At 43.0% G+C, this 576,716-nt stretch overlaps 2 protein-coding genes and 4 long non-coding RNA genes across 9 annotated transcripts; 3 read left to right on the top strand and 3 right to left on the bottom strand.

Annotated features, from left to right (window-relative positions):
- Window positions 1–76,709: 76,709 nt before the first annotated feature.
- LOC140690315 (trafficking protein particle complex subunit 9-like) lies at window positions 76,710–116,280 on the bottom strand. Its single transcript, XM_072952016.1, has 3 exons — window positions 115,988–116,280; window positions 98,586–99,158; window positions 76,710–76,806 (listed from the first exon to the last, which is right to left on the bottom strand). The coding sequence occupies exons 1-3, from the start codon at window positions 116,020–116,022 to the stop codon at window positions 76,761–76,763; spliced, it is 654 nt and encodes a 217-aa protein (XP_072808117.1). The 5' UTR covers window positions 116,023–116,280; the 3' UTR covers window positions 76,710–76,760.
- Window positions 116,281–172,490: 56,210 nt separating this feature from the next.
- On the top strand, window positions 172,491–502,486 carry LOC140690314 (trafficking protein particle complex subunit 9-like). Of its 4 annotated transcripts, XM_072952012.1 has the most exons (25): window positions 196,817–197,086; window positions 197,284–197,436; window positions 197,973–198,096; window positions 202,667–202,726; window positions 202,825–202,982; window positions 203,261–203,381; window positions 208,478–208,587; window positions 209,928–210,051; window positions 234,275–234,448; window positions 234,557–234,687; window positions 234,902–235,041; window positions 300,925–301,045; window positions 301,311–301,509; window positions 303,085–303,201; window positions 303,621–303,795; window positions 303,914–304,005; window positions 307,230–307,314; window positions 307,649–307,808; window positions 308,903–308,990; window positions 310,721–310,849; window positions 311,193–311,325; window positions 311,713–311,766; window positions 312,041–312,237; window positions 314,006–314,115; window positions 315,512–315,775. In XM_072952012.1, the coding sequence occupies exons 7-13, from the start codon at window positions 208,532–208,534 to the stop codon at window positions 301,366–301,368; spliced, it is 804 nt and encodes a 267-aa protein (XP_072808113.1). In that variant the 5' UTR covers window positions 196,817–197,086; window positions 197,284–197,436; window positions 197,973–198,096; window positions 202,667–202,726; window positions 202,825–202,982; window positions 203,261–203,381; window positions 208,478–208,531; the 3' UTR covers window positions 301,369–301,509; window positions 303,085–303,201; window positions 303,621–303,795; window positions 303,914–304,005; window positions 307,230–307,314; window positions 307,649–307,808; window positions 308,903–308,990; window positions 310,721–310,849; window positions 311,193–311,325; window positions 311,713–311,766; window positions 312,041–312,237; window positions 314,006–314,115; window positions 315,512–315,775. The 4 variants fall into 4 exon arrangements, with proteins under 4 accessions (XP_072808112.1, XP_072808113.1, XP_072808114.1 ...); XM_072952013.1 differs by lacking the exons at window positions 196,817–197,086; window positions 197,284–197,436; window positions 197,973–198,096; ... (20 more) ...; window positions 314,006–314,115; window positions 315,512–315,775 and adding exons at window positions 453,303–453,665; window positions 478,116–478,249; window positions 501,962–502,486; XM_072952011.1 differs by lacking the exons at window positions 196,817–197,086; window positions 197,284–197,436; window positions 197,973–198,096; ... (20 more) ...; window positions 314,006–314,115; window positions 315,512–315,775 and adding exons at window positions 172,491–172,869; window positions 173,344–174,421.
- Window positions 219,702–231,593, top strand: LOC140690324 (uncharacterized). Its single transcript, XR_012065565.1, has 3 exons — window positions 219,702–219,972; window positions 220,438–220,492; window positions 231,367–231,593. It is a non-coding gene; the product is annotated as an uncharacterized lncRNA (long non-coding RNA).
- On the bottom strand, window positions 231,864–234,518 carry LOC140690330 (uncharacterized). The gene is made up of 2 exons (XR_012065571.1): window positions 234,263–234,518; window positions 231,864–232,140 (listed from the first exon to the last, which is right to left on the bottom strand). It is a non-coding gene; the product is annotated as an uncharacterized lncRNA (long non-coding RNA).
- LOC140690321 (uncharacterized) lies at window positions 372,925–384,829 on the top strand. Its single transcript, XR_012065562.1, has 3 exons — window positions 372,925–373,195; window positions 373,661–373,715; window positions 384,602–384,829. It is a non-coding gene; the product is annotated as an uncharacterized lncRNA (long non-coding RNA).
- A 27,528-nt stretch (window positions 502,487–530,014) lies between the features above and the next one.
- LOC140690326 (uncharacterized) lies at window positions 530,015–544,183 on the bottom strand. The gene is made up of 4 exons (XR_012065567.1): window positions 543,943–544,183; window positions 543,670–543,766; window positions 536,921–537,044; window positions 530,015–530,263 (listed from the first exon to the last, which is right to left on the bottom strand). It is a non-coding gene; the product is annotated as an uncharacterized lncRNA (long non-coding RNA).
- Between the last annotated feature and the right edge of the window lie 32,533 nt (window positions 544,184–576,716).

Genomic DNA, 576,716 nt, shown 5'->3' with positions numbered 1-576,716 from the left:
CCAGCACAAAGGGAACGGGTTGCAGGAGAAACCCTTACTCTGGTTTCTCAGTCGGTTTCCTAGTGCCGTTTTGAAGTGCCTGCCGTTTTCACTGTAAAACCGAGTTGGAGCTTGTACCTCCCCATATATATGTATGGAGTGCAGTTGGCAACTGAAAAGAAACTTTGTGTTCCCTTCAAGCTAGGTGAAGGACGGCTTTCACACACACTTATCTCTCAGAACTGAGCATGTGGAGAGACGTTCGTTCATCCAGCACAAAGGGAACGGTTTGCAGGAGAAACCCTTACTCTGGTTTCTCAGTCTGTTTCCTAGTGCCGATTTGAAGTGCCTGCCGTTTTCACTGTAAAACCGAGTTGGAGCTTGTACCTCCCCATATATATGTATGGAGTGGAGTTGGCAACTGAAAAGAAACTTTGTGTTCCCTTCAAGCTAGGTGAAGGACGGCTTTCACACACACTTATCTCTCAGAACTGAGCATGTGGAGAGACGTTCGTTCATCCAGCACAAAGGGTACGGGTTGCAGGAGGAACCCTTACTCTGGTTTCTCAGTCTGTTTCCTAGTGCCGGTTTGAAGTGCCTGCCGTTTTCACTGTAAAACCGAGTTGGAGCTTGTACCTCCCCATATATATGTATGGAGTGGAGTTTGCAACTGAAAAGAAACTTTGTGTTCCCTTCAAGCTAGGTGAAGGACGGCTTTCACACACACTTATCTCTCAGAACTGAGCATGTGGAGAGACGATCGTTCATCCAGCACAAAGGGAACGGGTTGCAGGAGGAACCCTTACTCTGGTTTCTCAGTCTGTTTCCTAGTGCCGGTTTGAAGTGCCTGCCGTTTTCACTGTAAAACCGAGTTGGAACTTGTACCTCCCCATATATATGTATGGAGTGGAGTTGGCAACTGAAAAGAAACTTTGTGTTCCCTTCAAGATAGGTGAAGGACGGCTTTCACACACACTTATCTCTCAGACCTGAGCATGTGGAGAGACTTTCTTTCATCCAGCACAAAGGGAACGGGTTGCAGGAGAAACCCTTACTCTGGTTTCTCAGTCTGTTTCCTAGTGCCGGTTTGAAGTGCCTGCCGTTTTCACTGTAAAACCGAGTTGGAGCTTGTACCTCCCCATATATATGTATGGAGTGGAGTTTGCAACTGAAAAGAAACTTTGTGTTCCCTTCAAGCTAGGTGAAGGACGGCTTTCACACACACTTATCTCTCAGAACTGAGCATGTGGAAAGACGTTCGTTCATCCAGCACAAAAGGAACGGGTTGCAGGAGAAACCCTTACTCTGGTTTCTCAGTCCGTTTCCTAGTGCCGGTTTGAAGTGCCTGCCGTTTTCACTGTAAAACCGAGTTGGAGCTTGTACCTCCCCATATATATGTATGGAGTGCAGTTGGCAACTGAAAAGAAACTTTGTGTTCCCTTCAAGCTAGGTGAAGGACGGCTTTCACACACACTTATCTCTCAGAACTGAGCATGTGGAGAGACGTTCGTTCATCCAGCACAAAGGGAACGGGTTGCAGGAGGAACCCTTACTCTGGTTTCTCAGTCTGTTTCCTAGTGCCGGTTTGAAGTGCCTGCCGTTTTCACTGTAAAACCGAGTTGGAACTTGTACCTCCCCATATATATGTATGGAGTGGAGTTTGCAACTGAAAAGAAACTTTGTGTTCCCTTCAAGCTAGGTGAAGGACGGCATTCACACACACTTATCTCTCAGACCTGAGCATGTGGAGAGACTTTCTTTCATTCAGCACAAAGGGAACGGGTTGCAGGAGAAACCCTTACTCTGGTTTCTCAGTCTGTTTCCTAGTGCCGGTTTGAAGTGCCTGCCGTTTTCACTGTAAAACCGAGTTGGAGCTTGTACCTCCCCATATATATGTATGGAGTGGAGTTTGCAACTGAAAAGAAACTTTGTGTTCCCTTCAAGCTAGGTGAAGGACGGCTTTCACACACACTTATCTCTCAGAACTGAGCATGTGGAAAGACGATCGTTCATCCAGCACAAAGGGAACGGGTTGCAGGAGAAACCCTTACTTTGGTTTCTCAGTCTGTTTCCTAGTGCGGGTTTGAAGTGCCTGCCGTTTTCACTGTAAAACCGAGTTGGAGCTTGTACCTCCCCATATATATGTATGGAGTGGAGTTGGCAACTGAAAAGAAACTTTGTGTTCCCTTCAAGCTAGGTGAAGGACGGCTTTCACACACACTTATCTCTCAGAACTGAGCATGTGGAGAGACGTTCGTTCATCCAGCACAAAGGGAACGGGTTGCAGGAGAAACCCTTATTCTGGTTTCTCAGTCTGTTTCCTAGTGCCGGATTGAAGTGCCTGCCGTTTTCACTGTAAAACCGAGTTGGAGCTTGTACCTCCCCATATATATGTATGGAGTGGAGTTGGCAACTGAAAAGAAACTTTGTGTTCCCTTCAAGCTAGGTGAAGGACGGCTTTCACACACACTTATCTCTCAGAACTGAGCATGTGGAGAGACGTTCGTTCATCCAGCACAAAGGGAACGGGTTGCAGGAGAAACCCTTACTCTGGTTTCTCAGTCGGTTTCCTAGTGCCGGTTTGAAGTGCCTGCCGTTTTCACTGTAAAACCGAGTTGGAGCTTGTACCTCCCCATATATATGTATGGAGTGCAGTTGGCAACTGAAAAGAAACTTTGTGTTCCCTTCAAGCTAGGTGAAGGACGGCTTTCACACACACTTATCTCTCAGAACTGAGCATGTGGAGAGACGTTCGTTCATCCAGCACAAAGGGAACGGTTTGCAGGAGAAACCCTTACTCTGGTTTCTCAGTCTGTTTCCTAGTGCCGATTTGAAGTGCCTGCCGTTTTCACTGTAAAACCGAGTTGGAGCTTGTACCTCCCCATATATATGTATGGAGTGGAGTTGGCAACTGAAAAGAAACTTTGTGTTCCCTTCAAGCTAGGTGAAGGACGGCTTTCACACACACTTATCTCTCAGAACTGAGCATGTGGAGAGACGTTCGTTCATCCAGCACAAAGGGTACGGGTTGCAGGAGGAACCCTTACTCTGGTTTCTCAGTCTGTTTCCTAGTGCCGGTTTGAAGAGCCTGCCGTTTTCACTGTAAAACCGAGTTGGAGCTTGTACCTCCCCATATATATGTATGGAGTGGAGTTTGCAACTGAAAAGAAACTTTGTGTTCCCTTCAAGCTAGGTGAAGGACGGCTTTCACACACACTTATCTCTCAGAACTGAGCATGTGGAGAGACGATCGTTCATCCAGCACAAAGGGAACGGGTTGCAGGAGAAACCCTTACTTTGGTTTCTCAGTCTGTTTCCTAGTGCGGGTTTGAAGTGCCTGCCGTTTTCACTGTAAAACCGACTTGGAGCTTGTACCTCCCCATATATATGTATGGAGTGGAGTTGGCAACTGAAAAGAAACTTTGTGTTCCCTTCAAGCTAGGTGAAGGACGGCTTTCACACACACTTATCTCTCAGAACTGAGCATGTGGAGAGACGTTCGTTCATCCAGCACAAAGGGAACGGGTTGCAGGAGAAACCCTTACTCTGGTTTCTCAGTCGGTTTCCTAGTGCCGGATTGAAGTGCCTGCCGTTTTCACTGTAAAACCGAGTTGGAGCTTGTACCTCCCCATATATATGTATGGAGTGCAGTTGGCAACTGAAAAGAAACTTTGTGTTCCCTTCAAGCTAGGTGAAGGACGGCTTTCACACACAATTATCTCTCAGAACTGAGCATGTGGAGAGACGTTCGTTCATCCAGCACAAAGGGAACGGGTTGCAGGAGGAACCCTTACTCTGGTTTCTCAGTCGGTTTCCTAGTGCCGGTTTGAAGTGCCTGTCGTTTTCACTGTAAAACCGAGTTGGAGCTTGTACCTCCCCATATATATGTATGGAGTGGAGTTTGCAACTGAAAAGAAACTTTGTGTTCCCTTCAAGCTAGGTGAAGGACGGCTTTCACACACACTTATCTCTCAGAACTGAGCATGTGGAAAGACGTTCGTTCATCCAGCACAAAGGGAACGGGTTGCAGGAGAAACCCTTACTCTGGTTTCTCAGTCTGTTTCCTAGTGCGGGTATGAAGTGCCTGCCGTTTTCACTGTAAAACCGAGTTGGAGCTTGTACCTCCCCATATATATGTATGGAGTGGAGTTGGCAACTGAAAAGAAACTTTGTGTTCCCTTCAAGCTAGGTGAAGGACGGCTTTCACACACACTTATCTCTCAGAACTGAGCATGTGGAGAGACGTTCGTTCATCCAGCACAAAGGGAACGGGTTGCAGGAGAAACCCTTACTCTGGTTTCTCAGTCTGTTTCCTAGTGCGGGTTTGAAGTGCCTGCCGTTTTCACTGTAAAACCGAGTTGGAGCTTGTACCTCCCCATATATATGTATGGAGTGCAGTTGGCAACTGAAAAGAAACTTTGTGTTCCCTTCAAGCTAGGTGAAGGACGGCTTTCACACACACTTATCTCTCAGAACTGAGCATGTGGAGAGACGTTCGTTCATCCAGCACAAAGGGAACGGTTTGCAGGAGAAACCCTTTCTCTGGTTTCTCAGTCTGTTTCCTAGTGCCGATTTGAAGTGCCTGCCGTTTTCACTGTAAAACCGAGTTGGAGATTGTACCTCCCCATATATATGTATGGAGTGGAGTTGGCAACTGGAAAGAAACTTTGTGTTCCCTTCAAGCTAGGTGAAGGACGGCTTTCACACACACTTATCTCTCAGAACTGAGCATGTGGAGAGACGTTCGTTCATCCAGCACAAAGGGAACGGGTTGCAGGAGGAACCCTTACTCTGGTTTCTCAGTCTGTTTCCTAGTGCCGGTTTGAAGTGCCTGCCGTTTTCACTGTAAAACCGAGTTGGAGCTTGTACCTCCCCATATATATGTATGGAGTGGAGTTGGCAACTGAAAAGAAACTTTCTGTTCCCTTCAAGCTAGGTGAAGGACGGCTTTCACACACACTTATCTCTCAGACCTGAGCATGTGGAGAGACGTTCGTTCATCCAGCACAAAGGGATCGGGTTGCAGGAGAAACCCTTACTCTGGTTTCTCAGTCTGTTTCCTAGTGCCGGTTTGAAGTGCCTGCCGTTTTCACTGTAAAACCGAGTTGGAGCTTGTACCTCCCCATATATATGTATGGAGTGGAGTTGGCAACTGAAAAGAAACTTTGTGTTCCCTTCAAGCTAGGTGAAGGACGGCTTTCACACACACTTATCTCTCAGAACTGAGCATGTGGAGAGACGTTCGTTCATCCAGCACAAAGGGAACGGGTTGCAGGAGAAACCCTTACTCTGGTTTCTCAGTCTGTTTCCTAGTGCCGGTTTGAAGTGCCTGCCGTTTTCACTGTAAAACCGAGTTGGAGCTTGTACCTCCCCATATATATGTATGGAGTGGAGTTGGCAACTGAAAAGAAACTTTGTGTTCCCTTCAAGCTAGGTGAAGGACGGCTTTCACACACACTTATCTCTCAGAACTGAGCATGTGGAGAGACGTTCGTTCATCCAGCACAAAGGGAACGGGTTGCAGGAGAAACCCTTACTCTGGTTTCTCAGTCTGTTTCCTAGTGCGGGTTTGAAGTGCCTGCCGTTTTCACTGTAAAACCGAGTTGGAGCTTGTACCTCCCCATATATATGTATGGAGTGCAGTTGGCAACTGAAAAGAAACTTTGTGTTCCCTTCAAGCTAGGTGAAGGACGGCTTTCACACACACTTATCTCTCAGAACTGAGCATGTGGAGAGACGTTCGTTCATCCAGCACAAAGGGAACGGGTTGCAGGAGAAACCCTTACTGTGTTTTCTCAGTCTGTTTCCTAGTGCCGATTTGAAGTGCCTGCCGTTTTCACTGTAAAACCGAGTTGGAGCTTGTACCTCCCCATATATATGTATGGAGTGCAGTTGGCAACTGAAAAGAAACTTTGTGTTCCCTTCAAGCTAGGTGAAGGACGGCTTTCACACACACATATCTCTCAGAACTGAGCATGTGGAGAGACGTTCGTTCATCCAGCACAAAGGGAACGGGTTGCAGGAGGAACCCTTACTCTGGTTTCTCAGTCTGTTTCCTAGTGCCGGTTTGAAGTGCCTGCCGTTTTCACTGTAAAACCGAGTTGGAACTTGTACCTCCCCATATATATGTATGGAGTGGAGTTTGCAACTGAAAAGAAACTTTGTGTTCCCTTCAAGATAGGTGAAGGACGGCTTTCACACACACTTATCTCTCAGACCTGAGCATGTGGAGAGACTTTCTTTCATCCAGCACAAAGGGAACGGGTTGCAGGAGAAACCCTTACTCTGGTTTCTCAGTCTGTTTCCTAGTGCCGGTTTGAAGTGCCTGCCGTTTTCACTGTAAAACCGAGTTGGAGCTTGTACCTCCCCATATATATGTATGGAGTGGAGTTTGCAACTGAAAAGAAACTTTGTGTTCCCTTCAAGCTAGGTGAAGGACGGCTTTCACACACACTTATCTCTCAGAACTGAGCATGTGGAAAGACGTTCGTTCATCCAGCACAAAGGGAACGGGTTGCAGGAGAAACCCTTACTCTGGTTTCTCAGTCGGTTTCCTAGTGCCGGTTTGAAGTGCCTGCCGTTTTCACTGTAAAACCGAGTTGGAGCTTGTACCTCCCCATATATATGTATGGAGTGCAGTTGGCAACTGAAAAGAAACTTTGTGTTCCCTTCAAGCTAGGTGAAGGACGGCTTTCACACACACTTATCTCTCAGAACTGAGCATGTGGAAAGACGTTCGTTCATCCAGCACAAAGGGAACGGGTTGCAGGAGGAACCCTTACTCTGGTTTCTCAGTCTGTTTCCTAGTGCCGGTTTGAAGTGCCTGCCGTTTTCACTGTAAAACCGAGGTGGAACTTGTACCTCCCCATATATATGTATGGAGTGGAGTTTGCAACTGAAAAGAAACTTTGTGTTCCCTTCAAGCTAGGTGAAGGACGGCTTTCACACACACTTATCTCTCAGAACTGAGCATGTGGAAAGACGATCGTTCATCCAGCACAAAGGGAACGGGTTGCAGGAGAAACCCTTACTTTGGTTTCTCAGTCTGTTTCCTAGTGCGGGTTTGAAGTGCCTGCCGTTTTCACCGTAAAACCGAGTTGGAGCTTGTACCTCCCCATATATATGTATGGAGTGGAGTTGGCAACTGAAAAGAAACTTTGTGTTCCCTTCAAGCTAGGTGAAGGACGGCTTTCACACACACTTATCTCTCAGAACTGAGCATGTGGAGAGACGTTCGTTCATCCAGCACAAAGGGAACGGGTTGCAGGAGAAACCCTTACTCTGGTTTCTCAGTCTGTTTCCTAGTGCCGGATTGAAGTGCCTGCCGTTTTCACTGTAAAACCGAGTTGGAGCTTGTACCTCCCCATATATATGTATGGAGTGGAGTTGGCAACTGAAAAGAAACTTTGTGTTCCCTTCAAGCTAGGTGAAGGACGGCTTTCACACACACTTATCTCTCAGAACTGAGCATGTGGAGAGACGTTCGTTCATCCAGCACAAAGGGAACGGGTTGCAGGAGAAACCCTTACTCTGGTTTCTCAGTCGGTTTCCTAGTGCCGGTTTGAAGTGCCTGCCGTTTTCACTGTAAAACCGAGTTGGAGCTTGTACCTCCCCATATATATGTATGGAGTGCAGTTGGCAACTGAAAAGAAACTTTGTGTTCCCTTCAAGCTAGGTGAAGGACGGCTTTCACACACACTTATCTCTCAGAACTGAGCATGTGGAGAGACGTTCGTTCATCCAGCACAAAGGGAACGGGTTGCAGGAGAAACCCTTACTCTGGTTTCTCAGTCGGTTTCCTAGTGCCGGTTTGAAGTGCCTGCCGTTTTCACTGTAAAACCGAGTTGGAGCTTGTACCTCCCCATATATATGTATGGAGTGCAGTTGGCAACTGAAAAGAAACTTTGTGTTCCCTTCAAGCTAGGTGAAGGACGGCTTTCACACACACATATCTCTCAGAACTGAGCATGTGGAGAGACGTTCGTTCATCCAGCACAAAGGGAACAGTTTGCAGGAGAAACCCTTTCTCTGGTTTCTCAGTCTGTTTCCTAGTGCCGATTTGAAGTGCCTGCCGTTTTCACTGTAAAACCGAGTTGGAGCTTGTACCTCCCCATATATATGTATGGAGTGGAGTTGGCAACTGAAAAGAAACTTTGTGTTCCCTTCAAGATAGGTGAAGGACGGCTTTCACACACACTAATCTCTCAGAACTGAGCATGTGGAGAGACGTTCGTTCATCCAGCACAAAGGGAACGGGTTGCAGGAGAAACCCTTACTCTGGTTTCTCAGTCTGTTTCCTAGTGCCGGTTTGAAGTGCCTGCCGTTTTCACTGTAAAACCGAGTTGGAACTTGTACCTCCCCATATATATGTATGGAGTGGAGTTTGCAACTGAAAAGAAACTTTGTGTTCCCTTCAAGCTAGGTGAAGGACGGCCTTCACACACACTTATCTCTCAGACCTGAGCATGTGGAGAGACTTTCTTTCATCCAGCACAAAGGGAACGGGTTGCAGGAGAAACCCTTACTCTGGTTTCTCAGTCGGTTTCCTAGTGCCGGTTTGAAGTGCCTGCCGTTTTCACTGTAAAACCGAGTTGGAGCTTGTACCTCCCCATATATATGTATGGAGTGGAGTTTGCAACTGAAAAGAAACTTTGTGTTCCCTTCAAGCTAGGTGAAGGACGGCTTTCACACACACTTATCTCTCAGATCTGAGCATGTGGAAAGACGTTCGTTCATCCAGCACAAAGGGAACGGGTTGCAGGAGAAACCCTTACTCTGGTTTCTCAGTCTGTTTCCTAGTGCGGGTTTGAAGTGCCTGCCGTTTTCACTGTAAAACCGAGTTGGAGCTTGTACCTCCCCATAAATATGTATGGAGTGCAGTTGGCAACTGAAAAGAAACTTTGTGTTCCCTTCAAGCTAGGTGAAGGACGGCTTTCACACACACTTATCTCTCAGAACTGAGCATGTGGAGAGACGTTCGTTCATCCAGCACAAAGGGAACGGTTTGCAGGAGAAACCCTTTCTCTGGTTTCTCAGTCTGTTTCCTAGTGCCGATTTGAAGTGCCTGCCGTTTTCACTGTAAAACCGAGTTGGAGATTGTACCTCCCCATATATATGTATGGAGTGGAGTTGGCAACTGAAAAGAAACTTTGTGTTCCCTTCAAGCTAGGTGAAGGACGGCTTTCACACACACTTATCTCTCAGAACTGAGCATGTGGAGAGACGTTCGTTCATCCAGCACAAAGGGAACGGGTTGCAGGAGGAACCCTTACTCTGGTTTCTCAGTCTGTTTCCTAGTGCCGGTTTGAAGTGCCTGCCGTTTTCACTGTAAAACCGAGTTGGAGCTTGTACCTCCCCATATATATGTATGGAGTGGAGTTGGCAACTGAAAAGAAACTTTGTGTTCCCTTCAAGCTAGGTGAAGGACGGCTTTCACACACACTTATCTCTCAGACCTGAGCATGTGGAGAGACGTTCGTTCATCCAGCACAAAGGGAACGGGTTGCAGGAGAAACCCTTACTCTGGTTTCTCAGTCGGTTTCCTAGTGCCGGTTTGAAGTGCCTGCCGTTTTCACTGTAAAACCGAGTTGGAGCTTGTACCTCCCCATATATATGTATGGAGTGGAGTTGGCAACTGAAAAGAAACTTTGTGTTCCCTTCAAGCTAGGTGAAGGACGGCTTTCACACACACTTATCTCTCAGACCTGAGCATGTGGAGAGACGTTCGTTCATCCAGCACAAAGGGAACGGGTTGCAGGAGAAACCCTTACTCTGGTTTCTCAGTCGGTTTCCTAGTGCCGGTTTGAAGTGCCTGCCGTTTTCACTGTAAAACCGAGTTGGAGCTTGTACCTCCCCATATATATGTATGGAGTGGAGTTGGCAACTGAAAAGAAACTTTGTGTTCCCTTCAAGCTAGGTGAAGGACGGCTTTCACACACACTTATCTCTCTGAACTGAGCATGTGGAGAGACGTTCGTTCATCCAGCACAAAGGGAACGGGTTGCAGGAGAAACCCTTACTCTGGTTTCTCAGTCGGTTTCCTAGTGCCGGTTTGAAGTGCCTGCCGTTTTCACTGTAAAACCGAGTTGGAGCTTGTACCTCCCCATATATATGTATGGAGTGCAGTTGGCAACTGAAAAGAAACTTTGTGTTCCCTTCAAGCTAGGTGAAGGACGGCTTTCACACACACTTATCTCTCAGAACTGAGCATGTGGAGAGACGTTCGTTCATCCAGCACAAAGGGAACGGTTTGCAGGAGAAACCCTTTCTCTGGTTTCTCAGTCTGTTTCCTAGTGCCGATTTGAAGTGCCTGCCGTTTTCACTGTAAAACCGAGTTGGAGATTGTACCTCCCCATATATATGTATGGAGTGGAGTTGGTAACTGAAAAGAAACTTTGTGTTCCCTTCAAGCTAGGTGAAGGACGGCTTTCACACACACTTATCTCTCAGAACTGAGCATGTGGAGAGACGTTCGTTCATCCAGCACAAAGGGAACGGGTTGCAGGAGGAACCCTTACTCTGGTTTCTCAGTCTGTTTCCTAGTGCCGGTTTGAAGTGCCTGCCGTTTTCACTGTAAAACCGAGTTGGAGCTTGTACCTCCCCATATATATGTATGGAGTGGAGTTTGCAACTGGAAAGAAACTTTGTGTTCCCTTCAAGCTAGGTGAAGGACGGCTTTCACACACACTTATCTCTCTGAACTGAGCATGTGGAAAGACGTTCGTTCATCCAGCACAAAGGGAACGGGTTGCAGGAGAAACCCTTACTTTGGTTTCTCAGTCTGTTTCCTAGTGCCGGTTTGAAGTGCCTGCCGTTTTCACTGTAAAACCGAGTTGGAGCTTGTACCTCCCCATATATATGTATGGAGTGCAGTTGGCAACTGAAAAGAAACTTTGTGTTCCCTTCAAGCTAGGTGAAGGACGGCTTTCACACACACTTATCTCTCAGAACTGAGCATGTGGAGAGACGTTCGTTCATCCAGCACAAAGGGAACGGGTTGCAGGAGAAACCCTTACTCTGGTTTCTCAGTCGGTTTCCTAGTGCCGGTTTGAAGTGCCTGCCGTTTTCACTGTAAAACCGAGTTGGAGCTTGTACCTCCCCATATATATGTATGGAGTGCAGTTGGCAACTGAAAAGAAACTTTGTGTTCCCTTCAAGCTAGGTGAAGGACGGCTTTCACACACACTTATCTCTCAGAACTGAGCATGTGGAGAGACGTTCGTTCATCCAGCACAAAGGGAACGGGTTGCAGGAGAAACCCTTACTCTGGTTTCTCAGTCGGTTTCCTAGTGCCGGTTTGAAGTGCCTGCCGTTTTCACTGTAAAACCGAGTTGGAGCTTGTACCTCCTCATATATATGTATGGAGTGCAGTTGGCAACTGAAAAGAAACTTTGTGTTCCCTTCAAGCTAGGTGAAGGACGGCTTTCACACACAGTTATCTCTCAGAACTGAGCATGTGGAGAGACGTTCGTTCATCCAGCACAAAGGGAACGGGTTGCAGGAGAAACCCTTACTCTGGTTTCTCAGTCTGTTTCCTAGTGCCGATTTGAAGTGCCTGCCGTTTTCACTGTAAAACCGAGTTGGAGCTTGTACCTCCCCATATATATGTATGGAGTGCAGTTGGCAACTGAAAAGAAACTTTGTGTTCCCTTCAAGCTAGGTGAAGGACGGCTTTCACACACACTTATCTCTCAGAACTGAGCATGTGGAGAGACGTTCGTTCATCCAGCACAAAGGGAACGGGTTGCAGGAGAAACCCTTACTCTGGTTTCTCAGTCTGTTTCCTAGTGCCGGTTTGAAGTGCCTGCCGTTTTCACTGTAAAACCGAGTTGGAGCTTGTACCTCCCCATATATATGTATGGAGTGGAGTTGGCAACTGAAAAGAAACTTTGTGTTCCCTTCAAGCTAGGTGAAGGACGGCTTTCACACACACTTATCTCTCAGAACTGAGCATGTGGAGAGACGTTCGTTCATCCAGCACAAAGGGAACGGGTTGCAGGAGAAACCCTTACTCTGGTTTCTCAGTCTGTTTCCTAGTGCCGGTTTGAAGTGCCTGCCGTTTTCACTGTAAAACCGAGTTGGAGCTTGTACCTCCCCATATATATGTATGGAGTGGAGTTGGCAACTGAAAAGAAACTTTGTGTTCCCTTCAAGCTAGGTGAAGGACGGCTTTCACACACACTTATCTCTCAGAACTGAGCATGTGGAAAGACGTTCGTTCATCCAGCACAAAGGGAACGGGTTGCAGGAGAAACCCTTACTCTGGTTTCTCAGTCTGTTTCCTAGTGCCGGTTTGAAGTGCCTGCCGTTTTCACTGTAAAACCGAGTTGGAGCTTGTACCTCCCCATATATATGTATGGAGTGCAGTTGGCAACTGAAAAGAAACTTTGTGTTCCCTTCAAGCTAGGTGAAGGACGGCTTTCACACACACTTATCTCTCAGAACTGAGCATGTGGAGAGACGTTCGTTCATCCAGCACAAAGGGAACGGGTTGCAGGAGAAACCCTTACTCTGGTTTCTCAGTCTGTTTCCTAGTGCCGGTTTGAAGTGCCTGCCGTTTTCACTGTAAAACCGAGTTGGAGCTTGTACCTCCCCATATATATGTATGGAGTGGAGTTGGCAACTGAAAAGAAACTTTGTGTTCCCTTCAAGCTAGGTGAAGGACGGCTTTCACACACACTTATCTCTCAGAACTGAGCATGTGGAGAGACGTTCGTTCATCCAGCACAAAGGGAACGGGTTGCAGGAGAAACCCTTACTCTGGTTTCTCAGTAGGTTTCCTAGTGCCGGTTTGAAGTGCCTGCCGTTTTCACTGTAAAACCGAGTTGGAGCTTGTACCTCCCCATATATATGTATGGAGTGCAGTTGGCAACTGAAAAGAAACTTTGTGTTCCCTTCAAGCTAGGTGAAGGACGGCTTTCACACACACTTATCTCTCAGAACTGAGCATGTGGAGAGACGTTCGTTCATCCAGCACAAAGGGAACGGGTTGCAGGAGAAACCCTTACTCTGGTTTCTCAGTCTGTTTCCTAGTGCCGATTTGAAGTGCCTGCCGTTTTCACTGTAAAACCGAGTTGGAGCTTGTACCTCCCCATATATATGTATGGAGTGGAGTTTGCAACTGAAAAGAAACTTTGTGTTCCCTTCAAGCTAGGTGAAGGACGGCTTTCACACACACTTATCTCTCAGAACTTAGCATGTGGAAAGACGTTCGTTCATCCAGCACAAAGGGAACGGGTTGCAGGAGAAACCCTTACTCTGGTTTCTCAGTCTGTTTCCTAGTGCGGGTTTGAAGTGCCTGCCGTTTTCACTGTAAAACCGAGTTGGAGCTTGTACCTCCCCATATATATGTATGGAGTGGAGTTGGCAACTGAAAAGAAACTTTGTGTTCCCTTCAAGCTAGGTGAAGGACGGCTTTCACACACACTTACCTCTCAGAACTGAGCATGTGGAGAGACGTTCGTTCATCCAGCACAAAGGGAACGGGTTGCAGGAGAAACCCTTACTCTGGTTTCTCAGTCGGTTTCCTAGTGCCGGTTTGAAGTGCCTGCCGTTTTCACTGTAAAACCGAGTTGGAGCTTGTACCTCCCCATATATATGTATGGAGTGCAGTTGGCAACTGAAAAGAAACTTTGTGTTCCCTTCAAGCTAGGTGAAGGACGGCTTTCACACACACTTATCTCTCAGAACTGAGCATGTGGAGAGACGTTCGTTCATCCAGCACAAAGGGAACGGTTTGCAGGAGAAACCATTTCTCTGGTTTCTCAGTCTGTTTCCTAGTGCCGATTTGAAGTGCCTGCCGTTTTCACTGTAAAACCGAGTTGGAGATTGTACCTCCCCATATATATGTATGGAGTGGAGTTGGCAACTGAAAAGAAACTTTGTGTTCCCTTCAAGCTAGGTGAAGGACGGCTTTCACACACACTTACCTCTCAGAACTGAGCATGTGGAGAGACGTTCGTTCATCCAGCACAAAGGGAACGGGTTGCAGGAGAAACCCTTACTCTGGTTTCTCAGTCGGTTTCCTAGTGCCGGTTTGAAGTGCCTGCCGTTTTCACTGTAAAACCGAGTTGGAGCTTGTACCTCCCCATATATATGTATGGAGTGCAGTTGGCAACTGAAAAGAAACTTTGTGTTCCCTTCAAGCTAGGTGAAGGACGGCTTTCACACACACATATCTCTCAGAACTGAGCATGTGGAGAGACGTTCGTTCATCCAGCACAAAGGGAACGGTTTGCAGGAGAAACCCTTTCTCTGGTTTCTCAGTCTGTTTCCTAGTGCCGATTTGAAGTGCCTGCAGTTTTCACTGTAAAACCGAGTTGGAGATTGTACCTCCCCATATATATGTATGGATTGGAGTTGGCAACTGAAAAGAAACTTTGTGTTCCCTTCAAGCTAGGTGAAGGACGGCTTTCACACACACTTATCTCTCAGAACTGAGCATGTGGAGAGACGTTCGTTCATCCAGCACAAAGGGAACGGGTTGCAGGAGGAACCCTTACTCTGGTTTCTCAGTCTGTTTCCTAGTGCCGGTTTGAAGTGCCTGCCGTTTTCACTGTAAAACCGAGTTGGAGCTTGTACCTCCCCATATATATGTATGGAGTGCAGTTGGCAACTGAAAAGAAACTTTGTGTTCCCTTCAAGCTAGGTGAAGTACGGCTTTCACACACACTTATCTCTCAGAACTGAGCATGTGGAGAGACGTTCGTTCATCCAGCACAAAGGGAACGGGTTGCTGGAGGAACCCTTACTCTGGTTTCTCAGTCTGTTTCCTAGTGCCGCTTTGAAGTGCCTGCCGTTTTCACTGTAAAACCGAGTTGGAGCTTGTACCTCCCCATATATATGTATGGAGTGGAGTTTGCAACTGAAAAGAAACTTTGTGTTCCCTTCAAGCTAGGTGAAGGACGGCTTTCACACACACTTATCTCTCAGAACTGAGCATGTGGAAAGACGTTCGTTCATCCAGCACAAAGGGAACGGGTTGCAGGAGAAACCCTTACTCGGGTTTCTCAGTCTGTTTCCTAGTGCCGGTTTGAAGTGCCTGCCGTTTTCACTGTAAAACCGAGTTGGAACTTGTACCTCCCCATATATATGTATGGAGTGGAGTTTGCAACTGAAAAGAAACTTTGTGTTCCCTTCAAGATAGGTGAAGGACGGCTTTCACACACACTTATCTCTCAGACCTGAGCATGTGGAGAGACTTTCTTTCATCCAGCACAAAGGGAACGGGTTGCAGGAGAAACCCTTACTCTGGTTTCTCAGTCTGTTTCCTAGTGCCGGTTTGAAGTGCCTGCCGTTTTCACTGTAAAACCGAGTTGGAGCTTGTACCTCCCCATATATATGTATGGAGTGGAGTTTGCAACTGAAAAGAAACTTTGTGTTCAATTCAAGCTAGGTGAAGGACGGCTTTCACACACACTTATCTCTCAGAACTGAGCATGTGGAAAGACGTTCGTTCATCCAGCACAAAGGGAACGGGTTGCAGGAGAAACCCTTACTCTGGTTTCTCAGTCGGTTTCCTAGTGCCGGTTTGAAGTGCCTGCCGTTTTCACTGTAAAACCGAGTTGGAGCTTGTACCTCCCCATATATATGTATGGAGTGCAGTTGGCAACTGAAAAGAAACTTTGTGTTCCCTTCAAGCTAGGTGAAGGACGGCTTTCACACACACTTATTTCTCAGAACTGAGCATGTGGAAAGACGTTCGTTCATCCAGCACAAAGGGAACGGGTTGCAGGAGGAACCCTTACTCTGGTTTCTCAGTCTGTTTCCTAGTGCCGGTTTGAAGTGCCTGCCGTTTTCACTGTAAAACCGAGTTGGAACTTGTACCTCCCCATATATATGTATGGAGTGGAGTTTGCAACTGAAAAGAAACTTTGTGTTCCCTTCAAGCTAGGTGAAGGACGGCTTTCACACACACTTATCTCTCAGAACTGAGCATGTGGAAAGACGATCGTTCATCCAGCACAAAGGGAACGGGTTGCAGGAGAAACCCTTACTTTGGTTTCTCAGTCTGTTTCCTAGTGCGGGTTTGAAGTGCCTGCCGTTTTCACCGTAAAACCGAGTTGGAGCTTGTACCTCCCCATATATATGTATGGAGTGGAGTTGGCAACTGAAAAGAAACTTTGTGTTCCCTTCAAGCTAGGTGAAGGACGGCTTTCACACACACTTATCTCTCAGAACTGAGCATGTGGAGAGACGTTCGTTCATCCAGCACAAAGGGAACGGGTTGCAGGAGAAACCCTTACTCTGGTTTCTCAGTCTGTTTCCTAGTGCCGGATTGAAGTGCCTGCCGTTTTCACTGTAAAACCGAGTTGGAGCTTGTACCTCCCCATATATATGTATGGAGTGGAGTTGGCAACTGAAAAGAAACTTTGTGTTCCCTTCAAGCTAGGTGAAGGACGGCTTTCACACACACTTATCTCTCAGAACTGAGCATGTGGAGAGACGTTCGTTCATCCAGCACAAAGGGAACGGGTTGCAGGAGAAACCCTTACTCTGGTTTCTCAGTCGGTTTCCTAGTGCCGGTTTGAAGTGCCTGCCGTTTTCACTGTAAAACCGAGTTGGAGCTTGTACCTCCCCATATATATGTATGGAGTGCAGTTGGCAACTGAAAAGAAACTTTGTGTTCCCTTCAAGCTAGGTGAAGGACGGCTTTCACACACACTTATCTCTCAGAACTGAGCATGTGGAGAGACGTTCGTTCATCCAGCACAAAGGGAACGGGTTGCAGGAGAAACCCTTACTCTGGTTTCTCAGTCGGTTTCCTAGTGCCGGTTTGAAGTGCCTGCCGTTTTCACTGTAAAACCGAGTTGGAGCTTGTAACTCCCCATATATATGTATGGAGTGCAGTTGGCAACTGAAAAGAAACTTTGTGTTCCCTTCAAGCTAGGTGAAGGACGGCTTTCACACACACATATCTCTCAGAACTGAGCATGTGGAGAGACGTTCGTTCATCCAGCACAAAGGGAACAGTTTGCAGGAGAAACCCTTTCTCTGGTTTCTCAGTCTGTTTCCTAGTGCCGATTTGAAGTGCCTGCCGTTTTCACTGTAAAACCGAGTTGGAGCTTGTACCTCCCCATATATATGTATGGAGTGGAGTTGGCAACTGAAAAGAAACTTTGTGTTCCCTTCAGGATAGGTGAAGGACGGCTTTCACACACACTAATCTCTCAGAACTGAGCATGTGGAGAGACGTTCGTTCATCCAGCACAAAGGGAACGGGTTGCAGGAGAAACCCTTACTCTGGTTTCTCAGTCTGTTTCCTAGTGCCGGTTTGAAGTGCCTGCCGTTTTCACTGTAAAACCGAGGTGGAACTTGTACCTCCCCATATATATGTATGGAGTGGAGTTTGCAACTGAAAAGAAACTTTGTGTTCCCTTCAAGCTAGGTGAAGGACGGCTTTCACACACACTTATCTCTCAGACCTGAGCATGTGGAGAGACTTTCTTTCATCTAGCACAAAGGGAACGGGTTGCAGGAGAAACCCTTACTCTGGTTTCTCAGTCGGTTTCCTAGTGCCGGTTTGAAGTGCCTGCCGTTTTCACTGTAAAACCGAGTTGGAGCTTGTACCTCCCCATATATATGTATGGAGTGGAGTTTGCAACTGAAAAGAAACTTTGTGTTCCCTTCAAGCTAGGTGAAGGACGGCTTTCACACACACTTATCTCTCAGATCTGAGCATGTGGAAAGACGTTCGTTCATCCAGCACAAAGGGAACGGGTTGCAGGAGAAACCCTTACTCTGGTTTCTCAGTCTGTTTCCTAGTGCGGGTTTGAAGTGCCTGCCGTTTTCACTGTAAAACCGAGTTGGAGCTTGTACCTCCCCATAAATATGTATGGAGTGGAGTTGGCAACTGAAAAGAAACTTTGTGTTCCCTTCAAGCTAGGTGAAGGACGGCTTTCACACACACTTATCTCTCAGAACTGAGCATGTGGAGAGACGTTCGTTCATCCAGCACAAAGGGAACGGTTTGCAGGAGAAACCCTTTCTCTGGTTTCTCAGTCTGTTTCCTAGTGCCGATTTGAAGTGCCTGCCGTTTTCACTGTAAAACCGAGTTGGAGATTGTACCTCCCCATATATATGTATGGAGTGGAGTTGGCAACTGAAAAGAAACTTTGTGTTCCCTTCAAGCTAGGTGAAGGACGGCTTTCACACACACTTATCTCTCAGAACTGAGCATGTGGAGAGACGTTCGTTCATCCAGCACAAAGGGAACGGGTTGCAGGAGGAACCCTTACTCTGGTTTCTCAGTCTGTTTCCTAGTGCCGGTTTGAAGTGCCTGCCGTTTTCACTGTAAAACCGAGTTGGAGCTTGTACCTCCCCATATATATGTATGGAGTGGAGTTGGCAACTGAAAAGAAACTTTGTGTTCCCTTCAAGCTAGGTGAAGGACGGCTTTCACACACACTTATCTCTCAGACCTGAGCATGTGGAGAGACGTTCGTTCATCCAGCACAAAGGGAACGGGTTGCAGGAGAAACCCTTACTCTGGTTTCTCAGTCGGTTTCCTAGTGCCGGTTTGAAGTGCCTGCCGTTTTCACTGTAAAACCGAGTTGGAGCTTGTACCTCCCCATATATATGTATGGAGTGGAGTTGGCAACTGAAAAGAAACTTTGTGTTCCCTTCAAGCTAGGTGAAGGACGGCTTTCACACACACTTATCTCTCTGAACTGAGCATGTGGAGAGACGTTCGTTCATCCAGCACAAAGGGAACGGGTTGCAGGAGAAACCCTTACTCTGGTTTCTCAGTCGGTTTCCTAGTGCCGGTTTGAAGTGCCTGCCGTTTTCACTGTAAAACCGAGTTGGAGCTTGTACCTCCCCATATATATGTATGGAGTGGAGTTGGCAACTGAAAAGAAACTTTGTGTTCCCTTCAAGCTAGGTGAAGGACGGCTTTCACACACACTTATCTCTCAGAACTGAGCATGTGGAGAGACGTTCGTTCATCCAGCACAAAGGGAACGGGTTGCAGGAGAAACCCTTACTCTGGTTCCTCAGTCGGTTTCCTAGTGCCGGTTTGAAGTGCCTGCCGTTTTCACTGTAAAACCGAGTTGGAGCTTGTACCTCCCCATATATATGTATGGAGTGCAGTTGGCAACTGAAAAGAAACTTTGTGTTCCCTTCAAGCTAGGTGAATGACGGCTTTCACACACACTTATCTCTCAGAACTGAGCATGTGGAGAGACGTTCGTTCATCCAGCACAAAGGGAACGGGTTGCAGGAGAAACCCTTACTCTGGTTTCTCAGTCTGTTTCCTAGTGCCGGTTTGAAGTGCCTGCCGTTTTCACTGTAAAACCGAGTTGGAGCTTGTACCTCCCCATATATATGTATGGAGTGGAGTTGGCAACTGAAAAGAAACTTTGTGTTCCCTTCAAGCTAGGTGAAGGACGGCTTTCACACACACTTATCTCTCAGACCTGAGCATGTGGAGAGACGTTCGTTCATCCAGCACAAAGGGAACGGGTTGCAGGAGAAACCCTTACTCTGGTTTCTCAGTCGGTTTCCTAGTGCCGGTTTGAAGTGCCTGCCGTTTTCACTGTAAAACCGAGTTGGAGCTTGTACCTCCCCATATATATGTATGGAGTGGAGTTGGCAACTGAAAAGAAACTTTGTGTTCCCTTCAAGCTAGGTGAAGGACGGCTTTCACACACACTTATCTCTCAGAACTGAGCATGTGGAGAGACGTTCGTTCATCCAGCACAAAGGGAACGGGTTGCAGGAGAAACCCTTACTCTGGTTTCTCAGTCTGTTTCCTAGTGCCGGTTTGAAGTGCCTGCCGTTTTCACTGTAAAACCGAGTTGGAGCTTGTAACTCCCCATATATATGTATGGAGTGCAGTTGGCAACTGAAAAGAAACTTTGTGTTCCCTTCAAGCTAGGTGAAGGACGGCTTTCACACACAATTATCTCTCAGAACTGAGCATGTGGAGAGACGTTCGTTCATCCAGCACAAAGGGAACGGTTTGCAGGAGAAACCCTTTCTCTGGTTTCTCAGTCTGTTTCCTAGTGCCGATTTGAAGTGCCTGCCGTTTTCACTGTAAAACCGAGTTGGAGATTGTACCTCCCCATATATATGTATGGAGTGGAGTTGGCAACTGAAAAGAAACTTTGTGTTCCCTTCAAGCTAGGTGAAGGACGGCTTTCACACACACTTATCTCTCAGAACTGAGCATGTGGAGAGACGTTCGTTCATCCAGCACAAAGGGAACGGGTTGCAGGAGGAACCCTTACTCTGGTTTCTCAGTCTGTTTCCTAGTGCCGGTTTGAAGTGCCTGCCGTTTTCACTGTAAAACCGAGTTGGAGCTTGTACCTCCCCATATATATGTATGGAGTGGAGTTTGCAACTGGAAAGAAACTTTGTGTTCCCTTCAAGCTAGGTGAAGGACGGCTTTCACACACACTTATCTCTCTGAACTGAGCATGTGGAAAGACGTTCGTTCATCCAGCACAAAGGGAACGGGTTGCAGGAGAAACCCTTACTTTGGTTTCTCAGTCTGTTTCCTAGTGCCGGTTTGAAGTGCCTGCCGTTTTCACTGTAAAACCGAGTTGGAGCTTGTACCTCCCCATATATATGTATGGAGTGCAGTTGGCAACTGAAAAGAAACTTTGTGTTCCCTTCAAGCTAGGTGAAGGACGGCTTTCACACACACTTATCTCTCAGAACTGAGCATGTGGAGAGACGTTCGTTCATCCAGCACAAAGGGAACGGGTTGCAGGAGAAACCCTTACTCTGGTTTCTCAGTCGGTTTCCTAGTGCCGGTTTGAAGTGCCTGCCGTTTTCACTGTAAAACCGAGTTGGAGCTTGTACCTCCCCATATATATGTATGGAGTGCAGTTGGCAACTGAAAAGAAACTTTGTGTTCCCTTCAAGCTAGGTGAAGGACGGCTTTCACACACACTTATCTCTCAGAACTGAGCATGTGGAGAGACGTTCGTTCATCCAGCACAAAGGGAACGGGTTGCAGGAGAAACCCTTACTCTGGTTTCTCAGTCGGTTTCCTAGTGCCGGTTTGAAGTGCCTGCCGTTTTCACTGTAAAACCGAGTTGGAGCTTGTACCTCCTCATATATATGTATGGAGTGCAGTTGGCAACTGAAAAGAAACTTTGTGTTCCCTTCAAGCTAGGTGAAGGACGGCTTTCACACACAGTTATCTCTCAGAACTGAGCATGTGGAGAGACGTTCGTTCATCCAGCACAAAGGGAACGGGTTGCAGGAGAAACCCTTACTCTGGTTTCTCAGTCTGTTTCCTAGTGCCGATTTGAAGTGCCTGCCGTTTTCACTGTAAAACCGAGTTGGAGCTTGTACCTCCCCATATATATGTATGGAGTGCAGTTGGCAACTGAAAAGAAACTTTGTGTTCCCTTCAAGCTAGGTGAAGGACGGCTTTCACACACACTTATCTCTCAGAACTGAGCATGTGGAGAGACGTTCGTTCATCCAGCACAAAGGGAACGGGTTGCAGGAGAAACCCTTACTCTGGTTTCTCAGTCTGTTTCCTAGTGCCGGTTTGAAGTGCCTGCCGTTTTCACTGTAAAACCGAGTTGGAGCTTGTACCTCCCCATATATATGTATGGAGTGGAGTTGGCAACTGAAAAGAAACTTTGTGTTCCCTTCAAGCTAGGTGAAGGACGGCTTTCACACACACTTATCTCTCAGAACTGAGCATGTGGAGAGACGTTCGTTCATCCAGCACAAAGGGAACGGGTTGCAGGAGAAACCCTTACTCTGGTTTCTCAGTCTGTTTCCTAGTGCCGGTTTGAAGTGCCTGCCGTTTTCACTGTAAAACCGAGTTGGAGCTTGTAACTCCCCATATATATGTATGGAGTGCAGTTGGCAACTGAAAAGAAACTTTGTGTTCCCTTCAAGCTAGGTGAAGGACGGCTTTCACACACAATTATCTCTCAGAACTGAGCATGTGGAGAGACGTTCGTTCATCCAGCACAAAGGGAACGGTTTGCAGGAGAAACCCTTTCTCTGGTTTCTCAGTCTGTTTCCTAGTGCCGATTTGAAGTGCCTGCCGTTTTCACTGTAAAACCGAGTTGGAGATTGTACCTCCCCATATATATGTATGGAGTGGAGTTGGCAACTGAAAAGAAACTTTGTGTTCCCTTCAAGCTAGGTGAAGGACGGCTTTCACACACACTTATCTCTCAGAACTGAGCATGTGGAGAGACGTTCGTTCATCCAGCACAAAGGGAACGGGTTGCAGGAGGAACCCTTACTCTGGTTTCTCAGTCTGTTTCCTAGTGCCGGTTTGAAGTGCCTGCCGTTTTCACTGTAAAACCGAGTTGGAGCTTGTACCTCCCCATATATATGTATGGAGTGGAGTTTGCAACTGGAAAGAAACTTTGTGTTCCCTTCAAGCTAGGTGAAGGACGGCTTTCACACACACTTATCTCTCTGAACTGAGCATGTGGAAAGACGTTCGTTCATCCAGCACAAAGGGAACGGGTTGCAGGAGAAACCCTTACTTTGGTTTCTCAGTCTGTTTCCTAGTGCCGGTTTGAAGTGCCTGCCGTTTTCACTGTAAAACCGAGTTGGAGCTTGTACCTCCCCATATATATGTATGGAGTGCAGTTGGCAACTGAAAAGAAACTTTGTGTTCCCTTCAAGCTAGGTGAAGGACGGCTTTCACACACACTTATCTCTCAGAACTGAGCATGTGGAGAGACGTTCGTTCATCCAGCACAAAGGGAACGGGTTGCAGGAGAAACCCTTACTCTGGTTTCTCAGTCGGTTTCCTAGTGCCGGTTTGAAGTGCCTGCCGTTTTCACTGTAAAACCGAGTTGGAGCTTGTACCTCCCCATATATATGTATGGAGTGCAGTTGGCAACTGAAAAGAAACTTTGTGTTCCCTTCAAGCTAGGTGAAGGACGGCTTTCACACACACTTATCTCTCAGAACTGAGCATGTGGAGAGACGTTCGTTCATCCAGCACAAAGGGAACGGGTTGCAGGAGAAACCCTTACTCTGGTTTCTCAGTCGGTTTCCTAGTGCCGGTTTGAAGTGCCTGCCGTTTTCACTGTAAAACCGAGTTGGAGCTTGTACCTCCTCATATATATGTATGGAGTGCAGTTGGCAACTGAAAAGAAACTTTGTGTTCCCTTCAAGCTAGGTGAAGGACGGCTTTCACACACAGTTATCTCTCAGAACTGAGCATGTGGAGAGACGTTCGTTCATCCAGCACAAAGGGAACGGGTTGCAGGAGAAACCCTTACTCTGGTTTCTCAGTCTGTTTCCTAGTGCCGATTTGAAGTGCCTGCCGTTTTCACTGTAAAACCGAGTTGGAGCTTGTACCTCCCCATATATATGTATGGAGTGCAGTTGGCAACTGAAAAGAAACTTTGTGTTCCCTTCAAGCTAGGTGAAGGACGGCTTTCACACACACTTATCTCTCAGAACTGAGCATGTGGAGAGACGTTCGTTCATCCAGCACAAAGGGAACGGGTTGCAGGAGAAACCCTTACTCTGGTTTCTCAGTCTGTTTCCTAGTGCCGGTTTGAAGTGCCTGCCGTTTTCACTGTAAAACCGAGTTGGAGCTTGTACCTCCCCATATATATGTATGGAGTGGAGTTGGCAACTGAAAAGAAACTTTGTGTTCCCTTCAAGCTAGGTGAAGGACGGCTTTCACACACACTTATCTCTCAGAACTGAGCATGTGGAGAGACGTTCGTTCATCCAGCACAAAGGGAACGGGTTGCAGGAGAAACCCTTACTCTGGTTTCTCAGTCTGTTTCCTAGTGCCGGTTTGAAGTGCCTGCCGTTTTCACTGTAAAACCGAGTTGGAGCTTGTACCTCCCCATATATATGTATGGAGTGGAGTTGGCAACTGAAAAGAAACTTTGTGTTCCCTTCAAGCTAGGTGAAGGACGGCTTTCACACACACTTATCTCTCAGAACTGAGCATGTGGAAAGACGTTCGTTCATCCAGCACAAAGGGAACGGGTTGCAGGAGAAACCCTTACTCTGGTTTCTCAGTCTGTTTCCTAGTGCCGGTTTGAAGTGCCTGCCGTTTTCACTGTAAAACCGAGTTGGAGCTTGTACCTCCCCATATATATGTATGGAGTGCAGTTGGCAACTGAAAAGAAACTTTGTGTTCCCTTCAAGCTAGGTGAAGGACGGCTTTCACACACACTTATCTCTCAGAACTGAGCATGTGGAGAGACGTTCGTTCATCCAGCACAAAGGGAACGGGTTGCAGGAGAAACCCTTACTCTGGTTTCTCAGTCTGTTTCCTAGTGCCGGTTTGAAGTGCCTGCCGTTTTCACTGTAAAACCGAGTTGGAGCTTGTACCTCCCCATATATATGTATGGAGTGGAGTTGGCAACTGAAAAGAAACTTTGTGTTCCCTTCAAGCTAGGTGAAGGACGGCTTTCACACACACTTATCTCTCAGAACTGAGCATGTGGAGAGACGTTCGTTCATCCAGCACAAAGGGAACGGGTTGCAGGAGAAACCCTTACTCTGGTTTCTCAGTAGGTTTCCTAGTGCCGGTTTGAAGTGCCTGCCGTTTTCACTGTAAAACCGAGTTGGAGCTTGTACCTCCCCATATATATGTATGGAGTGCAGTTGGCAACTGAAAAGAAACTTTGTGTTCCCTTCAAGCTAGGTGAAGGACGGCTTTCACACACACTTATCTCTCAGAACTGAGCATGTGGAGAGACGTTCGTTCATCCAGCACAAAGGGAACGGGTTGCAGGAGAAACCCTTACTCTGGTTTCTCAGTCTGTTTCCTAGTGCCGATTTGAAGTGCCTGCCGTTTTCACTGTAAAACCGAGTTGGAGCTTGTACCTCCCCATATATATGTATGGAGTGGAGTTTGCAACTGAAAAGAAACTTTGTGTTCCCTTCAAGCTAGGTGAAGGACGGCTTTCACACACACTTATCTCTCAGAACTTAGCATGTGGAAAGACGTTCGTTCATCCAGCACAAAGGGAACGGGTTGCAGGAGAAACCCTTACTCTGGTTTCTCAGTCTGTTTCCTAGTGCGGGTTTGAAGTGCCTGCCGTTTTCACTGTAAAACCGAGTTGGAGCTTGTACCTCCCCATATATATGTATGGAGTGGAGTTGGCAACTGAAAAGAAACTTTGTGTTCCCTTCAAGCTAGGTGAAGGACGGCTTTCACACACACTTACCTCTCAGAACTGAGCATGTGGAGAGACGTTCGTTCATCCAGCACAAAGGGAACGGGTTGCAGGAGAAACCCTTACTCTGGTTTCTCAGTCGGTTTCCTAGTGCCGGTTTGAAGTGCCTGCCGTTTTCACTGTAAAACCGAGTTGGAGCTTGTACCCACCCATATATATGTATGGAGTGCAGTTGGCAACTGAAAAGAAACTTTGTGTTCCCTTCAAGCTAGGTGAAGGACGGCTTTCACACACACTTATCTCTCAGAACTGAGCATGTGGAGAGACGTTCGTTCATCCAGCACAAAGGGAACGGTTTGCAGGAGAAACCCTTTCTCTGGTTTCTCAGTCTGTTTCCTAGTGCCGATTTGAAGTGCCTGCCGTTTTCACTGTAAAACCGAGTTGGAGATTGTACCTCCCCATATATATGTATGGAGTGGAGTTGGCAACTGAAAAGAAACTTTGTGTTCCCTTCAAGCTAGGTGAAGGACGGCTTTCACACACACTTACCTCTCAGAACTGAGCATGTGGAGAGACGTTCGTTCATCCAGCACAAAGGGAACGGGTTGCAGGAGAAACCCTTACTCTGGTTTCTCAGTCGGTTTCCTAGTGCCGGTTTGAAGTGCCTGCCGTTTTCACTGTAAAACCGAGTTGGAGCTTGTACCTCCCCATATATATGTATGGAGTGCAGTTGGCAACTGAAAAGAAACTTTGTGTTCCCTTCAAGCTAGGTGAAGGACGGCTTTCACACACACATATCTCTCAGAACTGAGCATGTGGAGAGACGTTCGTTCATCCAGCACAAAGGGAACGGTTTGCAGGAGAAACCCTTTCTCTGGTTTCTCAGTCTGTTTCCTAGTGCCGATTTGAAGTGCCTGCAGTTTTCACTGTAAAACCGAGTTGGAGATTGTACCTCCCCATATATATGTATGGATTGGAGTTGGCAACTGAAAAGAAACTTTGTGTTCCCTTCAAGCTAGGTGAAGGACGGCTTTCACACACACTTATCTCTCAGAACTGAGCATGTGGAGAGACGTTCGTTCATCCAGCACAAAGGGAACGGGTTGCAGGAGGAACCCTTACTCTGGTTTCTCAGTCTGTTTCCTAGTGCCGGTTTGAAGTGCCTGCCGTTTTCACTGTAAAACCGAGTTGGAGCTTGTACCTCCCCATATATATGTATGGAGTGCAGTTGGCAACTGAAAAGAAACTTTGTGTTCCCTTCAAGCTAGGTGAAGGACGGCTTTCACACACACTTATCTCTCAGAACTGAGCATGTGGAGAGACGTTCGTTCATCCAGCACAAAGGGAACGGGTTGCTGGAGGAACCCTTACTCTGGTTTCTCAGTCTGTTTCCTAGTGCCGGTTTGAAGTGCCTGCCGTTTTCACTGTAAAACCGAGTTGGAGCTTGTACCTCCCCATATATATGTATGGAGTGGAGTTTGCAACTGAAAAGAAACTTTGTGTTCCCTTCAAGCTAGGTGAAGGACGGCTTTCACACACACTTATCTCTCAGAACTGAGCATGTGGAGAGACGTTCGTTCATCCAGCACAAAGGGAACGGGTTGCAGGAGAAACCCTTACTCTGGTTTCTCAGTCGGTTTCCTAGTGCCGGTTTGAAGTGCCTGCCGTTTTCACTGTAAAACCGAGTTGGAGCTTGTACCTCCCCATATATATGTATGGAGTGGAGTTGGCAACTGAAAAGAAACTTTGTGTTCCCTTCAAGCTAGGTGAAGGACGGCTTTCACACACACTTACCTCTCAGAACTGAGCATGTGGAGAGACGTTCGTTCATCCAGCACAAAGGGAACGGGTTGCAGGAGAAACCCTTACTCTGGTTTCTCAGTCGGTTTCCTAGTGCCGGTTTGAAGTGCCTGCCGTTTTCACTGTAAAACCGAGTTGGAGCTTGTACCTCCCCATATATATGTATGGAGTGCAGTTGGCAACTGAAAAGAAACTTTGTGTTCCCTTCAAGCTAGGTGAAGGACGGCTTTCACACACACTTATCTCTCAGAACTGAGCATGTGGAGAGACGTTCGTTCATCCAGCACAAAGGGAACGGTTTGCAGGAGAAACCCTTTCTCTGGTTTCTCAGTCTGTTTCCTAGTGCCGATTTGAAGTGCCTGCCGTTTTCACTGTAAAACCGAGTTGGAGATTGTACCTCCCCATATATATGTATGGAGTGGAGTTGGCAACTGAAAAGAAACTTTGTGTTCCCTTCAAGCTAGGTGAAGGACGGCTTTCACACACACTTACCTCTCAGAACTGAGCATGTGGAGAGACGTTCGTTCATCCAGCACAAAGGGAACGGGTTGCAGGAGAAACCCTTACTCTGGTTTCTCAGTCGGTTTCCTAGTGCCGGTTTGAAGTGCCTGCCGTTTTCACTGTAAAACCGAGTTGGAGCTTGTACCTCCCCATATATATTTATGGAGTGCAGTTGGCAACTGAAAAGAAACTTTGTGTTCCCTTCAAGCTAGGTGAAGGACGGCTTTCACACACACATATCTCTCAGAACTGAGCATGTGGAGAGACGTTCGTTCATCCAGCACAAAGGGAACGGTTTGCAGGAGAAACCCTTTCTCTGGTTTCTCAGTCTGTTTCCTAGTGCCGATTTGAAGTGCCTGCAGTTTTCACTGTAAAACCGAGTTGGAGATTGTACCTCCCCATATATATGTATGGATTGGAGTTGGCAACTGAAAAGAAACTTTGTGTTCCCTTCAAGCTAGGTGAAGGACGGCTTTCACACACACTTATCTCTCAGAACTGAGCATGTGGAGAGACGTTCGTTCATCCAGCACAAAGGGAACGGGTTGCAGGAGGAACCCTTACTCTGGTTTCTCAGTCTGTTTCCTAGTGCCGGTTTGAAGTGCCTGCCGTTTTCACTGTAAAACCGAGTTGGAGCTTGTACCTCCCCATATATATGTATGGAGTGCAGTTGGCAACTGAAAAGAAACTTTGTGTTCCCTTCAAGCTAGGTGAAGTACGGCTTTCACACACACTTATCTCTCAGAACTGAGCATGTGGAGAGACGTTCGTTCATCCAGCACAAAGGGAACTGGTTGCTGGAGGAACCCTTACTCTGGTTTCTCAGTCTGTTTCCTAGTGCCGGTTTGAAGTGCCTGCCGTTTTCACTGTAAAACCGAGTTGGAGCTTGTACCTCCCCATATATATGTATGGAGTGGAGTTTGCAACTGAAAAGAAACTTTGTGTTCCCTTCAAGCTAGGTGAAGGACGGCTTTCACACACACTTATCTCTCAGAACTGAGCATGTGGAAAGACGTTCGTTCATCCAGCACAAAGGGAACGGGTTGCAGGAGAAACCCTTACTCGGGTTTCTCAGTCTGTTTCCTAGTGCCGGTTTGAAGTGCCTGCCGTTTTCACTGTAAAACCGAGTTGGAGCTTGTACCTCCCCATATATATGTATGGAGTGGAGTTGGCAACTGAAAAGAAACTTTGTGTTCCCTTCAAGCTAGGTGAAGGACGGCTTTCACACACACTTATCTCTCAGAACTGAGCATGTGGAGAGACGTTCGTTCATCCAGCACAAAGGGAACGGGTTGCAGGAGAAACCCTTACTCTGGTTTCTCAGTCGGTTTCCTAGTGCCGGTTTGAAGTGCCTGCCGTTTTCACTGTAAAACCGAGTTGGAGCTTGTACCTCCCCATATATATGTATGGAGTGGAGTTTGCAACTGAAAAGAAACTTTGTGTTCCCTTCAAGCTAGGTGAAGGACGGCTTTCACACACACTTATCTCTCAGAACTGAGCATGTGGAGAGACGTTCGTTCATCCAGCACAAAGGGAACGGGTTGCAGGAGAAACCCTTACTCTGGTTTCTCAGTCGGTTTCCTAGTGCCGGTTTGAAGTGCCTGCCGTTTTCACTGTAAAACCGAGTTGGAGCTTGTACCTCCCCATATATATGTATGGAGTGCAGTTGGCAACTGAAAAGAAACTTTGTGTTCCCTTCAAGCCAGGTGAAGGACGGCTTTCACACACACTTATCTCTCAGAACTGAGCATGTGGAGAGACGTTCGTTCATCCAGCACAAAGGGAACGGTTTGCAGGAGAAACCCTTTCTCTGGTTTCTCAGTCTGTTTCCTAGTGCCGATTTGAAGTGCCTGCCGTTTTCACTGTAAAACCGAGTTGGAGCTTGTACCTCCCCATATATATGTATGGAGTGGAGTTTGCAACTGGAAAGAAACTTTGTGTTCCCTTCAAGCTAGGTGAAGGACGGCTTTCACACACACTTATCTCTCAGAACTGAGCATGTGGAAAGACGTTCGTTCATCCAGCACAAAGGGAACGGGTTGCAGGAGAAACCCTTACTTTGGTTTCTCAGTCTGTTTCCTAGTGCCGGTTTGAAGTGCCTGCCGTTTTCACTGTAAAACCGAGTTGGAGCTTGTACCTCCCCATATATATGTATGGAGTGCAGTTGGCAACTGAAAAGAAACTTTGTGTTCCCTTCAAGCTAGGTGAAGGACGGCTTTCACACACACTTATCTCTCAGAACTGAGCATGTGGAGAGACGTTCGTTCATCCAGCACAAAGGGAACGGGTTGCAGGAGAAACCCTTACTCTGGTTTCTCAGTCGGTTTCCTAGTGCCGGTTTGAAGTGCCTGCCGTTTTCACTGTAAAACCGAGTTGGAGCTTGTACCTCCCCATATATATGTATGGAGTGCAGTTGGCAACTGAAAAGAAACTTTGTGTTACCTTCAAGCTAGGTGAAGGACGGCTTTCACACACACTTATCTCTCAGAACTGAGCATGTGGAGAGACGTTCGTTCATCCAGCACAAAGGGAACGGGTTGCAGGAGAAACCCTTACTCTGGTTTCTCAGTCGGTTTCCTAGTGCCGGTTTGAAGTGCCTGCCGTTTTCACTGTAAAACCGAGTTGGAGCTTGTACCTCCCCATATATATGTATGGAGTGCAGTTGGCAACTGAAAAGAAACTTTGTGTTCCCTTCAAGCTAGGTGAAGGACGGCTTTCACACACAGTTATCTCTCAGAACTGAGCATGTGGAGAGACGTTCGTTCATCCAGCACAAAGGGAACGGGTTGCAGGAGAAACCCTTACTTTGGTTTCTCAGTCTGTTTCCTAGTGCCGATTTGAAGTGCCTGCCGTTTTCACTGTAAAACCGAGTTGGAGCTTGTACCTCCCCATATATATGTATGGAGTGCAGTTGGCAACTGAAAAGAAACTTTGTGTTCCCTTCAAGCTAGGTGAAGGACGGCTTTCACACACACTTATCTCTCAGAACTGAGCATGTGGAGAGACGTTCGTTCATCCAGCACAAAGGGAACGGGTTGCAGGAGAAACCCTTACTCTGGTTTCTCAGTCGGTTTCCTAGTGCCGGTTTGAAGTGCCTGCCGTTTTCACTGTAAAACCGAGTTGGAGCTTGTACCTCCCCATATATATGTATGGAGTGCAGTTGGCAACTGAAAAGAAACTTTGTGTTCCCTTCAAGCTAGGTGAAGGACGGCTTTCACACACACTTATCTCTCAGAACTGAGCATGTGGAGAGACGTTCGTTCATCCAGCACAAAGGGAACGGTTTGCAGGAGAAACCCTTTCTCTGGTTTCTCAGTCTGTTTCCTAGTGCCGATTTGAAGTGCCTGCCGTTTTCACTGTAAAACCGAGTTGGAGATTGTACCTCCCCATATATATGTATGGAGTGCAGTTGGCAACTGAAAAGAAACTTTGTGTTCCCTTCAAGCTAGGTGAAGGACGGATTTCACACACACTTATCTCTCAGAACTGAGCATGTGGAGAGACGTTCGTTCATCCAGCACAAAGGGAACGGGTTGCAGGAGGAACCCTTACTCTGGTTTCTCAGTCTGTTTCTTAGTGCCGGTTTGAAGTGCCTGCCGTTTTCACTGTAAAACCGAGTTGGAGCTTGTACCTCCCCATATATATGTATGGAGTGGAGTTGGCAACTGAAAAGAAACTTTGTGTTCCCTTCAAGCTAGGTGAAGGACGGCTTTCACACACATTTATCTCTCCGAACTGAGCATGTGGAGAGACGTTCGTTCATCCAGCACAAAGGGAACGGGTTGCAGGAAAAACCCTTACTCTGGTTTCTCAGTCTGTTTCCTAGTGCGGGTTTGAAGTGCCTGCCGTTTTCACTGTAAAACCGAGTTGGAACTTCTACCTCCCCATATATATGTATGGAGTGGAGTTTGCAACTGAAAAGAAACTTTGTGTTCCCTTCAAGCTAGGTGAAGGACGGCATTCACACACACTTATCTCTCAGACCTGAGCATGTGGAGAGACTTTCTTTCATCCAGCACAAAGGGAACGGGTTGCAGGAGAAACCCTTACTCTGGTTTCTCAGTCTGTTTCCTAGTGCCGGTTTGAAGTGCCTGCCGTTTTCACTGTAAAACCGAGTTGGAGCTTGTACCTCCCCATATATATGTATGGAGTGGAGTTTGCAACTGAAAAGAAACTTTGTGTTTCCTTCAAGCTAGGTGAAGGACGGCTTTCACACACACTTATCTCTCAGAACTGAGCATGTGGAAAGACGTTCGTTCATCCAGCACAAAGGGAACGGGTTGCAGGAGAAACCCTTACTCTGGTTTCTCAGTCTGTTTCCTAGTGCGGGTTTGAAGTGCCTGCCGTTTTCACTGTAAAACCGAGTTGGAGCTTCTACCTCCCCATATATATGTATGGAGTGGAGTTGGCAACTGAAAAGAAACTTTGTGTTCCCTTCAAGCTAGGTGAAGGACGGCTTTCACACACACTTATCTCTCAGAACTGAGCATGTGGAGAGACGTTCGTTCATCCAGCACAAAGGGAACGGGTTGCAGGAGAAACCCTTACTCTGGTTTCTCAGTCTGTTTCCTAGTGCCGGTTTGAAGTGCCTGCCGTTTTCACTGTAAAACCGAGTTGGAGCTTGTACCTCCCCATATATATGTATGGAGTGCAGTTGGCAACTGAAAAGAAACTTTGTGTTCCCTTCAAGCTAGGTGAAGGACGGCTTTCACACACACATATCTCTCAGAACTGTGCATGTAGAGAGACGTTCGTTCATCCAGCACAAAGGGAACAGTTTGCAGGAGAAACCCTTTCTCTGGTTTCTCAGTCTGTTTCCTAGTGCCGATTTGAAGTGCCTGCCGTTTTCACTGTAAAACCGAGTTGGAGATTGTACCTCCCCATATATATGTATGGAGTGGAGTTGGCAACTGAAAAGAAACTTTGTGTTCCCTTCAAGCTAGGTGAAGGACAGCTTTCACACACACTTATCTCTCAGAACTGAGCATGTGGAAAGACGTTCGTTCATCCAGCACAAAGGGAACGGGTTGCAGGAGAAACCCTTACTCTGGTTTCTCAGTCTGTTTCCTAGTGCCGGTTTGAAGTGCCTGCCGTTTTCACTGTAAAACCGAGTTGGAGCTTGTACCTCCCCATATATATGTATGGAGTGCAGTTGGCAACTGAAAAGAAACTTTGTGTTCCCTTCAAGCTAGGTGAAGGACGGCTTTCACACACACTTATCTCTCAGAACTGAGCATGTGGAGAGACGTTCGTTCATCCAGCACAAAGGGAACGGGTTGCAGGAGAAACCCTTACTCTGGTTTCTCAGTCGGTTTCCTAGTGCCGGTTTGAAGTGCCTGCCGTTTTCACTGTAAAACCGAGTTGGAGCTTGTACCTCCCCATATATATGTATGGAGTGCAGTTGGCAACTGAAAAGAAACTTTGTGTTCCCTTCAAGCTAGGTGAAGGACGGCTTTCACACACACTTATCTCTCAGAACTGAGCATGTGGAGAGACGTTCGTTCATCCAGCACAAAGGGAACGGGTTGCAGGAGAAACCCTTACTCTGGTTTCTCAGTCGGTTTCCTAGTGCCGGTTTGAAGTGCCTGCCGTTTTCACTGTAAAACCGAGTTGGAGCTTGTACCTCCCCATATATATGTATGGAGTGCAGTCGGCAACCGAAAAGAAACTTTGTGTTCCCTTCAAGCTAGGTGAAGGACGGCTTTCACACACACTTATCTCTCAGAACTGAGCATGTGGAGAGACGTTCGTTCATCCAGCACAAAGGGAACGGGTTGCAGGAGAAACCCTTACTCTGGTTTCTCAGTCTGTTTCCTAGTGCCGATTTGAAGTGCCTGCCGTTTTCACTGTAAAACCGAGTTGGAGCTTGTACCTCCCCATATATATGTATGGAGTGGAGTTGGCAACTGAAAAGAAACTTTGTGTTCCCTTCAAGCTAGGTGAAGGACGGCTTTCACACACACTTATCTCTCAGAACTGAGCATGTGGAGAGACGTTCGTTCATCCAGCACAAAGGGAACGGGTTGCAGGAGGAACCCTTACTCTGGTTTCTCAGTCTGTTTCCTAGTGCCGGTTTGAAGTGCCTGCCGTTTTCACTGTAAAACCGAGTTGGAACTTGTACCTCCCCATATATATGTATGGAGTGGAGTTTGCAACTGAAAAGAAACTTTGTGTTCCCTTCAAGCTAGGTGAAGGACGGCATTCACACACACTTATCTCTCAGACCTGAGCATGTGGAGAGACTTTCTTTCATCCAGCACAAAGGGAACGGGTTGCAGGAGAAACCCTTACTCTGGTTTCTCAGTCTGTTTCCTAGTGCCGGTTTGAAGTGCCTGCCGTTTTCACTGTAAAACCGAGTTGGAGCTTGTACCTCCCCATATATATGTATGGAGTGGAGTTTGCAACTGAAAAGAAACTTTGTGTTCCCTTCAAGCTAGGTGAAGGACGGCTTTCACACACACTTATCTCTCAGAACTGAGCATGTGGAAAGACGTTCGTTCATCCAGCACAAAGGGAACGGGTTGCAGGAGAAACCCTTACTCTGGTTTCTCAGTCTGTTTCCTAGTGCGGGTTTGAAGTGCCTGCCGTTTTCACTGTAAAACCGAGTTGGAGCTTGTACCTCCCCATATATATGTATGGAGTGGAGTTGGCAACTGAAAAGAAACTTTGTGTTCCCTTCAAGCTAGGTGAAGGACGGCTTTCACACACACTTATCTCTCAGAACTGAGCATGTATAGAGACGTTCGTTCATCCAGCACAAAGGGAACGGGTTGCAGGAGAAACCCTTACTCTGGTTTCTCAGTCGGTTTCCTAGTGCCGGTTTGAAGTGCCTGCCGTTTTCACTGTAAAACCGAGTTGGAGCTTGTACCTCCCCATATATATGTATGGAGTGCAGTTGGCAACTGAAAAGAAACTTTGTGTTCCCTTCAAGCTAGGTGAAGGACGGCTTTCACACACACATATCTCTCAGAACTGAGCATGTGGAGAGACGTTCGTTCATCCAGCACAAAGGGAACAGTTTGCAGGAGAAACCCTTTCTCTGGTTTCTCAGTCTGTTTCCTAGTGCCGGTTTGAAGTGCCTGCCGTTTTCACTGTAAAACCGAGTTGGAGATTGTACCTCCCCATATATATGTATGGAGTGGAGTTGGCAACTGAAAAGAAACTTTGTGTTCCATTCAAGCTAGGTGAAGGACGGCTTTCACACACACTTATCTCTCAAAACTGAGCATGTGGAGAGACGTTCGTTCATCCAGCACAAAGGGAACGGGTCGCAGGAGGAACCCTTACTCTGGTTTCTCAGTCTGTTTCCTTGTGCCGGTTTGAAGTGCCCGCCGTTTTCACTGTAAAACCGAGTTGGAACTTGTACCTCCCCATATATATTTATGGAGTGGAGTTTGCAACTGAAAAGAAACTTTGTGTTCCCTTCAAGCTAGGTGAAGGACGGCTTTCACACACACTTATCTCTCAGAACTGAGCATGTGGAGAGACGTTCGTTCATCCAGCACAAAGGGAACGGGTTGCAGGAGAAACCCTTACTCTGGTTTCTCAGTCTGTTTCCTAGTGCCGGTTTGAAGTGCCTGCCGTTTTCACTGTAAAACCGAGTTGGAGCTTGTACCTCCCCATATATATGTATGGAGTGCAGTTGGCAACTGAAAAGAAACTTTGTGTTCCCTTCAAGCTAGGTGAAGGACGGCTTTCACACACACTTATCTCTCAGAACTGAGCATGTGGAGAGACGTTCGTTCATCCAGCACAAAGGGAACGGGTTGCAGGAGAAACCCTTACTCTGGTTTCTCAGTCTGTTTCCTAGTGCCGATTTGAAGTGCCTGCCGTTTTCACTGTAAAACCGAGTTGGAGCTTGTACCTCCCCATATATATGTATGGAGTGGAGTTGGAAACTGAAAAGAAACTTTGTGTTCCCTTCAAGCTAGGTGAAGGACGGCTTTCACACACACATATCTCTCAGAACTGAGCATGTGGAGAGACGTTCGTTCATCCAGCACAAAGGGAACGGGTTGCAGGAGGAACCCTTACTCTGGTTTCTCAGTCTGTTTCCTAGTGCCGGTTTGAAGTGCCTGCCGTTTTCACTGTAAAACCGAGGTGGAACTTGTACCTCCCCATATATATGTATGGAGTGGAGTTTGCAACTGAAAAGAAACTTTGTGTTCCCTTCAAGATAGGTGAAGGACGGCTTTCACACACACTTATCTCTCAGACCTGAGCATGTGGAGAGACTTTCTTTCATCCAGCACAAAGGGAACGGGTTGCAGGAGAAACCCTTACTCTGGTTTCCCAGTCTGTTTCCTAGTGCCGGTTTGAAGTGCCTGCCGTTTTCACTGTAAAACCGAGTTGGAGCTTGTACCTCCCCATATATATGTATGGAGTGGAGTTTGCAACTGAAAAGAAACTTTGTGTTCCCTTCAAGCTAGGTGAAGGACGGCTTTCACACACACTTATCTCTCAGAACTGAGCATGTGGAAAGACGTTCGTTCATCCAGCACAAAGGGAACGGGTTGCAGGAGGAACCCTTACTCTGGTTTCTCAGTCTGTTTCCTAGTGCCGGTTTGAAGTGCCTGCCGTTTTCACTGTAAAACCGAGTTGGAACTTGTACCTCCCCATATATATGTATGGAGTGGAGTTTGCAACTGAAAAGAAACTTTGTGTTCCCTTCAAGCTAGGTGAAGGACGGCATTCACACACACTTATCTCTCAGACCTGAGCATGTGGAGAGACTTTCTTTCATCCAGCACAAAGGGAACGGGTTGCAGGAGAAACCCTTACTCTGGTTTCTCAGTCTGTTTCCTAGTGCCGGTTTGAAGTGCCTGCCGTTTTCACTGTAAAACCGAGTTGGAGCTTGTACCTCCCCATATATATGTATGGAGTGGAGTTTGCAACTGAAAAGAAACTTTGTGTTCCCTTCAAGCTAGGTGAAGGACGGCTTTCACACACACTTATCTCTCAGAACTGAGCATGTGGAAAGACGTTCGTTCATCCAGCACAAAGGGAACGGGTTGCAGGAGAAACCCTTACTCTGGTTTCTCAGTCTGTTTCCTAGTGCGGGTTTGAAGTGCCTGCCGTTTTCACTGTAAAACCGAGTTGGAGCTTGTACCTCCCCATATATATGTATGGAGTGAAGTTGGCAACTGAAAAGAAACTTTGTGTTCCCTTCAAGCTAGGTGAAGGACGGCTTTCACACACACTTATCTCTCAGAACTGAGCATGTGGAGAGACGTTCGTTCATCCAGCACAAAGGGAACGGGTTGCAGGAGAAACCCTTACTCTGGTTTCTCAGTCGGTTTCCTAGTGCCGGTTTGAAGTGCCTGCCGTTTTCACTGTAAAACCGAGTTGGAGCTTGTACCTCCCCATATATATGTATGGAGTGCATTTGGCAACTGAAAAGAAACTTTGTGTTCCCTTCAAGCTAGGTGAAGGACGGCATTCACACACACATATCTCTGAGAACTGAGCATGTGGAGAGACGTTCGTTCATCCAGCACAAAGGGAACAGTTTGCAGGAGAAACCCTTTCTCTGGTTTCTCAGTCTGTTTCTTAGTGCCGATTTTAAGTGCCTGCCGTTTTCACTGTAAAACCGAGTTGGAGATTGTACCTCCCCATATATATGTATGGAGTGGAGTTGGCAACTGAAAAGAAACTTTGTGTTCCCTTCAAGCTAGGTGAAGGACGGCTTTCACACACACTTATCTCTCAGAACTGAGCATGTGGAGAGACGTTCGTTCATCCAGCACAAAGGGAACGGGTTGCAGGAGGAACCCTTACTCTGGTTTCTCAGTCTGTTTCCTAGTGCCGGTTTGAAGTGCCTGCCGTTTTCACTGTAAAACCGAGTTGGAGCTTGTACCTCCCCATATATATGTATGGAGTGGAGTTTGCAACTGAAAAGAAACTTTGTGTTCCCTTCAAGCTAGGTGAAGGACGGCTTTCACACACACTTATCTCTCAGAACTGAGCATGTGGAGAGACGTTCGTTCATCCAGCACAAAGGGAACGGGTTGCAGGAGAAACCCTTACTCTGGTTTCTCAGTCGGTTTCCTAGTGCCGGTTTGAAGTGCCTGCCGTTTTCACTGTAAAACCGAGTTGGAGCTTGTACCTCCCCATATATATGTATGGAGTGCAGTTGGCAACTGAAAAGAAACTTTGTGTTCCCTTCAAGCTAGGTGAAGGACGGCTTTCACACACACTTATCTCTCAGAACTGAGCATGTGGAGAGACGTTCGTTCATCCAGCACAAAGGGAACGGGTTGCAGGAGAAACCCTTACTCTGGTTTCTCAGTCTGTTTCCTAGTGCCGATTTGAAGTGCCTGCCGTTTTCACTGTAAAACCGAGTTGGAGCTTGTACCTCCCCATATATATGTATGGAGTGGAGTTTGCAACTGAAAAGAAACTTTGTGTTCCCTTCAAGCTAGGTGAAGGACGGCTTTCACACACACTTATCTCTCAGAACTGAGCATGTGGAAAGACGTTCGTTCATCCAGCACAAAGGGAACGGGTTGCAGGAGAAACCCTTACTCTGGTTTCTCAGTCTGTTTCCTAGTGCGGGTTTGAAGTGCCTGCCGTTTTCACTGTAAAACCGAGTTGGAGCTTGTACCTCCCCATATATATGTATGGAGTGGAGTTGGCAACTGAAAAGAAACTTTGTGTTCCCTTCAAGCTAGGTGAAGGACGGCTTTCACACACACTTATCTCTCAGAACTGAGCATGTATAGAGACGTTCGTTCATCCAGCACAAAGGGAACGGGTTGCAGGAGAAACCCTTACTCTGGTTTCTCAGTCGGTTTCCTAGTGCCGGTTTGAAGTGCCTGCCGTTTTCACTGTAAAACCGAGTTGGAGCTTGTACCTCCCCATATATATGTATGGAGTGCAGTTGGCAACTGAAAAGAAACTTTGTGTTCCCTTCAAGCTAGGTGAAGGACGGCTTTCACACACACATATCTCTCAGAACTGAGCATGTGGAGAGACGTTCGTTCATCCAGCACAAAGGGAACAGTTTGCAGGAGAAACCCTTTCTCTGGTTTCTCAGTCTGTTTCCTAGTGCCGGTTTGAAGTGCCTGCCGTTTTCACTGTAAAACCGAGTTGGAGATTGTACCTCCCCATATATATGTATGGAGTGGAGTTGGCAACTGAAAAGAAACTTTGTGTTCCATTCAAGCTAGGTGAAGGACGGCTTTCACACACACTTATCTCTCAAAACTGAGCATGTGGAGAGACGTTCGTTCATCCAGCACAAAGGGAACGGGTCGCAGGAGGAACCCTTACTCTGGTTTCTCAGTCTGTTTCCTTGTGCCGGTTTGAAGTGCCCGCCGTTTTCACTGTAAAACCGAGTTGGAACTTGTACCTCCCCATATATATTTATGGAGTGGAGTTTGCAACTGAAAAGAAACTTTGTGTTCCCTTCAAGCTAGGTGAAGGACGGCTTTCACACACACTTATCTCTCAGAACTGAGCATGTGGAGAGACGTTCGTTCATCCAGCACAAAGGGAACGGGTTGCAGGAGAAACCCTTACTCTGGTTTCTCAGTCTGTTTCCTAGTGCCGGTTTGAAGTGCCTGCCGTTTTCACTGTAAAACCGAGTTGGAGCTTGTACCTCCCCATATATATGTATGGAGTGCAGTTGGCAACTGAAAAGAAACTTTGTGTTCCCTTCAAGCTAGGTGAAGGACGGCTTTCACACACACTTATCTCTCAGAACTGAGCATGTGGAGAGACGTTCGTTCATCCAGCACAAAGGGAACGGGTTGCAGGAGAAACCCTTACTCTGGTTTCTCAGTCTGTTTCCTAGTGCCGATTTGAAGTGCCTGCCGTTTTCACTGTAAAACCGAGTTGGAGCTTGTACCTCCCCATATATATGTATGGAGTGGAGTTGGAAACTGAAAAGAAACTTTGTGTTCCCTTCAAGCTAGGTGAAGGACGGCTTTCACACACACATATCTCTCAGAACTGAGCATGTGGAGAGACGTTCGTTCATCCAGCACAAAGGGAACGGGTTGCAGGAGGAACCCTTACTCTGGTTTCTCAGTCTGTTTCCTAGTGCCGGTTTGAAGTGCCTGCCGTTTTCACTGTAAAACCGAGGTGGAACTTGTACCTCCCCATATATATGTATGGAGTGGAGTTTGCAACTGAAAAGAAACTTTGTGTTCCCTTCAAGATAGGTGAAGGACGGCTTTCACACACACTTATCTCTCAGACCTGAGCATGTGGAGAGACTTTCTTTCATCCAGCACAAAGGGAACGGGTTGCAGGAGAAACCCTTACTCTGGTTTCCCAGTCTGTTTCCTAGTGCCGGTTTGAAGTGCCTGCCGTTTTCACTGTAAAACCGAGTTGGAGCTTGTACCTCCCCATATATATGTATGGAGTGGAGTTTGCAACTGAAAAGAAACTTTGTGTTCCCTTCAAGCTAGGTGAAGGACGGCTTTCACACACACTTATCTCTCAGAACTGAGCATGTGGAAAGACGTTCGTTCATCCAGCACAAAGGGAACGGGTTGCAGGAGGAACCCTTACTCTGGTTTCTCAGTCTGTTTCCTAGTGCCGGTTTGAAGTGCCTGCCGTTTTCACTGTAAAACCGAGTTGGAACTTGTACCTCCCCATATATATGTATGGAGTGGAGTTTGCAACTGAAAAGAAACTTTGTGTTCCCTTCAAGCTAGGTGAAGGACGGCATTCACACACACTTATCTCTCAGACCTGAGCATGTGGAGAGACTTTCTTTCATCCAGCACAAAGGGAACGGGTTGCAGGAGAAACCCTTACTCTGGTTTCTCAGTCTGTTTCCTAGTGCCGGTTTGAAGTGCCTGCCGTTTTCACTGTAAAACCGAGTTGGAGCTTGTACCTCCCCATATATATGTATGGAGTGGAGTTTGCAACTGAAAAGAAACTTTGTGTTCCCTTCAAGCTAGGTGAAGGACGGCTTTCACACACACTTATCTCTCAGAACTGAGCATGTGGAAAGACGTTCGTTCATCCAGCACAAAGGGAACGGGTTGCAGGAGAAACCCTTACTCTGGTTTCTCAGTCTGTTTCCTAGTGCGGGTTTGAAGTGCCTGCCGTTTTCACTGTAAAACCGAGTTGGAGCTTGTACCTCCCCATATATATGTATGGAGTGAAGTTGGCAACTGAAAAGAAACTTTGTGTTCCCTTCAAGCTAGGTGAAGGACGGCTTTCACACACACTTATCTCTCAGAACTGAGCATGTGGAGAGACGTTCGTTCATCCAGCACAAAGGGAACGGGTTGCAGGAGAAACCCTTACTCTGGTTTCTCAGTCGGTTTCCTAGTGCCGGTTTGAAGTGCCTGCCGTTTTCACTGTAAAACCGAGTTGGAGCTTGTACCTCCCCATATATATGTATGGAGTGCATTTGGCAACTGAAAAGAAACTTTGTGTTCCCTTCAAGCTAGGTGAAGGACGGCATTCACACACACATATCTCTGAGAACTGAGCATGTGGAGAGACGTTCGTTCATCCAGCACAAAGGGAACAGTTTGCAGGAGAAACCCTTTCTCTGGTTTCTCAGTCTGTTTCTTAGTGCCGATTTTAAGTGCCTGCCGTTTTCACTGTAAAACCGAGTTGGAGATTGTACCTCCCCATATATATGTATGGAGTGGAGTTGGCAACTGAAAAGAAACTTTGTGTTCCCTTCAAGCTAGGTGAAGGACGGCTTTCACACACACTTATCTCTCAGAACTGAGCATGTGGAGAGACGTTCGTTCATCCAGCACAAAGGGAACGGGTTGCAGGAGGAACCCTTACTCTGGTTTCTCAGTCTGTTTCCTAGTGCCGGTTTGAAGTGCCTGCCGTTTTCACTGTAAAACCGAGTTGGAGCTTGTACCTCCCCATATATATGTATGGAGTGGAGTTTGCAACTGAAAAGAAACTTTGTGTTCCCTTCAAGCTAGGTGAAGGACGGCTTTCACACACACTTATCTCTCAGAACTGAGCATGTGGAGAGGCGTTCGTTCATCCAGCACAAAGGGAACGGGTTGCAGGAGAAACCCTTACTCTGGTTTCTCAGTCGGTTTCCTAGTGCCGGTTTGAAGTGCCTGCCGTTTTCACTGTAAAACCGAGTTGGAGCTTGTACCTCCCCATATATATGTATGGAGTGGAGTTTGCAACTGAAAAGAAACTTTGTGTTCCCTTCAAGCTAGGTGAAGGACGGCTTTCACACACACTTATCTCTCAGACCTGAGCATGTGGAGAGACGTTCGTTCATCCAGCACAAAGGGAACGGGTTGCAGGAGAAACCCTTACTCTGGTTTCTCAGTCTGTTTCCTAGTGCCGATTTGAAGTGCCTGCCGTTTTCACTGTAAAACCGAGTTGGAGCTTGTACCTCCCCATATATATGTATGGAGTGGAGTTTGCAACTGAAAAGAAACTTTGTGTTCCCTTCAAGCTAGGTGAAGGACGGCTTTCACACACACTTATCTCTCAGAACTGAGCATGTGGAAAGACGTTCGTTCATCCAGCACAAAGGGAACGGGTTGCAGGAGAAACCCTTACTCTGGTTTCTCAGTCTGTTTCCTAGTGCGGGTTTGAAGTGCCTGCCGTTTTCACTGTAAAACCGAGTTGGAGCTTGTACCTCCCCATATATATGTATGGAGTGGAGTTGGCAACTGAAAAGAAACTTTGTGTTCCCTTCAAGCTAGGTGAAGGACGGCTTTCACACACACTTATCTCTCAGAACTGAGCATGTATAGAGACGTTCGTTCATCCAGCAAAAAGGGAACGGGTTGCAGGAGAAACCCTTACTCTGGTTTCTCAGTCGGTTTCCTAGTGCCGGTTTGAAGTGCCTGCCGTTTTCACTGTAAAATCGAGTTGGAGCTTGTACCTCCCCATATATATGTATGGAGTGCAGTTGGCAACTGAAAAGAAACTTTGTGTTCCCTTCAAGCTAGGTGAAGGACGGCTTTCACACACACATATCTCTCAGAACTGAGCATGTCGAGAGACGTTCGTTCATCCAGCACAAAGGGAACTGTTTGCAGGAGAAACCCTTTCTCTGGTTTCTCAGTCTGTTTCCTAGTGCCGATTTGAAGTGCCTGCCGTTTTCACTGTAAAACCGAGTTGGAGATTGTACCTCCCCATATATATGTATGGAGTGGAGTTGGCAAATGAAAAGAAACTTTGTGTTCCATTCAAGCTAGGTGAAGGACGGCTTTCACACACACTTATCTCTCAAAACTGAGCATGTGGAGAGACGTTCGTTCATCCAGCACAAAGGGAACGGGTCGCAGGAGGAACCCTTACTCTGGTTTCTCAGTCTGTTTCCTTGTGCCGGTTTGAAGTGCCCGCCGTTTTCACTGTAAAACCGAGTTGGAACTTGTACCTCCCCATATATATTTATGGAGTGGAGTTTGCAACTGAAAAGAAACTTTGTGTTCCCTTCAAGCTAGGTGAAGGACGGCTTTCACACACACTTATCTCTCAGAACTGAGCATGTGGAGAGACGTTCGTTCATCCAGCACAAAGGGAACGGGTTGCAGGAGAAACCCTTACTCTGGTTTCTCAGTCTGTTTCCTAGTGCCGGTTTGAAGTGCCTGCCGTTTTCACTGTAAAACCGAGTTGGAGCTTGTACCTCCCCATATATATGTATGGAGTGCAGTTGGCAACTGAAAAGAAACTTTGTGTTCCCTTCAAGCTAGGTGAAGGACGGCTTTCACACACACTTATCTCTCAGAACTGAGCATGTGGAGAGACGTTCGTTCATCCAGCACAAAGGGAACGGGTTGCAGGAGAAACCCTTACTCTGGTTTCTCAGTCTGTTTCCTAGTGCCGATTTGAAGTGCCTGCCGTTTTCACTGTAAAACCGAGTTGGAGCTTGTACCTCCCCATATATATGTATGGAGTGGAGTTGGAAACTGAAAAGAAACTTTGTGTTCCCTTCAAGCTAGGTGAAGGACGGCTTTCACACACACATATCTCTCAGAACTGAGCATGTGGAGAGACGTTCGTTCATCCAGCACAAAGGGAACGGGTTGCAGGAGGAACCCTTACTCTGGTTTCTCAGTCTGTTTCCTAGTGCCGGTTTGAAGTGCCTGCCGTTTTCACTGTAAAACCGAGGTGGAACTTGTACCTCCCCATATATATGTATGGAGTGGAGTTTGCAACTGAAAAGAAACTTTGTGTTCCCTTCAAGCTAGGTGAAGGACGGCTTTCACACACACTTATCTCTCAGACCTGAGCATGTGGAGAGACTTTCTTTCATCCAGCACAAAGGGAACGGGTTGCAGGAGAAACCCTTACTCTGGTTTCTCAGTCTGTTTCCTAGTGCCGGTTTGAAGTGCCTGCCGTTTTCACTGTAAAACCGAGTTGGAGCTTGTACCTCCCCATATATATGTATGGAGTGGAGTTTGCAACTGAAAAGAAACTTTGTGTTCCCTTCAAGCTAGGTGAAGGACGGCTTTCACACACACTTATCTCTCAGAACTGAGCATGTGGAAAGACGTTCGTTCATCCAGCACAAAGGGAACGGGTTGCAGGAGGAACCCTTACTCTGGTTTCTCAGTCTGTTTCCTAGTGCCGGTTTGAAGTGCCTACCGTTTTCACTGTAAAACCGAGTTGGAACTTGTACCTCCCCATATATATGTATGGAGTGGAGTTTGCAACTGAAAAGAAACTTTGTGTTCCCTTCAAGCTAGTTGAAGGACGGCATTTACACACACTTATCTCTCAGACCTGAGCATGTGGAGAGACTTTCTTTCATCCAGCACAAAGGGAACGGGTTGCAGGAGAAACCCTTACTCTGGTTTCTCAGTCTGTTTCCTAGTGCCGGTTTGAAGTGCCTGCCGTTTTCACTGTAAAACCGAGTTGGAGCTTGTACCTCCCCATATATATGTATGGAGTGGAGTTTGCAACTGAAAAGAAACTTTGTGTTCCCTTCAAGCTAGGTGAAGGACGGCTTTCACACACACTTATCTCTCAGAACTGAGCATGTGGAAAGACGTTCGTTCATCCAGCACAAAGGGAACGGGTTGCAGGTGAAACCCTTACTCTGGTTTCTCAGTCTGTTTCCTAGTGCCGGGTTGAAGTGCCTGTCGTTTTCACTGTAAAACCGAGTTGGAGCTTTTACCTCCCCATATATATGTATGGAGTGAAGTTGGCAACTGAAAAGAAACTTTGTGTTCCCTTCAAGCTAGGTGAAGGACGGCTTTCACACACACTTATCTCTCAGAACTGAGCATGTGGAGAGACGTTCGTTCATCCAGCACAAAGGGAACGGGTTGCAGGAGAAACCCTTACTCTGGTTTCTCAGTCGGTTTCCTAGTGCCGGTTTGAAGTGCCTGCCGTTTTCACTGTAATACCGAGTTGGAGCTTGTACCTCCCCATATATATGTATGGAGTGCAGTTGGCAACTGAAAAGAAACTTTGTGTTCCCTTCAAGCTAGGTGAAGGACGGCTTTCACACACACTTATCTCTCAGAACTGAGCATGTGGAGAGACGTTCGTTCATCCAGCACAAAGGGAACGGGTTGCAGGAGAAACCCTTACTCTGGTTTCTCAGTCTGTTTCTTAGTGCCGGTTTGAAGTGCCTGCCGTTTTCACTGTAAAACCGAGTTTGAGCTTGTACCTCCCCATATATATGTATGGAGTGGAGTTGGCAACTGAAAAGAAACTTTGTGTTCCCTTCAAGCTAGGTGAAGGACGGCTTTCACACACACTTATCTCTCAGAACTGAGCATGTGGAGAGACGTTCGTTCATCCAGCACAAAGGGAACGGGTTGCAGGAGAAACCCTTACTCTGGTTTCTCAGTCTGTTTCCTAGTGCCGGTTTGAAGTGCCTGCCGTTTTCACTGTAAAACCGAGTTGGAGCTTGTACCTCCCCATATATATGTATGGAGTGGAGTTGGCAACTGAAAAGAAACTTTGTGTTCCCTTCAAGCTAGGTGAAGGACGGCTTTCACACACACTTATCTCTCAGAACTGAGCATGTGGAGAGACGTTCGTTCATCCAGCACAAAGGGAACGGGTTGCAGGGGAAACCCTTACTGTTGTTTCTCAGTCTGTTTCCTAGTGCCGGTTTGAAGTGCCTGCCGTTTTCACTGTAAAACCGAGTTGGAGCTTGTACCTCCCCATATATATGTATGGAGTGGAGTTTGCAACTGAAAAGAAACTTTGTGTTCCCTTCAAGCTTGGTGAAGGATGGCTTTCACACACACTTATCTCGCAGAACTGAGCATGTGGAGAGACGTTCGTTCATCCAGCACAAAGGGAACGGGTTGCAGGAGAAACCCTTACTCTGGTTTCTCAGTCTGTTTCCTAGTGCCGGTTTGAAGTGCCTGCCGTTTTCACTGCAAAACCGAGTTGGAACTTGTACTTCCCCATATATATGTATGGAGTGGAGTTTGCAACTGAAAAGAAACTTTGTGTTCCCTTCAAGCTAGGTGAAGGACGGCTTTCACACACACTTATCTCTCAGAACTGAGCATGTGGAGAGACGTTCGTTCATCCAGCACAAAGGGAACGGGTTGCAGGAGAAACCCTTACTCTGGTTTCTCAGTCTGTTTCCTAGTGCCGGTTTGAAGTGCCTGCCGTTTTCACTGTAAAACCGAGTTGGAGCTTGGACCTCCCCATATATATGTATGGAGTGGAGTTTGCAACTGAAAAGAAACTTTGTGTTCCCTTCAAGCTAGGTGAAGGACGGCTTTCACACACACTTATCTCTCAGAACTGAGCATGTGGAGAGACGTTCGTTCATCCAGCACAAAGGGAACGGGTTGCAGGAGAAACCCTTAATCTGGATTCTCAGTCGGTTTCCTAGTGCCGGTTTGAAGTGCCTGCCGTTTTCACTGTAAAACCGAGTTGGAGCTTGTACCTCCCCATATATATGTATGGAGTGGAGTTGGCAACTGAAAAGAAACTTTGTGTTCCCTTCAAGCTAGTTGAAGGACGGCTTTCACACACACTTATCCCTCAGAACTGAGCATGTGGAGAGACGTTCGTTCATCCAGCACAAAGGGAACGGGTTGCAGGAGAAACCCTTACTCTGGTTTCTCAGTCTGTTTCCTAGTGCCGGTTTGAAGTGCCTGCCGTTTTCACTGTAAAACCGAGTTGGAGCTTGTACCTCCCCATATATATGTATGGAGTGGAGTTGGCAACTGAAAAGAAACTTTGTGTTCCCTTCAAGCTAGGTGAAGGACGGCTTTCACACACACTTATCTCTCAGAACTGAGCATGTGGAGAGACGTTCGTTCATCCAGCACAAAGGGAACGGGTTGCAGGAGAAACCCTTACTCTGGTTTCTCAGTCGGTTTCCTAGTGCCGGTTTGAAGTGCCTGCCGTTTTCACTGTAAAACCGAGTTGGAGCTTGTACCTCCCCATATATATGTATGGAGTGGAGTTGGCAACTGAAAAGAAACTTTGTGTTCCCTTCAAGCTAGGTGAAGGACGGCTTTCACACACACTTATCTCTCAGAACTGAGCATGTGGAGAGACGTTCGTTCATCCAGCACAAAGGGAACGGGTTGCAGGAGAAACCCTTACTCTGGTTTCTCAGTCGGTTTCCTAGTGCCGGTTTGAAGTGCCTGCCGTTTTCACTGTAAAACCGAGTTGGAGCTTGTACCTCCCCATATATATGTATGGAGTGGAGTTGGCAACTGAAAAGAAACTTTGTGTTCCCTTCAAGCTAGGTGAAGGACGGCTTTTACACACACTTATCTCTCAGAACTGAGCATGTGGAGAGACGTTCGTTCATCCAGCACAAAGGGAACGGGTTGCAGGGGAAACCCTTACTCTGGTTTCTCAGTCTGTTTCCTAGTGCCGGTTTGAAGTGCCTGCCGTTTTCACTGTAAAACCGAGTTGGAGCTTGTACCTCCCCATATATATGTATGGAGTGGAGTTGGCAACTGAAAAGAAACTTTGTGTTCCCTTCAAGCTAGGTGAAGGACGGCTTTCACACACACTTATCTCTCAGAACTGAGCATGTGGAGAGACGTTCGTTCATCCAGCACAAAGGGAACGGGTTGCAGGAGAAACCCTTACTGTGGTTTCTCAGTTTGTTTCCTAGTGCCGGTTTGAATTTCCTGCGGTTTGCACTGTAAAACCGAGTTGGAGGTTGTTCCTCCCCATATTTTTGTATGGACCATATGCCAACACAAAAGAAGAGATTGTAGTAAATATAAAGTTGCTGAAATCAATGTCCGGAAAACCTAGCTAAGTTTCCTAAATGTCCCAACTTATCTAACCACAGGACTGCTGCATCAAGAATGGGGCAAATAGCACCTTGTGAATTTTTTTTAATAAATAAATAATGATCCACTTCCTACCACCGGCAATTATGATAAGACTGAGTATAAGTTCTTACAACAAATATTGTAGAAATCATAATTTCTACTTGATTCAAACCACTTCTTCTATAAAATTTGAATCTTTTTTCTTCAGACGGATTTGTGCCATTTGACCTAGTGATAAAATTTTCAACTTGCTTTTATTAAAAATATTCACCATAATGAGAGTTTATTATATCAACTATTCCTTTATGGGAAACCCTTGTGCCTTGTCACTCTGTTTCATAATATTTCCTGTGGAACATTCAATCCTTCATTCAGGAAAAGTCTGAGCAATATTTCTCATGGAAATCCGTCCTAAACTGCATCCCAAAAAAATGAAATTGACACTGAGCAGCCCGTGAAGCCGGCAGACACATGCAGTGCACTGTTGTGTTCCCGCCTCGTATTTCTGTAACCAGCAGGGAAATTTGTATCTCAAGAAATAGACATGAACAATTTTCAGGACCTGAGCACACAGTTTCCCTTTCAGGGTTTAGTGGGCTTCCATTTAATTCTATGAGAAATGTTTAAAACCACAGGACAACAGCTGAGATAGGGTTTAAAATAACTTTTATTTCAGTGAAAATAAAGCCAACTGACTGTTATCATTTTTACTTTATTTGATCTCACTCTCTTACTTTACCTTCCCAACCTCCTCCACAAAATGATGGTGAACATCCCCTCCTGGGTCAGAAATCTAAGTAGAAATTACCAATCACATTGAGGTGTGCTTTGTTGTTTTATTTTTCAAAACAACCAAGTTTCATTCATATGATTTATTAATTAAGATCAGAAACAAAGTCTACTCAATAAATGGTAGACAACACATGTCGTCATAGCTGCTCATCAGGTTTGGCCCCACGTTACACACTTTTACATGGACATGTGCCATGTGCTGTCATGGGAAACGGTGAGTGGGGACAGGGCCTCTGCTCTCACAGGGCACACAGCCTGGTGGGGCAGGCGGTGTTCAATCATTGCCCTTTTGTCTTTAATATACTTACAAATTATGGGAAATGCTATTTAAAAAGAACAAAATGAGTCACTGAAAGTGAAAAATACAAGGACAGTATTTAGGCTGAGGGAAGACAGGGAATCTCTTTGAAGATCTGACACTCCACTGAGACCCAAAGGACAACTCTGGCACTGAAGGTGAAGGGCAGGGACACACTGATAAAGGGCTGAAATCCAGAATATACCAAAATTTCTTTACACTCAACAAGAAGGATGAATAACCTGATTAAAAAATGAGCAAAATGCCTGAACACACACCTCATCAATGAAGAAATCTGGATGCCAAAGAAGCCTTTGGAAAGATGCTCCACAGCACCTGTCATCAAGGGGATGCAGACTGAAACAGCGAGATACCACTGCACACCTGTCAGAACTGCCAAAATGCAGAACACTGACAGCACCGAATGCTGGTGAGGATGTGGAGCACCAGAAATTATAATGCATTGTTGGTGGGAATGAAAAATGGCCCAGGTACTTTGGAAGACGGTCTGGCAATTTTTTACAGAGCTAGACGTAATTCTAACATATGATCCGGCAACTGTGCTCCTTGGTGTTTACTCGATGAAATGGAAACTTATGTTCACACACAAATCTGCATACAGATGTTAATAGCAGCTTTATTCATACTCAACAGGATTCAGAAGCAACTAAGCTCTTCTTCAGTAGGTGAATGGATAAATAAACTGTGGTCCCGCCAGAAAATGGACTATTATTTGGTGCTAAAATGAAATGAGTTATCAAGGAATGAAAAGACATGGAGGAACCTTAAATGCATATTACCAAGTGAAAGAAGCCAATCTGGGAAGTTTCAGCAACTGTCTGATTCCAACTGTATGGTGTTCTGGGAAAGGGAAAAACACAGAGACTGAAAGATCAGTGGCTGCCAGAGGCTAGAGGGGAAAGAGCAATGAATGAGGTGCAGCACGGAGCATTTTAAGGTCACTAAGACACACGACTCTGTATGATGCTGTGATGGTGGATACATGTCATTGTACATCTGTCCAAACCCACAGAGTGCACAACACAATGTGTAAATCCTAGTGTCAACTATGGGCTATGGGTGATGATGACATGTCAGTGTAGGTTCACCCATTGTCACAAATGTACACTCTGGTGCAGGTGTCAATATTGAGGAGGCTGTGGGGGCAAACTGCAGTTCATACACCCAATCCAGCCCCAGCCACCGCTGTTAATAAAGCTCTATGGGTGTGTGGACTATCTGGCTGTTCTGGCATCTAAAGAGTAGAGCTGAGCAGCTGCACCAGAGATCAGGAGGTTTTCAGACCCTGAAATATTTACCCCCAAGCCCTTGAAAGGAAAAGTCTGCTGAGCCCTGTTCTAAATGAATCAAGATTCACCCTGATGAGGCAGGACAGCAGGGCCCAAACCAGGCATGGTTAATGGGGCTGAAGCAATGTTTTAGTTCCAACACATTTGCTGAAGTCCTGCAAGTCCAGTGACAGACTGTAGCCAGGAAGCGTCTGCAGGAGGAGTCGGGAGCAGGCCTTCCCGCCAGGCTCCGGGATGCCGGGGGCCGCGTGCCGCACGGGGGCCACCCGCTTGAAGAAGGTGGACTTGCAGTGGAAGCCGATCAACTCGTAGAGCTCGGAGAGGATGCTGCACGGCTGAATTTTCTCCTCGGAACGCTGAAGCACAGGGAGAAAAGCAACAAGCATCTGAATGAAACACGTAAGTGAACAAAGACCCATAAAAATGGTTTTCCCTTAAAACAGAGACCCGATGACACAGGAAGGAAGAGGAAGGCTGACTTAGTGCACTGATGGGACCGGATGCAGAAACGCAGGGAAGCAGCACTGTGCAGACACTCCAGACCCCCTCTGGGCCCCACCTCTCCGCATTCCACCTGTCCCTTTACTAGAAAAGCCCGTATTCCCTGAAATAGAGGAATCTGCTACCTAAACATGGGACACAGAGAAGGGAAAGAGGAAAAGGAAGGGAAAGTAAAGGAACAACAGTTCATCTAGACCCTAGGGTCTGGGCGGGACTTTCACCAAACACACAACTTCTCAAAGCACAGAGCGCACAGGGAGAGGCTGACAGAGTGATTGCGACTTCTGCTCCTAAAGCACCCAGCTACCTGTCAGCACACGCTGCGCCCATTACTGAATCATTACAATCATCTCAGAAACAACTACTACCCCGGCTCACAGGCAAGGAAATCTGAAACTCGGGGAGGAATTATTATCATCCTGGACAAAGTCCCACAGCCCAGTAGTCTCAGAGCCTCCGGCAGACCCTGGGCTAAAATGCTCCTCATCACCACGGGCCCTGAGACTCAGGCTGAGGCCACGTCAGGTCTGCACGGGCCCAGAGCACAGTCTGTGGGACAGGGAATGCTCCCACTCGAAGTGCCAGGTCAAGGCCCTCAGGAACTTGTGTAATGAAACCAAATCCCCAAACTCATTTCCAACCCACTGCCCTGTCCGGGAGGACTGCTCGGCACAACTGCGCTGTCACCTGTGCACAGGCTGAGCAAGGGGCCCAGACAGTGATGTGACATCCCAGTGGAAGTGGCTCGGAGACCACTTCATCACAGGACAGATTCTCCCGGCTTCCAACGTTAACTCTCCATTCCATTTCCAACTGGAAAGTAAGTTTAGACTTGTTTTCCTCTCTTAGAAACAAAGAGAGCGGTAACATCAGAGGGAAACTCAAGACAGAGGAAGAGTCTCCTGGTCATTTGCAAGGATAGGCCGGGGAGGGAACAGAGACAGGGATCAGAAAGACCCGTGTTCCAGTCCAAAGTCTGCACGTCACTCGCTTTGACAGTTTCCTTTTTAATACAGGTGATAAAATCTAATTATGATTTTTGGGAAAACTAAATGAAATAACGTATTCCACTAGCATAGGTGTAAAATCCTCCATGAGTGTTCCAGAAATGGACGTGATCGTGGTTAGTTACTGTCTGCCAATTCTTGTGTTCTCAGCTCACATCACCCAACCAGAGATGTGCGAGAGATTGCCTCACCAGCCAGCAGCCTTCTCCAACTTGGAAACTTACAGTGTCCGAAGAGCAGGCAGTGTTGGATGCTTTGCGGCACTCTGGAGGTAGCACTCCAGTGATGACTTTAAAAAGCTGGGGAGAATTTAGGGGACCATACAGGTCAAATACAGAGTACTCATTCCATGTCTACAAATATTCATCTCTAGCCATGATGAGTAAGAGAGGAAATACATATTCAAACATACATCATTTTCCCACATAAGTGCATCAAAACAATTTGGAAAGAGTGTAACTTTCTTCTCTAGATCACACAGCGGGGATTACAAGGTTTGTACTGACAGCCCTACTTGTAAATCATCTGCAAACGTAACTGGGTCCACTATCAGTCATCATAATTTGAAGGGAATGTTAGAAAAGAAAAAAGCCAAGCTAATACTCTCCAATCTTTTGTTTGGTTACAATGTCACAGAGGAGATGGACAGCTCAATAAGGAACCACTCTGCCGTGATCACGGAGCCGGGGAGCGGGATGTGCGGCAAGATGTATGACGCAGCCGCAACTATGCCCATGATTCTAGGCAGGTACCCAAAGTCACCTTGACAAGGTGTGAAACGTTTATGCCCACGTCCTCATAACCTGACATGTATTAAGGAGAAATGGAAACTTATAAACGGCCAATACCCTTGGTGGATACACCGTCCAAAGAGCAAAGTCACAGTTTGACAACTGGCCATCCCGGTACCTTGGGATTCATTCTTGAAGAACCTTAAAAACCACTCCTCTGTCCTCAAGAAGTGCTGCCTACTAGTCCTATCTTTGGCTCATGGATACCACATGTTGAAGTGAACTTCAATGTCTGCACAGATTTGACTGTCTTTCTCCAGGTTCACTTGTCCATTCTGAAGAGGCCTGAGCTAAGTCCAAATTCCTTAAGATTAATTCCCTCCAGTGACAACTCAACGAGCCTGTAATTACAAGCCAACTGAACAGGACTGTCCTCAGCGAAAAATGTCACCAACCCTTCACTGCTTTCTTAAACTCCTCTCCTGGTTAATTGCAACATACTAACACCACCCTCCACCAAGTTCCCCAACTATGTCAAATAGAAAGTAAGGTCCATAAAAGAGGAGACAACTCCATAGTCACCTTTGAATTCCTAGCATAAAGTAATGTCAATAAATAGAACTATGATTATGGCTTCTTTCCTTTAAAACCTTTCTGGTTATTTAAATGAGACCATGGAAGGGAGGTGTTTGAGTCCAGTATCTTGATCCAGAAGACTCTGGAGGCCTTTTTCAGAATGGCTGTCCACTGATTCATTCAAAACACACCTTCTCTTTCCGGGAGGAGCTGTGATTTTCTGCCATGGGTTTTTGGTCACTCTCATGCCAGAACAGCTTTAAACTAAATCCTTACTTTGGATATGTTATTTTTCCCGCTTCCAAAAAATTTTACTTTCCGTACTTCCTTGCCTTGAGGAATGCTTTTATTCTTTTCTTTCTAATTCAACCTTTTATAAAGCAGGATTCTCAGGATGTGTTTGGCCTTATATAAGAACAGCCATCCAACTCCCAGTGTGAGAGGCCACAGGCTCACCTCCTGCCCTCCTGCCAGGGCAACTGAAACTCAGTTCAGGAGCCAACCGGCACCCCAGGGCTTCTAAGGCTCACGTATCTCCCAGAATCCCTGCTTTCTGGTTTGTCTTGGCTTCTGAGAATTTCCCCTCACTTTCTTGACAATTAGCTGTGCAGCTTGAAAGATGAGGAAGGAAGGTTTTATTTCTTAATCAGAATTTAAAGGAACTTATGTAATGAAGCTTTTCACGAGTTTCTAGAACCCTCCATTGCTGAGACAGAAAACACACAAGATATTTTCTAAATTTAGCTATCATGTGCATTTTTTCTTTGCTTTTGTTTTGTTAACTGCTAATAGACATTTTTTAATTAAAAAATAAAATAAGGTCCCAAATAAGATAGAAAATTGAAGGGGCAAACAAAATTAAAGAGCAAAGACAGAAAAATGATAAGTACTCTACAAAGTTAATAGAATAAATACACTATGGATCAGACCAGCAATTCTCAGTAACAGCTAATTGAAACCTGACCATGAGGTAAAACGTCTCTCCTGTCAGGAGATGACCAACAGAAAATAGAATTAAATCAACAACCTAAAATTCTAAGTCTGGCGAGGTATAGAAGTCTACCAGCTAAGTGTGTCTTCTTCTGGAAAAGAGGGAGACTCACCAGCTCTTTTCTGTGGAGCCTGAGCCCAGGGGAGGACAGTGAAGTGTGTTCTGTAAGTACCCAATTAGCAAAGTGAGTGATGAATAAAGAGATGTGAGCTTTGATGAGAGATGATACTACTATTCACTTGTCCTGTAAAGTATGTCTTCGCGTTCAGAGATCAATATCTCAGCAGGAAAATGCACAGCCCGGGACCAGACCACTTCTGTGATTGTGACACTGCACTTAGATGTCTCAAGGGCACCTCCAACTCCACCTGCAAAGAGCTAACTTCACGGTGTTCCTCCCATAGCCATCCTGCCCAGGGCCCTTGGTCGGGGGCAAGGTCTCCCTGCCTCTCCCAGCTCAGGCCAATCACTCACAGATGTGACAAGACCCCTCCTTCAGGGGCAAATTTCCTCAGTCAACGAGATCCACCACCCACACCTGTCCTACCAGGTACTCACTGGCACTCCCTCAGCACTGACTCTGTGCTGGGGACCATGCTGCACACTGTGCACACGTTATCTCACTGGATCTACACAGCAGTCCTGGGAGTTCGGTACATCACTGCTTCTATTGATTAGATAAATTGTTTCACTTCCTTGGGTGTGTCATCCAAAGTGACACGGCTACTGAGCCACAAACCTGGGACTGAAAATCACTTGAAAATTGAACACTGCTACACCTCGCAGCCACCCTACTCTGACTCATCACATCACCTCCTGCTGAGCCTTCTAAATGTTTCTAAGCATTCTACAAGACAAAAGTGATCTACGAGAGCATCGCACAAGCCTACTTAAAATCTGTCAATGACGGTCCACTGCTCTTAGGAGAAAGCCCCACCGGGCCTGAGCACAGCCCAACGGCCCGGCATCCGCTTTCCCTGCGCTGCCGCGCGGCCTCACCCACCACGCAGCTCTACACGTGCAGCGTCCAGGACAGGGATGCTGACTCCGTACAACCCGGGGCTCGTCTCACTCAAACAATGATCACCCTCTTCAGTGGTTACCTTCTTCAATACTGAATCTCAGAAAAATATTTTCTCTGGATGAATCAATATCTTTTTCCTTACAACTTCCCATCATTGATAATGAGCTCCCCCCAAAAGAGAGAAGACCTAATCCTCAGTCTCCTTATCTGTAAAGTGCAAATAACAGGGAAATATGAGAGGTTTTATTAGAAGTAATATTCATGTGAGGCTGAGGGACAATTCCCAACATACAGTAAGTACTCAATATGTGCTTACTTAATATTAATAAGAATAGATTACATTCCAGCAACCTTAAATCAATGCTTTATGGCTTTGTCTAAAAGACTACCGACAAACTGTTGGACGAACTGTTTTGAGCAGATCAGCACAAGTGTACTGGGCGAGGTAAGCGCTGACTCCAGTTACAGCTGCAACCAACCAGCACTACGGGGCGGGAGCAGTTTGCTCAAACTCTTACATGTTGCTTGAGCATTTAGTTGTAGTTATTGAATAAAGACAGGTATTATTTACTCAAAGCTCCTGAAACATAAATCTTCAAAGATTGATGCAAATTATGTTTCAAGTACAACACTCTCACTAGAAATTACTTGAAAATTATAGTCTTAGCTCCTCCGCACATCAAAACAGCATTTTCCTAATGTATCTGACTATGTACTCTGAAAGGATTGTTTAAAAGAAATTAAGATGAAGCCATCCTGAATAAGATCTCAGTATCATCTACACAAACCCCACCCAAAGGTCTCATTTCTCACTTCCACATAGGTGTTCAGATGGCTTAAGCTGGGTCTTGGTTTCTTATGACACGGGGGTGGGAAGAATTGTGGATAGATCAATGTAGCAAATATAAACCTAGTGTATTTGCTATGTAGGAATCCTAGAAATAAATAAATTGATATATATAGTCCCACCCTTATGAAGCTAAGCCGTTCCATTTACAACTGCATAAAAAATAAAATGAGAGATACATTTAACAAAAGTTTACAAGATTTGTACATTGAATATTTTGAAGTATCACCAAAAAAATTTTAAAATATCTTCATATATGGAAGGCATCCCATGATCATGCAATGGTAGAAAATATTGTTAAAAATGTTAAGACTTCCCAAAGTAATCTACATATTTAATGGAATCCCTATCAAAATTCCAGCTGACTTCTTTGCAAAAATTGAAAAACTGATCCCAAAATTCATATTGAAAGCAAGGGACCCAGGTCAGCCAAAACAATCTTGAAAAAGAAGAGCAAATTTGGAGGACTCACTCAAAGGTTACAGCAAATCTATAGCACTCAAGTCATTATGCTTCTGTCATAAGTTTGGATGCAGAAATCTATGAGACACAATAAAAAATCCTGGGGGGAAACTTACATTTACAGTCAGTTTTCCAGAAATGTGCCAACAACACTCCATTGAAAGTATAGTCTATCCAACAAATGGAGCAGAGACACCTGGGTATCTGAAGGCAAAAGAATGAATCTGGAATCTGGACCCCGTATTTTATATAACAAATATTAATTCAAAATGGATCACAGACAGAAACGTAAAAACTAAATATATGAACTTTCTAAAAGAAGACATAGTATGAATCTTTGTGGTCATAGAATAGGCTATGGCTTCCTAGATACAATACCAAGAGCACAAGTGATAAAACAAAATAGATAAAATGGACTTCATCAAATTAAAATCATTTGTTACAAAGGACAACATCAAGAGTGTGAAATGAAAGGGGAAAGGGGTAGCTCAAATGATAGAGTGCGTGCTAAGGAAGAAAAACAAAATGAATAAATCTAATTACCTCCCCTATAAAGAAATTGTTTTAATGTTTAAAAAAATTAAAGTGAAATGACAATCTGCAGAATAGGAGAAAAATCTTGCAAAGCATATATCTAATAAGAGACTAGTATCCAGGATATAAAACAAATGCTTACAACTGAACAATACAAAGAAAATCGACCCAATTTTTTAATTTGCCAAGGATTTAAATAGATACACAATTGGCCAATAAGCATCTGAAAAGATGGTCAGCATCACTAGTGAAATCAAAATCAAAATGAGATCTCATTTTAAACTCACTAGGATGGTTATAATCAAAACATGGACAATAACAAGTGTCAATCAGGAGGCAGAGAAATGGATACCCTCAATATGCAGCCGTTGGAAAGGGGCAATGGTGCAGCTTCTTTGGAAGAGCCCGATGTTTCCTCAAAAGGTTAGAGTTATGTGGCTGAGCAATTCCACTCCTACATGTAGAGTCATCCTTCAGTGTCCTCGGGGGGTTGGTTTCAGGAACCCCCACCCTGGATACCATAATCCAAGGATGATCAAGTCCCTTTGCAATCAGCCATCTGGATCCATGAAGTGGAAACTACAGATATGGTGGGCCAACTGTACAGCCAACAGAATGGAAATGTATTCTCACAAAAACTTGCACATCAATATTCATAGCAGTATCATTCAGAGTAGCTAAAAGTCACTAAAAATATCCATCCATCAATGAATGGATAAACAAAATTACCAAGAATAGTCCCACAAACTTTTGGTAATTGAATCTTTGACAAAGGAGGTGAGAACATACAATTGAGCAAAGACAGCCTCTTCAGCAAATGGTGCAGGGAAAACTGCACAGCTGCATGTAAATCAATGAAGTTAGACTACCCCCTCACAACATACAAAAAAATGAATTCAAAATGGCTTAAAGACTAAAAATTGTAGACAAGACACTATAAACCTCTTAGATGAAGACATAGGCAAAACATCTGACATATATCTCAACAATATTTTCCAAGAGCAGTCTACTCAAGCAATAGAAATACAAGCAAAAATATACAAGTGGGTTCTAATTAAACTTACAAGCTTTTGCACAGAAAAGAAAACAAAAATTAAAGCAAAAAGACAACCTATGGAGTGGGAGAAAATAGTTGCATTAAATGAAAGTGACAAGGGCTTAATTCCCAGAATATGTAAACAGCTTTTACACTTGATAAAAAAGAAAAACAAACAATTCAATCCAAAAATGGGCAGAAGACCTAAAGAAACATTTCTCCAATGAAGACATACAAATGGCCAATAGGCACATGAAAAAATGCTCAATATCATTATCAGAGAAATGCAAATCAAAACTGCAAACAAGTATCACCTTTCACCAGTCAGAATAGCCATCATTCAGAAGTTCATAGACACTAAATGCTGGAGAGGCTGTGGAGAATTGGGAACACTCCTACACTGTGGTGGGAATGCAGTTTGGTGGAGCCATTGTGGAAAACTGTATAGAGGTTCCTCAAAAGACAAAACCTTGGGGGCCCAGATGACACAGCAATCCCACTCCAGGGCATATATCTGAAAGGAAACGTAATTCAAAAAGACAGTTTCACCCCAATGTTCACAGCAGCATTATTTACAATATCAAGACTTGGAAACAACCTAAATGTCCACTGACAGACGACTGGATAAAGAGGTTGTAGTATATATGTCCAATAGACTACTATTCAGCAATAAAATAATAATAAAATAATGCCATTTGCAGCAATATGAATGGACCAGGAGAATGACATTCTAAGTGAAATAAGCCAGAAAGAGAAAGAAAAATACCATATGAGATCGCTCACATGTGGAATCTAAAACAAAAAAAAAAAAACAAAAACAAAGGAACAAAAAGATAAACTTATCTACAGAACAGAAACAGACACAGAGACATAGAAACCAAACTATGGTTACCAGAGGGGAGAGGGTGTGGAATGAATAAATTGGGAGTTCAAGATTTGCAGATGCTGAGTATGTATACAATAAACAGCAAGTATATACTGTATAGCACAGGAGAATATATTTAATAACTTATAGTAACTTATGTTTAAAAAGAATATGAAAATGAATGCAGGTATGTTCCTATTTAACTGAAGTTTTGTGCTGTACACAAGAAACTGATGCAACACTATAAACTGACTAGACTTCAATGAAAATATTTTTAAATAGACCAAAAACGAAAAAAAAGGAAAAGGATATTATCAAACAAAAAGAATAATGTACTGATTCAGGCTACAATATGAATGAACTTTGAAAATTTATGCTAAAATAAGCCCGTCACAAAAGGGCAAATAGTGCCCTTTAAGGTGAACTGTATCTAAGCATTTATTGTACTACTCCTGTAAATTTTCCGGAGTTTTGAAATCTATCAATATCAAAATAAAATGTATTATTCATTAAAAACTTAAAACCCTTCCTCACAGGAGGGCTTTAATTATTAAATGCAGAAAAGCATGTAAAACTCTTGGAACAACAATTTTCACGTCCACACACAGTCACTGCTGTCACTGCCACTCAGAGTGTGGTGCCAGCGCTGATGAGAGCTGCCTCCACTCGCTCCCCTGCAGAAAGGAGTGAAGGCCTGAGCTCTGACAGGCAGGGTGAGCGTGAACCTGAGTCATACACAGCCACGTTCCAGACTCTGCGTTACCCAACTTTCTTATACAAACTGCAACATGTAATGTAAACACTCTAGAGGGATGTATCTTACAACACAGGGAATACAGACAATGTTTTACAGTAACTATAAATGGAGCATCTATTGTACACCTGAAACATATATTTTAAATCAGCTATGTCTTTATAAAAAATTAAAAAATAATTTAAAAATGTTATCCCTTTAATATTCAATTTGGTTTTTAATTAACTACTAAACAGCTTAGAATATATAAAAGCATTTAAGTGTGATGTTTGTTTACATATTTATTTACTTTAGCCTCCTGCTAAAAGAGAAATTAAACAATTTTTTAAACACAGCTTAACAACCATAACAACAAAAAGGCAAAACTGAGAGTGAAGAGAAAATGGAGATTCAATACTTAAATGAAAGCAGGGGGAGGTAAACTCATAAAAATGGATTCCATGAAGTCAGGGCAAGTGTTAAAGGCCGACTAGAAATTCAGCTGTAAGATTCTTGGCAGCTAAAGCAAAAAGAAAAAGATGATGGGGCAGGTGGTAGAGTGTGTGCTTAGTGTGAACAGGGTCCTGGGTTCAAGCCCCAGGGCCTCCACTAACAGATAAATATACCTAATTACCTACCCCCCAAAAGAGCCCCAAAGAAAAGAAAAAGAGAAATTTCTTTCCAAAAAAATCCTGATATTAAATTTGGATTAAATACTTTAAAAATAAAAGGAAAATAGAAAAGATGAGTGACACTGTGAACAAAAACCCCAGCTGGGCTAACAAGCTAAGTCACAAATCTAAGTGTGATAAGTGTCGGTTTACTGATCTAAGTTTTGCTGGGCTAACTCGTAAATCTGAAGTTCAGTGTCAGTTTACTGGGCTAACAAGCTAACTCGTAAATCCAAGGTCAACAATTGTCAGTAACGTGATCTGTTCCAAATTGATAAGCTTCAGTGTACTGATTCCTTGCTTTTTGTTGTTCGAGCCTTATTGGCTAAAAGCCCCATACTTGTAATTAACCCTATAAAACCTCATGTGCACGTCTTGGATGTGCTCAGGGCTTGGGAACAGAAGCCCCTCTGAGCCCGCTGGCATAATAAATCTCAGTACTCCCACCCTCTGAGTGCTGCTTATTTCTTGGCTGGCCTGTTGTTTCCGTAACAACACAAGAGATAATGCCCGTGAGATAAATCTGCAATGGCTGCTGGCAGGTCCCCATGTCTCATGTGGGAAAATCTGAAACATATTTCTCACCACTCAGAGTCATCCTCAGCCCACCCCACATCTCCCGCTGTTAAATGCAGGAACACACGCAGGGCCCGGCCTTTGCTCTCTCTGTGTCATCACAGTGAGACAGGATGGAAGGGGGCAGAGCAAGCCATTCAAGAAAGACCACAGCAATTAACATCAAAATGGTGAAGAATTCAACCCCCAATAGGTCTTGAGGCTCAGGATGAAGAGATTTAACTTCTAGTAGATCCTGAGCTTCATTATACACCCATTGTAATAGTAACATGGTGAATAACACGGCCCCAGGCACCATGGCCGTCACAAGGCTAGCCACAAAATGTCAAAGGGTGGAAAATGGCCAACTCCCTGGAATCCCAGCCCCTTGCCCTAAGGCTGGTCCTTCTACTTATTAGCATATGAAACCACGAAGCCCAAGAAAAGGAGCAACACAGAGCCACATCCCAGGAACCCCTCTCTCTACCTCTTCGGAGAAGGCCCACACTATTTCTGTGGAGTGTGTGCCTACTTTTAATCTGAGCATCAAACCCCCATACTTCGTGACGTTTCTCATGCCTGTCAATGTATCTCTCTGAATAAATCTACCTTTACTCAACACTGGCTTGTTCTTGAATTCTTTACTGCATGAAGCAAAGGAACAAAATCTGGTGGGGCACATCCCAGGGGCTCAACGGAAGCCTGGGACACAGCCCTTCTCATGCCCCACATATTTTTTCTTGTATCAACAGGACTGGGATGTGAAGTGAGGTCTGAGGCCCCAGCTAAGGGACAGAAGCAGCCTCCAGGTCTCCAATTGGTGGGCAGCCTCTCCCCCATCAGGGGCCATGGGGTCTGCCTGGTTCTGTGTGTTTTTTTGTTGTGCTGACTCCCCAGTCAGAGAGATTTCTCCTTAGGCCTGGCTCCACAAAACCCTTCTCTCCAAAATACAAGCACATCATGTCACAATCCTCTTGTTCAACCATGAATTGTTCAGCCAACTTTTTCCTTCCCCAGTTAAGTACCTAAATGTCCTCCCTGCCATCCCACCACTTCTTTCTTTTTGAGAACTCTGCACTCCCCACACACCATCCTGAACGCAGGTGCCTTGCTGGCTGGGACCGAGATGTTTCAGTCTCAAACATCCTGAGTCCTTTCTCTTTCCACTTGCTAACTTAAAAAGGCCTTCCTGTGTCTCCCACCGCTCTGATTCTGAACGTCAAAAAATGCTCAGGTTACATTCACTCTGTGAATACCTCCCAGGTTTTGGCTAGGTTTCCTTCCCAAGATCTTCATTAAGGAGCTGCATCAAGAAGTTTAAAGGGGCTATTCTTACATTTGAGTGGAGGAGCCTGCAAGAAATTTAAATGGCTTTGAAGAGAGAGTTAACCAGGGACAGAGAGGTCGCAGGTCCTAGTCAACAGTGTCATGAGGCAAAATGTTCTTCAAAGGCTCAGAGTGGCTTCTGAACACGGAGTCGGCAGGGAGGAGGTGACAGGCAGTGAGTGGGGTGAGAGACACAGGGTACGGTCCCCCAGCAGGGGAAGAATTGGTTATTTTCTAGTTTTCCAATTTCTTACTACCTTTTTCTCTTATTGCCACATACCATTTCCTACGAATTAAGCATATCAATGTCAGTCATTTGGGCCACTTGGGAGAAGCTGCACGATGCCATTCACAGGGCTGGGACATGACAGCCACACCAGTCTAGGTTGAAAGACCAGTGGGGGTATTTCCATGGTAATCACGGGCATGCAGCAAACTCCCCAGCTTCAATGACCTCCTCTCAAAGTTGGCGCCAATAAAACTACCAAGCAAAATGCGTGATGATTCTGGCCAACATCTGTTTATTAGTTAAGTGCCTGTGACACCTGCCACTTAATAGGGAATGAGTACGATCAACGAGGCCCTGTCTACCTGGCCACACGCGCCCTGCCTTCCTGCCTTGGTGCAGCAGCACAGCTTGTTTAGCTGAGATGAGCGCCCCCAGAGCAGCCCCGATGGGAAAGCTCCCAGCTCTGCACGGCCAGACGTGTTCCTTTCCTTCTCAGAGCTGATCACAATTTGCTGTCGTCTGTTTTTATGTTTATCCCTTTTGTAACTGCCTCTCCTCCGGAGATTTTGCTCAAGCAGCACAGGACCAGGTGTGTCTTGTGGCCTGCCGGATATTCTGGGCTGGGAAACAGCCGAGCCCACATCTGGCTCTGGTGCTGAACGGAGAGAGCAGAAGGCCCAGGAGCCCATGCTGAACCGAGGCCCCTGCACACAAAATTATGGTCTGACTTTGGGCAAATTACACAGTCTTTTTTACCCTGAGATTCCTCATCTGTCCATAAAAATAACTGCCCATGGCACACAGAGTTACAAGTATTAAAGGAAATCACCAAATTCACAAAGTAGCCAAGGGGCTACCAGTGCATCCTAAACAGACACATGCTGCCTTTAAGGCTCTGACACACACCAAGCGTGGTGGTCGAACAAAGTGTACACTGCTAAGTGTCAGTGTGTTAAGTGCTTCATGTGTGCTATAATAATCTTCAGAACTTACAACAAGCCCAGGAAGTAACGAATATTATCATGCCCATTTCACAGACTCACCATCAGTTTAAGAGAGGTTACATTCAAGTCCAAGGCGCTATGGTGAGTAAATGGCGATTTCAACCTGAATATGGGCCCAGGCCTGGGCTCCATCTCTGTCCCATCCACCTGACCACTGCCTATGAATTCCACCTGTCCAATACCCAAGTTGAAGCCAGCCAGCTCTTAAATGCAATGTGTGTCACCGTTTGTCAATGTTGGTTCATTACCATAAACAGTTCTCAGAAAGCACTTCAGAAAGGAAAGTTGGACTCACATACCTGCCCACAAAGAAGAAGAATTCTGCCTTGCCTTCTCCTGTAACGTGCAGAAACCCTTCCCATTCACCACCGAATCCTTTTGTATGCTTCCTCCGTGTTCATGTTTACACATGGCTTATTAAAGTAGAAGTTACCTGCAGTAATTCCATCTCGGTTCCATTCCAAGCTTCCAGATTATCCATAATCAGGGTAATACCATAATTTTCTGTGAATGAAAACACTACAAATTGAATGAAAATATTGCAACCATGTCACTAAACAAAGAATGCTGAAAACAAGTCATCAGCGGCTGCCGCCACCCCCCAGTGAAGACAGGCCTGCAGCCATTCACAACGGTGCCCTCTGAGCAGACTCAGAATAAGAAAGGACAGATTACTGGCCCTAGATAGCTAGGTGCTTGTCTAAAGTATATATTCAGTCAGCCCAAATGTTGGCTTCCTCCCATATATTGAAAAGCATTAAATTCATGAACTTGAGATACCTGGCTTTCTTTAGATAACAAGCAATGTTTTATTGTTCTGACTACCTGGTCTTTGTTGTAAAGCTCCTATATAATCCTAGCTTCTCCCCTACTCTTGCGAGCAGTCCCTCAGAGTGTTCTGAGAGGCGGTCATCCTGGCTCGAGTCCTTCTGACAAATAAAACATAACTCTTAATATTCAGGCTGCACGTTTATTTCAATCAAGTCCCAGAATAGACACAACTCATCAATTGTGTAATGGGACACACTGGATCAGGAACCAAAAGAGTGTAGTAGTCCCTAAGAACTACGGCTCCCTCTTTCTTCCTGTCATTATACAATCCCACCAGAACTCATTACTTTGCTGTCTGCTCCTCTGGCAACCAAACTCAGAGAAGAGTCAACTCAGCAGAGCGTCCTGCTGGGGAGAACCCCTGCAGCAGCACTGCAGGCTGCCTGCCCTCCCGCACGCTCTGACGACTGCTAGTGTCCTCCGTGGAAACCAGGCCAACAGAGCTGTTCCCTACAGCTACAAAGTCCCAAATATTAAATAAAACCTTTCATTTTATACTATATGTTACATATATACCCATCTCTGAAAACAGCTTTGCCAGAAGCCCAAATCTTCAACATTAATCTGCAAAGGCAAATCAGGTCCCCAAGGGAAAACAAGTCTTAAGACAATGCTAAGACCTCCAAAGTCCTCTCCACGACCATAAACCAAACTGCCTGTAGGTCTGCAGCTGCAGGAGGCTACATGTCTGCTTTTAAAGCAACCCCTTCCTTCCCTCGGGTGCTACAATGCCCTTCTACGCCCTCCCATCTCAGGGTAAGAGCACCCACTGCAGAACCTTGCAGGGCAGCACTGACAGGACTGGACAATGAGGATCAGAGCAAAACTAAGCCTTCTGATGACACGAGTTGTCACTCTGTCACTTTACAGATGAAGATATATATAGAGAGAGGTGGGGTGTTATTGTTCAAAGTCACACAGATAAAAAGTGACAAAGTCTATAACTCTGCTCCTCCCTCTGGTGTGACGCCCCAACTGGGACAACCACAGGGTTCTTTCGTGCCTGCCTGACCAGTTCTTTCCTATCACTCATGACCCACCACAGGGTCTGAAATTAGCCTGCATTTGCAGCATCTTTTCCCTCCAGTTTCTCAGGAACAAGGCTGTTCGGGCCACTTTATGACTTCCAGGTCCCCGAAATCTCCGTGCTCAGGCTGCTCTTGCCTGTGCATCCGGCCCGCTGCTCAGAGGCTCTTCCTCCCCTGCAGGAGGAAGTTTCTACTCTTCACAGGGACACCCCCTTAGGGGATCCCTCCTCTCGCCCTCAGCATGGCAGGTGTCCCAGGCCACATCGCGAGATGCCCCAATAGGACTGCATCTGCCCAGGTCTGCTAGTCAGACCAGCAGCCTCAGAGCCAGGGATTATGCCCAGGTCACACTGCAAACCTACCGCCCGCCTCACAGACCCCAGCCAGCAGGTCACCTGGAAGTCACAGCAAGTGCCCCACCCAATCCAGAAGCCTCTTCATTTCCCAGCACCACTGATGACTGGTTTCCAAACTTTGGTCAGTTTCGCACAAAACAACACCTTCTACTGTGTAGCGGGTGGTTTTTGCTTCTGCACCCCATTCTTACTGAAAACGTTAAGGGAAACCAAGAAGCCTCTTCTCAACCCTTTTCTGATGATACCCTCCCACCCACAATATACATATGCTCAAGAGATTTGGATCCACGTGATTTTGTTTCCCTTACGATAAGTGGCTCAAAACACTGCGGGATTATTTTTCCTTTGAGGGTATTAGGACTCAGTTTCTCGGCTTTAATCTGTTTTTGTCTTTGTCTTCTTTGTTCCTAGCAGTTGCCACCTCTTACTCCCTTCAGCAGCCTCCCTCCCAACTTCTAGTCTAGGAAATCAGCTGTGATGAGGGGCACGGGGGCATTCACAGAAGATGCAACAAAGGCAAAAAGAGGCTATATAATTTGCCAAAGATATCACCTTCAACCCCCAACAGAGTGTGTCATGTCCCTGTGTTTAACTCTTATTCTAAGCAAGTTAACTTTTTGTAGATTATGTTTATAAAGATGAGAAATCAAAATACATACAAGGACACACATCAACTCTAAGATATTCATTAACTCCACTATTTTGTTTCTATTTATTTTATTTGTATTAAAAAATTAAGAACCCCTGCAACCAATATAACAAAATGTTACTGGGTTTTAAATACAGAATATAGAGGGGTTAAGTGTGTCATTACTCATCCTTATATGTATGTTCACAAGATAAAATTATTTGAAAGTCTCTCTCCCCTCTCCCTACTCACTACTGGCTCTCACCTGAGCTCCCAGACCACACATCTAACAACCTTTCACTTTACCCACAGCTGAACTCATCAGTTTTCCCCCAGAAATCCCTCTGCAGCTTTCCCTCCTCAGAACACAGTAGGACCATCATTTAACTCATTAATCCACCCAGAAACCTGGGCCTTACTCCATCCTACCTTCACAGACAGCTTTAAATCTTTCTTTTTACCATCTAAACATGCCTTCAATCTGTTCGCTTTTACCCACTATCCTACCGCTCAAGTGGAAGCCACCAACACTGCCCACCTGGACTCACGAGTCTCCCAAGTGGCCCCACAGCCACTCTCCCCTACTTGAGACAAATGGGATTGTGTCACTCCCATGCTTTTTGGGCTCTTTTCAGACCCACTGTTCATAGAAGAAACCCCAATTTCTTCACCTTGTGAAGGTGTTTGCCATGAAACTGTCAGCTCATGGAGGGCAGGGCACGCCCTCTCCCCTCAACCCCACTCTCTGGCAGAGCATCAGCTTGGGAGGACCCGCTGAGCTACATCAGCCTGTATCCTAAACCTGGTCTTGGGTTCTTAGCAAACTGCTTCACTTATCCATACATATCCAAGGTAGATAAGAAAGATTTTAGATGTTGAGCTAGACTATTCATTTGGGGATTTTGCACTGGCAACCTGCAAGTATATGTTCTAATGTTTGTGTCTTGTTAAAACCACACCCAGATTAAAGGAGTATTTGTGGAATGTCTTCGGAGTAAAAGGGTTCTGTACTTTTACAGATTTTATGTTTTATAACATGAATAACCCGGACAGGGTCACAAATGGAACCGCCTCACAAGTGACAGAAGACAGGTGAGATGCATATAGCAACAGGTCACAAAGATGGTAAGAGCAAAGTTGTTTCTCCAAACCCCAAAAAAATTCCTCCAAGAACAGAAAACTCAGAATTTTGAAAGTAAAATACTATCATATAAAGAAAGAAAATAAATAATCCTCTTCATCAGGGTTTCAAGATCTGACTGCAGAGTTATTAGCAGGCTATACTGAATCCTAGCACAGAAAAATCAGATGGACTAGTGGTGAGTAAGTTCCAGGAAAACGGCAGTAATTCCTCCACTTGAAAGAGGACACACACTCACTTGTTCAAGGTGATTGCAAACAACATTCTGCAGAAATTCAGAATATTCAGGTACCGCTTCTAGATGGTGATGACACGGAAGGATGGCTTGGATGCATGCTTCTAACTGAGTCACCGGCATTCTTACACTGCAGGGGGAAACGGAGGCCCTCAGCCAAGAGCAGAGATGTTCCTGTCATGTATCCCAGGTCGTGCCTCGGGGACTCAGTGTCCTGTAGCAGTCCGGCCCCAGGCGAGGACCAGCAGCGTGGCCCACCCAAGCAGGAAGGGCACTGTGCTTGAGAAAGCCCACACCAGATGGGAGCAAGAGTGGCTGGTGGGGTTTTGTGAACCTATGAATGCTCATAGAAAAACACCTGCATACATTCAAGTGATACAATTAACAGTAGCATTCTTTTTAACAAAATTTCAAATGTCAGTGGTAATTTTACCATTCCTTTTCTCTTGTCCCCTGCACTCTGAGACAGGCTTAGGTTCTCTCACACTTGCAGCTCTGATGCAATAGTTGTGAAGTTATTTTACTTTACTGCAAGTGTCTTCACTCCACGTGTCACTGTGACTGTCGTCTCTTAACACAGTCAGATATCTTCCTGGATCTCTCCATGAGTTCCTTGCTCCTGCTTCTCAGATCCTGAGATAAAGAACAGGTGAAGGCACATGACTGGAAAAGTCAATGTGGACTTGAGCAAAGTCCTCAGTGACCCCCTAGGTGAGTGTTGACCACCCCTTAGCTTTGATTCTCAAAGTTCTGCCCAGGGTGACATCCAGACAGGAGGGAGTCCTGGGCCCAATTAAAAGCTGTGTGGCTTGGGTGCGGGGAAAGGTGCAGGAGCTAGTTCCGTAGCCGGGACCCTCCACACCTCTGCTCCTCTCTCTCCCGAGGCCCCGCTGCCAAGCCCCCACGTTCCCTGATATTCTGTCCTTCTCTTCTACTCTACTTCAAGCCCTTTTCCTCTTCCTTTATTCCCTGATTATCTGCAGCTGGAGAGATTTTTCCATCACAAAATCTGAAAAAATTTCCTGCAGCTGAAAAAGAGGTCTCCAGAGGTCAATGCCCATATGGTGGTTCCCGAAGAGAGCCCCTGGTTTGGGGGACCCTCACCAACACTCACGGGACATCCGGTATGTTACAGGGTCGACCACCCCCAACAAGAGTTTGCTGTGACCCCAAGGCACGCACAGCATCCCTGCTCACTAAAGTGTAGTTGTAATCCGTTATTAAGAAGCAAAAATAAAAAAAAATTTCTAATGTTTCTTACTAAAATTATTTATGAGTTAGAAAAAGAAATTGTAAAAGAAAAGAACAAATTTGACTCCATGTTAGATGTGTTCGTTTGGCTTTAAACCTGTACCTTGTTTTCTAGGCTCCGACTTGCTATCTCTGCACCTTTTGTAAAAAAAAGTTGCCTTTAGCCTGAAATATCCAGGACAGCCTATTCTCCGGGCTCTGATCTTTAAGGATATTAGCTCTTCTACACTTATGTACAGATGGCAAGTTGCAAAATAGATAATAACCTTTCTTTCATTTGGAGGTTTTACGGGGGCACCTTAATTTGACCCACCATGGACAGCTGCAGGAACAAAGGATTCCAAGGACAAACAATTCGTACAGCGAGAAGTTTGCAACAACCAACCACATCCCCGCCACTTTTTAGTATAAAAGGAGACTGAATTCTGCTTTGGGGAAGAGAGTTCTACTGGATATCAATATGCCATTTTCTGGGTCTGCCAGATTTTCAAATGAAGTCACTATTCCTTACTCCAACATCTCATCTCCCCATTTATTGGCCTGTCATGCAGCAAGCAGAACGAGTTTGGACTTGGTAACAAAATGACTGCATTAGAGGTAGTATGTCTCCACTGTTTCCTCATTTCCAATATGTCACAACCTATCAATTTTATATGCTGTTTAACAACATGACAAAGACCTATTATACGGAATTGATTCCACAGAAATAAAATTATTTCTACTCCCTCAAGACTTTTTTCTTTTCTGTTTTATTTTGTTTTGCTTATTGAAAAGAAAATAAAAGTCAAATCATTTTATTTCATGTATTTTTATAGCTACATAATGTAAATACTACAAAAATATTTAAATTGCAATAAAACTTGTTAATATATTTGTATAAAGATATATAAACAATCAATGCAGATTAGGAAAGGAGTAGATATTTACTAAAAATCTACTGCACATCCAGTCTTTTACAAGCATATCCTGGAATATAAGCTCTATTATCCAGGGGTCCCCCACCCCCATTCTCACTGCCGATTCCCTTAGTAATCAACTACCAAGGCACCAGCATAGAACCATGCGATCGCTATTTTAGGTATAAATGAATGAATTAGCTCATTCAATTCTAAAACAGAAACCTTAAAATAAATACTGAACTTATTTACAGATAAACAAATTTGGACACAAAACAGTACAGTTTCTCCCCCAAGACACAAAGATAATAATTGGTAAAGGCAAGATTTGAACTAATCTGCCTGATTATAAAGCTAAGGTGGAAATCCCCTTCGACTGTGTAGGTCCAGCAGCACAGCCCATCACCCTATCTTTGTTCAGATCTGGCTTTAGACAGCCTGAGACAGCACCCCATTCCTATGGAACTCGAGGGGAAACGATAACAATAAGGATTTTATATTCAGTAGTTTCTTAGGTCTCAATTATATAAAGTGTCAGCAGGTCAGCAGAAAACTCTGGGAAATATGAGTGGGTCCAGAGCTTTTCGCTGATAAGAAACTCAATCTATCAGGACAGAGTGACCTTCCCATGAGTGGCCTCATGAACATAAACTAAAGGCAGCTGAAATGAAAACTAGCAAGAACATGGAAGTGAAGCAGGAAGGATCCCTACTATCCCCTGCCCAGTTGCCTCTTCACCCGCGTGGACAAGATGGCAGAAGACCCAGGTTCTTGTCTAAGTTACAACATCATGGATTCTCACCCATAAAATGTTGCGACTCTATGCTGTCTTAAGTCCTTTACAACTAAAATATGATGACACCAATATCTCAGCGGAATGTCTATGTCTCCACTTTCTCTCTTCTATTAGGAGACTATATCTATGGCCACAAACAGAAATTCAATTAAAAACACCATGCACGAAGCCTGGTGAAAGTCTGTGTAAGAGACATTGTTCTCACTCTCTGTGAATGAAAACTCAGAAAAAGTGGACCTTCTCCCTCTGTAAGTGGGAGGTAGACTGATTTTGTGTGTGTGTGTGTTTGCACGCACATGTGTGTGTGTAAATCATGTAAAATATATTCTGGGATTTGCACAGTTTTTTTTATGATACTATCATTTCATGAGGATGAGCCAACCTTTAAAGTAATTTGAATCTATTTTTCTGAGAGGCTCTTTTGGTGGAGGATGGGAAAGGGGAAAGGAAAGGAGGAAAGAAGTAAATGAAGCAAAGCTGTAAGAATACTGCTAGGGAAAGGCAAGACATTAATTTTGTTCCTACTTGCATCACACACAAATTAGGGACTGGCTTTCCCCCATGTCTTGTCAAGCACTGAGCTGCAGAAGAACAGGCGACAGCCCATTTCTCACTGAGCTTGTGACTGTATGTGACATCTTATAGACACAAATTATTTAACCTGATCAAACACTCTAGCAGCAGGATGTAATTCTCCTAAATTGAGAGACAAGAAAACAGGAAGTGAAAGACGGTATATAGCTTGACAAAAGTCAGAGGACAAGTAAACTAAAGAGGATGAATTCAAACTCAGATCTGAATGCAGAGTCTGATATTCCCACTCCCAGGGCTGGAAAATCCTTAACACAAGGTTCCCCAGCTCCTCTGCATTGTTCCTGGCACCAAGCATTTCCCATGGCGATGGTCTCCAATTCTCAGACACAGTGCTCTGTGCAGCCAATAACCTCCATTCGACCTTGATCATCTACCTGCCACGCCTACCAGGCTTCACCATACAGGCAGGAAAGCTGGATTTCAAGTGCATACAAAGCCACCCTCGTTTAAGCTGGACTGTTTATCAGCTTTTCCAGCATAAAGGCAGCCATGAAAGTGCTCACAGTTTGTACATGAGCCACACTACCTCTCTCCATCTGTCTCCCCACCTATACTACTTAGCTATGACCATTTTGAGAATCTTGGAAACAAATTTTTAAAAACAGAAAAGAAAGGATTCTGTAACAAGTACTTAATACTTACAATTTTAAATGAGAAGTTACAAAGTGAGTATTTACAAACCGAATCTGCCTTCCTAGGTGTCAGTTTTAACAGTTAAAAAATATAATAGCAAAAATTTCTCACTTAAAAAATTAACAAAAACATCAACAATAATCTGGAATAAACTCAAAAACAATGCCCATGTTGTACATGGAGAAAGTACAGGACTGTACTGAGGGGTAAAGTAAAAGTGTGAAAGTAGAGACATCAACCTTTTGTATGGAGGAAAGCAGTTTTAAAGATGTACGTTCTCCTAAAGATAATTCAAAATTACTAAAAAATCCCATGACCAACACTTATCTTTTTTTTTTAACTTGAAAAAATTATATTAGAATTCTTCAGGAATAATAAAGTCATAATACAAGCCAAGAAATTTAGGGATCGAAAAAAGAATCAAAAAATTCAGACTGTAATATATTAAATAAATTTTTACAATATGTAAGATATAGTGCTAGAGTAAGAAAGTAAGATTGACAGAAATAAATCATGAGCTCAAAAAGAGACTCTAGTATACATAAGTATTTTTTACAGGTGGGATTTCAAATTAAAAAGCAAAGTATGAATTTAATAATTGTCTTGTTACAATCAGAGAATACCTGGAAAAAACAAATTCTATTCCCGTCAAAATGACCACAAGAAAAATGACAGAAAATGATGTAAATATTAGAAAGTACTAATAAGAGCAAATACAACTCTTTGCTCATATCAATTCAGCTTCTCCTCACTGTAACAAGTACCATTATCATCTCCATCTTAGAGATTAAAAAAACCTACAGAAGAAATTTATACCATTATAAGAAAGCATTTCTAAGAATAAAACCCAAAAAGAAGACATTTACTATCTTAAGATTATTTTGGGCCACAACAATAATGAACCTACTGAACAAAATGAAAGGCAAGAAATGACAAGTAAAAGCTCTCTGATACATGTTGATGAAGACAAGGGGTTAATGTTCATAATACACATTGAGCTGTCACAAAGCAGCAAGAAGCTCCCCCACTTAAATGTTTGCAAAGGACAAAAGGGATCATTCACTTTTTAAAAGTCAGATGGCTAATGAGTGAAAAATGCTCAAAACCTCACTGGTCATCAAGTGCAAACTAAAATAATGAAAATCATTTTGCTCGTCATATTGGCAAATATGTTTAAAAGATATTATAGCTAGTGTCCATCTTTGAGACAACAAACTGTGAGCGATCTTTTGGAGGATGACATGTCAATGGATATGTAAACTCTGAAAAACGTGTGTGCACACAGGCTGAACTCCACTTTTAGGAATCGTTACATTTAGAAAAAATCAGTTCAAAAAGATGTACTCATCAGAACATTTGCACAGCACTGTTTACAATGGTGGGAAGAAATGCTGAAGTGAAATCATATCCAGCGATAGAGAATTGGTTACATAACTTATTCTACATCTTTTCATGCCCCACAGGAGAAGGAATTTCAAGATTCACTTGAAAGCATCCTGTGATGTATGAAGTTGTCACATCCAAGGACTAAATTTCCAGAAACCTTAGCTAAAGGAATACTCATACAAGATCACAGGAATGTTTGTACAAGAAGGATGCCAGTCAAACACCCTTTCTGACAGTGGAAAATGGAGAAAACTTAAGTGTTCACCATCAAGACAATGATGCGGTAAATCACGGAGAGCTGTGGGCACTAAAGTTGCAGCGTTTCAGCGTGGTCCAAGGCCTTGTCCACAGTACTCTCCCACGAAAGGTGTCGTTACACAAGAGACCAAACCTGCACATCAGGAGACCCCTTTACTCTATCTGAAAGGACCGGGTGAGTCTGGAGTGGGAGGAGGTCTATGATATATACGTTAGTGAATAAACCGAGCTGCAGAAAACATATAGTATGGCCTTATTTTTCAATAAAGCATATATACACACACATATACATAGATTTCTCATATACGTGTATGTATGTGTGTATATATATATGACAAAGGCATAAAGGTCATGAAATATATACTCCACATTGTCAGCAGCTTTTACTCTCAGGAAAAAAGGGGAAGGGAAGTAGGGGACTTTCGGTACCACCACAGTTCTCTTTTCAGAATTTCAATTAAGTATACTTGGAATTTAAAAGTTTACTTAAGTACAAAGTAAAATGGATGATGCCTCCATAAAACAGAATGCTATACTGGTCATTAAAAATCATGTCAGGGGAGATAGAATATTGTAGAAAAATGTGTAATAAGCCGAATGGAAAATGGAGGTCTCCACACAGTAAACAGGCACACAGTGCTCACTGGTTTTTATGACAGAGCTGATACACACTGATGAAAAGAACAGAAAATAGATGTTAAAGTGTTAATTATTATCTTTGAGTACTGGGACCAGGATAGACCCTTTTGACTCTTTTTTCAGACTTTTATATTAAATACACATTATTTTTCATCTGAAAAATGCATTTTTAGATGTCTAGTACCACACATTGGAAAAAATACATGAGTAGTTACAGAAACAAATAACTAGGAGACACCGCAGCACCGTCACACAGTGTAGAAAGGGCGATCCTGAATAACACCATGCAGTTACATAAGGACCCACAAAGTGAGAGCACCCGCTGTAACAGGACGCAGCTCCCTTCCATTTGTCAGTTGTGTCTTCAGGGCTGAGGCATTTCTGAGCACGGCCAGTGTCAGTGCTGGTGTCTGGATGGATGCCACTGGAGGTGAGGGCACCTGCAAGCCGAGAGGAAGAACAGAAGTAATCCTCTGCTTTTTCTGTCTTGTTTCTTTGTTACTTTTAAAGAGAGGCGTAAATAAGATAAACTGAATCTTCCTTACTGAAATTTCACTAATGAAGCCATTTTTAAAGTGTTCACAACTTATATTCTGCCTATAACTGTCTTTTCAAAAAAGCCTCATATTTATTAAATGTTAATTAACTCAGTTAATTAACTACATGTTGAAACCTTTTAAAAAACATGAAATGCACTACGTGAAAGCACCACACATGCAGTGACTAGCTCAGCTGTCTTTACGGCAGTGCAGTCAGCCCCCACCATCCCGAGACCCTGAACTCCTGATGCTGGGAAGAGAGCACGCTGCTTCCTCAGATGGAGAGAAACGGTAAAAGCATTTTCTGAAATCTACAGCACTGACAAAACATAACTGCTTAATCCCAGGCTCCTTGGAGGCTGTCATTTTCCGTTTCTGGCCAACACCCGTCAATGAGCAGAACCACCCCATTCCCGAGTCATGGGACTCACGTGGGCAGCAGTTTTGGAGAAATTTCCAGTTATAGAATGTTAACCAACTATACATAAAACTCTGAAAAAGAAAAGATGCAATACTCAGATTTTGGAAGACACTCAAAATATTCTCCTAAGTCTTAGTATTTGGAAAGGCTGGGCTTCTCCTAAGCCACTTATTTATTTCACAGCCAGTGAGCATCTCCCACAAACCCTGCTTCCCTGTGTGTGCTGGGAGCCTCAGGAACATTGATGCTGTCTATCTTATAAGTCACAAGGCAGAGGCGTGTGTCTCACGCCTGCAACTCTCACACAGGCTCAACTCCGAGCCTCAATTTGTGAACTTGGCCCCATTTTCTCACCTGTTTATTTGGTATCTGTTCTTCTGTAAGCTGCCTGAAGTGCTTCTTGGAACAAGTCAGAAGAATGAGTGGGTAGAGAAATGGACAGATGGACAGGTGAGAGATGGGCAGACAAACAGGGAGACTCCAAGAGAAGGGGCGCAAACAAAATTTCCTATGCAAAACCCTCTTCTAGTCAAGGAAGAAAACCATCACGAAGAAGTGTGAAGAGGCAGGTGGCTTAGGACTGTTTCCTGGATTCCATCAAAAGTCACACCACGTGATAAGAGGGTAGAAGTATAAATAATAAAAGAAAAAAGCATGCATGTTTGAAAAATATATCTACATTATGTACTTTCTAAAGAATAGATTTATATCAGCAAGGCTCAATAACACAATCTTTGGGTATTTACAGAAGTGAGAATCCCATCTCCAATCCGCAAGACATCCCTTCGGAGCACTGAGGGTCTACACGGTGCGATCATAAAGCCGTAACCGCAAAAGCTGTGCTATCCTGCACTTACGAGGAACGAGCAGGTGTGCTTGGCCTGCCCACGCGCGTCGTTTACAACCCACAGCACCTCTACGGGGGAGGGTGACTAGCGAGCCCTGTCTCTGCAGGAAAGAAAAAAGTCCGGGAGAGGCTAAGCCGACCTACAAGTTCTCCATTTCACAGGACTTGTCACTCCAGAGCAGGACTCGAACTCGGCCCACGTTTGTAACCACAGTACTACCGTAATTTATGTGCTTTTTGTGTGTATAATACATTTGTTTCTGGCATGAAAGTGTATTTAATAAATGATCGGTTGTCTTGTATATTTCATTAGCTCACAATCTTTATATTTTTGAATTGTACTCTTCCCCTGGAGAAATGAACGGAAAGAGCAGTGGTCAGAATGAGGTGGGGCTTCATTCTTTATCTGTTACCTCATCTCATCCAAGTCCCCAAACAGGGAGAAGGAGCAAATGTTCTCTTCATCTTTTAAAGAGAGGGCTCCAGTGATGGTGATTTACTCAACTCCAAAACTAAGTCTGGGGGAAGGGCACATGCAGCAACGAGAGCAGTATCACCTGTAGGAAGGCAAAAAGAGCTCAGGGGATGGCTCAATGGGTCAGCCTGATTTAATTTCAATTGATAATTCAATAACACACTCTAAAAATACTAGCATGCAATGGATTTGCTCTTTCTTGACATCTAGCAAGTTTCCACAGCCGACATGTAACATTATCATGAACTAGTGAAAAGAAGAGTCCACAGACAAGGAAAATCAATGCCACAGGCAGGCTGAAACCCAGGCTGGAGGAAAGGAAGAGAAAGGGCATATTTAAGAAGAGGGGAAAGTCTGGGGAAAAGACATCATCACAAGGACTCTCAAGCATCATCCAGCAATCATATAATCATTCTTTCAAGAGAGAGTTACTTAGGTCCTATTTTGTGCGAGATTTTACAAAGGGCAAAGAGAGACCACAGCGTCCATGGTGGCAGCAAGTTGCGGGGCTATAATACAATTCTAATCTTGGTACCTTGCACAATTGTCCTCAGTATAAAGGCAAAAATTAAAGTAAAATAATACTATGTAAACCATACACATTGCTGAAATAAATTAAAGAAGACCTAAATACCTGGAAAGACAAACCACGCAAATTCCTGGATCACATTACAATATTCTTGGGATGGCAGTGCTCCCCAGAGTGAAGCACACATACAACGTGGTCTTGATCACAATCCCAGCGGGCTCCTCAGCAATAACTGACTAGCTTCTGCTACAATTCATATGGGAATTCGAGGGTCTCAGTAACCAAAACGTACCTGAAAGAGTAGAACAAAGTGAGAGGACTTGTAATTCTCAATTTCAAACATTACAACTGTATCTACAAGTGAGATTAGAGGCCATTTTTAAGGTATTATTGTGTTTATCCTTATTTTCTAAATTCTGTACAACGAATATACCTGTTAGAATAAGAAAAATAAAAACTAAAGTATCTTTTAAAACATGCACACCGATTCATTCATTGGGGAAAATTATTTTAACTATAAAGAGGTAAACAAATATCTAGTGATAAAGGACTACTTAAAAACAAGTCTGCATTTACAATTTTCATAAATTGAAAACTGAAAAGCACAAACACATCAAATTTCTAGGAAGACTGGTGAAACATATTAATAATTATTTTCAAAAATTCTAATTGCACAATGAAAACACAAGAAAGAGAAAATCGTGATTGACAGGAAACTGCGAACACGTGGAGAGCAAAGGCCTTGAAATCACTGTTCCTTTAACTCTGCTACTAGCTCAATAGGAGAGGAAATTCCTCACTGAGGGGACAGTGGAATCCCATGCATAAGATAGGATACACAGTACAAACTGCAGTAGTATCGGGAGTGAATATGTTAGAAGAATTCTGAAGTTACAACATTGCTGAAAAACTATAAAAACACTGACAGACAGATTAAAACACACAGTCATACATATTATATAGAAACATGAACTCTGCTCCCATGTTGCATAGAAATACAAACATATTTGTTCATTTATGGGCACTGATTACTTTATCCCAGGTAGAATATTTCAACTAAAACAAATAATCAATATTACACTCCTATTGTCAAATGTACTTGATAACTTACTCTGCTATGTAACCATATGTGTCTAAGATAGATCTAAAATTAGTGAAAAAGAGCTTTGTATGGTTTCTTGAATTCTTCTCAAAATTCCAAGCTTAATTTTAAAATAGATCTGAGCAGTATTTCTATATTATCTTTTCCCTTGTGAAATGAACAACACAGTCTGTTGTCAAAATTCTGTCCTTACAATGATTCACGAGCACCATATCCTCACAAAACTGCTGGACAGCAAGTCACTATCCAGACACTGTGACCAAATAAATGAAACAGAAGGAAGACAGTGATCCTATTCTGGAGGGCTTATAGTCTGTGTCAACACTGGGGTTTTTACTTGATTGGTTTGATTGGGTAGCAAAATAAAATCAATCAAGTACTTTCTTTGAGCATTCTATAAGTCATGACTGTTTTTAGTGTCATTAGCAGGAAAGACTTAAGCATGACTTGGTTAGGTCAACTAGCAACAATCATCACTGGAGAGTGAGTAATAAAGAAGTTAACTGATAGCAATGCTTCTGCCTACATGAGACCTAAAATAAATCTACACTGATATCCGAAAGGAAAATAAGGAGATGAGGTCCCCAATGAGAAAACAAACTAACAAGAAATCAAAAAATGAAAGTCATTTTCATTAACGATTCCAGGCAGTAGTGGAGCATGGTGGTGAAGATCACAAATGCTGGGGACAAACATGAGGGTCTGAAATCCCACAGCACTAGGTAGATGTGACACTGATATTTCAGTGAAATTTTCTGCATCTCAGTCTCCTATCCATAGACTGGGGACAACAACTGCACCCATCTCCTAGAACGGTCCTAAGAATTAAGTTATTTTATATATAAAAGCTTAAATAAAATACCTCAGAGTTTAAATAATACCCCAAAAGCACAAGAAACAAAGAAAACAGAGACAAATTGCAGTTCATCAAAATTTAAAACTTTGCTTCAAAGGGCACCATCCAGAAAGTGAAACAACAACACAGAGGAGAAAATTTTTTCAAATCACTTATCTGGTAAGGAATTTGTATCTCAAAATGAAGAAAAAAAAACCCTACAACTCAACAATAAAAAGGCAACTCAATTAAAAGGTTAATAAAGTATCTGAAAAGGTATTTTTCAAGGAAAATATACAAATGTCCATAAAACACAATGTAATGATGTTCAATAGCATTAGCTGTAAGGGAAATCAAGTCAAAACCACTAGGAGAAACCGCTTCACACTCACTACAATAGGGTATAATAAAAAAAAAGCGTAACAAGCACTAAAGAGGACACAGAGGAAGCGGAGCACACAGCCCTTGCTGGTGAGGATGTAACACAGCGTGGCCACTTTGGAAAACAGCCTGGCAGGGCCTCAGAGAGTTGAACATTTCGTTTCTGACTTACCCAGCAATTCTGCTCTCTGGGCACACACGTAAGAGAACTGAAAACAAATATCCACATAAATAATACCACATGAGTGTTCACGGCGACATTACTCATCACAGCCAAAAACAGAAACAACCCAAATGCGTATCACCTGATGAATGGGTAAACAGTGGGGCCCAGCCATAGAGTGGAATGTTATTCAGCAATAGCATAGCATAGAATAGTGACTAAGGCCACAACATGAGCAAATATTGAAAACGTTACTCAGTGTGAAAGAAGTCAGTCACAATAGACGTTTCCACTTATATGAAGTGACTCGATTTACATGAAATGTCCAGCACAGGCAAATCCACAGAGAGAAAAGTGGCTCCTTGGGGCTGGGGGAGGATGGGGAAGATGGGAATGTCTGTTTATGCGTACAGGGCTTCCTGTTGGGGGGATGAAAATATTCTAAGATTGAATGGGACGCACAATTCTGGGCATAGAGTAAAAACCGATGTACATTTTAATGGGTGAATTGTATTAAAACTCTTAAGAACAAAAGGACCTTGGGCCAGTATCTTCCATAGTAAATGCAAATTGCTAACTTTTATTAGAGGAAAAAGAAACTGCTCTCAGCATGAAAGCAGGAGATCAGCAAATGTGAGTTAACCGAAATTGGACAAGAGCATTTCACTTGAAACAGTTGCTGAGTGTACACGAAATATTCAGAAATAGGAAAATCACCTTGACATCACGAGGAAGCATTCTGTTTCAAATACAGATCAAGGATTCGGCAAGCCCAGCTGCCAGAAATGACCAGAGAAGAAACCTGGTTTATAAAACTAGCACCAGAGACAACAAGGAATGGTGATGAGGAAAGCAGGCGGCAAATATCTGGAACAGTTCACTACAAATAATTTCTCCACCAAAAATTGAAAAATAAAATGAAAGTGATGAAATGCTCTGTTGACATCTCGAGAATGGGCTTCCTTCTGTGCTCGACTGTTCTGTAACCCCGATTGAGAGACTAAGGAGAATCAGCATGGCTCCTGGGGGTCCCCAAAGGACTGCCCACCAGCACGCTGACCACCATCACATCTGCCAGGTTTGAATTGCAGAGAAGAGACCAAGTTCTGAAAGGCACAGGAAATATTGACAAGGGAAGAAAACGCTGAGGTCAGTCCTGGGACAGAGGCCCTCTGAGCAGAGGCCAGAAGGCTGCAGGTGAACTGCAGTAGACCTGGGGCAGGAAGGGATCACGGGGGAGCATATCTCAATTCTCTTCTGTCTCTGCCTCCGGTAGGAGAGATAAAGCCTGCATCCTTCTCACCTGGAACTGTGGGTTCTGGCTGGAAGAAGTCTTACTGACAAGGAATGATTATTCAAGACTCTGTGGAAAAAGTCAAGAAATCGAGAGGGATTAGGGAGCCATCTCCATAAGCCTCTCAAATGCTCCCATATTTATAGGGTATAATCAAAGGAAAACTTCGTTAACAGTTGTGAGATAGTAAGGAGGAAATTCGGGAAAGACAGGATGAGGCAGAGATTGTAGAATACACAATGAGTACAAAGGATTAGTGTATCTTTAGGGAAGTCATGGGGTGAGGGGAACAAGATACATTTTTAGATATGTTCATTAAAAAGCAGACCACCAGACCAGCCAGGTCCTTGTTTTGGGGATAATACATTATCTAACAACACACAAGCCCAGCGTTTATAGCTGAGGGTCTCGGTCCTTGCTTTACAACCAGCAGAGTGCTATCTAAAACCTCAACTACACAAGCAAAGCATTGTCTCTGCTTTTTAAGGCAAGGCGTCTGGAGTGAGGATGCACAGGAACTTGCTTGTAAAGCAGTATCAAAGCATATTTTTTCTTCTTAAAATTCAGAGGCGACTGGGGTGTGTTACAATTTGTTAACCCAATCATCTGCTTCCACATGGAACCATTATGGAGGACACCCTAGGATGAAAATCCTGGATGTGGGTCTCTTCCTGCCATCTTCAGCCACTCTCTCAGGGTCTAGGAACATCCGTGAATAACGATCCTACAGTACCACTCACTCTCTTAACTCCTGGTGATTGAAACTTAATTTTAGCTCTACACAACTTAACGTAGAAAAGTTTCAGCAATAAAAGATATAATATTCCATTTATATCTCATCATATTACTGATTTTCTGATTGCTCTACGCTGCTTCTACTTGGTAAAGCACCTCATTCTGAAGCTGAATTCAGTAATTTCCATTGTGCATTTCTAGCCAGTTTGGGCTCGCTAACTTCTTTTGGTCAAATATCGATATACTTAATTGATTTCTTTGTTTATCAATTTCAACCAGGAGGAGAGGGAGTGTCACTCTTTTCCTCAGCCCACCCTCAACTCTTTTCCCATCAACTCAGGCCTCCTGAAAACAAAACAAAGTATTTTTTCCCTTCTACTCTTTCCACAAACCCAACAGGAAACATCAGCCTGGAGAAAGAATTCAACACAAATGTTAAAACAAAAATCTATAAACCTGAAACAATACCATCTCCGAATCATGATACACAATGACATGAGATTAAGTGTGTCAGGCACAAAGCATGAGGGAGCCTGACTACCTGATTTCTATTCTTCAAAGGAAGGAAGGTTTTCGTATTTTTTATTATCATTCTTGGTCATTGTTTCTGATTATGACAAAAAATAATTTATGAACTATTTATGCACTGCAATAACTGATTTTTATTGTATCAATTTTAGAAGGCATTCAGAGGGGATAGGAAAACCCACCTCTGTAAAAAATGCAAAATTTCTTCCCCTGTAAAGAACACGTATACAAAATGCAACAGAGAATTCAAATTCTTGTGGAGAGGAGCAAAAGACACAGAATCAAATCAAAGTCATTACAATGAGTCAATTTAAAATTCACTGGACAAACATGCTCAATGCATACAAATAATTTTAAAGGCACACTGCAAACCATTCACTTAATGATCTGCAGGCTAGAGGAAGAATTTCACTCTTTAACAGACAACAGAAATCAATAGGGTGCCCCACCAAACAAAGAGCAGTGAACAATCAGGTTTTTAACAGTTCTGAGAAATCAGCATGTTCTAAAGATCAAAATCCAGAAATTTTAAACATTCATTCAAACCACAATGAAAAAAGCACTTAAAGAAAAAAAAAAAAGAAAGTAAGCACATAGATCATTGCAACAGAACAATGAGAATTTCTTGTACCGCTAGAAGAAAGAACAGGCTATAGCCTTTTACTTGAAAAGAGACTACTTTTAAAAATAACTGCTAAAACACATTTCATCATTCATGTTGCATTTAAAAATCTGAGGTACATGTATCTGATCAGAAAAGCAATTCTGAGTAATAGTATGTTACAATTCAGTGCCAGTTTGCTTTAGAAGAAAAGAGAAAAGTTACTGTTTCTAATTCTGCACAAAGTTTAAAGAACCTCCCTGCCTCTATCTCCTCCCATTTCCTAAGCTCATGCTCCCTAATCCTTCTGAAACAAGTATGAGAAAGTCTTATTCCCAATATGCCAAATGACAACTGAATATCAATTTATTAGTGTAAATATATGCCAACACCTTGAAATGGAGGAGAAAGTTATCAGAAGTCTATATGGAATTTCTTTCTACCTTCCTGAAATCACACACACCAACGTTCACACAGACACAGACACAGACACATACCCCCTGGATTACTGGGCACTTCACAAGCTTAGTACTTACAACTTGTAGAAGGTAACTTTGTAGTTACTTTAAAATACAAAACTGTCAGCTTTTGAAAGCCTTCATCATCTGCTAAACCATCTAAATATCAAAGAGACCCAATTAGCCTTCTCTGTAGAATGTAATTTCCCTTGATGGCAAAACAGTCTCTAAGAAGTACTGGATCAAAGATTCGTGTTTATCACTACCTATGATCGTTTTTAAGCACATTAACAGATTCAGAAATGTATGTCTCAAAAACATTTATTCCTATTGAAATAGTATACGTGTTCAATTGTCTATACAGTGACTAGGTCCCATGATGGTGTTTAAGAGCTATTTTGTGTATAGCAATATTTACCTTCAAGTGCAGAAAAGGAGGGTGTGTATTACTCAGTTGTAGAGCACCTGCTTAGCATGCACAATGTCCTGGCTTCAGTCCCCAGTACCTCCAAAAAAAATAAATAAAAATAAGTGCATATTTAAAAATAAGAATAAAGTTATAAAAAATGCAGACTAAAAACCACTGCAATCTAGGTGCTACAATTATACTAAAAAAACAAGTGTTTCTATCAAATATTAACTATATGCCAATCACAGAGACAACCAAAAGTCACACCTGAAGCATCACGTGTGATTCTCAGCAACCCTACTAAGTAGACACGGATGAGAAACCCGGCTCTGCGGATGAGGAGACGGAGCTCGGAGGAGCCGGGGACGCTGACTGTCCTGCTCCCCGTGACACCGCGTCAGCCCAGGGCAAGCGCTGACAGAGCTGCACTGAGGGGACACCCAGCTGCATGGAACCTTGGGGCACTGGGGAGTCCCAGAAAACACTAAAAACTTTTCAGTGAAAAACCAGCTAAAATATATTACACTGTGCTGCATCCTTTAAACAGGGAAAGTGACTGAGACCTTTTTGATGCCTCCGTGTCCTTTCTGCCATTATCAGTTACTTGCCCTCACAGTGCGACCAGTGATGATCTGGACCCCATATGAAGTGCACTCAGATGGAAGAGCTTTTAAAGCTGGTTTATGAAGTTTGTAAGACTGTCTATGACTCACAAAGGCGGTCATTCATCACTTCTCACCGGTGTGGACGTACCACCTGAAATCACTCCTTTCTGCTTTTTAAAATCCCTTCATCTACTCCAGACTTTTCAACAGCAAAGAAGTAGCTCAACCACAGACAGTGGACAGCTTTTCACCAAATGGACTCGAACAGCCCATCTGACAACCTGGAAGCCCTTGTCTTCTATTAAACCCACTTCCAGGTACTTCATCATTTTCTGATTGGTGGACTCGGCCTCTGACTGGCCTACTCAGAGAGCTCCCAACCTCACATCCAGGGGTGGGAGAGGACCATGCTGTTGGGGGAAATCAGTGAGGAAGCTGGACATCCTCCAGCCACGTCTGCACGGGTAGAAGTGCCTCAACGTGCTCAGAAATTATACCGTCATCATCCCTGGGCTCCCATGGACTGGTTTCACATTAACCAAGCTCATGAGACACTGATGCAAGGAAACCAGAAACTTAAATTTTTAATGTAACAGAAGACGTGAATCTATGAACCAGACTGAAATATCAGAGTTCAACCATGAGTACATTTTCTCCTCCACGGCCCAATCACGGGCAGGCAGTCACATGGCAAGCATGGACAGAAACGGAGCAGGAAGGGTTTCTAGATTAATTCAATGGACTATATTTCTATTATACGAACAGATCTACTGCCCAGAAGTCAATTAACGCCAATCACGGTGCACTCTCCGTGGACAGCGGCCAAGAAATGACTATGAGCTCCTGTGTAACACTCCTTTCCCTGTCCTTTCTAGGCTAACTGATGCACAGAGGTATAAAGATTCAGGGATGTCGATAATGCTAAACACCCAAAGCCCATCTCTGGGAACCTCAAAACCAGACAGCCAGGGTTTAAATACCAGCTCTGCCAATTACTAGTTCTGTGATTTTGCCAACTTAATTACCCTCTGTGTGCCTCAATTTCCACACTGTAAAACTGGGATAACAATCAAACCTTCCTTACTCGCTTGTTGAGAAGATTGAAGGATTCATTTCTGTAAAATGCTCAGAAAAGAATGTAGCACATTTTAGGTGTTCAACAAATGTCAACTTAATATCAAATTGTTTTACAAGTGTCCCCTCTAATCATCTTATCTGTTTCCTGGCTAGCCTAAGTCCCAAATAAAATCCTTATTTCTCCTTTTACACACTCTTGGGGAGCACCCTTATGTTCCATCCAACCACCTGTTTAAACTGAGGGAGTGGATGTCTCCTAACCACTCCTCTGGGCCATGGAGGGTGCTTCTCCCTTCACACCCCTGGCCCCTGGCCCACAGCTAGCACTCATTACACTAACAGAGTGAGGTGTGAGTCCGGGGAGACAAGCAGGGCATGTGAAACCCTTCCTTTCACTCCAGTGTTGGTCACCATTGGGAAGCACGCGGGATGCTCAGCTCCATGTCAGGAAAGCCCTGTGCATGAAAGGGCAGGTCTTCTCAAGGGAAGGCTCGCTGTGGCCCAGAGCTACATGGGACAGGGTGAGTCTGTATTTCTGGGACACAGTATCATGACACGCATTTTCCCACAGCCTTGAAGTTCATGGAGAACGTGGCTTCATCAGTAACAAAGAAGACATTTATTGCCTGTCTACTCTTTTGTGTCATCTCTCAGTAGGCTGCTGGAGACAACATATGTATAAGTATTGGATCTCCTTAAACCCCAAAATATATGAAGTAACAAATAATTCTGTGGCTTAACGTTGGTTTAGGGCGACTGTGTAACAGTTCTGACTCTGCTGATGCTAAATTATGGGTATAGGAACTATGGAACCTCCTCAAATATCTTTCATCATAAAACCATCTCTTCTTATTTTCCTGTTTCTTAGTAATTGCCAAAGACTCTCAAATGATGGCTTCACACAAAACAGCAGCTAAAGTTTAAGAGCCCTCTTGACATACACACTGTGGTAAACACTGCACATAATTTCTAATTCTCACAATTCTACAAATCAGATACGAATGTCCCCATCTCACAGACGAGGGAAAAACTCAAAACGAACTGACTCAGGCTCAAGTGGCTCAGTGGCAGCGCGTGCAGGCAAACCATATCAAAAACTACACCCCTTCGTATATGTACCAAATCTCCTACCACCAATTAACACACAGCGGCGGGGTCAAAACTCAGGGAACTCAATACACTTTTCACCTTTAAGGTCCTCCAGATGCCGCTTCTAGCTGTTTTATAAAATCCCGGCTCACTGGTTTCTAACACTAGAAGAAAAGCCCGATTTTGCTATTGTTTGCACAGCAAGTCTGAAATGTTCACAGTGAGATGACAGAATAAATCTAAGATATAAGCAGAATAACTTTTCCAGTTAGACAGACATAATGGACATTGGGCTATTCTGAAGCATTAAGTAAAGTAATCAAAATAAAATAACGTTGTTTAAGCCTCCTTTTACAAACAGGAAAGTTAAGACTGTAAGTAGGTGCAACAGTGCCACCTATGGGTAAAATGACCTTCCAGGTTACCAGGAAAGATGCAACACAAAAATTGCCTGTAGGATCAGTAACGAGAATCAGATAAATAAAACTTATATAGCACATGCTGCACTTTGATTCGGGGGAAAGGAGGGATATTCAGTATTTAATCTGATATTGCTAATACTCCTGAATATAAACAGAAGATATAGGCTCATGGAAACTCATCTTAGAAGAGGAAAGAATCCAGTTCAGCCACTTCATTTTACAGGAGGGGAAACTGAGACATGGGATCTGTCCTCCTGGCAATCAGCAGCAAAGTTCTCCTATGCCTCATGTCTTGCACTGTAGCAAAAACCAACAGATCTCTACTAGGCCTATATTCATAAAATTCACGTTTGTATTTTTCCAACAGTAGGTTATCTAAGTATCTTGCAAAATACTAAAAGAGCCAGGATATCATACAATTTTGTTGCCATACAAAAACATTTATTTACATAATAAAACAGCATGAGCTTTATTCTCTCTATTAAAAAAGTGACATGTCAAATCAATGTTTTGATATTTTAAACCTGTTAAGAATGTAGAAAAAAATCAAAATTTTCTTTAATCACAAAATAGAGGAGTTTATTCCCTGAAAATGATCAATATGGATTTTACTAAACTTAACGGATCTGGTCAGAATCCCACGAATTTAAATGTCTGAGTGGATGGTTACACGGCAACATAAATTCTGATTTGTAACAATACATATTCTGTGTAAATAATCTTCAAGGTCATCTGATTAAGGCAATTTAACTAGTCCCTGTCTCACTAGAATGATACAGATTTCATTAAAACTTCATACTACACCAAAAAAAAAAATGAATCCTTGTTACTTTAAACCATATTCAAATATATCATACAAATACATATTGAATATGTATCAGAAATAAGCGACACTCTTTAGTATTCAGAGTTGATCCTTCTAAAATATCTGTCATTGTGACAGCACACTTTTATTAAGCACCTCTTGGGTTCTTTGTATACAAGGCATCTACCTCTCACAGTCAGACAAATTAAACGATATTACTCAAATTTCACAAATGAGGAAATGTACTTAAGCCATGAAAATAAAGTACATATTCATCAACAGGAAAGAAAAGAGTAAAGACTTTTCTTACAATATTCACTGACAATCTTTTCTTCCATATTAAAACTACATAAAACCAATTCAGTCTTTGTAAGTATTTCTGTCAAAAAGGGCCACAAGAGAAAAACAAGCAACATCATTAGCAGTGGTTGGACTTTAAGAGCTCACTTCTCTTTTGCACTATAATTATTTTTAATGTTTTGTTTTTAGTGCTTACAGAGCACTAAAATAAAAAAAATAACTTTTTATGTAATTACCTGAGAATTAAAAATTTGTGAAAATGAACAATTTTAATTTCTGCCACTCTGTCTCAACTTCTCAATGGTGTCTCTCCTTTCAAGGCCTCATCAGTCTGAGCTCACTAAACTCGGCCGTTTATGGAGTCACAGGTGTTCGGGTAACCACTTAACGGGAGGCTGATAAGAGGAGCAATTAAGAATGCATTCTGTGCAGCCTGGGTTCCAGCACCGAGCTAGCCACAGCCTGCTGCGTGTAATTGGGACAAGCTGCTCCATCTCTCAATCCCTCAGCTGCAAAAAAGGAGACACTGATACCTACAATCAAACACCTGATATGAATTAAAACATGAGGAAAACATTTTAGCCTTAGGTAGGTGTCCACTCACAGTGAGTTTGGTCATTATGATGATGAGGATGGCTGTTAACAAATTAAGCTAGACCAAACAGGAGAAATCCCCTTAAAGGAGAAACATTTTAAGTCAATGAGCATTTCTTTTTGGATGAATTGCAGAATATTCTAATGATTTTTTAATAAACCAAATTTTGTCCATTAATTATAGATTTACAGGTTCATGGACAATTCTCCAGAAAAAGAATTAGAGGCCTCTTACCTCTGTAAACTAAGAAAGTAAATTTTAACAAAAATCACGGAGGAGATTATACCTCATTTGGGAGAGTAAGTGCTTAACATGCATGAGGCACTCAGTTCAGTCCCCATTAACTCCATTTAAAAACATGGTTTTTTAGGAAATGGAAAATTAAAGCAAAAAGATGGAGGAATACAGAATTTTTTAGAGACTCATCTCAGATTTAAGATGGGGAAGAAACCATCCATTTCTCAGAAGAAATCTTGAGGACTATGTAAACTGGATCTGAGATGTCTAGTCCTTTAACATTATTCAAGAATTCATATTACCAAGTCTTAAAATTACCTGATAACGCACAGTGGTGATACTGATCATAACAGCTTCCATCACGGATCGAGCTCCGGCTAGGACTGCTCTGTTCTGACATCTCTGCCCCTCAGGCCTCACCAGGCTGAGAGCACTAAATTCGGTCATTCAAGAGCATCTTTTGTAAGTCCTCCATTTGTGCTTCTGACTCTCCCCTCACCAGCTCCTCTGAGGGAAGCACTGTTATCATCTTTCCCACTCACAGATAAGGCCACTGAGGCACAGAGACTAAACTCGTTCCAGGTCACATTGGCATTAAAGGAATTCTGTATTTCTGCTGTTTGCTTTTGACAAAGGAATCTGAGATATCAATTCAAGGCAGACTGTTAAATAATCAAGTCTGTCAGGTCTTCACCTCAAAGAGCAGATAGTATAAATTCCTGATGTAGGATGAGGCTGCCGCCACAAACTGACTCAGCTTGAAATTAATATCCAAGATGAAGCAGCGGATACACGTAAATATTCACGATTGTCAAGTCTGCTCACGGGTCTGGGCCCTTCACTGCCTGAACGGGGGTGAAATCCCCACCCGTGTCTGGGAGAGATGCACGGTGCTTCCCAGGCTCAAACAGGCTTCATGGGCTATTTCCTCCCACAGACTGGCCTCAACGATTAAAAGCTCTCAAGGTTTTTACACCATGCAAAACAAAAAGACATTTCTGCAGATGGAGCACTTTCTTAGGCTTAAATCTTTTTTTGCCTACACTCACCCAGGGGGAAAAAAGAAACATGACTCTGCAAAGTCTCTGACCCTCACCACTCACAGGAGTAGAACAGCCACAGCAGAAGATGGCTCTTCACATTGCAGGATGAGAACAAAATAAAGATGCCCCAACAACAGGCACTCCCAGACACAGCGCTCAGCAGTCTTCTGCAAACTCACGGTTGTGTAGCACCCATCACCTTCTATTTCCAGAACACTTCATCACCCCTAAAGAATCCGCCTATCACTAGCAGTCACTCCCTAATCCCCCTCCAACCAGCCCCTTCCAGCCATCACCTGCTCTCTGCCTCTGCATGTGCCTTTTCTGGGCATTTCAGATCACTGAAATCAACAATATTTGACCGTTTGTGTCTGCTTCCTTTCAATTAACAAGCTGTTATCAAGGCTTGTATATTTTGAAGTGGTATCAGCATCTCTTTCTTTTTTTTTTTTTGAAAACGTTAAAGATTATTAGAAGGTGGTAAGCACTATCAAAAAGAGTAGAGTGGAGCATAAGTGATTGGGTTTCAAAGGGAAAAGTGTGGGTTGAACAGTCAGGGTGGACTTCCAAAAACAGGTGGCCTTTTTCATTTTCCTCTTTTTTTTTTCTTTTTTATTCACTCTTACGTGTGAATAATCTTCCACTACATGGAGATACTACATTCTGTTCATCCATTCAGCAGCTATTTATGGACGAGTTCCAGAAAACTGAGTGTAAGAGTTGACTAGCATGGATGGCATTTAAGCAAAGGGCAAAATGTGCTTTCAAAAAAAAGCCAACAAACAGAGGCACAAGGAAATTCAGTGCGTTTCTGAGCAAAGTGCTTGCTTGCTTCGGCAGGACTACCGTGCAGGACTGTGGCGGATATTGGCAGGAGTCACGGTGTGGGAGAAACATGAGAAGACTCCCCACTGCAAGTAGCTCAGACAATTCTCCTCCCTCATCCTGTATTGTTAGAGCAATGTTTCTAGGTTACTCTTATTTCAAGTAATAGCACTTTAACTGCACATCTGATCATCTCCATCAGACCACCTTTCCTCCAAGCAACAGAAAAGCATTCAATGACCTGAGCAGCTCCAGGACATAATGGTGATGGATTAGGGAGTCCTGCAGCATTCCAGCGTGCAGGCACAAACCCCACATGTGCCCTGGTGATGTCCAGAAAATAAAATGCATGGAAATATCTCACTGTTTTTACACGACATCTGCCCTCAATTTGCCCCAAAATCATGCTCGCAAAGCACTAATCAACCCTCTCAATACAAAAATAAAAAAGCTAAGAAGGCAAATTTAGGCTCTTTCATTGAAAACCAGCAACCATCACTGCCAGTATCTGAGCTGGAATGCTCCTGACTTTGAAAACCACTGCGCAGTTACTTTTCAAGCGTAAAACTCATATATGTATTCCATGTAGATGATATTGCAGTAGGATTTTTCTTTTCAAAATTTCCACTTGCAACATTAGCACAAGAAAGTTTATGTATAGGCTTTAAAAAAATCAATTATCCTCCACTTTCTTAATTTTGAACTAATTATTATTTTATAAATGTGGCTATGCTGCGTATTATAAACCGTTTGATTTCTGAAAACAAGACCTTTATGACCTCACTATTTCAGAGAAAACTTTAACGATTCTTTGAGAGGTGGGGCCTGGGGCGCCCACTATCAGCTCTTTAAATACTGACAAGGATGTGCTATGAAGTAATGCAAAGGCTCTAACTCCACATTAGCTCAGAAAGCAAAGAAACTACACCAAAGACTTCCTTAAATATTTTATATATTTCTATTCTTTTGAATATTAAAGTTCTTAAATGATATGATTTTTTTGAAAAAGACAACAGCTGTATTAAATTTCCTCTCACCAAGAAAGCAATCTTTATGAAGTAAAAAACCCCTATGGAAATCGAAATGACAGGACGTTTCTAGCTAAGTGAACATCCAGATCTGAACACAAACCTAAATCCGATCAGATCTCACTCGAAGGAGCTCTACAAAGTCCTGGGCAACCCTGGAAATTAGCTCTTTTGTTCCAAATGTTGGCTGAGCTAAGATCATCACACTAGGCAGGGAAGGAGAGAAGAGGAAAATCCACCTGGCGGCCTCCATCAGTTTTCTTCCAGCCACAAAATGCCTCTAGGTCGGCCCGCTAACAAGTCCCCCAATAAGGAAAGCCGGCATCCACACTGCCCCTGCCATCCCCAAGTAGCCCCGATGCCCATATCCCAGCCTGTGAATGGTCTTCTAATGATCCCCCAGTTGGTGGCACCCACCCCCTCTTCCCCGCTATACAAACACAGAGAGCCACGGCAGCCTTCCCAAATCACAAATTTGATTACATCAACCCCCACTTCAAACCCTTTAGAGGCTCCCTGTTAGAGTTCTAGCCCCACCCCAGACCCTGCTCGCCCATCCTCACCTAAGTACACAGGTCCCCAGTGACCACAGGGGCCCCTGACCTGCTCCTACTTCCCACTTGCTCCAGTCTCATTTTGACTGTTTCCCAAGGAAGCCTTCCCTCCCTCCAACCTCCACAATTTGTTCCTCTCTTCCTAGAACATTCTAGGCTAAGTCAACTTCTGACAATGCTAAGCTCTCAAGAAGCAAATACATTTTGCTTACTAAAGTGGCTACACGCTCTCTCCCCTAGACTCACAGAAGTGCATGTGTAATGTATAAATGAATGACCGGTTGGGTCTCAAAGGGACAGACATACCTGCTCTCGCCCGTCCCGATCCTTCGGTCTGTAGAATATCAGAAGCAAAACCAGAAGTACCTTTCCTGAGGGTCACTTCTGTTGACACCCTTCACTGCCTACTGTGTCAGTTCTAGTAAAACTCAACTTCTTCCAAAGCCCTACATCCCGGACTCTCTCCAGTGTCCTCCCCAGCAGGGGCTCCCTCCACCCTGGACTGCACAGGGCACTCTCCCCGGGTGCCCACGCCAAAAGCCTCCAGGCCTCTGCCCGGGCTGCACCTGCGATCTGAGACACATTCTTGACTCCTTCTCCTGGCTGACTCTTACTCTGTCCTCACAACTGAATGTAGAGCCCATTTCTTCCAGGAATTCCTCTCCGATAATGTCCTTTAGGTCTTGTCTGGTCTCTATCTATAGCAGCAGTACATGGTGACCAACTGGGTGTTTGCCCGCTCCTTTGAGACCACGAACACTTGGGAACCACGTGGGAAGGAGTGAGAGATTACAAGACGGTTGAGGGAAGCAAAAAGCAGAAATCACAGTCCAAGTCCCAAATTCAAGGATACTTTCTCAGAAAAAAGTATAAACTATTTCACACGTGTGCAATTTGGCTACTATTTTTGTGGCTTGGGGACAGCAAGAACTTGGTGTTCTAGTCCAAAACCTAGGTTACATGCAAAGAAATGTATATATTCATATCCAAAGGAAACAAGAGCTGCTCAACAACAGTTTGCAGTTAGAACTGAAAGGAACTTTGATAAAGGCAATCTCTCTCTCTCTCTCTTCTTTCTTTTCTGGCATCATATAATTTTAGAAGTATTTGCGTGACTAACAGACGTCTACAGCCCGTGATTCTGCACTGAAGTGTTTGGGGCTGAGGAAGCCCAGATTACATTCACTCTGTAAATGCAATCACACCAACACACTGATAGGTGCCGTGTGGTGAAACTGATGTTCCAAAGCAGGCAACCTTATTCGGTAAGAGAACTCTGAATAGAAAGGAAGAAATGCAATGTCCTATACTGAATTTCATTTGCTATATGGGCCATTAACTGATAGTATATCTTGACTAATGAAACCCAAAAATAAATTGTCAATGTCGGTTTTCTTCATCTGACCATTTTATGCTAACATCGGATATTAAATCCTCACTCCATACGGAAGCTCAGGCCTATGCTGCAGCACAGTTACACCCCATGGAAGAAAGCCGACCAAGGGAGAATTGGAGAGTTTCCCTTTAGAAGCTGCGAAGTGTGGTTTTACACCTGTATATCATTTGCAACCACATCATCGACAATGGAGTTAGACATTACCTCTGTGGGGCGAAAAGCACTGCATGCTTCAGAACCATCAAAGAACGCTGAGCTTTGTGAAACAGTCCTGAGGCACTTAAATCATACTTTTTCTGAAAGGCTCCAAATCTGACCCACTTCACCATTCCAGGTATAACAGGGAAGTACTGGAAACAGTAGAGAGAACATGCCCTTGAAGTCTGACAAGGCTCTGCTTGAATCCTGCTACAGCATTTATCAACCGCTAAACAAACCAATTCCTTAACCCCTCTGAGAAGGCTTCCCAATCCCCAAAAGGGGGCTGTCACCGCCCACCTGGGAGTCATGGATGTGAATGAAACACACAAGTAGGGCGGCCGACTGCTACCTGACACGGGGCCTGGCTAGTTTCGCTCCGCTGCCCTTCTGCCCCTTTAAACTTGCACTGATCCCCCTGGTAAGGATCAAGTCCCCGGAACAGACTGCCCGTATCTTCTGTGTATCCCTGGATACATGACTTACACTTAGGAGGCCAGAAAAACAACTGCCTCCTCCCAAGTCACTAACAATATTCTTAAGAGTCTGGGTATTTTTAACTCTATTTTTCAGGGAGACTATTCCAGAACTTTCCAAGCACCATTCTCCAGGTTGGCTCCCCTCCCAGTGCCCATCCTTCTTACCTCAGATCCTCTGTCTGACTGCCTCCTGTTCATGGGAAAGCGAGTCCGGTAGGGTGGGGACTCCCTAGGCCTCCCTCCCTCCCTCACAGGTGACTGTGAATACCTTCTCCCCACTCCAACTCCAGCTTCTGAGGATTCTAACCTTCCGTATCCTGCAGCCTCTGCACCTTCCTAAGACGCACACGTGGCCAAGACTCTCCCTTTGGATTTCTTTCTGGCTGGCCCTGCTGACCCCCAGGCCCCTTAAGGATAAATGGGATTGCTCTGAAAATGATAAACGCCGCTGGCTGACACACCAAAGCTGCATGGTCTGGGCTTACCTCCAACCGAGGCACAGCCCTCCCCTCCCTCAGCCTCAGTCTGCAGCTCTCGAGATGATCTAATTCACATGCAAGGCTGTGAACACCAGCTAAGAATGACGACTCCCAACTTGTATCTCTAGTCCAGCTCCTTCACCTGAGCCCCAGTCTCATAGAGCCGAGTGCCTCTTTGAAGTCCTAACTTGGATGAAAAATGGCATCTTAAAAATGCCTCATGTCCACCATTTACTCTGGAATTCCATTCCTGGCAGGTACCTCCCAGACTCCCCATTTTAGTAACAGCCTCAGCACCCACCTAGTTGTCTCAGCTCACATTCAATTTCCACTGTTCCCTCCCCCCGGCCCTGCCCTGGAATCAGTCCTGTTATTTTCGCCAATAAGCTGATCTCAAGTGTGGTTTTGCAGGGACCATGGCCGGAAACACACAAGCTCACAGCATGGTTCACTAACAGTCCGCCGTAGGGTGCTCCCTGGAGGGGGAGGCATCTCCTGCCGCTGGTCACCTCAGAAGGCACTGGATTCTCACACAGGAGGCCCAGGAGAAGGGACTCAAGGTTTTCCCGTGGTCTGAGCTTTGAAGGGCCCGAGGTCTGGGGGAGCTCCTAATTAGCAGACACACTTGCCAGTGAGCAGATGAGGATGGAGGAACCCACGCAAGGCTGTTATCACTCCAACTCCTGGGCTCTCGGGAGCCACGGGAAAGACCTGTGTCCAGTGTACAGCCCAGCCATCACAGATCCCAGCCTGCATTTGCCAACCCGGACAGCCTAGACTCCATCTACTTGCGACACTTACTTCTGTTCTGTTCCCCACCCAGAATGTGATGGACTCATTCAGATATTCTGGCCTGTCTCAAGCGAGACAGATTCAGTGAAAAATGAAGTGTCCACATTTGGACCAGAGCATGAAAGGAGAAACAAGGCCTCATGGTCAGCATGATGGTGGTGGCCACACCCTTCCACCGGGTGAGATGAACCATGGTGAGGGTGAGAATCCAGGGTCCTAGGTCGGCCAAATCATCTTCCTTCACGGTTGTCTGGGGTGTTGGAGACTGACTACCACAAACTAACGACACGGCTGTCAGTGGTGGATGTCAGCTGCAACAGAAACGGATTCAACTCTTTACTGCCAACATGGGTTAAAAGTAAAGGCCGGGGCAGGGAGGTCTGCACGGCTGCTGAGGCAAACCACAGACCCAGCTCTGAATGCCCACTGGCTGGAGCAGAGAGGAAGCTACGGCCCTTTTAGCTGTCCCTGTGTCCAACAGATCCAGGTGAGCCAGCTACTTAGGAGAAGGTCATGTTGTCCTGATACCCAGAAAAACCAGCCTCGTAAAGGGAACAAATAGTGTCATGGATTTTAGACCCAATTCTGCCCCTTTATGAAGGCAAAGTAAAGTAAATGGCACGGGGAAGTTGAATGCAAAAAAAAAAATTAAAGAACCAAACGGTGACCGCTTCCTCCAACAGCGTCCCCTGCAGCTGTCACCCCCGAGCCGGCCACTTCCTCACCAGTGACCGCCGGCCAGGAAGCGCCGTCACGCACGTCACACAGCGACAGCCAGGAACCGCGTGCCGAGCACGTTTGTGTAAAAGCAGGAATCGAGCAAAATGCTGCAGAGTTTGACCTTACAAGTTTAAATACTCCATGAAAAGAATCCCTGAGCAGCCGACTAAATCAATTCGCATCTTACTTCTTCAAAACAATCAAACAAATTTAATAAGGGCGCATTTGTCACCAAATAAAAGGAGGACCAAACAGGTCCCTCAAAGCAAGGATTTTAACAGGTATCTAACACCAGTGGGTAATGTGCTAACAAAGCAAATATTCCAAAACATTAGAAAATACAAAATGACTAGGATAATACATGGATCAAGACAGATATTAAGATTTTGCTTTTTAAAGCGATGGAGACAGTATGGAGGGCAATCTGGCTATTTCCAATGCAGGGTGTGCACAGCCCACATTTTCAGATGCAACAACATGCTCACTGGGCAGTACAAATGAAAAAGGAATAAAGAAAAAGGAAAAGAGGAACAAGAGAAAATTAGAAACACACAAGAACAAAAATGATTTTGACAGCATGTACAAGAATTTACGTGAGTGTGTGAGGCCAGGGACGAGGGGATGGTGAGACCCACCCTCACCCCCTGCTCCAGGGAAAGCAGGGACCTAAGGGGAGCGGCGCTGCCGGGGGACCCCAACGTGGTCAGCGCCCCTAACCAAAATTCCACCTACAAGCTTCAAGGCAGCTTTTGAGCTACAAATTGTGGTCGCATTTCAGTCTGGACCGTTTTACTCACTTCCACCAAGAGTAGCAGGAGAGAATTAGGCTCTGCTCCTGTACCAAAGAATTGTTTAAATAATTAATGACTGTGGAATACTAAAAGCAACAATGGGGTAAAAGTGACTGGAGGAGAATGTGCTTGACCCGAGCTCACTGGCCGCGTTATCTCACTGACGTTCAGAAGCTGGCTGAGCCCTTATGGTACCAGAACAGACAGACCCAAAAGGAGGGAGGTTTAATGCGCTGCTGTATTTCGATACTGGGAGCCATGCCTGGTACACGAGGTTCTGGGTAAACAATGGGGACAGTGTCAACCACTGTGGGCTAATTACACATCCGGATACTCCGCCAAGTCCCAAGGGCAGACTTCAAAAGACAAAAACAATCTGGCATTCTCTGGTGGGGCTGCAGACTCAGAGACAAGCATTTGTTGAGCAAAAATATCACCAGTGCCTCCTATGACAAAAGAGGAGGCACTGGCGTGGGGGCTGGGGCAGGGCTCCAGGCTTCCACTGCTCACTCACCAGTCTGTCCAGGGGGAGAAGTGGTCCCTGCTTATGTTGCACTGATGCACCTACCTTGACTAATGCCTGGGGCCTCAGCAGGTGTTGACAGGAGAGGTGAACGGAGCCAGACTTGGTGTAGCACGGTGCTGGCAGCTATGCCCTCAGCAGTGCCCAGGCTCCTATACATGCCAGCTCATCTTAAGAAGCAGATGGGGAGTGCGGGCATGTAGATCACAGGGCCCTGAGAGGACAAGTACAGATCATGGCTACAGCATGCCTCTCCCCTTCCTTAAGTCATAGAGGTATGTCTGGGAGGAACAGAAAATTCATCCAGAGCCCGCTACATTATCTCTCGCAGGTGGGACTCGTGTCCCCTGTGCTTCTCACTCACAGGGCTGGTCTAGACATTCTTTTTATCAATTCTCTAGCATCTTCTCCTCCAACTTACCAACAACCAGAGAGTAGGATCTGATCTTAGCTAAGTTCAAGAGTCACAGAGCACTTCCTTCACAGCGGGCCCAGAAACATGTGCCAGGTTCTCCGACCGTCACCTGTGGGACCACCATGAGCCCTCTCCAGACTCAAGGACAGAGGCCGTAGGCCGGGGGAACACAGCTTCCCTCACTCTCCCCAGCAAAGGTTTCCACGTCTCGGAAAAGGCATCTCACCCTCTTCTGCCTGAGGGACAGCACAACAGATACACCGGGAAACAGAGCTGAAGTTGGGGGGGTAGGCAGCCCTGAAGAGCTCGTCTGTACTTCCGAGGCAATGTGGGGCCGTTGACTTAATCACAGGGAAAAAGTGAGAATGAACATTTCCCTGCTCTGTCCCATACACCGTGATACGCCTTTCCCTGCATAAGGAGTTCATTCGGAAGTCCCCGGCGGTGTTTCTGATGTCCTAACTTGGCATGGAGGCTGTCGGGCAAGAAGAGAGGGCCTGAGCAGAATAGGTGCTGGGCCTGGGAGGCAGGAGACACCGGCTCCAGCCCCAGCTCAACCAGCTCCTCGTTCCGCCTCTCGGGGTTCAGCATCTCATCTATAAGCAAAGGGATGAGACTGTCCCAGGACAGGCTGCCCAACAGAAATGAAATGAGAGCCATGTAAATAACGTTTCCCATTTGCCACGTTTAAAATGGTAAACAAAGAAACAAACCAACAAACAAAAAACAAATAATAGAAACTGATTTTAAGAACAGATCTTACTTAATCTACTGTATGTAAAATACTATCATTTTGACATGTAATCAATATAGGAAGTAAAAAGATAGTTTATATACTTTTACTAGACAAGCCTCAGTGTCTGATGTGCATGTGACCTAGAGCACATCTCAGCTCAGTCCAGCCTCCTCCCCAGTGCTCCTAGCATCAGTGGCTTTGGCTACTTTATTGGACAGCAACCCCAGGGGTCCCACCATGGTCATGGCTGTAAAGCGGGAGTAAGTGTCCACACTAACCCTAAAAGGATCTCTCTGAAACAAAGGCGGATTCACTTTGAAATGTCTGTAAACCGGCGGGCTGCATCTCCATCCCCCCTTGGCTACAAGACAGACTTCTTCCTTGCTGATCCCTTTCTGGATGTAGGGAAGCAATCCGGCACAAAGCCAGGGTGGACTGGCCTCCAGGTAAACTTACCTGCTGTCTGTGTCCAGTCCCATGAAGTCCTCCTTCTCAAACGGGATGCAGGGGAGGGGGATCTTGTCCCCAGAATTCTTGGGGCCACCATCCAGCCACTTGGAATTGAGCAAGATGAAGAGTGACTCAGTGAATTCCTCGATCCTCTTCTCCACCACCCTGCAGTCCTCTAAATTTGAAGGCAACGTCGGTGCGCGGCTGCTCGACTTCCTCCACATGCAGTACAAAGACAAAGAGCTGAGAGTCATTATCGAGGTGCCATACAGCTCCTCTGCACGTGGAGCTTCTCCAAGGCCTTGGCAGAGAGACAGTCGGTAATGGTGACAAGGCCCACGACCTTGCAGTGTTTCTGGAAGACGCTCCACCGATTCTCGGGCACATAGCGGTGCCTGTAGTGGGATACAGAGTGTCCACTGGGAGCCACATGGGCTGATATGGCTCACCGAGGTGAGTAGCTGATAGATGCAAAAGAAATTCTCCTCTGAGATGATCTCCATGGTTTGGACTACAACGGGAAGAGTCTGGTGGTCCTCAGCACACTGCACGTAGTCAGGGATGCTCATGTTGCAGGCCCTGCCGAGACAGGAGAGGAGATCGAGGTACATACTCTGCTGTGTGCTATGGGCCCATCTGGGTTGCGGTGACCTGGTGTGTACCAGACAGAAGGCAAGGGAAGCCAAAGCAAATCCGGGGGTACAGTTTGTCCTCATAGTCTGCACATGGCTACTGTAGCTCGGATCACATTACCCAGCTTTTGGTCTAGGCTTCCTGCCTCTGCAGAGAAAGATCATTTCTTATTTTCTATTTCCAAGCACCTAGCAAGGCCCTGATGCAAAGTCACTGCTCAAAAATGCTGAATAAAGAAATGAACAAAGGAAATGCTTCCCCAACCCCCTTCAGCAGAATATAAAGAGAAGGACCACAGTAGGATCAAAAGATCTGGATTCCTATTCAATTTATATGAACCCCTTAGCTTCATAGTAATGGATAAGAAAACTTGCCTTGGGGTAGAGGGTACTGTTCATTGGTGGAGCACATGCTTAGCATGTACGAGGTCCTGGGTTCAAACCCCAGTACCTCATTTTAAAAAATCAAACAAATAAATACACTTAATTTCCCTCCTGAAAAAGTATTTTTTAATTCAAAAGTCAAAAAACACCTTGCAATTGACACAACATTGTAAACTTGACTATACATCAATTAAAAAAAATCCTTGCCTTGCAAGAATATATCTGGATTACGGATGTTTGCAAATGTAAAATGCCTAGGGTACCACCTGCATAAAAAGTGGTGACTGTACAATTGTACTATCCCCCCTTTATGAGCTATTCTTCCTTTGGGGGAGTTATAACCTCTCAGAGCTAATTTTCTCAGTTTAAAAAATATAAATATTTCCTGGTTCTCAGAACTGCTGAAGAATCAGATAACCCTAAGAAAGCATCTGACCCACAGAATTTACTCAATAAATGTTTCTTGAATGAATGAATAAACAAGCAAAGTGAATGCTGCTCCCTGCCAAAGACCATCATAATGATACTTCCTGGGAATCCCAAGCCCACGTTCACCAGACTCTGCACTAACAATGTGGGTGACCTGGGCAGGCCTGTGTGCTTCTCTAAGCCCCAATTGAATCGTGGATAGAAATGAGGGCAATAACACAAACCTCAAATTGTTAGTGAGTGAGTAATGAATTGTACCCCAATATTGCAAGATGGAACCATTAAGGAAAACTGGGCAAAGAGTCCATAGGCTCTCTCCATATTATCTCTTACTACCACATGGGAATCTACATTACATCTCAAAATAAAAAGTCTAATTTTTTAAAGAGGTTTTCGAGGTTAGGTGAGCTCACTGTCTCAAATAAGGAACACACAGTACAAATAGGACAATGCCCAGCCCATGAGATACACTCAGTTAACATTCCCACTGAGCCCACTAGTCCCTCCAACTTCTAATGGTGTCCACTTCCAAGAGCCCATGTGACCATCCTTGTTCTAATTTTCTATTTGTAATTTTTTTCTTTTCATTAAATAGAAACACCCAATTCCATAGAATTCGTACCAGATATCATGATGGCAGCCCTTCAAAACCTGACCACAGAGATCATGATGGCAGCCCTTCTTGGGAAACAATAAAATGAATAGCCATTTTCACAAGACCTCTGAGTAAATCTACTAGGGAACTTCATCCTGGACTGAGGAAGAGGACTGGGGAGGAGGGGGCATTCAGGGGCACAGAGAATCATGGGCCACCTGTCCCACGATGGACTTTAGACTCACCCTAACCCTTCAGGAACTACTAAATACACACAGACAGAGTGCTATGGACAAGATTTTTTTTTTTTAAACAAATCCCTGAATCCCTAGCAGGGCTTGTTTCTACCCATACACAAATGGCTTATTTGCATAATGTTTCACAAAAGCCTTAAAATATTATCACCCCAACTTGACACATCAAGAAACTGAGGTAGAGAAGTTTATCACATTCTACAAGATTAGAGAGAGGCCACGTCAGACACCGTATTTAAATCCAAGCCCCTGCTCCAGTGCTCACACTAGAAAGTGTGACATACTGCCCCTTTCCTGCCCTCTCCCTGCAATCAATCTCTGAAGAGTCTTTTCTGTGTCACCTGGAATCACAATCACATTCATTTTCCACAAAGAGCTATGTCACTCCTTGGAGGACTTTTCAAAATCTAAAGGGTTGGTTTGAGAGGAGAGATTTGCATTTTCTGTTTCTCAAAGGAAACATGGCTTTAAAAGAAACTGAAAAGTAGTTATCTAGTCAAAGCCCTCATTCTGCAGAGAAAGAACCGGAGGCTCAGAAGAGATGAGGAAAGGGCCTTATTAACAAATATTGCCTCAGCGCAGCACCAAGCCAGACCTGGCACTTCTAGGGGAGGATCTGGAAGGCCCAGGAGAATGAGTGTTAGAAAACAGAAAGAGAAGAAGCATACAAGGCCCCGTCTCTTCACCACCATAACATGAATTTCCACCAAATTACCCAGAATGGGTGCAGCCAATATTAAGTTTGTCAAAAGAGGTTATAGAATTCTCAACCATAGTGGAAATTCCAACATTTAATGTGCTTTTTTCCCAGTTCAAGCATCAATTCAGTGGGCACTCTGTACCAGGGACTACACGAGGCCTGGGGTTCTCCCAAATATAGATCTCTATTACCACGTGTGCAAACCACATTAAGGCCACCAGAAGAAAAGCGCCCACAGATAAGATGGAAATACTGAAACTGAAAGCAGCAAAAGAGCATATATTACTAGGAAAAACGGTGCTCCTAGTAATGGACTCATGGACATAGAAAGCAAACTGTGTTTAGCAGGCAGGAAAGGGGGGATTAACAGATACAAATTAGTAAATATAAAATAAATGACAAGGACCTGCTACATAACACAGGGAACTATATTCAATTTCTTGTAGTGATTTATACTAAAAACAATCTAAAACATATATATATACATATGCATATGTTTATAACTGAATCTCTGCTGCACACTTGAAAATAACATTGTAAATTGACTACACTTAAATAAAAAATAATTTTAAAAAATAAGTAAAAATAAATGCAACGCCATTAAGAAAAAATAAAAGAACTCTCTAATCCCCTTAACTGTAGGTGGTCGAGAAATCTAGCTGCAAACACCAAGTCCACTGGATCACTCCAGCACTGGCTGTCACTCTTTCTGACCATCAGAGAGTCACTTGCTTCACTGAGGTTACTTTTCTCTTCTGTGAAAGGCTACAGTTGCAACTAACGATGTATAGAATCTCATCATTCACAAGCCCAAAAAGTAGTGAGAACTTCACATGGGCCAGGCTCTGGTCAGATGAAAAGATAGGGTCCCAGATATATTCATGGGTAGAAGAAGTTTATGCCATAAAGTTATAAATTCTTCCTGTTTTGATAGACAGATTCATTTCAATTCTGGTTAGAATTCCTACCAGATTTTTCTTGGAATATAACAAGTTAATTTATGGTCAGGAATAGCCAAGAAATTTCTTTAGAACCACCACTTGGGAGGGGTGGATAGGTCATTCATTTCCACTGGTCTTTCTGAAGTGATGAAAACGTTCTGGAATAATAATGGATGCACCACTGTGAATATGCAAAAAGCTGCTGAATTGTACCATTTAAATGGATGGAATTCATGGTTTGTGAACTATATCACAATAAAACTGTCCTATGAAAATTATTTCTTGACAATTATTTTTCAGTTTATACACTAGTCTGTCCCACAATTTAAGAAAAACAAAAAACCTAAACAAGCCAAACTATGCCAGGAGCACTTTAGGACTGCAATATCCCTGGGTCTCCAAGGCCTCTGGTGGTGCTGTTCCTGTTAACGCACAATAGCTGGGCTGGGCTAGTTAGGGACTGTAACTATCTTTTGAAAATCGAGGATCACTCCTTTCACCCTGGGAGAGGGAAGGAAGGAAGATGTCACAGCCTCATGCCTTCAGCACATTTTTAACAGAACCAAGCCCTGCTTTCACCACTGCAATCCCTCTCACTATAAAAACACGTGACATCAACAAGCACCGCCATCATAACACCTGAAAGTGTTCAAGGTACTTACCTGAGGCAGAAACATGGAGGGGGGAGACAGAACCTCGCTTAGCAGTGACGCTCCCTTTTCCCGACTCCACCAGGAGAAGCTGGGCGTTAGAGCCGGAGGCTTTCAGCCCAGGTAGCAGCGCCCACGCCACAGAGCTGGTCCTCAGGGAGCGGGAAAGGGAGAGCAGGGCAGCCCCGGGGTCGCGGGGCAGGGAAAGCGGGGAGGAGGACGCGGGCTGCAGCCTCGCTCGGAGGACAGCCCCAGCCACAGTCCCAGGCGCCCGCCCCCGTCCGGGTCCGCAGACCCCGCCCGCCCGGGACACAGCCCGCCCAGGGGCGGGGACGGGCCGCCGGACGAGAAGAGGAAGCCCGGGAGGAGAGGACTAGCGGGAGGGAGAGGGGAAGGGGACGCCAGCCGCGGACTGAGGGGATCCCGGCTGGGTGAGAGATGGCAGGTGCACACGAGGCCCTGGACACTGTGGCCGGGACGCCGGGGCAGGTGGCGCTGGCAGAGGGGTCTGGCCTGAGCAATTCATCTGAACACGGGCTGACTAGCGCCCTTGGGGTCTGTGACAGGCGGACCGCCCTCCCGCAGCCGCCTGACCCCTTTCCCAGGAGCCCCCCACCTTGCACTTCCACAGTCAGAGGCCCCGACCCCAGGCAGGAACCAAAGGCCTACCGGGCGACGTAGTTGAGAAGCCTTTGGGCCCGATCCCCGGCTCGGATATGGAGCTCCCAACCAGCGGACCACTTGGCACTGACTGCGCATGCGCAGGAGGGCCAGCGATCCTCTCTGGGTTCTGTGAGAGAAGGTGGGACAGCGAGGGAGGGAGAAGATGGGAGCGGGTGGAGAGGACGGGAAAATTGGAGGGATACAGATGGACAGGATGAGCAGAGAGAAGGAAGGGATCTGGAGAAGGGAGGGTCTTAGAGGAGTTGGAGAAAAAAAGCTTTACCTCTGGGGCACCCCTAGGCGGCAGACCTGCCTCTGTACCCTTCTGTTACCCTTCAAGCCCCGCAGCTCAATTTTACCACCGTGATCCAACCCTCCGTCCGATGCTTCTGCAGAAACCCTAGGGAGATCACACCCGTTGCCCCCACGCGGAGCTGGGTTTTCTGTTGCTCTGAGAACCAAGCACCCGCAGGTGTTGTCGCTCAGAACTACCTTGGGAAGAGCACATATTCCCCTTTTACACGCTGGGAAACAGGCAGGCAGGATCTCTGCCTTAGCTCCACTGTCCCAGGTGTTGGGCTGGCGGGGAGCGGGATGGTACAAGATCAGAGCCCCAGACAGAGCAGACTGCCTGAGTGTTGGTGCATAGTCCCCATCCCTCCTGGGTAAACCATACCCCACCCTAGTGGAAACATCAAGGGCTCACAGTAGTTCCCTGGGTGTGGGAGAGCTGTCCTCATGTGAAGGAAAAGTCCAGCTGGGCTAACAAGCTAAGTCACAAATCTAAGTGTGATAAGTGTCAGTTTACTGATCTAAATTATGCTGGGCTATCTCGTAAATATGAAGTTTAGTGTCAGTTTGTTGGCCTAACAACCTAACTCGTAATTCCAAGCTCAACAAGTGTCAGTAATGTGATCTGTTACAAATTGATAAGCTCCAGTGTACTTATTCCTTGCTTTTTGTTCTTTGAGCCTTATTGGCTAATCCCCCCTTACTTGTAACTAAGCCTTTAAAACCTCATGTGCACGTCTTGGAGGTACTCAAAACTTCGGAGCCGAAGCCCCTCTGAGCCCACCGGCATAATAATTCTGAGTACTCCAACACTCCGATTGGTGCTTTTGTCTTGGCTGGCCTGTTTCCATAACACTCAGATCCAGTGCCCAGCTTTCTAGGTAGATAGGAGTGTTACCAAGTCGAAATTAATTCTCCTCAGTGCAGGACAGGCCAATAAGTTGGGAGACCAGATGTTGGGGCATGGAATAGCAAGTTTCTGTAGACCTAGATGGCAAACTAATGTCCTGGAAAACCATCTCCCCAAGTTACAATTCAGGCTCCTTTCCTATGTGCTTGGTTAGTGCAAACTTCTTGGTGTAGGAATTCCTTCTTGTTAGAATCCTTTCTTCTTGCAGCTATCTGCGTGGGTCAGATCCCTGTAAACCTCCAACAAAAGAAACGTTATTTTCTATTCTGCAATTTGCTATCTTTTAATGAATGAAAAAGTGTTAAATATCCTTAAAGGTCAGAGCCTTCAGAATAGGGTCTCCTGTTTATTTCAGGCTCTAGGCAACATTGTTTTACAAGCAAGATGAAGCCTAGGTGACAGAGCATAGGGTTAAATTCAAAGGAACAAATCTAATATGGAGTCAGATTTGTTCTGTTATATTACCCGGCCAGATGCCACTTGAGGATTTAAACCCCTTTAAGTTAAAAATAACTAAAATTTTAAAGGAATTTACATACATAGGTGGGAATGTGCAAAGCATATCTGGAAAAGCACCCAAAGGATAGTAAACAGAGGCATCTCCAGAGAGGGCTGAAAGAACAGAGGATGAGGGAAAACTTCTTTCACTTGTGTATTTTTGTTCTCTGAGTTTTTTTTAAACCATTTCCTTGTATTTCTTTTTCAGATAAAAGAAATGTGTAATGGAGCAAAGGAGTAATTAGCTTAGCAAATACAGCAGCCATGGAATCACTAGTCATCACTTTTGATTTAAGCCAGAAAGCATTTTTTGACTCTCTCCAATGTGCTCTGTCCTGTTTTAAGACTTCTATTAATATTATTATTATTATTATTATTATTATTATTATTATTATTATTATTACTATTACTACAAGTACTACTACTATGACTATTACTATTATTACTATTATTTTATGAAATAATAACACGGTTTACCTCACCCCTGCCCATGGCTGGTGGAAAACCAACTGAGTTTTTCTTGAGTTGTTTTCCAAGGAGTAGAGATGAGTTTATAAACAGAACACATCTTCAGGGCAAAACAGGCAGTGTGCATTACCAGCAGGCCAGACAGCAATGAAGGGTTTTCAATAGAGGCACCCAGAAGCTGAGAGAGAAAGCCTCCAGGACACTACAAAAAGCTGCCCAAACTGCCATCTGCATGGTACTACTGAAATAGGAAAGAACAAATCTGACTCCATATTTGATCTGTTTCTTTGACTTTAACAAAGCCAAGTTAATATGCTCCGGTCTTTTCATGGGTTATGATGTCACAGAGGAAACGGACAGGTCAACAAGGAACCACTCTGCCGTGATCACGGAGCCAGGGAAAGGGATGGGCTGCAAGATGTATGAAGCAGCCACAACTGTGCCCGTGCTTCTAGGCAGGTATCCACAATCGCCTCGACAAGGTGTCAAACATTTGTGCCCATGTCCTCATCAACAGACATGTATTAAAGACAAATGGAACCATATAAAAGGCCAATACCCTTGCTGGGTACACCGTCCAAAGAACAAAGTCTCAGTTTGACAACTGGCCATCTCGGTTCCATGGGATTCATTCTTGGAGAACCTTAAAAACCACTCTTCTGTCCTCAAGAATTGCTGCATATTTGTCCTATCTTTGGCTAAGGGATGCAGCACGTTCAAGTGAACTTTAATGTCTGCACAGATTTGACTGTCTTTTTCCAGGTTCACTTGTCCATTCAAAAGAGGCCTGAGCTAAGTCCATCCTCCGTAAGATCTAGTCCCTCCAGTGACAGCTCATTGAGCCTGCAATTAAAAGCCAAGTGAACAAGACTGTCCTCAGCTAAAAAGTTCACCCATCTTTCACTGTTTTCTTAATCTCCTCTCCTGGCTAATTGCAACAGACTAACACCTCCCTCCACCAAGATACCCAACTATGTCATTTTTCTCCCCAAAGAGAAAATAAGGTCCATAAAAGAGGAGACAACTCCATAGTCACCTCTGAATTCTTAGCATATAGTAATGTCAATAAATAGAACTCAGATTATTGTTAGTTTCCTTTAAAATCTTTCTGGTTATTTGAATGAGACCTTGGAAGAGAGGTGTTTGCTGTCCAGTATCTTGATCCACAAGACTCTGGAGGCCTTTTTCGGAATAGCTGTTCACTGATTTATTCAAAACACAACTTATCAATCAAGGAGTAGCTGTGGTTTTCTGCCAGGAGTTTGTGGTCACTCTCATGCCAGAACAGCTTTAAACTATATCCTTACTTTGGATTTGTTATTTTTCCCCTCTTCCAACAAAATTGACTTTTCTTACTTTCTTGTCTTGAGGAATTTTTTTTTTTCCTATTCCACCCTTTAGTAAAGCAAGATTCTCAGGATGGGCTTGGCCCATTATATGATCACCCATCCAACTCCTAGTGTGAGAGGCCTGGGGCTCACATCCTTCCCTCCTGTCAAGGCAACTGAAAATCAGTTCAGGAGCCAACCAGCACACCACGGCTTCTAATGCTCACGTATCTCTCAGAAACCCTGCTTTCTCGTTTGTCTTGGCTTCTGAGAATTTTCCCTCACTTTCTTGACAATTAGTTGTGCAGCTTGAAAGATGAGGAAGGAAGGTTTTATTTCTCAATCAGCATTTTAAGGAACTTGTGTAATGAAGGTTTTCAGGAGTTTTAGTACCCTCCATTGCCGAGACAGAAAACACACTAGACATTTTCTAAATTTAGTTCTCATGTGCATTTTTTCTTTCCTATTTTTTTCTTAACTGCTAACAGACATTTTTTAATTTAAAAAAAATAAGGCCCCAAAAAGAATAGAACACTGAAGGGGCAAACAAAATTAAAGGACAAAGACAGAAAAATGATAACTACTCTACAAAGTTAATGTAATACATACACTATGTATCAGATCAGCAATTCTCAGTAACAGCTAATTGAAACATGACCATGAGGTAAAATTTCTCTCCTGTCAGGACATGGCCAACAGAAAATACAATTAAAATAACAAACTAATTTCCTAAGTCTGGCGAGGTACAGAAGTCTACAAGCTAAATGTGTCTTATTCTAGAAAAGAGGAAGACACACCAGCTCTTTTCTGTGGAGCCTGAGCCCACGGGAGGACGGTGAAGTGAGCTCTGTAAGTACCCAATTAGCAAAGTGAGTGATGAATAAATAGACGTGAGCTTTGATGGCAGAGATAATACTACTATTCGTTTGTCCTTTAAAGTATGACTTCACTTTCAGTGATCAATACTTCGGCGTCCTTAGGAGTTGAGATTTTAGGAAAATGCACAACCTGGGCCCAGATCTCCTCTTTAAGCTCGTGACACTGCAGTTAGTTGTCTCAAAGGCAGCTCCAACTCCACATGCAAAGAGCTGACTTCACGGTGTTCCTCCCATAGCCGTCCTTACCAGGGCCCCTGGTCGGATGGTAAGGTCTCCCTGCGTCTCCCAACTCAGGCCCATCACTCACAGATGTGAATGGACCCCTCCTTCAGGGACCAGATATCCTCAGACACCGAGTCCCACCACCATCAACTGACCTACCAGATACTCACTGGCACTCACTCAGCACTGACTCTCTGCTGGAGACCACGCTGCACACTGCACAGTGTATCTCACTGGATCTCCACAACAGTCCTGGGAATTGGGTACATCACTGCTTCAATTGATTAGATAAATTGTTTCACTTCCTTGCGTGCGTCCTTCAAACTGACACGGCTACTAAGCCACAAGCCTGGGCCTGAAAACCACTTGAAAATTGGACACTGCTACACCTCGCAGCCACCCTACTCTGACTCATCACATCATCTCCTGCCAAGCCTTCTAAATGTTTCCAAACATTCTAGAAGACAAATATGAACTATGAGAGCACCCCACTCTCCTACTTAAAATCTGTCAATGATGGTTCACTCCCCTTAGGAGAAAGCCCAACCAGGCCTGAGCACAGCCTAAGGCCCCAGCATCCGCTTTCCCTGCACGGCCGCGCCGCCTCACCCACCACGCAGCTCTACACGTGCCGTGTCTAGGACAGGGATGCTGACTCCGCACAACCCAGGGCTTGTCTCACTCGAACAATGATCACCTTCTTCAGTGTTCATCTTCTTCATTGCTGACTCTCACAAAAATGTTTTCTCATGATGAATCAATATCTTTTTCCTTACAACTGCCCATCATTAATAATGAGCTCCCCCCAAAGAGAGAAGACCTAATTCTCAGTCTCCTTATCTGTAAAGTGAGAATAACAAGGAAATATGTGAGGTTTCAAGAGAAATAATATTCATGTGAGGCTGAAGGACAATTCCATCATACAGTAAGCATTCAATATGTGCTTACTTAATATTAATAAGAATATATTGCATTCTAGCAACCTTCAATCAATGTTTTATGACTTTGTCCAACAGACTACTGACAAACTGTTGGACGAACCACTTTGAGCAGATCAGCACAAGCATACTGGGAGAGGTAAGTGCTGACTCCAGTTACAGCTGCAGCCACCCAGCACTACGGGGCGGGGGCAGTTTGCTCAAACTCTTACATGTTGCTTGAGCATTTAGTTCTCATTATAGAATAAAGACAGTTGTTCTTTAGTCAAAGCTCCTGAAACATAAATCTTCAAAGATTGATGCAAATTAGGTTTCAAGTACAACACTCTCACTAGAATTTATTTGAAAATTATAGTCTTAGCTACTCCGCACATCAAAAGGGCATAATCTTAATGTATCTGACTAAATACACTGAAAGGGTTGTTTAAAAGTAATTAAGAAGAAGCCATTCAGAATAAGCTCTCAGTATCATCTGCACAAAGACCCACCCAAGGGTCTCATTTCTCACTTCCACATAGGTGTTTTCAAGTAGCTTACCTTGGGTCTTGGTTTCTTATAACACGGGGCGGGGAATAGTTGTGGATAGATTTATGTAGCAAATATATACCAAGGGTATTTGTTGTGAAGGAATTCTACAAATAAGAAGATTGATACATAGTCCCACCCATAAGAAATTCAGCCTTTCCATTTACAACAGCATTGAAAATAAAGTGAGAGATACATTTAACAAAAGTTTACAAGATTTGTACATTGAACTTTTTGAAGTATCACCAGAATAAATTTTAAAAAATCTACATATATGGAAGACATCCCATTTTCATGGAATGATTGACAATATTATTAAAAATGTTAAGAATCCTCAAAGTGAACTATATATTCAGTGGAATCCCTATCAAAATTCCAGCTGACTTCTATGCAAAATTGAAAAACTGATCCCAAAATTCACATGGACGTGCAAGGGGCCCAGGACAGCAAAAACAACCTTGAAAAAGAAGAGTAAAGTTGGAGGACTCACTTTAAAGTGTACTAAAATGCTATAGTACTAAGTCAGTATGATACTGGCATAAGTTTGGATAAATAAGTCTAAGAGACACAATAAAAACCCACGGGGAAAAACTTACATTTACAGACACTTTTCCACTAGGGGGCCAAAAACACTCCATTGAAAGAATAGTCTATTCAACTAATGGTTCAGGGACAGCTGGGTATCTGCAGGCAAAAGAATCAATCTGGAATCTGAACACCCATATTTTATATAACAAATAAAATTAATTGAAAATAGATCACAGACAGAAATGTAAAAATTAAACCTATAAACTTTCTAAAAGAAGACACAGTATAAATCTTTGTGGGCCTAGGATAGGCTTTGGTTTCCTAGATACAAAACCAAGAGCACAAGTGATAGAAGGAAAAAGCAGATAAACTGGACTTCATCAAAACTAAAACCTTTTTCTTACAAAGGACATCATCAAGAAAGTGAAATGACAGGGGAAAAGGGTATCTCAAGTCAGAGAGTGCGTGCTTTGCAAAAAAATAAAATAAATCTTTACATCAAACTACCTCCCTTGTAAAGAAATTGTTTTAATGTTTAAAAAAATATAGTTAAAGGACAATGTGCAGAATAGAAGAAAAATTTTGCAAAGCATGTATCTAATAAGAGAGTAGTATCCAGGATATATAACGAATGCTTACAACTGAACAATACAAAAAAATACACCCAATTTTTAAATTTACCACGAATTTAAATAGATATACAAATGGCCAATAATCATATGAAAAGATGCTCAGCATCACTAGGGAAGTCAAAAACAAAATGAGATCTCATTTTACACCCACTAGGATGGTTATAACCAAAACATGGACAATAACAAATGTCGTTCAGGAGGCAGAGAAACCTCATATGCGGCCAGGGGAAAGGAACAATGTTGCAGCTTCTTTGGAGAAGTCTGGTATTTCCTCAAAAGCTTAGAGTTATATGGCTCAGCAATTCCACTCCTACATATAGAGTCATCTCTCAATATCCTTGGGGGGTTGGTTTCAGGAACCCCACACCCTGGATACCATAATCCAAGGATGTTCGAGTCCCTTTACAATCAACCATCTGGATTCATGTAGTGGAAACTACAGATATGGCGGGGCAAATGTACAGCCAACAGAATGAAAACATATTCTCATAAAAAATTTCACATCAATATTCATAGCAGTATCATTCAGAGTAGCCAAAAGTTACTAACAATATCCATCCATCAATGAACGGATAAACACATTTACCAAGAATAGGCCCACAAACTTTTGGTCATTGAAACTTTGACAAAGGAGGTGAGAACATACAATGGAGTAAAGACAGCCTCTTCAGCAAATGGTGTAGGGAAAACTTAACAGCTGCATGTAAATCATTGAAGTTAGACTACTCCCTCACAGAATATACAAAAATGAATACAAAATGTGTTAAAGACTTAAACATGTAGACAAGACACTATAAACCTCTTAGAAGCAACCATAGGCAAAACATCTGACATACATCTCAGCAATGTTTTCCTAGAGCAGTCTACTCAAGCAATAGAAAAACAACCAAAAATATACAAGAGGGATCTAATTAAACTTACAAGCTTTTGCACAGCTATGGAAACAGTAAGCAAAACAAAAAGACAACCAACCTATGGAATGGGAGAAAATATTTACAATAAATGAAACTGCTAGGGGCTTAATTCCCAGAATATGTAAACAGCTTTTACACTTAATAAGAAAGAAAAACAAACAATTCAATTCAAAAATTGGCAGAAGTCCTAAAGAAACATTTCTCCAATGAAGACGTACAAATGGCCAGTAGCCACATAAAAAAATATTCAATATCATTATCAGAGAAATGCAAATCAAAACTGCAATCAAGTATCACCTCTCACCAGTCAGAATAGCCATCATTCAGAAGTTCACTGACAATAAATACTGGAAAGTCTGCGGAGAATTGGGAACACACCTGCACTGTGGTGGGGATACAGTTTGGTGGAGCCATTGTGGAAAAGTGTATAGATGTTCCTCTAAAGACATAAAATTGACCTCCCAGATGACCCAGCAATCCCACTCCTGGGCATATATCCAGAAGGAACCCTAATTGAAAAAGACACCTACACCCCAATGTACACAGCAGCACTATTTACAATATCAAGACATGGAAGCAACCGAAATGTCCACTGAGAGATGACTGCATAAAGAGGTTGTAGCATATTTGTCCAATAGACTACTATTCAGCCATAAAATAATAATAAAATAATGACATTGGCAGCAACATCAATGGACCTGGAGAATGTCATTCTAAGTGAAGTAAGCCAGAAAGAGAAAGGAAAATACCATATGAGATTGCTCACATGTGGACCCTAAAAAAAAAAAATAGAAAGAAACAAAAAAATAAACTTATCTACAGAACAGAAACAGACAGAGACATAGAAACCAAACTATGGTTACCAGTGGGGAGAGGGTGTGGGAAGGAATAAACTGGGAGTTCAAGATTTGCAGATACTGAGTATGTAAAGAATAAACAGCAAGTTTATACTGTATAGCACAGGAGAATATATTTAATATCTTATAGTAACTTATGTTTAAAAAGAGGATGAAAATGAATACAGGTAGGTTCCTATTTAGCTGAAGTGTTGTGCTGTACACAAGAAACTAACACAAAATTATAAACTAACAAGACTTCAATGAAAATATTTTTAAATAGACCAAAAACGAAAACAAAGGAAAAGGATATTATCAAGCAAAAAGAATAAAGTACTGATTCAGGCTACAATTATGGATGAACCTTGAAACTTTATGCTAAAATAAGCCAGACACAGAAAGCCAAATAGTGCCCTTTAAAGTGAACTGTATCTAAGCGTTTATTGTACTACTCCTGTAAATTTTCCAGAGGTTTGAAATCTATCAATATCAAAATAAAATGTATTATGCATTAAAAACTTAAAACGCTTCCTCACAGGAGGGCTTTAATTATTAAATGCAGAAACGCATATAAAGCTCTTGGAAAAACAATTTGCACGTCCACACACAGTCACTGCTGTCACTGCCACTCAGAGGGTGGTGACAGCGCTGATGAGAGCTGCCTCCACTCGCTCCCCTGCAGAAAGGAGTGAAGGCCTGAGCTCTGACAGGCAGGGTGAGCGTGAACCTGAGTCATACACAGCCACGTTCCAGACTCTGCGTTACCCAACTTTCTTATACAAACTGCAACATGTAATGTAAACACGCTAGAGGGATGTATCTTACAACACAGGGAATACAGACAATGTTTTACAGTAACTATAAATGGAGCATCTATTGTACACCTGAAACTAATATCATATTTTAAATCAGCTATATTTTTATGAAAATTTAAAAAATATTTTTAAAATACTATCACTTTAATATTCAATTCGGTTTTTAAGTTACTACTAAACAGCTCAGAATGTATAAAAGCATTTAATTGTGCTGTTTGCTTACATATTTATTTACATTCAGCCTCTTGCTAAAAGAGAATTTAAACAATTCTGTTAAACACAGCTTAACAACCATAACAACAAAAGGCAAAACGGAGAGTGAAGAGAAAATGGAGATTCAATACTTAAATGAAACCAGGGGGAAGTAAACTCATAAAAATGGATTCCATGAAGTCAGGGCAAGTGTTAAGGCTGACTAGAAATTCAGCTGTAGGATTCTTGGCAGCGAAACCAAAAAGAAAAGATGATGGGGCGGGTGGTAGAGCGTGTGCTTAGCGTGCACGGGGTCCTGGGTTGAAGCCCCAGGGCTTCCACTAACAGGTAAATACATCTAATTAACTGCCCCCCTAAAAGATCACCAAAGAAAAGAAAAAGAGAAATTTCTTTCCCAAAGAACCCTGATATTAAATTTGGATTAAATATTAAAAAAAAGAAAAAAAGAAAAATTCAAAAGATAAGTGACACTGAAGGAAAACCACAGCTGGCCTAACAAGCTAAGTCACAAATCAAAGTGTGATAAGTGTCGGTTTCCTGATCTAAGTTTTGCTGGGCTACCTGGTATATATGAAGTTTAGTGTCAGTTTACTGGGCTAATAAGCTAACCCGAAAATCCAAGGTCAACAGTTGTCAGTAACGTGATCTGTTCCAAATTGATAAGCTTCAGTGTACTGATTCCTTGCTTTTTGTTGTTTGAGCCTTATTGGGTATTAGCCCCATACTTGTAATTAACCCTATAAAACCTCATGTGCACGTCTTGGAGGTGCTCAGAGCTTTGGAAAAGAAACCCCTCTGAGCCCGCCAGCGTAATAAATCTCAGTACTCCAACCCTCTGTGTGATTCTTATTTCTTGGCTGGCCTTTTGTTTCCATAACAACACAAGCGATAATGCCCGTGAGATAAATCTGGGGAGGCTGCTGGTAAGTCGCCATGTCTCACGTGGGAAAATCTGAAACATCCTTCTCACCACTCAGAGTCATCATAAGCCCACACCACACCTCCTGCCGTTAAATGCAGGAGCACGGTTAGGGCCCGGCCTTTGCTGTCTTTGTGTCATCACAGTGATACAGGATGGAAGGGGGAAGAGCACAGCCATTCAAGGAAGGCCGCAGCAATTGACATCAAAATGGTGAAGGATTCAACCCCCAATAGGCCTTGAGGCTCAGGATGAAGAGATTTAACTTCTAGCAGATCTTGAGATTCAGTAAACATCCATTGTAATAGTAACCTGGTGAATAACATGCCCCAGGCACCATGGCAGTCCCAATGATAGCCACAAAAGGTCAAAGGGTGGGAAATGGCCAACTCCCTGGGAATCCTAGCCCCTTGCCCTAAGGCTGGTCCTTCTACTTATTAGCATATGAAACCACCAAGCCCAAGAAAACAAGCAACACAGCGCCACCTCGCGGTCACCACTCTCTGTCCCTCTTTGGAGAAGACAGACCTTCTGTCTGTGGGGTGTGTACCTACTTCTAATCTGTGCATGAAACCCCCACACCTCGTGACGTTTCTCTTGCATTTCAATGTATCTGTCTGAATATATATACCTTTACTCAACACTGGCTTGCTCTTGAATTCTTTACTGCATGAAGTCAAAGAACAAAATCTGGTGGGGCACATCCCAGGGGCTCAACGAAAGCCTGGGACACAGCCCTTCTCATGCCCAACGTTTTTTATTCTTGTATCAACAGGACTGGGCTGTGAAGTGACGTCTGAGGCCCCAGCTAAGGGACAGAACCAGCTTCCAGGGTTCCAATTTGCGGGCAGCCTCTCCCCCAGCTTGGGCCGTGGGGTCTGCCCGGTTCTCTGTGTTTCTCTGTTGTGCTGACTCCCCAGCCATACAGCGTACTCCTAGGCCTGTCCCCACAAAACCCTTCTCTCCAAAATACAAGCACGTCATGTCACAATCCTCTTGTTCAACCAGGAAATGTTCAGCCCACCTTTTTCCTCCCCAATAAATTACCCAACTGTCCTCCCTCCCATCACATCACTTCTTTCTTTGTGAGAACTCTGCACTCGCCACACCCCATCATGAACACAGGTGTCTTGCTGGCTGTGACCGAGATGTTTCTTTCTCACACAGCAAGCGTCCTTTCACTTTCCCCTTGTTACCTTAAAAAAGCCTTTCCTGAGTCACCCACCCCTCTGATTATGAACTCACAATGTGCTGAAGTTGCAGTCACTATGTGCATACATCCCAGTTTTGGCTAGGTTTCCATCACAAGATCTTCATTAAGGAGCTGCATCAAGAAGTTATACAGGGTATTCTTACATCAGAGTGGAGGAACCTGCAAAAAATTTAAACGGCTTTGAAGAGAGTGTTAACCAGGGACAGAGATGTCGCGGGTCCTAGTCAAAAGTGTCATGAGGAAAAATGTTCTCCCAAGGCTCAGAGTGGCTTCTGAACACAGAATCCTCAGGGAGGAGGTGACAGGCAGTGATTAGGGTGGGTGATACAGGTTACGCTCCCCCAGCTGGGGAAGAATAGGTTTTTTTCTTGTTTTCCAAACAATTTCTTACTATCTTTTTCTCTTATTGCCACATACCATTTCCTACGAATTAAGCATATCAATGTCAGTCATTTGGGCCACTTGGGAGAAGCTACACGATGCCATTCACAGGGATGGGGCATGACAGCCACACCAGTCTAGGTTGAAAGACCAGTGGGGGTATTTGCAAGGTAATCACGGGCATGCAACAAACTCCCCTGCTTCAATGACCTCATCTCAAAGCTGGGGTCAATAAAACTACCAAGCAAATTGCGTGAAGATTATGGCCAATGTTTACTAGGTAAGTGCCCGTGAAAGCTGCCGCTTAATGGGGAATGAGTACGATCAATGAGGCCCTGTCTACCTGCCCACATGCGCCCTGCCTTCCTGCCTTGCTGCAACAGCAGAACTTGTTTAGCTGAGATGAACACCCCCAGAGCAGCCCAGACGGGAAAGCTCCCAGCTCTGCACGGCGAGACGTGTTCCTTTCCTTCTCAGAGCTGATCACAGTTTGCTGTCGTCTGTTTTTATGTTTATCCCTTTTGTAACTCCCTCTCCTCCGGAGTTTTTGCTCAAGCAGCACAGGGCCAGGTGTGTCTTGGGTCCTGCCGGATATTCTGGGCAGGGAAACAGCCAACTCCATATCTGGCTCTGGTGCTGAACGGAGAGAGCAGAAGGCCCAGGGGCCCATGCTGAACTGAGGCCCCTGCACCCAAAATTATGGTCTGACCTTGGGCAAATTACACAGTCTTCTTTACCCTGAGATTCCTCATCTGTCCATGAAAATAACTGCCCATGTCACACAGAGTTACAAGTATTAAAGGAAATCAACAAATTCACAACCTAGCCAAGGGGCTACAAGTGCATCCTCAACAGACAAATGCTGCCTTTACGGCTCTGACGCACGCTAAGCGGGGCGGCCCCACACAGTGAACACTGCTAAGTGCCAGGGTGTTAAATGCTTCATGTGTGCTATAATACTCTTTAGATCTTACAACAATCCCAGGAAGAAATGAATATTATCATGCCCATTTCACAGATTCACCAACAGGTTGAGAGTATGCATTCTATTCCAAGGCCCTATGGTGAAGAAATGGCAATTTAAACCGGAATCTGGGCCCAGGCCTTGGCTCCATCTCTCTCCCATCCACCTGACCACTTGCCTATGAATTCCACCTGTCCAATATAAAAGTTTGCAGCCGGCCATCTCTTAAAAGCAATGTGTGCCACCGTTTGTCAATGTTGTTTAATTACCATAAACTGTTCTCAGAAACCACTACAGTAAAGAAAGTTGGACTTAAGGAATTCTGCATTGCGTTCTCCTGCAATGTGCAGGATCCCTTTCCTACACCTCCAAATCCAAGTGTATGCTTTCTCCGTGTTTATGTTTGCACACGGCTTATTAAAGCAGAAGGTATCTGCAGTAATTCCATCTCGGTTGCTTTCCAAGTTTGCAGATTATCCATATTCGGTCTGTGAACGAAAATACTACAATGTGAATGAGAATACTGCAACCATGTCAGTAAACAAAGAATACTGATACCAAGTCATTAAAGGCTTCCGCCACTCCCCGGCGAGGACAGGCCTGCAGCCCAGCCACTGCAGCAACTCACAATGGTGCCCTCTGAGCAGACTCAGAATAAGAAAGGACGGGCTACTGGCCCGAGATAGCTAGGTGCTTGTCTAAAAAATGAATTCAGTGAGTCCTAATATTTGCTTCCTCCCATTCATACAAAATCACTAAATTCTTGAACTTGAGATACCTGGCTTTCTTTAGATAACAAGTAATCTTTTATTGTTCCAACAACCTGGTCTTTGTTGTAAAGCTCCTATATATCCTAGCTCTTCCTCAACCTCTTGGGAGCAGTCCCTCAGAGAGTTCTGAGAGACGGTCATCCTGGCTCGAGTCCTCCCGCCAAATGAAACATAACTCTTAACTTTTAGGCTGCACGTTTATTTCAGTCAACAGTTTTGGACACCATGAAGCACCACAGCAGATTTCTCTCCACCTGAACTCTCCAAGTAACCAGAGCCTTGGTACCAGCAGTGGCCCTTTGTGCTCATCCGCCTCCTCGGGGGGTCCAGATGAATTTGGCTGAGTCTCTCCTGGTTCTCAGATCTCACATATTGGTTGATGATCCTAAGTTTTATCTGGCGGTGTATCCAGGTACGTGGCCCTCCAGTTGAAAGAACCTGAGGTGAATTACCCACCCAGTGGAGACATCCCGAGTGGGTCCAAGTTGAAAGACACTGGGTTCAGGACTGAGTGGTTAGGTAAGAGGCTGGTCTAATGTTTTCCTCAATTTGGTTACCTCCATTGAATTTTTCAGGATAAAAGTAAAACTCTTATGAGGAAACTTTCAACTCCAAATTTTGGACCATCCTCCTGGCTGGTAACAGCATTCTCGGGTGACAGGGAATCTTCCAGGAGTGGTAGACACAAAGACTTCATGCCACAGAGTTGTCCCTCTGGGAAATCTTACTAGCAAATTTATTCTGAGAACCCGACCTTACAATGGGGAATAGAACTTTCAAAAAAAAAATAAAGAACAGAAAAGAAAAGAAAAAGAAATGACAGATTGCCAGTCTCCAAGTAAAACCCCAGCCAGATTTATGTACATACAAAACTTACAACATTAATCGGGAATAAGAAAAAAAAAACTCACTCTGGAAATAACCAGGCCTGATAAAAACATTTTTTGGCATTCTGAACTTATAAAAACAAAATCCCCTTTAGTGGGAACTTGGATTTCTCTTCCTGTGTCCTTGAAATGTAAACGTTTTATCTTTCTCTGGATGTTTTAAGTGTGTGCATGTAAGTATATATATGTTTAGTTTAGTTTTTAAAGGAAACCTTGGACTCTGCCATACAAAAGTTCAAGTATTGTGTACATACGGTGGCCACGCAAATAAATTGGGATTCTAAGCAATTCTTTGATTGTACCAATTTTCAGATATTTTGCCATCTTAAACTTTGTTGCATCAGCCTGGACCACGAAGGCTTTAAGCTTTTGGAGAGTAAACCTTTGAATTTTATTTAGGCAACACCCCGACTCTCATGTGGAAGGGCCTCTTCATCTTATTGGTTTAAAATCACTATATATATATATATATATATATATTTATTTATATATATATAAATTGATGGCCATATGATGGATTTTTTAATTTGGAAAACTTTTTAATTGGTGAAAGTTTAAAGAGATCTCATTATAAACGGCTGTTTTATTGGTACCTATTAAAATAAAGTTTAAATGCAGAAAAATATATCTAATGGTTAACCTAAGAACTCAGATATAAAAATATAACTGGTTTGAAAAGCTACATTTTTGTTTTTCCTTTCTGATAAATGTTTCTAGAGATGCTAATAAAAACTTAGTATAATTAATGTTAATTAGGTTGAATAACTGGAAAAAGGATTGTAAAAATGTCAAAAAAACAGATAAGTGGCTTATCCCAAAAGGATAAATATTTTTATATGGTTATTTTGAATGAGATAATAAAATGGACATTTTTGGATTTACATACAGGGTTTTGATACTACACTACGTAAAGTTAAAAAAAAAAGGGCCAAAGAGTTCACCTACTCCCCCCCAACATTAAAGTTCAAACAAGTCCGTTTTATTTACCACAGTTTAAAATATATTTATATGTAGACTGAAATACTTGATCAAGGATTGGGACAACAGACCAATTAATGAAATTAAAAATCGAGAAGTGCCTAAGCTCTTTGGCTGAAACTTGGGCAACCTAGAGACTTCTATAAAATTATATACAATGTACACCCACAAAAAAAAGGTTTCTGTCACTCCTTCTAGAAATAAGAATTATTGATTAAACTTAATTAATATAAAAATTAAAGGTATAAGATTTAATAAAATTGAGATAAAAGTTTGTGAAATTGGTATATTTAGATGGTCTTTATATAAACCTTTTGCTTATGTTGTGGGAAAGATATGTTTCAGTGGAAAAACGCTTCCCCTTCTTGGTATTATAAGGCTGGGCACATGTCTATCCCTCTGAAAATATTAATTGAACAAATTAAAGGAAACCAATATAGTTACTTGAGACGTCCAATATAACGTAAATCTAAAAAGTAATTTGAGTAGCTAAAAAAAAAAAATAGGTTTACCCTGGGTTTAACTTATAACTCAAGGAAAAGAGACCTTAATAAATGTCTTATGCAAGCTTTGGAAGACAAAATAAAGAAAACCTTAGTTTTAAAACATGGAATTCTTTGTTTACAGCTCTTCTCACTGATACAAAAATGCCAATTAAGGAGATAAAATTGGGTCTGGGTGACAGAGCATTTATCTGGGGACCTGGAAGAGAGTGTCTTTGTCTTGCAGATCAGAAATATAAATACATCAAACAGTGACCTAGGACTGAGCCTAATTAGCTCAACGAAATAAAACTTGAGGCCATGAAATTTTTGGCATTTTAGAACTCAGAACTCTGACGGGTCCTTCAGACTTTGTGAGGAAATCTTAATTATCTGTTTCATAAATAGTAAGCCTTAGTGATTTGAGCAAGCAAATTCAGCTTACTCCAACTATTATTATAAATATAAGTAAATTTTAAAGTGAAGCTATGAGATCTCTAGCTTTTGTCTGTTTATAAGCCTGCATACAGATTATAGAAGTGAGATATTTCTACTGCTAAAAAAAAAAAATTCGAAGTCAAAGAGCTCTGCTTAATTGATGTAAAAATATAAGAGCTTAAAAATTAAGTATTTTTAAAATAAAAACTTAACAAATTGACTTTCAGTGTCATGTGAATTGGAAAATATTCAATATTAAGGTAATATTTGATATTGTTAATTTAAGTATGTTCTAATAAATATAGACATCTTTAAAATCATCCATCTTAACTATAATACCTTTACTGTACCTAGGTTTAATGAAAGTCAAATAAGATCCTGTTATATCTGTTGCAGATTTGTCAAAAAAAAAAATAACAGTAATGTGCTGTGGTAAAACTTTAAGTAAATTAAATGCAAATGAGATGAGAGCTTTGGGTAAATATTTAAAATATATTTTTAAAATGTATGCTTAAAATAATCTCTAAATGTTTGATATCTTTAAATTCTAGAGTTGTGCTAAATTAAGTTAAATGACAAGATTTTATTAAATATCTATGCCATTTTCAGATAAAATAAGATTGAAATATGAATTACTTAACATTTAACTTCCTCTTACAGTGAAACTAAAGGTGTTTAGAAATATTAATAAATGGTTGGTGTCACACAGAAATAGTCTCTATTAGTAAGGGAATGATCTCAGTATCCTAGGAAAGTAATATAAATGCGTAAAGGAAGATGTAAGAATGGAATAATACTTTGTTAATGAAAAATAGTGACTTTCTCCTGAAGCTGGTTACCTCTGAATGGAAGACAAAATAAGGGACACACTAATATAAGTATAGAAAGCTGTGGAAGGCTTGTGGAAAAGGAACCCTGAGGAAAGTTTTGTACGTGGTCAGAATTGGCTAAGTTTAGAATCAAATTGGGCAACGTAAATGAATCTTAGAAGTTAGCTGGAACAAGATTAGATTTGGTTTTCTCTCTGTTAAGAGGAAAAAATTTTCTTAAAATATTAATCCACCTTCAGTAACAGATTGTAAAACTTCTTATACCACTTAGCTGATCTGTTCTGCCTTTACATTTGACATATTTTCTTGTTAATGAATTAGTACTACATTACAGTGATCTATATGTTTATCTGATCAAGTGTTCTGAAATCTTTCAAAAAGCTCCCCAAATATAAAATTCTAATTAATTAAATAAAAATTAATTTAATTAATTAAAATTCTTTTAATCTCCAGTTAAGTTTGGGATGCTACAGAAGGCCCCTGAAACATCCCAAAGAGAGATTTTTAACTATAAAGTTTCATTTGGCATTTTAAATAACATGGAATTGTCAAATGAATCATAAAACTTCTAAGGTTATATTGAATGAGAAATATTATTAATATAGGTATTGTAGAAATTATATGGACTCCCTAAAATTCTGGTTTATCTGAAATGTTACCAGTGATAATTATGGGTATAGTGAACAGGTTTCTTTATTGATTATAGTGTAACGGTGTTTAACCATGCTTTTAAATCTTTTGTCATTTATGGACAGTTAATTGTTTTCTTCTGATGGTTTTGCAAAATGCTTTCTCTTCAAGGAGATTTACTGATTTCTAATAAATTTCAAACTACAGCACTGAACTAAACTGGGTAAGACATTTTAAAGTTCTAATGAAAACTCTCATTAAAAGAATTAGTTACATGGGACTGATTAACCAGCTGAATATCGTTATAATTTTTGATATTGTTTGAAATACTACTGCCTTTTAACCTGTTTCCCAGACATAAAGAATCTCTTCTCCTTAAGCTAGTTATGGTTCACAACAATTTGATAAATTATAACTATGTATACAGACTTGGAACAGTTATCTTTTCTCTCTATCTGATCCCTCAAAAGACTAAAAATACTTAGGTCCCCAGTGGCTCTATCAGACAAATTAGGGAGATCATCTCCTAAGAGATATAGGAGTATAAAGGTATTTTAAGGATTTTAAAGAGAAAAGAATTTACCTAAATCTGTAAGGCAAAAATCCATGAAAAGCCTTGACGTGGCTTTCTTGGCCTTAGAAAACCTTATTAACATTCTACCCTGAGACTCCGTATTAAAACTTCCAACACAGTCAATTTAAAAAGCCTATATGATCAAATAATCAGATTTAATTTGTAAAGAAATTAATCTTGATTTGGCTATATTTGAGAAAACTGAGGGTAACTTTAGAGAGAAAAAAATTATATTTTAGTCGATATTAAATTCTAGTTTTGTTAATTGAGGTCCATATTTACTAAGACACTTCCCAGATCATTCCTTGCTGTTATGTCACACTGCTGTACAGTTTAATTGAATTATGAAAAGAATACTCTAGGTTTGATTCTGAAGCTCAGTAATCTATCCTTGGGTAAAATTCCAATGCCCCATGACCTGCAGCCAGGGGATTATACATACTGCAACAGGCATGACTTAAAGAACTGTCTCCAACCTGAATGGAAAGACCCTTTTTCAGATACTCTTAACTAGACCATACACACCAAAGCTGAAGGAAACGGAGTCTCGGATTCATTTCCTATCTGAAACAGCCCCTGCAGTGCACTGGCCTATAGAGCGCTGCTCACCTTAAAACAATGCCCAAATGGAGAAAAAGCTTCCATACCAGGATGAGAAGAAGACGACATCTGAGCTAGACTGCTGACCCAAGACACCGGACCAGGACTGTATACCAATTACTTTGATAATTTCTCCAACCTTTGATTATGAACTACTCCAATTGTTAAGTTTATGATAAATTACCTATGTCTAGTACTTCTGTGTTACCTTGGTGGGTTTCCCTACTCCAAGGCTCTTACTAGATAGCCCTCAGAAACGTTATTCTAAAAAGAATTTATAGTTCTGTTTAGGCCACTGTTGATCTTACAAGGTGGGAGATTTCAACTGGCCAATTAATACCTGCTCTGACCCTGACCATAAATATGAACTTTCTCATAGGATCAAACTCAGAAACACAAGCAAAATTTTAACCCAAAAATACAACTTCTCGACTATTAAATTCTTACTCGTGACTTTATTAACGTTACTAGCTGTATTACTTATATCCTGTCTATTTTATAAAATTGTTGTCTGTTACATTTCCCAATGTGTAACTAGGCCCACAAGATGGATGATGGCTAAACATCTTGAAGAAACAGATAAAATTTATAACCCTGAATAAAATAAATATAATAGTGTGATTCTAGGTATGGGAATGAGCAAAGATGGGTAAACACTTCCTGGATCATAATAGAGTAGTAAGACAGGTGATCCAGAGAACTTTTAGTATCAACAGGGCCTGATAAAAAAAACTAACACCTTGAATGGCAACTCAGAAGATTCTTCACCTGAACTAGGAATGAGCCATCCTAGCACCGTGGGACAAAATTGGTCATGAAATGTCTCTCAAAATATTGGTCGAATTTAGGACCAAGGGGGAACACTGTGAATGAAAATACTACAATGTGCATGAAAATACTGCAACCATGTCAGTAAACAAAGAATGCTGAATCCAAATCATCAGCGGCTGCTGCCAACCCCCAGCGAGTTCATGCCTACAGCCCGGCCTCTCAGCCACTCACAGTGGTGCCCTCTGAGCAGACTCAGTGCAAGAAAGGACAGGATACTGGCCCTAGATAGCCAGGTGCTTGCCAAAGGAATGAATTCAATGACCCAAATGGATGATTTTAAAGATGTCTATATTTATTAGAACATACTTAAACTAAACAATATCAAATATTACCTTAATATTGAATATTTTCCAATTCACATGACACTGAAAGTCAATTTGTTAAGTTTTTATTTTAAAAATACTTAATTTTTAAGCTCTTATATTTTTACATCAATTAAGCAGAGCTCTTTGACTTCGAATTTTTTTTTTTTTAGCAGTAGAAATATCTCACTTCTATAATCTGTATGCAGGCTTATAAACAGACAAAAGCTAGAGATCTCATAGCTTCACTTTAAAACTTACTTATATTTATAATAATAGTTGGAGTAAGCTGAATTTGCTTGCTCAAATCACTAAGGCTTACTATTTATGAAACAGATAATTAAGATTTCCTCACAAAGTCTGAAGGACCCGTCAGAGTTCTGAGTTCTAAAATGCCAAAAATTTCATGGCCTCAAGTTTTATTTCGTTGAGCTAATTAGGCTCAGTCCTAGGTCACTGTTTGTTGTATTTATATTTCTGATCTGCAAGACAAAGACACTCTCTTCCAGGTCCCCAGATAAATGCTCTGTCACCCAGACCCAATTTTATCTCCTTAATTGGCATTTTTGTATCAGTGAGAAGAGCTGTAAACAAAGAATTCCATGTTTTAAAACTAAGGTTTTCTTTATTTTGTCTTCCAAAGCTTGCATAAGACATTTATTAAGGTCTCTTTTCCTTGAGTTATAAGTTAAACCCAGGGTAAACCTATTTTTTTTTTTAGCTACTCAAATTACTTTTTAGATTTACGTTATATTGGACGTCTCAAGTAACTATATTGGTTTCCTTTAATTTGTTCAATTAATATTTTCAGAGGGATAGACATGTGCCCAGCCTTATAATACCAAGAAGGGGAAGCGTTTTTCCACTGAAACATATCTATCCCACAACATAAGCAAAAGGTTTATATAAAGACCATCTAAATATACCAATTTCACAAACTTTTATCTCAATTTTATTAAATCTTATACCTTTAATTTTTATATTTATTAAGTTTAATCAATAATTCTTATTTCTAGAAGGAGTGACAGAAACCTTTTTTTTGTGGGTGTACATTGTATATAATTTTATAGAAGTCTCTAGGATGCCCAAGTTTCAGCCAAAGAGCTTAGGCCCTTCTCGATTTTTAATTTCATTAATTGGTCTGTTGTCCCAATCCTTGATCAAGTATTTCAGTCTACATATAAATATATTTTAAACTGTGGTAAATAAAACGGACTTGTTTGAACTTTAATGTTGGGGGGGAGTAGGTGAACTCTTTGGCCCTTTTTTTTTAACTTTACGTAGTGTAGTATCAAAACCCTGTATGTAAATCCAAAAATGTCCATTTTATTGATCTCATTCAAAATAACCATATAAAAATATTTATCCTTTTGGGATAAGCCACTTATCTGTTTTTTTGACATTTTTACAATCCTTTTTCCAGTTATTCAACCTAATTAACATTAATTATACTAAGTTTTTATTAGCATCTCTAGAAACATTTATCAGAAAGGAAAAACAAAAATGTAGCTTTTCAAACCAGTTATATTTTTATATCTGAGTTCTTAGGTTAACCATTAGATATATTTTTCTGCATTTAAACTTTATTTTAATAGGTACCAATAAAACAGCCATTTATAATGAGATCTCTTTAAACTTTCACCAATTAAAAAGTTTTTCCAAATTAAAAAATCCATCATATGGCCATCAATTTATATATATATAAATAAATATATATATATATATATATATATATATATATATAGTGATTTTAAACCAATAAGATGAAGAGGCCCTTCCACATGAGAGTCGGGGTGTTGCCTAAATAAAATTCAAAGGTTTACTCTCCAAAAGCTTAAAGCCTTCGTGGTCCAGGCTGATGCAACAAAGTTTAAGATGGCAAAATATCTGAAAATTGGTACAATCAAAGAATTGCTTAGAATCCCAATTTATTTGCGTGGCCACCGTATGTACACAATACTTGAACTTTTGTATGGCAGAGTCCAAGGTTTCCTTTAAAAACTAAACTAAACATATATATACTTACATGCACACACTTAAAACATCCAGAGAAAGATAAAACGTTTACATTTCAAGGACACAGGAAGAGAAATCCAAGTTCCCACTAAAGGGGATTTTGTTTTTATAAGTTCAGAATGCCAAAAAATGTTTTTATCAGGCCTGGTTATTTCCAGAGTGAGTTTTTTTTTTTCTTATTCCCGATTAATGTTGTAAGTTTTGTATGTACATAAATCTGGCTGGGGTTTTACTTGGAGACTGGCAATCTGTCATTTCTTTTTCTTTTCTTTTCTGTTCTTTATTTTTTTTTGAAAGTTCTATTCCCCATTGTAAGGTCGGGTTCTCAGAATAAATTTGCTAGTAAGATTTCCCAGAGGGACAACTCTGTGGCATGAAGTCTTTGTGTCTACCACTCCTGGAAGATTCCCTGTCACCCGAGAATGCTGTTACCAGCCAGGAGGATGGTCCAAAATTTGGAGTTGAAAGTTTCCTCATAAGAGTTTTACTTTTATCCTGAAAAATTCAATGGAGGTAACCAAATTGAGGAAAACATTAGACCAGCCTCTTACCTAACCACTCAGTCCTGAACCCAGTGTCTTTCAACTTGGACCCACTCGGGATGTCTCCACTGGGTGGGTAATTCACCTCAGTTTCTTTCAACTGGAGGGCCACGTACCTGGATACACCGCCAGATAAAACTTAGGATCATCAACCAATATGTGAGATCTGAGAACCAGGAGAGACTCAGCCAAATTCATCTGGACCCCCCGAGGAGGCGGATGAGCACAAAGGGCCACTGCTGGTACCAAGGCTCTGGTTACTTGGAGAGTTCAGGTGGAGAGAAATCTGCTGTGGTGCTTCATGGTGTCCAAAACTGTTGACTGAAATAAACGTGCAGCCTAAAAGTTAAGAGTTATGTTTCATTTGGCGGGAGGACTCGAGCCAGGATGACCGTCTCTCAGAACTCTCTGAGGGACTGCTCCCAAGAGGTTGAGGAAGAGCTAGGATATATAGGAGCTTTACAACAAAGGCCAGGTTGTTGGAACAATAAAAGATTACTTGTTATCTAAAGAAAGCCAGGTATCTCAAGTTCAAGAATTTAGTGATTTTGTATGAATGGGAGGAAGCAAATATTAGGACTCACTGAATTCATTTTTTAGACAAGCACCTAGCTATCTCGGGCCAGTAGCCCGTCCTTTCTTATTCTGAGTCTGCTCAGAGGGCACCATTGTGAGTTGCTGCAGTGGCTGGGCTGCAGGCCTGTCCTCGCCGGGGAGTGGCGGAAGCCTTTAATGACTTGGTATCAGTATTCTTTGTTTACTGACATGGTTGCAGTATTCTCATTCACATTGTAGTATTTTCGTTCACAGACCGAATATGGATAATCTGCAAACTTGGAAAGCAACCGAGATGGAATTACTGCAGATACCTTCTGCTTTAATAAGCCGTGTGCAAACATAAACACGGAGGAAGCATACACTTGGATTTGGAGGTGTAGGAAAGGGATCCTGCACATTGCAGGAGAACGCAATGCAGAATTCCTTAAGTCCAACTTTCTTTACTGTAGTGGTTTCTGAGAACAGTTTATGGTAATTAAACAACATTGACAAACGGTGGCACACATTGCTTTTAAGAGATGGCCGGCTGCAAACTTTTATATTGGACAGGTGGAATTCACAGGCAAGTGGTCAGGTGGATGGGAGAGAGATGGAGCCAAGGCCTGGGCCCAGATTCCGGTTTAAATTGCCATTTCTTCACCATAGGGCCTTGGAATAGAATGCATACTCTCAACCTGTTGGTGAATCTGTGAAATGGGCATGATAATATTCATTTCTTCCTGGGATTGTTGTAAGATCTAAAGAGTATTATAGCACACATGAAGCATTTAACACCCTGGCACTTAGCAGTGTTCACTGTGTGGGGCCGCCCCGCTTAGCGTGCGTCAGAGCCGTAAAGGCAGCATTTGTCTGTTGAGGATGCACTTGTAGCCCCTTGGCTAGGTTGTGAATTTGTTGATTTCCTTTAATACTTGTAACTCTGTGTGACATGGGCAGTTATTTTCATGGACAGATGAGGAATCTCAGGGTAAAGAAGACTGTGTAATTTGCCCAAGGTCAGACCATAATTTTGGGTGCAGGGGCCTCAGTTCAGCATGGGCCCCTGGGCCTTCTGCTCTCTCCGTTCAGCACCAGAGCCAGATATGGAGTTGGCTGTTTCCCTGCCCAGAATATCCGGCAGGACCCAAGACACACCTGGCCCTGTGCTGCTTGAGCAAAAACTCCGGAGGAGAGGGAGTTACAAAAGGGATAAACATAAAAACAGACGACAGCAAACTGTGATCAGCTCTGAGAAGGAAAGGAACACGTCTCGCCGTGCAGAGCTGGGAGCTTTCCCGTCTGGGCTGCTCTGGGGGTGTTCATCTCAGCTAAACAAGTTCTGCTGTTGCAGCAAGGCAGGAAGGCAGGGCGCATGTGGGCAGGTAGACAGGGCCTCATTGATCGTACTCATTCCCCATTAAGCGGCAGCTTTCACGGGCACTTACCTAGTAAACATTGGCCATAATCTTCACGCAATTTGCTTGGTAGTTTTATTGACCCCAGCTTTGAGATGAGGTCATTGAAGCTGGGGAGTTTGTTGCATGCCCGTGATTACCTTGCAAATACCCCCACTGGTCTTTCAACCTAGACTGGTGTGGCTGTCATGCCCCATCCCTGTGAATGGCATCGTGTAGCTTCTCCCAAGTGGCCCAAATGACTGACATTGATATGCTTAATTCGTAGGAAATGGTATGTGGCAATAAGAGAAAAAGATAGTAAGAAATTGTTTGGAAAACAAGAAAAAAACCTATTCTTCCCCAGCTGGGGGAGCGTAACCTGTATCACCCACCCTAATCACTGCCTGTCACCTCCTCCCTGAGGATTCTGTGTTCAGAAGCCACTCTGAGCCTTGGGAGAACATTTTTCCTCATGACACTTTTGACTAGGACCCGCGACATCTCTGTCCCTGGTTAACACTCTCTTCAAAGCCGTTTAAATTTTTTGCAGGTTCCTCCACTCTGATGTAAGAATACCCTGTATAACTTCTTGATGCAGCTCCTTAATGAAGATCTTGTGATGGAAACCTAGCCAAAACTGGGATGTATGCACATAGTGACTGCAACTTCAGCACATTGTGAGTTCATAATCAGAGGGGTGGGTGACTCAGGAAAGGCTTTTTTAAGGTAACAAGGGGAAAGTGAAAGGACGCTTGCTGTGTGAGAAAGAAACATCTCGGTCACAGCCAGCAAGACACCTGTGTTCATGATGGGGTGTGGCGAGTGCAGAGTTCTCACAAAGAAAGAAGTGATGTGATGGGAGGGAGGACAGTTGGGTAATTTATTGGGGAGGAAAAAGGTGGGCTGAACATTTCCTGGTTGAACAAGAGGATTGTGACATGACGTGCTTGTATTTTGGAGAGAAGGGTTTTGTGGGGACAGGCCTAGGAGTACGCTGTATGGCTGGGGAGTCAGCACAACAGAGAAACACAGAGAACCGGGCAGACCCCAAGGCCCAAGCTGGGGGAGAGGCTGCCCGCAAATTGGAACCCTGGAAGCTGGTTCTGTCCCTTAGCTGGGGCCTCAGACGTCACTTCACAGCCCAGTCCTGTTGATACAAGAATAAAAAACGTTGGGCATGAGAAGGGCTGTGTCCCAGGCTTTCGTTGAGCCCCTGGGATGTGCCCCACCAGATTTTGTTCTTTGACTTCATGCAGTAAAGAATTCAAGAGCAAGCCAGTGTTGAGTAAAGGTATATATATTCAGACAGATACATTGAAATGCAAGAGAAACGTCACGAGGTGTGGGGGTTTCATGCACAGATTAGAAGTAGGTACACACCCCACAGACAGAAGGTCTGTCTTCTCCAAAGAGGGACAGAGAGTGGTGACCGCGAGGTGGCGCTGTGTTGCTTGTTTTCTTGGGCTTGGTGGTTTCATATGCTAATAAGTAGAAGGACCAGCCTTAGGGCAAGGGGCTAGGATTCCCAGGGAGTTGGCCATTTCCCACCCTTTGACCTTTTGTGGCTATCATTGGGACTGCCATGGTGCCTGGGGCATGTTATTCACCAGGTTACTATTACAATGGATGTTTACTGAATCTCAAGATCTGCTAGAAGTTAAATCTCTTCATCCTGAGCCTCAAGGCCTATTGGGGGTTGAATCCTTCACCATTTTGATGTCAATTGCTGCGGCCTTCCTTGAATGGCTGTGCTCTTCCCCCTTCCATCCTGTATCACTGTGATGACACAAAGACAGCAAAGGCCGGGCCCTAACCGTGCTCCTGCATTTAACGGCAGGAGGTGTGGTGTGGGCTTATGATGACTCTGAGTGGTGAGAAGGATGTTTCAGATTTTCCCACGTGAGACATGGCGACTTACCAGCAGCCTCCCCAGATTTATCTCACGGGCATTATCGCTTGTGTTGTTATGGAAACAAAAGGCCAGCCAAGAAATAAGAATCACACAGAGGGTTGGAGTACTGAGATTTATTACGCTGGCGGGCTCAGAGGGGTTTCTTTTCCAAAGCTCTGAGCACCTCCAAGACGTGCACATGAGGTTTTATAGGGTTAATTACAAGTATGGGGCTAATACCCAATAAGGCTCAAACAACAAAAAGCAAGGAATCAGTACACTGAAGCTTATCAATTTGGAACAGATCACGTTACTGACAACTGTTGACCTTGGATTTTCGGGTTAGCTTATTAGCCCAGTAAACTGACACTAAACTTCATATATACCAGGTAGCCCAGCAAAACTTAGATCAGGAAACCGACACTTATCACACTTTGATTTGTGACTTAGCTTGTTAGGCCAGCTGTGGTTTTCCTTCAGTGTCACTTATCTTTTGAATTTTTCTTTTTTTCTTTTTTTAATATTTAATCCAAATTTAATATCAGGGTTCTTTGGGAAAGAAATTTCTCTTTTTCTTTTCTTTGGTGATCTTTTAGGGGGGCAGTTAATTAGATGTATTTACCTGTTAGTGGAAGCCCTGGGGCTTCAACCCAGGACCCCGTGCACGCTAAGCACACGCTCTACCACCCGCCCCATCATCTTTTCTTTTTGGTTTCGCTGCCAAGAATCCTACAGCTGAATTTCTAGTCAGCCTTAACACTTGCCCTGACTTCATGGAATCCATTTTTATGAGTTTACTTCCCCCTGGTTTCATTTAAGTATTGAATCTCCATTTTCTCTTCACTCTCCGTTTTGCCTTTTGTTGTTATGGTTGTTAAGCTGTGTTTAACAGAATTGTTTAAATTCTCTTTTAGCAAGAGGCTGAATGTAAATAAATATGTAAGCAAACAGCACAATTAAATGCTTTTATACATTCTGAGCTGTTTAGTAGTAACTTAAAAACCGAATTGAATATTAAAGTGATAGTATTTTAAAAATATTTTTTAATTTTTCATAAAAATATAGCTGATATAAAATATGATATTAGCTTCAGGTGTACAATAGATGCTCCATTTATAGTTACTGTAAAACATTGTCTGTATTCCCTGTGTTGTAAGATACATCCCTCTAGCGTGTTTACATTACATGTTGCAGTTTGTATAAGAAAGTTGGGTAACGCAGAGTCTGGAACGTGGCTGTGTATGACTCAGGTTCACGCTCACCCTGCCTGTCAGAGCTCAGGCCTTCACTCCTTTCTGCAGGGGAGCGAGTGGAGGCAGCTCTCATCAGCGCTGTCACCACCCTCTGAGTGGCAGTGACAGCAGTGACTGTGTGTGGACGTGCAAATTGTTTTTCCAAGAGCTTTATATGCGTTTCTGCATTTAATAATTAAAGCCCTCCTGTGAGGAAGCGTTTTAAGTTTTTAATGCATAATACATTTTATTTTGATATTGATAGATTTCAAACCTCTGGAAAATTTACAGGAGTAGTACAATAAACGCTTAGATACAGTTCACTTTAAAGGGCACTATTTGGCTTTCTGTGTCTGGCTTATTTTAGCATAAAGTTTCAAGGTTCATCCATAATTGTAGCCTGAATCAGTACTTTATTCTTTTTGCTTGATAATATCCTTTTCCTTTGTTTTCGTTTTTGGTCTATTTAAAAATATTTTCATTGAAGTCTTGTTAGTTTATAATTTTGTGTTAGTTTCTTGTGTACAGCAAAACACTTCAGCTAAATAGGAACCTACCTGTATTCATTTTCATCCTCTTTTTAAACATAAGTTACTATAAGATATTAAATATATTCTCCTGTGCTATACAGTATAAACTTGCTGTTTATTCTTTACATACTCAGTATCTGCAAATCTTGAACTCCCAGTTTATTCCTTCCCACACCCTCTCCCCACTGGTAACCATAGTTTGGTTTCTATGTCTCTGTGTCTGTTTCTGTTCTGTAGATAAGTTTATTTTTTTGTTTCTTTCTATTTTTTTTTTTTTAGGGACCACATGTGAGCAATCTCATATGGTATTTTCCTTTCTCTTTCTGGCTTACTTCACTTAGAATGACATTCTCCAGGTCCATTGATGTTGCTGCCAATGTCATTATTTTATTATTATTTTATGGCTGAATAGTAGTCTATTGGACAAATATGCTACAACCTCTTTATCCAGTCATCTCTCAGTGGACATTTCGGTTGCTTCCATGTCTTGATATTGTAAATAGTGCTGCTGTGTACATTGGGGTGTAGGTGTCTTTTTCAATTAGGGTTCCTTCTGGATATATGCCCAGGAGTGGGATTGCTGGGTCATCTGGGAGGTCAATTTTATGTCTTTAGAGGAACATCTATACACTTTTCCACAATGGCTCCACCAAACTGTATCCCCACCACAGTGCAGGTGTGTTCCCAATTCTCCGCAGACTTTCCAGTATTTATTGTCAGTGAACTTCTGAATGATGGCTATTCTGACTGGTGAGAGGTGATACTTGATTGCAGTTTTGATTTGCATTTCTCTGATAATGATATTGAATATTTTTTTATGTGGCTACTGGCCATTTGTACGTCTTCATTGGAGAAATGTTTCTTTAGGACTTCTGCCAATTTTTGAATTGAATTGTTTGTTTTTCTTTCTTATTAAGTGTAAAAGCTGTTTACATATTCTGGGAATTAAGCCCCTAGCAGTTTCATTTATTGTAAATATTTTCTCCCATTCCATAGGTTGGTTGTCTTTTTGTTTTGCTTACTGTTTCCATAGCTGTGCAAAAGCTTGTAAGTTTAATTAGATCCCTCTTGTATATTTTTGGTTGTTTTTCTATTGCTTGAGTAGACTGCTCTAGGAAAACATTGCTGAGATGTATGTCAGATGTTTTGCCTATGGTTGCTTCTAAGAGGTTTATAGTGTCTTGTCTACATGTTTAAGTCTTTAACACATTTTGTATTCATTTTTGTATATTCTGTGAGGGAGTAGTCTAACTTCAATGATTTACATGCAGCTGTTAAGTTTTCCCTACACCATTTGCTGAAGAGGCTGTCTTTACTCCATTGTATGTTCTCACCTCCTTTGTCAAAGTTTCAATGACCAAAAGTTTGTGGGCCTATTCTTGGTAAATGTGTTTATCCGTTCATTGATGGATGGATATTGTTAGTAACTTTTGGCTCCTCTGAATGATACTGCTATGAATATTGATGTGAAATTTTTTATGAGAATATGTTTTCATTCTGTTGGCTGTACATTTGCCCCGCCATATCTGTAGTTTCCACTACATGAATCCAGATGGTTGATTGTAAAGGGACTCGAACATCCTTGGATTATGGTATCCAGGGTGTGGGGTTCCTGAAACCAACCCCCCAAGGATATTGAGAGATGACTCTATATGTAGGAGTGGAATTGCTGAGACATATAACTCTAAGCTTTTGAGGAAATACCAGACTTCTCCAAAGAAGCTGCAACATTGTTCCTTTCCCCTGGCCGCATATGAGGTTTCTCTGCCTCCTGAACGACATTTGTTATTGTCCATGTTTTGGTTATAACCATCCTAGTGGGTGTAAAATGAGATCTCATTTTGTTTTTGACTTCCCTAGTGATGCTGAGCATCTTTTCATATGATTATTGGCCATTTGTATATCTATTTAAATTCGTGGTAAATTTAAAAATTGGGTGTATTTTTTTGTATTGTTCAGTTGTAAGCATTCGTTATATATCCTGGATACTACTCTCTTATTAGATACATGCTTTGCAAAATTTTTCTTCTATTCTGCACATTGTCCTTTAACTATATTTTTTTAAACATTAAAACAATTTCTTTACAAGGGAGGTAGTTTGATGTAAAGATTTATTTTATTTTTTTGCAAAGCACGCACTCTCTGACTTGAGATACCCTTTTCCCCTGTCATTTCACTTTCTTGATGATGTCCTTTGTAAGAAAAAGGTTTTAGTTTTGATGAAGTCCAGTTTATCTGCTTTTTCCTTCTATCACTTGTGCTCTTGGTTTTGTATCTAGGAAACCAAAGCCTATCCTAGGCCCACAAAGATTTATACTGTGTCTTCTTTTAGAAAGTTTATAGGTTTAATTTTTACATTTCTGTCTGTGATCTATTTTCAATTAATTTTATTTGTTATATAAAATATGGGTGTTCAGATTCCAGATTGATTCTTTTGCCTGCAGATACCCAGCTGTCCCTGAACCATTAGTTGAATAGACTATTCTTTCAATGGAGTGTTTTTGGCCCCCTAGTGGAAAAGTGTCTGTAAATGTAAGTTTTTCCCCGTGGGTTTTTATTGTGTCTCTTAGACTTATTTATCCAAACTTATGCCAGTATCATACTGACTTAGTACTATAGCATTTTAGTACACTTTAAAGTGAGTCCTCCAACTTTACTCTTCTTTTTCAAGGTTGTTTTTGCTGTCCTGGGCCCCTTGCACGTCCATGTGAATTTTGGGATCAGTTTTTCAATTTTGCATAGAAGTCAGCTGGAATTTTGATAGGGATTCCACTGAATATATAGTTCACTTTGAGGATTCTTAACATTTTTAATAATATTGTCAATCATTCCATGAAAATGGGATGTCTTCCATATATGTAGATCTTTTAAAATTTATTCTGGTGATACTTCAAAAAGTTCAATGTACAAATCTTGTAAATTTTTGTTAAATGTATCTCTCACTTTATTTTCAATGCTGTTGTAAATGGAAAGGCTGAATTTCTTATGGGTGGGACTATGTATCAATCTTCTTATTTGTAGAATTCCTTCACAACAAATACCCTTGGTATATATTTGCTACATAAATCTATCCACAACTATTCCCCGCCCCGTGTTATAAGAAACCAAGACCCAAGGTAAGCTACTTGAAAACACCTATGTGGAAGTGAGAAATGAGACCCTTGGGTGGGTCTTTGTGCAGATGATACTGAGAGCTTATTCTGAATGGCTTCTTCTTAATTACTTTTAAACAACCCTTTCAGTGTATTTAGTCAGATACATTAAGATTATGCCCTTTTGATGTGCGGAGTAGCTAAGACTATAATTTTCAAATAAATTCTAGTGAGAGTGTTGTACTTGAAACCTAATTTGCATCAATCTTTGAAGATTTATGTTTCAGGAGCTTTGACTAAAGAACAACTGTCTTTATTCTATAATGAGAACTAAATGCTCAAGCAACATGTAAGAGTTTGAGCAAACTGCCCCCGCCCCGTAGTGCTGGGTGGCTGCAGCTGTAACTGGAGTCAGCACTTACCTCTCCCAGTATGCTTGTGCTGATCTGCTCAAAGTGGTTCGTCCAACAGTTTGTCAGTAGTCTGTTGGACAAAGTCATAAAACATTGATTGAAGGTTGCTAGAATGCAATATATTCTTATTAATATTAAGTAAGCACATATTGAATGCTTACTGTATGATGGAATTGTCCCTCAGCCTCACATGAATATTATTTCTCTTGAAACCTCACATATTTCCTTGTTATTCTCACTTTACAGATAAGGAGACTGAGAATTAGGTCTTCTCTCTTTTGGGAGGAGCTCATTATTAATGATGGGCAGTTGTAAGGAAAAAGATATTGATTCATTATGAGAAAACATTTTTGTGAGAGTCAGCAATGAAGAAGATGAACACTGAAGAAGGTGATCATTGTTCGAGTGAGACAAGCCCTGGGTTGTGCGGAGTCAGCATCCCTGTCCTAGACACGGCACGTGTAGAGCTGCGTGGTGGGTGAGGCGGCGTGGCCGTGCAGGGAAAGCGGATGCTGGGGCCTTAGGCTGTGCTCAGGCCTGGTTGGGCTTTCTCCTAAGGGGAGTGAACCATCATTGACAGATTTTAAGTAGGAGAGTGGTGTGCTCTCATAGTTCATATTTGTCTTCTAGAATGTTTGGAAACATTTAGAAGGCTTGGCAGGAGATGATGTGATGAGTCAGAGTAGGGTGGCTGCGAGGTGTAGCAGTGTCCAATTTTCAAGTGGTTTTCAGGCCCAGGCTTGTGGCTTAGTAGCCGTGTCAGTTTGAAGGACGCACGCAAGGAAGTGAAACAATTTATCTAATCAATTGAAGCAGTGATGTACCCAATTCCCAGGACTATTGTGGAGATCCAGTGAGATACACTGTGCAGTGTGCAGTGTGGTCTGCAGCAGAGAGTCAGTGCTGAGTGAGTGCCAGTGAGTATCTGGTAGGTCAGTTGAGGGTAGTGGGACTCGGAGTCTGAGGATATCTGGTCCCTGAAGGAGGGGTCCATTCACATCTGTGAGTGATGGGCCTGAGTTGGGAGACGCAGGGAGACCTTACCCCCCGACCAGGGGCCCTGGTAAGGACGGCTATGGGAGGAACACCGTGAAGTCAACTCTTTGCATGTGGAGTTGGAGCTGCCTTTGAGACAACTAACTGCAGTGTCACGAGCTTAAAGAGGAGATCTGGGCCCAGGTTGTGCATTTTCCTAAAATCTCAACTCCTAAGGACGCTGAATTATTGATCACTGAACGTGAAGTCATACTTTAAAGGACAAACGAATAGTAGTATTATCCCTGTCATCAAAGCTCACGTCTATTTATTCATCACTCACTTTGCTAATTGTGTACTTACAGAGCTCACTTCACCGTCCTCCCGTGGGCTCAGGCTCCACAGAAAAGAGCTGGTGAGACTCCCTCTTTTCTAGAATAAGACACATTTAGCTTGTAGCCTTCTGTACCTCGCCAGACTTAGGATATTAGTTTGTTGGTTTAATTGTATTTTCTGTTGGCCATGTCCTGACAGGAGAGAAATTTTACCTCATGGTCATGTTTCAATTAGCTGTTACTGAGAATTGCTGATCTGATACATAGTGTATGTATTATATTAACTTTGTAGAGTAGTTATCATTTTTCTGTCTTTGCCCGTTAATTTGTTTGCCCCTTCAGTGTTCTATTCTTTTTGGGGCCTTATTTTTTTTTTAATTAAAAAATGTCTGTTAGCAGTTAAAAAAAAAAGCAAAGAAAAAATGCACATGAGAACTAAATTTAGAAAATGTCTAGTGTGTTTTCTGTCTCGGCAATGGAGGGTTCTAGAAACTCCTGAAAACCTTCATTACACAAGATCCTTAAAACGCTGATTGAGAAATAAAACCTTCCTTCCTCATCTTTCAAGCTGCACAACTCATTGTCAAGAAAGTGAGGGAAAATTCTCAGAAGCCAAGACAAACGAGAAAGCAGGGTTTCTGAGAGATACGTGAGCGTTAGAAGCCGTGGTGTGCTGGTTGGCTCCTGAACTGATTTTCAGTTGCCTTGACAGGAGGGAAGCAGGTGAGCCCCAGACCTCTCACACTAGGAGTTGGATGGGTGATCATAAAATGGGCCAAGCCCATCCTGAGAATCTTGCTTTACTAAAGGGTGAAATAGGAAAAAACATTTCCTCAAGACAAGAAAGTAAGAAAAGTCAATTTTGGTGGAAGAGGGGAAAAATAACAAATCCAAATTAAGGATATAGTTTAAAGCTGTTCTGGCATGAGAGTGACCACAAACTCCTGGCAGAAAAGCACAGCTACTCCTTGATTGATAAGTTGTGTTTTGAATGAATCAGTGAACAGCTATTCCGAAAAAGGCCTCCAGAGTCTTGTGGATCAAGATACTGGACAGCAAACACCTCTCTTCCAAGGTCTCATTCAAATAACCAGAAAGGTTTTAAAGGAAACTAACAATAATCTGAGTTGTATTTATTGACATTACTATATGCTAAGAATTCAGAGGTGACTATGGAGTTGTCTCCTCTTTTATGGACCTTATTTTCTCTTTGGGGAGAAAAATGACATAGTTGGGTATCTTGGTGGAGGGAGGTGTTAGTCTGTTGCAATTAGCCAGGAGAGGAGATTAAGAAAACAGTGAAGGGTGGGTGAACTTTTTAGCTGAGGACAGTCTTGTTCACTTGGCTTTTAATTGCAGGCTCAATGAGCTGTCACTGGAGGGAATAGATCTTACGGAAGATGGACATAGCTCAAGCCTCTTTGGAATGGACAAGTGAACCTGGAAAAAGACAGTCAAATCTGTGCAGACATTAAAGTTCACTTGAACGTGCTCCATCCCTGAGCCAAAGATAGGACAAATATGCAGCAATTCTTGAGGACAGAAGAGTGGTTTTTAAGGTTCTCCAAGAATGAATCCCATGGAACCGAGATGGCCAGTTGTCAAACTGAGACTTTGTTCTTTGGACGGTGTACCCAGCAAGGGTATTGGCCTTTTATATGTTTCCATTTGTCTTTAATACATGTCTGTTGATGAGGGCATGGGCACAAATGTTTGACACCTTGTCGAGGCGATTTTGGATACCTGCCTAGAAGCACGGGCACAGTTGCGGCTGCTTCATACATCTTGCAGCCCATCCCTTTCCCCGGCTCCGGGATCACGGCAGAGTGATTCCTTGTTGACCTGTCCGTTTCCTCTGTGACATCATAACCCATGAAAAGACCGGAGGATATTAACTTGGCTTTGTTAAATTCAAAGAAACAGATCAAATATGAAGTCAGATTTGTTCTTTCCTATTTCAGTAGTACCATGGAGACGGCAGTTTGGGCAGCTTTTTGTAGTGTCCTGGAGGCTTTCTCTCTCAGCTTCTGGGTGCCTCTGTTGAAAACACTTCATAGCTCTCTGGCCTGCTGGAAAAGCACTCTGCCTGTTTTACCCTGAAGATGTGTTCTGTTTATAAACTCATCTCTACTCCTTGGAAAACAACTCAAGAAAAACTCGGTTGGTTTTCCACCAGCCATGGGCAGGGGTGAGGTAAACCGTGTTATTATTTCATAAAATAATAGTAATAATAGTAATAGTAATATTAGTAGTAGTTGTAGTAATAGTAATAATAATAATAATAATAATAATAATAATAATATTAATAGAAGTCTTAAAACAGGACAGAGCACATTGGAGAGAGTCAAAAAATGCTTTCTGGCTTAAATCAAAAGTGATGACTAGTGATTCCATGGCTGCTGTATTTGCTAAGCTAATTACTCCTTTGCTCCATTACACATTTCTTTTATCTGAAAAAGAAATACAAGGAAATGGTTTAAAAAAAACTCAGAGAACAAAAATACACAAGTGAAAGATGTTTTCCCTCATCCTCTGTTCTTTCAGCCCTCTCTGGAGATGCCTCTGTTTACTATCCTTTGGGTGCTTTTCCAGATATGCTTTGCACATTCCCACCTATGTATGTAAATTCCTTTAAAATTTTAGTTATTTTTAACTTAAAGGGGTTTAAATCCTCAAGTGGCATCTGGCCGGGTAATATAACAGAACAAATCTGACTCCATATTAGATTTGTTCCTTTGAATTTAACCCTATGCTCTGTCACCTAGGCTTCATCTTGCTTGTAAAACAATGTTGCCTAGAGCCTGAAATAAACAGGAGACCCTATTCTGAAGGCTCTGACCTTTAAGGATATTTAACACTTTTTCATTCATTAAAAGATAGCATATTGCAGAATAGAAAATAACGTTTCTTTTGTTGGAGGTTTACAGGGATCTGACCCACGCAGATAGCTGCAAGAAGAAAGGATTCTAACAAGAAGGAATTCCTACACTAAGAAGTTTGCACTAACCAAGCACATAGGAAAGGAGCCTGAATTGTGACTTGGGGAGATGGTTTTCCAGGACATTAGTTTGCCATCTAGGTCTACAGAAACTTGCTATTCCATGCCCCAACATCTGGTCTCCCAACTTATTGGCCTGTCCTGCACTGAGGAGAATTAATTTCGACTTGGTAACACTCCTATCTACCTAGAAAGCTGGGCACTGGAGCTGAGTGTTATGGAAACAGGCCAGCCAAGACAAAAGCACCAATCGGAGTGTTGGAGTACTCAGAATTATTATGCCGGTGGGCTCAGAGGGGCTTCGGCTCCGAAGTTTTGAGTACCTCCAAGACGTGCACATGAGGTTTTAAAGGCTTAGTTACAAGTAAGGGGGGATTAGCCAATAAGGCTCAAAGAACAAAAAGCAAGGAATAAGTACACTGGAGCTTATCAATTTGTAACAGATCACATTACTGACACTTGTTGAGCTTGGAATTACGAGTTAGGTTGTTAGGCCAATAAACTGACACTAAACTTCATATTTACGAGATAGCCCAGCATAATTTAGATCAGTAAACTGACACTTATCACACTTAGATTTGTGACTTAGCTTGTTATCCCAGCTGGACTTTTCCTTCACATGAGGACAGCTCTCCCACACCCAGGGAACTACTGTGAGCCCTTGATGTTTCCACTAGGGTGGGGTATGGTTTACCCAGGAGGGATGGGGACTATGCACCAACACTCAGGCAGTCTGCTCTGTCTGGGGCTCTGATCTTGTACCATCCCGCTCCCCGCCAGCCCAACACCTGGGACAGTGGAGCTAAGGCAGAGATCCTGCCTGCCTGTTTCCCAGCGTGTAAAAGGGGAATATGTGCTCTTCCCAAGGTAGTTCTGAGCGACAACACCTGCGGGTGCTTGGTTCTCAGAGCAACAGAAAACCCAGCTCCGCGTGGGGGCAACGGGTGTGATCTCCCTAGGGTTTCTGCAGAAGCATCGGACGGAGGGTTGGATCACGGTGGTAAAATTGAGCTGCGGGGCTTGAAGGGTAACAGAAGGGTACAGAGGCAGGTCTGCCGCCTAGGGGTGCCCCAGAGGTAAAGCTTTTTTTCTCCAACTCCTCTAAGACCCTCCCTTCTCCAGATCCCTTCCTTCTCTCTGCTCATCCTGTCCATCTGTATCCCTCCAATTTTCCCGTCCTCTCCACCCGCTCCCATCTTCTCCCTCCCTCGCTGTCCCACCTTCTCTCACAGAACCCAGAGAGGATCGCTGGCCCTCCTGCGCATGCGCAGTCAGTGCCAAGTGGTCCGCTGGTTGGGAGCTCCATATCCGAGCCGGGGATCGGGCCCAAAGGCTTCTCAACTACGTCGCCCGGTAGGCCTTTGGTTCCTGCCTGGGGTCGGGGCCTCTGACTGTGGAAGTGCAAGGTGGGGGGCTCCTGGGAAAGGGGTCAGGCGGCTGCGGGAGGGCGGTCCGCCTGTCACAGACCCCAAGGGCGCTAGTCAGCCCGTGTTCAGATGAATTGCTCAGGCCAGACCCCTCTGCCAGCGCCACCTGCCCCGGCGTCCCGGCCACAGTGTCCAGGGCCTGGTGTGCACCTGCCATCTCTCACCCAGCCGGGATCCCCTCAGTCCGCGGCTGGCGTCCCCTTCCCCTCTCCCTCCCGCTAGTCCTCTCCTCCCGGGCTTCCTCTTCTCGTCCGGCGGCCCGTCCCCGCCCCTGGGCGGGCTGTGTCCCGGGCGGGCGGGGTCTGCGGACCCGGACGGGGGCGGGCGCCTGGGACTGTGGCTGGGGCTGTCCTCCGAGCGAGGCTGCAGCCCGCGTCCCCCTCCCCGCTTTCCCTGCCCCGCGACCCCGGGGCTGCCCTGCTCTCCCTTTCCCGCTCCCTGAGGACCAGCTCTGTGGCGTGGGCGCTGCTACTTGGGCTGAAAGCCTCCGGCTCTAACGCCCAGCTTCTCCTGGTGGAGTCGGGGAAAAGGGAGCGTCACTGCTAAGCGAGGTTCTGTCTCCCCCCTCCATGTTTCTGCCTCAGGTAAGTACCTTGAACACTTTCAGGTGTTATGATGGCGGTGCTTGTTGATGTCACGTGTTTTTATAGTGAGAGGGATTGCAGTGGTGAAAGCAGGGCTTGGTTCTGTTAAAAATGTGCTGAAGGCATGAGGCTGTGACATCCTCCTTCCTTCCCTCTCCCAGGGTGAAAGGAGTGATCCTCGATTTTCAAAAGATAGTTACAGTCCCTAACTAGCCCAGCCCAGCTATTGTGCGTTAACAGGAACAGCACCACCAGAGGCCTTGGAGACCCAGGGATATTGCAGTCCTAAAGTGCTCCTGGCATAGTTTGGCTTGTTTAGGTTTTTTGTTTTTCTTAAATTGTGGGACAGACTAGTGTATAAACTGAAAAATAATTGTCAAGAAATAATTTTCATAGGACAGTTTTATTGTGATATAGTTCACAAACCATGAATTCCATCCATTTAAATGGTACAATTCAGCAGCTTTTTGCATATTCACAGTGGTGCATCCATTATTATTCCAGAACGTTTTCATCACTTCAGAAAGAGCAGTGGAAATGAATGACCTATCCACCCCTCCCAAGTGGTGGTTCTAAAGAAATTTCTTGGCTATTCCTGACCATAAATTAACTTGTTATATTCCAAGAAAAATCTGGTAGGAATTCTAACCAGAATTGAAATGAATCTGTCTATCAAAACAGGAAGAATTTATAACTTTATGGCATAAACTTCTTCTACCCATGAATATATCTGGGACCCTATCTTTTCATCTGACCAGAGCCTGGCCCATGTGAAGTTCTCACTACTTTTTGGGCTTGTGAATGATGAGATTCTATACATCGTTAGTTGCAACTGTAGCCTTTCACAGAAGAGAAAAGTAACCTCAGTGAAGCAAGTGACTCTCTGATGGTCAGAAAGAGTGACAGCCAGTGCTGGAGTGATCCAGTGGACTTGGTGTTTGCAGCTAGATTTCTCGACCACCTACAGTTAAGGGGATTAGAGAGTTCTTTTATTTTTTCTTAATGGCGTTGCATTTATTTTTACTTATTTTTTAAAATTATTTTTTATTTAAGTGTAGTCAATTTACAATGTTATTTTCAAGTGTGCAGCAGAGATTCAGTTATAAACATATGCATATGTATATATATATGATTTAGATTGTTTTTAGTATAAATCACTACAAGAAATTGAATATAGTTCCCTGTGTTATATAGCAGGCCCTTGTCATTTATTTTATATTTACTAATTTGTATCTGTTAATCCCCCCTTTCCTGCCTGCTAAACACAGTTTGCATTCTATGTCCATGTGTCCATTACTAGGAGCACCGTTTTTCCTAGTAATATATGCTCTTTTGCTGCTTTCAGTTTCAGTAATTCCATCTTATCTGTGGGCGCTTTTCTTCTGGTGGCCTTAATGTGGTTTGCACACGTGGTAATAGAGATCTGTATTTGGGAGAACCCCAGGCCTCGTGTAGTCCCTGGTACAGAGTGCCCACTGAATTGATGCTTGAACTGGGAAAAAAGCACAGTAAATGTTGGAATTTCCACTATGGTTGAGAATTCTATAACCTCTTTTGACAAACTTAATATTGGCTGCACCCATTCTGGGTAATTTGGTGGAAATTCATGTTATGGTGGTGAAGAGACGGGGCCTTGTATGCTTCTTCTCTTTCTGTTTTCTAACACTCATTCTCCTGGGCCTTCCAGATCCTCCCCTAGAAGTGCCAGGTCTGGCTTGGTGCTGCACTGAGGCAATATTTGTTAATAAGGCCCTTTCCTCATCTCTTCTGAGCCTCCGGTTTTTTCTCTGCACAATGAGGGCTTAGACTAGATAACTACTTTTCAGTTTCTTTTAAAGCCATGTTTCCTTTGAGAAACAGAAAATGCAAATCTCTCCTCTCAAACCAACCCTTTAGATTTTGAAAAGTCCTCCAAGGAGTGACATAGCTCTTTGTGGAAAATGAATGTGATTGTGATTCCAGGTGACACAGAAAAGACTCTTCAGAGATTGATTGCAGGGAGAGGGCAGGAAAGGGGCAGTATGTCACACTTTCTAGTGTGAGCACTGGAGCAGGGGCTTGGATTTAAATACGGTGTCTGACGTGGCCTCTCTCTAATCTTGTAGAATGTGATAAACTTCTCTACCTCAGTTTCTTGATGTGTCAAGTTGGGGTGATAATATTTTAAGGCTTTTGTGAAACATTATGCACATAAGCCATTTGTGTATGGGTAGAAACAAGACCTGCTAGGGATTCAGGGATTTGTTTAAAAAAAAAAATCTTGTCCATAGCACTCTGTCTGTGTGTATTTAGTAGTTCCTGAAGGGTGAGGGTGAGTCTAAAGTCCATCGTGGGACAGGTGGCCCATGGTTCTCTGTGCCCCTGAATGCCCCCTCCTCCCCAGTCCTCTTCCTCAGTCCAGGATGAAGTTCCCTAGTAGATTTACTCAGAGGTCTTGTGAAAATGGCTATTCATTTTATTGTTTCACCAAGAAGGGCTGCCATCATGACCTCAGCCCTCCCCGGCCGCCACACCAACCCGGATCCCACCCCGGTCCATGTCCACTGGCCCCGCCAACGGCGCTGCCGTACGTTTACCGTCTGTGAGACGCCGCCCCAGAAAGGATGTCGGCCGCCGACTGACGCGGCCAGAACTAGTGGCCCGGCCAAGCAAGCCGCCATCCCCAGCAGCAAACACCGCCATGGCCCCGGGCAGCTGCACACTTCCGGAGCCCGCTGCCTGCCCCAGAAGCGCACGCCAGCCCGCGAGGAGCGCGGCGTCTTTATCCATGGCAACGCCGCGGGGCCCTCCCCTAGCGCTTGCGTCTGCGTCCTCCCGAGGCTAGACGTGCAAGGGCAGAACTTTCGGAGCCAATGGGAGCAAGGGCGCGGCCAGGACGGGGGTGGGGGGAGGCTTATGGGGCAGCTGGGCGGGGCCGGGGCGGGCGGGGCTGCGCGGAGGTCCTCAGCTGCAGGTGGCACCGGCCGGAGGCTGGGGCAATGCTGCCAACAGTGGGCGCGGCGGCGGGGCAGCGGGGCGGGGGCACCCTCACCTGTCTGTGTGCGGGGCTCAGCCTGGGCTCCGCGGCCTCCGCTTGCACCGGAAGTGGACCCAGGCTACCTGTGGGCAAGATAGAGGACTGAGCCCAGGCAGGCACGTCTGGCCAGGTAGGGCACCTGAAGTGCAGATCCGCCAGGCCGGCTGCCGGCCTTGAATACGCGCTGCTAGGCAGTTTCCAAGAAGACGGGATCTGTCCCAAGAGGGGAGGTAGGGCAGGGTGCCAGATGCCTGGTTGGGTGCGGTCTTACAGGAGAGCCACGTTGAGAGGGTGCAGAGCAGCCCCTGTGTTGGCGGGGCTAGGAATTTGGGGTATAGGGTGGGGATGATGTGTGCCATTCCCTGTGGTCTCCCAAAGAACTCGCACCCCCAAGCAAAGGACCCTGCTCCCTCCACCCTTCACTGCATCCCCTGCCTTCCCCAGCACCACCGCCCCTGCCCCCGGAGTGTCCCATGACCTCTCCCCACACCAGGCACCGTCCCTGTTACAGGTACTTATCTCCTGGTGGTTCCAGCCCAAGGGTGGGGGCTGTATCTAACCAGTTAGGATGCCTGGAGCCTTTGTATGAAACCTCAGACTATAATGCAGGCGTGCACAGAGGCCCCTCAAACAGGATTCCCTGCATTCCCTCCCCACCACGCACCCACAGCGCAGCTGCCACACCAGGCCAAGCCTGCAGGAGGACCGCTGTTCCCTCTCCTCCTGTCCCTGATCAAGAGTGCACCGCCCACACTGCTGGGTATTTAGTGGGCCTTAGAAGAGCAGCTGGTATTTTCATGGACAAATATTTGCTCTTTTGGGAAGAGTTGAGTGCAAAGGGATGTAGGGTATGCCTTTTCTGTTGTCCTGGAACTGGTGACTAGGATGCAAACTTAAGTCAAAGCAGTTTTTAGAGAGAGCCGCAATATATCTTACCCAAAGATCACTGTTCCCCTACAAAGGCAACACCACCTGGCGGGTGGGGTCCTGGTCCCTCTTTCTGGAGGTTGGGCTTTGCACCCTCCAGCTGGGACAGAGCCCGAAACAGCTCTGAACACGCTCCAACAGGCTTTCCCAGCACAAACTGCCTTTATTTTGAATCTGGCTGAAGGAAGCAGCTGAGAAATCTGGGTAAATCTTCCTGGGTGTAACCATGCCTTTTGTGCTGAATGAAAGAGCGGCTCTCCACATGCTAACAGCTTAGAACTGAATGTGTGTCGAAGCCTTCATGCATGTAGCATGTTGGGAACAGCGTTTCATGGTGAGGGGAACTCTATAACTTACATGTGTATGGGGAAGCCCTCACTCCAACAGGGTTTTCCTGCACAAACTGCCTTTATTTCGAAATTGGCTCTTGCTGAGAAATCTTGGTAAGTGTTCTTAAGTGTAGCCATGCCCATTATGCAGGATGAAAGAGCGGCTCTACACTTTTTCACATCTCAGAAATGAATGTGTGTTGAAGCCGTCATTCATGTAGCGTGTTGGGAACACAGAATTTAGTGGTGAGAACTATGTAAATTACATGTCTATGATGAAGCACTCTCTCGAGCCGGGTATTCCAGTGCATACTGCCTTTATTTCGAAACTGGCTTCTCAGAAGCCTGTGGTCTCCACTGCAGGTCTGTCTCCAAACCCAGGGCCAGCATGGTAACTCTGCTCCCCCTGTCTATTCTGGAAGTTCTAGGTGTCCTCCATGGCCCTTCCACCATTATGTTTTTGGAAAACCCCGCAGATGGAATGGGCCTGAGAACAGGAGAGCTGGATGCCAGAAGCCACTGCCCAGTGTGAGGCTCCTGGGAGGGGCATCTCCTCTCCGTGGGCTCTGATCTAACCTCCCCTCTCCCCCACCCCCACCCCTCTCCTCCTGCATTTCCTGATTGATCCCTGGATAATGGTCCATACCAGGAATGACCTGGGAGAGGTTTTATGAGTCTTTAAGTGGAAAAAAAAAAGAAATCTTTAGACAAGTTACTGAAAGTAACTTCCAGCTTTACCGGGAAAGACCTCATTCCAATGTTTAAGGCTAGTTGACAGGGTGTCAAATTGCTTAACCACTCACATCTGAGCAAGTGCTACCTCTCTCTCCAGCTCCCCGCAGCATCCACCTGTGGCAACTTGGCCAAAAGAAGGCAAGAAAGCTCTTTCCCCTCGCCAGCACCAGCGTGGCTTTGGAGTCAGTGGAGGCTGAGAGAAAGAGCCCCGCCCTGAGGTTTGAGGGGCCTCCAGCCACAGCCAGAGGAGCGGGGGTTTTCAGAGTGGCCCAGCAGGGAAACCAGGCAAGGCCACCTGGCCCAAGTCTTCCCTGCCCAGAGAGCCCCATGAACTGCTTTGGGCCACACTCCCCGTTTGGGCCCCCTGCAAAAAGATACCACGGGAGCCACACCTGAGAAGGCAGAAGGACAGCCCTTTAGCCTGGGGTCCCAGCAGGTGTGTCCTGTGAGACCTGTGGCCACATAAGTTCCTTGTCTCTCCAGGTCACTGAAGGGACTGTGCTGGGCATCTTGGTGGTCAGGGACATGGGAACACCTCTAAACTCTGAAGAAGGACAGAGAGACTCTTCCTGGAAGCAAGGATTCCAGGGAGACACCTTGCCCAGAACTGGGGGACTGTGTCCTGAGTAGACCCCTGGGAGGCAATGTGGGGCTGTGGGGTCCTCTTCTGAGAAGGGAGCAGGTGAGTTTTCCGGGGGTGGGGTCCTGCTTTGTCCAGACATGTCCTTGTGTAAGACTCATTTACAAACACCTCCAAGTCCACCTAGGGGTGGCCCCAGAGGTGGGGGTAGAGGAGGAGAGTGAAGGGTGCAGACTTAGGGCCCCCTGAGCCACCCAGGGAGCCAAGGGTCAGTGGGAACATCTTGGGAGTCTAGTGCAGGGGTGGAGGACGAGCACTAAGAACATGCCAAGTCATGCAATAAAGTGACCCGTGACCACGAGACACAGGTGGCCGTACACCAAAAGAGGCAGATAGAAATTTAGACCCAGGATCTGAGAACCTTGAGAGGGGCTGGAGGGTCCCAGGAACCCTCAGGAACAGCTCTTCTAGGGGCACAGACATCCCAATACACACATTTCTCATGGAAGCTTTTTGGGGTGCAGAGTGAGTTACCAGGATCCTGAACTTAGTATGGAATCACGGTTCCTGGCAATAAATTGCTGTCATTTGTCCCTGGACATGCACAGGGGAGCTGACTGCTGTGGGGGTCACTGCAGGACTAGAATCTTCTGGTGTCTGCTCTGTGACCACAGAAACCCAGGGGGATTTCTCAACAGGAGAACCTGGAGACCATGCCTGCAAGGACCACCCTCATGGGATGGCCAAGGAGCTCGTGGTACCCAGGTCACCAAGTGACGAAGTTGTGAGGTTGCCTGGGGAATCGTGGGGGCATGTAGATTTCTGAGGTCAGCACGTGGGCCCAGCACTGCTGGATGGTCTGCACAAAGAGGGGCCTGCCCTCCTGATGATGGCTCTTAACACCTGCAGGGAAACTGCTCCCAGGGCTCCTGGAGGTCCATATTGAGAGTGTCCTGCCAGCCTTGTGGGGTCACCTTCCCCTGATGCAGAAGCAGACCTCTCTCCCTTGAGGCCCAGGGGACACCTGGCTCAGGTGCCACCTGTGTGCCCTGGACACGCAGAGCCCCAGAGCTCTGGCACAGCCTGGGGTGTGGTGGTGTCCGGGCAAGAAAGGCCCTGGGAAGGGGGTCATTCAAGGGCAGAGGCCACTCTGCAGGGATGCTGGACCTGGCAGCAATGCACTGCTTCAGTACTCCCTTGGGTTGGGTCTCCAACCTGTGGGATGGAAGGGCCACTCCTTCCTGCAGTGCAGTCAGGGGAACTAGATCCATCGTCAAGGTCAGCCCTGAAAATGGAGGCTGCGCTACCTCCATTCCTGGAAAGAAAATCAGTCCCCTCCAGTCCAGGTGATTCAGAAAGTCATTCAGCAATGTTCGGGGCCCCCACTTTAGGCTTTGAATTAGAGCTGAGCGGCTTAGGAGGCCAGATCCCTGACCGTGGCTCCAGGAGCAGGTTTTCTGCTGGGGGACAGGATCCTCACAAACACCTGTGTCTTTGTGGGACACTCCCCTCTGACAAGCTGGGAGGCAGGGTGCAGTTGTGGGAAATCGTGTTTACATGAGCAGAGGGCCACCATGTGGTGGGGGCACAGGAGACTGTGAGAATGAGTCCCACAGCCTTTCTGGAATCAAAAAACTGGCAAATGTGAAAAAGTGCATAATTTGTTTTATTGAACAGGCTGCTTATGTACGTTTGGAGGACCAGGTTCAAGGACTCAGCATCCCTCCAGGACAATAGCCTCAAGAGAAGAACAGACAGAGCAGGAGGAGATCTGGGGTTTCTCCCAGGAATGAGGTGGAACAGGGATTTCTGCAGATTTGCAAGGAGTCCCCGACCACTGAGCATGGGGTTACAGCCCCACGAGACCCCTGTCATGTTTGGCTTGGGCTCTGGTTCTGGCCTGCTCATGTATTCTTCCAGCAGAGTTCCAGAAACTCAGAGGGTGGACTTAGAGGGGCTGCGTTTGGAACCTAGTGAGGAGTTGGAGGGTCCTTTATATTGAGTCCCTTCATCCTAATCACCGTAGCTGAAGCCCAACACCCCCCAGGCCCCCATGGTTGCCGTGGAGGGAGAACAAGCCTGGCAGGCGACCTAGGGGTCCCACTACTGTGTCCTTCCCTTGTCTTCGTTCCCTTTCACCCCGGAAGGTGTGATTGTCTCGTGTCATGGTGGCCTCCACAATGTCCCTCCCAGTAATCTCTCTTCTCCATCAGGTGGGGTTCCCAACCCCGCTCAGCCTTCTCTGCATGGATGCTGAAGGACCAGGCCCACCTGAAGTTCTGAGCTCGAGCAGTAAGGTGGAAACAAAGAAACCAATGGAAAAAAGAAGCAAGTGATTGTGGCAAAGCTCCCCACCACAGAGAAGCTGCCCTGAGTGGAAGGGAGAGTGTGGGCATGCCCGTTTGTTTCCTATCTCCCAGTGCTCTTAGCTTTCTTATTGCCTACCTGCATGGTTACAACAAAATGATCTGCAAAACTGAAAATATTTACTCTCTTGCTTTTACAGAAAAGGCTGGCCAGCCTCTGGTCCGGTACCAGGCAAGAGATTGGAGTTCCTTTCCAGTTTGGAAACATCTTGGCAGGCCCAGGTTTGCAAAGGTCTTTAAGAGTAGTTACGGAGTTTTGCTTTTAAACTTTTTTACGGCTGTATATACTTGTGAGATGTGGTTGTGATGTATAATTCTGAGCCGGGATTTTCTCAAACTGTTTCTCACTTCTTATACCAGACATTCCTAAATTCCAAGTGGAACTGCATATTAAGGAAGCCATGGGATTTAGCAAAAGGATACAGATCTCATTTCCTTTTAAGCATCGGTGTACCTCCATCATGGCAGTATTTGTTATGTGTTATTGATAGGGGAACTAAGTAGTAAACAGATTAATAGAAAATAGGGGATTTTAGGTACACAGGTTCATCTTTTCAACATTGTCTGTAATATTTGCAGTTTAAGATGACCATTCCTGAGAAACAGGCAGCCTCTTAGAATGAAATAGCATTTCCTCTGAACCATAATTCATTTTTATTTTGTAGACAGCAGGAAGGGTAATAACACGTCACACATTTGGGGACGTCAAAGAGAAAATGTAACTTTCTGGGAGCGCACTCCCCCGCCTCCCCCTGCCCTTTTTACTGTCCCATTCTCCCTGGAAGGCTCTTTCTTATCTTCTGCTCATGGCTCCAGTAACTCTTTCTTCCTCCTTGTTCCTCAGCTGGTAAGGTTAGTTTTCTACTTTGAACAAGCAAACAAGCCGACAGAAGAGAAATTTCACAAGCAACTCCCAGCACATCCGCTCGCCTTCTGATGTCTGTGACCTCACTCTCGGTGCCCCACCGCTTATTAAAAGTGGCATCGAAAGCCAGTTCCTCCAAAAGTCCCCGAGGCCCCATCCCTCCCATCTTCTCTGGGTTGTCACTCCCAAAACCATCCTCTCTTTCACTGCCTCATCTATTTTGTTCTCCTGCTAGTTGGCACCATCAGTATATAAACGTCCATCCTCTTAAACCAACAGCACTCCTTGACCCTAATTCACCCCCACCAATTGCCACCCTGTGTCTTTGCAGCAAATCTTTAAGGAGTTGTTTAAACTCACTGTCTGCATCTTCTCTTGAGCCATCCCCTTTTACACCCATTCTGGCTTTTCGCCTGATCCCTCGCTCTATGGAAACTGCCCTGTCAAGGCCATCAGTGACCCCATGTTGCTAAATATAGTGGTCAATTTTGACTCCTCATCATGCTTGGCCCCTCGGCAGCATTTGACCCAGCTCTTCCATCCCTCCTACCCCGTGTTCCTGCTTCACTCAACCCCCAGCCCATCTCTCTGTCTGTTTCTGCTTTTGGCCTGCTGGCTGGTCCTTTGCCAATGTCTCCTGTTTTTTTCCAAACATATACTGTGGGTGTTCCCCAGGGTGGGTTCCTGGGCCTCTCCTCTCTCTCTCTGCTATTCCTTTGGTGGAAGCAACCCAGCCTTGGAAATTGGCATGCCATCAATTTCTCGATTTCTCCAAAATTCCCTGATTTCCCCTTTCCATCTGAGCCTTTATCCCTGAGACTCACATCACATTCTTTTCCTTTCATTCATCTTGCTTTCACATTCATACATATGTTCTACTATGAAATTACTTTTCCAAATTTTGAATCAGTACATATATATCATGTAAAATGCTCAAATATGTATTATTTCCACTAAGATGCTAATTCTACCTTAGAACATTTCTGCACTTCTGTATTTATGTGAATAAAGCGAATAGTATTTCTACAAGCCTCATAGTTAAACACTGTTAGTTTGGGGCTATTATGTAACATGAAATAATGGTACATCAACATAGTCGTTTTTCATTTATTTTTATGTAACACCGAGATGAGGTTTTTGCCCTGAAGACTGGTTTTATTGAAATTTTACCTACGTTACGGACAGTCAGTTTATGTGAAAGCCCTCATTTCTCCCCTTTTTGATATATGCTCCATTTGGCTATATATAACATATAACTTGGCATGAAACAAAATTCCCAAATCATTCACATAATACAATTAATATGTTTAATTATATTTTTTAAATGTTAAAAAGAAAAAGAAAACAGATTCCTCTACCTATTAGGCACTTCTGTGGCAATATGTAACACACCCCTTAACCATGACATTGAAGAACTGAGCTGATACCAGCCCCTTTCCACCTGCTCAGCCCCACCTTTTCCCATCCCCTTTCCCATCCGGAGAGGACATCCCTCCCATTGTCCAGGCCCAGATGTTGGAACCATGTCCTTTCTCTCTCTTTCTTTTACACTCACAGACAGCAAATCCAGCTTGTTAGAAAATTCTGGATATTCTGTCTTAATTAAATACCTGCTCTCTGCTCCCCGCCCTCCTAAGAGCCACCTTCAGCCTTTCCTGGATACCAATAGCCTTCTGTTTCCATCTTTGCTTTCCTACAATCTCTCATCCACACAGAGTCAGAGGGAGCCTGTAAAAACATACATTGGGGGTGGTGGGTGTTGCTCAGTGGTAGGGCGCATGCTTAGCATGCTTGAGATCCTGGGTTCAATCACCAGCACATTCATTAAAATAAATAAATTACTTCCCCCCAAAAAACACAAACACAAAAGCATAAGTTGGACTACATCACCCCTCCCCTCAAAACTCACTAAACGGGTCACCATGTCATTAGGAGCCAAAGTCGTCACAAAGGCCTCAGGACCCGGCGTGCTCTGCCTCTCTGCCCACACTCTCCCCCTCACTCTGGGGGCCTCTGGCTCCGGCTCTTCCTTCTTCCTCCGGATCTATTCTGCTTCAAGTTCATTACTCCGTGAGATCTGCCAGGATTGCCTTATTCTCTCCTGCCTGCCTCCCACCCCACCGCCATCACCCGAGTTTGCTCATATCACTCTTTTTTAAAAATTTTTCCAAACTCTTGCTACCCCAACATGCTGCCTGTTTCCTCTGCTAAAATTCTGAGCCCCCAGTGATGGGGAGTCATGTCTATTTTGTTGACTGATAAAGCCCGAGAGCCTTGGGAACGGTCTAGTTAGGAGATTCCCGTATGTAGTAGGAGCTTATACACATTTGCTGAATGAATGTAGATGCCCTGGTCCAATCCGATGGAGCACTTCTGTGACGTGCTCAAAGAATAACTCTCCTTTCCACCTGAGAGGGGGTGACAACTTCCCTGCTGATTAAAGGCAAGAACTTTTTGCTTTATGCTGTTAACCTTAGGCGGGGAGACTGGGGGATCTTCATATATATTTTTAAATTTGGTTCACTCTGCAGTTGGTCTTTGGTCTCTGTATAATTTTGAGAAACTCTTTATGAGTGATCATTCTTTGATCAGATTGAACAGGTTCCAGGGGGAAGGACCAAGCCTGTCCCATCAGCCATCCTGTGTCTTGTCCTGGGACCCAGTGGATGCTCAGCATGTAAGTGAACCGACAGGAGTGAGTGAAGAGATGGGAGCATCTCATTATTGTGGCGGATCTCTGTCCAATGCCTTGAGATTTGGGGAAGGGTTTACGAGTGCAGAAGGGAGAGGTCAGGTCCTCTGTGCTTTTCCTGAGTGCCCTGGCCTTACCCATTCCCCCAGCCCCCTCTGGGCAGCCAAGCCAAGGAGCTGGGCCACCAGGGGTTGTGCTGATCAATAATCCACCTTCACCCCAATTCCGGGGGTAGGTACACATGGTTGTAGACACTGGAGTCAGGTCCTTGGAGGAATTCCTCACCGAACTATGTTTTGGACCTTTTATTTTTCTCTAGAACCTCCAGCTGAAGAAGATTGTCTTAGACACATGAAAGTTGAGGACACCTTCTGTCCCCTCGCAACCCAGGTGGGCCTGGGAGTCTGCTTTTTCTATAGCCGATGGGCTCGTGTTGATTTGGGCATCCCTGTGCCTGAATTCCTGCAGTACACTCGGTGGTAAGGATGGGGGTGCCTGGCAGGGAGGGAAGCGGGTTGGGAGACTGTACAGCTGGGCTGATGTTAACCTGGGGTGAGCGGGAGCTTGCTGATGCATGGCATCTCGGGGCAGGGAACTCTCCACACTCAAGAGGGGTTCCCACTCCCACAGGGTCCCTTTGATCAGGGTGCTGGGCTGTCAGGGGACCACAGGGGTCCCAGTGAGGATTAGGGTGCCTTCAGGCAATGGGAAGTGTGGGGTCCAGTGGCAATTGAATTAACTGTGCACCCAAACCCAGCCCCCACCTCTTTCAGCCTGTTTCCTAATCTGCAAAACTGGAATGTTATTAAACATCTCGCGGGGTCATTGATGGGCTGGGACAGACTACACAGTCAGGAGCTGGAATTCTTCTGTCCCCTGATTGTTTGCCTTCTTTCTGACTATTTGCTCTCACAAGCTCAGTCTCTCTGTCTCTCGCTCTTTCACTTCTAAGTTTCTCTCATGCTCTGGTTTCATTTGATTTCCAACCACCGCCCCTCCCCTCCGCCAAACTCCAGATGAGTGAACTTGATTTCTATGTGTCAGTTCCAAATTCCCAGGAAAGATGCTCTGTCACCCTCTGGATCTTCTGTCCAACCCATGAGTTGTGGCCAGGTGAGCGAGTCCCTCTGGGACCAGCAGAGGGTCTCTGCCCAGCCCCCAGCCACCACTGTGGGAGCACATAGCTCTCCGTGGAGGAAGTACTGGCTGTGACCTTGTGTCACTAAGTGTGAATTTATGTCTTCTCTTGAACCACCTTCATCCTCCTAAACAAAGATGAAAATTAAACACTCCCGGGATTTGTGTCATGGAACACTCAGGGTGGGGGCTAATGGGGTTGGAATTTCTGCAGTATTTAAGGGGCTACAGTGAATCCCCAACGAGAGCCTGCAAAGGGAACAGCACCAGCCCCACCCGGCACTTAGGGCGCTGAGTCTGCGTGACGTTGAGCCAGGCTTCTGACCACAGCTCAGGGGTCTGGTCTGACCAGTTAGCCTTTGAAACCAACCAGCTTTGGATTCCTCAATCCCACCCTGAGGTTTTACCTGAACCATCAGCTTCTGTATCTCTGAAGACAGATGCTGAGGACCCTTCACGTAAGCCGTTCGCACAGCCCTGTTCAGGCCTTTGTGCTGCACGGTCTGCCCGGCGAGCTGACCGAGGTTGGTATTTTACTGATGTTAGAAGTAGTCTGGTTTCCCGATGTCCTGTTTCACTGAACAAGCAACAGAAGCCACTTCTCGCTGATAAAAGCAGAAAAGGGACATAATGAAAAGATACTGGGAGGGTGTGTGGAGTGGCCAGGACCGGAGCCAACCCAGGAGCTGTAGGAGGTGTTAGGGAGCCCCAGGCACCAGGCTGGGAGGGGTGCTACCGGGCCCCCTGCCACCCCAGAAGGGACCCCCCTCCACCCGACCCTCCACCTCACTCACTGCAGGTTCATGTCCCGGCAGGGCCAGGTCACACTGAAGCCACCAGCACACACCTCAGTGGGGGAGCTGGCCCCGTCTGAGCTGCGGGCGTGCCTGGTGTGGGGAGAGGCCCAGTTAGAGGAAGGCAGTTCTCCTACTGTTCCGAGTTAAGGTGCAAGTCAGTGCCCATCACTCAGGAGAGCCAGGCTGGACGGACCTCATTGTGGTGACTAGGCTGTCTGAGTTCACTTATTACTTTCTACGTTTGAAGGCCCTGGAGGGAGAAAAAGTGAAGGTTCTAGTACTTATTTTGTGTTTCCCACGTACCAGGTGTGGTAAGCAAGCCACTTCAGACAAGGCCCAGAGCAACCACGTAAATAGGCCATGGAGCAAGTCGTGCAGTCAGGCCTCTGTGGTCCCGAAACCCGGGTCCCCATCCGCTCCATAGTTACCAGTGGAAACTAGGGGGATTTATGGGACTGTGTGCTCCTGTGGGGGCTGGGATATGTGTGTTTAAGTCCACATCTTCAGAAACTCGGCTAGAACCACAGCCACTGATTGCACGGTGGCAGAGGAAGGGAGGATTCCAGCCTCTGGTCCAGCTCGTGTGGAGCTCAGAAGTTCTTCCTCCTGTCCTGAAAATAACACCAGATCTGAGGGAACTGCAAACCCACTGCTCTTCTTAGATCCCAGAAGACTGAGAGGGAAAGCTGCTCCCAACTCAGAGAGGTTGCAAAGGGAACAGCGGGCAGGCTTGGCGAGTCACAGCTCCCAAGGCAGAACCTGCTTTTGTAAGAACCCTGGGGGCAGGCAGATTTAACAGGTCCCTGAGGCCAGCAGGAGGCTCAGTGTGGGGAAATCAGAGTGTGACAAGTCCAGGGGGCCAGTCAGAGGGGCCCCATGCTCTTTTTCATGTATTTTACATCCAGGACCGTGTCCTGTTCTCAGAATGAAGGTCAGAGGATAACTCCTCATGCTTCCTGCCTGGAGAGGAGAAAATAACTGTATTGAAATACACCCAGAACATTCTGTTTCATTGGGGGAAGTTGTTTTTTGTTTGTTTTTTTAATGAGAAATTATTTTACCAGAGCCTAACCAACCTGGGAGAAGGGAAATCCCTTCTGTGTCACCCAAATTGGGGTGGGGGGAAAGAGACACACTTGTGGAGGTCACAGCTCAGGGCACAGGCTCAGTGAAAACTAATCACAGGACTGCAGATGCCCTGCTCTGTCCCGCTCCCCCAACACCTTACCTCCATGTCAGTAGGGCCCGTGTGTAATAACAGGAATAATACTAACAGAAGTAAATGTCTCAGGAGTTTCTAGGGAAAACCCAAAGACAGCGGGGAGATGAAAACAAGGACACACAGGCTGTTTTAGCCTCTCACACCAATAGCTGTAGCAAACTACACACAGCCCAGCCCCAGTAGATAAACAGACAACCTCACAGAAGAAATTATTTATTTTGGTTCTCTTACCCAGTGCATTCCATGGTGCATCCTCGCCTAGAATTGAGTGGAAGCAAGTCCATCTCAGAAGGGACATAACTGAAGAGGGATGGCTTCCCAGACTCTGAGGGGCAGAGAGAGCACCAGCCTGGGTTAGAGAAAGGTGAGGGGTGGGGTAGGGTGTGGGCTGCCTTCTTCCCCATATAAGGAACCTTCCTGAGGCCAGCACAGTAGGAGGGAGGGCCATGGGGTGGAAGAAGCCAGACTTCATCCTGAGAACTGTTGGGATGCCTCAAAGGGACCATTCAGGTGCCCAAACTGGGCCCTGATTGAGGGAGCCAGTCGGTCTGACTCAGAGCCCAGGACTGAGGTGGGCTCACAGCAGGCCGGTATTACTTGGCCGGATCCATTTCACTTCTCCGAAGCCCTGTGTAAAACATGAAGCGTGGACGGCCTGGTGAGCACAGCTCTGCCCTCAAGACCGGTTTCAACTCCTCTCTTCCCAGAGAACAGCATCTCTGAACCCGTCCTGGGTGACCTCACAGAGATCACCCTAGTGGCCCAGGCTAGTGACCAGGAACATGTACCTTCCTGCAGGCAACCCCTGACGTCCACTGATGCATCATATACTGGCAAAGAGTGAGTCACTGTGCATTGGTCTAACAGCAGAGACTCTGCCAAAGGCCCAAGAGGTGGTGTGTGGGACATGCAGGGGTGCAGGAGTGTAAGCAGTGCAAAAGTGTAACTGGTGACAGGGGTGCAGGGGCTGTGGAGGGCGCAGGCATTTCAGGGGATGTGGGGGTGGAAGGATGCAGAATTGCAGAGAGTAGCAGGGGTGCAGAGGTGCAGGGAGTGTAGGGATGCAGGGAGGTGCTCAGGGACCTGGCCAGGATAAGAAGGCAAGTGCACATCCTTGCAGTCAGCCTGACCCCGGTGGGCTATTGCAATGCTTTTGGGCGGCGGCGGCGGCGGTGCCGGTGGCGGTTGGGAGGCTGCCCGGGCAAGCCGATCGATTTCTTCTCTTCCCTGCAGCCTGGCCTCGGGTGGGGCTTGGCCGCCGGAGATTCGCCAGATGTTGCACTCCAGGTAAGCTTGCTCCTGGGAGGTGGGGCGGTTAGGTCAGAGGGCGGTGGCAGCGGCAGAGGGGCGGAGCGGGCCTACCCCTGGCGAACGGGTGGAATAGCTGCCTTGTCCCGGCTGCTGGGCCTGGGAGCGGCCTCTTCTTCCCCAGGTCGCCGGACACTCCTGTCCCACTCAGCTTGCTGAGTGCGGAGTAGGGGCGGGGCCGTTAAGGTGCGGGACCCACGGGGGGAGGGAGGCTGCCGCGGGGGAGCCGATCAATTCGCTCCGCTCTCCCCAGAGGCGGAGCCAGGGGCGGCTTCTGCTGCCCTAGAGGCGGGACGCGGGTCTCCAGATGAGCTTGCTCCTGGGAGGCGGCGGCGGAGGCGGCAGGGGCAGGGGATGTGTTCCAGGGAGTTGCTCCATTTCTTCTCTCCCCCACGGCCTGGCTTGGGGGCGACGTCTGCCGCCGGAGATTTGCCTGAGGTCCGACTCCAGGTGAGCTTGCTCCTGGGAGATGGGTGCGGTGCGGTCAGGGGGCTGGTAAGGTGGTGGCTGCAGGCATAGGGAGGCTGCCCCGGAGGAGATTGTGGATTAGCTCCATGTCTGCACCGCGTGGCCTGAATGCGGCCTCTGCTGCTCCAGGTCCCGGGACACCCCTGTCCCACTTTGCCTGCTGGGGGCGGGAGGCAGGGTAGTCAGGGTGCAGGGGTGGCGGTGGTCGGGGGCCTGCAGCGGGGGAGCGGCCCATTTGCTCCCATCTTCCCCGCGTCTTGTCCTGGGGGCGGTCGCTGTTGCCCTGTGTTACGAGACGCGTGTATCCTAGTCGGCCTGACCCCGGGAGTTGGACTTGGTACTTTGGGGGTGGTGGCAGCAGCGGCAGGTTTTCCCATGGAACTTGTCCATTTGCTCCCACTTCCCCCCATGGTTTGCCCTGGGGGCGGTCCCTGTTGTCCCAAGTTCGTCGGACGTCCATCTCCAGGTCAGCCTGCTCCCTAGAGAAGGCCACTGTGAGGTCATGGGCAAGAGTGGTGGCTGCTGCGGGGGTAGGGGCTGCCTTGGGGAGCTGGTGGATTGGCTCCCGTCTCCCCGATGGCCTGGTGTGGGAGTGGCCTCTCCTGCCCCAGGTCACCAGACTCACGTGTCCTACTCAGCCTGCTGGGGGAGGGGCGCCCTGGGCGGTGCCTTTAAGGTGCGGGGGTGGCGATGGCGGGGGTAGAAGACCTGCAGCACGGAGCCTGTCAATTTGCTCTCCTTTTCCCCGCGAACAATCCTGGGGGCGTCCTCTGCTGCCCAAGAAGCCGGATGCCCGTCTCCAGGTCAGCTTGCTCCTGGGAGACGGGCCCGATGTGGTCGAGGGGCAGAGGCAGTTGCGTCGGCCGGCTGCCCCGCCTAATGGGGCCACTTCTTCTCCTCTCCCCTGACCTGGCCTGGGGACGTCCTCTCTGGTGCAAGATTCGCTTGACACCCCACACCTGGTCTGATTGCTCCTGGAAGGTGGGCGCGGTGAGATCAGGAGGTGGAGAGGACAGGGGCTGCCCCTGGAGAGCTGGAGGATAAGCTCCAATCTCTCTGCAGGCCTGACGTGGGGGCGGCCTCTGCTGCCCCTCGTTCCCAGGTCACACTTCTTCGGGTCATATTTCCCCGGGGTTGCGGTAGGGTGCGGGGGCGTCGGGGTGTTGGCGGGGGTATGGAGCCTGCCGCTCGGGAGCTGGGGGTTTAGCTCCCATCTTTTCCGCAGATTGGCCTGAGGGCAGCCTCTGTTGCTCCAGGTCGCAAAGCAATTTCTCTGACAGCTTAGCCACCGGAGGTGGGCAGGATGGGCTGAGAGGGCTGAGGCAGCCGCCAAGGCAGCGACGGAGGGGGCTGTCCCTGGCCAGCTGGTCAATTTGTTCCCATCTCAACCTTTGCTGCCCCAGTTTCGCAGAACGCCCTTCTCCAGTTTATTCTTCTCCAGGGAGGTGGGCGCAGTGCATGCAGCCCGAGGTCTGGGCTCTCCCTTGGGAGGGGCAGAACTCTCTTGTTCTCCTTTGTCTTTATTCTTCAGCGAAGTGGTTACTGGACGCAATTCTTAATTCTGAGAAAGTGTAGCCTGTGTTATGGAAGAGCTGCTGGACAGTGAGGTTTCTGGGTGGATTTTCACATCAGCTGATGCCCCAGGCAGGCAGGAAAGCTATTACTCAGAGCTTCTTAGTCTGGGGTTGGGGATGGCCCCGCCATCCTCACCATGCTTTTTAAAAATGTGTTACTCCCCTCTTTTTCCTAGGTGACATTTTAGGTTATTGGGTCTCAGATTGCTGACACACTCATCCCTGTTCTCAGACATCTTTTAAACTTGGGTGAAGTGATAAGTAGGGGAAGATGATTTACTGAAAGGTAAGAATACTTAAATTCGCATTAAAGCTACATTCTGTCAATCTTTCTAAAATGATTTTCCTCTGATTGTAAATCCACGACCTAGTGAATGTTGTACTCCTGTGTAAATTATTGATCTTCACATCACATTTGTTGAGTGGTCAACGAGATTTGTTAATTAGATTATTCCTGAAAGGAAAAGTTCAGGCTTTTCAGAATTCCTTGTCTGATGTCACCCAGGCAGTCACAGTAGAAGACAGAGCTGATATAAAAATCCCTCAGCTGCCTGAACTGCAAAGCTTCTGGGATTACTGATCCCTGAAATGCAGGTGACTCTTGATGATAATCTGGGGGATGGTTTAAATGATCAGATTCTTCCAGTCCTATAAATGGGTTCCGTGGCCCCAGCCCCGGGAGAACTGGACATAAGGGCCATATCGTGTGTGGTGGGATGGGAAGGCAAGGTGTAAGAGCTGGAATCACTGAGATTCCACACTCGCTAAACGCAGACTCCAGAGCCTAATTGTTGTCAGGTTCTGTTCTGGATTTGAGAGTGTGTTCATACATGATTCTTGCCCTTCTGGAGTCACTGCCTGGGTGGAAGTAACCTTTACATAGATCTGTGGAGGATGACATTTAAGTAGATGGGCTGTTATGGTTCTCAATGTGCCCAGGCTTGCTCTTCCAGGCACTCGTGGGACTAACGCGAGTCATGTTATTCACTCATTCACTGATTTATTACCCTTGAATTGATCACTCGTCCCACAGTAAGTGAAACAAGGTACCAGGAAGCTGAGTTTTGTCCCCTCTCCTATCACTGATTGTTTTTCAGTCGGGCGCCCTGCGTATGCATTGTGAAACGGTGGTATTTCGTGCCCAATGGGGCAGCACTGTCAGTTCTGAGAATCAGGGGAGACACATGGGTAGGACAGCACCCTGACACACATGGCACCCCCCATCCCGTGAGACAGAATTGTCGATGCTCAGGTGACCCGATGTAGACTGCGGTGCTAAACCTGAGCATGTTTAGTTATCCTGGTGGCTATGAAAATACAGACTACCAGTCGCTACCTCTGGAGACTCTGAGGGTGTGCACCCCAGGATTCTGCATTTTAAGAAGCACTTTAACGAATCCTGATGAAGAGATCTGAGTGTCCCACGGAGAAACACTGGTGTGCGAGGCACCAATATTGAGGATTCTCAGGGAACGATGTCTTTTTAGGATGGTCCATGGGCCCTCACTTTAGACTTTTGCCTTGGGTTTAATTGTATGTGTTCAGAAGTGATGTCTTTCAATTCCAGTGCATGTCAGCATGCTCTGTGCAGGGATTTACTCTCAGTAGATGGCAAAAACTATGATTCTTCAGGTCACCGAGCTACACTGTGAACGATATTTTATTTTGGTTTTCTTTGTAGCAATGCAGAGTCTCCCGAGAAGAGATTTAGACTCAACAGCTTTGTGTCAGACTTTGGAAGACCGCTGCTGCCCAAGGTGTTCTCTGGCAGTGCAATGACGAATCTAGGTCCCTCTTTCACTGCTACATCAATGAAGTGGACCACTTGGACAAGGCCAAAGCTGGTATCCCTACCATAGCCCTTTACAGTGTTATTCGGCTCCAGGAAGCCATCAGATGCAGCAGGTGTCCAGAGGAGGAGCCGAACAGACTCATGAAATGTGACATCCCCAACTTTATCAACACGGACCAGAACTCTGCCTTTGTGGAAGATGATTTCCTGATTTTGTAACTACCGATTGTTCTAGAAAATAAGCCAGTTGCCCAGAACTCACACAAAGACTTGAATTGAGAAACGTGCTTTCTCAGGTATCTTTCTGAAGATGTGAAGTCTGTCTTTGTATGGAAGGAAGTCCCCTTTCACAAAACTGAATGTGTTTGTGTCTGAGAGAGGGAAATGGAGACAGAAAGACGAAGAAGCAGAAGAGAGCCCCCTCAGAAGAGATCTAGTTAAGGTGAGTTTTTGTGCCTTTAAAAAACATTTGGGGTTTTAGGGGGAACAAAGTATTTACACTGTCTTATTCTCCTCATTGGAAACCTTGGCCCCGTCGTCAGAGTCAGCGGCCTTGAACGGGGGTTGCACGCTGCGTTTCATCTGGCACTGCGACTTCCACGCTCTGCCTTTAGCACGTTGCTTTGCCTGTCAGGGTTGCCACCCTTTTAACTGTAAGGTGAGGAGTCTGGAGTAGATGATCCACCCCAGCTCTGCTGTTTTGCAAATTTCTGATTTCGTATTCGGATGAGTCTGGGATACACCCAGAGCAGTATAAACCAGGCCCTACCTCCTGCCTATTGCTGGGGCATCCCTCAGGTCTGTGCCTTCTACTCAACCCTTTACTGAGCCCAGCTTTTGTCAGGAGCCCAAGTGCCTACCGGGATGGCAGGGGACTTGTCTTTCGTGGTCACGGTGGCCAAGAATTCTATTGGTGTGCTGAAACAACTCTTCTGAGATCCTCCACCCACCCCTGCTCAAACCTAATGACAGCACTACGGTTCCTTTCCTAGGAGGAGGATCAATCCATGGTGCATTTTATGACAATCCTGTCCCCAGGGATGCACGGAAGTTTATCAGCTGAGTGAGGGGAGGTGCCTCTGTGTCCCTGTATCTCTGTCTGCTGACAGTTCGCTGCCACCGGCTACTGAACAAGAAAAGTGCTATTCACCATGTTGTGTGTTTTCCAAATGTGTAGGTGATGGTCTTGTGGCTCGTGCGTGGGCTTTGATTTGGGATGGTGAAGGGCTTATAAATACCTCATCAACATGTATTCGAGGTGGCCTGGTGCCACACAGATTTGATTCATGAAGGCATCAAGCCTGCACACTGGTTTGGAAACAACTTGGTTTTGATCATTCACACTGCGTGCATGACTCGCTGCTAATCTCTGGGTGGTTTTTTCATTTCAGATTTATTCACCCCATGTCTTGCTTAAGCTGAAAAATACATTTATTTCACCAGAATATTCTCTGATTCTTTGTTTACACACATCCAGTTTTTTTAATTCCTTTAAAAATGATTCTGTGTTTATAATGCCTCCTAATTTCTATCATCTCTATGTTGCCAGTGGCCTGAGACATGCACCAGATTTGATGCCGGAACAGTTCCACCAAAAGAAATCCCTTTGCCGTAATATCTTTTGAGGAAAATATTATTCTTTAAGGCTCTAACAGTAAATCGTAGAAGAAAGCATGGAACATTTCTTGTAGTTAATACATGTTCATGCGAAAAGAAATGATATTTTCATTAAACAATGTTGATTTTAATAACTTTTACAAATGTGAACATTATTATTCATAATTTAAGTAACCAGATAAAACCACAGTTATTTATTATGAAGATTGAAAACTATTTACACGGTCTCTTAATTAGAAGTAGCTTTATTAGAAGACTGAAGGGTATTTAAAAGATGGAAAAATACCCATGATGACACCATCATTTTTATTAACTAAATATCAAGAACTGTGCAGGGATAAGATTTAACCCTCTGCAAACTGCCAAGTTAGCATGAGGTAGTTTGTGGATGCTGCCAGAGGACAGGACACTCCCCCAGGATCAGAGACAAAGGACTCCCTGCCAGCACAGAAGGCAGCCTGTGGTTCAAGTTCATATTGGTTCCTGAGTTCCTTTCCTATTGCTGTTGTAACAAAGGACCACAGACTCAGTGGCTTAAAGCAATACACATTCATCTTCTCACTGTTCTAGGGTGCAGTATTGCAAAGTCAATGTCAGTGGGCTAAAACCAACGAGTGGCCAAGGCTAAGTTCCACACCGAGGCTCTTGGGAGGGATTCGTCATCCTACCTTTCCCAGCTTGCAGAGGTGCTCACACTCCTTGGCCCAGGGCCCTGTGTCACTGTGACCTCTGCTGCCACTTTACATCTCTGTCTCTGACTATATAGATATAGAGGAAGAGTCTTCTACATCTGGTATGGACCCTTTTTCCTACATGGACATTGTATCCTTATTTATGTGCAGATGAAAACCCCTTCCCTCCAGGGTGCGGTGGCATCAGCTCACAAGGTGACCACTCTGGGCTTTAAGTGTCCTCTTTGTATTGTCATCAGGGAACTTCTCTTTCCATAGTTAGCTCTGTGTTACTTTGTTGTTATATTTTACCCAGAATTACTGAAAGTTTTACTTAAAAGGGATCCTAATTAGCTCTGTTTACCTGTTTCCAGAGCTGAAAGCTTCAGTTCTAGAGTATCAGTTTGACTTTTCCTAAAAATACATTCCAGTATATTTCTCTGGTGAAAGTCTCTACCCTGTTATCTATTGTCCCATCATTTCCTTATTTTCTTGAATATATTAAAAGTATTTTATAGCCTTTATTGGTAACTCTGATGCCTACATCACCTGGGGTTTGCATCCTTTGTCTAATGCTCCTTATTCTCATGTTATCTGTCATATAGTCTGGACATGTTGCATGTCTAGAAATTCTTTATTACATGGCAGACATTGCAAATGAAAAATCCATGTTATCTTCCGTGAGAGCTTTTCTACCTTCCCGTTAGGCAGACAGTGTGAGGGACTGATCATGTCACTCCAATCAGGCGCTGAGGTGGATCAGGACTAAAGTGCCTTTTTTCTTAAAACAGCTTTGAGGTATACTTGGCAAAATAATTTTCACACGTTTAAAGTGTACAGCTTAATACGTTTTGACGTAAGTATATCCCCAAGGAACCATGAGCACACTCAAGACAGTGAACATACCCATCACCCACAAAGCTTCTCTCCTGACTTTTGTTGTCCCTCCCTCCCTCCCCGTCTCTTCCCCTGGGAACCATTGATCTGCTTTCTATCACAACATAGTGGTTTGCATTTTCAAGATCCTTATATGAATGGATTCATGCAGTATCTACTCTATGTTGTCTGACTTCTTTCATTCAGTGTAATTATTTTGAGAATCATCTGTGTTGCTGTATTAATAGCTTGTTTGTCTTATAGTAGAGTATTGTTTAGTGCTGAGTTTTTACTGAAGAGTTTATTGTGAGCAGTGTTTGTATAGACCATCATTTCTTTCTGCATTTACTTCTTGATGGATGCATGGGTTATTTACAACTTGTGCTATTATAAATAAAATAGCAGTGAATGTTTGGTTACAAGTCTTTGTATGGACATATGCTTTTCCTTTCTAAAGCACCAGATGAGGAATGTCTGGATTATATGGTACACAGGTGTTTACCTTTTTAAAAGAATCTGTTATAGACTTTTCCAAAATGGTTGTACTATTGTAAATTCCTCGTGGTGTGTATCAGTTCTGGTTGCTCTACTTCCTTGCCAGCACCTTGTAAGGTCAGTCTTTCTAACTGTATTCATTCTAGTATGTATGTGAACTAGTATCTCACTGTGGTTTTTAAAAGCATTTCTCTAATGACTAATGACACCTTTAATCAGCATCTTTTCATATGCTTATTATCCATCTGGATATCTTTACTGAAGTGTGTTTTCTGGCCTCATTCATTCAGGTGTTTGAATTATTATTGAATTTTGAGACCTCTTTATTCTGGATCAGATACAAAGAGAGACCTTTATCAGATATATGATCTGCAAATAGCTTCTGTCTATGGCTTGTCTTTTCATTTGCTTAGCAGTGTTTAGAAGAGCATTGAAGAGTCTTCATGTTCATAAAGTTCACTCTATCAGTTTCTTTTTAAAATAGATGATACTTTTGGTGTCATAGCAAAGAAAAATTTGCCAAACCCAAGGCCATAAAGCTTAAGCCTATGCTTGTTCTCCTAGCTGTTTTATAGTTTTAGATTTCCTATTAAGATCTATGATCCATTTTGAGGTAAATTTTGTATATTTTGTGAGGTGTGAATCAAAGTTCATTTTTTTTTTTGCGTATCACTATCTAATTGTTCCAGCACTACATGCTGAAAAGATCCTTTCTCCACAGCATCCTTTTTGAGAATCAATTGTCTGTATAAGTCTTGGTTTAGTTCTGAACATTCTATTGTGTTCCATTATTCTATTTTCCTGTTTTACACCAACACCATAATTTCTGATTACTGTAGCTTTATAAAAAAAAAGTTTGAAAATCAGATAGTGCAAGTCTTCCAACATTGTTTTTCTTGTTCAAAGTTGTTTTGGATTTTTGGGATCCTTTGAATTTTTATATGAATTATAGAATAAGTTTTTAAATTCCTTACATCCTGTTCTGCCAAAATTCCACCCATGTCTTTGGCCGTCTCCAGAGCCACATTTTCTGAAGAAGTCTCTCTAGATCCCAGGTGAAAGGAATTTCTCTTTCGTCTGTGCTCAAATCACATTTGATATTATTTGATTCCATTTAATCATATTTGCCTGTATGTACTTGTCTGATCTTTCCAGCCATTTAGTAAATCTCAAAAGATTAGGAATCTTGACTTGGTTCCCTCTGTGTGCTGAGAAACTAGTTCTATGCTTTGCAGGAGTGAGCCCTGCAGTAAGAGGTATCTGCAGCACACATCTAGCTCATTGCTTGAATATTGTCAAGGAATTCTGCAGATTTAGAATTGTTTATTGATTGTTGTCTCCAAGACGGCTCAGTCTTTTTTATTTCTATTGCTACTGCTGCAGTTTCAAAGAACAATGGGCTAGTTATTTTGCAAATATCAAATCATACTCTAATTGTGTTGTCACGCAAATTATGTGCTGCTGTGTCTTAACAACCTGCTTAGTGTTCACAGGCTCCTTCACTCATGGAAAATTTGGGAGAATGTCATATCCTTAGAGATAGCAATGCTGTCTTTGGCGACCTGAGCAGCAGTATCTGAATTCACTCCTGCTATTTTTCCAGTGTCCCCTCTAGACCTCCTCCAGCCCTCCATGGGGGGCCCTGCAGTTCTGCCCTAGAAAAGCCTGTTGCTTCTCAGGAAGACTTCCCTATGAAACATAATCATGTCCTTCTTGTGGGGACATTCAGTCCAGAGACCTGAAAGCAGGGGAAAATGTTCAGCCTGCTTTTGGTAGAACCTAAATTCTTCCATACTTGTTAGAAGCAATTTCAATGAGGAAACTGTTTTGGCATCTAACAAATCAGCATAAATGACTGATGAGGAAGATCAGCTTCCCCATCCCACTCAGTCGTCATGTTGATGTGACACACACATTGGCAAACATTTTCCCCTGTGAGCAACGTAAAGTTCAAGACGTTATGAATGGCTTTTTATTTTTATTTCTTAGTCTTTCCACATTCACTGTGTCTCGTGAGATTATATGAATCCTGCTTATTTTCAGCCCAGCACTAAACTTTTTAAAAGGATCACGTGTTTAAAAGGCTAGTGGACAATTTTTTAGAAGACAGAAATCCTTAGATTTTGGTCCCAGAGTTGAATCTTGGTTAGTGGTGAATGAAAATTCCCGTTAAAATTTTAAATTCAGTGATATAAAGTCTTAAAAATAGTTAAATATTAGTCAATTTCATTAAACACTATAAGAGTTATTTACCTTTAAGCCTGTTTCTGGGGCAATTTTGCAATGATTCCCTCCCTTTATCGATTCCCTCTTTATCAGAATCCTTGAGAGGCCCCTGTCATCATTGTCAGTATCATCATTATCATCATGGAACTGATTCTTCTGGAAGATTCTAGGAAAATAAAGAGATGGACGGGATTATGTGTAGGTCAGTGTGTGCATGTACAATAAGAACAGCTGTCAGGCATTAGATGCAAGATACCCATTTCATTTAGGGGAGAATGTGGTCATGAAATCCTGATGTGGTGAATGAAGGAAGCGGTGGGAACAGGATAGTCAATGCAAAGGAGGAGGAAGTGAGTGAGTTGGAGAGCATAGATCCTTGGTTAGTTGATCAGCACATTGGTAAGAATGAGGGGAGTGTGATGGCAGAATCATGTCCCTCCCCGGCCACAGGGTAGCCACCTGTGACATGTTACTGTACATGGCAAAAGGGATGACAGATATTTTAGGATTAAAAATCTTAGAGGATTTCTGTCTCCTAAATTGTCTATTAGTTAGCCTTTAAACCCATGATACATTATTATAGATTAGTGCAGGGGCACAAATAAAAAGGATTCATATAATTTCACCAGACAAACTGAATGTAGAAAGGATAAGGAAGAAAAACAAAAAGTCACTTATAAGTGCCTTGAACCATAAATTGCTCATGAGGAAATGTTACACAAGGTGAATGTCACAGCCACATACATACTGCCTGAGTGGGATGGGACAAGGGGATCCTGAGATGAGACAATAGGGTGAGTAGTCTGGATTGTCCAGGTGGGCTGAATGTAATCACAGGGGTCCTTAAAATGGAGGATATTTCCCAGCTGAGTTTAAAATCAGAGGGAGGTGTAGCGATGGAGCAATGTTCAGAAAGGCTGCTGACCATGAAAATGGAGGAAGTTGAGGGGCACAAGCTAAGGAAGGTGGGTGACCTCTGTAAACTGGGAAAAAAAAAGGAAACATTCTCTTCTAGACCCTCTAGAAGGAAGGAACCCTGCTGGTATCTTGAATTTATCCCAATGAGAACTGTGTTGGATCTCTGACATCCACAGCCATAAGCTGATAAGTCTGTGCTGGTTTAAGCTATTAAGCTTAATGGAATTTGTTACAGTGGTAATAGGAAAATAACATAGTGAGCGGTAGTGTAAGGGATTAAAGGTCTAGGATGGGGTGTGGAGAGAATTCTGACATTTACACCTAAAAAACAACCAGGTGAAGTGGGAAGGTGTTTTAAGGAAGTCCTACCTGGCAGGGCTGTCAAGCAGACTGGAGTGAGCGAATCCTTGGAGTTAGAGGAATCAGTTAAACCTCTACAAGGAAAATAAGAAATAAAATGTAGCAGGGCTTCAGTGTTAGTAGATGTAGGAATGGAAATGGGCAGAGAGATATAAACATTATTTTGAAATTAGCTACAGGTTTGATGACTGCATGTTTGGGAGAGTTAGCCGATGTGTGGACTGAATGCATCCCCTCAAAATCCATATGTCGAAACCTCATCTCCCAGGTTGATGATATAAGGATGTGGGGCCTTTGGGAGGTGATTAGTAGGATAAAATGAGGTCATGAGAGTATTGCCCTCATGAATGGTATTAGTGTTCTTATACAGGGCCCCAAAGTGCTTGCTTCTCTCTCCTCTCTGGGCCATGAAGATAGTGGGAAGACAGCCATCTTCGAGCTGGCAATCCTCTCCCAGATACATTGACCTTGAAAGCCTCAGCCTCCAAACCATAAGGAATATGCTGGTTGTTTAAGCCACCCGACACACGGTAATTTGTTACAGAATCCCAGACTGACGAAGACAGTGGAGAATGCCACTGCATTTGGCACTGATTGCCTGGAGAATGCTGAAACCCAGGGAAGTGGGCAGCACAGACGTTTACTCATTTAATCCTGCCAACACTGTAGGGGATAGAGTCTACATTTTCCTCGCTATTTAAAAGGTAAGGAAAAAGAGGCACAAATAATAACAATGACAATGACAACAACAACAACAACAGCAACAATAATTTGTCCAAGATTCACACAGAACTCCCTGGAGGGAGAGTGAGAATTAATACTTATGCAGGCTGGCCCCAGAGCCCCTGCTCATAACTACTAAGTCAGATCACCTTGCTTATTTAGATCAGTTTTTTTTCAACTGTGATATGAGTGTACTGTGTCCAGTAACTTATAATTTCAAAATACCTCACTGTAAGGGAAACATTAGTTGCAGGCATTACAACCCACAGAAAGCTAGACATACAAAAATAACTTGTTAGAGCAAGATAACCAATAATGTTTTTAAATATTATACCTGCTGACCCTTTGCAATAAAGTGTTTATTTATAATTCTGTCTGGCTACAGAATAACATCATAATCCTGCATGTGGCTGGTGGCTCCCGTGTTGGACAGCACGGGTCTAGAGAATTTAAATGACTTGCCCAGCCTTGCCCAGGAAGCTCGTGGTGGGATCAGAGCTATAGTCTGGGACTGTTCCTTCCTATCCAACAATTCCCTCATGGAAGTTTAGAAGCTTCTCCTTTGGTGCCCAGCTGTCTATCCGTACTTATGACATCTTGTCAGGTGCCCCGGCCTGCTCCTGAACATCAGCCAGAACCCACTTCTGCTCTTTTTTGGCCAGGTAATACCTTCTAGCAACTTCCATTGCCTTCTTGGCATCAGTTTTTACATGGAAGGGTAGTGGCTAGAGAAGGAAATGTGTCCACATGACAGGTTTTTCATAAATATAGTAGGAGTGGTCAAGAGAAGAAAACCTCAGGAATACGAGTGGAAGCAGGTCATTTAATATACCAAATGCGTACTTTCAATGTATGTTTGTGTTTCCGAGTCCACGCTTGTTCTACTCGTGCATTATAGGCCAACACATCAGGAGACAAGGACTTGGGGCAAGAAATAGCGGCTTTAATTTGTAAAGCCAGCGGAGAAGATGGTAGACCAATGTCCTGGAGAACCATCATCCCAAGTCAGAATTCAGGCTCTTCTTATATTAAAAAGGGGAAGCGGGAATGCTTGGTTGTTGCAAACTTGGTGTATGAATTCTTTGTTGTTAGAATCCTTTGTTCTTGCAGCTCTTCACCTGGGTCAGATCCGTGTAAACCTCCAACAAGCAAATGTTATTTTCTATTCTGTATCTTGTTATCTTTATACGAATGGAAAAGTGATAATATCCTTCAAAGTCAGAGCCTTGAGAATAGGGTCTCCTGTATATTTCAGGATCTAGGCAACATTGTTTCACAAAAGGTGCAGAAACAGCAAGACTAAGCCTAGGAAACAGGGCACAGGTTTAAAGTCAAAGGAACAGATCTAATATGGAGTCAGATTTGTTCTTTCCTATTTCAGTAGTGCCATGGAGAAGGCACTGTGGGCAGCTTTCTGTAGGGTCCTGGAGGCTTTCTCTCTCAGCCTCTGTGCGCCTCTATTGAAAACCCGTCATCGCTATCTGGCCTGCTGGAAAACCAGTCCGCCTGTTTTGCCCTGAAGTTGTGTTCTGTTTATAACTCATCTCTACTCCTTGGAAAACAACTCAATAAAAACTCAGTTGGTTTCCCACCAGCCCTGAGCAGGGGTGAGGGATAGCATGTTATTATTTTATTAAAAAAATATATAAAAGAGTTTTAAAACAGCACTGGGCACATAGGAGAGAGACAATCAATGCTTCCTGGCTTAAATCGAAAATGATGACTCAGTGAGTCTATGGCTGCTGTATTTGCTGAGCTAGTTACTCCTTTGCTCCATTACACATTTATTTTAACTGAAAAAGAAATATATGCATATGGTTAAAAAAATTCAAACAGAGCAAAAAATACTCAAGTGAAAGAAGTTTTCCCTCATCCTCTGTTCTTACATGCCTCCCTGGAGATGCCAATGTTTACAATCCTTTGTGTGCTTTTCCAGATATGCTATGCAAGTTCCCACCAATGTATGTAAATTCCTTTAAAGTTTTACTTATTTTTAACTTTAAGGGATTTAAATCCTCAAGTGGCTTCTGCCACAGTAATAGAAAAGAAGAAATCTGACTCCATATTAGATCTGTTCCTTTGACTTTAACCCTGTGCTCTGTCTCCTAGGCTTCTTCTTGCTTGTAAAACAATGTTGCCTAGAGCCTAAAATATACAGGAGAGCCTATTCTGAAGGCTCTGACCTTTAAGGGTATTTAACACTTTTCCAATCATATAAAGATAACACGTTGCAGAATAGAAAATAACGTTTGTTTTGTTGGAGGTTTACAGGGATCTGACCCAGGGAGATAGCTGCAAGAACAAAGGATTCTAACAAGAAGGAATTCCTACACCAAGAAGTTTGCAAAAACCAAGCACATAGGAAAGCAGCCTGAATTCTGACTTGGGGAGATGGTTTTCCAGGACATTAGTTTGCCATCTAGGTCTACAGAAACTTGCTATTCCATGCCCCAACACTTGGTCTCCCAACTTACTGGCCTGTCCTGCACTGAGGAGAATGAATTTGGACTCAATAACACTTCTACCTACCTAGCAAGTTGGACACTGGGACTGAGGGCAGCTCTCCCACACACAGGGGCCTACGGTGAGCCCTTGATTATTCCCCGAGGTTGGGGTGTGGTTTACCCAGGAGGGATGGGGACTCTACACCAACACTCAGGCAGTCTGCTCCTTCTGGGGCTCTGACATTTTACCTCCCGCTCCCTGCCAGCCCAACATTTGGGACAGTGGAGCTAAGGCAGAGATCGTGCCTGCCTGTTTCCCAGCGTGTAAAAGGGGAATATGTACTCTTCCCAAGGTAGTTCTGAGAAACAACACCTGCGGGTGCTTGGTTCCCTGAGCAACAGTAAACCTAGCTCCTTGTGGGGGCAACGGGTATGATACCCGTAGGGTTTCTGCAGAGACCTTAGCTGGAGGGCTGGGCCAGGGACGTAAAATATGAGCTGTGGGCAATGACGGGTAAGAGAAGGGTGTATAGGCAGGACTGCTGCCTCCTTCGGGGTGCCACAAGAGGTGAAACGCTTTCTCCCCATCTCTGTTACTCCCCTCCCAATTCCAGATAACTGCCTTCCCTCTGCTCCTCCTGTCCATGTGTCTCCCTCCACTTTTCCCCGCCTCCCCTCCTCCTCCCCTATTCTCCCTCCCTCGGTTCCCCTTCTCTCTCAGGACCCAGAGCGGATCGCTGGCCCTCCTGCGCATGCGCAGTTGCTGCCAGCTGGACCGCGGGTTGGAAGCTCCAGCTCCGAGCCGGGGATCGGCCCCAATGGCTTCTCAGCTCTGTCGCCCTGTAGGCCTTTGGCTACTGCTTGGGGCCGGGGCCTCTGGCTGTGGAAGTGCAAGGTGAGGGGATATCGGGAAAGGGGTGAGGCGGCTGCGGGAGGGCGGTCGGCGTGTCACAGCCCCCCAGGGCGCCAGTCAGCGTGTGTTCAGCTGGATTGCTCGGGCCAGACCCCTCTGCCCGCGCCACCTGCCCCGGCGCCCCGGCCACAGCTGTCCAGGGCCAGGTGTGCCCCTGCGCCTCTTGGCCCAGCCGGGCTCCCCTCAGTCCGCGGCTGGCATCCGCTTCCCCTCTCCCGCCGGCGAGTCCTCCCCTCCCGGTCTTCCTCTCCTTGGCCGCCGACCCGTCCCCACCACTGGGCGGGCTGTGTCCCGGGCGGGCGGGGTCTGCACACCCGGACGGGGCGGGCGGCTTGGGCTGGGGCTGGGGCTGGCCTCCGAGCGGGGCTGCAGCCCGCGTCCCCCACCCCGCTCTCCCTGCCCCGCGACCCCGGGGCTGCCTTCCTCTCCCTTTCCCGATCCCTGAGGTCCAGATTAGCGGCGTGGGCGCTGCTCCCCAGGCTGAGAGCCCGCGGCTGTAACTCCCAGCTTCTCCTGGTGGAGTCGGGAAAAGGGAGCGGCAGTGCTGAGGGAGCTTCTGTCTCCTTGATCAGGATTTCTGCCCCAGATAAGTACCTTGAACACTTTCAGGTGTTATGATGGCGGTGCTTGTTGATGTCACATGTTTTTATACTGAGAGGGATTACAGTGGTGAAAGCAGGGCTTGGTTCAGTTAAAAATGAGCTGAAGGCATGAGGCTGTCTCATCCTCCATCATTCACTCTCCCAGGGTGAAACGTGAGACCGTCGATCTTAAAAAGATACTTATAGTCCCTAACTAGTCCAGCCCAGCTACTGTGTGTTAACAGGAACAGCACAACCTGAGGCGTTGGAGACCCAGGGACATTGCACTCCTAAAGAGCTCCTGGCAAAATCTGGTTTGTTTTGTTTTTTTTTGTTTGTTTGTTTTACTTAAATTGTGGGACAGACTAGTAGTATAGAGGGAAAAATAATTGGCAAGAAGGATTTTTTCATATAACAGCTTTATTGTGATATTGTTCACACACCATGAAGTCCACCCACTTGAATGTTACAATTCAGCAGCTTTTAGCATATTCACATTTGTGCAACCATTATTATTCCAGAACGTTTTCATCACATCAGAAAGACCAGTTGAAATGCATGACCTATCCACCCCTTCCCAGTGGTGGTTCTAAAGAAGTTTCTTGGCTGTTCCTGACCATAAATTAACTTGTTACATTCCATGAAATATCTGGGAGGAATTCTAATCAGAATTGCAATGAATCTGTCTTTCAAAGCAGGAAGAATTAATGTCTTTATGGCATAAACTTCTTCTACACATGAATATATCTGGGACCCTATCTTTTCATCTGTCCAGAGCCAGGCCTATGGGAAATCCTCATTAATTCTTGGGTTTGTGAATGATGAGATTCAATACATCATTAGATGGAACTGTAGCCTTTCACTGAAGAGAAAAGTAACCTCGTAGAAGCCAAGTGATTCTCTGATGGTTAGAATGAGAGACCGCCAGTGCTGGAGTATTCGAGTGGACTTGGTGCTTGCAGAGTTCTCCACCACCTACAGCTAAGGGGATTACCGTGTTCTTTTACTTTTTTTTTTATGGCGTTGCTTTTATTTTTACTTATTATATAAAATTATTTTTTATTGAAGTGTTGTAAATTTACCATGTTAGCTTCAGATGTACAGCAGAGATTCAGTTATAAGCTTATGCATATGTATATAAATGTTTTTCAGATTGTTTCTAGTACAACTCATTACAAGAAATTGAAAATAGTACCCTGTGCTATATAGTAGGTCCTTGTCATTTATTTTATATTTATTAATGTGTATCTGTTAATCCTCCCTTTCCTGCCTGCTAACAACAGTTTGCTTTCTATGTCCATGAGTCTATTTCTAGCAGCACCGTTTTTGCTAGCAATATATGCTGGTTGGCTCTTTTCTGTTTCAGTAGTTCCATCTTATGTGTGGGCGTTTTTCTTCTGGTGGGCCTGTGTGTGGTTTGCACACGTGATAATAGAGATCTGTATTTGGGAGAACTCCAGGCCTCGTGTAGTCCCTCGTATGGAGCGCCCACTGAACTGAGGCTTGAACTTGGAAAAAAACAGTAAATGTTGGAATTTCCACTATGGTTGAGACTTCCAGGTTTCTATAACCTCTTTAGCCCACCTAAATTTTGGCTGCACCCAATACTGGATAATTTGGTGGAACTTCATGGTATGGTGGTGTAGAGACAGGGCCTTGTATGCTTCTTCTCTTTCCTTTTTCTAACAATCATTTTCCTGGGCCTTCCAGGTACTCCCCCAGAAGGGCCCAGGGCTGGCTTGGTGCTGCACTGAGGCAATATTTGTTAATAAGTCCCTTTCCTCATCTCTTCTGAGCCTCCATTTCCTTCTCTACACAATGAGGGCTTAGACTAGATAAGTGCTTTTCAGTTTCTTTTAAAGCCATGTTTCCTTTGAGAAACAGAAAATTCAAATCTCTCCTCCCATCACAACCCTTTAGATTTTGACACGTCCTCCAAGGAGTCACATAGCTCTTTGTGGTAAATTGATGTGATTGTGATTCCACGTGGCACAGAAAAGACTCTTCAGAGATTTATTGCAGGGAGAGGGCAGGAAAGGGGCAGTATGTCACACTTTCTTGTGTGAGCACTGGAGCAAAGGCTTGGGTTTAAATACAGTGTCTGATGTGGCATCTCTCTAATCTTGCACAATGTGATAAACCTCTATCCCTAGTTTCTTAATGTGTCAAGTTGGGGTGGTAATGTTTTAAGGCTTTTGTGAAACATTATACACATAAGCCATTTGTGTCTCGGTAGATACAAGACCTGCTAGAGAGTCGGAATTTCTTTAAAAATACATATATATTGTCCACATCACTCTGTCTGTGTGTATTTTGAAGTTCCTGGAGGGTGAGGGTTGAGTGTAATGTCCATCGTGGGACAGGTGGCCCATGGTTCTGTGTGCCTCAGATTGCCCCCTCCTCCCCAGTCCTCTTCCTCTCAGTCCAGGATGAAGTTCCCTAGTAGATTTACACACAGGTCTTGTGGAAATGGCTTTTCATTTTATTGTTTCACCAAGGAGGGTTGCCATCATGATCTCTGTGGTCAGGTTTTGGTGACCTGAAGGCTATGCAATTGGGGATTTCTATTTTATAAAAAGAAAAAAAATTACAAATACAAAATTAGACCTAGGTTGGTGGCAGGGGCTTTTGAAAGTGGGGACCATTAGCTTTTTTAGCTTCAGGTGCAGTGGCCTCTGGCCACGAGGACACATCCTCATGCTCTGAATTTGGAGGGACCAGTGGGTTCAGTGGGAATATTTACTGAGTGCATCTCATGGGCTGCGCATTCTCTTATTTGTACTGTGTGTTCCTTATTTGAGATGGTGAGCTGATTTAAACTCAATAGCCTCTTTAAAATAATAGACTTTTTATTTTTAGATGTAATGTAGATTCCCATGTAGTTGTAAGAGATAATATGGAGAGGGCCTATGGACTCTTTGCCCAATTTTCTTTAATAGTTCCATCTTGCAAAGTTGGGGTACTATTCATTCGTGACTCACTAACCCTTTTAGGTTTGTGTTATTGCCCTCATTTCTATTTATGAATAAACTGGTGTTGAGAGAAGCACACAGGTCTGCCCAGGTCACCCACGTGGTTAGTGAAGATTTGGGTGGAACGTGGGCATGGCATTTCCAAGCAGTACCATTATGATGGTCTGTGGCAGGGAGCAGCATTCACTTTGCTTGTTTATTCATTCATTCAACAAACATTTATTGAATAAACTCTGTGGGTCAGATGCTTTCATAGGGTTATCTGATTCTTCAGCAGTATGGAGAATCAGGTAATGTTTTCTTTTTTTTTTTTTTTTAATATGAGAAAAATATCTCTGAGAGGTTATAATCTCCCCAAAGGAAAAATAGCTCATAAATGAGGGATAGTACATTTGTACAGTTCCTTCTTCTTATGCAAATGGTACCCTAGGCATTTTACATTTGCAAACTTCCATAATCCAGATATATTCTTGTAAGGCAAGTAGTTTTTTTTTTAATTGAAGTATAGTCAAGTTTACAATGTTGTGTCAATTGCAAGGTGGTTTTTTTTTGAATTTTGAATGGAGAAAATATTTTTTGAGGGGGTTAATTAAGTTTATTTATTTGTTTCATTTTTCTAAAATGAGGTACTGAGGATTGAGCCTAGGTCCTTGAACATGCTAAGCACGTGCTCTACCACTGAACTGTACCCTCCTCCCCAAAGCAAGTTTTCTTACCCATTATTCTGCACCTTAGGAGTTCAAATAAATTGGCGTTGAAATCCAGATATTTTGATCCTACTATGGTTCTTTGCATTATATCCTGCTGAGGGGTGGGGAAGCAGTTCCTTTATTCATTCATTTATTCAGCAGTTTTGAGCACCGACTTTGCATCAGGGCCTGCCTAGGTGCTTGGAAACAGAAAACAAGAAATGATCCTTTTCTGCAGGGGATGGAAGCCTAGACCAAAAGCTGGGTAATGTGATCTGAGCTTCAGTAGCCATGTGCAGACGCTGAGGACAAACTTATCCCCGATTTGCTTGGACTTCCCTTGCCTTCTGGCTGGTGCACACCAGGTCGCCGCATCCCAGTGAGGCCCGCAGCCCACAGCACAGTATGTACATCGATTTACCCTCCCTTCTCGGCAGCGCCTGCAACATGAACGCCCCTGACTACATGCAGTGCGCTGAGGACCACCAGACTCTCCCGATTGTGGTCCAACCCGTGGGGATCATCTTAGAGAATTTCTTTTGCATCTATAATGGAATCTCCTTGGTGAGCCAGATCAGACCGTGCGGCTCCCAGTGGGCACTCTGTATCTACTATAGGTATCTCTATGCGCCCGAGAATGGATGGAGTGACTTCCAGACCCACCGCAATGTCATGGGCCTTGTCACCATTACTGACTGCCTCTTGGCCAAGACCTTCTAGAAGCTCCACGCACAGAGGAGCTGTATGGCACCACGCTCTACGACTCTCAGCTCTTTGTCTTTGTGCTGTATGGGGAGGTGGCCGAGCAGCCGCACACCGACGTGGCCTTCAATCTACGAGGACTGCAGGGTGGTGGAGAAGAGGATCGACGACTTCACTGAGTCACTCTTCATCTTGCCCAAGTCCAAGTGGCTGGATGGGGACCCCGAAAATTCTGGGGAGAAGACCCCCCTCCTCTACATCCTATTTGAGAAGGAGGACTTCGTGGGACTGGACACAGACAGCAGGCAAGTCAACCTGAAGGCCGGGCCACCCTGGCTGTGTGACAGATTGCTTCCCTACATCCAGAATGGGATCATCAAGGAGGAGGGCTTTCTTGTAGCCAAGGCGGGAAGGAGGTGTAGCCCGCCGGTTTTCAGACGTTTAAAACTAAATCCGCCTTTGTTTCAGAGAGATCCTTTTAGGGTTAGTGTGGACACTTACTCCCCTCTTTCAGCCAGGACACTTGGGGGGACCCCTGGAGTTGCTGTCCAATAGAGTAGCCACAGCTACTGTTGTTAGTAGTGCTGGGGAGGAGGCCGGTCTGAGCTGAGATGTGCTGTAGGTCAAATGCACATCAGACGCTGAAACTTGTCTAGTAAAAAGAATATAAACTATCTTGTTACTTTCTATATTGATTACACGTCAAAATGATAGTATTTTACATACAGTAGAATAAGTAAGGTCTGTTCTTAAAATCAGTTACTTGGTTTTTTTTTTTGTTGTTACATTTTAAACGTGGCAACTGAGAAACATTATTTACATGACTCTCATTTCATTCCTGTTGGACAGCCTGTCCTGGGACAGTTTCATCCCTTTGCTTATAAATGAGACTCTGAATCCCGAGACGCAGAACGAGGTGCTGGTTGAGCTCAGGGTGGAGCCGATGTCTCCTGCCTCCCAGGCCCAGCACCAGCACGGCTCAGGCCCTCTCCCCTGCCTGACAGCCACCATGCCAAGTTAGGGCATCAGAAACACTGCCAGGGGCTTCCGAATTAGCTCCTTACGCAGGGAAAGGCATGTCACGGTGTATGGGACACAGCAGGGAAAAATTCGTCCTCACTTTGTCCCTGTGATTAGGTCAAAGGCCCCACTCTGCCTTGGAAGTGCAGATGATCTCTTCTGGGCTGCCTAACCCCTCACCCTCTACTATGTTTCCCTGTGTATCTTTCAAGCTGTCCCTCGGGCAGAAGAGGGTGAGACGTCTTTGCCGAGAGGTGGTCCCCCTTTACTGGGGAGAGTGAGGTGAGCTGTGTCCCCCCGGCCTACGGCCTCGGGCCTTGAGTCTGGAGAGCGCTCATGGCGGTCCCACAGGTGACGGTCGGAGGACATGGCACGTGCTGCCGGGCCCGCTGTGCAGGAGGGGCTCTGTGATTCTCTGTGATTCTAAGGTCAGATTCTACTTTCTTGTTGTTGGTAAGATGGAGGAGAAGATGCCAGAGAATTGATAAAAAGAAAATCCACACCAGTCCTGTGAATGACAGACACAGGGGATCCGTGTCCCACCTGCGTGTGGTGCCTGGCAGGCTCTGGAATAATTTTCACTTCCTCCCCGGACATTCCTCTATGGCTTAAGGAAGGGGAGAGGCATGTCGTGGCCATGATCTGTACTTGTCCTCACAGGGCCCTGTGATCTACATGCCCACACTACACTTCTGCTCCTTGGAGATGAGGTGTCAGGTTTAGGAAACTGGGCACTGCTGAGGGCATAGCTGCCAGAACCGTGCTACACCAAGGCTGGCTCCGTTCACCTCACCTGTCACCTGTTGAGTCCTAAGGCGTCATTCAAGGTAGGTGCATCGGTGCAATGAAAGCAGGGACCTCCTTCACCCCCTGGACAGACTGGTGGGTGATCAGTGGAAGCCTGGAGCCCTGCCCCAGCCCCACGCCAGTGCCTCCTATTTTGTCATAGGAGGCACTGGTGACATTTTTGCTCAGCAACTGCTTGGCTCTGATTCTGCAGAGCCAACAGAGAATGCCAGCTTGTTTTTGCCTTTTGAAGTCTGCCCTTGGGATTTGGCGGAGTAGCTGGATGTGTGCTTAGCCCATAGTGGTTGACACTGTCACCATTGTTTACCCAGAACCTCGTGTACCAGGCATGGCTGCCGGCATCAAAATACAGCAGCACATTAAACCTCCCTCCTGGTGGGTCTGTCTGTTCTGGTACCATAAGGGCTCAGCCAGCATCTGAACGTCAGTGAGATAACGTGGCCAGTGAGCTCGGGTCAAGCACGTTCTCCTCCAGTGACTTTTACTCCATTGTTGCTTTTACTATTACACAGTCATTAATTTTTTAAACAATGCTTTGGTTCAGGAGCAGAACCTAATTCTCCCCTGTTCCTCTTGGTGGGAGTGAGTAAAGTTGTCCAGCTTGAAATGCGACCACATTTTCTAGCTCAAAAGCTGTCTACACGCATCTAGGTGAAGTTTTGGTTTGGGGCGCTGACCACGTTGGGGTCCCCCGGCAGCATCGCTCCCCTCAGGCCCCTGCCTTCCCTGGATCAGGAGGTGAGGGTGGGTCTCACCGTCCCCGCGTCCCTGTCCTCATCACACTCACGTAATTTCTTGTAAATGCTGTCAAAGTCATTTTTGTTCTCGTGTGTTTCTAATTTTGGCTGTTCCTCTATTCCTTTTTCTATTTTCCTTTATCCCTTATACCACCCCGTGAGCATGTTGTTCGGTCTGAAAATGTGGGCTGTGCACACCCTGCATTGGAATAGCCAGATCGCCCTCTGTGCCGTCTCCATCGCTATAAAAAGCAAAAACTTAACAGTTGCCATGATTCGTATATTATCCTAGTCATCTTATTTTCTACTTTTTTGGAATTTTTGCTATGTTAGCACATCACCCACTGGAGTTTGATATCTGTTAAAGTCCTTGCTTTGAGGAACCTATTAGTTCGTCCTTATATTTGGTAACAAATGCTCTCTTACTAATTTTGTTTATTTGTTTTGAAGAAGTGAGATGCGAATTGATTTAGGCGGCTGCTGAGGGATTTTTTTCATGGAGTATTTAAACTTGGAAAGTCAAAATCTGCAGCACCTTGCTTGATTCTGGCTTTTACACAAACGTGCTCGGCACACGGTTCCTGGCTGTCGCTGTGTGACGTGCGTGACGGCGCTTCCTGGCCGGCGGTCACTGGTGAGGAAGTGGCCGGCTCGGGGGTGAGCAGCTGCAGGGGACGCTGTTGGAGGAAGCAGTCACCGGTTTTTTGTTTTTTGGTTTTTTTTTTTGCATTCACCTTCCCAGTGCCATTTACTTTACTTTGCATTCATAGAGGGGCAGGAGCGGGCCTAAAACCATGCCACTCTTTTGTTCCCTTTATGAGGCTGGTTTTTCTAAGTATCAGGAAAACATTGCCTTGTCCTAAGGAGCTGGTTCACTTGGATCTGGTGGACACAGGGACCCCTAAATGGGACCATAGCTTCCTCTCTGCTTCAGCCAGTGGGCATTCAGAGCCGGGTCTGTGGTTTGCCTCAGCAGCCGTGCAGGCCTCCCTGCACCGGCCTTTACTTTTACCCCTTTTTGGCAGTAAATAGCTGACTCTGTGTCTGTTGCAGCTGATGTCCACCACTGACGGCCGTGTGGTTATTTTGCGGTAGTGAGTCTCCAACACCCCTGTCAGCCGTGAAGGGACCTTGCATTCTCACCCCGACCCTGGTTCATCTCACCCAGGGAAAGGGCTTGGCCACCACCGTCATGCTGGACATGAGGCCTTGTTTCTCCTTTCATGCTCTGGTCCAAATGTGGACACTTCATCCTTCACTGACTTGGTCTCGCTTGAGACAGTCCAGACTTTCTGAAAGAGTCCATCACATTCTGGGGGGGAACAGAACAGAAGTAAGGGTCGCAAGTAGGAATCTAGGCTGTCTGGGTTGGCAAATGCAGGCTGGGATCTGTGATGGCCGGTCTGTGCCCTGGAAACTGGCCTTTCCCGTGGCTCCCGAGAGAAAAGGGGTCGGAGCGAGAACAGACTTGCCTGGGTTCCTACCATCCTCATCTGCTCACTGACAGGAGTGTCAGCTAACTAGGAGCTCCCCCAGACCTCGGGCCCTTCAAACCTCAGATCACGGGAGATCCTTGAGTCCCTTCTTCTGGTCCTTCTTTGTGAGAATCCAGTGCCTTCTGAGGTGACTGGCAGCAGGAGATGCCTCCCCCTCCAGGGAACTCCCTTCGGAGGACTGTGACTCAGTGCACCTTGCTGTGAGCTTGTGGGTTTCCATCGTGCTCCCTGCAGAACCAGACTTGAGACTGGCTTAGCGACAGAAATAACAAGACTGATTCCAGGGCAGGGCCAGGTGGAGGGAACAGTGGAAATTGAATGTGACCTCAAACACCTAGGTGGGTGCTGGGGCTGTTACTAAAATGGGGAGCCTGGGAGGTACCTGCCAGGAATCGAAGTCTAGAGTAAATGGTGGACATAAGGCCTTTTTTTTTTTGACATATGGCATTTTTAAGATGCCATTTGTCATCCAAGTTAGGACTTCCAAGAGGCACTCGTGTCTATGAGCCTGGGGCTCAGGTGAAGGAGCTGGACTAGAGATACACATTGGGATTCGTCATTCTTAGCTGGTGTTCACAGCCGTGCAAGTGGATCAGCTCATCTCAAGAGGTGCAGACTGTGTCTGAGGGGGGGCAGGGCTGTGTCTGGTTTGGAGGAAAGCCCGGACCATGCAGCTTTGGTGTGTCAGACAGCGGCGTTTGTGATTTTCAGAGCAATGGCATTTATCCTTAAGGTTCTGGGGGGTGGGCAGGCCCACCCAGGAAGAAATCTGAAGAGAGGGTTTTGGCCACGTGTGCGCATCTTGGGACGATCCAGAGGCTGCAGGGTCCAGAAGGGGAAACTCCTCAGAAGCTGAAGTCGGAGTGGGGAGTTGGGAGAATGTAGTCACACTCTCCTGTGATGAAGGGAGGGAGTCCTAGGGAGTCCGCACCCTAGCGGACTCTCTTTCCCACGAACAAAAGGCGATCAGACAGAAGATTTGAGGTAAGAAGGGATGGGCGTTGGGAGAGGAGCCAACCTGGAGAACGGTGGTTGAACAATTCTTGAATAGTCTCCCTGAAACATAGAGTTAAAAAAACCCAGACTCTTAAGAATATTGATAGTGACTGGGGAGGAGGCAGTTGTTTTTCTGACCTCCTAAGGGTAAGGTATGTATCCGGGGATATACAGAAGAATCGGGCAGTCTGTTCCTGGGGCTTCACCCTTACCAGGGGGAACAGTGCAAGTTTAAAGGGGGAGAAGGGCAGCGGAGGGAAACTAGCCAGGCCCCGTGTCACGTACCAGTCGGCCGCCCTACTTGCGTGTTGCATTCACATCCATGCCTCCCAAGTGGGCGGTGGCAGCCCCGTTTTGAAGATTGGGAAGCCTCCTCAGAGGTTTAAGGAATTGGTTCATTTAGCAGCTAGTAAATGCTGTAGCAGGATTCCAGCAGGGCCTTGTCAGACTTCAAGGGCATGTTCTCTCTACTAATTCCGGTTGTACCTGAAATGGTGAAGTGAGTCAGTTTCGGAGCCTTTCAGAGAAAGTACGCTTTAAGTGCCTCAGGACTGTTGCACAAAGCTCAGTGTTCTTTCATGGTTCGGAACCACCGCAGTGCTTTTTGCCCCACAGATGTAAGGTCTTACTCCTTTGACGATGGCGTGGTTGTAAATGACATACAGGTGCAAAACCACACTTAGCAGCTTCTGAAGGGAAACTCTCCTGTTCTCCCTTGATCGGCTTTCTTCCACGGGATGTAACTGTGCTGCAGCTAAGGCCTGAGCTTTCCGTATGGAGTGAGGGTTTGATATCCAAATTTAGCATAAAACAGTCAGATGGAGAAAATCGAAGATGACAATATATTTTGGGGTTTCATTAGACAAGACATACTATCTGTTAATGGCTCATAAAGCTAATGAGATTGAGTACAGAACATTGCATTTCTTACTTTCTACTGAGAGCTGTCTCCCAACATAAGGTTCTCTGCTTTGGAACTTCAGCTCAGCCACTAGGGCGCCTGTCATTTTGTTGGTGTGATTGCATTTACACAGTGCATGTAATCTGGGCTTCCTTAGCCCCAAACACTCCAGTGCAGAATCATAGGCTGTAGCCATCACTTAGTTATACAAATACTTCTAAAACTATATGATACCAAAAAAAATAAATAAATAAAAATAAAGAGAGAGAGGGAGATTGCCTTTATCAAAGTTCCTTTGGATTTTAACTGCAAAGTGTTGTTGAGCAGCTCTGGTTTCCTTTGGATATGAATATATACATTTCTTTGCATGTAACTTGGATTTCAGGCTTGAACACCAAGCTCTTGTTTTCCATGAGCCACAAAAATCATAGCCAAATGACACACGTATGAAACAGTTTATTCTTTTTATCTGAGACAGAATCCTTGAATTTGGGACTTGAGCTGCGACTTTCCTGTTTGCTCTTCCCACCCCTCTTGTCACCTCACTCCTTTTTCCCACGTGGCCTCCAAGAGGTCATGGTCTCATAGGAGCAGGTGGACAAATACCAGTTGGTCGCCAAGCAGTGCTGCTGTAGATGGAGCCAGCCAAGAGCTAAAGGACATCATCAGGGAGGACTTCCTGGAAGAAATTGGCTCTACATTCAGTTCTGAGGACAGAGTAAGAGTCAGCCAGGGGAAGGAATCAAGAGGGTGACTCAGGTGGCAGGAGCAGCCTGGGTAGAGGCCTGGAGGCTTGTGGGGTGAGGACTCGGGGAGACTGCCCTGTGTGGTCCAGGGTGGTGGGTGACCCTGCTTTGAAGGACACTGGAGAGGGCCTAGGGGTGGAGGGCTTTGGAGGAGCTTGGTTTTTACTAGAACTGACACAGAAGAGGCAGTGAAGGGTGTCAGCAGGAAGTGACCCTTAGGAGAGCAGATCTGCCTGTCCTTTTGAGTCCCACCCCTTCATTCTTTTATTCACAACACACGCAATTCTGAGTGTCTAGGGGAGAGGGGGTGGACCTACAGTAGTAAGCAAAATGTACTTGCTTCTTGAGAGCTTAGCAGTGTCAGAAGTTGACTTAGATTAAAATGTTTTATTAACACAGCAGGGCACCTAATCCAAAGTGCGGAGGTTGGAGGGAAGGAAGACTTCCTTGACAAACAGTTAAAATGAGCCTGGAGGCTAGTGGGAAGTAGCAGCAGGTCACGGGGCCCCTGAGGTCACTGGGGACCTGGTACTGAGGTGAGGATGGACAAGCAGGGTCGGGGGTGGGGCTAGAACTCTACCAGGGAGCCTCTGATGGGTTTGAAGTGGGGGAGATGTAATCAAATTTGTGCTTTGGGAAGGCTGCCTTGGCTGTGTGTGTGTGTGTGTGTGTGTGTGTGTGTGTGTAGCGGGGAAGAGGGGGAGGGTGTCACCAACTGGGAGGGTCATTAGAAGACCATTCACAGGCTCGGAGGCCACCAGTGGGAGAGGGGCGTCGGGACTGCTTGGGGACCGCAGGGGCAGAGTGGATGCCGGGTTTCCTTGTGTGGAGGGCTTGTTAGCGGGGTCGCTCTAGCGACACCTTGTGGCTGGAAGTAAACAGATGGAGGCCGCCAGGTGGACTTACCTCTTCTCTCCTTCCCTGCCTTGTGTGATGATCTTAGCTCTGCCAACATATGGAACAGAAGAGCTAAGTTCCAGAGTAGCCCAGGACTTTGCTGGGCTCGTTCAAGTGAGAGCAGATAGGATTTAGGCTTGTGTTGAGATCTGTAAGTTAACTTAGCTAGAAACGTCCTGTCTTTTGGATTTTCATAGGGGTAGTAATTCTTGATAAAGATTGCTTTCTTGGTGAGAGGAAATTTAATACAACTGATGTCTTTCTCAAAAAATATCTTATCTTTTAAGAAATTTAATATTCAAAATAATAGGAATATTTTAAAATGATAAACTAAGGCTTTCGTGTAGTTTCTTTGGTTTCTGAGTTGATGTGTAGGTAGACCCTTTGCATTACATAATAGCACATCTTTGACAGTATTTAAAGAGCTGTTAGTGAGCGCCCCCAATTTGAAAGCATCATTAAAGCTTGCTCTGAAATAGTGAAGTCATATAGGTCTTGTTTGCAGAAGCCAGATATTTGGTTTATAATCTGCAGCATAGCTCCCTTTATAAAATAATAATAGATTCAAAATTAACAAAGTGGAAAATAATTGATTTTTTTTAAAAAATGAAACATAAACTTTCTTGTGCTATTGTTGCAACTGGAAATTTTGAAAAGAAAAATCCTATTGTAATATCATCTAAGTGAAATACATATATGTCTGTCACATTTGAATAGTAACTGCACAGTGGTTTTTGAAGTCAGGATCATTCCAGCTCAGATACTGGCAGTGATGGTTGCTGGTTTTCAATGGAAGAGCCTAAATTTGCTTTCTTAGCTTTATTCTTTTCTTTTCTTATATTTTCTTTTCTTTTCTTTTCTTCTCTTTTCTTTTCTTTTCTCTCTCTCTCTTTTTTTTTTTTTTTTGGGGGGTAGTGCGAGGGTTGAGTAGTGCTGTGCCAGCATGATTTGGGGGCAATTTGTGGGCAGATGTCGTGCAGCAGCAGTGAGATATTTCCATGCATTTTACTTTCCGGACATCACCAGGGAACATGTGTGGTTTGTGCCTGCAGGATGGGATGCTGCAGGACTCCCTGGTCCATCAATGTTATGTCTTGGAGCTGCTCCGGTCAGTGAATGATTTTCTGTGGCTTGGAGCTAATGTGGTCTGATGCAGATGATCAGAGGTGTAACTAAAGTACTGTTACTTGAAATAAGAGAAAAGCTAGCAAAAATGTCTCTAAAATACAGGATGAGGGAGGAGAATTGGCTGAGCTGCTTGCAGTGGGGATATTCTTAGGTGACTCCCTCACTGTGTCTCCTGTCACTATCCCCCACAGCCCTGCATGGCAGTCCTACTGAAGCAACCATGCACTTTCTCAGAAACGCGCTGAATTTCCTTGTGCCTCTGATTGTTCACTTTTTTTTTTGAAAGCACATCTTGCCCTTTGCTTAAATGCCATCCCTGCTAGCCACCACTTACACTCATTCTTCTGGACCTCATCCATATATAGCTGCTGAATGAAAGAACAAAATGTAGTATCTCCATTTAGTGGAATATTATTCAGACATAAGAGTGAATAAAAAAGAAAAAATAAATAAAGGGGAATATGAAAAAAGCCATCTGCTCTGGGTAGTCCACCCTGACTGCTCAACCCGGCCTTTTCCCTTTGAAACCCCATCCCTTATACCCCACTCTACTATTTTTGATAGTATTTACCACCTTCTAATAAAGTTTAACATTTTCAAAAAAAAAGAGACATGCTGATACCACTTCAACATGGGAAAGCCTTGATAACAGCACGTTAACTGAAAGGAACCAGACACAAACAGCCACATATTGTTGATTTCAGTGATCTTAGAAATGCCCAGAATTGGCTCATGCAGTGGCAGAGAGCAGATGATGGTTGCAAGGGGCTGGGTGGAGGGGGGTTGTGGAGTGACTGCTAGTGACAGGGGTGTTCTATTGGGGTGATGAAGTGTTCTGGAAATAGATGGTGGTGAGGGCTGCACAACCGTGAGTGTGCAGAAGACTGCTGAGCGCTGTCTCTGGGAGTGCTTGTTGTTGGGGCGGCTTTATTTTGTTCTCATCCTGTAATGTGAAGGGTCATCTTGTGCTGAGACCATTCAACTCCTGTGAGTGGTAAGGCTAAGAGACTTTGCAGAGTCATGTTTCTTTTTTCCCCCTTGCTGAGTGTAGGCAAAAATGGTTTAAGCCTGAGAAAGTGCTCCATATGCAGAAATGTCTTTCAGTTTTGGCTGGTGTAAAAATCTTGTGAGCTTTTTAATCATTTAGGACAGTCTGTAGGGGGAAACAGCCTGTGAAGCCTGGGTGAGACTTGGAAGAGCCGCGCTACCCTCCCAGACACGGGTGGGGATTTCACCCCCATTCAGGCAGTGAAGGGCCAAGACCCGTGAGAGGAGTTGACAGTCATGAATATTTATGTGTATCCGCTGCTTCATCTTGGATATTAATTTCTAGCTGAGTCATTTTGTGGCGGCAGCCTCATCCTACATCAGGAATTTATAGTATCTGCTCTTTGAGGTGAAGAGCTGACAGACTTGATTATTTAACAGTCTATCTTGTATTGATATCTCAGATTCCTTTGTCAATCGCAAAACAGCAGAAATACAGACGTCCTTTAATGCCGATGTGACCTGGAGCAGGTTTAGTTTCTGTACCTCAGTGACCTTATCTGCGTGTGGGGAAGATGATAACAGTGCTTCCCTCAGAGGGGCTGGTGAGAGGAGACTGAGAAGCATAAATGGAAGACTTACACGAGATGCTCATGAATGACAAAATTTAGTGCTCTCAGCCTGGTGAGGCCTCAGGGGCAGAGATGTCAGAACAGAGCAGTCCTAGCCAGAGTTCGATCCGCATTGTCAGGTTTTATGATCACTATCACCACTGTGGGTTATCAGGTAGTTTTAAGACTTGGTAATATGAATTCATGAATAATGTTAAAGACTAGACAACTCAGATCCGGTTTACATAGTTCTCAAGATTTCCTGTGAGAAATGGATATTTTTTCCCCATCTTAAATCTGAGTGGATTCTCTAAAAAAATTCTGTAGTCCTCCATCTTTTTCCTTTAATTCTCCTTTTTTTTAAATAAAAGTTTTTAAATGGAGTTACTGGGGACTGAACTGAGGGCCTCATGCGTGCTGAGCACATACTCTCTCAACTGAGGTATACTCTCCCCCATAATTTTTTTAAACTTTACTTTCTTAGTATTCAGAGGTTAGAGGCCTCTAATTCTTTTTTTGGAGACTTGTCCATAAACCGGTAAATCTAAAATTAATGGACAAAATTTGGTTTATTAAAAAAATCATTAGAACTTTTATCAATCCATTCAAAAGGAAATGCTTATTGAGTTAAAATGTTTCTCCTTTATGGTGATTTCTAATTTTTGGTCTAGCTTAACTTATTAAAAGTAATCCTCATCATCATAATGACCAAGCTTGCTGTGAGTGGACACCTACCAAAGGCTAAACTGTTTTTCTCATGTTTTACTTCAAAGCAGGTGTTTGACGGTAGGTATCAATGTCTCCTTTTTGCAGCTGAGGGATTGAGAGGTGGGCAGCTTGTCCCAAATCAAACGCAGCTGGCGGTGCCTAGCTCGGTGCTGGAACCCAGGCTGCACAGGATGCATTCTCAATTTCTCCTCTGATCAGCCTCCCGTTGAGTGGTTTCCCGAACTCCTGTGAGTCCATAAATGACCGATTTTGGCGATCTCAGCCTGATGAGGCCTTCAAAGGAGAGACACCAGTGAGAATGTGAGACAGAGCGGCATAAATTAAAATTGTACATTTTCACAAATGTTGCATTCTCAGGTAATGACTTAAATAGTTTATGTTTTCTTTATATTAGTGCTATGTAAGCACTAAAAACAAAACATTAAAAATGATTATAGTGCAAAATAGGAGTGGGCTTTGAAAGTCCAATCATTGCTAATGATGTTGCTTGTTTTTCTCTAGTGGTGTTTATTGACAGAATAATTTACAATGACTGAATTTGTTTTATGTATGTAGTCTTAGTATGGAGGAAAAGTTTGTCAGTGCATATTGAAAGTAAAATCTTTACTCTTTTCTTTCCTGATGATAAATATGTACGTTGTTTCCATGGCTTAAGTATATTTCCTCATTTGTGAAATTTGAGTGATGCCGTTTACCATGTCTGACTGTGAGAGGTAGACGCCTTGTATACAAAGCATCCAAGAGCTGCTTAGTAAAAATGTGCTGTCACAATGACAGATAGTTTAGAAGGATCAACTGTGAATACTAAAGAGGGTGGCTTGTTTCTGATGCATATTCAATATGGATATATATGAATATGGCTTAAAGTAACAAGGATTCAGGGTTTTGTGTGTGTGTGTGTGCGTGCAGTATGAAGTTTTAATGAAATCTGTATCATTCTATTGAGACAGGGACTAGTTAAATTGACTTAAGCAGACGACCTTGAAGATTATTTACACAGAATGTGTATTGTTACAACTCAGTGTTCATGCTGCCGTGTAACTATACACTCAGACATTTAAATTCGTAGGACTCTGACCAGAAGCATTAAGTTTAGAAAAATCCACATTGATCATTTTCAGGGAATAAGCTTCTCTCTTTTGTGATTAAAGAAAATTTTGATTTATTTTTCTGCACTCTTAATAGGTTTTAAAATATCAAAACATTGATTTGACATGTCAGCTTTTTTAATAGAAAAAAGCTCATGCTGTTTTAATATGTAAATAAATGTTTTTGTATTTCAATACACTTCTATGATTTCCTGGCTCTTTGAGAAGTATTTTGCAAGATACTTAGATTACCTCCTGTTGGAAAAATACAGACATGACTTTTATGAATATAGGCCTAGTACAGGTCTGTTGGTTTTTGCTACAGTGCAAGACATGAAGACTAGGAGAGCAGTATGTACTACATAAGCTTTTAGTTATCTGATTCTTGTTTCTGATCCACAGGCAATTTTTGTGTTGCACCTTTCCAGGCAACCAGGAAGGCCTTTTAAGCCATAGGTGGCGCTGTTGCACCTTCTTACAGTCTTAACTTTCCTGTTTGTAAAGGAAGTCTTAAACGTTTTTTTTTTTTTTTTGATTCCTTTGCTTAATGCTTCAGGGTAGCACAATGTCCATTATGTCTGACTACCTGGAACTATTATTCTGCTTATGTCTTAGTTTTATTCTATCATCTCGCTGTGAGCATTTCAGACTTCCTGTGCAAACAGTTGCAACATCGGACTTTTCTTGCAGTGTTAGAAACCAGTGAGCCGGGATTTTATAAAAGAGCTAGAAGCGGCCTCTGGAGCACCTTAAAGCTGAAAAGTGTACTGAGTTCCCTAAGTATTATCCCCACCGCTGTGTGTCAATGGGTGGTAGGAGATTTGGTACATATACAAAGGGGTGTGGTGTTTTGACTTGGGTTTGTGTGCACGCGCTGCCACTGAGCTACGTGATCCTGAGTCAGTTCGTTCTGAGTTTTTCCCTCGTCTGTGAGATGGGGACACTCATTTCTGCTTTGTAGAATTGTGAGAATTAGAAATTATGTAAAGTGTTTAGCACAGTGTGTATGACAAGAGGGCTCATAATCTTAACTGCTGTTTGGTGTGAAGCCATCATTTGATAGTCTTTGGCAATTAGTGAGAAACAGGAAAATAAGAAAAGCTGGTTTTATGATGAAAGATATTTGAGGAGGTTCCATAGTTCCTATACACATAATTTAGCATCAGCAGAGTCAGGACAGTTACACAGTCGCCCTGAACCAATGTTAAGCCACAGAATTTTTGTTACTTCATATATGTTGGGGCTTAAGGGGACCCAATACTTATACACATGTTGTGTCCAGCAGCCAACTGAGAGATGACAAAGAAGAACAGGCAGGCGATAAATGTCTCCTTTATTACTGATGAAGCCACGTTCTCCATGAAATTCAGGGCTGTGGGAGAGTGAGTGTCATGACACTATGTCCCAGAATTAGAGACTTACGCAGTCCCAGGTAACTCTGGTCCACAGCGAGCATTCCCTTGAGAGATTCTGACCCATAATGCACAGGACTGTCTTGCCATGGAACTGAGCATCCCGGCTGCTTCCTAAGGGTGGCCAACACTGGAGGGGAAGGAAAGCTTTCATATGCCCTGCTTGTCTCCCCGGACTCACACCTCAATCTGTTAGTGTGAGGAGGGCTAGCCGTGGGCCAGTGGTCAGGAGTGTGAAGGGAGAAGCAGTCTCCCATGGACCAGAGGAGTGGGGAGGAGGGAATCCCCCCTCAGTTTAAACAGGTGGTGGCTTGAAACAGAAGGGTGCTCCTCAAGAGTTTATAAGAGGGGAAATAAGGATTTCCTTTGGGACTCAGAATAGTCATGAAACACAGAAGATGATTAGATGGGAGACTTGTAAATCACTTTCTTATTAAATTGAAATTTGTTGGGCACCAAAAATGTGCTACATTCTTTTCTGAGAGTTTTACAGAAATGAATCCTCCAATTTTCACAACAAGTGAGTAGGAAAGATTTGATTGTTATCCCAGGTTTACAGTGTGGAAATTGAGGCACACAGAGGGTAAGTAATTTGGCCAAGGTAACAGAGCTAGTAAGTGGCAGAGCTGGGATTTAAATCCTGGCTATCTGGTTTCCAGGCTCCCAGGGATGGGCTTTGGGTGTTTACAGGTATCTGCATCCCTGGATCTCTGTACCTCTGCATCAGTTAGACCAGAAAGGACAGGGAAAGTGGAGTTATACAGGTGCTCACAGTCGTGTCTCAGCCACTGTCCATGGAGTGTGCCCCGTGATTGGCATTAATTGTTTTCCAGGCAGTAGATCTGTTCTTATAACAGAAATTTAGTCCATTGAGTTAATCTAGAAACCCTTCCTGCTCTGCTTCTGTCCACGCTTGCCATGTGACTGCCTGCCCGAGATTGGGCCGTGGAGGAGAATCTGTACTCATGGTTGAACTCTGATATTTCAATCTGGTTTGTAGTTTCACATCTCCTGTTACATTAATAAATTAAATTTCTGGTTTTCTTGCATCAGTGTGTCATAAGTTTGCTTAATGTGAAACCAGTCCATGGGAGCCGAGGGTTGCTGACGGTATAATTTCTGAGCATGTGGCATTTCTACCCGTGCAGAAATGGCTGGAGGATGTCCACCTTCCTCACTGATTTCTCCCAGCAGCAGGGTCCTCTCCCACCCCCGGATGTGAGGATGGGATCTCTCTGAGTAGGCCATTCAGAGGCCGAGTCCACCAATCCGAAAATGATGAAGTACCTGGAAGTGGGTTTAATAGAAGACAAGGGCTTCCAGGTTGTCAGATGTGCTGTTCGAGTCCATTTGGTGAAAAGCTGTCCACTGTCTGTGGTTGAGCTGCTTCTTTGCTGTTTAAAAGTCTGTATTACATGAAGGGATTTTAAAAAGCAGAAAGGTGTGATTTCAGGTGGTACATCCGCACCGGTGAGTAGTGCTGGATGACCGCCTGTGTGAGGAATAGACAGAGTCTTACAAACTTCATAAAACAGCTTTTAAAGCTCTTCCATCTGAGTGCACTTCGTATGGGGTCCAGTTCATGACTGGTCGCGCTGAGAGGGCACGTAACTGATGATGGCAGAAAGGACACGGAGGCATCAAAAAGGTCCCAGACATGTTCTGTGTTTAGAGGATGGGGCACAGAGTAATATATTTGAGATGGTTTTTCATTGAACACTTTTGAGTATTTTCTAGGACTCCCCAATCCCCCATGGTTCCATGCAGCTGGGTGTCCCCTCAGTGCAGCTCTGTCAGCGCTTGCCCTGGGCTGATGCGGTGTCACGGGGAGCAGGACGGTCAGTGTCCCCGGCTCCTCCGAGCTCCGTCTCCTCATCCGCAGAGCCGGGTTTCTCATCCGTGTCTACTTAGTAGGATTGCTGAGAATCACACGTGATGGTTGTCAGGTGTGATTTGTGGTTGTCTCTGTGATTGGCGTATAGTCAATATTTGATAGAAACACTTGTTTTTTATTATAATTGTGGCTCCTAGATTGCAGTGGTTTTTAGTCTGCATTTCTTTTTTTATATAAATTTATTCTTATTTTTAAGTAAGCACTTGTATTTATTTATTTTCATGAAGGTACTGGGGATTGAAGCCAGGAACATGTGCGTGCACAACAGGTGCTCTACAATGGAGTAATACCCACCCTCCTTGTCTGCACTTAAAAATAAATATTTCAATACACAAAATATTTCTTAAACACCATCATGGGTCCTATTTTCTGCATAGACAATTGAATACATATGCCATCTCAATAAGAATAAATGTCATAGGGACATACCTTTCTAAATCTGTTTACATGTTTTAAAACGATCATAGCTAGTGAAAAACACGAGTCTTGGATCCACTACTTCTTAGGGTCTGCTTTGCCATCATGGGGAATTACATTCTACAGAGAAGGCTAATTGGATCTCATTGATATTTGGATGATTTTGCAATGTTCAAGGCTTTCAAAAGCTGACCGTTTTGTATTTTAAACTAACTACAAAGTTATCTTCTAGAATTTGTAAGTCCTTAGCTTGTGAAGTGCCCAGTAATTCAGTTTGTATATGTCTGTGTCTCTGTGAACGTGTATGTGTGTGATTTCAGGAATGTAGCAATAAGTTCCATATAGCCTTCTGAAATCTTTCTCCTCCAGTTCAAGGTGTAGGTATATATTAACACAAATAAATTGATACTCTTTTGTGATTTGGCATATTGGTGGGAATAAGAGGTTCTCATAATTGTTTCAGAAGGGTTGGGGAGCATGAGCTTAGAAAATGGGAGGAGATAGAGGCAGGGAGGTTCTTTAAACTTTGTGCAAGATGAGAAACAGCAGCTTTTCTTTTTTCTTCTAAAGCAAACTGGCACTGAATTGTAACATACTAATACTCAGAATTGCTTTTCTGATCAGAGACAAGTGCCTCAGATTTTTCAAGGCAACATGAATGATGAAATGTGTTTTAGCAGTTATCTTTAAAAGTAGTTTTATTTTTCAAGTATAAGTCTATAGACTGTTCTTTTTTTCCAGCTGTACAAGAATTTCTCATTGATCCAGGTACGTGATCAATGTGTTTAGTTTCTTTGGGTTATTTATTTTTTTTAAGTGCTTGATTCATTCTGGTGTGAATGAATGTTTAAAATTTCTGGATTTTGATCTTTAAAACTTGCTGATTTATCAGAACTGCAAAAAACCTGATGTTTGTTCCTTGTTTGGTGGGGCAACCTATTGATTTATGTTGTCTGTTATAGAGGGAAATTCTTCCTCTAGCCTGTAGATAATTAAGTGAATGGTTTGCAGTGTGCCTTAAAAATTATTTGAATGCATTGAGCATGTTTGTCCAGTGAATTTTGGATTGAGTCATAATAATGACTTTGCTTTGATTCTGTGGCTTTTGTCCTCTCCACAAGAATTTGAATTCTGTTGCATTTTGTATTCGTGTTCTTAACAGGGGAAGGAATTTTGCATTTTTTACAGAGGTGGGTTTTCCTATCCCCTCTGAATTCCTTCTGTAATTGATACAGCGAAAATCTGTTATTGCAGTGCTTAATTATTTCATAAAAAATTTTTTGGCTTAATCAGAAACAATGACAAAGAATGATAATAAAAAATACGAAAACCTTCCTTCCTTTGAAGAATAGAAATGAGGTGGTCAGGCTCACGCATGCTTTGTACCTGACACACTTACTCTCATGTCATTGTGTATCATGAGTCAGAGATGGAGTTGCTTCAGGTTTATAGATTTTTGTTTTAACATTTGTGTTGAATTCATTCTCTAGGCATGATGATTCCTGTTGCCTTTGTGGAAAGTGTAGATGAAGGGAAACAAATGCTTTGTTTTGTTTTCAGGAGGCCTGAGATGCTGATGAGAAAAGAGTAGAGGGTGGGCTGAGGAAAATAGTGATAGACCCTCACCTCCAGGCTGAAATTGATGAACAAAGAAATCAATTGAGTGTATTGGTATTTGACTAATAGAAGTCAGACAGCCCAGACTGTCTAGTTATGCCCAAAGGAAAGTACTGAATTCACCTGCAGAATTAGGTGCTTTACCATGTAGAAGCAGCTTAGAGCAATCAGAAAAATCAGTCTTATGATGAGATATAAAAAGAATATAATATCTTTTATTTCTGAAACTTTTCTACATTAAGTTGTGTAGAGCTAAAATTAAGTTTCAAGCACCAGGAGTTAAGAGTTTAGGTGGTTCTGTGGGATCGTTATTCAGGGATGTGTCTAGACCCTGCTGGAGTGGCCGAAGCTGGCAGGAAAAGATCCAGAGCCAGGATTTTTCATCCTAGGATGTCCTCCATAATGGTTCCATGTGGGAGCCCATGATTGAGTTAACAAGTTGTAACACATCGCAGCCGCCTGTCAACTTTAAGAAAAAAAATGTGCTTATTAACTGCTTTAAAGCAAACACCTGTGCATCCTCACTCCTGTCTCCTTGCCATAAAAAGCAGAGACAATGCCTTGCTTGCATATTTGAGGTTATAGATAGCACACTGCTTATTGCAGAGCAATGACCCAGGCCCTCAGCTATAAACGCCAGGCCTGCGTGGTGTTAGATAGTCTATTATCCCCAAAACAGGGACCAGGCTGGTCTGGTGGTCTGCTTTGTAATGAACATGTCTAAAAAATGTATCTTGTTCCCCTCAGCCCATGACTTCCCTAAAGGTAAACTAAGCCTTAGTACTCATGGTGGAGTCTACAATCTCTGTCTCATCCCTTCTTTCCCCAAGTTCCTGCCTACTATCTCACAACTGTTATTGACTTTTTACTTTGATTATACACAATAAATATGGGAGCATTTGAGAGACTCGTGGATTTGGCTCCCTAATCCCTCTCGCTTTCTTTCCTTTTTCCGCAGTCTTGAGAAATTCATTCCGTGTCGGTAAGACTTCCGCCAGCCAGAACCCACAGTTCCAGGTGAGAAGGATGCAGGCTTTATCCCTCCTACCCGAGGGAGAGAGAGGAGATAATTGAGATATGCTCCCCTGTGGTCCCTTCCTGCCCCAGGGCCACTCCAGTTCACCTGCAGCCTTCTGGCCTCTGCTCACAGGGCCTCTGTCCCAGGATTGACCGCAGCCTTTTATTCCCTTGTCAACATTCCCTGTGCCTTTCAGAGGTTGCTCTCTTCTCTGCAATTCAACCCTGGCAGATGTGATGGTGGTCAGCGTGCTGATGGGCAGTTACTTGGGGACTCCCAGGAGCCATGCTGATTCTCCTGAGTCATTCGGGGTTACAGAACTGTCAAGCACTGCAGGAAGCCCATTCACGTGAGTTCAACACAGCATTACATCACTTTCATTTTATTTTTGAATTTTCAGTGGAGAAATTATTTGTAGCACACTGTTCCAGATTTTAGGCCGCCTGCTTTCCTCACCACCATTTCCTTGTTGGCTCTGGTGCTTGTTTTAAGAACCAGGTTTCTTCTCTGGTCATTTGTAGCAGCTGGGCTTGCCGAATCCTTGATTTGCATTTGAAGCAGAATGCTTCTTCGTGATGTCAAACTGATTTTCCTTGTCATGTCTGAATATTTCTTGTACACTCAGCAACAGTTTCAAGTGAAATGCTCTTGTCCAATTTCGGTTAACTAATATTTGCTGATCTCCTGCTTTCATGCTGAGGGCAGTTTCTTCTTCCTGTAATAAATGTTAGCAATTTGCATTTACTATGGAAGGTACTAATCCGAGGTGCTTTTGTTCTTAACAGTTTTAATACAAATCACCCATTAAAATGTACAGCGGATTTTACTCTATGCCCAGAAATGTGCATCCCAGTCAATCTTAGAATATTTTCTTCCCCCCAACAGGAAACCCAGTACGCATAAGCAGACATTATCAACTTCCCCATCCTCCCCAAGCCCCAGGGAGCCACTCTTCTGTCTCTGTGGATTTGCCTGTGCTGAACATTTCATGCAAATCGAGTCACTTCATGTAAGTGGAACCGTCTATTTTGACTGACTTCTTTCACACTGAGTAACGTTTTCAATGTTTGTCCATGTTGTGGCCTGAGTCAGTACTCTATGCTTTGCTATTGCTGAATAATATTTCACTGTATGGCTGGGCCCCTTTATTTACCCATTCATCACGTGATAGTCATTTGGGTTGTTTCTGTTTTTTGGCTCTGAAAATTAATGGCGAAAAGTAATGGTGAATATTCCTGTAGGAGTTTTTATGTTAACATTTGTTTTCAGTTCTCTTACTTGTGTGCCCAGGAAGCAGAATTGCTGGATCATTCAGAAGCCAAATGTTCAACTCTCTGAGGACGTGCCAGGATGTTTTCCAAAGTGGTCACGCTGTGTTACATCCTCACCAGCAATGGCTGCGGGCTCTGCTTCCTCTGTGTCCTCATTAGTGCTTGTTAATCTTTTTTTGATTTTAACCTATTGTAGTGAATGTGAAGCGGTTTCTCCTAGTTGTTTTGACTTGATTTCCTTTAGAGCTAATGTTATTGAACACCGTTTCATTGTGCTTATTGGCCATTTGTATATTTTCCTTGAAAAATATCTTTTCAGATTCTTTTTTCATTTTTTAATTGAGTTGCCTTTTTATTGTTGAGCTGTGGAATTTTTTTTTGATACACAAATTCCTTATCAGATAAATGATTTGAAAAAATTTTCTCCTGAGTGTTGTTTTTTCACTTTCTGGATGGTGTCTTTTGAAGCAAAGTTTTAAAGTTTAATGAACTCCAATTTATCTCTGTTTTCATTTTTCCTTGTGCTTTTGGGGTAATATTTAATATCTGATGTATTTTATTAAAACTTGTATATATAAAATAACTTAATTCTTAGGACCGTTCTAGGAGATGGGTGCGGTTGTTGTCCCCAGTCTATGCATCGGAGACTGAGATGCAGAGAATTTGACTGACATATTAGTGTCAAAGCTACCCAGTGCTGTGGGAATTCAGACCCTCATGTTTTTCCCTAGCATCTGAGCTCAACACCACCATGCTCCAATCTTTCCAGGAAACGTTAATGAAAAAATCTTTACTTTTTTGATTTCTTGTTAGATTTTTTTCTTATTGGGGACCTCAAATTCTCATTTTCTTTTCGGATATCAGTGTCGATTTATTTTAGGTCTCATGTAGGGAGAAGCATTGCTATCAGTTAACTTCTTTATTACTCACTCTCCAGTGATGATTGTTGCTAGTTGATCTAATCAAGTCATGCTTAAGTCTTTCCTGCTCATGACACTAACAGCAGAGTCATGACTTATAGAATGCTCAAAGAAGAAAGTACTTGATTGATTTTATTTTGCCAACAAATCAAACCAATCAGATAAAACCCTGGTGTTGACACAGACTATAAACCCTCCAGAATAGGGTCACTGTCTTCATTGTGTTTCATTTGTTGGGTCACAGTGTCTGGATAGTGCCTTGCTGTCCAGCAGTTTTGTGAGGATACGGTGCTCGTGAATCATTGTAAGGACAGAATTTTGACAACAGACTGTGTTGTTCATTTCACGACGGGAAAGGTAATATAGAATTACTGTTCAGATCTGTTTTAAAATTAAGCTTTGAATTTTGAGAATAGTTCAAGAAGCCATACAAAGCTCTTTTTCACTAATTTTAGATCTATCTTAGACACATTATGTTTACATAGCAGAGTAACTTATCAAGTAGATTTGACAAAAGGAGTGTTATATTGATTATTTGTTTTAGTTGAAATATTCTACCAGGGATAAAGTCATAAGTGCCCATAAATGAACAAATATATTTGTATTTAAATGCAACATGGGAGCAGACTACATATGTTTCTATATAATATATATGACTGTGTGTTTTAATCTTTCTGTCAGTGTTTTAAAAGTTTTTCAGCAATTTTGTAACTTTAGAATTCTTCTATGGAAATCACCCCCAATTCTAGTGCAGTTTGTACTGTGTATCCTGTCTTATGCATGGGATTCCACTGTCCCCTCAGTGAGGAATTTCCTCTCCTATTGTGTTAGGAGCAGAGTTAAAGGAACTGTGATTTCTAGGCCTTTGCTCTCCATGTGTTTGCAGTTGGCTCTCAGTCACGATTTTCCCTTTCCAGAGTTTTTATTGTTAAATTAGAATTTCTGAAAATAACTATTAATATGTTGCATTGGTCTCCCTAGAAACTTGACGTCTTTGTGCTTTTCAGTTTTCAATTTATGAAAAATGCAAATGCACTCTTGTTTTTAAGTTGTCCTTTTTCAATAGATATTTATCTCTTAATTGATAGAATAATTTTTTCCCAATGAATGAATCGGTGTGCATGTTTTAAAGGATAACTTACTTTTTATTTTTCTTATTGTAACAGTAATATTCATTGTAGAGAATTTAGTAAATAAGGATTAACACAGTAATAACTTCACAATGGCCTCTAATCTCACCTGGAGATACAGTTGTAAGGTTTGAAATTGAGAATTATAAGTCCTCTCAAATTTTTCTTTTTCAAGTACGTATTGGTTACTGAGATCCTCGAATTCCCATATGAATTGTAGCAGCAGATAGTCAGTTTCTGCAGAGGAGCCCGCTGGGATTGTGATCGAGACCACGTTGAATATACGGATCGCTCTGGGGAGCACTGCCATTCCAAGAGCACTTTCTTTTGATAGGGGAATGTGTGTGGAGTGTCTGTCCTGGTATTTAGGTCTTCTTTAACTTTTTTTTTCAACAATGCTTTGAGTTTACAGAGTATTATTTTACTTTAATTATCTTTGCCTTTATATTGAGGACAAGTGTGCAAGGTACCGGGATCAGAAGTGTATTTGAGCCCCGCAACTTGCTGCCACCATGGACGCTGCGCTCTTGCTTCACCCGCTGTACAATCTTGCACAGAATACGACCTCAGTAACTCTCTCTTGAATGAATGATTATATGATTGTTGGATGATGCTTGAGAGTCCTTGTGATGATTTTTTTCCCCAGCCTTTCCCCAGTTCTTAACTATGCCCTTTCTCTTCCTAAACTCCAGCCTGGGTTTCAGCCTGCCTGTGGCATTGATTTTCCTTGTCTGTGGACTCTTCCTTTCACTGGTTCCCGATAATGTTACATGTGGGCTGTGGAAACTTGCTAGATGTCAAGAAAGAGCTAATCCATTGTAGGCCAGTATTTTTAGAGTTTGTTATTGTTTTATTGATTGAAATTAAATGAGGCTGCCCCCTGAGCCCTCCCGTGAGCACTTTTGACCTTCCTACAGCTGATACTGCTCTAGTTGCTGCATGTGCCCTTTCCCCAGCCTTGATTTTGTAATTGAATAAGTCACCATCACTGGAGCCCTCTCTTTAAAAGATAAAGAGAACATTTGCTCCTTTTCCCTGTTTGGAGACTTCGATGAGATGAGATCCCAGATAAAGAATGGAGCCCCACCTCTTTCTGACCCCCGCTGTTTCCGTTCCTTTCTTCAGGGGAAAAGAGTACAATTCAACAGTATAAAGATTGATTGTGAGCTAATGAGATAGACAAGACAACCGATCATTTATTAAATAACCTTTCATGATAGAAACAAATGTATTATACACACAAACAGCACACAAAGCACTGTAGTACCATGGTTACAATCGTGGGTCCGAGTTCGTGTCCTGCTCTGGAGAGACCAGTCCTGTGAGATGGAGAACTGGTAAGTCGGCTTAGCCTCTCCAGAACTGGTTTTCTGTCCTGCAGAGACGGGGCTCGCTAGGCGTCCCCCCCGTAGAGGTGCTGTGGGGTGTAAATGATGCGCATGGGCAGCCTGAGCACAGCTGCTCATTCCTCGTAAGTGCAGGGTAGCATAGCTTTTGCGGTGATGGCTTTATGACCGCCCCATGTAGACTGTCAGTGCTCTGAAGGGATGCCTTGTGGTTTGGAGATGGGATTCTCACTTCTGTAAATACCCAAGTGTAGTGTTATTGGGCCCTGCTGATTTCAGTCTATTCTTTAGAAAGTACATATTGTAGATATATTTTTCAAGCATGCGTGCTTTTTTTCTTTTACTATTTAAAGTTCTACCCTCTCATCTCTTGGTATTACTTTTCATGGAATCCAGGAAACAGTCCTAAGCTACCTGCCTCTTCACACTTTTCCGTGGTGGTTTCCTTCCCTGATTAGAAGAGGGTTTTGTATAGGAAATTTTATTTGTTCCCCTTTTCTTGGAGTCTCTCTCTCTGTCTGCCCATCTCTCACCTCTCAATCTGTCCATTTCTCAACCCACTGCTTCTTCTGACATGTTCCAAAACGCATTTCAGGTAGCTTACAGAAGAACAGATACCAAATAAACAGGTGAGAAAATGGGGCCCAGTTCAGACAGTGAGGCTAGGAGGCGAGCCTGTGTGAGGATTGCAGGCGTGAGACACATGTCTCTGCCATGTGACTTATAAGATCGACAGCAGCAGTGTGCTTCAAGCTCCCAGCAGACACAGGGAAGCAGGATTTGAGGGAGATGCTTACTGGCTGTGAAATAAATAAGTGACTTAGGAGAAGCCCAGCCTTTCCAGCTACTAAGGCTTAGGAGAATATTTTGAGTGTCTTCCAAAATCAGAGTATGGCATCTTTTCTTTTTCAGAGTTCTATGTATAGTTGGTTACATTCTATACCTGGAAATTTCTCCAAAACTGCTTCCCACGTGAGTCCCATGGCTCGGGGATTGGGTGGTTCTGCTCATTGATGGGGGTTGGCCAGAAACAGAAAATGAGAGCCTCAAAGCGGCCTGGGATTTGTCAGTTATGTTTTGTCAGTGCTGTAGGGTTCAAGAAATGCTTTCACCGTTTCTCTCCATCTGAGGCGGCAGCGTAATCTCTTACCAGCATCAGGAGCTCAGGGCCACGTGATGGTGGGGGCTGACTGCACTGCCGTCAAGACAGCTGAGCTAGTCACTGCAGGTGTGGTTCTTTTACATACTGCATTTCATGTTCTTTACTAGAATGTTTCAACAGGGAGTTAATTAACTGAGTTAATTAACATTTAATAAATATGATCTTTGTTGAAAAGACAGTTATAGGCAGAATATAAGCTGTGAAGTCTTTAAAAACGGTTTCATTACTGAAATTTCATTTGGGGAGATACACGGTTTATCTTATATATGGCTCTCTTTTAAAGTAACAAAGAAACAAGACAGAAAAGGCAGAGGATGATTTCTGTTCTTCCTCTCGGCTTGCAGGTGCCCTCACCCCCAGTAGCATCAATCAAGACACCAGCACTGACACTGGCCGTGCTCAGAACTGCCTCAGCCCTGAAGACACTGCTGACAAATAGAAGGGGGCCACGCCCTGTTACAGCAGGTGCTCTCACTTTGTGGGTCCTTATGTAACTGCGTGGTGTTAATCAGGATCGCCCGTCCTACATTGTGTGATGCTGCTGCTTTGTCTCCTAGTTACTTGTTTCTCTAAGTATTCTTGTATTATTCTCCAATGCATAGTACTACACACCCAAAAATGCTTTTTTCAGATGAAAAAGAATGTGCATTTAAAATAATAACTCTGAAAAAGGGGGCAAAAAAGGCTATCCTTGTCCCGCTATTCAAAGATAATAATTAACACGTTAACGTATATTTTCATCAGTGTGGATCACCTCTGTCATAAAAAACCAGAGAGCACTCTGTAACTGTTTACTGTGTGGACACCTCCATTTTACATTCGGCTTTTTATATGTTTTTCTACAATATTCTATCTCCTCTGGCATGATTTTTGATGACCAGTATAGCATTCTGTCTTGTGGAGGCATTGTCAATTTTACTTCGGACTTAAATAAACTTTTAAATTCCAAGTATACTTAACTGAAATACTGAAAAGAGAACTGTGGTGGTACAGGAAGGCCCTACCTCCCTTCCCCTTATTTCCGAAGAGTAAAAACTGTTGAAAATTTGATATATATATTTCATGACCTTTATGCCTATGACATACATATATACACACATATGAGAATTCCATGTATACGTGTGTGTATATATGCTTTATTTAAAAATGAGACCATACTATATGTTTTTCTGCAGCTCGCTTTAATCACTCAGGTGTATATCATAGACGTCCTCCCACTCCAGACTCACCCGGTCCTTTCAGATAGAGTGGAGGGGTCTCCTGATTTGCGGGTGTGGTCTCTTTCCCACGCACACCTTTGGTGAGAGAATGCTGTGGACAAGGCCCTGGACCACGGCGAAATGCTGGCTCCCTCATTGCTCGCAGCTCGTCGTGATTTACCGCATCATTGTCTTGATGGTGGACAGTTAAATTTTCTCCATTTTCCACTGTCAGAAAGGATATTTGACTGGCATCCTTCTTGTACAGACATTCCTGTGATCTTTTATGAGTATTCCCTTAGTTAAGGCTTCTGGAAATTTAGTCCCTGGATGTGACATTTACATTCATCACAGACTCCATTCAAGTAACTCTAGAAATTCCTTCCATAGGGGAATGAAAAGATGCACAATTACTTATGTAACCAATTCTCTATTGCTGGATATGATTTCACTTCAGTTTTTCTTCCCACCATTGTAAACAGTGCTGTGTAAATGCCCTGATGGGTACATCTTTTTGGACCTAATTTGTTTTTTCCTAAAGGAAACGATTCCTAGAAGTGGTGTTGAGTCATTGTGTACGTACGTTTTTCAGAGTTTACATATCCATTGACATGTCGTCCTCTGAAAATGTCGCTCATGGTTTCTTCTCCCACAGATGGACACTAGATAGAATATCTTTTAAAAATATTTGCCAATATGATGAGCAAAAGTGCTTTTTCATTGTTTTAGTTTGCATTTGATGACCAGTGAGGTATTGAGCATTTTTCACTCATTAGCCATTTGATTTTTTTAAAATGAATGATTCCTTTTATCCTTTGCACACATTTAAGTGGGGGAGCTTCTTGTTGGTTTGTGACAGCTCTTTGTATGTTATGAACATTAACTTCTTGTCTTCAACAACATGTATCACAGAGCTTTTTCTTGTCATTTCTTTCCTTTCATTTTGTTTAGGAGGATTTTAATTTTGGTAGTGTCTCAAAATATTCTTATGATAATAAATGTATTCCTTATGTGTTTTATCTTTGAAATTATTCTTAAAAATAATTTCTTATACTGGAATAAATCTCCTCTGTAGGTTTTTTTTAATCTCTAAGATGGAGATGATAATAGTACTTGTTAATGTAAGGGTAAGTTGAGTTAATAAGAGCAAAGTGTTGTATTTGCTGTTATTAGTACTTTTTTATATTTACATCACTGTCTGTAAATTATCTTGTGGTCCTTATGAGAGGAATAGTATTTATTCTTTCTAGGTGATTGTCTGATTGTCTCAGGACAATTACTGAAGTCATACTTTTCTCTTTGATTTGAAATCCCACCTTTACAAAATACTTGTGTACACTAGAGTCTCTTTTTGAGCTCATGGTTCCCTTCTGTCAATCTGCCTTTCTTACTCCAGCACCATAACTTACATATTGTAAAAATTTATTTAATAATTGGCAGTCTGAATTTTTTTCATTCTTTTCTTCCATCCCAAATTTTCTTGTCTAGTATTATGATTTTATTATTCCTGAAGAATTCCAAAATATTTTGTTCAAGTTAAAAAAAATCAGATTGGAGTTGTCATGGGAGTTTTCAGTAAGTTTTGAATTATTCTGATGAGAACTTACATCTTTACAAAACTGCTTTCCTCCATGCAATTTGTTGATGTCTCTACATTCTCACCTCTTACTTTACCCCTCAGTACAGCCCTGAAGTTTCTCCATTTAGAACATGGGCATTATTTTTTAACTTATTCCAGATTATTGTTTATGTTTTTGTCAATTTTGTAAGTGAAAATTTTTTGCTATTATATTTTTAAACGCTTAAAACTGAAATTTAGAAAGGAAGATTCGGTTTGTAAATACTCACTTTGTATTTTGTCATTTAAAATTGTAAGTATTAAGTAGTTGTTCCAGAATCCTTTCTTTTTTGTTTTTAAAAATTTGTGTCGAAGATTCTCAAAATGTTCATAGCTAAGTAGTATAGGTGGGGAGACAGATGGAGAGAGGTAGTGTGGCTCATGTACAAACTGTGAGCAGTTTCATGGCTGCCTTTAGGCTGGAGAAACCACAGAAGAGCCCAGGTTAGACAAGGAATGGCTTTGTATGCACTTGAAAGCCAGCTTTCCTGCCTGTATGGTGAAGCCTGGTGGGTGTGGCAGGTAGATGATCAAGGTCTGATCAAGGTCATTTGCTGCACAGAGCGCTGTGTCTGTGAGAAATGGTGACCATTGCCATGGCAAATGCTTGGTGCCAGGAACAATGCAGGGGAGCTGGGGAGCCTGTGTTAAGGATTTTCCAGTCCTGGGAGTGGGAAGATCAGACTCTGCATTCAGATCTGAGTTTGAATTAATCCTCTTTAGTTTACTGGACCTCTGACTTTTGTCAAGTTATGCATCCTGTTTGAACTCCTGCTTTGTTGTCTCTCAAAACAGAAGAATTACAGCCTGCTGCTAGAGTGTTTGATCAGGGTAAATGATTTGTGTCTATAAGATGCCACGTACAGTCACAAGCTCAGTGAGCAATGAGCTGTCCCCTCTTCTCCTGCAAATCAGTGCTCGATAAGTCATCAGCAGAAAGCGAGTCCCTAATTTGTATGTGGTGCAAGGAAGAACAAAACTAACGTCTTGCCTTTCCCTGGCAGTATTCTTACTTCTTTGCTTCATGTACCTCTTTCCTCCTTCACTCTCCCCTTTCACCTCCTCCACCAAGAGCCTGAGACTCTCTCAGAACACTAGATTCAAATTATTTAAATGGTGGCTCATTCCCATGAAATGACAGTGACTTAAAAAAACTGTACACATCCCAGAATTCATTGTATTTGATTTACACACACACACACGTGCACACACACACACACACACATCAGGCTACCTCCCATTTGCTGAGGGAGAAGGGCCACTTTTTCTGAGTTTTCATTTACTCAGCGTGAGAGCAGTCTCTTAAGCAGAATTTCACCTGGCTTCGTGCATGGTTTTTTAAATTGGATTTCTGCTTTTTGTCCATAAAAACATTCTCCTATTAGAAGACAGGAAGTGGAGACATAGATATTCTGCTGAGATATTGGTGTTATCATATTTGAGTTTTAATGGACATAAGGCGGCATAGAGTCATACATTATTATGGATGAGAATCCATGATGATGTAACTTAGACAAGAATCTGGGTCTCCTGCCATCGTGTCCACGCGGGTGAAGAGGCAACTGGGTGGGGGATGGCAGGGAACCTTCTTGCTTGAGTTCCAGGTTCTTGTTAGTTTTCATTGCTCAGCTGCCTTTAGTTTATGTCCATGAGGCCTCTCATGGGAAGGTCACTATGTCCTGAGAGACTGAGTTACTAATCAGCAGAAAGCTCTGGACCCACTCATATTTTCCAGAGTTTTTCTGCTGACCTGCTGACACTTTATATAAATGAGACCTAACAAACTACTGGATATAAAATCCTTATTGTTATCATTTGCCCTCGAGTTCCATAGGAATGGGGTGCTGTCTCAGGCTGTCTAAGGCTAGATCTGAACAAAGATAGGGTGATAGGCTCCGCTGCTGGACCCTCCCCAGTCGAATGGGATTTCCACCTTAGTTTTTAGAATCAGGCAGATGAGTTCAAATCTTGTCTTTACCAGTTATTAGCTTTGTGACCTTGGGGAAATAACTACTTTTTTGGTTCCAATTTTCTTTATCTGTAAATAAGTTCAGTATTTATTTTAGGGTTTTTGTTTTAGAATTGAATGTGCTAATTCCCTAATTTATTCCTAAAATACTGATCACATGGTTCTATGCTGGTGCCTTAGTAGTTGATTGCTAAGGGACTCAACAGTGAGAATGGGGGTGGAGCCCCCTGGATCATACAGCTTATATTCCAGGATATGCTTGTAAAAGACAAGATTGCAGTGGATTTTTAGTAAATGTCCATTCCTTTCCTAATCCCCATTGATTGTGTATATATCTTTATACTAATATATGAACAATTTTTTGCAGTTTAAATCTCTTTGTAGTATTTAAAGAATGTAGCTATAACAAAAATACGTGAAATAAAATGACTTGACTTTTATTTTCCTTTCAATAAGCAAAACAAAATAAAATAGAAAAGAAAAGAAAAAGTATTGAAGGAGTAGAAATAATTTTATTTCCGTGGAATCAACTCCCTATGTTAGGTTTTTCCATTGTGTTGTTCAACATCATATAAAATTGACAGGTTGTGACTTCAGTGTTGATAGCTAGCTGAGTATACTTTCTTTTTGTGGTTGTCTTTGATGAATTATTTGCACTAGATCATAAATGATGTGCATGTTACATATTGGAAATGAGGAAACATTGGAGACATACTACCTCCAATGCAGTCATTTTGTTACTGAGTCCAAACTCGTTCTGCTCGCCACATGACAGGCCAATAAACCGGGAGATGAGGTGTTGGAGCAAGGAATAGTGACTTCACTTGCAATGCTGGCAGACCCAGAAGACGGCAGACTGATGTCCTGGAGAACTATCTTCCCCAAGTAAGAATTCAGTCTCCTTTTATACTAAAAAGGGGCGGGGTTGTGGTTGGTTGTTGCATACTTCTTGCTTTATGAATTGTTTGTCCTTTGAATCCGCTGTTCTTGCAGCTGTCCATGTGGATCAAATCATGGTACCCCTGTAAAACCTCCAAAAAAACAAAGGCTATTCTCTATTATGCAACTTGCCATCTCTACAGAAGTGCAGATGAGCTAACATTTTTAAAGATCAGGGCCAGGAGAATAGGCTTTCCTGCAGATTTCAGGCTAAAGGCAACTTTCTTTTTCAAATGGTGCAGAGCTACCAAGTCTGAGCCTAGGAAACAGGGCACAGGTTTAAACTCAAAGGAACAGATTTAACATAGGGTAAAAACTGTACATTTTATTACAATTCCATTTCCAGCTTCATAGATAATATTAGTAAGAAATACGAGCAATTTTGTATTTTTGCTTCTTAATAACCGATAAGTGTACCAACTATATTTTGTGAGCAGGGATGCTGTGCAGGCATTGGGGTGACAGCAAACTCTTGTAGGGGGTGGCCGACCCTGCAACATCTCTGATGCCCCGTGAGTGTTGGTGAGGGTCTCCGTAGCCAGGGGCTCTCTTCAGGAACCAGCATATGGGCATTGACCTCTGGAGACCTCTTTTTCGGCTGCAGGAATTTTTTTCAGATATTGAGATTGAAAAATCACTCCAGCTGGGAATAATTAGGGAAAAAAACAAAAGGAAAAGGGTTTGGAGTAGAGTAGAAGAGTAGGACATAAGATCACGGAGCCTGAGTGCTTGGCAGCGGGGCCTCGGGAGAGAGGGGAGCAGAGGTGGGGAGGGGCCTGGCTCCAGAACCAGCTCCTGTAATTGCCCCCGCACGCAAGCCACATAGCTTTAAATTGGCCTGGGCCACCTCTCTGGGCTGGATATCACCCTGGGCAGAACCGTGGTATCTGTAAAGTAAAATGACTTCACAACTATTGCACAGAGCTGCAGGTGTAAGAGAGCCTAAGCCTGTCTCAGAGTGCAGGGGACAAGCGGAAAGGAATGGCAAAATTTCCACTGACAATTGAAATTTTGTTAAATAGCCTGCTACAGTTGTTTGCATCACTTGAATGAATGCAGGCATATTTCTGTGGGCATTTATAGGTTCACTGAACCCCACCAGCCCCTCTTGCCCCCATCGGAGATGGGCTTTCTCAAGCACAGTGCCCCTCCTGCTTGGGTGGAAAACGCTGCTGGTCCTTGCCTGGGGCCGGGCTGCTGCAGGGCACTGAATCCCCGAGGCACGGCCTGTGAGACACGACAGGAACATCTCTGCTCTTGACTGGGTGCCTCCGTTTCCCCTGCAGTGTAAAAATGCCGATGACTGAGTTAGAAGCATGCTTCCAAGCTGTCCATGTCCTTGGCATCCAGAAGCGGAGCCTGGAAGCTTTCGAATTTATCCAGAATGCGGTTTACATTCACCTTCAGCAGGTGAGTGTATGTCCTTACACAAGTGGAGGAATTACTGCAGTTTTCCTGGAACTTTCTCACTACAAGTCCATTTGATTTTTCTGTGCTAGGATTCAGTATGGCCTGCTAAAAACTCTGGAGTGAGATCTTGAAACCCTGATGAAGAGCATTATTTATTTCATTTCTCTATATGATACTCTTTTACTTTTAAAATTCAGAATTTTTGGTTGTTTCAAAAATTTTTGGGGGGGTTGGAGAATCATGTTTGCTCTTACCATCTTTGCAACCTGTTGCTTTGTGCCTCTCACCTGTCTTCTGTCACTTGTGAGGCGGTTCCATTTGTGACCCTGTCCGGGTTGTTCATGTTATAAAACATAAAGCCTGTAAAAGTACATTCCCTTTTCCTCCGAAGACATTCCACAAATACTCCTTTAACCTGGGTGTGGTTTTAAGAAGACAGAATCTTTAGAACATGTCCTTGCAGGTTGCTAGTGTAAAATCCCAAAATCAATAGTCTAGCTCAACATCTAAAATCTTTCTAATTTACCTTGGAATTGTATGGATAATTGAAGCAGTTTGCTAAGAACACAGACCAGGTTTAGAATACAGGCTGGTGTAGCTCAGCAGGTCCTCCCAAGCTGATGCTCTGCCAGAGGGCGGGGCCGAGGGGAGAGGGCGGGTCCTGCCCTCCCTGAGGTGACAATTTCATGGCAAAGACTTTCACCTGGTGAAGAACTTGGAGTTTCTTCTAAGAAGAGTGGGTCTGAAAAGAGTCCAAAAAGCGCGGGAGTGACAAAGTCCCATTTGTCTCAAGTAGGGGAGAGTGGCTGTGGGGCCACGTAGGAGACTCATGTGTCCAGGTGGGCAGTGTTGGTGGCTTCCACTTGAGCGGTGGGACGGTCAGTGTTTAAAAGCGAACATATTGAAGGCATGTTTAGATGGTAAAAAGGAAAGGATGAAGGCTGGCTGTGAATGTAGGATGGAGTAAGGCCCAGGTTTCTGGGTGGATTAATGAGGTAAATGATGGTCCTTCTGTGCTCTGAGGAGGGAAAGCTGCAGAGGGAGTTCTGCGGAAATCTGATGAGTTCAGCTGTGGGTAAAGTGAAAGGTTGTTAGATGTGTGGTCTGGGAGCTCAGGTGAGAGCCAGTAGTGAGTAGGGGGAGGTGAGAGGGACTTTCAAATAATTTTGTATTGTGAACATACAAATAAGTATGAGTAATGACACATTTAACACCTCTATATTCTGGATTTAAAGCCCAGTAACATTTTGCTATACTGACTGCAGAGGTTCTTAATATTTTTTAATAGAAATAAGTAGAAACAAAATAGTGGAGTTAGTGAGCATCTTAGAGTAGATGTGTGTCCTTGTATGTATTTTTATACCTCATCTGTTTATAACCAAAATCTACAAAAAGTTATCTTGCTTAGCATAAGAGTTAAACACAGGGACGTGACACACATTGTTGGGGGTTGAAGCTGATCTTCTCGGGCAAATTATGGACCCTCTCTTTGCCTTAGTTGCATCGTCTGTGACTGCCCCAGGGCCCCTCATCACAGCTGATTTCCTAGAGTAGATGTTGGGAGGGAGGCTGCTGAAGGGAGTAAGAGGTGGCAACTGCTAGGGATATTGAAGAGAGACAAAAACAGATTAAAGCCGATAAACTGAGTACAAATACCCTCTAAATAGAAGGAATCCCGCAGTGTTTTGAGCCGCTTATCATAAGGGAAAGAAAATCACGTGGATCCAAAGCTCTTGAGCATATGAATATTGTGGGTGGGAGGGTGTCATTATAAAAGTGTTGAGAAAAGGCCTCTTTGTTTTCCTTGACATTACCAGTAAGGATGGGGAGCAGAAGCGAAACCCTCTGCTTCACAGTTGAAGGTGCTGTTTTGTGTGAAACTGACCAAAGTTTGGAAACCAGTCATCAGCGATGCTGGCAAATGAAGAGGCTTCTGGATTGGGTGGGGCACTTGCTGTGACTTCCAGGTGACCTGCTGGCTGGGGACTGTGTGGCGGGCAGTAGTTTTGCAGGGTAGCCCGGGCATAATCCCTGGCTCTGATGCTGCTGGTCTGATTAACAGACCTGGGCGCACACTGTCCTAATGGGGCAGCTCGGGATGTGGCCCTGCCGTGCTGAGAGCGAGAAGAGGGCTCCCCTGAGGAGGTGTCCCTGCGGAGAGTGGAAATGTACTCCTGCAGGGGAGGAAGAGCCTCTGAGCAGCGGGCCGGATGCACAGGCAAGACCAGCATGAGCACTGATGTTTCCGGGAGCCGGAAGTCATACAGTGGCCCAAACGGCCTTGTTCCTGAGAGACTGGAGGGAATAGATGCTGAAAAGGCAGGCTAGGGTCAGACCCTGTGGTGGGTTATGAGTGACAGGAGAGGATTGTTCAGGCAGGCATGAGACAACCCTGTGGGCGTCCCAGCTGGGGCGTCACGCCGAAGGGAAGAGCAGAGTTATAGACTTTGCCACTTATTAGCTGTGTGACTTTAAGCAATATCACCCCACCTCTCTCTATATATATCTTCATCTGTAAAGTGACACAGTGACAAGGTCGTGTCATCAGAAGTATTAGCTTAGCTCTGATCCTCTTTGTCGACTCCTGTCAGTGCTTCCCTGCAAGGTTCTGCAATGGCTGCTTTTACTCTGAGACAGGAGGGTGTAGAGGGACACTGTAATACCCGAGGGCAGGAAGGGGTTGCTTTAAAAGCAGACATGTAACAGCCTGCACCTGCAGACCTGCAGGCAGTTTGGTTGACGGTCCTTGAGAGGACTTTGGAGGCCTTAGCGTCGTCTTAAGTCTTGTTTCCCCTTGGGGACCGGATTTGCCTTTGGGGATTGATGTTGAAGATTTGAGCTTCTGCAAAGCTGTTTTCAGAGATGGGTATATACGTAAAATATCATAGAAAATAAAATGATTTATTTAACGAGTGCGAATTTTTAGCTGTTAGGAACAGCTCTGTTGGCCTGGTCTCCACGGGGGACACCAAGGGTCAGCAGAGCGTGCAGGAGGGCAGGCAGCCTGCAGTGCTTCTGCGGGGTGTTCTCCCCAGCAGGGCGCTCTGCTGAGTTGAGTCTTCTACGAGTTTTGTTGCCAGAGGAGCAGACAGCAAATTAATGAGTTCTAGAGGGATTGTATAATGACAGGAAGAAATAGGAACCCGGAGATTTTCCGGACTAAAACACGCTTTGGTTCCTGATTCAGTGTGTTCCATTACAGAATTGATGAGTTGTGTCTATTCTGGAACGTCATTGAAATAAACGTTCAGCCTATATGTTAAGGGCTTTGTTTTATTTGGCTGGAGGACTCGAGCCGGGATGACAGCCTCTCAGATCACTCTGAGGGACTGCTCCCAAGAGGTAGGGGAGGAGCTAGGATATATAGAAGCTTACAACAAAGACCAGGTAATTGGAACAATAAAACATTGCTTGTTATCTAAAGAAAACCAGATATCTCAAGTTCAAGTATTTACTGCTTTTCTATGTATGGTGAGAAGCAAACATTTGGGTCATTGAATTCATTCCTTTGGCAATCCCCTGGCTATCTAGGGCCAGTATCCTGTCCTTTCTTACTCTGAGTCTGCTCAGAGGGCACCACTGTGAGTGGCAGAGAGGCCGGGCTGTAGGCATGTACTCGCTGGGGGTTGGCAGCAGCCGCTGATGACTCGGATTCAGCATTCTTTGTTTACTGTCATGGTTGCAGTATTTTCATGCACATTGTAGTATTTTCATTCACAGTGCTCCCACTTGGTCCTAAATTCGACCAATATTTTGAGAGAAATTTCATGACCAATTTTGTCCCACGGTGCTAGGATGGCTCATTCCTAGTTCAGGTGAAGAATCTTCTGAGTTGCCATTCAAGGTGTTAGTTTTTTTTGTCAGGCCCTGTTGATACTAAAAGTTCTCTGGATCACCTGTCTTACTAGTCTATTATGATACAGAAAGTGTTTACCCATCTTTGCTCATTCCCATACCTAGAATCACACTATTATATTTATTTTATTCAGGGTTATAAATTTTATCTGTTTCTTCAAGATGTTTAGCCATCATCAATCTTGTGGGCCTAGTTACACATTGGGAATTGTAACAGACAACAATTTTATAAAATAGACAGGATATAAGTAATACAGCTAGTAACGTTAATAAAGTCACGAGTAAGAATTTAATAGTCGAGAAGTTGTATTTTTGGGTTAAAATTTTGCTTGTGTTTCTGAGTTTGATCCTATGAGAAAGTTCATATTTATGGTCAGGGTCAGAGCAGGTATTAATTGGCCAGTTGAAATCTCCCACCTTGTAAGATCAACAGTGGCCTAAACAGAACTATAAATTCTTTTTAGAATAACGTTTCTGAGGGCTATCTAGTTAGAGCCTTGGAGTAGGGAAACCCACCAAGGTAACACAGAAGTACTAGACATAGGTAATTTATCATAAACTTAACAAGTGGAGTAGTTCATAATCAAAGGTTGGAGAAATTATCAAAGTAATTGGTATACAGTCCTGGTCCAGTGTCTTGGGTCAGCTGTCTAGCTCAGATGTCATCTTCTTCTCATCCTGGTCTGGTAGCTTTTTCTCCATTTGGGCATTGTTTTCAGGGGAGCAGCACTCGATAGGCCAGTGCAGTGCAGGGGATGTTTCAGATAGGAAATGAATCGGAGACTCCGTTTCCTTCAGCTTTGGTGTGTATGGTCTGGTAAAGAGTACCTGAAAAAGGGTCCTTCCATTCAGGTTGGAGACAGTTCTTTAAGTCATGCCTGTTGCAGTATGTATAACCCCTGGCTGCAGGTCATGGGGCATTGGAACTTTACCCAAGGATAGAATTCTGAGCTTCAGAAACAAACCTAGAGTATCTTTTTCATAATTCAATTAAACCGTACAGTAATGTGACATAACAGCAAGGAATGTTCTGGGAAGTGTCTTTGTAAATATGGACCTCAATTAACAAAACTAGAATTTAATATCCACTAAAATATAATTTATTTTCTCTCTTAAGTTACCCTCAGTTTTCTCAAATATAGCCAAATCAAGATTAATTTTTTACAACTTAAGTCTGATTATTTGATCATATAGGCTTTTTTAAATTGGCTGTGTTGGAAGTTTTAATACGGAGTCTCAGGGTAGAATGTTAAGGTTTGCTAAGGCCAAGAAAGCCACGTCAAGGCTTTTCATGGGTTTCTGCCTTACAGATTTAGGTAAATTCTTTTCTCTTTAAAATCCTTAAAATATATTTATACTCCTATATCTGTTAGGAGATGATCTCCCTAATTTGTTTGATAGAGCCACTGGGGACCTAAGTGTTTTTAGTCTATTGAGGGATCAGATAGAGAGAAAAGATAAGTGTTCCAAGTGTGATTACATAGGTATAATTTATCAAATTGCTGTGAACCATAACTAGCTTAAGGAGAAGAGATTCTTTACGTCTGGGAAACAGGTTAAAAGCCAGTAGTATTTCAAACAATATCAAAAATTATAACCATATTCAGCAGGTTAACCAGTCCCATGTAACTAATTCTTTTAATGAGAGTTTTCATTAGAAGTTTAAAATTTCTTACCCAGTTTAGTTCAGTGCTGTAGTTTGAAATTTATTAGAAATCAGTAAATCTCCTTGAAGAGAAAGCATTTTGCAAAACCATCAGAAGAAAACAATTAACTGTCTATAAATGACAAAAATTTAAAAGCATGGTTAAACACCGTTACACTATAATCAATAAAGAAACCTGTTCACTATACCCATAATTATCACTGGTAACATTTCAGATATGCCAGAATTTTAGGGAGTCCATGTAATTTCTACAATACCTATATTAATAATATTTCTCATTCAATATAACCTTAGAAGTTTTATGATTCATTTGACAATTCCATGTTATTTAAAGTGCCAAATGAAGCTTTATAGTTAAAAATCTCTCTTTGGGATGTTTCAGGGGCCTTCTGTAGCATCCCAAACTTAACTGGAGATTAAAAGAATTTTAATTAATTAAATTAATTTTTATTTAATTAATTAGAATTTTATATTTGGGGAGCTTTGTGAAAGATTTCAGAACACTTGATCAGATAAACATATAGATCACTGTAAAGTAGTACTAATTCATTAACAAGAAAATATGTCAAATGTAAAGGCAGAACAGATCAGCTAAGTGGTATAAGAAGTTTTACAATCTGTTACTGAAGGTGGATTAATATTTTAAGAAAATTTTTTCCTCTTAACAGAGAGAAAACCAAATCTAATCTTGTTCCAGCTAACTTCTAAGATTCATTTACGTTGCCCAATTTGTTTCTAAACTTAGCCAATTCTGACCATGTACAAAACTCTTCCCTCAGGGTTCCTTTTCCACAAGCCTTCCACAGCTTTCTATACTTATATTAGTGTGTCCCTTATTTTGTCTTCCATTCAGAGGTAACCAGCTTCAGGAGAAAGTCACTATTTTTCATTAACAAAGTATTATTCCATTCTTACATCTTCCTTTACGCATTTATATTACTTTCCTAGGATACTGAGATCATTCCCTTACTAATAGAGACTATTTCAGTGTGGCACCAACCATTTATTAATATTTCTATATACCTTTAGTTTCACTGTAAGAGGAAGTCAAATGTTAAGTAATTCGTATTTCAATGTTATTTTATCTGAAAATGGCATAGCTATTTAATAAAATCTTGTCATTTAACTTAATTTAGCACACCACTAGAATTTAAAGATACCAAACACTTAGAGATTATCTTAAACATACATTTTAAAAATATATTTTAAATATTTACCCAAAGCTCTCATCTCATTTGCATTTAATTTACTTAAAATTTTACCACAGCACATTACTTTTATTTTTTTTTTTGACAAATCTGCAACAGATATAACAGGATCTTATTTGACTTTCATTAAACCTAGGTACAGTAAAGGTATTATAGTTAAGATGGATGATTTTAAAGATGTCTATATTTATTAGAACATACTTAAACTAAACAATATCAAATATTACCTTAATATTGAATATTTTCCAATTCACATGACACTGAAAGTCAATTTGTTCAGTTGTTATTTTAAAAATACTTAATGTTTAAGCTCTTATATTTTTACGTCAATTAAGCAGAGCTCTATGACTTTGAATTTTTTTTCTTTAGCAGTAGAAATATCTCACTTCTATAATGTGTACACAGGCTTATAATCAGAAAAAAGCTAGAGATCTCATAGCTTCACTTTAAAACTTACTTATAAGATAGGTATAATAATAGTTGGAGTAAGCTGAATTTGCTTGCTCAAATCACTAAGGCTTACTATTTATGAAACAGACAGTTAAAATTTCTTCACAAAGGCTGAAGGACCCTTCAGAGTTCTGAGTTCTAATATGCCAAAAATTTCTTGGCCTTTAGGTTTATTTCGTTGAGCTAATTAGACTCAGTCCTAGGTCACTCTTTGTTGTATTTATATTTCTGATGTGCAAGACAAAGACACTGTCTTCCAGGTCCCCAGAGAACTGCTCTCTCACCCATGCCGTATTTTATCTCCTTAAATGGCATTTTTGTATCAGTGAGAAGAGCTGTAAACAAAGAATTCCATGTTTTAAAACATTAAGGCTTACTTAAATATGTCTTCCAAAACTTGCATAAGGCATTTAGTAAGATCTCTTTTCCTTGTGTTATAAGTTAAACCCAGGGTAAACCTGTATTTTTTTATTAGCCACTCAAATTAGTTTTTAGTTTTACATTATATTGGACGGCTTATGTAACTATATTGGTTTATTTTAATTTGTTCAATTAATATTTTCAGAGGGACAGATATGTGCCTAGCCTTATAATACCAAGAAGGGGAAGTGTTTTTCCTCTTAAACATATGTATCCCACAACATAAGCAAAAGTTTTGTATAAAGACCATTTAAATATACCAATTTCACAAACTTTTATCTCAATTTTATTAAATCTTATACCTTTAATTTTTATATTTATTAAGTTTAATCAATAATTCTTATTTCTAGAAGGAGTGCCAGAAACCTTTTTTTGTGTGTGTGTGCATTGTATATAATTTTATAGAAGTCTCTAGGATGCCCAAGTTTCAGCCAAAGAGCTTAGGCACTTCTCAGTGTTTAATTTCATTAATTGGTCTGTTATCCCAATTATTGATCAAGTATTTCAGTCTATATATACATATATTTCAAACTGTGGTAAGTAAAATGGGCTTGTTTGAACTTTAGTCTTGGGGGGGAGTAGGTGAACTCTTTGGCCCTTTTTTTTTTAACTTTACGTTGTGTAGTATCAAAACCCTGTATGTAAATCCAAAAATGTCCATTTTATGTATTTGATTCAAAATAACCATATAAAAATATTTATCCTTTTGGGATAAGCCACTTAATTTTTTTTTCGACATTTTTACAATCATTTTTCCAGTTATTCAACCTAATTAACATTAATAATTCTAAGTTTTTATTAGCATATCTAGAAACATTTATTAGAAAGGAAAAACACAAACGTAGCTTTTCAAACCAGTTTTATTTTTTTAACTAAGTTCTTAGGTTAACCATTAGATATATTTTTCTACATTTAAACTTGATTTTAATAGAAACCATAAAACAACTGTTTATAATGAGATCTCTTTAAACTTTCACCAATTAAAAAGTTTTCCAAATTAAAAAATCCATCATATGGCCGTCAATTTATATACAAATATAATATATATATAGTGATTTTAAACCAATAAGATGAAGAGGCCCTTCCACATGAGAGTCGGGGTGTTGCCTAAATAAAATTCAAAGGTTTACTCTCCAAAAGCTAAAAGCCTTTGTGGTCCAGGCTGATGCAACAAAGTTTAAGATGGCAAAATATCTGAAAATTGGTACTATCAAAGAATTGCTTAGAATCCCAATTTATTTGCGTGGCCACCATATGTACACAATACTTGAAACTTTTGTATGGTGGAGTCCAAGGTTTCCTTTAAAAAATAAACTAAACATACATATACATACATACACACACTTCAAACACCCAGAGAAAGATAAAACATTTACATTTCAAGGACACAGGAAGAGAAATCCAAGTTACCCCTAAAGGGGATTTTGTTTTTATAAGTTCAGAATGCCAAAAAATGTTTTTATCAGGCCTGGTTAGTTATTTTCAGAGTGAGGTTTTTTTTTCTTATTCCCAATTAATGTTGTAAATTTTGTATGTACATAAACCTGGCTGGGGTAATAGTTGGAGACTGGCAATCTGTCATTTCTTTTTCTTTTCTTTTCTGTTCTTTATTTTTTTTTTGAAAGTTCTATTCCCCATTGTAAGGTCGGGTTCTCAGAATAAATTTGCTAGTAAGATTTCCCACAGGGACAACTCTGTGTCATGAAGTCTTTGTGTCTACCACTCCTGGAAGATTCTCTGTCACCCGAGAAAGCTGTTAACAGCCAGGAGGATGGTCCGAATTTTGGAGTTGAAAGTTTCCTCATAAGAGTTTTACTTTTATCCTGAAAAATTCAATGTAGGTAACCAAATTGAGGAAAATATTAGACCAGCCTCTTACCTAACCACTCAGTCCTGAACCCAGTGTCTTTCAACTTGGACTCACTCAGGATGTCTCCACTGGGTGAGTATTTTCCTCATATGTTTCCACCAGCCCCACTTTGGACATATCCTCAAGGTGGATATTTCCTGTTATCTTTCAACCAGGCCCCACCCAATATGTCTCCACTGGGTGGGTAATTCACCTCAGGTTCTTTCAACTGGAGGGCCACGTACCTGGATACACCGCCAGATAAACTTAGGATCATCAACCAATATGTGAGATCCGAGAACCAAGAGAGACTCACCCAAATTCATCTGGACTCCCCGAGGAGGTGGATGGGCACAAAGGGCCACTGCTGGTACCAAGGCTCCGGTTACTTGGAGAGTTCAGGTGGAGAGAAATCTGCTGTGGTGCTTCATGGTGTCCAAAACTGTTGACTGAAATACATGTGCAGCCTAAAAGTTAAGAGTTATGTTTCATTTGGCGGGAGGACTCGAGCCGGGATGACAGCCTGTCAGAACTCTCTGAGGGACTGCTCCCAAGAGGTTGAGGCAGAGCTAGGATATATAGGAGCTTTACAACAAAGACCAGGTTGTTGGAACAATAAAAGATTGCTTGTTATCTAAAGAAAGCCAGGTATCTCAAGTTCAAGAATTTAGTACTTTTGTATGTGTGAGAGGAAGCAAATATTTGGACTCACTGAATTCATTTTTTAGACAAGCACCTAGCTATCTCGGGCCAGTAGCCTGTCCTTTCTTATTCTGAGTCTGCTCAGACGACACCATTGTGAGTTGCTGTAGCAGCTGGGCTGCAGGCCTGTCCTAGCTGGGGCGTGGCGGCAGCCTTTAATGACTTGGTTTCAGTATTCTTTGTTTACTGTCATGGTTGCAGTATTCTCATTCACATTGTAGTATTTTCGTTCACAGACTGATTATGGATAATCTGCAACCTTGGAAAGCAACCGAGATGGAATTACTGCAGGTACCTTCTGCTTTAATAAGCCGTGTGCAAACATAAACAGGGAGGAAGCATACACTTGGATTTGGAGGTGTAGGAAAGGGATCCTGCACATTGCAGGAGAACGCAATGCAGAATTCCTTAAGTCCACCTTTCTTTACTGTAGTGGTTTCTGAGAACAGTTTATGGTAATTAACCAACATTGACAAACTGCACAAATTGCATTTAAGAGCTGGCCGGCTGAAACTTGTGTATTGGAGAGGTGGAATTCAAAGGCAAGTGGTCAGGTGGATTGGAGAGAGATGGAGCCAAGGCCTGGGCCCAGATTCCGGTTTAAATTGCCATTTCTTCACCATAGGGCCTTGAAATAGAATTCAAAATCTCTTAACCTGTTGGTGAATCTGTGAAATGGGCATAACATTCGTTTCACCCTGGGATTGTTGTAAGATCTAAAGAGTATTATAGCACACATGAAGCACTTAACCCACTGGCACTTAGCAGTGTTCACTGTGTGGGGCCGCCCCGCTTAGCATGTGTCAGAGCCGTAAAGGCAGCATTTGTCTGTTGAGGATGCACTTGTAGCCCCTTGGCTAGGTTATGAATTTGGTGATTTCCTATAATCCTTGTAATTCTATGTGCCATGGACAGATGAGGAATCTCATGGTAAAAAGACTGTATAATTTGCCCAAAATCAGACCATAATTTTGGGTGCAGAGGCCTCGGTTCAGCATGGCCCCCTGGGCCTTCTGCCCTCTCTGTTCAGCACCAGAGCCAGATATGGAGTCGGCTGTTTCCCTGCCCAGAATATCCGGCAGGCCGCAAGACACATCTGGCCCTGTGCTGCTTGAGCAAAAACTCCGAAGGAGAGACAGTTACAAAAGGGATAAACATAAAAACAGACGACAGCAAATTGTGATCAGCTCTAAGAAGGAAAGGAACATGTCTCGCCGTGCAGAGCTGGGAGCTTTCCCGTCGAGGCTGCTCTGGGGGTGTTCATCTCAGCTAAACAATTTCTGCTGCTGCACCAAGGCAGGAAGGCAGGGCGCGTGTGGCCAGGTAGACAGGGCCTCGTTGATCGTACTCATTCCCCATTAAGCGGCAGCTTTCACGGGCACTTACCTAGTAAACAGATGTTGGCCATAATCATCACGCACTTTGCTTGGTAGTTTTCTTGGCCCCAGCATTGAGATGAGGTCATTGAAGCTGGGGAGTTTGCTGCATGCCCGTGATTACCTTGCAAATACCCCGACTGTTCTTTCAATCTAGACTGGTGTGGCTGTCATGTCCCAGCCCTGTGAATGGCATCGTGTAGCTTCTCCCAAGTGGCCCAAATGACTGACATTGATATGCTTAATTCGTTGGAAATAGTATGTGACAATAATAGAAAAAGGTAGTAAGAAATTGTTTGGAAAACTGGAAAAAACCTTTTCTTCCCCAGCTGGGGGAGCGTAACCCGTATCACTCACCCTACTCACTGCCTGTCACCTCCTCCCCGCCGACTCCGTGTTCATAAGCCACACTGAGCCTTGGGAGAACATTTTGCCTCATGACACTTTTGACTAGGACCTGCAACTTCTTTGTCCCTAGTTAACTCTCTCTTCAAAGCCATTCAACTTTTTGCAGGCTCCTCCACTCAGATGTAAGAATAGCCTCTTTAAACTTCTTGATGCAGCTCCTTAATGAAGATCTTGTGATGGAAACCTAGCCAAAACTGGGATGTATGCATATAGTGACTGCAACCTCAGCACTTTGTTAGTTCAGAATCAGAGGGGTGAGTGACTCAGGAAATGCTTTTTTAAGGTAACAAGGGGAAAGTGAAAGGACGCAGGCTGTGTGAGAAAGAAACATCTCAATCACAGCCAGTAAGGCACCTGTGTTCAGGATGGGGTGTGGCGAGTGCAGAGTTCTCACAAAAAATAGTGGTGTGATGGGAGCGAGGACAGTTGGGTACTTTATTGGGGAGGAAACAAAGTGGGCTGAACATTTCCTTGTTGAACAAGGGGATTGTGACATGATGTGCTTGTATTTTGGAGAGAAGGGTTTTGTGGGGACAAGCCTAGGAGTACGCTGTATGTCTGGGGAGTCAGCACAACAGAGAAACACAGAGAACCGGGCAGACCCCAAGACCCATGCTGGGGGAGAGACTGCCCACCAATTGGAGCCCTGGAGGCTGCTTCTGTCCCTTAGCTGTGGCCTCAGACCTCCCTTCACAGCCCAGTCCTGTTGATACAAGAATAAAAAACGTTGGGCATGAGAAGGGCTGTGTCCCAGGCTTTCATTGAGCCCCTGGGATGTGCCCCACCAGATTTTGTTCCTTAACTTCATGCAGTAAAGAATTCAAGAGCAAGCCAGTGTTGAGTAAAGGTAGATTTATTCAGAGAGATACATTGAAATGCAAGAGAAACGTCACGAGGTGTGGGGGTTTGATGCTCATATTAGAAGTAGGTACACACTCCACAGATTGAGGGCCTTCCCCAAAGAGGGAGAGAGAGTGGTGACCGCGAGGTGGCGCTGTGTTGCTTGTTTTCTTGGGCTTGGTGGTTTCATATGCTAATAAGTAGAAGGACCAGCCTTAGGGTAAGGCGCTGGGATTCCCAGGGAGTTGGCCATTTCCCACCCTTTGACCTTTTGTGGCTATCATTGGGACTGCCATGTTGCCTGGGGCATGTTATTGACCAAGTTACTAATACAATGGATGTTTACTGAAGCTCAAGATCTGCTAGAAGTTAAATCTCTTCATCCTGAGCCTCAAGGCCTATTGGGGGTTGAATCCTTTAACATTTTGATGTTAATTGCTGTGGCCTTCCTTGAATGGCTGTGCTCTTCCCCCTTCCATCCTGTCTCACTGTGATGACACAGAGACAGCAAAGGTCTGGCCCTACCTGTGCTCTTGCATTTAACTGCGGGAGGTGTGAGGTGGGCTTATGATGACCCTGAATGGTGAGAAAAATGTTTCAGATTTTCCTACGTGAGACATGGGGACCTGACAGCAACCTCCGCAGATTTATCTCACGGGCATTATCGCTTGTGTTGTTATAGAAACAACAGGCAAGCCAAGAAACAAGTATAACTCACAGGGTTGTAGTACTGAGATTTATTATGCTGACACGCTCAGAGGGGCTTCTTTTCCAAAGCTCTGAGCACCTCCAAGACGTGCACATGAGGTTTTATAGGGTTAATTACAAGTATGGGGCTATTAGCCAATAAGGCTCAAACAACAAAAAGCAAGGAATCAGTACACTGAAGCTTATCAATTTGGAACAGATCCCGTTACTGACAATTGTTGTCCTTGGATTTACGTGTTAGCTTATTAGCCCATTAAACTGACACTAAACTTCAGGTTTACCAAGTAGCTCAGCAAAACTTAGATCAGTAAACCGACATTATCACACTTAGATTTGTGACTTAGCTTGTTAGCCCAGCTGGGGTTTTCCTTCACAGTGTCACTTATCTTTTTTATTTTTCTTTTTATCTGTTTTTAAGTATTTAACCCAAATTTAATATCAGGGTTTTTTGGGAAAGAAATTTCTCTTTTTCTTTTCTTTGGGGTTCTTTTGGTGGGAAGGTAATTAGATGTATTTATCTGTTAGTGGAGGCCCTGGGGCTTGAACCCAGGACCCCGTGCACGCTAAGCACATGCTCTACCACTCGCCCCTTCATCATTTTCTTTTTGCTTTAGCTGCCAAGAATCTTACAGCTGAATTTGTAGTCGGCCTTTAACACTTGCCCTGACTTCATGGAATCCATTTTTATGAGTTTATCTCCCCCTGGTTTCATTTAAGTATTGAATCTCCATTTTCTCTTCACTCTCCGTTTTGCCTTTTTGTTGTTATGGTTGTTAAGCTGTGTTTAAAAAAATTGTTTAAATTCTCTTTTAGCAAGAGGCTGAATGTAAATATGCAAACAAACAGCACAATTAAATGCTTTTATATATTCTAAGCTGTTTAGTATTTACTTAAAAACCGATTTGAATATTAAAGTGATAACATTTTAAAAATATTTTTTAATTTTTTATAGAGATATAGCTGATTTAAAATATGATATTAGTTTCAGGTGTACAATAGATGCTCCATTTATAGTTACTGTAAAACATTGTCTGTATTCCCTGTGTTGTAAGATACATCCCTCTAGCGTGTTTACATTACATGTTGCAGTTTGTATAAGAAAGTTGGGTAACGCAGAGTCTGGAACGTGGCTGTGTATGACTCAGGTTCACGCTCACCCTGCCTGTCAGAGCTCAGGCCTTCACTCCTTTCTGCAGGGGAGCGAGTGGAGGCAGCTCTCATCAGCGCTGGCACCACCCTCTGAGTGGCAGTGACAGCAGTGACTGTGTGTGGACGTGCAAATTGTTTTTCCAAGAGCTTTATATGCGTTTCTGCATTTAATAATCAAAGCCCTCCTGTGAGGAAGCGTTTTAAGTTTTTAATGCATAATACATTTTATTTTGATATTGATAGATTTCAAACCTCTGGAAAATTTACAGGAGTAGTACAATAAACGCTTAGATACAGTTCACCTTAAAGGGCACTATTTGGCTTTCTGTGTCTGGCTTATTTTAGCATAAATTTTCAAGGTTCATCCATATTGTAGCCTGAATCAGTACTTTATTCTTTTTGTTTGATAATATCCTTTTCCATTTTTTTTGGTTTTAGTCTATTTAAAAATATTTTCATTGAAGTCTAGTCAGTTTATAATGTTGTGTCAGTTTCTTGTCTACAGCACAAGACTTCAGTTAAAAAGGAACATACCGGCATTCATTTTCATACTGTTTTTAAACATTAGTTACTATAAGATATTAAATATATTCTCCTGTGCTATACAGTATAAACTTGCTGTTTATTCTTTACATACTCAGTAACTGCAAATCTTGAACTCCCAATTTATTCCTTCCCACACCCTCCCCCCTCTGGTAACCACAGTTTGGTTCCTGTGACTCTGTCTGTTTCTGTTCTGTAGAGAAATTTATCTTTTTGTTTCTTTCTTTTTTTTTTTTTTTTAGATTCCACATGTCAGCAATCTCATGTGGTATTTTCCTTTCTCTTTCTGGCTTACTTCACTTAGAATGACATTCTCCAGGTCCATTGATGTTGCTGCAAATGGCATTATTTTATTATTATTTTATGGCTGAATAGTAGTCTATTGGACAAATATGCTACAACCTCTTTATCCAGCCATCTGTCAGTGGACATTTCGGTTGTTTCCATGTCTTGCTATTGTAAATAGTGCTGCTGTGAACATTGGGGTGTAGGTGTCTTTTTTAATTAGGGTTCCTTCTGGATATATGCCCAGGTGTGGGATTGCTGGGTCATCTGGGAGGTCAAGGTTTTGTCTTTGATGAACCTCTATAATTTTTCCACAATGGCTCCACCAAACTGCATTCCCACCACAGTGTAGGAGGGTTCCCAATTCTCCGCAGCCTCTCCAGTATTTATTGTCTGTGAACTTCTGAATGATGGCTATTCTGACTGGTGAGAGGTGATATTTGATTGCAGTTTTGATTTGCATTTCTCTGATAATGATATTGAACATTTTTTCATGTGCCTACTGGTCATTTGTGCGTCTTCATTGGAGAAATGTTTCTTTAGGACTTCTGCCAATTTTTGAATTGAATTGTTTGTTTTTCTTTCTTATTAAGTGTAAAAGCTGTTTACATATTCTGGGAATTAAGCCCCTAGCAGTTTCATTTATTGCAAATATTTTCTCCCATTCCATAGGTTGGTTGTCTTTTTGTTTTGCTTACCGTTTCCATAGCTGTGCAAATGTTTGTAAGTTTAATTAGATCCCTCTTGTATATTTTTGGTTGTTTTTCTATTGCTTGAGTAGACTGCTCTAGGAAAACATTGCTGAGATGTATGTCAGATGTTTTGCCTATGGTTGCTTCTAAGAGGTTTATAGTGTCTTGTCTACATGTTTAATTCTTTAACACATTTTGAATTCATTTTTGTGTATGCTGTGAGGGAGTAGTCTAACTTCATTGATTTACATGCAGCTGTGCAGTTTTCCCTGCACCATTTGCTGAAGAGGCTGTCTTTACTCCATTGTATGTTCTCACCTCCTTTGTCAAAGTTTCAATGACCAAAAGTTTGTGGGCCTATTCTTGGTAAATGTGTTTATCCGTTCATTGATGGATGGATATTGTTAGTAACTTTTGGCTACTCTGAATGATACTGCTATGAATATTGATGTGAAATTTTTATGAGAATATGTTTTCATTCTGTTGGCTGTACAGTTGGCCCTCCATATCTGTAGTTTCCACTACATGGATCCAGATGGCTGATTGTAAAGGGACTCGAACATCCTTGGATTATGGTATCCAGGGTGTGGGGTTCCTGAAACCAACCACCCAAGGGTATTGAGGGATGACTCTACATATAGGAGTGGAATTGCTGAGCCATATAACTCTAAGCTTTTGAGGAAATACCAGACTTCTCCAAAGAAGTTGCACAATTGTCCCTTTCCCCTGGCCGCATATGAGGTTTCTCTGCCTCCTGAATGACATTTGTTATTGTCCATGATTTGGTAATAACCATCCTAGTGGGTGTAAAATGAGATCTCATTTTGATTTTGATTTGTCTAGTGATGTTGAGCATCTTTTCATATGCTTATTGGCCATTTGTATATGTATCTAAATTCGTGGTAAATTTAAAAATTGGGTCTGTTTTATTGTATTGTTCAGTTGTAAGAATTCGTTATATATCCTGGATGCTACTCTCTTATTAGATAAATGTTTTGCAAAATTGTTCTTCTATTCTGCACATTGTCTTTCACTTTATTTTTTTTAAACATTAAAACAATTTCTTTACAGGGGAGGTAGTTAGATGTAATGATTTATTTTATTTTTCTTGCTAAGCACGCACTCTCTGACTTGAGATACCCATTTCCCCTGTCATTTGACTTTCTTGATGATGTCTTTTGTAAGAAAAGGGTTTTAATTTTGATGAAGTCCAGTTTATCTGCTTTTTTCTTCTATCACTTGTGCTCTTGGTATTGTATCCAGGAAACCAAAGCCTATCCTAGGACCACAAAGATTTATACTGTGTCTTCTTTTAGAAAGTTTATAGGTTTAATTTTTACATTTCTGTCTGTGATCTACTTTGTTTTAATTTTTATTTGTTATATAAAATATGGGTGTTCAGATTCCAGATTGATTCTTTTGCCTGCAGATACCCAGCTGTCCCTGCACAATTTGTTGAATAGACTATTCTTTCAATGGGGTGTTTTTGGCCCCGTAGTGGAAAACTGTCTGTAAATGTAAGTTTTTCCCCGTGGGTTTTTATTGTGTCTCATAGATTTATTTATCCAAACTTATGCCAGCATCATACTGACTTATTACTATAGCATTTTAGTACCTTTTAAAGTGAGTCCTCCAACTTTACTCTTCTTTTGCAAGGTTGTTTTGCCTATCCTGGGCCCCTTGCACGTCCATATTAATTTTGGGATCAGTTTTTCAATTTTTGCAAAGAAGTCAGCTGGAATTTTGATAGGGATTCCACTGTATATGTAGATCATTTTGAGGAGTCTTAATATTTTTAATAATACTGTCTATCATTCCATGGAAATGGGATGTCTTCCATATATGTAGATCTTTTAAAATTTATTTTGGTGATACTTCAAAAAGTTCAATGTACAAATCTTGTAAACTTTTGTTAAATGTATCCCTCATTTTATTTTTAATGCTGCTGTAATTGGACATGCTGAGTTTCTTATGGGTGGGACTATATATCAATCTTCTTATTTCTAGAATTCCTTAACAGCAATTACCCTAGTTATATATTTGCTACTTAAATCTATCCACAACTATTCCCCGCCCCGTGTTATAAGAAACCAAGACCCAAGTTAAGCTACCTGAACACCTATGTGGAAATGTGAAATGAGACCCTTGGGTGGGGCTTTGTGCAGATGATACTGGAGCTTATTCAGGATGGCTTCATCGTAATTTCTTTTAAACAACCCTTCCGGTGTATTTAGTCAGATACATTAAGAACATGCCCTTTTGATGTGCGGAGTAGCTAAGACTATGATTTTCAAATAATTTCTAGTGAGAGTGTTGTTCTTGAAACCTAATTTGCATCAATCTTTGAAGATTTATGTTTCAGGTGCTTTGACTAAAGAACCCTCACCTGTCTTTAATCAATAACGACAACTAAATGCTCAAGCAACATGTAAGAGCTTGAGCAAACTGCCCCCACCCCGTAGTGCTGGGTGGCTGCAGCTGCAACTGGAGTCAGCGCTTACCTATCCCAGTACGCTTGTGCTGATCTGCTCAAAGTGGTTCGTCCAACAGTTTGTCAGTAGTCTGTTGGACAAAGTCATTAAAAATTGATTGAAGGTTGCTGGAATGCAATATATTCTTATTAATATTAATTAAGCACATATTGAGTGCTTATTGTATGATGGAATTGTCCCTCAGCCTCACATGAATATTATTTCTCATAAAACCTCACATATTTCCTTGTTAATCTCACTTTACAGATAAGGAGACTGACAATTAGGTCTTCTCTCTTTCGGGGGAGCTCATTATCAATGATGGGAAGTTATAAGGAAAAAGATATTTATTCATCATGAGAAAACATTTTTCTGAGGGTCAGCAAAGAAGAAGATGAACACTGAAGAAGGTGATCATTGTTCAAGTGAGACAAGCCCTGGGTTGTGCGGAGTCTGCATCCCTGTCCTAGAGAAGGCACGTGTAGAGCTGCGTACTGGGTGAGGCGGCGTGGCCGCGCAGGGAACGCGGATGCTGGGCCGTTGGGCTGTGCTCAGGCCTGGTGGGGCTTTCTCCTAAGGGCAGCGGACCATCATTGACAGATTTTATGTTGGAGAGTGGGGTGCTCTCGTAGTTCACTTTTGTCTTGTAGAATGCTTGGAAACATTTAGAAGGCTTGGCAGGAGGTGATGTGATGAGTCAGAGTAGGGTGGCTGCGAGGTGTAGCAGTGTTCAATTTTCAAGTGGTTTTCAGGCCCAGGCTTGTGGCTCAGTAGCCGTGTCAGTTTGAATGACGCACTCAAGGAAGTGAAACAATTTATCTAATCAATTGAAGCAGCGATGTACCCAATTCCCAGGACTGTTGTGGAGATCCAGTGAGATAACGTTTGCAGTGTGCAGCATGGTCCCAGCACAGAGTCAGTGCTGAGTGAGTGCCAGTGAGTATCTGGTAGGTCAGGTGTGGGTGGTGGGACTCGGTGTCTGAGGATATCTGGGCCCTGAAGGAGGGGTCCATTGACATCTGTGAGTGATGGGTCTGAGTTGGGAGAGGCACGGAGAACTTAGCCCCCGACCAGAGGCCCTGGGCAGGACGGCTATTGGAGGAGCACCGTGAAGTCAGCTCTTTGCAGGTGGAGTTGGAGGTGCCCTTGTGACATCTAAGTGCAGTGTCACGAGCTGAAAGTGGAGGTCTGCGCCCAGGCTGTGCATTTTCGAATAATGTCAACTCCTGAGGACACCGAAGTATTGATCACTGAACGGAAGTCATACTTTACAGGACAAATGAATAGTAGTATCACCTCTGTCATCAAAGCTCACGTCTATTTATTCATCACTCAGTTTGCTAATTGGGTACTTACAGAGCTCACTTCACCGTCCTCCCGTGGGCTCAGGCTCCACAGAAAAGAGCTGGTGTGTCTTCCTCTTTTCCAGAAGAAGACACATTTAGCTTGTACACTTCTGTACCTCGCCAGACTTAGGATATAAGTTTGTTGGTTTAATTGTAATTTCTGTTGGCCATGTCCTGACAGGAGAGAAATTTTACCTCATGGTCATTTTTCAATTAGCTGTTACTGAGAATTGCTGATCTGATACATAGTGTATGTATTATATTAACTTTGTAGAGTAGTTATCATTTTTCTGTCTTTGCCCTTTAATTTTGATTGCCCCTTCAGTGTTCTATCCTTTTTGGGGCCTTATTTTTTTTTAATTAAAAAATGTCTGTTAACAGTTAAGAAAACAAAAACAAAGAAAAAATGCACATGGGAGCTAAATTTAGAAAATGTCTAGTGTGTTTTCTTTCTCGGCAATGGAGGGTTCTAGAAACTCGTGAAAACTTTCATTACACAAGTTCCTTAAAATGCTGATTAAGAAATAAAACCTTCCTTCCTCATCTTTCAAGCTGCACAACTAATTGTCAAGAAATTGAGGGAAAATTCTCAGAATCCAAGACAAATGAGAAAGCAGGGTTTCTGGGAGATATGCGAGCCTTAGAATCCCTGGGGTGCTGGTTTGATCCTGAACTGATTTTCAGTTGCCTTGACAGGAGGGCAGGATGTGAGCCCCAGGCCTCTGACACTAGGAGTTGGATGGGGGATCATATTATGGGCCAAGCCCATCCTGAGGATCTTGGTTTAGTAAAAGGTGAAATAGGAAAAAAAAAAAATTCCTCAAGGCAAGAAATTAAGGAAAGTCAATTTTGTTGGAAGAGGGGAAAAATAACAAATCCAAAGTAAGGATATAATTTAAAGTTGTTCTGGCATTAGAGTGACCACAAACACCTGGCAGAAAAGCACAGATACTCCTTGATTGATAAGTTGTGTTTTGAATGAATCAGTGAACAGCCATTCTGAAAAAGGCCTCCAGAGTCTTGTGGATCAAGATACTGGACAGCAAACACCTCCCTTCCAAGGTCTCATTCAAATAACCAGAAAGGTTTTAAAGGAAAGAAGCCATAATCATAGATCTATTTATTAACAGTTCTATATGCTACGAATTCAGAGGTGACTATGTAGTTGTCTCCTCTATTATGGACCTTACTTTCTCTTTGGGGAGACAAAATGACATAGTTGGTAATCTTGGTGGAGGGAGGTGTTAGTCTGTTGCAATTAGCCAGGAGAGGAGATTAAGAAAACAGTGAAGGGTGGGTGAAATTTTTAGCTGAGGACAGTCTTGTTCACTTGGCTTTTAATTGCAGGCTCAATGAACTGTCACTGGAGGGAATAGATATTACGGAGGATGGACATAGCTCAGGCCTCATTGGAATGGACAAATGAACCTGGAGAAAGACAGTCAAATCTGTGCAGACATTAAAGTTCACTTGAACGTGCTGCATCCCTGAGCCAAAGATAGGACAAATATGCAGCAATTCTTGAGGACAGAAGAGTGGTTTTTAAGGTTCTCCAAGAATGAATCCCATGGAACCGAGATGGCCAGTTGTCAAACTGAGACTTTGTTCTTTGGACGGTGTACCCAGCAAGGGTATTGGCCTTTTATATGTTTCCATTTGTCTTTAATACATGTCTGTTGATGAGGACGTGGGCACAAATATTTGACACCTTGTCGAGGCGATTTTGGATACCTGCCTAGAAGCACGGGCACAGTTGCGGCTGCTTCATACATCTTGCAACCCATCCCTTTCCCCGGCTCCGTGAACACGACAGAGTGGTTCCTTGTTGACCTGTTCGTTTCCTCTGTGACATCATAACCCATGAAAAGACCGGAGCATATTAACTTGGCTTTGTTAAAGTCAAAGAAACAGATCAAATGTGGAGTCAGATTTGTTCTTTCCTATTTCAGTAGTACCATGGAGATGGCAGTTTGGGCAGCTTTTTGTAGTGTCCTTGAGGCTTTCTCTCTCAGCTTCTTTGCGCCTCAATTGAAAACCCTTCATTGCTGTCTGGCCTGCTGGTAATGCACACTGCCTGTTTTGCCCTGAAGATGTGTTCTGTTTATAAACTCATCTCTACTCCTTGGAAAACAACACAAGAAAAACTCAGTTGGTTTTCCACCAGTCATGGGCAGGGGTGAGGTATACCATGTTATTATTTCATAAAATAATAGTAATAATAGTAATAGTAATAGTACTAGAAATAATAATAGTATAATAATAATTATTATTATTATTATTATTTTATTATTATAATAAAATAAAATTATTATTTTATTATTATAATAAAAGAAGTCTTAAAACAGGACTGAGCACATTGGAGAGAGTCAATAAATGTTTCTGGCTTAAATCAAAAGTGATGACTTAGTGATTCCATGGCTGCTGTATTTGCTAAGCTAGTTACTCCTTTGCTCCATTACACATTATTTTAACTGAAAAAGAAATGCAAGCAAAAGGTTAAAAAAAAAAACTCAAACAGAGCACAAAAATACACAAGTGAAAAAAGTTTTCCCTCATCCTCTGTTCTTTCAGCCCTGTCTGGAGATGCCACTGTTTACTATGTTTTGGGTGCTTTTCCAGATATGCTTTGCACATTCCCACCTATGTATGTAAATTCCTTTAAAATTTTAGTTATTTTTAACTTAAAGAGATTTAAATCCTCAAGTGGCTTCTGCCCGGGTAATAGAACAGAACAAATCTGACTCCATATTAGATCTGTTCCTTTGAATTTAACCCTATGCTCTGTCTCCTAGGCTTCATCTTGCTTGTAAAAAATTGTTGCCTAGAGCCTGAAATACACAGGAGAGCTTATTCTGAAGCTCTGACCTTTAAGGATATTTAACATTTTTTCATTCATTAAAAGATAGCAAATTGCAGAATAGAAAATAACGTTTGTTTTGTTGGAGATTTACAGGGATCTGACCCACGCAGATAGCTGTAAGAACAAAGGATTCTAACAAGAAGGAATTCCTACACTAAGAAGTTTGCAACAACCAAGCGCGTAGGAAAGGAGCCTGAATTGTGACTTGGGGAGATGGTTTTCCAGAACATTAGTTTGCCAACTAGGTCTACAGAAACTTGCTATTCCAAGCCCCAACATCTGGTTTCCAAACTTATTGGCCTGTCCTGCACTGAGGAGTATGAATTTGGACTTGGTAACACTCCTATCTACCTAGAAAGCAGGGCACTGGAGCTGAGTGTTATGGAAACAGGCCAGCCAAGAAACAAGCACCAATCGGAGTGCTGGAGTACTCAGAATTATTATGCCGGCGGGCTCAGAGGGGCTTCTGCTCCGAATTTCTGAGCACCTCCAAGACGTGCACATGAGGTTTTAAAGACTTCAATACAAGTAAGGGGATATTAGCCAATAAGACTCAAAGAACAAAATGCAAGGAATCAGTACACTGGAGCTTATCAATTTGTAATAGTTCACATTACTGACACTTGTTGAGCTTGGAATTACGAGTTAGGTTGTTAGGCCAATAAACTGACACTAAACTTCAGATTTACGAGATAGCCCAGCAGAACTTAGATCAGTAAACCGACACTTATCACACTTAGATTTGTGACTTAGCTTGTTAGCCCAGCTGGACTTTTCCTTCACATGAGGACAGCTCTCCCACCCCCAGGAAACCACTGTGAGCCCTTGATGTTTCCACTAGGTTGGGGTATGGTTTACCCAGGAGGGATGGGGACTATGCACCAACACTCAGGCAGTCTGCTCTGTCTGGGGCTCTGATCTTGTACCACACCACTCCCCGCCAGCCCAACACCTGGGACAGTGGAGCTAAGGCAGTGATCCTTCCTGCCTGTTTCCCAGCGTGTAAAAGGGGAATATGTACACTTCCCAAGGAAGTTCTGAGCGACAACACCTGCGGGTGCTTGGTTCTCAGAGCAACAGAAAACCCAGCTCCGCATGGGGGCAACGGGTGTGATCCCCGTAGTGTTTCTGCAGAAGCATCTGATGGAGGGCTGGATCAGGGAGGTAAAACATGAGCTGCGGGACTTGAACGGTTACAGAAGGGTACAGAGGTAGGTCTGCCATCTCAGGGTGCCCTAGAGGTAAAGCTTTTTCTCTCCAACTCCGCTACGACACTCCCCTATCCAGACCCATCCCTTCTCTGCTCTTCCTGTCCATCTGTATCCCTCCACTTTTCCCCTCTTCTCCACCCGCTCCCATCTTCTCCCTCCCTCGCTGTCCCACCTTCTCTCGCAGAATCCAGAGAGGATCCATGTCCCTCCTGCGCATGCGCTGTCGGTGCCTGGTGGTCCCCTGGTTCGAAGCTCCATGTCCGAGCCGGGGATTGGCCCCAAATGCTTCTCAACTCTGTCGCCCGTTAGGCCTTTGGTTCCTGCCTGGGGCCGGGGCTTCTGGCTGTGGAAGTGCAAGGTGGGGGGCTCCAGGGAAAGGGTTCAGGCGGCTTCGGGAGGGTGATCCGCCTTTCACAGCCCCCAAGGGCGCCAGTCAACCCGTGTTCAGCTGAATTTCTCTGGGCAGACCCTTCTGACAGCACCACCTGCCCCGGCGCCCCGGCCACAGCTGTCCAGGTCCAGGTGTGCGCCTGCCACCTCTCACGCAGCCGGGATCCCCTCAGTCCACGGCTGGCGTCCCCTTCCCCTCTCCCGCCCGCGAGTCCTCTCCCCCCGGGCTTCCTCTCCTCGGCCGCCTGCCTGTCCCCACCAATGGGCGGGCTGTTTCCCGGGCGGGCGTGGTCTGCGGACCTGGACGGGAGCGGGCGGCTTATGCTGGTGCTGGGGCTGGCCTCCGAGCGGGGCTGCAGCCCGCACCCCCCCTTTCCCTCCCCCCTAGGGCTGCCCTCCTTTCCCTTTCACCCTCCCTCAGGACCAGCTCAGTGGCGTGTGTGCTGCTCCCCGGACTGAGAGCCTCTGGCTGTAGCGCCCAGCTTCACCTGGTGGAGTCGGGAAAAGGGAGCATCAGTGCTGAGCAAGCTTCTGTCTCCTCCCTCAGTGTTTCTGCCGCAGGTAAGTATCTTGAACACTTTCAGGTGTTATGATGGCGGTGCTTGTTGATGTCACGTGTTTTTATAGTGAGAGGGATTAACAGTGGTGAAAGCAGGGCTTGGTTCTGTTAAAAATGAGCTGAAGGCATGAAGCTGTGATATCCTCCTTCCTTCCCTCTCCAAGGGTGAAACGTGTGACAGTCAATTTTAAAAAGATAGTTACAGTCCCTAGCTAGCCCAGCCCAGCTAGTGTGTGTTAACAGGAACAGCATCACCAGAGGCCTTGGAGACCCAGGGATATTGCAGTCCTAAAGAACTCCTGGCACAGTTTGGTTTGTATTGGTTTTTTGTTTTTCTTAAATTGTGGGACAGACTAGTGGTATAAAAAGAAAAATATTTGTCAAGAAATATTTTTTCATATAACAGCGTTATTGTGATATAGTTCACACACCATGAAGTACATCCATTTAAATGGTAAAATTCAGCAGCTTTTAGCATATTCACAGTTGGGGAACCATTATTATTCCAGAACGTTTTTATCACTTCAGAAAGAGCAGTGGAAATGAATGACCTATCCACCCCTCCCCAGTGGTGGTTCTAAAGAAATTTCTTGGCTAATCTTGACCATAAATTCACTTGTTACATTCCAAGAAAAATCTGGTAGGAATTCTAATCAGAATTGCAATGAATCTGTCTATCAAAACAGGAAGAATTAACGTCTTTATGGCACAAACTTCTTCTACCCATGAATATATTTCGGACCCTATATTTTCCTTTGTCCAGAGCCTGGCCCATGGGAAGTCCTCACTACTTGTTGGGCTTGTGAATGATGAGATTCTATACATCGTTAGTTGCAGCTGTAGCCTTTCACAGAAGAGAAAAGAAACCTCAGTGAAGCAAGTGACTCTCTGATGGTCAGAAAGAGTGACAGCCAGTGCTGGAGTGATCCAGTGGACTTGGTGTTTACAACCAGAATTCTCCACCACCTACAGCTAAGGGGATTAGAGTGTTCTTTTATTTTTTCTTAATGGCGTTGCTTTTATTTTTACTTATTTTTTAAATTATTTTTTATTTAAGTGTAGTCAATTTACAATGTTAGTTTCAGGTGTACAGCAGAGATTCAGTTATAAACATATGCATATGTATATACATATGTTTTAGATTGTTTTTAGTATAACTCATTACAAGAAATTGAATATAGTTCCCTGTGTTATATAGCAGGTCCTTGTCATTTATTTTATATTTACTAATTTGTATCTGTTAATCCCTCCTTTCCTGCCTGCTAAATACAGTTTGCTTTCTATGTCCATGAGTCCATTTATAGGAGCACCATTTTTCCTAGTAATATATGCTCTTTGGCTGCTTTCAGTTTCAGTAATTCCATCTTATCTGTGGGCGCTTTTCTTCTGGTTGCCTTTATGTGGTTTGCACACGTGGTAATAGAGATCTTTATTTGGGAGAACTCCAGGTCTCGTGTAGTCCCTGGTACAGAATGCCCACTGAATTGATGATTGAACTGGGAAAAAAGCACAGTAAATGCTGGAATTTCCACTATGGTTGAGAATTCCAGGTTTCAATAACCTGTTTAGACAACCTTACTATTGGCTGCACCCATACTGGGTAATTTGGTGGAAATTCATGGTATGGTGGTGTAGAGACGGGACCTTATATTCTTCTTCTCTTTCTATTTTCTAACACTCATTTTCCTGGGCCTTCCAGATCCTCCCCCAGAAGTGCCCAGGGCTGGCTTAGTGCTGCGCTGAGGCAATATTTGTTAATAACGCCCTTTCCTCTTCTCCTCTGAGCCTCCGTTTCTTTCTGTGCACAATGAGCGCTTAGACTAGATAAATACTTTTCAGTTTCTTTTAAAGCCATGTTTCCTTTGAGAAACAGAAAATGCAAATATCTCCTCTCAACCCAACCCTTTAGATTTTGGTATGTCCTCCAAGGAGTGACATAGCTCTTTGTGAAAAATTGATGTGATTTTGATTGCAGGTGACACAGAAAAGACTCTTCAGAGATTTATTGCAGGGAGAGGGCAGGAAAGAGGCAGTATGTGACACTTTCTAGTGTGAGCAACGGAGCAGGGACTTGGATTTAAATACGGTGTCTGACGTGGCCTCTCTCTAATCTTGTAGAATGTGATAAACTTCTCTACCTCACTTTCTTGATGTGTCAAGTTGGGGTGATAATATTTTAAGGCTTCTGTGAAACATTATACAAATAAGACATTTGTGTCTCGGTAGAAACAAGATCTGCTAGGGATTCAGGGATTTGTTTAAAAAAAATTCTTGTCCATAGCACTCTGTCTGTGTGTATTTAGAAGTTCCTGGAGGGTGAGGGTGAGTCTAAAGTCCATTGTGGGACAGGTGGCCCATATTTCTCCGTGTCCCAGTTTACCCCCTACTCCCCAGTCCTCTTCCTCAGTCCAGGATGAAGTTCCCTAGTAGATTTACACAGAGGTCTTGTGGAAATGGCTTTTCATTTTATTGTTTCACCAAGAAGGGCTGCCATCATGATCTCTGTGGTCAGGTTTTGAAGGGCTGCCATCATGATATCTGGTAAGAATTCTATGCAATTTGGAGTTCCAATTTAATGAAAAGAAAAAAATTACAAATAGAAAATTAGAACAAGGGTGGTGACAGGGGCTCTTTTAAGTGGACACCATTAGCTTTGTTAGCTTCAGGTGCTGTGGCCTGTTGCCACGAGGACCCATCCTCTTGCTCTGAAGTTGGAGGGACTAGTGGGCTCAGTGGGAATGTTAACTGAGTGTATCTCATGGGCTGGGCATTGTCCTATTTGTACTGTGTGTTCCTTATTTGAGACAGTGAGCTCACCTAACCTCGATAACCTCTTTAAAATATTAGACTTTTAATTTTGAGATGTAATGTAGATTCCCATGTGGTAGTAAGAGATTATATGGAGAGGGCCTATGGACCCTTTGCCCAGTTTTCTTAATGGTTCCATCATGCAGTGTTGGGGTACAATTCATTACTGACTCACTAACAATTTGAGGTTTGTGTTATTGCCCTTATTTCTATTCACGATTAAACTGGGGCTTCGTGAAGCACGCAGGCCTGTCCAGGTCACCCACATTGTTAATGCAGAGTCGGGTGAACGTGGACTTGGGATTTCCAGGCAGTACCATTATGATGGTTTGTGGCAGGGAGCAGCATTCACTTTGCTTGTTTATTCATTCATTCAACAAACATTTATTGAGTAAACTCTGTGGGTCAGATGCTTTCATAGAGTTATCTGATTCTTCAGCAGTACTGAGAATCAAGTAATGTTTATATTTTTTAATCTGAGAAAATTAGCTCTGAGAGGTTATAACCCCCCCCAAAGGAAGTATAACTCATAAAGGAGGGATAGAACGTGTGTACAGTCACCTCCTTTTATGCAGGTGGTACCCTATGCATTTTACATTTTCAAACATCCGTAATCCAGATATATTCTTGTAAGGCAAGGCTTTTTTTTTAATTGAAGTATAGTCAAGTTTACAATGTTGTGTCAATTGCAAGGTGTTTTTTGACTTTTGAATTAAAAAATACTTTTTCAGGAGGGAAATTAGGTGTATTTATTTGTTTGATTTTTTAAAATGAGGTACTGGGGTTTGAACCCAGGACCTCGTACATGCTAAGCATGTGCTCCACCAATGAACAGTACCCTCTACCCCAAGGCAAGTTTTCTTATCCATTATTATGAAGCTTAGGAGTTCAAATAAATTGAATAGGAATCCAGATCTTTTGATCCTACTGTGGTCCTTCTCTTTATATTCTGCTGAAGGGGGTTGGGGAAGCATTTCCTTTGTTCATTTCTTTATTCAGCATTTTTGAGCAGTGACTTTGCATCAGGGCCTTGCTAGGTGCTTGGAAATAGAAAATAAGAAATGACCTTTCTCTGCAGAGGCAGGAAGCCTAGACCAAAAGCTGGGTAATGTGATCCGAGCTACAGTAGCCATATGCAGACTCTGAGGACAAACTGTACCCTTGGATTTGCTTTGGCTTCCCTTGTCTTCTGGCTGGTACACACCAGGTCACCGCAACCCAGATGGGCCCGTAGCACACAGCAGAGAATGTACCTCCATCTCCTCTCCCCTCTCGGCAGGGCCTGCAACATGAGCATCCCTGACTACGTGCAGTGTGCTGAGGACCACCAGACTCGTCCCGTTGTGGTCCAATCCATAGAGATCATCTCAGAGGAGAATTTCTTTTGCATCTATCAGCTACTCACCTCGGTTAGCCATATCAGCCCTTGTGGCTCCCAGTGGACACTCTGTATCCACTACAGGCACCGCTATGTGCCCGAGAATCGGTGGAGCGTCTTCCAGAAACACCCCAAGGTCGTGGGCCTTGTCACCATTACCGAATGTCTCTCTGCCAAGGCCTTCGAGAAGCTCCACATGCAGAGGAGCTGTATGGCACATCGCTTAATGACTCTCAGCTTTTTGTCTTTGTGCAGCATGGGGAGGTAGCCGAGCAGACGCGCACCGACGTTGCCTTCAATCTAAGAGTACTGCAGGGTGGTGGAGAAGAGGATCGAGGAATTCACTGAGTCACTCTTCATCTTGCTCAAGTCCAAGTGGCTGGATGGTGGCCCCAAGAATTCTGGGGACAAGATCCCCCTCCCCTGCATCCCGTTTGAGAAGGAGGACTTCATGGGACTGGACACAGACAGCAGGTAAGTTAACCTGGAAGCCAGTCCACCTTGGCTGTGTGCTGGATTGCTTCCCTACATCCAGAAAGGGATCAGCAAGGAAGAAGTCAATCTTGTAGCCAAGGGGGGAGGGAGGTGCAGCCCGCCGGTTTCCAGACATTTCAAAGTGAATCCGCCTTTATTTCAGAGAGATCCTTTTAGGGTTAGTGTGGACACTTACTCCCGCTTTACAGCCAGGAACATGGTGGGACCCCTGGAGTTGCTGTCCAATAAAGTAGCCAAAGCCACTGATGCTAGGAGCACTGGGGAAGAGGCTGGACTCAGCTGAGATGTACTGTAGGTCAAATGCACATCAGACGCTGAGGCTTGTCTAGTAAAAGTACATAAACTATCTCTCTACTTCCTATATTGATTACATGTCAAAATAATAGTATTTTACATACAGTAGATTAAGTAAGATCTGTTCTTAAAATCACATTCTAGTATTTGTTTTTTGTTTGTTGGTTTGTTTCTTTGTTTCAAATTTTAAACGTGGCAACTGGGAAACTTTCTTTACATGGCTCTCATTTCATTTCTGTTGCGCAGCCTGTCCTGGTACATGCTCATCCCTTTGCTTATAGATGAGATGCTGAGCCCCGAGAGGCAGAACGAGGCGCTGGTTGAGCTGCGGCTGGAGCCGCTGTCACCTGCCTCCCAGGCCCAGCACCTTTTCAGCTCAGGCCATCTCTTCCTGCCCGACAGCCACCATGCCAAGTTAGGACATCAGAAACACCGCCAGGGACTTCCTAATGAACTCCTTATGCAGGGAAAGGCGTATCACGGTGTATGGGACAGAGCAGGGAAATGTTCATTCCCACTTTGTCCCTGTGATTAAGTCAATGGCCCCACTTTGCCTCGGAAGTACAGATGAGCTCTTCTGGGCTGCCTACCCCCCACCTTCTGCTCTGTTTCCCCGTATATCTATCATGTTTTCCCTCGGGCTGAAGAGGGTGAGATGCCTTTGCCGAGACGTGGTTCCCCTTTGCTGGGGTGAGTGAGGGAAGCTGTGTCCCCCCGGCCTACGGCCTCGGTCCTTGAGTCTGGAGAGGGCTCATGGTGGTCCCACAGGTGGCGGTCAGAAGACCTGGCATGTGCTACCGGGCCCGCTTTGGAGGTGGTGCTCTGTGATTCTTGAACTTACCTAAGATCAGATCCTACTTTCTGGTTGTTGGTAAGTTGGAGGAGAAGATGCTAGGGAATTAATAAAAAGAATGTCTAGACCAGCCCTGTGAGTGAGAAGCACAGGGGACACTAGTCCCACCTGCGAGAGCCCACCTAGCAGGCTCTGGATGAATTTTCTGTTCCTCCCCAGAAATACCTCTATGGCTTAAGGAAGAGGAGAGGCATGTCGTGGCCATGATCTGTACTTGTCCTCACAGGGCCCTGTGATCTACATGCCCGCACTCCCCATCTGCTTCTTGGAGATGAGCTGGCATGTTTAGGAGCCTGGGCACTGCTGAGGGCATAGCTCCCAGCACCGTGCTACACAGAGTCTCGCTCCGTTCACCTCATCTGTCAACTCCTGCTGAGGCCCCAGACATTAGTCAAGTAGGTGCATCAGCGAAACCTAAGCAGGGACCACCTTCTCCCCCTGGACAGACTGGTGAGTGAGCAGTGGAAGCCTGGAGCCCTGCCCCAGCCCCCACGCCAGTGCCACTTCTTTTGTCATAGGAGGCACTGGTGACATTTTTGCTCAACAAATGCTTGTCTCTGAGTCTGCAGACCCACCAGAGAATGCCAGCTTGTTTTTGCCTTTTGAAGTCTGCCCTTGGGACTTGGCGGAGTAGCCGGATGTGTACTTAGCCCACAGTGGTTCAGCGCATTAAACCTGCCTCCTTGTGGGTCTGTCTATTCTGGTACCATAAGGGCTCAGCCAGCATCTGAACGTCATTGAGATAACGCGGCCAGTGAGCTCGGGTCAAGCACATTCTCCTCCAGTCACTTTTACTCCATTGTTTCTTTTACTATTCCACAGTCATTAATTTTTTAAACAATGCTTTGGTGCAGGAGCAGAGCCTCATTCTCTCCTGCTACTCTTGGTGGAAGTGAGTAAAACGGTCCAGACTGAAATGCGACAATAATTTGTAGCTCAAAAGCTGCCTAGTCGCTTGTAGGTCGAATTTTGGTTAGGGGAGCTGAACACGTTGTGGTCCCCCGGCAGCGCCGCTCCCCTCAGGCCCCTGCTTTCCCTTGAGCAGGAGGTGAGGTTGGGCCTCACCATCCCCGCGTCCCTGGCCTCACACACTCACATAAATTCTTGTACATGCAGTCAAAATTATTTTTGTTCTTGTGTGATTCTAATTTTCTCTTGTTCCTCTTTTCCTTTTTCTTTACTCCTTTTTCACTTGTACTGCCCAGTGAGCATGTTGTTGCTTCTGAAAATGTGGGCTGTGCACACCCTGCATTTGAAATAGCCAGATTGCCCTCCGTACAGTCTCCATCGCTTTAAAAAGCAACAACTTAACAGCTGTTTTGATCCATCTATTATCTTAGTCATTTTTTATTTTCTAATTTTTTGGAATATTTGCTTTGTTAGCTCATCACCCACTGGTGTTTGATACCTGTTGAAATCCTTGCTTTTGAGGAACATGTTTGGTCCTCCTTTTATTTGGTGACAAATGCGCCCTTATTAAATTTGTTTCATTGTTTTGAAGAAGTAAGATGTGAATTGATTTAGTCGGCTGCTCAGGGATTCTTTTCATGGAGTATTTAAACTTGTAAGGTCAAACTCTGCAGCATTTTGCTCGATTCCTGCTTTTACACAAACGTGCTCAGCACGCGGTTCCTGGCTGTCGCTGTGTGACGTGCGTGACGTCGCTTCCTGGCCGGCGGTCACTGGTGAGGATGTGGCCGCCACGGAGGTGACAGCTGCAGGGGACGCTGTTGGAGGAAGCGGTCACCGTTTGGTTCTTTAATTTTTTTTTTTTGCATTCAACTTCCCCGTGCCATTTACTTTACTTTGCCTTCATAAAGGGGCAGAATTGGGTCTAAAATCCATGCCACTATTTTTTCCCTTTACGAGGCTGGTTTTTCTGAGTATCAGGACAACATGGCCTTCTCCTAAGTAGCTGGCTTACCTGGATCTGTTGGGCAAAGGGACTGCTAAAAGGGCAGTAGCTTCCTCTCTGCTCCAGCCAGTGGGCATTCAGAGCTGGGTCTGTGGTTTGCCTCAGCAGCCGTGCAGACCTTCCTGCCTCGGCCTTTACTTTTAACCCATGTTGGCAGTAAAGAGCTGAATCCGTTTCTGTTGCAGCTGACGCCCACCACGTGGGCCCCCTAACGTGTCGTTAGTTTGTGGTAGTCAGTCCCCAACACCCCAGTCAACAATGAAGGAAGATGATTTGTCCAACCCAGGACCTTGGATTCTCAACCCTACCCTGGTTCATCTCACCTGGTGGAATTGTTTGGCCACCACCATCATGCTGACCATGAGGCCTTGTTTCTCCTTTCATGCTCTGGTCCAAATGTGGACACTTCATTTTTCACTGAATTTGTCTCGCTTGAGACAGGCCAGAATATCTGAATGAGTCCATCACATTCTGGGTGGGGAACAGAACAGAAGTAAGTGTCGCAAGTAGATGGAGTCTAGGCTGTCCGGGTTGGCAAATGCAGGCTGGGATCTGTGATGGCTGGGCTGTACACTGGACACAGGCCTTTCCCATGGCTCCTGAGAGCCCATGAGTTGAAGTGATAACAGCCTTGCGTGGGTTCCCCCATCCTCATCTGCTCATTGGCAAGTGTGTCTGCTAATTAGGAGCTCCCCCAGACCTCGGGCCCTTCAAAGCTCAGACCATGGGAGAACCTTGAGTCCCTTCTCCTGGGCCTCCTGTGTGAGAATCCACTGCCTTCTGAGGTGAACAGCGGCAGGAGATGCCTCCCCATCCAGGGAGCACCCTACGGAGGACTGTTAGTGCACCATGCTGTGAGCTTGTGTGTTTCCGGCCATGGTCCCTACAGAACTACACTTGAGATGGGCTTATTGATGGAGATAACAGGACTGATTCCAGGGCAGGGCCTGGGGGAGGGAACAGTGGAAATTGAATGTGACCTCAGACACCTCGGTGGGTGCTGGGGCTGTTACTAAAATGGGGAGTCTGGGAGATACCTGACAGGAATGGAATTCCAGAGTAAATGGTGGACATGAGGCATTTTTAAGATACCATTTGTCATCCAAATTAGGACTTCAAAGAGGCACTCGGGTCGATGAGCCTGGGGCTCAGGTGAAGGAGCCGGACTAGAGATACACGTTGGGAGTCGTCATTCTTAGCTGGTGTTCACAGCCTTGCATGTGAATTAGATCATCTCGAGAGCTGCAGACTGAGACTGAGGGGGGCAGGGCTGTGTCTTGGTTGGAGGAAAGCCCAGACCATACAGCTCTGGTGTGTCAGTCAGTGGCGTTTGCATTTTCAAAGCAATGCCAGTTATCCTTAAGGGGCCAGGGGCTGGGCAGGGCCAGCCAGGAAGAAATCTGAAGGGAGGGTCGTGGCCACGTGTGCGTCTTGGGAAGGTGCAGAGGCTGCAGGGTACGAGAGGGTAGACTCCTCAGAAGCTAGAGTTGCAGTGAGGAGTGGGGAGAAGTTAGTCACAATCACCTGTGAGGGAGGGAGGGAGGCCTAGGGAGCCCCACCTTACCGGACTCGCTTTCCCATGAACAGAAGGCAGTCAGACAGAGGATCTGAGGTGAGAAGGGATGGGCACTGGGAGGGGAGCCAACCTGGAGAATGGTGCTTGCAAAATTCTGGAATAGTCTCCCTGAAAAATAGAGTTAAAAATACCCAGACTCTTAAGAACATTGTTAGTGACTTGGGAGGAGGCAGTTGTTTTTCTGGCCTCCTAAGGGTAAGGCATGTATCCAGGGATACACAGAAGATACGGGCAGTCTGTTCCGGGGGCTTGATCGTTACCGGGGGAACAGTGCAAGTTTAAAGGGGGAGAAGGGCAGCGGAGGGAAACTAGCCAGGCCCCGTGTCAGGTACCAGTCGGCCGCCCTACTTGCGTGTTTCATTCACATCCATGCCTCCCAGGTGGGCGGTGGCAGCCCCCTTTTGGGGATTGGGAAGCCTTCTCAGAGGGGTTAAAGAATTGGTCCATTTAGCGACTAGTAAATGCTGTAGCAGGATTCAAGCAGGGCCTTGTCAGAATTCAAGGGCATGTTCTCTCTACTGTTTCCAGTACTTCCCTGTTATACCTGGAATGGTGAAGTGGGTCAGTTTTGGAGCCTTTCAGAAAAAGTATGATTTAAGCGCCTCTGGACTGTTTCACAAAGCTCAGCATTCTTTGATGGTTCTGAAGCACGCAGTGATTTTCGTCCCAGAGAGGTAACGTCTAACTCCTTTGATGATGACGTGGTTGCAAATGGTGTACAGGTGCAAAACCAGACTTTGCAGCTTCTGAAGGGAAACTCTCCAGTTCTCCCTTGGTCGGCTTTCTTCCACGGGATGTAACTGTGCTGCAGCGTAGGCCTGAGCTTTCCATATGGAGTGAGAGTTTAATATCCGATGTTAGCATAAAACGGTCAGATGAAGAAAATCGAAGTTGACAATTTATTTTTGGGTTTCATTAGTCAAGATATACTATCAGTTAATGGCCCATATAGCAAATGAAATTGAGTACAGGACATTGCATTTCTTACTTTCTATTTAGAGTTCTCTTACAGAATAATGTTGCCTGCTTTGGAACATCAGCTCCACCACTCACGGCACCTATCAGTGTGTTGGTGTGATTGCATTTACAGAGTGAATGTAATCTAGGCTTCCTCAGCCTCAAACACTTCAGTGCAGAATCACGGGCTGTAGCCGTCTGTTAGTCACGCAAATACTTCTAAAATTATATGATTCCAGAAAAGAAAGAAGAGAGAGAGATTGCCTTTATCAAATTTCCTTTCAGTTCTAAATGAAAACTGTTGTTGAGCAGCTCTGGTTTCCTTTGGATAAGAATATATACATTTCTTTGCATGTAACCTGGGATTTGGGCTAGAACACCAAGTTCTTGCTGTCCACAAGCCACAAAAATAGTAGCCAAATGGCACACGTGTGAAATAGTTTATACTTTTTTCTGAGAAAGTATCCTTGAATTTGGGACTTGGGCTGTGATTTCTGCTTTTTGCTTCCCCCACCTGTCTTGTAATCTCTCACTCCTTCCCACGTGGTTCCCAAGTGTTCGTGGTCTCAAAGGAGCGGGCAAACACCCAGTTGGTCACCATGTACTGCTGCTATAGATAGAGCCCAGACAAGACCTAAAGGACATTATCAGAGAGGACTTCCTGGAAGAAATGGGCTGTACATTCAGTTGTGAGGACAGAGTAAGAGTCAGCCAAGAGAAGGAGTCAAGAATGTGGCTCAGGTCGCAGGTGCAGCCCGGGCAGAGGCCTGGAGGCTTTTGGCGTGGGGACCCGGGGAGAGTGCCCTGTGCGGTCCAGGGTGGAGGGAGCCCCTGCTGGGGAGGACACTGGAGAGAGTCCGGGGTGTAGGGCTTTGGAAGAAGTTGAGTTTTACTAGAACTGACACAGTAGGCAGTGAAGGGTGTCAACAGAAGTGACCCTCAGGGAAGGTACTTCTGGTTTTGCTTCTGATATACTACAGACAAAAGGGTCGGGACGGGTGAGAGCAGGTATGTCTGTCCCTTTGAGATCCAACCCGTCATTCATTTATTCATAACACGTGCACTTCAGTGAGTCTAGGGGAGAGAGAGTGTAGCCACATAAATAAGCAAAATGTATTTGCTTCTTGAGAGCTTAGCGTTGTCAGTTAGCCTAGAATGTTCTAGGAAGAGAGGAACAAATTGTGGAGGTTGGAGGGAGGGAAGGCTTCCTTGGGAAACAGTCAAAATGAACCTGGAGGCAAGTGGGAATTAGGAGCAGGTCAGGGGGCTCCTGAGGTCACTGGGGACCTATGTACTGAGATGAGGCTGGGCGAGCAGGGTCTGGGGTGGGGCTAGAACTCTACCAGGGAGCCTCTGAACTGTTTGAAGTGGGGTTGATGTAATCAAATTTGTGCTTTGGGAAGGCTGTCGTGGCTTTGTGTGTGTGTGTAGCGGGGAAGAGGTGGAGGGTGCCACCAACTGGGGGATCATTTGAAGACCATTCACAGGCTGGGATATGGGCTTCGGGGCTACTTGGGGACGGCAGGGGCAGTGTGGATGCCGGCTTTTCTTATGGGGGACTTGTTAGCGGGGCTGCCCTAGAGGCACCTTGTGGCTGGAAGAAAACTGATGGAGGCTGCCAGGTGGACATTCCTCTTCTCTCTTTCCATGCCTAGTGTGATTATCTTAGCTCAGCCAACATTTGGAACAAAAGAGCTAATCTCCAGGGTTGCCCAGGCCTTTGTAGAGCTCCTTCGAGTGAGATCTGATAGGATTTAGGTTTGTGTTCAGATCTGGATGTTCACTTAGCTAGAAACGTCCTGTCATTTCGATTTCCATAGGGGTTTTTATTCCTGATAAAGATTGCTTTCTTGGTGAGAGGAAAATTATTACAGCTGTTGTCTTTTTCAAAAAAAATCATATGTTTTAAGAGCTTTAATATTCAAAAGAATAGGAATATATAAAATATTTAAGGAAGTCTTTGGTGTGGTTTCTTTGCTTTCTGAGCTAATGTGGACTTAGAGCCTTTGTATTACTTAATAGCACATCCTTGTCAGTATTTAAAGAGCTGTTAGTGAGCACCCCAGGCCCCACCTCTCAAAGAATCGTTAAAGTTTGCTCTGAAATAGTGAGGTCATAAACGTCTTGTTTTCAGAAATCAAAAGGTTTTAAATACGCACCATAGCTCCATTTATAAAATAATAATAAGTTCAAAATTAAGAAAATGGAGGATAATTGATTTTTTTTAAAGCCTAAACATAAACTTTCTTGTGCTAATTTTGCAACTGGAAATTTTGAAAAGAAAAATCCTACTGCAATATCATCTACGTGGTATATATATATGAGTTTCACGTTTGAAAAGTAACTGCGCAGTGGTTTTCAAAGTCAGGAGCATTCCAGCTCAAATACTGGCAGTGGTGGCTGCTGGTTTTCAATGGAAGAGCCTTAATTTGCCTTCTTAGCTTTTTTTTTTTTTTTGTACTGAGAAGGTTGAGTAGTGCTTTGCCAGCATGATTTTCGGGCAATTTGAGGGCAGATGTCGTGTTCCAGCAGTGAGATATTTCCATGCATTTTATTTTCTGGACATCACCAGGGCACATGTGGGGTTTGTGCCTGCAGGCTGGAATGCTGCAGGACTCCCTAATCCATCACCATTATGTCCTGGTGCTGCTCCGGTCAGTGAATGATTTTCTGTGACTTGGAGGTAATGTGGTCTGATGGTGATGATCAGACGTGCAGTTAAATGCTATTAATTGAAATAAGAGTAACCTAGAAACATTGCTCTAACAATACAGGATGAGGGAGGAGGATTGGCTGAGCTGCTTGCAGTGGGATGTCTTCTCAGGTGACTCCCTCACCGTGATTCCTGCCAATATCCGCCCCAGCCCTGCACGGTAGTCCTGCCGAAGCAAGCAAGCACTTTGCTCAGAAACGCACTGAATTTCCTTGCGCCTCTGTTTGTTGGCTTTTTTTTGAAAACACATTTTGCCCTTTGCTTAAATGCCATCCATGCTAGTCACCCCTTACACTCATTCTTCTGGACCTCATCCATACATAGCTGCTGAATGGATGAACAGAATGTAGTATCTCCATGTAGTGGAACATTATTCACACGTAAGAGTGAATAAAAAAGGAAAAAAAAAAGAGGAAAATGAAAAATGCCACCTGTTTTGGGAAGTCCACCCTGACTGTTCAACCCACACTTTTCCCTTTGAAACACAATCACTTATGCTCCACTCTACTCTTTTTGATAGTACTTACCACCTTCTAATAATCTTTAACGTTTCCAAAAAAATAAAAAATAAAGAGATGCTGATGCCACTTCAAAATATACAAGCCTTGCTAACAGCATGTTAATTGAAAGGAAGCAGACACAAACGGCCAGATATTGTTGATTTCAGTGATCTGAAAAGCCCAGAAAAGGCACATGCAGAGGCAGAGAGCAGGTGATGGTTGGAAGGGGCTGGGTGGAGGGGGATTACGGAGTGAATGCTAGTGATAGGGGGATTCTTTTGGGCTGATGAAGTGTTCTGGAAATAGAAGGTGTTGAGGGCTGCACAACTGTGATTGTGCAGAAGACTGCTGAGCGCTGTGTCTGGGAGTGCCTGTTGTTGGGGCATCTTTATTTTGTTCACATCCTGCAATGTGAAGGGCCATCTTCTGCTGTGGTCATTCTACTCCTGTGAGTGGTGAGGGTCAGGACTTTGTAGAGTCCTGTTTCTTTTCTCCCTCTGGCTGAGTGTAGGCAAAAAAATTTAAGCCTGAGAAAGTGCTCCATCTACAGAAATGTCTTTCAGTTTTGCCTGGTGTAAAAATCTTGAGAGCTTTTAACCGTTGAGGCTAGTCTGTGGGGGTAAATAGCCTATGAAGCCTGGGTGAGCCCGGGAAGAGCCGCGCTTCCCTCCCAGACACGGGTGGGGATTTCACCCCCTTTCAGGCAGTGAAGGGCCCAGACCCGTGGGCAGACTTGACAATCGTGAATATTTACGTGTATCCGCTGCTTCATCTTGGATATTAATTTCAAGCTGAGTCAGTTTGTGACGGCAGCCTCATCCTACATCAGGAATTTATAGTATCTGCTCTTTGAGGTGAAGACCTGACAGACTTGATTATTTAACAGTCTGCTTTGAATTGATATCTCAGATTCCTTTGTCAAAAGCAAAACAGCAGAAATACAGACGTCCTTTAATTCCAATGTGGCCTGGAACGGGTTTAGTGTCTGTGCCTCAGTGGCCTTATCTGCGGGTGGGGAAGATGATAACAGTGCTTCCCTCAGAGGAGCTGGTGAGGGGAGAGTGAGAAGCACAAATGGAGGACTTACACGAGATGCTCATAAATGACCGAATTTAGTGCTCTCCGCCTGGTGAGGCCTTAGGGGTAGAGATGTCAGAACAGAGCAGTCCTAGCCGGAGCTCGATACGTGATGGTAGCTGTTATGATCAGTATCACCACTGTGGGTTATCAGGTAGTTTTAAGACTTGGTAATATGATTTCATGAATAATGTTAAAAGACTAGACATCTCAGATCCAGTTTACATAGTCCTCAAGATTTCTTCTGAGAATTGGATGGTTTCTTCCCTATCTTAAATCTGAGATGAGTCTCTAAAAATTTCCGTATTCCTCCATCCTTTTGCTTTAATTCTCTATTTCTTAAAAAACAAAGCTTTTAGATGGAGTTACTGGGGACTGAATTGAGGGCCTCATGCATGCTAAGCACATACTCTCCCAAATGAGGTATAATCTCTTCCCTGATTTTTTTTTTAAATTTACATCTTAATTTTCAGAGGTTAGAGGCCTCTAATTATTTTTCTGGAGACTTGTCCATGAACCTGTAAATCTACAATTAATGGACAAAATTTGGTTTATTAAAAAAAATCTATAGAATATTCTACAGTCCACCCAAAAGGAAATACTCATGGACTTAAAATGTTTCTCCTTTAAGGTGATTTCTCCTGTTTGGTCGAGCTTAATTTGTTAACAGCCATCCTCATCATCATAATGACCAAACTCGCTGTGAGTGGACGCCTAACTGAGGCTAAAATGCTTTGCTCATATTTTACTTCATAGCAAGTGTTTGATTGTAGGTATCAGTGTCTCCTTTTTTGTAGCTGAGGGATTGAGAGATGGGTCAGCTTGCCCCAAATGACACGCAGCTGGCGGTGGCTAGCTCGATGCTGGAATCCAGGCTGCACAGGATGAATTCTCAATTGCTCCTCTAATCAGCTTCCCGTTGAGTGTTTTCCCGAACTCCTGTGAGCCCATAAATGACCGATTTTAGCTATCTCAGCCTGATGAGGTCTTCAAAGGAGAGACACCAGTGAGAATGAGAGGCAGAGTGGCATAAATTAAAATTGCACATTTTCACAAATGTTTTATTCTCAGGTAATGACTGTAAAGGAAATAGTTTTTTAATTTAGTGCTTTGTGAGAACTAAAAACAAAACATTTAAAATAACTATTGTGCAAGAGAGAAGTGGTCTTTGAAAGTCCAACTGTTGCTAATGATGTTACTTGTTTTTTCTAGTGGTGCTTATTTACTGAAAAATTTCCAAACACTGAATTTGTTTTATGTAGTCTTAGTATGAAAGAAAACTTTGTCAGTGAGTATTGTAAGTAAAATCCTTACTCTTTTCTTTCCTGATGATGAATATCTTAGTTGTTTACATGGCTTAAGTATATTTCGTCATTTGTGAAATTTGAGTAATATGGTTTACCTTGTCTGACTGTGAGAGCTGGACGCCTTGTATACAAAGCACCGTAGAGGTGCTTAATAAAAATGTGCTTTCACAGTGACTGATAGTTTAGAAGTATCAACTCTGAATACTAAAAAGGGTAGCTTATTTCTGATGCATATTCAATATGTGTATATATGATATACATTAATATGGCTTAAAGTAACTAGGATTGTTTTTTTTAAGTGCAGTATGAAGCTTTAATGAAATCTGTGTCATTCTAGTGAGACAGGGACTACTTAAATTGCCTTAAGCAGACGACCTTGAAGATTATTTACACAGAATGTAAGCTCAGAATTCATGTTGCCGTGTAACCATCCATCAGACATTTAATTTCTCGGGATTCTGACCAGAACCATTAAGTTTAGAAAAATCCACATTGATTATTATCAGGGAATAAGCTTCTCTCTTTTGTGACTAAAGAAAATTTTGATTTTTTTCTGCACTCTTTTCAGGTTTTAAAATTTCAAAATTTTGATTTGACATGTCACTTTTTTAATAGAGATAATAAAGCTCATGCTGTTTTAATATGTAAATAAATGTTTTTGTATTTCAATACCCTTCTATGATTTCCTGGCTCTTTGAGAAGTATTTTGCAAGATACTTAGATTACCTACTGTTGGAAAAATACAGACGTGACTTTTATGAATATAGGCGTAGTACAGTTCTGTTGGTTTTTACTACAGTGCAAGACATGAGACCTAGGAGAGCTTTGCTGCTGATTGCCAGGAGGACAGATCTCAGGTCTCAGTCTCCCCTCGTGTAAAATGAAGTGGCTGGACTGGATTCTTTCCTCTTCTAAGATGAGCTTCCATGAGCCTATGTCTTTTGTTTATATTTAGGAGTATTAGCAATATCAGATTAAATACTGAATACCCCTCCATCCCCCCGAAGCAAAGTGCAGTATATGCTACATAAGCTTCTAGTTATCTGATTCTCGTTTCTCATCTTACAGTCAATTTTTGTGTTGCATGTTTCCCGGCAACCTGGAAGGTCTTTTTAGCCATAGGTGGCGCTGTTGCAACTTTTTACAGTCTTAATTTTTCTGTTTGTAAAATAAGGCTTAAACAATGTGATTTTATTTTGATTCCTTTGCTTAATGCTTCAGAATAGCACAACGTCCATTATGTCTTTCTACCTGGAAAATTTTTTCTGCTTATATCATAGTTTTATTCTTTTATCTCGCTGTGAACATTTCAGACTTGCTGTGCAAACAATGGCAAAATCGGGCTTTTCTTCTAGTGTTAGAAACCAGTGAGCCGGGATATTATAAAACAGCTAGAAGCTGCCTCTGGAGCACCATAAAGCTGAAAGGGGTGTTGAGTTCCCTGAGTATTGACCCCGCCGCTGTGTGTTAATTGGTGGGAGTTGATTTGGTACATATATGATGGGGTGTAGTTTCTTGACTTGGGTTTGCCTGCACGTGCTGACACTGAACCATGTGATCCTGAGTCAGCTCGCTCTGAGTTTTCCCCTCGTCTGTGAGAAGGGGACACTCATATCTGCTTTGTAGAATTGTGAGAATTAGTAATTATGTAACATGTTTACCACAGTGGGTATGTCAAGAGAGCTCATAAACTTTAGCTGCTGTTTTGTGTGCAGCCATCATTTTATAGTCTTTGGTAATTACAAAGAAACAAGAAAATAAGAAAAGCTGATTTTATGATGAAAGATATTTGAGGACGTTCCATAATTCCTACACCCATAATTTAGCATCAGCAGAGTCAGAACTGTTACACAGTCGCCCTGGACCAACGTTAAGCCACAGAAATTTTTGTTACTTCATATATGTTGGGGCCTAAGGGGAACCAATACTTATACACATGTTGTCTCCAGCAGCCAAGTGAGAGATGACACAAAAGAGTAGGCAGGCGATAAATGTCTTCTTTGTTACTGATGAAGCCACGTTCTCCATGAACTTCAGGGCTGTGGATAAATGAGTGTCATGATACTGTGTCCCAGAAGTAGAGACTCACCCTGTCCCAGGTATCTCTGGGCCACAGCAAGCCTTCCCTTGAGAGAATGAGCCCCATCATGCACAGGGCTGTTCTGCAATGGAGCTGAGCATCCAGGGTGCTTCCCTAGGGTAGTCAACACTGGAGGGAAAGGAAGGGTTTCACATGCCCTGCTTGTCTCCCCGGAATCACAACTCAATCTGTTAATGTGAGGAGGGCTAGCTGTGGGCCAGGGGTCAGGGCTGTGAAGGGAGTAGCACTCTGCATGGCCCAGAGGAGTGGGGAGGAGGTATCCCTTCCATCAGTTTAAACAGGTGGTGGGATGGAACAGAAGGGTTCATCCCATGAGTTTATAAAAGGAGAAATAAGAATTTCCTTTGGGTATTAGTCTAGCCAGGAAACACAGAAGATGATTAGGAAGGAGACTTGTAAACCACTGTAATATTAATTTGACATTTGTTGAGCACCCAAAATGTGCTACATTCTTTTCTGAGCGTTTTACAGAAATGAATCCTTCAATCTTCTCAACAAGCGAGTAAGGAAGGTTTGATTGTTATCCCAGTTTCACAGTGTGGAAATTGAGGCACACAGAGGGTAAGTTGACCAAGGTCACAGAACTAGTAAGTGGCAGAGCAAGTATTTTAACCCTGGCTGTATGGTATTGTGGCTCCCAGAATGGGCTTTGGGTGTTTAGATGTATCTGCATCCCTCGATTTCTGTACATCTGTGCATCAATTAGCCCAGAAAGGACAGGGAAAGGAGAGTTACACAGGTGCTCACAGTCGTGTCTCGGCAACTGTCCACGAAGAGTGCACCGTGATTAGAATTAATTGTTTTCCAGGCAGCAGATCTGTTGGTATAACAGAAATTTAGTCCATTGAATTCATCTAGAAATCCTTCCTGCTCTGCTTCTGTCCACACTTGCCATGTGACTGCCTGCCCGTGTTTGGGCCGTGGAGGAGAACATATACTCATGGTTGAACTCTGATATTGCAGTCTGGTTCATAGTTTCACATCTTCTGTTACATTAATAAGTTAAATTTCTGGTTTTCTTGCATCAGTGTCTCATGAGTTTGGTTAATGTGAAACCAGTCCATGGGAGCCCAGGGGTTATGATGGTATAAATTTTTAGCACGTTGTGGCACTTCTAGCCATGCAGACATGACTGGGGGATGTACGCCTTTCTCACTGATTTCTCCCAACAGCAGGGTCCTCTCACGGATGTGAGGCTGGGAGCTCTCTGAGTAGCTCAGTCAGAGGCCAAGTCCACCAATCCGAAAATGATGAAGTACCTGGAAGTGGGTTTAATAAAAGTAAAGGGCTTCCAGGTAGTCCGATGGGCTGTTCAAGAAATTTGGTGAAAAGCTGTCCACTGTCTGTGGTTTAGCTGCTTCTTTGCTATTGAAAAGTCTGGAGTAGATGAAGGGATTTTAAAAAGCAGAAAGGAGTGATTTCAGGTGGTACATCCACACCGGTGAGAAGTGATGGATGACCGCCTGTGTGAGGCACAGACAGAGTCTTACAAACTTCATAAAACAGCTTCAAATGCTCTGCCATCTGAGTGCGCTTCATATGGGGTCCAGTTCATCACTGGTCACGCTGTGAGGGCAAGTAACTGACGATGGCAGAAAGGACACGGAGGCATCAAAAAGGTCTCACTCATGTTCCCTGTTTAAAGAATGTGGCACAGTGTATTATATTTGAGCTGGTTTTTCACTGAACAGTTTTTTGTGTTTTCTGGGACTCCCCAGTGCCCCAAGGTTCCATGCAGCTGGGTGTCCCCTCATTGCAGCTCCGTCAGCGCTTGCCCTGGGCTGATGTGGTGTCACGGGAAGCAGGACGGTCAGCGTCCCCGGCTCCTCTGAGCTCCGTCTCCTCATCTGCAGAGCCTGGTTTCCCATCCGTGTCTACTTAGTAGGGTTGCTGAGAATCACACGTGATTGTTATCAGGTGTGATTTCTGGTTGTCTCTGCGATTGGCAAATAGCCAATAATTGATAGAAACTCTTGTTTTTTTTTATTGTAATTGTGTCTCCTAGATTGCAGTGGTTTTTAGTCTGCCTTTTTTTATAACTTTACTCATTTTTAAATATGCCCTTATTTTATTTATTTTTTTTTGAGGTACTGGGGACTGAAGCCAGGACATTGTGCATGCTATGCAGGTGCTCTACAACTGAGTAATACCCACCCTCCTTTTCTGCACTTAAAAATAAATATTGCAATACACAAAATAGCTCTTAAACTCCATCATGGGACCTGGTCTCTGTATAGGCAAATGAACACGTATACTATTTCAATAAGAATAAATGCTGTTGAGACATAAGTTTCTGAATCTGTTAATGTGCTTAAAAACGATCATAGCTAGTGATAAACACGAGACTTAGATCCAGGACTTTTTAGGGTATGTTTTGCCATCATGGGAAATTACATTCTACCGAGAAGGCTAATTGGGTCTCTTTGATATTTGGATGGTTTAGCAGGTGATCAAGGCTTTCCAAAGCTGACAGTTTTGTATTTTAAACTAACTACAAAGTTATCTTCTAGAAGATGGAAATCCTAAGCTTGTGAATTTCCCAGTAATCCAGGGGGTAGGTGTCTGTGTCTGTGTCTGTGTGAACGTTTGTGTGTGTGATTTCAGGAATGTAGAAATAAGTTCCATATAGACTTCTGATATCTTTCTCTTCCAGTTCAAGGTTTAAGCATATACTTACACAAATAAATTGATTTTCTTTTGTCATTTGGCATATTGGCGGGAATAAGAGGTTCTCATACTTGTTTCAGAAGGGTTGGGAAGCATGAGCTTAGAAAACGGGAGGAGAAAGAGGCAGGGAGACACTTCACACTTTGTGCAGTATATGAGAAACGGTAGCTTTTCTTTTCTCTTTTCTTCTAAAGCAAACTGGCTCTGAATTGTAACACACTATTACTCAGAATTGCTTTTCTAATCAGATACAAGTGCCTCAGATTTTTCAAGGCAACATGAATGATGAAATGTGTTTTAGCATTTATCTTTAAAAGTAGTTTTATTTCTCAAGTAAAAGACTATAGCCTGTTTCTTCCAGCGTCTCAAGAAATTCTCATTGATCTATGTACATGTTCTATGTGCTTATTTTCTTTTCTTTTTTTTTAAGTGCTTGTTTCATTGTGGTGTGAATCAATGTTTAAAATTTCTGGATTTTGATCTTTAGAAAATGCTGATATATCAGAACTGTTAAAAACCTGATTGTTCTTTGGTCCTTGTTTGGGGGGGCACCCTATTGATTACTCTTGTCTGTTAAAGAGAGAAATTCTTCCTCTAGCCTGCAGATCATTAAGTGTATGGTTTGCAGTATGCCTTTAAATTTCATTGAATGCATTGAACATGATTGTCCAGTGAATTTTGAGTTGACTCATAGTAATGACTTTGCTTTGATTCTGTGGCTTTTGCTCCTCTCCACAAGAGCTTGAATTCTCTGTTGCATTTTGTATACGTGTTCTTCACAGTGGAAGAAATTTTGCATTTTTTACAGAGGTGGTTTTTCCTAACACCTCTGAATGCCTTCTGTAATTGATACAACAAAAATCTGTTATTTCAATGCTTAATTATTTCATAAACTAGTTTTTGGCTTAATCAGAAACAATGACAGAGTGATAATAAAAAATAGGAAAACTTTCCTTCCTTTGAAGAATAGAAATCAGGTGGTCAGGCTCACCCATGCTTTGGGCCTGACACACTTAATCTCATGTCATTGTGTATCATGATTCGGAGATGGAGTTGCTTCAGGTTTATTGATTTTTGTTTTAACATTTGTGTTGAATTCTTTCTCCAGGCTTATGTATCCTGTTGGGTTTGTTGAAACTGTAGAAGGGAAACAAAAGCTTTTTTTGGTTTCCGGAGGCCTGAGTTGCTGATGATAAGGGTTGAGGGTGGGCTGAGGAACAGAGTGACACTCCCTCTGCTCCCAGCTGAAATTGATGAACAATGAAATCAATTAAGTGTATCGGTATTTGACCAATAGAAGTTAGCGAGCCCAAACTGGCTAGTTATGCCCAAAGAAAGTATTGAATTCACCTGCAGAATTAGGTGCTTTACCAAGAAGAAGCAGCTTAGAGCAATCAGAAAAATCAGTCCTATGATGAGATATAAAGTAAATATAATATCTTTTATTTCTGAAACTTTTCTACGTTAAGTTGTGTAGAGCTAAAATTAAGTTTCAAGCACCAGGAGTTAACAGTGTGGGTGGTTCTGTATGATCATTATTCAGGAATGTGCCTAGACTCTGCTAGAGTGGCTGAAGCTGGCAGGAAAAGACCCAGAGCCAGGATTTGTCACCTTAGGGTGTCCTCCATAATGGTTCCATGTGGGAGCCCATGATTGGGTTAACAAATTGTAACAGACCCCAGCCGCCTGTCAAATTTAAGAAGAAAACGTATGCTTAGTAACTGCTTTGCAAGCAAGTGCCTGTGCATCCTCACTCCTGTCTCCTTGCCTTAAAAAGCAGAGATAATGCTTTGCTTGCGTAGATGATGTTTTAGATAGCACTCTGCTCATCGCAAAGCAATGACCCAGGCCCACAGCTATAAAGGCTGGGCTTGTGTGCAGTTAGATACTCTATTATCCCCCAAGCAAGGACCTAGCTGGTCTGGTGGTCTGCTTTGTAATTCACATGTCTAAAGAATGTATCTTATTCCCCTCACCCCATGACTTACCTAAAGATACACTAAGCCTTTGTACTCATGGTGGATTCTACAATCTCTGTCTCATCCTTCTTTCCCCAAGTTCCTGCTTACTATCACACAACTGTTAATGACGTTTTCCTTTGATTATACACAATAAATATGGGATCATTTGAGAGGCTCGTGGAGTTGGGTCCCTACGCCCTCTCTCTTTCGTGACTTTTTCCACAGAGTCTTGAGTATTCATTCCCTGTACGTAAGACTTCTGCCAGCCAGAACCCACAGTTCCAGGTGAGAAGGATGCAGGCTTTATCTCTCCTACCCGAGGGAGAGAGAGTAGAAAATTGAGATCTGCTCTTCCGTGGTCCCTTCCTGCCCCAGGTCTGCTCCAGTTCACCTGCAGCCTTCTGGCCTCTGCTCACACTGCCTCTGTCCCAGGACTGACAGCAGCCTTTTCTTCCCTGGTAAACATTTCCTGTGCCTTTTAGAAGTTGGTCTCTTCTCTGCAATACAACCCTGGCAGATGTGATGGTGGTAAACGTGCTGGAGGGCAGTCACTTGGGGACTGCCAGGAGCCATGCTGATTCTCCTGAGTCTCTCATTCGGGGTTACAGAACTGTCGAGCAGCAGAGGAAGCCCTTTAACGTGAGGCCAGCTCAGCATTGCATCACTTTCATTTTATTTTTGAATTTTCAGTGGAGAAATTATTTGTAGCAAACTGTTCCAGATTTTTGGCTGCCTGCTTTCCTCACCACCATTTCCTTGTTGGCTCTGGTGCTTGTTGTAAGAACCAGGTTTCTTCTCTGGTTATTTCTAGCAGCTGGGCTTGCCGAATCCTTGATCTGCATTTGAAGCAGAATGCTTCTTCGTGATGTCAAGCTGGTTTTCCTATTTCTGAATATTTCGTGTACACTCAGCAACTCTTTCAAGTGAAATGCTCTTGTCCAATTCTGTTAACCCATATTTGCCGATCTCCTGCTTTCATGCTGAGGGCAGTTTCTTCTTCCTGTAATAAAAGTTAGCAATTTGCATTTACTATTTGAAGGTTCTGGCCCTAGGTGCTTTTGTCCTTAACAGTTTTAATACAATTCACCCATTAAAATGTGCAGCGGTTTTTACTCAAAGCCCAGAATTGTGCATCGCAGTCAATCTTAGAATATTTTCATCCCCCAACAGGAAGCCCTGTATGCACAAGCAGTCATTCCCATCTTCCTCATCCTCCCCCAGCCCCAGGCAGCCATTGTTCTCTCTCTATGGATTTGCCTGTGCTGGACATTTCATGTAAAACAAGTTATTTCATGTAAATGGAACTGTCTATTGTGACTGACTTCTTTCACACTGAGTAACTTTTTCAATGTATTTCCAGGTTGTGGCCTGGGTCAGTACTCTATGCTTTGCTATTGCTGAATTATATTCTACTGTATATCTGGGCCCTACTGTTTACCCATTCATCAGGTGATAGTCGTTTGTGTTGTGTCTGCTTTTTGTTTGTGAAGAGTAATGGCGCCGTGAATACTCCTGTAGGAATTTTTATGTGGACATTTGTTTTCAGTTCTCTTACTTGTGTGACCAGAGAGCAGAAATGCTGGGTCATTCATAAACCAAATGTTCAACTCTCTGAGGACCTGCCAGGCTGTTTTCTAAAGTGGCCACCCTGTGTTACATCCTCAAAAGCAAGGGCTGCGCGCTCCGCTTCCTCTGTGTCTTCATTAGTGCTTGTTACACATTTTTTTTATTATAACCTATTGTAGTAAGTGTGAAGCGGTTTCTCCTAGTGGTTTTGACTTGATTTCTTTTACAGCTAATGATATTGAACATCGTTTGATTGTGCTTATTGGCCATTTGTATATTTTCTTTGAAAAATACATTTTCAGATACTTTATACACATTTTAATTGAGTTCTCTTTTTCTTGTTGAGTTGTAGGAGTTTTTTCTTTTATTTGAAGATACAAATACTTAATCAGATAAGTAATTTGAAAAAATTTTCTCCTCTCTGATGTTTTTTCACCTTCTGGATGGTGTCCTTTGAAGCAAATTTTTAACATTTGATGAACTCCAATTTATCACTGTTTTCTTTGTTCCTTGAGCTTTTGGGGTAATATTTAAAATCTGAGGTATTTTATTTAAACTTTTATATAAAAAATAACTTAATTCTTAAGACTGTTCTAGGAGATGGGTGCTGTGGCTGTCCCCAGTCTATGGATAGGAGACTGAGGTGCAGAAAATTTCACTGAAATATCAGTGTCACAGCTACCCAGTGCTGTGGGATTTCAGACCCTCATGTTTGTCCCCAGCATTTGTGATCTTCACCACCATGCTCCACTACTGCCTGGAATCATTAATGAAAAAGTTTTCCAGTTTTGATTTCTTGATTGTTTGTTTTCTCATTGGGGAACTCACCTCTTCATTTTCCTTGCAGAGATCTGTGTAGGTTTATTTTAGATCTCATGTACTTATTTATTACACAGGCTCCAGCGATGATTGTGCCTAGTTGATCTAATCAATTCATACTCAAGTCTTTCCTGCTCATGACACTAAAAAGAGAGTCATGATTTACATAATGCTCAAAGAAGAATGTACTTGAGTGATTTTATTTTTCTAACCAATCAAACAAATCAAATAAAAACACGGTGTTGGAACAGATTATAAGCCCTGCAGAATAGGGTCACTGTCTTCCTTGTGTTTCATTTGATTTGTCACAGTGTCTGGATAGTGCCTTGCTGTCCAGCAGTTTTGTGAGTATACGGTGCTCGTGAATCATTGTAAGGAAAGAATTTTGACAACAGACTGTGTTGTTCATTTCACAAGGGAAAAGATCATATAGAAATACTGCTCAGATTTATTTTAAAATTAAGCTTGGTGTTTTGAGAAGGGTTCAAGAAACCATACAAAAATCTTTTTCACTAATTTTAAATCTATCTTAGACACATTATGCATACATAGCAGAGTAACTTATCAACTAGTTTTGACAAGAGGAGTGTATTATTGATTATCTATTTTAGTTGAAATATTCTACCTGGGATAAAGTAATCAGTGCCCATAAATGAACAAATATGTTTGTATTTCTATGCAACATGGGGGCAGACTTCATATGTTTTTATATAATATATATGACTGTGTGTTTTAATCTGTCTGTCAGTGTTTTTATAGTTTTTCATCAATGTTGTAACTTTAGAATTCTTCTATGGAAATCACCCCCAATTCTAGTGCAGTTTGTACTGTGTATCCTGTCTTATGCATGGGATTCCACTGTCCCCTCACTGAGGAATTTCCTCTCCTATTGAGTTAGTAGCAGAGTTAAAGGAACTGTGATTTCTAGGCCTTTGCTCTCCATGTGTTTGCAGTTGGCTGTCAATCAAGATTTTCTCTTTCTTGAGTTTTCATTGTTCAATTAGAATTTTGGAAATAACAATTAATATGTTGCAACACTCTCCCTAGAAACTTGATGTGTTTGTGCTTTTCAGTTTCCAATTTACAAAAAATGTAAATGCACTCTTGTTTTTAAATAGTCCTTTTTCACTAGATATTTGTTTACTTCTTTATAGTCAAAATATTTTTTCCCAATGAATGAATAGGTTTGCATGTTTTAAAAGATACCTTACTTTTTAAATTTCTTATTCTAACAGGTATATTCGTTATACAGAATTTAGAAAATAAGGATAAACACAATTATAACTTAAAAATGGCCTCTAATCTCACCTGGAGATACAGTTGTAAGGTTTGAAATTGAGAATTACAAGTCCTCTCAAACTGTTCTTCTATTTCAAGTACGGTTTGGTTACTGAGATCCTCGAATTCCCATATGAATTGTAGCAGCAGATAGTCAGTTTCTGCAGAGGAACCCACTGGGATTGTGATCGAGTCCACGTTGAATATATGGATCGCTCTGGGGAGCACTGCCATCCCAAGAATGCTGTCATTTGATTCAGGAATGTGCATGGTGTGTCTGTCCAGGTATTTAGGTATTCTTTAATTTTTTTCAGCATTGCATAGAGTTTACATTGGATTATTTTACTATATATTTTGCCTTTATACTGAGGACAAGTGTGCAAGGTACCGGGATCAGAAGTGTATTGGAGCTCCGCAGCTTGCTGCCACCATGGACGCTGTGCTCTTGCTTCGCCCACTGTACAATGTTGCACAAAATAGGACCTAAGTAACTCTCTCTTGAAAGAATGATTATATGATTGCTGGATGATGCTTGAGAGTCCTTGTGATGATGTCTTTTTCCCAGAATTTCCCCTCTTCTTTACTATGCCCTTTCCCTTCCTTTCCTCCAGCCTGTGTTTCAGCCTGCCTGTGGCATTGATTTTCCTTGTCTGTGGACTCTTCCTTTCACTAGTTCGTGATAATGTTACATGTGAGATGTGGAAACTTGCTAGATGTCAAGAAAGAGGAAATCCATTGCATTCTAGTTTTTTTAGAGTGTGCTATTGTATTATCGATTGAAATGAAATCAGGCTGACCCATTGAGCCATCCCCTGAGCTCTTTTTGCCTTCCTACAGGTGATACTGCTCTCGTTGCTGCATGTGCCCTTCCCCCAGACTTGGTTTTGGGGTTGAGTAAGTCACCGTCACTGGAGCCCTCTCTTTAAATGATGAAGAGAACATTTGCTCTTTCTCCCTGTTTGGGGACTTGGATGAGATGTGGCAACAGATAAAGAATGGAGCCCCACCTCATTCTGACCCCCGCTCTTTCCGTTCCTTTCTCCAGGGGAAGAGTACAATTCAAAAATATAAAGATTGTGAACTAATGAGATAGACAAGACAACCGATCATTTATTAAATACCCTTTCATGCCAGAAACAAATGTATTATACACACAAAAAGCACATAAAATACGGTAGTACTGTGGTTACAAACGTGGGTCCGAGTTCGAGTCCTGTTCTGGAGTGACAAGTCCTGTGAGATGGAGAATTGGTAGGTCGGCTTAGCCTCTCTTGGACTTGTTTTCTGTCCTGCAGAGATGGGGCTCGCTAGGCGTCCCTCCCCCGTAGAGGTGCTGAGGGGTGTAAAAGACACGTGTAGGCAGACCGAGCACAGCTGCTCTTTCCTCGTAAGTGCAGGATAGCATCGCTTTTGCGGTGATGGCTTTATGACTGCACCGTGTAGACTCTCAGTGCTCCAAAGGGATGCCTTGCAGATTGGAGATGGGATTCTCACTTCTGTATATACCCAAGGATTGTGTTATTGGGCCTTGCTAATTTGACTCTATTCTTTAGAAAGTACATAATGTAGATATATTTTTCAAACATGCATGATTTTTTCTTTTATTATTTATAGTTCTACCCTCTCATCTCTTGGTGTGACTTTTCATGGAATCCAGGAAACAGTCCTAAGCAACCTGCCTCTTCACACTTCTCCGTGGTGGTTTCCTTCCCTGACTAGAAGAGGGTTTTGCATAGGTAATTTTGATTGCTCCCCTTCTCTTGGAGACTCTCTGTTTTTCTGCCCATCTCTCACCTGTCCATCTGTCCATTTCTCTACCCACTCATTCTTCTGACTTGTTTCAATAAGCATTTCAGGCAGCTTACAGAAGAGCAGGTACCAAATAAACAGGTGAGAAAATGGGGCCAAGTTCATACAGTGAGGCTAGGAGTTGAGCCTGTGTGAGAGTTGCCAGCGTGAGACACACGCCTCTGCCTTGTGACTTATAAGATAGACAACATCAATGTGCCTGAAGCTCCCAGCAGACACAGGGAAACAGGGTTTGTGGGAGATGCTCATTGGCTGTGAAATAAATAAGTGGCTTAGTAGAAGCCCAGCCTTTCCAAGTACTAAGGCTTAGGAGAATATTTTAGTGTCTTCCAAAATCAGATTATTGCATCTTTTCTTTTTCAGAGTTTTATGTATAGTTGGTTTACATTCTATACCTGGAAATTTCTCCAAAACTTCTGCCCACGTGAGTCCCATGACTCGGGAATGGGGTGGTTCTGCTCATTGACGGGTGTTGGCCAGAAACGGAAAATGACAGCCTCAAAGGAGCCTGGGATTTATCAGTTATGTTTTGTCAGTGCTGTAGATTTCAGAAAATGCTTTCACCTTTTCTTTCCATCTGAGGCAGCAGCGCGCTCTCTTACCAGCATCAGGAGCTCAGGGCCACGGGATGGTGGGGGCTGACTGCACTGCCGTCAAGACAGCTGAGCTAGTCACTGCAGGTGTGGTTCTTTTACATACTGCAGTTCATGCTCTTTACTAGAATGTTTCAACAGGGAGTTAATTAACTGAGTTAATTAACATTTTATAAATATGATGCTTTGTTGAAAAGACAGTCATAGGCAGAATATAAGTTGTGATCACTTTAAAAATGGTTTCATTACTGAAATTTCAGTAGGAAAGATCCAGTTTATCTTATTTCCGCCTCTCTTTAAAAGTAACAAAGAAACAAGACAGAAAAAGCAGAGGATGATTTCTGTTCTTCCTCTCGGCTTGCAGGTGCCCTCACCTCCAGTGGCATCCATCCAGACACCAGCACTGACACTGGCCGTGCTCAGAACTGCCTCAGCCCTGAAGACACATCTGACAAATGGAAGGGGGCCGCGCCCTGTTACAGCAGGTGCTCTCACTTTGTGGGTCCTTATGTAACTGCACGGTGTTATTCAGGATCGCCCTTTCTACACTTTGTGACGCTGCTGCGGTGTCTCCTAGTTATTTGTTTCTGTAAGTACTCGTGTAATTTTCCAATGTGTGGTACTAGACATCTAAAAATGCATTTTTCAGATGAAAAATAGTGTGTATTTAATATAAATGTATGAAAAAAGGGTCAAATGGATCTATCCTGGTGCCAGTACTCAGAGATAATAATTAACACATTAACATCTATTTTCTGTTCTTTTCATCAGTGTGTATTACCTCTGTCATAAAAACCAGCGAGCAATGTGTGCCTGTATACTGTGTGGAGACCTCCATTTTCCATTCGGCTTATTACACATTTCTCTACAATATTCTATCTCCCCTGGCATGATTTTTAATGACTAGTATAGCATTCTGTCTTGTGGAGTCCTCGTCCATTTTACTTTGGACTTAAATAAACTTTTAAATTCCAAGTATACTTAACTGAAATTCTGAAAAGAGATCTCTTGTGGTACCGAAAGTCCCCTACATCCCTTCCCCTTTTTTCCTGAGAGTAAAAACTGCTGACAATGTGGAGTATATATTTCATGACCTTTATGCCTATGTCATATAAATAAACACATACATACACGTATATGAGAAATCTATGTCTATGTGTGTGTATATATGCTTTATTGAAAAATAAGGCCATACTATATGTTTTCTGCAGCTCGGTTTATTCACTCAGGTATATATCACAGACGTCCTCTCTCTCCAGACTCACCCGGTCCTTTCAGATAGAGTAGAGGGTTTTCCTGATATGCAGGTTTGGTCTCTTGTGTAAGGACACCTTTCGTGGGAGCGTACTGTGGACAAGGCCTTGGACCACGCCGAAACACCGGAACTTTAGTGCCCACAGCTCACCGTGATTTACCGCATCATTGTCTTGATGGTGGACACTTAAGTTTTCTCCATTTTCCACTGTCAGAAAGGGTGTTTGACTGGCATACTTCTTATACAAACATTCCTGTGATCTTGTATGAGTATTATTTTCGTTAAGTTTTCTGGAAATTTAGTCCTTGGATGTGACAACTACATAAATCACAGGCTCCTTTCAAGTGAATCAAGAAATTCCTTCTCCTGTGGGGCATGAAAAGATGTAGAATAACTTATGTAACCAATTCTCTATCGCTGGATATGATTTCACTTCAGCTTTTCTTCTCACCATTGTAAACAGTGCTGTGTAAATGCTCTGATAAGTACATCTTTTTGAACTGAATTTTTCTAAATGAAACGATTCCAAAATGTGGAGTTCAGCCTGTGTGTACACACGTTTTTCAGAGTTTACATATCCATTGACATGTCATCCTCCAAAAGATCGCTCACAGTTTGTTCTCTCAAAGATGGACACTAGCTAGAATATCTTTTAAAAATATGTGCCAATATGATGAGCAAAAGTACTTTTTCATTGTTTTAATTTGCACTTGATGACCAGTGAGGTATTGAGCATTTTTCACTCATTAGCCATCTGACTTTTAAAAAGTGAATGATCTCTTTTGTCCTTTGCACACATTTAAGTGAGGCAGCTTCTTGTTGCTTTGTGACAGCTCTATGTATATTATGAACATTAACCCCTTGTCTTCATCAACATGTATCAGAGAGCTTTTCCTTGTCATATTTTGCCTTTCATTTTGTTCAGTAGGTTCATTTTTGTTGTGGCCCAAAATAATCTTAAGATTGTAAATGTCTTCTTTTTGGGTTTTATTCCTGATATTATTCTTAGAAATACTTTCTTATAATGGTATAAATTTCTTCTGTAGGTTTTTTTAATCTCTAAGATGGAGATGATGATGGTACTTGTTATAGTGAAGAGAAGTTGAATTAATATGAGCAAAGAATTATATTCGCTGTTATTAGTACTTTCTAATATTCACATCACATTCTGTAATTTTTCTTGTGGTCATTATGACTGGAATAGAATTTGTTTTTTCCAGGGGATTCTCTGATTGTCCCAAGACAATTATTGAATTCCTACTTTGCTTTTTAACTTGAAATCCCACCTGTAAAGAATACTTATGTACACTAGAGTCTCTTTTTGAGCTCATGGTTTATTTTTATCAATCTTACTTTCTTACACTAGCACTATATCTTACATATTGTAAACATTTATTTAATATCTGACAGTGCGATTTTTTGATTCTCTTTTCGATCCCAAATTTTCTTGGTTAGTATTATGACTTTATTATTCCTGAAGAATTCTAATATAATTTTTCAAGTTAAAAAAAAAAAGAAGTGCTGTCGTGGGATTTTTTAGTACTTTTGAATTATCTTTAGGAGAACGTACATTTTTACAAAACTGCTTTCCTCCATACAAAATGTTGATGTCTCTACTTTCACACCTCTTACTTTACCCCACAGTACAGTCCTGTACTTCCACCATGTACAACATGGGCATTATTTTTGAGTTTATTCCAGATTATTGTTGATGTTTTTGTTAATTATTTAAGTCAGAATTTTTTGCTATTGTATATTTTAACTGTTAAAACTGACACCTAGGAAGGCAGATTCGGTTTGTAAATACTCACTTTGTAACTTCTCATTTAAAATTGTAAGTATTAAGTACTTGTTACAGAATCCTTTCTTTTCTGTTTTTAAAAATTTGTTTCCAAGATTCTCAAAATGGTCATAGCAAAGTAGTATAGGTGGGGACAGAGATGGAGAGAGGTAGTGTGGCTCATGTACAAACTGTGAGCACTTTCATGGCTGTGTTTACGCTGGAAAAGCCGCTGAAGAGTCCAGGATAAAACAGGGGTGGCTTTGTATGCAGTTGAAAGCCAGCTTTCTTGCCTGGTGAAGCCTGGTGGGTGTGACAGGTAGATGATCAAGGTCGAATGGAGGTTATTGGCTGCACAGAGCGCTGTGTCTGAGAACTGGAGAATATCGCCATGGGAAATGCTTGGTGCCAGGAACAAAGCAGAGGAGCTGGGGACCCTGTGTGTTAAGGAATTTCCAGCCCTCGGAGTGGGAAGATCAGACTCTGCATTCAGATCTGAGTTTGAATTCATCCTCTTTAGTTTACTTGTCCTCTGACTTTTGTCAAGCTATATACCCTATTTCACTTCCTGTTTTCTTATCTCTCAAAATAGGAGAATTACAGCCTGCTGCCAGATTGTTTGATCAGGTTAAATAATTAGTGTCTATAAGATGCCACGTACAGTCACAAGCTCAGTGAGAAATGGGCTGTCACCTGTTCTTCTGCAACTCAGTGCTTGACAAGACATGTGGGAAAGCCAGTCCCTAATTTGTGTGTGATGCAAGTAGGAACAAAATTAATGTCTTGCCTTTCCCTAGCAGTATACTTACAGCTTTGCTTCATTTACTTCTTTCCTCCTTTCCTTTCCCCTTTCCCATCCTCCACCAAAAGATCCTGAGACTCTCTCAGAATAGTAGATTCAAATTACTTTAAAGGTTGGCTCATCCTCATGAAATGATAGTAACATAAAAAAAATCTGTGCACATCCCACAATACATTGTATTTGATTTACACACACACGTGTGCACACATACACACACACAATCAGGCTACCTTCCACTTGCAGAGGAATAAGGACCACTTTTTCTGAGTTTTCACTCACTGAGCTTGAGAACAATGTCTCTTACACAGACTTTCACCAGGCTTCGTGCATGGTGTTTTTAATTGAATTTCGGCTTTGTGGCCATAGATATAGTCTCCTAATAGAAGAGAGAAAGTGGAGACATAGACATTCCGCTGAGATATTGGTGTCATCATATTTTAGTTGGAAAGGACTTAAGACAGCATAGAGTCGTAATATTATATGGGTGAGAATCCATGATGTTGTAACTTGGACAAGAACATGGACCTTCTGCCGTCTTGTCCACAAAGGTGAAGAGGCAACTGGGCAGGGGATGGTAGGGATCCTTCTTGCTTGAGTTCCATGTTCTTGCTAGTTTTCATTGCTCAGTTGCCTTTAGTTTATGTCCATGAGGCCTCTCATGGGAAGGTCACTCTGTCCTGATAGATTGAGTTTCTTATCAGCAAAAAGCTCTGGACCCACTCATATTTCCCAGAGTTTTCTGCTGACCTGCTGACACTTTATATAATTGAGACCTAAGAAACTACAGAATATAAAATCCTTATTGTTATTGTTTGCCCTCGAGTTCCATAGGAAGGGGTGCTGTCTCAGGCTGTCTAAAGCCAGATCTGAACAAAGATAGGGTGACAGGCTGTGCTGCTGGTCCTCCACAGTTGAAGGGGATTTCCAACTTAGCTTTATATTCAAGGCAGATGAGTTCAAATCTTGCCTTTACCAGTTATTATCTTTGTGAATTTGGGGAGAAACTGTACTTTTTTGTGTCCAAATTTGTTTATCTGTAAGTAAGTTCAGTATTTATTTTAAGGTTTCTGTTTTAGAATTGAATGAGCTAATACTCTCATTTATACCTAAAATAGTGATCTCATGGTTCTATGCTGGTGCCTTGGTAGTTGATTACTAAGGGACTCCGCAGTGAGATTGGGGGTGGGGGACCCTGGATAATAGAGCTTATATTCCAGGATATGCTTGTAAAAGACTGGATGTGCAGTGGATTTTTAGTAAATATCTACTCCTTTCCTAATCTGCATTGATTGTGTATATATCTTTATACTAATATATGAACAATTTTTATTGCAATTTAAATATCTTTGTAGTATTTACAATATCTAGTTATAAAAATACGTGAAATAAAAAGATTTGAATTTATTTTCTTTTCAATAAGCAAAACAAAATAAAATAGAAAAGAAAAAAGTTTTGAAGGAGTAGAAATAATTTTATTTCTGTGGAATCAATTCCTTGTAATAGGTTTTTTGTTCATGTTGTTAAAAAGCATATAAAATTGATAGGTGGTGAAATACTGGAAATGAGGAAACAGTGGAGACATACTACCTCTAAGGCAGTCAATTTGTTACCAAGTCCAAACTCGTTCTGCTTGCTGCATGACAGGCCGATTAATCGGGAGATGAGATGTTGGAGTAAGGAAAAGAGACTTTATTTGTAAAGCTGGCAGACCCAGAAAATGGCATATTGTTATCCAGTAGAACTCTCTTCCCCAGGGCAGAATTCAGTCTCCTTTTATACTAAAAAGCGGCGGGGATGTGGCTGGTTGTTGCAAACTTCTTGCTGTATGAATTGTTTGTCCTTGAAATCCTTTGTTCCTGCAGCTGTCCATGTGGGTCAAATTATGGTGCCCCTGTAAAACCTCCAAAAAAAAAGAAAGGTTATTCACTATTTTACAACTTGCCATCTATACATAAGTGTAGAAGAGCAAATATCCTTAAAGATCAGAGCCCGGAGAATAGGCCCTCCTGGATATTTCAGGCTAAAGGCAACTTTCTTTTACAAAAGGTGCAGAGATAGCAAGTCTGAGCCTAGAAAACAAGGTACAGGATTAAAGCCAAATGAACACATCTAACATGGAGTGAAATTTGTTCTTTCTATTACAATTTCTTTTTCTCCCTCATAAATAATTTTAGTAAGAAACATGAGCAATTTTTTTATTTTTGCTTCTTAATAAAGGACTACAACTACAATTTAGTGAGCAGGGATGCTGTGCGTGCCTTGGTGTCACAGCAAACTCTTGTTGGTGGTGGTCGACCCTGCAACATGCCTGATGCCCCGTGAGTGTTGGTGAGGGTCCCCCTAACCAGGGGCTCTATTCAGGAACCACCATATGCGCGTTGACCTCTGGCACCTCTTTTTCAGCTGCAGGAAATTTTTTCAGATTCTATGATAGAAAAATCACTCCAGCTAGGGATAATCAGGGAGTAAAGGAAGAGGAAAAGGGCTTGAAGTAGAGTAGAAGAGAAAGACAGAAGCTCAGGGAGCCTGGGGGCTTGGCAGCGCTGCCTCAGGAGAGAGAGGAGCAGAGGTGTGGATGGGACCGGCTACAGAACCAGCTCCTGCAGCTTTCCCTGCACCCAAGCCACACAGCTTTTAATAGGGCCCAGGACTCTCTCCTGGCTGGATGTCACCCTGGGCAGAACCTTGAGAATCGAAGGTAAGGGGTGGGCAGCACTCACCTAGGGGGTCACTGAGGACTTTGGTCAAGTCCACATTGACTTTTCCAGTCATGTGCCTTCACCTGTTCTTTATCTCAGGATCTGAGAAGCAGGAGCAAGGAACTCAGGGAGAGATGCAGGAAGATATCTGACTGTGTTAAGAGACGACAGTCACAGTGACACTGGGAGCGAAGACACTTGCAGCAAAGTAAAATAACTTCACAACCATTGCATCAGAGCTGCATGTGTGAGAGAGCCTAAGCCTGTCTCAGAGTGCAGGGGACAAGCGGAATGGAATGGTAAAATTAACACTGACAATTGAAATTTTGTTAAATAGCCTGCTACTTTTAATTTTATCACTTCAATGTATGCAGGTGTATTTCTATGAGCATTTATAGGTTCACACAACCCCACCAGCCCCTCTTGCCCCCATGGGGGATGGGATTTCTCAAGCACAGTGCCCCTCCTGCTTGCTTGGGCCACGCTGCGGGTCCTCACCTGGGGCCAGACTGCTACAGTACACTGAGTCCCCGAGGCACGGCCTGGGATACATGACAGGAACAACTGTGCTCTTGGCTGAGGGCCTCCATTTCCCCCTGCAGTGTAAGAATGCCGGTGACTCAGTTAGAAGCATGCATCCAAGCCGTCCTTCCGTGTCATCACCATCTAGAAGCGGTGCCTGAATCTTCTGAATTTCTGCAGAATGTGGTTTACAATCACCTTGAACAAGTGAGTGTGTGTCCTCTTTCAAGTGGAGGAGTTACTGCCGTTTTCCTGGAACTTACTCACCACTAGTCCATCTGATTTTTCTGTGCTAGGATTCAGTATGGCCTGCTAATAACTCTGCAGTCAGATCTAGAAACCCTGATGAAGAGGATTATTTATTTTCTTTCTTTATATGATAGTATTTTACTTTCAAATTTCTGAGTTTTCAGTTCTTGGAGGAATGTTTTGGGGGTTGGAGAAACAATTTTGCTCTTACCATCTTTGTGACCTGTTGCTATATGCATCTCACCTATCTTCTGTCACTTGTGAGGCGGTTCTTTTTTTGACCCTGTCCGGGTTGTTCATATTTTAAAACATAAAATCTGTAAAAGTACAGTCCCTTTTACTCTGAAGACATTCCACAAATACTCCTTTAATCTGGGTATGGTTTTAAGAAGACACAATAATTGGAATATATACTTGCAGGTTGCCAGTGCAAAATCCCCAAATTAATAGTCGAGCTCAACATCTAAAATCTTTCTAATCTACCATGGATTTGTATGGATAAGTGAAGTAGTTTGCTAAGAACTCAATCCTCCCAAGCTGATGCTCTGCCAGATGGTGGAGCCGAGGGACGAGGGTGTGTCCTGCCCTTACTGAGCTGACAGTTTCACGGCAAGGACCTTCACCAGGTGAAGAAATTGAAGTTTCTTCTAAGAACAGTGGGTCTGAAATGAGTCCAAAAGCGTGGGAGAGACACAATCACATTTGTCTCAAGTAGGGGAGAGTGGCTGTGGGGCCACCTGGGAGACTCATGAGTCCAGGTGGGCAGTGTTGTTGGCTTCCAATTGAGCGGTGGGACGGTCAGTGGGTAAAAGCGAACAGATTGAAGGCATGTTTAGATGGTAAAGAGGAAAGGATCAATGCTGTCTGTGAAGGTAGGATGGAGTAAGGCCCAGGTTTCTGGGTGGATTAATGAGTTAAATAATGGTCCTGCTGTGTTCTGAGGAGGGAAAGCAGCAGAGGGAGTTCTGGGGGAAAACTGATGAGTTCAGCTGTGGGTAAAGTGAAAGGCTGTTAGATGTGTGGTCTGGGAGCTCTGGTGAGAGCCAGTAGTGAGTAGGGGGCGGGGAGAGAGACTTTCAAATCATTTTGTCTTGTGAAAATACATACAAGAATGAGGAATGACACAACCCCTGTATATTCTGGATTTAAAACCCAGTAACATTTTGCTATATTGACTGCAGGGGTTCTTAATTTTTTAATAGAAATAAAATAAATAGAAACAAAATAGTGGAGTTAATGAATATCTTAGAGTTGATGTGTGTCCTTGTATGTATTTTCATACCTCATCTGTTTATAAACATAATCTACAAAAAGTTAACTTGCTTAGCATTAGAGTTAAACAGAGGGACGTGACACACTCTGTTGGTGGTTCAAGGTGATTTCTTGGGCAAATTATGTAGCCTCTCTGTGCCTTAGTTGCATCTTCTGTGACTGCCCCCGTGCCCCTCATCACAGCTGATTTCCTAGACTTGAAGTTGGGAGGGAGGCTGCTGAAGGGAGTAAGAGGTGGCAACTGCTAGGGTCACTGAAGAGAGAGACAAAAACAGATTAAAGCCGAGAAACTGAGTGCTAATACCCTCAAAGGAGAAAGAATCCCTTAGTTTTTTGAGCCACTTAGCCTAAGAGAACGAAAATCATGTGGATCCAAAGCTCTTGAGCATATGAGTATTGTGGGTGGGAGGGTTTCATCAGAAAAGGGTTGAGAAAAGGCCTTTTGGTTTCCTTTTACGTTTCCAGTAAGGATGAGGCGCAGAAGAAAAACCACCCGTTTCACTGTAGAAGGTGCTGTTTTGTGCGAAACTGTCCGAAGGTTGGAAACCATTCATCAGTGGTGCTGGCAAAAGAAGAGACTTCTGGATTGGGTGGGGCACTTGCTGTGACTTCCAGGTGACCTGCTGGCTGGGGGCTGTGAGGCGGGCAGTAGGTTTGCAGTGTGACCTGGGTATAATCCCTGGCATTGAGGCTGCTGATCTGACTAGCAGAGCTGGGCAGACACCGTCCTAACGGGGCTGCTCGGGATGAGGCCTGGGACACCTGCCATGCTGAGGGCGAGAGGAGAGCTCCCCTGAAGTTGTGTCCCTGTGAAGATTAGAAACGTCCTCCTGCAGGGGAGGAAGAGCCTCTGAGCAGCGGGCCGGATGCACAGGCAAGACCAGCCTGAGCACGGAGATTTCAGGAAGCCGGAATTCATACAGGCCCGAACAGCCTTGTTCCTGAGAAACTGGAGGGAAAAGATGCTGCAAATGCAGGCTAAGTTCAGACACTATTGTGTGTCATGAGTGATAGGAAAAGACTGTTCAGGCAGCCACGAGAGAACCCTGTGGTTGTCCCAGTTGGGCGTCACACAGGAGGGAGGAGCAGAGTTATATACTTTGCCACTTATTAGCTGTGTGACTTTGAGCAATATCACCCCACTTCTCTCTATATATATCTACATCTGTAAAGAGACACAGTGACAAGCTCGTGTCATCAGAATGCTTTGTTTAACTCTGATCCCCTTTGTCCAGTCCTGTCAGTGCTGCCCTGCAAGGTTCTGCAGCGGCTGCTCTTGCCCTGTGATGGGAGGGCATAAAAGGGCATTGTAGCACCCGAGGGCAGAAAGGGGTTGCTTTAAAAGCAGACATGTAGCCTCCTGCAGCTGCAGACCTGCAGGCAGTTTGGTTCATGGTCGTGGAGAGGACTTTGGAGGCCTTAGCGTCGTCTTAAGACTTGTTTTCCCTTGGGGACCTGATTTGCCTTTGCAGATTAATGTTGAAGATTTGGGCTTCTGGCAAAGCTGTTTTCAGAGATGGGTATATACGTAAAATATCATATAAAATAAAATGATTTATTTAACGTGTGCGACTTTGCAGCTGTTGGGAAGAGCTGTGTTGGCCTGGTCTCCACGGGGGACACCAAGGGTCAGCAGAGCGTGCGGGAGGGAAGGCAGCCTGCAGTGCTTCTGCGGGGTGTTCTCCCCAGCAGGGCGCTCTGCTGAGTTGTCTCTTCTCTGAGTTTGGTTGCCAGAGGAGCAGACAGCAAAGTAATGAGTTCTGGAGGGATTGTATAATGACAGGAAGAAATAGGAACCTGGAGATTTTCTGGACTAAAACACGCTTTTGGTTCCTGATTCAGTGTGTTCCATTACAGAATTGATGAGTTGTGTCTATTCTGGAACGTCATTGAAATAAACGTTCAGCCTAAATGTTAAGGGCTTTGATTTATTTGGCTGGAGGACTCGAGCCGGGATGACAGCCTCTCAGATCACTCTGAGGGACTGCTCCCAAGAGGTAGTGGAGGAGCTAGGATAAATAGAATCTTTACAACAAAGATCAGGTAATTGGAACAATAAAATATTGCTTGTTATCTAAAGAAAACCAGATATCTCAAGTTCAAGTATTTAGTGGTTTTCTATGTATGGTGGGAAGCAAACATTTGGGTCATTGAATTCATTCCTTTGGCAAGCACCTGGCTATCTAGGGCCAGTATCCTGTCCTTTCTTGCACTGAGTCTGCTCAGAGGGCACCACTGTGAGTGGCTGAGAGGCCGGGCTGTAGGCATGAACTCGCTGGGGGTTGGCAGCAGCCGCTGATGATTTGGATTCAGCATTCTTTGTTTACTGTCATGGTTGCAGTATTTTCATGCACATTGTAGTATTTTCATTCACAGTGTTCCCCCTTGGTCCTAAATTCGACCAATATTTTGAGAGACATTTCATGACCAATTTTGTCCCACGGTGCTAGGATGGCTCATTCCTAGTTCAGGTGAAGAATCTTCTGAGTTGCCATTCAAGGTGTTAGTTTTTTTTATCAGGCCCTGTTGATACTAAAAGTTCTCTGGATCACCTGTCTTACTACTCTATTATGATCCAGGAAGTGTTTACCCATCTTTGCTCATTCCCATACCTAGAATCACACTATTATATTTATTTTATTCAGGGTTATAAATTTTATCTGTTTCTTCAAGATGTTTAGCCATCATCCATCTTGTGGGCCTAGTTACACATTGGGAAATGTAACAGACAACAATTTTATAAAATAGACAGGATATAAGTAATACAGCTAGTAACGTTAATAAAGTCACGAGTAAGAATTTAATAGTCGAGAAGTTGTATTTTTGGGTTAAAATTTTGCTTGTGTTTCTGAGTTTGATCCTATGAGAAAGTTCATATTTATGGTCAGGGTCAGAGCAGGTATTAATTGGCCAGTTGAAATCTCCCACCTTGTAAGATCAACAGTGGCCTAAACAGAACTATAAATTCTTTTTAGAATAACGTTTCTGAGGGCTATCTAGTTAGAGCCTTGGAGTAGGGAAACCCACCAAGGTAACACAGAAGTACTAGACATAGGTAATTTATCATAAACTTAACAATTGGAGTAGTTCATAATCAAAGGTTGGAGAAATTATCAAAGTAATTGGTATACAGTCCTGGTCCGGTGTCTTGGGTCAGCAGTCTAGCTCAGATGTCGTCTTCTTCTCATCCTGGTATGGAAGCTTTTTCTCCATTTGGGCATTGTTTTAAGGTGAGCAGCGCTCTATAGGCCAGTGCACTGCAGGGGCTGTTTCAGATAGGAAATGAATCCGAGACTCCGTTTCCTTCAGCTTTGGTGTGTATGGTCTAGTTAAGAGTATCTGAAAAAGGGTCTTTCCATTCAGGTTGGAGACAGTTCTTTAAGTCATGCCTGTTGCAGTATGTATAATCCCCAGGCTGCAGGTCATGGGGCATTGGAATTTTACCCAAGGATAGATTACTGAGCTTCAGAATCAAACCTAGAGTATTCTTTTCATAATTCAATTAAACTGTACAGCAGTGTGACATAACAGCAAGGAATGATCTGGGAAGTGTCTTAGTAAGTATGGACCTCAATTAACAAAACTAGAATTTAATATCGACTAAAATATAATTTTTTTCTCTCTAAAGTTACCCTCAGTTTTCTCAAATATAGCCAAATCAAGATTAATTTCTTTACAAATTAAATCTGATTATTTGATCATATAGGCTTTTTAAATTGACTGTGTTGGAAGTTTTAATACGGAGTCTCAGGGTAGAATGTTAATAAGGTTTTCTAAGGCCAAGAAAGCCACGTCAAGGCTTTTCATGGATTTTTGCCTTACAGATTTAGGTAAATTCTTTTCTCTTTAAAATCCTTAAAATACCTTTATACTCCTATATCTCTTAGGAGATGATCTCCCTAATTTGTCTGATAGAGCCACTGGGGACCTAAGTATTTTTAGTCTTTTGAGGGATCAGATAGAGAGAAAAGATAACTGTTCCAAGTCTGTATACATAGTTATAATTTATCAAATTGCTGTGAACCATAACTAGCTTAAGGAGAAGAGATTCTTTATGTCTGGGAAACAGGTTAAAAGGCAGTAGTATTTCAAACAATATCAAAAATTATAACCATATTCAGCTGGTTAATCAGTCCCATGTAACTAATTCTTTTAATGAGAGTTTTCATTAGAACTTTAAAATGTCTTACCCAGTTTAGTTCAGTGCTGTAGTTTGAAATTTATTAGAAATCAGTAAATCTCCTTGAAGAGAAAGCATTTTGCAAAACCATCAGAAGAAAACAATTAACTGTCTATAAATGACAAAAGATTTAAAAGCATGGTTAAACACCGTTACACTATAATCAATAAAGAAACCTGTTCACTATACCCATAATTATCACTGGTAACATTTCAGATAAACCAGAATTTTAGGGAGTCCATATAATTTCTACAATACCTATATTAATAATATTTCTCATTCAATATAACCTTAGAAGTTTTATGATTCATTTGACAATTCCATGTTATTTAAAATGCCAAATGAAACTTTATAGTTAAAAATCTCTCTTTGGGATGTTTCAGGGGCCTTCTGTAGCATCCCAAACTTAACTGGAGATTAAAAGAATTTTAATTAATTAAATTAATTTTTATTTAATTAATTAGAATTTTATATTTGGGGAGCTTTTTGAAAGATTTCAGAACACTTGCTCAGATAAACATATAGATCACTGTAATGTAGTACTAATTCATTAACAAGAAAATATGTCAAATGTAAAGGCAGAACAGATCAGCTAAGTGGTATAAGAAGTTTTACAATCTGTTACTGAAGGTGGATTAATATTTTAAGAAAATTTTTTCCTCTTAAGAGAGAGAAAACCAAATCTAATCTTGTTCCAGCTAACTTCTAAGATTCATTTACGTTGCCCAATTTGATTCTAAACTTAGCCAATTCTGACCACGTACAAAACTTTCCTCAGGGTTCCTTTTCCACAAGCCTTCCACAGCTTTCTATACTTATATTAGTGTGTCCCTTATTTTGTCTTCCATTCAGAGGTAACCAGCTTCAGGAGAAAGTCACTATTTTTCATTAACAAAGTATTATTCCATTCTTACATCTTCCTTTACGCATTTATATTACTTTCCTAGGATACTGAGATCATTCCCTTACTAATAGAGACTATTTCTGTGTGATACCAACCATTTATTAATATTTCTAAACACCTTTAGTTTCACTGTAAGAGGAAGTTAAATGTTAAGTAATTCATATTTCAATCTTATTTTATCTGAAAATGGCATAGATATTTAATAAAATCTTGTCATTTAACTTAATTTAGCACAACTCTATAATTTAAAGATATCAAACATTTAGAGATTATTTTAAGCATACATTTTAAAAATATATTTTAAATATTTACCCAAAGCTCTCATCTCATTTGCATTTAATTTACTTAAAATTTTACCACAGCACATTACTGTTATTTTTTTTGACAAATCTGCAACAGATATAACAGGATCTTATTTGACTTTCATTAAACCTAGGTACAGTAAAGGTATTATAGTTAAGATGGATGATTTTAAAGATGTCTATATTTATTAGAACATACTTAAACTAAACAATATCAAATATTACCTTAATATTGAATATTTTCCAATTCACATGACACTGAAAGTCAATTTGTTAAGTTTTTATTTTAAAAATACTTAATTTTTAAGCTCTTATATTTTTACATCAATTAAGCAGAGCTCTTTGACTTCGAAATTTTTTTTTTTTAGCAGTAGAAATATCTCACTTCTATAATCTGTATGCAGGCTTATAAACAGACAAAAGCTAGAGATCTCATAGCTTCACTTTAAAACTTACTTATATTTATAATAATAGTTGGAGTAAGCTGAATTTGCTTGCTCAAATCACTAAGGCTTACTATTTATGAAACAGATAATTAAGATTTCCTCACAAAGTCTGAAGGACCCGTCAGAGTTCTGAGTTCTAAAATGCCAAAAATTTCATGGCCTCAAGTTTTATTTCGTTGAGCTAATTAGGCTCAGTCCTAGGTCACTGTTTGTTGTATTTACATTTCTGATCTGCAAGACAAAGACACTCTCTTCCAGGTCCCCAGATAAATGCTCTGTCACCCAGACCCAATTTTATCTCCTTAATTGGCATTTTTGTATCAGTGAGAAGAGCTGTAAACAAAGAATTCCATGTTTTAAAACTAAGGTTTTCTTTATTTTGTCTTCCAAAGCTTGCATAAGACATTTATTAAGGTCTCTTTTCCTTGAGTTATAAGTTAAACCCAGGGTAAACCTATATTTTTTTTTTTAGCTACTCAAATTACTTTTTAGATTTACGTTATATTGGACGTCTCAAGTAACTATATTGGTTTCCTTTAATTTGTTCAATTAATATATTCAGAGGGATAGACATGTGCCCAGCCTTATAATACCAAGAAGGGGAAGCGTTTTTCCACTGAAACATATCTATCCCACAACATAAGCAAAAGGTTTATATAAAGACCATCTAAATATACCAATTTCACAAACTTTTATCTCAATTTTATTAAATCTTATACCTTTAATTTTTATATTTATTAAGTTTAATCAATAATTCTTATTTCTAGAAGGAGTGACAGAAACCTTTTTTTTGTGGGTGTACATTGTATATAATTTTATAGAAGTCTCTAGGTTGCCCAAGTTTCAGCCAAAGAGCTTAGGCCCTTCTCGATTTTTAATTTCATTAATTGGTCTGTTGTCCCAATCCTTGATCAAGTATTTCAGTCTACATATAAATATATTTTAAACTGTGGTAAATAAAACGGACTTGTTTGAACTTTAATGTTGGGGGGGAGTAGGTGAACTCTTTGGCCCTTTTTTTTTAACTTTACGTAGTGTAGTATCAAAACCCTGTATGTAAATCCAAAAATGTCCATTTTATTGATCTCATTCAAAATAACCATATAAAAATATTTATCCTTTTGGGATAAGCCACTTATCTGTTTTTTTGACATTTTTACAATCCTTTTTCCAGTTATTCAACCTAATTAACATTAATTATACTAAGTTTTTATTAGCATCTCTAGAAACATTTATCAGAAAGGAAAAACAAAAATGTAGCTTTTCAAACCAGTTATATTTTTATATCTGAGTTCTTAGGTTAACCATTAGATATATTTTTCTGCATTTAAACTTTATTTTAATAGGTACCAATAAAACAGCCGTTTATAATGAGATCTCTTTAAACTTTCACCAATTAAAAAGTTTTTCCAAATTAAAAAATCCATCATATGGCCATCAATTTATATATATATAAATAAATAAATATATATATATATATAGTGATTTTAAACCAATAAGATGAAGAGGCCCTTCCACATGAGAGTCGGGGTGTTGCCTAAATAAAATTCAAAGGTTTACTCTCCAAAAGCTTAAAGCCTTCGTGGTCCAGGCTGATGCAACAAAGTTTAAGATGGCAAAATATCTGAAAATTGGTACAATCAAAGAATTGCTTAGAATCCCAATTTATTTGCGTGGCCACCGTATGTACACAATACTTGAACTTTTGTATGGCAGAGTCCAAGGTTTCCTTTAAAAACTAAACTAAACATATATATACTTACATGCACACACTTAAAACATCCAGAGAAAGATAAAACGTTTACATTTCAAGGACACAGGAAGAGAAATCCAAGTTCCCACTAAAGGGGATTTTGTTTTTATAAGTTCAGAATGCCAAAAAATGTTTTTATCAGGCCTGGTTATTTCCAGAGTGAGTTTTTTTTTTTCTTATTCCCGATTAATGTTGTAAGTTTTGTATGTACATAAATCTGGCTGGGGTTTTACTTGGAGACTGGCAATCTGTCATTTCTTTTTCTTTTCTTTTCTGTTCTTTATTTTTTTTTTGAAAGTTCTATTCCCCATTGTAAGGTCGGGTTCTCAGAATAAATTTGCTAGTAAGATTTCCCAGAGGGACAACTCTGTGGCATGAAGTCTTTGTGTCTACCACTCCTGGAAGATTCCCTGTCACCTGAGAATGCTGTTACCAGCCAGGAGGATGGTCCAAAATTTGGAGTTGAAAGTTTCCTCATAAGAGTTTTACTTTTATCCTGAAAAATTCAATGGAGGTAACCAAATTGAGGAAAACATTAGACCAGCCTCTTACCTAACCACTCAGTCCTGAACCCAGTGTCTTTCAACTTGGACCCACTCGGGATGTCTCCACTGGGTGGGTAATTCACCTCAGGTTCTTTCAACTGGAGGGCCACGTACCTGGATACACCGCCAGATAAAACTTAGGATCATCAACCAATATGTGAGATCTGAGAACCAGGAGAGACTCAGCCAAATTCATCTGGACCCCCCGAGGAGGCGGATGAGCACAAAGGGCCACTGCTGGTACGAAGGCTCTGGTTACTTGGAGAGTTCAGGTGGAGAGAAATCTGCTGTGGTGCTTCATGGTGTCCAAAACTGTTGACTGAAATAAACGTGCAGCCTAAAAGTTAAGAGTTATGTTTCATTTGGCGGGAGGACTCGAGCCAGGATGACCGTCTCTCAGAACTCTCTGAGGGACTGCTCCCAAGAGGTTGAGGAAGAGCTAGGATATATAGGAGCTTTACAACAAAGACCAGGTTGTTGGAACAATAAAAGATTACTTGTTATCTAAAGAAAGCCAGGTATCTCAAGTTCAAGAATTTAGTGATTTTGTATGAATGGGAGGAAGCAAATATTAGGACTCACTGAATTCATTTTTTAGACAAGCACCTAGCTATCTCGGGCCAGTAGCCCGTCCTTTCTTATTCTGAGTCTGCTCAGAGGGCACCATTGTGAGTTGCTGCAGTGGCTGGGCTGCAGGCCTGTCCTCGCCGGGGAGTGGCGGAAGCCTTTAATGACTTGGTATCAGTATTCTTTGTTTACTGACATGGTTGCAGTATTCTCATTCACATTGTAGTATTTTCGTTCACAGACCGAATATGGATAATCTGCAAACTTGGAAAGCAACCGAGATGGAATTACTGCAGATACCTTCTGCTTTAATAAGCCGTGTGCAAACATAAACACGGAGGAAGCATACACTTGGATTTGGAGGTGTAGGAAAGGGATCCTGCACATTGCAGGAGAACGCAATGCAGAATTCCTTAAGTCCAACTTTCTTTACTGTAGTGGTTTCTGAGAACAGTTTATGGTAATTAAACAACATTGACAAACGGTGGCACACATTGCTTTTAAGAGATGGCCGGCTGCAAACTTTTATATTGGACAGGTGGAATTCATAGGCAAGTGGTCAGGTGGATGGGAGAGAGATGGAGCCAAGGCCTGGGCCCAGATTCCGGTTTAAATTGCCATTTCTTCACCATAGGGCCTTGGAATAGAATGCATACTCTCAACCTGTTGGTGAATCTGTGAAATGGGCATGATAATATTCATTTCTTCCTGGGATTGTTGTAAGATCTAAAGAGTATTATAGCACACATGAAGCATTTAACACCCTGGCACTTAGCAGTGTTCACTGTGTGGGGCCGCCCCGCTTAGCGTGCGTCAGAGCCGTAAAGGCAGCATTTGTCTGTTGAGGATGCACTTGTAGCCCCTTGGCTAGGTTGTGAATTTGTTGATTTCCTTTAATACTTGTAACTCTGTGTGACATGGGCAGTTATTTTCATGGACAGATGAGGAATCTCAGGGTAAAGAAGACTGTGTAATTTGCCCAAGGTCAGACCATAATTTTGGGTGCAGGGGCCTCAGTTCAGCATGGGCCCCTGGGCCTTCTGCTCTCTCCGTTCAGCACCAGAGCCAGATATGGAGTTGGCTGTTTCCCTGCCCAGAATATCCGGCAGGCCGCAAGACACACCTGGCCCTGTGCTGCTTGAGCAAAAACTCCGGAGGAGAGGGAGTTACAAAAGGGATAAACATAAAAACAGAAGACAGCAAACTGTGATCAGCTCTGAGAAGGAAAGGAACACGTCTCGCCGTGCAGAGCTGGGAGCTTTCCCGTCTGGGCTGCTCTGGGGGTGTTCATCTCAGCTAAACAAGTTCTGCTGTTGCAGCAAGGCAGGAAGGCAGGGCGCATGTGGGCAGGTAGACAGGGCCTCATTGATCGTACTCATTCCCCATTAAGCGGCAGCTTTCACGGGCACTTACCTAGTAAACATTGGCCATAATCTTCACGCAATTTGCTTGGTAGTTTTATTGACCCCAGCTTTGAGATGAGGTCATTGAAGCTGGGGAGTTTGTTGCATGCCCGTGATTACCTTGCAAATACCCCCACTGGTCTTTCAACCTAGACTGGTGTGGCTGTCATGCCCCATCCCTGTGAATGGCATCGTGTAGCTTCTCCCAAGTGGCCCAAATGACTGACATTGATATGCTTAATTCGTAGGAAATGGTATGTGGCAATAAGAGAAAAAGATAGTAAGAAATTGTTTGGAAAACAAGAAAAAAACCTATTCTTCCCCAGCTGGGGGAGCGTAACCTGTATCACCCACCCTAATCACTGCCTGTCACCTCCTCCCTGAGGATTCTGTGTTCAGAAGCCACTCTGAGCCTTGGGAGAACATTTTTCCTCATGACACTTTTGACTAGGACCCGCGACATCTCTGTCCCTGGTTAACACTCTCTTCAAAGCCGTTTAAATTTTTTGCAGGTTCCTCCACTCTGATGTAAGAATACCCTGTATAACTTCTTGATGCAGCTCCTTAATGAAGATCTTGTGATGGAAACCTAGCCAAAACTGGGATGTATGCACATAGTGACTGCAACTTCAGCACATTGTGAGTTCATAATCAGAGGGGTGGGTGACTCAGGAAAGGCTTTTTTAAGGTAACAAGGGGAAAGTGAAAGGACGCTTGCTGTGTGAGAAAGAAACATCTCGGTCACAGCCAGCAAGACACCTGTGTTCATGATGGGGTGTGGCGAGTGCAGAGTTCTCACAAAGAAAGAAGTGATGTGATGGGAGGGAGGACAGTTGGGTAATTTATTGGGGAGGAAAAAGGTGGGCTGAACATTTCCTGGTTGAACAAGAGGATTGTGACATGACGTGCTTGTATTTTGGAGAGAAGGGTTTTGTGGGGACAGGCCTAGGAGTACGCTGTATGGCTGGGGAGTCAGCACAACAGAGAAACACAGAGAACCGGGCAGACCCCAAGGCCCAAGCTGGGGGAGAGGCTGCCCGCAAATTGGAACCCTGGAAGCTGGTTCTGTCCCTTAGCTGGGGCCTCAGACGTCACTTCACAGCCCAGTCCTGTTGATACAAGAATAAAAAACGTTGGGCATGAGAAGGGCTGTGTCCCAGGCTTTCGTTGAGCCCCTGGGATGTGCCCCACCAGATTTTGTTCTTTGACTTCATGCAGTAAAGAATTCAAGAGCAAGCCAGTGTTGAGTAAAGGTATATATATTCAGACAGATACATTGAAATGCAAGAGAAACGTCACGAGGTGTGGGGGTTTCATGCACAGATTAGAAGTAGGTACACACCCCACAGACAGAAGGTCTGTCTTCTCCAAAGAGGGACAGAGAGTGGTGACCGCGAGGTGGCGCTGTGTTGCTTGTTTTCTTGGGCTTGGTGGTTTCATATGCTAATAAGTAGAAGGACCAGCCTTAGGGCAAGGGGCTAGGATTCCCAGGGAGTTGGCCATTTCCCACCCTTTGACCTTTTGTGGCTATCATTGGGACTGCCATGGTGCCTGGGGCATGTTATTCACCAGGTTACTATTACAATGGATGTTTACTGAATCTCAAGATCTGCTAGAAGTTAAATCTCTTCATCCTGAGCCTCAAGGCCTATTGGGGGTTGAATCCTTCACCATTTTGATGTCAATTGCTGCGGCCTTCCTTGAATGGCTGTGCTCTTCCCCCTTCCATCCTGTATCACTGTGATGACACAAAGACAGCAAAGGCCGGGCCCTAACCGTGCTCCTGCATTTAACGGCAGGAGGTGTGGTGTGGGCTTATGATGACTCTGAGTGGTGAGAAGGATGTTTCAGATTTTCCCACGTGAGACATGGCGACTTACCAGCAGCCTCCCCAGATTTATCTCACGGGCATTATCGCTTGTGTTGTTATGGAAACAAAAGGCCAGCCAAGAAATAAGAATCACACAGAGGGTTGGAGTACTGAGATTTATTACGCTGGCGGGCTCAGAGGGGTTTCTTTTCCAAAGCTCTGAGCACCTCCAAGACGTGCACATGAGGTTTTATAGGGTTAATTACAAGTATGGGGCTAATACCCAATAAGGCTCAAACAACAAAAAGCAAGGAATCAGTACACTGAAGCTTATCAATTTGGAACAGATCACGTTACTGACAACTGTTGACCTTGGATTTTCGGGTTAGCTTATTAGCCCAGTAAACTGACACTAAACTTCATATATACCAGGTAGCCCAGCAAAACTTAGATCAGGAAACCGACACTTATCACACTTTGATTTGTGACTTAGCTTGTTAGGCCAGCTGTGGTTTTCCTTCAGTGTCACTTATCTTTTGAATTTTTCTTTTTTTCTTTTTTTTAATATTTAATCCAAATTTAATATCAGGGTTCTTTGGGAAAGAAATTTCTCTTTTTCTTTTCTTTGGTGATCTTTTAGGGGGGCAGTTAATTAGATGTATTTACCTGTTAGTGGAAGCCCTGGGGCTTCAACCCAGGACCCCGTGCACGCTAAGCACACGCTCTACCACCCGCCCCATCATCTTTTCTTTTTGGTTTCGCTGCCAAGAATCCTACAGCTGAATTTCTAGTCAGCCTTAACACTTGCCCTGACTTCATGGAATCCATTTTTATGAGTTTACTTCCCCCTGGTTTCATTTAAGTATTGAATCTCCATTTTCTCTTCACTCTCCGTTTTGCCTTTTGTTGTTATGGTTGTTAAGCTGTGTTTAACAGAATTGTTTAAATTCTCTTTTAGCAAGAGGCTGAATGTAAATAAATATGTAAGCAAACAGCACAATTAAATGCTTTTATACATTCTGAGCTGTTTAGTAGTAACTTAAAAACCGAATTGAATATTAAAGTGATAGCATTTTAAAAATATTTTTTAATTTTTCATAAAAATATAGCTGATTTAAAATATGATATTAGTTTCAGGTGTACAATAGATGCTCCATTTATAGTTACTGTAAAACATTGTCTGTATTCCCTGTGTTGTAAGATACATCCCTCTAGCGTGTTTACATTACATGTTGCAGTTTGTATAAGAAAGTTGGGTAACGCAGAGTCTGGAACGTGGCTGTGTATGACTCAGGTTCACGCTCACCCTGCCTGTCAGAGCTCAGGCCTTCACTCCTTTCTGCAGGGGAGCGAGTGGAGGCAGCTCTCATCAGCGCTGGCACCACCCTCTGAGTGGCAGTGACAGCAGTGACTGTGTGTGGACGTGCAAATTGTTTTTCCAAGAGCTTTATATGCGTTTCTGCATTTAATAATTAAAGCCCTCCTGTGAGGAAGCGTTTTAAGTTTTTAATGCATAATACATTTTATTTTGATATTGATAGATTTCAAACCTCTGGAAAATTTACAGGAGTAGTACAATAAACGCTTAGATACAGTTCACTTTAAAGGGCACTATTTGGCTTTCTGTGTCTGGCTTATTTTAGCATAAAGTTTCAAGGTTCATCCATAATTGTAGCCTGAATCAGTACTTTATTCTTTTTGCTTGATAATATCCTTTTCCTTTGTTTTCGTTTTTGGTCTATTTAAAAATATTTTCATTGAAGTCTTGTTAGTTTATAATTTTGTGTTAGTTTCTTGTGTACAGCACAACACTTCAGCTAAATAGGAACCTACCTGTATTCATTTTCATCCTCTTTTTAAACATAAGTTACTATAAGATATTAAATATATTCTCCTGTGCTATACAGTATAAACTTGCTGTTTATTCTTTACATACTCAGTATCTGCAAATCTTGAACTCCCAGTTTATTCCTTCCCACACCCTCTCCCCACTGGTAACCATAGTTTGGTTTCTATGTCTCTGTGTCTGTTTCTGTTCTGTAGATAAGTTTATTTTTTTGTTTCTTTCTATTTTTTTTTTTTTAGGGTCCACATGTGAGCAATCTCATATGGTATTTTCCTTTCTCTTTCTGGCTTACTTCACTTAGAATGACATTCTCCAGGTCCATTGATGTTGCTGCCAATGTCATTATTTTATTATTATTTTATGGCTGAATAGTAGTCTATTGGACAAATATGCTACAACCTCTTTATCCAGTCATCTCTCAGTGGACATTTCGGTTGCTTCCATGTCTTGATATTGTAAATAGTGCTGCTGTGTACATTGGGGTGTAGGTGTCTTTTTCAATTAGGGTTCCTTCTGGATATATGCCCAGGAGTGGGATTGCTGGGTCATCTGGGAGGTCAATTTTATGTCTTTAGAGGAACATCTATACACTTTTCCACAATGGCTCCACCAAACTGTATCCCCACCACAGTGCAGGTGTGTTCCCAATTCTCCGCAGACTTTCCAGTATTTATTGTCAGTGAACTTCTGAATGATGGCTATTCTGACTGGTGAGAGGTGATACTTGATTGCAGTTTTGATTTGCATTTCTCTGATAATGATATTGAATATTTTTTTATGTGGCTACTGGCCATTTGTACGTCTTCATTGGAGAAATGTTTCTTTAGGACTTCTGCCAATTTTTGAATTGAATTGTTTGTTTTTCTTTCTTATTAAGTGTAAAAGCTGTTTACATATTCTGGGAATTAAGCCCCTAGCAGTTTCATTTATTGTAAATATTTTCTCCCATTCCATAGGTTGGTTGTCTTTTTGTTTTGCTTACTGTTTCCATAGCTGTGCAAAAGCTTGTAAGTTTAATTAGATCCCTCTTGTATATTTTTGGTTGTTTTTCTATTGCTTGAGTAGACTGCTCTAGGAAAACATTGCTGAGATGTATGTCAGATGTTTTGCCTATGGTTGCTTCTAAGAGGTTTATAGTGTCTTGTCTACATGTTTAAGTCTTTAACACATTTTGTATTCATTTTTGTATATTCTGTGAGGGAGTAGTCTAACTTCAATGATTTACATGCAGCTGTTAAGTTTTCCCTACACCATTTGCTGAAGAGGCTGTCTTTACTCCATTGTATGTTCTCACCTCCTTTGTCAAAGTTTCAATGACCAAAAGTTTGTGGGCCTATTCTTGGTAAATGTGTTTATCCGTTCATTGATGGATGGATATTGTTAGTAACTTTTGGCTCCTCTGAATGATACTGCTATGAATATTGATGTGAAATTTTTTATGAGAATATGTTTTCATTCTTTTGGCTGTACATTTGCCCCGCCATATCTGTAGTTTCCACTACATGAATCCAGATGGTTGATTGTAAAGGGACTCGAACATCCTTGGATTATGGTATCCAGGGTGTGGGGTTCCTGAAACCAACCCCCCAAGGATATTGAGAGATGACTCTATATGTAGGAGTGGAATTGCTGAGACATATAACTCTAAGCTTTTGAGGAAATACCAGACTTCTCCAAAGAAGCTGCAACATTGTTCCTTTCCCCTGGCCGCATATGAGGTTTCTCTGCCTCCTGAACGACATTTGTTATTGTCCATGTTTTGGTTATAACCATCCTAGTGGGTGTAAAATGAGATCTCATTTTGTTTTTGACTTCCCTAGTGATGCTGAGCATCTTTTCATATGATTATTGGCCATTTGTATATCTATTTAAATTCGTGGTAAATTTAAAAATTGGGTGTATTTTTTTGTATTGTTCAGTTGTAAGCATTCGTTATATATCCTGGATACTACTCTCTTATTAGATACATGCTTTGCAAAATTTTTCTTCTATTCTGCACATTGTCCTTTAACTATATTTTTTTAAACATTAAAACAATTTCTTTACAAGGGAGGTAGTTTGATGTAAAGATTTATTTTATTTTTTTGCAAAGCACGCACTCTCTGACTTGAGATACCCTTTTCCCCTGTCATTTCACTTTCTTGATGATGTCCTTTGTAAGAAAAAGGTTTTAGTTTTGATGAAGTCCAGTTTATCTGCTTTTTCCTTCTATCACTTGTGCTCTTGGTTTTGTATCTAGGAAACCAAAGCCTATCCTAGGCCCACAAAGATTTATACTGTGTCTTCTTTTAGAAAGTTTATAGGTTTAATTTTTACATTTCTGTCTGTGATCTATTTTCAATTAATTTTATTTGTTATATAAAATATGGGTGTTCAGATTCCAGATTGATTCTTTTGCCTGCAGATACCCAGCTGTCCCTGAACCATTAGTTGAATAGACTATTCTTTCAATGGAGTGTTTTTGGCCCCCTAGTGGAAAAGTGTCTGTAAATGTAAGTTTTTCCCCGTGGGTTTTTATTGTGTCTCTTAGACTTATTTATCCAAACTTATGCCAGTATCATACTGACTTAGTACTATAGCATTTTAGTACACTTTAAAGTGAGTCCTCCAACTTTACTCTTCTTTTTCAAGGTTGTTTTTGCTGTCCTGGGCCCCTTGCACGTCCATGTGAATTTTGGGATCAGTTTTTCAATTTTGCATAGAAGTCAGCTGGAATTTTGATAGGGATTCCACTGAATATATAGTTCACTTTGAGGATTCTTAACATTTTTAATAATATTGTCAATCATTCCATGAAAATGGGATGTCTTCCATATATGTAGATCTTTTAAAATTTATTCTGGTGATACTTCAAAAAGTTCAATGTACAAATCTTGTAAATTTTTGTTAAATGTATCTCTCACTTTATTTTCAATGCTGTTGTAAATGGAAAGGCTGAATTTCTTATGGGTGGGACTATGTATCAATCTTCTTATTTGTAGAATTCCTTCACAACAAATACCCTTGGTATATATTTGCTACATAAATCTATCCACAACTATTCCCCGCCCCGTGTTATAAGAAACCAAGACCCAAGGTAAGCTACTTGAAAACACCTATGTGGAAGTGAGAAATGAAACCCTTGGGTGGGTCTTTGTGCAGATGATACTGAGAGCTTATTCTGAATGGCTTCTTCTTAATTACTTTTAAACAACCCTTTCAGTGTATTTAGTCAGATACATTAAGATTATGCCCTTTTGATGTGCGGAGTAGCTAAGACTATAATTTTCAAATAAATTCTAGTGAGAGTGTTGTACTTGAAACCTAATTTGCATCAATCTTTGAAGATTTATGTTTCAGGAGCTTTGACTAAAGAACAACTGTCTTTATTCTATAATGAGAACTAAATGCTCAAGCAACATGTAAGAGTTTGAGCAAACTGCCCCCGCCCCGTAGTGCTGGGTGGCTGCAGCTGTAACTGGAGTCAGCACTTACCTCTCCCAGTATGCTTGTGCTGATCTGCTCAAAGTGGTTCGTCCAACAGTTTGTCAGTAGTCTGTTGGACAAAGTCATAAAACATTGATTGAAGGTTGCTAGAATGCAATATATACTTATTAATATTAAGTAAGCACATATTGAATGCTTACTGTATGATGGAATTGTCCCTCAGCCTCACATGAATATTATTTCTCTTGAAACCTCACATATTTCCTTGTTATTCTCACTTTACAGATAAGGAGACTGAGAATTAGGTCTTCTCTCTTTTGGGAGGAGCTCATTATTAATGATGGGCAGTTGTAAGGAAAAAGATATTGATTCATTATGAGAAAACATTTTTGTGAGAGTCAGCAATGAAGAAGATGAACACTGAAGAAGGTGATCATTGTTCGAGTGAGACAAGCCCTGGGTTGTGCGGAGTCAGCATCCCTGTCCTAGACACGGCACGTGTAGAGCTGCGTGGTGGGTGAGGCGGCGCGGCCGTGCAGGGAAAGCGGATGCTGGGGCCTTAGGCTGTGCTCAGGCCTGGTTGGGCTTTCTCCTAAGGGGAGTGAACCATCATTGACAGATTTTAAGTAGGAGAGTGGTGTGCTCTCATAGTTCATATTTGTCTTCTAGAATGTTTGGAAACATTTAGAAGGCTTGGCAGGAGATGATGTGATGAGTCAGAGTAGGGTGGCTGCGAGGTGTAGCAGTGTCCAATTTTCAAGTGGTTTTCAGGCCCAGGCTTGTGGCTTAGTAGCCGTGTCAGTTTGAAGGACGCACGCAAGGAAGTGAAACAATTTATCTAATCAATTGAAGCAGTGATGTACCCAATTCCCAGGACTATTGTGGAGATCCAGTGAGATACACTGTGCAGTGTGCAGTGTGGTCTGCAGCAGAGAGTCAGTGCTGAGTGAGTGCCAGTGAGTATCTGGTAGGTCAGTTGAGGGTAGTGGGACTCGGAGTCTGAGGATATCTGGTCCCTGAAGGAGGGGTCCATTCACATCTGTGAGTGATGGGCCTGAGTTGGGAGACGCAGGGAGACCTTACCCCCCGACCAGGGGCCCTGGTAAGGACGGCTATGGGAGGAACACCGTGAAGTCAACTCTTTGCATGTGGAGTTGGAGCTGCCTTTGAGACAACTAACTGCAGTGTCACGAGCTTAAAGAGGAGATCTGGGCCCAGGTTGTGCATTTTCCTAAAATCTCAACTCCTAAGGACGCTGAATTATTGATCACTGAACGTGAAGTCATACTTTAAAGGACAAACGAATAGTAGTATTATCCCTGTCATCAAAGCTCACGTCTATTTATTCATCACTCACTTTGCTAATTGTGTACTTACAGAGCTCACTTCACCGTCCTCCCGTGGGCTCAGGCTCCACAGAAAAGAGCTGGTGAGACTCCCTCTTTTCTAGAATAAGACACATTTAGCTTGTAGCCTTCTGTACCTCGCCAGACTTAGGATATTAGTTTGTTGGTTTAATTGTATTTTCTGTTGGCCATGTCCTGACAGGAGAGAAATTTTACCTCATGGTCATGTTTCAATTAGCTGTTACTGAGAATTGCTGATCTGATACATAGTGTATGTATTATATTAACTTTGTAGAGTAGTTATCATTTTTCTGTCTTTGCCCGTTAATTTGTTTGCCCCTTCAGTGTTCTATTCTTTTTGGGGCCTTATTTTTTTTTTAATTAAAAAATGTCTGTTAGCAGTTAAAAAAAAAAAGCAAAGAAAAAATGCACATGAGAACTAAATTTAGAAAATGTCTAGTGTGTTTTCTGTCTCGGCAATGGAGGGTTCTAGAAACTCCTGAAAACCTTCATTACACAAGTTCCTTAAAACGCTGATTGAGAAATAAAACCTTCCTTCCTCATCTTTCAAGCTGCACAACTCATTGTCAAGAAAGTGAGGGAAAATTCTCAGAAGCCAAGACAAACGAGAAAGCAGGGTTTCTGAGAGATACGTGAGCGTTAGAAGCCGTGGTGTGCTGGTTGGCTCCTGAACTGATTTTCAGTTGCCTTGACAGGAGGGAAGCAGGTGAGCCCCAGACCTCTCACACTAGGAGTTGGATGGGTGATCATAAAATGGGCCAAGCCCATCCTGAGAATCTTGCTTTACTAAAGGGTGAAATAGGAAAAAAAAATTCCTCAAGACAAGAAAGTAAGAAAAGTCAATTTTGGTGGAAGAGGGGAAAAATAACAAATCCAAATTAAGGATATAGTTTAAAGCTGTTCTGGCATGAGAGTGACCACAAACTCCTGGCAGAAAAGCACAGCTACTCCTTGATTGATAAGTTGTGTTTTGAATGAATCAGTGAACAGCTATTCCGAAAAAGGCCTCCAGAGTCTTGTGGATCAAGATACTGGACAGCAAACACCTCTCTTCCAAGGTCTCATTGAAATAACCAGAAAGGTTTTAAAGGAAACTAACAATAATCTGAGTTGTATTTATTGACATTACTATATGCTAAGAATTCAGAGGTGACTATGGAGTTGTCTCCTCTTTTATGGACCTTATTTTCTCTTTGGGGAGAAAAATGACATAGTTGGGTATCTTGGTGGAGGGAGGTGTTAGTCTGTTGCAATTAGCCAGGAGAGGAGATTAAGAAAACAGTGAAGGGTGGGTGAACTTTTAAGCTGAGGACAGTCTTGTTCACTTGGCTTTTAATTGCAGGCTCAATGAGCTGTCACTGGAGGGAATAGATCTTACGGAAGATGGACATAGCTCAAGCCTCTTTGGAATGGACAAGTGAACCTGGAAAAAGACAGTCAAATCTGTGCAGACATTAAAGTTCACTTGAACGTGCTCCATCCCTGAGCCAAAGATAGGACAAATATGCAGCAATTCTTGAGGACAGAAGAGTGGTTTTTAAGGTTCTCCAAGAATGAATCCCATGGAACCGAGATGGCCAGTTGTCAAACTGAGACTTTGTTCTTTGGACGGTGTACCCAGCAAGGGTATTGGCCTTTTATATGTTTCCATTTGTCTTTAATACATGTCTGTTGATGAGGGCATGGGCACAAATGTTTGACACCTTGTCGAGGCGATTTTGGATACCTGCCTAGAAGCACGGGCACAGTTGCGGCTGCTTCATACATCTTGCAGCCCATCCCTTTCCCCGGCTCCGGGATCACGGCAGAGTGATTCCTTGTTGACCTGTCCGTTTCCTCTGTGACATCATAACCCATGAAAAGACCGGAGGATATTAACTTGGCTTTGTTAAATTCAAAGAAACAGATCAAATATGAAGTGAGATTTGTTCTTTCCTATTTCAGTAGTACCATGGAGACGGCAGTTTGGGCAGCTTTTTGTAGTGTCCTGGAGGCTTTCTCTCTCAGCTTCTGGGCGCCTCTGTTGAAAACACTTCATAGCTCTCTGGCCTGCTGGAAAAGCACTCTGCCTGTTTTACCCTGAAGATGTGTTCTGTCTATAAACTCATCTCTACTCCTTGGAAAACAACTCAAGAAAAACTCGGTTGGTTTTCCACCAGCCATGGGCAGGGGTGAGGTAAACCGTGTTATTATTTCATAAAATAATAGTAATAATAGTAATAGTAATATTAGTAGTAGTTGTAGTAATAGTAATAATAATAATAATAATAATAATAATATTAATAGAAGTCTTAAAACAGGACAGAGCACATTGGAGAGAGTCAAAAAATGCTTTCTGGCTTAAATCAAAAGTGATGACTAGTGATTCCATGGCTGCTGTATTCGCTAAGCTAATTACTCCTTTGCTCCATTACACATTTCTTTTATCTGAAAAAGAAATACAAGGAAATGGTTTAAAAAAAACTCAGAGAACAAAAATACACAAGTGAAAGATGTTTTCCCTCATCCTCTGTTCTTTCAGCCCTCTCTGGAGATGCCTCTGTTTACTATCCTTTGGGTGCTTTTCCAGATATGCTTTGCACATTCCCACCTATGTATGTAAATTCCTTTAAAATTTTAGTTATTTTTAACTTAAAGGGGTTTAAATCCTCAAGTGGCATCTGGCCGGGTAATATAACAGAACAAATCTGACTCCATATTAGATTTGTTCCTTTGAATTTAACCCTATGCTCTGTCACCTAGGCTTCATCTTGCTTGTAAAACAATGTTGCCTAGAGCCTGAAATAAACAGGAGACCCTATTCTGAAGGCTCTGACCTTTAAGGATATTTAACACTTTTTCATTCATTAAAAGATAGCAAATTGCAGAATAGAAAATAACGTTTCTTTTGTTGGAGGTTTACAGGGATCTGACCCACGCAGATAGCTGCAAGAAGAAAGGATTCTAACAAGAAGGAATTCCTACACTAAGAAGTTTGCACTAACCAAGCACATAGGAAAGGAGCCTGAATTGTGACTTGGGGAGATGGTTTTCCAGGACATTAGTTTGCCATCTAGGTCTACAGAAACTTGCTATTCCATGCCCCAACATCTGGTCTCCCAACTTATTGGCCTGTCCTGCACTGAGGAGAATTAATTTCGACTTGGTAACACTCCTATCTACCTAGAAAGCTGGGCACTGGAGCTGAGTGTTATGGAAACAGGCCAGCCAAGACAAAAGCACCAATCGGAGTGTTGGAGTACTCAGAATTATTATGCCGGTGGGCTCAGAGGGGCTTCGGCTCCGAAGTTTTGAGTACCTCCAAGACGTGCACATGAGGTTTTAAAGGCTTAGTTACAAGTAAGGGGGGATTAGCCAATAAGGCTCAAAGAACAAAATGCAAGGAATAAGTACACTGGAGCTTATCAATTTGTAACAGATCACATTACTGACACTTTTTGAGCTTGGAATTACGAGTTAGGTTGTTAGGCCAATAAACTGACACTAAACTTCATATTTACGAGATAGCCCAGCATAATTTAGATCAGTAAACTGACACTTATCACACTTAGATTTGTGACTTAGCTTGTTAGCCCAGCTGGACTTTTCCTTCACATGAGGACAGCTCTCCCACACCCAGGGAACTACTGTGAGCCCTTGATGTTTCCACTAGGGTGGGGTATGGTTTACCCAGGAGGGATGGGGACTATGCACCAACACTCAGGCAGTCTGCTCTGTCTGGGGCTCTGATCTTGTACCATCCCACTCCCCGCCAGCCCAACACCTGGGACAGTGGAGCTAAGGCAGAGATCCTGCCTGCCTGTTTCCCAGCGTGTAAAAGGGGAATATGTGCTCTTCCCAAGGTAGTTCTGAGCGACAACACCTGCGGGTGCTTGGTTCTCAGAGCAACAGAAAACCCAGCTCCGCGTGGGGGCAACGGGTGTGATCTCCCTAGGGTTTCTGCAGAAGCATCGGACGGAGGGTTGGATCACGGTGGTAAAATTGAGCTGCGGGGCTTGAAGGGTAACAGAAGGGTACAGAGGCAGGTCTGCCGCCTAGGGGTGCCCCAGAGGTAAAGCTTTTTTTCTCCAACTCCTCTAAGACCCTCCCTTCTCCAGATCCCTTCCTTCTCTCTGCTCATCCTGTCCATCTGTATCCCTCCAATTTTCCCGTCCTCTCCACCCGCTCCCATCTTCTCCCTCCCTCGCTGTCCCACCTTCTCTCACAGAACCCAGAGAGGATCGCTGGCCCTCCTGCACATGCGCAGTCAGTGCCAAGTGGTCCGCTGGTTGGGAGCTCCATATCCGAGCCGGGGATCGGGCCCAAAGGCTTCTCAACTACGTCGCCCGGTAGGCCTTTGGTTCCTGCCTGGGGTCGGGGCCTCTGACTGTGGAAGTGCAAGGTGGGGGGCTCCTGGGAAAGGGGTCAGGCGGCTGCGGGAGGGCGGTCCGCCTGTCACAGACCCCAAGGGCGCTAGTCAGCCCGTGTTCAGATGAATTGCTCAGGCCAGACCCCTCTGCCAGCGCCACCTGCCCCGGCGTCCCGGCCACAGTGTCCAGGGCCTGGTGTGCACCTGCCATCTCTCACCCAGCCGGGATCCCCTCAGTCCGCGGCTGGCGTCCCCTTCCCCTCTCCCTCCCGCTAGTCCTCTCCTCCCGGGCTTCCTCTTCTCGTCCGGCGGCCCGTCCCCGCCCCTGGGCGGGCTGTGTCCCGGGCGGGCGGGGTCTGCGGACCCGGACGGGGGCGGGCGCCTGGGACTGTGGCTGGGGCTGTCCTCCGAGCGAGGCTGCAGCCCGCGTCCCCCTCCCCGCTTTCCCTGCCCCGCGACCCCGGGGCTGCCCTGCTCTCCCTTTCCCGCTCCCTGAGGACCAGCTCTGTGGCGTGGGCGCTGCTACCTGGGCTGAAAGCCTCCGGCTCTAACGCCCAGCTTCTCCTGGTGGAGTCGGGAAAAGGGAGCGTCACTGCTAAGCGAGGTTCTGTCTCCCCCCTCCATGTTTCTGCCTCAGGTAAGTACCTTGAACACTTTCAGGTGTTATGATGGCGGTGCTTGTTGATGTCACGTGTTTTTATAGTGAGAGGGATTGCAGTGGTGAAAGCAGGGCTTGGTTCTGTTAAAAATGTGCTGAAGGCATGAGGCTGTGACATCCTCCTTCCTTCCCTCTCCCAGGGTGAAAGGAGTGATCCTCGATTTTCAAAAGATAGTTACAGTCCCTAACTAGCCCAGCCCAGCTATTGTGCGTTAACAGGAACAGCACCACCAGAGGCCTTGGAGACCCAGGGATATTGCAGTCCTAAAGTGCTCCTGGCATAGTTTGGCTTGTTTAGGTTTTTTGTTTTTCTTAAATTGTGGGACAGACTAGTGTATAAACTGAAAAATAATTGTCAAGAAATAATTTTCATAGGACAGTTTTATTGTGATATAGTTCACAAACCATGAATTCCATCCATTTAAATGGTACAATTCAGCAGCTTTTTGCATATTCACAGTGGTGCATGCATTATTATTCCAGAACGTTTTCATCACTTCAGAAAGAGCAGTGGAAATGAATGACCTATCCACCCCTCCCAAGTGGTGGTTCTAAAGAAATTTCTTGGCTATTCCTGACCATAAATTAACTTGTTATATTCCAAGAAAAATCTGGTAGGAATTCTAACCAGAATTGAAATGAATCTGTCTATCAAAACAGGAAGAATTTATAACTTTATGGCATAAACTTCTTCTACCCATGAATATATCTGGGACCCTATCTTTTCATCTGACCAGAGCCTGGCCCATGTGAAGTTCTCACTACTTTTTGGGCTTGTGAATGATGAGATTCTATACATCGTTAGTTGCAACTGTAGCCTTTCACAGAAGAGAAAAGTAACCTCAGTGAAGCAAGTGACTCTCTGATGGTCAGAAAGAGTGACAGCCAGTGCTGGAGTGATCCAGTGGACTTGGTGTTTGCAGCTAGATTTCTCGACCACCTACAGTTAAGGGGATTAGAGAGTTCTTTTATTTTTTCTTAATGGCGTTGCATTTATTTTTACTTATTTTTTAAAATTATTTTTTATTTAAGTGTAGTCAATTTACAATGTTATTTTCAAGTGTGCAGCAGAGATTCAGTTATAAACATATGCATATGTATATATATATGATTTAGATTGTTTTTAGTATAAATCACTACAAGAAATTGAATATAGTTCCCTGTGTTATATAGCAGGCCCTTGTCATTTATTTTATATTTACTAATTTGTATCTGTTAATCCCCCCTTTCCTGCCTGCTAAACACAGTTTGCATTCTATGTCCATGTGTCCATTACTAGGAGCACCGTTTTTCCTAGTAATATATGCTCTTTTGCTGCTTTCAGTTTCAGTAATTCCATCTTATCTGTGGGCGCTTTTCTTCTGGTGGCCTTAATGTGGTTTGCACACGTGGTAATAGAGATCTGTATTTGGGAGAACCCCAGGCCTCGTGTAGTCCCTGGTACAGAGTGCCCACTGAATTGATGCTTGAACTGGGAAAAAAGCACAGTAAATGTTGGAATTTCCACTATGGTGGAGAATTCTATAACCTCTTTTGACAAACTTAATATTGGCTGCACCCATTCTGGGTAATTTGGTGGAAATTCATGTTATGGTGGTGAAGAGACGGGGCCTTGTATGCTTCTTCTCTTTCTGTTTTCTAACACTCATTCTCCTGGGCCTTCCAGATCCTCCCCTAGAAGTGCCAGGTCTGGCTTGGTGCTGCACTGAGGCAATATTTGTTAATAAGGCCCTTTCCTCATCTCTTCTGAGCCTCCGGTTTTTTCTCTGCACAATGAGGGCTTAGACTAGATAACTACTTTTCAGTTTCTTTTAAAGCCATGTTTCCTTTGAGAAACAGAAAATGCAAATCTCTCCTCTCAAACCAACCCTTTAGATTTTGAAAAGTCCTCCAAGGAGTGACATAGCTCTTTGTGGAAAATGAATGTGATTGTGATTCCAGGTGACACAGAAAAGACTCTTCAGAGATTGATTGCAGGGAGAGGGCAGGAAAGGGGCAGTATGTCACACTTTCTAGTGTGAGCACTGGAGCAGGGGCTTGGATTTAAATACGGTGTCTGACGTGGCCTCTCTCTAATCTTGTAGAATGTGATAAACTTCTCTACCTCAGTTTCTTGATGTGTCAAGTTGGGGTGATAATATTTTAAGGCTTTTGTGAAACATTATGCACATAAGCCATTTGTGTATGGGTAGAAACAAGACCTGCTAGGGATTCAGGGATTTGTTTAAAAAAAAAAAATCTTGTCCATAGCACTCTGTCTGTGTGTATTTAGTAGTTCCTGAAGGGTGAGGGTGAGTCTAAAGTCCATCGTGGGACAGGTGGCCCATGGTTCTCTGTGCCCCTGAATGCCCCCTCCTCCCCAGTCCTCTTCCTCAGTCCAGGATGAAGTTCCCTAGTAGATTTACTCAGAGGTCTTGTGAAAATGGCTATTCATTTTATTGTTTCACCAAGAAGGGCTGCCATCATGACCTCAGCCCTCCCCGGCCGCCACACCAACCCGGATCCCACCCCGGTCCATGTCCACTGGCCCCGCCAACGGCGCTGCCGTACGTTTACCGTCTGTGAGACGCCGCCCCAGAAAGGATGTCGGCCGCCGACTGACGCGGCCAGAACTAGTGGCCCGGCCAAGCAAGCCGCCATCCCCAGCAGCAAACACCGCCATGGCCCCGGGCAGCTGCACACTTCCGGAGCCCGCTGCCTGCCCCAGAAGCGCACGCCAGCCCGCGAGGAGCACGGCGTCTTTATCCATGGCAACGCCGCGGGGCCCTCCCCTAGCGCTTGCGTCTGCGTCCTCCCGAGGCTAGACGTGCAAGGGCAGAACTTTCGGAGCCAATGGGAGCAAGGGCGCGGCCAGGACGGGGGTGGGGGGAGGCTTATGGGGCAGCTGGGCGGGGCCGGGGCGGGCGGGGCTGCGCGGAGGTCCTCAGCTGCAGGTGGCACCGGCCGGAGGCTGGGGCAATGCTGCCAACAGTGGGCGCGGCGGCGGGGCAGCGGGGCGGGGGCACCCTCACCTGTCTGTGTGCGGGGCTCAGCCTGGGCTCCGCGGCCTCCGCTTGCACCGGAAGTGGACCCAGGCTACCGGTGGGCAAGATAGAGGACTGAGCCCAGGCAGGCACGGCTGGCCAGGTAGGGCACCTGAAGTGCAGATCCGCCAGGCCGGCTGCCGGCCTTGAATACGCGCTGCTAGGCAGTTTCCAAGAAGACGGGATCTGTCCCAAGAGGGGAGGTAGGGCAGGGTGCCAGATGCCTGGTTGGGTGCGGTCTTACAGGAGAGCCACGTTGAGAGGGTGCAGAGCAGCCCCTGTGTTGGCGGGGCTAGGAATTTGGGGTATAGGGTGGGGATGATGTGTGCCATTCCCTGTGGTCTCCCAAAGAACTCGCACCCCCAAGCAAAGGACCCTGCTCCCTCCACCCTTCACTGCATCCCCTGCCTTCCCCATCACCACCGCCCCTGCCCCCGGAGTGTCCCATGACCTCTCCCCACACCAGGCACCGTCCCTGTTACAGATACTTATCTCCTGGTGGTTCCAGCCCAAGGGTGGGGGCTGTATCTAACCAGTTAGGATGCCTGGAGCCTTTGTATGAAACCTCAGACTATAATGCAGGCGTGCACAGAGGCCCCTCAAACAGGATTCCCTGCATTCCCTCCCCACCACGCACCCACAGCGCAGCTGCCACACCAGGCCAAGCCTGCAGGAGGACCGCTGTTCCCTCTCCTCCTGTCCCTGATCAAGAGTGCACCGCCCACACTGCTGGGTATTTAGTGGGCCTTAGAAGAGCAGCTGGTATTTTCATGGACAAATATTTGCTCTTTTGGGAAGAGTTGAGTGCAAAGGGATGTAGGGTATGCCTTTTCTGTTGTCCTGGAACTGGTGACTAGGATGCAAACTTAAGTCAAAGCAGTTTTTAGAGAGAGCCGCAATATATCTTACCCAAAGATCACTGTTCCCCTACAAAGGCAACACCACCTGGCGGGTGGGGTCCTGGTCCCTCTTTCTGGAGGTTGGGCTTTGCACCCTCCAGCTGGGACAGAGCCCGAAACAGCTCTGAACACGCTCCAACAGGCTTTCCCAGCACAAACTGCCTTTATTTTGAATCTGGCTGAAGGAAGCAGCTGAGAAATCTGGGTAAATCTTCCTGGGTGTAACCATGCCTTTTGTGCTGAATGAAAGAGCGGCTCTCCACATGCTAACAGCTTAGAACTGAATGTGTGTCGAAGCCTTCATGCATGTAGCATGTTGGGAACAGCGTTTCATGGTGAGGGGAACTCTATAACTTACATGTGTATGGGGAAGCCCTCACTCCAACAGGGTTTTCCTGCACAAACTGCCTTTATTTCGAAATTGGCTCTTGCTGAGAAATCTTGGTAAGTGTTCTTAAGTGTAGCCATGCCCATTATGCAGGATGAAAGAGCGGCTCTACACTTTTTCACATCTCAGAAATGAATGTGTGTTGAAGCCGTCATTCATGTAGCGTGTTGGGAACACAGAATTTAGTGGTGAGAACTATGTAAATTACATGTCTATGATGAAGCACTCTCTCGAGCCGGGTATTCCAGTGCATACTGCCTTTATTTCGAAACTGGCTTCTCAGAAGCCTGTGGTCTCCACTGCAGGTCTGTCTCCAAACCCAGGGCCAGCATGGTAACTCTGCTCCCCCTGTCTATTCTGGAAGTTCTAGGTGTCCTCCATGGCCCTTCCACCATTATGTTTTTGGAAAACCCCGCAGATGGAATGGGCCTGAGAACAGGAGAGCTGGATGCCAGAAGCCACTGCCCAGTGTGAGGCTCCTGGGAGGGGCATCTCCTCTCCGTGGGCTCTGATCTAACCTCCCCTCTCCCCCACCCCCACCCCTCTCCTCCTGCATTTCCTGATTGATCCCTGGATAATGGTCCATACCAGGAATGACCTGGGAGAGGTTTTATGAGTCTTTAAGTGGAAAAAAAAAAGAAATCTTTAGACAAGTTACTGAAAGTAACTTCCAGCTTTACCGGGAAAGACCTCATTCCAATGTTTAAGGCTAGTTGACAGGGTGTCAAATTGCTTAACCACTCACATCTGAGCAAGTGCTACCTCTCTCTCCAGCTCCCCGCAGCATCCACCTGTGGCAACTTGGCCAAAAGAAGGCAAGAAAGCTCTTTCCCCTCGCCAGCACCAGCGTGGCTTTGGAGTCAGTGGAGGCTGAGAGAAAGAGCCCCGCCCTGAGGTTTGAGGGGCCTCCAGCCACAGCCAGAGGAGCGGGGGTTTTCAGAGTGGCCCAGCAGGGAAACCAGGCAAGGCCACCTGGCCCAAGTCTTCCCTGCCCAGAGAGCCCCATGAACTGCTTTGGGCCACACTCCCCGTTTGGGCCCCCTGCAAAAAGATACCACGGGAGCCACACCTGAGAAGGCAGAAGGACAGCCCTTTAGCCTGGGGTCCCAGCAGGTGTGTCCTGTGAGACCTGTGGCCACATAAGTTCCTTGTCTCTCCAGGTCACTGAAGGGACTGTGCTGGGCATCTTGGTGGTCAGGGACATGGGAACACCTCTAAACTCTGAAGAAGGACAGAGAGACTCTTCCTGGAAGCAAGGATTCCAGGGAGACACCTTGCCCAGAACTGGGGGACTGTGTCCTGAGTAGACCCCTGGGAGGCAATGTGGGGCTGTGGGGTCCTCTTCTGAGAAGGGAGCAGGTGAGTTTTCCGGGGGTGGGGTCCTGCTTTGTCCAGACATGTCCTTGTGTAAGACTCATTTACAAACACCTCCAAGTCCACCTAGGGGTGGCCCCAGAGGTGGGGGTAGAGGAGGAGAGTGAAGGGTGCAGACTTAGGGCCCCCTGAGCCACCCAGGGAGCCAAGGGTCAGTGGGAACATCTTGGGAGTCTAGTGCAGGGGTGGAGGACGAGCACTAAGAACATGCCAAGTCATGCAATAAAGTGACCCGTGACCACGAGACACAGGTGGCCGTACACCAAAAGAGGCAGATAGAAATTTAGACCCAGGATCTGAGAACCTTGAGAGGGGCTGGAGGGTCCCAGGAACCCTCAGGAACAGCTCTTCTAGGGGCACGGACATCCCAATACACACATTTCTCATGGAAGCTTTTTGGGGTGCAGAGTGAGTTACCAGGATCCTGAACTTAGTATGGAATCACGGTTCCTGGCAATAAATTGCTGTCATTTGTCCCTGGACATGCACAGGGGAGCTGACTGCTGTGGGGGTCACTGCAGGACTAGAATCTTCTGGTGTCTGCTCTGTGACCACAGAAACCCAGGGGGATTTCTCAACAGGAGAACCTGGAGACCATGCCTGCAAGGACCACCCTCATGGGATGGCCAAGGAGCTCGTGGTACCCAGGTCACCAAGTGACGAAGTTGTGAGGTTGCCTGGGGAATCGTGGGGGCATGTAGATTTCTGAGGTCAGCACGTGGGCCCAGCACTGCTGGATGGTCTGCACAAAGAGGGGCCTGCCCTCCTGATGATGGCTCTTAACACCTGCAGGGAAACTGCTCCCAGGGCTCCTGGAGGTCCATATTGAGAGTGTCCTGCCAGCCTTGTGGGGTCACCTTCCCCTGATGCAGAAGCAGACCTCTCTCCCTTGAGGCCCAGGGGACACCTGGCTCAGGTGCCACCTGTGTGCCCTGGACACGCAGAGCCCCAGAGCTCTGGCACAGCCTGGGGTGTGGTGGTGTCCGGGCAAGAAAGGCCCTGGGAAGGGGGTCATTCAAGGGCAGAGGCCACTCTGCAGGGATGCTGGACCTGGCAGCAATGCACTGCTTCAGTACTCCCTTGGGTTGGGTCTCCAACCTGTGGGATGGAAGGGCCACTCCTTCCTGCGGTGCAGTCGGGGGAACTAGATCCATCGTCAAGGTCAGCCCTGAAAATGGAGGCTGCGCTACCTCCATTCCTGGAAAGAAAATCAGTCCCCTCCAGTCCAGGTGATTCAGAAAGTCATTCAGCAATGTTCGGGGCCCCCACTTTAGGCTTTGAATTAGAGCTGAGCGGCTTAGGAGGCCAGATCCCTGACCGTGGCTCCAGGAGCAGGTTTTCTGCTGGGGGACAGGATCCTCACAAACACCTGTGTCTTTGTGGGACACTCCCCTCTGACAAGCTGGGAGGCAGGGTGCAGTTGTGGGAAATCGTGTTTACATGAGCAGAGGGCCACCATGTGGTGGGGGCACAGGAGACTGTGAGAATGAGTCCCACAGCCTTTCTGGAATCAAAAAACTGGCAAATGTGAAAAAGTGCATAATTTGTTTTATTGAACAGGCTGCTTATGTACGTTTGGAGGACCAGGTTCAAGGACTCAGCATCCCTCCAGGACAATAGCCTCAAGAGAAGAACAGACAGAGCAGGAGGAGATCTGGGGTTTCTCCCAGGAATGAGGTGGAACAGGGATTTCTGCAGATTTGCAAGGAGTCCCCGACCACTGAGCATGGGGTTAGAGCCCCACGAGACCCCTGTCATGTTTGGCTTGGGCTCTGGTTCTGGCCTGCTCATGTATTCTTCCAGCAGAGTTCCAGAAACTCAGAGGGTGGACTTAGAGGGGCTGCGTTTGGAACCTAGTGAGGAGTTGGAGGGTCCTTTATATTGAGTCCCTTCATCCTAATCACCGTAGCTGAAGCCCAACACCCCCCAGGCCCCCATGGTTGCCGTGGAGGGAGAACAAGCCTGGCAGGCGACCTAGGGGTCCCACTACTGTGTCCTTCCCTTGTCTTCGTTCCCTTTCACCCCGGAAGGTGTGATTGTCTCGTGTCATGGTGGCCTCCACAATGTCCCTCCCAGTAATCTCTCTTCTCCATCAGGTGGGGTTCCCAACCCCGCTCAGCCTTCTCTGCATGGATGCTGAAGGACCAGGCCCACCTGAAGTTCTGAGCTCGAGCAGTAAGGTGGAAACAAAGAAACCAATGGAAAAAAGAAGCAAGTGATTGTGGCAAAGCTCCCCACCACAGAGAAGCTGCCCTGAGTGGAAGGGAGAGTGTGGGCATGCCCGTTTGTTTCCTATCTCCCAGTGCTCTTAGCTTTCTTATTGCCTACCTGCATGGTTACAACAAAATGATCTGCAAAACTGAAAATATTTACTCTCTTGCTTTTACAGAAAAGGCTGGCCAGCCTCTGGTCCGGTACCAGGCAAGAGATTGGAGTTCCTTTCCAGTTTGGAAACATCTTGGCAGGCCCAGGTTTGCAAAGGTCTTTAAGAGTAGTTACGGAGTTTTGCTTTTAAACTTTTTTACGGCTGTATATACTTGTGAGATGTGGTTGTGATGTATAATTCTGAGCCGGGATTTTCTCAAACTGTTTCTCACTTCTTATACCAGACATTCCTAAATTCCAAGTGGAACTGCATATTAAGGAAGCCATGGAATTTAGCAAAAGGATACAGATCTCATTTCCTTTTAAGCATCGGTGTACCTCCATCATGGCAGTATTTGTTATGTGTTATTGATAGGGGAACTAAGTAGTAAACAGATTAATAGAAAATAGGGGATTTTAGGTACACAGGTTCATCTTTTCAACATTGTTTGTAATATTTGCAGTTTAAGATGACCATTCCTGAGAAACAGGCAGCCTCTTAGAATGAAATAGCATTTCCTCTGAACCATAATTAATTTTTATTTTGTAGACAGCAGGAAGGGTAATAACACGTCACACATTTGGGGACGTCAAAGAGAAAATGTAACTTTCTGGGAGCGCACTCCCCCGCCTCCCCCTGCCCTTTTTACTGTCCCATTCTCCCTGGAAGGCTCTTTCTTATCTTCTGCTCATGGCTCCAGTAACTCTTTCTTCCTCCTTGTTCCTCAGCTGGTAAGGTTAGTTTTCTACTTTGAACAAGCAAACAAGCCGACAGAAGAGAAATTTCACAAGCAACTCCCAGCACATCCGCTCGCCTTCTGATGTCTGTGACCTCACTCTCGGTGCCCCACCGCTTATTAAAAGTGGCATCGAAAGCCAGTTCCTCCAAAAGTCCCCGAGGCCCCATCCCTCCCATCTTCTCTGGGTTGTCACTCCCAAAACCATCCTCTCTTTCACTGCCTCATCTATTTTGTTCTCCTGCTAGTTGGCACCATCAGTATATAAACGTCCATCCTCTTAAACCAACAGCACTCCTTGACCCTAATTCACCCCCACCAATTGCCACCCTGTGTCTTTGCAGCAAATCTTTAAGGAGTTGTTTAAACTCACTGTCTGCATCTTCTCTTGAGCCATCCCCTTTTACACCCATTCTGGCTTTTCGCCTGATCCCTCGCTCTATGGAAACTGCCCTGTCAAGGCCATCAGTGACCCCATGTTGCTAAATATAGTGGTCAATTTTGACTCCTCATCATGCTTGGCCCCTCGGCAGCATTTGACCCAGCTCTTCCATCCCTCCTACCCCGTGTTCCTGCTTCACTCAACCCCCAGCCCATCTCTCTGTCTGTTTCTGCTTTTGGCCTGCTGGCTGGTCCTTTGCCAATGTCTCCTGTTTTTTCCAAACATATACTGTGGGTGTTCCCCAGGGTGGGTTCCTGGGCCTCTCCTCTCTCTCTCTGCTATTCCTTTGGTGGAAGCAACCCAGCCTTGGAAATTGGCATGCCATCAATTTCTCGATTTCTCCAAAATTCCCTGATTTCCCCTTTCCATCTGAGCCTTTATCCCTGAGACTCACATCACATTCTTTTCCTTTCATTCATCTTGCTTTCACATTCATACATATGTTCTACTATGAAATTACTTTTCCAAATTTTGAATCAGTACATATATATCATGTAAAATGCTCAAATATGTATTATTTCCACTAAGATGCTAATTCTACCTTAGAACATTTCTGCACTTCTGTATTTATGTGAATAAAGCGAATAGTATTTCTACAAGCCTCATAGTTAAACACTGTTAGTTTGGGGCTATTATGTAACATGAAATAATGGTACATCAACATAGTCGTTTTTCATTTATTTTTATGTAACACCGAGATGAGGTTTTTGCCCTGAAGACTGGTTTTATTGAAATTTTACCTACGTTACGGACAGTCAGTTTATGTGAAAGCCCTCATTTCTCCCCTTTTTGATATATGCTCCATTTGGCTATATATAACATATAACTTGGCATGAAACAAAATTCCCAAATCATTCACATAATACAATTAATATGTTTAATTATATTTTTTAAATGTTAAAAAGAAAAAGAAAACAGATTCCTCTACCTATTAGGCACTTCTGTGGCAATATGTAACACACCCCTTAACCATGACATTGAAGAACTGAGCTGATACCAGCCCCTTTCCACCTGCTCAGCCCCACCTTTTCCCATCCCCTTTCCCATCCGGAGAGGACATCCCTCCCATTGTCCAGGCCCAGATGTTGGAACCATGTCCTTTCTCTCTCTTTCTTTTACACTCACAGACAACAAATCCAGCTTGTTAGAAAATTCTGGATATTCTGTCTTAATTAAATACCTGCTCTCTGCTCCCCGCCCTCCTAAGAGCCACCTTCAGCCTTTCCTGGATACCAATAGCCTTCTGTTTCCATCTTTGCTTTCCTACAATCTCTCATCCACACAGAGTCAGAGGGAGCCTGTAAAAACATACATTGGGGGTGGTGGGTGTTGCTCAGTGGTAGGGCGCATGCTTAGCATGCTTGAGATCCTGGGTTCAATCACCAGCACATTCATTAAAATAAATAAATTACTTCCCCCCAAAAAACACAAACACAAAAGCATAAGTTGGACTACATCACCCCTCCCCTCAAAACTCACTAAACGGGTCACCATGTCATTAGGAGCCAAAGTCGTCACAAAGGCCTCAGGACCCGGCGTGCTCTGCCTCTCGGCCCACACTCTCCCCCTCACTCTGGGGGCCTCTGGCTCCGGCTCTTCCTTCTTCCTCCGGATCTATTCTGCTTCAAGTTCATTACTCCGTGAGATCTGCCAGGATTGCCTTATTCTCTCCTGCCTGCCTCCCACCCCACCGCCATCACCCGAGTTTGCTCATATCACTCTTTTTTAAAAATTTTTCCAAACTCTTGCTACCCCAACATGCTGCCTGTTTCCTCTGCTAAAATTCTGAGCCCCCAGTGATGGGGAGTCATGTCTATTTTGTTGACTGATAAAGCCCGAGAGCCTTGGGAACGGTCTAGTTAGGAGATTCCCGTATGTAGTAGGAGCTTATACACATTTGCTGAATGAATGTAGATGCCCTGGTCCAATCCGATGGAGCACTTCTGTGACGTGCTCAAAGAATAACTCTCCTTTCCACCTGAGAGGGGGTGACAACTTCCCTGCTGATTAAAGGCAAGAACTTTTTGCTTTATGCTGTTAACCTTAGGCGGGGAGACTGGGGGATCTTCATATATATTTTTAAATTTGGTTCACTCTGCAGTTGGTCTTTGGTCTCTGTATAATTTTGAGAAACTCTTTATGAGTGATCATTCTTTGATCAGATTGAACAGGTTCCAGGGGGAAGGACCAAGCCTGTCCCATCAGCCATCCTGTGTCTTGTCCTGGGACCCAGTGGATGCTCAGCATGTAAGTGAACCGACAGGAGTGAGTGAAGAGATGGGAGCATCTCATTATTGTGGCGGATCTCTGTCCAATGCCTTGAGATTTGGGGAAGGGTTTACGAGTGCAGAAGGGAGAGGTCAGGTCCTCTGTGCTTTTCCTGAGTGCCCTGGCCTTACCCATTCCCCCAGCCCCCTCTGGGCAGCCAAGCCAAGGAGCTGGGCCACCAGGGGTTGTGCTGATCAATAATCCACCTTCACCCCAATTCCGGGGGTAGGTACACATGGTTGTAGACACTGGAGTCAGGTCCTTGGAGGAATTCCTCACCGAACTATGTTTTGGACCTTTTATTTTTCTCTAGAACCTCCAGCTGAAGAAGATTGTCTTAGACACATGAAAGTTGAGGACACCTTCTGTCCCCTCGCAACCCAGGTGGGCCTGGGAGTCTGCTTTTTCTATAGCCGATGGGCTCGTGTTGATTTGGGCATCCCTGTGCCTGAATTCCTGCAGTACACTCGGTGGTAAGGATGGGGGTGCCTGGCAGGGAGGGAAGCGGGTTGGGAGACTGTACAGCTGGGCTGATGTTAACCTGGGGTGAGCGGGAGCTTGCTGATGCATGGCATCTCGGGGCAGGGAACTCTCCACACTCAAGAGGGGTTCCCACTCCCACAGGGTCCCTTTGATCAGGGTGCTGGGCTGTCAGGGGACCACAGGGGTCCCAGTGAGGATTAGGGTGCCTTCAGGCAATGGGAAGTGTGGGGTCCAGTGGCAATTGAATTAACTGTGCACCCAAACCCAGCCCCCACCTCTTTCAGCCTGTTTCCTAATCTGCAAAACTGGAATGTTATTAAACATCTCGCGGGGTCATTGATGGGCTGAGACAGACTACACAGTCAGGAGCTGGAATTCTTCTGTCCCCTGATTGTTTGCCTTCTTTCTGACTATTTGCTCTCACAAGCTCAGTCTCTCTGTCTCTCGCTCTTTCACTTCTAAGTTTCTCTCATGCTCTGGTTTCATTTGATTTCCAACCACCGCCCCTCCCCTCCGCCAAACTCCAGATGAGTGAACTTGATTTCTATGTGTCAGTTCCAAATTCCCAGGAAAGATGCTCTGTCACCCTCTGGATCTTCTGTCCAACCCATGAGTTGTGGCCAGATGAGCGAGTCCCTCTGGGACCAGCAGAGGGTCTCTGCCCAGCCCCCAGCCACCACTGTGGGAGCACATAGCTCTCCGTGGAGGAAGTACTGGCTGTGACCTTGTGTCACTAAGTGTGAATTTATGTCTTCTCTTGAACCACCTTCATCCTCCTAAACAAAGATGAAAATTAAACACTCCCGGGATTTGTGTCATGGAACACTCAGGGTGGGGGCTAATGGGGTTGGAATTTCTGCAGTATTTAAGGGGCTACAGTGAATCCCCAACGAGAGCCTGCAAAGGGAACAGCACCAGCCCCACCCGGCACTTAGGGCGCTGAGTCTGCGTGACGTTGAGCCAGGCTTCTGACCACAGCTCAGGGGTCTGGTCTGACCAGTTAGCCTTTGAAACCAACCAGCTTTGGATTCCTCAATCCCACCCTGAGGTTTTACCTGAACCATCAGCTTCTGTATCTCTGAAGACAGATGCTGAGGACCCTTCACGTAAGCCGTTCGCACAGCCCTGTTCAGGCCTTTGTGCTGCACGGTCTGCCCGGCGAGCTGACCGAGGTTGGTATTTTACTGATGTTAGAAGTAGTCTGGTTTCCCGATGTCCTGTTTCACTGAACAAGCAACAGAAGCCACTTCTCGCTGATAAAAGCAGAAAAGGGACATAATGAAAAGATACTGGGAGGGTGTGTGGAGTGGCCAGGACCGGAGCCAACCCAGGAGCTGTAGGAGGTGTTAGGGAGCCCCAGGCACCAGGCTGGGAGGGGTGCTACCGGGCCCCCTGCCACCCCAGAAGGGACCCCCCTCCACCCGACCCTCCACCTCACTCACTGCAGGTTCATGTCCCGGCAGGGCCAGGTCACACTGAAGCCACCAGCACACACCTCAGTGGGGGAGCTGGCCCCGTCTGAGCTGCGGGCGTGCCTGGTGTGGGGAGAGGCCCAGTTAGAGGAAGGCAGTTCTCCTACTGTTCCGAGTTAAGGTGCAAGTCAGTGCCCATCACTCAGGAGAGCCAGGCTGGACGGACCTCATTGTGGTGACTAGGCTGTCTGAGTTCACTTATTACTTTCTACGTTTGAAGGCCCTGGAGGGAGAAAAAGTGAAGGTTCTAGTACTTATTTTGTGTTTCCCACGTACCAGGTGTGGTAAGCAAGCCACTTCAGACAAGGCCCAGAGCAACCACGTAAATAGGCCATGGAGCAAGTCGTGCAGTCAGGCCTCTGTGGTCCCGAAACCCGGGTCCCCATCCGCTCCATAGTTACCAGTGGAAACTAGGGGGATTTATGGGACTGTGTGCTCCTGTGGGGGCTGGGATATGTGTGTTTAAGTCCACATCTTCAGAAACTCGGCTAGAACCACAGCCACTGATTGCACGGTGGCAGAGGAAGGGAGGATTCCAGCCTCTGGTCCAGCTCGTGTGGAGCTCAGAAGTTCTTCCTCCTGTCCTGAAAATAACACCAGATCTGAGGGAACTGCAAACCCACTGCTCTTCTTAGATCCCAGAAGACTGAGAGGGAAAGCTGCTCCCAACTCAGAGAGGTTGCAAAGGGAACAGCGGGCAGGCTTGGAGAGTCACAGCTCCCAAGGCAGAACCTGCTTTTGTAAGAACCCTGGGGGCAGGCAGATTTAACAGGTCCCTGAGGCCAGCAGGAGGCTCAGTGTGGGGAAATCAGAGTGTGACAAGTCCAGGGGGCCAGTCAGAGGGGCCCCATGCTCTTTTTCATGTATTTTACATCCAGGACCATGTCCTGTTCTCAGAATGAAGGTCAGAGGATAACTCCTCATGCTTCCTGCCTGGAGAGGAGAAAATAACTGTATTGAAATACACCCAGAACATTCTGTTTCATTGGGGGAAGTTGTTTTTTGTTTGTTTTTTTAATGAGAAATTATTTTACCAGAGCCTAACCAACCTGGGAGAAGGGAAATCCCTTCTGTGTCACCCAAATTGGGGTGGGGGGAAAGAGACACACTTGTGGAGGTCACAGCTCAGGGCACAGGCTCAGTGAGAACTAATCACAGGACTGCAGATGCCCTGCTCTGTCCCGCTCCCCCAACACCTTACCTCCATGTCAGTAGGGCCCGTGTGTAATAACAGGAATAATACTAACAGAAGTAAATGTCTCAGGAGTGTCTAGGGAAAACCCAAAGACAGCGGGGAGATGAAAACAAGGACACACAGGCTGTTTTAGCCTCTCACACCAATAGCTGTAGCAAACTACACACAGCCCAGCCCCAGTAGATAAACAGACAACCTCACAGAAGAAATTATTTATTTTGGTTCTCTTACCCAGTGCATTCCATGGTGCATCCTCGCCTAGAATTGAGTGGAAGCAAGTCCATCTCAGAAGGGACATAACTGAAGAGGGATGGCTTCCCAGACTCTGAGGGGCAGAGAGAGCACCAGCCTGGGTTAGAGAAAGGTGAGGGGTGGGGTAGGGTGTGGGCTGCCTTCTTCCCCATATAAGGAACCTTCCTGAGGCCAGCACAGTAGGAGGGAGGGCCATGGGGTGGAAGCAGCCAGACTTCATCCTGAGAACTGTTGGGATGCCTCAAAGGGACCATTCAGGTGCCCAAACTGGGTCCTGATTGAGGGAGCCAGTCGGTCTGACTCAGAGCCCAGGACTGAGGTGGGCTCACAGCAGGCCGGTATTACTTGGCCGGATCCATTTCACTTCTCCGAAGCCCTGTGTAAAACATGAAGCGTGGACGGCCTGGTGAGCACAGCTCTGCCCTCAAGACCGGTTTCAACTCCTCTCTTCCCAGAGAACAGCATCTCTGAACCCGTCCTGGGTGACCTCACAGAGATCACCCTAGTGGCCCAGGCTAGTGACCAGGAACATGTACCTTCCTGCAGGCAACCCCTGACGTCCACTGATGCATCATATACTGGCAAAGAGTGAGTCACTGTGCATTGGTCTAACAGCAGAGACTCTGCCAAAGGCCCAAGAGGTGGTGTGTGGGACATGCAGGGGTGCAGGAGTGTAAGCAGTGCAAAAGTGTAACTGGTGACAGGGGTGCAGGGGCTGTGGAGGGCGCAGGCATTTCAGGGGATGTGGGGGTGGAAGGATGCAGAATTGCAGAGAGTAGCAGGGGTGCAGAGGTGCAGGGAGTGTAGGGATGCAGGGAGGTGCTCAGGGACCTGGCCAGGATAAGAAGGCAAGTGCACATCCTTGCAGTCAGCCTGACCCCGGTGGGCTATTGCAATGCTTTTGGGCGGCGGCGGCGGCGGTGGCGGTTGGGAGGCTGCCCGGGCAAGCCGATCGATTTCTTCTCTTCCCTGCAGCCTGGCCTGGGGTGGGGCTTGGCCGCCGGAGATTCGCCAGATGTTGCACTCCAGGTAAGCTTGCTCCTGGGAGGTGGGGCGGTTAGGTCAGAGGGCGGTGGCAGCGGCAGAGGGGCGGAGCGGGCCTACCCCTGGCGAACGGGTGGAATAGCTGCCTTGTCCCGGCTGCTGGGCCTGGGAGCGGCCTCTTCTTCCCCAGGTCGCCGGACACTCCTGTCCCACTCAGCTTGCTGAGTGCGGAGTAGGGGCGGGGCCGTTAAGGTGCGGGACCCACGGGGGGAGGGAGGCTGCCGCGGGGGAGCCGATCAATTCGCTCCGCTCTCCCCAGAGGCGGAGCCAGGGGCGGCTTCTGCTGCCCTAGAGGCGGGACGCGGGTCTCCAGATGAGCTTGCTCCTGGGAGGCGGCGGCGGAGGCGGCAGGGGCAGGGGATGTGTTCCAGGGAGTTGCTCCATTTCTTCTCTCCCCCACGGCCTGGCTTGGGGGCGACGTCTGCCGCCGGAGATTTGCCTGAGGTCCGACTCCAGGTGAGCTTGCTCCTGGGAGATGGGTGCGGTGCGGTCAGGGGGCTGGTAAGGTGGTGGCTGCAGGCATAGGGAGGCTGCCCCGGAGGAGATTGTGGATTAGCTCCATGTCTGCACCGCGTGGCCTGAAGGCGGCCTCTGCTGCTCCAGGTCCCGGGACACCCCTGTCCCACTTTGCCTGCTGGGGGCGGGAGGCAGGGTAGTCAGGGTGCAGGGGTGGCGGTGGTCGGGGGCCTGCAGCGGGGGAGCGGCCCATTTGCTCCCATCTTCCCCGCGTCTTGTCCTGGGGGCGGTCGCTGTTGCCCTGTGTTACGAGACGCGTGTATCCTAGTCGGCCTGACCCCGGGAGTTGGACTTGGTACTTTGGGGGTGGTGGCAGCAGCGGCAGGTTTTCCCATGGAACTTGTCCATTTGCTCCCACTTCCCCCCATGGTTTGCCCTGGGGGCGGTCCCTGTTGTCCCAAGTTCGTCGGACGTCCATCTCCAGGTCAGCCTGCTCCCTAGAGAAGGCCACTGTGAGGTCATGGGCAAGAGTGGTGGCTGCTGCGGGGGTAGGGGCTGCCTTGGGGAGCTGGTGGATTGGCTCCCGTCTCCCCGATGGCCTGGTGTGGGAGTGGCCTCTCCTGCCCCAGGTCACCAGACTCACGTGTCCTACTCAGCCTGCTGGGGGAGGGGCGCCCTGGGCGGTGCCTTTAAGGTGCGGGGGTGGCGATGGCGGGGGTAGAAGACCTGCAGCACGGAGCCTGTCAATTTGCTCTCCTTTTCCCCGCGAACAATCCTGGGGGCGTCCTCTGCTGCCCAAGAAGCCGGATGCACGTCTCCAGGTCAGCTTGCTCCTGGGAGACGGGCCCGATGCGGTCAAGGGGCAGAGGCAGTTGCGACGGCCGGCTGCCCCGCCTAATGGGGCCACTTTTTCTCCTCTCCCCTGACCTGGCCTGGGGACGTCCTCTCTGGCGCAAGTTTCGCCTGACACCCCACACCTGGTCTGATTGCTCCTGGAAGGTGGGCGCGGTGAGATCAGGAGGTGGAGAGGAAAGGGGCTGCCCCTGGAGAGCTGGAGGATAAGCTCCAATCTCTCTGCAGGCCTGACGTGGGGGCGGCCTCTGCTGCCCCTCGTTCCCAGGTCACACTTCTTCGGGTCATATTTCCCCGGGGTTGCGGTAGGGTGCGGGGGCGTCGGGGTGTTGGCGGGGGTATGGAACCTGTCACTCGGGAGCTGGGGGTTTAGCGCCCATCTTTTCCGCAGATTGGCCTGTGGGCAGCCTCTGTTGCTCCAGATCGCAAAGCAATTTCCCTGACAGCTTAGCCACCAGAGGTGGGCAGGATGGGCTGAGAGGGCTGAGGCAGCCGCCAAGGCAGCGACGGAGGGGGCTGTCCCTGGCCAGCTGGTCAATTTGTTCCCATCTCAACCTTTGCTGCCCCAGTTTCGCAGAACGCCCTTCTCCAGTTTATTCTTCTCCAGGGAGGTGGGCGCAGTGCATGCAGCCCGAGGTCTGGGCTCTCCCTTGGGAGGGGCAGAACTCTCTTGTTCTCCTTTGTCTTTATTCTTCAGCGAAGTGGTTACTGGACGCAATTCTTAATTCTGAGAAAGTGTAGCCTGTGTTATGGAAGAGCTGCTGGACAGTGAGGTTTCTGGGTGGATTTTCACATCAGCTGATGCCCCAGGCAGGCAGGAAAGCTATTACTCAGAGCTTCTTAGTCTGGGGTTGGGGATGGCCCCGCCATCCTCGCCATGCTTTTTAAAAATGTGTTACTCCCCTCTTTTTCCTAGGTGACATTTTAGGTTATTGGGTCTCAGATTGCTGGCACACTCATCCCTGTTCTCAGACATCTTTTAAACTTGGGTGAAGTGATAAGTAGGGGAAGATGATTTACTGAAAGGTAAGAATACTTAAATTCGCATTAAAGCTACATTCTGTCAATCTTTCTAAAATGATTTTCCTCTGATTCTAAATCCACGACCTAGTGAATGTTGTACTCCTGTGTAAAATCATTGATCTTCACATCACATTTGTTGAGTGGTCAACGAGATTTGTTAATTAGATTATTCCTGAAAGGAAAAGTTCAGGCTTTTCAGAATTCCTTGTCTGATGTCACCCAGGCAGTCACCGTAGAAGACAGAGCTGATATAAAAATCCCTCAGCTGCCTGAACTGCAAAGCTTCTGGGATTACTGATCCCTGAAATGCAGGTGACTCTTGATGATAATCTGGGGGATGGTTTAAATGATCAGATTCTTCCAGTCCTATAAATGGGTTCCGTGGCCCCAGCCCCGGGAGAACTGGACATAAGGGCCATATCGTGTGTGGTGGGATGGGAAGGCAAGGTGTAAGAGCTGGAATCACTGAGATTCCACACTCGCTAAACACAGACTCCAGAGCCTAATTGTTGTCAGGTTCTGTTCTGGATTTGAGAGTGTGTTCATACATGATTCTTGCCCTTCTGGAGTCACTGCCTGGGTGGAAGTAACCTTTACATAGATCTGTGGAGGATGACATTTAAGTAGATGGGCTGTTATGGTTCTCAATGTGCCCAGGCTTGCTCTTCCAGGCACTCGTGGGACTAACGCGAGTCATGTTATTCACTCATTCACTGATTTATTACCCTTGAATTGATCACTCGTCCCACAGTAAGTGAAACAAGGTACCAGGAAGCTGAGTTTTGTCCCCTCTCCTATCACTGATTGTTTTTCAGTCGGGCGCCCTGCGTATGCATTGTGAAACGGTGGTATTTCGTGCCCAATGGGGCAGCACTGTCAGTTCTGAGAATCAGGGGAGACACATGGGTAGGACAGCACCCTGACACACATGGCACCCCCCATCCCGTGAGACAGAATTGTCGATGCTCAGGTGACCCGATGTAGACTGCGGTGCTAAACCTGAGCATGTTTAGTTATCCTGGTGGCTATGAAAATACAGACTACCAGTCGCTACCTCTGGAGACTCTGAGGGTGTGCACCCCAGGATTCTGCATTTTAAGAAGCACTTTAACGAATCCTGATGAAGAGATCTGAGTGTCCCACGGAGAAACACTGGTGTGCGAGGCACCAATATTGACGATTCTCAGGGAACGATGTCTTTTTAGGATGGTCCATGGGCCCTCACTTTAGACTTTTGCCTTGAGTTTAATTGTATGTGTTCAGAAGTGATGTCTTTCAATTCCAGTGCATGTCAGCATGCTCTGTGCAGGGATTTACTCTCAGTAGATGGCAAAAACTATGATTCTTCAGGTCACCGAGCTACACTGTGAACGATATTTTATTTTGGTTTTCTTTGTAGCAATGCAGAGTCTCCCGAGAAGAGATTTAGACTCAACAGCTTTGTGTCAGACTTTGGAAGACCGCTGCTGCCCAAGGTGTTCTCTGGCAGTGCAATGACGAATCTAGGTCCCTCTTTCACTGCTACATCAATGAAGTGGACCACTTGGACAAGGCCAAAGCTGGTATCCCTACCATAGCCCTTTACAGTGTTATTCGGCTCCAGGAAGCCATCAGATGCAGCAGGTGTCCAGAGGAGGAGCCGAACAGACTCATGAAATGTGACACCCCCAACTTTATCAACACGGACCAGAACTCTGCCTTTGTGGAAGATGATTTCCTGATTTTGTAACTACCGATTGTTCTAGAAAATAAGCCAGTTGCCCAGAACTCACACAAAGACTTGAATTGAGAAACGTGCTTTCTCAGGTATCTTTCTGAAGATGTGAAGTCTGTCTTTGTATGGAAGGAAGTCCCCTTTCACAAAACTGAATGTGTTTGTGTCTGAGAGAGGGAAATGGAGACAGAAAGACGAAGAAGCAGAAGAGAGCCCCCTCAGAAGAGATCTAGTTAAGGTGAGTTTTTGTGCCTTTAAAAAACATTTGGGGTTTTAGGGGGAACAAAGTATTTACACTGTCTTATTCTCCTCATTGGAAACCTTGGCCCCGTCGTCAGAGTCAGCGGCCTTGAACGGGGGTTGCACGCTGCGTTTCATCTGGCACTGCCACTTCCACGCTCTGCCTTTAGCACGTTGCTTTGCCTGTCAGGGTTGCCACCCTTTTAACTGTAAGGTGAGGAGTCTGGAGTAGATGATCCACCCCAGCTCTGCTGTTTTGCAAATTTCTGATTTCGTATTCGGATGAGTCTGGGATACACCCAGAGCAGTATAAACCAGGCCCTACCTCCTGCCTATTGCTGGGGCATCCCTCAGGTCTGTGCCTTCTACTCAACCCTTTACTGAGCCCAGCTTTTGTCAGGAGCCCAAGTGCCTACCGGGATGGCAGGGGACTTGTCTTTCGTGGTCACGGTGGCCAAGAATTCTATTGGTGTGCTGAAACAACTCTTCTGAGATCCTCCACCCACCCCTGCTCAAACCTAATGACAGCACTACGGTTCCTTTCCTAGGAGGAGGATCAATCCATGGTGCATTTTATGACAATCCTGTCCCCAGGGATGCACGGAAGTTTATCAGCTGAGTGAGGGGAGGTGCCTCTGTGTCCCTGTATCTCTGTCTGCTGACAGTTCGCTGCCACCGGCTACTGAACAAGAAAGGTGCTATTCACCATGTTGTGTGTTTTCCAAATGTGTAGGTGATGGTCTTGTGGCTCGTGCGTGGGCTTTGATTTGGGATGGTGAAGGGCTTATAAATACCTCATCAACATGTATTCGAGGTGGCCTGGTGCCACACAGATTTGATTCATGAAGGCATCAAGCCTGCACACTGGTTTGGAAACAACTTGGTTTTGATCATTCACACTGCGTGCATGACTCGCTGCTAATCTCTGGGTGGTTTTTTCATTTCAGATTTATTCACCCCATGTCTTGCTTAAGCTGAAAAATACATTTATTTCACCAGAATATTCTCTGATTCTTTGTTTACACACATCCAGTTTTTTTAATTCCTTTAAAAATGATTCTGTGTTTATAATGCCTCCTAATTTCTATCATCTCTATGTTGCCAGTGGCCTGAGACATGCACCAGATTTGATGCCGGAACAGTTCCACCAAAAGAAATCCCTTTGCCGTAATATCTTTTGAGGAAAATATTATTCTTTAAGGCTCTAACAGTAAATCGTAGAAGAAAGCATGGAACATTTCTTGTAGTTAATACATGTTCATGCGAAAAGAAATGATATTTTCATTAAACAATGTTGATTTTAATAACTTTTACAAATGTGAACATTATTATTCATAATTTAAGTAACCAGATAAAACCACAGTTATTTATTATGAAGATTGAAAACTATTTACATGGTCTCTTAATTAGAAGTAGCTTTATTAGAAGACTGAAGGGTATTTAAAAGATGGAAAAATACCCATGATGACACCATCATTTTTATTAACTAAATATCAAGAACTGTGCAGGGATAAGATTTAACCCTCTGCAAACTGCCAAGTTAGCATGAGGTAGTTTGTGGATGCTGCCAGAGGACAGGACACTCCCCCAGGATCAGAGACAAAGGACTCCCTGCCAGCACAGAAGGCAGCCTGTGGTTCAAGTTCATATTGGTTCCTGAGTTCCTTTCCTATTGCTGTTGTAACAAAGGACCACAGACTCAGTGGCTTAAAGCAATACACATTCATCTTCTCACTGTTCTAGGGTGCAGTAGTGCAAAGTCAATGTCAGTGGGCTAAAACCAAGGAGTGGCCAAGGCTAAGTTCCACACCTAGGCTCTTGGGAGGGATTCATCATCCTACCTTTCCCAGCTTGCAGAGGTGCTCACACTCCTTGGCCCAGGGCCCTGTGTCACTGTGACCTCTGCTGCCACTTTACATCTCTGTCTCTGACTATATAGATATAGAGGAAGAGTCTTCTACATCTGGTATGGACCCTTTTTCCTACATGGACATTGTATCCCTATTTATGTGCAGATGAAAACCCCTTCCCTCCAGGGTGCGGTGGCATCAGCTCACAAGATGACCACTCTGGGCTTTAAGTGTCCTCTTTGTATTGTCATCAGGGAACTTCTCTTTCCATAGTTAGCTCTGTGTTACTTTGTTGTTATATTTTACCCAGAATTACTGAAAGTTTTACTTAAAAGGGATCCTAATTAGCTCTGTTTACCTGTTTCCAGAGCTGAAAGCTTCAGTTCTAGAGTATCAGTTTGATTTTTCCTAAAAATACATTCCAGTATATTTCTCTGGTGAAAGTCTCTACCCTGTTATCTATTCTCCCATCATTTCCTTATTTTCTTGAATATATTAAAAGTATTTTATAGCCTTTATTGGTAACTCTGATGCCTACATCACCTGGGGTTTGCATCCTTTGTCTAATGCTCCTTATTCTCATGTTATCTGTCATATAGTCTGGACATGTTGCATGTCTAGAAATTCTTTATTACATGGCAGACATTGCAAATGAAAAATCCATGTTATCTTCTGTGAGAGCTTTTCTACCTTCCCGTTAGGCAGACAGTGTGAGGGACTGATCATGTCACTCCAATCAGGCGCTGAGGTGGATCAGGACTAAAGTGCCTTTTTTCTTAAAACAGCTTTGAGGTATACTTGGCAAAATAATTTTCACACGTTTAAAGTGTACAGCTTAATATGTTTTGACGTAAGAATATCCCCAAGGAACCATGACCACACTCAAGACAGTGAACATACCCATCACCCACAAAGCTTCTCTCCTGACTTTTTTTGTCCCTCCCTCCCTCCCCGTCTCTTCCCCTGGGAACCATTGATCTGCTTTCTATCACAACATATTGGTTTGCATTTTCAAGATCCTTATATGAATGGATTCATGCAGTATCTACTCTATGTTGTCTGACTTCTTTCATTCAGTGTAATTATTTTGAGAATCATCTGTGTTGCTGTATTAATAGCTTATTTGTCTTATAGTAGAGTATTGTTTAGTGCTGAGTTTTTACTGAAGAATTTATTGTGAGCAGTGTTTGTATAGACCATCATTTCTTTCTGCATTTACTTCTTGATGGATGCATGGGTTATTTACAACTTGTGCTATTATAAATAAAATAGCAGTGAATATTTGGTTATAAGTCTTTGTATGGACATATGCTTTTCCTTTCTAAAGCACCAGATGAGGAATGTCTGGATTATATGGTACATAGGTGTTTACCTTTTTAAAAGAATCTGTTAAAGACTTTTCCAAAATGGTTGTACTATTGTAAATTCCTCGTGGTGTGTATCAGTTCTGGTTGCTCTACTTCCTTGCCAGCACCTTGTAAGGTCAGTCTTTCTAACTGTATTCATTCTAGTATGTATGTGAACTAGTATCTCACTGTGGTTTTTAAAAGTATTTCTCTAATCATTAATGACACCTTTAATCAGCATCTTTTCATATGCTTATTATCCATCTGGATATCTTTACTGAAGTGTGTTTTCTGGCCTCATTCATTCAGGTGTTTGAATTATTATTGAATTTTGAGACCTCTTTATTCTGGATCAGATACAAAGAGAGACCATTATCAGATATATGATCTGCAAATAGCTTCTGTCTATGGCTTGTCTTTTCATTTGCTTAGCAGTGTTTAGAAGAGCATTGAAGAGTCTTCATGTTCATAAAGTTCACTCTATCAGTTTCTTTTTAAAATAGATGATACTTTTGGTGTCATAGCAAAGAAAAATTTGCCAAACCCAAGGCCATAAAGCTTAAGCCTATGCTTGTTCTCCTAGCTGTTTTATAGTTTTAGATTTCCTATTAAGATCTATGATCCATTTTGAGGTAAATTTTGTATATTTTGTGAGGTGTGAATCAAAGTTCATTTTTTTTTTTTGCGTATCACTATCTAATTGTTCCAGCACTACATGCTGAAAAGATCCTTTCTCCACAGCATCCTTTTTGAGAATCAATTGTCTGTATAAGTCTTGGTTTAGTTCTGAACATTCTATTGTGTTCCATTATTCTATTTTCCTGTTTTACACCAACACCATAATTTCTGATTACTGTAGCTTTATAAAAAAAAAGTTTGAAAATCAGATAGTGCAAGTCTTCCAACATTGTTTTTCTTGTTCAAAGTTGTTTTGGATTTTTGGGATCCTTTGAATTTTTATATGAATTATAGAATAAGTTTTTAAATTCCTTACATCCTGTTCTGCCAAAATTCCACCCATGTCTTTGGCCGTCTCCAGAGCCACATTTTCTGAAGAAGTCTCTCTAGATCCCAGGTGAAAGGAATTTCTCTTTCGTCTGTGCTCAAATCACATTTGATATTATTTGATTCCATTTAATCATATTTGCCTGTATGTACTTGTCTGATCTTTCCAGCCATTTAGTAAATCTCAAAAGATTAGGAATCTTGACTTGGTTCCCTCTGTGTGCTGAGAAACTAGTTCTATGCTTTGCAGGAGTGAGCCCTGCAGTAAGAGGTATCTGCAGCACACATCTAGCTCATTGCTTGAATATTGTCAAGGAATTCTGCAGATTTAGAATTGTTTATTGATTGTTGTCTCCAAGACGGCTCAGTCTTTTTTATTTCTATTGCTACTGCTGCAGTTTCAAAGAACAATGGGCTAGTTATTTTGCAAATATCAAATCATACTCTAATTGTGTTGTCACGCAAATTATGTGCTGCTGTGTCTTAACAACCTGCTTAGTGTTCACAGGCTCCTTCACTCATGGAAAATTTGGGAGAATGTCATATCCTTAGAGATAGCAATGCTGTCTTTGGCGACCTGAGCAGCAGTATCTGAATTCACTCCTGCTATTTTTCCAGTGTCCCCTCTAGACCTCCTCCAGCCCTCCATGGGGGGCCCTGCAGTTCTGCCCTAGAAAAGCCTGTTGCTTCTCAGGAAGACTTCCCTATGAAACATAATCATGTCCTTCTTGTGGGGACATTCAGTCCAGAGACCTGAAAGCAGGGGAAAATGTTCAGCCTGCTTTTGGTAGAACCTAAATTCTTCCATACTTGTTAGAAGCAATTTCAATGAGGAAACTGTTTTGGCATCTAACAAATCAGCATAAATGACTGATGAGGAAGATCAGCTTCCCCATCCCACTCAGTCGTCATGTTGATGTGACACACACATTGGCAAACATTTTCCCCTGTGAGCAACGTAAAGTTCAAGACGTTATGAATGGCTTTTTATTTTTATTTCTTAGTCTTTCCACATTCACTGTGTCTCGTGAGATTATATGAATCCTGCTTATTTTCAGCCCAGCACTAAACTTTTTAAAAGGATCACGTGTTTAAAAGGCTAGTGGACAATTTTTTAGAAGACAGAAATCCTTAGATTTTGGTCCCAGAGTTGAATCTTGGTTAGTGGTGAATGAAAATTCCCGTTAAAATTTTAAATTCAGTGATATAAAGTCTTAAAAGTAGTTAAATATTAGTCAATTTCATTAAACACTATAAGAGTTATTTACCTTTAAGCCTGTTTCTGGGGCAATTTTGCAATGATTCCCTCCCTTTATCGATTCCCTCTTTATCAGAATCCTTGAGAGGCCCCTGTCATCATTGTCAGTATCATCATTATCATCATGGAACTGATTCTTCTGGAAGATTCTAGGAAAATAAAGAGATGGACGGGATTATGTGTAGGTCAGTGTGTGCATGTACAATAAGAACAGCTGTCAGGCATTAGATGCAAGATACCCATTTCATTTAGGGGAGAATGTGGTCATGAAATCCTGATGTGGTGAATGAAGGAAGCGGTGGGAACAGGATAGTCAATGCAAAGGAGGAGGAAGTGAGTGAGTTGGAGAGCATAGATCCTTGGTTAGTTGATCAGCACATTGGTAAGAATGAGGGGAGTGTGATGGCAGAATCATGTCCCTCCCCGGCCACAGGGTAGCCACCTGTGACATGTTACTGTACATGGCAAAAGGGATGACAGATATTTTAGGATTAAAAATCTTAGAGGATTTCTGTCTCCTAAATTGTCTATTAGTTAGCCTTTAAACCCATGATACATTATTATAGATTAGTGCAGGGGCACAAATAAAAAGGATTCATATAATTTCACCAGACAAACTGAATGTAGAAAGGATAAGGAAGAAAAACAAAAAGTCACTTATAAGTGCCTTGAACCATAAATTGCTCATGAGGAAATGTTACACAAGGTGAATGTCACAGCCACATACATACTGCCTGAGTGGGATGGGACAAGGGGATCCTGAGATGAGACAATAGGGTGAGTAGTCTGGATTGTCCAGGTGGGCTGAATGTAATCACAGGGGTCCTTAAAATGGAGGATATTTCCCAGCTGAGTTTAAAATCAGAGGGAGGTGTAGCGATGGAGCAATGTTCAGAAAGGCTGCTGACCATGAAAATGGAGGAAGTTGAGGGGCACAAGCTAAGGAAGGTGGGTGACCTCTGTAAACTGGGAAAAAAAAAGGAAACATTCTCTTCTAGACCCTCTAGAAGGAAGGAACCCTGCTGGTATCTTGAATTTATCCCAATGAGAACTGTGTTGGATCTCTGACATCCACAGCCATAAGCTGATAAGTCTGTGCTGGTTTAAGCTATTAAGCTTAATGGAATTTGTTACAGTGGTAATAGGAAAATAACATAGTGAGCGGTAGTGTAAGGGATTAAAGGTCTAGGATGGGGTGTGGAGAGAATTCTGACATTTACACCTAAAAAACAACCAGGTGAAGTGGGAAGGTGTTTTAAGGAAGTCCTACCTGGCAGGGCTGTCAAGCAGACTGGAGTGAGCGAATCCTTGGAGTTAGAGGAATCAGTTAAACCTCTACAAGGAAAATAAGAAATAAAATGTAGCAGGGCTTCAGTGTTAGTAGATGTAGGAATGGAAATGGGCAGAGAGATATAAACATTATTTTGAAATTAGCTACAGGTTTGATGACTGCATGTTTGGGAGAGTTAGCCGATGTGTGGACTGAATGCATCCCCTCAAAATCCATATGTCGAAACCTCATCTCCCAGGTTGATGATATAAGGATGCGGGGCCTTTGGGAGGTGATTAGTAGGATAAAATGAGGTCATGAGAGTATTGCCCTCATGAATGGTATTAGTGTTCTTATACAGGGCCCCAAAGTGCTTGCTTCTCTCTCCTCTCTGGGCCATGAAGATAGTGGGAAGACAGCCATCTTCGAGCTGGCAATCCTCTCCCAGATACATTGACCTTGAAAGCCTCAGCCTCCAAACCATAAGGAATATGCTGGTTGTTTAAGCCACCCGACACACGGTAATTTGTTACAGAATCCCAGACTGACGAAGACAGTGGAGAATGCCACTGCGTTTGGCACTGATTGCCTGGAGAATGCTGAAACCCAGGGAAGTGGGCAGCACAGACGTTTACTCATTTAATCCTGCCAACACTGTAGGGGATAGAGTCTACATTTTCCTCGCTATTTAAAAGGTAAGGAAAAAGAGGCACAAATAATAACAATGACAATGACAACAACAACAACAACAGCAACAATAATTTGTCCAAGATTCACACAGAACTCCCTGGAGGGAGAGTGAGAATTAATACTTATGCAGGCTGGCCCCAGAGCCCCTGCTCATAACTACTAAGTCAGATCACCTTGCTTATTTAGATCAGTTTTTTTTCAACTGTGATATGAGTGTACTGTGTCCAGTAACTTATAATTTCAAAATACCTCACTGTAAGGGAAACATTAGTTGCAGGCATTACAACCCACAGAAAGCTAGACATACAAAAATAACTTGTTAGGGCAAGATAACCAATAATGTTTTTAAATATTATACCTGCTGACCCTTTGCAATAAAGTGTTTATTTATAATTCTGTCTGGCTACAGAATAACATCATAATCCTGCATGTGGCTGGTGGCTCCCGTGTTGGACAGCACGGGTCTAGAGAATTTAAATGACTTGCCCAGCCTTGCCCAGGAAGCTCGTGGTGGGATCAGAGCTATAGTCTGGGACTGTTCCTTCCTATCCAACAATTCCCTCATGGAAGTTTAGAAGCTTCTCCTTTGGTGCCCAGCTGTCTATCCGTACTTATGACATCTTGTCAGGTGCCCCGGCCTGCTCCTGAACATCAGCCAGAACCCACTTCTGCTCTTTTTTGGCCAGGTAATACCTTCTAGCAACTTCCATTGCCTTCTTGGCATCAGTTTTTACATGGAAGGGTAGTGGCTAGAGAAGGAAATGTGTCCACATGACAGGTTTTTCATAAATATAGTAGGAGTGGTCAAGAGAAGAAAACCTCAGGAATACGAGTGGAAGCAGGTCATTTAATATACCAAATGCGTACTTTCAATGTATGTTTGTGTTTCCGAGTCCACGCTTGTTCTACTCGTGCATTATAGGCCAACACATCAGGAGACAAGGACTTGGGGCAAGAAATAGCGGCTTTAATTTGTAAAGCCAGCGGAGAAGATGGTAGACCAATGTCCTGGAGAACCATCATCCCAAGTCAGAATTCAGGCTCTTCTTATATTAAAAAGGGGAAGCGGGAATGCTTGGTTGTTGCAAACTTGGTGTATGAATTCTTTGTTGTTAGAATCCTTTGTTCTTGCAGCTCTTCACCTGGGTCAGATCCGTGTAAACCTCCAACAAGCAAATGTTATTTTCTATTCTGTATCTTGTTATCTTTATACGAATGGAAAAGTGATAATATCCTTCAAAGTCAGAGCCTTGAGAATAGGGTCTCCTGTATATTTCAGGATCTAGGCAACATTGTTTCACAAAAGGTGCAGAAACAGCAAGACTAAGCCTAGGAAACAGGGCACATGTTTAAAGTCAAAGGAACAGATCTAATATGGAGTCAGATTTGTTCTTTCCTATTTCAGTAGTGCCATGGAGAAGGCACTGTGGGCAGCTTTCTGTAGGGTCCTGGAGGCTTTCTCTCTCAGCCTCTGTGCGCCTCTATTGAAAACCCGTCATCGCTATCTGGCCTGCTGGAAAACCAGTCCGCCTGTTTTGCCCTGAAGTTGTGTTCTGTTTATAACTCATCTCTACTCCTTGGAAAACAACTCAATAAAAACTCAGTTGGTTTCCCACCAGCCCTGAGCAGGGGTGAGGGATAGCATGTTATTATTTTATTAAAAAAATATATAAAAGAGTTTTAAAACAGCACTGGGCACATAGGAGAGAGACAATCAATGCTTCCTGGCTTAAATCGAAAATGATGACTCAGTGAGTCTATGGCTGCTGTATTTGCTGAGCTAGTTACTCCTTTGCTCCATTACACATTTATTTTAACTGAAAAAGAAATATATGCATATGGTTAAAAAAATTCAAACAGAGCAAAAAATACTCAAGTGAAAGAAGTTTTCCCTCATCCTCTGTTCTTACACGCCTCCCTGGAGATGCCAATGTTTACAATCCTTTGTGTGCTTTTCCAGATATGCTATGCAAGTTCCCACCAATGTATGTAAATTCCTTTAAAGTTTTACTTATTTTTAACTTTAAGGGATTTAAATCCTCAAGTGGCTTCTGCCACAGTAATAGAAAAGAAGAAATCTGACTCCATATTAGATCTGTTCCTTTGACTTTAACCCTGTGCTCTGTCTCCTAGGCTTCTTCTTGCTTGTAAAACAATGTTGCCTAGAGCCTAAAATATACAGGAGAGCCTATTCTGAAGGCTCTGACCTTTAAGGGTATTTAACACTTTTCCAATCATATAAAGATAACACGTTGCAGAATAGAAAATAACGTTTGTTTTGTTGGAGGTTTACAGGGATCTGACCCAGGGAGATAGCTGCAAGAACAAAGGATTCTAACAAGAAGGAATTCCTACACCAAGAAGTTTGCAAAAACCAAGCACATAGGAAAGCAGCCTGAATTCTGACTTGGGGAGATGGTTTTCCAGGACATTAGTTTGCCATCTAGGTCTACAGAAACTTGCTATTCCATGCCCCAACACTTGGTCTCCCAACTTACTGGCCTGTCCTGCACTGAGGAGAATGAATTTGGACTCAATAACACTTCTACCTACCTAGCAAGTTGGACACTGGGACTGAGGGCAGCTCTCCCACACACAGGGGCCTACGGTGAGCCCTTGATTATTCCCCGAGGTTGGGGTGTGGTTTACCCAGGAGGGATGGGGACTCTACACCAACACTCAGGCAGTCTGCTCCTTCTGGGGCTCTGACATTTTACCTCCCGCTCCCTGCCAGCCCAACATTTGGGACAGTGGAGCTAAGGCAGAGATCGTGCCTGCCTGTTTCCCAGCGTGTAAAAGGGGAATATGTACTCTTCCCAAGGTAGTTCTGAGAAACAACACCTGCGGGTGCTTGGTTCCCTGAGCAACAGTAAACCTAGCTCCTTGTGGGGGCAACGGGTATGATACCCGTAGGGTTTCTGCAGAGACCTTAGCTGGAGGGCTGGGCCAGGGACGTAAAATATGAGCTGTGGGCAATGACGGGTAAGAGAAGGGTGTATAGGCAGGACTGCTGCCTCCTTCGGGGTGCCACAAGAGGTGAAACGCTTTCTCCCCATCTCTGTTACTCCCCTCCCAATTCCAGATAACTGCCTTCCCTCTGCTCCTCCTGTCCATGTGTCCCCCTCCACTTTTCCCCGCCTCCCCTCCTCCTCCCCTATTCTCCCTCCCTCGGTTCCCCTTCTCTCTCAGGACCCAGAGCGGATCGCTGGCCCTCCTGCGCATGCGCAGTTGCTGCCAGCTGGACCGCGGGTTGGAAGCTCCAGCTCCGAGCCGGGGATCGGCCCCAATGGCTTCTCAGCTCTGTCGCCCTGTAGGCCTTTGGCTACTGCCTGGGGCCGGGGCCTCTGGCTGTGGAAGTGCAAGGTGAGGGGATATCGGGAAAGGGGTGAGGCGGCTGCGGGAGGGCGGTCGGCGTGTCACAGCCCCCCAGGGCGCCAGTCAGCGTGTGTTCAGCTGGATTGCTCGGGCCAGACCCCTCTGCCCGCGCCACCTGCCCCGGCGCCCCGGCCACAGCTGTCCAGGGCCAGGTGTGCCCCTGCGCCTCTTGGCCCAGCCGGGCTCCCCTCAGTCCGCGGCTGGCATCCGCTTCCCCTCTCCCGCCGGCGAGTCCTCCCCTCCCGGTCTTCCTCTCCTTGGCCGCCGACCCGTCCCCACCACTGGGCGGGCTGTGTCCCGGGCGGGCGGGGTCTGCACACCCGGACGGGGCGGGCGGCTTGGGCTGGGGCTGGGGCTGGCCTCCGAGCGGGGCTGCAGCCCGCGTCCCCCACCCCGCTCTCCCTGCCCCGCGACCCCGGGGCTGCCTTCCTCTCCCTTTCCCGATCCCTGAGGTCCAGATTAGCGGCGTGGGCGCTGCTCCCCAGGCTGAGAGCCCGCGGCTGTAACTCCCAGCTTCTCCTGGTGGAGTCGGGAAAAGGGAGCGGCAGTGCTGAGGGAGCTTCTGTCTCCTTGATCAGGATTTCTGCCCCAGATAAGTACCTTGAACACTTTCAGGTGTTATGATGGCGGTGCTTGTTGATGTCACATGTTTTTATACTGAGAGGGATTACAGTGGTGAAAGCAGGGCTTGGTTCAGTTAAAAATGAGCTGAAGGCATGAGGCTGTCTCATCCTCCATCATTCACTCTCCCAGGGTGAAACGTGAGACCGTCGATCTTAAAAAGATACTTATAGTCCCTAACTAGTCCAGCCCAGCTACTGTGTGTTAACAGGAACAGCACAACCTGAGGCGTTGGAGACCCAGGGACATTGCACTCCTAAAGAGCTCCTGGCAAAATCTGGTTTGTTTTGTTTTTTTTTGTTTGTTTGTTTTACTTAAATTGTGGGACAGACTAGTAGTATAGAGGGAAAAATAATTGGCAAGAAGGATTTTTTCATATAACAGCTTTATTGTGATATTGTTCACACACCATGAAGTCCACCCACTTGAATGTTACAATTCAGCAGCTTTTAGCATATTCACATTTGTGCAACCATTATTATTCCAGAACGTTTTCATCACATCAGAAAGACCAGTTGAAATGCATGACCTATCCACCCCTTCCCAGTGGTGGTTCTAAAGAAGTTTCTTGGCTGTTCCTGACCATAAATTAACTTGTTACATTCCATGAAATATCTGGGAGGAATTCTAATCAGAATTGCAATGAATCTGTCTATCAAAGCAGGAAGAATTAATGTCTTTATGGCATAAACTTCTTCTACACATGAATATATCTGGGACCCTATCTTTTCATCTGTCCAGAGCCAGGCCTATGGGAAATCCTCATTAATTCTTGGGTTTGTGAATGATGAGATTCAATACATCATTAGATGGAACTGTAGCCTTTCACTGAAGAGAAAAGTAACCTCGTAGAAGCCAAGTGATTCTCTGATGGTTAGAATGAGAGACCGCCAGTGCTGGAGTATTCGAGTGGACTTGGTGCTTGCAGAGTTCTCCACCACCTACAGCTAAGGGGATTACCGTGTTCTTTTACTTTTTTTTTTATGGCGTTGCTTTTATTTTTACTTATTATATAAAATTATTTTTTATTGAAGTGTTGTAAATTTACCATGTTAGCTTCAGATGTACAGCAGAGATTCAGTTATAAGCTTATGCATATGTATATAAATGTTTTTCAGATTGTTTCTAGTACAACTCATTACAAGAAATTGAAAATAGTACCCTGTGCTATATAGTAGGTCCTTGTCATTTATTTTATATTTATTAATGTGTATCTGTTAATCCTCCCTTTCCTGCCTGCTAACAACAGTTTGCTTTCTATGTCCATGAGTCTATTTCTAGCAGCACCGTTTTTGCTAGCAATATATGCTGGTTGGCTCTTTTCTGTTTCAGTAGTTCCATCTTATGTGTGGGCGTTTTTCTTCTGGTGGGCCTGTGTGTGGTTTGCACACGTGATAATAGAGATCTGTATTTGGGAGAACTCCAGGCCTCGTGTAGTCCCTCGTATGGAGCACCCACTGAACTGATGCTTGAACTTGGAAAAAAACAGTAAATGTTGGAATTTCCACTATGGTTGAGACTTCCAGGTTTCTATAACCTCTTTAGCCCACCTAAATTTTGGCTGCACCCAATACTGGATAATTTGGTGGAACTTCATGGTATGGTGGTGTAGAGACAGGGCCTTGTATGCTTCTTCTCTTTCCTTTTTCTAACAATCATTTTCCTGGGCCTTCCAGGTACTCCCCCAGAAGGGCCCAGGGCTGGCTTGGTGCTGCACTGAGGCAATATTTGTTAATAAGTCCCTTTCCTCATCTCTTCTGAGCCTCCATTTCCTTCTCTACACAATGAGGGCTTAGACTAGATAAGTGCTTTTCAGTTTCTTTTAAAGCCATGTTTCCTTTGAGAAACAGAAAATTCAAATCTCTCCTCCCATCACAACCCTTTAGATTTTGACACGTCCTCCAAGGAGTCACATAGCTCTTTGTGGTAAATTGATGTGATTGTGATTCCACGTGGCACAGAAAAGACTCTTCAGAGATTTATTGCAGGGAGAGGGCAGGAAAGGGGCAGTATGTCACACTTTCTTGTGTGAGCACTGGAGCAAAGGCTTGGGTTTAAATACAGTGTCTGATGTGGCATCTCTCTAATCTTGCACAATGTGATAAACCTCTATCCCTAGTTTCTTAATGTGTCAAGTTGGGGTGGTAATGTTTTAAGGCTTTTGTGAAACATTATACACATAAGCCATTTGTGTCTCGGTAGATACAAGACCTGCTAGAGAGTCGGAATTTCTTTAAAAATACATATATATTGTCCACATCACTCTGTCTGTGTGTATTTTGAAGTTCCTGGAGGGTGAGGGTTGAGTGTAATGTCCATCGTGGGACAGGTGGCCCATGGTTCTGTGTGCCTCAGATTGCCCCCTCCTCCCCAGTCCTCTTCCTCTCAGTCCAGGATGAAGTTCCCTAGTAGATTTACACACAGGTCTTGGGGAAATGGCTTTTCATTTTATTGTTTCACCAAGGAGGGTTGCCATCATGATCTCTGTGGTCAGGTTTTGGTGACCTGAAGGCTATGCAATTGGGGATTTCTATTTTATAAAAAGAAAAAAAATTACAAATACAAAATTAGACCTAGGTTGGTGGCAGGGGCTTTTGAAAGTGGGGACCATTAGCTTTTTTAGCTTCAGGTGCAGTGGCCTTTGGCCACGAGGACACATCCTCATGCTCTGAATTTGGAGGGACCAGTGGGGTCAGTGGGAATATTTACTGAGTGCATCTCATGGGCTGCGCATTCTCTTATTTGTACTGTGTGTTCCTTATTTGAGACGGTGAGCTGATTTAAACTCAATAGCCTCTTTAAAATAATAGACTTTTTATTTTTAGATGTAATGTAGATTCCCATGTAGTTGTAAGAGATAATATGGAGAGGGCCTATGGACTCTTTGCCCAATTTTCTTTAATAGTTCCATCTTGCAAAGTTGGGGTACTATTCATTCGTGACTCACTAACCCTTTTAGGTTTGTGTTATTGCCCTCACTTCTATTTATGAATAAACTGGTGTTGAGAGAAGCACACAGGTCTGCCCAGGTCACCCACGTGGTTAGTGAAGATTTGGGTGGAACGTGGGCATGGCATTTCCAAGCAGTACCATTATGATGGTCTGTGGCAGGGAGCAGCATTCACTTTGCTTGTTTATTCATTCATTCAACAAACATTTATTGAATAAACTCTGTGGGTCAGATGCTTTCATAGGGTTATCTGATTCTTCAGCAGTATGGAGAATCAGGTAATGTTTTCTTTTTTTTTTTTTTAATATGAGAAAAATATCTCTGAGAGGTTATAATCTCCCCAAAGGAAAAATAGCTCATAAATGAGGGATAGTACATTTGTACAGTTCCTTCTTCTTATGCAAATGGTACCCTAGGCATTTTACATTTGCAAACTTCCATAATCCAGATATATTCTTGTAAGGCAAGTAGTTTTTTTTTTAATTGAAGTATAGTCAAGTTTACAATGTTGTGTCAATTGCAAGGTGGTTTTTTTTTGAATTTTGAATGGAGAAAATATTTTTTGAGAGGGTTAATTAAGTTTATTTATTTGTTTCATTTTTCTAAAATGAGGTACTGAGGATTGAGCCTAGGTCCTTGAACATGCTAAGCACGTGCTCTACCACTGAACTGTACCCTCCTCCCCAAAGCAAGTTTTCTTACCCATTATTCTGCACCTTAGGAGTTCAAATAAATTGGCGTTGAAATCCAGATATTTTGATCCTACTATGGTTCTTTGCATTATATCCTGCTGAGGGGTGGGGAAGCAGTTCCTTTATTCATTCATTTATTCAGCAGTTTTGAGCACCGACTTTGCATCAGGGCCTGCCTAGGTGCTTGGAAACAGAAAACAAGAAATGATCCTTTTCTGCAGGGGATGGAAGCCTAGACCAAAAGCTGGGTAATGTGATCTGAGCTTCAGTAGCCATGTGCAGACGCTGAGGACAAACTTATCCCCGATTTGCTTGGACTTCCCTTGCCTTCTGGCTGGTGCACACCAGGTCGCCGCATCCCAGTGAGGCCCGCAGCCCACAGCACAGTATGTACATCGATTTACCCTCCCTTCTCGGCAGCGCCTGCAACATGAACGCCCCTGACTACATGCAGTGCGCTGAGGACCACCAGACTCTCCCGATTGTGGTCCAACCCGTGGGGATCATCTTAGAGAATTTCTTTTGCATCTATAATGGAATCTCCTTGGTGAGCCAGATCAGACCGTGCGGCTCCCAGTGGGCACTCTGTATCTACTATAGGTATCTCTATGCGCCCGAGAATGGATGGAGTGACTTCCAGACCCACCGCAATGTCATGGGCCTTGTCACCATTACTGACTGCCTCTTGGCCAAGACCTTCTAGAAGCTCCACGCACAGAGGAGCTGTATGGCACCACGCTCTACGACTCTCAGCTCTTTGTCTTTGTGCTGTATGGGGAGGTGGCCGAGCAGCCGCACACCGACGTGGCCTTCAATCTACGAGGACTGCAGGGTGGTGGAGAAGAGGATCGACGACTTCACTGAGTCACTCTTCATCTTGCCCAAGTCCAAGTGGCTGGATGGGGACCCCGAAAATTCTGGGGAGAAGACCCCCCTCCTCTACATCCTATTTGAGAAGGAGGACTTCGTGGGACTGGACACAGACAGCAGGCAAGTCAACCTGAAGGCCGGGCCACCCTGGCTGTGTGACAGATTGCTTCCCTACATCCAGAATGGGATCATCAAGGAGGAGGGCTTTCTTGTAGCCAAGGCGGGAAGGAGGTGTAGCCCGCCGGTTTTCAGACGTTTAAAACTAAATCCGCCTTTGTTTCAGAGAGATCCTTTTAGGGTTAGTGTGGACACTTACTCCCCTCTTTCAGCCAGGACACTTGGGGGGACCCCTGGAGTTGCTGTCCAATAGAGTAGCCACAGCTACTGTTGTTAGTAGTGCTGGGGAGGAGGCCGGTCTGAGCTGAGATGTGCTGTAGGTCAAATGCACATCAGACGCTGAAACTTGTCTAGTAAAAAGAATATAAACTATCTTGTTACTTTCTATATTGATTACACGTCAAAATGATAGTATTTTACATACAGTAGAATAAGTAAGGTTTGTTCTTAAAATCAGTTACTTGGTTTTTTTTTTTGTTGTTACATTTTAAACGTGGCAACTGAGAAACATTATTTACATGACTCTCATTTCATTCCTGTTGGACAGCCTGTCCTGGGACAGTTTCATCCCTTTGCTTATAAATGAGACTCTGAATCCCGAGACGCAGAACGAGGTGCTGGTTGAGCTCAGGGTGGAGCCGATGTCTCCTGCCTCCCAGGCCCAGCACCAGCACGGCTCAGGCCCTCTCCCCTGCCTGACAGCCACCATGCCAAGTTAGGGCATCAGAAACACTGCCAGGGGCTTCCGAATTAGCTCCTTACGCAGGGAAAGGCATGTCACGGTGTATGGGACACAGCAGGGAAAAATTCGTCCTCACTTTGTCCCTGTGATTAGGTCAAAGGCCCCACTCTGCCTTGGAAGTGCAGACGATCACTTCTGGGCTGCCTAACCCCTCACCCTCTACTATGTTTCCCTGTGTATCTTTCAAGCTGTCCCTCGGGCAGAAGAGGGTGAGACGTCTTTGCCGAGAGGTGGTCCCCCTTTACTGGGGAGAGTGAGGTGAGCTGTGTCCCCCCGGCCTACGGCCTCGGGCCTTGAGTCTGGAGAGCGCTCATGGCGGTCCCACAGGTGACGGTCGGAGGACATGGTACGTGCTGCCGGGCCCGCTGTGCAGGAGGGGCTCTGTGATTCTCTGTGATTCTAAGGTCAGATTCTACTTTCTTGTTGTTGGTAAGATGGAGGAGAAGATGCCAGAGAATTGATAAAAAGAAAATCCACACCAGTCCTGTGAATGACAGACACAGGGGATCCGTGTCCCACCTGCGTGTGGTGCCTGGCAGGCTCTGGAATAATTTTCACTTCCTCCCCGGACATTCCTCTATGGCTTAAGGAAGGGGAGAGGCATGTCGTGGCCATGATCTGTACTTGTCCTCACAGGGCCCTGTGATCTACATGCCCACACTACACTTCTGCTCCTTGGAGATGAGGTGTCAGGTTTAGGAAACTGGGCACTGCTGAGGGCATAGCTGCCAGAACCGTGCTACACCAAGGCTGGCTCCGTTCACCTCACCTGTCACCTCCTGTTGAGTCCTAAGGCGTCATTCAAGGTAGGTGCATCGGTGCAATGAAAGCAGGGACCTCCTTCACCCCCTGGACAGACTGGTGGGTGATCAGTGGAAGCCTGGAGCCCTGCCCCAGCCCCACGCCAGTGCCTCCTATTTTGTCATAGGAGGCACTGGTGACATTTTTGCTCAGCAACTGCTTGGCTCTGATTCTGCAGAGCCAACAGAGAATGCCAGCTTGTTTTTGCCTTTTGAAGTCTGCCCTTGGGATTTGGCGGAGTAGCTGGATGTGTGCTTAGCCCATAGTGGTTGACACTGTCACCATTGTTTACCCAGAACCTTGTGTACCAGGCATGGCTGCCGGCATCAAAATACAGCAGCGCATTAAACCTCCCTCCTGGTGGGTCTGTCTGTTCTGGTACCATAAGGGCTCAGCCAGCATCTGAACGTCAGTGAGATAACGTGGCCAATGAGCTCGGGTCAAGCACGTTCTCCGCCAGTGACTTTTACTCCATTGTTGCTTTTACTATTACACAGTCATTAATTTTTTAAACAATGCTTTGGTTCAGGAGCAGAACCTAATTCTCCCCTGTTCCTCTTGGGAGTGAGTAAAGTTGTCCAGCTTGAAATGCGACCACATTTTCTAGCTCAAAAGCTGTCTACACGCATCTAGGTGAAGTTTTGGTTTGGGGCGCTGACCACGTTGGGGTCCCCCGGCAGCATCGCTCCCCTCAGGCCCCTGCCTTCCCTGGATCAGGAGGTGAGGGTGGGTCTCACCGTCCCTGCGTCCCTGTCCTCATCACACTCACGTAATTTCTTGTAAATGCTGTCAAAGTCATTTTTGTTCTCGTGTGTTTCTAATTTTGGCTGTTCCTCTATTCCTTTTTCTATTTTCCTTTTTCCCTTATACCACCCCGTGAGCATGTTGTTGGGTCTGAAAATGTGGGCTGTGCACACCCTGCATTGGAATAGCCAGATCGCCCTCTGTGCCGTCTCCATCGCTATAAAAAGCAAAAACTTAACAGTTGCCATGATTCGTATATTATCCTAGTCATCTTATTTTCTACTTTTTTGGAATTTTTGCTATGTTAGCACATCACCCACTGGAGTTTGATATCTGTTAAATTCCTTGCTTTGAGGAACCTGTTAGTTCGTCCTTATATTTGGTAACAAATGCTCTCTTACTAATTTTGTTTATTTGTTTTGAAGAAGTGAGATGCGAATTGATTTAGGCGGCTGCTGAGGGATGTTTTTCATGGAGTATTTAAACTTGGAAAGTCAAATTCTGCAGCACCTTGCTTGATTCTGGCTTTTAAACAAACGTGCTCGGCACGAGGTTCCTGGCTGTCGCTGTGTGACGTGCGTGACGGCGCTTCCTGGCCGGCGGTCACTGGTGAGGAAGTGGCCGGCTCGGGGGTGAGAAGCTGCAGGGGACGCTGTTGGAGGAAGCAGTCACCGTTTTTTTGTTTTTTGGTTTTTTTTTGCATTCACCTTCCCAGTGCCATTTACTTTACTTTGCATTCATAGAGGGGCAGGAGCGGGCCTAAAACCATGCCACTCTTTTGTTCCCTTTATGAGGCTGGTTTTTCTAAGTATCAGGACAACATGGCCTTGTCCTAAGTAACTGGTTCACTTGGATCTGGTGGACACAGGGACCGCTAAAGGGGACCGTAGCTTCCTCTCTGCTTCAGCCAGTGGGCATTCAGAGCCAGGTCTGTGGTTTGCCTCAGCAGCCGTGCAGGCCTCCCTGCACCGGCCTTTATTTTTACCCCTTTTTGGCAGTAAATAGCTGACTCTGTGTCTGTTGCAGCTGATGTCCACCACTGACGGCCGTGTGGTTATTTTGCGGTAGTGAGTCTCCAACACCCCTGTCAGCCGTGAAGGGACCTTGCATTCTCACCCCGACCCTGGTTCATCTCACCCAGGGAAAGGGCTTGGCCACCACCGTCATGCTGGACATGAGGCCTTGTTTCTCCTTTCATGCTCTGGTCCAAATGTGGACACTTCATCCTTCACTGACTTGGTCTCGCTTGAGACAGTCCAGACTTTCTGAAAGAGTCCATCACATTCTGGGGGGGAACAGAACAGAAGTAAGAGTCGCAAGTAGGAGTCTAGGCTGTCTGGGTTGGCAAATGCAGGCTGGGATCTGTGATGGCCGGTCTGTGCCCTGGAAACTGGCCTTTCCCGTGGCTCCCGAGAGAAAAGGGGTCGGAGCGAGAACAGACTTGCCTGGGTTCCTACCATCCTCATCTGCTCACTGACAGGAGTGTCAGCTAACTAGGAGCTCCCCCAGACCTCGGGCCCTTCAAACCTCAGATCACGGGAGATCCTTGAGTCCTTTTTCTGGTCCTTCTTTGTGAGAATCCAGTGCCTTCTGAGGTGACTGGCAGCAGGAGATGCCTCCCCCTCCAGGGAACTCCCTTCGGAGGACTGTGACTCAGTGCACCTTGCTGTGAGCTTGTGGGTTTCCATCGTGCTCCCTGCAGAACCAGACTTGAGACTGGCTTAGCGACAGAAATAACAAGACTGATTCCAGGGCAGGGCCAGGTGGAGGGAACAGTGGAAATTGAATGTGACCTCAAACACCTAGGTGGGTGCTGGGGCTGTTACTAAAATGGGGAGCCTGGGAGGTACCTGCCAGGAATCGAAGTCTAGAGTAAATGGTGGACATAAGGCCTTTTTTTTTGACATATGGCATTTTTAAGATGCCATTTGTCATCCAAGTTAGGACTTCCAAGAGGCACTCGTGTCTATGAGCCTGGGGCTCAGGTGAAGGAGCCGGACTAGAGATACACATTGGGATTCGTCATTCTTAGCTGGTGTTCACAGCCGTGCAAGTGGATCAGCTCATCTCAAGAGGTGCAGACTGTGTCTGAGGGGGGGCAGGGCTGTGCCTGGTTTGGAGGAAAGCCCGGACCATGCAGCTTTGGTGTGTCAGTCAGCGGCGTTTGTGATTTTCAGAGCAATGGCATTTATCCTTAAGGTTCTGGGGGGTGGGCAGGGCCACACAGGAAGAAATCTGAAGAGAGGGTTTTGGCCACGTGTGCGCGTCTTGGGACGATCCAGAAGCTGCAGGGTCCAGAAGGGGAAACTCCTCAGAAGCTGGAGTCGGAGTGGGGAGTTGGGAGAATGTAGTCACACTCTCCTGTGATGAAGGGAGGGAGGCCTAGGGAGTCCGCACCCTAGCGGACTCTCTTTCCCACGAACAAAAGGCAATCAGACAGAAGATTTGAGGTAAGAAGGGATGGGCGTTGGGAGAGGAGCCAACCTGGAGAACGGTGGTTGAACAATTCTTGAATAGTCTCCCTGAAACATAGAGTTAAAAAAACCCAGACTCTTAAGAATATTGATAGTGACTGGGGAGGAGGCAGTTGTTTTTCTGACCTCCTAAGGGTAAGGTATGTATCCGGGGATATACAGAAGAATCGGGCAGTCTGTTCCTGGGGCTTCACCCTTACCAGGGGGAACAGTGCAAGTTTAAAGGGGGAGAAGGGCAGCGGAGGGAAACTAGCCAGGCCCCGTGTCACGTACCAGTCGGCCGCCCTACTTGCGTGTTGCATTCACATCCATGCCTCCCAAGTGGGCGGTGGCAGCCCCGTTTTGAAGATTGGGAAGCCTCCTCAGAGGTTTAAGGAATTGGTTCATTTAGCAGCTAGTAAATGCTGTAGCAGGATTCCAGCAGGGCCTTGTCAGACTTCAAGGGCATGTTCTCTCTACTAATTCCGGTTGTACCTGAAATGGTGAAGTGAGTCAGTTTCGGAGCCTTTCAGAGAAAGTACGCTTTAAGTGCCTCAGGACTGTTGCACAAAGCTCAGTGTTCTTTCATGGTTCGGAACCACCGCAGTGCTTTTTGCCCCACAGATGTAAGGTCTTACTCCTTTGACGATGGCGTGGTTGTAAATGACATACAGGTGCAAAACCACACTTAGCAGCTTCTGAAGGGAAACTCTCCTGTTCTCCCTTGATCGGCTTTCTTCCACGGGATGTAACTGTGCTGCAGCTAAGGCCTGAGCTTTCCGTATGGAGTGAGGGTTTGATATCCAAATTTAGCATAAAACAGTCAGATGGAGAAAATCGAAGATGACAATATATTTTGGGGTTTCATTAGACAAGACATACTATCTGTTAATGGCTCATAAAGCTAATGAAATTGAGTACAGAACATTGCATTTCTTACTTTCTACTGAGAGCTGTCTTCCAACATAAGGTTCTCTGCTTTGGAACTTCAGCTCAGCCACTAGGGCGCCTGTCATTGTGTTGGTGTGATTGCATTTACACAGTGCATGTAATCTGGGCTTCCTTAGCCCCAAACACTCCAGTGCAGAATCATAGGCTGTAGCCATCACTTAGTTATACAAATACTTCTAAAACTATATGATACCAAAAAAAATAAATAAATAAAAATAAAGAGAGAGAGGGAGATTGCCTTTATCAAAGTTCCTTTGGATTTTAACTGCAAAGTGTTGTTGAGCAGCTCTGGTTTCCTTTGGATATGAATATATACATTTCTTTGCATGTAACTTGGATTTCAGGCTTGAACACCAAGCTCTTGTTTTCCATGAGCCACAAAAATCATAGCCAAATGACACACGTATGAAACAGTTTATTCTTTTTATCTGAGACAGAATCCTTGAATTTGGGACTTGAGCTGCGACTTTCCTGTTTGCTCTTCCCACCCCTCTTGTCACCTCACTCCTTTTTCCCACGTGGCCTCCAAGAGGTCATGGTCTCATAAGAGCAGGTGGACAAATACCAGTTGGTCGCCAAGCAGTGCTGCTGTAGATGGAGCCCAGCCAAGAGCTAAAGGACATCATCAGGGAGGACTTCCTGGAAGAAATTGGCTCTACATTCAGTTCTGGGGACAGAGTAAGAGTCAGCCAGGGGAAGGAATCAAGAGGGTGACTCAGGTGGCAGGAGCAGCCCGGGTAGAGGCCTGGAGGCTTGTGGGGTGGGGACTCGGGGAGACTGCCCTGTGTGGTCCAGGGTGGTGGGTGACCCTGCTTTGAAGGACACTGGAGAGGGCCTAGGGGTGGAGGGCTTTGGAGGAGCTTGGTTTTTACTAGAACTGACACAGAAGAGGCAGTGAAGGGTGTCAGCAGGAAGTGACCCTTAGGAGAGCAGCTCTGCCTGTCCTTTTGAGTCCCACCCCTTCATTCTTTTATTCACAAAACACGCAATTCTGAGTGTCTAGGGGAGAGGGGGTGGACCCACAGTAGTAAGCAAAATGTACTTGCTTCTTGAGAGCTTAGCAGTGTCAGAAGTTGACTTAGATTAAAATGTTTTATTAACACAGCAGGGCACCTAATCCAAAGTGCGGAGGTTGGAGGGAAGGAAGACTTCCTTGACAAACAGTTAAAATGAGCCTGGAGGCTAGTGGGAAGTAGCAGCAGGTCACGGGGCCCCTGAGGTCACTGGGGACCTGGTACTGAGGTGAGGATGGACAAGCAGGGTCGGGGGTGGGGCTAGAACTCTACCAGGGAGCCTCTGATGGGTTTGAAGTGGGGGAGATGTAATCAAATTTGTGCTTTGGGAAGGCTGCCTTGGCTGTGTGTGTGTGTGTGTGTGTGTGTGTGTGTAGCGGGGAAGAGGGGGAGGGTGTCACCAACTGGGAGGGTCATTAGAAGACCATTCACAGGCTCGGAGGCCACCAGTGGGAGAGGGGCGTCGGGACTGCTTGGGGACCGCAGGGGCAGAGTGGATGCCGGGTTTCCTTGTGTGGAGGGCTTGTTAGCGGGGTCGCTCTAGCGACACCTTGTGGCTGGAAGTAAACAGATGGAGGCCGCCAGGTGGACTTACCTCTTCTCTCCTTCCCTGCCTTGTGTGATGATCTTAGCTCTGCCAACATATGGAACAGAAGAGCTAAGTTCCAGAGTAGCCCAGGACTTTGCTGGGCTCGTTCAAGTGAGAGCAGATAGGATTTAGGCTTGTGTTGAGATCTGTAAGTTAACTTAGCTAGAAACGTCCTGTCTTTTGGATTTTCATAGGGGTAGTAATTCTTGATAAAGATTGCTTTCTTGGTGAGAGGAAATTTAATACAACTGATGTCTTTCTCAAAAAATATCTTATCTTTTAAGAAATTTAATATTCAAAATAATAGGAATATTTTAAAATGATAAACTAAGGCTTTCGTGTAGTTTCTTTGGTTTCTGAGTTGATGTGTAGGTAGACCCTTTGCATTACATAATAGCACATCTTTGACAGTATTTAAAGAGCTGTTAGTGAGCGCCCCCAATTTGAAAGCATCATTAAAGCTTGCTCTGAAATAGTGAAGTCATATAGGTCTTGTTTGCAGAAGCCAGATATTTGGTTTATAATCTGCAGCATAGCTCCCTTTATAAAATAATAATAGATTCAAAATTAACAAAGTGGAAAATAATTGATTTTTTTTAAAAAATGAAACATAAACTTTCTTGTGCTATTGTTGCAACTGGAAATTTTGAAAAGAAAAATCCTATTGTAATATCATCTAAGTGAAATACATATATGTCTGTCACATTTGAATAGTAACTGCACAGTGGTTTTTGAAGTCAGGATCATTCCAGCTCAGATACTGGCAGTGATGGTGGCTGGTTTTCAATGGAAGAGCCTAAATTTGCTTTCTTAGCTTTATTCTTTTCTTTTCTTATATTTTCTTTTCTTTTCTTTTCTTCTCTTTTCTTTTCTTTTCTCTCTCTCTCTTTTTTTTTTTTTTTGGGGGGGTAGTGCGAGGGTTGAGTAGTGCTGTGCCAGCATGATTTGGGGGCAATTTGTGGGCAGATGTCATGCAGCAGCAGTGAGATATTTCCATGCATTTTACTTTCTGGACATCACCAGGGAACATGTGTGGTTTGTGCCTGCAGGATGGGATGCTGCAGGACTCCCTGGTCCATCAATGTTATGTCTTGGAGCTGCTCCGGTCAGTGAATGATTTTCTGTGGCTTGGAGCTAATGTGGTCTGATGCAGATGATCAGATGTGTAACTAAAGTACTGTTACTTGAAATAAGAGAAAAGCTAGCAAAAATGTCTCTAAAATACAGGATGAGGGAGGAGAATTGGCTGAGCTGCTTGCAGTGGGGATATTCTTAGGTGACTCCCTCACTGTGTCTCCTGTCACTATCCCCCACAGCCCTGCATGGCAGTCCTACTGAAGCAACCATGCACTTTCTCAGAAACGCGCTGAATTTCCTTGTGCCTCTGATTGTTCACTTTTTTTTTTTGAAAGCACATCTTGCACTTTGCTTAAATGCCATCCCTGCTAGCCACCACTTACACTCATTCTTCTGGACCTCATCCATATATAGCTGCTGAATGAAAGAACAAAATGTAGTATCTCCATTTAGTGGAATATTATTCAGACATAAGAGTGAATTAAAAAGAAAAAATAAATAAAGGGGAATATGAAAAAAGCCATCTGCTCTGGGTAGTCCACCCTGACTGCTCAACCCGGCCTTTTCCCTTTGAAACCCCATCCCTTATACCCCACTCTACTATTTTTGATAGTATTTACCACCTTCTAATAAAGTTTAACATTTTCAAAAAAAAAGAGACATGCTGATACCACTTCAACATGGGAAAGCCTTGATAACAACACGTTAACTGAAAGGAACCAGACACAAACAGCCACATATTGTTGATTTCAGTGATCTTAGAAATGCCCAGAATTGGCTCATGCAGTGGCAGAGAGCAGATGATGGTTGCAAGGGGCTGGGTGGCGGGGGGTTGTGGAGTGACTGCTAGTGACAGGGGTGTTCTATTGGGGTGATGAAGTGTTCTGGAAATAGATGGTGGTGAGGGCTGCACAACCGTGAGTGTGCAGAAGACTGCTGAGCGCTGTCTCTGGGAGTGCTTGTTGTTGGGGCGGCTTTATTTTGTTCTCATCCTGTAATGTGAAGGGTCATCTTGTGCTGAGACCATTCAACTCCTGTGAGTGGTAAGGCTAAGAGACTTTGCAGAGTCATGTTTCTTTTTTCCCCCTTGCTGAGTGTAGGCAAAAATGGTTTAAGCCTGAGAAAGTGCTCCATATGCAGAAATGTCTTTCAGTTTTGGCTGGTGTAAAAATCTTGTGAGCTTTTTAATCATTTAGGACAGTCTGTAGGGGGAAACAGCCTGTGAAGCCTGGGTGAGACTTGGAAGAGCCGCGCTACCCTCCCAGACACGGGTGGGGATTTCACCCCCATTCAGGCAGTGAAGGGCCAAGACCCGTGAGAGGAGTTGACAGTCATGAATATTTATGTGTATCCGCTGCTTCATCTTGGATATTAATTTCTAGCTGAGTCATTTTGTGGCGGCAGCCTCATCCTACATCAGGAATTTATAGTATCTGCTCTTTGAGGTGAAGAGCTGACAGACTTGATTATTTAACAGTCTATCTTGTATTGATATCTCAGATTCCTTTGTCAATCGCAAAACAGCAGAAATACAGACGTCCTTTAATGCCGATGTGATCTGGAGCAGGTTTAGTTTCTGTACCTCAGTGACCTTATCTGCATGTGGGGAAGATGATAACAGTGCTTCCCTCAGAGGGGCTGGTGAGAGGAGACTGAGAAGCATAAATGGAAGACTTACACGAGATGCTCATGAATGACAAAATTTAGTGCTCTCAGCCTGGTGAGGCCTCAGGGGCAGAGATGTCAGAACAGAGCAGTCCTAGCCAGAGTTCGATCCGCATTGTCAGGTTTTATGATCACTATCACCACTGTGGGTTATCAGGTAGTTTTAAGACTTGGTAATATGAATTCATGAATAATGTTAAAGACTAGACAACTCAGATCCGGTTTACATAGTTCTCAAGATTTCCTGTGAGAAATGGATATTTTTTCCCCATCTTAAATCTGAGTGGATTCTCTAAAAAAATTCTGTAGTCCTCCATCTTTTTCCTTTAATTCTCCTTTTTTTTAAATAAAAGTTTTTAAATGGAGTTACTGGGGACTGAACTGAGGGCCTCATGCGTGCTGAGCACATACTCTCTCAACTGAGGTATACTCTCCCCCATAATTTTTTTAAACTTTACTTTCTTAGTATTCAGAGGTTAGAGGCCTCTAATTCTTTTTTTGGAGACTTGTCCATAAACCGGTAAATCTAAAATTAATGGACAAAATTTGGTTTATTAAAAAAATCATTAGAACTTTTATCAATCCATTCAAAAGGAAATGCTTATTGAGTTAAAATGTTTCTCCTTTATGGTGATTTCTAATTTTTGGTCTAGCTTAACTTATTAAAAGTAATCCTCATCATCATAATGACCAAGCTTGCTGTGAGTGGACACCTACCAAAGGCTAAACTGTTTTTCTCATGTTTTACTTCAAAGCAGGTGTTTGACGGTAGGTATCAATGTCTCCTTTTTGCAGCTGAGGGATTGAGAGGTGGGCAGCTTGTCCCAAATCAAACGCAGCTGGCGGTGCCTAGCTCGGTGCTGGAACCCAGGCTGCACAGGATGCATTCTCAATTTCTCCTCTGATCAGCCTCCCGTTGAGTGGTTTCCCGAACTCCTGTGAGTCCATAAATGACCGATTTTGGCGATCTCAGCCTGATGAGGCCTTCAAAGGAGAGACACCAGTGAGAATGTGAGACAGAGCGGCATAAATTAAAATTGTACATTTTCACAAATGTTGCATTCTCAGGTAATGACTTAAATAGTTTATGTTTTCTTTATATTAGTGCTATGTAAGCACTAAAAACAAAACATTAAAAATGATTATAGTGCAAAATAGGAGTGGGCTTTGAAAGTCCAATCATTGCTAATGATGTTGCTTGTTTTTCTCTAGTGGTGTTTATTGACAGAATAATTTACAATGACTGAATTTGTTTTATGTATGTAGTCTTAGTATGGAGGAAAAGTTTGTCAGTGCATATTGAAAGTAAAATCTTTACTCTTTTCTTTCCTGATGATAAATATGTACGTTGTTTCCATGGCTTAAGTATATTTCCTCATTTGTGAAATTTGAGTGATGCCGTTTACCATGTCTGACTGTGAGAGGTAGACGCCTTGTATACAAAGCATCCAAGAGCTGCTTAGTAAAAATGTGCTGTCACAATGACAGATAGTTTAGAAGGATCAACTGTGAATACTAAAGAGGGTGGCTTGTTTCTGATGCATATTCAATATGGATATATATGAATATGGCTTAAAGTAACAAGGATTCAGGGTTTTGTGTGTGTGTGTGCGTGCAGTATGAAGTTTTAATGAAATCTGTATCATTCTATTGAGACAGGGACTAGTTAAATTGACTTAAGCAGACAACCTTGAAGATTATTTACACAGAATGTGTATTGTTACAACTCAGTGTTCATGCTGCCGTGTAACTATACACTCAGACATTTAAATTCGTAGGACTCTGACCAGAAGCATTAAGTTTAGAAAAATCCACATTGATCATTTTCAGGGAATAAGCTTCTCTCTTTTGTGATTAAAGAAAATTTTGATTTATTTTTCTGCACTCTTAATAGGTTTTAAAATATCAAAACATTGATTTGACATGTCAGCTTTTTTAATAGAAAAAAGCTCATGCTGTTTTAATATGTAAATAAATGTTTTTGTATTTCAATACACTTCTATGATTTCCTGGCTCTTTGAGAAGTATTTTGCAAGATACTTAGATTACCTCCTGTTGGAAAAATACAGACATGACTTTTATGAATATAGGCCTAGTACAGGTCTGTTGGTTTTTCCTACAGTGCAAGACATGAGGACTAGGAGAGCAGTATGTGCTACATAAGCTTTTAGTTATCTGATTCTTGTTTCTGATCCACAGGCAATTTTTGTGTTGCACCTTTCCAGGCAACCAGGAAGGCCTTTTAAGCCATAGGTGGCGCTGTTACACCTTCTTACAGTCTTAACTTTCCTGTTTGTAAAGGAAGTCTTAAACAACGTTTTTTTTTTTTTTTTTTTGATTCCTTTGCTTAATGCTTCAGGGTAGCACAATGTCCATTATGTCTGACTACCTGGAACTATTATTCTGCTTATGTCTTAGTTTTATTCTATCATCTCGCTGTGAACATTTCAGACTTCCTTTGCAAACAGTTGCAACATCGGACTTTTCTTGCAGTGTTAGAAACCAGTGAGCCGGGATTTTATAAAAGAGCTAGAAGCGGCCTCTGGAGCACCTTAAAGCTGAAAAGTGTACTGAGTTCCCTAAGTATTATCCCCACCGCTGTGTGTCAATGGGTGGTAGGAGATTTGGTACATATACAAAGGGGTGTGGTGTTTTGACTTGGGTTTGTGTGCACGCGCTGCCACTGAGCTACGTGATCCTGAGTCAGTTCGTTCTGAGTTTTTCCCTCGTCTGTGAGATGGGGACACTCATTTCTGCTTTGTAGAATTGTGAGAATTAGAAATTATGTAAAGTGTTTAGCACAGTGTGTATGACAAGAGGGCTCATAATCTTAACTGCTGTTTGGTGTGAAGCCATCATTTGATAGTCTTTGGCAATTAGTGAGAAACAGGAAAATAAGAAAAGCTGGTTTTATGATGAAAGATATTTGAGGAGGTTCCATAGTTCCTATACACATAATTTAGCATCAGCAGAGTCAGGACAGTTACACAGTCGCCCTGAACCAATGTTAAGCCACAGAATTTTTGTTACTTCATATATGTTGGGGCTTAAGGGGACCCAATACTTATACACATGTTGTGTCCAGCAGCCAACTGAGAGATGACAAAGAAGAACAGGCAGGCGATAAATGTCTCCTTTATTACTGATGAAGCCACGTTCTCCATGAAATTCAGGGCTGTGGGAGAGTGAGTGTCATGACACTATGTCCCAGAATTAGAGACTTACGCAGTCCCAGGTAACTCTGGTCCACAGCGAGCATTCCCTTGAGAGATTCTGACCCATAATGCACAGGACTGTCTTGCCATGGAACTGAGCATCCCGGCTGCTTCCTAAGGGTGGCCAACACTGGAGGGGAAGGAAAGCTTTCATATGCCCTGCTTGTCTCCCCGGACTCACACCTCAATCTGTTAGTGTGAGGAGGGCTAGCCGTGGGCCAGTGGTCAGGAGTGTGAAGGGAGAAGCAGTCTCCCATGGACCAGAGGAGTGGGGAGGAGGGAATCCCCCCTCAGTTTAAACAGGTGGTGGCTTGAAACAGAAGGGTGCTCCTCAAGAGTTTATAAGAGGGGAAATAAGGATTTCCTTTGGGCCTCAGAATAGTCATGAAACACAGAAGATGATTAGATGGGAGACTTGTAAATCACTTTCTTATTAAATTGAAATTTGTTGGGCACCAAAAATGTGCTACATTCTTTTCTGAGAGTTTTACAGAAATGAATCCTCCAATTTTCACAACAAGTGAGTAAGAAAGATTTGATTGTTATCCCAGGTTTACAGTGTGGAAATTGAGGCACACAGAGGGTAAGTAATTTGGCCAAGGTAACAGAGCTAGTAAGTGGCAGAGCTGGGATTTAAATCCTGGCTATCTGGTTTCCAGGCTCCCAGGGATGGGCTTTGGGTGTTTACAGGTATCTGCATCCCTGGATCTCTGTACCTCTGCATCAGTTAGACCAGAAAGGACAGGGAAAGTGGAGTTATACAGGTGCTCACAGTCGTGTCTCAGCCACTGTCCATGGAGTGTGCCCCGTGATTGGCATTAATTGTTTTCCAGGCAGTAGATCTGTTCTTATAACAGAAATTTAGTCCATTGAGTTAATCTAGAAACCCTTCCTGCTCTGCTTCTGTCCACGCTTGCCATGTGACTGCCTGCCCGAGATTGGGCCGTGGAGGAGAATCTGTACTCATGGTTGAACTCTGATATTTCAATCTGGTTTGTAGTTTCACATCTCCTGTTACATTAATAAATTAAATTTCTGGTTTTCTTGCATCAGTGTGTCATAAGTTTGCTTAATGTGAAACCAGTCCATGGGAGCCCAGGGGTGCTGACGGTATAATTTCTGAGCATGTGGCATTTCTACCCGTGCAGAAATGGCTGGAGGATGTCCACCTTCCTCACTGATTTCTCCCAGCAGCAGGGTCCTCTCCCACCCCCGGATGTGAGGATGGGATCTCTCTGAGTAGGCCATTCAGAGGCCGAGTCCACCAATCCGAAAATGATGAAGTACCTGGAAGTGGGTTTAATAGAAGACAAGGGCTTCCAGGTTGTCAGATGTGCTGTTCGAGTCCATTTGGTGAAAAGCTGTCCACTGTCTGTGGTTGAGCTGCTTCTTTGCTGTTTAAAAGTCTGTATTACATGAAGGGATTTTAAAAAGCAGAAAGGTGTGATTTCAGGTGGTACATCCGCACCGGTGAGTAGTGCTGGATGACCGCCTGTGTGAGGAATAGACAGAGTCTTACAAACTTCATAAAACAGCTTTTAAAGCTCTTCCATCTGAGTGCACTTCGTATGGGGTCCAGTTCATGACTGGTCGCGCTGAGAGGGCACGTAACTGATGATGGCAGAAAGGACACGGAGGCATCAAAAAGGTCCCAGACATGTTCTGTGTTTAGAGGATGGGGCACAGAGTAATATATTTGAGATGGTTTTTCATTGAACACTTTTGAGTATTTTCTAGGACTCCCCAATCCCCCATGGTTCCATGCAGCTGGGTGTCCCCTCAGTGCAGCTCTGTCAGCGCTTGCCCTGGGCTGATGCGGTGTCACGGGGAGCAGGACGGTCAGTGTCCCCGGCTCCTCCGAGCTCCGTCTCCTCATCCGCAGAGCCGGGTTTCTCATCCGTGTCTACTTAGTAGGATTGCTGAGAATCACACGTGATGGTTGTCAGGTGTGACTTTTGGTTGTCTCTGTGATTGGCGTATAGTCAATATTTGATAGAAACACTTGTTTTTTATTATAATTGTGGCTCCTAGATTGCAGTGGTTTTTAGTCTGCATTTATTTTTTTATATAAATTTATTCTTATTTTTAAGTAAGCACTTGTATTTATTTATTTTCATGAAGGTACTGGGGATTGAAGCCAGGAACATGTGCGTGCACAACAGGTGCTCTACAATGGAGTAATACCCACCCTCCTTGTCTGCACTTAAAAATAAATATTTCAATACACAAAATATTTCTTAAACACCATCATGGGTCCTATTTTCTGCATAGACAATTGAATACATATGCCATCTCAATAAGAATAAATGTCATAGGAACATACCTTTCTAAATCTGTTTACATGTTTTAAAACGATCATAGCTAGTGAAAAACACGAGTCTTGGATCCACCACTTCTTAGGGTCTGCTTTGCCATCATGGGGAATTACATTCTACAGAGAAGGCTAATTGGATCTCATTGATATTTGGATGATTTTGCAATGTTCAAGGCTTTCAAAAGCTGACCGTTTTGTATTTTAAACTAACTACAAAGTTATCTTCTAGAAGTTGTAAGTCCTTAGCTTGTGAAGTGCCCAGTAATTCAGTTTGTATATGTCTGTGTCTCTGTGAACGTGTATGTGTGTGATTTCAGGAATGTAGCAATAAGTTCCATATAGCCTTCTGAAATCTTTCTCCTCCAGTTCAAGGTGTAGGTATATATTTACACAAATAAATTGATACTCTTTTGTGATTTGGCATATTGGTGGGAATAAGAGGTTCTCATAATTGTTTCAGAAGGGTTGGGGAGCATGAGCTTAGAAAATGGGAGGAGATAGAGGCAGGGAGGTTCTTTAAACTTTGTGCAAGATGAGAAACAGTAGCTTTTCTTTTTTCTTCTAAAGCAAACTGGCACTGAATTGTAACATACTAATACTCAGAATTGCTTTTCTGATCAGAGACAAGTGCCTCAGATTTTTCAAGGCAACATGAATGATGAAATGTGTTTTAGCAGTTATCTTTAAAAGTAGTTTTATTTTTCAAGTATAAGTCTATAGACTGTTCTTTTTTTCCAGCTGTACAAGAATTTCTCATTGATCCAGGTACGTGATCAATGTGTTTAGTTTCTTTGGGTTATTTATTTTTTTTAAGTGCTTGATTCATTCTGGTGTGAATGAATGTTTAAAATTTCTGGATTTTGATCTTTAAAACTTGCTGATTTATCAGAACTGCAAAAAACCTGATGTTTGTTCCTTGTTTGGTGGGGCAACCTATTGATTTATGTTGTCTGTTATAGAGGGAAATTCTTCCTCTAGCCTGTAGATAATTAAGTGAATGGTTTGCAGTGTGCCTTAAAAATTATTTGAATGCATTGAGCATGTTTGTCCAGTGAATTTTGGATTGAGTCATAATAATGACTTTGCTTTGATTCTGTGGCTTTTGTCCTCTCCACAAGAATTTGAATTCTGTTGCATTTTGTATTCGTGTTCTTAACAGGGGAAGGAATTTTGCATTTTTTACAGAGGTGGGTTTTCCTATCCCCTCTGAATTCCTTCTGTAATTGATACAGCGAAAATCTGTTATTGCAGTGCTTAATTATTTCATAAAAAAATTTTTGGCTTAATCAGAAACAATGACAAAGAATGATAATAAAAAATACGAAAACCTTCCTTCCTTTGAAGAATAGAAATGAGGTGGTCAGGCTCACGCATGCTTTGTACCTGACACACTTACTCTCATGTCATTGTGTATCATGAGTCGGAGATGGAGTTGCTTCAGGTTTATAGATTTTTGTTTTAACATTTGTGTTGAATTCATTCTCTAGGCATGATGATTCCTGTTGCCTTTGTGGAAAGTGTAGATGAAGGGAAACAAATGCTTTGTTTTGTTTTCAGGAGGCCTGAGATGCTGATGAGAAAAGAGTAGAGGGTGGGCTGAGGAAAATAGTGATAGACCCTCACCTCCAGGCTGAAATTGATGAACAAAGAAATCAATTAAGTGTATTGGTATTTGACTAATAGAAGTCAGACAGCCCAGACTGTCTAGTTATGCCCAAAGGAAAGTACTGAATTCACCTGCAGAATTAGGTGCTTTACCATGTAGAAGCAGCTTAGAGCAATCAGAAAAATCAGTCTTATGATGAGATATAAAAAGAATATAATATCTTTTATTTCTGAAACTTTTCTACATTAAGTTGTGTAGAGCTAAAATTAAGTTTCAAGCACCAGGAGTTAAGAGTTTAGGTGGTTCTGTGGGATCGTTATTCAGGGATGTGTCTAGACCCTGCTGGAGTGGCCGAAGCTGGCAGGAAAAGATCCAGAGCCAGGATTTTTCATCCTAGGATGTCCTCCATAATGGTTCCATGTGGGAGCCCATGATTGAGTTAACAAGTTGTAACACATCGCAGCCGCCTGTCAACTTTAAGAAAAAAAATGTGCTTATTAACTGCTTTAAAGCAAACACCTGTGCATCCTCACTCCTGTCTCCTTGCCATAAAAAGCAGAGACAATGCCTTGCTTGCATATTTGAGGTTATAGATAGCACACTGCTTATTGCAGAGCAATGACCCAGGCCCTCAGCTATAAACGCCAGGCCTGCGTGGTGTTAGATAGTCTATTATCCCCAAAACAGGGACCAGGCTGGTCTGGTGGTCTGCTTTGTAATGAACATGTCTAAAAAATGTATCTTGTTCCCCTCAGCCCATGACTTCCCTAAAGGTAAACTAAGCCTTAGTACTCATGGTGGAGTCTACAATCTCTGTCTCATCCCTTCTTTCCCCAAGTTCCTGCCTACTATCTCACAACTGTTATTGACTTTTTACTTTGATTATACACAATAAATATGGGAGCATTTGAGAGACTCGTGGATTTGGCTCCCTAATCCCTCTCGCTTTCTTTCCTTTTTCCGCAGTCTTGAGAAATTCATTCCGTGTCGGTAAGACTTCCGCCAGCCAGAACCCACAGTTCCAGGTGAGAAGGATGCAGGCTTTATCCCTCCTACCCGAGGGAGAGAGAGGAGATAATTGAGATATGCTCCCCTGTGGTCCCTTCCTGCCCCAGGGCCACTCCAGTTCACCTGCAGCCTTCTGGCCTCTGCTCACAGGGCCTCTGTCCCAGGATTGACCGCAGCCTTTTATTCCCTTGTCAACATTCCCTGTGCCTTTCAGAGGTTGCTCTCTTCTCTGCAATTCAACCCTGGCAGATGTGATGGTGGTCAGCGTGCTGATGGGCAGTTACTTGGGGACTCCCAGGAGCCATGCTGATTCTCCTGAGTCATTCGGGGTTACAGAACTGTCAAGCACTGCAGGAAGCCCATTCACGTGAGTTCAACACAGCATTACATCACTTTCATTTTATTTTTGAATTTTCAGTGGAGAAATTATTTGTAGCACACTGTTCCAGATTTTAGGCCGCCTGCTTTCCTCACCACCATTTCCTTGTTGGCTCTGGTGCTTGTTTTAAGAACCAGGTTTCTTCTCTGGTCATTTGTAGCAGCTGGGCTTGCCGAATCCTTGATTTGCATTTGAAGCAGAATGCTTCTTCGTGATGTCAAACTGATTTTCCTTGTCATGTCTGAATATTTCTTGGACACTCAGCAACAGTTTCAAGTGAAATGCTCTTGTCCAATTTCGGTTAACTAATATTTGCTGATCTCCTGCTTTCATGCTGAGGGCAGTTTCTTCTTCCTGTAATAAATGTTAGCAATTTGCATTTACTATGGAAGGTACTAATCCGAGGTGCTTTTGTTCTTAACAGTTTTAATACAAATCACCCATTAAAATGTACAGCGGATTTTACTCTATGCCCAGAAATGTGCATCCCAGTCAATCTTAGAATATTTTCTTCCCCCCAACAGGAAACCCAGTACGCATAAGCAGACATTATCAACTTCCCCATCCTCCCCAAGCCCCAGGGAGCCACTCTTCTGTCTCTGTGGATTTGCCTGTGCTGAACATTTCATGCAAATCGAGTCACTTCATGTAAGTGGAACCGTCTATTTTGACTGACTTCTTTCACACTGAGTAACGTTTTCAATGTTTGTCCATGTTGTGGCCTGTGTCAGTACTCTATGCTTTGCTATTGCTGAATAATATTTCACTGTATGGCTGGGCCCCTTTATTTACCCATTCATCACGTGATAGTCATTTGGGTTGTTTCTGTTTTTTGGCTCTGAAAATTAATGGCGAAAAGTAATGGTGAATATTCCTGTAGGAGTTTTTATGTTAACATTTGTTTTCAGTTCCCTTACTTGTGTGCCCAGGAAGCAGAATTGCTGGATCATTCAGAAGCCAAATGTTCAACTCTCTGAGGACGTGCCAGGATGTTTTCCAAAGTGGTCACACTGTGTTACATCCTCACCAGCAATGGCTGCGGGCTCTGTTTCCTCTGTGTCCTCATTAGTGCTTGTTAATCTTTTTTTGATTTTAACCTATTGTAGTGAATGTGAAGCGGTTTCTCCTAGTTGTTTCGACTTGATTTCCTTTAGAGCTAATGTTATTGAACACCGTTTCATTGTGCTTATTGGCCATTTGTATATTTTCCTTGAAAAATATCTTTTCAGATTCTTTTTTCATTTTTTAATTGAGTTGCCTTTTTACTGTTGAGCTGTGGAATTTTTTTTTTTGATACACAAATTCCTTATCAGATAAATGATTTGAAATAATTTTCTCCTGAGTGTTGTTTTTTCACTTTCTGGATGGTGTGTTTTGAAGCAAAGTTTTAAAGTTTAATGAACTCCAATTTATCTCTGTTTTCATTTTTCCTTGTGCTTTTGGGGTAATATTTAATATCTGATGTATTTTATTAAAACTTGTATATATAAAATAACTTAATTCTTAGGACCGTTCTAGGAGATGGGTGCGGTTGTTGTCCCCAGTCTATGCATCGGAGACTGAGATGCAGAGAATTTGACTGACATATTAGTGTCAAAGCTACCCAGTGCTGTGGGAATTCAGACCCTCATGTTTTTCCCTAGCATCTGAGCTCAACACCACCATGCTCCAATCTTTCCAGGAAACGTTAATGAAACAATCTTTACTTTTTTGATTTCTTGTTAGATTTTTTTCTTATTGGGGACCTCAAATTCTCATTTTCTTTTCGGATATCAGTGTCGATTTATTTTAGGTCTCATGTAGGGAGAAGCATTGCTATCAGTTAACTTCTTTATTACTCACTCTCCAGTGATGATTGTTGCTAGTTGATCTAATCAAGTCATGCTTAAGTCTTTCCTGCTCATGACACTAACAGCAGAGTCATGACTTATAGAATGCTCAAAGAAGAAAGTACTTGATTGATTTTATTTTGCCAACAAATCAAACCAATCAGATAAAACCCTGGTGTTGACACAGACTATAAGCCCTCCAGAATAGGGTCAAGGTCTTCATTGTGTTTCATTTGTTGGGTCACAGTGTCTGGATAGTGCCTTGCTGTCCAGCAGTTTTGTGAGGATACGGTGCTCGTGAATCATTGTAAGGACAGAATTTTGACAACAGACTGTGTTGTTCATTTCACGACGGGAAAGGTAATATAGAATTACTGTTCAGATCTGTTTTAAAATTAAGCTTTGAATTTTGAGAATAGTTCAAGAAGCCATACAAAGCTCTTTTTCACTAATTTTAGATCTATCTTAGACACATTATGTTTACATAGCAGAGTAACTTATCAAGTAGATTTGACAAAAGGAGTGTTATATTGATTATTTGTTTTAGTTGAAATATTCTACCAGGGATAAAGTCATAAGTGCCCATAAATGAACAAATATATTTGTATTTAAATGCAACATGGGAGCAGACTACATATGTTTCTATATAATATATATGGCTGTGTGTTTTAATCTTTCTGTCAGTGTTTTAATAGTTTTTCAGCAATTTTGTAACTTTAGAATTCTTCTATGGAAATCACCCCCAATTCTAGTGCAGTTTGTACTGTGTATCCTGTCTTATGCATGGGATTCCACTGTCCCCTCAGTGAGGAATTTCCTCTCCTATTGTGTTAGGAGCAGAGTTAAAGGAACTGTGATTTCTAGGCCTTTGCTCTCCATGTGTTTGCAGTTGGCTCTCAGTCACGATTTTCCCTTTCCAGAGTTTTTATTGTTAAATTAGAATTTCTGAAAATAACTATTAATATGTTGCATTGGTCTCCCTAGAAACTTGACGTCTTTGTGCTTTTCAGTTTTCAATTTATGAAAAATGCAAATGCACTCTTGTTTTTAAGTTGTCCTTTTTCAATAGATATTTATCTCTTAATTGATAGAATAATTTTTTCCCAATGAATGAATCGGTGTGCATGTTTTAAAGGATAACTTACTTTTTATTTTTCTTATTGTAACAGTAATATTCATTGTAGAGAATTTAGTAAATAAGGATTAACACAGTAATAACTTCACAATGGCCTCTAATCTCACCTGGAGATACAGTTGTAAGGTTTGAAATTGAGAATTATAAGTCCTCTCAAATTTTTCTTTTTCAAGTACGTATTGGTTACTGAGATCCTCGAATTCCCATATGAATTGTAGCAGCAGATAGTCAGTTTCTGCAGAGGAGCCCGCTGGGATTGTGATCGAGACCACGTTGAATATACGGATCGCTCTGGGGAGCACTGCCATTCCAAGAGCACTTTCTTTTGATAGGGGAATGTGTGTGGAGTGTCTGTCCTGGTATTTAGGTCTTCTTTAACTTTTTTTTTCAACAATGCTTTGAGTTTACAGAGTATTATTTTACTTTAATTATCTTTGCCTTTATATTGAGGACAAGTGTGCAAGGTACCGGGATCAGAAGTGTATTTGAGCCCCGCAACTTGCTGCCACCATGGACGCTGCGCTCTTGCTTCACCCGCTGTACAATCTTGCACAGAATACGACCTCAGTAACTCTCTGTTGAATGAATGATTATATGATTGTTGGATGATGCTTGAGAGTCCTTGTGATGATTTTTTTCCCCAGCCTTTCCCCAGTTCTTAACTATGCCCTTTCTCTTCCTAAACTCCAGCCTGGGTTTCAGCCTGCCTGTGGCATTGATTTTCCTTGTCTGTGGACTCTTCCTTTCACTGGTTCCTGATAATGTTACATGTGGGCTGTGGAAACTTGCTAGATGTCAAGAAAGAGCTAATCCATTGTAGGCCAGTATTTTTAGAGTTTGTTATTGTTTTATTGATTGAAATTAAATGAGGCTGCCCCCTGAGCCCTCCCGTGAGCACTTTTGACCTTCCTACAGCTGATACTGCTCTAGTTGCTGCATGTGCCCTTTCCCCAGCCTTGATTTTGTAATTGAATAAGTCACCATCACTGGAGCCCTCTCTTTAAAAGATAAAGAGAACATTTGCTCCTTTTCCCTGTTTGGAGACTTCGATGAGATGAGATCCCAGATAAAGAATGGAGCCCCACCTCTTTCTGACCCCCGCTGTTTCCGTTCCTTTCTTCAGGGGAAAAGAGTACAATTCAACAGTATAAAGATTGATTGTGAGCTAATGAGATAGACAAGACAACCGATCATTTATTAAATAACCTTTCATGATAGAAACAAATGTATTATACACACAAACAGCACACAAAGCACTGTAGTACCATGGTTACAATCGTGGGTCCGAGTTCGTGTCCTGCTCTGGAGAGACCAGTCCTGTGAGATGGAGAACTGGTAAGTCGGCTTAGCCTCTCCAGAACTGGTTTTCTGTCCTGCAGAGACGGGGCTCGCTAGGCGTCCCCCCCGTAGAGGTGCTGTGGGGTGTAAATGATGCGCATGGGCAGCCTGAGCACAGCTGCTCATTCCTCGTAAGTGCAGGGTAGCATAGCTTTTGCGGTGATGGCTTTATGACCGCCCCATGTAGACTGTCAGTGCTCTGAAGGGATGCCTTGTGGTTTGGAGATGGGATTCTCACTTCTGTAAATACCCAAGTGTAGTGTTATTGGGCCCTGCTGATTTCAGTCTATTCTTTAGAAAGTACATATTGTAGATATATTTTTCAAGCATGCGTGCTTTTTTTCTTTTACTATTTAAAGTTCTACCCTCTCATCTCTTGGTATTACTTTTCATGGAATCCAGGAAACAGTCCTAAGCTACCTGCCTCTTCACACTTTTCCGTGGTGGTTTCCTTCCCTGATTAGAAGAGGGTTTTGTATAGGAAATTTTATTTGTTCCCCTTTTCTTGGAGTCTCTCTCTCTGTCTGCCCATCTCTCACCTCTCAATCTGTCCATTTCTCAACCCACTGCTTCTTCTGACATGTTCCAAAACGCATTTCAGGTAGCTTACAGAAGAACAGATACCAAATAAACAGGTGAGAAAATGGGGCCCAGTTCAGACAGTGAGGCTAGGAGGCGAGCCTGTGTGAGGATTGCAGGCGTGAGACACATGTCTCTGCCATGTGACTTATAAGATCGACAGCAGCAGTGTGCTTCAAGCTCCCAGCAGACACAGGGAAGCAGGATTTGAGGGAGATGCTTACTGGCTGTGAAATAAATAAGTGACTTAGGAGAAGCCCAGCCTTTCCAGCTACTAAGGCTTAGGAGAATATTTTGAGTGTCTTCCAAAATCAGAGTATGGCATCTTTTCTTTTTCAGAGTTCTATGTATAGTTGGTTACATTCTATACCTGGAAATTTCTCCAAAACTGCTTCCCACGTGAGTCCCATGGCTCGGGGATTGGGTGGTTCTGCTCATTGATGGGGGTTGGCCAGAAACAGAAAATGAGAGCCTCAAAGCGGCCTGGGATTTGTCAGTTATGTTTTGTCAGTGCTGTAGGGTTCAAGAAATGCTTTCACCGTTTCTCTCCATCTGAGGCGGCAGCGTAATCTCTTACCAGCATCAGGAGCTCAGGGCCACGTGATGGTGGGGGCTGACTGCACTGCCGTCAAGACAGCTGAGCTAGTCACTGCAGGTGTGGTTCTTTTACATACTGCATTTCATGTTCTTTACTAGAATGTTTCAACAGGGAGTTAATTAACTGAGTTAATTAACATTTAATAAATATGATCTTTGTTGAAAAGACAGTTATAGGCAGAATATAAGCTGTGAAGTCTTTAAAAACGGTTTCATTACTGAAATTTCATTTGGGGAGATACACGGTTTATCTTATATATGGCTCTCTTTTAAAGTAACAAAGAAACAAGACAGAAAAGGCAGAGGATGATTTCTGTTCTTCCTCTCGGCTTGCAGGTGCCCTCACCCCCAGTAGCATCAATCAAGACACCAGCACTGACACTGGCCGTGCTCAGAACTGCCTCAGCCCTGAAGACACTGCTGACAAATAGAAGGGGGCCACGCCCTGTTACAGCAGGTGCTCTCACTTTGTGGGTCCTTATGTAACTGCGTGGTGTTAATCAGGATCGCCCGTCCTACATTGTGTGATGCTGCTGCTTTGTCTCCTAGTTACTTGTTTCTCTAAGTATTCTTGTATTATTCTCCAATGCATAGTACTACACACCCAAAAATGCTTTTTTCAGATGAAAAAGAATGTGCATTTAAAATAATAACTCTGAAAAGGGGGGCAAAAGAGGCTATCCTTGTCCCGCTATTCAAAGATAATAATTAACACGTTAACGTATATTTTCATCAGTGTGGATCACCTCTGTCATAAAAAACCAGAGAGCACTCTGTGACTGTTTACTGTGTGGACACCTCCATTTTCCATTTGGCTTTTTATATGTTTTTCTACAATATTCTATCTCCTCTGGCATGATTTTTGATGACCAGTATAGCATTCTGTCTTGTGGAGGCATTGTCCATTTTACTTCGGACTTAAATAAACTTTTAAATTCCAAGTATACTTAACTGAAATACTGAAAAGAGAACTGTGGTGGTACAGGAAGGCCCTACCTCCCTTCCCCTTATTTCCGAAGAGTAAAAACTGTTGAAAATTTGATATATATATTTCATGACCTTTATGCCTATGACATACATATATACACACATATGAGAATTCCATGTATACGTGTGTGTATATATGCTTTATTTAAAAATGAGACCATACTATATGTTTTTCTGCAGCTCGCTTTAATCACTCAGGTGTATATCATAGACGTCCTCCCACTCCAGACTCACACGGTCCTTTCAGATAGAGTGGAGGGGTCTCCTGATTTGCGGGTGTGGTCTCTTTCCCACGCACACCTTTGGTGAGAGAATGCTGTGGACAAGGCCCTGGACCACGGCGAAACGCTGGCTCCCTCATTGCTCGCAGCTCGTCGTGATTTACCGCATCATTGTCTTGATGGTGGACAGTTAAATTTTCTCCATTTTCCACTGTCAGAAAGGATATTTGACTGGCATCCTTCTTGTACAGACATTCCTGTGATCTTTTATGAGTATTCCCTTAGTTAAGGCTTCTGGAAATTTAGTCCCTGGATGTGACATTTACATTCATCACAGACTCCATTCAAGTAACTCTAGAAATTCCTTCCATAGGGGAATGAAAAGATGCACAATTACTTATGTAACCAATTCTCTATTGCTGGATATGATTTCACTTCAGTTTTTCTTCCCACCATTGTAAACAGTGCTGTGTAAATGCCCTGATGGGTACATCTTTTTGGACCTAATTTGTTTTTTCCTAAAGGAAACGATTCCTAGAAGTGGTGTTGAGTCATTGTGTACGTACGTTTTTCAGAGTTTACATATCCATTGACATGTCGTCCTCTGAAAATGTCGCTCATGGTTTCTTCTCCCACAGATGGACACTAGATAGAATATCTTTTAAAAATATTTGCCAATATGATGAGCAAAAGTGCTTTTTCATTGTTTTAGTTTGCATTTGATGACCAGTGAGGTATTGAGCATTTTTCACTCATTAGCCATTTGACTTTTTTAAAATGAATGATTCCTTTTATCCTTTGCACACATTTAAGTGGGGGAGCTTCTTGTTGGTTTGTGACAGCTCTTTGTATGTTATGAACATTAACTTCTTGTCTTCAACAACATGTATCACAGAGTTTTTTCTTGTCATTTCTTGCCTTTCATTTTGTTTAGGAGGATTTTAATTTTGGTAGTGTCTCAAAATATTCTTATGATAATAAATGTATTCCTTATGTGTTTTATCTTTGAAATTATTCTTAAAAATAATTTCTTATACTGGAATAAATCTCCTCTGTAGGTTTTTTTTAATCTCTAAGATGGAGATGATAATAGTACTTGTTAATGTAAGGGTAAGTTGAGTTAATAAGAACAAAGTGTTGTATTTGCTGTTATTAGTACTTTTTTATATTTACATCACTGTCTGTAAATTATCTTGTGGTCCTTATGAGAGGAATAGTATTTATTCTTTCTAGGTGATTGTCTGATTGTCTCAGGACAATTACTGAAGTCATACTTTTCTCTTTGATTTGAAATCCCACCTTTACAAAATACTTGTGTACACTAGAGTCTCTTTTTGAGCTCATGGTTCCCTTCTGTCAATCTGCCTTTCTTACTCCAGCACCATAACTTACATATTGTAAAAATTTATTTAATAATTGGCAGTCTGAATTTTTTTCATTCTTTTCTTCCATCCCAAATTTTCTTGTCTAGTATTATGATTTTATCATTCCTGAAGAATTCCAAAATATTTTGTTCAAGTTAAAAAAAATCAGATTGGAGTTGTCATGGGAGTTTTCAGTAAGTTTTGAATTATTCTGATGAGAACTTACATCTTTACAAAACTGCTTTCCTCCATGCAATTTGTTGATGTCTCTACATTCTCACCTCTTACTTTACCCCTCAGTACAGCCCTGAAGTTTCTCCATTTAGAACATGGGCATTATTTTTTAACTTATTCCAGATTATTGTTTATGTTTTTGTCAATTTTGTAAGTGAAAATTTTTTGCTATTATATTTTTAAACGCTTAAAACTGAAATTTAGAAAGGAAGATTCGGTTTGTAAATACTCACTTTGTATTTTGTCATTTAAAATTGTAAGTATTAAGTAGTTGTTCCAGAATCCTTTCTTTTTTGTTTTTAAAAATTTGTGTCGAAGATTCTCAAAATGTTCATAGCTAAGTAGTATAGGTGGGGAGACAGATGGAGAGAGGTAGTGTGGCTCATGTACAAACTGTGAGCAGTTTCATGGCTGCCTTTAGGCTGGAGAAACCACAGAAGAGCCCAGGTTAGACAAGGAATGGCTTTGTATGCACTTGAAAGCCAGCTTTCCTGCCTGTATGGTGAAGCCTGGTGGGCGTGGCAGGTAGATGATCAAGGTCTGATCAAGGTCATTTGCTGCACAGAGCGCTGTGTCTGTGAGAAATGGTGACCATTGCCATGGCAAATGCTTGGTGCCAGGAACAATGCAGGGGAGCTGGGGAGCCTGTGTTAAGGATTTTCCAGTCCTGGGAGTGGGAAGATCAGACTCTGCATTCAGATCTGAGTTTGAATTAATCCTCTTTAGTTTACTGGACCTCTGACTTTTGTCATGTTATGCATCCTGTTTGAACTCCTGCTTTGTTGTCTCTCAAAACAGAAGAATTACAGCCTGCTGCTAGAGTGTTTGATCAGGGTAAATGATTTGTGTCTATAAGATGCCACGTACAGTCACAAGCTCAGTGAGCAATGAGCTGTCCCCTCTTCTCCTGCAAATCAGTGCTCGATAAGTCATCAGCAGAAAGCGAGTCCCTAATTTGTATGTGGTGCAAGGAAGAACAAAACTAACGTCTTGCCTTTCCCTGGCAGTATTCTTACTTCTTTGCTTCATGTACCTCTTTCCTCCTTCACTCTCCCCTTTCACCTCCTCCACCAAGAGCCTGAGACTCTCTCAGAACACTAGATTCAAATTATTTAAATGTTGGCTCATTCCCATGAAATGACAGTGACTTAAAAAAACTGTACACATCCCAGAATTCATTGTATTTGATTTACACACACACACACGTGCACACACACACACACACACATCAGGCTACCTCCCATTTGCTGAGGGAGAAGGGCCACTTTTTCTGAGTTTTCATTTACTCAGCGTGAGAGCAGTCTCTTAAGCAGAATTTCACCTGGCTTCGTGCATGGTTTTTTAAATTGGATTTCTGCTTTTTGTCCATAAAAATATTCTCCTATTAGAAGACAGGAAGTGGAGACATAGATATTCTGCTGAGATATTGGTGTTATCATATTTGAGTTTTAATGGACATAAGGCGGCATAGAGTCATACATTATTATGGATGAGAATCCATGATGATGTAACTTAGACAAGAATCTGGGTCTCCTGCCATCGTGTCCACGCGGGTGAAGAGGCAACTGGGTGGGGGATGGCAGGGAACCTTCTTGCTTGAGTTCCAGGTTCTTGTTAGTTTTCATTGCTCAGCTGCCTTTAGTTTATGTCCATGAGGCCTCTCATGGGAAGGTCACTATGTCCTGAGAGACTGAGTTACTAATCAGCAGAAAGCTCTGGACCCACTCATATTTTCCAGAGTTTTTCTGCTGACCTGCTGACACTTTATATAAATGAGACCTAACAAACTACTGGATATAAAATCCTTATTGTTATCATTTGCCCTCGAGTTCCATAGGAATGGGGTGCTGTCTCAGGCTGTCTAAGGCTAGATCTGAACAAAGATAGGGTGATAGGCTCCGCTGCTGGACCCTCCCCAGTCGAATGGGATTTCCACCTTAGTTTTTAGAATCAGGCAGATGAGTTCAAATCTTGTCTTTACCAGTTATTAGCTTTGTGACCTTGGGGAAATAACTACTTTTTTGGTTCCAATTTTCTTTATCTGTAAATAAGTTCAGTATTTATTTTAGGGTTTTTGTTTTAGAATTGAATGTGCTAATTCCCTAATTTATTCCTAAAATACTGATCACATGGTTCTATGCTGGTGCCTTAGTAGTTGATTGCTAAGGGACTCAACAGTGAGAATGGGGGTGGAGCCCCCTGGATCATACAGCTTATATTCCAGGATATGCTTGTAAAAGACAAGATTGCAGTGGATTTTTAGTAAATGTCCATTCCTTTCCTAATCCCCATTGATTGTGTATATATCTTTATACTAATATATGAACAATTTTTTGCAGTTTAAATCTCTTTGTAGTATTTAAAGAATGTAGCTATAACAAAAATACGTGAAATAAAATGACTTGACTTTTATTTTCCTTTCAATAAGCAAAACAAAATAAAATAGAAAAGAAAAGAAAAAGTATTGAAGGAGTAGAAATAATTTTATTTCCGTGGAATCAACTCCCTATGTTAGGTTTTTCCATTGTGTTGTTCAACATCATATAAAATTGACAGGTTGTGACTTCAGTGTTGATAGCTAGGTGAGTATAGTTTCTTTTTGTGGTTGTCTTTGATGAATTATTTGCACTAGATCATAAATGATGTGCATGTTACATATTGGAAATGAGGAAACATTGGAGACATACTACCTCCAATGCAGTCATTTTGTTACTGAGTCCAAACTCGTTCTGCTCGCCACATGACAGGCCAATAAACCGGGAGATGAGGTGTTGGAGCAAGGAATAGTGACTTCACTTGCAATGCTGGCAGACCCAGAAGACGGCAGACTGATGTCCTGGAGAACTATCTTCCCCAAGTAAGAATTCAGTCTCCTTTTATACTAAAAAGGGGCGGGGTTGTGGTTGGTTGTTGCATACTTCTTGCTTTATGAATTGTTTGTCCTTTGAATCCGCTGTTCTTGCAGCTGTCCATGTGGATCAAATCATGGTACCCCTGTAAAACCTCCAAAAAAACAAAGGCTATTCTCTATTATGCAACTTGCCATCTCTACAGAAGTGCAGATGAGCTAACATTTTTAAAGATCAGGGCCAGGAGAATAGGCTTTCCTGCAGATTTCAGGCTAAAGGCAACTTTCTTTTTCAAATGGTGCAGAGCTACCAAGTCTGAGCCTAGGAAACAGGGCACAGGTTTAAACTCAAAGGAACAGATTTAACATAGGGTAAAAACTGTACATTTTATTACAATTCCATTTCCAGCTTCATAGATAATATTAGTAAGAAATACGAGCAATTTTGTATTTTTGCTTCTTAATAACCGATAAGTGTACCAACTATATTTTGTGAGCAGGGATGCTGTGCAGGCATTGGGGTGACAGCAAACTCTTGTAGGGGGTGGCCGACCCTGCAACATCTCTGATGCCCCGTGAGTGTTGGTGAGGGTCCCCGTAGCCAGGGGCTCTCTTCAGGAACCAGCATATGGGCATTGACCTCTGGAGACCTCTTTTTCGGCTGCAGGAATTTTTTTCAGATATTGAGATTGAAAAATCACTCCAGCTGGGAATAATTAGGGAAAAAAACAAAAGGAAAAGGGTTTGGAGTAGAGTAGAAGAGTAGGACATAAGATCACGGAGCCTGAGTGCTTGGCAGCGGGGCCTCGGGAGAGAGGGGAGCAGAGGTGGGGAGGGGCCTGGCTCCAGAACCAGCTCCTGTAATTGCCCCCGCACGCAAGCCACATAGCTTTAAATTGGCCTGGGCCACCTCTCTGGGCTGGATATCACCCTGGGCAGAACCGTGGTATCTGTAAAGTAAAATGACTTCACAACTATTGCACAGAGCTGCAGGTGTAAGAGAGCCTAAGCCTGTCTCAGAGTGCAGGGGACAAGCGGAAAGGAATGGCAAAATTTCCACTGACAATTGAAATTTTGTTAAATAGCCTGCTACAGTTGTTTGCATCACTTGAATGAATGCAGGCATATTTCTGTGGGCATTTATAGGTTCACTGAACCCCACCAGCCCCTCTTGCCCCCATCGGAGATGGGCTTTCTCAAGCACAGTGCCCCTCCTGCTTGGGTGGAAAACGCTGCTGGTCCTTGCCTGGGGCCGGGCTGCTGCAGGGCACTGAATCCCCGAGGCACGGCCTGTGAGACACGACAGGAACATCTCTGCTCTTGACTGGGTGCCTCCGTTTCCCCTGCAGTGTAAAAATGCCGATGACTGAGTTAGAAGCATGCTTCCAAGCTGTCCATGTCCTTGGCATCCAGAAGCGGAGCCTGGAAGCTTTCGAATTTATCCAGAATGCGGTTTACATTCACCTTCAGCAGGTGAGTGTATGTCCTTACACAAGTGGAGGAATTACTGCAGTTTTCCTGGAACTTTCTCACTACAAGTCCATTTGATTTTTCTGTGCTAGGATTCAGTATGGCCTGCTAAAAACTCTGGAGTGAGATCTTGAAACCCTGATGAAGAGCATTATTTATTTCATTTCTCTATATGATACTCTTTTACTTTTAAAATTCAGAATTTTTGGTTGTTTCAAAAATTTTTGGGGGGGTTGGAGAATCATGTTTGCTCTTACCATCTTTGCAACCTGTTGCTTTGTGCCTCTCACCTGTCTTCTGTCACTTGTGAGGCGGTTCCATTTGTGACCCTGTCCGGGTTGTTCATGTTATAAAACATAAAGCCTGTAAAAGTACAGTCCCTTTTCCTCCGAAGACATTCCACAAATACTCCTTTAACCTGGGTGTGGTTTTAAGAAGACAGAATCTTTAGAACATGTCCTTGCAGGTTGCTAGTGCAAAATCCCAAAATCAATAGTCTAGCTCAACATCTAAAATCTTTCTAATTTACCTTGGAATTGTATGGATAATTGAAGCAGTTTGCTAAGAACTCAGACCAGGTTTAGAATACAGGCTGGTGTAGCTCAGCAGGTCCTCCCAAGCTGATGCTCTGCCAGAGGGCGGGGCCGAAGGGAGAGGGCGGGTCCTGCCCTCCCTGAGGTGACAATTTCATGGCAAAGACTTTCACCTGGTGAAGAACTTGGAGTTTCTTCTAAGAAGAGTGGGTCTGAAAAGAGTCCAAAAAGCGCGGGAGTGACAAAGTCCCATTTGTCTCAAGTAGGGGAGAGTGGCTGTGGGGCCACGTAGGAGACTCATGTGTCCAGGTGGGCAGTGTTGGTGGCTTCCACTTGAGCGGTGGGACGGTCAGTGTTTAAAAGCGAACATATTGAAGGCATGTTTAGATGGTAAAAAGGAAAGGATGAAGGCTGGCTGTGAATGCAGGATGGAGTAAGGCCCAGGTTTCTGGGTGGATTAATGAGGTAAATGATGGTCCTTCTGTGCTCTGAGGAGGGAAAGCTGCAGAGGGAGTTCTGCGGAAATCTGATGAGTTCAGCTGTGGGTAAAGTGAAAGGTTGTTAGATGTGTGGTCTGGGAGCTCAGGTGAGAGCCAGTAGTGAGTAGGGGGAGGTGAGAGGGACTTTCAAATAATTTTGTATTGTGAACATACAAATAAGTATGAGTAATGACACATTTAACACCTCTATATTCTGGATTTAAAGCCCAGTAACATTTTGCTATACTGACTGCAGAGGTTCTTAATATTTTTTAATAGAAATAAGTAGAAACAAAATAGTGGAGTTAGTGAGCATCTTAGAGTAGATGTGTGTCCTTGTATGTATTTTTATACCTCATCTGTTTATAACCAAAATCTACAAAAAGTTATCTTGCTTAGCATAAGAGTTAAACACAGGGACGTGACACACATTGTTGGGGGTTGAAGCTGATCTTCTCGGGCAAATTATGGACCCTCTCTTTGCCTTAGTTGCATCGTCTGTGACTGCCCCAGGGCCCCTCATCACAGCTGATTTCCTAGAGTAGATGTTGGGAGGGAGGCTGCTGAAGGGAGTAAGAGGTGGCAACTGCTAGGGATATTGAAGAGAGACAAAAACAGATTAAAGCCGATAAACTGAGTACAAATACCCTCTAAATAGAAGGAATCCCGCAGTGTTTTGAGCCGCTTATCATAAGGGAAAGAAAATCACGTGGATCCAAAGCTCTTGAGCATATGAATATTGTGGGTGGGAGGGTGTCATTATAAAAGTGTTGAGAAAAGGCCTCTTTGTTTTCCTTGACATTACCAGTAAGGATGGGGAGCAGAAGCGAAACCCTCTGCTTCACAGTTGAAGGTGCTGTTTTGTGTGAAACTGACCAAAGTTTGGAAACCAGTCATCAGCGATGCTGGCAAATGAAGAGGCTTCTGGATTGGGTGGGGCACTTGCTGTGACTTCCAGGTGACCTGCTGGCTGGGGACTGTGTGGCGGGCAGTAGTTTTGCAGGGTAGCCCGGGCATAATCCCTGGCTCTGATGCTGCTGGTCTGATTAACAGACCTGGGCGCACACTGTCCTAATGGGGCAGCTCGGGATGTGGCCCTGCCGTGCTGAGAGCGAGAAGAGGGCTCCCCTGAGGAGGTGTCCCTGCAGAGAGTGGAAATGTACTCCTGCAGGGGAGGAAGAGCCTCTGAGCAGCGGGCCGGATGCACAGGCAAGACCAGCATGAGCACTGATGTTTCCGGGAGCCGGAAGTCATACAGTGGCCCAAACGGCCTTGTTTCTGAGAGACTGGAGGGAATAGATGCTGAAAAGGCAGGCTAGGGTCAGACCCTGTGGTGGGTTATGAGTGACAGGAGAGGATTGTTCAGGCAGGCATGAGACAACCCTGTGGGCGTCCCAGCTGGGGCGTCACGCCGAAGGGAAGAGCAGAGTTATAGACTTTGCCACTTATTAGCTGTGTGACTTTAAGCAATATCACCCCACCTCTCTCTCTATATATCTTCATCTGTAAAGTGACACAGTGACAAGGTCGTGTCATCAGAAGTATTAGCTTAGCTCTGATCCTCTTTGTCGACTCCTGTCAGTGCTTCCCTGCAAGGTTCTGCAATGGCTGCTTTTACTCTGAGACAGGAGGGCGTAGAGGGACACTGTAATACCCGAGGGCAGGAAGGGGTTGCTTTAAAAGCAGACATGTAACAGCCTGCAGCTGCAGACCTGCAGGCAGTTTGGTTGACGGTCCTTGAGAGGACTTTGGAGGCCTTAGCGTCGTCTTAAGTCTTGTTTCCCCTTGGGGACCGGATTTGCCTTTGGGGATTGATGTTGAAGATTTGAGCTTCTGCAAAGCTGTTTTCAGAGATGGGTATATACGTAAAATATCATATAAAATAAAATGATTTATTTAACGAGTGTGAATTTGTAGCTGTTAGGAACAGCTCTGTTGGCCTGGTCTCCACGGGGGACACCAAGGGTCAGCAGAGCGTGCAGGAGGGCAGGCAGCCTGCAGTGCTTCTGCGGGGTGTTCTCCCCAGCAGGGCGCTCTGCTGAGTTGAGTCTTCTACGAGTTTTGTTGCCAGAGGAGCAGACAGCAAATTAATGAGTTCTAGAGGGATTGTATAATGACAGGAAGAAATAGGAACCCGGAGATTTTCCGGACTAAAACACGCTTTGGTTCCTGATTCAGTGTGTTCCATTACAGAATTGATGAGTTGTGTCTATTCTGGAACGTCATTGAAATAAACGTTCCGCCTATATGTTAAGGGCTTTGTTTTATTTGGCTGGAGGACTCGAGCCGGGATGACAGCCTCTCAGATCACTCTGAGGGACTGCTCCCAAGAGGTAGGGGAGGAGCTAGGATATATAGAAGCTTACAACAAAGACCAGGTAATTGGAACAATAAAACATTGCTTGTTATCTAAAGAAAACCAGATATCTCAAGTTCAAGTATTTACTGCTTTTCTATGTATGGTGAGAAGCAAACATTTGGGTCATTGAATTCATTCCTTTGGCAATCCCCTGGCTATCTAGGGCCAGTATCCTGTCCTTTCTTACTCTGAGTCTGCTCAGAGGACACCACTGTGAGTGGCTGAGAGGCCGGAATGTAGGCATGTACTCGCTGGGGGTTGGCAGCAGCCGCTGATGACTCGGATTCAGCATTCTTTGTTTACTGTCATGGTTGCAGTATTTTCATGCACATTGTAGTATTTTCATTCACAGTGCTCCCACTTGGTCCTAAATTCGACCAATATTTTGAGAGACATTTCATGACCAATTTTGTCCCACGGTGCTAGGATGGCTCATTCCTAGTTCAGGTGAAGAATCTTCTGAGTTGCCATTCAAGGTGTTAGTTTTTTTTTGTCAGGCCCTGTTGATACTAAAAGTTCTCTGGATCACCTATCTTACTAGTCTATTATGATACAGAAAGTGTTTACCCATCTTTGCTCATTCCCATACCTAGAATCACACTATTATATTTATTTTATTCAGGGTTATAAATTTTATCTGTTTCTTCAAGATGTTTAGCCATCATCAATCTTGTGGGCCTAGTTACACATTGGGAATTGTAACAGACAACAATTTTATAAAATAGACAGGATATAAGTAATACAGCTAGTAACGTTAATAAAGTCACGAGTAAGAATTTAATAGTCGAGAAGTTGTATTTTTGGTTTAAAATTTTGCTTGTGTTTCTGAGTTTGATCCTATGAGAAAGTTCATATTTATGGTCAGGGTCAGAGCAGGTATTAATTGGCCAGTTGAAATCTCCCACCTTGTAAGATCAACAGTGGCCTAAACAGAACTATAAATTCTTTTTAGAATAACGTTTCTGAGGGCTATCTAATTAGAGCCTTGGAGTAGGGAAACCCACCAAGGTAACACAGAAGTACTAGACATAGGTAATTTATCATAAACTTAACAAGTGGAGTAGTTCATAATCAAAGGTTGGAGAAATTATCAAAGTAATTGGTATACAGTCCTGGTCCGGTGTCTTGGGTCAGCTGTCTAGCTCAGATGTCATCTTCTTCTCATCCTGGTCTGGTAGCTTTTTCTCCATTTGGGCATTGTTTTCAGGGGAGCAGCACTCGATAGGCCAGTGCAGTGCAGGGGATGTTTCAGATAGGAAATGAATCGGAGACTCCGTTTCCTTCAGCTTTGGTGTGTATGGTCTGGTAAAGAGTACCTGAAAAAGGGTCCTTCCATTCAGGTTGGAGACAGTTCTTTAAGTCATGCCTGTTGCAGTATGTATAACCCCTGGCTGCAGGTCATGGGGCATTGGAACTTTACCCAAGGATAGATTTCTGAGCTTCAGAAACAAACCTAGAGTATCTTTTTCATAATTCAATTAAACCGTACAGTAATGTGACATAACAGCAAGGAATGATCTGGGAAGTGTCTTAGTAAATATGGACCTCAATTAACAAAACTAGAATTTAATATCCACTAAAATATAATTTATTTTCTCTCTTAAGTTACCCTCAGTTTTCTCAAATATAGCCAAATCAAGATTAATTTTTTACAACTTAAGTCTGATTATTTGATCATATAGGCTTTTTTAAATTGGCTGTGTTGGAAGTTTTAATACGGAGTCTCAGGGTAGAATGTTAAGGTTTGCTAAGGCCAAGAAAGCCACGTCAAGGCTTTTCATGGGTTTCTGCCTTACAGATTTAGGTAAATTCTTTTCTCTTTAAAATCCTTAAAATATCTTTATACTCCTATATCTGTTAGGAGATGATCTCCCTAATTTGTTTGATAGAGCCACTGGGGACCTAAGTGTTTTTAGTCTCTTGAGGGATCAGATAGAGAGAAAAGATAAGTGTTCCAAGTGTGATTACATAGGTATAATTTATCAAATTGCTGTGAACCATAACTAGCTTAAGGAGAAGAGATTCTTTACGTCTGGGAAACAGGTTAAAAGCCAGTAGTATTTCAAACAATATCAAAAATTATAACCATATTCAGCAGGTTAACCAGTCCCATGTAACTAATTCTTTTAATGAGAGTTTTCATTAGAACTTTAAAATTTCTTACCCAGTTTAGTTCAGTGCTGTAGTTTGAAATTTATTAGAAATCAGTAAATCTCCTTGAAGAGAAAGCATTTTGCAAAACCATCAGAAGAAAACAATTAACTGTCTATAAATGACAAAAATTTAAAAGCATGGTTAAACACCGTTACACTATAATCAATAAAGAAACCTGTTCACTATACCCATAATTATCACTGGTAACATTTCAGATATGCCAGAATTTTAGGGAGTCCATGTAATTTCTACAATACCTATATTAATAATATTTCTCATTCAATATAACCTTAGAAGTTTTATGATTCATTTGACAATTCCATGTTATTTAAAATGCCAAATGAAACTTTATAGTTAAAAATCTCTCTTTGGGATGTTTCAGGGGCCTTCTGTAGCATCCCAAACTTAACTGGAGATTAAAAGAATTTTAATTAATTAAATTAATTTTTATTTAATTAATTAGAATTTTATATTTGGGGAGCTTTGTGAAAGATTTCAGAACACTTGATCAGATAAACATATAGATCACTGTAAAGTAGTACTAATTCATTAACAAGAAAATATGTCAAATGTAAAGGCAGAACAGATCAGCTAAGTGGTATAAGAAGTTTTACAATCTGTTACTGAAGGTGGATTAATATTTTAAGAAAATTTTTTCCTCTTAACAGAGAGAAAACCAAATCTAATCTTGTTCCAGCTAACTTCTAAGATTCATTTACGTTGCCCAATTTGATTCTAAACTTAGCCAATTCTGACCATGTACAAAACTCTTCCCTCAGGGTTCCTTTTCCACAAGACTTCCACAGCTTTCTATACTTATATTAGTGTGTCCCTTATTTTGTCTTCCATTCAGAGGTAACCAGCTTCAGGAGAAAGTCACTATTTTTCATTAACAAAGTATTATTCCATTCTTACATCTTCCTTTACGCATTTATATTACTTTCCTAGGATACTGAGATCATTCCCTTACTAATAGAGACTATTTCAGTGTGGCACCAACCATTTATTAATATTTCTATATACCTTTAGTTTCACTGTAAGAGGAAGTCAAATGTTAAGTAATTCGTATTTCAATGTTATTTTATCTGAAAATGGCATAGCTATTTAATAAAATCTTGTCATTTAACTTAATTTAGCACACCACTAGAATTTAAAGATACCAAACACTTAGAGATTATCTTAAACATACATTTTAAAAATATATTTTAAATATTTACCCAAAGCTCTCATCTCATTTGCATTTAATTTACTTAAAATTTTACCACAGCACATTACTTTTATTTTTTTTTTTGACAAATCTGCAACAGATATAACAGGATCTTATTTGACTTTCATTAAACCTAGGTACAGTAAAGGTATTATAGTTAAGATGGATGATTTTAAAGATGTCTATATTTATTAGAACATACTTAAACTAAACAATATCAAATATTACCTTAATATTGAATATTTTCCAATTCACATGACACTGAAAGTCAATTTGTTCAGTTGTTATTTTAAAAATACTTAATGTTTAAGCTCTTATATTTTTACGTCAATTAAGCAGAGCTCTATGACTTTGAATTTTTTTTCTTTAGCAGTAGAAATATCTCACTTCTATAATGTGTACACAGGCTTATAATCAGAAAAATGCTAGAGATCTCATAGCTTCACTTTAAAACTTACTTATAAGATAGGTATAATAATAGTTGGAGTAAGCTGAATTTGCTTGCTCAAATCATTAAGGCTTACTATTTATGAAACAGACAGTTAAAATTTCTTCACAAAGGCTGAAGGACCCTTCAGAGTTCTGAGTTCTAATATGCCAAAAATTTCTTGGCCTTAAGGTTTATTTCGTTGAGCTAATTAGACTCAGTCCTAGGTCACTGTTTGTTGTATTTATATTTCTGATGTGCAAGACAAAGACACTGTCTTCCAGGTCCCCAGAGAACTGCTCTCTCACCCAGGCCGTATTTTATCTCCTTAAATGGTATTTTTGTATCAGTGAGAAGAGCTGTAAACAAAGAATTCCATGTTTTAAAACATTAAGGCTTACTTAAATATGTCTTCCAAAACTTGCATAAGGCATTTAGTAAGATCTCTTTTCCTTGTGTTATAAGTTAAACCCAGGGTAAACCTGTATTTTTTTATTAGCCACTCAAATTAGTTTTTAGTTTTACATTATATTGGACGGCTTATGTAACTATATTGGTTTATTTTAATTTGTTCAATTAATATTTTCAGAGGGACAGATATGTGCCTAGCCTTATAATACCAAGAAGGGGAAGTGTTTTTCCCCTTAAACATATGTATCCCACAACATAAGCAAAAGTTTTGTATAAAGACCATTTAAATATACCAATTTCACAAACTTTTATCTCAATTTTATTAAATCTTATACCTTTAATTTTTATATTTATTAAGTTTAATCAATAATTCTTATTTCTAGAAGGAGTGCCAGAAACCTTTTTTTGTGTGTGTGTGCATTGTATATAATTTTATAGAAGTCTCTAAGATGCCCAAGTTTCAGCCAAAGAGCTTAGGCACTTCTCAGTTTTTAATTTCATTAATTGGTCTGTTATCCCAATTATTGATCAAGTATTTCAGTCTATATATACATATATTTCAAACTGTGGTAAGTAAAATGGGCTTGTTTGAACTTTAGTCTTGGGGGGGAGTAGGTGAACTCTTTGGCCCTTTTTTTTTTAACTTTACGTTGTGTAGTATCAAAACCCTGTATGTAAATCCAAAAATGTCCATTTTATGTATTTGATTCAAAATAACCATATAAAAATATTTATCCTTTTGGGATAAGCCACTTAATTTTTTTTTCGACATTTTTACAATCATTTTTCCAGTTATTCAACCTAATTAACATTAATAATTCTAAGTTTTTATTAGCATATCTAGAAACATTTATTAGAAAGGAAAAACACAAACGTAGCTTTTCAAACCAGTTTTATTTTTTTAACTAAGTTCTTAGGTTAACCATTAGATATATTTTTCTACATTTAAACTTGATTTTAATAGAAACCATAAAACAACTGTTTATAATGAGATCTCTTTAAACTTTCACCAATTAAAAAGTTTTCCAAATTAAAAAATCCATCATATGGCCGTCAATTTATATACAAATATAATATATATATAGTGATTTTAAACCAATAAGATGAAGAGGCCCTTCCACATGAGAGTCGGGGTGTTGCCTAAATAAAATTCAAAGGTTTACTCTCCAAAAGCTAAAAGCCTTTGTGGTCCAGGCTGATGCAACAAAGTTTAAGATGGCAAAATATCTGAAAATTGGTACTATCAAAGAATTGCTTAGAATCCCAATTTATTTGCGTGGCCACCATATGTACACAATACTTGAAACTTTTGTATGGTGGAGTCCAAGGTTTCCTTTAAAAAATAAACTAAACATACATATACATACATACACACACTTCAAACACCCAGAGAAAGATAAAACATTTACATTTCAAGGACACAGGAAGAGAAATCCAAGTTACCCCTAAAGGGGATTTTGTTTTTATAAGTTCAGAATGCCAAAAAATGTTTTTATCAGGCCTGGTTAGTTATTTTCAGAGTGAGTTTTTTTTTTCTTATTCCCAATTAATGTTGTAAATTTTGTATGTACATAAACCTGGCTGGGGTAATAGTTGGAGACTGGCAATCTGTAATTTCTTTTTCTTTTCTTTTCTGTTCTTTATTTTTTTTTTTGAAAGTTCTATTCCCCATTGTAAGGTCGGGTTCTCAGAATAAATTTGCTAGTAAGATTTCCCACAGGGACAACTCTGTGTCATGAAGTCTTTGTGTCTACCACTCCTGGAAGATTCTCTGTCACCCGAGAAAGCTGTTACCAGCCAGGAGGATGGTCCGAATTTTGGAGTTGAAAGTTTCCTCATAAGAGTTTTACTTTTATCCTGAAAAATTCAATGTAGGTAACCAAATTGAGGAAAATATTAGACCAGACTCTTACCTAACCACTCAGTCCTGAACCCAGTGTCTTTCAACTTGGACTCACTCAGGATGTCTCCACTGGGTGAGTATTTTCCTCATATGTTTCCACCAGCCCCACTTTGGACATATCCTCAAGGTGGATATTTCCTGTTATTTTTCAACCAGGCCCCACCCAATATGTCTCCACTGGGTGGGTAATTCACCTCAGGTTCTTTCAACTGGAGGGCCACGTACCTGGATACACCGCCAGATAAACTTAGGATCATCAACCAATATGTGAGATCCGAGAACCAAGAGAGACTCACCCAAATTCATCTGGACTCCCCGAGGAGGTGGATGGGCACAAAGGGCCACTGCTGGTACCAAGGCTCCGGTTACTTGGAGAGTTCAGGTGGAGAGAAATCTGCTGTGGTGCTTCATGGTGTCCAAAACTGTTGACTGAAATACATGTGCAGCCTAAAAGTTAAGAGTTATGTTTCATTTGGCGGGAGGACTCGAGCCAGGATGACAGCCTGTCAGAACTCTCTGAGGGACTGCTCCCAAGAGGTTGAGGCAGAGCTAGGATATATAGGAGCTTTACAACAAAGACCAGGTTGTTGGAACAATAAAAGATTGCTTGTTATCTAAAGAAAGCCAGGTATCTCAAGTTCAAGAATTTAGTACTTTTGTATGTGTGAGAGGAAGCAAATATTTGGACTCACTGAATTCATTTTTTAGACAAGCACCTAGCTATCTCGGGCCAGTAGCCTGTCCTTTCTTATTCTGAGTCTGCTCAGATGACACCATTGTGAGTTGCTGTAGCAGCTGGGCTGCAGGCCTGTCCTAGCTGGGGGGTGGCGGCAGCCTTTAATGACTTGGTTTCAGTATTCTTTGTTTACTGTCATGGTTGCAGTATTCTCATTCACATTGTAGTATTTTCGTTCACAGACTGATTATGGATAATCTGCAACCTTGGAAAGCAACCGAGATGGAATTACTGCAGGTACCTTCTGCTTTAATAAGCCGTGTGCAAACATAAACAGGGAGGAAGCATACACTTGGATTTGGAGGTGTAGGAAAGGGATCCTGCACATTGCAGGAGAACGCAATGCAGAATTCCTTAAGTCCACCTTTCTTTACTGTAGTGGTTTCTGAGAACAGTTTATGGTAATTAACCAACATTGACAAACTGCACAAATTGCATTTAAGAGCTGGCCGGCTGAAACTTGTGTATTGGAGAGGTGGAATTCAAAGGCAAGTGGTCAGGTGGATTGGAGAGAGATGGAGCCAAGGCCTGGGCCCAGATTCCGGTTTAAATTGCCATTTCTTCACCATAGGGCCTTGAAATAGAATTCAAAATCTCTTAACCTGTTGGTGAATCTGTGAAATGGGCATAACATTCGTTTCACCCTGGGATTGTTGTAAGATCTAAAGAGTATTATAGCGCACATGAAGCACTTAACCCACTGGCACTTAGCAGTGTTCACTGTGTGGGGCCGCCCCGCTTAGCATGTGTCAGAGCCGTAAAGGCAGCATTTGTCTGTTGAGGATGCACTTGTAGCCCCTTGGCTAGGTTATGAATTTGGTGATTTCCTATAATCCTTGTAATTCTATGTGCCATGGACAGTTATTTTCATGGACAGATGAGGAATCTCATGGTAAAAAGACTGTATAATTTGCCCAAAATCAGACCATAATTTTGGGTGCAGACGCCTCGGTTCAGCATGGCCCCCTGGGCCTTCTGCCCTCTCTGTTCAGCACCAGAGCCAGATATGGAGTCGGCTGTTTCCCTGCCCAGAATATCCGGCAGGCCGCAAGACACATCTGGCCCTGTGCTGCTTGAGCAAAAACTCCGAAGGAGAGACAGTTACAAAAGGGATAAACATAAAAACAGACGACAGCAAATTGTGATCAGCTCTGAGAAGGAAAGGAACACGTCTCGCCGTGCAGAGCTGGGAGCTTTCCCGTCGAGGCTGCTCTGGGGGTGTTCATCTCAGCTAAACAATTTCTGCTGCTGCACCAAGGCAGGAAGGCAGGGCGCGTGTGGCCAGGTAGACAGGGCCTCGTTGAACGTACTCATTCCCCATTAAGCGGCAGCTTTCACGGGCACTTACCTAGTAAACAGATGTTGGCCATAATCATCATGCACTTTGCTTGGTAGTTTTCTTGGCCCCAGCATTGAGATGAGGTCATTGAAGCTGGGGAGTTTGCTGCATGCCCGTGATTACCTTGCAAATACCCCGACTGTTCTTTCAATCTAGACTGGTGTGGCTGTCATGTCCCAGCCCTGTGAATGGCATCGTGTAGCTTCTCCCAAGTGGCCCAAATGACTGACATTGATATGCTTAATTCGTTGGAAATAGTATGTGACAATAATAGAAAAAGGTAGTAAGAAATTGTTTGGAAAACTGGAAAAAACCTTTTCTTCCCCAGCTGGGGGAGCGTAACCCGTATCACTCACCCTACTCACTGCCTGTCACCTCCTCCCCGCCGACTCCGTGTTCATAAGCCACACTGAGCCTTGGGAGAACATTTTGCCTCATGACACTTTTGACTAGGACCTGCAACTTCTTTGTCCCTAGTTAACTCTCTCTTCAAAGCCATTCAACTTTTTTCAGGCTCCTCCACTCAGATGTAAGAATAGCCTCTTTAAACTTCTTGATGCAGCTCCTTAATGAAGATCTTGTGATGAAAACCTAGCCAAAACTGGGATGTATGCATATAGTGACTGCAACCTCAGCACTTTGTTAGTTCAGAATCAGAGGGGTGAGTGACTCAGGAAATGCTTTTTTAAGGTAACAAGGGGAAAGTGAAAGGACGCAGGCTGTGTGAGAAAGAAACATCTCAATCACAGCCAGTAAGGCACCTGTGTTCAGGATGGGGTGTGGCGAGTGCAGAGTTCTCACAAAAAATAGTGGTGTGATGGGAGCGAGGACAGTTGGGTACTTTATTGGGGAGGAAAAAAAGTGGGCTGAACATTTCCTTGTTGAACAAGAGGATTGTGACATGATGTGCTTGTATTTTGGAGAGAAGGGTTTTGTGGGGACAAGCCTAGGAGTACGCTGTATGTCTGGGGAGTCAGCACAACAGAGAAACACAGAGAACCGGGCAGACCCCAAGACCCATTCTGGGGGAGAGACTGCCCACCAATTGGAGCCCTGGAGGCTGCTTCTGTCCCTTAGCTGTGGCCTCAGACCTCCCTTCACAGCCCAGTCCTGTTGATACAAGAATAAAAAACGTTGGGCATGAGAAGGGCTGTGTCCCAGGCTTTCATTGAGCCCCTGGGATGTGCCCCACCAGATTTTGTTCCTTAACTTCATGCAGTAAAGAATTCAAGAGCAAGCCAGTGTTGAGTAAAGGTAGATTTATTCAGAGAGATACATTGAAATGCAAGAGAAACGTCACGAGGTGTGGGGGTTTGATGCTCATATTAGAAGTAGGTACACACTCCACAGATTGAGGGCCTTCCCCAAAGAGGGAGAGAGAGTGGTGACCGCGAGGTGGCGCTGTGTTGCTTGTTTTCTTGGGCTTGGTGGTTTCATATGCTAATAAGTAGAAGGACCAGCCTTAGGGTAAGGCGCTGGGATTCCCAGGGAGTTGGCCATTTCCCACCCTTTGACCTTTTGTGGCTATCATTGGGACTGCCATGTTGCCTGGGGCATGTTATTGACCAAGTTACTAATACAATGGATGTTTACTGAAGCTCAAGATCTGCTAGAAGTTAAATCTCTTCATCCTGAGCCTCAAGGCCTATTGGGGGTTGAATCCTTTAACATTTTGATGTTAATTGCTGTGGCCTTCCTTGAATGGCTGTGCTCTTCCCCCTTCCATCCTGTCTCACTGTGATGACACAGAGACAGCAAAGGTCTGGCCCTACCTGTGCTCTTGCATTTAACTGCGGGAGGTGTGAGGTGGGCTTATGATGACCCTGAATGGTGAGAAAAATGTTTCAGATTTTCCTACGTGAGACATGGGGACCTGACAGCAACCTCCGCAGATTTATCTCACGGGCATTATCGCTTGTGTTGTTATAGAAACAACAGGCAAGCCAAGAAACAAGTATAACTCACAGGGTTGTAGTACTGAGATTTATTATGCTGACACGCTCAGAGGGGCTTCTTTTCCAAAGCTCTGAGCACCTCCAAGACGTGCACATGAGGTTTTATAGGGTTAATTACAAGTATGGGGCTATTAGCCAATAAGGCTCAAACAACAAAAAGCAAGGAATCAGTACACTGAAGCTTATCAATTTGGAACAGATCCCGTTACTGACAATTGTTGTCCTTGGATTTACGTGTTAGCTTATTAGCCCATTAAACTGACACTAAACTTCAGGTTTACCAAGTAGCTCAGCAAAACTTAGATCAGTAAACCGACATTATCACACTTAGATTTGTGACTTAGCTTGTTAGCCCAGCTGGGGTTTTCCTTCACAGTGTCACTTATCTTTTTTATTTTTCTTTTTATCTGTTTTTAAGTATTTAACCCAAATTTAATATCAGGGTTTTTTGGGAAAGAAATTTCTCTTTTTCTTTTCTTTGGGGTTCTTTTGGTGGGAAGGTAATTAGATGTATTTATCTGTTAGTGGAGGCCCTGGGGCTTGAACCCAGGACCCCGTGCACGCTAAGCACATGCTCTACCACCCGCCCCTTCATCATTTTCTTTTTGCTTTAGCTGCCAAGAATCTTACAGCTGAATTTGTAGTCGGCCTTTAACACTTGCCCTGATTTCATGGAATCCATTTTTATGAGTTTATCTCCCCCTGGTTTCATTTAAGTATTGAATCTCCATTTTCTCTTCACTCTCCGTTTTGCCTTTTTGTTGTTATGGTTGTTAAGCTGTGTTTAAAAAAATTGTTTAAATTCTCTTTTAGCAAGAGGCTGAATGTAAATATGCAAACAAACAGCACAATTAAATGCTTTTATATATTCTAAGCTGTTTAGTATTTACTTAAAAACCGATTTGAATATTAAAGTGATAACATTTTAAAAATATTTTTTAATTTTTTATAGAGATATAGCTGATTTAAAATATGATATTAGTTTCAGGTGTACAATAGATGCTCCATTTATAGTTACTGTAAAACATTGTCTGTATTCCCTGTGTTGTAAGATACATCCCTCTAGCGTGTTTACATTACATGTTGCAGTTTGTATAAGAAAGTTGGGTAACGCAGAGTCTGGAACGTGGCTGTGTATGACTCAGGTTCACGCTCACCCTGCATGGCAGAGCTCAGGCCTTCACTCCTTTCTGCAGGGGAGCGAGTGGAGGCAGCTCTCATCAGCGCTGGCACCACCCTCTGAGTGGCAGTGAGAGCAGTGACTGTGTGTGGACGTGCAAATTGTTTTTCCAAGAGCTTTATATGCGTTTCTGCATTTAATAATCAAAGCCCTCCTGTGAGGAAGCGTTTTAAGTTTTTAATGCATAATACATTTTATTTTGATATTGATAGATTTCAAACCTCTGGAAAATTTACAGGAGTAGTACAATAAACGCTTAGATACAGTTCACCTTAAAGGGCACTATTTGGCTTTCTGTGTCTGGCTTATTTTAGCATAAATTTTCAAGGTTCATCCATATTGTAGCCTGAATCAGTACTTTATTCTTTTTGTTTGATAATATCCTTTTCTATTTTTTTTGGTTTTAGTCTATTTAAAAATATTTTCATTGAAGTCTAGTCAGTTTATAATGTTGTGTCAGTTTCTTGTCTACAGCACAAGACTTCAGTTAAAAAGGAACATACCGGCATTCATTTTCATACTGTTTTTAAACATAAGTTACTATAAGATATTAAATATATTCTCCTGTGCTATACAGTATAAACTTGCTGTTTATTCTTTACATACTCAGTAACTGCAAATCTTGAACTCCCAATTTATTCCTTCCCACACCCTCCCCCCTCTGGTAACCACAGTTTGGTTCCTGTGACTCTGTCTGTTTCTGTTCTGTAGAGAAATTTATCTTTTTGTTTCTTTCTTTTTTTTTTTTTTTGTGATTCCACATGTCAGCAATCTCATGTGGTATTTTCCTTTCTCTTTCTGGCTTACTTCACTTAGAATGACATTCTCCAGGTCCATTGATGTTGCTGCAAATGGCATTATTTTATTATTATTTTATGGCTGAATAGTAGTCTATTGGACAAATATGCTACAACCTCTTTATCCAGCCATCTGTCAGTGGACATTTCGGTTGTTTCCATGTCTTGCTATTGTAAATAGTGCTGCTGTGAACATTGGGGTGTAGGTGTCTTTTTTAATTAGGGTTCCTTCTGGATATATGCCCAGGAGTGGGATTGCTGGGTCATCTGGGAGGTCAAGGTTTTGTCTTTGATGAACCTGTATAATTTTTCCACAATGGCTCCACCAAACTGCATTCCCACCACAGTGTAGGAGGGTTCCCAATTCTCCGCAGCCTCTCCAGTATTTATTGTCTGTGAACTTCTGAATGATGGCTATTCTGACTGGTGAGAGGTGATATTTGATTGCAGTTTTGATTTGCATTTCTCTGATAATGATATTGAACATTTTTTCATGTGCCTACTGGTCATTTGTGCGTCTTCATTGGAGAAATGTTTCTTTAGGACTTCTGCCAATTTTTGAATTGAATTGTTTGTTTTTCTTTCTTATTAAGTGTAAAAGCTGTTTACATATTCTGGGAATTAAGCCCCTAGCAGTTTCATTTATTGCAAATATTTTCTCCCATTCCATAGGTTGGTTGTCTTTTTGTTTTGCTTACTGTTTCCATAGCTGTGCAAATGTTTGTAAGTTTAATTAGAGCCCTCTTGTATATTTTTGGTTGTTTTTCTATTGCTTGAGTAGACTGCTCTAGGAAAACATTGCTGAGATGTATGTCACATGTTTTGCTTATGGTTGCTTCTAAGAGGTTTATAGTGTCTTGTCTACATGTTTAATTCTTTAACACATTTTGAATTCATTTTTGTGTATGCTGTGAGGGAGTAGTCTAACTTCATTGATTTACATGCAGCTGTGCAGTTTTCCCTGCACCATTTGCTGAAGAGGCTGTCTTTACTCCATTGTATGTTCTCACCTCCTTTGTCAAAGTTTCAATGACCAAAAGTTTGTGGGCCTATTCTTGGTAAATGTGTTTATCCGTTCATTGATGGATGGATATTGTTAGTAACTTTTGGCTACTCTGAATGATACTGCTATGAATATTGATGTGAAATTTTTATGAGAATATGTTTTCATTCTGTTGGCTGTACAGTTGGCCCTCCATATCTGTAGTTTCCACTACATGGATCCAGATGGCTGATTGTAAAGGGACTCGAACATCCTTGGATTATGGTATCCAGGGTGTGGGGTTCCTGAAACCAACCACCCAAGGGTATTGAGGGATGACTCTACATATAGGAGTGGAATTGCTGAGCCATATAACTCTAAGCTTTTGAGGAAATACCAGACTTCTCCAAAGAAGTTGCACAATTGTCCCTTTCCCCTGGCCGCATATGAGGTTTCTCTGCCTCCTGAATGACATTTGTTATTGTCCATGATTTGGTAATAACCATCCTAGTGGGTGTAAAATGAGATCTCATTTTGATTTTGATTTGTCTAGTGATGTTGAGCATCTTTTCATATGCTTATTGGCCATTTGTATATGTATCTAAATTCGTGGTAAATTTAAAAATTGGGTCTGTTTTATTGTATTGTTCAGTTGTAAGAATTCGTTATATATCCTGGATGCTACTCTCTTATTAGATAAATGTTTTGCAAAATTGTTCTTCTGTTCTGCACATTGTCTTTCACTTTATTTTTTTTAAACATTAAAACAATTTCTTTACAGGGGAGGTAGTTAGATGTAATGATTTATTTTATTTTTCTTGCTAAGCACGCACTCTCTGACTTGAGATACCCATTTCCCCTGTCATTTGACTTTCTTGATGATGTCTTTTGTAAGGGTTTTAATTTTGATGAAGTCCAGTTTATCTGCTTTTTTCTTCTATCACTTGTGCTCTTGGTATTGTATCCAGGAAACCAAAGCCTATCCTAGGAACACAAAGATTTATACTGTGTCTTCTTTTAGAAAGTTTATAGGTTTAATTTTTACATTTCTGTCTGTGATCTACTTTGTTTTAATTTTTATTTGTTATATAAAATATGGGTGTTCAGATTCCAGATTGATTCTTTTGCCTGCAGATACCCAGCTGTCCCTGCACAATTTGTTGAATAGACTATTCTTTCAATGGGGTGTTTTTGGCCCCGTAGTGGAAAACTGTCTGTAAATGAAAGTTTTTCCCCATGGGTTTTTATTGTGTCTCATAGATTTATTTATCCAAACTTATGCCAGCATCATACTGACTTATTACTATAGCATTTTAGTACCTTTTAAAGTGAGTCCTCCAACTTTACTCTTCTTTTGCAAGGTTGTTTTGCCTATCCTGGGCCCCTTGCACGTCCATATTAATTTTGGGATCAGTTTTTCAATTTTTGCAAAGAAGTCAGCTGGAATTTTGATAGGGATTCCACTGTATATGTAGATCATTTTGAGGAGTCTTAATATTTTTAATAATACTGTCTATCATTCCATGGAAATGGGATGTCTTCCATATATGTAGATCTTTTAAAATTTATTTTGGTGATACTTCAAAAAGTTCAATGTACAAATCTTGTAAACTTTTGTTAAATGTATCCCTCATTTTATTTTTAATGCTGCTGTAATTGGACATGCTGAGTTTCTTATGGGTGGGACTATATATCAATCTTCTTATTTCTAGAATTCCTTAACAGCAATTACCCTAGTTATATATTTGCTACTTAAATCTATCCACAACTATTCCCCGCCCCGTGTTATAAGAAACCAAGACCCAAGTTAAGCTACCTGAACACCTATGTGGAAATGTGAAATGAGACCCTTGGGTGGGGCTTTGTGCAGATGATACTGGAGCTTATTCAGGATGGCTTCATCGTAATTTCTTTTAAACAACCCTTCCGGTGTATTTAGTCAGATACATTAAGAACATGCCCTTTTGATGTGCGGAGTAGCTAAGACTATGATTTTCAAATAATTTCTAGTGAGAGTGTTGTTCTTGAAACCTAATTTGCATCAATCTTTGAAGATTTATGTTTCAGGTGCTTTGACTAAAGAACCCTCACCTGTCTTTAATCAATAACGACAACTAAATGCTCAAGCAACATGTAAGAGCTTGAGCAAACTGCCCCCACCCCGTAGTGCTGGGTGGCTGCAGCTGCAACTGGAGTCAGCGCTTACCTATCCCAGTACGCTTGTGCTGATCTGCTCAAAGTGGTTCGTCCAACAGTTTGTCAGTAGTCTGTTGGACAAAGTCATTAAAAATTGATTGAAGGTTGCTGGAATGCAATATATTCTTATTAATATTAATTAAGCACATATTGAGTGCTTATTGTATGATGGAATTGTCCCTCAGCCTCACATGAATATTATTTCTCATAAAACCTCACATATTTCCTTGTTAATCTCACTTTACAGATAAGGAGACTGACAATTAGGTCTTCTCTCTTTCGGGGGAGCTCATTATCAATGATGGGAAGTTATAAGGAAAAAGATATTTATTCATCATGAGAAAACATTTTTCTGAGGGTCAGCAAAGAAGAAGATGAACACTGAAGAAGGTGATCATTGTTCAAGTGAGACAAGCCCTGGGTTGTGCGGAGTCTGCATCCCTGTCCTAGAGAAGGCACGTGTAGAGCTGCGTACTGGGTGAGGCGGCGTGGCCGCGCAGGGAACGCGGATGCTGGGCCGTTGGGCTGTGCTCAGGCCTGGTGGGGCTTTCTCCTAAGGGCAGCGGACCATCATTGACAGATTTTATGTTGGAGAGTGGGGTGCTCTCGTAGTTCACTTTTGTCTTGTAGAATGCTTGGAAACATTTAGAAGGCTTGGCAGGAGGTGATGTGATGAGTCAGAGTAGGGTGGCTGCGAGGTGTAGCAGTGTTCAATTTTCAAGTGGTTTTCAGGCCCAGGCTTGTGGCTCAGTAGCCGTGTCAGTTTGAATGACGCACTCAAGGAAGTGAAACAATTTATCTAATCAATTGAAGCAGCGATGTACCCAATTCCCAGGACTGTTGTGGAGATCCAGTAAGATAACGTTTGCAGTGTGCAGCATGGTCCCAGCACAGAGTCAGTGCTGAGTGAGTGCCAGTGAGTATCTGGTAGGTCAGGTGTGGGTGGTGGGACTCGGTGTCTGAGGATATCTGGGCCCTGAAGGAGGGGTCCATTGACATCTGTGAGTGATGGGTCTGAGTTGGGAGAGGCACGGAGAACTTAGCCCCCGACCAGAGGCCCTGGGCAGGACGGCTATTGGAGGAGCACCGTGAAGTCAGCTCTTTGCAGGTGGAGTTGGAGGTGCCCTTGTGACATCTAAGTGCAGTGTCACGAGCTGAAAGTGGAGGTCTGCGCCCAGGCTGTGCATTTTCGAATAATGTCAACTCCTGAGGACACCGAAGTATTGATCACTGAACGGAAGTCATACTTTACAGGACAAATGAATAGTAGTATCACCTCTGTCATCAAAGCTCACGTCTATTTATTCATCACTCAGTTTGCTAATTGGGTACTTACAGAGCTCACTTCACCGTCCTCCCGTGGGCTCAGGCTCCACAGAAAAGAGCTGGTGTGTCTTCCTCTTTTCCAGAAGAAGACACATTTAGCTTGTAGACTTCTGTACCTCGCCAGACTTAGGATATTAGTTTGTTGGTTTAATTGTATTTTCTGTTGGCCATGTCCTGACAGGAGAGAAATTTTACCTCATGGTCATTTTTCAATTAGCTGTTACTGAGAATTGCTGATCTGATACATAGTGTATGTATTATATTAACTTTGTAGAGTAGTTATCATTTTTCTGTCTTTGCCCTTTAATTTTGATTGCCCCTTCAGTGTTCTATCCTTTTTGGGGCCTTATTTTTTTTTAATTAAAAAATGTCTGTTAACAGTTAAGAAAACAAAAACAAAGAAAAAATGCACATGGGAGCTAAATTTAGAAAATGTCTAGTGTGTTTTCTTTCTCGGCAATGGAGGGTTCTAGAAACTCGTGAAAACTTTCATTACACAAGTTCCTTAAAATGCTGATTAAGAAATAAAACCTTCCTTCCTCATCTTTCAAGCTGCACAACTAATTGTCAAGAAAGTGAGGGAAAATTCTCAGAAGCCAAGACAAATGAGAAAGCAGGGTTTCTGGGAGATATGCGAGCCTTAGAATCCCTGGGGTGCTGGTTTGATCCTGAACTGATTTTCAGTTGCCTTGACAGGAGGGCAGGATGTGAGCCCCAGGCCTCTGACACTAGGAGTTGGATGGGGGATCATATTATGGGCCAAGCCCATCCTGAGGATCTTGGTTTACTAAAGGGTGAAATAGGAAAAAAAAAATAATTCCTCAAGGCAAGAAATTAAGGAAAGTCAATTTTGTTGGAAGAGGGGAAAAATAACAAATCCAAAGTAAGGATATAATTTAAAGTTGTTCTGGCATTAGAGTGACCACAAACACCTGGCAGAAAAGCACAGATACTCCTTGATTGATAAGTTGTGTTTTGAATGAATCAGTGAACAGCCATTCTGAAAAAGGCCTCCAGAGTCTTGTGGATCAAGATACTGGACAGCAAACACCTCCCTTCCAAGGTCTCATTCAAATAACCAGAAAGGTTTTAAAGGAAAGAAGCCATGATCATAGATCTATTTATTAACAGTTCTATATGCTACGAATTCAGAGGTGACTATGTAGTTGTCTCCTCTATTATGGACCTTACTTTCTCTTTGGGGAGACAAAATGACATAGTTTTTAGTCTTGGTGGAGGGAGGTGTTAGTCTGTTGCAATTAGCCAGGAGAGGAGATTAAGAAAACAGTGAAGGGTGGGTGAAATTTTTAGCTGAGGACAGTCTTGTTCACTTGGCTTTTAATTGCAGGCTCAATGAACTGTCACTGGAGGGAATAGATCTTACGGAGGATGGACATAGCTCAGGCCTCATTGGAATGGACAAATGAACCTGGAGAAAGACAGTCAAATCTGTGCAGACATTAAAGTTCACTTGAACGTGCTGCATCCCTGAGCCAAAGATAGGACAAATATGCAGTAATTCTTGAGGACAGAAGAGTGGTTTTTAAGGTTCTCCAAGAATGAATCCCATGGAACCGAGATGGCCAGTTGTCAAACTGAGACTTTGTTCTTTGGACGGTGTACCCAGCAAGGGTATTGGCCTTTTATATGTTTCCATTTGTCTTTAATACATGTCTGTTGATGAGGACGTGGGCACAAATGTTTGACACCTTGTCGAGGCGATTTTGGATACCTGCCTAGAAGCACGGGCACAGTTGCGGCTGCTTCATACATCTTGCAACCCATCCCTTTCCCCGGCTCCGTGATCACGGCAGAGTGGTTCCTTGTTGACCTGTCCGTTTCCTCTGTGACATCATAACCCATGAAAAGACCGGAGCATATTAACTTGGCTTTGTTAAAGTCAAAGAAACAGATCAAATGTGGAGTCAGATTTGTTCTTTCTTATTTCAGTAGTACCATGGAGATGGCAGTTTGGGCAGCTTTTTGTAGTGTCCTTGAGGCTTTCTCTCTCAGCTTCTTTGCGCCTCAATTGAAAACCCTTCATTGCTGTCTGGCCTGCTGGTAATGCACACTGCCTGTTTTGCCCTGAAGATGTGTTCTGTTTATAAACTCATCTCTACTCCTTGGAAAACAACACAAGAAAAACTCAGTTGGTTTTCCACCAGTCATGGGCAGGGGTGAGGTATACCATGTTATTATTTCATAAAATAATAGTAATAATAGTAATAGTAATAGTACTAGAAATAATAATAGTATAATAATAATAATTATTATTATTATTTTATTATTATAATAAAATAAAATTATTATTTTATTATTATAATAAAAGAAGTCTTAAAACAGGACTGAGCACATTGGAGAGAGTCAATAAATGTTTCTGGCTTAAATCAAAAGTGATGACTTAGTGATTCCATGGCTGCTGTATTTGCTAAGCTAGTTACTCCTTTGCTCCATTACACATTATTTTAACTGAAAAAGAAATGCAAGCAAAAGTTTAAAAAAAAAACTCAAACAGAGCACAAAAATACACAAGTGAAAGAAGTTTTCCCTCATCCTCTGTTCTTTCAGCCCTGTCTGGAGATGCCACTGTTTACTATGTTTTGGGTGCTTTTCCAGATATGCTTTGCACATTCCCACCTATGTATGTAAATTCCTTTAAAATTTTAGTTATTTTTAACTTAAAGAGATTTAAATCCTCAAGTGGCTTCTGCCCGGGTAATAGAACAGAACAAATCTGACTCCATATTAGATCTGTTCCTTTGAATTTAACCCTATGCTCTGTCTCCTAGGCTTCATCTTGCTTGTAAAAAATTGTTGCCTAGAGCCTGAAATACACAGGAGAGCTTATTCTGAAGCTCTGACCTTTAAGGATATTTAACATTTTTTCATTCATTAAAAGATAGCAAATTGCAGAATAGAAAATAACGTTTGTTTTGTTGGAGATTTACAGGGATCTGACCCACGCAGATAGCTGTAAGAACAAAGGATTCTAACAAGAAGGAATTCCTACACTAAGAAGTTTGCAACAACCAAGCGCGTAGGAAAGGAGCCTGAATTGTGACTTGGGGAGATGGTTTTCCAGAACATTAGTTTGCCAACTAGGTCTACAGAAACTTGCTATTCCAAGCCCCAACATCTGGTTTCCAAACTTATTGGCCTGTCCTGCACTGAGGAGTATGAATTTGGACTTGGTAACACTCCTATCTACCTAGAAAGCAGGGCACTGGAGCTGAGTGTTATGGAAACAGGCCAGCCAAGAAACAAGCACCAATCGGAGTGCTGGAGTACTCAGAATTATTATGCCGGCGGGCTCAGAGGGGCTTCTGCTCCGAATTTCTGAGCACCTCCAAGACGTGCACATGAGGTTTTAAAGACTTCAATACAAGTAAGGGGATATTAGCCAATAAGACTCAAAGAACAAAATGCAAGGAATCAGTACACTGCAGTTTATCAATTTGTAATAGTTCACATTACTGACACTTGTTGAGCTTGGAATTACGAGTTAGGTTGTTAGCCCAATAAACTGACACTAAACTTCAGATTTACGAGATAGCCCAGCAGAACTTAGATCAGTAAACCGACACTTATCACACTTAGATTTGTGACTTAGCTTGTTAGCCCAGCTGGACTTTTCCTTCACATGAGGACAGCTCTCCCACCCCCAGGAAACCACTGTGAGCCCTTGATGTTTCCACTAGGTTGGGGTATGGTTTACCCAGGAGGGATGGGGACTATGCACCAACACTCAGGCAGTCTGCTCTGTCTGGGGCTCTGATCTTGTACCACACCACTCCCCGCCAGCCCAACACCTGGGACAGTGGAGCTAAGGCAGTGATCCTTCCTGCCTGTTTCCCAGCGTGTAAAAGGGGAATATGTACTCTTCCCAAGGAAGTTCTGAGCGACAACACCTGCGGGTGCTTGGTTCTCAGAGCAACAGAAAACCCAGCTCCGCATGGGGGCAACGGGTGTGATCCCCGTAGTGTTTCTGCAGAAGCATCTGATGGAGGGCTGGATCAGGGAGGTAAAACATGAGCTGCGGGACTTGAACGGTTACAGAAGGGTACAGAGGTAGGTCTGCCATCTCAGGGTGCCCTAGAGGTAAAGCTTTTTCTCTCCAACTCCGCTACGACACTCCCCTATCCAGACCCATCCCTTCTCTGCTCTTCCTGTCCATCTGTATCCCTCCACTTTTCCCCTCTTCTCCACCCGCTCCCATCTTCTCCCTCCCTCGCTGTCCCACCTTCTCTCACAGAATCCAGAGAGGATCCATGTCCCTCCTGCGCATGCGCTGTCGGTGCCTGGTGGTCCCCTGGTTCGAAGCTCCATGTCCGAGCCGGGGATTGGCCCCAAATGCTTCTCAACTCTGTCGCCCGTTAGGCCTTTGGTTCCTGCCTGGGGCCGGGGCTTCTGGCTGTGGAAGTGCAAGGTGGGGGGCTCCAGGGAAAGGGTTCAGGCGGCTTCGGGAGGGTGATCCGCCTTTCACAGCCCCCAAGGGCGCCAGTCAGCCCGTGTTCAGCTGAATTTCTCTGGGCAGACCCTTCTGACAGCACCACCTGCCCCGGCGCCCCGGCCACAGCTGTCCAGGTCCAGGTGTGCGCCTGCCACCTCTCACGCAGCCGGGATCCCCTCAGTCCACGGCTGGCGTCCCCTTCCCCTCTCCCGCCCGCGAGTCCTCTCCCCCCGGGCTTCCTCTCCTCGGCCGCCTACCCGTCCCCACCAATGGGCGGGCTGTTTCCCGGGCGGGCGTGGTCTGCGGACCTGGACGGGAGCGGGCGGCTTATGCTGGTGCTGGGGCTGGCCTCCGAGCGGGGCTGCAGCCCGCACCCCCCCTTTCCCTCCCCCCTAGGGCTGCCCTCCTTTCCCTTTCACCCTCCCTCAGGACCAGCTCAGTGGCGTGTGTGCTGCTCCCCGGACTGAGAGCCTCTGGCTGTAGCGCCCAGCTTCACCTGGTGGAGTCGGGAAAAGGGAGCATCAGTGCTGAGCAAGCTTCTGTCTCCTCCCTCAGTGTTTCTGCTGCAGGTAAGTATCTTCAACACTTTCAGGTGTTATGATGGCGGTGCTTGTTGATGTCACGTGTTTTTATAGTGAGAGGGATTAACAGTGGTGAAAGCAGGGCTTGGTTCTGTTAAAAATGAGCTGAAGGCATGAAGCTGTGATATCCTCCTTCCTTCCCTCTCCAAGGGTGAAACGTGTGACAGTCAATTTTAAAAAGATAGTTACAGTCCCTAGCTAGCCCAGCCCAGCTAGTGTGTGTTAACAGGAACAGCATCACCAGAGGCCTTGGAGACCCAGGGATATTGCAGTCCTAAAGAACTCCTGGCACAGTTTGGTTTGTATTGGTTTTTTGTTTTTCTTAAATTGTGGGACAGACTAGTGGTATAAAAAGAAAAATATTTGTCAAGAAATATTTTTTCATATAACAGCGTTATTGTGATATAGTTCACACACCATGAAGTACATCCATTTAAATGGTAAAATTCAGCAGCTTTTAGCATATTCACAGTTGTGCAACCATTATTATTCCAGAACGTTTTTATCACTTCAGAAAGAGCAGTGGAAATTAATGACCTATCCACCCCTCCCCAGTGGTGGTTCTAAAGAAATTTCTTGGCTAATCTTGACCATAAATTCACTTGTTACATTCCAAGAAAAATCTGGTAGGAATTCTAATCAGAATTGCAATGAATCTGTCTATCAAAACAGGAAGAATTAACGTCTTTATGGCACAAACTTCTTCTACCCATGAATATATTTCGGACCCTATATTTTCCTTTGTCCAGAGCCTGGCCCATGGGAAGTCCTCACTACTTGTTGGGCTTGTGAATGATGAGATTCTATACATCGTTAGTTGCAGCTGTAGCCTTTCACAGAAGAGAAAAGAAACCTCAGTGAAGCAAGTGACTCTCTGATGGTCAGAAAGAGTGACAGCCATTGCTGGAGTGATCCAGTGGACTTGGTGTTTACAACCAGAATTCTCCACCACCTACAGCTAAGGGGATTAGAGTGTTCTTTTATTTTTTCTTAATGGCGTTGCTTTTATTTTTACTTATTTTTTAAATTATTTTTTATTTAAGTGTAGTCAATTTACAATGTTAGTTTCAGGTGTACAGCAGAGATTCAGTTATAAACATATGCATATGTATATACATATGTTTTAGATTGTTTTTAGTATAACTCATTACAAGAAATTGAATATAGTTCCCTGTGTTATATAGCAGGTCCTTGTCATTTATTTTATATTTACTAATTTGTATCTGTTAATCCCTCCTTTCCTGCCTGCTAAATACAGTTTGCTTTCTATGTCCATGAGTCCATTTATAGGAGCACCATTTTTCCTAGTAATATATGCTCTTTGGCTGCTTTCAGTTTCAGTAATTCCATCTTATCTGTGGGCGCTTTTCTTCTGGTTGCCTTTATGTGGTTTGCACACGTGGTAATAGAGATCTTTATTTGGGAGAACTCCAGGTCTCGTGTAGTCCCTGGTACAGAATGCCCACTGAATTGATGATTGAACTGGGAAAAAAGCACAGTAAATGCTGGAATTTCCACTATGGTTGAGAATTCCAGGTTTCAATAACCTGTTTAGACAACCTTACTATTGGCTGCACCCATACTGGGTAATTTGGTGGAAATTCATGGTATGGTGGTGTAGAGACGGGACCTTATATTCTTCTTCTCTTTCTATTTTCTAACACTCATTTTCCTGGGCCTTCCAGATCCTCCCCCAGAAGTGCCCAGGGCTGGCTTAGTGCTGCGCTGAGGCAATATTTGTTAATAACGCCCTTTCCTCTTCTCCTCTGAGCCTCCGTTTCTTTCTGTGCACAATGAGCGCTTAGACTAGATAAATACTTTTCAGTTTCTTTTAAAGCCATGTTTCCTTTGAGAAACAGAAAATGCAAATATCTCCTCTCAACCCAACCCTTTAGATTTTGGTATGTCCTCCAAGGAGTGACATAGCTCTTTGTGAAAAATTGATGTGATTTTGATTGCAGGTGACACAGAAAAGACTCTTCAGAGATTTATTGCAGGGAGAGGGCAGGAAAGAGGCAGTATGTGACACTTTCTAGTGTGAGCAACGGAGCAGGGACTTGGATTTAAATACGGTGTCTGACGTGGCCTCTCTCTAATCTTGTAGAATGTGATAAACTTCTCTACCTCACTTTCTTGATGTGTCAAGTTGGGGTGATAATATTTTAAGGCTTCTGTGAAACATTATACAAATAAGACATTTGTGTCTCGGTAGAAACAAGATCTGCTAGGGATTCAGGGATTTGTTTAAAAAAAATTCTTGTCCATAGCACTCTGTCTGTGTGTATTTAGACGTTCCTGGAGGGTGAGGGTGAGTCTAAAGTCCATTGTGGGACAGGTGGCCCATATTTCTCCGTGTCCCAGTTTACCCCCTACTCCCCAGTCCTCTTCCTCAGTCCAGGATGAAGTTCCCTAGTAGATTTACACAGAGGTCTTGTGGAAATGGCTTTTCATTTTATTGTTTCACCAAGAAGGGCTGCCATCATGATCTCTGTGGTCAGGTTTTGAAGGGCTGCCATCATGATATCTGGTAAGAATTCTATGCAATTTGGAGTTCCAATTTAATGAAAAGAAAAAAATTACAAATAGAAAATTAGAACAAGGGTGGTGACAGGGGCTCTTTTAAGTGGACACCATTAGCTTTGTTAGCTTCAGGTGCTGTGGCCTGTTGCCACGAGGACCCATCCTCTTGCTCTGAAGTTGGAGGGACTAGTGGGCTCAGTGGGAATGTTAACTGAGTGTATCTCATGGGCTGGGCATTGTCCTATTTGTACTGTGTGTTCCTTATTTGAGACAGTGAGCTCACCTAACCTCGATAACCTCTTTAAAATATTAGACTTTTAATTTTGAGATGTAATGTAGATTCCCATGTGGTAGTAAGAGATTATATGGAGAGGGCCTATGGACCCTTTGCCCAGTTTTCTTAATGGTTCCATCTTGCAGTGTTGGGGTACAATTCATTACTGACTCACTAACAATTTGAGGTTTGTGTTATTGCCCTTATTTCTATTCACGATTAAACTGGGGCTTCGTGAAGCACGCAGGCCTGTCCAGGTCACCCACATTGTTAATGCAGAGTCGGGTGAACGTGGACTTGGGATTTCCAGGCAGTACCATTATGATGGTTTGTGGCAGGGAGCAGCATTCACTTTGCTTGTTTATTCATTCATTCAACAAACATTTATTGAGTAAACTCTGTGGGTCAGATGCTTTCATAGAGTTATCTGATTCTTCAGCAGTACTGAGAATCAAGTAATGTTTATATTTTTTAATCTGAGAAAATTAGCTCTGAGAGGTTATAACCCCCCCAAAGGAAGTATAACTCATAAAGGAGGGATAGAACATGTGTACAGTCACCTCCTTTTATGCAGGTGGTACCCTATGCATTTTACATTTTCAAACATCCGTAATCCAGATATATTCTTGTAAGGCAAGGCTTTTTTTTTAATTGAAGTATAGTCAAGTTTACAATGTTGTGTCAATTGCAAGGTGTTTTTTGACTTTTGAATTAAAAAATACTTTTTCAAGAGGGAAATTAGGTGTATTTATTTGTTTGATTTTTTAAAATGAGGTACTGGGGTTTGAACCCAGGACCTCGTACATGCTAAGCATGTGCTCCACCAATGAACAGTACCCTCTACCCCAAGGCAAGTTTTCTTATCCATTATTATGAAGCTTAGGAGTTCAAATAAATTGAATAGGAATCCAGATCTTTTGATCCTACTGTGGTCCTTCTCTTTATATTCTGCTGAAGGGGGTTGGGGAAGCATTTCCTTTGTTCATTTCTTTATTCAGCATTTTTGAGCAGTGACTTTGCATCAGGGCCTTGCTAGGTGCTTGGAAATAGAAAATAAGAAATGACCTTTCTCTGCAGAGGCAGGAAGCCTAGACCAAAAGCTGGGTAATGTGATCCGAGCTACAGTAGCCATATGCAGACTCTGAGGACAAACTGTACCCTTGGATTTGCTTTGGCTTCCCTTGTCTTCTGGCTGGTACACACCAGGTCACCGCAACCCAGATGGGCCCGTAGCACACAGCAGAGAATGTACCTCGATCTCCTCTCCCCTCTCGGCAGGGCCTGCAACATGAGCATCCCTGACTACGTGCAGTGTGCTGAGGACCACCAGACTCGTCCCGTTGTGGTCCAATCCATAGAGATCATCTCAGAGGAGAATTTCTTTTGCATCTATCAGCTACTCACCTCGGTTAGCCATATCAGCCCTTGTGGCTCCCAGTGGACACTCTGTATCCACTACAGGCACCGCTATGTGCCCGAGAATCGGTGGAGCGTCTTCCAGAAACACCCCAAGGTCGTGGGCCTTGTCACCATTACCGAATGTCTCTCTGCCAAGGCCTTCGAGAAGCTCCACATGCAGAGGAGCTGTATGGCACATCGCTTAATGACTCTCAGCTTTTTGTCTTTGTGCAGCATGGGGAGGTAGCCGAGCAGACGCGCACCGACGTTGCCTTCAATCTAAGAGTACTGCAGGGTGGTGGAGAAGAGGATCGAGGACTTCACTGAGTCACTCTTCATCTTGCTCAAGTCCAAGTGGCTGGATGGTGGCCCCAAGAATTCTGGGGACAAGATCCCCCTCCCCTGCATCCCGTTTGAGAAGGAGGACTTCATGGGACTGGACACAGACAGCAGGTAAGTTAACCTGGAAGCCAGTCCACCTTGGCTGTGTGCTGGATTGCTTCCCTACATCCAGAAAGGGATCAGCAAGGAAGAAGTCAATCTTGTAGCCAAGGGGGGAGGGAGGTGCAGCCCGCCGGTTTCCAGACATTTCAAAGTGAATCCGCCTTTATTTCAGAGAGATCCTTTTAGGGTTAGTGTGGACACTTACTCCCGCTTTACAGCCAGGAACATGGTGGGACCCCTGGAGTTGCTGTCCAATAAAGTAGCCAAAGCCACTGATGCTAGGAGCACTGGGGAGGAGGCTGGACTCAGCTGAGATGTACTGTAGGTCAAATGCACATCAGACGCTGAGGCTTGTCTAGTAAAAGTACATAAACTATCTCTCTACTTCCTATATTGATTACATGTCAAAATAATAGTATTTTACATACAGTAGATTAAGTAAGATCTGTTCTTAAAATCACATTCTAGTATTTGTTTTTTGTTTGTTGGTTTGTTTCTTTGTTTCAAATTTTAAACGTGGCAACTGGGAAACTTTCTTTACATGGCTCTCATTTCATTTCTGTTGCGCAGCCTGTCCTGGTACATGCTCATCCCTTTGCTTATAGATGAGATGCTGAGCCCCGAGAGGCAGAACGAGGCGCTGGTTGAGCTGCGGCTGGAGCCGCTGTCACCTGCCTCCCAGGCCCAGCACCTTTTCAGCTCAGGCCGTCTCTTCCTGCCCGACAGCCACCATGCCAAGTTAGGACATCAGAAACACCGCCAGGGACTTCCTAATGAACTCCTTATGCAGGGAAAGGCGTATCACGGTGTATGGGACAGAGCAGGGAAATGTTCATTCCCACTTTGTCCCTGTGATTAAGTCAATGGCCCCACTTTGCCTCGGAAGTACAGATGAGCTCTTCTGGGCTGCCTACCCCCCACCTTCTGCTCTGTTTCCCTGTATATCTATCATGTTTTCCCTCGGGCTGAAGAGGGTGAGATGCCTTTGCCGAGACGTGGTTCCCCTTTGCTGGGGTGAGTGAGGGAAGCTGTGTCCCCCCGGCCTACGGCCTCGGTCCTTGAGTCTGGAGAGGGCTCATGGTGGTCCCACAGGTGGCGGTCAGAAGACCTGGCATGTGCTACCGGGCCCGCTTTGGAGGTGGTGCTCTGTGATTCTTGAACTTACCTAAGATCAGATCCTACTTTCTGGTTGTTGGTAAGTTGGAGGAGAAGATGCTAGGGAATTAATAAAAAGAATGTCTAGACCAGCCCTGTGAGTGAGAAGCACAGGGGACACTAGTCCCACCTGCGAGAGCCCACCTAGCAGGCTCTGGATGAATTTTCTGTTCCTCCCCAGAAATACCTCTATGGCTTAAGGAAGAGGAGAGGCATGTCGTGGCCATGATCTGTACTTGTCCTCACAGGGCCCTGTGATCTACATGCCCGCACTCCCCATCTGCTTCTTGGAGATGAGCTGGCATGTTTAGGAGCCTGGGCACTGCTGAGGGCATAGCTCCCAGCACCGTGCTACACAGAGTCTCGCTCCGTTCACCTCATCTGTCAACTCCTGCTGAGGCCCCAGACATTAGTCAAGTAGGTGCATCAGCGAAACCTAAGCAGGGACCACCTTCTCCCCCTGGACAGACTGGTGAGTGAGCAGTGGAAGCCTGGAGCCCTGCCCCAGCCCCCACGCCAGTGCCACTTCTTTTGTCATAGGAGGCACTGGTGACATTTTTGCTCAACAAATGCTTGTCTCTGAGTCTGCAGACCCACCAGAGAATGCCAGCTTGTTTTTGCCTTTTGAAGTCTGCCCTTGGGACTTGGCGGAGTAGCCGGATGTGTACTTAGCCCACAGTGGTTCAGCACATTAAACCTGCCTCCTTGTGGGTCTGTCTATTCTGGTACCATAAGGGCTCAGCCAGCATCTGAACGTCATTGAGATAACGCGGCCAGTGAGCTCGGGTCAAGCACATTCTCCTCCAGTCACTTTTACTCCATTGTTTCTTTAACTATTCCACAGTCATTAATTTTTTAAACAATGCTTTGGTGCAGGAGCAGAGCCTCATTCTCTCCTGCTACTCTTGGTGGAAGTGAGTAAAACGGTCCAGACTGAAATGCGACAATAATTTGTAGCTCAAAAGCTGCCTAGTCGCTTGTAGGTCGAATTTTGGTTAGGGGAGCTGAACACGTTGTGGTCCCCCGGCAGCGCCGCTCCCCTCAGGCCCCTGCTTTCCCTTGAGCAGGAGGTGAGGTTGGGCCTCACCATCCCCGCGTCCCTGGCCTCACACACTCACATAAATTCTTGTACATGCAGTCAAAATTATTTTTGTTCTTGTGTGATTCTAATTTTCTCTTGTTCCTCTTTTCCTTTTTCTTTACTCCTTTTTCACTTGTACTGCCCAGTGAGCATGTTGTTGCTTCTGAAAATGTGGGCTGTGCACACCCTGCATTTGAAATAGCCAGATTGCCCTCCGTACAGTCTCCATCGCTTTAAAAAGCAACAACTTAACAGCTGTTTTGATCCATCTATTATCTTAGTCATTTTTTATTTTCTAATTTTTTGGAATATTTGCTTTGTTAGCTCATCACCCACTGGTGTTTGATACCTGTTGAAATCCTTGCTTTTGAGGAACATGTTTGGTCCTCCTTTTATTTGGTGACAAATGCGCCCTTATTAAATTTGTTTCATTGTTTTGAAGAAGTAAGATGTGAATTGATTTAGTCGGCTGCTCAGGGATTCTTTTCATGGAGTATTTAAACTTGTAAGGTCAAACTCTGCAGCATTTTGCTCGATTCCTGCTTTTACACAAACGTGCTCAGCACGCGGTTCCTGGCTGTCGCTGTGTGACGTGCGTGACGTCGCTTCCTGGCCGGCGGTCACTGGTGAGGATGTGGCCGCCACGGAGGTGACAGCTGCAGGGGACGCTGTTGGAGGAAGCGGTCACCGTTTGGTTCTTTAATTTTTTTTTTTGCATTCAACTTCCCCGTGCCATTTACTTTACTTTGCCTTCATAAAGGGGCAGAATTGGGTCTAAAATCCATGCCACTATTTTTTCCCTTTACGAGGCTGGTTTTTCTGAGTATCAGGACAACATGGCCTTCTCCTAAGTAGCTGGCTTACCTGGATCTGTTGGGCAAAGGGACTGCTAAAAGGGCAGTAGCTTCCTCTCTGCTCCAGCCAGTGGGCATTCAGAGCTGGGTCTGTGGTTTGCCTCAGCAGCCGTGCAGACCTTCCTGCCTCGGCCTTTACTTTTAACCCATGTTGGCAGTAAAGAGCTGAATCCGTTTCTGTTGCAGCTGACGCCCACCACGTGGGCCCCCTAACGTGTCGTTAGTTTGTGGTAGTCAGTCCCCAACACCCCAGTCAACAATGAAGGAAGATGATTTGTCCAACCCAGGACCTTGGATTCTCAACCCTACCCTGGTTCATCTCACCTGGTGGAATTGTTTGGCCACCACCATCATGCTGACCATGAGGCCTTGTTTCTCCTTTCATGCTCTGGTCCAAATGTGGACACTTCATTTTTCACTGAATTTGTCTCGCTTGAGACAGGCCAGAATATCTGAATGAGTCCATCACATTCTGGGTGGGGAACAGAACAGAAGTAAGTGTCGCAAGTAGATGGAGTCTAGGCTGTCCGGGTTGGCAAATGCAGGCTGGGATCTGTGATGGCTGGGCTGTACACTGGACACAGGCCTTTCCCATGGCTCCTGAGAGCCCATGAGTTGAAGTGATAACAGCCTTGCGTGGGTTCCCCCATCCTCATCTGCTCATTGGCAAGTGTGTCTGCTAATTAGGAGCTCCCCCAGACCTCGGGCCCTTCAAAGCTCAGACCATGGGAGAACCTTGAGTCCCTTCTCCTGGGCCTCCTGTGTGAGAATCCACTGCCTTCTGAGGTGAACAGCGGCAGGAGATGCCTCCCCATCCAGGGAGCACCCTACGGAGGACTGTTAGTGCACCATGCTGTGAGCTTGTGTGTTTCCGGCCATGGTCCCTACAGAACTACACTTGAGATGGGCTTATTGATGGAGATAACAGGACTGATTCCAGGGCAGGGCCTGGGGGAGGGAACAGTGGAAATTGAATGTGACCTCAGACACCTCGGTGGGTGCTGGGGCTGTTACTAAAATGGGGAGTCTGGGAGATACCTGACAGGAATGGAATTCCAGAGTAAATGGTGGACATGAGGCATTTTTAAGATGCCATTTGTCATCCAAATTAGGACTTCAAAGAGGCACTCGGGTCGATGAGCCTGGGGCTCAGGTGAAGGAGCCGGACTAGAGATACACGTTGGGAGTCGTCATTCTTAGCTGGTGTTCACAGCCTTGCATGTGAATTAGATCATCTCGAGAGCTGCAGACTGAGACTGAGGGGGGCAGGGCTGTGTCTTGGTTGGAGGAAAGCCCAGACCATACAGCTCTGGTGTGTCAGTCAGTGGCGTTTGCCATTTTCAAAGCAATGCCAGTTATCCTTAAGGGGCCAGGGGCTGGGCAGGGCCAGCCAGGAAGAAATCTGAAGGGAGGGTCGTGGCCACGTGTGCGTCTTGGGAAGGTGCAGAGGCTGCAGGGTACGGGAGGGTAGACTCCTCAGAAGCTAGAGTTGCAGTGAGGAGTGGGGAGAAGTTAGTCACAATCACCTGTGAGTGAGGGAGGGAGGCCCAGGGGGCCCCACCTTACCGGACTCGCTTTCCCATGAACAGAAGGCAGTCAGACAGAGGATCTGAGGTGAGAAGGGATGGGCACTGGGAGGGGAGCCAACCTGGAGAATGGTGCTTGCAAAATTCTGGAATAGTCTCCCTGAAAAATAGAGTTAAAAATACCCAGACTCTTAAGAACATTGTTAGTGACTTGGGAGGAGGCAGTTGTTTTTCTGGCCTCCTAAGGGTAAGGCATGTATCCAGGGATACACAGAAGATACGGGCAGTCTGTTCCGGGGGCTTGATCGTTACCGGGGGAACAGTGCAAGTTTAAAGGGGAGAAGGGCAGCGGAGGGAAACTAGCCAGGCCCCGTGTCAGGTACCAGTCGGCCGCCCTACTTGCGTGTTTCATTCACATCCATGCCTCCCAGGTGGGCGGTGGCAGCCCCCTTTTGGGGATTGGGAAGCCTTCTCAGAGGGGTTAAAGAATTGGTCCATTTAGCGACTAGTAAATGCTGTAGCAGGATTCAAGCAGGGCCTTGTCAGAATTCAAGGGCATGTTCTCTCTACTGTTTCCAGTACTTCCCTGTTATACCTGGAATGGTGAAGTGGGTCAGTTTTGGAGCCTTTCAGAAAAAGTATGATTTAAGCGCCTCTGGACTGTTTCACAAAGCTCAGCATTCTTTGATGGTTCTGAAGCACGCAGTGATTTTCGTCCCAGAGAGGTAACGTCTAACTCCTTTGATGATGACGTGGTTGCAAATGGTGTACAGGTGCAAAACCAGACTTTGCAGCTTCTGAAGGGAAACTCTCCAGTTCTCCCTTGGTCGGCTTTCTTCCACGGGATGTAACTGTGCTGCAGCGTAGGCCTGAGCTTTCCATATGGAGTGAGAGTTTAATATCCGATGTTAGCATAAAACGGTCAGATGAAGAAAATCGAAGTTGACAATTTATTTTTGGGTTTCATTAGTCAAGATATACTATCAGTTAATGGCCCATATAGCAAATGAAATTGAGTACAGGACATTGCATTTCTTACTTTCTATTTAGAGTTCTCTTACAGAATAATGTTGCCTGCTTTGGAACATCAGCTCCACCACTCACGGCACCTATCAGTGTGTTGGTGTGATTGCATTTACAGAGTGAATGTAATCTAGGCTTCCTCAGCCTCAAACACTTCAGTGCAGAATCACGGGCTGTAGCCGTCTGTTAGTCACACAAATACTTCTAAAATTATATGATTCCAGAAAAGAAAGAAGAGAGAGAGATTGCCTTTATCAAATTTCCTTTCAGTTCTAAATGAAAACTGTTGTTGAGCAGCTCTGGTTTCCTTTGGATAAGAATATATACATTTCTTTGCATGTAACCTGGGTTTTGGGCTAGAACACCAAGTTCTTGCTGTCCACAAGCCACAAAAATAGTAGCCAAATGGCACACGTGTGAAATAGTTTATACTTTTTTCTGAGAAAGTATCCTTGAATTTGGGACTTGGGCTGTGATTTCTGCTTTTTGATTCCCCCACCTGCCTTGTAATCTCTCACTCCTTCCCACGTGGTTCCCAAGTGTTCGTGGTCTCAAAGGAGCGGGCAAACACCCAGTTGGTCACCATGTACTGCTGCTATAGATAGAGCCCAGACAAGACCTAAAGGACATTATCAGAGAGGACTTCCTGGAAGAAATGGGCTGTACATTCAGTTGTGAGGACAGAGTAAGAGTCAGCCAAGAGAAGGAGTCAAGAATGTGGCTCAGGTCGCAGGTGCAGCCCGGGCAGAGGCCTGGAGGCTTTTGGCGTGGGGACCCGGGGAGAGTGCCCTGTGCGGTCCAGTGTGGAGGGAGCCCCTGCTGGGGAGGACACTGGAGAGAGTCCGGGGTGTAGGGCTTTGGAAGAAGTTGAGTTTTACTAGAACTGACACAGTAGGCAGTGAAGGGTGTCAACAGAAGTGACCCTCAGGGAAGGTACTTCTGGTTTTGCTTCTGATATACTACAGACAAAAGGGTCGGGACGGGTGAGAGCAGGTATGTCTGTCCCTTTGAGATCCAACCCGTCATTCATTTATTCATAACACGTGCACTTCAGTGAGTCTAGGGGAGAGAGAATGTAGCCACATAAATAAGCAAAATGTATTTGCTTCTTGAGAGCTTAGCGTTGTCAGTTAGCCTAGAATGTTCTAGGAAGAGAGGAACAAATTGTGGAGGTTGGAGGGAGGGAAGGCTTCCTTGGGAAACAGTCAAAATGAACCTGGAGGCAAGTGGGAAGTAGGAGCAGGTCAGGGGGCTCCTGAGGTCACTGGGGACCTATGTACTGAGATGAGGCTGGGCGAGCAGGGTCTGGGGTGGGGCTAGTACTCTACCAGGGAGCCTCTGAACTGTTTGAAGTGGGGTTGATGTAATCAAATTTGTGCTTTGGGAAGGCTGTCGTGGCTTTGTGTGTGTGTGTAGCGGGGAAGAGGTGGAGGGTGCCACCAACTGGGGGATCATTTGAAGACCATTCACAGGCTGGGATATGGGCTTCGGGGCTACTTGGGGACGGCAGGGGCAGTGTGGATGCCGGCTTTTCTTATGGGGGACTTGTTAGCGGGGCTGCCCTAGAGGCACCTTGTGGCTGGAAGAAAACTGATGGAGGCTGCCAGGTGGACATTCCTCTTCTCTCTTTCCATGCCTAGTGTGATTATCTTAGCTCAGCCAACATTTGGAACAAAAGAGCTAATCTCCAGGGTTGCCCAGGCCTTTGTAGAGCTCCTTCGAGTGAGATCTGATAGGATTTAGGTTTGTGTTCAGATCTGGATGTTCACTTAGCTAGAAACGTCCTGTCATTTCGATTTCCATAGGGGTTTTTATTCCTGATAAAGATTGCTTTCTTGGTGAGAGGAAAATTATTACAGCTGTTGTCTTTTTCAAAAAAAATCATATGTTTTAAGAGCTTTAATATTCAAAAGAATAGGAATATATAAAATATTTAAGGAAGTCTTTGGTGTGGTTTCTTTGCTTTCTGAGCTAATGTGGACTTAGAGCCTTTGTATTACTTAATAGCACATCCTTGTCAGTATTTAAAGAGCTGTTAGTGAGCACCCCAGGCCCCACCTCTCAAAGAATCGTTAAAGTTTGCTCTGAAATAGTGAGGTCATAAACGTCTTGTTTTCAGAAATCAAAAGGTTTTAAATACGCACCATAGCTCCATTTATAAAATAATAATAAGTTCAAAATTAAGAAAATGGAGGATAATTGATTTTTTTTAAAGCCTAAACATAAACTTTCTTGTGCTAATTTTGCAACTGGAAATTTTGAAAAGAAAAATCCTACTGCAATATCATCTACGTGGTATATATATATGAGTTTCACGTTTGAAAAGTAACTGCGCAGTGGTTTTCAAAGTCAGGAGCATTCCAGCTCAAATACTGGCAGTGGTGGCTGCTGGTTTTCAATGGAAGAGCCTTAATTTGCCTTCTTAGCTTTTTTTTTTTTTTGTACTGAGAAGGTTGAGTAGTGCTTTGCCAGCATGATTTTCGGGCAATTTGAGGGCAGATGTCGTGTTCCAGCAGTGAGATATTTCCATGCATTTTATTTTCTGGACATCACCAGGGCACATGTGGGGTTTGTGCCTGCAGGCTGGAATGCTGCAGGACTCCCTAATCCATCACCATTATGTCCTGGTGCTGCTCCGGTCAGTGAATGATTTTCTGTGACTTGGAGGTAATGTGGTCTGATGGTGATGATCAGACGTGCAGTTAAATGCTATTAATTGAAATAAGAGTAACCTAGAAACATTGCTCTAACAATACAGGATGAGGGAGGAGGATTGGCTGAGCTGCTTGCAGTGGGATGTCTTCTCAGGTGACTCCCTCACCGTGATTCCTGCCAATATCCGCCCCAGCCCTGCACGGTAGTCCTGCCGAAGCAAGCAAGCACTTTGCTCAGAAACGCACTGAATTTCCTTGCGCCTCTGTTTGTTGGCTTTTTTTTGAAAACACATTTTGCCCTTTGCTTAAATGCCATCCATGCTAGTCACCCCTTACACTCATTCTTCTGGACCTCGTCCATACATAGCTGCTGAATGGATGAACAGAATGTAGTATCTCCATGTAGTGGAACATTATTCACACGTAAGAGTGAATAAAAAAGAAAAAAAAAAGAGGAAAATGAAAAATGCCACCTGTTTTGGGAAGTCCACCCTGACTGTTCAACCCACACTTTTCCCTTTGAAACACAATCACTTATGCTCCACTCTACTCTTTTTGATAGTACTTACCACCTTCTAATAATCTTTAACGTTTCCAAAAAAAATAAAAAATAAAGAGATGCTGATGCCACTTCAAAATATACAAGCCTTGCTAACAGCATGTTAATTGAAAGGAAGCAGACACAAACGGCCAGATATTGTTGATTTCAGTGATCTGAAAAGCCCAGAAAAGGCACATGCAGAGGCAGAGAGCAGGTGATGGTTGGAAGGGGCTGGGTGGAGGGGGATTACGGAGTGAATGCTAGTGATAGGGGGATTCTTTTGGGCTGATGAAGTGTTCTGGAAATAGAAGGTGTTGAGGGCTGCACAACTGTGATTGTGCAGAAGACTGCTGAGCGCTGTGTCTGGGAGTGCCTGTTGTTGGGGCATCTTTATTTTGTTCACATCCTGCAATGTGAAGGGCCATCTTCTGCTGTGGTCATTCTACTCCTGTGAGTGGTGAGGGTCAGGACTTTGTAGAGTCCTGTTTCTTTTCTCTCTCTGGCTGAGTGTAGGCAAAAAAATTTAAGCCTGAGAAAGTGCTCCATCTACAGAAATGTCTTTCAGTTTTGCCTGGTGTAAAAATCTTGAGAGCTTTTAACCGTTGAGGCTAGTCTGTGGGGGTAAATAGCCTATGACGCCTGGGTGAGCCCGGGAAGAGCCGCGCTTCCCTCCCAGACACGGGTGGGGATTTCACCCCCTTTCAGGCAGTGAAGGGCCCAGACCCGTGGGCAGACTTGACAATCGTGAATATTTACGTGTATCCGCTGCTTCATCTTGGATATTAATTTCAAGCTGAGTCAGTTTGTGACGGCAGCCTCATCCTACAGCAGGAATTTATAATATCTGCTCTTTGAAGTGAAGACCTGACAGACTTGATTATTTAACAGTCTGCTTTGAATTGATATCTCAGATTCCTTTGTCAAAAGCAAAACAGCAGAAATACAGACGTCCTTTAATTCCAATGTGGCCTGGAACGGGTTTAGTGTCTGTGCCTCAGTGGCCTTATCTGCGGGTGGGGAAGATGATAACAGTGCTTCCCTCAGAGGAGCTGGTGAGGGGAGAGTGAGAAGCACAAATGGAGGACTTACACGAGATGCTCATAAATGACCGAATTTAGTGCTCTCCGCCTGGTGAGGCCTTAGGGGTAGAGATGTCAGAACAGAGCAGTCCTAGCCGGAGCTCGATACGTGATGGTAGCTGTTATGATCAGTATCACCACTGTGGGTTATCAGGTAGTTTTAAGACTTGGTAATATGATTTCATGAATAATGTTAAAAGACTAGACATCTCAGATCCAGTTTACATAGTCCTCAAGATTTCTTCTGAGAATTGGATGGTTTCTTCCCTATCTTAAATCTGAGATGAGTCTCTAAAAATTTCCGTATTCCTCCATCCTTTTGCTTTAATTCTCTATTTCTTAAAAAACAAAGCTTTTAGATGGAGTTACTGGGGACTGAATTGAGGGCCTCATGCATGCTAAGCACATACTCTCCCAAATGAGGTATAATCTCTTCCCTGATTTTTTTTTTAAATTTACATCTTAATTTTCAGAGGTTAGAGGCCTCTAATTATTTTTCTGGAGACTTGTCCATGAACCTGTAAATCTACAATTAATGGACAAAATTTGGTTTATTAAAAAAAAATCTATAGAATATTCTACAGTCCACCCAAAAGGAAATACTCATGGACTTAAAATGTTTCTCCTTTAAGGTGATTTCTCCTGTTTGGTCGAGCTTAATTTGTTAACAGCCATCCTCATCATCATAATGACCAAACTCGCTGTGAGTGGACGCCTAACTGAGGCTAAAATGCTTTGCTCATATTTTACTTCATAGCAAGTGTTTGATTGTAGGTATCAGTGTCTCCTTTTTTGTAGCTGAGGGATTGAGAGATGGGTCAGCTTGCCCCAAATGACACGCAGCTGGCGGTGGCTAGCTCGATGCTGGAATCCAGGCTGCACAGGATGAATTCTCAATTGCTCCTCTAATCAGCTTCCCGTTGAGTGTTTTCCCGAACTCCTGTGAGCCCATAAATGACCGATTTTAGCTATCTCAGCCTGATGAGGTCTTCAAAGGAGAGACACCAGTGAGAATGAGAGGCAGAGTGGCATAAATTAAAATTGTACATTTTCACAAATGTTTTATTCTCAGGTAATGACTGTAAAGGAAATAGTTTTTTAATTTAGTGCTTTGTGAGAACTAAAAACAAAACATTTAAAATAACTATTGTGCAAGAGAGAAGTGGTCTTTGAAAGTCCAACTGTTGCTAATGATGTTACTTGTTTTTTCTAGTGGTGCTTATTTACTGAAAAATTTCCAAACACTGAATTTGTTTTATGTAGTCTTAGTATGAAAGAAAACTTTGTCAGTGAGTATTGTAAGTAAAATCCTTACTCTTTTCTTTCCTGATGATGAATATCTTAGTTGTTTACATGGCTTAAGTATATTTCGTCATTTGTGAAATTTGAGTAATATGGTTTACCTTGTCTGACTGTGAGAGCTGGACGCCTTGTATACAAAGCACCGTAGAGGTGCTTAATAAAAATGTGCTTTCACAGTGACTGATAGTTTAGAAGTATCAACTCTGAATACTAAAAAGGGTAGCTTATTTCTGATGCATATTCAATATGTGTATATATGATATACATTAATATGGCTTAAAGTAACTAGGATTGTTTTTTTTAAGTGCAGTATGAAGCTTTAATGAAATCTGTGTCATTCTAGTGAGACAGGGACTACTTAAATTGCCTTAAGCAGACGACCTTGAAGATTATTTACACAGAATGTAAGCTCAGAATTCATGTTGCCGTGTAACCATCCATCAGACATTTAATTTCTCGGGATTCTGACCAGAACCATTAAGTTTAGAAAAATCCACATTGATTATTATCAGGGAATAAGCTTCTCTCTTTTGTGACTAAAGAAAATTTTGATTTTTTTCTGCACTCTTTTCAGGTTTTAAAATTTCAAAATTTTGATTTGACATGTCACTTTTTTAATAGAGATAATAAAGCTCATGCTGTTTTAATATGTAAATAAATGTTTTTGTATTTCAATACCCTTCTATGATTTCCTGGCTCTTTGAGAAGTATTTTGCAAGATACTTAGATTACCTACTGTTGGAAAAATACAGACGTGACTTTTATGAATATAGGCGTAGTACAGTTCTGTTGGTTTTTACTACAGTGCAAGACATGAGACCTAGGAGAGCTTTGCTGCTGATTGCCAGGAGGACAGATCTCAGGTCTCAGTCTCCCCTCGTGTAAAATGAAGTGGCTGGACTGGATTCTTTCCTCTTCTAAGATGAGCTTCCATGAGCCTATGTCTTTTGTTTATATTTAGGAGTATTAGCAATATCAGATTAAATACTGAATACCCCTCCATCCCCCCGAAGCAAAGTGCAGTATATGCTACATAAGCTTCTAGTTATCTGATTCTCGTTTCTCATCTTACAGTCAATTTTTGTGTTGCATGTTTCCCGGCAACCTGGAGGGTCTTTTTAGCCATAGGTGGCGCTGTTGCAACTTTTTACAGTCTTAATTTTTCTGTTTGTAAAATAAGGCTTAAACAATGTGATTTTATTTTGATTCCTTTGCTTAATGCTTCAGAATAGCACAACGTCCATTATGTCTTTCTACCTGGAAAATTTTTTCTGCTTATATCATAGTTTTATTCTTTTATCTCGCTGTGAACATTTCAGACTTGCTGTGCAAACAATGGCAAAATCGGGCTTTTCTTCTAGTGTTAGAAACCAGTGAGCCGGGATATTATAAAACAGCTAGAAGCTGCCTCTGGAGCACCATAAAGCTGAAAGGGGTGTTGAGTTCCCTGAGTATTGACCCCGCCGCTGTGTGTTAATTGGTGGGAGTTGATTTGGTACATATATGATGGGGTGTAGTTTCTTGACTTGGGTTTGCCTGCACGTGCTGACACTGAACCATGTGATCCTGAGTCAGCTCGTTCTGAGTTTTCCCCTCGTCTGTGAGAAGGGGACACTCATATCTGCTTTGTAGAATTGTGAGAATTAGTAATTATGTAACATGTTTACCACAGTGGGTATGTCAAGAGAGCTCATAAACTTTAGCTGCTGTTTTGTGTGCAGCCATCATTTTATAGTCTTTGGTAATTACAAAGAAACAAGAAAATAAGAAAAGCTGATTTTATGATGAAAGATATTTGAGGACGTTCCATAATTCCTACACCCATAATTTAGCATCAGCAGAGTCAGAACTGTTACACAGTCGCCCTGGACCAACGTTAAGCCACAGAAATTTTTGTTACTTCATATATGTTGGGGCCTAAGGGGAACCAATACTTATACACATGTTGTCTCCAGCAGCCAACTGAGAGATGACACAAAAGAGTAGGCAGGCGATAAATGTCTTCTTTGTTACTGATGAAGCCACGTTCTCCATGAACTTCAGGGCTGTGGATAAATGAGTGTCATGATACTGTGTCCCAGAAGTAGAGACTCACCCTGTCCCAGGTATCTCTGGGCCACAGCAAGCCTTCCCTTGAGAGAATGAGCCCCATCATGCACAGGGCTGTTCTGCAATGGAGCTGAGCATCCAGGGTGCTTCCCTAGGGTAGTCAACACTGGAGGGAAAGGAAGGGTTTCACATGCCCTGCTTGTCTCCCCGGAATCACAACTCAATCTGTTAATGTGAGGAGGGCTAGCTGTGGGCCAGGGGTCAGGGCTGTGAAGGGAGTAGCACTCTGCATGGCCCAGAGGAGTGGGGAGGAGGTATCCCTTCCATCAGTTTAAACAGGTGGTGGGATGGAACAGAAGGGTTCATCCCATGAGTTTATAAAAGGAGAAATAAGAATTTCCTTTGGGTATTAGTCTAGCCAGGAAACACAGAAGATGATTAGGAAGGAGACTTGTAAACCACTGTAATATTAATTTGACATTTGTTGAGCACCCAAAATGTGCTACATTCTTTTCTGAGCGTTTTACAGAAATGAATCCTTCAATCTTCTCAACAAGCGAGTAAGGAAGGTTTGATTGTTATCCCAGTTTCACAGTGTGGAAATTGAGGCACACAGAGGGTAAGTTGACCAAGGTCACAGAACTAGTAAGTGGCAGAGCAAGTATTTTAACCCTGGCTGTATGGTATTGTGGCTCCCAGAATGGGCTTTGGGTGTTTAGATGTATCTGCATCCCTCGATTTCTGTACGTCTGTGCATCAATTAGCCCAGAAAGGACAGGGAAAGGAGAGTTACACAGGTGCTCACAGTCGTGTCTCGGCAACTGTCCACGAAGAGTGCACCGTGATTAGAATTAATTGTTTTCCAGGCAGCAGATCTGTTGGTATAACAGAAATTTAGTCCATTGAATTCATCTAGAAATCCTTCCTGCTCTGCTTCTGTCCACACTTGCCATGTGACTGCCTGCCCGTGTTTGGGCCGTGGAGGAGAACATATACTCATGGTTGAACTCTGATATTGCAGTCTGGTTCATAGTTTCACATCTTCTGTTACATTAATAAGTTAAATTTCTGGTTTTCTTGCATCAGTGTCTCATGAGTTTGGTTAATGTGAAACCAGTCCATGGGAGCCCAGGGGTTATGATGGTATAAATTTTTAGCACGTTGTGGCACTTCTAGCCATGCAGACATGACTGGGGGATGTACGCCTTTCTCACTGATTTCTCCCAACAGCAGGGTCCTCTCACGGATGTGAGGCTGGGAGCTCTCTGAGTAGCTCAGTCAGAGGCCAAGTCCACCAATCCGAAAATGATGAAGTACCTGGAAGTGGGTTTAATAAAAGTAAAGGGCTTCCAGGTAGTCCGATGGGCTGTTCAAGAAATTTGGTGAAAAGCTGTCCACTGTCTGTGGTTTAGCTGCTTCTTTGCTATTGAAAAGTCTGGAGTAGATGAAGGGATTTTAAAAAGCAGAAAGGAGTGATTTCAGGTGGTACATCCACACCGGTGAGAAGTGATGGATGACCGCCTGTGTGAGGCACAGACAGAGTCTTACAAACTTCATAAAACAGCTTCAAATGCTCTGCCATCTGAGTGCGCTTCATATGGGGTCCAGTTCATCACTGGTCACGCTGTGAGGGCAAGTAACTGACGATGGCAGAAAGGACACGGAGGCATCAAAAAGGTCTCACTCATGTTCCCTGTTTAAAGAATGTGGCACAGTGTATTATATTTGAGCTGGTTTTTCACTGAACAGTTTTTAGTGTTTTCTGGGACTCCCCAGTGCCCCAAGGTTCCATGCAGCTGGGTGTCCCCTCATTGCAGCTCCGTCAGCGCTTGCCCTGGGCTGATGTGGTGTCACGGGAAGCAGGACGGTCAGCGTCCCCGGCTCCTCTGAGCTCCGTCTCCTCATCTGCAGAGCCTGGTTTCCCATCCGTGTCTACTTAGTAGGGATGCTGAGAATCACACGTGATGGTTATCAGGTGTGATTTCTGGTTGTCTCTGCGATTGGCAAATAGCCAATAATTGATAGAAACTCTTGTTTTTTTTTATTGTAATTGTGTCTCCTAGATTGCAGTGGTTTTTAGTCTGCATTTTTTTATAACTTTACTCATTTTTAAATATGCCCTTATTTTATTTATTTTTTTTTTGAGGTACTGGGGACTGAAGCCAGGACATTGTGCATGCTATGCAGGTGCTCTACAACTGAGTAATACCCACCCTCCTTTTCTGCACTTAAAAATAAATATTGCAATACACAAAATAGCTCTTAAACTCCATCATGGGACCTGGTCTCTGTATAGGCAAATGAACACGTATACTATTTCAATAAGAATAAATGCTGTTGAGACATAAGTTTCTGAATCTGTTAATGTGCTTAAAAACGATCATAGCTAGTGATAAACACGAGACTTAGATCAAGGACTTTTTAGGGTATGTTTTGCCATCATGGGAAATTACATTCTACCGAGAAGGCTAATTGGGTCTCTTTGATATTTGGATGGTTTAGCAGGTGATCAAGGCTTTCCAAAGCTGACAGTTTTGTATTTTAAACTAACTACAAAGTTATCTTCTAGAAGATGGAAATCCTAAGTTTGTGAATTTCCCAGTAATCCAGGGGGTATGTGTCTGTGTCTGTGTCTGTGTGAACGTTTGTGTGTGTGATTTCAGGAATGTAGAAATAAGTTCCATATAGACTTCTGATATCTTTCTCTTCCAGTTCAAGGTTTAAGCATATACTTACAGAAATAAATTGATTTTCTTTTGTCATTTGGCATATTGGCGGGAATAAGAGGTTCTCATACTTGTTTCAGAAGGGTTGGGAAGCATGAGCTTAGAAAACGGGAGGAGAAAGAGGCAGGGAGACACTTCACACTTTGTGCAGTATATGAGAAACGGTAGCTTTTCTTTTCTCTTTTCTTCTAAAGCAAACTGGCTCTGAATTGTAACACACTATTACTCAGAATTGCTTTTCTAATCAGATACAAGTGCCTCAGATTTTTCAAGGCAACATGAATGATGAAATGTGTTTTAGCATTTATCTTTAAAAGTAGTTTTATTTCTCAAGTAAAAGACTATAGCCTGTTTCTTCCAGCGTCTCAAGAAATTCTCATTGATCTATGTACATGTTCTATGTGCTTATTTTCTTTTCTTTTTTTTTAAGTGCTTGTTTCATTGTGGTGTGAATCAATGTTTAAAATTTCTGGATTTTGATCTTTAGAAAATGCTGATATATCAGAACTGTTAAAAACCTGATTGTTCTTTGGTCCTTGTTTGGTGGGGCACCCTATTGATTACTCTTGTCTGTTAAAGAGAGAAATTCTTCCTCTAGCCTGCAGATCATTAAGTGTATGGTTTGCAGTATGCCTTTAAATTTCATTGAATGCATTGAACATGATTGTCCAGTGAATTTTGAGTTGACTCATAGTAATGACTTTGCTTTGATTCTGTGGCTTTTGCTCCTCTCCACAAGAGCTTGAATTCTCTGTTGCATTTTGTATACGTGTTCTTCACAGTGGAAGAAATTTTGCATTTTTTACAGAGGTGGTTTTTCCTAACACCTCTGAATGCCTTCTGTAATTGATACAACAAAAATCTGTTATTTCAATGCTTAATTATTTCATAAACTAGTTTTTGGCTTAATCAGAAACAATGACAGAGTGATAATAAAAAATAGGAAAACTTTCCTTCCTTTGAAGAATAGAAATCAGGTGGTCAGGCTCACCCATGCTTTGGGCCTGACACACTTAATCTCATGTCATTGTGTATCATGATTCGGAGATGGAGTTGCTTCAGGTTTATTGATTTTTGTTTTAACATTTGTGTTGAATTCTTTCTCCAGGCTTATGTATCCTGTTGGGTTTGTTGAAACTGTAGAAGGGAAACAAAAGCTTTTTTTGGTTTCCGGAGGCCTGAGTTGCTGATGATAAGGGTTGAGGGTGGGCTGAGGAACAGAGTGACACTCCCTCTGCTCCCAGCTGAAATTGATGAACAATGAAATCAATTAAGTGTATCGGTATTTGACCAATAGAAGTTAGCGAGCCCAAACTGGCTAGTTATGCCCAAAGAAAGTATTGAATTCACCTGCAGAATTAGGTGCTTTACCAAGAAGAAGCAGCTTAGAGCAATCAGAAAAATCAGTCCTATGATGAGATATAAAGTAAATATAATATCTTTTATTTCTGAAACTTTTCTACGTTAAGTTGTGTAGAGCTAAAATTAAGTTTCAAGCACCAGGAGTTAACAGTGTGGGTGGTTCTGTATGATCATTATTCAGGAATGTGCCTAGACTCTGCTAGAGTGGCTGAAGCTGGCAGGAAAAGACCCAGAGCCAGGATTTGTCACCTTAGGGTGTCCTCCATAATGGTTCCATGTGGGAGCCCATGATTGGGTTAACAAATTGTAACAGACCCCAGCCGCCTGTCAAATTTAAGAAGAAAACGTATGCTTAGTAACTGCTTTGCAAGCAAGTGCCTGTGCATCCTCACTCCTGTCTCCTTGCCTTAAAAAGCAGAGATAATGCTTTGCTTGCGTAGATGATGTTTTAGATAGCACTCTGCTCATCGCAAAGCAATGACCCAGGCCCACAGCTATAAAGGCTGGGCTTGTGTGCAGTTAGATACTCTATTATCCCCCAAGCAAGGACCTAGCTGGTCTGGTGGTCTTCTTTGTAATTCACATGTCTAAAGAATGTATCTTATTCCCCTCACCCCATGACTTACCTAAAGATACACTAAGCCTTTGTACTCATGGTGGATTCTACAATCTCTGTCTCATCCTTCTTTCCCCAAGTTCCTGCTTACTATCACACAACTGTTAATGACGTTTTCCTTTGATTATACACAATAAATATGGGATCATTTGAGAGGCTCGTGGAGTTGGGTCCCTACGCCCTCTCTCTTTCGTGACTTTTTCCACAGAGTCTTGAGTATTCATTCCCTGTACGTAAGACTTCTGCCAGCCAGAACCCACAGTTCCAGGTGAGAAGGATGCAGGCTTTATCTCTCCTACCCGAGGGAGAGAGAGTAGAAAATTGAGATCTGCTCTTCCGTGGTCCCTTCCTGCCCCAGGTCTGCTCCAGTTCACCTGCAGCCTTCTGGCCTCTGCTCACACTGCCTCTGTCCCAGGACTGACAGCAGCCTTTTCTTCCCTGGTAAACATTTCCTGTGCCTTTTAGAAGTTGGTCTCTTCTCTGCAATACAACCCTGGCAGATGTGATGGTGGTAAACGTGCTGGAGGGCAGTCACTTGGGGACTGCCAGGAGCCATGCTGATTCTCCTGAGTCTCTCATTCGGGGTTACAGAACTGTCGAGCAGCAGAGGAAGCCCTTTAACGTGAGGCCAGCTCAGCATTGCATCACTTTCATTTTATTTTTGAATTTTCAGTGGAGAAATTATTTGTAGCAAACTGTTCCAGATTTTTGGCTGCCTGCTTTCCTCACCACCATTTCCTTGTTGGCTCTGGTGCTTGTTGTAAGAACCAGGTTTCTTCTCTGGTTATTTCTAGCAGCTGGGCTTGCCGAATCCTTGATCTGCATTTGAAGCAGAATGCTTCTTCGTGATGTCAAGCTGATTTTCCTATTTCTGAATATTTCGTGTACACTCAGCAACTCTTTCAAGTGAAATGCTCTTGTCCAATTCTGTTAACCCATATTTGCCGATCTCCTGCTTTCATGCTGAGGGCAGTTTCTTCTTCCTGTAATAAAAGTTAGCAATTTGCATTTACTATTTGAAGGTTCTGGCCCTAGGTGCTTTTGTCCTTAACAGTTTTAATACAATTCACCCATTAAAATGTGCAGCGGTTTTTACTCAAAGCCCAGAATTGTGCATCGCAGTCAATCTTAGAATATTTTCATCCCCCAACAGGAAGCCCTGTATGCACAAGCAGTCATTCCCATCTTCCTCATCCTCCCCCAGCCCCAGGCAGCCATTGTTCTCTCTCTATGGATTTGCCTGTGCTGGACATTTCATGTAAAACAAGTTATTTCATGTAAATGGAACTGTCTATTGTGACTGACTTCTTTCACACTGAGTAACTTTTTCAATGTATTTCCAGATTGTGGCCTGGGTCAGTACTCTATGCTTTGCTATTGCTGAATTATATTCTACTGTATATCTGGGCCCTACTGTTTACCCATTCATCAGGTGATAGTCGTTTGTGTTGTGTCTGCTTTTTGTTTGTGAAGAGTAATGGCGCCGTGAATACTCCTGTAGGAATTTTTATGTGGACATTTGTTTTCAGTTCTCTTACTTGTGTGACCAGAGAGCAGAAATGCTGGGTCATTCATAAACCAAATGTTCAACTCTCTGAGGACCTGCCAGGCTGTTTTCTAAAGTGGCCACCCTGTGTTACATCCTCAAAAGCAAGGGCTGCGCGCTCCGCTTCCTCTGTGTCTTCATTAGTGCTTGTTACACATTTTTTTTATTATAACCTATTGTAGTAAGTGTGAAGCGGTTTCTCCTAGTGGTTTTGACTTGATTTCTTTTACAGCTAATGATATTGAACATCGTTTGATTGTGCTTATTGGCCATTTGTATATTTTCTTTGAAAAATACATTTTCAGATACTTTATACACATTTTAATTGAGTTCTCTTTTTCTTGTTGAGTTGTAGGAGTTTTTTCTTTTATTTGAAGATACAAATACTTAATCAGATAAGTAATTTGAAAAAATTTTCTCCTCTCTGATGTTTTTTCACCTTCTGGATGGTGTCCTTTGAAGCAAATTTTTAACATTTGATGAACTCCAATTTATCACTGTTTTCTTTGTTCCTTGAGCTTTTGGGGTAATATTTAAAATCTGAGGTATTTTATTTAAACTTTTATATAAAAAACAACTTAATTCTTAAGACAGTTCTAGGAGATGGGTGCTGTGGCTGTCCCCAGTCTATGGATAGGAGACTGAGGTGCAGAAAATTTCACTGAAATATCAGTGTCACAGCTACCCAGTGCTGTGGGATTTCAGACCCTCATGTTTGTCCCCAGCATTTGTGATCTTCACCACCATGCTCCACTACTGCCTGGAATCATTAATGAAAAAGTTTTCCTTTTTTGATTTCTTGATTGTTTGTTTTCTCATTGGGGAACTCACCTCTTCATTTTCCTTGCAGAGATCTGTGTAGGTTTATTTTAGATCTCATGTACTTATTTATTACACAGGCTCCAGCGATGATTGTGCCTAGTTGATCTAATCAATTCATACTCAAGTCTTTCCTGCTTATGACACTAAAAAGAGAGTCATGATTTACATAATGCTCAAAGAAGAATGTACTTGAGTGATTTTATTTTTCTAACCAATCAAACAAATCAAATAAAAACCCGGTGTTGGAACAGATTATAAGCCCTGCAGAATAGGGTCACTGTCTTCCTTGTGTTTCATTTGATTTGTCACAGTGTCTGGATAGTGCCTTGCTGTCCAGCAGTTTTGTGAGTATACGGTGCTCGTGAATCATTGTAAGGAAAGAATTTTGACAATAGACTGTGTTGTTCATTTCACAAGGGAAAAGATCATATAGAAATACTGCTCAGATTTATTTTAAAATTAAGCTTGGTGTTTTGAGAAGGGTTCAAGAAACCATACAAAAATCTTTTTCACTAATTTTAAATCTATCTTAGACACATTATGCATACATAGCAGAGTAACTTATCAACTAGTTTTGACAAGAGGAGTGTATTATTGATTATCTATTTTAGTTGAAATATTCTACCTGGGATAAAGTAATCAGTGCCCATAAATGAACAAATATGTTTGTATTTCTATGCAACATGGGGGCAGACTTCATATGTTTTTATATAATATATATGACTGTGTGTTTTAATCTGTCTGTCAGTGTTTTTATAGTTTTTCATCAATGTTGTAACTTTAGAATTCTTCTATGGAAATCACCCCCAATTCTAGTGCAGTTTGTACTGTGTATCCTGTCTTATGCATGGGATTCCACTGTCCCCTCACTGAGGAATTTCCTCTCCTATTGATTTAGTAGCAGAGTTAAAGGAACTGTGATTTCTAGGCCTTTGCTCTCCATGTGTTTGCAGTTGGCTGTCAATCAAGATTTTCTCTTTCGTGAGTTTTCATTGTTCAATTAGAATTTTGGAAATAACAATTAATATGTTGCAACACTCTCCCTAGAAACTTGATGTGTTTGTGCTTTTCAGTTTCCAATTTACAAAAAATGTAAATGCACTCTTGTTTTTAAATAGTCCTTTTTCACTAGATATTTGTTTACTTCTTTATAGTCAAAATATTTTTTTCCCAATGAATGAATAGGTTTGCATGTTTTAAAAGATACCTTACTTTTTAAATTTCTTATTCTAACAGGTATATTCGTTGTACAGAATTTAGAAAATAAGGATAAACACAATTATAACTTAAAAATGGCCTCTAATCTCACCTGGAGATACAGTTGTAAGGTTTGAAATTGAGAATTACAAGTCCTCTCAAACTGTTCTTCTATTTCAAGTACGGTTTGGTTACTGAGATCCTCGAATTCCCATATGAATTGTAGCAGCAGATAGTCAGTTTCTGCAGAGGAACCCACTGGGATTGTGATCGAGTCCACGTTGAATATATGGATCGCTCTGGGGAGCACTGCCATCCCAAGAATGCTGTCATTTGATTCAGGAATGTGCGTGGTGTGTCTGTCCAGGTATTTAGGTATTCTTTAATTTTTTTCAGCATTGCATAGAGTTTACATTGGATTATTTTACTATATATTTTGCCTTTATACTGAGGACAAGTGTGCAAGGTACCGGGATCAGAAGTGTATTGGAGCTCCGCAGCTTGCTGCCACCATGGACGCTGTGCTCTTGCTTCGCCCACTGTACAATGTTGCACAAAATAGGACCTAAGTAACTCTCTCTTGAAAGAATGATTATATGATTGCTGGATGATGCTTGAGAGTCCTTGTGATGATGTCTTTTTCCCAGAATTTCCCCTCTTCTTTACTATGCCCTTTCCCTTCCTTTCCTCCAGCCTGTGTTTCAGCCTGCCTGTGGCATTGATTTTCCTTGTCTGTGGACTCTTCCTTTCACTAGTTCGTGATAATGTTACATGTGAGATGTGGAAACTTGCTAGATGTCAAGAAAGAGGAAATCCATTGCATTCTAGTTTTTTTAGAGTGTGCTATTGTATTATCGATTGAAATGAAATCAGGCTGACCCATTGAGCCATCCCCTGAGCTCTTTTTGCCTTCCTACAGGTGATACTGCTCTCGTTGCTGCATGTGCCCTTCCCCCAGACTTGGTTTTGGGGTTGAGTAAGTCACCGTCACTGGAGCCCTCTCTTTAAATGATGAAGAGAACATTTGCTCTTTCTCCCTGTTTGGGGACTTGGATGAGATGAGGCAACAGATAAAGAATGGAGCCCCACCTCATTCTGACCCCCGCTCTTTCCGTTCCTTTCTCCAGGGGAAGAGTACAATTCAAAAATATAAAGATTGTGAACTAATGAGATAGACAAGACAACCGATCATTTATTAAATACCCTTTCATGCCAGAAACAAATGTATTATACACACAAAAAGCACATAAAATACGGTAGTACTGTGGTTACAAACGTGGGTCCGAGTTCGAGTCCTGGTCTGGAGTGACAAGTCCTGTGAGATGGAGAATTGGTAGGTCGGCTTAGCCTCTCTTGGACTTGTTTTCTGTCCTGCAGAGATGGGGCTCGCTAGGCGTCCCTCCCCCGTAGAGGTGCTGAGGGGTGTAAAAGACACGTGTAGGCAGACCGAGCACAGCTGCTCTTTCCTCGTAAGTGCAGGATAGCATCGCTTTTGCAGTGATGGCTTTATGACTGCACCGTGTAGACTCTCAGTGCTCCAAAGGGATGCCTTGCAGATTGGAGATGGGATTCTCACTTCTGTATATACCCAAGGATTGTGTTATTGGGCCTTGCTAATTTGACTCTATTCTTTAGAAAGTACATAATGTAGATATATTTTTCAAACATGCATGATTTTTTCTTTTATTATTTATAGTTCTACCCTCTCATCTCTTGGTGTGACTTTTCATGGAATCCAGGAAACAGTCCTAAGCAACCTGCCTCTTCACACTTCTCCGTGGTGGTTTCCTTCCCTGACTAGAAGAGGGTTTTGCATAGGTAATTTTGATTGCTCCCCTTCTCTTGGAGACTCTCTGTTTTTCTGCCCATCTCTCACCTGTCCATCTGTCCATTTCTCTACCCACTCATTCTTCTGACTTGTTTCAATAAGCATTTCAGGCAGCTTACAGAAGAGCAGGTACCAAATAAACAGGTGAGAAAATGGGGCCAAGTTCATACAGTGAGGCTAGGAGTTGAGCCTGTGTGAGAGTTGCCAGCGTGAGACACACGCCTCTGCCTTGTGACTTATAAGATAGACAACATCAATGTGCCTGAAGCTCCCAGCAGACACAGGGAAACAGGGTTTGTGGGAGATGCTCATTGGCTGTGCAATAAATAAGTGGCTTAGTAGAAGCCCAGCCTTTCCAAGTACTAAGGCTTAGGAGAATATTTTAGTGTCTTCCAAAATCAGATTATTGCATCTTTTCTTTTTCAGAGTTTTATGTATAGTTGGTTTACATTCTATACCTGGAAATTTCTCCAAAACTTCTGCCCACGTGAGTCCCATGACTCGGGAATGGGGTGGTTCTGCTCATTGACGGGTGTTGGCCAGAAACGGAAAATGACAGCCTCAAAGGAGCCTGGGATTTATCAGTTATGTTTTGTCAGTGCTGTAGATTTCAGAAAATGCTTTCACCTTTTCTTTCCATCTGAGGCAGCAGCGCGCTCTCTTACCAGCATCAGGAGCTCAGGGCCACGGGATGGTGGGGGCTGACTGCACTGCCGTCAAGACAGCTGAGCTAGTCACTGCAGGTGTGGTTCTTTTACATACTGCAGTTCATGCTCTTTACTAGAATGTTTCAACAGGGAGTTAATTAACTGAGTTAATTAACATTTTATAAATATGATGCTTTGTTGAAAAGACAGTCATAGGCAGAATATAAGTTGTGATCACTTTAAAAATGGTTTCATTACTGAAATTTCAGTAGGAAAGATCCAGTTTATCTTATTTCCGCCTCTCTTTAAAAGTAACAAAGAAACAAGACAGAAAAAGCAGAGGATGATTTCTGTTCTTCCTCTCGGCTTGCAGGTGCCCTCACCTCCAGTGGCATCCATCCAGACACCAGCACTGACACTGGCCGTGCTCAGAACTGCCTCAGCCCTGAAGACACATCTGACAAATGGAAGGGGGCCGCGCCCTGTTACAGCAGGTGCTCTCACTTTGTGGGTCCTTATGTAACTGCACGGTGTTATTCAGGATCGCCCTTTCTACACTTTGTGACGCTGCTGCGGTGTCTCCTAGTTATTTGTTTCTGTAAGTACTCGTGTAATTTTCCAATGTGTGGTACTAGACATCTAAAAATGCATTTTTCAGATGAAAAATAGTGTGTATTTAATATAAATGTATGAAAAAAGGGTCAAATGGATCTATCCTGGTGCCAGTACTCAGAGATAATAATTAACACATTAACATCTATTTTCTGTTCTTTTCATCAGTGTGTATTACCTCTGTCATAAAAACCAGCGAGCAATGTGTGCCTGTATACTGTGTGGAGACCTCCATTTTCCATTCGGCTTATTACACATTTCTCTACAATATTCTATCTCCCCTGGCATGATTTTTAATGACTAGTATAGCATTCTGTCTTGTGGAGTCCTCGTCCATTTTACTTTGGACTTAAATAAACTTTTAAATTCCAAGTATACTTAACTGAAATTCTGAAAAGAGATCTCTTGTGGTACCGAAAGTCCCCTACATCCCTTCCCCTTTTTTCCTGAGAGTAAAAACTGCTGACAATGTGGAGTATATATTTCATGACCTTTATGCCTATGTCATATAAATAAACACATACATACACGTATATGAGAAATCTATGTCTATGTGTGTGTATATATGCTTTATTGAAAAATAAGGCCATACTATATGTTTTCTGCAGCTCGGTTTATTCACTCAGGTATATATCACAGACGTCCTCTCTCTCCAGACTCACCCGGTCCTTTCAGATAGAGTAGAGGGTTTTCCTGATATGCAGGTTTGGTCTCTTGTGTAAGGACACCTTTCGTGGGAGCGTACTGTGGACAAGGCCTTGGACCACGCCGAAACACCGGAACTTTAGTGCCCACAGCTCACCGTGATTTACCGCATCATTGTCTTGATGGTGGACACTTAAGTTTTCTCCATTTTCCACTGTCAGAAAGGGTGTTTGACTGGCATACTTCTTATACAAACATTCCTGTGATCTTGTATGAGTATTATTTTCGTTAAGTTTTCTGGAAATTTAGTCCTTGGATGTGACAACTACATAAATCACAGGCTCCTTTCAAGTGAATCAAGAAATTCCTTCTCCTGTGGGGCATGAAAAGATGTAGAATAACTTATGTAACCAATTCTCTATCGCTGGATATGATTTCACTTCAGCTTTTCTTCTCACCATTGTAAACAGTGCTGTGTAAATGCTCTGATAAGTACATCTTTTTGAACTGAATTTTTCTAAATGAAACGATTCCAAAATGTGGAGTTCAGCCTGTGTGTACACACGTTTTTCAGAGTTTACATATCCATTGACATGTCATCCTCCAAAAGATCGCTCACAGTTTGTTCTCTCAAAGATGGACACTAGCTAGAATATCTTTTAAAAATATGTGCCAATATGATGAGCAAAAGTACTTTTTCATTGTTTTAATTTGCACTTGATGACCAGTGAGGTATTGAGCATTTTTCACTCATTAGCCATCTGACTTTTAAAAAGTGAATGATCTCTTTTGTCCTTTGCACACATTTAAGTGAGGCAGCTTCTTGTTGCTTTGTGACAGCTCTATGTATATTATGAACATTAACCCCTTGTCTTCATCAACGTGTATCAGAGAGCTTTTCCTTGTCATATTTTGCCTTTCATTTTGTTCAGTAGGTTCATTTTTGTTGTGGCCCAAAATAATCTTAAGATTGTAAATGTCTTCTTTTTGGGTTTTATTCCTGATATTATTCTTAGAAATACTTTCTTATAATGGTATAAATTTCTTCTGTAGGTTTTTTTAATCTCTAAGATGGAGATGATGATGGTACTTGTTATAGTGAAGAGAAGTTGAATTAATATGAGCAAAGAATTATATTCGCTGTTATTAGTACTTTCTAATATTCACATCACATTCTGTAATTTTTCTTGCGGTCATTATGACTGGAATAGAATTTGTTTTTTCCAGGGGATTCTCTGATTGTCCCAAGACAATTATTGAATTCCTACTTTGCTTTTTAACTTGAAATCCCACCTGTAAAGAATACTTATGTACACTAGAGTCTCTTTTTGAGCTCATGGTTTATTTTTATCAATCTTACTTTCTTACACTAGCACTATATCTTACATATTGTAAACATTTATTTAATATCTGACAGTGCGATTTTTTGATTCTCTTTTCGATCCCAAATTTTCTTGGTTAGTATTATGACTTTATTATTCCTGAAGAATTCTAATATAATTTTTCAAGTTAAAAAAAAAAAGAAGTGCTGTCGTGGGATTTTTTAGTACTTTTGAATTATCTTTAGGAGAACGTACATTTTTACAAAACTGCTTTCCTCCATACAAAATGTTGATGTCTCTACTTTCACACCTCTTACTTTACCCCACAGTACAGTCCTGTACTTCCACCATGTACAACATGGGCATTATTTTTGAGTTTATTCCAGATTATTGTTGATGTTTTTGTTAATTACTTAAGTCAGAATTTTTTGCTATTGTATATTTTAACTGTTAAAACTGACACCTAGGAAGGCAGATTCGGTTTGTAAATACTCACTTTGTAACTTCTCATTTAAAATTGTAAGTATTAAGTACTTGTTACAGAATCCTTTCTTTTCTGTTTTTAAAAATTTGTTTCCAAGATTCTCAAAATGGTCATAGCAAAGTAGTATAGGTGGGGACAGAGATGGAGAGAGGTAGTGTGGCTCATGTACAAACTGTGAGCACTTTCATGGCTGCGTTTACACTGGAAAAGCCGCTGAAGAGTCCAGGATAAAACGGGTGGCTTTGTATGCAGTTGAAAGCCAGCTTTCTTGCCTGGTGAAGCCTGGTGGGCGTGACAGGTAGATGATCAAGGTCGAATGGAGGTTATTGGCTGCACAGAGCGCTGTGTCTGAGAACTGGAGAATATCGCCATGGGAAATGCTTGGTGCCAGGAACAAAGCAGAGGAGCTGGGGACCCTGTGTGTTAAGGAATTTCCAGCCCTCGGAGTGGGAAGATCAGACTCTGCATTCAGATCTGAGTTTGAATTCATCTTCTTTAGTTTACTTGTCCTCTGACTTTGGTCAAGCTGTATACCCTCTTTCACATCTGTTTTCTTATCTCTCAAAATAGGAGAATTACAGCCTGCTGCTAGATTGTTTGATCAGGTTAAATAATTAGTGTCTATAAGATGCCACGTACAGTCACAAGCTCAGTGAGAAATGGGCTGTCACCTGTTCTTCTGCAACTCAGTGCTTGACAAGACATGTGGGAAAGCCAGTCCCTAATTTGTGTGTGATGCAAGTAGGAACAAAATTAATGTCTTGCCTTTCCCTAGCAGTATACTTACAGCTTTGCTTCATTTACTTCTTTCCTCCTTTCCTTTCCCCTTTCCCATCCTCCACCAAAAGATCCTGAGACTCTCTCAGAATAGTAGATTCAAATTACTTTAAAGGTTGGCTCATCCTCATGAAATGATAGTAACATAAAAAAAATCTGTGCACATCCCACAATACATTGTATTTGATTTACACACACACGTGTGCACACATACACACACACAATCAGGCTACCTTCCACTTGCAGAGGGATAAGGACCACTTTTTCTGAGTTTTCACTCACTGAGCTTGAGAACAATGTCTCTTACACAGACTTTCACCAGGCTTCGTGCATGGTGTTTTTAATTGAATTTCGGCTTTGTGGCCATAGATATAGTCTCCTAATAGAAGAGAGAAAGTGGAGACATAGACATTCTGCTGAGATATTGGTGTCATCATATTTTAGTTGGAAAGGACTTAAGACAGCATAGAGTCGTAATATTATATGGGTGAGAATCCATGATGTTGTAACTTGGACAAGAACATGGACCTTCTGCCGTCTTGTCCACAAAGGTGAAGAGGCAACTGGGCAGGGGATGGTAGGGATCCTTCTTGCTTGAGTTCCATGTTCTTGCTAGTTTTCATTGCTCAGTTGCCTTTAGTTTATGTCCATGAGGCCTCTCATGGGAAGGTCACTCTGTCCTGATAGATTGAGTTTCTTATCAGCAAAAAGCTCTGGACCCACTCATATTTCCCAGAGTTTTCTGCTGACCTGCTGACACTTTATATAATTGAGACCTAAGAAACTACAGAATATAAAATCCTTATTGTTATTGTTTGCCCTCGAGTTCCATAGGAAGGGGTGCTGTCTCAGGCTGTCTAAAGCCAGATCTGAACAAAGATAGGGTGACAGGCTGTGCTGCTGGTCCTCCACAGTTGAAGGGGATTTCCAACTTAGCTTTATATTCAAGGCAGATGAGTTCAAATCTTGCCTTTACCAGTTATTATCTTTGTGAATTTGGGGAGAAACTGTACTTTTTTGTGTCCAAATTTGTTTATCTGTAAGTAAGTTCAGTATTTATTTTAAGGTTTCTGTTTTAGAATTGAATGAGCTAATACTCTCATTTATACCTAAAATAGTGATCTCATGGTTCTATGCTGGTGCCTTGGTAGTTGATTACTAAGGGACTCCGCAGTGAGATTGGAGGTGGGGGACCCTGGATAATAGAGCTTATATTCCAGGATATGCTTGTAAAAGACTGGATGTGCAGTGGATTTTTAGTAAATATCTACTCCTTTCCTAATCTGCATTGATTGTGTATATATCTTTATACTAATATATGAATAATTTTTATTGCAATTTAAATATCTTTGTAGTATTTACAATATCTAGTTATAAAAATACGTGAAATAAAAAGATTTGAATTTATTTTCTTTTCAATAAGCAAAACAAAATAAAATAGAAAAGAAAAAAGTTTTGAAGGAGTAGAAATAATTTTATTTCTGTGGAATCAATTCCTTGTAATAGGTTTTTTGTTCATGTTGTTAAAAAGCATATAAAATTGATAGGTGGTGAAATACTGGAAATGAGGAAACAGTGGAGACATACTACCTCTAAGGCAGTCAATTTGTTACCAAGTCCAAACTCGTTCTGCTTGCTGCATGACAGGCCAATTAATCGGGAGATGAGATGTTGGAGTAAGGAAAAGAGACTTTATTTGTAAAGCTGGCAGACCCAGAAAATGGCATATTGTTATCCAGTAGAACTCTCTTCCCCAGGGCAGAATTCAGTCTCCTTTTATACTAAAAAGCGGCGGGGATGTGGCTGGTTGTTGCAAACTTCTTGCTGTATGAATTGTTTGTCCTTGAAATCCTTTGTTCCTGCAGCTGTCCATGTGGGTCAAATTATGGTGCCCCTGTAAAACCTCCAAAAAAAAGAAAGGTTATTCACTATTTTACAACTTGCCATCTATACATAAGTGTAGAAGAGCAAATATCCTTAAAGATCAGAGCCCGGAGAATAGACCCTCCTGGATATTTCAGGCTAAAGGCAACTTTCTTTTACAAAAGGTGCAGAGATAGCAAGTCTGAGCCTAGAAAACAAGGTACAGGATTAAAGCCAAATGAACACATCTAACATGGAGTGAAATTTGTTCTTTCTATTACAATTTCTTTTTCTCCCTCATAAATAATTTTAGTAAGAAACATGAGCAATTTTTTTATTTTTGCTTCTTAATAAAGGACTACAACTACAATTTAGTGAGCAGGGATGCTGTGCGTGCCTTGGTGTCACAGCAAACTCTTGTTGGTGGTGGTCGACCCTGCAACATGCCTGATGCCCCATGAGTGTTGGTGAGGGTCCCCCTAACCAGGGGCTCTATTCAGGAACCACCATATGCGCGTTGACCTCTGGCACCTCTTTTTCAGCTGCAGGAAATTTTTTCAGATTCTATGATAGAAAAATCACTCCAGCTAGGGATAATCAGGGAATAAAGGAAGAGGAAAAGGGCTTGAAGTAGAGTAGAAGAGAAAGACAGAAGCTCAGGGAGCCTGGGGGCTTGGCAGCGCTGCCTCGGGAGAGAGAGGAGCAGAGGTGTGGATGGGACCGGCTACGGAACCAGCTCCTGCAGCTTTCCCTGCACCCAAGCCACACAGCTTTTAATAGGGCCCAGGACTCTCTCCTGGCTGGATGTCACCCTGGGCAGAACCTTGAGAATCGAAGGTAAGGGGTGGGCAGCACTCACCTAGGGGGTCACTGAGGACTTTGGTCAAGTCCACATTGACTTTTCCAGTCAAGTGCCTTCACCTGTTCTTTATCTCAGGATCTGAGAAGCAGGAGCAAGGAACTCAGGGAGAGATCCAGGAAGATATCTGACTGTGTTAAGAGACGACAGTCACAGTGACACTGGGAGCGAAGACACTTGCAGCAAAGTAAAATAACTTCACAACTATTGCATCAGAGCTGCATGTGTGAGAGAGCCTAAGCCTGTCTCAGAGTGCAGGGGACAAGCGGAATGGAATGGTAAAATTAACACTGACAATTGAAATTTTGTTAAATAGCCTGCTACTTTTAATTTTATCACTTCAATGTATGCAGGTGTATTTCTATGAGCATTTATAGGTTCACACAACCCCACCAGCCCCTCTTGCCCCCATGGGGGATGGGATTTCTCAAGCACAGTGCCCCTCCTGCTTGCTTGGGCCACGCTGCGGGTCCTCACCTGGGGCCGGACTGCTACAGTACACTGAGTCCCCGAGGCACGGCCTGGGATACATGACAGGAACAACTGTGCTCTTGGCTGAGGGCCTCCATTTCCCCCTGCAGTGTAAGAATGCCGGTGACTCAGTTAGAAGCATGCATCCAAGCCGTCCTTCCGTGTCATCACCATCTAGAAGCGGTGCCTGAATCTTCTGAATTTCTGCAGAATGTGGTTTACAATCACCTTGAACAAGTGAGTGTGTGTCCTCTTTCAAGTGGAGGAGTTACTGCCGTTTTCCTGGAACTTACTCATCACTAGTCCATCTGATTTTTCTGTGCTAGGATTCAGTATGGCCTGCTAATAACTCTGCAGTCAGATCTAGAAATCCTGATGAAGAGGATTATTTATTTTCTTTCTTTATATGATAGTATTTTACTTTCAAATTTCTGAGTTTTCAGTTCTTGGAGGAATTTTTTCGGGGGTTGGAGAAACAACTTTGCTCTTACCATCTTTGTGACCTGTTGCTATATGCGTCTCACCTGTCTTCTGTCACTTGTGAGGCGGTTCTATTTTTGACCCTGTCCGGGTTGTTCATATTTTAAAACATAAAATCTGTAAAAGTACAGTCCCTTTTACTCCGAAGACATTCCACAAATACTCCTTTAATCTGGGTATGGTTTTAAGAAGACACAATAATTAGAATATATACTTGCAGGTTGCCAGTGCAAAATCCCCAAATTAATAGTCAAGCTCAACATCTAAAATCTTTCTAATCTACCATGGATTTGTATGGATAAGTGAAGTAGTTTGCTAAGAACTCAATCCTCCCAAGCTGATGCTCTGCCAGATGGTGGAGCCGAGGGACGAGGGTGTGTCCTGCCCTTCCTGAGCTGACAGTTTCATGGCAAAGACCTTCACCAGGTGAAGAAATTGAAGTTTCTTCTAAGAACAGTGGGTCTGAAATGAGTCCAAAAGCGTGGGAGAGACACAATCACATTTGTCTCAAGTAGGGGAGAGTGGCTGTGGGGCCACTTGGGAGACTCATGAGTCCAGGTGGGCAGTGTTGTTGGCTTCCACTTGAGCGGTGGGACGGTCAGTGGGTAAAAGCGAACAGATTGAAGGCATGTTTAGATGGTAAAGAGGAAAGGATCAATGATTTCTGTGAAGGTAGGATGGAGTAAGGCCCAGGTTTCTGGGTGGATTAATGAGTTAAATAATGGTCCTGCTGTGTTCTGAGGAGGGAAAGCAGCAGAGGGAGTTCTGGGGGAAAACTGATGAGTTCAGCTGTGGGTAAAGTGAAAGGCTGTTAGATGTGTGGTCTGGGAGCTCTGGTGAGAGCCAGTAGTGAGTAGGGGGCGGGGAGAGAGACTTTCAAATCATTTTGTCTTGTGAAAATACATACAAGAATGAGTAATGACACAACCCCTGTATATTCTGGATTTAAAACCCAGTAACATTTTGCTATATTGACTGCAGGGGTTCTTAATTTTTTAATAGAAATAAAATAAATAGAAACAAAATAGTGGAGTTAATGAATATCTTAGAGTTGATGTGTGTCCTTGTATGTATTTTCATACCTCATCTTTTTATAAACATAATCTACAAAAAGTTAACTTGCTTAGCATTAGAGTTAAACAGAGGGACGTGACACACTCTGTTGGTGGTTCAAGGTGATTTCTTGGGCAAATTATGTAGCCTCTCTGTGCCTTAGTTGCATCTTCTGTGACTGCCCCCATGCCCCTCATCACAGCTGATTTCCTAGACTAGAAGTTGGGAGGGAGGCTGCTGAAGGGAGTAAGAGGTGGCAACTGCTAGGGTCACTGAAGAGAGAGACAAAAACAGATTAAAGCCGAGAAACTGAGTGCTAATACCCTCAAAGGAGAAAGAATCCCTTAGTTTTTTGAGCCACTTAGCCTAAGAGAAAGAAAATCATGTGGATCCAAAGCTCTTGAGCATATGAGTATTGTGGGTGGGAGGGTTTCATCAGAAAAGGGTTGAGAAAAGGCCTTTTGGTTTCCCTTTACGTTTCCAGTAAGGATGAGGCGCAGAAGAAAAACCACCCGTTTCACAGTTGAAGGTGCTGTTTTGTGCGAAACTGACCGAAGGTTGGAAACCATTCATCAGTGGTGCTGGCAAAAGAAGAGACTTCTGGATTGGGTGGGGCACTTGCTGTGACTTCCAGGTGACCTGCTGGCTGGGGGCTGTGAGGCGGGCAGTAGGTTTGCAGTGTGACCTGGGTATAATCCCTGGCATTGAGGCTGCTGATCTGACTAGCAGAGCTGGGCAGACACCGTCCTAACGGGGCTGCTCGGGATGAGGCCTGGGACACCTGCCATGCTGAGGGCGAGAGGAGAGCTCCCCTGAGGTTGTGTCCCTGTGAAGATTAGAAACGTCCTCCTGCAGGGGAGGAAGAGCCTCTGAGCAGCGGGCCGGATGCACAGGCAAGACCAGCCTGAGCACGGAGATTTCAGGAAGCCGGAATTCATACAGGCCCGAACAGCCTTGTTCCTGAGAAACTGGAGGGAAAAGATGCTGCAAATGCAGGCTAAGTTCAGACACTATTGTGTGTCATGAGTGATAGGAAAAGACTGTTCAGGCAGCCACGAGAGAACCCTGTGGTTGTCCCAGTTGGGCGTCACACAGGAGGGAGGAGCAGAGTTATATACTTTGCCACTTATTAGCTGTGTGACTTTGAGCAATATCACCCCACTTCTCTCTATATATATCTACATCTGTAAAGAGACACAGTGACAAGCTCGTGTCATCAGAATGCTTTGTTTAGCTCTGATCCCCTTTGTCCAGTCCTGTCAGTGCTGCCCTGCAAGGTTCTGCAGCGGCTGCTCTTGCCCTGTGATGGGAGGGCATAAAAGGGCATTGTAGCACCCGAGGGCAGAAAGGGGTTGCTTTAAAAGCAGACATGTAGCCTCCTGCAGCTGCAGACCTGCAGGCAGTTTGGTTCATGGTCGTGGAGAGGACTTTGGAGGCCTTAGCGTCGTCTTAAGACTTGTTTTCCCTTGGGGACCTGATTTGCCTTTGCAGATTAATGTTGAAGATTTGGGCTTCTGGCAAAGCTGTTTTCAGAGATGGGTATATACGTAAAATATCATAAAATAAAATGATTTATTTAACGTGAGCGACTTTCCAGCTGTTGGGAAGAGCTGTGTTGGCCTGGTCTCCACGGGGGACACCAAGGGTCAGCAGAGCGTGCGGGAGGGAAGGCAGCCTGCAGTGCTTCTGCGGGGGGTTCTCCCCAGCATGGTGCTCTGCTGAGTTGACTCTTCTCTGAGTTTGGTTGCCAGAGGAGCAGACAGCAAAGTAATGAGTTCTGGAGGGATTGTATAATGACAGGAAGAAATAGGAACCTGGAGATTTTCTGGACTAAAACACGCTTTTGGTTCCTGATTCAGTGTGTTCCATTACAGAATTGATGAGTTGTGTCTATTCTGGGACTTCATTGAAATAAACGTTCAGCCTAAATGTTAAGGGATTTAGTTTATTTGGCTGGAGGACTCGAGCCGGGATGACAGCCTCTCAGATCACTCTGAGGGACTGCTCCCAAGAGGTAGGGGAGGAGCTAGGATAAATAGAATCTTTACAACAAAGATCAGGTAATTGGAACAATAAAATATTGCTTGTTATCTAAAGAAAACCAGATATCTCAAGTTCAAGTATTTACTGCTTTTCTATGTATGGTGGGAAGCAAACATTTGGGTCATTGAATTCATTCCTTTGGCAAGCCCCTGGCTATCTAGGGCCAGTATCCTGTCCTTTCTTACTCTGAGTCTGCTCAGAGGGCACCACTGTGAGTGGCTGAGAGGCCGGGCTGTAGGCATGTACTCGCTGGGGTTTGGCAGCAGCCGCTGATGACTCGGATTCAGCATTCTTTGTTTACTGTCATGGTTGCAGTATTTTCATGCACATTGTAGTATTTTCATTCACAGTGTTCCCCCTTGGTCCTAAATTCGACCAATATTTTGAGAGAAATTTCATGACCAATTTTGTCCCACATTGCTAGGATGGCTCATTCCTAGTTCAGGTGAAGAATCTTCTGAGTTGCCATTCAAGGTGTTAGTTTTTTTTATCAGGCCCTGTTGATACTAAAAGTTCTCTGGATCACCTGTCTTACTACTCTATTATGATCCAGGAAGTGTTTAACCTTCTTTGCTCATTCCCATACCTAGAATCACACTATTATATTTATTTTATTCAGGGTTATAAATTTTATCTGTTTCTTCAAGATGTTTAGCCATCATCAATCTTGTGGGCCTAGTTACACATTGGGAAATGTAATAGACAACAATTTTATAAAATAGACAGGATATAAGTAATACAGCTAGTAACGTTAATAAAGTCACGAGTAAGAATTTAATAGTCGAGAAGTTGTATTTTTGGGTTAAAATTTTGCTTGTGTTTCTGAGTTTGATCCTATGAGAAAGTTCATATTTATGGTCAGGGTCAGAGCAGGTATTAATTGGCCAGTTGAAATCTCCCACCTTGTAAGATCAACAGTGGCCTAAACAGAACTATAATTTCTTTTTAGAATAATGTTTCTGAGGGCTACCTAGTTAGAGCCTTGTATTAGGGAAACCCACCAAGGTAACACAGAAGTACTAGACATAGGTAATTTATCATAAACTTAACAATTGGAGTAGTTCATAATCAAAGGTTGGAGAAATTATCAAAGTAATTGGTATACAGTCCTGGTCCGGTGTCTTGGGTCAGCAGTCTAGCTCAGATGTCGTCTTCTTCTCATCCTGGTATGGAAGCTTTTTCTCCATTTGGGCATTGTTTTAAGGTGAGCAGCGCTCTATAAGCCAGTGCACTGCAGGGGCTGTTTCAGATAGGAAATGAATCCGAGACTCCGTTTCCTTCAGCTTTGGTGTGTATGGTCTAGTTAAGAGTATCTGAAAAAGGGTCTTTCCATTCAGGTTGGAGACAGTTCTTTAAGTCATGCCTGTTGCAGTATGTATAATCCCCTGGCTGCAGGTCATGGGGCATTGGAATTTTACCCAAGGATAGATTACTGAGCTTCAGAATCAAACCTAGTGTATTCTTTTCATAATTCAATTAAACTGTACAGCAGTGTGACATAACAGCAAGGAATGATCTGGGAAGTGTCTTAGTAAATATGGACCTCAATTAACAAAACTAGAATTTAATATCGACTAAAATATAATTTTTTTCTCTCTAAAGTTACCCTCAGTTTTCTCAAATATAGCCAAATCAAGATTAATTTCTTTACAAATTAAATCTGATTATTTGATCATATAGGCTTTTTAAATTGACTGTGTTGGAAGTTTTAATACGGAGTCTCAGGGTAGAATGTTAATAAGGTTTTCTAAGGCCAAGAAAGCCACGTCAAGGCTTTTCATGGATTTTTGCCTTACAGATTTAGGTAAATTCTTTTCTCTTTAAAATCCTTAAAATACCTTTATACTCCTATATCTCTTAGGAGATGATCTCCCTAATTTGTCTGATAGAGCCACTGGGGACCTAAGTATTTTTAGTCTTTTGAGGGATCAGATAGAGAGAAAAGATAACTGTTCCAAGTCTGTATACATAGTTATAATTTATCAAATTGCTGTGAACCATAACTAGCTTAAGGAGAAGAGATTCTTTATGTCTGGGAAACAGGTTAAAAGGCAGTAGTATTTCAAACAATATCAAAAATTATAACCATATTCAGCTGGTTAATCAGTCCCATGTAACTAATTCTTTTAATGAGAGTTTTCATTAGAACTTTAAAATGTCTTACCCAGTTTAGTTCAGTGCTGTAGTTTGAAATTTATTAGAAATCAGTAAATCTCCTTGAAGAGAAAGCATTTTGCAAAACCATCAGAAGAAAACAATTAACTGTCTATAAATGACAAAAGATTTAAAAGCATGGTTAAACACCGTTACACTATAATCAATAAAGAAACCTGTTCACTATACCCATAATTATCACTGGTAACATTTCAGATAAACCAGAATTTTAGGGAGTCCATATAATTTCTACAATACCTATATTAATAATATTTCTCATTCAATATAAACTTAGAAGTTTTATGATTCATTTGACAATTCCATGTTATTTAAAATGCCAAATGAAACTTTATAGTTAAAAATCTCTCTTTGGGATGTTTCAGGGGCCCTCTGTAGCATCCCAAACTTAACTGGAGATTAAAAGAATTTTAATTAATTAAATTAATTTTTATTTAATTAATTAGAATTTTATATTTGGGGAGCTTTTTGAAAGATTTCAGAACACTTGATCAGATAAACATATAGATCACTGTAATGTAGTACTAATTCATTAACAAGAAAATATGTCAAATGTAAAGGCAGAACAGATCAGCTAAGTGGTATAAGAAGTTTTACAATCTGTTACTGAAGGTGGATTAATATTTTAAGAAAATTTTTTCCTCTTAACAGAGAGAAAACCAAATCTAATCTTGTTCCAGCTAACTTCTAAGATTCATTTACGTTGCCCAATTTGTTTCTAAACTTAGCCAATTCTGACCACGTACAAAACTTTCCTCAGGGTTCCTTTTCCACAAGCCTTCCACAGCTTTCTATACTTATATTAGTGTGTCCCTTATTTTGTCTTCCATTCAGAGGTAACCAGCTTCAGGAGAAAGTCACTATTTTTCATTAACAAAGTATTATTCCATTCTTACATCTTCCTTTACGCATTTATATTACTTTCCTAGGATACTGAGATCATTCCCTTACTAATAGAGACTATTTCTGTGTGATACCAACCATTTATTAATATTTCTAAACACCTTTAGTTTCACTGTAAGAGGAAGTTAAATGTTAAGTAATTCATATTTCAATCTTATTTTATCTGAAAATGGCATAGATATTTAATAAAATCTTGTCATTTAACTTAATTTAGCACAACTCTAGAATTTAAAGATATCAAACATTTAGAGATTATTTTAAGCATACATTTTAAAAATATATTTTAAATATTTACCCAAAGGTCTCATCTCATTTGCATTTAATTTACTTAAAATTTTACCACAGCACATTACTGTTATTTTTTTTTTGACAAATCTGCAACAGATAAAACAGGATCTTATTTGACTTTCATTAAACCTAGGTACAGTAAAGGTATTATAGTTAAGATGGATGATTTTAAAGATGTCTATATTTATTAGAACATACTTAAACTAAACAATATCAAATATTACCTTAATACTGAATATTTTCCAATTCACATGACACTGAAAGTCAATTTGTTAAGTTTTTATTTTAAAAATACTTAATTTTTAAGCTCTTATATTTTTACATCAATTAAGCAGAGCTCTTTGAGTTCGAAATTTTTTTTCTTTAGCAGTAGAAATATCTCACTTCTATAATCTGTATGCAGGCTTATAAACAGACAAAAGCTAGAGATCTCATAGCTTCACTTTAAAACTTACTTATATTTATAATAATAGTTGGAGTAAGCTGAATTTGCTTGCTCAAATCACTAAGGCTTACTATTTATGAAACAGATAATTAAGATTTCCTCACAAAGTCTGAAGGACCCGTCAGAGTTCTGAGTTCTAAAATGCCAAAAATTTCATGGCCTCAAGTTTTATTTCGTTGAGCTAATTAGGCTCAGTCCTAGGTCACTGTTTGTTGTATTTATATTTCTGATCTGCAAGACAAAGACACTCTCTTCCAGGTCCCCAGATAAATGCTCTGTCACCCAGACCCAATTTTATCTCCTTAATTGGCATTTTTGTATCAGTGAGAAGAGCTGTAAACAAAGAATTCCATGTTTTAAAACTAAGGTTTTCTTTATTTTGTCTTCCAAAGCTTGCATAAGACATTTATTAAGGTCTCTTTTCCTTGAGTTATAAGTTAAACCCAGGGTAAACCTATATTTTTTTTTTTAGCTACTCAAATTACTTTTTAGATTTACGTTATATTGGACGTCTCAAGTAACTATATTGGTTTCCTTTAATTTGTTCAATTAATATTTTCAGAGGGATAGACATGTGCCCAGCCTTATAATACCAAGAAGGGGAAGCGTTTTTCCACTGAAACATATCTATCCCACAACATAAGCAAAAGGTTTATATAAAGACCATCTAAATATACCAATTTCACAAACTTTTATCTCAATTTTATTAAATCTTATAACTTTAATTTTTATATTTATTAAGTTTAATCAATAATTCTTATTTCTAGAAGGAGTGACAGAAACCTTTTTTTCGTGGGTGTACATTGTATATAATTTTATAGAAGTCTCTAGGTTGCCCAAGTTTCAGCCAAAGAGCTTAGGCCCTTCTCGATTTTTAATTTCATTAATTGGTCTGTTGTCCCAATCCTTGATCAAGTATTTCAGTCTACATATAAATATATTTTAAACTGTGGTAAATAAAACGGACTTGTTTGAACTTTAATGTTGGGGGGGAGTAGGTGAACTCTTTGGCCCTTTTTTTTTAACTTTACGTAGTGTAGTATCAAAACCCTGTATGTAAATCCAAAAATGTCCATTTTATTGATCTCATTCAAAATAACCATATAAAAATATTTATCCTTTTGGGATAAGCCACTTATCTGTTTTTTTGACATTTTTACAATCCTTTTTCCAGTTATTCAACCTAATTAACATTAATTATACTAAGTTTTTATTAGCATCTCTAGAAACATTTATCAGAAAGGAAAAACAAAAATGTAGCTTTTCAAACCAGTTATATTTTTATATCTGAGTTCTTAGGTTAACCATTAGATATATTTTTCTGCATTTAAACTTTATTTTAATAGGTACCAATAAAACAGCCGTTTATAATGAGATCTCTTTAAACTTTCACCAATTAAAAAGTTTTTCCAAATTAAAAAATCCATCATATGGCCATCAATTTATATATATATAAATAAATATATATATATATATATATAGTGATTTTAAACCAATAAGATGAAGAGGCCCTTCCACATGAGAGTCGGGGTGTTGCCTAAATAAAATTCAAAGGTTTACTCTCCAAAAGCTTAAAGCCTTCGTGGTCCAGGCTGATGCAACAAAGTTTAACATGGCAAAATATCTGAAAATTGGTACAATCAAAGAATTGCTTAGAATCCCAATTTATTTGCGTGGCCACCGTATGTACACAATACTTGAACTTTTGTATGGCAGAGTCCAAGGTTTCCTTTAAAAACTAAACTAAACATATATATACTTACATGCACACACTTAAAACATCCAGAGAAAGATAAAACGTTTACATTTCAAGGACACAGGAAGAGAAATCCAAGTTCCCACTAAAGGGGATTTTGTTTTTATAAGTTCAGAATGCCAAAAAATGTTTTTATCAGGCCTGGTTATTTCCAGAGTGAGTTTTTTTTTTCTTATTCCCGATTAATGTTGTAAGTTTTGTATGTACATAAATCTGGCTGGGGTTTTACTTGGAGACTGGCAATCTGTCATTTCTTTTTCTTTTCTTTTCTGTTCTTTATTTTTTTTTTTGAAAGTTCTATTCCCCATTGTAAGGTCGGGTTCTCAGAATAAATTTGCTAGTAAGATTTCCCACAGGGACAACTCTGTGGCATGAAGTCTTTGTGTCTACCACTCCTGGAAGATTCCCTGTCACCCGAGAATGCTGTTACCAGCCAGGAGGATGGTCCAAAATTTGGAGTTGAAAGTTTCCTCATAAGAGTTTTACTTTTATCCTGAAAAATTCAATGGAGGTAACCAAATTGAGGAAAACATTAGACCAGCCTCTTACCTAACCACTCAGTCCTGAACCCAGTGTCTTTCAACTTGGACCCACTCGGGATGTCTCCACTGGGTGGGTAATTCACCTCAGTTTCTTTCAACTGGAGGGCCACGTTCCTGGATACACCGCCAGATAAAACTTAGGATCATCAACCAATATGTGAGATCTGAGAACCAGGAGAGACTCAGCCAAATTCATCTGGACCCCCCGAGGAGGCGGATGAGCACAAAGGGCCACTGCTGGTACCAAGGCTCTGGTTACTTGGAGAGTTCAGGTGGAGAGAAATCTGCTGTGGTGCTTCATGGTGTCCAAAACTGTTGACTGAAATAAACGTGCAGCCTAAAAGTTAAGAGTTATGTTTCATTTGGCGGGAGGACTCGAGCCAGGATGACCGTCTCTCAGAACTCTCTGAGGGACTGCTCCCAAGAGGTTGAGGAAGAGCTAGGATATATAGGAGCTTTACAACAAAGACCAGGTTGTTGGAACAATAAAAGATTACTTGTTATCTAAAGAAAGCCAGGTATCTCAAGTTCAAGAATTTAGTGATTTTGTATGAATGGGAGGAAGCAAATATTAGGACTCACTGAATTCATTTTTTAGACAAGCACCTAGCTATCTCGGGCCAGTAGCCCGTCCTTTCTTATTCTGAGTCTGCTCAGAGGGCACCATTGTGAGTTGCTGCAGTGGCTGGGCTGCAGGCCTGTCCTCGCCGGGGAGTGGCGGAAGCCTTTAATGACTTGGTATCAGTATTCTTTGTTTACTGACATGGTTGCAGTATTCTCATTCACATTGTAGTATTTTCGTTCACAGACCGAATATGGATAATCTGCAAACTTGGAAAGCAACCGAGATGGAATTACTGCAGATACCTTCTGCTTTAATAAGCCGTGTGCAAACATAAACACGGAGGAAGCATACACTTGGATTTGGAGGTGTAGGAAAGGGATCCTGCACATTGCAGGAGAACGCAATGCAGAATTCCTTAAGTCCAACTTTCTTTACTGTAGTGGTTTCTGAGAACAGTTTATGGTAATTAAACAACATTGACAAACGGTGGCACACATTGCTTTTAAGAGATGGCCGGCTGCAAACTTTTATATTGGACAGGTGGAATTCATAGGCAAGTGGTCAGGTGGATGGGAGAGAGATGGAGCCAAGGCCTGGGCCCAGATTCCGGTTTAAATTGCCATTTCTTCACCATAGGGCCTTGGAATAGAATGCATACTCTCAACCTGTTGGTGAATCTGTGAAATGGGCATGATAATATTCATTTCTTCCTGGGATTGTTGTAAGATCTAAAGAGTATTATAGCACACATGAAGCATTTAACACCCTGGCACTTAGCAGTGTTCACTGTGTGGGGCCGCCCCGCTTAGCGTGCGTCAGAGCCGTAAAGGCAGCATTTGTCTGTTGAGGATGCACTTGTAGCCCCTTGGCTAGGTTGTGAATTTGTTGATTTCCTTTAATACTTGTAACTCTGTGTGACATGGGCAGTTATTTTCATGGACAGATGAGGAATCTCAGGGTAAAGAAGACTGTGTAATTTGCCCAAGGTCAGACCATAATTTTGGGTGCAGGGGCCTCAGTTCAGCATGGGCCCCTGGGCCTTCTGCTCTCTCCGTTCAGCACCAGAGCCAGATATGGAGTTGGCTGTTTCCCTGCCCAGAATATCCGGCAGGCCGCAAGACACACCTGGCCCTGTGCTGCTTGAGCAAAAACTCCGGAGGAGAGGGAGTTACAAAAGGGATAAACATAAAAACAGAAGACAGCAAACTGTGATCAGCTCTGAGAAGGAAAGGAACACGTCTCGCCGTGCAGAGCTGGGAGCTTTCCCGTCTGGGCTGCTCTGGGGGTGTTCATCTCAGCTAAACAAGTTCTGCTGTTGCAGCAAGGCAGGAAGGCAGGGCGCATGTGGGCAGGTAGACAGGGCCTCATTGATCGTACTCATTCCCCATTAAGCGGCAGCTTTCACGGGCACTTACCTAGTAAACATTGGCCATAATCTTCACGCAATTTGCTTGGTAGTTTTATTGACCCCAGCTTTGAGATGAGGTCATTGAAGCTGGGGAGTTTGTTGCATGCCCGTGATTACCTTGCAAATACCCCCACTGGTCTTTCAACCTAGACTGGTGTGGCTGTCATGCCCCATCCCTGTGAATGGCATCGTGTAGCTTCTCCCAAGTGACCCAAATGACTGACATTGATATGCTTAATTCGTAGGAAATGGTATGTGGCAATAAGAGAAAAAGATAGTAAGAAATTGTTTGGAAAACAAGAAAAAAACCTATTCTTCCCCAGCTGGGGGAGCGTAACCTGTATCACCCACCCTAATCACTGCCTGTCACCTCCTCCCTGAGGATTCTGTGTTCAGAAGCCACTCTGAGCCTTGGGAGAACATTTTTCCTCATGACACTTTTGACTAGGACCCGCGACATCTCTGTCCCTGGTTAACACTCTCTTCAAAGCCGTTTAAATTTTTTGCAGGTTCCTCCACTCTGATGTAAGAATACCCTGTATAACTTCTTGATGCAGCTCCTTAATGAAGATCTTGTGATGGAAACCTAGCCAAAACTGGGATGTATGCACATAGTGACTGCAACTTCAGCACATTGTGAGTTCATAATCAGAGGGGTGGGTGACTCAGGAAAGGCTTTTTTAAGGTAACAAGGGGAAAGTGAAAGGACGCTTGCTGTGTGAGAAAGAAACATCTCGGTCACAGCCAGCAAGACACCTGTGTTCATGATGGGGTGTGGCGAGTGCAGAGTTCTCACAAAGAAAGAAGTGATGTGATGGGAGGGAGGACAGTTGGGTAATTTATTGGGGAGGAAAAAGGTGGGCTGAACATTTCCTGGTTGAACAAGAGGATTGTGACATGACGTGCTTGTATTTTGGAGAGAAGGGTTTTGTGGGGACAGGCCTAGGAGTACGCTGTATGGCTGGGGAGTCAGCACAACAGAGAAACACAGAGAACCGGGCAGACCCCAAGGCCCAAGCTGGGGGAGAGGCTGCCCGCAAATTGGAACCCTGGAAGCTGGTTCTGTCCCTTAGCTGGGGCCTCAGACGTCACTTCACAGCCCAGTCCTGTTGATACAAGAATAAAAAACGTTGGGCATGAGAAGGGCTGTGTCCCAGGCTTTCGTTGAGCCCCTGGGATGTGCCCCACCAGATTTTGTTCTTTGACTTCATGCAGTAAAGAATTCAAGAGCAAGCCAGTGTTGAGTAAAGGTATATATATTCAGACAGATACATTGAAATGCAAGAGAAACGTCACGAGGTGTGGGGGTTTCATGCACAGATTAGAAGTAGGTACACACCCCACAGACAGAAGGTCTGTCTTCTCCAAAGAGGGACAGAGAGTGGTGACCGCGAGGTGGCGCTGTGTTGCTTGTTTTCTTGGGCTTGGTGGTTTCATATGCTAATAAGTAGAAGGACCAGCCTTAGGGCAAGGGGCTAGGATTCCCAGGGAGTTGGCCATTTCCCACCCTTTGACCTTTTGTGGCTATCATTGGGACTGCCATGGTGCCTGGGGCATGTTATTCACCAGGTTACTATTACAATGGATGTTTACTGAATCTCAAGATCTGCTAGAAGTTAAATCTCTTCATCCTGAGCCTCAAGGCCTATTGGGGGTTGAATCCTTCACCATTTTGATGTCAATTGCTGCGGCCTTCCTTGAATGGCTGTGCTCTTCCCCCTTCCATCCTGTATCACTGTGATGACACAAAGACAGCAAAGGCCGGGCCCTAACCGTGCTCCTGCATTTAACGGCAGGAGGTGTGGTGTGGGCTTATGATGACTCTGAGTGGTGAGAAGGATGTTTCAGATTTTCCCACGTGAGACATGGCGACTTACCAGCAGCCTCCCCAGATTTATCTCACGGGCATTATCGCTTGTGTTGTTATGGAAACAAAAGGCCAGCCAAGAAATAAGAATCACACAGAGGGTTGGAGTACTGAGATTTATTACGCTGGCGGGCTCAGAGGGGTTTCTTTTCCAAAGCTCTGAGCACCTCCAAGACGTGCACATGAGGTTTTATAGGGTTAATTACAAGTATGGGGCTAATACCCAATAAGGCTCAAACAACAAAAAGCAAGGAATCAGTACACTGAAGCTTATCAATTTGGAACAGATCACGTTACTGACAACTGTTGACCTTGGATTTTCGGGTTAGCTTATTAGCCCAGTAAACTGACACTAAACTTCAGATTTACCAGGTAGCCCAGCAAAACTTAGATCAGGAAACCGACACTTATCACACTTTGATTTGTGACTTAGCTTGTTAGGCCAGCTGTGGTTTTCCTTCAGTGTCACTTATCTTTTGAATTTTTCTTTTTTTCTTTTTTTTTAATATTTAATCCAAATTTAATATCAGGGTTCTTTGGGAAAGAAATTTCTCTTTTTCTTTTCTTTGGTGATCTTTTAGGGGGGCAGTTAATTAGATGTATTTACCTGTTAGTGGAAGCCCTGGGGCTTCAACCCAGGACCCCGTGCACGCTAAGCACACGCTCTACCACCCGCCCCATCATCTTTTCTTTTTGGTTTCGCTGCCAAGAATCCTACAGCTGAATTTCTAGTCAGCCTTAACACTTGCCCTGACTTCATGGAATCCATTTTTATGAGTTTACTTCCCCCTGGTTTCATTTAAGTATTGAATCTCCATTTTCTCTTCACTCTCCGTTTTGCCTTTTGTTGTTATGGTTGTTAAGCTGTGTTTAACAGAATTGTTTAAATTCTCTTTTAGCAAGAGGCTGAATGTAAATAAATATGTAAGCAAACAGCACAATTAAATGCTTTTATACATTCTGAGCTGTTTAGTAGTAACTTAAAAACCGAATTGAATATTAAAGTGATAGCATTTTAAAAATATATTTTAATTTTTCATAAAAATATAGCTGATTTAAAATATGATATTAGTTTCAGGTGTACAATAGATGCTCCATTTATAGTTACTGTAAAACATTGTCTGTATTCCCTGTGTTGTAAGATACATCCCTCTAGCGTGTTTACATTACATGTTGCAGTTTGTATAAGAAAGTTGGGTAACGCAGAGTCTGGAACGTGGCTGTGTATGACTCAGGTTCACGCTCACCCTGCCTGTCAGAGCTCAGGCCTTCACTCCTTTCTGCAGGGGAGCGAGTGGAGGCAGCTCTCATCAGCGCTGTCACCACCCTCTGAGTGGCAGTGACAGCAGTGACTGTGTGTGGACGTGCAAATTGTTTTTCCAAGAGCTTTATATGCGTTTCTGCATTTAATAATTAAAGCCCTCCTGTGAGGAAGCGTTTTAAGTTTTTAATGCATAATACATTTTATTTTGATATTGATAGATTTCAAACCTCTGGAAAATTTACAGGAGTAGTACAATAAACGCTTAGATACAGTTCACTTTAAAGGGCACTATTTGGCTTTCTGTGTCTGGCTTATTTTAGCATAAAGTTTCAAGGTTCATCCATAATTGTAGCCTGAATCAGTACTTTATTCTTTTTGCTTGATAATATCCTTTTCCTTTGTTTTCGTTTTTGGTCTATTTAAAAATATTTTCATTGAAGTCTTGTTAGTTTATAATTTTGTGTTAGTTTCTTGTGTACAGCACAACACTTCAGCTAAATAGGAACCTACCTGTATTCATTTTCATCCTCTTTTTAAACATAAGTTACTATAAGATATTAAATATATTCTCCTGTGCTATACAGTATAAACTTGCTGTTTATTCTTTACATACTCAGTATCTGCAAATCTTGAACTCCCAGTTTATTCCTTCCCACACCCTCTCCCCACTGGTAACCATAGTTTGGTTTCTATGTCTCTGTGTCTGTTTCTGTTCTGTAGATAAGTTTATTTTTTTGTTTCTTTCTATTTTTTTTTTTTTAGGGTCCACATGTGAGCAATCTCATATGGTATTTTCCTTTCTCTTTCTGGCTTACTTCACTTAGAATGACATTCTCCAGGTCCATTGATGTTGCTGCCAATGTCATTATTTTATTATTATTTTATGGCTGAATAGTAGTCTATTGGACAAATATGCTACAACCTCTTTATCCAGTCATCTCTCAGTGGACATTTCGGTTGCTTCCATGTCTTGATATTGTAAATAGTGCTGCTGTGTACATTGGGGTGTAGGTGTCTTTTTCAATTAGGGTTCCTTCTGGATATATGCCCAGGAGTGGGATTGCTGGGTCATCTGGGAGGTCAATTTTATGTCTTTAGAGGAACATCTATACACTTTTCCACAATGGCTCCACCAAACTGTATCCCCACCACAGTGCAGGTGTGTTCCCAATTCTCCGCAGACTTTCCAGTATTTATTGTCAGTGAACTTCTGAATGATGGCTATTCTGACTGGTGAGAGGTGATACTTGATTGCAGTTTTGATTTGCATTTCTCTGATAATGATATTGAATATTTTTTTATGTGGCTACTGGCCATTTGTACGTCTTCATTGGAGAAATGTTTCTTTAGGACTTCTGCCAATTTTTGAATTGAATTGTTTGTTTTTCTTTCTTATTAAGTGTAAAAGCTGTTTACATATTCTGGGAATTAAGCCCCTAGCAGTTTCATTTATTGTAAATATTTTCTCCCATTCCATAGGTTGGTTGTCTTTTTGTTTTGCTTACTGTTTCCATAGCTGTGCAAAAGCTTGTAAGTTTAATTAGATCCCTCTTGTATATTTTTGGTTGTTTTTCTATTGCTTGAGTAGACTGCTCTAGGAAAACATTGCTGAGATGTATGTCAGATGTTTTGCCTATGGTTGCTTCTAAGAGGTTTATAGTGTCTTGTCTACATGTTTAAGTCTTTAACACATTTTGTATTCATTTTTGTATATTCTGTGAGGGAGTAGTCTAACTTCAGTGATTTACATGCAGCTGTTAAGTTTTCCCTACACCATTTGCTGAAGAGGCTGTCTTTACTCCATTGTATGTTCTCACCTCCTTTGTCAAAGTTTCAATGACCAAAAGTTTGTGGGCCTATTCTTGGTAAATGTGTTTATCCGTTCATTGATGGATGGATATTGTTAGTAACTTTTGGCTACTCTGAATGATACTGCTATGAATATTGATGTGAAATTTTTTATGAGAATATGTTTTCATTCTTTTGGCTGTACATTTGCCCCGCCATATCTGTAGTTTCCACTACATGAATCCAGATGGTTGATTGTAAAGGGACTCGAACATCCTTGGATTATGGTATCCAGGGTGTGGGGTTCCTGAAACCAACCCCCCAAGGATATTGAGAGATGACTCTATATGTAGGAGTGGAATTGCTGAGACATATAACTCTAAGCTTTTGAGGAAATACCAGACTTCTCCAAAGAAGCTGCAACATTGTTCCTTTCCCCTGGCCGCATATGAGGTTTCTCTGCCTCCTGAACGACATTTGTTATTGTCCATGTTTTGGTTATAACCATCCTAGTGGGTGTAAAATGAGATCTCATTTTGTTTTTGACTTCCCTAGTGATGCTGAGCATCTTTTCATATGATTATTGGCCATTTGTATATCTATTTAAATTCGTGGTAAATTTAAAAATTGGGTGTATTTTTTTGTATTGTTCAGTTGTAAGCATTCGTTATATATCCTGGATACTACTCTCTTATTAGATACATGCTTTGCAAAATTTTTCTTCTATTCTGCACATTGTCCTTTAACTATATTTTTTTAAACATTAAAACAATTTCTTTACAAGGGAGGTAGTTTGATGTAAAGATTTATTTTATTTTTTTGCAAAGCACGCACTCTCTGACTTGAGATACCCTTTTCCCCTGTCATTTCACTTTCTTGATGATGTCCTTTGTAAGAAAAAGGTTTTAGTTTTGATGAAGTCCAGTTTATCTGCTTTTTCCTTCTATCACTTGTGCTCTTGGTTTTGTATCTAGGAAACCAAAGCCTATCCTAGGCCCACAAAGATTTATACTGTGTCTTCTTTTAGAAAGTTTATAGGTTTAATTTTTACATTTCTGTCTGTGATCTATTTTCAATTAATTTTATTTGTTATATAAAATATGGGTGTTCAGATTCCAGATTGATTCTTTTGCCTGCAGGTACCCAGCTGTCCCTGAACCATTAGTTGAATAGACTATTCTTTCAATGGAGTGTTTTTGGCCCCCTAGTGGAAAAGTGTCTGTAAATGTAAGTTTTTCCCCGTGGGTTTTTATTGTGTCTCTTAGACTTATTTATCCAAACTTATGCCAGTATCATACTGACTTAGTACTATAGCATTTTAGTACACTTTAAAGTGAGTCCTCCAACTTTACTCTTCTTTTTCAAGGTTGTTTTTGCTGTCCTGGGCCCCTTGCACGTCCATGTGAATTTTGGGATCAGTTTTTCAATTTTGCATAGAAGTCAGCTGGAATTTTGATAGGGATTCCACTGAATATATAGTTCACTTTGAGGATTCTTAACATTTTTAATAATATTGTCAATCATTCCATGAAAATGGGATGTCTTCCATATATGTAGATCTTTTAAAATTTATTCTGGTGATACTTCAAAAAGTTCAATGTACAAATCTTGTAAATTTTTGTTAAATGTATCTCTCACTTTATTTTTAATGCTGTTGTAAATGGAAAGGCTGAATTTCTTATGGGTGGGACTATGTATCAATCTTCTTATTTGTAGAATTCCTTCACAACAAATACCCTTGGTATATATTTGCTACATAAATCTATCCACAACTATTCCCCGCCCCGTGTTATAAGAAACCAAGACCCAAGGTAAGCTACTTGAAAACACCTATGTGGAAGTGAGAAATGAGACCCTTGGGTGGGTCTTTGTGCAGATGATACTGAGAGCTTATTCTGAATGGCTTCTTGTTAATTACTTTTAAACAACCCTTTCAGTGTATTTAGTCAGATACATTAAGATTATGCCCTTTTGATGTGCGGAGTAGCTAAGACTATAATTTTCAAATAAATTCTAGTGAGAGTGTTGTACTTGAAACCTAACTTGCATCAATCTTTGAAGATTTATGTTTCAGGAGCTTTGACTAAAGAACAACTGTCTTTATTCTATAATGAGAACTAAATGCTCAAGCAACATGTAAGAGTTTGAGCAAACTGCCCCCGCCCCGTAGTGCTGGGTGGCTGCAGCTGTAACTGGAGTCAGCACTTACTTCTCCCAGTATGCTTGTGCTGATCTGCTCAAAGTGGTTCGTCCAACAGTTTGTCAGTAGTCTGTTGGACAAAGTCATAAAACATTGATTGAAGGTTGCTAGAATGCAATATATTCTTATTAATATTAAGTAAGCACATATTGAATGCTTACTGTATGATGGAATTGTCCCTCAGCCTCACATGAATATTATTTCTCTTGAAACCTCACATATTTCCTTGTTATTCTCACTTTACAGATAAGGAGACTGAGAATTAGGTCTTCTCTCTTTGGGGGGAGCTCATTATTAATGATGGGCAGTTGTAAGGAAAAAGATATTGATTCATCATGAGAAAAAATTTTTGTGAGAGTCAGCAATGAAGAAGATGAACACTGAAGAAGGTGATCATTGTTCGAGTGAGACAAGCCCTGGGTTGTGCGGAGTCAGCATCCCTGTCCTAGACACGGCACGTGTAGAGCTGCGTGGTGGGTGAGGCGGCGCGGCCGTGCAGGGAAAGCGGATGCTGGGGCCTTAGGCTGTGCTCAGGCCTGGTTGGGCTTTCTCCTAAGGGGAGTGAACCATCATTGACAGATTTTAAGTAGGAGAGTGGGGTGCTCTCATAGTTCATATTTGTCTTCTAGAATGTTTGGAAACATTTAGAAGGCTTGGCAGGAGATGATGTGATGAGTCAGAGTAGGGTGGCTGCGAGGTGTAGCAGTGTCCAATTTTCAAGTGGTTTTCAGGCCCAGGCTTGTGGCTTAGTAGCCGTGTCAGTTTGAAGGACGCACGCAAGGAAGTGAAACAATTTATCTAATCAATTGAAGCAGTGATGTACCCAATTCCCAGGACTGTTGTGGAGATCCAGTGAGATACACTGTGCAGTGTGCAGCGTGGTCTCCAGCAGAGAGTCAGTGCTGAGTGAGTGCCAGTGAGTATCTGGTAGGTCAGTTGAGGGTGGTGGGACTCGGTGTCTGAGGATATCTGGTCCCTGAAGGAGGGGTCCATTCACATCTGTGAGTGATGGGCCTGAGTTGGGAGACGCAGGGAGACCTTACCCTCCGACCAGAGGCCCTGGTAAGGACGGCTATGGGAGGAACACCGTGAAGTCAGCTCTTTGCATGTGGAGTTGGAGCTGCCTTTGAGACAACTAACTGCAGTGTCACGAGCTTAAAGAGGAGATCTGGGCCCAGGTTGTGCATTTTCCTAAAATCTCAAATCCTAAGGACGCCGAAGTATTGATCACTGAAAGTGAAGTCATACTTTAAAGGACAAACGAATAGTAGTATTATCCCTGTCATCAAAGCTCACGTCTATTTATTCATCACTCACTTTGCTAATTGGGTACTTACAGAGCTCCCTTCACCGTCCTCCCGTGGGCTCAGGCTCCACAGAAAAGAGCTGGTGTGTCTTCCTCTTTTCTAGAATAAGACACATTTAGCTTGTAGACTTCTGTACCTCGCCAGACTTAGGATATTAGTTTGTTGGTTTAATTGTATTTTCTGTTGGCCATGTCCTGACAGGAGAGAAATTTTACCTCATGGTCATGTTTCAATTAGCTGTTACTGAGAATTGCTGATCTGATACATAGTGTATGTATTACATTAACTTTGTAGAGTAGTTATCATTTTTCTGTCTTTGCCCTTTAATTTTGTTTGCCCCTTCAGTGTTCTATTCTTTTTGGGGCCTTATTTTTTTTAAATTAAAAAATGTCTGTTAGCAGTTAAGAAAAAAATAGGAAAGAAAAAATGCACATGAGAACTAAATTTAGAAAATGTCTAGTGTGTTTTCTGTCTCGGCAATGGAGGGTACTAAAACTCCTGAAAACCTTCATTACACAAGTTCCTTAAAATGCTGATTGAGAAATAAAACCTTCCTTCCTCATCTTTCAAGCTGCACAACTCATTGTCAAGAAAGTGAGGGAAAATTCTCAGAAGCCAAGACAAACGAGAAAGCAGGGTTTCTGAGAGATACGTGAGCGTTAGAAGCCGTGGTGTGCTGGTTGGCTCCTGAACTGATTTTCAGTTGCCTTGACAGGAGGGAAGGATGTGAGCCCCAGTCCTCTCACACTAGGAGTTGGTTGGGTGATCATATAATGGGCCAAGCCCATCCTGAGAATCTTGCTTTACTAAAGGGTGGAATAGGAAAAAAAAAATTCCTCAAGACAAGAAAGTAAGAAAAGTCAATTTTGTTGGAAGAGGGGAAAAATAACAAATCCAAAGTAAGGATATAGTTTAAAGCTGTTCTGGCATGAGAGTGACCACAAACTCCTGGCAGAAAAGCACAGCTACTCCTTGATTGATAAGTTGTGTTTTGAATGAATCAGTGAACAGCTATTCCGAAAAAGGCCTCCAGAGTCTTGTGGATCAAGATACTGGACAGCAAACACCTCTCTTCCAAGGTCTCATTGAAATAACCAGAAAGGTTTTAAAGGAAACTAACAATAATCTGAGTTGTATTTATTGACATTACTATATGCTAAGAATTCAGAGGTGACTATGGAGTTGTCTCCTCTTTTATGGACCTTATTTTCTCTTTGGGGAGAAAAATGACATAGTTGGGTATCTTGGTGGAGGGAGGTGTTAGTCTGTTGCAATTAGCCAGGAGAGGAGATTAAGAAAACAGTGAAAGATGGGTGAACTTTTTAGCTGAGGACAGTCTTGTTCACTTGGCTTTTAATTGCAGGCTCAATGAGCTGTCACTGGAGGGACTAGATCTTTCGGAGGATGGACTTAGCTCAGGCCTCTTTTGAATGGACAAGTGAACCTGGAAAAAGACAGTCAAACCTGTGCAGACATTAAAGTTCACTTGAACGTGCTGCATCCCTGAGCCAAAGATAGGACAAATATGCAGCAATTCTTGAGGACAGAAGAGTGGTTTTTAAGGTTCTCCAAGAATGAATCCCATGGAACCGAGATGGCCAGTTGTCAAACTGAGACTTTGTTCTTTGGACAGTGTACCCAGCAAGGGTATTGGCCTTTTATATGGTTCCATTTGTCTTTAATACATGTCTGTTGATGAGGACATGGGCACAAATGTTTGACAACTTGTCGAGGCGATTTTGGATACCTGCCTAGAAGCACGGGCACAGTTGTGGCTGCTTCATACATCTTGCAGCCCATCCCTTTCCCCGGCTCCGTGATCACGGCAGAGTGGTTCCTTGTTGACCTGTCCGTTTCCTCTGTGACATCATAACCCAAGAAAAGACCGGAGCATATTAACTTGGCTTTGTTAAAGTCAAAGAAACAGATCAAATATGGAGTCAGATTTGTTCTTTCCTATTTCAGTAGTACCATGGAGATGGCAGTTTGGGCAGCTTTTTGTAGTGTCCTGGAGGCTTTCTCTCTCAGCTTCTTTGCGCCTCAATTGAAAACCCTTCATTGCTGTCTGGCCTGCTGGTAATGCACACTGCCTGTTTTGCCCTGAAGATGTGTTCTGTTTATAAACTCATCTCTACTCCTTGGAAAACAACTCAAGAAAAACTCAGTTGGTTTTCCACCAGCCATGGGCAGGGGTGAGGTAAACCGTGTTATTATTTCATAAAATAATAGTCATAATAGTAATAGTCATAGTAGTAGTACTTGTAGTAATAGTAATAATAATAATAATAATAATAATAATAATAATAATAATAATAATAATAATATTAATAGAACTCTTAAAACAGGACAGAGCACATTGGAGAGAGTCAAAAAATGCTTTCTGGCTTAAATCAAAAGTGATGACTAGTGATTCCATGGCTGCTGTATTTGCTAAGCTAATTACTCCTTTGCTCCATTACACATTTCTTTTATCTGAAAAAGAAATACAAGGAAATGGTTTAAAAAAATCTCAGAGAACAAAAATACACAAGTGAAAGAAGTTTTCCCTCATCCTCTGTTCTTTCAGCCCTCTCTGGAGATGCCTCTGTTTACTATCCTTTGGGTGCTTTTCCAGATATGCTTTGCACATTCCCACCTATGTATGTAAATTCCTTTAAAATTTTAGTTATTTTTAACTTAAAGGGGTTTAAATCCTCAAGTGGCATCTGGCCGGGTAATATAACAGAACAAATCTGACTCCATATTAGATTTGTTCCTTTGAATTTAACCCTATGCTCTGTCACCTAGGCTTCATCTTGCTTGTAAAACAATGTTGCCTAGAGCCTGAAATAAACAGGAGACCCTATTCTGAAGGCTCTGACCTTTAAGGATATTTAACACTTTTTCATTCATTAAAAGATAGCAAATTGCGGAATAGAAAATAACGTTTCTTTTGTTGGAGGTTTACAGGGATCTGACCCACGCAGATAGCTGCAAGAAGAAAGGATTCTAACAAGAAGGAATTCCTACACTAAGAAGTTTGCACTAACCAAGCACATAGGAAAGGAGCCTGAATTGTGACTTGGGGAGATGGTTTTCCAGGACATTAGTTTGCCATCTAGGTCTACAGAAACTTGCTATTCCATGCCCCAACATCTGGTCTCCCAACTTATTGGCCTGTCCTGCACTGAGGAGAATTAATTTCGACTTGGTAACACTCCTATCTACCTAGAAAGCTGGGCACTGGAGCTGAGTGTTATGGAAACAGGCCAGCCAAGACAAAAGCACCAATCGGAGTGTTGGAGTACTCAGAATTATTATGCCGGTGGGCTCAGAGGGGCTTCGGCTCCGAAGTTTTGAGTACCTCCAAGACGTGCACATGAGGTTTTAAAGGCTTAGTTACAAGTAAGGGGGGATTAGCCAATAAGGCTCAAAGAACAAAAAGCAAGGAATAAGTACACTGGAGCTTATCAATTTGTAACAGATCACATTACTGACACTTGTTGAGCTTGGAATTACGAGTTAGGTTGTTAGGCCAATAAACTGACACTAAACTTCAGATTTACGAGATAGCCCAGCATAATTTAGATCAGTAAACTGACACTTATCACACTTAGATTTGTGACTTAGCTTGTTAGCCCAGCTGGACTTTTCCTTCACATGAGGACAGCTCTCCCACACCCAGGGAACTACTGTGAGCCCTTGATGTTTCCACTAGGGTGGGGTATGGTTTACCCAGGAGGGATGGGGACTATGCACCAACACTCAGGCAGTCTGCTCTGTCTGGGGCTCTGATCTTGTACCATCCCGCTCCCCGCCAGCCCAACACCTGGGACAGTGGAGCTAAGGCAGAGATCCTGCCTGCCTGTTTCCCAGCGTGTAAAAGGGGAATATGTGCTCTTCCCAAGGTAGTTCTGAGCGACAACACCTGCGGGTGCTTGTTTCTCAGAGCAACAGAAAACCCAGCTCCGCGTGGGGGCAACGGGTGTGATCTCCCTAGGGTTTCTGCAGAAGCATCGGACGGAGGGTTGGATCACGGTGGTAAAATTGAGCTGCGGGGCTTGAAGGGTAACAGAAGGGTACAGAGGCAGGTCTGCCGCCTAGGGGTGCCCCAGAGGTAAAGCTTTTTTTCTCCAACTCCTCTAAGACCCTCCCTTCTCCAGATCCCTTCCTTCTCTCTGCTCATCCTGTCCATCTGTATCCCTCCAATTTTCCCGTCCTCTCCACCCGCTCCCATCTTCTCCCTCCCTCGCTGTCCCACCTTCTCTCACAGAACCCAGAGAGGATCGCTGGCCCTCCTGCGCATGCGCAGTCAGTGCCAAGTGGTCCGCTGGTTGGGAGCTCCATATCCGAGCCGGGGATCGGGCCCAAAGGCTTCTCAACTACGTCGCCCGGTAGGCCTTTGGTTCCTGCCTGGGGTCGGGGCCTCTGACTGTGGAAGTGCAAGGTGGGGGGGCTCCTGGGAAAGGGGTCAGGCGGCTGCGGGAGGGCGGTCCGCCTGTCACAGACCCCAAGGGCGCTAGTCAGCCCGTGTTCAGATGAATTGCTCAGGCCAGACCCCTCTGCCAGCGCCACCTGCCCCGGCGTCCCGGCCACAGTGTCCAGGGCCTGGTGTGCACCTGCCATCTCTCACCCAGCCGGGATCCCCTCAGTCCGCGGCTGGCGTCCCCTTCCCCTCTCCCTCCCGCTAGTCCTCTCCTCCCGGGCTTCCTCTTCTCGTCCGGCGGCCCGTCCCCGCCCCTGGGCGGGCTGTGTCCCGGGCGGGCGGGGTCTGCGGACCCGGACGTGGGCGGGCGCCTGGGACTGGGGCTGGGGCTGTCCTCCGAGCGAGGCTGCAGCCCGCGTCCCCCTCCCCGCTTTCCCTGCCCCGCGACCCCGGGGCTGCCCTGCTCTCCCTTTCCCGCTCCCTGAGGACCAGCTCTGTGGCGTGGGCGCTGCTACCTGGGCTGAAAGCCTCCGGCTCTAACGCCCAGCTTCACCTGGTGGAGTCGGGAAAAGGGAGCGTCACTGCTAAGCGAGGTTCTGTCTCCCCCCTCCATGTTTCTGCCTCAGGTAAGTACCTTGAACACTTTCAGGTGTTATGATGGCGGTGCTTGTTGATGTCACGTGTTTTTATAGTGAGAGGGATTGCAGTGGTGAAAGCAGGGCTTGGTTCTGTTAAAAATGTGCTGAAGGCATGAGGCTGTGACATCCTCCTTCCTTCCCTCTCCCAGGGTGAAAGGAGTGATCCTCGATTTTCAAAAGATAGTTACAGTCCCTAACTAGCCCAGCCCAGCTATTGTGTGTTAACAGGAACAGCACCACCAGAGGCCTTGGAGACCCAGGCATATTGCAGCCCTAAAGTGCTCCTGGCATAGTTTGGCTTGTTTAGGTTTTTTGTTTTTCTTAAATTGTGGGACAGACTAGTGTAAAAACTGAAAAATAATTGTCAAGAAATAATTTTCATAGGACAGTTTTATTGTGATATAGTTCACACACCATGAATTCCATCCATTTAAATGGTACAATTCAGCAGCTTTTTGCATATTCACAGTGGTGCATGCATTATTATTCCAGAACGTTTTCATCACTTCAGAAAGAGCAGTGGAAATGAATGACCTATCCACCCCTCCCAAGTGGTGGTTCTAAAGAAATTTCATGGTTATTCCTGACCATAAATTAACTTGTTATATTCCAAGAAAAATCTGGTAGGAATTCTAACCAGAATTGAAATGAATCTGTCTATCAAAACAGGAAGAATTTATACCTTTATGGCATAAACTTCTTCTACCCATGAATATATCTGGGACCCTAGTTTTCCTCTGACCAGAGCCTGGCCCATGTGAAGTCCTCACTACTTTTTGGGCTTGTGAATGATGAGATTCTATACATCATTAGTTGCAACTGTAGCCTTTCACAGAAGAGAAAAGTAACCTCAGTGAAGCAAGTGACTCTCTGATGGTCAGAAAGAGTGACAGCCAGTGCTGGAGTGATCCAGTGGACTTGGTGTTTGCAGCTAGATTTCTCGACCACCTACAGTTAAGGGGATTAGAGAGTTCTTTTATTTTTTCTTAATGGCATTGCATTTATTTTTACTTATTTTTTCAAATTATTTTTTATTTAAGTGTATTCAATTTACAATGTTAGTTTCAAGTGTACAGCAGAGATTCAGTTATAAACATATGCATATGTATATATATATGTTTTAGATTGTTTTTATTATAAATCACTACAAGAAATTGAATATAGTTCCCTGTGTTATGTAGCAGGTCCTTGTCATTTATTATATATTTACTAATTTGTATCTGTTAATCCCCCCTTTCCTGCCTGCTAAACACAGTTTGCTTTCTATGTCCATGAGTCCATTACTAGGAGCACCGTTTTTCCTAGTAATATATGCTCTTTTGCTGCTTTCAGTTTCAGTAATTCCATCTTATCTGTGGGCGCTTTTCTTCTGGTGGCCTTAATGTGGTTTGCACACGTGGTAATAGAGATCTGTATTTGGGAGAACCCCAGGCCTCGTGTAGTCCCTGGTACAGAGTGCCCACTGAATTGATGCTTGAACTGGGAAAAAAGCACAGTAAATGTTGGAATTTCCACTATGGTTGAGAATTCTATAACCTCTTTTGACAAACTTAATATTGGCTGCACCCATTCTGGGTAATTTGGTGGAAATTCATGTTATGGTGGTGAAGAGACGGGGCCTTGTATGCTTCTTCTCTTTCTGTTTTCTAACACTCATTCTCCTGGGCCTTCCAGATCCTCCCCTAGAAGTGCCAGGTCTGGCTTGGTGCTGCGCTGAGGCAATATTTGTTAATAAGGCCCTTTCCTCATCTCTTCTGAGCCTCCGGTTCTTTCTCTGCACAATGAGGGCTTAGACTAGATAACTACTTTTCAGTTTCTTTTAAAGCCATGTTTCCTTTGAGAAACAGAAAATGCAAATCTCTCCTCTCAAACCAACCCTTTAGATTTTGAAAAGTCCTCCAAGGAGTGACATAGCTCTTTGTGGAAAATGAATGTGATTGTGATTCCAGGTGACACAGAAAAGACTCTTCAGAGATTGATTGCAGGGAGAGGGCAGGAAAGGGGCAGTATGTCACACTTTCTAGTTTGAGCACTGGAGCAGGGGCTTGGATTTAAATACGGTGTCTGACGTGGCCTCTCTCTAATCTTGTAGAATGTTGATAAACTACTCTACCTCAGTTTCTTGATGTGTCAAGTTGGGGTGATAATATTTTAAGGCTTTTGTGAAACATTATGCAAATAAGCCATTTGTGTATGGGTAGAAACAAGACCTGCTAGGGATTCAGGGATTTGTTTAAAAAAAAAAAAATCTTGTCCATAGCACTCTGTCTGTGTGTATTTAGTAGTTCCTGAAGGGTGAGGGTGAGTCTAAAGTCCATGGTGGGACAGGTGGCCCATGATTCTCTGTGCCCCTGAATGCCCCCTCCTCCCCAGTCCTCTTCCTCAGTCCAGGATGAAGTTCCCTAGTAGATTTACTCAGAGGTCTTGTGAAAATGGCTATTCATTTTATTGTTTCACCAAGAAGGGCTGCCATCATGATCTCTGTGGTCAGGTTTTGAAGGGCTGCCATCATGATATCTGGTAAGAATTCTATGGAATTGGGTGTTTCTATTTAATGAAAAGAAAAAAATTACAAATAGAAAATTAGAACAAGGATGGTCACATGGGCTCTTGGAAGTGGACACCATTAGAAGTTGGAGGGACTAGTGGGCTCAGTGGGAATGTTAACTGAGTGTATCTCATGGGCTGGGCATTGTCCTATTTGTACTGTGTGTTCCTTATTTGAGACAGTGAGCTCACCTAACCTCGAAAACCTCTTTAAAAAATTAGACTCTTTATTTTGAGATATAATGTAGATTCCCATGTGGTAGTAAGAGATAATATGGAGAGAGCCTATGGACTCTTTGCCCAGTTTTCCTTAATGGTTCCATCTTGCAATATTGGGGTACAATTAATTACTGACTCACTAACAATTTGAGGTTTGTGTTATTGCCCTCATTTCTATCCACGATTAAATTGGGGCTTAGAGAAGCACACAGGCCTGCCCAGGTCACCCACATTGTTAGTGCAGAGTCTGGTGAACGTGGGCTTGGGATTCCCAGGAAGTATCATTATGATGGTCTTTGGCAGGGAGCAGCATTCACTTTCCTTGTTTATTCATTCATTCAAGAAACATTTATTGAGTAAATTCTGTGGGTCAGATGCATTCTTAGGGTTATCTGATTCTTCAGCAGTACTGAGAACCAGGAAATATTTATATTTATTAAACTGAGAAAATTAGCTCTGAGAGGTTATAACTCCCCCAAAGGAAGAATAGCTCATAAAGGGGGGATAGTACAATTGTACAGTCACCACTTTTTATGCAGGTGGTACCCTAGGCATTTTACATTTGCAAACATCCGTAATCCAGATATATTCTTGCAAGGCAAGGATTTTTTTTAATTGATGTATAGTCAAGTTTACAATGTTGTGTCAATTGCAAGGTGTTTTTTGACTTTTGAATTAAAAAATGCTTTTTCAGGAGGGAAATTAAGTGTATTTATTTGTTTGATTTTTTAAAATGAGGTACTGGGGTTTGAACCCAGGACCTCGTACATGCTAAGCATGTGCTCCACCAATGAACAGTACCCTCTACCCCAAGGCAAGTTTTCTTATCCATTACTATGAAGCTAAGGGGTTCAAATAAATTGAATAGGAATCCAGATCTTTTGATCCTACTGTGGTCCTTCTCTTTATATTCTGCTGAAGGGGGTTGGGGAAGCATTTCCTTTGTTCATTTCTTTATTCAGCATTTTTGAGCAGTGACTTTGCATCAGGGCCTTGCTAGGTGCTTGGAAATAGAAAATAAGAAATGACCTTTCTCTGCAGAGGCAGGAAGCCTAGACCAAAAGCTGGGTAATGTGATCCGAGCTACAGTAGCCATGTGCAGACTATGAGGACAAACTGTACCCCCGGATTTGCTTTGGCTTCCCTTGCCTTCTGTCTGGTACACACCAGGTCACCGCAACCCAGATGGGCCCATAGCACACAGCAGAGTATGTACCTCGATCTCCTCTCCTGTCTCGGCAGGGCCTGCAACATGAGCATCCCTGACTACGTGCAGTGTGCTGAGGACCACCAGACTCTTCCCGTTGTAGTCCAAACCATGGAGATCATCTCAGAGGAGAATTTCTTTTGCATCTATCAGCTACTCACCTCGGTGAGCCATATCAGCCCATGTGGCTCCCAGTGGACACTCTGTATCCACTACAGGCACCGCTATGTGCCCGAGAATGGGTGGAGCGTCTTCCAGAAACACTGCAAGGTCGTGGGCCTTGTCACCATTACCGACTGTCTCTCTGCCAAGGCCTTGGAGAAGCTCCACGTGCAGAGGAGCTGTATGGCACCTCGATAATGACTCTCAGCTCTTTGTCTTTGTACTGCATGTGGAGGAAGTCGAGCAGCCGCGCACCGACGTTGCCTTCAAATTTAGAGGACTGCAGGGTGGTGGAGAAGAGGATCGAGGACTTCACTGAGTCACTCTTCATCTTGCTCAATTCCAAGTGGCTGGATGGTGGCCCCAAGAATTCTGGGGACAAGATCCCCCTCCCCTGCATCCCGTTTGAGAAGGAGGACTTCATGGGACTGGACACAGACAGCAGGTAAGTTTACCTGGAGGCCAGTCCACCCTGGCTTTGTGCCGGATTGCTTCCCTACATCCAGAAAGGGATCAGCAAGGAAGAAGTCTGTCTTGTAGCCAAGGGGGGATGGAGATGCAGCCCGCCGGTTTACAGACATTTCAAAGTGAATCCGCCTTTGTTTCAGAGAGATCCTTTTAGGGTTAGTGTGGACACTTACTCCCGCTTTACAGCCATGACCATGGTGGGACCCCTGGGGTTGCTGTCCAATAAAGTAGCCAAAGCCACTGATGCTAGGAGCACTGGGGAGGAGGCTGGACTGAGCTGAGATGTGCTCTAGGTCAAATGCACATCAGACACTGAGGCTTGTCTAGTAAAAGTATATAAACTATCTCTTTACTTCCTATATTGATTACATGTCAAAATGATAGTATTTTACATACAGTAGATTAAGTAAGATCTGTTCTTAAAATCAGTTTCTAGTATTTGTTTTTTGTTTGTTGGTTTGTTTTTTGTTTACCATTTTAAACGTGGCAAATGGGAAACGTTATTTACATGGCTCTCATTTCATTTCTGTTGGGCAGCCTGTCGTGGGACAGTCTCATCCCTTTGCTTATAGATGAGATGCTGAACCCCGAGAGGCGGAACGAGGAGCTGGTTGAGCTGGGGCTGGAGCCGGTGTCTCCTGCCTCCCAGGCCCAGCACCTATTCTGCTCAGGCCCTCTCTTCTTGCCCGACAGCCTCCATGCCAAGTTAGGACATCAGAAACACCGCCGGGGACTTCCGAATGAACTCCTTATGCAGGGAAAGGCGTATCACGGTGTATGGGACAGAGCAGGGAAATGTTCATTCTCACTTTTTCCCTGTGATTAAGTCAACGGCCCCACATTGCCTCGGAAGTACAGACGAGCTCTTCTGGGCTGCCTACCCCCCCAACTTCAGCTCTGTTTCCCGGTGTATCTGTTGTGCTGTCCCTCAGGCAGAAGAGGGTGAGATGCCTTTTGCGAGACGTGGAAACCTTTGCTGGGGAGAGTGAGGGAAGCTGTGTTCCCCCGGCCTACGGCCTCTGTCCTTGAGTCTGGAGAGGGCCCATGGTGGTCCCACAGGTGACGGTCGGAGAACCTGGCACATGTTTCTGGGCCCGCTGTGAAGGAAGTGCTCTGTGACTCTTGAACTTAGCTAAGATCAGATCCTACTCTCTGGTTGTTGGTAAGTTGGAGGAGAAGATGCTAGAGAATTGATAAAAAGAATGTCTAGACCAGCCCTGTGAGTGAGAAGCACAGGGGACACGAGTCCCACCTGCGAGAGATAATGTAGCGGGCTCTGGATGAATTTTCTGTTCCTCCCAGACATACCTCTATGACTTAAGGAAGGGGAGAGGCATGCTGTAGCCATGATCTGTACTTGTCCTCTCAGGGCCCTGTGATCTACATGCCCGCACTCCCCATCTGCTTCTTAAGATGAGCTGGCATGTATAGGAGCCTGGGCACTGCTGAGGGCATAGCTGCCAGCACCGTGCTACACCAAGTCTGGCTCCGTTCACCTCTCCTGTCAACACCTGCTGAGGCCCCAGGCATTAGTCAAGGTAGGTGCATCAGTGCAACATAAGCAGGGACCACTTCTCCCCCTGGACAGACTGGTGAGTGAGCAGTGGAAGCCTGGAGCCCTGCCCCAGCCCCCACGCCAGTGCCTCCTCTTTTGTCATAGGAGGCACTGGTGATATTTTTGCTCAACAAATGCTTGTCTCTGAGTCTGCAGCCCCACCAGAGAATGCCAGATTGTTTTTGTCTTTTGAAGTCTGCCCTTGGGACTTGGCGGAGTATCCGGATGTGTAATTAGCCCACAGTGGTTGACACTGTCCCCATTGTTTACCCAGAACCTCGTGTACCAGGCATGGCTCCCAGTATCGAAATACAGCAGCGCATTAAACCTCCCTCCTTTTGGGTCTGTCTGTTCTGGTACCATAAGGGCTCAGCCAGCTTCTGAACGTCAGTGAGATAACGCGGCCAGTGAGCTCGGGTCAAGCACATTCTCCTCCAGTCACTTTTACCCCATTGTTGCTTTTAGTATTCCACAGTCATTAATTATTTAAACAATTCTTTGGTACAGGAGCAGAGCCTAATTCTCTCCTGCTACTCTTGGTGGAAGTGAGTAAAACGGTCCAGACTGAAATGCGACCACAATTTGTAGCTCAAAAGCTGCCTTGAAGCTTGTAGGTGGAATTTTGGTTAGGGGCGCTGACCACGTTGGGGTCCCCCGGCAGCGCCGCTCCCCTTATGTCCCTGCTTTCCCTGGAGCAGGGGGTGAGGGTGGGTCTCACCATCCCCTCGTCCCTGGCCTCACACACTCACGTAAATTCTTGTACATGCTGTCAAAATCATTTTTGTTCTTGTGTGTTTCTAATTTTCTCTTGTTCCTCTTTTCCTTTTTCTTTATTCCTTTTTCATTTGTACTGCCCAGTGAGCATGTTGTTGCATCTGAAAATGTGGGCTGTGCACACCCTGCATTGGAAATAGCCAGATTGCCCTCCATACTGTCTCCATCGCTTAAAAAGCAAAATCTTAATATCTGTCTTGATCCATGTATTATCCTAGTCATTTTGTATTTTCTAATGTTTTGGAATATTTGCTTTGTTAGCACATTACCCACTGGTGTTAGATACCTGTTAAAATCCTTGCTTTGAGGGACCTGTTTGGTCCTCCTTTTATTTGGTGACAAATGCGCCCTTATTAAATTTGTTTGATTGTTTTGAAGAAGTAAGATGCGAATTGATTTAGTCGGCTGCTCAGGGATTCTTTTCATGGAGTATTTAAACTTGTAAGCTCAAACTCTGCAGCATTTTGCTCGATTCCTGCTTTTACACAAACGTGCTCGGCACGCGGTTCCTGGCTGTCGCTGTGTGACGTGCGTGACGGCGCTTCCTGGCCAGCGGTCACTGGTGAGGAAGTGGCCGGCTCGGGGGTGACAGCTGCAGGGGACGCTGTTGGAGGAAGCGGTCACCGTTTGGTTCTTTAATTTTTTTTTTTGCATTCAACTTCCCCGTGCCATTTACTTTACTTTGCCTTCATAAAGGGGCAGAATTGGGTCTAAAATCCATGACACTATTTGTTCCCTTTACGAGGCTGGTTTTTCTGGGTATCAGGACAACATGACCTTCTCCTAAGTAGCTGGCTCACCTGGATCTGTTGGACACAGGGACAGCTAAAAGGGCCGTAGCTTCCTCTCTGCTCCAGCCAGTGGGCATTCAGAGCTGGGTCTGTGGTTTGCCTCAGCAGCCGTGCAGACCTCCCTGCCCCGGCCTTTACTTTTAACCCATGTTGGCAGTAAAGAGTTGAATCCGTTTCTGTTGCAGCTGACATCCACCACTGACAGCCGTGTCGTTAGTTTGTGGTAGTCAGTCTCCAACACCCCAGACAACCGTGAAGGAAGATGATTTGGCCGACCTAGGACCCTGGATTCTCACCCTCACCATGGTTCATCTCACCCGGTGGAAGGGTGTGGCCACCACCATCATGCTGACCATGAGGCCTTGTTTCTCCTTTCATGCTCTGGTCCAAATGTGGACACTTCATTTTTCACTGAATCTGTCTCGCTTGAGACAGGCCAGAATATCTGAATGAGTCCATCACATTCTGGGTGGGGAACAGAACAGAAGTAAGTGTCGCAAGTAGATGGAGTCTAGGCTGTCCGGGTTGGCAAATGCAGGCTGGGATCTGTGATGGCTGGGCTGTACACTGGACACAGGTCTTTCCCGTGGCTCCCGAGAGCCCAGGAGTTGGAGTGATAACAGCCTTGCGTGGGTTCCCCCATCCTCATCTGCTCACTGGCAAGTGTGTCTGCTAATTAGGAGCTCCCCCAGACCTCGGGCCCTTCAAAGCTCAGACCACGGGAAAATCTTGAGTCCCTTCTCCTGGGCCTCCTGTGTGAGAATCCAGTGCCTTCTGAGGTGACCAGCGGCAGGAGATGCCTCCCCCTCCAGGGAGCACCCTACGGCGGACTGTTAGTGAACCATGCTGTGAGCTTGTGTGTTTCCGGCCATGGTCCCTGCAAAACCACACTTGAGATCAGCTTATTGGCGAAAATAACAGGACTGATTCCAGGGCAGGGCCGGGGGGAGGGAACAGTGGAAATTGAATGTGAGCTGAGACAACTAGGTGGGTGCTGAGGCTGTTACTAAAATGGGGAGTCTGGGAGGTACCTGCCAGGAATCGAATTCCAGAGTAAATGGTGGACATGAGGCATTTTTAAGATGCCATTTTTCATCCAAGTTAGGACTTCAAAGAGGCACTCGGCTCTATGAGACTGGGGCTCAGGTGAAGGAGCTGGACTAGAGATACAAGTTGGGAGTCGTCATTCTTAGCTGGTGTTCACAGCCTTGCATGTGAATTAGATCATCTCGAGAGCTGCAGACTGAGGCTGAGGGAGGGGAGGGCTGTGCCTCGGTTGGAGGTAAGCCCAGACCACGCAGCTTTGGTGTGTCAGCCAGCGGCGTTTATCATTTTCAGAGCAATCCCATTTATCCTTAAGGGGCCTGGGGGTCAGCAGGGCCAGCCAGAAAGAAATCCAAAGGGAGAGTCTTGGCCACGTGTGCGTCTTAGGAAGGTGCAGAGGCTGCAGGATACGGAAGGATAGAATCCTCAGAAGCTGAAGTTGGAGTGGGGAGAAGGTATTCACAGTCACCTGTGAGGGAGGGAGGGAGGCCTAGGGAGTCCCCACCCTACCGGACTCGCTTTCCATGAACAGGAGGCAGTCAGACAGAGGATCTGAGGTAAGAAGGATGGGCACTGGGAGGGGAGCCAACCTGGAGAATGGTGCTTGGAAAGTTCTGGAATAGTCTCCCTGAAAAATAGAGTTAAAAATACCCAGACTCTTAAGAATATTGTTAGTGACTTGGGAGGAGGCAGTTGTTTTTCTGGCCTCCTAAGTGTAAGTCATGTATCCAGGGATACACAGAAGATACGGGCAGTCTGTTCCGGGGACTTGATCCTTACCAGGGGGATCAGTGCAAGTTTAAAGGGGCAGAAGGGCAGCGGAGCGAAACTAGCCAGGCCCCGTGTCAGGTAGCAGTCGGCCGCCCTACTTGTGTGTTTCATTCACATCCATGACTCCCAGGTGGGCGCTGACAGCCCCCTTTTGGGGATTGGGAAGCCTTCTCAGAGGGGTTAAGGAATTGGTTTGTTTAGCGGTTGATAAATGCTGTAGCAGGATTCAAGCAGAGCCTTGTCAGACTTCAAGGGCATGTTCTCTCTACTGTTTCCAGTACTTCCCTGTTATACCTGGAATGGTGAAGTGGGTCAGATTTGGAGCCTTTCAGAAAAAGTATGATTTAAGTGCCTCAGGTCTGTTTCACAAAGCTCAGCGTTCTTTGATGGTTCTGAAGCATGCAGTGCTTTTCGCCCCACAGAGGTAACGTCTAACTCCATTGTCGATGATGTGGTTGCAAATGATATACAGGTGTAAAACCACACTTCGCAGCTTCTAAAGGGAAACTCTCCAATTCTCCCTTGGTCGGCTTTCTTCCACGGGGTGTAACTGTGCTGCAGCATAGGCCTGAGCTTCCGTATGGAGTGAGGATTTAATATCCGAAGTTAGCATAAAATGGTCAGATGAAGAAAACCGACATTGACAATTTATTTTTGGGTTTCATTAGTCAAGATATACTCTCAGTTAATGGCCCATATAGCAAATGAAATTCAGTATAGGACATTGCATTTCTTCCTTTCTATTCAGAGTTCTCTTACCGAATAATGTTGCCTGCTTTGGAACATCAGTTTCACCACACGGCACCTATCAGTGTGTTGGTGTGATTGCATTTACAGAGTGAATGTAATCTGGGCTTCCTCAGCCCCAAACACTTCAGTGCAGAATCACGGGCTGTAGACGTCTGTTAGTCACGCAAATACTTCTAAAATTATATGATGCCAGAAAAGAAAGAAGAGAGAGAGAGAGAGATTGCCTTTATCAAAGTTCCTTTCAGTTCTAACTGCAAACTGTTGTTGAGCAGCTCTTGTTTCCTTTGGATATGAATATATACATTTCTTTGCATGTAACCTAGGTTTTGGGCTAGAACACCAAGTTCTTGCTGTCCCCAAGCCACAAAAATAGTAGCCAAATTGCACACGTGTGAAATAGTTTATACTTTTTTCTGAGAAAGTATCCTTGAATTTGGGACTTGGACTGTGATTTCTGCTTTTTGCTTCCCTCAACCGTCTTGTAATCTCTCACTCCTTCCCACGTGGTTCCCAAGTGTTCGTGGTCTCAAAGGAGCGGGCAAACACCCAGTTGGTCACCATGTACTGCTGCTATAGATAGAGACCAGACAAGACCTAAAGGACATTATCGGAGAGGAATTCCTGGAAGAAATGGGCTCTACATTCAGTTGTGAGGACAGAGTAAGAGTCAGCCAGGAGAAGGAGTCAAGAATGTGTCTCAGATCGCAGGTGCAGCCCGGGCAGAGGCCTGGAGGCTTTTGGCGTGGGCACCCGGGGAGAGTGCCCTGTGCAGCCCAGGGTGGAGGGAGCCCCTGCTGGGGAGGACACTGGAGAGAGTCCGGGATGTAGGGCTTTGGAAGAAGTTGAGTTTTACTAGAACTGACACAGTAGGCAGTGAAGGGTGTCAACAGAAGTGACCCTCAGGAAAGGTACTTCTGGTTTTGCTTCTGATATTCTACAGACCGAAGGATCGGGACGGGCGAGAGCAGGTATGTCTGTCCCTTTGAGACCCAACCGGTCATTCATTTATACATTACACGTGCACTTCTGTGAGTCTAGGGGAGAGAGCGTGTAGCCACTTTAGTAAGCAAAATGTATTTGCTTCTTGAGAGCTTAGCATTGTCAGAAGTTGACTTAGCCTAGAATGTTCTAGGAAGAGAGGAACAAATTGTGGAGGTTGGAGGGATGGAAGGCTTCCTTGGGAAACAGTCAAAATGAGACTGGAGCAAGTGGGAAGTAGGAGCAGGTCAGGGGCCCCTGTGGTCACTGGGGACCTGTGTACTTAGGTGAGGATGGGCGAGCAGGGTCTGGGGTGGGGCTAGAACTCTAACAGGGAGCCTCTAAAGGGTTTGAAGTGGGGGTTGATGTAATCAAATTTGTGATTTGGGAAGGCTGCCGTGGCTCTCTGTGTTTGTATAGCGGGGAAGAGGGGGTGGGTGCCACCAACTGGGGGATCATTAGAAGACCATTCACAGGCTGGGATATGGGCATCGGGGCTACTTGGGGATGGCAGGGGCAGTGTGGATGCCGGCTTTCCTTATTGGGGGACTTGTTAGCGGGCCGACCTAGAGGCATTTTGTGGCTGGAAGAAAACTGATGGAGGCCGCCAGGTGGATTTTCCTCTTCTCTCCTTCCCTGCCTAGTGTGATGATCTTAGCTCAGCCAACATTTGGAACAAAAGAGCTAATTTCCAGGGTTGCCCAGGACTTTGTAGAGCTCCTTCGAGTGAGATCTGATCGGATTTAGGTTTGTGTTCAGATCTGGATGTTCACTTAGCTAGAAACGTCCTGTCATTTCGATTTCCATAGGGGTTTTTTACTTCATAAAGATTGCTTTCTTGGTGAGAGGAAATTTAATACAGCTGTTGTCTTTTTCAAAAAAATCATATCATTTAAGAACTTTAATATTCAAAAGAATAGAAATATATAAAATATTTAAGGAAGTCTTTGGTGTAGTTTCTTTGCTTTCTGAGCTAATGTGGAGTTAGAGCCTTTGCATTACTTCATAGCACATCCTTGTCAGTATTTAAAGAGCTGATAGTGGGCGCCCCAGGCCCCACCTCTCAAAGAATCGTTAAAGTTTTCTCTGAAATAGTGAGGTCATAAAGGTCTTGTTTTCAGAAATCAAACGGTTTATAATACGCAGCATAGCCACATTTATAAAATAATAATTAGTTCAAAATTAAGAAAGTGGAGGATAATTGATTTTTTTAAAGCCTATACATAAACTTTCTTGTGCTAATGTTGCAAGTGGAAATTTTGAAAAGAAAAATCCTACTGCAATATCATCTACATGGAATACATATATGAGTTTTACGCTTGAAAAGTAACTGCGCAGTGGTTTTCAAAGTCAGGAGCATTCCAGCTCAGATACTGGCAGTGATGGTTGCTGGTTTTCAATGAAAGAGCCTAAATTTGCCTTCTTAGCTTTTTTATTTTTGTATTGAGAGGGTTGATTAGTGCTTTGCGAGCATGATTTTGGGGCAAATTGAGGGCAGATGTCGTGTAAAAACAGTGAGATATTTCCATGCATTTTATTTTCTGGACATCACCAGGGCACATGTGGGGTTTGTGCCTGCAGGCTGGAATGCTGCAGGACTCCCTAATCCATCACCATTATGTCCTGGAGCTGCTCAGGTCATTGAATGCTTTTCTGTTGCTTGGAGGAAAGGTGGTCTGATGGAGATGATCAGATGTGCAGTTAAAGTGCTATTACTTGAAATAAGAGTAACCTAGAAACATTGCTCTAACAATACAGGATGAGGGAGGAGAATTGTCTGAGCTACTTGCAGTGGGGAGTCTTCTCATGTTTCTCCCACACCGTGACTCCTGCCAATATCCGCCACAGTCCTGCACGGTAGTCCTGCCGAAGCAAGCAAGCACTTTGCTCAGAAACGCACTGAATTTCCTTGTGCCTCTGTTTGTTGGCTTTTTTTTGAAAGCACATTTTGCGCTTTGCTTAAATGCCATCCATGCTAGTCAACTCTTACACTCAGTTTTCTGGAACTCGTCCATAAATAGCTGCTGAATGGATGAACAGAATGTAGTATCTCCATGTAGTGGAACATTATTCACACGTAAGAGTGAATAAAAAAGAAAAAAAAAAGAGGAAAATGAAAAAGGCCACCTGTTTTTGGAAGTCCACCCTGACTGTTCAACCCACACTTTTCCCTTTGAAACCCAATCACTTATGCTCCACTCTACTCTTTTTGATAGTGCTTACCACCTTCTAATAATCTTTAACGTTTTCAAAAAAAAAAAAGAAAGAGATGCTGATACCACTTCAAAATATACAAGCCTTGATAACAGCTTGTTAATTGAAAGGAAGCAGACACAAACGGTCAAATATTGTTGATTTCAGTGATCTGAAATGCCCAGAAAAGGCACATGCAGAGGCAGAGAGCAGGTGATGGCTGGAAGGGGCTGGTTGGAGGGGGATTAGGGAGTGACTGCTAGTGATAGGCGGATTCTTTAGGGGTGATGAAGTGTTCTGGAAATAGAAGGTGATGGGTGCTACACAACCGTGAGTTTGCAGAAGACTGCTGAGCGCTGTGTCTGGGAGTGCCTGTTGTTGGGGCATCTTTATTTTGTTCTCATCCTGCAATGTGAAGAGCCATCTTCTGCTGTGGCTGTTCTACTCCTGTGAGTGGTGAGGGTCAGAGACTTTGCAGAGTCATGTTTCTTTTTTCCCCCTGGGTGAGTGTAGGCAAAAAAAGATTTAAGCCTAAGAAAGTGCTCCATCTGCAGAAATGTCTTTTTGTTTTGCATGGTGTAAAAACCTTGAGAGCTTTTAATCGTTGAGGCCAGTCTGTGGGAGGAAATAGCCCGTGAAGCCTGTTTGAGCCTGGGAAGCACCGTGCATCTCTCCCAGACACGGGTGGGGATTTCACCCCCGTTCAGGCAGTGAAGGGCCCAGACCCGTGAGCAGACTTGACAATCGTGAATATTTACGTGTATCCGCTGCTTCATCTTGGATATTAATTTCAAGCTGAGTCAGTTTGTGGCGGCAGCCTCATCCTACATCAGGAATTTATAGTATCTGCTCTTTGAGGTGAAGACCTGACAGACTTGATTATTTAACAGTCTGCCTTGAATTGATATCTCAGATTCCTTTGTCAAAAGCAAACAGCAGAAATACAGAATTCCTTTAATGCCAATGTGACCTGGAACGAGTTTAGTCTCTGTGCCTCAGTGGCCTTATCTGTGAGTGGGAAAGATGATAACAGTGCTTCCCTCAGAGGAGCTGGTGAGGGGAGAGTCAGAAGCACAAATGGAGGACTTACAAAAGATGCTCTTGAATGACCGAATTTAGTGCTCTCAGCCTGGTGAGGCCTGAGGGGCAGAGATGTCAGAACAGAGCAGTCCTAGCCGGAGCTCGATCCGTGATGGAAGCTGTTATGATCAGTATCACCACTGTGCGTTATCAGGTAGTTTTAAGACTTGGTAATATGAATTCTTGAATAATGTTAAAGGACTAGACATCTCAGATCCAGTTTACATAGTCCTCAAGATTTCTTCTGAGAAATGGATGGTTTCTTCCCCATCTTAAATCTGAGATGTGTCTCTAAAAAATTCTGTATTCCTCCATCTTTTTGCTTTAATTTTCCATTTCCTAAAAAACCATGTTTTTAAATGGAGTTAATGGGGACTGAACTGAGTGCCTCATGCATGTTAAGCACTTACTCTCCCAAATGAGGTATAATCTCCTCCGTGATTTTTGTTAAAATTTACTTTCTTAGTTTACAGATGTAAGAGGCCTCTAATTCTTTTTCTGGAGACTTGTCCATGAACCTGTAAATCTATAATTAATGGACAAAATTTGGTTTATTAAAAAATCATTAGAATATTCTGCAATTCATCCAAAAAGAAATGCTCATTGACTTAAAATGTTTCTCCTTTAAGGGGATTTCTCCTGTTTGGTCTAGCTTAATTTGTTAACAGCCATCCTCATCATCATAATGACCAAACTCACTGTGAGTGGACACCTACCTAAGGCTAAAATGTTTTCCTCATGTTTTAATTCATAGCAGGTGTTTGATTGTAGGTATCAGTGTCTCCTTTTTTGCAGCTGAGGGATTGAGAGATGGAGCAGCTTGTCCCAATTACACGCAGCAGGCTGTGGCTAGCTTGGTGCTGGAACCCAGGCTGCACAGAATGCATTCTTAATTGCTCCTCTTATCAGCCTCCCGTTAAGTGGTTACCCGAACACCTGTGACTCCATAAACGGCCGAGTTTAGTGACCTCAGACTGATGAGGCCTTGAAAGGAGAGACACCATTGAGAAGTTGAGACAGAGTGTCAGAAATTAAAATTGTTCATTTTCACAAATTTTTAATTCTCAGGTAATTACATAAAAAGTTATTTTTTTTTATTTTAGTGCTCTGTAAGCACTAAAAACAAAACATTAAAAATAATTATAGTGCAAAAGAGAAGTGAGCTCTTAAAGTCCAACCACTGCTAATGATGTTGCTTGTTTTTCTCTTGTGGCCCTTTTTGACAGAAATACTTACAAAGACTGAATTGGTTTTATGTAGTTTTAATATGGAAGAAAAGATTGTCAGTGAATATTGTAAGAAAAGTCTTTACTCTTTTCTTTCCTGTTGATGAATATGTACTTTATTTTCATGGCTTATGTACATTTCCTCATTTGTGAAATTTGAGTAATATCGTTTAATTTGTCTGACTGTGAGAGGTAGATGCCTTGTATACAAAGAACCCAAGAGGTGCTTAATAAAAGTGTGCTGTCACAATGACAGATATTTTAGAAGGATCAACTCTGAATACTAAAGAGTGTCGCTTATTTCTGATACATATTCAATATGTATTTGTATGATATATTTGAATATGGTTTAAAGTAACAAGGATTCATTTTTTTTTTTGGTGTAGTATGAAGTTTTAATGAAATCTGTATCATTCTAGTGAGACAGGGACTAGTTAAATTGCCTTAATCAGATGACCTTGAAGATTATTTACACAGAATATGTATTGTTACAAATCAGAATTTATGTTGCCGTGTAACCATCCACTCAGACATTTAAATTCGTGGGATTCTGACCAGATCCGTTAAGTTTAGTAAAATCCATATTGATCATTTTCAGGGAATAAACTCCTCTATTTTGTGATTAAAGAAAATTTTGATTTTTTTCTACATTCTTAACAGGTTTAAAATATCAAAACATTGATTTGACATGTCACTTTTTTAATAGAGAGAATAAAGCTCATGCTGTTTTATTATGTAAATAAATGTTTTTGTATGGCAACAAAATTGTATGATATCCTGGCTCTTTTAGTATTTTGCAAGATACTTAGATAACCTACTGTTGGAAAAATACAAACGTGAATTTTATGAATATAGGCCTAGTACAGATCTGTTGGTTTTTGCTACAGTGCAAGACATGAGGCATAGGAGAACTTTGCTGCTGATTGCCAGGAGGACAGATCCCATGTCTCAGTTTCCCCTCCTGTAAAATGAAGTGGCTGAACTGGATTCTTTCCTCTTCTAAGATGAGTTTCCATGAGCCTATATCTTCTGTTTATATTCAGGAGTATTAGCAATATCAGATTAAATACTGAATATCCCTCCTTTCCCCCGAATCAAAGTGCAGCATGTGCTATATAAGTTTTATTTATCTGATTCTCGTTACTGATCCTACAGGCAATTTTTGTGTTGCATCTTTCCTGGTAACCTGGAAGGTCATTTTACCCATAGGTGGCACTGTTGCACCTACTTACAGTCTTAACTTTCCTGTTTGTAAAAGGAGGCTTAAACAACGTTATTTTATTTTGATTACTTTACTTAATGCTTCAGAATAGCCCAATGTCCATTATGTCTGTCTAACTGGAAAAGTTATTCTGCTTATATCTTAGATTTATTCTGTCATCTCACTGTGAACATTTCAGACTTGCTGTGCAAACAATAGCAAAATCGGGCTTTTCTTCTAGTGTTAGAAACCAGTGAGCCGGGATTTTATAAAACAGCTAGAAGCGGCATCTGGAGGACCTTAAAGGTGAAAAGTGTATTGAGTTCCCTGAGTTTTGACCCCGCCGCTGTGTGTTAATTGGTGGTAGGAGATTTGGTACATATACGAAGGGGTGTAGTTTTTGATATGGTTTGCCTGCACGCGCTGCCACTGAGCCACTTGAGCCTGAGTCAGTTCGTTTTGAGTTTTTCCCTCGTCTGTGAGATGGGGACATTCGTATCTGATTTGTAGAATTGTGAGAATTAGAAATTATGTGCAGTGTTTACCACAGTGTGTATGTCAAGAGGGCTCTTAAACTTTAGCTGCTGTTTTGTGTGAAGCCATCATTTGAGAGTCTTTGGCAATTACTAAGAAACAGGAAAATAAGAAGAGATGGTTTTATGATGAAAGATATTTGAGGAGGTTCCATAGTTCCTATACCCATAATTTAGCATCAGCAGAGTCAGAACTGTTACACAGTCGCCCTAAACCAACGTTAAGCCACAGAATTATTTGTTACTTCATATATTTTGGGGTTTAAGGAGATCCAATACTTATACATATGTTGTCTCCAGCAGCCTACTGAGAGATGACACAAAAGAGTAGACAGGCAATAAATGTCTTCTTTGTTACTGATGAAGCCACGTTCTCCATGAACTTCAAGGCTGTGGGAAAATGCGTGTCATGATACTGTGTCCCAGAAATACAGACTCACCCTGTCCCATGTAGCTCTGGGCCACAGCGAGCCTTCCCTTGAGAAGACCTGCCCTTTCATGCACAGGGCTTTCCTGACATGGAGCTGAGCATCCCGCGTGCTTCCCAATGGTGACCAACACTGGAGTGAAAGGAAGGGTTTCACATGCCCTGCTTGTCTCCCCGGACTCACACCTCACTCTGTTAGTGTAATGAGTGCTAGCTGTGGGCCAGGGGCCAGGGGTGTGAAGGGAGAAGCACCCTCCATGGCCCAGAGGAGTGGTTAGGAGACATCCACTCCCTCAGTTTAAACAGGTGGTTGGATGGAACATAAGGGTGCTCCCCAAGAGTGTGTAAAAGGAGAAATAAGGATTTTATTTGGGACTTAGGCTAGCCAGGAAACAGATAAGATGATTAGAGGGGACACTTGTAAAACAATTTGATATTAAGTTGACATTTGTTGAACACCCAAAATGTGCTACATTCTTTTCTGAGCATTTTACAGAAATGAATCCTTCAATCTTCTCAACAAGCGAGTAAGGAAGGTTTGATTGTTATCCCAGTTTTACAGTGTGGAAATTGAGGCACACGGAGGGTAATTAAGTTGGCAAAATCACAGAACTAGTAATTGGCAGAGCTGGTATTTAAACCCTGGCTGTCTGGTTTTGAGGTTCCCAGAGATGGGCTTTGGGTGTTTAGCATTATCGACATCCCTGAATCTTTATACCTCTGTGCATCAGTTAGCCTAGAAAGGACAGGGAAAGGAGTGTTACACAGGAGCTCATAGTCATTTCTTGGCCGCTGTCCACGGAGAGTGCACCGTGATTGGCGTTAATTGACTTCTGGGCAGTAGATCTGTTCGTATAATAGAAATATAGTCCATTGAATTAATCTAGAAACCCTTCCTGCTCCGTTTCTGTCCATGCTTGCCATGTGACTGCCTGCCCGTGATTGGGCCGTGGAGGAGAAAATGTACTCATGGTTGAACTCTGATATTTCAGTCTGGTTCATAGATTCACGTCTTCTGTTACATTAAAAATTTAAGTTTCTGGTTTCCTTGCATCAGTGTCTCATGAGCTTGGTTAATGTGAAACCAGTCCATGGGAGCCCAGGGATGATGACGGTATAATTTCTGAGCACGTTGAGGCACTTCTACCCGTGCAGACGTGGCTGGAGGATGTCCAGCTTCCTCACTGATTTCCCCCAACAGCATGGTCCCCTCCCACCCCTGGATGTGAGGTTGGGAGCTCTCTGAGTAGGCCAGTCAGAGGCCGAGTCCACCAATCAGAAAATGATGAAGTACCTGGAAGTGGGTTTAATAGAAGACAAGGGCTTCCAGGTTGTCAGATGGGCTGTTCGAGTCCATTTGGTGAAAAGCTGTCCACTGTCTGTGGTTGAGCTACTTCTTTGCTGTTGAAAAGTCTGGAGTAGATGAAGGGATTTTAAAAAGCAGAAAGGAGTGATTTCAGGTGGTACGTCCACACCGGTGAGAAGTGATGAATGACCGCCTTTGTGAGTCATAGACAGTCTTACAAACTTCATAAACCAGCTTTAAAAGCTCTTCCATCTGAGTGCACTTCATATGGGGTCCAGATCATCACTGGTCGCACTGTGAGGGCAAGTAACTGATAATGGCAGAAAGGACACGGAGGCATCAAAAAGGTCTCAGTCACTTTCCCTGTTTAAAGGATGCAGCACAGTGTAATATATTTTAGCTGGTTTTTCACTGAAAAGTTTTTAGTGTTTTCTGGGACTCCCCAGTGCCCCAAGGTTCCATGCAGCTGGGTGTCCCCTCAGTGCAGCTCTGTCAGCGCTTGCCCTGGGCTGACGCGGTGTCACGGGGAGCAGGACAGTCAGCGTCCCCGGCTCCTCCGAGCTCCGTCTCCTCATCCGCAGAGCCGGGTTTCTCATCCGTGTCTACTTAGTAGGGTTGCTGAGAATCACACGTGATGCTTCAGGTGTGACTTTTGGTTGTCTCTGTGATTGGCATATAGTTAATATTTGATAGAAACACTTGTTTTTTTAGTATAATTGTAGCACCTAGATTGCAGTGGTTTTTAGTCTGCATTTTTTATAACTTTATTCTTATTTTTAAATATGCACTTATTTTTATTTATTTTTTTTGGAGGTACTGGGGACTGAAGCCAGGACATTGTGCATGCTAAGCAGGTGCTCTACAACTGAGTAATACACACCCTCCTTTTCTGCACTTGAAGGTAAATATTGCTATACACAAAATAGCTCTTAAACACCATCATGGGACCTAGTCACTGTATAGACAATTGAACACGTATACTATTTCAATAGGAATAAATGTTTTTGAGACATACATTTCTGAATCTGTTAATGTGCTTAAAAACGATCATAGGTAGTGATAAACACGAATCTTTGATCCAGTACTTCTTAGAGACTGTTTTGCCATCAAGGGAAATTACATTCTACAGAGAAGGCTAATTGGGTCTCTTTGATATTTAGATGGTTTAGCAGATGATGAAGGCTTTCAAAAGCTGACAGTTTTGTATTTTAAAGTAATTACAAAGTTACCTTCTACAAGTTGTAAGTACTAAGCTTGTGAAGTGCCCAGTAATCCAGGGGGTATGTGTCTGTGTCTGTGTCTGTGTCTGTGTGAACGTTGGTGTGTGTGATTTCAGGAAGGTAGAAAGAAATTCCATATAGACTTCTGATACCTTTCTCCTCCATTTCAAGGTGTTGGCATATATTTACTCTAATAAATTGATATTCAGTTGTCATTTGGCATATTGGGAAGAAGACTTTCTCATACTTGTTTCAGAAGGATTAGGGAGCATGAGCTTAGGAAATGGGAGGAGATAGAGGCAGGGAGGTTCTTTAAACTTTGTGCAGAATTAGAAACAGTAACTTTTCTCTTTTCTTCTAAAGCAAACTGGCACTGAATTGTAACATACTATTACTCAGAATTGCTTTTCTGATCAGATACATGTACCTCAGATTTTTAAATGCAACATGAATGATGAAATGTGTTTTAGCAGTTATTTTTAAAAGTAGTCTCTTTTCAAGTAAAAGGCTATAGCCTGTTCTTTCTTCTAGCGGTACAAGAAATTCTCATTGTTCTGTTGCAATGATCTATGTGCTTACTTTCTTTTTTTTTTTTTCTTTAAGTGCTTTTTTCATTGTGGTTTGAATGAATGTTTAAAATTTCTGGATTTTGATCTTTAGAACATGCTGATTTCTCAGAACTGTTAAAAACCTGATTGTTCACTGCTCTTTGTTTGGTGGGGCACCCTATTGATTTCTGTTGTCTGTTAAAGAGTGAAATTCTTCCTCTAGCCTGCAGATCATTAAGTGAATGGTTTGCAGTGTGCCTTTAAAATTATTTGTATGCATTGAGCATGTTTGTCCAGTGAATTTTAAATTGACTCATTGTAATGACTTTGATTTGATTCTGTGTCTTTTGCTCCTCTCCACAAGAATTTGAATTCTCTGTTGCATTTTGTATACGTGTTCTTTACAGGGGAAGAAATTTTGCATTTTTTACAGAGGTGGGTTTTCCTATCCCCTCTGAATGCCTTCTAAAATTGATACAATAAAAATCAGTTATTGCAGTGCATAAATATTTCATAAATTATTTTTTGGCATAATCAGAAACAATGACCAAGAATGATAATAAAAAATACGAAAACCTTCCTTCCTTTGAAGAATAGAAATCAGGTAGTCAGGCTCCCTCATGCTTTGTGCCTGACACACTTAATCTCATGTCATTGTGTATCATGATTCGGAGATGGTATTGTTTCAGGTTTATAGATTTTTGTTTTAACATTTGTGTTGAATTCTTTCTCCAGGCTGATGTTTCCTGTTGGGTTTGTGGAAAGAGTAGAAGGGAAAAAAATACTTTGTTTTGTTTTCAGGAGGCCTGAGTTGATGGGAAAAGAGTTGAGGGTGGGCTGAGGAAAAGAGTGACACTCCCTCTCCTCCTGGTTGAAATTGATAAACAAAGAAATCAATTAAGTATATCGATATTTGACCAAAAGAAGTTAGCGAGCCCAAACTGGCTAGAAATGCACAATGGAAATTACTGAATTCAGCTTCAGAATGAGGTGTTTTACCAAGTAGAAGCAGCTTAGAGCAATCAGAAAATCAGTAATATGATGAGATATAAATGGAATATTATATCTTTTATTGCTGAAACTTTTCTACGTTAAGTTGTGTAGAGCTAAAATTAAGTTTCAATCACCAGGAGTTAAGAGAGTGAGTGGTACTGTAGGATCGTTATTCACGGATGTGCCTAGACCCTGATAGAGTGGCTGAAGATGGCAGGAAGAGACCCACATCCAGGATTTTCATCCTAGGGTGTCCTCCATAATGGTTCCATGTGGAAGCAGATGATTGGGTTAACAAATTGTAACACACCCCAGTCGCCTCTGAATTTTAAGAAGAAAAAATATGCTTTGATACTGCTTTACAAGCAAGTTCCTGTGCATCCTCACTCCAGACGCCTTGCCTTAAAAAGCAGAGACAATGCTTTGCTTGTGTAGTTGAGGTTTTAGATAGCACTCTGCTGGTTGTAAAGCAAGGACCGAGACCCTCAGCTATAAACGCTGGGCTTGTGTGTTGTTAGATAATGTATTATCCCCAAAACAAGGACCTGGCTGGTCTGGTGGTCTGCTTTTTAATGAACATATCTAAAAATGTATCTTGTTCCCCTCACCCCATGACTTCCCTAAAGATACACTAATCCTTTGTACTCATTGTGTATTCTACAATCTCTGCCTCATCCTGTCTTTCCCGAATTTCCTCCTTACTATCTCACAACTGTTAACGAAGTTTTCCTTTGATTATACCCTATAAATATGGGAGCATTTGAGAGGCTTATGGAGATGGCTCCCTAATCCCTCTCGATTTCTTGACTTTTTCCACAGAGTCTTGAATAATCATTCCTTGTCAGTAAGACTTCTTCCAGCCAGAACCCACAGTTCCAGGTGAGAAGGATGCAGGCTTTATCTCTCCTACCGGAGGCAGAGACAGAAGAGAATTGAGATATGCTCCCCCGTGATCCCTTCCTGCCCCAGGTCTACTGCAGTTCACCTGCAGCCTTCTGGCCTCTGCTCAGAGGGCCTCTGTCCCAGGACTGACCTCAGCGTTTTCTTCCCTTGTCAATATTTCCTGTGCCTTTCAGAACTTGGTCTCTTCTCTGCAATTCAAACCTGGCAGATGTGATGGTGGTCAGCGTGCTGGTGGGCAGTCCTTTGGGGACCCCCAGGAGCCATGCTGATTCTCCTTAGTCTCTCAATCGGGGTTACAGAACAGTCGAGCACAGAAGGAAGCCCATTCTCGAGATGTCAACAGAGCATTTCATCACTTTCATTTTATTTTTCAATTTTTGGTGGAGAAATTATTTGTAGTGAACTGTTCCAGATATTTGCCGCCTGCTTTCCTCATCACCATTCCTTGTTGTCTCTGGTGCTAGTTTTATAAACCAGGTTTCTTCTCTGGTCATTTCTGGCAGCTGGGCTTGCCGAATCCTTGATCTGTATTTGAAACAGAATGCTTCCTCGTGATGTCAAGGTGATTTTCCTATTTCTGAATATTTCGTGTACACTCAGCAACTGTTTCAAGTGAAATGCTCTTGTCCAATTTCGGTTAACTCACATTTGCTGATCTCCTGCTTTCATGCTGAGAGCAGTTTCTTTTTCCTCTAATAAAAGTTAGCAATTTGCATTTACTATGGAAGATACTGGCCCAAGGTCCTTTTGTTCTTAAGAGTTTTAATACAATTCACCCATTAAAATGTACATCGGTTTTTACTCTATGCCCAGAATTGTGCGTCCCATTCAATCTTAGAATATTTTCATCCCCCCAACAGGAAGCCCTGTACGCATAAACAGACATTCCCATCTTCCCCATCCTCCCCCAGCCCCAAGGAGCCACTTTTCTCTCTGTGGATTTGCCTGTGCTGGACATTTCATGTAAATCGAGTCACTTCATATAAGTGGAAACGTCTATTGTGACTGACTTCTTTCACACTGAGTAACGTTTTCAATATTTGCTCATGTTGTGGCCATAGTCACTATTCTATGCTATGCTATTGCTGAATAACATTCCACTCTATGGCTGGGCCCCACTGTTTACCCATTCATCAGGTGATACGCATTTGGGTTGTTTCTGTTTTTGGCTGTGATGAGTAATGTCGCCGTGAACACTCATGTGGTATTATTTATGTGGATATTTGTTTTCAGTTCTCTTACGTGTGTGCCCAGAGAGCAGAATTGCTGGGTAAGTCAGAAACGAAATGTTCAACTCTCTGAGGCCCTGCCAGGCTGTTTTCCAAAGTGGCCACGCTGTGTTACATCCTCACCAGCAAGGGCTGCGTGCTCCGCTTCCTCTGTGTCCTCTTTAGTGCTTGTTACGCTTTTTTTTTTATTATACCCTATTGTAGTGAGTGTGAAGCGGTTTCTCCTAGTGGTTTTGACTTGATTTCCCTTACAGCTAATGCTATTGAACATCATTACATTGTGTTTTATGGACATTTGTATATTTTCCTTGAAAAATACCTTTTCAGATACTTTATTAACCTTTTAATTGAGTTGCCTTTTTATTGTTGAGTTGTAGGGGTTTTTTTTCTTCATTTTGAGATACAAATTCCTTACCAGATAAGTGATTTGAAAAAATTTTCTCCTCTGTGTTGTTGTTTCACTTTCTGGATGGTGCCCTTTGAAGCAAAGTTTTAAATTTTGATGAACTGCAATTTGTCTCTGTTTTCTTTGTTTCTTGTGCTTTTGGGGTATTATTTAAACTCTGAGGTATTTTATTTAAGCTTTTATATATAAAATAACTTAATTCTTAGGACCGTTCTAGGAGATGGGTGCAGTTGTTGTCCCCAGTCTATGGATAGGAGACTGAGATGCAGAAAATTTCACTGAAATATCAGTGTCACATCTACCTAGTGCTGTGGGATTTCAGACCCTCATGTTTGTCCCCAGCATTTGTGATCTTCACCACCATGCTCCACTACTGCCTGGAATCGTTAATGAAAATGACTTTCATTTTTTGATTTCTTGTTAGTTTGTTTTCTCATTGGGGACCTCATCTCCTTATTTTCCTTTCGGATATCAGTGTAGATTTATTTTAGGTCTCATGTAGGCAGAAGCATTGCTATCAGTTAACTTCTTTATTACTCACTCTCCAGTGATGATTGTTGCTAGTTGACCTAACCAAGTCATGCTTAAGTCTTTCCTGCTAATGACACTAAAAACAGTCATGACTTATAGAATGCTCAAAGAAAGTACTTGATTGATTTTATTTTGCTACCCAATCAAACCAATCAAGTAAAAACCCCAGTGTTGACACAGACTATAAGCCCTCCAGAATAGGATCACTGTCTTCCTTCTGTTTCATTTATTTGGTCACAGTGTCTGGATAGTGACTTGCTGTCCAGCAGTTTTGTGAGGATATGGTGCTCGTGAATCATTGTAAGGACAGAATTTTGACAACAGACTGTGTTGTTCATTTCACAAGGGAAAAGATAATATAGAAATACTGCTCAGATCTATTTTAAAATTAAGCTTGGAATTTTGAGAAGAATTCAAGAAACCATACAAAGCTCTTTTTCACTAATTTTAGATCTATCTTAGACACATATGGTTACATAGCAGAGTAAGTTATCAAGTACATTTGACAATAGGAGTGTAATATTGATTATTTGTTTTAGTTGAAATATTCTACCTGGGATAAAGTAATCAGTGCCCATAAATGAACAAATATGTTTGTATTTCTATGCAACATGGGAGCAGAGTTCATGTTTCTATATAATATGTATGACTGTGTGTTTTAATCTGTCTGTCAGTGTTTTTATAGTTTTTCAGCAATGTTGTAACTTCAGAATTCTTCTAACATATTCACTCCCGATACTACTGCAGTTTGTACTGTGTATCCTGTCTTATGCATGGGATTCCACTGTCCCCTCAGTGAGGAATTTCCTCTCCTATTGAGCTAGTAGCAGAGTTAAAGGAACAGTGATTTCAAGGCCTTTGCTCTCCAAGTGTTCGCAGTTTCCTGTCAATCACGATTTTCTCTTTCTTGTGTTTTCATTGTGCAATTAGAATTTTTGAAAATAATTATTAATATGTTTCACCAGTCTTCCTAGAAATTTGATGTGTTTGTGCTTTTCAGTTTTCAATTTATGAAAATTGTAAATGCAGACTTGTTTTTAAGTGGTCCTTTTTCACTAGATATTTGTTTACCTCTTTATAGTTAAAATAATTTTCCCCAATGAATGAATCGGTGTGCATGTTTTAAAAGATACTTTAGTTTTTATTTTTCTTATTCTAACAGGTATATTCGTTGTACAGAATTTAGAAAATAAGGGTAAACACAATAATACCTTAAAAATGGCCTCTAATCTCACTTGTAGATACAGTTGTAATGTTTGAAATTGAGAATTACAAGTCCTCTCACTTTGTTCTACTCTTTCAGGTACGTTTTGGTTACTGAGACCCTCGAATTCCCATATGAATTGTAGCAGAAGCTAGTCAGTTATTGCTGAGGAGCCCGCTGGGATTGTGATCAAGACCACGTTGTATGTGTGCTTCACTCTGGAGAGCACTGCCATCCCAAGAATATTGTCATGTGATCCAGGAATTTGCGTGGTTTGTCTTTCCAGGTATTTAGGTCTTCTTTAATTTATTTCAGCAATGTGTATGGTTTACATAGTATTATTTTACTTTAATTTTTGCCTTTATACTGAGGACAATTGTGCAAGGTACCAAGATTAGAATTGTATTATAGCCCCTCAACTTGCTGCCACCATGGACGCTGTGGTCTCTCTTTGCCCTTTGTAAAATCTCGCACAAAATAGGACCTAAGTAACTCTCTCTTGAAAGAATGATTATATGATTGCTGGATGACGCTTGAGAGTCCTTGTGATGATGTCTTTTTCCCAGACTTTCCCCTCTTCTTAAATATGCCCTTTCTCTTCCTTTCCTCCAGCCTGGGTTTCAGCCTGCCTGTGGCATTGATTTTCCTTGTCTGTGGACTCTTCTTTTCACTAGTTCATGATAATGTTACATGTCGGCTGTGGAAACTTGCTAGATGTCAAGAAAGAGCAAATCCATTGCATGCTAGTATTTTTAGAGTGTGTTATTGAATTATCAATTGAAATTAAATCAGGCTGGCCCATTGAGCCATCCCCTGAGCTCTTTTTGCCTTCCTACAGGTGATACTGCTCTCGTTGCTGCATGTGCCCTTCCCCCAGACTTAGTTTTGGAGTTGAGTAAATCACCATCACTGGAGCCCTCTCTTTAAAAGATGAAGAGAACATTTGCTCCTTCTCCCTGCTTGGGGACTTGGATGAGATGAGGTAACAGATAAAGAATGAAGCCCCACCTCATTCTGACCACTGCTCTTTCCGTTCATTTCTCCAGGGGAAGAGTACAATTCAAAAATATAAAGATTGTGAGCTAATGAAGTATACAAGACAACCGATCATTTATTAAATACACTTTCATGCCAGAAACAAATGTATTATACACACAAAAAGCACATAAATTACGGTAGTACTGTGGTTACAAACGTGGGCCGAGTTCGAGTCCTGCTCTGGAGTGACAAGTCCTGTGAAATGGAGAACTTGTAGGTCGGCTTAGCCTCTCCCGGACTTTTTTCTTTCCTGCAGAGACAGGGCTCGCTAGTCATCCCTCCCCCGTAGAGGTGCTGTGGGTTGTAAACGACGCGCGTGGGCAGGCCAATCACAGCTGCTCGTTCCTCGTAAGTGCAGGATAGCACAGCTTTTGCGGTTACGGCTTTATGATCGCACCGTGTAGACCCTCAGTGCTCCGAAGGGATGTCTTGCGGATTGGAGATGGGATTCTCACTTCTGTAAATACCCAAAGATTGTGTTATTGAGCCTTGCTGATATAAATCTATTCTTTAGAAAGTACATAATGTAGATATATTTTTCAAACATGCATGCTTTTTTTCTTTTATTATTTATACTTCTACCCTCTCATCACGTGGTGTGACTTTTGATGGAATCCAGGAAACAGTCCTAAGCCACCTGCCTCTTCACACTTCTTCGTGATGGTTTTCTTCCTTGACTAGAAGAGGGTTTTGCATAGGAAATTTTGTTTGCTCCCCTTCTCTTGGAGTCTCCCTGTTTGTCTGCCCATCTCTCACCTGTCCATCTGTCCATTTCTCTACCCACTCATTCTTCTGACTTGTTCCAAGAAGCACTTCAGGCAGCTTACAGAAGAACAGATACCAAATAAACAGGTGAGAAAATGGGGCCAAGTTCACAAATTGAGGCTCGGAGTTGAGCCTGTGTGAGAGTTGCAGGCGTGAGACACACGCCTCTGCCTTGTGACTTATAAGATAGACAGCATCAATGTTCCTGAGGCTCCCAGCACACACAGGGAAGCAGGGTTTGTGGGAGATGCTCACTGGCTGTGAAATAAATAAGTGGCTTAGGAGAAGCCCAGCCTTTCCAAATACTAAGACTTAGGAGAATATTTTGAGTGTCTTCCAAAATCTGAGTATTGCATCTTTTCTTTTTCAGAGTTTTATGTATAGTTGGTTAACATTCTATAACTGGAAATTTCTCCAAAACTGCTGCCCACGTGAGTCCCATGACTCGGGAATGGGGTGGTTCTGCTCATTGACGGGTGTTGGCCAGAAACGGAAAATGACAGCCTCCAAGGAGCCTGGGATTAAGCAGTTATGTTTTGTCAGTGCTGTAGATTTCAGAAAATGCTTTTACCGTTTCTCTCCATCTGAGGAAGCAGCGTGCTCTCTTCCCAGCATCAGGAGTTCAGGGTCCCGGGATGGTGGGGGCTGACTGCACTGCCGTAAAGACAGCTGAGCTAGTCACTGCATATGTGGTGCTTTCACGTAGTGCATTTCATGTTTTTTAAAAGGTTTCAACATGTAGTTAATTAACTGAGTTAATTAACATTTAATAAATATGAGGCTTTTTTGAAAAGACAGTTATAGGCAGAATATAAGTTGTGAACACTTTAAAAATGGCTTCATTAGTGAAATTTCAGTAAGGAAGATTCAGTTTATCTTATTTACGCCTCTCTTTAAAAGTAACAAAGAAACAAGACAGAAAAAGCAGAGGATGATTTCTGTTCTTCCTCTCGGCTTGCAGGTGCCCTCACCTCCAGTGGCATCCATCCAGACACCAGCACTGACACTGGCCGTGCTCAGAAATGCCTCAGCCCTGAAGACACAACTGACAAATGGAAGGGAGCCGCGTCCTGTTACAGCGGGTGCTCTCACTTTGTGGGTCCTTATGTAACTGCACGGTGTTATTCAGGATCGCCCTTTCTACACTGTGTGACGGTGCTGCGGTGTCTCCTAGTTATTTGTTTCTGTAACTACTCATGTATTTTTTCCAATGTGTGGTACTAGACATCTAAAAATGCATTTTTCAGATGAAAAATAATGTGTATTTAATATAAAAGTCTGAAAAAAGAGTCAAAAGGGTCTATCCTGGTCCCAGTACTCAAAGATAATAATTAACACTTTAACATCTATTTTCTGTTCTTTTCATCAGTGTGTATCAGCTCTGTCATAAAAACCAGTGAGCACTGTGTGCCTGTTTACTGTGTGGAGACCTCCATTTTCCATTCGGCTTATTACACATTTTTCTACAATATTCTATCTCCCCTGACATGATTTTTAATGACCAGTATAGCATTCTGTTTTGTGGAGGCATCGTCCATTTTACTTTGTACTTAAGTAAACTTTTAAATTCCAAGTATACTTAACTGAAATTCTGAAAAGAGATCTGTTGTGGTACCGAAAGTCCCCTACATCCCTTCCCCTTTTTTCCTGAGAGTAAAAGCTGCTGACAATGTGGAGTATATATTTCATGACCTTTATGCCTTTGTCATATATATATACACACATACATACACGTATATGAGAAATCTATGTATATGTGTGTGTATATATGCTTTATTGAAAAATAAGGCCATACTATATGTTTTCTGTAGCTCGGTTTATTCACTAACGTATATATCATAGACCTCCTCCCACTCCAGACTCACCCGGTCCTTTCAGATAGAGTAAAGGGGTCTCCTGATGTGCAGGTTTGGTCTCTTGTGTAACGACACCTTTCGTGGGAGAGTACTGTGGACAAGGCCTTGGACCACGCTGAAACGCTGCAACTTTAGTGCCCACAGCTCTCCGTGATTTACCGCATCATTGTCTTGATGGTGAACACTTAAGTTTTCTCCATTTTCCACTGTCAGAAAGGGTGTTTGACTGGCATCCTTCTTGTACAAACATTCCTGTGATCTTGTATGAGTATTCCTTTAGCTAAGGTTTCTGGAAATTTAGTCCTTGGATGTGACAACTTCATACATCACAGGATGCTTTCAAGTGAATCTTGAAATTCCTTCTCCTGTGGGGCATGAAAAGATGTAGAATAACTTATGTAACCAATTCTCTATCGCTGGATATGATTTCACTTCAGCATTTCTTCCCACCATTGTAAACAGTGCTGTGCAAATGTTGTGATGAGTACATCTTTTTGAACTGATTTTTTCTAAATGTAACGATTCCTAAAAGTGGAGTTCAGCCTGTGTGCACACACGTTTTTCAGAGTTTACATATCCATTGACATGTCATCCTCCAAAAGATCGCTCACAGTTTGTTGTCTCAAAGATGGACACTAGCTATAATATCTTTTAAACATATTTGCCAATATGACGAGCAAAATGATTTTCATTATTTTAGTTTGCACTTGATGACCAGTGAGGTTTTGAGCATTTTTCACTCATTAGCCATCTGACTTTTAAAAAGTGAATGATCCCTTTTGTCCTTTGCAAACATTTAAGTGGGGGAGCTTCTTGCTGCTTTGTGACAGCTCAATGTGTATTATGAACATTAACCCCTTGTCTTCATCAACATGTATCAGAGAGCTTTTACTTGTCATTTCTTGCCTTTCATTTTGTTCAGTAGGTTCATTATTGTTGTGGCCCAAAATAATCTTAAGATAGTAAATGTCTTCTTTTTGGGTTTTATTCTTAGAAATGCTTTCTTATAATGGTATAAATTTCTTCTGTAGGTTTTTTTAATCTCTAAGATGGAGATGATAATGGTACTTGTTACAGTGAGGAGAAGCTGAATTGATATGAGCAAAGAGTTGTATTTGCTCTTATTAGTACTTTCTAATATTTACATCATTTTCTGTCATTTTTCTTGTGGTCATTTTGACGGGAATAGAATTTGTTTTTTCCAGGTATTCTCTGATTGTAACAAGACAATTATTAAATTCATACTTTGCTTTTTAATTTGAAATCCCACCTGTAAAAAATACTTATGTATACTAGAGTCTCTTTTTGAGCTCATGATTTATTTCTGTCAATCTTACTTTCTTACTCTAGCACTATATCTTACATATTGTAAAAATTTATTTAATATATTACAGTCTGAATTTTTTGATTCTTTTTTCGATCCCTAAATTTCTTGGCTTGTATTATGACTTTATTATTCCTGAAGAATTCTAATATAATTTTTTCAAGTTAAAAAAAAAAGATAAGTGTTGGTCATGGGATTTTTTAGTAATTTTGAATTATCTTTAGGAGAACGTACATCTTTAAAACTGCTTTCCTCCATACAAAAGGTTGATGTCTCTACTTTCACACTTTTACTTTACCCCTCAGTACAGTCCTGTACTTTCTCCATGTACAACATGGGCATTGTTTTTGAGTTTATTCCAGATTATTGTTGATGTTTTTGTTAATTTTTTAAGTGAGAAATTTTTGCTATTATATTTTTTAACTGTTAAAACTGACACCTAGGAAGGCAGATTCGGTTTGTAAATACTCACTTTGTAACTTCTCATTTAAAATTGTAAGTATTAAGTACTTGTTACAGAATCCTTTCTTTTCTGTTTTTAAAAATTTGTTTCCAAGATTCTCAAAATGGTCATAGCTAAGTAGTATAGGTGGGGAGACAGATGGAGAGAGGTAGTGTGGCTCATGTACAAACTGTGAGCACTTTCATGGCTGCCTTTATGCTGGAAAAGCTGATAAACAGTCCAGCTTAAACGAGGGTGGCTTTGTATGCACTTGAAATCCAGCTTTCCTGCCTGTATGGTGAAGCCTGGTAGGCGTGGCAGGTAGATGATCAAGGTCGAATGGAGGTTATTGGCTGCACAGAGCACTGTGTCTGAGAATTGGAGACCATCGCCATGGGAAATGCTTGGTGCCAGGAACAATGCAGAGGAGCTGGGGAACCTTGTGTTAAGGATTTTCCAGCCCTGGGAGTGGGAATATCAGACTCTGCATTCAGATCTGAGTTTGAATTCATCCTCTTTAGTTTACTTGTCCTCTGACTTTTGTCAAGCTATATACCGTCTTTCACTTCCTGTTTTCTTGTCTCTCAATTTAGGAGAATTACATCCTGCTGCTAGAGTGTTTGATCAGGTTAAATAATTTGTGTCTATAAGATGTCACATACAGTCACAAGCTCAGTGAGAAATGGGCTGTCGCCTGTTCTTCTGCAGCTCAGTGCTTGACAAGACATGGGGGAAAGCCAGTCCCTAATTTGTGTGTGATGCAAGTAGGAACAAAATTAATGTCTTGCCTTTCCCTAGCAGTATTCTTACAGCTTTGCTTCATTTACTTCTTTCCTCCTTTCCTTTCCCCTTTCCCATCCTCCACCAAAAGAGCCTCTCAGAAAAATAGATTCAAATTACTTTAAAGGTTGGCTCATCCTCATGAAATGATAGTATCATAAAAAAAACTGTGCAAATCCCAGAATATATTTTACATGATTTACACACACACATGTGCGTGCAAACACACACACACACAAAATCAGTCTACCTCCCACTTACAGAGGGAGAAGGTCCACTTTTTCTGAGTTTTCATTCACAGAGAGTGAGAACAATGTCTCTTACACAGACTTTCACCAGGCTTCGTGCATGGTGTTTTTAATTGAATTTCTGTTTGTGGCCATAGATATAGTCTCCTAATAGAAGAGAGAAAGTGGAGACATAGACATTCCGCTGAGATATTGGTGTCATCATATTTTAGTTGTAAAGGACTTAAGACAGCATAGAGTCGCAACATTTTATGGGTGAGAATCCATGATGTTGTAACTTAGACAAGAACCTGGGTCTTCTGCCATCTTGTCCACGCGGGTGAAGAGGCAACTGGGCAGGGGATAGTAGGGATCCTTCCTGCTTCACTTCCATGTTCTTGCTAGTTTTCATTTCAGCTGCCTTTAGTTTATGTTCATGAGGCCACTCATGGGAAGGTCACTCTGTCCTGATAGATTGAGTTTCTTATCAGCGAAAAGCTCTGGACCCACTCATATTTCCCAGAGTTTTCTGCTGACCTGCTGACACTTTATATAATTGAGACCTAAGAAACTACTGAATATAAAATCCTTATTGTTATCGTTTCCCCTCGAGTTCCATAGGAATGGGGTGCTGTCTCAGGCTGTCTAAAGCCAGATCTGAACAAAGATAGGGTGATGGGCTGTGCTGCTGGACCTACACAGTCGAAGGGGATTTCCACCTTAGCTTTATAATCAGGCAGATTAGTTCAAATCTTGCCTTTACCAATTATTATCTTTGTGTCTTGGGGGAGAAACTGTACTGTTTTGTGTCCAAATTTGTTTATCTGTAAATAAGTTCAGTATTTATTTTAAGGTTTCTGTTTTAGAATTGAATGAGCTAATTCATTCATTTATACCTAAAATAGCGATCGCATGGTTCTATGCTGGTGCCTTGGTAGTTGATTACTAAGGGAATCGGCAGTGAGAATGGGGGTGGGGGACCCCTGGATAATAGAGCTTATATTCCAGGATATGCTTGTAAAAGACTGGATGTGCAGTAGATTTTTAGTAAATATCTACTCCTTTCCTAATCTGCATTGATTGTTTATATATCTTTATACAAATATATTAACAAGTTTTATTGCAATTTAAATATTTTTGTAGTATTTACATTATGTAGCTATAAAAATACATGAAATAAAATGATTTGACTTTTATTTTCTTTTCAATAAGCAAAACAAAATAAAACAGAAAAGAAAAAAGTCTTGAGGGAGTAGAAATAATTTTATTTCTGTGGAATCAATTCCGTATAATAGGTCTTTGTCATGTTGTTAAACAGCATATAAAATTGATAGGTTGTGACATATTGGAAATGAGGAAACAGTGGAGACATACTACCTCTAATGCAGTCATTTTGTTACCAAGTCCAAACTCGTTCTGCTTGCTGCATGACAGGCCAATAAATGGGGAGATGAGATGTTGGAGTAAGGAATAGTGACTTCATTTGAAAATCTGGCAGACCCAGAAAATGGCATATTGATATCCAGTAGAACTCTCTTCCCCAAAGCAGAATTCAGTCTCCTTTTATACTAAAAAGTGGCGGGGATGTGGTTGGTTGTTGCAAACTTCTCGCTGTACGAATTGTTTGTCCTTGGAATCCTTTGTTCCTGCAGCTGTCCATGGTGGGTCAAATTAAGGTGCCCCCGTAAAACCTCCAAATGAAAGAAAGGTTATTATCTATTTTGCAACTTGCCATCTGTACATAAGTGTAGAAGAGCTAATATCCTTAAAGATCAGAGCCCGGAGAATAGGCTGTCCTGGATATTTCAGGCTAAAGGCAACTTTTTTTTACAAAAGGTGCAGAGATAGCAAGTCGGAGCCTAGAAAACAAGGTACAGGTTTAAAGCCAAACGAACACATCTAACATGGAGTCAAATTTGTTCTTTTCTTTTACAATTTCTTTTTCTAACTCATAAATAATTTTAGTAAGAAACATTAGAAATTTTTTTTTATTTTTGCTTCTTAATAACGGATTACAACTACACTTTAGTGAGCAGGGATGCTGTGCGTGCCTTGGGGTCACAGCAAACTCTTGTTGGGGGTGGTCGACCCTGTAACATACCGGATGTCCCGTGAGTGTTGGTGAGGGTCCCCCAAACCAGGGGCTCTCTTCGGGAACCACCATATGGGCATTGACCTCTGGAGACCTCTTTTTCAGCTGCAGGAAATTTTTTCAGATTTTGTGATGGAAAAATCTCTCCAGCTGCAGATAATCAGGGAATAAAGGAAGAGGAAAAGGGCTTGAAGTAGAGTAGAAGAGAAGGACAGAATATCAGGGAACGTGGGGGCTTGGCAGCGGGGCCTCGGGAGAGAGAGGAGCAGAGGTGTGGAGGGTCCCGGCTACGGAACTAGCTCCTGCACCTTTCCCCGCACCCAAGCCACACAGCTTTTAATTGGGCCCAGGACTCCCTCCTGTCTGGATGTCACCCTGGGCAGAACTTTGAGAATCAAAGCTAAGGGGTGGTCAACACTCACCTAGGGGGTCACTGAGGACTTTGCTCAAGTCCACATTGACTTTTCCAGTCATGTGCCTTCACCTGTTCTTTATCTCAGGATCTGAGAAGCAGGAGCAAGGAACTCATGGAGAGATCCAGGAAGATATCTGACTGTGTTAAGAGACGACAGTCACAGTGACACGTGGAGTGAAGACACTTGCAGTAAAGTAAAATAACTTCACAACTATTGCATCAGAGCTGCAAGTGTGAGAGAACCTAAGCCTGTCTCAGAGTGCAGGGGACAAGAGAAAAGGAATGGTAAAATTACCACTGACATTTGAAATTTTGTTAAAAAGAATGCTACTGTTAATTGTATCACTTGAATGTATGCAGGTGTTTTTCTATGAGCATTCATAGGTTCACAAAACCCCACCAGCCACTCTTGCTCCCATCTGGTGTGGGCTTTCTCAAGCACAGTGCCCTTCCTGCTTGGGTGGGCCACGCTGCTGGTCCTCGCCTGGGGCCGGACTGCTACAGGACACTGAGTCCCCGAGGCACGACCTGGGATACATGACAGGAACATCTCTGCTCTTGGCTGAGGGCCTCCGTTTCCCCCTGCAGTGTAAGAATGCCGGTGACTCAGTTAGAAGCATGCATCCAAGCCATCCTTCCGTGTCATCACCATCTAGAAGCGGTACCTGAATATTCTGAATTTCTGCAGAATGTTGTTTGCAATCACCTTGAACAAGTGAGTGTGTGTCCTCTTTCAAGTGGAGGAATTACTGCCGTTTTCCTGGAACTTACTCACCACTAGTCCATCTGAATTTTCTGTGCTAGGATTCAGTATAGCCTGCTAATAACTCTGCAGTCAGATCTTGAACCCCTGATGAAGAGGATTATTTATTTTCTTTCCTTATATGATAGTATTTTACTTTCAAAATTCTGAGTTTTCTGTTCTTGGAGGAATTTTTTGGGGGTTTGGAGAAACAACTTTGCTCTTACCATCTTTGTGACCTGTTGCTATATGCATCTCACCTGTCTTCTGTCACTTGTGAGGCGGTTCCATTTGTGACCCTGTCCGGGTTATTCATGTTATAAAACATAAAATCTGTAAAAGTACAGAACCCTTTTACTCCGAAGACATTCCACAAATACTCCTTTAATCTGGGTGTGGTTTTAACAAGACACAAACATTAGAACATATACTTGCAGGTTGCCAGTGCAAAATCCCCAAATGAATAGTCTAGCTCAACATCTAAAATCTTTCTTATCTACCTTGGATATGTATGGATAAGTGAAGCAGTTTGCTAAGAACCCAAGACCAAGTTTAGGATACAGGCTGATGTAGCTCAGCGGGTCCTCCCAAGCTGATGCTCTGCCAGAGAGTGGGGTTGAGGGGAGAGGGCGTGCCCTGCCCTCCATGAGCTGACAGTTTCATGGCAAACACCTTCACAAGGTGAAGAAATTGGGGTTTCTTCTATGAACAGTGGGTCTGAAAAGAGCCCAAAAAGCATGGGAGTGACACAATCCCATTTGTCTCAAGTAGGGGAGACTGGCTGTGGGGCCACTTGGGAGACTCGTGAGTCCAGGTGGGCTGTGTTGGTGGCTTCCACTTGAGCGGTAGGATAGTGGGTAAAAGCGAACAGATTGAAGGCATGTTTAGATGGTAAAAAGAAAGATTTAAAGCTGTCTGTGAAGGTAGGATGGAGTAAGGCTCAGGTTTCTGGGTGGATTAATGAGTTAAATGATGGTCCTGCTGTGCTCTGAGGAGGGAAAGCTGCAGAGGGATTTCTGGGGGAAAACTGATGAGTTCAGCTGTGGGTAAAGTGAAAGGTTGTTAGATGTGTGGTCTGGGATCTCAGGTGAGAGCCAGCAGTGAGTAGGGAGAGGGGAGAGAGACTTTCAAATAATTTTATCTTGTGAACATACATATAAGGATGAGTAATGACACACTTAACCCCTCTATATTCTGTATTTAAAACCCAGTAACATTTTGTTATATTGGTTGCAGGGGTTCTTAATTTTTTAATACAAATAAAATAAATAGAAACAAAATAGTGGAGTTAATGAATATCTTAGAGTTGATGTGTGTCCTTGTATGTATTTTGATTTCTCATCTTTATAAACATAATCTACAAAAAGTTAACTTGCTTAGAATAAGAGTTAAACACAGGGACATGACACACTCTGTTGGGGGTTGAAGGTGATATCTTTGGCAAATTATATAGCCTCTTTTTGCCTTTGTTGCATCTTCTGTGAATGCCCCCGTGCCCCTCATCACAGCTGATTTCCTAGACTAGAAGTTGGGAGGGAGGCTGCTGAAGGGAGTAAGAGGTGGCAACTGCTAGGAACAAAGAAGACAAAGACAAAAACAGATTAAAGCCGAGAAACTGAGTCCTAATACCCTCAAAGGAAAAATAATCCCGCAGTGTTTTGAGCCACTTATCGTAAGGGAAACAAAATCACGTGGATCCAAATCTCTTGAGCATATGTATATTGTGGGTGGGAGGGTATCATCAGAAAAGGGTTGAGAAGAGGCTTTTTGGTTTCCCTTAACGTTTTCAGTAAGAATGGGGTGCAGAAGCAAAAACCACCCGCTACACAGTAGAAGGTGTTGTTTTGTGCGAAACTGACCAAAGTTTGGAAACCAGTCATCAGTGGTGCTGGGAAATGAAGAGGCTTCTGGATTGGGTGGGGCACTTGCTGTGACTTCCAGGTGACCTGCTGGCTGGGGTCTGTGAGGCGGGCAGTAGGTTTGCAGTGTGACCTGGGCATAATCCCTGGCTCTGAGGCTGCTGGTCTGACTAGCAGACCTGGGCAGATACAGTCCTATTGGGGCATCTCGCGATGTGGCCTGGGACACCTGCCATGCTGAGGGCGAGAGGAGGGATCCCCTAAGGGGGTGTCCCTGTGAAGAGTAGAAACTTCCTCCTGCAGGGGAGGAAGAGCCTCTGAGCAGCGGGCCGGATGCACAGGCAAGAGCAGCCTGAGCACGGAGATTTCGGGGACCTGGAAGTCATAAAGTGGCCCGAACAGCCTTGTTCCTGAGAAACTGGAGGGAAAAGATGCTGCAAATGCAGGCTAATTTCAGACCCTGTGGTGGGTCATGAGTGATAGGAAAGAACTGGTCAGGCAGGCACGAAAGAACCCTGTGGTTGTCCCAGTTGGGGCGTCACACCAGAGGGAGGAGCAGAGTTATAGACTTTGTCACTTTTTATCTGTGTGACTTTGAACAATAACACCCCACCTCTCTCTATATATATCTTCATCTGTAAAGTGACAGAGTGACAACTCGTGTCATCAGAAGGCTTAGTTTAGCTCTGATCCTCATTGTCCAGTCCTGTCAGTGCTGCCCTGCAAGGTTCTGCAGTGGGTGCTCTTACCCTGAGATGGGAGGGCGTAGAAGGGCATTGTAGCACCCGAGGGCAGGAAGGGGTTGCTTTAAAAGCAGACATGTAGCCTCCTGCAGCTGCAGACCTACAGGCAGTTTGGTTTATGGTCGTGGAGAGGACTTTGGAGGTCTTAGCATCGTCTTAAGACTTGTTTTCCCTTGGGGACCTGATTTGCCTTTGCAGATTAATGTTGAAGATTTGGGCTTCTGGCAAAGCTGTTTTCAGAGATGGGTATATATGTAACATATAGTATAAAATGAAAGGTTTTATTTAATATTTGGGACTTTGTAGCTGTAGGGAACAGCTCTGTTGGCCTGGTTTCCACGGAGGACACTAGCAGTCGTCAGAGCGTGCGGGAGGGCAGGCAGCCTGCAGTGCTGCTGCAGGGGTTCTCCCCAGCAGGACGCTCTGCTGAGTTGACTCTTCTCTGAGTTTGGTTGCCAGAGGAGCAGACAGCAAAGTAATGAGTTCTGGTGGGATTGTATAATGACAGGAAGAAAGAGGGAGCCGTAGTTCTTAGGGACTACTACACTCTTTTGGTTCCTGATCCAGTGTGTCCCATTACACAATTGATGAGTTGTGTCTATTCTGGGACTTGATTGAAATAAACGTGCAGCCTGAATATTAAGAGTTATGTTTTATTTGTCAGAAGGACTCGAGCCAGGATGACCGCCTCTCAGAACACTCTGAGGGACTGCTCGCAAGAGTAGGGGAGAAGCTAGGATTATATAGGAGCTTTACAACAAAGACCAGGTAGTCAGAACAATAAAACATTGCTTGTTATCTAAAGAAAGCCAGGTATCTCAAGTTCATGAATTTAATGCTTTTCAATATATGGGAGGAAGCCAACATTTGGGCTGACTGAATATATACTTTAGACAAGCACCTAGCTATCTAGGGCCAGTAATCTGTCCTTTCTTATTCTGAGTCTGCTCAGAGGGCACCGTTGTGAATGGCTGCAGGCCTGTCTTCACTGGGGGGTGGCGGCAGCCGCTGATGACTTGTTTTCAGCATTCTTTGTTTAGTGACATGGTTGCAATATTTTCATTCAATTTGTAGTGTTTTCATTCACAGAAAATTATGGTATTATCCTGATTATGGATAATCTGGAAGCTTGGAATGGAACCGAGTTGGAATTACTGCAGGTAACTTCTACTTTAATAAGCCATGTGTAAACATGAACACGGAGGAAGCATACAAAAGGATTCGGTGGTGAATGGGAAGGGTTTCTGCACGTTACAGGAGAAGGCAAGGCAGAATTCTTCTTCTTTGTGGGCAGGTATGTGAGTCCAACTTTCCTTTCTGAAGTGCTTTCTGAGAACTGTTTATGGTAATGAACCAACATTGACAAACGGTGACACACATTGCATTTAAGAGCTGGCTGGCTTCAACTTGGGTATTGGACAGGTGGAATTCATAGGCAGTGGTCAGGTGGATGGGACAGAGATGGAGCCCAGGCCTGGGCCCATATTCAGGTTGAAATCGCCATTTACTCACCATAGCGCCTTGGACTTGAATGTAACCTCTCTTAAACTGATGGTGAGTCTGTGAAATGGGCATGATAATATTCGTTACTTCCTGGGCTTGTTGTAAGTTCTGAAGATTATTATAGCACACATGAAGCACTTAACACACTGACACTTAGCAGTGTACACTTTGTTCGACCACCACGCTTGGTGTGTGTCAGAGCCTTAAAGGCAGCATGTGTCTGTTTAGGATGCACTGGTAGCCCCTTGGCTACTTTGTGAATTTGGTGATTTCCTTTAATACTTGTAACTCTGTGTGCCATGGGCAGTTATTTTTATGGACAGATGAGGAATCTCAGGGTAAAAAAGACTGTGTAATTTGCCCAAAGTCAGACCATAATTTTGTGTGCAGGGGCCTCGGTTCAGCATGGGCTCCTGGGCCTTCTGCTCTCTCCGTTCAGCACCAGAGCCAGATGTGGGCTCGGCTGTTTCCCAGCCCAGAATATCCGGCAGGCCACAAGACACACCTGGTCCTGTGCTGCTTGAGCAAAATCTCCGGAGGAGAGGCAGTTACAAAAGGGATAAACATAAAAACAGACGACAGCAAATTGTGATCAGCTCTGAGAAGGAAAGGAACACGTCTGGCCGTGCAGAGCTGGGAGCTTTCCCATCGGGGCTGCTCTGGGGGCGCTCATCTCAGCTAAACAAGCTGTGCTGCTGCACCAAGGCAGGAAGGCAGGGCGCGTGTGGCCAGGTAGACAGGGCCTCGTTGATCGTACTCATTCCCTATTAAGTGGCAGGTGTCACAGGCACTTAACAAATAAACAGATGTTGGCCAGAATCATCACGCATTTTGCTTGGTAGTTTTATTGGCGCCAACTTTGAGAGGAGGTCATTGAAGCTGGGGAGTTTGCTGCATGCCCGTGATTACCATGGAAATACCCCCACTGGTCTTTCAACCTAGACTGGTGTGGCTGTCATGTCCCAGCCCTGTGAATGGCATCGTGCAGCTTCTCCCAAGTGGCCCAAATGACTGACATTGATATGCTTAATTCGTAGGAAATGGTATGTGGCAATAAGAGAAAAAGGTAGTAAGAAATTGGAAAACTAGAAAATAACCAATTCTTCCCCTGCTGGGGGACCGTACCCTGTGTCTCTCACCCCACTCACTGCCTGTCACCTCCTCCCTGCCGACTCCGTGTTCAGAAGCCACTCTGAGCCTTTGAAGAACATTTTGCCTCATGACACTGTTGACTAGGACCTGCGACCTCTCTGTCCCTGGTTAACTCTCTCTTCAAAGCCATTTAAATTTCTTGCAGGCTCCTCCACTCAAATGTAAGAATAGCCCCTTTAAACTTCTTGATGCAGCTCCTTAATGAAGATCTTGGGAAGGAAACCTAGCCAAAACCTGGGAGGTATTCACAGAGTGAATGTAACCTGAGCATTTTTTGACGTTCAGAATCAGAGCGGTGGGAGACACAGGAAGGCCTTTTTAAGTTAGCAAGTGGAAAGAGAAAGACTCAGGATGTTTGAGACTGAAACATCTCGGTCCCAGCCAGCAAGGCACCTGCGTTCAGGATGGTGTGTGGGGAGTGCAGAGTTCTCAAAAAGAAAGAAGTGGTGGGATGGCAGGGAGGACATTTAGGTACTTAACTGGGGAAGGAAAAAGTTGGCTGAACAATTCATGGTTGAACAAGAGGATTGTGACATGATGTGCTTGTATTTTGGAGAGAAGGGTTTTGTGGAGCCAGGCCTAAGGAGAAATCTCTCTGACTGGGGAGTCAGCACAACAAAAAAACACACAGAACCAGGCAGACCCCATGGCCCCTGATGGGGGAGAGGCTGCCCACCAATTGGAGACCTGGAGGCTGCTTCTGTCCCTTAGCTGGGGCCTCAGACCTCACTTCACATCCCAGTCCTGTTGATACAAGAAAAAATATGTGGGGCATGAGAAGGGCTGTGTCCCAGGCTTCCGTTGAGCCCCTGGGATGTGCCCCACCAGATTTTGTTCCTTGGCTTCATGCAGTAAAGAATTCAAGAACAAGCCAGTGTTGAGTAAAGGTAGATTTATTCAGAGAGATACATTGACAGGCATGAGAAACGTCACGAAGTATGGGGGTTTGATGCTCAGATTAAAAGTAGGCACACACTCCACAGAAATAGTGTGGGCCTTCTCCGAAGAGGTAGAGACAGGGGTTCCTGGGATGTGGCTCTGTGTTGCTCCTTTTCTTGGGCTTCGTGGTTTCATATGCTAATAAGTAGAAGGACCAGCCTTAGGGCAAGGGGCTGGGATTCCAGGGAGTTGGCCATTTTCCACCCTTTGACCTTTTGTGGCTAGCCTTGTGACGGCCATGGTGCCTGGGGCCGTGTTATTCACCATGTTACTATTACAATGGGTGTATAATGAAGCTCAGGATCTACTAGAAGTTAAATCTCTTCATCCTGAGCCTCAAGACCTATTGGGGGTTGAATTCTTCACCATTTTGATATTAATTGCTGTGGTCTTTCTTGAATGGCTTGCTCTGCCCCCTTCCATCCTGTCTCACTGTGATGACACAGAGAGAGCAAAGGCCGGGCCCTGCGTGTGTTCCTGCATTTAACAGCGGGAGATGTGGGGTGGGCTGAGGATGACTCTGAGTGGTGAGAAATATGTTTCAGATTTTCCCACATGAGACATGGGGACCTGCCAGCAGCCATTGCAGATTTATCTCACGGGCATTATCGCTTGTGTTGTTACGGAAACAACAGGCCAGCCAAGAAATAAGCAGCACTCAGAGGGTGGGAGTACTGAGATTTATTATGCCAGCGGGCTCAGAGGGGCTTCTGTTCCCAAGCCCTGAGCACATCCAAGACGTGCACATGAGGTTTTATAGGGTTAATTACAAGTATGGGGCTTTTAGCCAATAAGGCTCGAACAACAAAAAGCAAGGAATCAGTACACTGAAGCTTATCAATTTGGAACAGATCACGTTACTGACAATTGTTGACCTTGGATTTACGAGTTAGCTTGTTAGCCCAGTAAACTGACACTGAACTTCAGATTTACGAGTTAGCCCAGCAAAACTTAGATCAGTAAACCGACACTTATCACACTTAGATTTGTGACTTAGCTTGTTAGCCCAGCTGGGGTTTTTGTTCACAGTGTCACTCATCTTTTCTATTTTCCTTTTATTTTTAAAGTATTTAATCCAAATTAAATATCAGGATTTTTTTGGAAAGAAATTTCTCTTTTTCTTTTCTTTGGGGCTCTTTTGGGGGGTAGGTAATTAGGTATATTTATCTGTTAGTGGAGGCCCTGGGGCTTGAACCCAGGACCCTGTTCACACTAAGCACACGCTCTACCACCTGCCCCATCATCTTTTTCTTTTTGCTTTAGCTGCCAAGAATCTTACAGCTGAATTTCTAGTCGGCCTTTAACACTTGCCCTGACTTCATGGAATCCATTTTTATGAGTTTACCTCCCCCTGGTTTCATTTAAATATTGAATCCCCATTTTCTCTTCACTCTCAGTTTTGCCTTTTTGTTGTTATGGTTGTTAAGCTGTGTTTAAAAAATTGTTTAATTTCTCTTTTAGCAGGAGGCTGAAGTAAATAAATATGTAAACAAACATCACACTTAAATGCTTTTATATATTCTAAGCTGTTTAGTAGTTAATTAAAAACCAAATTGAATATTAAAGGGATAACATTTTTAAATTATTTTTTAATTTTTTATAAAGACATAGCTGATTTAAAATATATGTTTCAGGTGTACAATAGATGCTCCATTTATAGTTACTGTAAAACATTGTCTGTATTCCCTGTGTTGTAAGATACATCCCTCTAGAGTGTTTACATTACATGTTGCAGTTTGTATAAGAAAGTTGGGTAACGCAGAGTCTGGAACGTGGCTGTGTATGACTCAGGTTCACGCTCACCCTGCCTGTCAGAGCTCAGGCCTTCACTCCTTTCTGCAGGGGAGCGAGTGGAGGCAGCTCTCATCAGCGCTGGCACCACACTCTGAGTGGCAGTGACAGCAGTGACTGTGTGTGGACGTGAAAATTGTTGTTCCAAGAGTTTTACATGCTTTTCTGCATTTAATAATTAAAGCCCTCCTGTGAGGAAGGGTTTTAAGTTTTTAATGAATAATACATTTTATTTTGATATTGATAGACTTCAAAACTCCGGAAAATTTACAGGAGTAGTACAATAAATGCTTAGATACAGTTCACCTTAAAGGGCACTATTTGCCCTTTTGTGACGGGCTTATTTTAGCATAAATTTTCAAAGTTCATTCATATTGTAGCCTGAATCAGTACATTATTCTTTTTGTTTGATAATATCCTTTTCCTTTTTTTTCGTTTTTGGTCTATTTAAAAATATTTTCATTGAAGTCTAGTCAGTTTATAGTGTTGCATCAGTTTCTTGTGTACAGCACAAAACTTCAGTTAAATAGGAACATACCTGCATTCATTTTCATATTCTTTTTAAACATAAGTTACTATAAGTTATTAAATATATTCTCCTGTGCTATACAGTATATACTTGCTGTTTATTGTATACATACTCAGCATCTGCAAATCTTGAACTCCCAATTTATTCATTCCACACCCTCTCCCCTCTGGTAACCATAGTTTGGTTTCTATGTCTCTGTGTCTGTTTCTGTTCTGTAGATAAGTTTATCTTTTTGTTCCTTTGTTTTTGTTTTTTTTTTTTGTTTTAGATTCCACATGTGAGCGATCTCATATGGTATTTTTCTTTCTCTTTCTGGCTTATTTCACTTAGAATGTCATTCTCCTGGTCCATTCATATTGCTGCAAATGGCATTATTTTATTATTATTTTATTGCTGAATAGTAGTCTATTGGACATATATACTACAACCTCTTTATCCAGTCGTCTGTCAGTGGACATTTAGGTTGTTTCCAAGTCTTGATATTGTAAATAATGCTGCTGTGAACATTGGGGTGAAACTGTCTTTTTGAATTACGTTTCCTTTCGGATATATGCCCTGGAGTGGGATTGCTGTGTCATCTGGGCCCGCAAGGTTTTGTCTTTTGAGGAACCTCTATACAGTTTTCCACAATGGCTCCACCAAACTGCATTCCCACCACAGTGTAGGAGTGTTCCCAATTCTCCACAGCCTCTCCAGCATTTAGTGTCTATGAACTTCTGAATGATGGCTATTCTGACTGGTGAAAGGTGATACTTGTTTGCAGTTTTGATTTGCATTTCTCTGATAATGATATTGAGCATTTTTTCATGTGCCTATTGGCCATTTGTATGTCTTCATTGGAGAAATGTTTCTTTAGGTCTTCTGCCCATTTTTGGATTGAATTGTTTGTTTTTCTTTTTTATCAAGTGTAAAAGCTGTTTACATATTCTGGGAATTAAGCCCTTGTCACTTTCATTTAATGCAACTATTTTCTCCCACTCCATAGGTTGTCTTTTTGCTTTAATTTTTGTTTTCTTTTCTGTGCAAAAGCTTGTAAGTTTAATTAGAACCCACTTGTATATTTTTGCTTGTATTTCTATTGCTATAGTAGACTGCTCTTGGAAAATATTGTTGAGATATATGTCAGATGTTTTGCCTATGTCTTCTTCTAAGAGGTTTATAGTGTCTTGTCTACAATTTTTAGTCTTTAAGCCATTTTGAATTCATTTTTTTGTATGTTGTGAGGGGGTAGTCTAACTTCATTGATTTACATGCAGCTGTGCAGTTTTCCCTGCACCATTTGCTGAAGAGGCTGTCTTTGCTCAATTGTATGTTCTCACCTCCTTTGTCAAAGATTCAATTACCAAAAGTTTGTGGGACTATTCTTGGTAATTTTGTTTATCCATTCATTGATGGATGGATATTTTTAGTGACTTTTAGCTACTCTGAATGATACTGCTATGAATATTGATGTGCAAGTTTTTGTGAGAATACATTTCCATTCTGTTGGCTGTACAGTTGGCCCACCATATCTGTAGTTTCCACTTCATGGATCCAGATGGCTGATTGCAAAGGGACTTGATCATCCTTGGATTATGGTATCCAGGGTGGGGGTTCCTGAAACCAACCCCCCGAGGACACTGAAGGATGACTCTACATGTAGGAGTGGAATTGCTCAGCCACATAACTCTAACCTTTTGAGGAAACATCGGGCTCTTCCAAAGAAGCTGCACCATTGCCCCTTTCCAACGGCTGCATATTGAGGGTATCCATTTCTCTGCCTCCTGATTGACACTTGTTATTGTCCATGTTTTGATTATAACCATCCTAGTGAGTTTAAAATGAGATCTCATTTTGATTTTGATTTCGCTAGTGATGCTGACCATCTTTTCAGATGCTTATTGGCCAATTGTGTATCTATTTAAATCCTTGGCAAATTAAAAAATTGGGTCGATTTTCTTTGTATTGTTCAGTTGTAAGCATTTGTTTTATATCCTGGATACTAGTCTCTTATTAGATATATGCTTTGCAAGATTTTTCTCCTATTCTGCAGATTGTCATTTCACTTTAATTTTTTTAAACATTAAAACAATTTCTTTATAGGGGAGGTAATTAGATTTATTCATTTTGTTTTTCTTCCTTAGCACGCACTCTATCATTTGAGCTACCCCTTTCCCCTTTCATTTCACACTCTTGATGTTGTCCTTTGTAACAAATGATTTTAATTTGATGAAGTCCATTTTATCTATTTTGTTTTATCACTTGTGCTCTTGGTATTGTATCTAGGAAGCCATAGCCTATCCTATGACCACAAAGATTCATACTATGTCTTCTTTAAGAAAGTTCATATATTTAGTTTTTACGTTTCTGTCTGTGATCCATTTTGAATTAATATTTGTTATATAAAATACGGGGTCCAGATTCCAGATTCATTCTTTTGCCTTCAGATACCCAGGTGTCTCTGCTCCATTTGTTGGATAGACTATACTTTCAATGGAGTGTTGTTGGCACATTTCTGGAAAACTGACTGTAAATGTAAGTTTCCCCCCAGGATTTTTTATTGTGTCTCATAGATTTCTGCATCCAAACTTATGACAGAAGCATAATGACTTGAGTGCTATAGATTTGCTGTAACCTTTGAGTGAGTCCTCCAAATTTGCTCTTCTTTTTCAAGATTGTTTTGGCTGACCTGGGTCCCTTGCTTTCAATATGAATTTTGGGATCAGTTTTTCAATTTTTGCAAAGAAGTCAGCTGGAATTTTGATAGGGATTCCATTAAATATGTAGATTACTTTGGGAAGTCTTAACATTTTTAACAATATTTTCTACCATTGCATGATCATGGGATGCCTTCCATATATGAAGATATTTTAAAATTTTTTTGGTGATACTTCAAAATATTCAATGTACAAATCTTGTAAACTTTTGTTAAATGTATCTCTCATTTTATTTTTTATGCAGTTGTAAATGGAACGGCTTAGCTTCATAAGGGTGGGACTATATATATCAATTTATTTATTTCTAGGATTCCTACATAGCAAATACACTAGGTTTATATTTGCTACATTGATCTATCCACAATTCTTCCCACCCCCGTGTCATAAGAAACCAAGACCCAGCTTAAGCCATCTGAACACCTATGTGGAAGTGAGAAATGAGACCTTTGGGTGGGGTTTGTGTAGATGATACTGAGATCTTATTCAGGATGGCTTCATCTTAATTTCTTTTAAACAATCCTTTCAGAGTACATAGTCAGATACATTAGGAAAATGCTGTTTTGATGTGCGGAGGAGCTAAGACTATAATTTTCAAGTAATTTCTAGTGAGAGTGTTGTACTTGAAACATAATTTGCATCAATCTTTGAAGATTTATGTTTCAGGAGCTTTGAGTAAATAATACCTGTCTTTATTCAATAACTACAACTAAATGCTCAAGCAACATGTAAGAGTTTGAGCAAACTGCTCCCGCCCCGTAGTGCTGGTTGGTTGCAGCTGTAACTGGAGTCAGCGCTTACCTCGCCCAGTACACTTGTGCTGATCTGCTCAAAACAGTTCGTCCAACAGTTTGTCGGTAGTCTTTTAGACAAAGCCATAAAGCATTGATTTAAGGTTGCTGGAATGTAATCTATTCTTATTAATATTAAGTAAGCACATATTGAGTACTTACTGTATGTTGGGAATTGTCCCTCAGCCTCACATGAATATTACTTCTAATAAAACCTCTCATATTTCCCTGTTATTTGCACTTTACAGATAAGGAGACTGAGGATTAGGTCTTCTCTCTTTTGGGGGGAGCTCATTATCAATGATGGGAAGTTGTAAGGAAAAAGATATTGATTCATCCAGAGAAAATATTTTTCTGAGATTCAGTATTGAAGAAGGTAACCACTGAAGAGGGTGATCATTGTTTGAGTGAGACGAGCCCCGGGTTGTACGGAGTCAGCATCCCTGTCCTGGACGCTGCACGTGTAGAGCTGCGTGGTGGGTGAGGCGGCGCGGCCGCGCAGGGAAAGCGGATGCCGGGCCGTTGGGCTGTGCTCAGGCCCGGTGGGGCTTTCTCCTAAGAGCAGTGGACCGTCATTGACAGATTTTAAGTAGGCTAGTGCGATGCTCTCGTAGATCACTTTTGTCTTGTAGAATGCTTAGAAACATTTAGAAGGCTCGGCAGGAGGTGATGTGATGAGTCAGAGTAGGGTGGCTGCGAGGTGTAGCAGTGTTCAATTTTCAAGTGATTTTCAGTCCCAGGTTTGTGGCTCAGTAGCCGTGTCACTTTGGATGACACACCCAAGGAAGTGAAACAATTTATCTAATCAATAGAAGCAGTGATGTACCGAACTCCCAGGACTGCTGTGTAGATCCAGTGAGATAACGTGTGCACAGTGTGCAGCATGGTCCCCAGCACAGAGTCAGTGCTGAGGGAGTGCCAGTGAGTACCTGGTAGGACAGGTGTGGGTGGTGGATCTCGTTGACTGAGGAAATTTGCCCCTGAAGGAGGGGTCTTGTCACATCTGTGAGTGATTGGCCTGAGCTGGGAGAGGCAGGGAGACCTTGCCCCCGACCAAGGGCCCTGGGCAGGATGGCTATGGGAGGAACACCGTGAAGTTAGCTCTTTGCAGGTGGAGTTGGAGGTGCCCTTGAGACATCTAAGTGCAGTGTCACAATCACAGAAGTGGTCTGGTCCCGGGCTGTGCATTTTCCTGCTGAGATATTGATCTCTGAACGCGAAGACATACTTTACAGGACAAGTGAATAGTAGTATCATCTCTCATCAAAGCTCACATCTCTTTATTCATCACTCACTTTGCTAATTGGGTACTTACAGAACACACTTCACTGTCCTCCCCTGGGCTCAGGCTCCACAGAAAAGAGCTGGTGAGTCTCCCTCTTTTCCAGAAGAAGACACACTTAGCTGGTAGACTTCTATACCTCGCCAGACTTAGAATTTTAGGTTGTTGATTTAATTCTATTTTCTGTTGGTCATCTCCTGACAGGAGAGACGTTTTACCTCATGGTCAGGTTTCAATTAGCTGTTACTGAGAATTGCTGGTCTGATCCATAGTGTATTTATTCTATTAACTTTGTAGAGTACTTATCATTTTTCTGTCTTTGCTCTTTAATTTTGTTTGCCCCTTCAATTTTCTATCTTATTTGGGACCTTATTTTATTTTTTAATTAAAAAATGTCTATTAGCAGTTAACAAAACAAAAGCAAAGAAAAAATGCACATGATAGCTAAATTTAGAAAATATCTTGTGTGTTTTCTGTCTCAGCAATGGAGGGTTCTAGAAACTCGTGAAAAGCTTCATTACATAAGTTCCTTTAAATTCTGATTAAGAAATAAAACCTTCCTTCCTCATCTTTCAAGCTGCACAGCTAATTGTCAAGAAAGTGAGGGGAAATTCTCAGAAGCCAAGACAAACCAGAAAGCAGGGATTCTGGGAGATACGTGAGCCTTAGAAGCCCTGGGGTGCCGGTTGGCTCCTGAACTGAGTTTCAGTTGCCCTGGCAGGAGGGCAGGAGGTGAGCCTGTGGCCTCTCACACTGGGAGTTGGATGGCTGTTCTTATATAAGGCCAAACACATCCTGAGAATCCTGCTTTATAAAAGGTTGAATTAGAAAGAAAAGAATAAAAGCATTCCTCAAGGCAAGGAAGTAAGGAAAGTAAAATTTTTTGGAAGCGGGAAAAATAACATATCCAAAGTAAGGATTTAGTTTAAAGCTGTTCTGGCATGAGAGTGACCACAAACCCATGGCAGAAAATCACAGCTCCTCCCGGAAAGAGAAGGTGTGTTTTGAATGAATCAGTGGACAGCCATTCTGAAAAAGGCCTCCAGAGTCTTCTGGATCAAGATACTGGACTCAAACACCTCCCTTCCATGGTCTCATTTAAATAACCAGAAAGGTTTTAAAGGAAAGAAGCCATAATCATAGTTCTATTTATTGACATTACTTTATGCTAGGAATTCAAAGGTGACTATGGAGTTGTCTCCTCTTTTATGGACCTTACTTTCTATTTGACATAGTTGGGGAACTTGGTGGAGGGTGGTGTTAGTATGTTGCAATTAACCAGGAGAGGAGTTTAAGAAAGCAGTGAAGGGTTGGTGACATTTTTCGCTGAGGACAGTCCTGTTCAGTTGGCTTGTAATTACAGGCTCGTTGAGTTGTCACTGGAGGGAATTAATCTTAAGGAATTTGGACTTAGCTCAGGCCTCTTCAGAATGGACAAGTGAACCTGGAGAAAGACAGTCAAATCTGTGCAGACATTGAAGTTCACTTCAACATGTGGTATCCATGAGCCAAAGATAGGACTAGTAGGCAGCACTTCTTGAGGACAGAGGAGTGGTTTTTAAGGTTCTTCAAGAATGAATCCCAAGGTACCGGGATGGCCAGTTGTCAAACTGTGACTTTGCTCTTTGGACGGTGTATCCACCAAGGGTATTGGCCGTTTATAAGTTTCCATTTCTCCTTAATACATGTCAGGTTATGAGGACGTGGGCATAAACGTTTCACACCTTGTCAAGGTGACTTTGGGTACCTGCCTAGAATCATGGGCATAGTTGCGGCTGCGTCATACATCTTGCCGCACATCCCGCTCCCCGGCTCCGTGATCACGGCAGAGTGGTTCCTTATTGAGCTGTCCATCTCCTCTGTGACATCGTAACCAAACAAAAGATTGGAGAGTATTAACTTGGCTTTTTTCTTTTCTAACATTCCCTTCAAATTATGATGACTGATAGTGGACCCAGTTACGTTTGCAGATGATTTACAAGTAGGGCTGTCAGTACAAACCTTGTAATCCCCGCTGTGTGATCTAGAGAAGAAAGTTACACTCTTTCCAAATTGTTTTGATGCACTTATGTGGGAAAATGATGTATGTTTGAATATGTATTTCCTCTCTTACTCATCATGGCTAGAGATGAATATTTGTAGACATGGAATGAGTACTCTGTATTTGAACTGTATGGTCCCCTAAATTCTCCCCAGCTTTTTAAAGTCATCACTGGAGTGCTACCTCCAGAGTGCCGCAAAGCATCCAACACTGCCTGCTCTTCGGACACTGTAAGTTTCCAAGTTGGAGAAGGCTGCTGGCTGGTGAGGCAATCTCTCGCACATCTCTGGTTGGGTGATGTGAGCTGAGAACACAAGAATTGGCAGACAGTAACTAACCACGATCACGTCCATTTCTGGAACACTCATGGAGGATTTTACACCTATGCTAGTGGAATACGTTATTTCATTTAGTTTTCCCAAAAATCATAATTAGATTTTATCACCTGTATTAAAAAGGAAACTGTCAAAGCGAGTGACGTGCAGACTTTGGACTGGAACACGGGTCTTTCTGATCCCTGTCTCTGTTCCCTCCCCGGCCTATCCTTGCAAATGACCAGGAGACTCTTCCTCTGTCTTGAGTTTCCCTCTGATGTTACCGCTCTCTTTGTTTCTAAGAGAGGAAAACAAGTCTAAACTTACTTTCCAGTTGGAAATGGAATGGAGAGTTAACGTTGGAAGCCGGGAGAATCTGTCCTGTGATGAAGTGGTCTCCGAGCCACTTCCACTGGGATGTCACATCACTGTCTGGGCCCCTTGCTCAGCCTGTGCACAGGTGACAGCGCAGTTGTGCCGAGCAGTCCTCCCGGACAGGGCAGTGGGTTGGAAATGAGTTTGGGGATTTGGTTTCATTACACAAGTTCCTGAGGGCCTTGACCTGGCACTTCGAGTGGGAGCATTCCCTGTCCCACAGACTGTGCTCTGGGCCCGTGCAGACCTGACGTGGCCTCAGCCTGAGTCTCAGGGCCCGTGGTGATGAGGAGCATTTTAGCCCAGGGTCTGCCGGAGGCTCTGAGACTACTGGGCTGTGGGACTTTGTCCAGGATGATAATAATTCCTCCCCGAGTTTCAGATTTCCTTGCCTGTGAGCCGGGGTAGTAGTTGTTTCTGAGATGATTGTAATGATTCAGTAATGGGCGCAGCGTGTGCTGACAGGTAGCTGGGTGCTTTAGGAGCAGAAGTCGCAATCACTCTGTCAGCCTCTCCCTGTGCGCTCTGTGCTTTGAGAAGTTGTGTGTTTGGTGAAAGTCCCGCCCAGACCCTAGGGTCTAGATGAACTGTTGTTCCTTTACTTTCCCTTCCTTTTCCTCTTTCCCTTCTCTGTGTCCCATGTTTAGGTAGCAGATTCCTCTATTTCAGGGAATACGGGCTTTTCTAGTAAAGGGACAGGTGGAATGCGGAGAGGTGGGGCCCAGAGGGGGTCTGGAGTGTCTGCACAGTGCTGCTTCCCTGCGTTTCTGCATCCGGTCCCATCAGTGCACTAAGTCAGCCTTCCTCTTCCTTCCTGTGTCATCGGGTCTCTGTTTTAAGGGAAAACCATTTTTATGGGTCTTTTTTCACTTACGTGTTTCATTCAGATGCTTGTTGCTTTTCTCCCTGTGCTTCAGCGTTCCGAGGAGAAAATTCAGCCGTGCAGCATCCTCTCCGAGCTCTACGAGTTGATCGGCTTCCACTGCAAGTCCACCTTCTTCAAGCGGGTGGCCCCCGTGCGGCACGCGGCCCCCGGCATCCCGGAGCCTGGCGGGAAGGCCTGCTCCCGACTCCTCCTGCAGACGCTTCCTGGCTACAGTCTGTCACTGGACTTGCAGGACTTCAGCAAATGTGTTGGAACTAAAACATTGCTTCAGCCCCATTAACCATGCCTGGTTTGGGCCCTGCTGTCCTGCCTCATCAGGGTGAATCTTGATTCATTTAGAACAGGGCTCAGCAGACTTTTCCTTTCAAGGGCTTGGGGGTAAATATTTCAGGGTCTGAAAACCTCCTGATCTCTGGTGCAGCTGCTCAGCTCTACTGTTTAGATGCCAGAACAGCCAGATAGTCCACACACCCATAGAGCTTTATTAACAGCGGTGGCTGGGGCTGGATTGGGTGTATGAACTGCAGTTTGCCCCCACAGCCTCCTCAATATTGACACCTGCACCAGAGTGTACATTTGTGACAATGGGTGAACCTACACTGACATGTCATCATCACCCATAGCCCATAGTTGACACTAGGATTTACACATTGTGTTGTGCACTCTGTGGGTTTGGACAGATGTACAATGACATGTATCCACCATCACAGCATCATACAGAGTCGTGTGTCTTAGTGACCTTAAAATGCTCCGTGCTGCACCTCATTCATTGCTCTTTCCCCTCTAGCCTCTGGCAGCCACTGATCTTTCAGTCTCTGTGTTTTTCCCTTTCCCAGAACACCATACAGTTGGAATCAGACAGTTGCTGAAACTTCCCAGATTGGCTTCTTTCACTTGGTAATATGCATTTAAGGTTCCTCCATGTCTTTTCATTCCTTGATAACTCATTTCATTTTAGCACCAAATAATAGTCCATTTTCTGGCGGGACCACAGTTTATTTATCCATTCACCTACTGAAGAAGAGCTTAGTTGCTTCTGAATCCTGTTGAGTATGAATAAAGCTGCTATTAACATCTGTATGCAGATTTGTGTGTGAACATAAGTTTCCATTTCATCGAGTAAACACCAAGGAGCACAGTTGCCGGATCATATGTTAGAATTACGTCTAGCTCTGTAAAAAATTGCCAGACCGTCTTCCAAAGTACCTGGGCCATTTTTCATTCCCACCAACAATGCATTATAATTTCTGGTGCTCCACATCCTCACCAGCATTCGGTGCTGTCAGTGTTCTGCATTTTGGCAGTTCTGACAGGTGTGCAGTGGTATCTCGCTGTTTCAGTCTGCATCCCCTTGATGACAGGTGCTGTGGAGCATCTTTCCAAAGGCTTCTTTGGCATCCAGATTTCTTCTTTGATGAGGTGTGTGTTCAGGCATTTTGCTCATTTTTTAATCAGGTTATTCATCCTTCTTGTTGAGTGTAAAGAAATTTTGGTATATTCTGGATTTCAGCCCTTTATCAGTGTGTCCCTGCCCTTCACCTTCAGTGCCAGAGTTGTCCTTTGGGTCTCAGTGGAGTGTCAGATCTTCAAAGAGATTCCCTGTCTTCCCTCAGCCTAAATACTGTCCTTGTATTTTTCACTATCAGTGACTCATTTTGTTCTTTTTAAATAGCATTTCCCATAATTTCTAAGTATATTAAAGACAAAAGGGCAATGATTGAACACCGCCTGCCCCACCAGGCTGTGTGCCCTGTGAGAGCAGAGGCCCTGTCCCCACTCACCGTTTCCCATGACAGCACATGGCACATGTCCATGTAAAAGTGTGTAACGTGGGGCCAAACCTGATGAGCAGCTATGACGACATGTGTTGTCTACCATTTATTGAGTAGACTTTGTTTCTGATCTTAATTATTAAATCATATGAATGAAACTTGGTTGTTTTGAAAAATAAAACAACAAAACACACCTCAATGTGATTGGTAATTTCTACTTAGATTTCTGACCCAGGAGGGGATGTTCACCATCATTTTGTGGAGGAGGTTGGGAAGGTAAAGTAAGAGAGTGAGATCAAATAAAGTAAAAATGATAACAGTCAGTTGGCTTTATTTTCACTGAAATAAAAGTTATTTTAAACCCTATCTCAGCTGTTGTCCTGTTGTTTTAAACATTTCTCATAGAATTAAATGGAAGCCCACTAAACCCTGAAAGGGAAACTGTGTGCTCAGGTCCTGAAAATTGTTTATGTCTATTTCTTGAGATACAAATTTCCCTGCTGGTTACAGAAATACGAGGCGGGAACACAACAGTGCACTGCATGTGTCTGCCGGCTTCACGGGCTGCTCAGTGTCAATTTCATTTTCTTGGGTTGCAGTTTAGGACGGATTTCCATGAGAAATATTGCTCAGATTTTCCTGAATGAAGGATTGAATTTTCCACAGGAAATATTATGAAACAGAGTGACAAGGCACAAGGGTTTCCCATAAAGGAATAGTTGATATAATAAACTCTCACTATGGTGAATATTTTTAATAAAAGCAAGTTGAAAATTTTATCACTAGGTCAAATGGCACAAATCCGTCTGAAGAAAAAAGATTCAAATTTTATAGAAGAAGTGGTTTGAATCAAGTAGAAATTATGATTTCTACACTATTTGTTGTAAGAACTTATACTCAGTCTTATCATAATTGCCGGTGGCAGGAAGTGGATGATTATTTATTTATTAAAAAAAATTCACAAGGTGCTATTTGCCCCATCCTTGATGCGGCAGTCCTGTGGTTAGTTAAGTTGGGACATTTAGGAAAATTAGCTAGGTTTTCCGGACATTGATTTCAGCCACTTTATATTAACTACAATCTCTTCTTTTGTGTCGGCATATGGTCCATACATAAATATGGGGAGGAACAACTTCCAACTCGGTTTTACAGTGCAAACCGCAGGAAATTCAAACCGGCACTAGGAAACAAACTGAGAAACCACAGTAAGAGTTTCTCCTGCAATCCGTTCCATTTGTGCTGGATGAACGAACGTCTCTCCACATGCTCAGTTCTGAGAGATAAGTGTGTGTGAAAGCCGTCCTTCACCTAGCTTGAAGGGAACACAAAGTTTCTTTTCAGTTGCCAACTCCACTCCATACATATATATGGGGAGGTACAAGCTCCAACTCGGTTTTACAGTGAAAACGGCAGGCACTTCAAACCGGCACTAGGAAACAGACTGAGAAACCAGAGTAAGGGTTTCTCCTGCAACCCGTTCCCTTTGTGCTGGATGAACGAACGTCTCTCCACATGCTCAGTTCTGAGAGATAAGTGTGTGTGAAAGCCGTCCTTCACCTAGCTTGAAGGGAACACAAAGTTTCTTTTCAGTTGCCAACTCCACTCCATACATATATATGGGGAGGTACAAGCTCCAACTCGGTTTTACAGTGAAAACGGCAGGCACTTCAAACCGGCACTAGGAAACAGACTGAGAAACCAGAGTAAGGGTTTCTCCTGCAACCCGTTCCCTTTGTGCGGGATGAACGAACGTCTCTCCACATGCTCAGTTCTGAGAGATAAGTGTGTGTGAAAGCCGTCCTTCACCTAGCTTGAAGGGAACACAAAGTTTCTTTTCAGTTGCCAACTCCACTCCATACATATATATGGGGAGGTACAAGCTCCAACTCGGTTTTACAGTGAAAACGGCAGGCACTTCAAACCGGCACTAGGAAACAGACTGAGAAACCAGAGTAAGGGTTTCTCCTGCAAACCGTTCCCTTTGTGCTGGATGAACGAACGTCTCTACACATGCTCAGTTCTGAGAGATAAGTGTGTGTGAAAGCCGTCCTTCACCTAGCTTGAAGGGAACACAAAGTTTCTTTTCAGGTGCCAACTCCACTCCATACATATATATGGGGAGGTACAAGCTCCAACTCGGTTTTACAGTGAAAACGGCAGGCACTTCAAACCGGCACTAGGAAACAGACTGAGAAACCAGAGTAAGGGTTCCTCCTGCAACCCGTTCCCTTTGTGCTGGATGAACGAACGTCTCTCCACATGCTCAGTTCTGAGAGATAAGTGTGTGTGAAAGCCGTCCTTCACCTAGCTTGAAGGGAACACAAAGTTTCTTTTCAGTTGCCAACTCCACTCCATACATATATATGGGGAGGTACAAGCTCCAACTCGGTTTTACAGTGAAAACGGCAGGCACTTCAAACCGGCACTAGGAAACAGACTGAGAAACCAGAGTAAGGGTTTCTCCTGCAAACCGTTTCCTTTGTGCTGGATGAACGAACGTCTCTCCACATGCTCAGTTCTGAGAGATAAGTGTGTGTGAAAGCCGTCCTTCACCAGGCTTGAAGGGAACACAAAGTTTCTTTTCAGTTGCCAACTCCACTCCATACATATATATGGGGAGGTACAAGCTCCAACTCGGTTTTACAGTGAAAACGGCAGGCACTTCAAACCGGCACTAGGAAACAGACTGAGAAACCAGAGTAAGGGTTTCTCCTGCAACCCGTTCCCTTTGTGCTGGATGAACGAACGTCTCTCCACATGCTCAGTTCTGAGAGATAAGTGTGTGTGAAAGCCGTCCTTCACCTAGCTTGAAGGGAACACAAAGTTTCTTTTCAGTTGCCAACTCCACTCCATACATATATATGGGGAGGTACAAGCTCCAACTCGGTTTTACAGTGAAAACGGCAGGCACTTCAAACCGGCACTAGGAAACAGACTGAGAAACCAGAGTAAGGGTTTCTCCTGCAACCCGTTCCCTTTGTGCTGGATGAACGAACGTCTCTCCACATGCTCAGTTCTGAGAGATAAGTGTGTGTGAAAGCCGTCCTTCACCTAGCTTGAAGGGAACACAAAGTTTCTTTTCAGTTGCCAACTCCACTCCATACATATATATGGGGAGGTACAAGCTCCAACTCGGTTTTACAGTGAAAACGGCAGGCACTTCAAACCGGCACTAGGAAACAGACTGAGAAACCAGAGTAAGGGTTTCTCCTGCAACCCGTTCCCTTTGTGCTGGATGAACGAACGTCTCTCCACATGCTCAGTTCTGAGAGATAAGTGTGTGTGAAAGCCGTCCTTCACCTAGCTTGAAGGGAACACAAAGTTTCTTTTCAGTTGCCAACTCCACTCCATACATATATATGGGGAGGTACAAGCTCCAACTCGGTTTTCCAGTGAAAACGGCAGGCACTTCAAACCGGCACTAGGAAACAGACTGAGAAACCAGAGTAAGGGTTTCTCCTGCAACCCGTTCCCTTTGTGCTGGATGAACGAACGTCTCTCCACATGCTCAGTTCTGAGAGATAAGTGTGTGTGAAAGCCGTCCTTCACCTAGCTTGAAGGGAACACAAAGTTTCTTTTCAGTTGCCAACTCCACTCCATACATATATATGGGGAGGTACAAGCTCCAACTCGGTTTTCCAGTGAAAACGGCAGGCACTTCAAACCGGCACTAGGAAACAGACAGAGAAACCAGGGTAAGGGTTTCTCCTGCAACCCGTTCCCTTTGTGCTGGATGAACGAACGTCTCTCCACATGCTCAGTTCTGAGAGATAAGTGTGTGTGAAAGCCGTCCTTCACCTAGCTTGAAGGGAACACAAAGTTTCTTTTCAGTTGCCAACTCCACTCCATACATATATATGGGGAGGTACAAGCTCCAACTCGGTTTTACAGTGAAAACGGCAGGCACTTCAAACCGGCACTAGGAAACAGACAGAGAAACCAGGGTAAGGGTTTCTCCTGCAACCCGTTCCCTTTGTGCTGGATGAACGAACGTCTCTCCACATGCTCAGTTCTGAGAGATAAGTGTGTGTGAAAGCCGTCCTTCACCTAGCTTGAAGGGAACACAAAGTTTCTTTTCAGTTGCCAACTCCACTCCATACATATATATGGGGAGGTACAAGCTCCAACTCGGTTTTACAGTGAAAACGGCAGGCACTTCAAACCGGCACTAGGAAACAGACTGAGAAAAAAGAGTAAGGGTTTCTCCTGCAACCCGTTCCCTTTGTGCTGGATGAACGAACGTCTCTTCACATGCTCAGTTCTGAGAGATAAGTGTGTGTGAAAGCCGTCCTTCACCTAGCTTGAAGGGAACACAAAGTTTCTTTTCAGTTGCCAACTCCACTCCATACATATATATGGGGAGGTACAAGCTCCAACTCGGTTTTACAGTGAAAACGGCAGGCACTTCAAACCGGCACTAGGAAACAGAAAAGAAACTTTTCACACACACTTATCTCTCAGAACTGAGCATGTGGAGAGACGTTCGTTCATCCAGCACAAAGGGAACGGGTTTCAGGAGAAACCCTTACCCTGGTTTCTCAGTCTGTTTCCTAGTGCCGGTTTGAAGTGCCTGCCGTTTTCACTGGAAAACCGAGTTGGAGCTTGTACCTCCCCATATATATGTATGGAGTGGAGTTGGCAACTGAAAAGAAACTTTGTGTTCCCTTCAAGCTAGGTGAAGGACGGCTTTCACACACACTTATCTCTCAGAACTGAGCATGTGGAGAGACGTTCGTTCATCCAGCACAAAGGGAACGGGTTGCAGGAGAAACCCTTACTCTGGTTTCTCAGTCTGTTTCTTAGTGCCAGTTTGAAGTGCCTGCCGTTTTCACTGTAAAACCGAGTTGGAGCTTGTACCTCCCCATATATATGTATGGAGTGGAGTTGGCAACTGAAAAGAAACTTTGTGTTCCCTTCAAGCTAGGTGAAGGACGGCTTTCACACACACTTATCTCTCAGAACTGAGCATGTGGAGAGACGTTCGTTCATCCAGCACAAAGGGAACGGGTTGCAGGAGGAACCCTTACTCTGGTTTCTCAGTCTGTTTCCTAGTGCCGGTTTGAAGTGCCTGCCGTTTTCACTGTAAAACCGAGTTGGAGCTTGTACCTCCCCATATATATGTATGGAGTGGAGTTGGCAACTGAAAAGAAACTTTGTGTTCCCTTCAAGCTAGGTGAAGGACGGCTTTCACACACACTTATCTCTCAGAACTGAGCATGTGGAGAGACGTTCGTTCATCCAGCACAAAGGGAACGGGTTGCAGGAGAAACCCTTACTCTGGTTTCTCAGTCTGTTTCCTACTGCCGGTTTGAAGTGCCTGCCGTTTTCACTGTAAAACCGAGGTGGAGCTTGTACCTCCCCATATATATGTATGGAGTGGAGTTGGCAACTGAAAAGAAACTTTGTGTTCCCTTCAAGCTAGGTGAAGGACGGCTTTCACACACACTTATCTCTCAGAACTGAGCATGTGGAGAGACGTTCGTTCATCCAGCACAAAGGGAACGGGTTGCAGGAGAAACCCTTACTCTGGTTTCTCAGTCTGTTTCCTAGTGCCGGTTTGAAGTGCCTGCCGTTTTCACTGTAAAACCGAGTTGGAGCTTGTACCTCCCCATATATATGTATGGAGTGGAGTTGGCAACTGAAAAGAAACTTTGTGTTCCCTTCAAGCTAGGTGAAGGACGGCTTTCACACACACTTATCTCTCAGAACTGAGCATGTGGAGAGACGTTCGTTCATCCAGCACAAAGGGAACGGGTTGCAGGAGAAACCCTTACTCTGGTTTCTCAGTCTGTTTCCTAGTGCCGGTTTGAAGTCCCTGCCGTTTTCACTGTAAAACCGAGTTGGAGCTTGTACCTCCCCATATATATGTATGGAGTGGAGTTGGCAACTGAAAAGAAACTTTGTGTTCCCTTCAAGCTAGGTGAAGGACGGCTTTAACACACACTTATCTCTCAGAACTGAGCATGTGGAGAGACGTTCGTTCATCCAGCACAAAGGGAACGGGTTGCAGGAGAAACCCTTACTCTGGATTCTCAATCGGTTTCCTAGTGCCGGTTTGAAGTGCCTGCCGTTTTCACTGTAAAACCGAGTTGGAGCTTGTACCTCCCCATATATATGTATGGAGTGGATTTTGTACTGAAAAGAAACTTTGTGTTCCCTTCAAGCTAGGTGAAGGACGGCTTTCACACACACTTATCTCTCAGAACTGAGCATGTGGAGAGACGTTCGTTCATCCAGCACAAAGGGAACGGGTTGCAGGAGAAACCCTTACTCTGGTTACTCAGTCTGTTTCCTAGTGCCGGTTTGAAGTGCCTGCCGTTTTCACTGTAAAACCGAGTTGGAGCTTGTACCTCCCCATATATATGTATGGAGTGGAGTTGGCAACTGAAAAGAAACTTTGTGTTCCCTTCAAGCTAGGTGAAGGACGGCTTTCACACACACTTATCTCTCAGAACTGAGCATGTGGAGAGACGTTCTTTCATCCAGCACAAAGGGAACGGGTTGCAGGAGAAACCCTTACTCTGGTTTCTCAGTCTGTTTCCTAGTGCCAGTTTGAAGTGCCTGCCGTTTTCACTGGAAAACCGAGTTGCAGCTTGTACCTCCCCATATATATGTATGGAGTGGAGTTGGCAACTGAAAAGAAACTTTGTGTTCCCTTCAAGCTAGGTGAAGGACGGCTTTCACACACACTTATCTCTCAGAACTGAGCATGTGGAGAGACTTTCGTTCATCCAGCACAAAGGGAACGGGTTGCAGGAGAAACCCTTACTCTGGTTTCTCAGTCTGTTTCCTAGTGCCGGTTTGAAGTGCCTGCCGTTTTCACTGTAAAACCGAGTTGGAGCTTGTACCTCCCCATATATATGTATGGAGTGGATTTTGTACTGAAAAGAAACTTTGTGTTCCCTTCAAGCTAGGTGAAGGACGGCTTTCACACACACTTATCTCTCAGATCTGAGCATGTGGAGAGACTTTCGTTCATCCAGCACAAAGGGAACGGGTTGCAGGAGAAACCCTTACTCTGGTTTCTCAGTCTGTTTCCTAGTGCCGGTTTGAAGTGCCTGCCGTTTTCACTGTAAAACCGAGTTGGAGCTTGTACCTCCCCATATATATGTATGGAGTGGAGTTGGCAACTGAAAAGAAACTTGGTGTTCCCTTCAAGCTAGGTGAAGGACGGCTTTCACACACACTTATCTCTCAGAACTGAGCATGTGGAGAGACGTTCTTTCATCCAGCACAAAGGGAACGGGTTGCAGGAGAAACCCTTATTCTGGTTTCTCAGTCTGTTTCCTAGTGCCAGTTTGAAGTGCCTGCCGTTTTCACTGGAAAACCGAGTTGCAGTTTGTACCTCCCCATATATATGTATGGAGTGGATTTGGCAACTGAAAAGAAACTTTGTGTTCCCTTCAAGCTAGGTGAAGGACGGCTTTCACACACACTTATCTCTCAGAACTGAGCATGTGGAGAGACGTTCGTTCATCCAGCACAAAGGGAACGGGTTGCAGGAGAAACCCTTACTCTGGTTTCTCAGTCTGTTTCCTAGTGCCGGTTTGAAGTGCCTGCCGTTTTCACTGTAAAACCGAGTTGGAGCTTGTACCTCCCCATATATATGTATGGAGTGGAGTTGGCAACTGAAAAGAAACTTTGTGTTCCCTTCAAGCTAGGTGAAGGACGGCTTTCACACACACTTATCTCTCAGAACTGAGCATGTGTAGAGACGTTCGTTCATCCAGCACAAAGGGAACGGGTTGCAGGAGGAACCCTTACTCTGGTTTCTCAGTCTGTTTCCTAGTGCCAGGTTGAAGTGCCTGCCGTTTTCACTGTAAAACCGAGTTGGAGCTTGTACCTCCCCATATATATGTATGGAGTGGAGTTGGCGACTGAAAAGAAACTTTGTGTTCCCTTCAAGCTAGGTGAAGGACGGCTTTCACACACACTTATCTCTCAGAACTGAGCATGTGGAGAGACGTTCGTTCATCCAGCACAAAGGGAACGGGTTGCAGGAGAAACCCTTACTCTGGTTTCTCAGTCTGTTTCCTAGTGCCGGTTTGAAGTGCCTGCCGTTTTCACTGTAAAACCGAGTTGCAGCTTGTACCTCCCCATATATATGTATGGAGTGGAGTTGGCAACTGAAAAGAAACTTTGTGTTCCCTTCAACCTAGGTGAAGGACGGCTTTCACACACACTTATCTCTCAGAACTGAGCATGTGGAGAGACGTTCGTTCATCCAGCACAAAGGGAACGGGTTGCAGGAGGAACCCTTACTCTGGTTTCTCAGTCTGTTTCCTAGTGCCGGTTTGAAGTGCCTGCCGTTTTCACTGTAAAACCGAGTTGGAGCTTGTACCTCCCCATATATATGTATGGAGTGGAGTTGGCAACTGAAAAGAAACTTTGTGTTCCCTTCAAGCTAAGTGAAGGACGGCTTTCACACACACTTATCTCTCAGAACTGAGCATGTGGAGAGACTTTCGTTCATCCAGCACAAAGGGAACGGGTTGCAGGAGAAACCCTTACTCTGGTTTCTCAGTCTGTTTCCTAGTGCCGGTTTGAAGTGCCTGCCGTTTTCACTGTAAAACCGAGTTGGAGCTTGTACCTCCCCATATATATGTATGGAGTGGAGTTGGCAACTGAAAAGAAACTTGGTGTTCCCTTCAAGCTAGGTGAAGGACGGCTTTCACACACACTTATCTCTCAGAACTGAGCATGTGGAGAGACTTTCTTTCATCCAGCACAAAGGGAACGGGTTGCAGGAGAAACCCTTATTCTGGTTTCTCAGTCTGTTTCCTAGTGCCAGTTTGAAGTGCCTGCCGTTTTCACTGGAAAACCGAGTTGCAGTTTGTACCTCCCCATATATATGTATGGAGTGGATTTGGCAACTGAAAAGAAACTTTGTGTTCCCTTCAAGCTAGGTGAAGGACGGCTTTCACACACACTTATCTCTCAGAACTGAGCATGTGGAGAGACGTTCGTTCATCCAGCACAAAGGGAACGGGTTGCAGGAGAAACCCTTACTCTGGTTTCTCAGTCTGTTTCCTAGTGCCGGTTTGAAGTGCCTGCCGTTTTCACTGTAAAACCGAGTTGGAGCTTGTACCTCCCCATATATATGTATGGAGTGGAGTTGGCAACTTAAAAGAAACTTTGTGTTCCCTTCAAGCTAGGTGAAGGACGGCTTTCACACACACTTATCTCTCAGAACTGAGCATGTGGAGAGACGTTCGTTCATCCAGCACAAAGGGAACGGGTTGCAGGAGGAACCCTTACTCTGGTTTCTCAGTCTGTTTCCTAGTGCCAGGTTGAAGTGCCTGCCGTTTTCACTGTAAAACCGAGTTGGAGCTTGTACCTCCCCATATATATGTATGGAGTGGAGTTGGCGACTGAAAAGAAACTTTGTGTTCCCTTCAAGCTAGGTGAAGGACGGCTTTCACACACACTTATCTCTCAGAACTGAGCATGTGGAGAGACGTTCGTTCATCCAGCACAAAGGGAACGGGTTGCAGGAGAAACCCTTACTCTGGTTTCTCAGTCTGTTTCCTAGTGCCGGTTTGAAGTGCCTGCCGTTTTCACTGTAAAACCGAGTTGCAGCTTGTACCTCCCCATATATATGTATGGAGTGGAGTTGGCAACTGAAAAGAAACTTTGTGTTCCCTTCAACCTAGGTGAAGGACGGCTTTCACACACACTTATCTCTCAGAACTGAGCATGTGGAGAGACGTTCGTTCATCCAGCACAAAGGGAACGGGTTGCAGGAGGAACCCTTACTCTGGTTTCTCAGTCTGTTTCCTAGTGCCGGTTTGAAGTGCCTGCCGTTTTCACTGTAAAACCGAGTTGGAGCTTGTACCTCCCCATATATATGTATGGAGTGGAGTTGGCAACTGAAAAGAAACTTTGTGTTCCCTTCAAGCTAAGTGAAGGACGGCTTTCACACACACTTATCTCTCAGAACTGAGCATGTGGAGAGACTTTCGTTCATCCAGCACAAAGGGAACGGGTTGCAGGAGAAACCCTTACTCTGGTTTCTCAGTCTGTTTCCTAGTGCCGGTTTGAAGTGCCTGCCGTTTTCACTGTAAAACCGAGTTGGAGCTTGTACCTCCCCATATATATGTATGGAGTGGTGTTGGCAACTGAAAAGAAACTTTGTGTTCCCTTCAAGATAGGTGAAGGACGGTTTCACACACACTTATCTCTCAGAACTTAGCATGTGGAGAGACGTTCTTTCATCCAGCACAAAGGGAACGGGTTGCAGGAGAAACCCTTATTCTGGTTTCTCAGTCTGTTTCCTAGTGCCAGTTTGAAGTGCCTGCCGTTTTCACTGGAAAAACGAGTTGCAGCTTGTACCTCCCCATATATATGTATGGAGTGGATTTGGCAACTGAAAAGAAACTTTGTGTTCCCTTCAAGCTAGGTGAAGGACGGCTTTCACACACACTTATCTCTCAGAACAGAGCATGTGGAGAGACGTTCGTTCATCCAGCACAAAGGGAACGGGTTGCAGGAGGAACCCTTACTCTGGTTTCTCAGTCTGTTTCCTAGTGCCGGTTTGAAGTGCCTGCCGTTTTCACTGTAAAACCGAGTTGGAGCTTGTACCTCCCCATATATATGTATGGAGTGGATTTGGCAACTGAAAAGAAACTTTGTGTTCCCTTCAAGCTAGGTGAAGGACGGCTTTCACACACACTTATCTCTCAGAACTGAGCATGTGGAGAGACGTTCGTTCATCCAGCACAAAGGGAACGGGTTGCAGGAGAAATCCTTACTCTGGTTTCTCAGTCTGTTTCCTAGTGCCGGTTTGAAGTGCCTGCCGTTTTCGCTGTAAAACCGAGTTGGAGCTTGTACCTCCCCATATATATGTATGGAGTGGAGTTGGCAACTGAAAAGAAACTTTGTGTTCCCTTCAAGCTAGGTGAAGGACGGCTTTCACACACACTTATCTCTCAGAACTGAGCATGTGGAGAGACGTTCGTTCATCCAGCACAAAGGGAACGGGTTGCAGGAGAAACCCTTACTCTGGATTCTCAGTCGGTTTCCTAGTGCCGGTTTGAAGTGCCTGCCGTTTTCACTGTAAAACCGAGTTGGAGCTTGTACCTCCCCATATATATGGAGTGGAGTTGGCAACTGAAAAGAAACTTTGTGTTCCCTTCAAGCTAGGTGAAGGACGGCTTTCACACACACTTATCTCTCAGAACTGAGCATGTGGAGAGACGTTCGTTCATCCAGCACAAAGGGAACGGGTTGCAGGAGAAACCCTTACTCTGGTTTCTCAGTCGGTTTCCTAGTGCCGGTTTGAAGTGCCTGCCGTTTTCACTGTAAAACCGAGTTGGAGCTTGTACCTCCCCATATATATGTATGGAGTGGAGTTGGCAACTGAAAAGAAACTTTGTGTTCCCTTCAAGCTAAGTGAAGGACGGCTTTCACACACACTTATCTCTCAGAACTGAGCATGTGGAGAGATTTTCGTTCATCCAGCACAAAGGGAACGGGTTGCAGGAGAAACCCTTACTCTGGTTTCTCAGTCTGTTTCCTAGTGCCGGTTTGAAGTGCCTGCCGTTTTCACTGTAAAACCGAGTTGGAGCTTGTACCTCCCCATATATATGTATGGAGTGGTGTTGGCAACTGAAAAGAAACTTTGTGTTCCCTTCAAGCTAGGTGAAGGACGGTTTCACACACACTTATCTCTCAGAACTTAGCATGTGGAGAAACGTTCTTTCACCCAGCACAAAGGGAACGGGTTGCAGGAGAAACCCTTATTCTGGTTTCTCAGTCTGTTTCCTAGTGCCAGTTTGAAGTGCCTGTCGTTTTCACTGGAAAAACGAGTTGCAGCTTGTACCTCCCCATATATATGTATGGAGTGGATTTGGCAACTGAAAAGAAACTTTGTGTTCCCTTCAAGCTAGGTGAAGGACGGCTTTCACACACACTTATCTCTCAGAACTGAGCATGTGGAGAGACGTTCGTTCATCCAGCACAAAGGGAACGGGTTGCAGGAGGAACCCTTACTCTGGTTTCTCAGTCTGTTTCCTAGTGCCGGTTTGAAGTGCCTGCCGTTTTCAATGTAAAACCGAGTTGGAGCTTGTACCTCCCCATATATATGTATGGAGTGGAGTTGGCAACTGAAAAGAAACTTTGTGTTCCCTTCAAGCTAGGTGAAGGACGGCTTTCACACACACTTATCTCTCAGAACTGAGCATGTGGAGAGACGTTCGTTCATCCAGCACAAAGGGAACGGGTTGCAGGAGGAACCCTTACTCTGGTTTCTCAGTCTGTTTCCTAGTGCCGGTTTGAAGTGCCTGCCGTTTTCACTGTAAAACCGAGTTGGAGCTTGTACCTCCCCATATATATGTATGGAGTGGAGTTGGCAACTGAAAAGAAACTTTGTGTTCCCTTCAAGCTAGGTGAAGGACGGCTTTCACACACACTTATCTCTCAGAACTGAGCATGTGGAGAGACGTTCGTTCATCCAGCACAAAGGGAACGGGTTGCAGGAGAAATCCTTACTCTGGTTTCTCAGTCGGTTTCCTAGTGCCGGTTTGAAGTGCCTGCCGTTTTCACTGTAAAACCGAGTTGGAGCTTGTACCTCCCCATATATATGTATGGAGTGGAGTTGGCAACTGAAAAGAAACTTTGTGTTCCCTTCAAGCTAGGTGAAGGACGGCTTTCACACACACTTATCTCTCAGAACTGAGCATGTGGAGAGACGTTCGTTCATCCAGCACAAAGGGAACGGGTTGCAGGAGAAACCCTTACTCTGGATTCTCAGTCGGTTTCCTAGTGCCGGTTTGAAGTGCCTGCCGTTTTCACTGTAAAACCGAGTTGGAGCTTGTACCTCCCCATATATATGTATGGAGTGGAGTTGGCAACTGAAAAGAAACTTTGTGTTCCCTTCAAGCTAGGTGAAGGACGGCTTTCACACACACTTATCTCTCAGAACTGAGCATGTGGAGAGACGTTCGTTCATCCAGCACAAAGGGAACGGGTTGCAGGAGAAACCCTTACTCTGGTTTCTCAGTCTGTTTCCTAGTGCCGGTTTGAAGTGCCTGCCGTTTTCACTGTAAAACCGAGTTGGAGCTTGTACCTCCCCATATATATGTATGGAGTGGAGTTGGCAACTGAAAAGAAACTTTGTGTTCCCTTCAAGCTAGGTGAAGGACGGCTTTCACACACACTTATCTCTCAGAACTGAGCATGTGGAGAGACGTTCGTTCATCCAGCACAAAGGGAACGGGTTGCAGGAGAAACCCTTACTCTGGTTTCTCAGTCTGTTTCCTAGTGCCGGTTTGAAGTGCCTGCCGTTTTCACTGTAAAACCGAGTTGGAGCTTGTACCTCCCCATATATATGTATGGAGTGGAGTTGGCAACTGAAAAGAATCTTTGTGTTCCCTTCAAGCTAGGTGAAGGACGGCTTTCACACACACTTATCTCTCAGAACTGAGCATGTGGAGAGACTTTCGTTCATCCAGCACAAAGGGAACGGGTTGCAGGAGAAACCCTTACTCTGGTTTATCAGTCTGTTTCCTAGTGCCGGTTTGAAGTGCCTGCCGTTTTCACTGTAAAACCAAGTTGGAGCTTGTACCTCCCCATATATATGTATGGAGTGGAGTTGGCAACTGAAAAGAAACTTTGTGTTCCCTTCAAGCTAGGTGAAGGACGGCTTTCACACACACTTATCTCTCAGAACTGAGCATGTGGAGAGACGTTCGTTCATCCAGCACAAAGGGAACGGGTTGCAGGAGAAACCCTTACTCTGGTTTCTCAGTCTGTTTCCTAGTGCCGGTTTGAAGTGCCTGCCGTTTTCACTGTAAAACCGAGTTGGATCTTGTACCTCCCCATATATATGTATGGAGTGGAGTTGGCAACTGAAAAGAAACTTTGTGTTCCCTTCAAGCTAGGTGAAGGACGGCTTTCACACACACTTATCTCTCAGAACTGAGCATGTGGAGAGACGTTCGTTCATCCAGCACAAAGGGAACGGGTTGCACTTGCAAACTCACCTCCAGAAATATATATGGTTAGTAATAAGCTCCAACTCGGTTTTACAGTGCAAACCGCAGGAACTTCAAACCGGCACTAGGAATTAGACTGAGAATCCAGAGTAAGTGTTTCTCCTGCAACCCGTTCCTTTTGGGCTGGTTGAACGAACTTCTTTCCACTTGCTCAGTTCTGTAAGGTAAGTGTGTGTGAAAGCCGTACTTCACCTAGCTTGAAGGGAACACAAAGATTCTTTTAATTTGCAATCCCCACTCCATAAATATATATGGAGAGGTACAAGCTCCAACTCGGTTTTACAGTTCAAACCGCAGGAAATTTAAACCTGCACCGGGAAACAGACTGAGAAACCAGAGTAAGTGTTTCTCCTGCAACCCGTTCCGTTTTTGCTGCATGAACGAACGTCTCTTCACATGCTAAGGTCTGAGAGATATGTGTGTGTGAAATCCGTCCTTCACCCAGCTTGAAGGGAACCCAAAATTTCTTTTCAGTTGCCAACCCCACACCATACATATATATGGGGAAGAATAAGCACCAACTCGGGTATACAGTGAAAAAGGCAGGCACTTCAATCTAGCACAGGGAAACAGACTGACAAACCAGAGTAATTGTCTTTCATGCAAACCGTTCCCTTTGTACTGGATGAACGAACGTCTCTCCACATGCTCAGTTCTGAGAGATAAGTGTGTGTGAAAGCCGTTCTTCACCTAGCTGGAAGGGAACACAAAGTTTCTTTCCAGTTGCAAACTTCTGTCCATAAATATATATGGAGAGGTAAAAGCTCCACCTCGGGTTTACAGTGAAAACGGCAGGCACTTCAAACCGGCACTAGGAAACAGACTGAGAAACCAGAGTATGTGTTTCTCCTGCAACCCGTTCCCTTTGTGCTGGATGAACGAACGTCACTTCACATGCTACGTTCTGAGAGATAATTGTGTGTGAAGCCATCCTTCAACTAGCTTGAAGGGAACACAAAGTTTCTTTTCAGTTGCAATCCCACTCCATAATTATATAGTGGAGGTACAAGCTCCATCCCGGTTTTTCATTGAAAACGGCAGGCACTTCAAACCGGCCCTAGGAAACAGACTGAGAAACCATTGTAAGTGTTTCTCCTCCAACCCGTTCACTTTGTGCTGGATGAACGAACGTCTCTCCACATGCTCAATTCTGAGAGATAAGTGTGTGTGAAACCGTCCTTCACCTAGCTTGAAGGGAACACAAAGTTTCTTTTCAGTTGCAAGCTCCACTTCATACATATATATGGGGAGGTTGAAGCTCCAACTCAGTTTTACAGTGAAAAAAGCAGGCACTTCAAACCGGCACTAGGAAAGAGACTGAGAAACCAGAGTAATTGTTTCTCCTGCATCCCGTTCCCTTTGTGCTGGATGAACGAACGTCTCTCCACATGCTCATTTCTGAGAGACAAGTGTGTGTGAAAGCCGTCCTTCACCTAGCTTGAAGGGAACACAAAGTTTCTTTTCAGTTGCCAACCCCACTCCAAACATATATATGGGGAGGTACAAGCTCCAACTCGGTTTTACAGTGACAACGGCACGCACTTCAAACCGGCACTAGGAAACAGACTGAGAAACTAGAGAAAAGGTTTCTCTTGCCACCCGTTCCCATTGTGCTGGACGAACGAACGTCTCTCCACATGCTCAATTCCGAGAGATAAGTGTGTGTGAAAGCCGTCCTTCACCTAGCTTGAAGGGAGCACAAAATTTCTTGTCAGTGGCAAACTCCACTCCAGAAATATATATGGGGAAGAATAAGCTCCAACTCGGTTTTACAGTGCAAACCGCAGGCACTTCAAACCGGCACTAGGAATCAGACTGAGAAACCAGAGTAAGTGTTTCTCCTGCAATCCGTTCCCTTTGTGCTGGATGAATGAAAGTCTCTCCTCGTGGTCAGTTCTGAGAGATAAGTGTGTGTGAAAGCCGTCCTTCATCTTGCTTGTTTGGATCACAAAGTTTCTTTTTAGATGCATACGCCAATGCATACTTATTTATCGGGAGGTTCAAGCTCTAACTGTATTTTACAGTGAAATCTCCAGCAAGTTCAAATTGGCACTGGAAACATACTGGGAAACCAGAGTAATTATTTCTCCTGTAACCCGTTCCCTTGTGCTAGATGAACGAAAATCTCTCCACATACTCAATTCTGAGAGATAAGTGTATGTGAAACTCATCCTTCATCCAGCTTGTTGGAAACACAGGGTTTCTTTTCACTATCAAACCCCACTGCATACATATTTATTGCTTGGTACAATCTCTAACCCTTTTTTACACTGTATATTGCAGGAACTTAGAAACGGCAGTAGGAAACTGACTGAGAAACCTGAGTATGTGTCTCTCCTGCAACCCTTTCCCTTGGTGCTTTATGAATTAACGTCTATCCACGTGCCCATTTCTGAGAGATAATGTGTGTAGGCGGTGCTTCACCTAGCTTGTTGGGAACGCAATATTCATTTTCAGTTGCAAACTCCACTGCATATCTATTTATGGGGAAGTACTTGTTCCAACTCTGGTTTACTGTGAAATGTTCAGGTATTTCTAACTGGCACTAGGAAACAGACTAAGAAACCAGAGTAAGTGTTTCTCCTAACCCATTTCCTTGTTCTTTGAGAGCGAACGTCTCTCCACATGCTCAGTTCTGAGATATAAGTGTGTGTGAAAGCTTCCTTCAACTAACTTTTTGGGAACGCAATCTTTCTTTTCAGTTTGAAGCTTCACATTTGGAGAGACTTTTTTTCATCTAGCACAATTGAAACTCGTTTCTGTTAGAAACCTCAACCTGGTTTCTCAGTCTGTTTCCTATTTCCGATTTTAATTTCCTGCGATTTTGAATATAAACATTTTTGTAGCTTATACCTCCCCACATATATGTTTGTAGTGTGGTTTCCAAATGAAAAGAATCTTTGTGTTCCCAAAATGCTTGGTGATTGTTGGTTTTCACACACACTTCTCTGTCATATTTGAGCATGTGTAGTGTCGTTCTTCTATGTATCATTAAGTGAATGTGTGTCAGTTATAACACTTACTCTTGTTTCTCATTATGTTTCCTAGAGCTGCTTAGACGTTCCTGCAGTTTTCAGTGTTAAATCGAGTTCGAGCTATTACCTCCCCATATATATGTATATAGTTTTTTTCCAGTAGAAACAACTATCTGTTCCCAACAAGCTAGGTGATCACGGATTTCACAGAAACTTTATTGTCAGAGTTCAGTATGTGAACAGTCGTCCATTCATCTAACCGAAAGTGAATGGGTTGCAGTAGATTCATTTACTCTGTTTTCTCAGTATGTTATTTAGTGTCAACTTGAAGTTCATGCAATTTTCACTGTAAAACCGAGTTGAGCTATTACCCCCCTATTTATGTATGTAGATTGTTTTCCCACTGAATGAAAGTCTGTGTTCCCTTCATGCTATTTTTTTGATGGCTTCCACACCGTCTGAACTCTCAGTACTTAGCAAGTGGAGAGACATTTGTTCATATAGCATAAATAGAGTAGGTGCCACTAGAAACTCATACTCTGGTTTCGCTGTATTTTTAATATTTTCGGTTTGAACTTCATGATGTTTTCACTGTAAAACCTAGTTAGAAAACGTACCTGCCAATGTATATTTATGTAGTGTGTTCCTCACTGTAAACAAACTATGTGATCCCGATAAGATTTTTGATTTTCGGCTTTCACACACATTCAATTTTTGAAACTGACTACATGAGGAGGGATTCGTTCATCTACACTAAACAGAATGGATTGCTGTATATACACTTACTGTGGGGTCTGAGTATGTTTCCTAATTCTGGTTTCAAATTGATGCATTTTTCACTGTAAAACCGAGTTGGAGCTAGTATGATCCCATATATATATATATATATACAGTGTAGTTTCCCACTCAATAAAACTTTGTTTTCCCAAAAAGCTAGGTAATTGATGACTTTTACACTGACCTAAATCTCAGAATTTAGCATGTGGAGAGAGTTTAGTTCATCTAACCTAAAGGGAATGGTTTGTAGTAGAAACGCTAACTTGGTTTCTCAGTATGTTTCCTAGTGACGGTTTGAATTTCATGCAGTTTTCACTGTAAAACCGAGTTGGAAATATTACCTCCCCATATATATTTATATGGTGTAGTTTTCCAGTGTAAAGGAAGTGTGTGTTCCAAACAAGATAGTTGGTTGACGGCTTTCACACACTCTTAAATCTCAGAATTGAGCTTGAGTTGTGACGTTTTTTCATCTAACATGAAGGGAATGTGTTGCAGTTGAAACATTTACTCTGGTTTCTCAGTATGTTTCCTATTGCCGTTTTGAAGTTTATACACTTTTCACTTTAGACACGAGTTGGAGCTTGTACCTCCCTATATATATATATATATATATATAGAAAGAGAGTAGTTTCCCACTGGATAGAATGTGTGTGTTCCCAAGTTGCTAAGATGATTGACGGCTTTCACACACAATTAATTCTCAGAATTGAGCATGTGAAGAGACGTTCGTTCTTTTAGCCAAAAGATAATGGTTTGCAGTAGAAAGAACTTCCCTGGTTTGTCAGGATGTTTCTTAGTGTCCGTTTAAAGTTCATGTATTTTTCAGTGTAAACCCGAGTTGGAGGTATTACCCCAATACATATATATATATGTAGTGTTGTTCTGCACTCTTTAGAAACTATGTTTTCCCTACAAGCTAAGCTATGTTTTACATATGCACACATTCATCCCTCATAACTGAGCATGTGTAGAGGCTTTCGTTCAATTAGGATAAAGGGAATTGTTTGCTGTTGAAACACTTACACGGGTTTCTCAGTCTGTTTCCTCGTGCCGGTTTGAAGTTCATGCAGTTCTCACCGTAAAACCGTGTTGAGGCTAGTACCTCCCCATATAAAATCATGTCATGTATTTTCCCCATGAAAAAGATTGTGTTTCCCTAACAAGCTAGGTGTTTGATGGCTTTCACACTCACTTACTCTCAGAATTGAGCATGTTAAGATACGTTCTTTCATCTAGCATAAAGAGAAGAGGTAACACTTGAAATAACTACTCTGATTTCTCAGTATGTTTCCTAGTGGCGGTTTGAAATTCATGCAGTTTTCAGTGTAAAAACGACTTGGAGCTATTACCTTCCAATATAGATATATGTAGTGTATTTCCCCACTCAAAGGAAACTATGTTTTCCCTACAAGCTAAGTTATAGTTTACATTCGAACATATTCAACACTCAGAACTGAGCATGTGGAGAGGCATTCTTTCAACTAGCTTAAAGGGAATGATTTGCAGTAGAAACATTTTCTCTGTTTTCTCAGTATGTTTCCTATTTTGGGTTTGAAGTTCATGCAGTTTTAACTGTAAAACCGATTTGGAACTAGTACCTCCCCATATATAGGTATTTAGTGTTGTTTCCCACTGAAAAGAATTTGTGTGTTCCCAAAAAGTTAGCTTACTAACGGGTTTTATACTCATTTAACTCTCAGAATTGAGCATGTGTAGAGACATTCATTCATATAGCATAAAGGGAATAGTTAGCAATAGAAACACTTACTCTGGTTTCTCAGTATATTAACTAGTGCCGGTCTGAACTTCATGCATTTTTCACTTTTGAACCGACTTGGAACTAGTACCTCCTCATTTATACGTATGTAGTGTATTTCCCCAATCAAAAGTAACTGTGTGTTCCCTACAAGCTAAGTGATAGATGGCTTTCACACAGAGTTAGCTCTCAGAACTGAGCATGGGGTGAAGCGTTAGTTCATCTAGGATGAAGGGAATGGGTTGCAGTTGAAACACTTATCTGGATTTTCAGTTATGTTTCCTAGTGCCAGTTTGAAGTTCATTCAGTTTTCATTGTAAAATTGACTTCGGGCTAGTACCTCCCCATATATATGTATGTAGTTAGTTCGGCACTCAAAAGAAACTGTGTTCCCTACAAGCTAAGTGATAGATGGTATTCTCTAGCATTAAACTCAGAACAGAGCATGTGGACAGGCTTTCATTCGTCTAGTATAAAGGGAATGGTTTGCCCTAGAAATAATTACTCTTGTTTCTTAGTATGTTTCCTAGTGTCGGTAAATTTGCTGCAGGTTTCACGGTGAAACAGTTGGACCTAGTACCTCTCCATATATATGAATGTATTGTAGTTTTCCACTTAAAAGAATATGTTTGTTTCCAACAAGCTAGTTGACTGTCGGCTTTCACACACACTTAACTCTCAGAATTGAGCATGTGGAGTCTGGTTCGTTCATCTAGCATAAAGGGAATGGGTAGCATAAGAAACACTTACTCTGATTTCTCAGTATATTTCCTTGTGCCGGTTTGAATTTCATGCAGTTTTCACTGTAAAATCGACTTGGAGCTAGTACCTCCCCATATATATGTATGTAGTGTAGTTCCCCAGTCAAAAGAAACTGTCTGTTCCCCACAAGACTAGTGATAGATGATTTTGCACACATTCAACCCTCAGAACTGAGCCTGTGGAGAGACGTTCGTTCATCTAGGATGAAGGGAATGATTTGCCGTAGAAACACTTACTATGGTTTCTCAGTATATTTCCTCGTGCCAGTTTGAATTTCATGCATTTTTCACTGTGAAACAGAGTTGGAGCTAGTACCTCCCCATATATATTTATATAGTGTTATTCCCAACTCAAAAGAAACTGTGTGTTCCCAAAAAGCTAGGTGATTGACGGCTTTCACGCACACTTAAGTCTCAGAATAGAGCATTTTAAGATACGTTCATTCATCTACCATAAAGGGAATGGGTTGCATTAGAAACACTTACTCTGGTTTCTCTGTTTCGTTCCTAGTGCTGGTTTGAATTTCATGCACTTTTCACTGTAAAGTCGACTTGGAAATATTACCTCCCATATATATGTATGTATTGTTTTTCCCCACTCAAAAGAATCTGTGTGTTCCCTACAAGCTAACCGATAGAAGGCTTTTGAACACATTCATCTCTCAGAACTGAGCATGGAGAGAGGCGTTCATTCATCTAGGATGAGGGCAATGGGTTGCAGTAGAAACACTTAGTCTGGTTTCTCATTATTTTTCCAAAGTCTGGTTTGAATTTCATGCAATTTCCTCTGTAAAACCAGGTTGTTGCTAGTATCTCACCATATAGATATTGTGTAGTTTCCAATAGAAAAGAAACTGTGTTTTCCCAACAAGCTAGTTGTTTGATGGCTTTCACACACATTCAACTCTCAGAATTGAACATGTGTAGAGGCTTTCGTTCATGTAGCAAAAATGGATTTTGTAACTTTAGAAACACTTACTGCGATTTGTACATATGTTTTCTAGTGCCGGTTTAAAGTTCATGCAGTTTTCAGTGTAAAACCATGTTGGAGCTACTACCTATCCATATATATATATGTACTTTAGTTCCACACTCTATAGAAACTGTGTGTTCACAACAAGATAGGTCATTGACTGATTACACGCACATTCAACTCTCAGAATTGAGCATGTGGAGACGCGTTCATTAATGTAGCATAAAGGGATTGAGGAGCCATAGAAACACTTAATGTGATTTCTCAGTATGCTTCTTAGTGTCAGTTTCAAGTTCATGCACTTTTCTCTGTTAAACCGAGTTGGAGCTAGTACCTCCCCATATATATTTATGTCGTGTGTTTTCCCACTGAAAAGAAACTGTGTGTTCCCAACTAGCTAGGTGATTGACGGCTTTCACACACACTCAGCTGTCAGAATTGAGCATGTGGAGAGGCGTTCATTCATCTAGCATAAGTGGAATTTGAAAGCGATTATAATGACCTATGTTGGTATTAAAACAGTAAAGGGAGCATTATTTAAGAGCCTGTATAGTTATGGTCAGCATACATGACAGAATTTCATTTTCAGCAGATTTCTTTTTTTATGGTTCAGAAAACTTAATTCTTTCCTGTAACTGGATATAGATAGTGAATGTTTTATAGTCTTTTAGCAACTGCTTTAAACTAGAATTGTTACTTTGCTTTTGGTCTTTAAACTAAGGGAATATCCAGAATTCCAGCGGCAGTTCAAATGAAAGGGCCTGAACCTTGCCTATTAATTGTTTTAAGTAGAGTAAGAACAACTGTAGACTAGGGTACTGTGGATAACTGAAGGGCTGCTTGGATATGTTATATGTAAGTTATATTTTCAAAAATTATTTATATCATGAAAATCAATCAACCTTGGTGATCTATTTGGTATAATTTAATCTTTAATAATGTAGATTTTGATAGCCCTCTTATTTATGTAACTTATGAAAACAAGTTGGCTTTATATAACTACTTTTTAAATAAATGATTAAATTTTGGGTTTTTTTATCATTTGCTTCTTAAAAATAGGATATTAATTACACAATATGTATTTTCCTTCAAGTTCATACTTTTTTCCCTAAACTATCTTGACTTGTTTAGATAAGTTAACCCATAGTCTGATTTATTTTAAACACTCAGAATGTTCTTCTGTCTGTTGCTTTATTAGAGAGCAAGAATTCCTTGTTATTTTTAATAAAATATACTTGCAGGAAACTATACTGGGATTCTTTCATTCACAGAGTCAAGCAATGATTCCTGTTTTGTTAGATCAGCTGTCTAGGCCTCTTAACTTCCAAACGATTACATGGACAAAGTTAAAAACGCCATAAATGATCCACTAAGAAAGTTTATTGTGTTCCTTGATTAAAAGTATAAATATGGGTCAGCCTTAAATTCGGATGTAAAGCTGTTATGAATTACATGAGTCTTCTCCAAAATTCTTTTGTTAAACATTTTTTATTGATTTATAATCATTTTACAATGTTGTGTCTAATTCCAGTGTTCAGCACAATTTTTCAGTCATTCATGGACATATACACACTCATTATCACATTTTTTTCTCTGTGAGTTATCATAACATTTTGTGTATATTTCCCTGCAAAATTCTTTAATTTGGGCTTTAAACCCTCCAATAAAATACTGGTTTGAAGGAAGAAGAAAGTCGAGAATTGATTCAATCCAAATTCTATGGGAATAAACAAAGCTAAATGTTTTAGTCATTTTTTGAAGCGGAACAGATATGTTTTCTGCACCATATGATTTTAATATTATTCATCTGAACATACGGTTTAGACACCATGAGACCACAAGCCAACAAACAAGATGTCAGGTAAAGCAAGAAAAAAAACTGAGGGGACTTTCTACTGCAAAATTTCCCCTAAATCGAACTGTAATAGAGAACAAATCTGACACCACATTGGATCTGTTCCTTTAGTTTCAAGCACTGTGCCCTGTTTTCCAGGCTTAATCTTGCTGGCTCTGCACCTTTTGTAAAACAACGTTGCCTTTAGCCTAAAACCTACAGGAAAGCCTATTCTCGGGGCTCTGACCTTTAATGATGTTAGCACTTCTGCACTTATGCAAGGATGGCAAGTTGCAAAATAGAGAATAACCTTTGTTTTGTTGGAGGTTTAAAGGGACACCACAGCCTGACCCACATGGATGACTGCAAGAACAAAGAATGCCTGCAGCAAGAAGTTTGCACAGCCAACCACACTCCCTCCCCTTTTTAGCTTAAAAGGGGCCTGAATTCTGACTTGGGCAAGATGATTCTCCAGGACATTAGTCCACCATCTTCTTGGTCTGCCAGCTTTCTGAATAAAGTTACTATACCTTGCTCCAAAACCTTGTCTCCTGATTTATTTTTGTATCACTGTTGTGTAGCGAGCAGAAAAAGTTTGGCCTCGGTAACAGAACCAGCTTTGTCATTCCGTCTGATGTGAAATCTCTCTGGGTGTACACGTGCTTGCCTGGTGGTGGTGGTGGTGGTAGGCAAAAATATTTCACTTCTCCTGATTTCAATAGGCTAAAATTTCCTGCTATTTAAGTCAAATCTAGACTTTTACAGAATCACCTGCAGATGTGCTTCTGGAAGCCAGAAAAATTCCAACAATGAAAATAATTCTATTGTCTCCAGACAAGATACTTTTCCTCAAAACTAAGTAGCTGTGAGACACACTTCAGGAGTACAGATTGATGCAGTGTGCTTCATTTCCCATGTTGTTCCAACACAATTTTCCAGTTATATCAAAGTAAATTAAAATCGGTCTTCAACAGCAGATGCTCTGGCATGATACAACAATGTCAATTCCACTTATTTATTGAGCCAGAGCAGCTTTAGAGTAAATGATTTTATACCAAACGCCTGCTTGATGTCCTCTCTTCTCCCTTGTGGCTAATTCCTTCTTCTTTCTTCCTAAAAGTTCTCCTGTTATGGAGTTAGCCCTTACTGTGCACATTCAATTGGGAAGGCACAAATTAAATAAATGAGGGGATGACATGCATATTTAATTCTTATTTATACATAAATACAAGCACAGAGGACCTGTGTCTTGGAAGACGTCACTTCCTAATGTGGGCAAGAGGATGGTCTATAGTTCAATCAAAGATCTAAAAGCAGTTTTCTAGGATATAATAAAGCAATGCCTGAGTTATAAGACAGAACAACCCCTGGATATGAATCAGTGGCACCAACCAGTGGGGGCACATGTGTGCACACACACGCCCATGCACACGGAGCAGCCTTGGAGACACTCCATCTGTGCTGATGGAGCAAAGTCATGCTGGGGAGATGAGGAAAAAGTGCCTAATACAATCAAATCAGGACATCTGAGGAATGGGTAATAGGAGTCAATTGAATTTTCTGCTTTGCTGAAGGTCAAACAAAAACACTTTTAGTTTCAAACGTCATTATTAAAAATGTTCTTAAAGCACAGGAGCCTGTTTTCCTGCCTTGCTTAGTGTCATATGCCATATTAAACATGACAGATTTATGCTTCTCTGACTGTGGAATGGGAAAGGCCTTGCTGTCATATTCTGAATATTAGTCTATGTTTTGCAGCACAGTGGATACTGAAAATGGGGCAAATTGAGTGAATGGGAATGGACATAACCTAGCAGTCATTGACTGTGTGTGATTTGCCAACTTTCTCCAAAAAGTAGGGGTAGCAAGCAAATCAGATAAATTCAGGGATCGTGGGGTGGGGAGTCGGGTGGGCTGACAGCTGGGTGGTCTCAGGTAGCTGTTTTACTGTGTAAAATAGTGACTATGATCCACAGTGACACACTGTCAAATTCTTGTGCCTGTAGCTGTGATACCTGGCCAAGTCTGTGCAGCCAATTTTATCGATGGTGCATAATGAAAATAACTAACCTTCCCTGAGGACCATCTTATGTGACATCCATTCATTGACTCACTGAATTCCCTAAGCACACTTTTTGGTACATAACAGTCTTAAAATATGAAGCAGAGATAAAATGAAGCTCTAAAGTGTTGAAACCTTGCCCGAAATCATGCAGATGGGAAGATGCCATGCCGGGAGCTAAGCTTGGGCCAGACTACAGAACCTGAAGGGCCCAGCAAGTCCCCTCACTCAGGAACCTGGCCCACAGCCACTGCCAGGCCCTGTTCTGTTTCTATGAGTGTTCATGGGAAAGTGCCATGGACTTAGCATAAATATGACTTGATTAAGGAATTCAAACTGGGATAGAATTTTGTTGGGGACTGTAAGCTGGGAGTGAAACTGTCAGTGAAGTAAGGGAGGAAACAGCCCTGGTTGTAAGAACATTTCTAGGGAAGAAGGCTCCCTAATGGGCTGGCATGGGAATCGCTGTGGTTGTGAGCCCCCTGTTGCCCTGTGTGGGAGTGGGCAGGGAAGGAGAAAGACTGTTCAGACTGGTCAAAGTCACTACAGTTTGTAAAGAGCTGAGGTCTGTTCCCTCACAGCTCAGACACATGCAGGACATGAGGATGCTTAGCTAATGACCAACAGTGGGTAGCAAAGCCCAAGAGTGGGGTGGGGAGGAGAGATGGGACCACCTTCTAGAAGAACCTCTGCCCCAGGGTCCAGGAATGTAATGAATGATTGGGGATTCACAAAGGGTTTTTATGGCCTCATCAGGTAGTTCCTACTTTAAAATGATAGTCTGGAATTTATGGTAAAATACGGTGGAATGACTGCTCTTATTTTAGTTTCTGCAAACACTTAAATGGATGGATTTCTATCTCCATTATACAAGCACTGCTGGGTAACCTTTAGAGCCATGTGAGGATCAAATGAGTGAGTACTTATTAATACTATTACCATGCTTCTACTGAATTAACACTTCAGCAACAGTATAATGGCCACGCTTCTTAACAACTGCCTCTGTAAGAGCTCTTGTAAGTCACAAATAAAAATTATAAAGAAAATATATTAAAATAATAACAATTACAGTTACAACAAATATGTTGTTTATAGCAATGATAGTGTTAGCATCTCCCTCTCATATTAAACAATACCCAACATTGGATTCCTTAGGAAGCAATGCCAATGCATGTTTGGACTTTTCAAAGTCTTCAGCCCATGAAGCCTTTTTACTCACATTGGTCCACCACAGCCAGAATTGCTGTTCCTTGCATGGTGGGCTGCCACGCTGCAATGTCCTGGGCTTTTTCTGGCACCATGCGTCTATACTGGATAGTCAAGTTTCCACATACCCACTCTGATTTGCAATATATTGTTCTCCAGAGCCAACGGAGGGGCCACTGGAAAGAGGCCACAGATAAGGTGGTGAACCCAAACTGAATACCTGTTAAAGGAATGGACACACAACATGGAGTGGTGGATGGATGGAAGGACAACAACAATTCCTCTACTCCTGTAAAGAGAGAGGGGCAAATGGTGAACTAAATCCCAAAGAGAAAAGACATTCATGGTAATAATATTATTCAACAGTGAAAGAATCCAAACAAAAGGCAAATATAAAATCTCTCGGAAGAAGACTCATTACAAACTGTTTCTTTCACGTATATAACCTTAGTAGGAATAACATACTTAAAAATCTTCAACCAATCATAGTTATTTGCTGGTAATAAACTTGGGAATCTTGAAGCATATTATTCACTCTCAGTGTTGATAATACAATCTTGGAAGATGATTTGTCATTGAGGATTAAGAAAAAGAATACTGTGGTTGTATATAAGAATTTAAAAAGGAATAAGGAATGTACTTTTGGGAAAGCTCTGCATAGAGAATGTTGGAGGAAATGCACTGAAAATAGGCAAGTGAGCAAGCTCCCTTGAGTCTGGGAAGGTGAGTGCAGCACATTCAGAGAGTCTATGAAGTTATTACAAGTCACAGAAAGGTATGCAATTAAAGTGTCTTCCTAAGCAAAATATCCTTCTTCAGGAATTTTTATCTTGATATTTCTATGGTCTGTGTGGTCACAGGAAGTCAAAGTTATGGTGGTGGCTTAGAAGTTCTTTTCTCTCTGTCTGTAATTTACAGGACATTGCTACAGATGGGGCAGCAGAGATCTGCGGTAAGCTGTTCCATGGGGTGGGGGAGCAGTTAGAAATGATAAGGCCAGAGATCTAAAAGACTTTTAGACCCTAACTGGCAGACTTTTAAGTAAACTAGCACAGGTATGTAACTAAGACAGTGGATGAGAGGCAAGTTTGTAGTCCCTTCAGTGTTACTGCTCAGTCAAGGGATAGGGACCACTCTGGCCAGGAATGGCAAGACAGTGGATTGGGTGGATGGGTAGGAGGAGCTGACATTTGCTTCTGACCTGAGAGGCAGGGGTGTGTTGCAGAAAAACCGACAGTGCTGGAAAGAAGCCTCATGTCCACAGCCTAAAAGGAGCTGTCATATTCAGGGAGGTCACAGAGAAAGAACCAGAGTTAGTGATGCCACAGGGTCAGCAGCGTGGCAGCAGTGATATCAGTATATGTTTCCATAACCCACCTAACCCTACATGAACACATCTGCCTACAGGGGGCAGGTAAGTAGCAGAAATATGTGGAGTGGGTGCAGCCACTGGCAAATTGGCAAGTGGACATCTTAATGAAATGCACTGCTCACAGTCACCATATTGGAAAGAGGGCCCCACACTGTCAGATCCCTTTCTTATTCAAGAGAAACTAGAAATTAAGACTTCATTAGCAATCATCCCTCTTCAAACCCAGAAAAGATATCATTTATAATGACAACAAAGGCACAGACTATTCAGAAATAAATTAATGAAAAATGTTAAAATGATTCTGATAAATGACTTAAAAAGAGAAAAAAATGATAATTGAATGAACAGTAGAATGCACCATCCTCTTCAGTTGGCAGACTCAAATTTGGGGGACTTGAACATTTTTTCTCCAAAATAAATTTAGTATCTGAATGCAAATTTAGTTAATAATCCTGAATGGATTTAAGAAAAAATTCTGAAAGGTGATCCTAAATTTCTTCCAGAAATATACACAAATATACAAATAAAATAATGAGGAGGGATGTTTGAATTTGTAATATTAGGGACATTCTGGAAAAGGATAAAATAGGACCAACTCTAGGAGATATTAATCTATGGTCATGGAAACAGTATAGAAATAGTGCACTGAGAGAATGAATGAAATAGAACACATTTCAAGAATAGACGTGGATATTTAAGAGATTTTAGAAATATTATAAAACTGACACTTAAAATCAGTGGATTCAGGTACTGGTGTAATTAGCTAAATCATTAGAAGGCCTGGTACACTGTCCTCAATTTTGACATTAAAATAAATTCCAGAAAATTTTTAATTAAAAATAAAACACTAGAAATAACCCAACATGATTTAATCTGTTCAGATATTCAAGCGAGAAGAACTTTCTAAAAAGCTTTTGGAACAAAGACCAACAAGAGCAAAGGCCTAGCAACTCAGCAAGGCCAGAAACGCCCCCTGTAAAACAAAGCTGACCCTCTCCCAACCCTCTCTCACGGACCTGTATTGCTCTCTGATACTTTCTATACTTTCTTCTTCCCTTTAAAGTCCAGTTTCTTGGAGAAGTGCCTGCGCTGATGACTCCTCCAGGGCTCAGAGCCCTGCATCCCCCACAGCCCCACCACGGCACTGATACAGGAGTTGCACTGCCGGTGGCTGCGTGTTTCAAACCAGTGGGCATTCTCAGCTCCTGTTTATTTGATTACCAGGTAGCTTTTGCCGTGGACAAATATTTTCCTTTCAGTGGAATATTTTCCCCCCTTAATTTTTGTTTTACTTAAATAAATTTTAAAAGCCCAGGCAGAAAAGTGTGTGTGCACATATGCACACACACAGATACACACAGATCTGTTTTTTAAAGGCTACATTAGTGTAGTCCAACTCCGCCTTTTCCTCAGTTTAGACAATTAAAGGTGGGCTTTAGCCCTTGCTTTTATGCCCCACACACCCCCCCCTTTCTCACTTCGCTCCCTTTAGTCAGTGTTCAAATTCCTCTTAAGCCAGGTTACAGCCTTCTCTGTGTTGCCTCAAATCGTTTTCTCTCAACTGCACTGCTATTCTTCTTTCTCTTGGTGGACCTCTCTTCTCCCATTTGCCATGTACATGGCCCTTTTCCCCAGGGCCTCGTCTTCAGTCCTCCACCTGGCAGGACTGAATCGCCCCCACGGCCTCACCCACAGCTCCTCTGAGCTCCTGACTGGTGAATCCAGCTTAACAACGGACATCACTCCTTATATGTCCCATAGACACTTCGCACTCAAAATGACACACACAGAACCATCTCCTCGAAACCAGCTCCTCTCCTTACACTCCCCCTGCAGATCTGCTCTCCGTATGGGTCACTGGAAAGTCACCTCAGCAGCTCTGCGGCCCGCCGCCCCGGCCCTCCAATCCCCACTGCAGCAGTCACCACTTCTGCCGCCCATGTCTCTCTCTTTCTGCCCACGGCCTCTCAGCAGGCGTGTGCCATTTGTTGTCTGGGTTACCTGCGTTGGTCCCCGAAATATCCTTTCCCCCCAAAACATGGGCCTCTCCCCCTAAAATAGTATCTTCCATTCTGCTGCCAGAATAACCAGATATTCTGCAACATAAACATTATGCAATTCTCTTACTTACAAATAATCCAATATATCCCTGCTTCCTTAAGGATACATTGAAGTCTAAGCACACAAGGCCCATCGTGACAGAGGCCTTGTGCACCTGACATTCCCACCTATGGATCCTTTGTTCTAGCCCTACTTGTTGTTCTTCAGTCTGGCCAAGCCGCTTCATGCTGTGTACACATATATGTCTCCACCTCTCTGCATGAAGTGTCCACTCCCTCTACCACAAAATAGAGAGCTAACGTCCTTTCACCTTTCAAGATTCAGTTCAAATATTTCCAGCTCTAGGAAGTCCAATTTGTGTTCACCTGCTTAGCAATCCATCAACTACTCGCCATGCCTCGCCTAGCCTGGGGAATGCAGACACCAAGTCTTACCTGTTTTGGTCTCCCCAGCAGTTGATACAGTGTTTGGCATAGCAGTGCTCAATGCTTGTTGGTTGGATAAATGAATGAATCAGTAAAGAGATGAGAGGTCTACAATCCCCCCCAGTTACTCAGCTGCCATTTTGGGAAGTTCATTCTGCGGAGTTAAGGAAATGTGAGTGCAGGTGGTGGGCAGACAGAACAGTGGTGAGGGCGTGGGGGAGACAGGCCTGGTCCTGGAGAGCGCAGGATAGGCGTGGGTGGGAGAGCACTGGAGAGAGAGGGAATGGAGGGGGCGGGTGCAAGGAGATGTTGAAGAACAACTGATATTAAATGCAGTAAATTAAATGGAGAACATAATATATGAAGGGGAAATCAAGTTAACAAAGCAAGGGTGGAAAAGGAAGTACCAGAGATGAAGAGCTCTCACTTCATCCCTCACAGCATTTCACTTATGGCACCTGCCCTCTGTGAAGGCAGTGTCAAATTCTTGAGAGACTGGTGTTTGTGCTGTGGGTGCTCTAAGTACAAAACGGTATCTTATGGCTTCCAGATTTTAAGACTGATAGATAATTTCTCTTATGTCCCATGTCTGAGTTCTCAGGCAGCAGGATCATTCGCTGGTGGGGGGAGAGATATTGTGGTTAACAACTCAGGGTTACTCTAATAATCTCAAAGGACAGTGGGGAATTCATGAAAACAAATAAAAGAGAAATTTCACTCAGAAAAAACCATATGTCATATAGAACTTTGTGGGGGCATTGGGGGCAATGTTACCGCCACCTCATCTAACAGTTTTATTTGAGTGTGTTGAAACTCCAAGCTCAAGTCACTTAAACAAGTAGGAGAACCAGGGTCCAGGCTGTGGTGCTCCAGACATGGACGGGAAGATGAAAAGCCTGACTACTGCCTCCGACAGGATCAGTCCAGTCGGGGAGTACAATGGACATGGACACGATCACACACCATCAAGACAAGAATCAAGTGCAATTCATGCCTAGACAGGAGAGCAGATAATCTCTAAATAGTGGAGGGGTCCCTGCCAAGGCTTGGCAAGTGTCCTTCCAGGCAGAAAAGCAGAGAAATATAATTCAGGCGAAGGAGACTAAGGTTGGTGGCTGGGTGCAAGGCCTAACGAAGCACAGATGGAGGGCTCCAGGGTCATCTGTCAGTAGCTGTTCCCCTTCAGCAGCTAAGAGGCATAACTAAAAAGGCAGGTGGGGTGTCATTAATGATCATGGGGAAAACTGGGAGGAGGAAATTGAGGTCAGGAGATCACCACCAAAGGCAATTTATTTTAGAGGAACAAAAATAATTCAAAAAGCACTTGGAAATTCTATCTCCCATGAATGAAAAGAACACAAAATAAGTTTCACTCCAGCGTTGAATACAGAATAACAGACTGCCTACTCTCAGAAATGGATTGAATTTTCTAATTCATCAGGGATTATTTAGATAATAGGAAAACGAATAAATCTGAACAATCTCTCTAGAATAGCTGTTACTCCATCCTGTTATGTAGGGTAGAGTTAGGCTGAATTATTTAATTGATATTTTAATGAGACTATAAATTTCTAAAAGCCTTATCAATTTCTCCCAAAAGCGTACAACTTTTCCTTTCATGACATTTATTTGACTTAATTAGAATAACTTTTTTCCAAGGCTTTTTTTGTGTGTGTTAAAATACCTAATGATATGCTGCCCCCAGAATGTTGTTGTTATTATTAATACTGATAATAGCCCCAATAAGACATATTTACAATTATGACTCATTTTGGAATAGCAGGTCATTGGTTTAAAGTCCTTTTGAAAATAAGAAGAATAAACGAACATAATTACTACACCAGGGACAGCAGCTGCACCCTTAATGGAACCTGGTCACTAAACACAACAAAAGCAAAGATGAAACTCAAATCAGACACCAGGCCACAAAGCATAGCTGACTGAAGATGCCACAAGATGACCTTTCATTCACCGAGGGAACCAGATGCATTTCTATGTATAATGTATATTGTTAAAAGCAATTATTTTATATATAGAATGTAATTTAGGAAAAAGAAAACTCCATCTGTAGACTTATAAACAGGAAGCACAAAGGGGTGCCTTTGCCAACAAGAACCTGCATGCATAAATGCAAAGCCTACTGACAAAAATCCTTTCCTGTCTCCTAAGCTTAAAAAAAAACTACTTCAAGGCAGTGGTGAGCTGAAAGGGCTCAGATACAAAACGTGCACATCATCAGCCTTCTAGTAGATAAAAGTGCGCCATGCATAATAGAAAAGATAACGTTTCCTAAGGAAATCTATTTTGAGATTCAACAATTTAAAGGCAACTGAGAGCTCAAAACCAAGTTCAACCAAAGAGGAACAGAGCCCAAGCAAATGTACAGAAATGGACAAAGTCATTGGAGAAGGAGGGGATCTGTGTTCTACCGATACTCCAGATCAGCAAATTCATCCTGAATTCAAGCCAGTGATGTGACATGATGTCACTCAAGGAATCAGGCAGAAACCATCAGCCAGAAGAAATAGGAACAATATCAAAGGCAGGTGTGAGATGTGGAAGGGGTGACCCTGTGAACCTTGCTGCAATGAGGCAGGATGTGCTTGCGGGCTTTCTGCACAGGCTGGCTGGCTCACATGACTCTATTTAGAAGGATATCAGCCAACAGCTGTGCCACACGGGCTACAGCCTGAGCTGAGTCACATCTAGTAACGGTTCTGAGTTCATCCTTAGACGACATGACCAGAAGGATCTGAGAATCAATGGAGGAGACGTATCTGAATGAGTATTCCATTTCATTCCTTGGCAGTAAATCTTCAGCTTTGTGCAACATAAATATTGACAAAGATACACACAGGCACCCTATTTGAAAGCCTGACTGCATAATTGCATCTAATCGAGAAAAGCGGGCTCCATTTCAGTATGCTAGGACATTGTTTGGCTCGGTAACCAATGCTTCTGAGACCCAAAGCATACTCTAGTATAACCGACAGCACAGAAATCTCCATTGATGACTTACTCATTTCAGGGTATTCATAAAATAACCCCAGTTTGCCCATGGGATACAGATGGTTTTCCCGTTCCCATCGTGGGTTGGTCTGTTCTGCTCCCAAAACTGTGGCATCATTAGATTCATGATCCAGCTGTCAAACAGATCAAATTATAAGGCAGGATATTATCAGACCAAGGTCATAAAGGTATTACTGATATCTCAAGCTGAACACATCATCTTCCCAAGAATTTAATTTCTTGTTTTCAGGATAAATTTCTTTTTATTGCTGCCTCCCTACCCTCAAATATTGTGAAAACTAGTCCTGACTACGTGCCTTGGGTTTACCAAAATTGTAACGACTACTACTACTTTATCTCCTACCTCCTTTTCAGGTGTTCATTTTAGCTTTTAGAAGATGCCTTCCCTCATTTGTCTTTTTTACCCCCACTTCTCTCCTATTATCCACCATGGCCTTTCCAGTCTGAAAGTCGTCAGAGAAAATAAGTAAAAGAAAGAAATACAGGTTCTGTGAGCTGGTGATAAGTGCTGTGGAGGAAAATAAAGGAGAGCGAAGAATGTGTGCTAGGGAGGAGTGGGGATGGGGCAGTGACCTTTGAATAAGGCAAAGACTGAAGCAAAGGGGTGGGCAGAGGAGGGGCAGAGGAAACAGTGATCACAGGCCTGGAGGTCCCTCACGCTGGACAGACAGCATGGAGACTGGTGTGGGCCACAGTGAATAGGAAATAAGTGGTGGTTTTGGGGGTGGAGCCTTAGAGGCTGCCGTGAGGATGTGGGCATTTTTCCCTTTGAAGGAATTGCGGAGCCATGGAGGGTCACCGAGCAAAAATGTGATACTCTAATGTTGGATAGAACAGGTCCAAGACCCTAATACAAGCTGAACAAATCAAGGGACAAAGAAGTGACATGCCACCTCAAATTCAGTGCAGAGCTTGAAAGAAACACAGCCTCGACTCCCAGCCCAATGCTCTGTCCCCTTCTGGATGCTGCCCCACAGAGCTGTCTCTAAAGTTATGTTTTTTCCTCACTCAAAGGCTTGTGGGCCAACTGAATGCTTCCCCCTTTTCAAATGGCAATTTATCCTGAAAGGAAATCAGAGTTGGCAGTGAAACAAGGCATGGACCTGTAGCCTACAGAGCTGTTGTCCCTGAAAGCAACAGCTGGCGCGTGGTTTACTCGTGGAGTTCAGCAGAAGAGACAGAGCAACAACAGACAACTTAGCATCTGGCTGAGTTTTGGCTGACTGCACTGCACGTTTGGATGTATTTCAAATTTGGACAGTGAGGCGGCTTCACACGAAAGGCAGGTGTATACATCATACATGCCCACACGTCTGTATGCATACACACGTAGACACACACAGAGCATATGATGTGACTTGTAAAGAGCTGCCTCTGCTTGGTTTCCCACGGCCTCTAATTTCAGCATTAACCTTTCACTGGCCATGCTCCCAGGTTTGCTACGAGATTTCTTTGCAATGGAACATGCCCTTCGCTTCACAAATGTTCCCCAATTCTTTCAATGACATTAGGGGAAGAGCAGGGAGCCCTGGGAAATGCTGGGGATATGGACTCGAGATACCCCTGAATCTGAATCCACACTTCATGGCTTATTTGTTATTTAACTTTATTTACATTCAAAATGCAATTGTTGCAGATCTCAGAAGATGATTTACACTCACTGCTATGGCAGAATGTTGTGGTTAGTAGACTCATCACAGGATCCTCTTATTCAACACGTTCTTCCAATATTTCAGATATTACTGTATCACAAATGCCCATTTCTATATTTTGATATCTGCTTTTCAGTATAATTATCTTTCTTCTTTATTCTCTATATATTATGATTTTAGAACATTTTTCTGAGAAGTGTTCCACAGGCACTGTACATATGATACTTGGATAAAGAGATCCTGGAGATCAAAACCACATTTAAATCCTTAGATAAACTCAACTGTGTCATATACATGGCTAGGTTTAGTCTGCTTACTTTGTTACTTTGTTTAGTAATTTTTGTTTCAAAGAACAAGATCCTTCTGTATAGCACAGGGAACTACACTCAATAACTTTTAATAGCCTTTAGTGGAAAAGTATATGACAAGGAATATATATATATATATGAGCCACTATGCTGTACACCAAGAATTAACACAATATTGTAAACCAACTATACTTTCAACAAAAAAAGTTGAAATAAAATTGAGAGATGAAACTTCCACTGCCCAGACTGCTGTCACGATGAAACGATTCAAAGCAGGCCAGGTATTAGCAACCCCCCTGACACAGCAAAACCCCATGTGGGATCTTCCTTTTGAGCAGCACTGGCTATCCGGCTGTGGCCACCTGTAAATAGGGTTGAAGTCACTTAGACCCTTGGCTTGGGATCACCGTGGCCACAGGGGTGGGGGTCACTGCAGCACCTACGAGAATGACGGGGCCAGCCTCCTGCTGAAGCCGCTCCCCAGGCCACAGCCCGGAGCGCTGCAGGCAGGTCTGAGGTCCGGCCGGGGGCGCGCAGCTCCACAGCCACTCGGAGCCCTGCGGTGCGGGTGGCGCTGGGACTACGCTCGTCCATCACCCTCCCTGGCACCCAGACTCGGGATTCTCCTGGGGGAATTTTTCTCTGCCTCATACTTCCTGTCTCAGCATTTGTGGAATCCGGTCCATGCCACAGGGAAGCAGGGCTTTTACCCTCCGGGACCCAAATCCATCACTGTATGGATCCAGGGTGAAACTTCCATGTTAAATCACCTGGCGCTCCCTTCTTGTGCTGAAATGCCCTCCCCTGTCGATGGCATTAGGTCGTATTAGAAGTCCCGACTTGCTTGTCCTTAGCTAAGACTCTGAGCCTCTTGCTCAGTCTTCCTGAGTGGAACCACTCATCTGTGGCAGAAAAGCTTGGGCTGTCGTCCACCCATCATTGTCCTCGGTCTTTTGGGTTTTCTGTTGGGTTATGGTTCTCGTGCAGGGATATCAATTTGCACATGAGAAGCAACTGTAGACATTTTAGAAAATGCAGACACTGGATCCTCCCCCCTCTTCAGCCAAGGCTGGAAGCTTTCTCCCTCTAGCAGGGGTTACACAATCATTTGCTTGGGAATTGACCACACATATTGGCATAATCATAGTAAATTGCCCTTTACTCTGTGCTTGCCACGTGGCATTTTCTACTTCATGTTGTCTTTGTACCTTCATTATCACATTTAATCCCTGCATTATTGATTATCACCATTTCTGTTGAGGACACTCCTACTTGCTAATCTTGAATACAAGTATCTTTGATTCTCTTAATCTATTTCATTCCTGAGTTTCCTGTTCCTGAATTTAAAGAGTGAATTATGGACACATGTAAATAAGATTCTCTTATTATATGTATCTGACTCATCCTCTAACCAAATCATATCTGGAGAAGAGAGATTTTCTCTTTTAAACATTTGTTTTTCTTATTATATAGTAGTGCATACACATAGTGGAAAATGTAGAAAACATATAAAGTAAGAAAATTACAGCCATACATTATCTAAACACCAAAGGACAATGCTATGTCATTTGGGGCATTTAACTATTTTTCTTAATATTTTATCATAAAATTTCCCTAGGAAAGTTGCTTAACCCTGGAATTGTACTAGCCTTTTGTCCAGTACAGAATAACATTCCCAGAAATGACCCCAACATCAAAATAGTATGTGAGGCTGGGAAGGCCACAGGGCACTCAGCTTATTCTCTGAGTCCTACAAAGAATGCTGTTAATTCACTGATTTTACACATTCGATGCCTGTGAGTCACTCACTCACTCAGCTGGCTCGGACTGAGACCTACTTTATACCAGTGCCAATCCAAGTGCTGGGGAGACCCCAGAGGGAGCCTGGATCACGGCATCACTTTCCTTCATTTGCTCCCAGAATCCTACTCAAGAACCCCACATGGGATTGGGGGGGTGGAGGCAGGTGAGATATGGTGAAATTCATTTCATTATGTTCCTTTAGACATATTCAAATAGCATGAAAATAGTAGCTAATTTTGATAAGTTTTCTTTTCCCTTCCTATGTATTTTTGGGAATGGGTATAGTTTTGGTGCAGCAAGAGTAATTGATAGATCTTTGGTATGGTAGGATTTTATATGAAAAATTAAGAAGGAAACTGCACTTATACAAAGAGAAGAGGCAGTGAGGAAAAAACAAGCCACCCTTGAACTTGGCTACAATTCAGAATTCCTGGTTTTCAAAAAAGGGAAACAAAATTCAAAATAAATTCCCTAAATATTTTAGCCCATAGTAGAAATACATGGAGGCAAAGTTCAGCTCACTGGAACCTAGAACAATGTGCTTATTTAAGCGAAGGTATAAACAGACCACAGATACTATAATGCATCCTTTACTTTAAACTAGTTCATGTGAGCAAGTTTCATTTCACATGAATTGCTCAGTACCAGTTCAGGAAATATATCCTCCTTGATTGGTAAAAATAGCTCACAGATAACCAGATTCAACAAAATTTATTGTTAAATAATTTACTTATTTCTTTCAGGAAATGCTTTTGAGTAATCTGAGTTAAGTATTTCCTCTATCTGCTGTATTTCTTTTCACAGAGAAAAGTAGTATTATTTGCACATGACCTACTTTTACTTCTCTGGAAATATCTGACTGTGAGCTCAGGGTACGGATTGTCTACTGCACAGTAGGGAAAAAGAAGATTCATTTCACAGCAAAGATCAGAATCTTTTTTTGAGGGGCGTGGTGAGCTGGGGGACAAGGGAAATGCCTTTGTTTCGAGACAGACCCCAGTAATCCATACTGAAGCTGAAAGATGAAGCCATTATGAAGAAATGTGGAAGGACACACTGACACGCAAAGGTGTTCACTCTGCAAAAACAGAAAGAAAGAAAGAAAGAAAGAAAGAAAGAAAAAATAATTTAACTGCCCTATAAAGAGAATGGACAGAAACTTGGTAATAAGCTAGAGAGAAGGAAGGTTAGTGAAGGGAGGAGAAACAATGAAAGGGAACTTGGATGCGGTGGGCAGAAGAGCAGGTTTCTGGAGCCTACAATGAAGGATGATAAGAAAAAATAAAGTTTAAAAAAGTTACAAAGTTTAAAATAGTTTAAAAATTAAAAAGCAAAGTTAAAAAAATAAATATTTTTATAGTGGCATGGAAGATTTTAAAATGATGGAGGTTTTTTATTTCAAAATTCAAGTTGTTTGAATTTCTCCCCCATTCTCCAAACAACAGTAAGACCTGCTTGTGTAAGTGGTTTTGGGGGACACCACAGAGAGGGGCGAGCTCTGCAGTTAGGTTGGCCAGGAGCAGAATGCTGGTGTGGAAGGCAAGACAGAAGAGAGTTCAACAGTTTCATGAAAACAGAAACTCAAAGCCAGAAATTATCTTAAAATGGTTAGTGTGGTAGGCAGAAAAATGTTCCCCCCCAATATGTCTATGTCCTTATCCCCAGAACATAGGAAGAGGTCAGATTCCCTGGCAAAGGGGGCCTATGGTTGCAGATGTGGTTAAGGTTGCTAACCAGTCGACTCTAAGAGAGACCAGCTGGATTATAGATTTGGGCCCAGTGTAATCACCAGGGTCGTTAAAGGAGGAAGAAAGAGGCAGAAGAGGGGAGAGAGGAGAGGAGATCTGACCACAGGTTCAGAGTCAGAGGCACACAACCATGCTGACCTTGAGAATGAGAAAAGAGGTCACAGGCCAAGAGACGCAGGTGGTCTCTGGAATCCAGAAAAGTCAGATACAGGTTCCCCTGAGGCCTTCAGAAAGAGCCGTGCCAACACTTTGACTTCAGCAGGCTTCTGCATTCAAGAAAACTACAAGTTTAAATTTGCGTTGTTTAGTAGAGACTTTTTCTTTTCTCTTCCTACTACCATGACGTTTGGGGATACTTGTTACAACAGCAACAGAAAGTGAATAGAGTAAGCTCCTTGAAATGTTCAGAAATTGCAGATAACACTGGACTGTCCACTTTGATGTGGGATTGGGCTTATGTGAAAATCAAAAGGACAGTGTGACCTTTGCTAACATCTGCTTTTCTCATTTTAGGAAGAGAACAGTAAGTCAAAACCTCTGTTGTTATTATTTTAGACAAGTGTCTCTTAAAACTTTATGTAACCCTGTGCCTTAGGACCCTAAGAGAGTCTCTTCTTAGAAGAAGATGGATTCAGAGAGATAGTGTCTTACATCTGAGTCCCACAGTGGTCTCTTATTGGCAATGAGAGCTTGGGCATATCAGTTACCCTCTTTAAGCCACAGGATCTTCATTTGCAAAAGGAAGATAAGAATAAGGATTGTTTGGGTGATTAACTTGTACACACACACACACACACACACACACACATACATATATGTACAACATTTAATACAGTGACTAGCACATACTAGGCACTCAACAAATTCCTGTTATGGATTTTTAAATGCATATATAAAAGGAGGAGAAATTTGCAGGAAATTGTGGGAAAACTAAGTTCATGGCCCCAAAAAGGGCCATCTCTCAATGGGCTCTGATCAGTCAGTCCCCAGTGGTGGGCTAATAAGCAGAGACTATAGCACTTGGGGATTTATGTTAAACATAAAAAGGAAGGTATTTAAACATAATTATTAAACATCAGGTACGTTTATACTTTTGGCTGGATCATCTTATCTGGAGAGATTTAATAAGCAGAGAGTCTCCACTGTTCTAGAGATGGGCATGCAGGAAAATGATGTGGGTGGGTGGGCCATTCTCACCCACCCAAGATCACATGACTGAGTACTCACGGAATTAACACCTCTTGTATGTTATTACAGATGGGCTGTCCTCCCATGATTATTGTCAGCTGTGTCATCAGTTCAAGGAGACATCACATGGGTCACACTGGAATATTAGAAAGAAAATCTCATTTAAATTTTAGATAGCTCTAACATGAAATAAAGTCATTATTTTATGCCTAAAAAAATCTAAGGAGCAGAGAGTAAAGACACTCTTCATTGGGCAACTAAGAGAAAACCTGAAACAGGTTAGATTGTCAGAACACAAAGCTGTATTCACACCTCTTCATTTCTGTATTTTTACAGCCAATACACCAGATCTCATGGATAAGTCACAAATCTGCCCTTAAAGAATGTGATGTAGAAACACGTGGAGTAGTAGTTGACAAAATGGAACAAGAACACCTTCATGGCTGGGTTGTTCTCATAGTCAGTCTGGTCCTTGGGAGCTCTGCAGCTAGAATAAAGAAAAGGTAAGTCTGTAAAACTGTGAACGGCTTTGAGACCCTAATCAAAGCCACGGACACATGAGTTAACACATTTAATATGTGTGTGTGTGTATATATATATATATATACATATATACACACATACACACACACAATTCACACTGTTTTCATATCAGCTGTTTTGAATTTCTTAACATATCCACTATGTTAATTCCAACTGTACACACTGTTGTAAGAGTTTCTCCCACTAAGAAAGTGATATCCCACAAGGCAAAAAAAAAAAAAAGTCACCTGTTCCTTAAAATTTATAAGCACAACAGTATCCAATGGGCAAGAACTGTCCTCTGTTAGGTGTAATTTGAAAGAAAGCTACTTCTAAACATCCTGCTAGATAATATTCTCTTGTCTCCCTGAAAGGCAGTAAGGTAGGACTATTGAAGAAGACAAACAAAACACGGGGCAACTTGCTAGAAGCATTTGGGGAACATAAAACGGGTCATCCTCCTAGTTCAGAATTTGAATTGGTCTTAGTATTTTCAGAAGATGACCACTGAGCAGACCACTGGGAGGACCACCCAGCCACATGCAATGTGTTGGAAGCACTTAACTTAGGCCGCTAAGCCGCTGGGTGGGATACAAGCCAGAGAGAAGAAACATTTATTATAGAAGCTGCAGCTGATGAGAATGGAGTTACACTAACAGGAACAGCATGGGGGGAAGACACATAACAGTGTGATTACTTGTCCTCTCCGTAACGCGCAAGCAAATCTGCCACTGGAACCACGACCCTCTTCCACTTATTTGCAATACAGAGACTATTTACTTTCAACAACAGGGTACATTATCTAATGTAATTGAAATTATTATTAAGCACTGACATATTTACACAGAGCTTGGACATTCTAAAGCTTCCTTTGTCCCTTTTACTAATGCAAAAATGGAGCTAATTCACTTCTCATATAGGCTAGAGAAAATAGGTTTGCAGTTGAAGTTAACTAAAGACTGTAATGTACTGCAATTGAAGTGCCTAAAAGATAGTCTCTGTTTTGACCTGGTTCTAAAACTGGTGTAGAAATTATCTCAGCTGCAGGAGGAGCTTACCAGAGTCAGTCATCATGATTGCCACTTTCTCATATATGGCGTTCAGGGTCACCATGATGATAAAACTGATATGGGAAGCAGTGATGGGCGTGGCCCACCTGCACAGTCAGGTACTTTTGGATTGGGTCTGTTCCATTCAGGTTCTTGGGAAGTTTTGCAGGAAATACAATGAACACTGAAAGTCCGTAGACAATGATCCCAATAACTGAAACAATGGTTAACAGGACCTGACAACCCAAGAACCCAGCAGCATGAGACTCACTAATGATCGTATTTTTACACAGAAAACTTGCCCCCAACCCAGCTTAAACAGAAAACATGCATGTGTTGTAAACTTCACATAAACGTGAGAAGTGATATAAATCGCACGTAAATGCCATAAGAGACGTGAATATCAGTCATGTTAAATTTTAGGGGAGGAGGAATGAAAGATGTCAAAAAGAATGAGTGCATCCACTAATGTAACACGCTGGCAGCAGGAGCAGCTGTGTGCAGGGCATAGGGAATATATGGGAACTCCACTTTCTGTGAATTTTTCTGTAAACCTAAAACTGCACTAAAGAAGGAAGCCTGTTAAGTATATTTTAATGGGTGAAAATGGGGTAACTGGTGGCATGATCTTTTGGAGGGAAGTCTGTGATAGCAGAACAAATGAAAGTAGCCCTTCTACATCTGTAGAATTACTTAGGTTATGAACTAGTTGTAACCCATGAAGGGGATATGCTTCCTTTCAAGGGAGAACCTATCACTGATTCAGGGGTCAGCAGGTGCTAGCTGTCGTCTTCATTCTGAATAGGACCAGTGAAGCTGTGGACATGCCCTGAGGGAAATAGTGGGAGTGACAGCAGGTCTCTGCTGATGAAAGCTTCACATGCTTTTCATACTCCTTGAGATCTTGAAATGGCAGGTATTCCTACTCCCTGCATTTGCACAAGATTCATGTCCCTAATCCACAGTAGTTTTGACTGTGTGGACCCAAGGGCAGCGGGGGTGTCTGAAGCAAAATTTGCACGTGGCTAATAGGGTTTCAGTTCCTCACTAGGCAGGTTTTTTTTCTGGCCACTGAAGAATGAACATTAAAGATCCCATTTTTAAACAGTTTTCCTTCCATCTACCTTCTTGGTCATAGTCCAGAAGCATGTACTCAGTGTCCCTGGCTGCTCCTGATGGGTGCCCCAGAGAGAAAGCTACAAAGAATGTGAATTTCAGGACTAAGTGAACCACATCATGTTATTTACAGTAATAGCAGGCGGCTGGCTTGCACCTGCATGGGAGAGCAGAGGGAGTGTTTACAAGCCCCTCCTGGAGCCACACTCCTGCATCTGGATCCCAGCTCTGATGCTAGCTGTGGGGCCTTGTGCAAATTTCTTAACCTCTAGGGGCTTCAATCTCCTCACCCATATAATGGGGAGATAATAATAGCAATTTATAGGACTATTGTGATGAGTCAATTATTTACTAATTGTGAAAACAATTGGAACATTAACCGCAGGCATGTGAAAAACTCTACCTAAGTATAAGCTATGAATATGGTGACCAAAGTCTTAAAAAGGTGTTTTTTCTTAGTTTTTAAGCCATCAGTTTGTAGAGAAAGCATTTTATTTTCTCCTCTACTCTCTTTCATCATCCTTTTCTTCACAGTTAAGTCTTCATGCTTGTGAAAGGAATAACTTTTTGGTGTGTTTGTGATTAAATGTGAAAATTAGTTAAGGCTGAGAAAAATGTATTATAGAAGGTATATTAAGCCTTCCTCTCTTGTACAGCTCATATAGGCCATTTAAATAGTATGCATTTTTTAAAAGTCTGCATAGTAATTTTTTAATTATGTATTAAGTAAACATAATAGTTAAGAATGCGTAAATACTTACTATTGCTTCAGCACACATCTATTTTTCAAAATCCTCACAATCACCCTGTGGGGAAGGTAATATTATATCTCTTTTACAGATGTGGAAATAGAGCCACATGGAGATGTTGCAATTTGCCCCAAATGAAGCAACTATTAAGTGAAAGTACTGAAATACTCAAAGAGCCCAAAGACACACTAACTGTATAGCACTGTCTCCTACATGGTCTGTAAAATCAATTCTAATTCATTTCAGAACTTTTACAAACTTGACACATTTCCATTTTTCTTCCAAGCACTTAATGGGTTCACTATTTCTTAAGAAACAGGAAAGCTTTCCGTTCTCCTTCCTCAAGTTTCTTCTTATTTATCATCTTTTCTGATCATAAATTTAACATTTGCTCATTAAAGAAAATTTGAAAGTACTCAGTAGTGGACAGAACTACTGTCCTGGATCTGTCCCCAGTCTTAGAAGAGGACCCAGAACTTGCTTTAGGATAAATAACCTCCCTTTTGTTTTTAGTCCTGTGATTTAACCTCGATTGACCCACTCTTTCTGAAGCACCAGAAGTAGATCTCAGTTGGTTTAAGACAAATAATACCCCTCATTGTATTGGCCTTGCACATGATTGGAGAATTGGCAAATAACCCAGGAAGAGCCACTATTATGTGAGGAGATACATGCTGGTGCCCATGTGAAACATAAGCTTCTTCTATCAAGAGAGGAAGCTGCCAAAAGAGACCTGTCTTGGTTTGGATGGATGATCTGGGATACTGCGTGCCTAGAAGCATCATGCTGAGACATCTTTGGACACAGAATGAAGACAGGACAAAAGCAGCCCTTGACATCATCTGGGCTAGAGTATCTCTCCTTGACTGAAGCCAGACCTCAGACCTGAGGTTTTCATTTACAGGAACCAATAAATCCCATGGATCCCCATTTCTTGGTTGTTGTTTAAACACATTGGAGATTGATTTTGTCACCTACAATCAAAAGACTCCAACTCTGAAAATGAATAAAAAATAAAATAAGAATAATGCTTCAACCTATAGACATAATTCCTTCAGAATGGTGCATTGTTTGTATATTACAAATCATTTTATATATTAATTTAATTCTCCAATCTATCATAAGCGCAACACTTTGACATGTCATAAAATATTTTCATGGACACACTTTTTCATGACTGCATACTATTCTACTTTGTGAAGAGTTGGAAGAATATTTTGGCTGAGATTTTATATATATATATACACATATAAAAGTATGTCTGTGACTTGCATCCATACTGACTTTTCCCTGCCATTTTGAAATAATTCCTGATTAAAAGTTTTTCAAAGCTGAATTAGTGGATTAAAACATATGAATATTTTTGACTCTTGATATCAACTGCCAGACTGCTTTCTAAGAAGGCTTGAGGAGTACACCAGAAATTAACACAGCATTGTAAATCAACCATACTTCACAAAAATTATCCAGTAACCTAGGCATGGGATTGGTGATCACTGGCAATTCATCCTCATAAACAGAGTTGTGTCACTTGAGAAGTGGAAAACTATTTCATTTTGATGTGCACTGAGTGAATTACCATTGAAGTGTGACATCTATTTTTTCTTTTGCCAATGTGTGTTCATCTTCTCTGCCTTCTACGCTTCTGAGATATTTTGATGTTACCTTTGAAGTGATCTGAACTCTCTATGTATTGAAGGAATTAGCCCCTTGTCGGATTTGTAAGCAAATAACATTCTCTGGTGTTTTGTTTAAAATTAGGATGCTCTGATGCATGGAAATCTTTGTATAATTTCCTCTGATACTTACTGTCCATCTAGAGGTTGTATACTCATCCATATTTATTTGTAGTTTTTTTTCTAATTGTGTTACTTTTTAAATGTTTCTGGAATTTATCACAATATATGGTTCACTGTATGATTTCAATCTTTTCTTTTCCCCCAAGTAGCTAACAAGTGTTTCATTCACTGAATAACCTTTATTTATCTCCCTGATTTGTAATGCCTTCCATCTCTTATATTAAATTATTATTGATATCAGAGCCCATATCTGGACTTCCTGCCTTATTTTATAATCTGGCTATTCTTGAACTAGTAAAACTCTCATTATCTTCTTAATTTTTATATTACTAATATGATTTTATTCACAATAAACCCAAATCAATTTTATAACTTCTGATATTTTGGAGATATGATCTTTTAATCTAGAATCATGTGATTAAAGCACCTTTTATATCTTTCAGTAGTTTTTACTTTTATTTTTTGATAGTTCCTACTATCCTTTTGTTAGGCTATTCTTAGACATTTTACCTAGGTTGTTACACTTGGAAAATTTTAGAAATTTAATGCCTCCATCTGGTCTCTTAATCAGACCCTGGAGAATCCTAAACCACTGATCTGATTTGAACAAATGAGGTGAAAAGAATTGGGGGAAGCACTGTGAGCAGAAGAGACTGTGGAACCTCCAGAGCGGCGCCCTGCATTGGCTCAGATGTTCTCTGGAAAAAGTTTCCTCTATGAGACTACATAGTTCCCAGCTTGACTTTCAGATTTCTCAGCATTTCACATTAGATTTTAAAAGTCTGTGGCAGGTTCTTACCCAGAAAAAGAGCACTTGCGCAAAGGGTTATATGTATACACTTTCCCCAGGTGGTAAAGGGAACACGCTCTTCTTCCTAATTAAAAAAACAAGTTTAGTCAATCAAGGGATTACACCAATGAAATGATATTTCTCCTAACTGGTCAGTAAATCCTAAACATAATATAAAAAAAAAATTTCAGACATAGCCTCCTTGTTTGTAAATGCATGGGTTTTTTCCTGTTTTTTTTCCTTTTCTTTTCTGTTAACGATGTCAAACACACAACAAAATATGTACAGTGTTCGTTTTAATACTATTTTTTGAAAATGCACATGTGAACAGTAAACTGTTTCCCTGCCATGGTCTGAGCACCTGATGAGGCCAAGATTTAAAGCTCTATTCCTTAGCTTGCCTTTGATTTCAGAAGTGAAGGTAGTGACAGCTTAGGGTCTGTGCAGGACAGAAAGAATCACAGTTGTCTGCAGCTAACTGGTGTCCACTGTGTGTTTCTTGGTTGAGATTTATGTGTTAATTAGCTACAACTATGAAGTTTAAGAGTTTCCATTTTAGAGTTTATATTTAGAATTTTTTAAGAGATGAAATCAGCAAGAATCAAGATTTAACTGGATTATAAAACCAGATATAGTATAATAATAGCTGTAACTAAGTACATGGCCCTTCCTCTGTGCCAGGAAGCCTTCCAAGTAGATTCTATACATTACTTCGACCCGTCCTTACCACTGTCATGAAGAAGCAACTCTCTTATTCTTATTTTATAGGAAACTATGGCACAGAGAAGTTAAGTTGTCCAAGATCACTCAGGAAGCAAGCTGCTGTGTTCAAATATGAATTTAGGCAACTTCATTCGCAAGATCTCACTACCACAACGCTGGCCTCTCTAAACAATGGAGTATGCTTTCTCAAGTAAAGTAAAATACTTCAAATAAAAAACTAAAAAAAAATAAGGCAATTTTTTAAATAAGGAAGAATGATAAAGTTAAATGAGTCTTCATCTTCAATTTTTCAACAAGCATGTCCCAATGAAAATTTAAACTTATTAGCTTGCAAAATTAAATTTAAACTTGGCAGTTTAAATGACCAAAAAACTTCTCTTCAGTATTTTTTGTATGCTGCCAATATGATAAGTTTTTGTTTTTCAGGACTCAAAAGCATTATGAACATCTAATTTTGTCTAAGATTCAGCTTTCATCTCTGAATGTACAGTCTTTCACCAACATATGCTTTTACCCCCATCTTCAGTTGTAAACAATGGGAACTATTCATAATGGGGATTATTAGAAGCTTATTACATTGTAAAAGACAAATGTCACTTTCTATTGGTAGCTGAACCTCATTTTTTTCCATTTATAAAAAGAGGAGTTTGACCTGCTCCCTCCATATCTTTTCAGTGCCAACATTCTGTAGATCTGTGATTCAATTTATTAAATCTATATTTGGAGACATTTTCAGATACTCCTAGTAAAAGCATTTTTTTCCCAAGAGTTATTCATTCTCACAACCTACTGTCCTGCTGCTGCTGACTGCAAGCACCATCAGCTCTAAATTATCTCAGCTGATGGAAAGAAGCAATAATACAAATGACTCAAAAATCATCTTTTCATAGCTCTGGAATGTTGATACAAAGATATACAGTTTTATTTTTTTAATTTTGCAGCAGGAGTGGCAGCAATAAATTTACATTTCCAGTTATGTAAAATGACTAGCTCAAACACTGCTCAAACACTGATGGCACCTCAACAAATGTTTCCCTGCTTCTTCTACCCTTTCTCTGACTTTAGGATGAGAGCCATGCTGCTTTGTGCACATCCCAGTAGGAAGGGGGAGCAGTGACCGGGACTTAGTTCAAGACAAAGGGGCACCTAGTCTATGATGAAAAGGAGGCCACAATAATGAAGGCGCATTTAAAAAAATGGGAGTCAACTATAAAAACCAATTTGTCTTTCCTTCTACATCTATGTCATTGCAGCTAATTTATATTTTGCATTTTTTATTGGTGTCATGAAAGGATACAAATCAATGCCTCTTTTCATATACACTTATACCAGTCTTTTTCTTTTCCCCCTTTTTACTGTTATTATGAAGGAAGGACCTCACTTCTCTTCTGTGTCCACCATTCCAGGCAGTGCTCCTTCAACTTGGCTGCACATTAGAATAACCAGAGGAGCTTTAAAAACTTCCCTATGCCAGAATGCGCCCCCAGGCCACTAAGTACAATCAGAGTTTGCAGTGATGGAACCCAGGCACCAACATTTTTTAAGGTCCCCTGGTGATTCCAACACGCAGCCAAGGCTGACAAGTCCAGAAGTAAACAGAATAAAGTGCATCTAAACAGCGCCCGCTTTTCCTGGGTAATCTCATCTATCTCCACGTGGGGACACCTCGCCTCCTATTCTGGCCAGACTTGTTCTTCCTGCTCAACCGTCTCCCATTTGTACTCAAGTTCTGCCTGGCACCGCTTCCAGAACTCCAAAAGTAAGGTGACTAACAGAGAGACAGAACAGCAGAATGTGGATCTTCAGTGATGCCTGATGCTTCAGAAATCTGTACTTAATATTTATTACACTTAACACTTTGGTAAATGGTTAATAAAATCACATTTTATTTATAGGCGATACTAAAGAAAAAAATGAGTTAATACCTTTTGTTTAAGAAAAAAGAAAATGTAGATAATTTATTGAACGTTTGGAAACAGACTAGCTCTCTAGCTCAAGGGAAAGGTATTAACGTGATGGTCAGAGGCAGGTGACTGTGTCTGATGCTAAAGTACCTGCTACCAGCACATTATGCCCACTAAAAACACAAATATCGGGGGGAAGGGTGGGTATAGCTCAGTGATAGAGCACGTGCTAAGCATGTACAAGGTCCTGGGTTCAAGCCCCATTACCTCCATTAAAAAAAAAGTAAAAAAAAAGCACAAGTAACTGTCACAATTTAAAAGCACTGCACGGTTCACCATCCAAGCCTTCTCCTCACATCCCTCTGTCTCTTCTGTCCAAAGGACCTGAGGGTGGGGAAGGGGATGAGAATGCTTTAGTAGCCCCTGCATTTCTATTTTCCACCACCCCAGTCACACAAACTTAAAATAATATTCTTAAATATGGAAAACTGCCATTTTTCTCAATCATCGGTAATGTAATTTTTAGAAATCGTCATTGTGTTTTAAGACTCGTAACTTTAAATAGTAGACAAAAACAACATGAAATGTTAATTGAAAATGTGGCTTCAGGGTGAATCCCCTAAGCCCTTCTTCCCACCAGACTGTTACCCCTAGGCCCCAACTCTAGAGAAATTGCAGAATAACCACTGTGTCCTCCACCATTGTACCTGAGTCTCTACAATGCTCTGAGAATAAAGAGGAAAAAGACACAGTCCCTGCTTCCGGGAGCTCCTAGGTGCACAGGACTCATTGTGAAATGATGGCTGAGGAGGCGTGTTAAGAGGGCTTGGATAACAGTCAGCAGAGGGTGCTCGGGGCAGGGAGCCGGAACTGTAGCCAAGGCTCTCCCAGAGGAGAGAACCACTGTGGTGAGCTCTGAGATGCCCTAGAATTGATCAGGTGAACTTATAATGTTAAGGCCATTTCTCCCTGGGGAGCTGCACATGCAAAGGAGGGAGGCCAAAGAGAGCCAGGTCCCTTCCAGGAACTGCAAATAGTCTAGAAGCGAGCACAGGGTGTGGGAGGCAGGTGAGGCAACCAGGTGGAGAGATCACAGGGGCACATCACAAAGGACTCTGTGTGCCTCCAAGGTAGAGGAGACATGCAAAGTGATCTAGAAAGAGACAAGATAGAGGCAGGGAGGACTATTGGCAGGTTCATGTGAAGGCCTGCTGAGGCCCTGCCAGGAGGAGAGAGAAGAAAATATTTCAGCAGGTGGACGGATTGGCCACAGGTGTGATGGAAGGGCAGGAAGAGGTCAAAGATGCCGGCCAGCTTTCTGGCTTTGGCAGTGTCTAAATTATAGTGCCATTCCCTGAAATAAGAAGGGCAAGAACCTCCTAGAGGAAAACATAGGCAAAACATTATCTGACATACATTTCAAAAATTTTCTCCTAGAAGAAATAAAAGCAAGAATAAACAAATGGGACCTAATGAAACTTACAAGCTTCTTCAGAGCAAAGGAAACCAGAAATAAAACAAGAAGAAAACCTACGGAATGGGAGAAAATTTTTGCAAGTGAAACCGACAAAGGCTTGATCTCCAAAATATATAAGCAGCTCATACAACTCAATAAGAGAAAAATAAACAACCCAATCCAAAAATGGGCAGAAGACCTAAACAAGCAATTCTCCAAGGAAGACATTCAAATGATCAAAAAGCACATGAAAAAATGCTCAATATCACTAATCATCAGAGAAATGCAAATCAAAACTACAATGAGGTATCACCTCACACCAGTCAGAATGGCCGTCATTCAAAAATCCACAAATGACAAATGCTGGAGAGGCTGTGGAGAAAGGGGGACCCTCCTACACTGCTGGTGGGAATGCAGTTTGGTGCAGCCACTGTGGAAAACAGTGTGGAGATTCCTCAAAAGACTAGGAATAGACTTACCATATGACCCAGGAATTCCGCTCCTGGGCTTGAATCCAGAAGGAAATCTACTTCAGGATGACACCTGCACTCCAATGTTCATAGCAGCACTATTTACAATAGCCAAAACATGGAAACAGCCTAAATGTCCATCAACAGGTGACTGGATAAAGAAGATGTGGTATATTTATACAATGGAATACTACTCAGCCATAAAAACCGACAACATAATGTCATTTGCAGCAACATGGATGCTCCTGGAGAATGTCATTCTAAGTGAAGTAAGCCAGAAAGAGAAAGAAAAATACCATATGAGATCGCTATTATGTGGAATCTAAAAAACAAAAACAAACAAACAAACAAAAACAAAGCATAAATACAGGATAGAAATAGACTCATGGACAGAGAATACAGACTTGTGTTTACCAGGGGGTTAGACGGTGGAAAGGGATAGACTGGGATTTCAAAATTGTAGACTAGATAAACGACATTACACTGTATAGCACAGGGAAATATACACAAAATGTTATGATAAATCACAGAGAAAAATTGTGCCAATGAGTGTGTATATGTCCATGAATGACTGAAAAATTGTGCTGAACACTGGAATTTGACACAACATTGTAAAATGATTATAAATGAATAAAAAATGTTAAAAAAAAAAAAAGAAGGGCAGGAAGAGGGGCAAGTCATGAGAGGAGACAACTGATTCAGTTCTGGCTGAGTTCCTGTGGGCTCCAGGAGAGATGTGCAGTAGGAAAATAAAACTCTAGAAATCGGGAGAAAGTTCTAGGCTGAGCCAAGTAGTTTTACTGTTTCAAGAGGCTAATGGGTGTGAGTGGACAAGCTCACAAGAAGTGTATAGGGATAGCTCTCACCCTCCTGCATATGGGATGCATTTGGGAGCCTTTAAAAAATAGTGCACCACAGCCTGGAGTGGGGCCTTTGTACTGTTTATTATTTTTTAAATACTTCTTTTCTTTTTGTGGGGAGTATTGAGCATTATTTATTTTAATGGAGGTACTGGGAATTGAACCCAGGACCTCTTGCATGCTAAGCACGTGCTCTACCACTGAGCCGTACCCTCCCCACATTTTTTTGTTTTTAGACACTAGCTCTACCGAGCAGTCAGGGTTGAGAATCAACCTGCAGAGAGCAGAGAGCCTTGGGGTTAGAGAACAAGGAGAAGCTGCCCAGAGCCCTGTAGACCCCACCAGGGGCAGCCGGAGACGCAGGGAGCCTCAGAAGTGCTGTGAGGAATGTGAACTCAACACTCCCCAATGGCAAAGATGACAAACATGTTTCAAGCACCCACTTCCCAGCAGTGTTTGTTCTGACTTTACTAGTTTTCCAGTAATACTGAGTGAGAATAGAAATTATCTGGACACAGGGATCAAATTCAAATGCTGATTATGACCATTATTAGCTGCGTGATTACTGATTAAAAGTTACTCGTCTGCCACGTGTAAAACGGGGGACCAAGCACCGTGCTTGTGGGCTGATGTGAGCGTAATGAAATGATATCTATAAAGGCGCTCCTGACTCTCAGAAGTAATTGCTACTATTGTCCCCAACTGGGACACCAAGAAACAGAGGCACAGAAAGCTTCAAACATTTGCCCAAGTTGAGGGTTGAGGTCAGGAATCAAGCCAATGACTTCTTGGATCCAGAGCCCAGGATCTTCTTACGAACAACATGGCACTGCCCAGGCTCCCTGCTCCAAAACCAGCCTCCCTTTGGCTCAGTTCCATGGCATCTGCGCTGCACAGATGTCCTCACTGCCTGCCTGCCCTCCCGGTGTCTGACCCCAGCACTCCTCCCTCTGCCCCACATAGCGCTTCCTTGGGCACACCATCGCTCACGAGGCCATTGTTGTGGCTACTCGGATGTTTACACGGAAACGCAGGTGGCAGCCCAGCTTTTTGCTATACATGCTGCTGTCAGTGGAGGCAAAGAGCTCATAGTTGGTGGGGGAGGCCACTTGTGGTCTCCTCCTTGGCTGGAGAGCTGGATGAAATCCAGTTTCCCTTTGCAACTTAGGCATCCAGCATGAGAGATATGTAAGGCCATCTGGCCTCTCAACATAGAAATGATGCCCCTGCAGTCGTTCTTAACATTGTAATCTCCTGGCTCCACCAGGGAGCAGAGGCCATGGCCTGTTGTCCACCAAGTTTTGTTTCCTTGCACGACAGCTACAATGGGGTGAGTTAACACCGGACCAGAAATTCTACAAAGCCCTCGTGTACTATTTCCTGACACTTGCAGGTCACCAAAATACCCCAGATCCTCCAAGTAAACCACTAGTAAGAGGAACTGAGCTGGCTCGTCTCTCAGACCCCTGAGGGCAGGACTGATTTGGCCTCTCCTGCTCTCGGGATGATCCGTTCTCCTTCTGTGTGCCCTACCCCGAGTGAAAGGGACTGTTCCTTGTTTATGGGCTAGGGAGTATTTGTGGCTGTCTGATCAGAATCTTCAAAAGTAGAGCTCTTGGTGAGAGTGGAAGCATGGCACACACGTCTCATGAGCTCAGCTACTCAACAGCCTCATCTAGCTAAGACTGTAGCCAAAACCAGGGGTCTATGCTATTGAGTGTTGGGTCTGGAGAGCAATGCCTTCGCCACTGAGAAGCTGCCCCACCACTTTTGACCTTGTCCCCATTGAGAGGGAGGTGACACATCCATGGGATGAAAGCCACGAGGGCACTAGGTGACTGTGGACCAAGCTGTGACTGGCCGGTCCTGCCCCCCCATGTGACCCATGTTAGCCTCAAGTGCAGAAAATCCCCAAAAAGACCCCTGCTTGAGTGAATGGGTCACATATAAGCCAACTGTTCTCGAGCCGCCTAAGAAGCAACACAGTATATACAGTGAGCCACCCACTCACTGAAGTCCCCAAGGCTCACAGCTCCCTAATGTGACACCAGGTAATCCCAGCAAACAGAAGACCCTTACTTTATAATTGACTTGAGAATTCTACTACCAACACTGCCTTCCACCTTCCACTTATAAAGTTCTTTCCACTCTGTCCCCTGCTCTGCAATTGTGCAATCAGTCCAGAGCTCCTTCATGAGACAGGAGGGAAGGGGGCAGGGCACAGCCATTAAAAGAATGGCACAGCCATTAGCACCGAGACGGTGGAAAAGTCAACTCCCAGTAGAACTTGAGCTTCAATACACACTCACTGAAATACAGCAGGATGCTAAATGGCACTCCTACAGGTGCCAGGACAGGTTCAAGGCTGACCATGAAAGGTCAAAGGGTGAGTGGTGGCCCAATTTCTGGTAATCGCAACACCTTCCCCAAAGCGGTTGGAATATTCCTCCCACTTATTAGCATATGAAGATACTGAGTGCATAAAAACTAACAACCACACCTCGTGGCTGCTCTCTCTGCTGAGGGAGACAGCCCACACTATGTCTGTGGAGTGTGTATCTACTTTTCCTTTAAACTGGAGCACCCAACCCTCACGCCTCATGGCCTTTCTGTTGCCTTCTGAAACAGCCCACTCTGTCTGTGGAGTATATATCTCTCTGAATAAATCTACATTTACTGAATTGTGGCTCTCTCTTGGATTCGTTCCTGTGCAAACCAAGGACCCACACATCACGAGGTGCATCTCAGGGACCCAAATAAGACCTGGGATACGGCCATCCTCTCCCCCACATTTTCCTGTATCATACATTCCTTCCCAAAGGATCTCACCTTGTGCACTCCAAAGTAGACAGCACTCATGTGTCCTGACCTGGATCTGCTTCTGCGTTTATCATTTCTTATGTCCACTAGAACGTCATCTTCATGAGGACAGGGATTTGGTTCTGTTCACAATGAAGCACCAGCACATGACAGGTGCTGGAGAAGTATTAGCTGAATGAATGAGCTGTGGGAAGTCCTGGGAATTCAACCTGGAACTCCTAGCCACTTGGGCCCCAGCTGACTCCAGTTGCTTCCTGCTACTCATGGCTGACCTCTTGCCACCACTCTCTGCTCTGCCATCACCTGAGCCTGGATGAGCTGAGATGAGTACACACCACGGAGAGCATGGTGAATGGTTCACGTTGTTGCAAAACACTCGCCCTCTGACTGCCAGGGGTTACTTAGGATGGACAAACTGAAGGGAGCACCATGTGCACCGCCCTACCCTACAACTCACTTGAAGCACCAGAACTGCACACATGGGAAGCGCTGGCCCTTTCCAACCTAAGGAGAGGGACTATGGATGAGAAGAGGGTCTCTGTCAACTAACAGTCTCTTTAAAAGCCCAGTCTTAGAAAAGCTCTTTAAAGACACTTTTGGTATCTTCCTTGTGTTTCGGTAATCCCTCTAGATTTTGTCATTTTAATCTATGCATCAGAAATACAGATGCTCTTGAAATCTCTATTGATTTTCAATGAAGAAAATCCTCAATTTCCTTCTCTGCTAGGAAAATTACTGCACTTTATATAAAAAAAGCAGCTTCCCTTTTCAAACACCTAATTTCACAAGAATCAGTGAAGCAGGACATGAAAATCTCGCTGTGCTTTATCACCTACTGGTGGGCAGGAATGAAATGAATGAGTACTGATCTCATGAGACGGCAAGGCTGGGGCTGTCTTATTCCTGCTACAGATGGAAGGGTCCATATCTGTGAAGGGGAGGAAGGACCAAGGATGAGAAACCAACATTTACTAACCCATTTCTCTTTTTCAGAGTCTCAGACAAAACACTGTGATTTTATAAACAAAACAAGAACATCTGCACCCTTTTAAAAGCACGTTACAACTTTACTACTACACACGGCACTCTGTCATTGACCTAAAGGCGAATGACAGACAAGAAATTTGCAGGGATCTTATTCTGTGCTCATCCCTTTTGGTCTTTGGAAACTCAGGAAGTTTGCCTCCTCTCCCTGAGTGTCGTTTTTCTCATCTTTCAAATGGGAGTGTAACAGTCATTCATTTGCTCAGTGTCCATTCGACAACAGGAGACGGCTTATGAAAACAATAATAAAAAAAAGCAAAACAGCAATTCTGATCTATGCTTCTTCCTCCTCCTCCCTGAACATGAACTTACAGGCTAAAATGGCATCTTTCACTAAATCCCGAACGTAAGGAGCAGTTCTGATAAGGAAGTCACAGGATTGCAGGTGTAACTGAGAAATGACCCAGTGAAAAAGAATGAGTTGCCAGCAAATCCTCAAAACCCGTAAGGGTGCAAACCCTGGGAGTTACAGCCATGGGTGGGAGTTCCTTAGTTCCCCATTTCACAAAGCCGAGAACTTTGCAGGGCCCATGAAAGACACAGATAGCCCAGTAAAACCACACCATGTTTTGGAGTACACCGGGGCCACATCGCTGCTGACCTGCACTGCTGTGTGTCCCAGAGCAAGAGCCCTGGACGGGGGTGACTGTGTTTGAGGCTGGACAAGAACTTCCTGTTCTGTCTCTTTTACTCTCTCTCTTCCTGCAATAAAACAACTGGTAGGACTCTGGTGGGGAGCACTGCACCCACATTCTCTGGGAAAGCACACACCAGACAGCTCTAGCTGATCTGAGAGAGGACTATATATACTCCAAAGTCAGGCAGAAGGCTGCCTGTGGCCTTGGGAATCCAAACTAGCTTGTCCTGTTAATCAGGATATTACACATCTAAAGAAAGTGTGCACCAGATGAAGACGATGCCTTAGACAACATCGGTGGTTATGTCCAGCAGTGTCTAAGGACAAGTCATGCTCTGGTAGACGGGAGCATTTTGGTTGCTTTAAGAGTTTGCTACTGAAGGGCCGGGACATTTCACTGGGACTTGAAACTCCAGACCTCTTTACTCACAAAGGCAGACAAGTTAGGTGAGCCAGGTCAGCCTTTATTCCAACTTCCTAACCAAAAGTCTATGAGGTCGAAAATATATTTCTCAGACACTTCTGCAACAAGGGTTCCAGATGTGGCTTTAAAAATGCCCATCAGAGACTGAGATTTGCATATATTAACTACTATATATAAAAATAGCTAAAAAACTAAATTTCTTCTGTATAGCACAGGGAACAATATTTAATATCTTGTAATAAACTTATTAAAAAAATATGAAAAGGAATTCATACATATATATGTGAATATGAAGGACTGGAACATTGCGCTGTACATCAGAAATTGACACATTGTAACTGACTATACTTCAATTAAAAAATATATATATATATTGCCCTTCAGCAGCATCTGAGTGTCACTGAAAGCAGAAACCCAGATGAATGGAGGCAGAGGTGGTTGGAGGAGCTACGTTATTTTGCTGGGGTGGATGCAGCCGGCATGGCAGAGATCTAGAAGGAATGCGCACAACAGCCACTCACTATCTGAAAGTGAGTTAGTTTAACAGCTTTCTGAAATCCTCACCGCCCCTCCTGATGAGCCAAGTGTCTGGCGTTTCTCTGGAAATCACTAGGCGCAGCCTGGAACTCAAAGGTAAAAATTAAAAAGTGCAGTCAAGTAGCAAAGAGACTGGCAGGACACGTTGGACAAAAGTAGGTCAGAGTCAACAAGGAATGGGGAGGGGATAGAACGTGTGTTGAGGACCCTGAATTCAGGGGTGGATTGTCTATGTTGAGTATTCTGAGTCAGTATGATTAGATGGATTGGTGTGGACTATGGACTAAAATGGTGGCCATCGTTCAGATAAGTGTGTGATTTGGAGTATATTTATTTGAGGAGGGTTTTTTTTTCCCCTTCAACATTGATCATTTCTAGGGAGCAGAAAAATATTCTGCCACACAACATATAAGTGGAAAAGAGATGCTATGGGATGATGGTGGTATGAAAAATTTCAGTACTGCAGTTTCAAGCTTTCCTTAATGAGATGCACAGCAGTAGGTACTTAAAATAAAATAAGGTACTTATAATAAAGACATCATCATATGTACATATCATTTAAGATACACATATGGTACTATAAGTGGGCCTGAAATGTGTTCTGCATTCTAAAATCCGATGAAATAAAATCAGTAGTTCAATATGCCTGTCGGCTCTAAAAACATGATGTAGCTCATGATCACAGAAAGCAAGATCAGCTAGGAAATTTGAGATTTGTCGTTTCCAGTGTCAAAGTTAATATTTTTTGCTTTACTTAAAAAGCATTTTTTTAATTAGGTCTGTCAGCATCCATTGGTATATGGGGTTCAGTAGATGTGTTCAGATGTTCCAGACAGTGAATCAGAGCAAAGACTGAGGTTTAGACAGTAGTTAAATGCCTCACCCGTGTGATCAGCATCCACAAACTGCTTTACTGAAAATCCTTAAAAGTGAGAACTTCATTAAAGCAACGATAAGTGAGGGGAAAAAATAGCTACAGACTAGTGGAAGTTTTGTAACGTGTAACAATGACAAAAGGCTATTCATGAGCATATTTTTAAAAACCCCTACACTTTAATAAGAAAAACAACAATCTGACAACAGGTTGTACACTGCTGTAGGAGAATCCATGCAGGTGGACTCTTATGTGAATGGGGCTGGAGCTGTAGAATTAGTTAGTCTTGCAAGTAACTCAGTTAAACACAAATGCAAATGGGATACACTTCTAGACTATCTGAGTAAACATCTTGGAAAACTTACTCCTCTATGAAGCAATGACAATGGCTTTGTAAAATTTGTCAAAATTAACCTCTGTAGAACTCTGGAAATTAAACCAACACTTCCAGCAATTCGGGGAGTCTTTATTTGAGAAAAAAAACCCAGCTAAATCTCCATAAAGATAGTGAGTTTTGAGGCATTGTAACTTGATCTACCCCATCCCTGTATCCTCACCTAAATGGTGGCCTTTATAAGCAATAGTCTCACAATCAAGGTAGGGGCAGAAGTGATTTAAAGTTACCCAAAAAATCCGCCCCCAGAGAGCTGTCACTATGTGACCTGTCACAAACTCATGCTGTGCAAACAGCCTGTCCCCAGAGTGTGTGTGGGAAACAATCAGCAGTGAGTATCTAACATTACAACTGCCTGAGGCAGTGGGACCAGTAGAGGCTAACTACGTGCTGACTAGGAAACTTAGAAGGCAAAATTGATTAATGAGACGTTCTGGGGGTGAAGGTAGGGTTAAAAAGCTCCAAAAAATTCTGAGAATTGTAGAAGGCAATATACATGTGTGGCACATGGCAAGGAAAGATCTGAGAAAATCCTAAGCCTTCAACTCTGGCTGAACTTGAGGTTCTGCATAAGCAAGAACTAAAGGATACGGAAGAGCTGCTGACTGCATGCCGGTGCTGAGGGCATCCCTCAGCACGTGGACACACAGCCACCTGGCAACAGCTCAAACGATTGTCTCCAGGCATTGAAAGAAATCACTGTCCAATCATTACTACAGTGATGACAACTAGGCTTTCTTCACACACACTGATCTCATGGTCATGCATGATAAAGAAAACAGACTTTACAGAATTTGTTCAGGAAAGTAACTAAATAAATAGCAGCAGCAGCAATGACAATGAAAGCAACGATAAACCCTGGAGATGAGGAAAATCAGGCTTTCAGATCTGCCACATTGTAATATTTTAAATGTCCAGCTTTCAACAGAAAATTACAAGATGTACAAAGAAACAGAAAAGTTTGGTCATAACAGACGGGGAAAAAGTAGTCAACAGAAACTCCCTGAGGTAGCCCAGACACTGGACTTACTAGACAAAGACATAAATAAGCAATTACACATATGTTCAAAAAACTAACAGAAACCATGCCTAAAGGATTAAATTATGTGCTCATCTCATTGTACAGAGAATAACAATAAATAAAATTTATAATAAAAACCAACTAGAAATTCTAGAGATACAAATATAATGACTAAAATAAAAACTTCAATAAGTGGTTTCTCTGTAGATATGAACTTGTTGAAGAAAAAGTCAGTTAAATTAAAACTACTGAGATTTCCCTGTCTGTGGAACAGAAAGAAAAATGAATGAAAAAAAAATGAACACTGTGTCAGAGATAGGTGGGACACCATCAACAATACCAATACACACATAATGGGAGCGCCAGAAGGAGGGAGAGAAAAAAAGGGGCAGAAAGAATATATAAAGAAATAATGGCTGAAAACTTCCCAAATTTGATGAAAATATTAATTTGTACATCCCAGCAGCTCAACAAACTCCATGTGGTATAAACTTAGAGACATCTAAAATAGGCACATCAGATTCAGTGTGTCAAAAGACAAGAATAAAGTATCTTGACAGCCGAAAGAGAAAAGTGGCTCAACATATAGAAAGGCTCCTCAGTAAGACAGTTGATTTCTCATCAAAAACCATGGAGACCAGAAGGCAGTGGATGGTATCATCAAAGAGATAAAAGGAAAAGACTGTCACCAAGTATTTTATAGCCAGCAAAATGATTCTTTAAAAAAATTAAAGGAGAAATTAAGACACTCCTACAAAAACAAAATCTGAAAGAATCCATTGCTAGCAGGCCTGCCCTACAAGAAATACTAAGGATAGTCCAGCAGGTGTAAATGAAAGGACACTCGCCTGAAAAATAAAGAGCACTACTACATGAGTAAAAAAATAAAACAGTATAAATCGGGCATTACATGTAAATGTTTTGTTCTATTTGATGTAAAGGACAACTGCATAAAACAATACTTATGAAACTGTGTAGATGAGCTTATAAATGTATAAAGGTGCAATTTGTATGAAAATGACAGCATGAGGAGGGGGAGGGAAAAGACTGATACCAAAGCAAAGTTTTTGTGTACTGTTGAAATTAAGTTGGTATTCATGTGAACTAGATTGCTTTAAAACAAGATGTTAATTTTACTCTCCAGGGCAATGGAAGAGAAGGAGGAGGAGGAAGAGTAGGAGGAGGAGAAGAAAAAGATAAAATAAACAAATTAAAATGGCACACTTGAAAATGCTTACTATGTACAAAAATGTGTAGTAATAGAGGAATGGGAAAAAAAGACATATAGAAAGTAGACAGCAGTTGTAACTTCAATCTGATAAGAAATTACATTAATATAAATGAATTAAACATTCTAATCAAAATACTAAAGGCAGAAATAAATGGAATAGACAATAGATGAACAACAGAGAATAATCAACAAAAGGAATAGTTGGTTCTTTGAAAAGATCAATAAAATTGACAAATTTTATCTAATACTGAAAAAAAAAGAGAGAAGATTCAAATTACTAAAATGAGAAATGAAAGGAAGGATGTCACTACTGCCCTTACAAAAATAACAAGGAATATAAGGGAATACCATGGATAATTATATAGCCAATAAATGAGATAATCTAGATGAAATGGATAAATTCCTAGAAGGACATAAATGACTGAAGCTAATTCAAGGAGAAATAGAAAACTCAAATAATCCTACAGTAAGTAGTGACTGAAATAGCAATCCAAAACATTCACACAAAGAAATGCTAGGCCCGTATGGCTTTACTGGTGAATTCCATCAAGTACTTAAAGAAAAAACTAAAACAAAAACAAACAAAAAATGCTTCACAAATTCGTCTGAAAATAAAGAGGTGGGCACACTTCCCAATTCATTCAATGAGACTAGTATCACACTGATACGAAAACCAGACAAAGGCATCACAAGAAAACTAAAGACTATCTCTTATGAATATAAATGCAAAAATCCTCAACAGAATACAAGCAAATCCAAAACAGTAACATATAAAATAGACCACTATTAAGTGGGATGTATCCAGGTATGCAAAGGCAGTACAACATACAAAAGTCAATTCATGTAATACACCATATTAATAGAATAATGGATAAAAACTAGGAATAGAAGAGAACTTCCTCAACTTGACAGAGAACATCTATGAAAAACCTGAAGCAAAGATCATACATAATGCAGAAGCACTGAATTATTCCCTCCCAAAATCAACATTGTACTAGAAGTTCTAGTCAAATCAATCAGACAAAGAAAATAAAGCCTCTAGATTAGAAAGAAAGAAATAAAACTGTTTTGATTCCAGATGGCATGATATTATATATTGAAATCACAAGGAATCCACAAAGTAAAAATAGAGAGAAAAGAAAAAAAAATCCTCTTAGAATTAATAACCCAGTCTGACCAAAATTGTAAGACACAAATGAATATATAAAAATTAATTACATTTCTATTCAACAGCAGTGAATAATCTAAAAATAAAATGAAGGAAACCTTTTCATTTACAATAGCATCAAAAAGAATAAAATAATTAGTAATATTAAGAAAAATATGTGGAATACTGAGAAAAATATCTGAAACATGTATATTGAAAACTAAAATACTAGTGATAGAATTTAAAAATGACCTAAAATAAATGGAAAGCTCTTCTGTGTTCATGGATCAGAAGCCTTATTATTGTTAGGATGGCCATTGTCCTCAAAATGACCTATACATTCAATGCAGCTCTGGCTTTTTGGCAGAAATGAACAAGCTGATCCTAAAACTAATATGGAAATGCAAGATACCCAAAATAGTCAAAACAATCTTGAAAAAGAACAAAGTTTTGAAGTTTCCAAATTCAAAACTCACTAACAAAACTGTGATCCATACAGTGTGATACTTGCAGAAAGGACAGAAAAATAGATTGAGAGAAAAGAACTAAGAGACCATAAACAAAGTCTTACACACAGCCATATAATTTTTGACAAAGGTGCCATGACAATCCAATGGGGAAAAATAATCTTTACAAAAATGATGCTGGGACACCTGTACATACATCTGAAAAGAAAGAAAACTGAACTTTTATCTTAACACCATTTATGGAAATTAACTCAAAATAAATCACAGACCTGAAACTATAAAACATTTAGAAAATGAACAATGAGAAAATCTTCAGGATTTTGGATTACAAATACTTGTAATATATGACACCAAAAGCACAAACAACAAAAGGAAAAAATCAAGTAAACTGGACTTCAGTAAAATTAAAAACTTCTGTGCTTCAAAGGACTTCATGAAGAAAGTAAGAAGACAATACACAGGATGGATGAAAATATTTCCAAAATTTTCCCTGATAAGGGACTTTTATCCAGAATAGACAAAGAAGACTTAAAACATGACAATACAAAGACAAATATAATTAAAATGGGCAAAGAATTTGAATAGGTGTTTCTCCAAAGCAGACATACGAATGGGAACTAAGCACATAAAAAGATGTTCAACATCAGTAGGCATTAGGGAAACAGAAATCAAAATCACAATGACATACCACTTCATACCAACTAGGATGACAAATATATATGATATATGATATATAAATATGAATCTATAAACCCAGTTATAAAAAGTGTAGTTGAGGATGTGGAGAAACTGGACTCCTCATACATTATTTCTGGAAATATACAATGCTTCAGTCACTTTAAAAGCTATATTAGCAATTCCTCAAAAATTTAAAAGTAGAATACATCCCAGCAATTCCATTTTTTGATATATCCTGAAGAGAAGTGAAAATGTGTTCACACAAAAACTTGTCCATGAGCATTTACAGCAGAATTATTCATCATCAACTGATGGATGGATAAGCAATGTGGTGTATTTATAACTATGGCATATTATATGAATACAAAAAGGAATTTGGGTATTGATATATGCTACACGATGGATGAGCCTTGACAACGTCACACTAAATGAAAGACGATAATCAAAAAAGGCAGCATACTGTATGGTTCTACTTATATGAAATGCCTACAACTGGCAAACCCATAGAGGCAGAAAGTAGAGTGGTGGCTGTTGAGGGCTAAGGGAAAGGAAGGTTAGGGACTGACTTACTAAAGGGTACTGGTTCCTTTTGGGGGTGATGGCTACACAACCCTGAAATGTACATAAAACCCTAATGCACACTTTCAAAGGCTGCATTTTATGGTATGTGAATTATATCTCCATAAACCTGTTATTCTTGAAGCTGAGCCCACCTATGGAGCAACTGACACAGCACTGACTGTGGCATCCGGACGGGGAGTGACCCACCCGCCCACCGCGAAGGAGAGAAGCACCTGACCCAGTGTTGGAGGGGTGCAATCTTCTTGCCAATGGACACTGTGAGCAGCACAGACGAGGGGGCCAACAGAGCAAGCTGAGTTCATGAAACACGGCGAAGACACAAAGACCTCTCAATAAAACCATTAAGAGCGTTCAGTCTCTAGGAGAACACATCTTTGTTTTTAAAATCTTTTTATACCTGTTTTATTTTCTATTAGCTTTTTAATCTTTACTTTTTAAACAGTTCTATATGTTTACAATTTTCATTTCATTTTTAATTCTCTTGGATTTGATCTGTTATTGATTATTCACAGGTTTTAAATATTGTGTTTTGATTTTTTTCTTCTTTTTATTAAGGTTTTAAAAAGACATCTCAACTCGATTCCTATTCTTCTTCAACTTGCTCTTCTATTATTGATTATGCACTGTTTTCAAACCTTCTTTTCCTCCATTCTTTAAAAATTCTATTTCTCTCTCTTGTTTTTAAGTTTTATTCCAGCATAGGCCTTAGATAGATAAAGAAATAAACCCCTTTAAGGGCCACAATAGATAACTGATACTCCTTAAGCCACAGTGCCAGAGAGATATGAGCAGTTGAAGAAGCAGAGGAAGTATTCCCAATTAAAAGAGAAAGAGAAATCCCCTGAAAGAACGATCAATGAAATAGATATTAATGGCCTATTAGATCAAGATTTCTAAAAAGAAGTGATCGAATTACTGAAGGAATTAAAAGAGATAGTGTTTAGAGACATAAAATATGTCAAAAACAAAATAGTAGCTATAAAGAAGAGCCAAGTAGAATTGGTAAATTCATTGGCTGAAATGAGATCTGACCTAAAGGCAGTACAACGCATGCTAGATAATGCAGAGGAACGAATAAGTGACCTAGAAGACAGGACAACAGAAAGCACACAATCAGAACAGTTGAGAGAAAAAAATAAAACACAATGAAAACAATATAAGGAACCTATGGGATAATATAAAGCATGCCAATCTATGCATCATAAGAGTTCCAGAAGGGGAAGAAAGAACAAAGGGGATGGAGAAGGTATTTAAAGAAATCATAACTGAAAAATTCCCAAACATAAAGAAAGAATCAGACACCCAAGTACAGGAGGCTCAGAGGTTCCCAAACAGGAAGAGCCTAAAGAGACTCACACCAAGACAACAAAATCAAGATGGCCAGACTGAAGGATAAAGAAATGATCCTAAAGGCAGCAAGAGAAAAACAAAGAGTGAGTTACAAGAGATGGCTCTCAGCTGATTTCTCTACAGAAACACTACAGGCCAGAAGGGAGTGGAAATATGTATTCAAAGTCCTGAATGAAAAAACAGATGCAGCCTAGGATACTTTCTGCAGCAAGGCTATCCTTTAGAACAGAGGGAGAGGTAATGAATTTCACAGAGAAGAAAAACTAAAAGACTTTAGCAACACTAAACCCATGCTAAAAGAAATATTGTAAGGTACACTCTAAATAAAAAAGAAGCAGGATGATACAGAAATGAGAGCTTATAACTGGAAAGATGATACTACCATGAATTACAAATAGAATAAACATGAAATTGTAAAAGAAGACATCTAAATCATTGAGTGGGAGAGGGAAGCAAGAAAATATAGAGTATCTTTTTTTTCTTCTTTTTTCTTAAATTTTTTGTTCTCGGTAGGATGGGTTTGAGATTACATTACTATCTGTTTAGTACACACAGTCACAGTAATTGGTTAACAGACTTACAAAAAAGTGTAACCACAAGCCAAAAACTTACAAGTGAGTAACAAAAACTAAATACAATCCAAGATAACACAAAGGAAAATTACCATACCACAAAAGGAAGAAGAAAGGAACAAAGAAGAAATATGAAATCAACTGCAAATATAAGTTCAAATAGCAATAAACACTCATTTATCATTAATTACTCTAAATGATAATGGACTAAATGCTCCAGTCAAAAGACAGAGTGGCAGACTGGATAATAAAGCAAGAAACTTCAATAAACTGCATACAAGAGACACACTTTAGGGAGAAGGACACATATAGATTGAGAGTGAATGGACGGAAAAGGATATTCCATGCAAATGGAAACTCCAAAAAAGCAGGTGTAGCAGTTCTGATTTCAGACAAAATAGACTTTAAAACAAGGGCCATAAAGAAAGATAAATAAAGGCATTTTATAATGATTAAAGGAGCAAAACAAGATGAGGATATTATAATCATTAATATATATGCATCCAACATGAGCACCTAAGTACATAAAACAACTACTAACAGAGATAAATGGGGAAATTGATGGGAATACAATCATTGTCAGAAGTTTTAACACCACTTTAACATCACTAGACAGATCTTCCACACAAAAAATAAATAAGGCAACAGAGAAATGAAATGATACATTAGAAAAATTAGATTTAGTGGATATTTTCAGAGCATTACAACCCCCCAAATTAGGATATACATTCTTTTCAAGTGTGCGTGGAACATTTTCTAGGATTCATCATGTACTTGGTCACAAAAGAAGCCTCAAAAATTTTAAGAAGATAGAAATTATCTCAAGCATCTTTACTGACCACAATGCCATTGAAACTAGAAAACAACTTCAGAGAAACAAAGCATAAAAAAAAGGAAAGCATAGAGATTAAACAACATGGTATTAAAAAAAAATGGGTCAATGATGAAATCAAAGTTGAAATTAAGGAATACCTTGAGACAAATGAAAATGAAAACAACCACAAAAAACTTATGGGACAAAGCAAAAGCAGTGCTAAGAGGAAAGTTTAGAGTGATACAGGCCTTCCTCAAAAAAGAAGAACAATATCATAAAAAAAATCTAACCCACCAGTTAAAAGAACTAGAAACTGAAGAGTAAAAACACCCAAAAGTCAGCAGAAGGAAGGAAATAATTAAGATCTGGGAGGAAATAAATAAAATAGAGATTAAAAGTAATAGAGAAAATAATCAATCAAACCAAAAGCAATTTTTTGAAAGAGTAAATAAAATCGAGAACCTCTGGCCAAACTCACAAAGAAGAAAAAAGAGAGAGCACAAATTTGCAAAATAAGAAAGGAAAATGGAGAAATTACAACAAATAACATAGAAATATAGAATATCATATGAGAATATCATGAAAAACTACATAAAAAAAGGGATAACCTAGAGGAGATGGACAAGTTTCTGGAAACATACAGTCCACTAAAACTGAATCAAGAAGAAACTGACCACTTGAACAAACCAATCACTAGGAATGAAATCGAATTAACAATAAAAAAAGAATCCCTACAAATAAAATCCAGAACTGGACAGCTTCACCAGGGAATTCTGCCACACATACAAAGAAGTACTCCTACCAGTCCTTCTCAAACTCTTCCAGAAGACTGAAAAGAAGGAATATTCCCAAACTCATTCTATGAAGCCACAATCACCCTGATACCAAAACCAGGCAAAGACACCACCAATAAAGGGAATTACAGACCAATATCACTGATGAACACAGATGCAAAAAAGTCCTTACCAAAATACTAGCAAATAGAATTCCACAGCACATAAAAAAGATTATACAACATGCTCAAATGGGGTTCATCTCAGGGACACAAAGGTGGTTTAACATATACAAATCAATCAATGTAATACTTCACATCAACAAGAGAAAGGACTAAAACCACATGATCATCTCAATAGATGCATAAAAGCTTTTGATAAAATTCAACACCCATTTATGATAAAAATTCTCACCAAAGTGGGTATTGAGGGAACATAACTCAACATCATGAAAGCTATATATGACAAACCTACAGCCAGCATAGCACTAAATGGTGAAAACCTCAAAAGCTTCTCACTAAATTCTGGGACAAGACAAGGATGCCACTATCACCACTCCTATTCAACATAGGCTTGGAAGTCCTGACCATAGCAATCAGGCAAGTAAGAGAAGTAAAAGGGGTCTAAATTGGAAAAGAAGAGGTAAAAGTGTCACTACATGCAGATGACACGACACTATATATAGAAAACCCTAAAAGGTCCACACCAAAACTACTAGAGCTGATCGAAGAATTTAGCAAGGTAGCAGGTTACAAGATTAATGTTCAAAAATCAGTTGCATTTCTTTACACTAATGATGAATCAACAGAAAAAGGAAGTAAAGAAATAAAACACTTTAAAATAGCACCCAAAGTAATAAAATTTCTAGGAATAAATCTAACCACAGAGGTGAGAGAATTATACACAGAAAACTATAAACCATTGGTGAAGGTAATTGAAGAAGACTTTAAAAAATGGAAAGGTATCCCATGCTCTTGGATTGCAAGAATCAATATTGTTAAAATGGTCACACTGCCCAGGGCAATATACAGATTTTATGCAATCCCTGTAAAATTACTCAAGACATATTTCATAGAACTAGAACAAATCACAATAAAATTTATATGGAACCATCAAAGACATAGAAATTCCAGGGTATTACTGAAGAAAAAAAAGAAAGAGCCTGGAGGAATAACTCTCCCAGACTTCAGACAATACTATAGAGTTACAGTCATCAAGACAGCATGGTATTGGTACAAAAACATACATATAGACCAATGGAACAGAATAGAGAGCCCAGAAATGAACCCACAAACTTTTGGTCAACTAAACTTCGACAAAGGAGGGAAGAATATACAATGGAATAAAGACAGTCTCTTCAGCAAGATAAACATAAGACAAGATACAATAAACCTCCTAGAAGAAAATACAGGCAAAATATCTGACATACATCTCAGAAATGTTCCCTTAGGGCAGTCTACCCAAGCAATAGAAATAAAAGCAAGAATAAACAAATGGGACCTAAAGAAACTTACAAGCTTCTGCACAGCAAAGGACACCATATGTAAAAAAAAGACAACCTACAGAATGGGAGAAAATTTTTGCAAATGAAACTGACAAAGGCTTGATCTCCAGAATATATAAGCAGCTCAAATGACTTAATAAGAAACAACCAAATAACCTAAACCAAAAATGGGCAGAAGACCTAAACAAGCAATTCACCAAGGAAGACATACAAATGATCAATGGGCACATGAAAAAATGCTCAATGTCACTAATTATCAGAGAAATGCAAATCAAAACAACAATGAGGTATCACCTCAAACCAGTCATAATGGCCATCATTCAAAAATCCACAAATGACAAATGCTAGAGAGGCTGTGGAGAAAGGGGAACCTCCTACACTTCTGGTGGGAATGCAGTTTGGTGCAGCCACTGTGGAAAAGAGTATTGAGTTCCCTCAAATGTCTAGGAATAGACTTGCCATATGACCTATGAATCCTGCTCCTGGGCATGTATCCTGAAGGAACCCTACTTCAGGATGACACCTGCATCCCAATGTTCATAGCAGCACTATTTACAGTAGCCAAGACATGGATATAGCCTAAATGTCCATCAGCGGATGACTGGCTAAAGAAGTGGTATATTTATACAATGGAATACTACTCAGCCATATAAACTGACAATATAGGGCCATTTGCAGCAACATGGATGCTCCTGGAGAATGTCATTCTAAGTTAAGTAAGCACGGTAAGAAGGAATAAAGACAAGTTACCCACAGGTACAGTTATTTTGATTAAAATATCCACACAGAAAGCAAGTCACCCTCACGACTGCTGCCAGGAAGAGCATCTGAGTGTAATAGCCCAGCCAAGCAAAGTAGATTCCGAACTTCTCTCCTTAGAATTTCCTGCAGAAAGACAGAAGGAAGTTTCAGAAGACACAAATAATCACTCTGTAGCTTCATCCTCATGTTAATTTATTTTTTCTTTTTTGGGGGGCATAATTAGGTTTATTTATTTGTTTTTAAATGGAGGCATTGGGGATTGAACCCAGGACCTCATGCATGCTAGACATGCACTCTACCACTGAGCTATACCCTCCCTCCATCATATTAATTTCTGATTCTAAATCAAGGGGGCTTTAAGTTTAAACCTCCGACTCAATTCACTCTTAAAACATATCCGTTTTCATAGCAGCCCCCAAATTCTACCATGAAATAAGAAGTGTTTTATGTATCATAGAAGTACAGATCACTGGCTCACCTGCTGAAGAGAGATAAATGAGAACAGAGCAAAGGAGGGGATGAGGCCAACTCGAGAGCAGATGCAGGGGATCATCACCACTCACTGGACAGTCTGGCACATTCAACAAATCCCCCCAAAAATCATTCTTAACAGGCTTGACACAAGTGGACATCAACAAGTGGCTCAGTCATCTGCTCCTGCCTTATCTCGGGAAAGTCCCTGGAGCAAATGCATCATAAACCACAGATAATAAGGAAATGGCTGATAATGATAACAACTGCGAGTGCAATGTCTGTCTGACAAAATATTTATAAAACTCATTGACATTGAGGGAATGGGAGAGGGCAGGAGGGATGTGGCTGAGGAAGACATTGCCCTGTATTCTTTGTATCTAGCACGTCTGTTGTTCCTAGGTTTTAAAACCTTTTCTCAGTTAATCTGGAGTAGATGGAACAGGCCAGGGAGGCAAGATTAGAAGAAAGGAGGCAGGGCATGAAGTGGTGCCAGGCTGATCCTAAAAGGGAGACCGACACAGACAGGCAGACACAGAGAGTTTAGGGATGAGGTGGAACAATGAGACGGCAGCTCAGGTGTGTCTTGCTGTTGCTGATCCTTCCCTCAACTGGCTCACTGATGATTCGGCAGTGCTGGGTAAAACCTGTGGATTTCCTCAGCTCTGAGTTCTCTCTGAGGCTTCCGGCTCAGTCTGGAGCTAAGATGAGTTCCGTGGGCTTAGCCTAAGGGGGACTCAGCTCTGAGAATAGCCTGGAATCCTGGAAAACTTCACGCAGGAATCCCTTGGGCTGGACCAGTGCTCATAGAGCTGCTGTGAGACCAGCTCCATCGTCAGAGACATGGGCGTGGACCATTCCATGGGGAAAAGGGCTGAGACTGATGCCAAATCAGATAGGAGTGACAAAGTGTGTTCATTCTTATGTGACTGGGCTTTGTGGCCTGCCTCACTGGTGGCAGGCTTAGGATGGTGTCTGGCAGAGAAAACCCTGGCAATGGGTTTGAGATGTCTTGGACTTTCTTGTTAAGCTTTTTGTAATACATTCTTATCAACTATCCATCCTGAAAATGCCAAATTCAAAACTGAAAGAATGTTAGAAGTTGCCTGCTCTAACTGCCCAATGGTAAACACACCCTGCTACAGTTAGAGAGCTGGTCAGGCAGCCTCTGCCTGGATATTTACAGTGACGGGGAGTTCATTACTTCCAAAGGTTACAAGTCGGCAGGAAGGTCAGACAGAATTTTTGAACCTTAAACAGATGTCTGCCTCCTAGTCCTTGCTGAAATGCAAGGAATAATGAGGATCCCTTCAAATGTAGTTTTGCTGATTGTTATCTCTCTCTGCAAAAGCACCCCAATTCTTAACATAAATTTTTCAAAATTCAGCTTTGATTTCTTTTTATCAAACTAATGCCATACATTCAATAAAGAGTCAAACAGTTCTCGAACACCGATTGTAAAAAGGAGCAGTTCCCAACAACTGCCCCATTTCCTGGCCAGAAACAACCACGTTCAGCTCCTACTGCTGACTCTTGGAATACTTACTCCCTTTCTCTGACTAATATCCTTGTAACACAGCCTAATAACTTTTTCAGCTTTATGTATCACCTATTTAACTTTCTATTTTGGAAAATGAGGGTTCAGATCTCTTTCAAACCCCATCTCATCTACATACCCAAACCTTCTTTCTTCCAACCTTTTAATACAGTTACATTATAATTTTCATCAGCTCAGTATCCTTGCTTTACATTATTATTACTCTGTACAGACTATTCAAAGCTGTAGCAATTTGTGCTAGTCTTACCTTTTCTTCCCTACTTTGTTTTCCTGGAGTTAATAATTGTCTTGGTAGTTCATAGCTTAGATTTCTGTGCACTTAACAATTCAACCTCAGACCTTCTCTTAACGAACAACTTTCACAATACTTTCCAATACATTGTCTACAAATTTCATCTCCTTGAATAAATCTCTTCAGATCTCCTTCCACATGGATTAACGACATGCTAGTCTTGTCACAGAGCTCAAGGGGCCACTAGTGGGAAGTAACAAGGGAATACATGGACCAGGAGCAGGGAAAAGATCAACATAATTGCCTTAGCAATACATACTTTAAATAGTGGGAAAATTGTTTTCTTTACAAACACAAACACACACACAAACCCCAAAAGCCCATAAAGAATGATTAAAAAGCGGTCAAACCCATTGCCCTGCCTTCAAATTCTGTATAACACAAAACAAAAATAACAGAAGGAAGATATCAAATAAATATGAATCTCAACTGGGATTGGGTACACTCAGTGGCAGAGTGTGTGCTCAGCATGCATAAGGTCCTAGATTCAATCTTCAGTACCTCCATTAGAAAAAAAAATTAAAAAGAAAAAAAATTATCAATTTTAAATATTTACATATTAACAAATATCCTCCTTTAAAACTGTGTTCTAAAGGATAACCCGGGTTAAGGAGAAAGTGCCTCTTCGTGACTGATCCTGCTGATAATTGAGGGAGGAAATTAGAGTATGACCACATGAAATAAAATTCCTTATGAAATAATGATCCCGGGTGACAATCATTTTTGGCTGTTGTCATCACAAAAAAGAGAGTCAACTGTAATATTATGTACCTTATGACAGGAGTACAAAACTTCACATAAAAAATATTTTTGCACAAAGTTGAACCTCAATCAGACCAAGCTTTTAGGGGAGGATTAAATCACTTAGCTAAAGCCAATACATAGGATGGAGAAACAAGTCTAACACCATAGGGGAGAATGAAATCAGCCAAACAGGAAATAGAGAAACCCCTCAGCAATTTCAAGGAAAATGAGAAACAGGAAAATTATAGATTAGAACACACTTGAGAGATATGCTAGCTGCAATGTCTGAATCTTGTCTGGATCTTGATTTCAACCCCAAAACTACTTAAAAGTGTATTTTTGTGACAAGCAGGGAATTATTTTGTAACCCTAAAAAAAAGAATATTCCAATTTTATTTGAAAGAGACCTTGTCATTTCACTAATGAAAGGTTAAGCTATGTAGGATTGTCTTCAAAATGACCCCATAGTGGGGGAGGGGAGGAGATGGAGATGAAAGATGCAACAACAGTGACTCTGAGTTTATAATTCTGGAGCTGGGTGACTGATACAGGCAGGCTGGCTGTACTGTTCTCTCTATTTCTGTACATGTTTGAATCTTTCCATAAAATGTGAAACAACAAATAGACTTCAGTGTTTTAAAACCCTCACTTTGAAGGTTAAGAGGTTTGCCCAAGTAGATGGGCAACTGCATGGGGCACTGAGAAAAGAAAGAACAGACACCTGGCTCCAGACCGACCTGGGGCTACCTTGACCCTCCTCTTCTCCTAACCATCCACAGCCAGCCCATAACTGCATCCTGTCAGCCCCACTCCCCAAACGCATTCCTCATTGGCTCCCACAATCTCTCATCTGGCCCAATCCAAGAGCTTCCTACCTGGCCTCCCTGCTTCCTGAGTCCCTGCTATACATTCTCCACATTATCTTTGCAAAATGTGAATGAGAGAAAATTAC

Source organism: Vicugna pacos, chromosome 30 (genome assembly GCF_048564905.1).
Source record: "Vicugna pacos chromosome 30, VicPac4, whole genome shotgun sequence".
NCBI lineage: Eukaryota > Metazoa > Chordata > Mammalia > Artiodactyla > Camelidae > Vicugna > Vicugna pacos.
This window is presented reverse-complemented; position numbering and strand designations above follow the sequence as displayed.

Coding starts and splice junctions, on each gene's coding strand:
- LOC140690315 (XM_072952016.1), bottom strand. CDS start 116,022: ATGTATGCACATAGTGACTGCAACTTCAGCACATT. Junction 99,159..115,987: donor GACTGCAACTTCAGCACATT/GTGAGTTCATAA, acceptor CTGTCTCGGCAG/GGCCTGCAACATGAGCATCC. Junction 76,807..98,585: donor GGACTGGACACAGACAGCAG/GTAAGTTTACCT, acceptor CTACTCTTTCAG/GTACGTTTTGGTTACTGAGA.
- LOC140690314 (XM_072952011.1), top strand. CDS start 172,677: ATGGTTTTCCAGGACATTAGTTTGCCATCTAGGTCTACAGAAACTTGC. Junction 172,870..173,343: donor CCCACACACAGGGGCCTACG/GTGAGCCCTTGA, acceptor TCCCAATTCCAG/ATAACTGCCTTCCCTCTGCT.